General features: G+C 41.7%; 2 protein-coding genes, 1 non-coding gene and 1 pseudogene across 3 annotated transcripts; 3 read left to right on the top strand and 1 right to left on the bottom strand.

Annotated features, from left to right (window-relative positions):
- Positions 1-36,697: 36,697 nt before the first annotated feature.
- LOC126163492 (5S ribosomal RNA) lies at positions 36,698-36,815 on the top strand (annotated as a pseudogene).
- An 88,562-nt stretch (positions 36,816-125,377) lies between these two features.
- LOC126154468 (uncharacterized) lies at positions 125,378-159,815 on the top strand. The gene is made up of 5 exons (XM_049916137.1): positions 125,378-125,619; positions 130,570-131,068; positions 146,247-146,508; positions 159,226-159,383; positions 159,435-159,815. Exons 1-5 carry the CDS (start codon positions 125,378-125,380, stop codon positions 159,813-159,815), a joined length of 1,542 nt encoding a protein of 513 aa, XP_049772094.1.
- Positions 159,816-214,862: 55,047 nt separating this feature from the next.
- Positions 214,863-450,128, top strand: LOC126161861 (aquaporin-11). The gene is made up of 6 exons (XM_049917977.1): positions 214,863-215,088; positions 333,142-333,332; positions 368,759-368,951; positions 385,328-385,409; positions 443,916-444,054; positions 448,773-450,128. The coding sequence occupies exons 1-6, from the start codon at positions 214,979-214,981 to the stop codon at positions 448,970-448,972; spliced, it is 915 nt and encodes a 304-aa protein (XP_049773934.1). The 5' UTR covers positions 214,863-214,978; the 3' UTR covers positions 448,973-450,128.
- Trnal-caa (transfer RNA leucine (anticodon CAA)) lies at positions 215,835-215,909 on the bottom strand. The gene has a single exon. It is a non-coding gene; the product is annotated as a tRNA-Leu (tRNA).
- Positions 450,129-576,716: the final 126,588 nt, after the last annotated feature.

Raw genomic sequence — 576,716 nt, forward strand, 5'->3', positions numbered from 1 at the left:
GGAACAAGACTTCTGGTCAGGTGACTACAGGGTTATAAACACAAAGTCAAATAGGGGTAATGCAGGAGTAGGTTTAATAATGAATAGGAAAATAGGAATGTGGGTAAGCTACTACAAACATCATAGTGAACGCATTATTGTGGCCAAGATAGATACGAAGCCCACACCTACTACAGTAGTACAAGTTTATATGCCAACTAGCTCTGCAGATGACGAAGAAATTGAAGAAATGTGTGATAAAATAAAAGAAATTATTCAGATAGTGAAGGGATATGAAAATTTAATAGTCATGGGTGACTGGAATTCGAGTGTAGGAAAAGGGAGAGAAGGAAACATAGTAGGTGAATATGAATTGGGGCTAAGAAATGAAAGAGGAAGCCGCCTGGTAGAATTTTGCACAGAGCACAACTTAATCATAACTAACACTTGGTTTAAGAATCATGATAGAAGGTTGTATACATGGAAGAACCCTGGAGATACTAAAAGGTATCAGATAGATTATATAATGGCAAGACAGAGGTTTAGGAACCAGGTTTTAAATTGTAAGACATTTCCAGGGGCAGATGTGGACTCTGACCACAATCTATTGGTTATGACCTGTAGATTAAAACTGAAGACACTGCAAAAAGGTGGGAATTTAAGGAGATGGGACCTGGGTAAACTGAAAGAACCAGAGGTTGTACAGAGTTTCAGGGAGAGCATAAGGGAACAATTGACAGGAATGGGGGAAAGAAATACAGTAGAAGAAGAATGGGTAGCTTTGAGGGATGAAGTAGTGAAGGCAGCAGAGGATCAAGTAGGTAAAAAGACGAGGGCTAGTAGAAATCCTTGGGTAACAGAAGAAATATTGAATTTAATTGATGAAAGGAGAAAATATAAAAATGCAGGCCAAAAGGAATACAAACGTATGAAAAATGAGATCGACAGGAAGTGCAAAATGGCTAAGCAGGCATGGCTAGAGGACAAATGTAAGGATGTAGAGGCTTATCTCACTAGGGGTAAGATAGATACTGCCTACAGGAAAATTAAAGAGACCTTTGGAGATAAGAGAACCACTTGTATGAACATCAAGAGCTCAGATGGAAACCCAGTTCTAAGCAAAGAAGGGAAAGCAGAAAGGTGGAAGGAGTATATAGAGGGTCTATACAAGGGCGATGTACTTGAGGACAATATTATGGAAATGGAAGAGGATGTAGATGAAGATGAAATGGGAGATACGATACTGCGTGAAGAGTTTGACAGAGCACTGAAAGACTAGAGTCGAAACAAGGCCCCCGGAGTAGACAACATTCCATTGGAACTACTGACGACCTTGGGAGAGCCAGTCCTGACAAAACTCTGCCATCTGGTGAGCAAGATGTATGAAACAGGCGAAATACCCTCGGACTTCAAGAAGAATATAATAATTCCAATCCCAAAGAAAGCAGGTGTTGACAGATGTGAAAATTACTCAACTATCAGTTTAATAAGTCACAGCTGCAAAATACTAACACGAATTCTTTACAGACAAATGGAAAATCTGGTAGAAGCCGACCTTGGGGAAGATCAGTTTGGATTCCGTAGAAATATGGGAACACGTGAGGCAATACTGACCCTACGACTTATTTTAGAATCTAGATTAAGAAACGGCAAACCTACATTTCTAGCATTTGTAGACTTAGAGAAAGCTTTTGACAATGTTGACTGGAATACTCTCTTTCAAATTCTGAAGGTGGCAGGGGTAAAATACAGGGAGCGAAAGGCTATTTACAATTTGTACAGAAACCAGATGGCAGTTATGAGTTGAGGGACATGAAAGAGAAGCAGTGGTTGGGAAGGGAGTAATACAGGGTTGTAGCCTCTCCCCGATGTTATTCAATCTGTATATTGAGTAAGCAGTAAAGGAAACAAAAGAAAAATTCGGAGTAGGTATTAAAATCCATGGAGAAGAAATAAAAACTTTGAGGTTCGCTGATGACATTGTAATTCTGTCAGAGACAGCAAAGGACTTGGAAGAGCAGTTGAACGGAATGGATGGTGTCTTGAAGGGAGGATATAAGATGAACATCAACAAAAGCAAAATGAGGATAATGGAATGTAGTTGAATTAAGTCGGGTGATGTTGAGGGTATTAGATTAGGAAATGAGACACTTAAAGTAGTAAAGGAGTTTTGCTATTTGGGGAGCAAAATAACTGATGATGGTCAAAGTAGAGAGGATATAAAATGTAGACTGGCAATGGCAAGGAAAGCGTTTCTGAAGAAGAGAAATTTGTTAACATCGAGTATAGATTTAAGTGTCAGGAAGTCATTTCTGAAAGTATTTGTATGGAGTGTAGCCATGTATGGAAGTGAAACATGGATGGTAAATAGTTTGGACAAGAAGAGAATAGAAGCTTTCGAAATGTGGTGCTACAGAAGAATGCTGAAGATTAGATGGGTAGATCACATAACCAATGAGGAAGTATTGAATAGGATTGGGGAGAAGAGAAGTTTGTGGCACAACTTGACCAGAAGAAGGGATCGGTTGGTAGGACATGTTCTGAGGCATCAAGGGATCACCAATTTAGTATTGGATGGCAGTGTGGAGGGTAAAAATCGTAGGGGGAGACCAAGAGATGAATACACTAAGCAGATTCAGTAGGTACTGGGAGATGAAGAAGCTTGCACAGGGTAGAGTAGCATGGAGAGCTGCATCAAACCAGTCTCAGGACTGAAGACCACAACAACAACATCAGTCTACAGCTCTGGCACCTTCTACTGCCAGGCTGTATATATTGCCATGTATCTACATCAAGAGCTCATCCTTTTGTGTGAAGGGTTTCTGCCAGAAAGCCATTGCTTCATTGCATCAGCTGTCACAGCCAGGAGTCCATGGAACCACCAAGCTGGTCAAATGAACTTTTATGTCAACAAGTTCAAATGCAGACTGCAAGGCTTATGTACATCAGTGCACTGCATGCCAGTGCAATAAAATTACAATTTGTTCATGCATTGCTCAGCACATTTCTGCCCCCAAATCAACAATTCAAGTGTATACATTTGAATGTAGTAGGACCTCTCTCATGATCTGAAGGGTTTACCTACAGTTTGACAACAATCGATAGGTTCAGATTTTGGCCAGAAGATTTTCCCAGGGCAGACATCACAGCAGAGACTGTAGCTATCACCTTTTTCCATGAGTGGATCATTCTATCTTGGTGTTCCCCTATGCATCATGATGGGTCAAGGTAGACAGTTCAACTCACATCTGTTCAAGGCCCTCATTTCACTGCTAGGATCAAAGACGATTAGAAACACAGCACGAAACTCTGCAACATGTGGACTTGTGGAACAATGGTGTTTGAGAGTTAAAGGTATCCTGACATCACAACTCACAATATTGGACTGAGCCACTACTTATCATTCTACTGGGTATTTGTGCGTCTATAAAGGAGAATGTGAGACACACATTAGTTGAGATGGTATATGGACAAACGAATCATCTGCCAGGCAAATTTTTTGACAGGACTTTGAGCGATGTGATTGATGCTTTGGACTTGTTACAAAACTTCGATCACACATACAGAAACTGTGCTCCATGGCACTGAGGGAATGACAGTCTCATTATTTATTTGTGTTTTGTGAGTTGTCAAGATGCAAACAAGTTTTCATTTTGCACAACACCATATTCAAACCATTATAGCTGCCTTATGATGGATCCTACAATGTGCTCAGTAGGAATAACAAACAATTTAAGATGTATGTTGGTGGTAACGTGATGACAATTTCAGTTAACAGACTAAAGTCCATTTACAACACCACCTCCATCAGTTGGGATAAGGCAACTGGACAAGTCAATACAAACACATCAGGACAGCTTCCCATCCCACACCTGAGTGCAAGTACTACACAGCTAGGAACACACATCTTGGAACCTGCCAACAAGAACAGCAAGGACCTGTGTACAAGAAGGTTTCTGTATCACAAACACATGGTCTGAAAAATGGAATGCATGACAGAATCATAACATGCCGTGCACCTGATTTTGACCTACCACGCAAAATGTGGTCCACTCTAAATAGGATTCGAACTCATCATGGCAGATGTGCTTACTCCCTGTATAAATGGGGTAAAATACCATCCCCTCCGTGTGATTGTGGAGAAAATCAGACCATCAGCCACATTGTTGAAGAGTGTTCCAGAAGAGCCTAAATGGGAGCCCCGATGACTTCCTGCTTGCAACTCCAGAGTTGATAGATTATATTAATAGACTTGATGTTTGTTTGTAATCCTTAAACTTTGTCATATTAGTGATGTTTGTTTCCAATTATTAACATTTGTTATATTAGTGATTTGTTTGTTTCTTTCTTATGTGTTTGTATTGCCATATGATAAATAAATAAATAATACCACACAGCCAAGATTACCCAGTGGTGCCGATGATGTCACAAGAAGCAGCATGACTGTAAACACTGCAAAGCAAGTAGTTATGCAGTCGGGGCATCATGTGCAATTCAGCCAGTGATATCATTGACATTTGGGTAGAGAAAGAGGAGAGAAACATGTTGTGTTAGTGGAAAATTATCTAGCTGCGAAGTTCCACTTTTCAAAGAAGTTTATGAGATGTTATGTAATCATAGTCCACAGCTCATGGTCTCGCAGTAGTGTACTTGCTTCCTGAGCATGGGGTCCTGGCTTTGATTCCCGGCGGGGTCAGGGATTTTCACCTGCCTCGAGATGACTGGGTGTTGTTGTGTCGTCTTCATCAACATCGTTCATCTCCATTACAGTCAGCGGTAGGCAATGGCAAACCGCCTCCACTAGGACCTTGCCTAGTATGGTGGTGGAGGTCTCCCACATCATTCTCCTATGCTCTGTCAAGGAGTATGGGACTACTTCATCATCATCATCATCATCATCATCATCATCATCATCATCATCATGATGTAATCATAGTGTTGTTTCTTCTTTGTTTTTACTTTTGGTTGCTGTTCATAGCCAGAGGTGCATTTTATGCATTGTCTCTGAAGGTATGCTTCATAAATTTTGGACAAAATCTTGTCAAACACCCAACTATATGTTTATTACAAGGTTTCGTCTGGTAGTGTATTGGTATGTTCACTTATTTTTTCAGTGCATAAGCAGTCTGTTCACTTTGAAAATTTTGAATTGTGTGGTATTGTTTTGTTCATCTCTTTTTTGGGGACAAGTTTTTGCATGGTTATAAACCTGTGTGGCTCTATTAGAGCCAAGTCATTTTCCTTTTCCTACAATTTTATTTAAAAAACAGTCAAAATGTATACTAACTTGATTTCTAACAGTCCATGGTAACATTTAAAATGGCCATATTGAAATTCAAATTGCTTTTTGTAGTTCAGCTACTCTCACAATAAATGTTTGATAATGGTATGCATGCCATCTTTGGGGAACATTTATCTTTGTGTAGTGATGTGTCTTAGAACTCATTCATTTGTAAGATGGATTTCATAACAACAAGCTGTATGTAAGACTTCTTAGACAGTACATGGAACAAATGTGTTCAAGCAGAGTTAAATAAAATTTTTAGTTGATAAAAAGTGAATTTATGATGGAACTATTTGATTCTGCATCATCATACGAACATATTGTATTTAAATGCAGCACAGAACCAAGAAACCTAAAGATGATGATTGATGATTTGCTACAGTAAATTAACAATTACAATGAGATAAGTAAAATTAATTTGTAATGCTTGTTCTCCAACATTGTGGGGCAAGTGCAAAACTTCCTTCAATACTACTTAACTTATACACAAGTAGAAACATTAACATTTATGATTAGATGTGAATGAGACCAGTAGGTTAAAAAACCTACTTGTATTATTAATTGTCTGTGGCACTTAATCAGGCCAAAATAATATAACTTCTATCCTGGTGATTTAAACTGTTTTCACCTTGTAGTACAAATTTTCCTTAAAGACTGAAATTTGGCACAAGTATAGTAATAGTTACAGAAGCTGCTAGGCAAACAGTATGGACAGATCCATGAATCTAAAAGGTAATTATCATCCATCAAAACAGATGAATCATTACAAATAAAGCGAATGAACTTCTGTCAGACAAGAATTGAAAAATGCAACAGGTATTAAGGCACTACTATTAATTACGTTTATGATACATGATTTCATAAATAGCACAACCAAAGCAACAAACTGATACTTTGGAAAAGTATATGAATGTTTTGTATATGGCTGGCCATTAAAATTTCAGCACCAAGAAGGTGGAAAGCAACAAACATAAAATGGAATGATGTGTACTACTGATGTGGATATGCTGATGACTAGCATATCAGCACAATTGCTCAAAGTAGGTAGGATAATAATACCACTAAAATTGATTACACAGTGCATTACTCATTCATAATTTGCATCTGAATGTTGTTTCTTTGAAAGAAGATTTTGCTGTGCATCATGCAAGAGGGAAAAATATTCACCAGCACATGTTAGAATTTGACTCGCAGCAGGATTGTGCCCTATTGAGACTGCAGTCTATTATTCTATGATACTGTTGCTTACATCAGCTAGGATCTCATAATGGTCATAGAAATATGGGATTGATGATTTCATGAGGGCTGTACTCAACACTGTGCAGGACCTCAAAGATTCCATGCAACTAGCACTCAAGAGGACATGTTTGGCCATACAGGATCATACAGTTTCAGGATGTACAGTGACCCAGGATACGGGCTAGATCCCAGGAATATGAGTATTCATACAGACAGTGAGATGACATGTGGGACACCACTGAATGTCAACAAGGTGGCCATTAAGAGTTCTTCTTATGGGCAGCTGCAACTTTACAAGCCCATTCTGTAAAATTAATAAACTGCACAACAGTTGCTTAATCCACAATCTTTTATGTGTACATGGCCAGTTTTGGAACATCTGGTGTAATCTGTAATAGTGAAAATATTCTGTTGCAGAAGAATAGGAGGGGATCCTCAAGCCTGAAATACAGATAAGGAACTATGTGTCTAAAATTTCTTAACTAAGAGAAATTAAAAGAAAGAACATGACATAAACTACAAATAAAATCACTTAACCATCCGAGGTCATTCTCACCTCAATGTTGTCATGGAATCAAAGGTTCAAAGTCAAAAGAATGAAATGAAACAAAAAAAAATTGACATCATGACTAGATATAATGACTGGGAACACAGACAGGGAAACTATGTAATAGTAAATACTAGCCATCGGTACTGAAGTTGCACACAATCCAAGCACAGGCTTGGTACAAAACAGGCATGAGTTTAGCGAACTGTGTAAATTGGAAAAGTGGAAAGTATCAGCAGAAAGGAGGTGGAACCTTCACAACATTAAGAGAGTAGATGACATGTATATTTTTGTAGGAAAAAAAAAGAAGAAGAATTCTTTAGATTTCAATTTCTATCAGAACATTGAGTATCTTATCTTTCTCTGCAGTGTATGAGACAGTTATCACTAACCACCTGCATCTGACACTGGAGTCAAATGTATTGTCAGAGCTACCTGGAATAGGCCAGGTCTTTGTGTTCTTTAAATCTCATAGAAAAATTCTTGCCTGTGTGCCCAATGTATCTGCTCTTGTACAATTGGATTTTATCACACTCAATACAATACAAGGATCCTCTTTGAAGATTTCATAGATCCTTAACCTACTGCCCAAATTTTTTATTATGAAAAATGCTGGAGCTATGGTGGCTGACATCAGTTTATTTCCAATCCTTTCTGATATGTATCCATTATATGGAATCTCATAAAACTTGTTGTTTTTCTTCTCTACTGGCTTCAGAGTGATTCCATTCCATGATCCCTTATGCTTCACTAACGATTTTTTATTCAATCTCTCAATCATAGCCATTATTTCTGACTGTATACTTGATTATACTGAACTCCCTTTCATATGCCTCTGATGTCAGGGGAACATTACTTAATCTATTTAAGAGAGACTGCAAGGCAGCAGTTTTATATTTCAATGGATGGATCAATGCTACATTTAGAACTAAATCAGTAATATACTTTTTTCTGTAGGTGTCAAACTCTACCATTCCACCATTTAAGGTGATCTTTAACTCAAAATATGGCAATATCCCAGTAACCTGACGTTGGTGGCAAGATAAAGTTTGACATCTACAGAAAAAAGTCTGCTATTGATTTAGTTCTGAATGTAACACCCATTTAAATATAAAACTGCTGCCTTCCAGTCCCTCCTAAACAGAGTAAATAATGTGTCCCTCACATCAGAGGCATATGAAAGGGAGTTCAGTATAATCAAGTATATTGCCACACATAACGGGTATATGGGTTCTATGACTGAGAAACTGAATAAAGAAATACTAGTGAAGCATGGAAGGGAATAAATCCGAAGCCAGTAAAGAAAAAGAGGAGGAACAAGTTCTATCAGATTCCATACCATGAATGCATGTCAGAGAGGACTAGAAAGAAACTTATTTCAACCAAAATAGCTCTTGCATTTTTCATACAAAAAAATTTGGGCAGTAAATTAAGGAACCATGAAGTCTTCAAAAAGGATCCCTTCTCCTATCCTAGAGTGTACTGTGCTGAATATGATAAAAGCCAGTTGTGTAAGAGCAGACATATTGGCCAGACAGGTAGGAATTTTTAAATGAGATTTAAAGAACATTCAGACCTGGCCATTTCCAGGGCAGCTCTGACATTGCATTTGATTAACTACCAGAATCAGCTGCAGCAGGTTAGTGATAACTTATCTGTTTTACACACTGCAGAGAAAGATTGGATACTCAGTGTTCCAGAAGAAATTGAAATCTTAGGAAGTTCTCATTCTTAGCCCCTTGATGCAATTAATGAATTTAGAGACCTATGTAACAAAAATATTTTAGTTAATTATTGTATTATCCAGGCATGTTAAGATGTCCATATAATGTAATATTTTCCCTTGTTTTTTAAATGTACAGGCCCTTTTCCCTCTTAATGTTGTGGTGGTAGTGACTCCTTTTTACTGTTACCGGTACTTCCCTCTTTTCCAGTTTACGCAGTTTGCAAAGCCCATGTCTGTTTAGTACCACAGCTATGCTTGGGTCATGTGCAGCTTCAGTACTCATGGCTAGTATTTACTATTACATAGTTTTCCTGTCTGTGTTCCTGGTCATGCAGCACTGGGCAATTGTTTTTTATGGAACTAATGTAAGTAATTCCATGCAATATGTGCTTCCTACACCATTCTTTATTGCAGTTTACATGTTTCATTGTTTTGCTAACTTCGGTGTCCAATCATGATGTCCTCTTTTTTTTTAAGTCCCTTTTATCCTTCTGACATGAAACCTTTGGTTCTATGGCATTGAGGATGACCTCAGATGTTAAGTGATTTTATTTGTAGGTAACAGCCTGTTCTCTTTTTTAATTCATTTTAATTTATAAATTTCAGCCACACAGTTCCCTATGTGATGATTCAGAGTTGAGGATCCCCTCTCATTCCCATGTAACAGAATATTTTCATTATTACAGTTTACACCAGATGATGGAACTTTAAATATTCCAAACCTGGATATGTACATAATAAAAGATTCTGTATTAAGGAATAGTTATGTAGCTTCTTCATTTTACAAAATGGTGGCCACCGTTGTTGCTTCCCTTTGTTGTAGCAGCAGAAAACAGTGCTCCCAATGAGAGTAATGCGCACAGGAAAAGCACCACATCATTTTTCCAAATGAGTCCTGGTTCTGCATACAGCATCATGATGGATGTGTCTGTGTGTGGATCACATTTATCATCAGTGTATGGGCCTGGCACTTGGAGAGATGGTATGGGCTGCCACTGGGTATACAGAACAATCACCTCTAGTTCACACAGCTCAATGCTTAGGCCATTCAACTGTTCCTCTGAACAGAATATCTGTCAGATCTCTCACTTATTGAAAACACTTGGACATGGATTGCTCAGCAACTGGAATGGCACCAGTTGCCAGTCACTGCAGTTGGTGAACTGTGGTACATAGTTGAAGCAGCATGACATGACATACAGTAGAATTCCAATTATCTGGTTGACTGGGAACTCGATCCTGAAATTTTTCATCTTTTGGCTGGAATGAAATACTTAATTGGAGTTATCTGCTTTATAGAGTTGATTTGTTGCTGTTGCTGTAAAAAGGAAAAACTGGTACAACAAAAATTGATCTAGTGGGTAATAATTCCCACACATGGCAGATATGATTTCTGAGTTTCAAGATAGTTTATTTCTCTGTTGAAGTCATCCAGCAATAAGACAAGACATGATACACCTGTACACAGTAAACACAGTGTGTGCCTTCAAGAAACAATTACATATTTACAAATCAGATCGGCATAGAGGCCACCTTGAAGCTCTGAGCAAAACTGAGTGCACAACAAAGGTTCTACATGGGCCTTATATACATTTTACTACAATGATGTGATTGTCAAAAAGAGGAAATTAAAGAAATACAATGAATTTTGACAGATATCACTACAGTAAATGACACTGTATAAATTGTCAAATGAAATGACATTACACAGTACATGAATTTTGTTACAGATCAGTGTTATTCACAATGAAAATAGTTAGGTATATAAATATAACAATACACATTACATTTTAGTTGAATTTTCATAAATTGTTGGATGTAATTTCTCCCTAGCATGTTTTCTAGCTTCCATAAAAATTTACTTAATTTCAGTAATAACAGTCTTTCAAAAATGAGCCTTGCAGATGGGCTAATGCCACCTGGTTTCAAACATTCCTCACAGTTACAGTGTCTACTTGAAGATACAGATTTATTTCATCACAACAGCTCACAAAGTATAGTATTACTTATTTTATCCATATCTGGTGATGCTTAGGATTGCTATTGACAAGTTATTACTTTTTCTGTTAATTACTGTGAGAGAGAATTTATTGGAAGTGGAAAGGTCCTAGGTGATACATTTCAACCAAATACAAATAGTATGACATCTGGATGATTGGATAAATCATGAAAACAAAACATTTCTTTTTTTCTAAAAAAAAAGCTAAATTTATATATACATACTCCTGTATTATTAGTTTAGTGACTGCAAAGCAGTGTTTGGATTTCACACTCAAGCTGCCATTCAATGCATGTAGCACAGTGGTAAGATTTGCAAATGCCTTAGCAGCTGATGGTCTCATAAGTGGTTCAATGACAATATCATTCTCCTGGTCATCAGTTTCCTTTGTCACCCTTTGAATGATTTTATCTTCACTGAGAATCCGGAATCAATGGTCCAAAAAATCACAAACAAACCACTCGTCTATATCCTCTGCACTGCAATCAGGACATTCAAGAATTTTCAAAAGTATCTTTCTTATGTCTTCAAATGATATTTTTTTCTGTGTTGCTTCTCTTTCTTCTTCTTCTTCTTCTTCTTCTTCTTCTTCTTCTTCTTCTTCTTCTTCTTTTTCCACTTCTTCTTTACATCTTCCTATTTCTTGTTGAAATACCTTTCAGTTTATTCCAAAGTTTTTTTAATGTGGTTGTCTTCAGCAAATTCCTTGCTTCCACAACCATATCAGAGAAGTCTTTCAAATTCAGTTTTAGGTGATGAGCCACAATGCCCTCTTTGTTTCTGTTCTGTCAAAGCCTCATCCACAGCTGTCTTGTGTTACTGTCATTTCATAGTTTCAATGGCCAACTGGACCAATGGGTGCAGTAAACATGTAATGTTTTTTGGAAGGAAGAGTGTTTTGAAACATCAATCTTCCGTATCAGGAAGGATTCGTGTAGGGTTGGTGGGTGCATTGTCCACAATGAACATCGCCTTACTACCTTCTTTCCCTACATCATTTTGGTATTTTTTACATCCAAGCAGGAAAATTGAATAATATCCTTCACAGACAAAGTAGCTGCCATCCAGGTCTTTGGTCAGTTATTATAAAATATGAGAAGTTTAACATTTTTGAAACTCCAGGGTTTTTTTTCTATTTTCTTATCAAAAGAAGGGGTATTTGGTGGTTTCTTGTAGAGTTAGCATAGTTCGGCATTGTAATATGTCTTTACTAACCTTACAGCCAGGAGCACTAGTTTCACTTTCAGAATCTAAAGCTATTTCAGGTAAAGCTTCCAACTCATCTGTGCCATATAAAAATTCCAAGGTCATAAGCTTCTGCTCCAATTCTGAATTTTCAATTAAATTTTCTGCTGCTTTTGGATCTGCTCATTGATTTTCACCACATCAATCCAACTCACAGATGCTGCACCTTGCCTTGAAATTCTGCAGCCAGCCATTGCCCACTTTAAAGAGGGTTTCCCAATGCTTGCTGCCGGAAAAAGCCACTTGAATATGGTCTCTTCAAGCTCTTTATTTTCCACTGTTTCCATTACTCCTTGATAAAATCCTCTCTTCATTGTCAAGGAAAGACAGAAAGTTCAAAATTGAGGACTTGTTTTTCTTTATGTCCAAAATTTATGATGGTAAACATCTCAGAAAATTGCTTACCATTCATGTCTTTGCTTAATTGTTCAAGGACTTTTATTTTGTCTGCCAAAGAAAGAAACAATACATATGCCTTTTAGAAGACTTGCTGCACAGTACCAGTACATTAAAACACATGTGCAAAACAAAACAAATATGACTCAGATGTAGGTCGCACTGAATGACGGGCACAATACACACAACAATGCACAAATTTTATTCATTGTCCACTAGAATATTTTTTTCCTTTAATACATTTACTGCTGATTAATTTTATAATGATACAGAAGCATACAGTGTAATGTATAATGTAACAACTATCGAACAAAACCAACCATTTTATTCATACAGTACAAATTTCTTTTTCCTCAAAGTGATCTGGGTATCTGGTGATCTGAATAGCTGGAATTCTCGTAACTGGAGTTCTACTGTACTCATATCTGGCATCCAAGCTCAGTACAATCTGAAGCCAAGACAAAATGGTGCCATTGTTGCTACCAGAGTCAACAGCTCTGTCCACTAAATTTTGCACCCTGTATACCCACAAATCACATACAAAATTAATAATGTATTGTTCCTACTAATTTTGTACAATCAATAAGTAAAAACATGTAATATTCTGTTCTTCCTAATACTTTAGTTTTAATGACCAGTAGGGCACATTAAATATCATAGCAAAATGAAAGTTGACCTCAAGTATTGGTTGCATAGAAACAGAAAAACCGGTACTGGGCTATGAAGTACAATACTGAAATATGTAACAGAGGGGTACTAGGTTCAGCAACAACTATTAGCAGTAGCAGCAACAGGATCAGGCAAAGTACTTGATAATGATATGGCTAGATGGCTTGTGAACAAAACTAATGTAAATTTCTAGATGTGTAAGCTCATAAAAAAGATATGATGTCAATGACAGTCAATCTCAAAATTTTCTGGCCAGAAAATGAGAGTGAAACTAACTGAAATATTGTGCTTTTTGAATGAGTTCATAAGGCTAAAATGTTGAGAACATTGTATGAGAACCAGAAAAAGAATCGTTTGCGCCAGCACTTGCAAATAGGAGCAGTAGAAACAAATTCAGGAGAATTGTGCACGTCTCAGAATTTGGTGTCAGTTCGACTCTTAATCCAGCATGCAGTAATAGGAATAGCTCCAATAGAATCAGCAGTAGCAAATTCAGTATTAAAAGATTCATCAGAAGTGTATTCTTTCATTTATGCTGTGGGCGAAGTGCTGAAAACACACTTCTGCATTTCATTCTATCTGTGAATTGTTAATGACACATTCTGTAACACCCATGATAAAGTTACCTGTCGTTAATGTTTAAAATCCACTTTCTAATTGTTCCCCAACATCTTCTGGTGCCAAAACCCAGAGGGTGGTGATGCAGGTGGGAACTTTCAGAATAACAGGGATGTCCAAGACACATCAAGCAAGCATGTACAGATTCCAAGTGACAATTCGGCGAGTACACAGTGGCAAGGGCACCCATACCTGGAGCAAGGAGGTGGGCACAGTTGCTCCCCCCTCCTCTTCCCCAACTCTGAGGCAAACGAAAAAATATAGTAAAGATAATTTCTTTTTCTCCAAGAAAATGATTAAAAAGTTGGTATTCCTTAGGTTTTTAACTGGATCGTAACACACATTTTTATTGCTACTTCCAAGTAACCATTCATCTTGCAAAATATTGAAAATACTCCATACTTCCAGTTCTAAGCCCCCCCCCCCCAACTCCCACCCCTTACAAACTATTGTATGGGTACCCTTGCACAGTGGGATCTAATGCACAATATGCACCTCCAGTGAAGTCATTCATGCATTGGGGCATTTTGTTTATCTGTATTCATTACTCAGTCTTAATGCATTACTGTCTGCGTACTAGTAGGTGAAGTAATAGTTGAGTGGAATGTAGGAGGATAATTGATTTTTAACAAGTAAAGCTGGTCCCTAGTGAGAAGATCAATATGGAAGCTTGCAGAATACTCATGCAAAATAGACCTGACTCCTCAGGAACTCTCAAGTTAAGATTTATTGAATATAGCAAATGCACCCAGTCTCTAAAGGCACTAGGGGAGAATGTAGAATCTTATGGTCAACTGTTAGTTCCTAAAGTACTTCACGATTTTCCCATCTGACTTATGTTGGCATGGATAATCAATACCAAAAGGGTACTATTGGTAGAAGCAAACATTCTCAAACTAATGGAACTGTTGTCAGAAGAGGTATATGGGACACTGGTGACACAAAGCATTCAAGAGAAAAGTCACAGATTCTATATCATCTACAGTACCCATCAATACTTGCTCTAAGCCAGAGCATACAGTACATAAGTCAGTGCAGAAGGTAGGAGACAACTGTGTGTTTTGTGCGCAGCAAGATCACTAGACACAAGATTGAAAGACAGTAAAGAATGTTCATGACCATCCCAACATTTTGATATCGTGTAATAGGTGCTTTCTTTGCCTTAAACAAGGCCTTACAGCAAAATATTGCAGGAATAAAGGTAAAGTGTTTTGTCTCTTTTGCAAGAAAGGTCATTGTAAGTTAGTGTGTACAAATTCAGAACCTTCTACTTTGTCGGCCACTCCTGTCAAACAGAGTTCCATTGGCAATTTGAATTCCAGACAGCTAGGCAGTCACTTTAGTTCTATCAGCAGATCATAGACTGATAACTTAAAATTAGAAGTCATTACAAATCATCCACTGCCTAACAATGCATTTGAGTCTTCATTTGCTACATCACACTCTTGATGTCTGGTCTGATGTGTACTGAGAAGAACGTGGAGCCCTGCTCACACTGAGATTACTCCATTTTAGAGTTTTCATTCTTTTTTGAGGCATGTGCTGACACCTCAAGAATTCAAAATGAAACACCTTGCTAATCATTAACTGGCCAACATGGCAGAAGAAAAAGGTGACCTTCCCACAAAGTTACTAATTGAAGCAAATTGTTACTGGAAAATTGTTAGAAATGCAGACTGATACACATTTTTTCAGTCTCTAGCTCTACTGCCTGCAAAATTTGGATGGATCTGTAGACGAAGCTGCTTAAGGATTTCTGCAGACCGAACCATTGTTAACTGCCATGCAATCAACCATTTGACAACACAGTCAGGATCTAGTAGGATTTAGAGGCAGTAGGGACGTGTGACAATCCAAATCACATGATGAACGTGAAAGATTTAGAACTTTGAGGAATTCCACACTTCCTATTCTGTTTAGGACCAATGAAGAGTAATCTATCTTCCATAAAAATCTGAAGCCCAAGAAATGATTCCCTACATTGCAAAATGTTTAGGGAAGAATGGAGCCCCATTGTACTACATGTGAGACTCAGATGTCAGACCACACAATAGAACCAACACTTTTTATTTATGTCTCCAAATAGTAATGAGGGAGAAACATGAGAGCACTAAAAAATGAATCATATTCAGTGCATCTTCACACACTCTCCTTCAGTTAATGATGTCTTAGAAACCAAAACTAACCTACTCCCTGAAGTAGTCGCAGTACTTATGCATTTTTGAATGTGACATTTTGCCAATGTCATAAATATTACCCAAACATGTTTACAATTGGTTCTCCACCTGGCCAACAGAGACCTAGCTGGAATCCTCTGGGGTAATGATCAAGGGCACAAAGTAAATGAAACATGTGGCAATCAAAGGATGGCTATGTACCAATATAAAAGACTACCCTTTGGGTTAAACCATGGTTCATTGTTGCTTTCAGTGGCTCTAAGAGAATTGGCAAGCATGTACTCATCACAATTTCCTGTCAGACCACGACACTTATATAGACCACTTTGCAGCAGCACTGCTGATGAGAAAGGAGTGGTAACTTTGTTACAAACTGGCTCCACTCATGAATCAAATTAAACTGCCTGTATATGATGTGGGCAACAATCTCTCAGCAGCTAATTGCAAATGGGAAATGGAAGACTGAGAGATCACAAGAACTTAAAATATGTTGAGAGTTCACTGAAACACAGTAGATGATTCATTTTGCATGGATCAACAACAGGTTATCGACAAGATATCTGATGCGAGGCAACTAAAATGAGCTTGTGATGATCAACCAGTAGTTTCTACAGCCCCTTGGCTTAGCGGTAGAAATAGAAGTTGAATGTATTTATAGCACTTGTGGTTACAACATCAGAAATGAATCCAAATTTCATTTCTGCTGAAACTACTCCATTTAATCTTCCTTGACTGCTTCATGTGTACTGTAGAAAAGATCAAAAAATTTATTTGTGGAACTCCAGAACATGTCTGATCCTTATGAAACAGCTTTTGAATGGAAGTAACAATTGTAAAATTGCACAGAAAACAGAAAAATTTTATTGTCTTCAGTTAAATGTGCAATCATTGTCCAGTAAAGTGACTGCTGTCGAAGCTCTCATAGGACCTTTAGTTATAAGAATTGGATGTCTCATAGAAAACATCTTAACACAGAAGGAGAGGGATTGATGTTACCCTGAGCACTAAACTAAAGTCTAATATTTCAGAACAAGTAAAACCCAGGATTGACATGTAGTCTATTTATGAAAGAAAATTGAAATTTTGGAATATTTGGATGCTTTTAACAATAGAAATGTTACAAGAAGTTACAGCAATAAACTTTATTTTTTACAGTTGTAGCTCTCCATTCAGTGAAGAGAGGAGGCTACAATACAGAGGACTTCCTTACTAAGTTAATTTCCACATGTGAGGCTGTTTGTAAATATAGATGCAGGATAACTATTTCTGATAAATTTAATGTGTAAATATATTTCAAATTAAAGGATATGAAATGTCATAACAACCAAACCAGCTGAAATTGGTGCCCCTCTACAAGTGGCACCCAGGGCATGATAACCACCCTCCCTGCCCCACCCCGCTCCATTGTAATGCCACTGAAATCTCCATATGCCACATAGCGATGACACAGTGAGACATCTAAGGACATGAATGTAGTGTCCAGCGTGGTTGTGTGCATGCATCACACGTTAAAAAAATTCAAAGTTGTTTCCTCAGTAGGCAAATTAATCCATACAATCTTTTTCAATGTCTGATGTCTGATACTCATTGAATTCCTTGAGTACAGAGGAACCATTGACAGGTATGTGTACTGTGACACACTTCATAGACACACTTCATAGTCTATGTAAGTCCATAAAAAGCTAATGACCTGAACTGCTCATGGAGAGAGTGATTCTGCTTCATAATAAAGCATGTCCACATGCCTCAAGGTCACACAAAGTGTAAAGACCATGTTCAAGTGAATACAGCTTGAGCACCCACCCTACAGTCCAGACATGTCATCCTACAGCTTCCATGTATTTGGTTGGCCAAAAATCATCTTAAAGGGAAGAGCTTCAACTCTGACAACTGAAGCACACAGTGGAGGACTGACTCATCACCTGTCTCACTCCCTTCTCAACTACTGCTTTTCTTTCATGTCCTTTGACTCTTGTAAATGCAGTCTGAAGTTGTAGATATCTATTTACTCCCTGTACTTTATCCCTGCTACCTTCATCATTTCAAAGGGTGTATTCCAGTTAAAGATTAATAGATTATAAAGTTAATATTGACAAAAGTAGAACAAGAGCAATAGAGTTTATCTGAAAATCATACAGTGTGGAGGGAATTAGATTAGGAAATGAGAGTTTTGTTCTTTGATCAGTAAAGTAGCTGAAGTAGGGAGAAAATAAAATGGAGACTGGTAATAGTAAGAAAAGTGTTTCTGAAATTTGTTAGCACTGAACATATGTTTCAGCAATAGAAAGTCTTTCCTGAATGTAACTGTCTGGAGTGTAGTCTTATACAGAAATGAAAAGTAGATGACAAACAGTACTGACAAGAAAATAACTCAAGCTCCTGAAATGTGATGCTACAGAAGAACACAGACAATTAGATGGGTAGACTGGATAACTGATGAAGACTTACTGAAATGAACTGGGGGAAATGAAATTTATTGGACAACCTGACAATAATTTTTTTGACAATAATTTCTTTCTCATTCTGTACGGTAAGTCTCCACTGACCTGGGGTTCTGGGTGACTTTTCAGAACTATTCCCCCTTTCCTAAATCTTCCAGTTCCTATCCATACACTCCTCTTCCTTCCCCTTCAACCCTTCTGCTGGAACGAGCCACTGGCTCCAGAAGCTTGCATAAGTAATTCCATTTTTATATGTGTTTTCTCCAGCCACTGCTTGGTGAGAAGTGATTGGTTGATACAACACATTCTGAGTTACAAAGAAATTATGAATTTGTTGCTGGAGGGGGTGTGGGGAATAAAAATTGTAGAGGGAGAACAAGACTTAATTGGAGTAAGCAGGTTTAAATGGACATAGGTTGCAGTAGTTATGCAGAGATGAGTCTTTCATACTATATCTAGCAAAGAGACCTGCACCATAGTAGTCTTTGGACAGAGGAGTACAACAGAAACACTTCTACATTAATATTTGATGTAATTTAACTAACTTATTGGAAGTCTCATCCAATCTAAAAGATTAAACGTATCTCATTAGCTACATGTTCTCCAAATTCCCTGAATATGTAGATTCAAGGATTAAAAAGTTCTATTAGCTGCAGGGTAAGCAGCAGTGCTTATTGTACAGCTGCATAACAAGTGGTAATGTAATGTAAATGGGACTCTTTGTACACAGATGCTGGTCACTATTTTGTATGAAAAATAACAGTGTAATAATCTAAATACTGAGCAACTAATAAGAGAAAAACAATTGATATTCAACATGAGTGAAGAACAGCAGCTTTTTCCAAATGTAGCAACTTTTTTCTAGTGTGATAGGTTAAATTTAGCTATCAGAGGCATAAATAGCATTAAATGGTATAGTGAGAGTTTATTGTTATACAGGGTACAGAATAAATTTCTATAATTTGTTTCAATGTTGACAAATTATACTTTGATTTAGTCCACTTACTTAGCTGAGTGGTTACATGCTTGCCTACCATACAGTGGGCCTGGGTTCAATTCCGAGTTGGAGATTTTCACCACTCATGGACTGGGTGTTGTGTTGTCCTCATTCTCATTTCATCCTCATCACTGGCATGCGAGTCGTCCAATGTGGTGTCAACTGAAATAAGGCTTGCACTTGGTTGCCGAACTTCCCCAGATGGGACCTCCCAGCCAGCAATGCCATACACTCATTTCATTTTTTTATACTTTGATTTATTCCATATTATGGAAGTTTTTCTTTCTTGATGGGATATTGATAAATACTTCTTCTGAACTCCCCACTCTTTTAAAAATCTAAGATTGATCATGACAACTCAATTAATTCCTAATCAACTACTTCAGAAGGAAAGCTCTGGGTTTATCATAACCTAAATTTTTATATACTAAAAGTTGTTTATGGTATAATGTAAGGGAGACTTTTGACCACTACATAAAATTGATTGAAACTATCCATAATTTTCTGTATTTATCACTGTATCAGCATTTACTTTTATCAGCTTTCTTCATGGGTTCAAGTTATGTATTTATTTTCTCTTTTGGACACAACCCTCACATTTACTAACGTGTGTTGGAAGTCAGAACCACCTCTTATTCTCATTGACAAAGCTCAAACTTAAAGTGGACCTGTGGAGCTGCCAGCAATGAAAACCCACTTCCATGATATAAGCATACGCACAGGAGTTCTGGATTTGAAAATCTCCTGACAGGGACTTGCTTTTTATAAGCTAAACAAATGAAGTACACAAAGAGTAGAAAATGTTGGATGGGAAAACAACAATATGAAACCAATAGATTGCTACTCAGCACATAGAGGAGACTTTTAGTGGCAGACAGGCACATAGAGAAGAGGCAGTTAGATATTATCAGCTGCTGGACTAAGTCATCTGTCAGACACAAATAAAAGACACACACACACATCTGCACAGGCTTGGCTCACGTACATGTGGCCAGTTGTCTCCAGGCACTTAGCACTTAGCATCTGGGATCTGGGATGAGTAAGATCATATGTGTGGGTGTGTATGTGCGTGACTGGGCGTGTGTGTGTGTGTGTGTGTGTGTGTGTGTGTGTGTGTGTGTGTGTGTGTGTGTGTGTGTGTGTGTGTGTTTTGTCTATATCTGACAAAGGAATTAGTCCAGTAGCTGAAGTATCTAGCAGTATTTTTTTCAGTATGCTTGTTTGTCAGTTATTGCTTCCTCTCTGTGGTGAGCAGCAATTTGTCCATTTCATATTGTTGTTAAACAACTAAATATAGGCAGAGTTCAAATAATCACATGGTACATTAATGAATGCCTCACTTCATGTATATGGTACAATTTTGTGAGCAGCCACTCTATATTTTTCCCTTGCTCCATAAGTACCATGAAGTGCAAAATAAATTTATGGTGTTTATGTATACTGATCATGTTTCTAATGTTAAGGTTTACAGAAACTGAATATTACATAGAATTCACAATGTGCAGCATTATATGAGTAAGTAGTTATGCCAAGTTCTGCAAATGAATTCATTAGTAAAGTAAAAAAAGGGTGTTGACTACCAATAATTTATTCAGGCTCCTCTTAAACTGCACTTTATTCCTAAATATACTGGATGAAGAAAAAGTACCATACTTGGAGCCTGGCATGCGATTCCCAATCCAGCTTCAATACAAATATTTATCTAGCAAAATCAGATCGGGCGCATTTTTAAATGTATGTATGAAAAGGAGGAGCTGGCAAAACTGTTACATATGCAGCACATTGGAATCTACAAGGAATGTGTATTACCCCAAATTCTACATCAGCCATGGTAGCTCACTGAGTTGACTGCTGGGACGTCAAATTTACATCCACCATGGAGCTACGGTTCAAATCCTTGTTAGGTTCAATTTTTACTTTTAAGACATTCATTCCCTAGTTCTCATGTTTTTCAATATACGAGGGTTGGGTGAAAAGTAATGCCTCCACCTTTGTAACTCTTCAACAATTGGCAGCATTGGTATGCGGCAGGTACTGGCTTGTTCTGTAGCCTCTTCTCTACAGCTCCAGTTGGCGGGAAGCTTAACATTGAATGGTTGTGTTGTTACAGTGTAAAGTATGGAACCCTGCACAGATGATCGGTCAATGTGATTTAAGCAACATGCATTCATTGAATTTTTGACAGCGGAAGGTGTCACCCCAAAGGAGATTCATCAAAGAATGAAAGCAGTTTATGGTGATTGTGTTGATGTGAGTCTATGGAATATCGACATAAAGACTCACCCCAGAAAAAGAAATTTAAGATACAGCCCTCAGCTGGAAAAACCATGAGCACAGTGTTCTGGATCACAGATGGTGTTATCCATGTTGATTTCCTTAATCGCGGAACAACAATAAATTCAAAGCATTACATCACAACACTGCCAACTCTGAAACAATGGCTAACAAGGAAAATGGAAATGTTTTCCTGCAGCATGCCAATGCCAAACCACACACTTCATGTGCCACCACAGCAGAACTTCAGATACTGAATCTCACCACCTTACAGCATCCTCCATAGAGTCCAGATTTAGCACTGTCTGACTTCCATCTGTTCCCGATAATGAAAGACGATCTGCCGGGAAATCATATGCTTCTGATGAAGACGTTGAGAGAACTGTGAGACCGTGGTTGTGGAAACAGAGTGTTGACATCTTCTGTGACGACTTCAGAAAACGTGTTCATCATTGGCAGAAATGTATCCAACTGGCTGGTGATTATGTGGAAAAGTGAATATTGCTAATTAAAGATCATATTCTAAGGATTATTTCTGCATATGATTTATTAAAATATTCCTATCCAAACCCAATTAATGAAGGTGGAGGCATTAATTTTCATTCAACCCTCGTATTGTGGTGTCACCGCCAGACACCACACTTGCTAGGTGGTAGCTTTAAATCAGCCACGGTCCATTAGTACATGTCGGACCCGCGTGTCGCCACTGTCAGTAATCCCAGACCGAGCGCCACCACACGGCAGGTCTTGAGAGACGTACTAGCACTCACCCCAGTTGTACGACGACTTTGCTAGCGACTACACTGATGACGCCTTTCTCTCATTAGCCGAATGACAGTTAGAATAGCCTTCAGCTAAGTCCATGGCTACGACCTAGCAAGGCGCCATTAACCATTTCTAGAGAGAGTCTCACTTGTATCATCAAGAATGCTGTATACAAATGATGGATTAAAGTTAAGTATTCCAGCAACTTTTCTTTATAGCATTCATTACGTATCCTGTTTCAGACCTAACGCCAGCCGGCGTGTGTAAACGCGTGCCTTTTGGTTACCCGTCACTGTGGACTGGCTGTCTTGTCAGTCCACTACACGTATAAATATGTAATAGGGAAAGTTAGTCAGCAAAGATCTCGTAATTTTTCTGACTGATTTACTTGAAGTTTTTATGCAGTAGTGTAATAAACATTCACACATAGGACTGCCATACATTCTGATTGATAGAGAATGTCCCAATTTTTCAGCCTTTGTCCTGATGTCACAAAAAGACTTCAGAATGTTAAATATCCCGATTTTCAAGTAAGATAATTATATTTTACTGGTTCAGTAGATTACTATGTATTAATAGATAACTTGTGATAAACTGCCAGTGCCTTACTCTCATATCACATCTAAATTTGTTTACCACTGTAGTGCCAGTGTGCATTATTATAGTATGTGAGTTGTAATTGCTTTGTGATGCAAAAAGTGAAATGTAAGTGTTCTTTCCATCATGAATATGCAGAAATAATGCCTTTCATAAAAAGAGGCAACACAAATGGAGAAGCATTCTGCAAACTTTGTTCCTGTTATTTTTCAATTGAGCATACTGGGAAATCCGACATAATTCATCTTATTGAGACCCAAAAGCACAAAAGATGTATTCAGTGAGAGGCATCCAGCTCAAAACTCATAACTTTTTTTTATAAAATCAGATGCAAGAGAGGAAACACTCATTGTTACAACTAAACTGACCATAGCATATAAAGCTGTAAAACATTTAAGTTATTTGACTGCACAATAGAACTGTGTTTAGTTGTGTATACTAGTTTTGTGATTACTAGGAAGCAGTGTCACAAGAACAATAGCTGAAGCAATAATCAAACATGTTCTTGCTCCTCATTCTGTTTATATTTTGTTTCAGACTTGAAGGGGAAAAGACCTTCCATTTTACAGAGTACTGTTGATGTTGGCAATCACAAAGCCCTGAAGTTATTTCCTTCAGTTGTGTAATATTTTCATGCAGATAAAGAGAAAAAAACTAAACTAATGAAACTTAATGCTGTACAAAATGACAGTGGGCAATATATCATTGCTCACATATATTAAAATTAATTTAAAAATTGTGTAGCAGTTGGCAACTGCAATGTTAGTTTTGGCAGGCTGAACAATAGAGGTGAAGACAACATGTTCAGTCGCTTAAAACTGAAACTTGGGAAGAACATGGAAGGAGTGGGCTGTTCAGCACACATTTTGCATTACATTGTTTCAACTGAGATTTTCTCTGTTAATATCAAATAATTCTCTGGTTTTTAAAAGTTTCAAAGGATAATTGGAAGTCAGTAACACCAGACCAGAACAAAAGGCTGTAATTTTTCAGAAATAAAGAGTTCAGCGTTCTGAAGTCAAAATTGTTGAGGATATGCCAATACATGTTCTAATGTTGAGTGATTTTTTTTCATTAATGGGAGGTCAATGGACTGAGGAACAGAATTATTTGTATGTATCAAAACTGAGAGCATATTCCAGTCTACTTATAACTTTCAAATGAGCTGTACAGAGTTTAATAATTATGCAAGTAACTACACCAGTCCCCTAAAAGCACTCAAATCATTTGAGAAGTATAACTGATCCATTAAATAATCTGTGTAAAAATGTGCATATAAGTAACTTACGTAACTTACACTATACTTTGTTCTTTTCAAATATATTCATACAAGTATTATGATCAATATTGATGCATAAGGTAGTTTTTCCAGGCATTTGAAGCCCTTCCTCACAATCATCTTATGATTGGATTTCTGTGGATTTTGTCCAGATTTTAGGGTACCTGTGTTCATGAAACACTATTTAGACAGCAACTACTGTATATTTTTTAAATAATTTATAGCTTTCCTGTCAAAACTGACTGTGAGAAAGAAAATGTAGTTCTATGGTCTATGGTCTGCTGTGAAAATGTGCAGTTTTTTTCCATTTCTCAGAGTCAGTTTGAACCACAGTCTCTGCGGTTTTCATTACAGTATCAGTGCATTTAAGCAATGGATAAATTGTTTCTCCCATTTACAGTCTTTCTCATTATATATAAATTTGAACAAAAATTTATATACACACACACATCTGTGTACTGTTTTGTTTTCTTCCCCACAATCAGTTTCAACAGAAAACAGTAAAGTTGTATTTTTGCCTTATTGGAGTATGATTAAAATAGTATTACAGAATCTGTATCATCCAAAACATTTTAATCCAATATATTTGCAAATTAATGCTACCAAATGCAAAATACTGTCATCAAATCTCACACACACAGCAGCCAGGGAGGTCTCTCATATCCTGTATACCAATGATCCCAACCAATTTACCTATTCAGTTTAAGTGACTTAAATTCCCAATCAAGGTTTCATTGCAATAACAACAGACAAAGTCTCAAGGCAACTTTGCAAACATTTCAGCTTTAATGGGAGTACATAACTGTCTTGAAAGTATCATACATTTCTTTAGGGGTTTGTACATAGACCACATAAAAACAGGCAAGTTCTGAGTGTTTCACATTAACTTCTCCATGTATTAAAGCTACTGACTTTTAAATTTATTTGGTAGGAAATAATTTATAAAAATCAAATATGCAGGGCTCATAAAATTATATAAAAATTACTTTTTTGTTAGCTTATCTTGCATGCAGATTTAAAAATGGAATAAATCATCATCATCATTTTCATCATGCAATCAAGCATATTTGCAGTAGGAACTAAACTTTAGCATGAGATGCCACTCTTCACACGATAGGTGGTAAAAAGCAAATATCCATTCACTATGAAACTTCCTGGCAGACTAAAACATTCTAGATCCATTCACTATGTACGCAATGAGCCTATTCCAGTTTTTATTGAACTGAAAAGTTTTTTGCAGCCAGAATTTCAACACAGAATGGATAAATATGAGAGATCAAACTCTGGTAGGGCTGGGAATTCTCTCTTACCAAATAAAAATTTTATGTTGAGTAGATCCCCCAAAGTATGTCCACTTCTTACCAGTCCTCAAAATTTTCATCTATTTTCAAAATAGGAACTTTCCTATAGTTATCACTGATTTGTTGTAGGAAAGAGACTATTCTTGGCAATTTTTACATAAGAAGTCTAGGAGTTTTTCACTTTCTTTGTTCGAAAGAGCCCTTTTAGTCATAAAAACTGCAAGCAATGGCAATAAATCTTCATTTCTCATCATCCCATCAGCATAAAATCCCTACATCTGTGGTAAAAGACGTCCAAGACATCCAATTCATTATATATTTCTGGTTTCTGGGAGTGCCTTTGAAACTTAAATTCCTTAATACATTTAGGCTGTCAGAAAGAAAATTAGACCTTCTGTTGGGGTCAATGTCAATCAGTTTATTGATTGTTTTTAATTGGATGTTTTCATTGATTATAATATACTGCAGGTCTATGTAGCAAAGGAACATTTCCATGTAACCATTCACCTTCTTTTCATGTAAATCAATGATTACAACTTTACCATTCTGGAAATACATATTTAAATATGTGAATTTCAGTAAAATATAAGAAAGCTTCTCTTAACTACAACCTCTGGGTAATCTACAACACTGAGAAGACTATAATATTCTGCGAGGAGTCACGCAAATTTAATTTCTGCAATGTGTGCCTGATTATTTAAAGAGGTACCAGTGATAGCTGATTTTACAGATGTACTCAAAATTGTCTGCTGTTTCATTTTTTTACGTAAGTTCCACAGTTTTTAATGCAGCCCCATTAAATGCAAAAGTTAGGTTACAGACTCTACAGCTTGCTCTTTCTTAGTTTGATTGATTGGCACACGACCAACCTTTAAATTCATGATTAGTTTCCCAGCATTTTTGTTATTTTTATTTTCACCTCTTATATTTTAAAGTGCACTCACTGTAGATGCCTTGAAGTACTACTGGTATGAGCACTGTCACTATCTTCTGTTTCCATCAATCACTGCCAGTCACTGTGCTCACATGAGGCAATGTGTTACTGTAATCCTTTTCAATTATGTATGAGCACTGCATGGTGCTACACAATCAATACAATGAATACCCCAGTGGATTCATCTCTGAGAGTAAACTGTGTTGTGTTATGCAACTGCAGTGTAATGACAGACTGGACAGACAATGTGACAAACAATGTGATCAAAAGTTTCTTGCAGCAGTTCCGGTGGAATCTGAGCAGCGTGTTCCTGTATACTGGTCTTCAGATAAGGGAGAAATTGAATGTGTCACTGGTAAACACGTTCTTTTAGATATCCCAAGATCCAAAAGTCACATGGATTCAAATAAGGTGATTTGGAAAACCTCTGGAAATTACACGTTTATGAAAGCTGAATTAAGCAGATCTTTCACTGGACGAGCAAAATGAGTTGCTACTTCATCTTGCATGAAAACTTTGGTTATCACACAGTTATGCTTTTACTGCACGGTATGACTTACTCAGGAGCAGATACAGGCTCAGATCGCTATTTAGTATGATGAAGAGTAGGCTAAAATTTAAGAGACTAATACACAAAGTGGGACACAGGAGTACTAAGGAATGAAGAGATATATAATACTTGGAGTTCTCTAACCGTATTGATACTGTGAATAAGGAATAGATCAATAGGTATGTACGTACAACTTACGGACAATTCGCTAACAAGCAATATCTCGTCTTCTGCGTTCCGTGGAGAATTCTTCGCCTCTACGTGCATGCCAGATAACCAGATCAGTAGTTCCGGATCCTACGACTTTGTTTTGAAGCCTACACTATAACAGATGACAAACTGCAACTCATCCTGACAATCGGAACCTTTGACTCTCAGACCTTGTTCCCACATGACTATTCATTGATACAGGGATGGATGCTACACAGTAGCGAACCCTTGTGCGTAGTTTGCGCAAACGCGCATTCGCTTATGTTCGCTTGCGATTTCCTTGGTATAAAGGGCTTCATATGTGTCATGATGTAAGTGCAGAGCGCACCACTAGGGGTCAGGCGTCTCAAAACACGTCGTGTAATAGAGCGATGGGTGGTGTTTTTGTGTCCTTGACTTCGTTAAATGTCAGTTAATTATGGTAGTTTGCTGATGATTTCGTACCAATTCCCGTGACACTGGCTGTTTATGTGATGCGAAAAAAAACGGGGTGCCAGGACCATAAGCAGAGAAGATGGAGCCTGTGCAGGAATCAATCGTTGGAAGACCGAAGAAATCGACGACACATGGAAGCAGAGATCTGCAGATATCATTGTCAAGTAACTGGTGCATTCTACGCAAATATTCGCATGTAAAATAGTACCGCTTGCAGCTGATGCACGCGTAGACTCCTCGGAACAATGACCTTCTGACTACCGCAATGATTTGCAGGAGCATCTGGAGGAAGACTATTTTCCACAGAAGTTTGTTCTCAGTGAAGGAACTCCGTGTCATGTGTCTGGAAAGGTGAATCGTCATAAAGTGCATGTTTGGGGCACAGAACATCCACACGCGATCGTGGAACACATTGGTGATTCACCTAAAGTTAACGTGTTTTTATGCCATGTCTTCTTCACAAGTTTGTGGACCATTTTTGTGTGTGGAGAAAGCAGTAACTCATTTAGTGTACCAGGACCTGCTGCAGCGATAGCTTACGCCACAATTACAGTAAGACGCTGGCATCTCCCTTCCCCAACAAGATGGCACTTTACCACGTTTTCTATCAAGCGTTCATGATTAGCTCAATGCCAGACTGCCTCGGCGTTGCATTGGATGTGCCTTCTTTCATCATGGCTCTCCTCTTCTTCAGTGATCCCACGGTCGTCTAGGTTAACTCCATGTCATTTGTTCTTATGGGGTCATGTCAAAGATCGTCGGTTCCTGCCTCCAATACCACTTAATTTCGAAGAGTTGCAAGAACAGATAATTAATGCGGTTGCTGATATCAACCGTGGCTTGTTGGGACTTGTACTGCAAGAGTTTGGCTACCGGTATCGTATTCACGTTTGTCGCAATAGAAACAATGCCCATAAGGAGAGGCTGTGACCTGAGTTATAAATTAGGAGAGCTGTTCTATTCACTTATACGTATATATTTCTTGTAGGTATTCTTGCAGTTTTCTTCTGAAACACTGGAGGTACATTTAATAATCTTGTATAAGTGTGCGAATGGTAACAGACGTGAGATGGCACAGCTGTATGAAAATGTTTTTCCGTATAGAAGAGATCCTACTTATTTAACCTTTTCTGGTGTTTATCGTCGCATTACTGACAGAAGATCCTTAAAATGGAGAGTGATGGAACGAGATAGAGTAAGATTCGTGGGTACACCTGATAAGGAAGATCATCCTAGCAAGTTATGCTTCTCAGAGTGCCGCATGTAGCGTATTTCATGAACATTTCATGTATATGCACCATTTCCAACATGTGTAACGTCTTCCGTCTGTCGATCACCAACCACAGAAATACTTTCGTCCGTTGGTTTGTGGAACATACAACCAGTCATCCGTTTTTAGCTTCAGTCTTGAGTACAGAAAAAGCAACATACGGACGATGTGGAATAGCTATTTTCCCAACCTAAATACTCAAGGAACAATGCGGCCTACAAACGACCAAAAGTTCAAAATTAATCTGAGAGAAAATTGTAGACCACTGGCAGATTGGTATGCTGTTCCAGAACGTTCTACAGGTGCTTTCTGCAAGGATGTTATGCAGTACACGCTTCTAGACTTCGCTGCAAGATGTGTACCCGTGAATAGGAGGAAGCGTGTGATTTATGTGTGGGACGATTCCAACATATTACATTGTTCGAGGGGCACTGAATGCTATCTTCCATGATAGATGGATACATAGCATAGGAGCACTTGCTCCGTTTGCACGTCTTCGAAACGCAAGCGTTTTGGATTATTATCTGTGGGGCTACTTAAAACTGATGGGTTATGTAAGTGACGTTCCAAAGCAGAGACTCTTCAGTAACGTGTCTTGGAAGTTTCTGAAACCATTTGACGCTGTCCTGAGATGTTTCGAAGGACGCGATATTTCATGATAATATTAAGTAAACTGAAGGTGGAGGAAGGGGGGGGGGGAGAGGAAAAGAAAGGGAAGGAACTAAAGATATAAGCTGCCTCGGGACTTGATGTGGAATCAGGGGCGACAAGTGAAAATATGTGATAGACTAGGACTCGAACCTGGGATCGCTTGCTTACTATATAGTGGCGTTAACCACTGCGCCATCCGGACACAGTGCTATAGCAAATTCGCGGACTATCTCAGCGCGCTCCCCGGCCGACTCACATTCTCGCCTAGCGCAGTCCCCTATCTGCAGTCCCGTCGATGACCTCATGCCTGCTAATTTTGGATTCCCGCTGGAGAAAAAATGTAATTGTGAATCCGCATTCAAGGACGTGGATTCATTGCCCATCGAGGCGAATCAATTGTATGAATGCGTGGTGTCTGTTCTTTAGGACCACGCATTCATATACCTGATTGGCATCGATGGGCAATGAACCCACGACCTTGAATGCGGATTCACAATTACATTTTTCTCCAGCGGGAATCCAAAATTAGCAAGCATGAGGACATGGACGCTGACTGTAGATAGTTAGTGCTAGGTGAGAAAGTGAGTCGGCCGGGGAGCGTGCTGAGATAGTCCGCGAATTTGCTATAGCACTGTGTCCGGATGGAGCAATGTTTGACACAACTGCCTAGCAGGCAGGAGATCGTGGGTTCGATTACTGCTCAGGCACTGATTTTCACTCGTCACCTCTCATTCCGCTTAGAGTCCGGATGCAACTGATATCCTCAGTTCCTCTCCTTTCCTTCAGGCTCGCCCTCCTGCACCTTCAATTTAAATAATATGTATCACAGCTGCGAAATCTGCGTGGTCCGAAAGAACAGACATAACATTCACATCATTATATTATTACTAAGACTAGTAACAGGTCACATAGGTAAAGTGTAATCAATCTGTAAAGTAGATAGCTTAAAAATACACGTGCAGCCGTACTAGAGTATTGCTCAAGTAAGTAGTATCTGTACGAAATAGGACAAACGAGAGATATTGAACGCATAGGAAGAAGCACATTACGACTGGTCACAGTTTTGTTTGATCCACAAGAGTTCGTCACGGAAATGAGAAACTTGAACTGGCAGACGTTTGAAGATAGCAACCATCGCTCGAAAGCCTACTTACATGGTTTTAAGAATCAGTTCAATCTAGGAATGTATGGCAATCCCATACGTATCCCTTCCATTGGGACAGTAGAAACAGGATTAGACTAATTACAACACACATAGAAGCATTTAAACAGTCGTGCTTCCTGCGCTCCCAGCGAGAGTGGAACGGAAAGAAACTTTAATTTTTCCGTAGCTCAGAAACATAGTAACGTCTATGGCGTTAAACGATTTAAATACTGTGAAGTTGTGTATGATGTATATGAAAAGATAAAACTTACACAGGCGATGGCACCAAAGAGCAGCCACTGAAACTGTTTTGTGAGACAACCGTTGTTCGTTACGTAGTTTTAATCTCTCTGTACTAATTAAACGCACTGGTTTCAGTGCTTAAAATGAACGTTTCCCACGTTCGTTCGAGGAGAATTTAAAAGAAGTAAGACGGAAGCAACCACTGCAAAATATCTGGTCCCGATAAAAATCGGTCACCAGCGACAGACAACGGTAAACAGTAATATCGATGCAAAGACTCGCAAATAATTAATGCCTCCTGTGACGGTGTGTGTGCAATGCGTCACACGATAGCTATGATACACCTCTCTTTGTGGGGTAAGTAAACTATGGCTACAACGGGCGTTTGCTGTGACGCACGTTACGAGTGGCAAATAACAATCGTGAGCGCTGACACGTGGCAATGTAATAACACAAAAGCACAAAGAGATTATGAGTTTCGGAGAGAGTGTTATCATTGGAAAATCAGTAGTAAGGTGACTTGCGTGCAACATTATCATTATTCAGCCACTCGACGTTACAATTCGAACGTTTTTTAAAGCAGAAATACGTTAAGCTGTCCTTCACAAAAGTGTCAGCACCTGGAGGAGCATCTTTAAAACCAGGAAGGTAAGATGAAACTGATAATGCCAGACAGTTAACTGGAGTGACTTAGAAATTAGTGAAGTGACATTGTGAAGACCGCGTTTTCGTTTCTCCCAGTCTCTTGAAATCAAGTGCAGAGTGCAGCGCAGTCCTAATGAGATATTAGCCCAGTACAAATATTCAATTCCGATCTATTAACATATGCTGCAGTGTTGCCACGCACCTATGTATGGGCAGCTGACCTTGTAGATATTTGTTATCCACTGGAAATTTTTATCTGTGGAATTCATTTCACGACCTTCTCAAGACAAGTTAAAATTTTACAAATTGTAATTCATTCAGAATAATTTTCTGTTCAGTTTTGTTCGTACTTATTAGTTTTTCCGGCATATTCTGGCAAAAACTAACTACTTTGTGGGGTGAGTGATATACTAATGTCTTTTAAAAGCAGTATACGAGGTCTGTTCAAAAAATTACGAAACATTCGTAATTTCGCTCCAATAGTGTGTTCGAGCGAAATGCAGTTAGCATCCCTGTACACGCCTGTGTTTATTGGAAAACTGCCGGAAGTTACGTTGTTGTGTGTTTGTTAGTTATTGTTCAGTGCTAATTGAGAAGACTGTTGTGTTGCACAGTTTGCGAATTTCGAATTGGCCGAGTTAGAGAAGCAACGCGTCTGCATTAAATTTTGCGTGAAACTCGAGAAATCCTTTATAGAGACACACCAAATGACGCAGAAAGCCTACGGTGATGAGTGCTTAAGGCGTACTCGGGGTTACGATTCACACAATTTAGAAATAGCCCGACGGAAGTTAAAGATGACCCTCTTTCAGGACGCCCTTCGATGTCTACCGACGACGCTCATGTCAGGAACGTGAAAGAAATTGTGCCTGTCAGTCAAAGACTGTCCGAGAGATCGCAGAAGAATTTAACATTTCAGTTGGATCATGTCATGAAATACCGACACAGCATCTTGGAATGCATCGTGTTGTCGCCAAGTTCGTCTCACGGCTCAGGAGTCAAGACCAGAAGGATCTCCACCTCGCAATCTGTGGAGAGCTTTTGGATCGCGCAAATGAGAACAGGATGTTGCTTTAGAGAATCATGTGGCCCCTATTTTTGTTTTCAAAGTTGAAAATCCCATTGAAAGGACAAAGATTTGCAACGATAGACGTGATGAAAGAAAATTCGCAGACGGCGCTCTGTGCCATCCAGCAAGAGTGGTACCAAGACTGCTTCCGGAAGTGGAAACGGCGTTAGGAGCGGTGTATCAATTTTGGGGAAGAGAATTTCGAAGGAGACCATACACAATATGTAAAAGGTAATCTTAGAAAAATTTTATGGACAAAGTTTCGGTATTTTTTTAAAGAGACCTCGTATGTACCCATTTTTTTTTTCGAATTATTGGGGTTCGAGTTATCTATGGTGGCGGTGTATCATTTCAAAGACAGTCCACATTGTTGACAGTTTTTCTCCTCCCGTCCACCGCCTCCCTATGACATCAGGCGCTGTCCCCAGATTTCCCCTCCTCCAACCCTCTGACGTTGGCCAATTGCCCTATGTATAAAATAGCACGAAGTTCAAGATTTGTTGAGAAATTCAAACAATGATGGAATATTCTGTATTCCTATTGTGTGTGGGGGGGTGGGGGGGTGAGGACAGCCCGATTTGTCCTCCCCCTCCCTCACATCTGTGGGCCAATTATGTGGCTTAGAAAATGGCAGGAAGACAAAACAGTTGGATGGGACAATGTCCTTTTTGTTGGGTATTAAGCTCATCAAATACAGTATCATAACTCAAAAAAAGTGACGTTATTCAGGAGGAGAATTTTAAATTTTTAAAGGACTACAGTTTCAAGACCAAATAATTTAAAGGCATCAAATCTGACTATTCGACAAAATAAGTCACTTCAATAATTATGAGAGTATCAAACTTATTTTATTTGTTTCCAAAACTATATTATGAGACCCAAAGTGCCCCAGATGGTTCAAATGGCTCTGAGCACTATGGGACTTAACATCTTAGGTCATCAGTCCCCTAGAACTTAGAACTACTTAAACCTAACTAACCTAAGGACATCACACAACACCCAGCCATCACGAGGCAGAGAAAATCCCTGACCCCGCCGGGAATCGAGCCTGGGAACCCGGGCGTGGGAAGCGAGAACGCTACCGCACGACCACGAGATGCGGGCTGCCCCAGATGCACACTTACGTAATAGTTACTAGAAGCATTATGCTCGAAGCACCACACAAATCAAAATCCGACATTTTAGACACGAACTGGGATCATATTAGTTGTAGTTATGTCACTGGTGTCCATGACTCCTTTCGCACTGAAATAGTCCCATCACGTGCAACAAAGTCTAGGCGTCAGCTGTGGACTGTCATCAGTAATCTGAAGATAATTTCATTGCTTATTAACATATCACTGAGTGTGTGAAGGTATGTAGCAGTGTGTGTAACCCTTCGGGATGAAATTCTCTGCCAATAAATCCTGAACGTCTTCTTTCTTCTTAGAGCCTAAGCTTGATTAGAAAGAAAGGTTGATTTCAGAGCCACTTCTTCCATTATCTTTCTTTTCTTAGTTACGGTTATTTCTTGCGCATATCTGCTCTGCTGTAGAAGTGATTAAAAACTAGCAAACCCGGCAATGCTTCGTAGTTGCTGTATACGTAAGGGAACTGCATGAACGTCCTAAATTCCTTGTCCCTCTCTCCTTCTCTCTCTCTCTCCCTCTTCTCCATGCATCTTCACCTTCCCCCATCTCTATGTGCATAATCTCCTCCCTTCTCTGTCCATCTGCACTTCCTCTTCACTCCTCTCCCCCTCTCTATGCCCATTAGGGCGCGCGGGATTAGCCGAACGGTCTACGCGCTGCAGTCATGGACTGTGCGGCTGGTCCCGGCGGAGGTTCGAGTCCTCGCTCGGGCATGGGTGTGTGTGTGTGTTTGTCCTTAGGTTAATTTAGCTTAAGTAGTGTGTAAGCTTAGGGACTGATGACCTTAGCAGTTAAGTCCCATAAGATTTCACACACGTTCGTTCGTTCGAACGTCCGTTAGACTGTCGTGTAAAAATTTGTAGTAAATCAGTAACGATCTTTTTCCGGAATTTTTTTACGAAAACATGTCACAGCAGAGCTATCAAACTGAACTCAATCCTTTTTTTATTTTCTTTTTCGTACCAAAAATACAATTACCATCCACAATTGCCACACAGAAAAAGATCATCGGAATCAATCGAGCCGTTCTCAGGCAATGATCTTTCACAACTGATTTTAATTTCCGACTTTTCTGGTGGATTTTCCAAAAATTTTCTTTTATACAAGTCTTGTCCTGACGATAACGAACGCAATAAAAAAATCAAATAACGGTTAAGTCGTCCTCAGGTGATGATCTTTCATACATGCGACAGTTGATTTTTATTTATATAGGTATGGAACACTAAGAGTCACTGGTAATTTTGACATCTTTTACATCTGTCAGTTTCAAAGGTTTCAGATTAAGAGGACTGACCACTATGTATTTTACATCGTAGAAGTCCTCATGTCATAATTCGTGCGCATGGCAAGGTTCATCCTGGTTTTTTTTTTTTTTTTCAGATCGTACAGCAGCTACAAACCCTTCAGAGGTATAAATTGGTCCATCTCTAAACTGCCGCTTCGTTTGTCGCTTAGTCAGAGAATGATCTGAATCTCCTTCATTCTGAGTGCACCCTTTTATAAGACATTTGTGGGAAATGGTTATTATTCCAAGAAAACTAACTGCGTAAAATTACAGGTCCAACATAAATTTATTTCCTTGTTGGCCAGCAAAATTATCAGAATAGATGACTTCTCCATCGGTTGTGTTAGCTTTCTATTTTAAATACATTAACACACATCGACATTACTGATTCACTCTACGATGACCATTTGACTCATCCCAAACAAATCAATCACGCGCATTTGTCTTGAGGTCATAAATACTGAAGTTTAAGACATTTAGTTTGGATTTATAATCAAATGAGGGAACATCAGCCTTTGGCAACTGTACAGGGTGGTCAGAAACAGTTTGATACGTTGCGCCGTTTCGAAGTTAATTAACAATGAAGTCATCCAATCAAACCGTTGCGCGTGCAAGGTCAAGCGACCCGCCAGATTCAGTTAGGGTCAGTTGTTCTCAAAGTATAGATGACAGCGGACGAGACAGCTCAGCCTTTGGCTCCGATTCGATCCTTAGTGCCGTCCCATATTCAATTTTTGTATCGCTTTCTTGTTCGGTTTTAGGAAACCAAAAGAAGAACACGTTTGGCGGCACCGTCTCAGGCGGGGAGACAGAATTCGCACACGCAGTTGCCTTATTGGCTAACTTCAGTGCTAATTAATTCAGAAACGGTGCAACGTATCAAATTTGTTTATTAACAATCATTACTCAGCATAATCTAATCTGTAACACTCGTACAAACTTTTCAGAAGGTTTCTGACCATTCTGTGTAAAAGAAAGTTAGTACACCTGGAAAGACGACGTCGATTTTGATCCGATGACGGCATAGTACAAACTGCAGCCTCATTTTCCTTCAAACACTGCTTTGTCCTATCTGGTCCCTTCGCTACTGCCTCTTTTGCTTCATTCAGCTTAATACCAACAAGGTCTAGCTAAACCAGCATTTTACCACGAGAAGATGTCGTGGTCTGCAGAGATCGGGGAATAATGAAATCGTTCAGTGTAAAAAATAAATAATCTTCGTCTGTTTCAGTACTGGTTCAACCAGTTCTAACAATAATAGCATAATTAAAAATAATCGAATGGTATTCCCTAAAAATGATACGTTCTTTGTAACAAGAACGATATACTGGCATCTTGTACATAATTTTTGCATCAATTTACATCGTGATTTATGGGAATAAGGTCACAAGTTTATACAAGAACGAGTAAAATATCTATTTATCGGGGCAAGAAAGTTGTATTTCAATTTAGTACACATACCGTTCGGGTGGATTTTTCAGTGAGTACTGCATGACGTCTAAATAATGTTATGCATGTGAAATTCTATCACATAAAATAATTACTTATCTCACAACAAGGGTGTCACAGCTCAAAATATGTCACTCTTTAAAACCCACGCCAACAGCCTTGCTGCAGTGGCAACACGGTTCCCATCTGACCACCGAAGTTAAGCGCTGTCAGGCTTGGCTAGAACTTTGATGGGTGACTGTCAAGGTCTGCCGAGTGCTGTTGGCAAGTGGGGTGCATTCAGCACTTGTGAGACCAATTGAGTAGCTAATTGACTGCGAACTAGCGGCTCTGGTCACAAAAATTGACGAGGACTGGGAGAACATTGTGCTGACCACATGCCCCTTCATATGCACACCTAGTGAAGCATCTGACTGAGGATGACAAAGTGGTCGGTCCGTACTGTTTGGCCTTCTGGGCCAATTCAGATGGAGTTCAGTTCTTATTAATATCCACAGTAGTATGTATTCCACACAGCGCCAACTATAATGGTATGGCATTTTGCACATACAAGGAACAAAGGAAGAGTGACACAGCTGCCTCCACGTCCATGTTGTTGAACTTCAGATTATGTCATTCTACCAGATAAAATTGCATGCCAGATTCGTTACACTGATTTACACCATTCAAACCAGACGGTTTTCAGTTATTACATAGTTGCATTTAATAAATGTTGTGAGTTCATCACCTGTCACCTCTTCAGTCTTGACATACGTCACCTGGCCTACTCCTGTAGGTCAATTGAGTGATGGCGGGAAGTTATCCCATTGGTGTGACCCCACCACCAGTCTCCCCCCCCCCCCCCCTCCTGCACTCATCCAAGGATGGTAGTCATCATAAGATGGCCTTCGTGCTTAGAACGTCAGCCTACGAACGTTATGAAGCATCATCAGAGATCAGCCACGGCCCCCAGACAGAATAAAAAAATAAGAAGACTGTCACACTTGAGTGAAAGTGTTATTGCCATTATTCTTATTTTCAACATTGAAACAACACTGTATGTGGTACTAAATGATATATTGAAGCAGGACATACATCTGTTTGTTGCACCGTCGCTCGTTGATCCGCAGCAGTGTGCAGATGGATCATTGATTTCTAGGATCATCCATTCGAGTTTCTCGCGTCTGCTCCATCGCAGCAGCATGTCACTGCAGGCCTACCTGGTATATGGGCGCAAGAGTCGCAACCACTCGAGTTTTCACTACCTCCTGAACTCAACGAGTGCTAATTGGTGCTAAGGAACTACTGTTCACCACTACATATAATTTGTCTACCTGTAGATCCAAACGTGTATAGATAGGTACACCAGTATATACTGAGTGTCATGTTGCAATGAAAATCAAGAATGTTAAACACGTTGTTAAAGTTCAGCTTTCAGACATGAAGTGGGATGAGCTATGTCATGCAGTGCCACACATCAGTGTTCGTATGACGATGCAGTGTTACCTATCTCGTTCTCCTCCAGACATCTGCTTCTTCAGTGTGAAGTTGTCCATCATAGTTATGTACGGTGGTGCAGCACTCAACGTAACGTCTAGAAACTCTCCCATTCATTTACGTCATTCAAGTGTTATGAACTTACATGGCCTAGAAGTGCATTATGGATTGTGTTAGACAGACTGAGTAGGTGGCAGCCATGTGTCAAAGCTGTATTCAATCACTTTGTAAGCTATCTGTGTGAGCGTAGCGTACAATGAGATGGCTTAGAACAGTCATAAATTCATACATCCATACTGTGCCCAAGTCAGCCACTATCAACCCGATAAGTATTAAATCCATAAAAGGATAATTTTCAGATGGAATACCTAGACATATTACTATCCCCTTAGTTTTGAATGTGGTCCAGGACAAATCTAAGGCATTAAAAGAAACAGTTACTTCTGAAATATTGCAAAAATATTGTCTTTATTTCTTAACTTTTGTGGCTGACAGTGCACGTGGTTTGCTCGTAAAGTAAGTACCGTTTCGGAAAAAAAAATCATAAAGCACTTTTCTCAAACCAAAATTTACTTTTCCAAGAAAGAGCATTTGTCAAACTGTTTTTCTACGTAACTGTCTCCATCGTTCAGACATTTGTAATAGCAGGAAACCAATCTTTCTACGCCCTCTTCATAGAAAGATGCCGCCAGTCAAGATAGCAATTGCTGAACACCGTTTTTTTGCGTCTTTTCTGCTTGTTGAGTTTCTTCCCAGAGGTGAAACCGTAAGTGCTGTTCGATGCTGTGTAACAATGAGAAAACTTAAGTGCGCAGTTCAAAACAAAAATTGTGGTATTCTCAGTCAAGGCATTGTATTGCTTCGTGACAACGCACATACCCCATCTGCTGGTGTCACTCAAAACCTTATTCAGTAATTCTGTTGGGAGCAGTTCGATTGCCCGCCGTAAAGCTCTGATCTCGCGCCTTGTGGCTACCATTTGTTCTTGAACCTGAAGTGTGAATTTGAAGGAAGATGCTTTGACAGCGATGACGACACAGAAAACGGTGTTCAGCAGTGGTTGTCCCCACTGGTGGCATATTCCTATGAAGAAGGCTTAGAAAAGTTTCTTTCCTACTGTGGCAACAACATCGACAACTATGTAGAAAAGTTGTTTAAAAATGCTCTTTCTTATGAAAATTAATTTTGATGTGAAAAAAATTATGAGATTTTTACAAAACGGTACTTATCTTCCATGCGTGCCTCGTATGTAAATATATGACAAAATAATGTTTTCAGCAAAATTGTATTACTTTCCCTACACCATCCTGTCATTCAAATGTGACTTAATCGGTTGATCAATAGGGTTTATTATGAAGCATCCGCTGAGAACAGCCTCAGCCTCTAAGGCAAAATAAAAAGAAACTGCACAGTCGAATGTATTACTAAGCATTGAAAGCTTAACAAAATTCCAAATCTTTTCGAAGGCAGATAACATACTATTTACATAAGTCTTGCATTACAACCAGACGTATCGGATGGTTATAATTAAAGTACATATATTCACGGAGGTTCAATGTTGGTTATAATTATCGTAGGGCAGCGAAACTTGGCAGATATGCTAATGCGTTAATGCGAAACCCGTTTACGCTTGCAGAAACCACAGCTCCAGCTGTGGCCACCAGGTGAAAATCGTATGCCGTACACTGTTCGTATGACGACAGGAGTTCCACGCAATCACTTGACAAGCTATAAAGTGAGTGAACAGTATGGCTGTCGTGAAGAGACCGTGCGCTGTTAGCGGAATGTTTTATGTGAACGGCAGCAACTTTAATGCTGCATTGGGAGAGTAATGGCGACTGAAAGGTCGAGGAGGGTCCCTATGTCATTAAAAGGTTTAAAGAAGATGATAAAGAGATTCGAAAACACGGGTGAGTTTGGTGTGGCACCTGGAAGAGGAAGGCGTCCTATCCAGCTGGAAGTTATTGACAAGGATGCTGTTGCTGTAACTGACAATGCAGCACGTGCCCCGTGTAGTACCAACTACCACTGCACGGCCAATTTCACGGGAATTGTCCATTCCATGGTGAACAGTACGTTAAGTCTGCGGTGTATCTTACACTGGTAGCTGTACAAGATCCAGACGGCGCAAACAGTGAAAGCTCATTATCCACAGCAACGGTTTGAATTTGCTCTTTGGTTTCCGGTGCGTATCGAAGTTGACGGCATGTGGCCGGGCAATATTCTCTGGAGTGATCAGGCGCATTTTTCGCTTATGGGCGCAGAGAATAAACAGAACTGCCAAATTTTGGGTACTGTTAAACTGCGTGCTGTGCACGAAGATCCAATGCACACGCCATATCGGACTTTGTGGTATGGATTCCCAAGCAGCTTTATTCGCAGTCTGTTCTTCTTTGGGGAGTACACACCCGGAGGGGCTGTCAGGTGTACCGTGACGTCTGCACGTCATGAAGACCTCGTTGTACGGCATATGTTTCCTGCTGTGGAAGAGCGCAGATGTGTGGTAATTACTGTTTTCATGCAAGACTGGGCAGTACTGAAGGCTACCTCCCACGAACGTGTTACCTCAAGAGGTTTTCCAGATGCATGGCCTGCAAGATCAACTGATCTGAATCCATGTGACTTTTGGTTCTGGGGATATCTAAAAGAATGCGTTTACCAGGGAAACTCGTTGCTAAGATTCAACCGGAACTGCTGCGAGCAAATGTTATCACGCCGGTTTACGGACACATCGTCTCGTCGATGTCTCCAGTGCACACACTGAACAAACTGTGTAAGTGGCGGTTAATAATGAACTCAACATTATGACTTTCTCGCTTGTTTGACCTTTTGTGCCCGTGTCTCGTTCCTAATCCATTACAGTGGAAACTTTTATCTACGTCCTTCTTGCATTCACAACACCAGATTTACACCTGGTGGCCAGAAATGGAACTAATTTTTTTCCAGTATAATTGGATTCCCCATTGTTGTTGTCTATCCTGTAAAAGCTTCTCCATCTCCCAGTACCTACTGCAACCTACATACTTCTGAATCTGTTTAGTGTATTCATCTCTTGGTCTCCCTCTACGATTTTTACCCTCCACGCTGCCCTCCATTACTAAATTGGTGATCCCTTGATGCCTTAGAATATGTCCTACCAACCAATCCCTTCTTCTAGTCAAGTTGTGCCACATATTTCTCTTCTCCCCAATTCTATTCAATACTTCCTCATTAGTTATGTGATCTACCCATCTAATCTTCAGCATTATTCTGTAGCACCACATTTCGAAAGCTTCCATTCTCTTCTTGTCTAAACTATTTGTCGTCCACGTTTCACTTCCATATATGGCTACACTCCATACAAATACTTTCAGAAACGTCTTCCTGACACTTAAATCTATACTCTATGTAAACAAATTTCTGTTCTTCAGAAACGCTTTCCTTGCCATTGCCAGTCTACACTTTATATGCTCTCTACTTCGACCATCATCAGTTACTTTGCTCCCCAAATAGCAAATCTGATTTGCTACTTTAAGCATCTCATTTCATAATCTAATACCCTCATCATCACCCGATTTAATTCGACTACATTCCATTATCCTCGTTTTGTTTTGTTGATGTTCATCTTATATCCTCCTTTCAAGACACTGTCCATTCCGTTCAGCTCTTCTTCCAGGTCCTTTGTTGTCCCTGACAGAATTACAATGTCATCGGCGAACCTCAAAGTTTTTATTTCTTCTCCGTGGATTTTAATTCTTACTCCGAATTTTTCTTTTGTTTCCTTTACTGCTTGCTCAATATACAGATTGAATAACATCGGGGATAGGCTACAACCCTGTCTCACTCCCTTCCCAACCACTGCTTCCCTTTCATGCCCCTCGACTCTCATAACTGCCATCTGGTTTTTGTACAAATTGTAAATAGTATTTCGCTCCCTGTATTTTACCTCTGCAACCTTCAGAATTTGAAAGAGAGTATTCCAATCAACATTGTCAAAAGCTTTCTCTAAGTCTACAAATACTAGAAATGTAGGTTTGTCTTTCCTTAAACTATTCTTTAAGGTAAGTCGTAGGGTCAGTATTACCTCACGTGTTCCAACATTTCTACGAAATCCAAACTGATCTTCCCCGAGGTCGGCTTCTACCAGTTTTTCCATTCGTTTGTAAAGAATTCGTGTTAGTATTTTGCAGCCGTGGATTATTAAACTGATAGTTCGGTAATTTTCACATCTGTCAACACCTGATTTCTTTGGGATTGGAATTATTATATTCTTCTTGAAGTCTGAGGGTATTTCGCCTGTCTCATACATCTTGCTCACCAGATGGTAGAGTTTTGTCAGGGCTGGCTCTCCAAAGGCTATCAGTAGTTCTAATATAATGTTGTTTACTCCCGGGGTCTTCCACATTAAAGCATTAAAATATCTACCAAGTTTTTTCGCTGCCGCACAATAATTACAGCCCTTTTTTTGGACCTCTGGGAGCAGTATCTGGTACGTGTAATTTACTGAGCCCAAAATGTATGAGCCTGGCAATATACAGTATAATGTAGCGTCTACACATAAACACCACAGTATGTCAAGACGTATAGAAGTCAATAGTGGTGACATGCGTCAAAGGATTGGGGTTCTGTATCGTAATACAAATACAGTTTAGAAAATTCATTGGTAAAATGCAATCCTAACAAGTCGTGAATTGTTAATACTAATAAAACGTTGTAAAATATTGAAATATAAGAATAAAAGTAGGTCAGGTACTGTGACGCCACACATGGCGTACTCTAAAACTATCACAAAGTGAAACAAGGAAAGGGCTTATGGAATATCAATTACAGCACAAACAAATTACAGTAAAATATAGCCTGCTATAAGGTTTTTGTATAGTGTGAGTGCGGTGTCCTATATTATACAATATACAATTATGTTCTTCCTGCACATCAAACACAAAAAATGAAATAATAAAAATAAAAAAGAAGGGTTTGGTAGCCCTTGTACAGAAAGGTCGGTACGTAAGTATATTTGACAAAAACTAATAGTCACCTTGATGGAATAGTAAAATATACAAAATTAATGAACAATATATACAAAATATATACAAATATACAAAATATATACAAAATTAATGAACAAGTGCTACCATAACTCTTCTTTATTATTTTTATTATTTTATATTTTAACGTCTGTATTTACGATCGTTTGCTGTTTGTATTTGATGTACAAGAACAACATAGCGACGACTATGTTCTTTCTATTTCTGTAATGCCTCTTACACCTTATAAACCCATTACAGACTTTACTAATTGAATCCCCCTTTATTTTACATGGTACAACTATCATTGAAGAATAAGTGTACGCTTATAGTAGCGACATCTGGCGAACTTGCAACACAAACATTTTGTGGCTGCCGTACAGCAGTTTGTTTTGAACAGTAGTGCTGTTGACAAGATGAATCTTGTGTGTACTATTGAAACTTCCTGGCAGATTAAAACTGTGTGCCCGACCGAGACTCGAACTCGGGACCCTTGCCTTTCGCTGGCAAGTGCTCTACCGTCTGAGCTACCGAAGCACGACTCACGCCCGGTACTCATAGCTTTACTTCTGCCAGTATCTCGTCTCCTACCTTCCAAACTTTACAGAAGCTCTCCTGCGAACCTTGCAAGCTGTGAGTACCGGGCGTGAGTCGTGCTTCGGTAGCTCAGACGGTAGAGCACTTGCCCGCGAAAGGCAAGGGTCCCGAGTTCGAGTCTCGGTCGGGCACACAGTTTTAATCTGCCAGGAAGTTTCATATCAGCGCACACACCGCTGCAGAGTGAAAATCTCATTCTTGTGTGTACTATTATTTGTATATGTTTGACGATGCTGGCGCTGAGTTTGTGTTTAGCATTTGACGATGCCACTATAGCTCCAGTATATTAAAACATGTTTTTATAACACGGATACGCCTCATCGTATTTAAAACGCATAAATCCACACGTATAACAGTAATACTTTTCATCATGGTCTGTTTTATTGTTTTAACCCGTAGACAATCTGCTAGTTGTATTTGTGTTTTTCCCGTATTTTGCTGCAGATCAAAAGATAGACCGAAACCTATAGTCTGACGACATAAAAATTTGTGCCCATAGACGTGACGTAAGGGAAATTTATTCGATGTCCTTTTGTACAATACAGCACACCACACCCGCACTATACACCCATCTTGTAGCACGCTATATTTTGTTGGAATTTGCTTATATTGTAGCTGATTTGCTATAAGTCCTTTCCTTGTTCCACTGTGTGATAGTTTGGGAATGCGCCCTGTTTGGCGGCATAAAATTTGACGTACTTTTATTCTTATACTTTATAATGTTTTATTAGTATAGACTGCTCACGACTTGTTAGGATTGTGTTTTACCAATGAATTTTCTAAACTGTGTTTGTATTACATTACAGTACTCCAACCCCTAGATGCACGCTACCACGAGTGCTCTCAGGACTAGTTTACAAGGTCGCTGTAGGTACCCCTTAGTATCCGTTTAACTTTTAACATACAGTGATGTTCATTTGTGGACGCTATATTATATATTGCCAGGCTTATATGTTTTGTGCCCTGAAACTGACATCCACGTCTGGTTGTAATGCAAGGCTTGTGTACATGGTATCTTACCTACCTTCGAATAAATTGGGAGTTGTTAATCCTTCATTGCTATGTATCGTGACATCAATTGTAGTTTGTTCTACATGATTATTTGATAATGTACAAGCAGTCCGAAACTAGACATCAGTGAAAGATAAAACCTCCTACACAGCTTAAGACGCTACTTGTATCACTTGTTATAATAACAAAAAAGTTGCAGACGTATTTCAGTACCAGCTCGCTGGAGATACAGACATAAATTGATATTAGATGGTGACAGATTCCTCTTTCTCATAATTTTTTTTCTTGCTATTGCCTCTCTGCATTTTATGTCCTCACTATTCCAGCCGTCATTAGTTATTTTTCTCACCAAATAACAAAAGTCGTCTACTACTTTCACTGTATCACTCTCTAATTTTATTCCTTCAGAGTGTCCGGATTTAATTCGAATATATTTCATTAGTTTTATTTTTGTTGACTATCATCTTATGATCTCTAAGTCTCTATCCATTCCATTCAACACCTCTTCCAAGTCCGTCTCTGTGCTGTGACACACCGAAATTTACGAGACTTACTGCAATTAGAACGTTGTATATCAACGCGATTTCACTTTGTATTCAAGTTTCTTTCAGGAATATATTATAGTTAATATCAATATAGTTTTTGCTTTTAGACGATTTAAGGTAACAGTCACAGAACATTGTTTCTTTGCTTGCTGTAGTATCAACGGGTAACACTTGTTTCACACTTCCCGCATACGTGACATCATTTTGACTTCACGCACAGTATCGACGACAGCACAATCGATTATCGACTTTGTGACATGGATGAGTATGAATGTTATTGCTCTTCGTTTAACTATACTGTGGTTTCAATCGCAGAAATTTAAGCTGTACTCTTAGGTTCCTGCCTAATCACACACTCGGAAGTAGCCACAGATTTGGAAAAAAAGAGCCAAAATTTTATGAAGAGAAAGAATTCGAATTTTATTGCAACATATAAAACTGCACTCTTAGGTTCCCTCTAACCACACATACGGAAATCACCGCATATTCGTAAATAAATAGCGAAATATTTGTGACAGGGAAGAACATGAATGTTATTGCTCACCAATTCACTCGCAGCAAGTTAAACTGTTGTCTTAGGTTTCTGCGCGCAACCACATACTCGGAAATCGGCACATATTCGTAAATAAAGAGCCAGATATTTGTTAAAAGGCAAAATATAAATTTTATTGTTACTGCTGCGACGAAATGCATAAGCGAGAACTCATATGTGTTATTGTGAAAAGTGTAGACACAATGCAATAACGTTACCCATAAAGAAAAATTGTTTCACTGCAGGTGTGCATCCTCAGTACTTGTATAAAAGTGGAAAGAATTTATGTGTACTTTTTAGACTTAACGCAGCATACACCACGCGAAGACTGTATTTCAAAATGAGTAAAGTGAGTGTAATGCACTACTATATTTTTCTTGTATATTGCTGTACAAATGTGTTTAGCGGTCTCATATACACACGATGAATGTGGGGGGAAATATGAACGGAGACAGAATTAGTTTAATTATATAAATATATTTTGTTTCTTTTTCATTGTTCTGTCCATACATTTATTTTTTATAAAAAAATTGTGTGCAGTAAATACTCATTTTAATGTACAACAATACTTGCATTTTCAAATATCAGACTGAATTACTATTGAAAAATAAAATTATAATTTTCGAATGTTTTTGCAAACATTCAACTCACATAGTGTTTATATTAAAAAAAATCAGAAAATATGAAATGTCTGTAGATGTATTCAGATTTATGAAATCCACGCATTGTATGTAAAAATATGAAAGAAAAGCGAGCACACGCAAAGTCTACACAGTAGCTCTACAAAAATATTCACTCACATACCTTATATTTATCAATATATTTGTATACTTAATTAGATCGATACAAAAATTAACTACATATTACATTACACTTCGAAAAAAATCGTAATGAAACTATGTTTTCTATAACTAATATTTAGAGGCTAGTTGATCAGGGTGAGCAGCAGCAGGATACTGAATCTATAATCCATACAAAAAAATGTCTGCTACACACATTTATTGACGTTGTTAGTGAAAGTTTAAACAGCTTGTGCTGTAAAATCAGAAAAATGCAGTTACTATACGTGAAAACTACAGTCGTAGTCATCTCAGTGTTTGTGCAAAAAAAATAGAAAAATGCGTATTCCACATGCAAAAATACGTAAAATATCTGTACGAGATGTCCAAAAAATGTTGCGACAAACTTTGAGGGGTGGTAGAGAGTATCTTGAGGAATACATCGAGAATAGAAACTCGTGCCCGGAAACGTCATCCAACGACGCTACAGAGTATCGAAGTTATAGGAGGCAACACCTGCGACGAGGCCACCCCTTGGGCAGCAAACGTGACTTCGTACGCTCAAGGAACGTCTCACAACGTTGTTTGTTATTCGGCGACTGCGACTGATTCTCATGATCGCCAGTTTAGAAGATGGAGCTAGCAGCTGCGTAGAAAGGTCTTGTTTGTCTCCTGTGAATGCGATGCCTTGTTGCCTCAGTGGATGACGATTTCAGACACGGTTCCCAGTCATAATTTATTCTTAACCTAGCACCCTCTGAATTCTCCAGTGTTTTTCGGAATACAGAAGAAAAATAAACTATGGCTGGAAACCCAAGAGCGAAACTGTCATCTAGCAAGGCAACAGAGCGTCACATTCATAAGAGAAGAGACCTGTTTGCACAGCAGCCAGCTCCATCTTCTCCTCTCGCGATTGTGACAATCAGTCGTGAACAGAGAGTAACATGTAACATTGTGAGAGGTGAGACATTACGACTATGGTCCACAAGATACCAAAGTCACGTTTGCTGATTAGTGGAAGACTTTGACGCCTATATCTCTGACGCTCTATAGCCTCATTGGATGACGTTTTTGGACATGGATTGCTATCCTCGAACTTTGGTGGAACATTTCTAGGACACCCTGTAGATGTATCCATATTTACATCCGTACACAGTCTGGTGGTTCATATTATTTTGCTAACACACACTCAAACATACACAAAGTACATATATTCAGCCTATCACTCACGCACTCAAGTGAATAGTGTGAGTATGGAAGGGTTTCAGTTCCATCATCAGAAATGAACCATTTATTGTCGTGGCATGAAAGGCCAATTCTCAGTTCTTCACCCGTATAAGCCACATAATTGAGATAGAAAATTATTATATCACACCTTGTGTGGTACACAAGCATCATCACTCAAACACCATTGGTAATCATCAGTTGTAAGATTCCATGTGGCTGAACGATTCACACACTTAACCTGCTTGAATGTGGTATGCATACTTGTTGGCTTGAAAACCCACTAACTCCACAATCTGCAATACATTCGGCTCATCTTTGCTCAAGCCGACAATCTTATTGCTTCCCAACTTTGAGCCACAAGAATTACCAGCTGCATATCCACATGCATCAAATGCATTGGGGTGACACTTTAGGACTTCATATGGACCACAACCCGTCACCCAGTAAATGAAACTGATAAATTTCATGTTTTGATAGTCTAATACACACTTACTGACAGAAACAGGTTTAGTAAGCAGTGTCAAAAGGTTAGCCATCTCTAGAACTGTAAATCGATTACTGGAGATAGTAGGCCATTTAAAAATTGACATGGTGAAATAATGAGTGCAATGATTCCCAATATTCTCCATTTTTAAATCGGGTTGTTTATTAATTTATAAAAATCTTTTTGAAAATTGCATGACGTGAAATCTCTTTTTTCGGCGATCTTATCACTGTATGGCTTGAACAAAGAACTCTGCTTGAAGACATTGCCATGTGTGATTCCATTCTTTTCCATCGCCAAACTGAAACATTACTTCAGGTTTCTGTCACACATTATATGCCTAGATTTATTCTCTAGTGTTATCAACAGCTTGGTGTGTGAAATGTGTCATGGAATCTGATGCTCTTAATACAGCAGCAAATCACTCTGGATGTCATGCAACCTAGCAGGATGTGTCAGGTCCACATCAAGATATATCCATCATTAGCATTATCTGCCACAGTTGAGATAGCAATTAATCTGACGATTTCATCACTAGATGGCCATCGAATCCCACCCCTTCCCCCCCCCCACCCACACCCCCCCACCCAATAGGTAAACATCGTTGCGTGACATGTCCATACACACACATCAAAAAGTTTTGAATCACCCCAGTTCCCAGAACTCCTGAAGTTAGACGTTGACTGTGGATATTGTATCACAGACACAGTCCCTTTGACTCTTCAGAGATGCCACTAAACCCGCCCAAAGATGTAAACAACCATCCATGAGCAGCGCCTATTAGACGGAGGGGTTTCGACAGCCGATAAGTTCCACTCATTCCACCAGGAAGCACGTACACGGCTGCTCGTGTTGCCTGTAGTTCAACCATGCCTAGACGGTCAATACCGTGGTTAGATCGTGTCTGCATTCTTACTTTGTGCCAGGAAGGGCTCTCAACAAGGGAAATATCCAGGCGTCTAGGAATGAACCAAAGCGACGTTGTTCGGACATGGAGGAGATACAGCGAGACAGGAACTGTCGATTACATGCCTCGCTCAGGCCGCCCAAGGCCCACTACTGCAGTGGATGACAACTACCTACAGATTACGGCTCGAAGGAACCCTGACAGCAACGCCACCATGTTGAATAATGCTTTTCGTGCTGCCACATGCTGTCATGTAACGACTCAAACTGTGCGCAATAGGCTGCATGATGCGCAACTTCACTCCGAACGTCCATGGCGAGGTCCATCTTTGCAACCACGACACCATGCAGCATGGTACAGAAGGGCCCAACAACATGCCGAGTGGACCGCTCAGGATTGGCATCACGTTCTCTTCACCGATGAGTGTCCCATATGCCTTCAACCAGACAATCGTCGGAGACGTGTTTGGCGTCAACCCAGTCAGGCTGAACGCCTTAGACACACTGTCCAGCGAGTGCAGCAAGGTGGAGGTTCCCAGCTGTTTAGGGTGGCATTATGTGGGGCCGACGTAAGCCTCTGGTGGTCATGGAAGTTGCTGTAATGGCTGTATGATACGTGAATGCCCTCCTCCAACCGAAAGTGCAACCATATCGGCAGCATACTGGCGAGGCATTCGTCTTCATGGACGACAATTCGCGCCCCCATCGTGCACATCTTGTGAATGACTTCCCTCAGGATAACGACATCGTCTGGCTAGAGTGGTCAGCATGTTCTCCAAAAATGAACTCTATCGAACATGCCTGGTATAGACTGAAAAGGGCTCTTTATGGACGACGTGACCTACCAACCACTCCCAGGGATCTACGACGAATCGCTGTCGAGGAGTGGGACAATTGGACCAACAGTGCCTTGATGAACTTATGTATAGTATGCCACGAAGAATACAGGCATGAGGAGGTGCTAAGGGGTATTAGAGGTACCGGTGTGTACAGAAATCTGGACCACCACCTCTGAAGGTCTCGCTGTATGGTGGTATAACATGCAGTGTGTGGTTGTCATGAGCAATAAAAAGGGCGGAGATGATGTTTATGTTGATCTCTATCCCAATTTTCTGTACAGGTTCCGGAACTCTCGGAACCGAGGCGATGCAAAACTTCTTTCATGTGTGTACATTCATGTGTAGAATGTAAAGTGAATAACTAGATGTTTCGTCGTACGAATCTGCCATTTGCATATTATTTGAATCCGTATGCCTTTCAATACATCTTTCGCGAGCCCCTCGCTTGTAGAAAAGCAGCACGAAAACATCAGTCAAAAGTTCGAGTTGAACATGTGTGTCCTTAAGCATGGTGTCCCACGAAAACACAGGTGCGGTGCAATAAAAAGCGGAATCCAGATCGTATGTTGCTGGGCATTGTATGGGATTTCTATGGGAATACCACCTTTGTCACAACGATCTGAAACCTTAAATAATCATGTAACTCATTTGGGGTGTATGTCCTTCTGATATATAGATTCAGCAAGTTTCTGAAGTGTGGCCTGCATAAATCTTAATGAATGCAGGAATCGCTGCACAATATTTTCGGTAACTCTCTTAGAATATGAAATGCAATTCTCCCTGTTCACAGGTAGGCACTAACCTGATCATTACGTGGTACTAAACATATCAACTGCTCAGTGACAAAATGAGCACCATATCGACTCAAATTATGGAAGAAATTATGTAATTATGTCATGAGGCTATTGATAATTTAGATTGTATCAGTTGTGCACTGCCCCACGAAACTTACCACTTAGATAGTAGAAGAGTTAATGGTGTTGTTATACTAATCCTAAGCTTCCTGAAATTTAATTAGAGAAACCTTGGTGTGATAAAACACATCAATGTCCTCTGCAAGTGCTTTAAGCTCAGAGAGCAGCCATTTCACAGTATTCTCCCCAATACATGATTTATAAAAATTACGAATCGAATCACACACATAATGTGCTGCAAAGAAGAGTACTTCTTGTTTTTCAATAATTTCGTTAGAGGTGATGGGGTTGTTGTTACAGCCCGCTATAGGAGCGAGAAGACATTAAAAATTTCCATAAGCTACATAAGGTTCTCACTCCGTATGTTGACCTTTAAGATCTAGTTAGCCACAGAAGGTATCTCAACACACTCACTGGCTCATGGGTAGACCAGTCTCTCAGATGCTAAGTCAACTGATCATTATTGTAAGATGATTTTGATCAAGCAGTAATGCTGTCGGGCACCATCAGATGTTAGTAGCAAATCAACATGTTTTCCACAATGACCTGAATGTGGGAGGTAATTAGAGCAGACTGACAATTTTATGCTGTGTCTCATTTGTAGACTCATCTTCTTTCATGCTGTATATGAGTACATGAATTGAACATTGGGGGTTTTGTCTCAAATTTTGAAATGTTCTGAAGATTTCTGGGAAAATCAATCCCAGCAAAATTGTCATGTTCATCGAATCATGCATATTTTGTATAGCTGAACACTCAGAGTTTTGCTGAATATTTCTCACACAAGCTAGAAGGGACAAAGCGAAACATCAATCTCAATAAGCTTCCAATTAATAACGGCCTTTTTATTGGCTATGTCACTTGGAAGAGAAATCTGAAGAACCTCTACATAAAATATCTTAAAGATGTGAGTGAACATCGAGCTACAGGATATGCATTAATGCTTTTCCGAACATTCTTTTGTGGAATTCAGAAAATGGATCCTTGTTAGAACTGACTTCTCGAACCATTCAGCAAGCAGCACATCGCATCTTTCCTTTCGCAGTAAAGAGAAGTGCAGGACTTTACGGCCAGATATCACGATAATTAATGATTTTGGGAATCTAACGATCCCAAACACTTTGACATGCATTTACAAACATGATCAGATGTAGCTACTCAATCGAATAATCAACGTGGGCATCCAAGATCTCCAAACGCCACCGTGATTACTGAAAATGGTAGTGCTGTGACATTATGCTTGTGTAACTCATCAACACCCCTATTTCTAGTAGAGTAGGCTCAGGAGCTGCTGCTGGTCGATTGAATACTGTTACATACTAATATGCCTCGAGAGACAGTCGCAGGTGGCTGTGCTGGTCAGAACAAGCATTTGGGGTATTAAAAACTGGAATGGACTTCATTGTAATAGTACATTTATTAAAAATGGCAACCGATTTTGATCAAATAGCAACTATTTTCATACCATATGCACTGAAATGTAAGTCGATATCGTTTTAGAGGAAAATCTAATAACAACAGTTAATGTAAGATACATAAAGTATGAACAGAGTCAAAATAAGTTACACCCATGATGGTAGGTGGTGGTGGGAACAGAGTAAGTATCGTGGATGCATTAAAGTCACCTGCAGCTTCGGGTAGTGGCGCTGATGGTTAAGTGCTGGATGCTCTGCCCATCAGTTATTGCATCACGTCAGTGACAGCCAATCAGACATACAGTATGTTTTAAGCATTATTACATATAATGTACAGATAAAACAACTGTACGAAGATTAAGGGAAAAACGTTTCATGACAACACATAAATATCTAGGTCTACTATATAAAGTAGTTTGTCGAATTACATTCAAACAGATACACAAGAATATACAGAGGAATAAGCAGTTTAAATTGGCTGTCAGTACACATATTGCCCTCTATGGGCGTTTGAAGAAAACAGATATATCGTAGTCATAGGGAAGACAGATCTATGTGACGCCGTAGGTTTCCATGGAAAAGGAGTTAAGGTATCGACCCAGCAGTTCAGGGCTGAAGAAGAAAGATGAGAAAGATGCGACTGCAATTGGGCACTGTAGTGGGTTAGCATGCAAGTAAGAGGAGGAGGAGATTAGTGTTTAACGTCCCGTCGACAACGAGGTCATTAGAGACGGAGCGCAAGCTCGGGTGAGGGAAGGATGGGGAAGTAAATCGGCCGTGCCCTTTCAAAGGAACCATCCCAGCATTTGCCTGAAGCGATTTAGGGAAATCACGGAAAACCTAAATCAGGATGGCCGGAGACGGGATTGAACCGTCGTCCTCCCGAATGCGAGTCCAGTGTGCTAACCACTGCGCCACCTCGCTCGGTTCTGCAAGTAAGAAAAGCAGTTGATGTGCGTGAAAACCGATGAAGAACGTTGTGACCTAACCATTATGATGAATGGCGACAAAAGCGCATATAATATTAAGTACAGAACAGTGAATTAGATAGAGATCAGCAATGCTATCATTACTGACGACAGAAGCGTACGTAATTTTACGTGTAATGTAGTATTTTACGTAAAGTTTAGTAATGTCGATCAGTACAGTAGCGTAGAAGCACTAGGTAAACACGACCCCTATAGTCAGGTGCTATAAAATATCCGATCAAACATTTAAAAAAGGACTGTGTCGTTTTCAATCATGAAACTAAAATTATATGCAGGATAAAAATAGGTGGAAATCATTTGAGAAGCAGAATAAAAATGTAACAAAATGAAAATAAGAAGTATAACAAAAAAAATAATATGTTGTTGAGATTTAAAATTTAGAAAGCAAAAGCATTCTTTGGTAAGTCATGGAATTGATCGATAAAATATCTTTCTCTGAAGTCTATCTGCTTGTTCAATATGGGGAAAGACTTATTTTTATAATGAGCCTAAATTTCTATCTCGTCCAAAGGGTTGAGTAAGTCCTTTTGGTGCATTGCGAAGGATTTTCAGATTATTCGTTATGGATCCTTTGGAATGGTTACGATGTGTTAAATGTTGGCCAAACACTGATTTACCATGAGAAGTGTATGGTGTACGTCCTTGAAGATGGATATTAAAGTTTAGAGTTGTTTGTCCAATATAATGTGGATGACAGTCATCACATGATGTTTTGGAAACACCAGAACCCAGATAATTGCTATTGCATTTATCAGTTTTGTGTTTTCGCCTATCTGTAAAACATTGTTTGATAGTAAAGGCAATAGTCTATTCCATATTTTAAACAATTAGTTTATTTTATCAAATACTACACAGATGTAGGTAATTTTAGTAAATTTACGTATATTGGACAAACAGGTCGAAACCTTAATATCCGTTTTAAGGGATATATATCAGGAACTTCTCATAGTAAATCAGTATTTGACCTAAATTTAACACATCACAACGATTCTGAAAGATCCATTATGAAATATTGAAAATTCTCCACAATACACGAAAAGAACTTAGTGAACACCTTGGAAAAGATAGAAATTTATGCTCATTAATAAAATAAACCTTTGTCCTTATTGTATGAGCAGTTAGGCTTCAGAGAAAGATATTTTTTCGATGTCTCTGGTGACTTACTATAGAACGCTCTTGCTCTCTTGTTTTTAAATCCAAACAACCTATTATTTTATCCTTTATACTTCTAGTTTTAGTTTTTGTATATTTTTATTCTGCTTGTCAAATGCTTTTCAGGTATTTTATCCTAGATGTAATTTTAGTTTCATGACTGATAATGATACATTTCATGTTTTTGATATTTGACCTGTTCTTTTATAACTTCTGACATTTTGATTTTGTGTTTCCTTGGTGCTTTTACAGTACCCTACCGATCGACATTTACTACTCTTTACGTAAAACACTACATTACACCTAAAATTACGTACTCTTCTGTTACCAGTCATGATAGCATTGCCAACCTCTACGCAATATACTGCTCTATACGTAATATTATACACTTCTGTGGCAAGTCATCGTAGTGGTCAGTCCACAACATTCTTCAGCGGTTTTCATGTACATCCATTTAGAGGGAAATCTGTGTGTTGACAGCTGATTTCAGTTGGCCCTTCTCTCGATTCTCCTGTATATCTATTTAAATGTGATTTGGCAAATTGTTTTATATGATAGATATTTATGTGATGTTATGTAACATTTTTCTTAATCTTTGTGCAATTGTTTTACCTGCACATTATTTGTAATAATGCTTATTACGTATTATATTTCTGGTTGGGCTGTTTCTGATGTAATGCTATAAGCAGTGGGTAGAACATCCAGTACTTCACCCATAAGTCCTCTACCCTGAGCAGCAACTGGCGTTCATGTATCCACAAAACCTGGTTTGTTCACCGCCACCTACTGTCGTTATAGGTATAATTTATTTTAATTTTGGTTACGTTTTACATATATTACATTAACTCTTTTTATTAGATTCCCTTCTACATCTATATCGTGCTTACTTTTTGGTGCATATAGTCTAAAGTCTATCTGACTGAAAGCAGTTGCCGTATAATTCTTGATATTGCATAATCAACGTCGACAACAGTCATTATATGCTGCAGCACAGTGTGTCACTCAATACTGGCAGATACGTCATCCCCAGTGTTCCTCTGCAGATGGTGAAAGTTGATGGATGCAGTGGATAAGTAGCAACCTTATAAAAAAAGGTTAATTAAAAAAATGCAAAGTATTTATTTTATATATGTAGTCTTCATATTCGAGACTGACGTTTGAAATTGACAGTCTTATTTATAACTGCAATATACGAAAAAGAATCCTTCGATTTTGAATAAAAAATACATAAGTTAAAAAGCGCTTTAAGTATTTACCACCTTTCACTATTCGTTACTGTCACTGTTCCAATCTTATTTTGGCTAGCATCCTGCTTTCCTATATTCTGAAGCACTTTAGTGCATGCTTAGGTCCCTCCTCACCCATAATTTTACACAGAAAAGCCTGCTTTGCTGCGAAATGTTGATTTGGTCAGCTGCTTTAGCATATCCTGTGCTTAAACAACACAGCCTGCAACATATAGAATTGATACTTTGGTATTATATGAACATGTGTGTACACATACAAGTTTGACAAAGAAGTATAACCAGTACTTACATGGAGTGTGTTGACCCTCTGTGCATCCCACTGTATCTACAGCAACATTATTTAGATGTTTCAGATGTACAACATTCAGTTGCTAATGCAGCTCATTTTACATTTTAGGAGTGTATGTTGTAACATATAGAATGAATTATTAGAAAACGACACCACACATATCTACATATAATATACAAATACAAGAGCTTACAGGAAAGAAAGAAATGTTGCTGGTACTTATAAGGAACACTTCTCCCCTCAACATTCGTCTCATTTGCAACTGCTTCCTGAGAAGAGGTAATCGCCATAGAAACCCCATCATTGTCGTCAAGCACATCACCTATAGCTTATATGGAACTATGACATATATGGAATGGAATATTATACAATGAACACACACACACACACACACACACACACACATGAAATAGGACAAAATTTTATTAGTACTTACATGAAATAAAACCTTCGTAAAGAGTCTGCTCAGTGAAAACCACTTGTGGTAGAGAGACAAAAATCTCGTTCTCATCCAGCATTGCCACTGTTGTCACAACCACATAGGGGAAAGGATATATGTCCTTATCGTCATTATCATCATCATCATCATCAACAGTCATCACTGTAACATGTGAAAAAAAGAATCTTTAGATCGAAAATGCAAATAATAGTCCATAACATTTCATATATAAGAGTTATTACTTATGTGGACTGAGCTTTCAGCTGCTGGCAGCCGACTAATTTCAACCATTGCCACCACTTTCAGCGGAAATGGGAAAAATTCCCACTGTCCATCAACATCTCAGCTGTAATATGTATGGGAAGAATCATTAGGTGATGAGCAAATACATATGGTCCTGTAATATCCAAACTGTAATTCAGATACTTACAATTCAACTCCTGGCATGATCTCTTTAATCTGCTATGTCTACAACTTGCTGACATTTGTCTTTTTACTATCGCAGGATGGATGATTGACTTGCTGCCTAACAAATGAGACTTGAAACACCTCCAGCAGCTTGCTTATATGTGATCATGGGACGTCACACAGTTTCACTAAGACCATTCCTGCTGACATAGCTTCCATGAGCCAAGGTATGTGTGCTTATTGAGGTATATGACACTGAATAAAAGTTAACATATATTATTAAAATCATGTTTTCATTATTAATAGCTGTACATTTTTCATTGACTTTCATAAATTACACATCAAATATCGACATGAATGATTTATTCATCATCCACTGTAATAATAACGTTTTAATATGAATTCGTAAAAAATATCTCATTTCTTCCTGCAAAGTGAATGTGGCTGAGTGTTTAAAGTCTTCAAAGTTTCATAGCGATGCATTTTTATAGATGGCTCTCATCTAAGTCGTTTTTTCGTGTCCTTTCTCATACACAATCGTGTCTGCATTATAAAAGGCCTAAAGCATTTTTAAAATATCAGTGTAATTTATACCCATATCATTTAAGTGCAAGCAATGACAGTTTCCAATCAGCAACATGGCAGTTCTGCAAGTCTTGGTGCCTTTAGGGTCTCTGAACAACTTTGTTAGTGCAACATTCATATTACAAGTTGCAATAGTGTATTCATCACTTTTGGATGCTACAAAAGCAACAGATTTAATCATTAATTCATATATTGTTGCTAAACTTGTGCAAAAATACTTGTTCAAAACCGGTGGTAGGCAGAAAACATCTTCCGAGATTGTTCTAAATGCTTTCTCCGAAAATCATTTCGAGCAGTTAGTCCACGAACCCACTCGAATTGTAAATGGTTGCTAAAACACACTTGACCTCTTAGCCACAAACAATCAGGAGCTAATAGAGAGCATCATGACTGATACAGGGATTAGTGATCACAAGGTCGTTGTAGCTAGGCTCAATACCGTTTCTTCCAAATCCACCAGAAACAAACGCAAAATAATTTTATTTAAAAAAGCGAATAAAGTGTCGCTAGAAGCCATCCTAAGAGACAATCTCCATTCCTTCCGAACTGACTATGCAAATGTAGATGAGATGTGGCTCCAATTCAAATATATAGTAGCAACAGCAATTGAGAGATTCATACCTCATAAACTGGTAAGAGATGGAACTGATCCCCCATTATACACAAAACAGGTCCGAACGCTGTTGCAGAGGCAACGGAAGAAGCATGCAAAGTTTAGAAGAACGCGAAATCCCAAAGATTGGCTACAATTTGCAGACGCGCGAAATTTGGCACGGACTTCAATGCGAGATGCCTTTAATAGGTTCCACAACGAAACATTGTCTCGAAATTTGGTAGAAAATCCGAAGAAATTCTGGTCGTATGTAAAGTACACAAGTGGCAAGACGCAGTCAATACCTCCGCTGCGCAGTGCCGATGGTACTGTTACCGACGACTGTGCCGTTAAAGCGGAGTTATTGAACGCAGTTTTCCGAAATTCCTTCACCAGGGAAGACGAATTGAATATTCCAGAATATGAAACACGAACAGCTGCTAGCATGAGTTTCTTAGAAGTAGATACCTTAGGCGTTGCGAAGCAACTCAAATCGCTTGATACGGGCAAGTCTCCAGGGCCAGATTGTATACCGATTAGGTTCCTTTCAGATTACGCTGATACAATAGCTCCCTACTTAGCAGTCATATATAACCGCTCGCTAACCGATAGATCTGTACCTACAGATTGGAAAATCGCGCAGGTCGCACCAGTGTTTAAGAAGGATAGTAGGAGTAATCCATCGAACTACGGACCTATATCATTGACGTCGGTTTGCAGTAGGGTTTTGGAGCATATACTGTATTCAAACATTATGAATCACCTCGAAGGGAACGATCTATTGATACGTAATCAGCATGGTTTCAGAAAACATCGTTCTTGTGCAACGCAGCTAGCTCTTTATTCGCACGAAGTAATGGCCGCTATCGACAGGGGATCTCAAGTTGATTCCGTATTTCTATATTTCCGGAAAGCTTTTGACACCGTTCCTCACAAGCGACTTCTAATCAAGCTGCGCGCCTACGGGGTATCGTCTCAGTTGTGCGACTGGATTCGTGATTTCCTGTCAGGAAAGTCGCAGTTCGTAGTAATAGACGGCAAATCATCGAGTAAAACTGAAGTGATATCAGGTGTTCCCCAGGGAAGCGTCCTGCGTCCTCTGCTGTTCCTGATCTATATAAATGACCTGGGTGACAATCTGAGCAGTTCTCTTAGGTTGTTCGCAGATGGTGCTGTAATTTACTGTCTAGTAAGGTCATCCGAAGACCAGTATCAGTTGCAAAGCGATTTAGAAAAGATTGCTGCATGGTGTGGCAGGTGGCAGTTGACGCTAAATAACGAAAAGTGTGAGGTGATCCACATGAGTTCCAAAAGAAATCCGTTGGAATTCGATTACTCGATTAATAGTACAATTCTCAAGGCTGTCAATTCAACGAAGTACCTGGGTGTTAAAATTACGAACAACTTCAGTTGGAAAGACCACATACAAAATATTGTGGGGAAGGCGAGCGAAAGGTTGCGTTTCATTGGCAGGACACTTAGAAGATGCAACAAGTCCACTAATGAGACAGCTTACACCACACTCGTTCGTCCTCTGTTAGAGTATTGCTGCGCAGTGTGGGATCCTTACCAGGTGGGATTGACGGAGGACATCGAAAGGGTGCAAAAAAGGGCAGCTCGTTTTGTATCATCACGTAATAGGAGAGAGTGTGGCAGATATGATACGCGAGTTGGGATGGAAGTCATTAAAGCAAAGACGTTTTTCGTCGCGGCGAGATCTATTTACGAAATTTCAGTCACCAACTTTCTCTTCCGAATGCGAAAATATCTTGTTGAGCCCAGCCTACATAGGTAGGAATGATTATCAAAAAAAGTACGAGAAATCAACACTCGAACAGAAAGGTTTAGGTGTTCGTTTTTCCCGCGCGCTGTTCGGGAGTGGAATGGTAGAAAGATAGTATGATTGTGGTTCGATGAACCCTCTGCTAAGCACTTAAATGTGAATTGCAGAGTAATCATGTAGATGTAGATGTTAACACTTCTAGGTTCGATTTTGAAATGGTTCTGTAGTCGTTTCTATGCAACTCTTTATACTATACTAATGATTGGCGAATGAGTAACCATCCTGTCACGCAAAATTAGTGCAGATGTGGCTGTATAATCAAGAAAATTCTTTTTGGATTCACATTCAACCTGTAGATCAACAGGACCCTGAAACCGAATAACATATTTGGAAGACACTCTGGGGTGACTTCTTTTTTTTTTGCCCCTAAAGTACAGCACTGGATGGTGGGCGTGCACTACCGAGCAGAAAGTCTCGACCAGTGTGGAACTGGACTATTGAAAGGAGAAGCGACAGTCGAGTATGAAGAGTTATGTCACAGTCTAATAAATACAGTCACTACATTCCCTGGGGTGAAAGTCGTTACAGTTTCACAGCTGGAGCGACACTAGCACTCCATGTGGTCAGAAAGCAGACGGTTACGCACATCATGAGGTTAACGAAATAGTTGTTATATTTTTGTGTTCCATCCGTTAGTAAGTTACCAAGAGAAATGAATTATCGTCAAATATTCGTAAAAGCAGTCGAACCATGCTGATTCAATGGCAAAAGCTACAACTCATTCATGAAAAAATACTTTTGGATGTCAATATTTGAAACTTGTTCCACTGACAGCAAGAAATATAAACACATTTCATGCATTAGAAGCATATATTTCTGTTGTTGCCTATTGTTATTATCATAGGCACTTCCCTTTACACATAAAAACTTTTATCGAGTTGAATGATTAGCTCTTTTTTTTACACTTCCCTCGAATTTCTAATACATGAATATGTTTGTAAATGTAATCACGTTTGCTTTAAAAGCAAATGTGTTGAAGATTCTTGTCGTTTGTGGCTCAGATTTAGCTACTATTGTGGAACTGCTTTCTCCAGTGTTGGGAAACGGTTTTATTGCTTCTAAACATTAATTGTCACGTCTGTGAAGATTTTCCCTTAAGTTAAGTCGTGGTTGCTTATTTCATACGTTAAATTATGTAGATATTACATCCCATATAAGTTTCCTACGTTCCATTTTCACTGATTTCATTGAAAGTGAAGTGAGCAAAATTATGCTTTGTCAGATAGATATATGACGTCTTTCAGTAAAAGGACAGGTCTTCTGGTGTTAACTTGCAATCTTTTGTTAGTAAAGGAAAATGACATAATTCATTAAATGTCTGTATGTTACAAGAGAATCGTAAATAAACTATCCTGTAATGCACCATTTTGTATCTCTCAGGCTCCTTAGAAAATTAAATAATCACAGATGTGATACAATTTCTTAGTTGTTGTCGATTTTATGGCACTACATACACTCTCTATTGTAAACACTATGTTACAAATCAACATGCATATTTTACGAAAGTTCAGTATGTGGAAGTTTTTTAAAGTGATAGTAGCTACTTGTTACTGTAATCAAGTGTCTAGAAGTTTTAATCAAAGTTATTTCCATTAATGTATTACTTTCCCAGTTTAGACTTTTCACAATTTCTGATTACAGTGATTGCATTCATCATGGAACAAAGATGTTTTACATAAATTTGAAGTTTCCAGATTATGAAGATCCTGGTAGAACTTCAATGTTACTATAATGTTGAACAATTAGTTTTATAACATTGTACTCAGTGAACCTGACAAACAGCGACTGTGAATAGAAAATTATTTTTATTCTGTGTTCTGTCCTCAGCGATTTCAGACATTATATGTTTTTATTTTCTCTTTACTGTGTCAATTATCCGTTTAAATATCGGTTTTTTTCCCAACAGTTGTGGTAGGCTTTATATTGAGATTATTATAGATTACTTAGATAGAGACATTAATGAACATAGGAGTGGCAGAACCTGGGATCTGAATTGTGCACCATACAGTTCAGTTAAGTTTTACTGCTGCCAAACGCCAAGCAATTCCGTGACCTAGTGACTGTTCTTGAGTATTATTGATTGAAAAATAATTTAACGCAATGTTAGAATCAAACAACAATGAAAAACTTAGAAGTGGGCGACTGTCTGCAAAAGAGTGGCACAGATAATGCAAATGATGTGGCAGCTTATCGCAGGTAACAGGAGCCTAACTAAAACGATAGAGATAGGAAACCAAGTCTCAACAAGAAGATAGACAACATAATGCAAAAAATTGAAAAAAAAACTGATCAACTACTGGATAAAATGATAAAACAAATAGATAATTAAATGACAGACAGAGTGAACAGTGATGTTGTAGTACAAAATGGTCATGCTTAGCCATATGAACTAGAAGAAAGTAAAACACCAGTTAATACAGAGGGCATAAAACTGTTTCTGATATATGGAACAAGAAAAGTACAAAACTGGATATATTAGAAGCCATTGTTTAAACTGAACAAAATGATGATATGAATCTTAAGGGACAAACCAAAGCAGAGGAAACCATATGTATGGAGGACAGTGGTTTACTTGTTGCAAATGGCAAAGCATTTTGTGACCATGTGCGAAGCAAAGTTTCAAGTAATGATAAAAAATTAGAGACCTTTAAGTCAATTGTTAACTACATTCTTCAAAGTAGCAGAATTTTAAAGCAACTTACCCAAACATTAATAAAGAAGATGTATTTCAACAAATATGAGGGATTGGCACATTTATATATTAAAATTATGCATAAGGAAAATGAGAAAAGTGTCATAATGACGATTTTATCTTGTAATTACAACTGAGTATTTAATTTTACTGATATTGAAAATCCTCAAATTATTTGTAATTATTTTTCCAAATATTTGAGAATGTCAGAAACTTCAATGTGGAGAAATATATGTACAGCCAGAGTTGAAGATAATATGTTGACATGCAATTTTGTAAATAAATGTTAGAAGTAAAATTTTCTATTTTATTTAAAATTTTCTTTATATAGATAATAGATGTAACTTACGGAAACAGACTTATGTTGTTAGCAGAAACAGGTAATGGTGAAGGCACTGAATATTATCATGTGAGAACTCATGAGCATTCATGTTATTCTGTGAGGACTCTGAGCCATGTAGCACCATTTTCCTGTTCATCATTTTTTGTTGCTGTATCATTACTTTCCCTATTCTGCATATCTTTCCAAGTTATACAATTTCATCAGTCACTCCTTTGCATTTTCTGTAGTAAGTTTGCAGACTGTAAAAGGTTTGAATTGTAGTTTCATACCATAATGTCTTACGTGTTAAGGGAGTACTGTGAGAGTAGACTGGGGTCATGTTGAAAATGCTTGGGATGAAAGTTGAAGGGTTTGAATATATGCTAGATGCTTACGAATTGAATATGCTGTGTTCAGAATTTTTTTATAATGAGGGGCTGGTGATGTTATTTAGATGATGCTAATGATGACAATGTAGGCTGACATGAAGTATATGTTATATTAAAGTATTATTATCATAAAGATAATTATGTTGTTGATGACAATGTCAGTGTTAGAATTCTTAATTCTGAGTTGCAGTTATTCGTATTCATTTCCTGCAGTGAGAAAGATAACTTTATGATGTTCTAATAGTGGATCTGATAATTGTAAACTATGTATATATTTCAAGAAAGAACTATGCAGGTGAGAACATGTTATTGGGATAACAAGGATTAATGCAAATGGTGAACTATGAAAATATTTAGCAGACTAATATTGTTGCTGGCTATAAATAATTCTTGATTGCTCAAAAGTGTTATCTATAATTTAAAGTGGAAAACATATGAGAAAGTACTATCTAAGATTATTTACTATTTCTTATGCAGTCAAATGCCAGTTCAGTTTTTTTAACTTTTCTCCCATGTCTCATTGTGTATGACAACTATTAATGACATCTGCAATGAGGTCGGTAAATTACAGTGAACCTTAAGTGACAAATAATTAATATATTGTTTTAGCTGGTAAGTCATGGCACAACTATTTTAAAATTAATTAAAGAATGGTCGTTGGTGTATATTTTCTTGAGATGAAGATAACTGTATGATCATTCAGGTTAATGTGAATAATAACTTATGCAATTATCAGAGTACATTATCATGGCTACTGTGAGTAATGTTATTTTGTTGCATAAATTTGTATGTATTTGTATTTAATATGTCACGGAACCTTCCAAGTGAACATTATTTATGTAATGACAAATGTAATTTTCTTCTTATCAGACACTCATTTGCATTTGTATTTCGTCTGTCTGGAAACCTGACAAATTATCATTTTTATGCAGCTATCAATGTAATTATCTTCTTGTAAAATTTATATTTGTGTTATTTTTTGGGGTCAACATTCTTAATTTCACTTTGACCTAATATACACCTGCCTGTCTCCATAATATGATTTGCAAAAAACATGCATATGTATCAAAATGCAGATAGTGAAGGTTCAGATCATAATCCTGTTGTAGATTATAACACAGAGAGAATTCAGAATTAGGGCACACTTTCAGTTTTGTTAATTTACTTTTGTCAGATACTCTAGAATTAATTTTTAGGTTTGTGTTGTGTTAGTCTGCAATGCTAGTAATATGAAATATGGTATTTTGACTAGAAGCCATGTTTTAATATTCTATTTCTGTAGCATGGTTGTAGGTAATAGTGGGTAGCCCATGAATAGAACATTAAAGGTAATTGGGTACCTAAAACAATTATCATCAATAATTTTAAGTATTGTTTATCACTCACTGAAGTATGTGGCAGTTTTCAAACCGTTTTGTTAAGGATGATTTTACAGAATTCCTCATGATTATTCACTTCTTGTTTGTAAACGTTTTTAATAGTATTCCTGCACTTGAACACTTGAACTCAGGTATAGGTTGCATTTCTGTTTCATTAGAGATCCATCTATCATTCCTTTTAGGTAGGGTTTTGACCCTGAAACATGAGCTGTTAAGTTTGATGTAGGAAGTACATCACGTGTGTGATCAATTTCTACCCCATTCATTTCTTATCACATTTGTTGAAATAAGTATGTAAAGTCATTACTTTTGGAATCAGATGCAGAACCCAGTATGGAGAAGCGATTGTAAATTGTATGAATGAATTTATCATTGAGGTAAGGATTAGTTGCAATATTACACTTAATTTGAATTATGTTTTTTGGCAATACATCCACTGACTGATCTGACTTGTAAAATTTTTCATTTGGCATCACCTGCTGATTCTTTGAAAAGCCTAAAAGTTTTCCTATCAAGCCTTTCTTTCCAAAGTAAATAGTTTCAAGTATCATTCGTATTTCCATTTTAAATGTATTGAGATTTGTATATTATGGTTGTTTGGAATAGGTGTTTAAATCAACAGGTTTATATCCTCCATAAGGTATCTGTATGACCTCATGATATTTTTTATCTAGTTTACAGGTTGATGATATGACATTTAGAAAATATTTGCACATATCAAGCCCTATTAACGGAAAAGACCGCAATCCTTTGCGTCAGAGGAAAATAATTTCCATTAGGAACTGATGCTTACCCTTTTAACATAAGAGTGCCTGACACTACACACACTTAACTTTCAACTGATTAATGGATGTATAGTGATTTCTATTTTATGTTTAATCCATCTTCATCAATGGAGTCATCATGAGAAACATTAGGAATACATTATGTATTCACACATGTATCAAAGTTTTGATAGCAATGAAATTTATAGAAAAAGCAGTTGTCAGCGAAGCAATACTGTAATTCTTCAGGTGGTTGTAAATCTCCAATGCATCAAAGTAATAGACATTACTTCGATTTTACTTGGCATAGCAACCCAGTGCATCCCAGAACCTCTTTCATCATCCCCTAAATTCAGAATTCCACATTATTTCGTATTCTGTGTAGTTATGGGCCATGTTCTGCATGTAAACACTCCGCAGAATCTTGATAATGATCTTGTTCACTTTTTTTAAGTAGATCTGTATTTGTGAGTGGTCTATCTGTAAGAATAGTTAGGAGCTTCTTTTTTTAAAAAAAATATGAACAATCCTAGTCCAAGGCAGTGTGGTTTTAAACTTAGTCCTCTCCCGATAGCTACAACTTCTATGAGTGGGTTATGTCTTTTGGCTTTGCAAAGCTGTTCTAGTGTGGCTAACTATGTGAGTGATTACTGAAGCTCACCTGAAAGGGTTCCTATGGCTGAAAGTAACACTGCTATTAGGAATAAAAGGAATTCTCGTGATGTTTTAGGTACTGGTTAGATCTCTGGGTGCTTTCACTAACTTTTTCCTTAGTTTCTGTTTTGCAGCTCATCATCAAAGATTAGTGGCAATGAGTAGGTTTCATAACTCATCAAAAAATTATTTCAGTACCGAAATTGACTTTGGCACACATTGTCTTATTAACTACTAATGCAGCAATATAGTGGCTAGAGCCAGTATCCGTTCTGCTGCATATCTCCTTGGCCTTTTTGGCTAAAATTTGATCTGCTACATGACACTCTTTCCTATGTGTAGTTGCAGCATATGCAATATAATATCTTTGCAGGTGCTGTCCGATAGGTTAATTCTCTTATCACCTCATGCCAACTGATTTTGTAGCTTTGTTCTCGAACCACAACAGTTATATATTGGAATATGGAGTGCCACTGGTACTTTGTCGATTAAATTATTGTTTCCATATATGATGTGCTTCGCTTCTGTGGAACATTGCAGTTTATTGTTTTATATGTCTTATCATGTGCAACACCCTCGACATCAACCCAGCTATTTCTCTATGATGGAATCGCAAGCCACTTAATCAATAGACTTTTACCTTGTCACCAAATGATACGCTCTATGAGAAACACATCTAGTTCACTAGTTTTCAGTGGTTTTTCTGGGTGGAAACTGCCAGCTATTTTGCTTCCTCTGGAGCCTTTCAAGCTACATGTGTGTAGTTCTGTTAATTTCACCTCCCAAACTGTAAATATCACTGTGTGAAATTTAGCAAGTATGAGTCCTCAAATACAGCCTAGTATCTGCAAATGTGAAATGAAATCAGCAACATTAAATTTCTGTTTGCATGAATCTATCATATCAATATGACTGCACACAGCATATAAAAGCTTACTATCATGGAGTTCACATTGTCCAATGTATTTACTCAATACTGTTGATTAAGTTACTTGTATTCTCACATGTACCACTGCACTGGTTGTGCCGCTGCAGTGACACAGCCTTGTAACATCGCATCTTTTTTGTACTCCTAGCAGCATGTGCTTTTCCCTAATATTCTGGGAATTAGCAGATTTGTACCTGTCTTATTACTTTTATTGCCTTGTTTTGATATTTGTTCGAGTTTGTACCACTTCTTAAACTTCATTGCTCTTTTCGTTCGCCAATGAAGACCCACACATTATCAGACAACAACACAGTATTTCAGTTCAACAATATTGTTGTTATTTCATCCTGGACTTTCCATTGTTTGAGTATTTCAGTTCAGTTTTATCCCAACTATATTCTACAGCAAACAAAGATGTGAATTATTTTCGTTGGTTTCTGGAACAAAATAAAAAAAAGTGAATTTTATGGCTACGTTGGTACGTGTTTCACGAAAAGTACAGGACGCCAGCTATTGGGTAGCCGAACTTATCGTGAAGGCCAAAAACCACACACAACAGCAGAAACACAATAGCAGAAACTTGCTAGCGCATAAGGAAACTGTGAAAATAGTCTTTGGTTCAGACGCTGCTACCGAAATTTCAGAAATTTCTCTCTCTGCTCACTCAATAAGCCGCCGAGCTAGTGTCATGTCCAGTGACATCAAAGACGTTTTGAAGGAGAAAGTTGTGGCGTTTGCTGTGTTATTCAGTGGTTTGGTATTTAACTAATTTGTAAATGGAAATTATAATCTTATTTTATTACATTGAGTAATTACTAAATAATTTTTCTCCCGGCTAAAGATTTGATCAAGTTGCTAAAGAACTCCAAGTTAACGTGGTGTTAAAGTGCTGTCTGTAAGTTGTGTAAGTGTCACTAAATCATAGTTCATACAACAGATTCCTTACAACTATTGATTAAGATGGAAGCAGTTATCTTCAGCAAAATGATCATTAAAACCACCGAATATCAGCCGCGCACAACACTGACGTGTGTTACCTGAAACAATATTCTTCGTAACTCGTGCGTAATTAATTTTGGCTCCATACATCAGCTAGAAAAGTTTCTTATAAGGATCGTGCTATGAGCACTGTTTTTAAAGAACCAATCTGATTCGAATCATTTTCACCACCGGTGAACATTTATTTTTACACATTTATATTACCTTCGGCATTTATTCTGCAGAGTTGCGTAATTTAAATTTGAATTTGCCGCTGAGATAATTGTTAAGATGGCGGCAAACGATTGATAGAGACTTTATATTGTTAGAGCAAATAAGTAAATATTTAAAATAATTATTAAACTATATAAAATCTACTTTCGTATTGTGCACTATTTAGAGTTCATCAAGCAAACATTTGATTTGTTTCTAAGGAAAACACAGACAAAAACGCAATACAAATCGCTATCATCAATGGCTGCGCTCCTTGCAGCGGAAAGAAATAATTAACACAGAAAATGCTTACTGAGAGAGGAATTAAAGTTACAAATAATTATTCACTCATATTTATAATAATAATGAACCTTATTTTCAAGTAATAATTAACAAATAATCACAATTTCTTAACAGACCTCAGTTCGATATGCGTCCACAACCTACAAAAGCCAATCAACAAAAGGTAAAAACAAAGGAAGACAAACGCAGATCATAAAAGGAATTTACAATTATCATTGTCTTTGTATGATACACATCGATATGTCCAATTACATCATAGAATATTATATAAATAATTAATATTGATCATCGTTTTCATTCGTTTTCACTGTTTTTTCATACATCGAATAGATAATGTTTATAACTGTTAGAGGCATAATTTTCTCTCGTCGCACTGTAGCTAAAATTTATCTCGTGGATGTTACAAAGTAAAGAGTAGTCCTAAGTTCTCACCTCAGATCGACGGGTCCACCGATACTGGCAGTCACGGAGAACTTCATTCCTATAAAAATTATGTTGATGGGCAATTAACTGCAAGTAATTTCTTTTTTGCAAGGAACTACTTAAATGAGGAATTGGTGAACAAATATTTCATGCAACTCATTAATATTTGGTAATGACTCATTAATATTTGGTAATGAATTAACTTTGGGGGACTGCGTTTGTGTGTGTACTGATGGAGCAGCGACTATAACATACTGAGTTAATGAAGTTGTGAATAAAGTACGTGAAGTACATCCCAACCTACAAACAGACTATTGTCTCATTCACAGCGAATCCATTGTTGCTAGGTCTTTACTATTTCCTGTGGAAATTGTGATGGGTGAAGTAGAAAAACCTGTGAACTTAATCAAATCATGGCCACTAAATTTATGGCTTTTTTTTATGTCGAGGTAAAGTGTTAACGTGAATGTTTGAACTTGGAGATGAGGTACTTGCATTTTTAACTACAGAGTGGCATGAGTATGCGGATTTATTTACGTAAGATGAACGGGTGTCTAAGTTGGCATATCTGTGCGATATTTCCACTTAAAGGAAGCAAATGTAAAAATGCCAGGTAAAGGAAAATATTTCGATTGCTATGGATAATATTCAAGGATTTTTTATTAATAAGTTAAATTTGTGGATGCATAAAATTGAAAACGGATTGTGTGAGATGTTTCCAAATATATGATCCTTACTGACGGTAACAACTATGGAACATTTAGTACTCCTGCAGTAGAATTAAAAAAAAATTGCAGACAGTACTGAAGATTTCGACTGAATTTGTGATCTATTTGAGGATTCGAAACATCTTCCGAGTAATTTAAATTTTAGATTACGAGAGGAAGTCGCACATTTGAAAGCTGACAGAACATTGAAATCGAAATTTTTCGAAGTGCTTGTGTATACGTTGCAGTTGTCAATAAGCAGTGAATACCCGACTACCTCCGAGATGGCAAGTAACGTGTTATTACCATTTTAAACTACATATTTGTGTGAACTGGACTTCTCGACGTTGACTAAAATTAAAACATCAAAGAGAGAGAGAGAGAGAGAGAGAGAGAGAGAGAGAGAGAGAGAGAAAGAGAGAGTCAAATCCATCGATGAAGAAATGACGCATGCATTGGCGACGATTCAGCCGTCTGTGTGCAGCTAAGTAGGCTCAAGTACACATTGAACATGCAAAATCGAGTTATTTACTTTAAAATTCATGTTAGAAATGTCTGTTTTCTACAGTGTATATTTGTAATAAGCTGATGGTTAATGCTCGAGTCTGTTCCTGTTTTATAGTAATAATAATAATAATAATAACTGATTACTTAATGACGTAATAATAAGTAATTATATTAAGAATCACGCGATTTTGGGGAAACAGATATTCTGGTGCGCAGTGCTGAGTCTAGGATCCTCTGCATGTACCGTGAATAATAAAAGTTTACGGAACATTGATTTAGAGAGTAACTATAGCTTCGTTCCGTCGAAAAGGGTAATTTTTGTTCGTGACCACAATAGTGGTTTTTTGTTGTGCATTGAGTAGGGCCTATCCGCAATGCTTTCTTCCAGTGTCAGGACATTGTGGATGGGGCGATTTAAAACTGTGTGACACAAGTCTTCGGTTTGAGAAAGCTTTTATCGCACGCCCCTTACCGCCATTAATCATCTACATGGTGATGTGGCTGCTTACCAGCCCGGAAAATGTCACACACAGGCCAGAGCTCGTGGAACAGCGAACGACTGATCAGTCACACTAACTTGCACCAAGTGAGTTATAACAATCACTTCAAATTATTTATGTTGTTTATCTCTACCAGTTCACAATTTAGTTGTAGAATCTTATTTTCTTACAAATCTAATCAACTTTGCATCAGCGGAAACATAATTTTTTCGGATGGCTATATGAATACATTTTTAAGAAAAATGATCCACAAACAGACAAATGATGAGCACGTTGTCGTGTGACTAACAAGGAATGAACTAACCCTACATGTCGAAACCGAACCTCAAATTTTTCGCGCAGGAAGGATACACGGAAAGAAAGGCACTATCAGAATTTTAGCTTCTAAGCTGCATTGCAAATATTTTTTACAAAATGGCAAAGTTACTCATATTATCTGCATAAAGGGCCCCTTATAACAATGGTTCGTACAGTCCTTCCAGCCTAGCGCGCGAATCGACGAGTAAGCAGACGCAGCAGTGACAATACGACGTGGTGCTGCGTAGTTCGAAGTCCTAAGTGCACAAACGCGAATTTTAAGCACGTAACCCATACCAAGAAGCCTCAAATCACAAATTTTTGAATAACATGCATTTCATATCGACAGGTATAGTGTTGCAGATGTAATCGTAACAGTAGCGACGGGCAAAGGAAAGAAAATCGACTCAATGTATTATGTTTCATTACAGGCGACTTCTATCAGTCGGGACTTTTATATGTTGACATGAAATACACTCCTGGAAATTGAAATAAGAACACCGTGAATTCATTGTCCCAGGAAGGGGAAACTTTATTGACACATTCCTGGGGTCAGATACATCACATGATCACACTGACAGAACCACAGGCACATAGACACAGGCAACGGAGCATGCACAATGTCGGCACTAATACAGTGTATATCCACCTTTCGCAGCAATGCAGGCTGCTATTCTCCCATGGAGACGATCGTAGAGATGCTGGATGTAGTCCTGTGGAACGGCTTGCCATGCCATTTCCACCTGGCGCCTCAGTTGGACCAGCGTTCGTGCTGGACGTGCAGACCGCGTGAGACGACGCTTCATCCAGTCCCAAACATGCTCAATGGGGGACAGATCCGGAGATCTTGCTGGCCAGGGTAGTTGACTTACACCTTCTAGAGCACGTTGGGTGGCACGGGATACATGCGGACGTGCATTGTCCTGTTGGAACAGCAAGTTCCCTTGCCGGTCTAGGAATGGGTTCGATGACGGTTTGGATGTACCGTGCACTATTCAGTGTCCCCTCGACGATCACCAGTGGTGTACGGCCAGTGTAGGAGATCGCTCCCCACACCATGATGCCGGGTGTTGGCCCTGTGTGCCTCGGTCGTATGCAGTCCTGATTGTGGCGCTCACCTGCACGGCGCCAAACACGCATACGACCATCATTGGCACCAAGGCAGAAGCGACTCTCATCGCTGAAGACGACACGTCTCCATTCGTCCCTCCATTCACGCCTGTCGCGACACCACTGGAGGCGGGCTGCACGATGTTGGGGCGTGAGCGGAAGACGGCCTAACGGTGTGCGGGACCGTAGCCCAGCTTCATGGAGACGGTTGCGAATGGTCCTCGCCGATACCCCAGGAGCAACAGTGTCCCTAATTTGCTGGGAAGTGGCGGTGCGGTCCCCTACGGCACTGCGTAGGATCCTACGGTCTAGGCGTGCATCCGGGCGTCGCTGCGGTCCGGTCCCAGGTTGACGGGCACGTGCAACTTCCGCCGACCACCGTCGACAGCATCGATGTACTGTGGAGACCTCACGCCCCACGTGTTGAGCAATTCGGCGGTACGTCCACCCGGCCTCCCGCATGCCCACTATACGCCCTCGCTCAAAGTCCGTCAACTGCACATACGGTTCACGTCCACGCTGTCGCGGCATGCTACCAGTGTTAAAGACTGCGATGGAGCTCCGTATGCCACGGCAAACTGGCTGACACTGACGGCGGCGGTGCACAAATGCTGCGTAGCTAGCGCCATTCGACGGTCAACACCGCGGTTCCTGGTGTGTCCACTGTGACGTGCGTGTGATCATTGCTTGTACAGCCCTCTCGCAGTGTCCGGAGCAAGTATGGTGGGTCTGACACACCGGTGTCAATGTGTTCTTTTTTCCATTTCCAGGAGTGTATTTTGTGACAATTCCTGTAACATAGATGTTATGATAATTTCTAAATAATGTGTGTTTTATTAGCAATGAAACAGTTTCCTGTTTATTCCCTGTAGCCATCACAAGAAAGTGAACTGTCTATTGGATGAGGAAATCACACATTTTCCGTACATCAGGAATACCTGATAAAAGGAAAAGTAATACAGTCAGGAATTTCCCATTAATTACTAGTTTTATTTAGACAAAACTGAGATGGAGGAAGAAAAGGTTGTGGTTATTGTTCTGCATATTGTGCTGCGTACCAGCATACTTGGTCAAATCCGTAAAACGTGGTGATGCAGACTGACATTGCACAAATGTCTGTAGTTTAGCGATAATGTCCAGCTGTAAAAGCTGAAATGACAAAGAGCTGTCGAAAGTTATATCGTCTGACAATTTTCTGAAAAAAAAATGGTTTACTCTATATGACAAGCTCTTTATCGAGAGGCTGAATCACGCTATTAGTTCCGGGTGGAATTCGAATTATATTAACAGTCTTTTGTCTCTTTCCTAAAGACAAAGGTATTGTCATATATGAAGATGGTATCTGTTCTTTTTTACATGTCCGAAGAGCAGATAGCATTGGTGATCTTGCAGCTCTAGAAGAATGAAATTACAGTGAAATCAGGCCTTTAGCTGCTTATAGGCGTTGATAAATATCAATGAGGACAGCTGAAAATGTGTGCCTCGACCGGGACTCGAATCCGGGATCCCATGTTTAATGGCAGATGCTGTATCCGTCTGAGCCACCGAAGACGCAGAGGATAGTGCGACTGCAGGGACTTACCTCTTGCACGCTCCCCGTGAGACCCACATTCCCAACTCACCCGTCCACACACTGCAGCTGTAGTGCCCCTGCCCACTATACTCATTACTCGCGGCAGTCAATCTACCGATTCCCGTAAGAGTTCGGGCAATGTGAGTGCATCCGCACTGAAGAAGATCATGTGTCGGTAAGCCTTATCTATTTGAAGATGGTATCGGTTCCTTGGGACATGCCCGGAAGAACAGATACCATTGGTGATCGTACAGTTCTCGAAGAATGAAAGTTGGAAATGTGGGTCACACGGCGAGCATGCCAGAGATGAGTCCCTGCAGTCGCACCATCCTCTGTGTCCTCGGTGGCTCAGACGGTTAGACCTAAAGACAGTCTCACATTACTGGAAGCCTTTGTGTTTTGTTTTCGCAAAGGCTTCCAGTAATGTAGAAGACTGTCTTTAGGCCTATGTCACTACAATAAGAAATTTCATAATGTTGTTGTAACTATTTATGACTAAAAAAATATGATAGAGCGTCTGCCATGTAAGCAGGAGATTCTGGGTTCAAGACCCGGTCGGGGCACATATTTTCAACTATCCCCGTTGATATTTAAAGGGATGAGTTCATTGTAAATCCAACGTATTGTCATGTCCAGGCCAAGAAGCCACAAAAGCTATGAACTGTTTTGTGCAACTGACAAGAAGACGTTTCGGATGTAACACTGAAAATTATTCTCTCCCATTTTCGCAGATTTTCTATGTCGATTACAGGATTTATGCAACTAAACAAACGTCTTTTTTATTTTTGGTCCTAATTTGCCTTGAGGTTCCTTATCACAAGCATTGTTGTATACGAATATGGTGTAGTGTTCATCAGCTGCAAAGCGACTTTGTCTTTCTTCACTAAAGTTGATAAACTGCGGTCTACACACAGTTCTTGCCCAAAACCTGACTGATTGGCTTTATACACAAGATTTTAGGGGCTAGCAAGAAGCTTCGTCTTAACGTCAACTGTGAATTTCTTTATAACATCACCTATCAATGGCACCTCTTCTACACGTTCACTTGAAGTAAACATCGTAATTTTGCGACATTATTTTCCGTATAATTTTCTGCATCTGTTTAACCAGGTCGAAGAAGTCAGGAAATCAGTCGTGTCATCTCATTTGCAAATCAGATGGCCCAGTCTCATAGATCTATCAGTAGAATAGCTTTTCTTCCACACTTCTGAAAGCTTCATTCCGGAGGATATTTCATAGTCCTTGTAACACTTTCTTCAGTTTATACAATTCACATACGAAATGTGACAAGCTTTGCACACTGATTAACTGTAAGCGTTTTCAACTTCCGTCATTTAACCAAAAAATTTACAGCCTATTTTTTCTCACTGAAAGCTATTACTGTAATGTTTTCTTTGGGCTAGGAATGTACTGCATTTTTTTTCTGGACTTAAATAGTACGTCAATCATCCTTCGAACTAAAATTAAAGGCCACAATGAGATTTTCCCTCTGCAGCGGAGTGTGCGCTGATATGAAACTTCCTGGCAGATTAAAAATGTGTGCCGGACCGAGACTCGAACATGGAATCTTTGCCTTTCCCGGGCAAGTGCTCTGCCAACTGAGCTACCCAAGCACGACTCACGCCTCGTCCTAACAGCTTTACTTCTAGCAGTACCTCGTCTCCTACCTTCCAAACTTAACAGAAGCTCTCCTGGTAGGGCACTTGCCCGCGAAAGGCAAAGGTCCCGAGTTCGAGTCTCGGTCCGGCACACAGTTTTAATCTGCCAGGAAGTTTCAAAATTAAAGGCATCGTCATAGTTATTTGCTGTTTCTTCTAATGTTTTCACAAGTTCTAACGAAATGTCAGCATCATTCAAATGAATATCCAAGAAATTAGGCACTATGTAACGCAATGTAGGTCTTCATCACTTTCTTCAAATTTCATCTTGCAAGTTGAAACCTATTAACCGAATTAAACTTTACTGTGGAAGTCTAGAACCTGCACAAAGGTAGATACTATTAGGAAGCAAATACAGAGAGAACACAATGAAAATTAATTCAGTTTTATCTTCATTGTCAACACTTAGCGATATCACAAAGGCCTCTGCTAATGTCATGTATTATGGATATTAAATGACTAGCGAATTTGAGCGAATGGTTACTATGAACAGTTGTGTCAGAGAATCTATGAATGGTAACTGAAATTCTCTTTACAAATTACGATCGCATTATGCCTTGTTATCTGTTTACCGATGCGCCGTCAACCAAAGCTATGAACCTGCCCCGTTACATGTGCACTGTCCGTTACAGCTACGATACGGTTTACATTTCTAAATGGTTCAAATGGCTCTGAGCAATATGGGACTCAACTGCTGTGGTCATAAGTCCCCTGGAACTTAGAACTACTTAAACCTAACTAACCTAAGGACAGCACACAACACCCAGCCATCACGAGGCAGAGAAAATCCCTGACCCCGCCGGGAATCGAACACGGGAACCCGGGCGTGGGAAGCGAGAACGCTACCGCACGACCACGAGATGCGGGCCAGGTTACATTTCTCCAGCCGCCTGACGAACTACAAATTTGGCAAGTTTCAATTTTTAAAAAAAATCTGACAGTATGTCTTAGAAGCTAAAATTTTGACATGGTGTTTCTTTCGGTGTATTCTCCATGTACAAAAAAAATTCAGGGCAGGTTTCGACATCTCGGATTTGGACCACTCCCTTGTAGGAATGAACTTCTCTGCAAGTCATCATCACTTCAGTAAAATAATGGTATGCAGTTGTTGCCCGGGAGACACCACCTGGGTTGATCGGCCACTTGGTGCTAGTCTTTCCCTTTCACGCCGCTCTGGCGAGTTGCACGTCTTTGTGATGGAGATAAGATGAAACTATTTGGATAGCACGTGCACCCAGTCCTTCGGAGAAGAATATTTGACAGGGCCAAATATCTCAAGAAATAAGCGTCAAACGAAAAAACTACAAAGAACGAAACTTGTCTGCCATAGGTCAAACGGATATCAACTGCGTTTTTTTAAATAGGAACCCCCATTTTTTATTACATATTCGTGTAGTACGTAAAGAAATATGAATGTTATAGTTGGACCCCTTTTTCGCTTTGTAATACATGGCGCTGTAATAGTCAAAAAATGGCTCTAAGCACTATGGGACTTAACATCTGAGGTCATCAGTCCCCTAGACTTAGAACTACTTAAACCTAGCTAACATAAGGACGCCACACACATCAATGCCCGAGGCAGGACTCGAACCTGCGACCGTAGCAGCCTCGTGGTTCCAGACTGAAGCGCCTAGAACCGCTCGGCCACCGTGGCCGGCGCTGTAATAGTTACAAACGAACAGGTAGGTTTTTTCAACAAAAAAAATTAAACACTGAACGTAGGTACGTTTGAACATTTTTATTTCGGTTGTTCCAATGTGATGCATATACCTTTGTGAACTTATCATTTCTGAGAACGCATGCTGTTACAGCGTGATTACGTGTAAATACCACATTAATGCAATAAATGCTCAAAATGATGTCCGTCAACCTCAATGCATTTGGCAATACGTGTAACGACATTTTTCTCAACATCGAGTAGTTCGCCTTCCGTAATGTTCGCACATGCATTGACAATGCGCTGACGCATGTTGTCTGGCGTTGTCGGTGGATCACGATAGCAAATATCCTTCAACTTTCCCCACAGGAAGAAATCCAGGGACGTCAGATCAGGTGAACGTGCAGGCCATGGTATGGTGCTTCGACGACCAATCCACCTGTCATGAAATATGCTATTCAATATCGCTTCAACCACACGCGAGCTATGTGCCGGACATCCATCATGTTGGAAGTACATCGCCATTCTGTCATGCAGTGAAACATCTTGTAGTAACATCGGTAGAGTATTACGTAGGAAATCAGCATACATTGCACCATTTAGATTGCCATCGAGAAAATGGGGGTCAATTATCCTTCCTCCCACAATGCCGCACCATACATTAACCCGCCAAGGTCGCTGATGTTCCACTTGTCGCAGCCATCGTGGGTTTTCCGTTGCCCAATAGTGCATATTATGCCGGTTTACGTTACCACTGTTGGTGAATGATGCTTCGTCGCTAAAAAGAACGCGTGCAAAAACTCTGTCATCGTTCCGTAATTTCTCTTGTGCCCAGTGGCAGAACTGTACACGACGTTCAGAGTCGTCGCCATGCAATTCCTGGTGCATAGAAATATGGTACGGATGCAATCGATGTTGATGTAGCATTCTGAACACCCACGTTTTTGAGATTCCCGAGTCTCACGCAGTTTGTTTGCTACTGATGTGCGGATTATCCGCGACAGCAGGTAAAACATCTACTTGGGCATCATAATTTGTTGCAGGTTGTGGTTGACGTTTCATATGTGGCTGAACACTTCCTGTTTCCTTAAATAACGTAACCATCCGGCGAACGGTCCGACACTTATGATGTCGTCCAGGATACCGAGCAACATACATATCACACTCCCGTTGGCCATTTTGCTCACAATAGCCATACATCAACACGATATCGACCTTTTCCGCAATTGGTAAACGGTCCATTTTAACACTGGTAATGTATCACGAAGCAAATACCGTCCGCACTGGCAGAATGTTACGTGTTACCACGTACTTATACGTTTGCTACTATTACAGCACCATCTATCACAAAGCGACAAAAGTGATCCAACTAAAACATTCATATTTCTTTACGTACTACACGAATATGTCTAAAAATGGGGGTTCCTATTTTTAAAAAAACGCAGTTGATATTCGTTTGACCCATGGCAGCGCAATCTAGCGGGCCAACCATAGCGCCATCTGGTTTCCCCCTTCAAGCTAGACGAGTTTCCTTCTTTGTAGTTTTTTCGTTTGATGCTTATTTTGTGAGATATTTGGCCCAGTCACCATCAATGGACCATCCTGTATACAATGTTGCAAATGGGGTTTCCAATCAGAAGTTATAGAATACTGACCTGTCCTACCCACGCAGCATGAAGGTAGGGGTCCACATATTATTGGACATTCAAGTGCCATTGAGTAGTATATTGTAAATTATGATTGTGTACCCATTTCTGTTCATCTGTGGCGAAATGAAGAATATGCTTCAGACAAAACATATGTAGATTTTGCTGTAGGATCGTAATCTGCAATAAAAAACCGAGGTTTCCTCAGAAGATTTCAAAGTTGCCCTCACCACCCACGCATGGGATCGGGTGGCAGGCTGAGTGTGGTATCCTCTGAGGCAGAGGAATTGGAAATATAGCTTTCTGTGATCCGAAATGTAATTTTCGACGTATTGCAATGTCTTCAGTTACAATGAACACCATCTATATACACCGATCGTTACAGAACAGGAGCAGGTTGAAGCACATATGCATGTCATGGTGATTAAGTGGGTGACAAGCACATGCACTAGACAGAATCAACGACTCCCACACTGGACATAGCTAATGTGATTCTATGTGAATATGCTTCACTAAAATTATTTGTAAACGTTTTCTGTAATTTTGTTTACTGTATCGATACCATATCTATTCTACACACAGTGTCGTAATATTTGTTGATAGATACAATACTTTTAGAAGGAGACAGTTTTAAAACTGTTAAAATCATGGTCAAGGCTTCGTAAACGTGTATTTTGCAACTGGTTGGCCGTTATTTCCAGTCCATTGAAGTATTTTATGTGTGCAATTACAATAATTGAAAACATAGCATGTAGATTTGGGTTTTGCAGTATGTATCACTTTGTAGTGGATGATGTGAATGTTTACATGAAGATAGGCTGTTACAAATAGCAGAAGATGGATGCAGGTAAATGTAACAACTACCCTTAAGTGCACAAAAAGACTCACTGCTGTTCTGTTACACTACAGGTGATAAAGCACTAGCAGTGGTAAAACATCTATGAGTAACCATTTGGATCGATCTGGGGTATGGTGACTCCATAAGACAAATAGTAGGAAAAACAGATGCCAGATTTATGAGAAAGAACTGTGTTAATAATCAGCATTAATAAATTACTACATAACAAAGAAGCGCAATAAAGTTGAAGGAAGTGACAAATACAAATCCTGCAACAGATCGATGAGGGATCAAAACCAGAATCTGCTGAGCAATAGTATAGCATAGTTGTCTGTACTGGTGTGGCTGAGGGTCTATTAATAACCATTTATGCATGTGATCCATAAGTCAACACTGCAGAAAAACTGTAGAACTCTCCTACAGCTTTTGTAGAACGATGGTCATGTAATGTGGACATGGTGTGCACTTTGTCTGGCATTAAGTGAAGAAGTAGTAAATGTCTCTGTAGACTCTCAACCTGTGTCGGTAAACAATCTCAATTTTTGTTGTGAAGTGCTCTCGTCTGTAGAAAGGTGGTGCTAGTGATCGCTTATCATAATAGACCTCTACATAGAGGGTTAAATGATGGAAGTACTCTCTCTCTCTCTCTCTCTACCATACGTCATATGACAGCATCTGATTGTTTATGCAGTCCATGTCCACATCTTCACAGTAAGAAGATATTAAATAATGCTGATAATGGTGATACACATTAATTACACTAATAGGACAATTAATTATGACAAGTCATTAATAAAAGTGATAAGCCAAGTGGCTAACTACTGGAGAACAATGTCCCTCTTGACTCTTGATTTCCAGGTCATCCATATGGAGGACATTGACTCCTGACATTGGAGATAAGGAGATAACCTTGACCTTAGATGATCTTCATTGCGCTTGTGTGCTCACTGCTCCACTACTCAAGTATTCCAAGAATACAGCACCTTGGTTGTCAATAATTTAAGGGCTGTATGCCCAATGACACATAGAGGTGAATTTGGTTAGTGATTGGGTACAGCAACATGGTTCCTCAAACTTTCAGACAGCGTGTGGGGGCCCTGTCGATGACAGACAGTTTGTGGCTGAGAAAATTATCTACATCATGCTCTGCTCCTGAAACAAAGCTGTCTGGGAGTGAGGCAACATTCCTGGATTTGTTGCACTGGGGTGGGTCCTGTGCAATATGTCATTCGTGGGTATTATGTCAATGACAATCAGATATCATCGTGGACAAATCCGTTAAGGCAGGTACAGCTCTCGAATGTTTCGCCAAAATACCTTCCAGCTGGCATGCGGTTCCCTTTCGTCATTGGGGTTTCCAGGTATAGTCTTTGTCATGGTTTTGCATTCTTAAGAAGCTGTGAGGTGTTTGATGTACTTCTGTGCACATAGGTAAATTCAAGAAAATATTTGCGTGTTTGCTGATATTCAGGAGGGACATTGCGAGGTGTATTTTCCTTGATAGGAACATTGGTCTCAAGCTGGTTAAGAGACTGTGAAGATGGCAAGCGCCCTGACACTGTATTTCTTTCATCATTTGGTTGATAATTAACACCAAACATTGGTGTTGAATGTTGATTACCTCACAAGGAAGGCCACAAACTGTACTTTGAAGAAGTTACCATGGAGAAGAAACCAGCTGAATGGCCACTGAATATCTGTCACAAAAGATTCGGGAAGTGGAAGAACTTTGGCCATTAAGTACAGTTTGCTTGCTATGGACACATGAAAAGCTTGCATCGTTTGCACGAGTTTCAGATGTCTGTCGGAGTGTAGACTTAGAGTGGCCCTAATGTGGTTCAGGGGGTCGGCACAATTCTCATTTATCACAAAACAATGCGTGGCTCCCAGTGGATGCCCACAGAAAGGTGCAAAGTTTGTTGCTCGGGTCATGTCGCTTCAGGTGTTTCTCCAGAGTCTCCATTATGAGGAAGTATGACTGTCTACCGGCTCTTGATGTGAACGCCAATCGCCCGATGTAGATTTCAGTTACGTCTTCCAGGAAGGCCCAGTCTTGTTGGGAAGGCACAAGAACAGATGAGTCATCTGCATATGCTGTGCGGCAGATCTAAGTGTTCTGAACCACTAAACATATAACTCTGCTTTCAATGAGACGCTGTAGTGGCTCAATAGCTATGAAGTACAGGGAAATCGATAGCGGGCATCCCTGGCAGAGAGACTGACCAATGATGAGAGATTTTGTGAGGTAACCATTGATTAAAATCCGAAAGGAAGCGTCTGATAATACACAATGGATAATTATTGTGAGATGATCTCCACATGCAATACCCTTCATCACGTCTATTAAAAACTCGTGGCTCACATGGTCAAACGCCTTCGAAGATTCTAAAAACACGTTTTCTCCTTCAATTCCAGCAGCTTCTGTGGAGCATATCACGTCCTGTGGTCCACACGCCGCAGAAAGGATGCATCTATGAGAGACGGCACAATGTTGGTAGCTGCTTAGTCTTCTGCGAAAGTGATTCCAAAATAGTCTTGTCCACACACATACAAATTCGTAAATCTGCGTTGAGCAGTGACAGGCTGGAGGTTCTATCTATGTGTGCTCTGCCCAGTCCTTGGGAGAAGAACAACTGTCTATTCCTTCCTCCGTGGTGCTTCGCTGTACGTCGTTAGTTACAGCTTGAAAGGAGTCTTTGAGGATATCCCAATAGCATTGGTAGAATCCTACTCCGAGGCCACCAGGCCCTGGTGACGTTCCTGTAGCATCATGAGGTTGCATTCTTGATTTCGTCGATTGTGAGTGGGGGTTCCAGAAAGATCATGTATGCCTCTTGGTATTCCTGGACAGTGCTGAGTCGTGTGAGACGAGCTGATCGTCGATCCTGCCACATAGGATGCAGAAACACGCTGGTTACAGTCTGCAATCCATCTTTGGGATCCACTCGCTGACTGGAGTCGTACGCAACCTCAGTGATTAACTGAGCTTCAGAGGCGCAAAACATGGAATACCGACGCTCTTTTTTCGGCCGCTATGTCTGCTGGTCGAGACTGAACGAAGATTATAGAGAGTTGCTTTAGCCATATGTCAGTGATTTTATTTTTAAAATACTCAAGTTTTTTTTGTTATAACGTCTCTGACATAAGTTCTTTGGTACAGGTCCCTGAACCATCCATAGTAAACCTCTATGCTCGATTTTTTTCCAGAAGCGTTTCCGTTTGGAGTACTGTTGCACTATGGACTGAAAACTTTGCCCAACGAATCCACCATGTCAGAGCATCGAGATGGCGGTGCCCTTGTAAAAGAAATGTCTCCTACTTCAGTCTTATTTCAGTTTTAAACCAGTGCCTGAAATCGCAAGAGACCTATTGTAGATATATATAAAAAAGGAGTAGACACAGTGGTCATGAAAAATGACTGGGACTATGAAATCGTTCGTGACATGCGGCTGCAGAGCAGGAGAGACATACAAGGTGGCAAATGAAGGGGACCCAGATGAGTGGATATGATAGGACGTGAATCTGTGACAGGATTACTGGAGGAGGAAAAAAACTTCAGTTGCTTCCAACAGGATGAAGCAAGTGCCCACACATGTGGCCGAACCTTGGAACACGTTTACACAGTCTTCACGCCTGACAGAGTTGTTAGCAGAGGGCAATCTGGTAGCGGCCGTAGCTGACCACCAAGATCACATAATCTGTCAGTGTGCCATTACATTGTGTGGCGAGCCCTCAAGTCAAAGGCGTATCGCCACAACATTAACAGTCTTCAAGAAGAGCAGCAGAACATTTAGGATGAGATTCCAGTAATTCGAGCAGTCCGATCCACCTTCACCAACTTGCTGACCAGGGCCCAAAAGTGCGAAGAGATGAATGGTGGTAACTTTCACCATCTGCTATAGTCAGCTTAGTACCGTATTTCCTTTCCTCTGCTGTGTTTCCTCGTACCATGGAGGTTTGTTCTCCAGACCACTTTTATTTGCCCCACCCTGTATACTCTGTGCAGCCTGCTTGCTGTGCAGTGAGACATATAGGTAAATTCTATGCTTGGGTCGTATGGGTGCGTCCAAGTGTCATACGTACATACATACATTAATACTTGTTCCATAGATCATGAATACGACATTTCGTAATGATGTGCAACGTGTCACTTTAATACTTGAAAAAAGAGACAGCATTGGTCGTATATTTTTTACTATCGCAAAATATACGACCAAAATATACGAAAAAAAATATATACGACCAATGCTGTCTCTTTTTTCAAGTATACCTGTTATCTGGTCGTAGTGCACAAGACAACATGGAGTCGCCAATCAGTGTCACTTTAACATAAATTTCCTTTACACAAAATAATTAATTAATTAATTCTTTTTCTTACAGTTACTACTTCATATCTAAGAATTCATCTATTGAGTAGAAGGATTTGTCAATCGGAAATTCTTTTAATTTGCTTTTAAATGGTGGTTGGCTATCTGTCAGACTTTTAATACTATTTGGCAAATGACCAAAGATTTTTGTGGCAGCATAATTCACCCCTTTCTGTGCCAAAGTGAGATTTATCCCAGAATAGTGAAGAAAACCTTTCTTCTAGTGTTGTAGCTATGTACTTCGCTGTTATTTTTGAATTGGGATGGGTTATTAATGACAAATTTCATAAGTGAATCTATGTATTGCGAAGATACTGTGAATATCCCGAATTCCTTAAACAAAAGTCTGCAAGGTGATCTTGGGTGGGCTCCAGTTATTATTCTGATTACACACATTTGTGCAATGAATATTTTTTCTCTTAATGAGGAATTGCCCCAAAATATTATGCCATATGAAAGCAGTGAATGAAAATAGGCATAGTAGGCTACTTTACTGATATGTTTATCACCAAAATTTGCAATAACCCTAATAGCATAAGTATCTGAACCTAACCGTTTCAGCAGATCATCGATGTGTTTCTTCCAATTCATTTTCTCATCAGTGCACACACCCAGAAATTTTGAGTATCCTGCCGTAGCAACAGACTTCCGTTCATGGTCTATATTTATCAATGCCATTTACTGTACAGAATTGTATAAACTGTGTCTTCTCAAAATTTATTGTGAGTCCATTTGCAGAGAACCACTTAATAGTCTTCTGAAAGACATTATTTGCAGTTTTCTCCGCTGACCCTTGCTTTTTGGGTGTGATTACTATACTTGTATCATCAGCAAAAAGAACTAGCCTTGCATTTTCATGAATATAGAGTGGCAATACTGCACCCTGTGGGACACCACTCCTGATAGCTCCCCAGCTGGAGGATTCTGCTGGTTTTTGCAGACTATCTGTACTGTTAATTTCAACTTTCTGCATTCTTCCAGTTAGGTATGAATTAAACCATTAGTGAACTGTCCCGCTGTAACGATTCACGTTGAATGCTACTTAACTTAAGTCTCTTCCACCTGGTTCATTGATGAATGAGTGCGAAATTTTCATGCTTCTCAAAATTTATTCACATTAATTGACGTCTGAACTGCACACTCGTCATGTAAACAAAACACGGACAGACTTCACTGATCTATTTGACTTCCATAAGTAAATTCAAAACTGACTCCTCGCATCATCACTGCATCAATTTATGTAGAATTTTAACAATAACTTCCACAATAAATCATTATTAATTTCGTACCATTTTGATGTAACAATTAAATTTTACAAAAAGTAAAAAAAACTGATGTTACAGCCAAATAAGATATAAAATACATTATTCAGTCACAATCTTTTATAGTAATATCTTTAGTTTTCCATAAGAAAATCATTTTGAACTTTAATTACAATAATGTCTCTCATATTATTCTAGTTATGCAATAAATTACAGTTTGGATTTAGTGGTAATACAGAGCTTGTTCTTTATCGGATTACATACATAAAATGCACAAATAAGGCCTCAAATTCTGGAAATTGGAAAACTGTGCGATGTAAACAATTGGAGAGTTAATTAGAAGTGTAATTACAAAGTATATTAATTACAGAGGAAGACATAAAAATAAGTAACAAATGAAAATACATCGCTTGGTAATAGCTTTAAAGCTGTTTGTCAAGATAATGAGGTCTCCTGTAACATGATTTTCATATTACCGTTCTCTTAATTAGAATCATTGATTTTTCATGCTAACATCTCTGCAGTCTCTAGTTATTTATTTCTAAGAACTTATTACTTCAATTTCTTGATTAGTTAGTTAATTTAGTATAGGGTACTAAAGTTAAGATAATTACGACAATGCACGCCCTTCCAGAACATTCCACACGCCTTCGCAATGAATATAAAGTTTTTTATCAAATAGTACAGAATGATACATATAAAGACACACACAAAGGCTTTAGCATGCACTGAGTTGCCCAATAACTATCTGGATGCATATAAAAAAAGGTGGCATCGGACATTTCATATGAGTCCTAGGGGAGGCTTCACCGTTATATTTTACATACCACAATACTTAAGCTTATCTAGAAGAATTTCATGATTCACACAATCAAAAGCCTCTGAGAGACAACAAAATATCCCAATGGGGGATGTTCGGTTATTCAATGCATTTAATATTTGATCAGTGAAAGTATATACAGGATGTTACAAAAAGGTACGGCCAAACTTTCAGGAAACATACCTCACACACAAAGAAAGAAAATATGTTATGTGGACATGTGTACGGAAACGCTTACTTTCCATGTTAGAGCTCATTTTATTACTTCTCTTCAAATCACATTAATCATGGAATGGAAACACACAGCAACAGAACGTACCAGCGTGACTTCAAACACTTTGTTACAGGAAATGTTCAAAATGTCCTCCATTAGCGAGGATACATGCATCCACCCTCCGTCGCATGGAATCCCTGATGCGCTGATGCAGCCCTGGAGAATGGCGTATTGTATCACAGGCGTCCACAATACGAGCACGAAGAGTCTCTACATTTGGTACCGGGGTTGCGTAGACAAGAGCTTTCAAATGCCCCCATAAATGAAAGTCAAGAGGGTTGAGGTCAAGAGAGCGTGGAGACCATGGAATTGGTCCGTCTCCACCAATCCATCGGTCACCGAATCTGTTGTTGAGAAGCGTATTAACACTTCGACTGAAATGTGCAGGAACTCCATCGTGCATGAACCACATGTGTCGTACTTGTAAAGGCACATGTTCTAGCAGCACAGGTAGAGTATCCCGTATGAAATCATGATAACGTGCTCCATTAAGCGTAGGTGGAAGAACATGGGGCCCAATCAAGACATCACCAACAATGCCTGCCCAAACGTTCACAGAAAATCTGTGTTGATGACGTGATTGCACAATTGCGTGCGGATTCTCATCAGCCCACACATGTTGATTGTGAAAATTTACAATTTGATCACGTTGGAATGAAGCCTCATCCGTAAAGAGAACATTTGCACTGAAATGAGGATTGACACATTGTTGGATGAACCATTCGCAGAAGTGTACCCGTGGAGGCCAATCAGCTGCTGATAGTGCCTGCACACGCTGTACATGGTACGGAAACAACTGGTTCTCCCGTAGCACTCTCCATACAGTGACGTGGTCAACGTTACCTTGTACGGCAGCAACTTCTCTGACGCTGACATTAGGGTTATCGTCAACTGCACGAAGAATTGCCTCGTCCATTGCAGGTGTCCTCATCGTTCTAGGTCTTCCCCAGTCGCGAGTCATAGGCTGGAATGTTCCGTGCTCCCTAAGACGCCGATCAATTGCTTCGAACGTCTTCCTGTCGGGACACCTTCGTTCTGGAAATCTGTCTCGATACAAACGTACCGCGCCACGGCTATTGCCCCGTGCTGATCCATACATCAAATGGGCATCTGCCAACTCCGCATTTATAAACTTTGCACTGACTGCAAAACCACGTTCGTGATGAACACTAACCTGTTGATGCTACGTACTGATGTGCTTGATGCTAGTACTGTAGAGCAATGAGTCGCATGTCAACACAAGCACCGAAGTCAACATTACCTTCCTTCAATTGGGCCAACTGGTGGTGAATCGAGGAAGTACAGTACATACTGACGAAACTAAAATGAGCTCTAACATGGAAATTAAGCGTTTCCGGACACATGTCCACATAACATCTTTTCTTTATTTGTGTGTGAGGAATGTATCCTGAAAGTTTGGCCGTACCTTTTTGTAAAACCATGTATAGCATTTTCTGTTGAAAATCCTTTCTGAAAACCAAATTGACATTTTGTTAGAGCTTCATTTTTACAAATATGTGATGCTACTCTTGAATACACCACTTTTTCAAGAATTTTGAAAGTTATCAGAAGTGAGATTGGGTGGTAGTTGTTAGCATAAGATCTAAACCCTTTTTTATGCAATGGTTTAACAATAGCTTATTTCAGTCTATCTGCAAAATTGCCCTGTTTCAGTGAGCTACTACATATGTGGCTGAGAATCCTACTTATTTGTTGAGAACAAGCTTTTAGTACTCAGTTGGCAATGCCATCGATTCCATGTGCGCTTTTACTTTTGAGTGAATTTATTATTTTCCTAATTTCAGTAGGAGAGGTGGGTTGAATTTCAATTTTATCAAATTCTACAGCTTCATCTACATACATACTCCGCAATCCACCATACGTTGCGTGGCGGAGGGTACCTCGTACCACAACTAGCATCTTCTCTCCCTGTTCCACGCCCAAACGGAACGAGGGAAAAATGACTGCCCATATGCCTCTGTACGAGCCCTAATCTCTCTTATCTTATCTTTGTAGTCTTTCCGCGAAATGTATGTTGTCGGCAGTAAAATTGTACTGCAGTCAGCCTCAAATGCTGGTTCTCTAAATTTCCCCAGTAGCGATTCACGAAAAGAACGCCTCCTTTCCTCTAGAGACTCCCAACCGAGTTCCTGAAGCATTTCCGTAACACTCGCGTGATGATCAAACCTACCTGTAACAAATCTAGCAGCCCGCCTCTGAATTGCTTCTATGTCCCCGCTCAATCCGACCTGATAGCTATCCCAAACGCGCGAGCAGTACTCAAGAATAGGTCGTATTAATGTTTTATAAGCGGTCTCCTTTACAGATGAACCACATCTTCCCAAAATTCTACCAATGAACCGAAGACGACTATCCGCCTTCCACACAAGTGCCATTACGTGCTTGTCCCACTTCATATCGCTCTACAATGTTACGCCCAAATATTTAATCCACGTGACTGTGTCAAGCGCTACACTACTAATGGAGTATTCAAACATTACGGGATTCTTTTTCCTATTCATCTGCATTAATTTACATTTATCTATATTTAGAGTTAGCTTTCATTGTTTCCACCAATCACAAATCCTATCCAAGTCATCTTGTATCCTCCTACAGTCACTCAACGACGACACCTTCCCGTATACCACAGCACCATCAGCAAACAGCCGCACATTGCTATCCACCGTATCCAAAAGATCATTTATGTCGATAGATAACAACAGATGACCTACCACACTTCCCTGAGGCACTCCAGATGATACCCTCACCTCCGATGAACACTCACCATCGAGGACAACGTACTGGGTTCTTTTACTTAAGAAGTCTTCGAGCCACTCACATATTTGGGAACCAATCCCATATGCTCGTACCTTAGTTAGGAATCTGCAGTGGGGCACCGAGTCAAACGCTTTCTGGAAGTCAAGGAATATGGCATCCGTTTGATACCCTTCATCCATGGCTCGCAAGATATCATGTGAAAAAAAGGCGAGTTGCGTTTCGCGGGAGCGATGCCTTCTAAAGCCGTGCTGATGCATGGACAGCAACTTCTCTGTCTCAAGGGAATTCATTATATTCGAACTGAGAATATGTTCGAGAATCCTGCAACAAACCGATGTTAAGGATGTTGGTCTGTAATTTTGAGGATCCGTCCTTCTACCCTTCTTATATACAGGCGTCACCTGCGCTTTTTTCCAGTTGCTCGGGACTTTACGTTGGGCAAGAGATTCGCGATAAATGCAAGCTAAGTAAGGAGCCAATGCAGTACAGTACTCTCTGTAAAACCGAATTGGAATCCCATCAGGACCTGGCGATTTATTTATTTTCAACCTTTTCAGCTGCTTCACAACCACAGGGATGTCTATCACTATGTCCTCCATACGGGAATCTGTACGAGACTCAAACGGCGGTATGTTTGTACGATCCTCCCGCGCGAAAGATTTCTCAAATGCTAAATTTAAAATTTCAGCTTTCGTTTTGCTGTCTTCCATTGCCAGGCCAGACTGATCAGTGAGTGACTGGATGGAAGCGTTCGACCCGCTTACCGATTTTACGTAAGACCAGAATTTCCTTGGGTTTTCAGCAAGATCTTTTGCTAAGGTATGACGGTGGTAGTGGTTGTATGCTTCGCGCATCGCTCTTTTTGCAGCAGCACGATTCTCTACTAACTTTTGCCTGTCCTCATTCTCCCGATCTATCTTGTACCGCGAGCGCAGCTGTCTTTGCTTCCTGAGCATTCTCCGAATTGCTCTGTTAAACCACGGTGGGTCTCTTCCGTCCGTAACCCACTTTTTCGGCACATACTTGTCCAATGCGTGATTTACAATGTGTTTAAAATTTGCCCATAATTCTTCCACGACCATCGTACCGGAAGTAAATGAAGTCGATTCATTTACTGAGTGGGAGGCTAACAACTGCTTATCTGCTCTTTCTAGTAAGAATACTTTCCTAGCCTTCTTGACCGACTTTTTAACTTTCGTAACCATAGTCGTAATGACAACACTGACACCGTCGATGAGGTCTAATCTGTTCGTGGCTACCAGATCTAAAATATTTCCATTACGCGTTGGCTGTCGATTTACGTAGCTGCTCAAGACAGTTTTCGGATAACGTGTTCAAAAGTAATTCACACGACGGCTTGTTTGTACCACCTGTAACGAATCCATAGACATCCCAGTCTATACTAGGTAGGTTGAAGTCGCCTCCGATTAATATAGCATGATCCGGGTACTTCTGCGATACAGAGTGTAGACTCCCTTTGAATGATTCTAGAACTGTCACGGTGGAACCTGGTGGCCGGTAATAACACCCTACAATTAGCTTTATTTCTCATAGCCCTGTTAAACGTGTCCAGATAACTTCACAATCACACTCTACTTCGACCTCAGTAGACACAATATTTTTGTCAACTGAAATGAAGACACCACCTCCTACGGTGTCCAATGTGTCTTCCGATACACGTTCCAACCCTCACTAAATATTTCAGAACTTCCTGTCTCAGGGTTCAGCCTGGTCTCAGTCCCGAGAATAATTTGCGCGCCACACGCTTCCTGGAGGGCAGTAAATTCAGGAATTTTATTCCGAACACTCTGAAAATTTACTGCTAGTATCTTGACAGCTGAAGTGTCTTTACAGTGAGCGCGTCCTGATTTCCCTGCCTGCACGTCGTTTGGTGAGTGTTCATCGGGACACCTCGGACTACTGCCTAGCCTAAAAAAAAAACCCATGTACACGCCACAAATACTCTGCTACCCGAGTAGCCGCTTCCTTTGTGTAATGCACCCCTGACCTATCTAGGGGCGTCCTACAATTCCCCCCCCCCTCCCCAATAGCGCAAGTCTAGAAAGCTGCAGCAAAGACAGTCAAAGAGTCTACGAAGCCTCTGGTTGAGGCCCTCCACTCGGCTCCAAACCAAAGGACCCAGATCCACTCTGGGAACGATGCTGCAAATAGAGAGCTCTGCTTGCACCCCGCGTGCGAGGCCAGCGGTCTTGACCAAATCCGCCAGCCGCCTATACGAACTGAGGATCGCCTCAGAACCCAAGCGACAGGCATCATTGGTGCCGACGTGATCAACTACTTGCAGACGACTGCGTAGGCACTGCCTCTTCCATATACTGCCTTGCATTTTCAAATGAATATCTGGGTCCTATTTTCTCTACAACACTTAAAAATGATTATTAAAAATGTTTTCTGCTTCTGACTGCTTGTTAACAAACTTTTCATTGTGTTCCATAGAAATACAGTCCTCCTAAGCTCTCAGTTGCCCTGTTTCCCTTTTCACAATATTCCAAATTGTTTTAATTTTATTATGAGATGTGCTAATCTCAGACATAATGCACATACTTCTGGACTTCTTAATAACTTTTATTAATACAGTGCAGTAGTTTTTATAATGTTTCACTGCTTCAGGATCATTACTCCTCCTAGCCATAAGATACATTTCCCTTTCCTGCTTACAAGTTATTTTTATCCCTATAGTAAGCCATGGCTTTTTACATGTTTACTTACAATTACATTTCACTGTTTTCTTAGGGACACTGTTTTCAAATATACTTACAAAACTATCATAGGTTAAATTTTAAATTAGCATCATGTTCCCTGTACACTTCTTCCCAGTCTAACTGTTGCAAGCTTTCCCTAAAATTTTGAATTGTTAAATCGTTAATGGAATGCACTATTTTGGAGGACTGTTTTGCATTACTGTATGGAGCTATATCATATACTGTTACTAGCTGTGCATCATGATCAGACAGACCATTTTTAACAGGAAAAGTTGTTATTTGATGAAGTTTATCTTTGACCATGGAAATGTTATCTGTCAGTGTGCTGCTTTCCTGCATCACCCGAGTAGAAAAATCAATAACTGATGTCAAATTGAAAGAACCAAGTAATAATTCAAGGTCAAGCATTCTATCGGACTCTTTCAGAAAATCTACGTTGAGATCCCCACAAACAATAATTTGCTTTCTTTTGTCTGACAAGTAGCACAACAAAGAATCCAAGTTTTTCAAAAATAGTTGAAAATTTCCCAATGGGAACCTATACACGGCTACAGTTATAAAATAGCCATTATTTAGTTTAAATGGCTCTGAGCACTATGGGACTCAACATCTTAGGTCATAAGTCCCCTAGAACTTAGAACTACTTAAACCTAACTAACCTAAGGACATCACACACACCCATGCCCGAGGCAGGATTCGAACCTGCGACCGTAGCAGTCCCGCGGTTCCGGACTGCAGCGCCAGAACCGCTAGACCACCGCGGCCGGCAATTATTATTATTTAGTTTAAGCTCACATGCACATGCTTCTATATGTTGCTCTACACAAAATTTTTTAGTTCCCAAATTTTTCACACTATGACTGATTTTAACATATATGGCAACTCCTCCTGTCTCCACAGTGTCTCTACTCACGTGTGCTGAAAGCTTATATCCACCTACATTTACCATTTCCATACATGTGACTATATGATGTTCAGACAGGCATAGTACATCTATTCCACCCTCAGTTTCTAAATCTTCTAAACAAACAAGAAGCTCATCTACTTTGTTTTTTAATCCCCTGTTATTCTGATGCAATATATTAACATTATTTTTCACTGTGCTTTTATGTGAACCTTGTGTCATACTAACATTTTTCACTGTACTGTTCAGAGAATCTTGTAATATTTTCGCATCTCTAGTACCTGCCTGTCTGAACTTCTCATTAAGGGGCTCCGGAAAGGCTCAAAATCATTAAAAGTTCAATTTTTACTTTTTTGTGTTTTCTGAATCTGCAGACTATTACCTTTTAATAGATATATAATTTATTCAATTCCGAAGACTACAACTATTTTTAATTTTTTTTTTGAAATGTGTTCTACATGGACGTGACCCACTGTGGCGCTGTTAAACTGCTGTCAAATGGTGTTATTATTAACGTCCGTGTTCATCAGATACATTTTAGTGATGTGAGATAAAGTATGTGTTGTGGCTAACCTATTTTCAGAGACTTAGCAGCACCTGAACTGTTGAAAAAGTGTATTCACGTAAAAACTCAAAACCCCAATGAAAGTGTAAATAGTGTTATATGGTCGAGAATCCCCAAGACTGTATTTGTTGGAATAGAAACACTTCACTTTGGTGTGTATGATGCTGTTGCAACTTTCAATGATGGCAACATTGTAAGGTGCAAGGTATTTAGAAATATGGGAATGAAGATAGGTTCTAACATGGTACAAGCGATGCTTGCTTTAGACAAGGAACGCCTTCGGGCTGTAGACAGGGCTGTAAAGAGTCTAGAAATACAAGCAAGAGTAAACAGGAGGAGGAACAAGAGGAAGCTGGAGGAGGAGTTTGCAGAGGAAGAAGATAATCCATCCTATGGACCTGGAATGCACTAAAAAGTTAATCCAATCTTTGTCGCTCGATTCCCAAAACTTTTATTTTCTCATACTAATTACATGTTTTCTAAGGATCTTCCAAACATATTTGTTTCAAACTTTCAGTAAATGTTACACAGTACCTTCTGCATAATTTAACACAGCCTTTTTCCAAAAAACTGTATATTTTTGAATATATAAATAAAAAATTGCAAAACAATGTTGTGAATTTTCATTACAATTGAAAAAAATCATCTTTAATAACTGAACTAAAATTTTGTAAAAATCCCTGTGTTAAGTTGTAGCCCATATTCCAATAAATAATCTGTAAAAAGTTCAACTTCCTATCTCAAATACTTTGTGAGGAAAGATGTAATTTATAAGCGTTATTTTAACATTGCAAGTATAGGGCGTTCCGGAGCCCCTTAAGCTTAATTTCAATCAATGTAGGATGGCTGGACACTGATTTTAGCTTATAAAAGTACTCCCATGAGTTTCAGTGCCCCCTTACAGATTTTGCTATCATCCTAGCCAGTTTACCGTTCCCTTTTCTATTGATATGCAGGCCATGTCTTGTGAAGTCATCCCTACCAATACCATCAACAGGAACCAAACCTATGCCTGACAAAGTAGCCTCCTGAAGCAGCTGATCTAACTCCAAATTGACCCTCCTGACAGAGCTATTCAATTGGTGCCAGTCATACCGCATGAAAGCAGGAACCAAGCCCACATTTGTATGGTTCGTTGAACATGCTATTTTTACTAGGTCACACTCAACATTGTAGCCCTGATCCCTTTCAATACTGGTTCCCGCTCCACCCACTAGCACAACATGATCCTGCATTGTAAAACCCTTGCACAATGTCCTACATCCTCTATCACTTGGCTAAGACATGCACTGGGCTTGAAAATACTTGTGACCTGGTACCTGTCACCTAATTTTTCCTGCAAGATCTGGCCCACAACTCTTCCATGGCTACTGACAAACAACAGAACTTTTCCTCCTACTTTCTACTTTTTTGCAACAGTTGGTTTCCTAGTGAAAGTCTGTTGAGTGCTGACTACAGTTACATCTACTTGAGCCTCTTCCTTAGCTGACTGAGGTAGCAAGGCAAATCTATTGTTTGTGCCAATGATGAAACTGTCTGATACTGTTCTCTTTCTGTGGCCCCTGTTCCTTGCTACCACTTCCCACCTGTCTTCACCCTCCTCCCCCCTTCACCTCATCAGTTCCTCCCTAGCATTATCCAGTTCAGCCTGAAGGGCTGTAATCTCCCCTTCGTGTTCCGCTATTTTCCTATCCCTTGAACATAATCTAAAATACCATGAAAGAGATCCATTTACTTCCCCGATTCCTATGCCACTACATTTACCCCAATGTAACCATCTGCCACAACAGATGGACAGAACGCCAGAACTGACTTTCCTACGGCAGCTCAAACATTTCTTGCTCATGGTTGTTTACAATATTTCTTTCAAAATTTATCTAGGTAATAACAGTAATATTCCACAGATCACAAAAGTCACTAAACGTATGTGGAACACTAATAATCGTGTATACTATTAATATAGTAACGTAATGCAGTTAAAATAACGTTAAAAATCAAAACTTGTCTACCGGAAAAATTAGGCCTAAGATCGTGTATGCGCGATACGTACTTTACGCGTTTTGAAAGGAAATAAAAGAATTGAAAACCTTTAATTCCTCGAGTAGACATGGCACTAATAAATATATGTGTAATGAAAACAACCTAAATTCTGCACTTAATACTTAAAGAAATGTCTTAAATTTGTACGTAAACCTACGTCGGAAGTACGCGGAAACCGGCCCTTATGTTATGTTTTTTTTTCGAGAAATACTTTGAAACGAATGAAATCTTCAATAGATAATATAAAACAGGCTCTAATTAACTTCGTTACGGTGTAATATTATAATAATTGACAGTTATTATAGAATTAATTACGTAACTTCACGAGCTTAATATTCAAGCGCGTGCGATGTGCACCAGTGCAGCCAACTAGGAGAAGACCGGCGGCCAGGGTTTCCAGATTGTGACACTTACTGAAGTTTGGTGTCTTATCCTTAGCATGGAATACGCAATTTAAGTATCCAGCGATGATTATCGGACCGCTGTTGGAGCTGATAAGAGTGGGTAGCTCTTCTTTCAAAATGAGGATTGTTCGTGACGTTAGGTTGACCCTGATGGAGGTTTATTATCTGTGTTTCATTGGCCATGCATGAGACCATTAGGAAGGTGCTGGACATTAATGAAGGCGCCAGCAGAATCTTCATTACCCGCATTAAACATTCCAGTACATCCCGCAACAACAATATCGGTCGTGGTAACTTACTGAAGAAGAGCAACTTCAAGCGCAGTTACGTGTAGAACTTCTACAAGAGCGATGATACTATGGCCACAAGTAATACGGTTGATATTGACTGTAATGACGTTTAAGTTCGGTATTGCATTAAGGGGTTGAGCTGCATTGCAGCGTTGGTTGGCGTCCCGTAACTTCTGCCCACCAGGGCGATGTTTCTGTTTTTAATTATTCAGCTTCCCTCTGTGCACCGGAATGCGAGGCACGTATTTTTTTTCTTATCGTGTGACAGATGTGGGGTGTCTCCCTTCCCTTTGCCTTTCGTGTTCTCGTTACGTCGCTCTTTGTGTGGCGTTTCGTCGTCCAAATGCCGAATGGAGCCTGCTACGGTCAAGACGATACTGTCATTAGTTACAACCGGAGTCACATGGCTTGTTCCTCCAGCAATTGCAACGCCCGGATTACTGGCAGATTAAACCGTTTCGGGGCCTGTGGTATCACGCACTTCTTCCACGTCTCCTCCGTCACTGTATCTTCCTCTCACTCTGTACTACTGTCCATGGTATGAGAAAATGCGTCTACCAGCTCGGACAACGGAGGGACAGCTGTGGCATTCGACGTGTAAACCAAAGCATTGCGCGAGAGGGCGTCAGCGTAGCTGTTCGAGTGCTGGGAATAAGGGACCGGCGGCTGGTGCGCTTTTTTTTTTTATTTTCGGACTTGTAGTCCGGGGTGATATGTTACAATACAGCATCACCGGTCTATTGCGGTCTAACTGTGCTGGTGAGGCGGTAAATTTCCACAGGGCAGTGACTGCGTCACTGCAATTCACTTTGGAGGTGTGGCGGTGGGACTTGTAGTCCCGTACCACCCTCTCACGGTGATAGTACTACATGAGTCAGGCAAACAATTTTGAGGCTGCTGCGCTCCGCGGGGAAGTTGGATATATCTGCGCTTGCTACAATTTGCCTGCAAGAGCTTTGATGACTCGCAAAAAAATCTGCAGTGCGCCTGCCCACTGTAAGAGATGAATTTTCGTATCCCACTAACGGCCATCTACGAAAGGATATGCTTCTTCAGGCCAGTAAGAACATCCCTATCATCACTGGAAACTTGGTATAAACAAGTAAACTTTTCATGACATCATTGTATCAAAAATAGGTGATTTTTGTGACGTTTTTCTTTTCAAACTAAAATAAAGAGTAATACTAATTCTGATGATGCAGTTTTATTCCCTGCACTTATGCCTTAAAGAAATCATTTTTGTGTCCACAATGGACACTCGCTGTAACCGTTGCACCTGGTGGAAGGAACCCTTGCAGCCGGAACACTGGTCGTCGGCAGGAATTCCCGAAGTCCTCGTATCGGGCTTGTAACAAAATAATTTTGCGTAAGGCATTTTCAATATATTTTCTATCAGCATACATAGGACAATTGAAAAATATGAAGTTGTAACAAAGTGGAATTGTGTAGAAATAAACGTCATTTCCGTCGCCCATAAAGTCGAGACAAAAGCTTGTATCGAAAATAAACTGTTGTAGATGTCCCAAAACAGTTATATAACAATATGGTACAAATGGCTCTGAGCACTATGGGACTTAACTTCTGAGGTCATCAGTCCCCTAGAACTTAGAACTACTTAAACCTAAGTAACCTAAGGACATTACACACAGCCATGCCCGAGGCAGGATTCGAACCTGCGACCGGCAACAGTTACAAATGCTGATTCAGAATTTAATTTATAAATCTGACATCAAATTCCAATCAAAATCGTATGTTCTGTTCTCAAGTTACACTCAGATGACAAAAGCCAAGAGATAGCGTCATGTACATACAAAGATGACGGTAGTATCGCGTACGATATACAAGGCCAGTGGTAATGTCACCTTTGCTACAGGGACTATGTTTACCAACAATAAAGTGAAGCTGGAAGGAATTGGTGTTTCACTGCAGTACATGGACCTTACGTTTCTTAGGAGCAACACTGAAGCTTAGTATTAATACAGTCGATATTTTTTTCACATGGTAGCGGATGGTTGGCTGCTGACATTTTTCGGTGCAGAAGTATTTCTGTCATTTCCACTCAAGTGATTCATGTGAAAAGGTTTCCGACGTTATTATGTCCACACAGTGGGGATTAACAGCCATAGAACTCGGGGTGTTAGTTGGAGCTAGATGAATGGGACATTCCACTTCGGAAATCGTTAGGAAATAATCCGATGCACAGTGTCAAGAATGTGCCAAGAATACCAAATTTCAGGCATTACCTCTCACCGCTCACAACGAAGTGGCCGACAGCTGTCACTTAATGACTGATGGCAGCGGCGGTTGCGTAGAGTTGTCAGTGCTAACAGACGAGCAACACTGTGTAGCCGAAGAAGTCAATGTGGGACGTTTGACGAACAGTGCGGCGAAATTTGGATTTAATGGGCTATGGCAGCAGACGACTTACGCCACTGCCTTTGCTAACAGCACGACAAGGCCTGCAACGCCTCTCCTGACCTTGTGACCATATCAGTTCGATACTAGACCGCTGGAAAACCATTTCCTGGTCAGATGATTCGCGATTTCAGTTGGTAAGAGTTGATGGTAGGGTTTGAATGTGGTGCAGACACCACGAAGCCATGGACCGAAGTTATCAACATGCTGGTGATGACTCGCTAGTGATGTATGTGTATACATGGAATGGGCTGAATCCTGTGGTCCAATTAAACCATCATTTGACGCGATACGGTTACGTACGGCTACTAGAAGACTATTTGCAGCCAAACAAGGATGGAATTTTTATCGAGGACAATGCGCCATGTCACCAGGCTACAGTTGTTCGAGACTGATTTGAAGAACATTCAGACAGTTCAGACGAATTATTTGGCAAAGCAGACCGCTCGACTTGAATTCCATGAATCATTTATGAGACATAATCGGGAGAAAATACTGCACCGACAACACTTTCACAATTAAGGAGACAACATGGCTCAATATTTCTGAAGGGGAGTTCCGACTTATTCGATCCATGACAAGTCAAGTTGTTGCACAGTACTGGGCAGAAGAAGGTACGGCACGGTATTAGGAAGTATGCCACGACTTCTGTCTCCTCAGCGTCTGTTTCTCGCCAATTCAAAAAATATGTTTGGTTTCCTTTTTTGGAATTCAAGTTAAACTTACCTTTAGTCAGCCATGCCTGGCTGTATAGCAGTTCGTCCAGATCCAAATGGACGTCCTTCACCACTCTTCTTCGTTGCCATGGTTGTCCTGGGGGCCTCTTTGATAGCCTCTGTCATCCGCTGCTCTGCTTGCTCGATACGCTTTTCGTCTGTTTTTGTGCAGACGTTGTAATCAGCTGGTCCGATCTCTAGTTCGAGAATGTTCTGAATTTTCGTAATACCTGTCAGATCGTTGTTAAAGTTATGTGCTGCGACATAGGTGGCGATGTCGACCTTTTTTTTTTTTTGCCGCTGTGAATGGTTTTCGGAGACACTTTTCCACAAATCGCCTTGTAACTCGATAACGGAGTTACTGGCGAACTCGAGATGAGCATCACAATAAAGCAGACATCCTAGAGGACATTTTAAGCAAAAAACCAAAAATCGATTTTTTTAATTTTCAAAGAGACCTTTTTAATTAATCACACTAACAATAAGTGTAATTCCATAGGGACGTGTCCATCGTGAGATATCGTCACTCTAGCTTTCTAGGGGCATTATGAATCCCATAGCCAGTATAGTATGTACGATTAGTTCGCCACTAATCTAGCCATCGTCATGTTTAAATTTTCGAATGCTACGTGCGGAATTTATAATAATTCCAAGTCATTCCGAGTTCTTGAAGCTTATAAAAAGAGAGTTCAAAGCGATATCCAATTGAAAAGCGATAATACCATTATAGGCAATTTTAAGTTCCTCAGGCATTATTTGTAAATGTCTAAGCGTTAGGAAGCGCAGAGTTCCGACCAAAAGTTCAATGAATTCGGTCTGTTCTATTTAAGTCCCACGTTTTAATTGCAGAACGCTGTCACAACACACACGAAACGATGATTTCCAGCGATACGCAAACGCACAGCGACAGCACCGCTGGGCGAGAGACAGATACCACACGACCGCTCACTGCCGAGCCTACCACGAGTTCGACCTGCACTGCTGTAGGCAACCACAGAAGATGCGTGAATGAATCACATTTCGGCACACGCCGTAAACCTGAGACTTCCTTCTCGAAGAAGATTGCTCTGAAGACAGTTAAAGGTATTTTGCTTGTGTCCTTTGACACCATTCACATAAATTTCGAGGCGCACCTTATTGTAGAGCCATCCTCACATTCCGCGTAATCGCCTCGCTTAAACCGACACCGCTTCTATAAACTTGTCTACTTGAAGTGAGTGGTCAAGTAGGCAATAATCATATGAAAGAAGAGCAATCTATTGCTGCGCCTGAAAGTAAGCTCAGGGTGAACGTCTGCTGAGAATTCTTATTCGCCCAGAATCACAATCCTATTGAAATCTTTGCTATTGTTATTAGTTAATACTAATTACAGTTTAGGATTATTGATAGTACCAGGACTGTACAAAACAACCAGTTAAATTTTCCTCCTCAGTTGCACTAAAGTAGCTTCTCTGAACTGCTTTTCTCAAAAGGCAAATTGGAGTATCGTGGCTGAAACTAAAACATACTGGTATCTGGTGTAGTACCGAGCGCGCCGACTACGAGGGTGCGAAGGGAATCGAGCACCCACGTACATAAACTTGTGCGTGTGCCACACCTACAAAATTTTGATTTTGATCAATACAAAATAAAACAAATATTTTTCAATTAATTAATGTCAACACACTGAGATGGAAGTTAAATCTTGTGACCTCTAAAATATATGTTTGTTTCAAATGTCTGGGAAAAGGCAGCCAAGCACCCCCCCCCCCCCCCTCAACCCCGCCCCCGTTCCTTGCCTTTCTCTGGCCAGGTCGAAGGCACTCGCCAGAATAACAGTCGCTCTATGTTGTGAATGAAACCCCATATTTTCGGCTTGCATTCAAGTTTCCTTACAAGTGACACGCTACAATACGCCCACTCCATTCGTCAGCAATTGTTTCAAAATAGCCCGCATCTCGTGGTCGTGCGGTAGCGTTCTCGCTTCCCACGCCCGGGTTCCCGGGTTCGATTCCCGGCGGGGTATGGGATTTTCTCTGCCTCGTGATGGCTGGGTGTTGTGTGCTGTCCTTAGGTTAGTTAGGTATAAGTAGTTCTAAGTTCTAGGGGACTTATGACCACAGCAGTTGAGTCCCATAGTGCTCAGAGCCATTTTTTTGTTTCAAAATAAATGCTTGCCGTATTGATCAATGATATAGAATAATCCGAGATACAAGTAATACGATTGCTTCAGACTACCTAAATAGTTATTTTTTTAAAAAACATAACAGCGGTGTAGTCTAAGATTTCAGAGAAATTGTTTTCGCATAATCTGGATTGCTATCATTTCGTTTGTTGAGACAATTGCTTTGAAGTACGCGAGAGCTTATAATGTAGACTTCAGCGGTGTTAATGGAATAATAGCTAGTACAAAGAGGAGTGTATACCGACGGGATGCGTGGAACACAAGCTTTTCGCAGGGAAAAAAGTTTCGCAGTTTTTAGACGTTGCGCGGTTACTGGGCGCGTGAGGAAAGTTTCGAATTCATCCCAGTTTCCTAGTCGCTATGGATAAATTCGTCATACGTTTCTCGTCGTCATCACAAGTGGATACTACTAACATTGACAATAGCGAAAAGCAATTCAGCCAAACAATAAAGAATCCTAAATATGTCTTCTGCCAGTTCCTGTAGTACATCAGCAGGAAATTCAAAAAACGTTAGGCAGGTCATACGATGAGGGAGGGAGAAACACATTTCCTTGGATTTTTTTACGACAGTTGGACAAAGCGTTCTGTAGTGCGCGTAAAAACGCTTTTGATTCCAGTATAGCGCTTCCATCTGCAACTGCTATTTCTGAGGACAGGGATTCGGGTAGTGCATTTGTTCTAAATGGATTTTCCCAGTGACAAAAGGGAACTGAACGTGTCAGATTTCATGAAAAATGTACACTTCAACGTTCGTTACGTACAGCTTTGGCAGCTTCGAAATAAAGTACCAATGTGAATTCCTTCTCTCAACCCATAAACTAGAAGATATGTAAAGATGCACACAAGGCGATTTGAAAGATAAAAACGTTCCTCCACTTTTTAAGTCAGCAAGAAATAGCAATTCGTGATCACACCAATGAAGCATCAAATATTCATCAGTTTCTGCTGCTTAGAGCTCCTGACTTGAAATCTTGGCTGCAGCGAACTTCATATAAGTGTTATTTTGTCTAAAACTGACATGGTGAGACCGTGGCTGTGTACAATTAATGTAGGTTAATTCTTACAGAGAAGAAAACAGCAACCAGCCACTATTAACAGACAGACAACTGTACAATCTACGCTTGCAACTTAGCAATAGCCTTTCCAGCATACAGTTATCCTACATATTGCAATACATTGACGACATCATTTCTAAAGAACATAAGAAAATAACTTGTAGGCAAACAAAAAACTTGATGGTCTGAAAAGCAAAAAAAACAGCTTCAGTGCCAAAAATCCCCAGGCTAACCTACATCAGTTCCATTTATTAATAATGGCTGGTTGCTGTTTTCTTCTTTGTAAGAATTAACCTACATCATATAAGTGGGTTTCTCACGATATGAATGAAATTGTTTCGTTAGTACCCAGCGATGCACAGCAAAACATGGTGAAATCTATTAAGGATGCACTGTATTTTTCTCTTATTGTGGATGAGACCTCCGACGTATCAGTGAAGGAACAGCTATCCATATGTTTCAGATATCTCGACAAAAATCTTCAAGTTGAAGAAGTTTTTATGGGATTCTATGTAGTAGCTTCCGCAAGATCTAGGGCATTGTTTGAAGTCGTCCAGGATGTCATAAGAAGTTTATCCCTAGACATAAAATACTGTTGTGTTTATGTTATGATGTGCGAGCAATGTCAGTGGACATTTAACAGTATTACAAAGTAGGATAACTCGATTTGAGCCAAGAGCTATATTTGTTCATTATTCGGTGGATTATTTGAATTGGTAGTACGAGATGCGGTGCAAATTATTAATTATGTGAAAGTCTTTCTGGTGATTCGTAGTGAATTAACATCATTTGTAAGACGTTCGTCAAAGAGGCTAGCGGTGTTTCAGTCGCTACGGGAAGACGGAAGATAACGAGGATGGTGTTACAAGACACGTTCACAGACTTACTTTGTGATCATTCTGTCCTACGACGAGCTGTGTCAGGATACAACCACTAATATCGTTGGGAAGTAATTATGACGTTCTCTTGAAATTATTGGAAGATGTCAGAAGAAGAAAGTGAAGCCATTGGGAAAGCTAATGGATATCTATCAAACCTGCGTCAATTCAAATTTCTTATTTTCCTGAAATTGATGATTTTTAGTTTTGGGTAGGATTGAGACACATCATTCTTCTGTTCAGGTGAAGTCGTTGTAATACTTAAAAATCAAAACATTGGCGGAAATTTTGCCTGCAAGTTTAGCTTATCAGAGGGATATATTTCTTGAGTATGGAATGCAATGATTAGGAAAGTGGAGGAACTTAACACTTTTGAACCAGTTTTGTCTAGAAAAAGGAAGATGCCAAAATGCTACGACTAGGGTAGTGATTCCCATACATATCAAAAGCCGAAGGAAATGTGGAGACAAATATATTTTGAAACAATTGATCTGGCTGTGGATTCACCAAATCGTAGATTTGTCTCAAATGTTTTGGAACTGTTGATCGAATCCTGCAGTTCTATGGGGCAGATCCTGATAAACTAAAAATTGCGTAGAGACATGTATCTAGATCTGTGCACATCAAAGAAAGAGGAAGTGGCCAGTTTGTCAGACATTACAAATATTTTAAGCAGATAAAACAGTGTTCCCAGCGTGAAATGCTCATAGAATCTGTGAAGGTTGTTCGGATGATTTTAACTATATCTATTACTTCTTGTGCCTCTGAGTGGTCGTTTTCAGCACTTAGACGATTGAAAACGTTTTTGCTGTCAACAGTGACACAAAAAAGACTGAATAATTTGGCAATTTTGCATGTTCATAGAAAATGACCAAAAATATTGATATTGCCAAAATTGCAAACAAATTCATATTTACAAATGACCTAAGAAGGTTCAAAATGGTTCAAATGGGTCTGAGCACTATGGGACTTAACATCTGAGGTTATCAGTCCCATAGAACTTAGAACTACTTAAACCTAACTAACCTAAGGACATCACACACATCTATGCCCGAGGCAGGATTCGAACCTGCGACCGTAACGGTCACGCCGTACCAAACTGAAGCGCCTAGAACCGCATGGCCACTCCGGCCGGCACGCAGACACCACCTAAGGAGGAAAGTGTTTTATACTGAAAGTTAATATGTCATGATTATTATTCAGCATGTTAAGTGAGTTATTTTGTAGTTTTGTTCACAAATAAATCTTTGCATAGTTTTTTCTCCAGTAAATTAAAACTTTCGATTTATGGAGATTTTTTCATTTTAATTTCCATGAACGTGTTATTTTTTTAGTACGTGTTGATGACATTGTTGCCTCTTGCAATCACTGTGCATGTGAGTTGTTTACAATGCCTGATGCTGATCTAACTGGCATTTTGTTAGTGAATTATAGGTTGAAAACAGACATTTAATACACAAAGTATCGACTACTGTTACGATTACAGATTTTGAGAATACTCGTTTCGTTAACTTATCCTTGCAAAACAAACTACTAGCGTGACAGCCCTTGTGGGTCAGTACCCGTCGGAGAGGCCTCTGTGTGGGTGAAAACGTGGTCAGTGAGTCGCTTTGGTCCCACGGTTGCTCCAGTATACTCATTTCAGACTGAGTATACCTCGGAAACGTACGGTCTGTGTAGGTGTGCAGGCGTGTAACTTCAGGGCCTATAATGTGGGCCGGCATGATACTTTTGCGGCCCGCAGAAAGTAAAAGATTGTTATTATTTTATTCAGAACTAAAATTTAAATAAATAGTAAAGTCAAACGCATAGAAATGGTGAGGTCACGATGGTTCCGCAGAATTAGTCAACGCTAAAATGAGTTGATCGTAGAGTATGTAAACAGTGCTTGTCGTTGCCGTCTCTCGTACCACTTTAATTGCAGCATTTTCCTCGGACCGCACAAAAGTGCAGCGCAGTTAGTTACTACAAAACAATGACAACAACGAAAACGTTTACCAAACTATCACATTTAGGAAGAAAATTATTCACTCTTCATGTTCAGAATACACGAGACTGCATAATGCAGATTTTTCTGAACATTTAACTGTCGTCATATCTTTATTCGGTAACACTGTCAATTATCCAATAAGAAGTAGCGGTGTAATAACGGGCAGTCAACTCTAACACAATGGTTATAGAAGTATGCACTGTCACAAGTGAGTGCTATTCAGAAGTGAAAAGTTATAACAGCAATTATCAAGGCGAGGAAGAAGACGCAACAAAAACCGGCCGGGGTGGCCGAGAGGTTCTAGGCGCTACAGTCTGGAACCGCGCGACCGCTACGGTCGCGGGTTCGAATCCTGCCTCGGGCATGGGTGTGTGTGATGTCCTTAGGTTAGTTAGGTTTATGTAGTTCTAAGTTCTAGGGGACTGATGACCTCAGAAGTTAAGTCCCATAGTGCTCAGAGCCATTTGAACCATTTTTTGAACGCAACAAAATCGTCGTAAATGTAATTAGCATATTAATATCGCTGACTATTCAAATGATCGCTCAGATTATCAGTTTGATGCAAATGATTCAAGTAAAAAGTTCGTTATTCGACAAAATCCTTCAGCTTGGAGGGAAGTGGTTCGAGACTGGAGGTGGCTAACCAAAAGTACAGTGTGACGTGAAACTATATGCACGTCTGAAGTCATGTGTTGTATTTAGTTCGTGATGTAAAAAAAAAAACATCGGGGACATAGGGAGAAAGTAGGAAAATCAAACGGTAGAAACCTTTTAGCAACCATCAAACTTCACCCAAAGTACAATTGGGTATTACGCGAGCTAATAAGTAAACCAAAATAGGCCTATAAGCAAAAAATGTCCTATGCCGTGCAGCTGAAAAAGAAATTTTTAATGACATTAACGCTGCCTCGTTATTTTCTGTTATAACACATGAAACATAGAACATTACTAAATAGATCTGTTACAGTGGAAAGCCTTGTGAGGTGAAGATGAATGAAAGTTGTTTAAGGTTTCGCGAAATAAAAGATCAAGAAAAGGAAATTCTACGTGCAGAAGATGAAAAGGGAATTTTTAACTTAATATTGTGGTCAAGGTTATGACGGTTGTACCAATATGCCAGTCATATACAGAGCTACCAGGACGAGAATTCAACAAAGACATAAGACTGCAAAATATGTGCATTGTGCAGTACACGCTTTAAGTCTAGCACTTGACGATGCTACATGTGGAATTCAAGAAGCTAGGTCCTTTTCCAACGCAGTAGAAACGTTGTATCTTTTCGTCAGTCATAGAATTAAAAGATAGGAACTTTTGCTATCTTCTTGTATCTTAAAAAAACTTGGCCCAGCACTTTTGTCTTCCAGGTACCAGTCTGTAAAAGTCCTTCGTTATCTTCATGTCCATTAGACTACTTAAGGCTCTGTGAAAAATAGTATTGGCATCTGAATAAAGGGAAGAAAGAGAACGAGCTGCTGTTTTGCAAAACCAACTAGAGAAATATGAATTCATTTTTCAGATAGTGCTGCAATCAAAACATTGCTATTTAGCTTCTCAAATTATGCAATTGGTAAATGTAGAGCTTGATAAAGCATGTTCTCTCGTTCAGATGCAGCTGATAATTTATCTTGCTATCGACACAATTTTTAAGAAGCAATGTCCTGTCTACATCATTGGCAAACAAATGGGACATTGCAATGACTGTTTGAACATCATTTTAACCAAGTAAAAGAGCAAATTTGAGAGTATGCATAACGTTAACCATTACTTCAAAATTATTTTCCCAAAATTTATAAATTCTGCTTCCGAAGAAGAGGTTAGCAATGGAGTAGTAATTCTTCGAAATGAATATGAGAAGGATTTATCCAGTAAATTCCCATACCCAAAAAGCTTTGAAATAAGAAATAGCGTCATTAACCTCGGCAGGTGATTAACAATACTATTAGTAACATAGAATTCTATTATCATCTTAATGTTCCAGAGTAATGCACAAAATTTTACCTGTTTTTAACTATTCCTGATGCTGTTTCTTCGTCCGAACGCTTATTTTTGAGGCTCATACTTACAAAGAACTGCCTATAGAATTCTATGACCCAGGACAGAGTTAGTGAACTCAGCCTCCACAGTGTCCAAAGTGATGTATTGACGCCAGTGAAATAATCAGTGCCTTCCATAACAGAAAGTACACCGCATGGCCCAATTCCACTAGAGTTCAAGGTGAGTACAGTGAGTTTTACCGATTGAGCGAGGGCTGTCTCAACGTATGCTTATACTACCGGTATACTATACTTTATCACAGAACATGTCTTTAGGATACATTCAGTATTTATAAAAGATTACGAATGAAAGGTAATCATTTTAAAAAATATCGAGACTCCCCAGAAAACATATAACGCATTCCGCCATTGATACGCACCTACAGAAATTTTTGGGAACTCAGCGCCCTTGTATAGTATTGTTTGTGTATATGCATGAAAGTGCAACGGTAGTATTGATACGTGTGAGTAATAAAAGTAATGAAAATCATTACGCGTTTGATTTAATTTTCTCGCGTGTGAAGGAATTGTGCGAGGGCTTTGTTTATTTTATTTCATTTTTTTACGGGCTTCTGATGAAAGAATTTGCTTTGCGAGATATGACATTGTGTGAAATACAACGTTGTAATTACAGTATCAAGTGGATCGACTTTTTACTCTCTTTTTTAGTGATTTTTGCAAATTCAACATGGATTTTTTCTGTTTACAGATGGTTGTTGTTACCCTTCCTGAAGTTCAGTCATTAACATCGGCCAAAATTAGCCTGCTTGCTGATCACTTTATTTTAGATCTACATAGGGGAGGGGTTAATAGAGTACCATGCCTCAGTCCTATTCACAAGGAAACTAGCTATCGCATCCCCCGCAGAAGTAGTTGTAAAATGGCCCAGTGGATAGCACGTAAAACATTGAACATAGATCAAGCACAAAAACTGGAAAAAGGTATACTGAAATGTAAAAAAAATGAAGCAGAATATAAACAGTGAACGGTCGAACCTCAAGATGTGTAACATTGAGCGGACAGCAAGAATAATGGCGTTGTGGTTGTGTGGTCATGGTGTGGTACTGTAAAGGGAAAGATCCATGTTCAAATCTCCCTCATACCCAACATTTTTTTCACACATTTATGAACTGTCTGTCCGGTCATTGACGTGTCTGTTCTTTTTCTGTAGCCTTGGCAATTGTCATACTATACATTGGTTATAAAATATGAATCACGTGGTTAAAATATATCACTGTCGCAAGTAAGTGTGTTGAATAGTAAGAGCAGGCGAGATGCTACAAATAGCTCTCATAGAAATGAAAAGAGCAAATAAACAGGTGTGAACTATTTTACAACAAAGGTATTCAAGAGTCAGAACTTCCAAAACGGGTACATGTGGTACTTTTGTGGAACAAATAGAAGGTGCGCACAGTGTATTTGAAGGTTGCAAACGGACAGACACAAATTTGAATACAGTGAATAGAGACGTCGATGACAGCACGCACAACTCATAAATTAGAGAAAGAAATGGGGCACGAGGAAGATTTAAAAGGAATCTCCGTCTTCGCCGTCCAACACCAGGCCCTCATTATCCATGGCGCCGTGGCCATTCATTCGCTCGATGTTGCATATCTTGAGCTTGGACCGTTTACTGTTTATATTTTGCTTCTTTTTTCACAGTTCGGTACATCTTATTCCTATTTTCATGCTTGATACGTGTTCAGTTGGGGTTCACCGAAGTCACTGCGAATGTACTTGACAGAAGTAGACATTCTTGGCAATGTCATCTAGTAATTACATGCAAGTGGCATTTCTAAAGTTCTTCACACTATAAAATACAGTTGAAGAAAACAATTTATTTTAAAAAATACCTTTACAGACTTTCAGTATAATTTCCATTTTTGCTTATAACAGCTTTCCAACGTTTTGGCAACTGCTGTGTTCCGGTTAGGGCACCTCCATTGTTGAGCTGTCAAATTACTCAGGTCGCATCACTGGAAGCTTCATCAAGTAAATCAAAATGTTTTCACTGAAATTGTTATTTCAGTTCGGGAAATATGTCTACATCTACATGGATACTCTGCAAAGAGCCTGGCAGAGGGTTCATCGTACCACCTTCACAATTCTCTATTATTCCAATCTCGTATTGCGCGCGGAAAGAGCGAACACCTGTATCTTTCCGTACGAACTCTGATTTCCCTTATTTTATCATGGTGATCCTTTCTCCCTATGTAGGTCGGTGTCAAGAAAATATTTTCGAATTCGGAGGAAAAACTTGCTGATTGGATTTCGTGAGAAGATTCCACCGCAACAAAAAACCTCTTTGTTTAAATGGTGTCCACCCCAAATCCTATATCATTTCAGTGACACTCACTCCCCTATTTCACGATAAAACAAAATGTGCTGCCCTTCTTTGAACTTTTTCGATGTACTCCGTCAATCCTATCTGGTAAGGACCCCACACCGCGCAGCAGTATTCTAAAAGAGGACGGACAAGCGTAGTGTAGGCAGTCTCCTTAGTAGATCTGTTACATTTTCTAAGTGTCTTCCAATAAAGCGCAATCTTTTCTTAGCCTTTCCCACAACATGTTCCTTCCAACTTAAGTTGTTCTTAAGTGTAATTCCACGGTACTTACTTGAATTTACGGCCTTTCGATTTCACTGATTTCTCGCGTAACCGACGTTTAACAGATTCCTTTTAGCACTCGTGTAGATGACCTCACACTTGTCGTTATTTAGGGGCAATTGCCAATTTTCGCACCATACAGATATCTTTTGTTTTGATCTTATGATGCGTTGAAGAGTGGATAAACGGCAGCGTCATCTGCATACAACTTAAGACGGCTGTTCAGATTAGATTAGATTAATACTAGTTCCATGGATCATGAATACGATATTTCGTAATGATGTGGAACGAGTCAAATTTTCCAATACAAGACATAATTAAGTTAATTTAACAACATACTTAAGTTAATATAACAACTTTTTCATTTTTTGTGTTTTTTTATTTTTATTTTTTATTAATATTTTTTTGTTTTTTTTTTAATTTATATCTAAAAATTCCTCTATGGAGTAGAAGGAGTTGTCATTCAGAAATTCTTTTAATTTCTTCTTAAATACTTGTTGGTTATCTGTCAGACTTTTGATACTATTTGGTAAGTGACCAAAGACTTTAGTGCCAGTATAATTCACCCCTTTCTGTGCCAAAGTTAGATTTAATCTTGAATAGTGAAGATCATCCTTTCTCCTGGTATTGTAGTTATGCACACTGCTATTACTTTTGAATTGGGTTTGGTTGTTAATAACAAATCTCATAAGAGAGTATATATACTGAGAAGCTACTGTGAATATCCCTAGATCCTTAAATAAATGTCTGCAGGATGATCTTGGGTGGACTCCAGCTATTATTCTGATTACACGCTTTTGTGAAGAATATAATAATTCCAATCCCAAAGAAAGCAGGTGTTGACAGATGTGAAAATTACCGAACTATCAGTTTAATAAGTCACAGCTGCAAAATACTAACGCGAATTCTTTACAGACGAATGGAAAATCTGGTAGAAGCTGACCTCGGGGAAGATCAGTTTGGATTCCGTAGAAATGTTGGAACACGTGAGGCAATACTGACCTTACGACTTATCTTAGAAGAAAGATTAAGAAAAGGCAAACCTACGTTTCTAGCATTTGTAGACTTAGAGAAAGCTTTTGACAATGTTAACTGGAATACTCTCTTTCAAATTCTGAAGGTGGCAGGGGTAAAATACAGGGAGCGAAAGGCTATTTACAGTTTGTACAGAAACCAGATGGCAATTATAAGAGTCGAGGGGCATGAAAGGGAAGCAGTGGTTGGGAAAGGAGTAAGACAGGGTTGTAGCCTCTCCCCGATGTTATTCAATCTGTATATTGAGCAAGCAGTAAAGGAAACAAAAGAAAAATTCGGAGTAGGTATTAAAATTCATGGAGAAGAAGTAAAAACTTTGAGGTTCGCCGATGACATTGTAATTCTGTCAGAGACAGCAAAGGACTTGGAAGAGCAGTTGAACGGAATGGACAGTGTCTTGAAAGGAGGATATAAAAGATGAACATCAACAAAAGCAAAACGAGGATAATGGAATGTAGTCAAATTAAGTCGGATGATGCTGAGGGAATTAGATTAGGAAATGAGACACTTAAAGTAGTAAAGGAGTTTTGCTATTTAGGGAATAAAATAACCGATGATGGTCGAAGTAGAGAGGATATAAAATGTACACTGGCAATGGCAAGGAAAGCGTTTCTCAAGAAGAGGAATTTGTTAACATCGAGTATAGATTTAAGTGTCAGGAAGGCGTTTCTGAAAGTATTTGTATGGAGTGTAGCCATGTATGGAAGTGAAACATGGACGATAACTAGTATGGACAAGAAGAGAATAGAAGCTTTCGAAATGTGGTGCTACAGAAGAATGCTGAAGATAAGGTGGGTAGATCACGTAACTAATGAGGAGGTATTGAATAGGATTGGGGAGAAGAGAAGTTTGTGGCACAACTTGACTAGAAGAAGGGATCGGTTGGTAGGACATGTTTTGAGGCATCAAGGGATCACAAATTTAGCCATGGAGGGCAGTGTGGAGGGTAAAAATCGTAGAGGGAGACCAAGAGATGAATACACTAAGCAGATTCAGAAGGATGTAGGTTGCAGTAGATACAGGGAGATGAAGAAGTTTGCACAGGATAGAGTAGCATGGAGAGCTGCATCAAACCAGTCTCAGGACTGAAGACCACAACAACAACAACGCTTTTGTGCAATAAATACTTTATTCCTCAGTGATGAATTACCCCAAAATATGATGCCATATGAAAGCAACGAGTGAAAATAGGCGTAGTAAGCTAATTTACTAAGATGTTTATCATCAAAATTTGCAATGACCCTTATTGCATAAGTAGCTGAACTCAAACGTTTCAGCAGATCATCAATGTGTTTCTTCCAATTTAATCTCTCATCAATGGACACACCTAAAAATTTGGAATATTCTACCTTAGCTATATGCTTCTGATTAAGCTCTATATTTATTAATGGCGTCATACCATTCACTGTACGGAAATGTATGTACTGTGTCTTATCAAAATTCAGTGAGAGTCCGTTTACAAGGAACCACTTAGTAATTTTCTGAAAGACAGTATTGACAATTTCATCAGTTAAGTCTTGTTTGTCAGGTGTGATTACTATACTCGTATCATCAGCAAGGAGAACTAACTTTGCCTCTTCATGAATACAGAATGGCAAGTCATTAATATATATTAAGAACAACAAAGGACCCAAGACTGACCCTTGTGGAACCCCATTCTTGATAGTTCCCCAGTTTGAGGAATGTGCTGATCTTTGCATATTATGAGAACTACTTATTTCAACTTTCTGCACTATTCCAGTTAGGTACGAATTAAACCATTTGTACACTGTCCCACTCATGCCACAGTACTTGAGCTTGTCTAGAAGAATTTCATGATTTACACAATCAAAAGCCTTTGAGAGATCACAAAAAATCCCAATGGGTGGTGTTTGGTTATTCAGATCATTCAAAATTTGATTGGTGAAAGCATATATGGCATTTTCTGTTGAAAAACCTTTCTGGAAACCAAACTGACATTTTGTTAGTACTTGTTTGTTACAGATATGTGAAGCTACTCTTGAATACATTACTTTCTCAAAAATTCTGGATAAAGCTGTTAGAAGGGAGATTGGACGGTAATTGTTGACATCAGATCTACCCCCCTTTTTATGCAAAGGTATAACAATAGCATATTTCAGTCTACCCGGGAAAATGCCCTGTTCCAGAGAGCTATTACACAGGTGGCTGAGAATCTTACTTATCTGTTGAGAACAAGCTTTTAGTATTTTGATGGAAATGCCGTCAATTCCATGTGAGTTTTTGCTTTTAAGCAAGTTTATTATTTTCCTAATTTCAGAGGGAGAAGTGGGTGAGATTTCAATTGTATCAAATTGCATAGGTATGGCCTCTTCCATTAACAGCCTAGCATCTTCTAATGAACACCTGGATCCTACTATATCCACAACATTTAGAAAATGATTATTAAAAATATTTTCAACTTCTGACTTTTTGTTCGTAAAGTTTTCATTCAATTTGATGGTAATACTGTCTTCCTGTGCTCTTGGTTGACCTGTCTCTCTTTTAATAATATTCCAAATTGTTTTAATTTTATTATCAGAGTTGCTGATTTCAGACATGATACACATACTTCTGGATTTTTTAATAACTTTTCTTAATATAATACAGTAGTTTTTATAATGTTTGATAGTTTCTGGGTCACTACTCTTTCTTGCTGTCAGATACATTTCCCTTTTCCGGTTACAAGATATTTTTATACCCTTAGTAAGCCATGGTTTGTTACAAGGTTTCTTACGAGTATATTTAACTATTTTCTTGGGGAAGCAGTTTTCAAATGCATTTACAAAAATGTCATGAAATAAATTATATTTTAAATTGGCATCAGGTTCACGGTACACCTCATCCCAGTCTAACTGCTGTAGGCTTTCCCTGAAATTTGCAATTGTTAAATCGTTGACTGAACGTACTACTTTGGAGGACTGTTTAGTATTGCTGAATGGAGCTATGTCATATATTGTAACTAGCTGTGCACCATGATCAGAAAGACCATTCTCAACAGGCTGAGCATTTATCTGGTTAAACTTATCTTGGTCTATAAAGAAGTTATCTATCAGTGAGCTGCTATCCTTTACCACCCGAGTAGGAAAATCAATAATGGGTGTCAAATTGAAAGAACTGAGTAATACTTCAAGGTCATTTTTCCTATTACCCTCTTTCAGAGAATCTACATTGAAGTCCCCACAAATAATAATTTGCTTCCCCCTGTCTGACAGATAGCACAACAAGGAGTCCAAATTTTTCATAAATAGATGAAAATTTCCTGATGGGGACCTATATACAGTTACAATTATAAATGTGCCTTTATTTAATTTAAGCTCATAGGCACATGCTTCTATATGTTTCTCTACACAAAAATTTTTTGTTTCTATACTTTTTGCACAATGATGATTTTTGACATATATGGCAACTCCTCCTTTCTCCATATTTTCTCTCATTACATGTGCAGAGAGCTTATATCCACTTACGTTTACCTTATCCATATCAGTAACAATGTGATGCTCAGACAGGCATAGTATATCTATTTCATCCTCAGCTTCTAAATCCTCTAAACAAACCAGAAGCTCATCTATTTTATTCCTTAAACTCCCAATATTTTGATGAAATATACTTACATTATTTTTAATTATACTTTTATGAGAACCTTTCTTTATTCTAACATTTGCAGTACTCTCCTGTCTGAGTTTCTCATTGTGGTTAGGCCTAGTTGCTATACCAGTGGTCACATGGTGTTCAGAGAGGCAGATTATGTCAACTGGGTTGGGTGACTTTAATTCATCAATGCAATTACCTAGGACTGAGATACAACTTTGTGGAGATAAAATCTCTGGTGATTGGTGAAAATTTATAATTGACAGCTGTGATTGGTGATCCAATGTGCTAGAATTGTGCTGCTTAATTTCTTTCATAAACTGAAGATTTGTTTCAATCCTGACCTCTCATAGAACATGACATCTTTCTGTCTTACCTATCCTAAAAAAGGTGCTGCTCCAACACCTGTAACCACTGATATTTTACCATTCATAGCAGTGCCTTCCCCCCTTAAATTTCCTGCTATTACCCCAGCCAGTTTCCCCTTCCCTTTCCTGTTGAGATGTAGGCCGTGCCTGGTATAGTCCCACCTACTGAGAGAATCAGCAGGAATCACACCAATATGAGCCCCCACACCCGACCCAAGCAGCTGTTCCAACTCCAAATTAACTCTCCCAACAGAAGAGTTCAAATGAGGCCAGTCATGGCGTCTCAGGACAGATACAAATTCAACACTGGTCTGTCTCGATGCCGACGCAATCTTTACCAGGTCACACTCTATACTGTACCCAGTATCTCTGTCGATGCTGTTCCCTGGCCCTCCCACAATAACCACGGTGTCTTCCCTGGTAAATCCTTTACAGAGTGAACCTAAATCCTCTGTCACCTGATCCAGACTAGCACTTGGTTTGAAAAAATTTGTGACCTGGTATTCTGGTCCTAATTCCTCCTGCAGAAGTTGGCCTACACCTCTGGCATGAGAACTGCCTAACAACAAAACTTTCTTCCTTTTCAATGGCTTTCCTACATTCTTTTTCAATTTCCTATTGAAAAGTAGTTGTGTCCTGTCAACACCTACCTCTGCTTGAGGCTCATCAGTTTCTAACTGAAGCAACAGGTCAAACTTATTTTTGACATTCACCACAAAACTGTCAGATTTAGTTCTAGGCCTGTTCCTTCTGCTACCTGTTGCCACTTCCCACCTCTCTTTGCCCTTCTCCCTCCTTAACCTGTCCAGATCTTCCATAGCCTGATCTAGCTCAGCCTGAAGGGCAGCAATTTTCCCCTCCTGTTCCACTATCTTCCTATCTCTGCTGCAAATCCTACATAACCACTGATGAGCCTGATCCACTTTCCTGACACCCATGCCACTGCAGTCCCCCCAGTGAAAAAAACTACTGCATCCATCACACCAAATCCCGGAACTAACAATTCTACGGCAAGTCTGGCACTTCTCACTCATGGCAAAAATAATACTTTAGCTAGAATAAATCAATTAAATTACCGAAAATCAAAAAAGACGTTACAATTAATAGGCTTAATTAAGCCTATTCACAAATGTATATTCAGACTGTCTCCCTCTCCCTTATATAGATAAGGAACAACCGAGGGCCTATAACAGTACCCTGGGGAACGCCAGAAATCACTTCTGTTTTACTCGATTACTTTCCATCAATTAGTACGTATTGTGATGTGTCTGACAGGACATCACGAATCCCGTCACATAACTGAGATGATATTCGATAAGCAAGCAATTTCACTACAAGCCGCTTGTGTGGTACTTAGTCAAATGCCTTCCGGAATCCAGAAATACGGAATCTATATGAAAGCCCTTATCAATAGCACTCAAAACGTCATGCGAGTAAAGAGCTAGTTGGGTCTGATGGGCTCTTATAAGGACTGTATGGTAGGTGAGGAAGCAAAGCACTTCCCACCTATATTTGTCGAGCGTTTCTCTCATTGCTAGGACAACATACTTTCTTGCATTATCGTGCTAAACGAGGATACCAGTTGCAGGCATGTCGGGCCTTCTTTGACGAATTTTCGGGTGTAAAACAATATGCAGAAACAGCTTGTAGTACGCGCCTGTTACAGATATCGCACGGGACACTCTATCTGTAGCTATGACTCCAGTCATGTGATACGGAAAAATCATCACCATATCCACCCTTGGCTGTTGGTGGCGGAGTTTTTTCGGGGGTGTGTAGAGTCGTAACGTTTCCATTGAGACGACTGAGACTTCAGTTCTAGCTCAAAATCTCGTGTCCACGTTTCAACAAGTGCAACAGTCCTTTTCGGAAACTGTTCACCTTCTTTTCGATATCGTTGAAGCAATTCTTCTGCGATTCTTTTATGACCTGCTTTCTGCTGTTCACTCAGATCATGCGGAGCCCTTCTGGTAGCCACTCTTCTGATCTTCTCAGTAATGATGTTCTCTGAACTTCTCAGTAATGATTCTGTAAACCGAAGTGATAGACATTCTGGCCTCGTATGCAGTTTCCTCACATGTTTTTTGTCGATCCCCTCTCAAAATGTCATTAACAATAACCTGAGAGCTGCTGTGTGTTACAGCTGATGGCCTTCCACGTCTTAGATTGTTCTCAGTACTAACCCGACCTTCATAGAAACGAACAGACCACCATGATGCTGTGCTACGACCCACTACACTAATCCCACACACCACTCTCAAATGGTTGTAAATTCTGTTGGCGACTTTCCATTGAGGGATTCGATTTTATGTAGGAAGGCTGGTCACTGTGTGTTATCCGACCTGACTTGGATTCGGCTGTCATTTTGAAACTGAATTACCGCACAGCCACGCGAACGAGCAAACACATATTCGATCGTCACACCTTAAGTCTCACTTACAAGAGACAAGAATTTCATTTTGATCACGCCACCATGTCTGTCATGCATTAACAGTGTGCAGGACTTTTGGAATTATCGTCGTACATAGGAAAGTTATTGTGTTAGTTACTGTATAAACTGTTGTTCATCTCTGAGGAAAGAACATAAAAATAATGAATTGTGCGTAGGAAAAATGAGGTATTTTAAGTAAAGTTGTGGTCTTGTGTAACATCCTCGAGTCTTTGCTCTATGTACCTACTGTATTCTCGACTTACGATACGATCGTAGCACACGCCACTTAAGTCTGTGTGCGTCACCTCCTATTATCACACTCTTCTTAGATGTATTGCCTTCCTACCTCCAAAACTGCCATTGGTACATGCAGGTGCAGCAAAACAACATACAAGGCAATGGGCAGGATGCTGACGGGCACAACGCTCGTCGCATTAGTGGTCGTCGGATGTTCTGCTCAACTCGTCTTAGAAGGCGGCGAGAACGACACTGAGGGACCTTCGGAGTGTGTGGCGGACATCGCAGCGCGGTACTTCCCCAGAGGGCGCAGCGTGGTCGTCAGCTGGCTGGGGGAATCCCCACTCGCAACAGCGCACAGTTTTAAGGACATCGTGCAGCGGCTGCAAGCACGCGATTCCTGGCCGCTAATTGTGCGTTCCGGACTTCATCCTATGGTCAGTGTTACGTTACAACAGAAGCCAGGTGCTTACGTGCTTGTGGGGCACCTCCAGGACTCCAGGTATCGTGTCCATGACTCCATCGATGTCGAGCAATCGCTATTGGGTACCTTTTTACTTCCAACTGAAAATTTATTTTATTGAAAGTTGTTTTAAATGATATTTGGCACCTCATGCTGTAAATGAATACAGAGAATTTTCGCACTCTTCTTAATTTCCTTGTCACATGAAGAAAAGTATGGGGTGTTCAAAAAGTCTCTCCGCAGTGCCGTATGCTTGTTAGCGGCGCGTGCCTTATGCCACATTGAATATACCGAAATGAAACTCAGTGAAATACAAGTTATTAATTTATTCAATATTCATTTTTACTTACAATTTCTCACTTTAAAGGCTGAAAGTGTCCCCCCTGTTGTCAAATGCACAATTCAATTCGTCTAATCATGTTTCGCCGGCTGGGTTGGCGAGCGGTTCTAGGCGCTACAGTCTGGGACCGCGCGACTGCAACGGTCGTCGGTTCGAATCCTGCCTCGGGCATAGATGTGTGCGATGTCCTTAGGTTAGTTAGGTTTAAGTAGTTATAAGTTCTAGGAGACTGATGACCTTAGAAGTTTAGTCCCATAGTGCTCAGAGCCATTTGAACCATAATCACGTTTCCAAACACATGCTGTAATATCCCTTGTGTAACAGAAGCAGTGAAAGTGCATATCGCAGTTTTCAGTTCGTCGATGGATTTTGGACGGTTTTAGACAGTTGCTTTCGCTGCACCCCAGAAGAAAAAGTCAGGTGGTGTTACGTCAGGCGATCGTGGAGGCCAGTGTCCCTGTGAAATTATGCGATCACCAAAAACATCTGCAAGCAGTGACATTGAAACGCGAGCTGTATGCGCGGTTGCACCATCTTGTTGAAAATAACCGTTCAGTATTTCACTTAGCACAAGTTCTCCTATGAATGGGTACAGAATATCACTGCAGTATCGTTGTGCGTTTATTCTTCGGTTGAAAACTATGGGAACCCACAATCCATCGTCTAGAAATTGCTATCCAAACTCCTATTTTCACAGAGTGAAGTGGTTCCTCATGAATACACAATGGATTTGCAGTACTCCACATACGAGAATTTTGTGAGTTCATGTAGCCAGATAAATGAAACCACCCCTCAACAGTGACAAACGTTTCATAAAGGATATCCCTTCCATTTTGTTGAACGAAATTTTTGAACCATTGACAATAATGCAGTCTCTTCCCATGGTGAGTATTTTTCAGTTCTTGCACGACTGTCACTTTGTATGGGAAAAGTTCTAATTTTTTCCTCATAGCTGTGTGGGCAGTTCCGACACTAACATCGATTTCCTGGGCGAGTTTTCTTACTGACTTCTTCGGACCCATGGACATTTTATCGGAAATATCGAGTAGTTTACCCTCAGACAAAACGCTAGGACGACCACTTCTCAATGCATCTGTCACTGAACCCGTACCTCGACATTTGTTAATCGAATCTCTCACAATATCGCGATGTGGGACTCTTCTCTCCGGGAAAACTGAATTAAATGTTTGACTAACTGAAACTGTGGATTTACCGCCAGATCTGAACACCTGTTTGACTAAAAACACACGTTCTTCAATGGTTAGCATTTTTACAGTGACAAAAACGGTACAAACGAACAAAGGAACTAAACTTAAACGTTCACGTCAACACGTAAGGACACACACCAACGGTACTACTGACGCTGGCTGAGATAAGCGAAACGGAGGAATGTTGGGAGAGTCCTCTTGAAGGGAAGTAACCCACGCAGGCCAACAATCATACGGCACTCGTGGCTAACAATCATACGGCACTGCGGAGAGACTTTTTGAACTCCCTGTAGTACCTTCCGCCACCCTCGAAACAAATACAAAAGAACTACCACAAAGTCAAACAATTTTTATTTGTATTCTCGGTCCCAACACCATTATATTATACTGACCTGTGTTCAAGATCTATCTTGTACTCACTGAATGCAGGGGTAGAAAAATTACACAGCCAAAATCTGCAAAGTGATAGCACAGGTCCAGTCAAACGTAACGAATACAGAAACATTTAGCCGCAAAGCACATGTGTTGTACGACGGGGTAGAAATTACACTGCTCGTCATTAAAACTGCAGTACCATGAAGGTGGCATGCAACAAACCTCAAATTGGCCTATACTGCAAGCTCTTTGCTTTCCATATTTTCAGAGATGGTAATATAGAGAAAAACAAAAAATTCCAAGAAACATGGGCCCTAAGTTGCATATCTTAAGAGCTATGAGTACTTGTTCGTCTTCGCTGCTGTGCTCGTAGCTCTTAAGGTACGTATTTTACAGTCCATGTTTACTTGACCAATTTCTCTTTTTTTTATCCATATTAGATCCTCCCAAAATATAGAAAGCAAGGGCTCGCAATAGAAGTGATCTGTTTCACAGTATCCAAGATAAAGTGCTCGAAGCTCTTAAGGTATAAATTTTAGAGCCCATGTTGACTGGACTTACTTGCTTACAATGATCATTCCTGAATATTGACCATTCTTCTCAGGAAAGCCCGTGTAAGGAAAACGGATTAGTCATTCAGACACAGCGTTTGAAAGTCGATTTTCGTGAGAACGTCGTGCTATGGGTCACCTAAGATGGAGATATATACACTCCTGGAAATGGAAAAAAGAACACATTGACACCGGTGTGTCAGACCCACCATACTTGCTCCGGACACTGCGAGAGGGCTGTACAAGCAATGATCACACGCACGGCACAGCGAACACACCAGGAACCGCGGTGTTGGCCGTCGAATGGCGCTAGCTGCGCAGCATTTGTGCACCGCCGCCGTCAGTGTCAGCCAGTTTGCCGTGGCATACGGAGCTCCATCGCAGTCTTTAACACTGGTAGCATGCCGCGACAGCGTGGACGTGAACCGTATGTGCAGTTGACGGACTTTGAGCGACGGCGTATAGTGGGCATGCGGGAGGCCGGGTGGACGTACCGCCGAATTGCTCAACACGTGGGGCGTGAGGTCTCCACAGTACATCGATGTTGTCGCCAGTGGTCGGCGGAAGGTGCACGTGCCCGTCGACCTGGGACCGGACCGCAGCGACGCACGGATGCACGCCAAGACCGTAGGATCCTACGCAGTGCCGTAAGGGACCGCACCGCCACTTCCCAGCAAATTAGGGACACTGTTGCTCCTGGGGTATCGGCGAGGACCATTCGCAACCGTCTCCATGAAGCTGGGCTACGGTCCCGCACACCGTTAGGCCGTCTTCCGCTCACGCCCCAACATCGTGCAGCCCGCCTCCAGTGGTGTCGCGACAGGCGTGAATGGAGGGACGAATGGAGACGTGTCGTCTTCAGCGATGAGAGTCGCTTCTGCCTTGGTGCCAATGATGGTCGTATGCGTGTTTGGCGCCGTGCAGGTGAGCGCCACAATCAGGACTGCATACGACCGAGGCACACAGGGCCAACACCCGGCATCATGGTGTGGGGAGCGATCTCCTACACTGGCCGTACACCACTGGTGATCGTCGAGGGGACACTGAATAGTGCACGGTACATCCAAACCGTCATCGAACCCATCGTTCTACCATTCCTAGACAGGCAAGGGAACTTGCTGTTCCAACAGGACAATGCACGTCCGCATGTATCCCGTGCCACCCAACGTGCTCTAGAAGGTGTAAGTCAACTACCCTGGCCAGCAAGATCTCCGGATCTGTCCCCCATTGAGCATGTTTGGGACTGGATGAAGCGTCGTCTCACGCGGTCTGCACGTCCAGCACGAACGCTGGTCCAACTGAGGCGCCAGGTGGAAATGGCATGGCAAGCCGTTCCACAGGACTACATCCAGCATCTCTACGATCGTCTCCATGGGAGAATAGCAGCCTGCATTGCTGCGAAAGGTGGATATTCACTGTACTAGTGCCGACATTGTGCATGCTCTGTTGCCTGTGTCTATGTTCCTGTGGTTCTGTCAGTGTGATCATGTGATGTATCTGACCCCAGGAATGTGTCAATAAAGTTTTCCCTTCCTGGGACAATGAATTCACGGTGCTCTTATTTCAATTTCCAGGAGTGTATTATACTGACCTGTGTTCAAGATCTATCTTGTACTCACTGAATGCAGGGGTAGAAAAATTACACAGCCAAAATCTGCAAAGTGATAGCACAGGTCCAGTCAAACGTAACGAATACAGAAACATTTAGCCGCAAAGCACATGTGTTGTACGACGGGGTAGAAATTACACGGCTCGTCATTAAAACTGCAGTACCATGAAGGTGGCATGCAACAAACTTCAAATTGGCCTATACTGCAAGCTCTTTGCTTTCCATATTTTCAGAGATGGTAATATAGACAAAAACAAAAAATTTCAAGAAACATGGGCCCTAAGGTGCATATCTTAAGAGTTATGAGTACTTGTTCGTCTTCACTGCTGTGCTCGTAGCTCTTAAGGTACGTATTTTACAGTCCATGTTTACTTGACCACTTTCTCTTTTTTTTATCCATATTAGATCCTCCCAAAATATAGAAAGCAAGGGCTCGCAATAGAAGTGATCTGTTTCACAGTATCCAAGATAAAGTGCTCGAAGCTCTTAAGGTATGAATTTTAGAGCCCATGTTGACTGGACTTACTTGCTTACAATGATCATTCCTGAGTATTGACCATTCTTCTCAGGAAAGCCCGTGTAAGGAAAACGGATTAGTCATTCAGACACAGCGTTTGAAAGTCGATTTTCGTGAGAACGTCGTGCTATGGGTCACCTAAGATGGAGATATATATCTCACCTCGTCTCATGAATCGACAGAAGCAAAATCGTGGCTTACTGACACTTCAACTTATCGTTTGTATTGGCCAGCATCCTTCGACTGTCATTCGAAGATGGAAGTGATTGGTTCAGGAAGACCATACTCAACGTAATGCAGCCATGCACGCTTAGCACCCGAAAGAACGGACACAGAGTTCACTTGGCCGTGTAGGATCATACATTCATTATGTACTGTGGGCCAAGAAACAGCTTTGTTTGCAACAAGACAGTGCGACGATGTCTGGGTCCCACGGACAGAGAGCACAGTAATCGCCGTCTCACCTCCCTTGATGTGGCAACAGAGGAGCTGCTGCGACAGCGATGCACAAAACGGCAACACTGGATCTTGAAGTGGCACCATGTCGTCTCTTCAGGCGAATCCCTGTTTACAAAGGAGGAGTTACATTTGTAATATGTTAAGGCTGGTAGCTGTTCTCTCTCTTCAAGGTCTCTGTGGCGTTATCCTTCAATAAGAGCGCGAGACTGCATGTTGTCAGCATGTCCTGCCCTACATGGATGTCCTTTGTGTTCGACTGTTGCCTGGAGAGCACGTTCTCCAGATCTTTCAGCCACTGAAAATAACTGGCCACAGGTTGCCAAGAGACGGCCATTCTATCACTCGCCAATCAATGCGACAGATGAACGCTATAGTGGAATGACATACCTGAACCTTTCATGTGAGCTTAATGCTGTTTGTTGCCCAGCCTGGTTAGAGCTATTGCGCTGCCAGAGGTGGTAGTTCTGTGTGTACTCCTAAATCACCAACAAATTTAATCATGTATTTATTCTCCTATATACGGGTAACAGCCGCGCGGGATTATCCGAGCGGTCTGAGGCGCTGCAGTCATGGACTGTGCGGCTGGTCCCGGCGGAAGTTCGAGTCCTCCCTCGGGCATGGGCGTGTGTGTTTGTCCTTAGGATAATTTAGTATAAGTAGTGTGTAAGCTTAGTGACTGATCACCTTAGCAGTTAAGTCCTATAAGATTTCACACACATTTGAACACATTTTGAACGGACAACAGATAAAGTTTGGTTTTTTTCATCCTTCGGAGTGTTGCAAATTTAATGGCTAAAATGTGGTAAGTGTATACTGAGCAACTCCTCAAATACTGGGTGGTTACCAATGCAACTACTCACGGAGGTCCAGTGTGGGCTGTAAGTGTCGTATGGCAGCGAGACTTGGCAGACATGCTAAGGCGTTGCGGTGGAAGCGATTTCTGCCAGAAAAAAATTAGTTTCAATTTTGGCCATCAGTTGCAAATCCGGCGCTGCACAGCAACTCCTCGACGTTTCTGGTGCTTATATTTAACAAACTGCCTAGGCGGCGGTTAAAATAATAAAATCATTATTATGCATTTCTCACTTGTCCCTATCCCGTCCTTAATCCACTACATATGGAAACATTTCTATACGTCTTACTTGCATTCACAGCGCCAAATTTGTACCTGGCGCCAAACTTGGAACTAATTTTTTCCAGCGTAGATAGGTTCTGCATTAACACATTAGAATATCTACCGAGTTTTGCTGTCATACGATAGTTACAGACCACAAGAATCTCTGTGAGCAGTTGCACTTTAGGCGTTGAGATCAAAAGAGGGACATGTCACACAACTGTAGTTTTGTGATATGTTGACAAAACTATGTAATCTTGAATAGTATTGTTCACAAACCTTATAGTTACTCCCATATGCTCATCAGGAAGAAAACAATCTTTTACCAAAATCTGTAATCTTAGAATAAACGCAAATGAAAGAAAATGGTATAGAAAATGACTGATATATCCTCTTTTTGATTTAAACAAAACTCACTTTATCATAAGTAAGATGTATCTAAAAAATAGCGTAACATCAAGCAAAATATTCTTTCTAATCATTTCAACATGTTCACACAAATTTCTACTATTTGTATGAAAATTCATAATTAAACAATACATATCAAAATAGATAATACAGTGGGAGACAATATCATTTCTAGTGACATGGCTTGTAACATGGGAGAGTGAGTTTCACATTTTTTACTTATTAAACAACCCAATCTATTTTGACAGACACACATATTCATAAACTTGTCACTCTTGATCACTGTCCCAAACTTCACTTCCAGATGCATTGTCTTCTGCTCCACCAGTCACTCCATTAATGGCGCATTTTTTTTTTTTAGAATATTATCAAAATATCCACGAAACTGCAAAGGGATAACTTCAGTCATGCTCGAAATATCCTGTAGTTTCTAAGGTTTTAGAGGAATGACATATGTGCTTCTGGCACATTGTGAAAATGAATGACTGTTACAGTCTTAACCAGAGGAAATTCGTATTCCACCATTCGACTGCTATTGGGTGAAAAAGAGACGCATTATGACTGAACATGTTTTGTTTATTGCATCCCGCTACAGTGCTGCCATCGTGCCTCAATTTCTTTCATGCAGTATAGGAATTTATCCCTGTGGCAAGGACTCTTTCTCCAAGAAACGAAATTTCAATGCTGGTTTAGACAGAGGAAAAAAATCACTGAATGTGCCCCATTTTAGAACCAACAGATGCGGAATCGTGTGAAAATAACAACTACATAAATAACTCATATAGCATAAAAATGATGACAAGTCCCCTTTTTTTTTTATCGCAACACCTCAACTGTAACCACCCGGTACCTTTGTAAAAGCTAGGAAACATGAGGAGGGTCTATTACAGAACGTTAACTGCTTATCCACTTTGATGAGTGTTGAGGCGTAAACAGAGGAGCAATGGAGTATTCCTTTTGCGTTCAGTAACAGGGGAACAGCAGCAAGCCGAGTGGGGGAAGAAGTACGGGTCCTCGACGCGGCCGGGATGCTGGAGGTGCGGGCTCTGTTCGTGGTGGCGCTGCTGGGCTCCAGCGGCGACTTGTGGCTGGAGGAGACCGCGAGGGCCGTGCTGGAGAGACTGCGGGCCACCGGCGCACTGCAGGTTGCCGTGCTGGCGGGGCGGCAACAGCAGCAGCAGCAGCAGCAGCAGCTGGCCGTCTATATCTGGAGGCCGTACCAGGACGGCGCCTGCCACCGCAGCGTGCACACCGCCACCCTCGTAGACAGGTAGGTACTGCTGAGGGTCTGCTTGCAAAAGATCACTTTTCTCTGGAGGGAGTGAAAGAGAACTAGTCCGATGCCCTTTAGACCAGTTTTAATGCTGGAAATAAGGTTCAGAATGGCTCTGAGCACTATGGGACTTAACATCTTAGGTAATCAGTCCCCTAGAACTTAGAACTACTTAAACCTAATTAGCCTAAGTACATCACACACATCCATGTCCAAGGCAGGATTCGAACCTGCGACCGTAGCGTTGCGCGGTTCCAGACTGAAGCGCCTAGAACCGCTCTGCCACACCAGCCGGCTGGAAATAAGGGGTGGGGGTGAAGGGAAGAGGGGGAGGGGGAGGGTGGAAGTTCTTTCGTGCATTCGTTGGAGCTTCTGTGGCGTTGCTTGAAGTCATACTCGAGTCCACGGTCTGAATTCGAACACTCTTGGCGATGTGTTGCCTACGGAACAAATTACGCAATGAACTGCATCGTGAATTTAAACAGGAACGTTTATTAACATGCTGGGATTCATTGTCTGCACCACTACATTACTATATCAATACAGGGTGTCTCAAAAGTCTTTCCCTGATTACATAAATTGATAACTCAGGCTGGAAGTAAAATACAAATATGAAACTGGTGTCTAATTGTTTACAAACTATCAAAGTTTTTTTCACACGTTAGTAAACTTCCACATGAGCACCGTTGGTAGCACGTAGCACATCTAGGCGATATTCAATTACCGTCCACACATTAGCCAACATCACTGGAGGGGTCGATTCAACTACTGTGGTTATCCATTGCCACAGGGTTTCAAGATCTGGTACACGTGTTTGGTAGACCTCGTCCTTGACATAACTCCGTAAAAAGAAGTCTAATGGGATTATGTCAGGAGAGCGTGGAGGCCAAACCGTTGGCCCATCACGACCAATCCATCGCCCAGGAAAGGTCATATCGAGATAGGCACGGACGTCCAAACCCCAACGAGGCGGTGCACCGTCTTGCTGAAACAAGACATCGGGGTGATACTGAAGCAGCTGAGGAAAAGCATACAGTTGCAACATGTCCAGATACACTGCAGATGTGATGTTAGCCTCAGCGAAGAAGAATGGCCCGTTAATTCGATAGTGCAATGGCGCGCACCAAACATCCACTTCTGGACTGCCTCTGGTGTACTCCATGAGCTCGCCAGGGGGTTGTGAACCCAAAATGCGCACGTTATGCCGATTCACTACTCCACTGACAAAAAAGGTCGCTTCGTCGGAAAAGGCAATTTGTCTGAGATAACCATCATCGTCCTCAATACGTGATAGCATTTCGACCGCAAAGTCATATCGACGCCTACTGTCATTGGCCAACAAGGCCTGAACGATTTGCACTTTGTATGCACGAAACAATAAACTTTTGTGTAAAATGTCATGGAGAGAGCTTTTTGGCATCTGTAATTCACGTGAGGCCCTGCGCACCGATTTCTTCGGACTTCGCAGAAAAGACTGCCTTTCAGCTTCCACCCTATCTGCTGAGGTTCTTGGTCGATCAGACCTCGGGAAGGTCAGCAACCGATCCTGTGTTCTTGAACTTCTCATACCAGGCTTTAATGCTCTTGACATCAGATGGATTCCTTACAAATGTTGTTCCTTCCAAATGTTGTCTGGAAGTGTCCCTGCACTGTGGTTGGTGATCGTGTCTCATGGTACCATAGGACACACTGTGCCTTCTCCTGATTGGTTAATATGGCTTCTTGGGCACTGCACCTCATCCACTACTTACGTACTGCGAACCTAAAACACAAAAACAACTTTGATAGTTGTAAACAATTCGACACAAGTTTCATATTTGTATCTTACTTCTAGCCTGAGTTATCAATTTATGTAATCAGGGAAAGTCTTTTCGAGCACCCTGTGTAAATAAGAATCGCCAGCCTTGCTTTGAATCGCGAGGGTTAAACTTCACAGTTCAAAACTCAATAAACTAAATCCCTAAATACGAGGTCTGAACAACGAAGACTGAGACTGATTTTTTTTCACAGGTGTTTATTTCTCCATGTCAGTGTTTACATAACCTTTTTCAAAGTACTCCCCTCCTACTTGAATGCACTTTTTGTAGCATCTCTGCCAGTCCTCGGAACGCATAGTGCAGGCCATCCTTTGTCACGTCCTTGAGAATCGCCTCACTCTTCTTGAGCACTTCTTCAGAGTTCTGAAATCGAATGCCCAAAGCTTTGCCTTTAATGATGGGAATAAAAAAATTACAGCGTTCAAGATGGGTTCTATAATGCGGATGTAGCACAGGTAATGCTGAATTGAGCCAGAAAGTGCATGACTTGATTTGGGACGTGAGGCCGCACATTGTCATGATGAAGTCTCAGAAAGTTCTGATCGTTTCCTTGCAATGTGCTTTCTGAATCTAGGCAATGCTGACGTGTAATATGTTGCTGTTAACATTAGTTTGAGGGGGAACAACATGCTGGTAAAACATACCATGACAGTTAAAAATTGTGGTGATCGTCACTTTTCCTGCAGATGGAGCAAGTTTTGCCCTTTCTGGAGTTGGAAAAACTCGCGTTACCACACTGTGATGGCTCGCTTCCTTCAGAATCATAATGATGTAAACTCATCACCGGTGAGAATCGATTTCAGAAACGCATCCCCTCCAACAGCAAAGATGCAGTACCTCACGGCTTGTCTTTATTCGCACAACCTTTTGTTGGGTAGTCAACAGTCGTGGCACCCAACTGGCACAAACGCGACTTATATGGAGGTGAACATTAATAATCGCAAAGACATGGCCATATGAAATTCTCAACACTTCACTGAGAGTACGTAATTATATCCGTCAGTCCTCATTGACAATCAAAGCAACTGTGTTGGTGTTGAATTCAGTCTCAGCAGAAACCAAAACACCAGCCCCATTTCGCTTAACACAGACAAGATGGCTTTCTTTGAACGCCTTGAACCACCTAAACATAGTTTCAGGAGGTGGTGCACCTTCGCCGAACGCTTACTGAAGCTTTTCGTAAGTTTCGGTGGCTATGTGGTTTAAATAAGCACAGAATTTTATTGCACCGTACTGCTCCTCTGGCGTCTCCTCCACTGTTTGGGGTGCGAAATTCAAAGAGTATTTATAAAAGAGAGCATTACTACCAACCTCCCAACACGGGAGTTCTGCTACCTATCAACACTACAAACAATAACCTGCTCTTTTTAAATATTAATTATACACACAGGAAACTATCTCAAAAACTACAGGAAAAAATTCAATCTCAGTGTTTGTTGATCAGCCGCCGTACTGGCTACTAATAATTGGCGTTGATATTTGCCATAACCATAAAAAGAAACATAGTTCAAAGTCAACAAGGAAAATTTCACTTAAAAACACTGCGATTAAATATGCATTAACCCTATCCAAGAACGTAACTTTTACCCAACACCATCTCCAGCTGGCTGATGGCTCCTAGCTCTGCTCTGAGGCTTCGTTTGACCGAGTAAGTCCATGTTCACCTGTTTACAAGACTCGCTGAGAAAAACAGGGTAGTATCTAAGCAGAATTCGATGCGCACAGAAGAGAACGCACCTTCATATAGTTTGTGAGCCTACCGTACCAGAAATGTAATCCCGGTGATCGCAGTGGATCACTAATTCTCGACTTTCAAAATGGCCACTATAAAACACAAACTCCGCGCCGGAGTGCACACGACTTGCCGCTTGAGCCCCACGAGGGCTGCTGGTCGATTCCTCGATTTACGCGAGCTTCTCAAAACACCAAGAAATTATTTAACATAAACGTCTTTCAGCCAATCAGAATCAGGAGCCTAATGTAGGCTTTCTCATTGGCCATTTCCTGCTTCTGCTTACAGACCTTATGTAATGTGATGTCCTTGACAGCACTTACAGAATTTTTTTTGCAACGAGTTGGAAAAAACCGGCCGTTACTGGGGAAATTCCACCCCATTAAGGACAGCCTAGTTTGCTCCCTCCACTACTCATTTAGGTGGATTAGGAAATCCCGGCCTTCAGCCAAACAAAAAGACCTTTTGCACTGCAAGCAGAAATTGTCAGAGCGAAATAGTAAGGCCAGGGAACAATGCGTTAGGGGGGTTATTTCGTTATTCTCATCTGTCAATGAGAAAGTTCAAAAGAGGCAATTTGGATTTCATTGTAGAATCAACAGAGGACCATGCTGATACATTAAACTGCTAGGGGAAAAATAGTACACCATTTAGAGGTTTCCACCTCGCTTTAGATTTATTAAGTTTCCTTTAATTTACGTCTATGGTCACAAACTTATTTTTGTTAACAGATTACCTGTTTCGGTCTTTAATGACCATCATGAGATCTGCAGCAAAAATGGGAAAAACATAAATACACTCGCAGATTGTCTACAGCTTAAAAACAATACATAGACCATAATGAAAAGTAGTACTGACAAAATTTACATTTGTGCCCTTTAAATATGAAAAGGCATACCTGTTTATTAAGTTTATACTGACTTTTTAATCACCCGGTAAGACTTTTCTTGAGGAGGTGCGAAACTTTCCATTGACTTCACAAGGACGTCTGGGTCAGTCAAAGAACTATTCGACTTTCTCTGCACTTACCTTCCACGAATGCCACCTTTGTAAAAATCTGATTTTCTTCACTCAAGGAATAACCATTTGAGGAGAGCTGAATGTGGACATGAAGGGAATTATTTCGTTGGTGCCGCCCGCTGTGGCCGAGCGGTTCTAGGCGCTTCAGTCCGGGACCATGAGGCTGCTACGGTCGCAGGTTCGAATCCTTCCATGGGCATGGATGTGTGTGATGTGTTTAGGTTAATTAAGTTTAAGTAGTTCTAAGTCTAGGGGACTGATGACCTCAGATGTTAAGTCCTATAGTGCTTAGAGCCATTTGAACCATTTACTTCGTTAGTGTAAAAGAATGCGGCATAAAGCAACACGAAAAGCAACAGGTGCCGACCAACTGTGCAGGTGGGTCCCTCCAGAAGGATTTCAGTCGGGTGTAGATCTGTTCGCGGAGAAGCTGCCGCAAGACATGGGTGGCTGTCCGATCGTGGTGTCGACGTTCCTGTGGCCTCCGTTCCTCATGACGGAGTCGCCCGCGGACCCGTCGGACGACGGGCTGGAGGCGCGGTTTTTGCAGACGTTGGCGTCGTGTCTGGGCGCGACCATCCGCACGGTGGCGCCGCCCGCGGGCGAGGACGCGTGGGGCGACCTGCAGGCGGACGGCCGCTGGACGGGCTGCCTGGGCAACGTGCAGCGCGGCGACGCCGACGTGCTGGCCGGCGGCTTCTGGCTCATGGGCGAGCGCGCGCCCTACTTCGACTGGCTGCACCCGCACTTCCACGACGCCGCCTACTGGTACCTGCCGATGCCCGCGCGGGCCACCAGCTCGTGGCCGCCGATGGGCATCACCTCCGTCGCCGTCGTGGTCGCCGCGCTGCTGCCGCTGGCCGCTGTGCTGTACAAGGTCAGGACGCGTCTCTGCCTAACACTGGCGTGAACAACGTGTGAACTGAACCAACTTCCCCCAGTTATCAGCACAATGATAAATTTTTTTTATCTTCATTAGTTTCACTCCCTTACCTGGTTGGCGGTGACTGGCCACTGCATAAATTGTCATTCTTTGAACGCAAAAGTTCAGAACAGTGCGGATTAATCAAACTTCCTGGCAGATTAAAACTGTGTGCCGGACCGAGACTCGAACTCGGGACCTTTGCCTTTCGCGGGAAAGTGCTGGCAGAAGTAAAGCTGTGAGGACGGGGCGTGAGTCTTGCTTGGGTAGCTCAGTTGGTAGAGCACTTGCCCGCGAAAGGCAAAGGTCCCGAGTTCGAGTCTCGATCCGGCACACAGTTTTAATCTGCCAGGAAGTTTCATATCAGCGCACACTCCGCTGCAGAGTGAAAATCTCATTCAGTGCGGATTAATATCCACTCGAAGGCAAAAAAATCGACGCACCACAAATGAATTATCTAAAGGGACGTAAATTGCTAGATGTAACGTACATGTACAGGAAAATAAATTTCAGAAAAAATGGATGATTTGTTCAAGAGAAAGAGCTTCACAAATTGAGCAAGTCAATAACGTGTTGATCCACCTTCTGAGGGATATCGTGCCACATACTGCCCAGCTGGCGTGTTAGATTGCCAAAAACCCGAGATGGTTAGAGGACCCTGCCTATAATACTGCAAACGTTCCCACTGGGGGAGAGATCCGGAGAGCCTCAATGGTAATCCTTGTATGGATGCCACGAAGGACAACAAAATGGGGCGTAGAATATTGTCGATGTACCAATATGCTGTAATGGTGCCGCGGATGACAACCAAAGGGGTCCTACTATGAAAAGAAATGGCATCCCATATCGTCACTCTTGGTTGTCGGGCCAACAGTTAGGTTGACCTAGTAGATAGTGTCGGAAGTTCCATGCGGCTTTTCGCGGATGATGCTGTAGTATACAGAGAAGTTGCAGCATTAGAAAATTGCAGCGAAATGGAGGAAGATCTGCAGCGGATAGGCACTTTGTGCAGGGAGTGGCAACTGACCCTTAACATAAACAAATGTAATGTATTGCGAATAGATAGAAAGAAGGATCCTTTATTGTACAAACACTGGTTGCACTTACTTCTGTAAAATATCTGGGGAGTATGCGTGCGGAACGATTCGAAGTGTAATGATCGTATAAAATTAATTGTTGGTAAGGCGGGTACCGGGTTGGGAATCATTGGAAGAGTCCTTAGAAAATGTAGTCAATCAACAAAGGAGGTGGCTTACAAAACACTCGTTCGACCTCTACTTGAGTATTGCTCATCAGTGTGGGATCAGTACCAGGTCGGGTTGACGGAGGAGACAGGGAAGATCCAAAGAAGAGCGGCGCGTTTCGTCACAGGAATATTTGGTAAGCGTGATAGCGTTACGGAGATGTTTAGCAAACTCAAGTGGCAGACTCTGCAAGAAAGGTGCTCTGCGTCGCGGTGTAGCTTGCTGTCCAGGTTTCGAGAGGGTGCGTTTCTGGATGAGGTATCGAATATATTGCTTCCCCCTACTTATACCTCCCGAGGAGATCAACAACGTAAAATTAGAGAGATTTGAGCGCGCACGGAGGCTTTCCGGCAGTCGTTCTTCCCGCGAACCATACGCTACTGGAACAGGCAAGGGGGGTAATGACAGTGGCACGTAAAGTGCCCTCCGCCACACCCCATTGAGTGGCTTGTGGAGTATAAATGTAGATGTAGATGTAGATGCTGTCCAAGGGGTCTCCAGACACATCTTCGCCCTGGAATTACTTGAGTCCCAATGACCAGCGAAGAAGTATCTGGAGAAACTCTGGACAGCGGTGGATACCACCCTGACTCCCGAACGCCATTTCGTCCTGCACCAAGGAGTGTGGTCTGGGCTGCTGTTTCTTTTCATAGCACGACCTTCTTGGTTGCCATCCACGGCACCACTGTAGCACAGCGGCACAGGGACGATATTCTACGTCCCGTTTTGTTTCCCTTCTTGGCAAGCAATTTCAGCAAGATAACGTCCACCTGCACATGGCGAGAGTTTCTACTGCTTGTCTTCGTGCTTACCAAACTCTACATTGGCGAGTAAGGTTGGCGGATATCTCCCCAATTGGAGCATTATGGGCACGGTCCTGCAATGAGATAAAATTTTTGACAATCTAACGAGCCAGTTGGACAGAATTTTCCACGATATCCCTCAGGAGGACATCCAAGAACTCTATCAGTCAATACCAAGCCGGATGACTGGTTACACAAGGACCAGAAGCGGACCAACATGTTCCTGACTTGCTCAATTTGTGAAGGCCTTTCTCGCGAATAAATCATCCAAATTTTCTGAAATGGCCATCAATTATTTTCCTTTACATGTAAATCACATCTACCGGTTTACGTCCCGCTCGGATAATTCCTCCGTAGTACGTCCTTTTTTGTCTTAGAATGTATTTCTGAAATGCAAAATATATTTTCATTATTTTACCAAATATACTACCTGTCCTAAAGTGAGGCACCCAGAAGGGAACGATAGAACAAAATAAGACTTTATAGGTGAAGAGGATGTAATTTCAATGATTTCAGAATTGAGTCAAATATACAAATAACTTGGCAGTATGAGCTCCCATATGTATTGACGTTACACGTCCCTAGGTCCCAATGAATGCACTGATTGTATTTCGAAGGCCGTCATAAAGTCATTGTATCCTCTCCTTAGGCAAGCTGGCCCAGAACTGTTTTATCTGGTCCTTGGATTCTAGAATGGAATTGACCTCTGAGCTCATCCCACACTTGTTCTGTCGTACGTAGATTTGGGGATCTTGCTGGCCACAGCAGGACTTCAGCGTAATGTAGATATTTCATAGAGACACGTGCAGGATGCGGACATGCAACAGCCTGTTGAAAAATGGCACCATGATACTATCGCATGGGATGTAACATGTGAGGACACTTTGTGGCCTGTACATACCGTTATGCCATCTGGGTTCCTTCAATCACTGCTAGCCGTGACCTGAAGTCGTGCACGATGGTTCTCGACGCCATGACGCCATCGCTCTCCTCTCCAAAACATTGGAAGAACAGTCGCCGGCATACTCATTGACAGTTACGTCCCTCATAGTGCAGGCCAGCGATTCATTGCTGAACACAATGCGGTACCGTTCAGCAGCAGTCCGTACTTCCCGGTCACGGCAACACTCAAAACGCAGCCATTTGTGTCGCGCTGCAGGATAACATAAAATGTTACAAAGAGTCCATTACTTGTTTCCGGGTGTCGGAAGCACATTGGAGGCATTACTATGTGCTTGGTGCACAATACGGATTTTCTCCCTTGTGGTGGTTAGACCTTATCGACTGAAATCTTGAAGACTAGTATTCCCGCACTCAAGTTCCCCTCGCAGTCCAATATCTGGCCACTGACACATCTGATATACCACACAATTCTTGATATTGAACGATTCGACAAGCCAGTCTTATGAAGATCTACCATGAGTCCTCTTTCAAGCTCTGTCCGGTGGAGATATTGCTGCCTCACAAAAGTACACAGCGCTCTATGTCATTCGCAGTGATAACACCTGAAGCTGTCCACACCGCTTATAAACCCCACCATCCCTGGTAACAATAATAAACGCGAACACCTGTAACTCACTCCGGTGGCAGTTCTACCTGTCACAGGGAAATGCAACTCTAATCGTTTACATACCCGCCGATGGTGTATATGTGTACGAAATAACATTGATATCTGCGCATTGATTCTGGGTGCTTTACACTTTTTTGCCAAGCTGTTTAACATGGCTTGGAATTTGCATCCAATAAAAGCGTCCCTCCAGTGGTGCTAATTTCACACATCCCGCGAAAGAATCTCTATTTTCACTTCTGCAAAATCATAGGTGGCAAGATCAGTGACAATAAAAATTGCAGTCAGGTTTGGAGACGCGCTCCGATATCACGACGGTTAAGATGACTCCTCGCCCAAAGTAGGGAACCCCGGATCGAGCCCCAGCCTGGTGGAAACTTCCAGCTGTCTTTTCACACTCAAAACTTTACAAAATCTCTGTCGACAGGGAACTCGGTAGTATAAAAGTGGCTTAATGGTGACGTAATACACATCGTATAAAATCTCTGTCTAATGAAGTATCAGTGTTTCTGCTACAATAGAAATACTCAACTGAGTACTTTACTGAAATGGAAGAATCATCACCGGAAAAGTATAATTGAACAATTATGTGGGGGTGTAAGATGTGAGGTACTACAGTTAAGTAGACAAAAGGGAACACAAACGTAAAAAAAATGTGATTGACAAGAAGTGCAAAATGGCGAAGAAGGAGTGGCTAGAGGACCAATGTAAGTTTATAGAAGTATGTATAACTAGGGGAAAATTAAAATACCCGTTCGACAGAAGAGAAGCAGCTGAACGACTATTAAGTGCTCGGATGGAAAACCAGTTTTAAGCAAAGACGAAAAACTTGAAAACTGGAAGGAATATATCGAGAGACTATACAGAGGAAATTAATTTGAAAGTAAATATTATAGACAAGGACGAGGACGTAGACGAAGACAGGATGGGAGATACGATACTGCGAGAAGAATTTTTACAGAGCACTGAAACACCTAAGCTAAAACAAGACCCTCGGAGTAGACGGCATTTCCCCAAAACTGCTGATATCCTTGGACAGCCAGCCATGACTGAACTATTCCATCTGGTGTGCAAGATGTATGGGACAGGAGAAATAGCCTCAGACTGTAAGAAGAATCTAATAATACTTTTCCAAAAGATGCAGGTGCTGACAAGCTTGAATATTACAGACCTATCGATTTAATAAGTCATGGGTGGAAAACATTGGCACGAATTATTTACAAAATAATGGGTAAACTGGCAGAAGACGACCGAGGGGAACATCCGTTTGGTTTCCGAAGGAAAAATGTATCAACAATTGAGGCAATGCTGACTCTACGACTTCTCTCAGGATATATGTTAAGAAACTGTAAGCTACGTTTATAGCATACGTTACAGAAAGATTTGGACCATGCTAATTGGAATACATCCTTTAGATTTCTGAAGGTACCAGGGATAAAATTAAGGCAGCGAAGAATTACTTACAACTTCTACAAAAACCAGACAGCAGTTATAAGAGTCGAGGGGAGTTAAAGGGAAGCTGTGGTTGAGAAGAGAGAGAGAGACAGGGCTGTAGCTGAACCCTGATGTTATTCAGTCTGTACAGTGAGCAAGCAATAAATCAAGCCAAAGAAAAATTTCTAGCAGGATTAAAGCTCAGAGAGAAGAAATAAAAATTTTGAGGTTTACCGACGTCATTGTAATTCCGTCAGAGACAGCAAAAGACTTGGAAGTGCAGCTGAACGGAGCGGTCAGTGTCTTGGATGGATGTTGTACGATAAACATCAACAAAAGAAAAACAAAGGTAACGAAATCTAGTCGAATTAAATCAGGTGCTGCTGAGGGTATGAGATTAGGAAATGAGACACTTAAAGTAGATGATGTTTTTGCTATTTGAGCATCAGAATAACTGATGGTGGCCGAAGTAGAGAGGATATAAAATGCAGCTTGGCAATGGTAAGCAAAGCATTTCTGAAGAAGAGAAATTCGTTAACCTCGAATATAAATTTAAGCGTTAAGAAATCTTTTCTGAAGGCATTTGTCTGAAGTGAAACCTTGTACGTAAGTGAAACATGGGCGTTATGCAGTCCAGACAAGAAGAGAATAGAAGCTTTTGAAATGTGAGAATGCTGAAGGTAATATGGGTAGATCGCGTAACTAGTGACGAGATAATGTACAGAATTGGCGAGAAAAGAAATTTATAGCAAAACTTGACTAAAAGAAAGGATCAGTTGATAGGACACATTTTGAGACATCAATGAATCGTTACTTCAGTGTTGGTGGGAAATGGAGTGGTGGGGATGGAGACCAGTCTTCAAACTGAAGCGCACAACAACAATGAGAGATGCCTAACAGCTCTGCATGTCGGATAACGACAATAGCGTTTTCAGTTCTCCACTTCATCTCCTCCAGTGTGTGGGGATTATCTGAAAAGACGCGACCGTCAAATTTGCCCCACAAGTAAAAATCAGCAACCCCTTACCTCCAGTGCCCTTTACTCTTGTAGCAGCCAAAAAATTCTGCAGCTCTTTGGCCTTATTGTAAGAACAGATAGAGATAATGTAGATAAAAGAATCAAGGAAGGAAAGATCGAGGGCACGAGATAAAAAGGGATAACAGCGACCAGGTCGATAGATGAAATCAAGAAGATCTTCAGTCTACTTCAGTAGGCCCTATGTGACGGTGGTAACCACCAGAGATAGAGATGCTTGGTTTGTGGGGTCACGATGCTCAGCACTGAGCACATCGACTTCTGATAATGATGATGTCCTTTAGAATTTCAAAGATCGTACATTAATTTGTGCTTGGTAATGGTGGTCGAGCCCCGTAGCTGTGGATTAAATTACTTGAAGAAATATTGCAACCAACCACATTTTCTATAGCTTTATTGATTAGCCGAGCGGTCTCAGGCGCTGCAGTCATGGACTGTGCGTCTGGTCCCGGCGGAGGTTCGAAAAAAAAAATGGTTCAGATAGCTCTGAGCACTATGGGACTTAACATCTATGGTCATCAGTCCCCTAGAACTACTTAAACCTAACTAACCTAAGGACATCACACAACACCCAGTCATCACGAGGCAGAGAAAATCCCTGACCCCGCCGGGAATCGAACCCAGGAACCCGGGCGCGGGAAGCGAGAACGCTACCGCACAACCACGAGCTGCGGACGAGGAGGTCCGAGTCCTCCCTCGGGCATGGGGGTGCCTGTTTATCCTTAGGATAATTTAGGTTAAGTAGTGTGTAAGCTTAGAGACTGATGACCTTAGCAGTTAAAGTCCCATAAGATTTCACACACATTTGAACATTTTTTTCTTCAGTTGACCTAACAGTTTAATACCTTCGTCAGTTCAACGTTTCTATCGAATACATTTTCATCATTGCAGCTGACCTGCACAAAAAACCATTTCTGTCCGTTGCTGTATTTCCTCAAGTACTTAAAGAATGTATTCTAGGCGACAGTCTGAATCGATAAAGCGTCGTAATCAACCACTATTTGATCGTGTGTCGCCTTTGCATTTATGGCCGCTTGTACTGTGCTGGTCACATTTTCAGTCGGGTGTCCAAACGTCTGTGCACGAATGGCAGCCCATTCTTCCTGAAGAGCCGAAACCGGAAGAGGTGATTATGATGGACTCTGAGTCTGCAGTGAAGTCTACGTCCTAAGGGGTTCCACTGGGTCCAGGTTGGAACACTGGGCAGTCCATTTCAGAAATGTTATTGCACCCACACTATTTCCTCACAGACATTTTTTTATGACAGGATGAATTGTTATGCTGATACAAATAATCATCGTATACGCACTGTTTCTCTACTGCAGACAGTGCAAAATGTCGTAAAATGTGTTCATATCTTTTCGCAGCCCAACACCATACACGAGCTCCTCCGTATTTTAATACATATGATGGCAGGTAACGGTCTCCAGGCATTGGCGAAACCCAGACACTTCCATCGGAATCTCACAGGGTATAGCGTGATTCATCACTCCAAATCGTTCACTACTTCTCATCCACTGACTAGGTGTCGCTCCTTATACCAACTGAAGTTTTGCGTAGCACTGACAACAAAAGTGTGTAGCTTGGAGCCGTTCGACCATTGTCCCATATTCTTTTCAACTCCACATGCACATTCATTGTGCTAACTGGAATTCATGAGTGTCCCGTTCCTCTGATTGCATGCATTTTTTATGTAACCACTCTCCGCAATGCATGACAGCCCCGTAAATCAGTACATAAGGTCTACCTGGATTTGGTTTAGATGTGGTTGTTCGTTTGCTTTTCCACTTCACAAGCATATTTGCAACATTCAAGTTGGTCAGCTTTAGATTGGCTGAAATGTCCCTGACGGACTGTTACGTAGGTGACATCCAATGAATAGTCCAAGTTCGAACCATCTTGCTGTTAATGCTCCGTTACTGACAGCAGAATCCTTTTCTTTTGTCTTAGATTGAAATACAGCGTCACCGATGGATAACGGTCGTACTGTCTTGGTGGAAGGTATAAAATTGTTCTATCCTACATTGATGTCATTCCAAAGACATCATCGGAGAGCACGTTGAAGGTGTGGTGGTGGGACCTGAAGTTCCATACCATTCTCCGACAGTGGAAGTTCAAGTTGCAGGCAATAAGTAACACACCTGCATTAGGTAGCGAAATTGGTGGTTTATTATGGTCGACGTATATCGAGTGGTCATTTCGACACTGACACTTCATTACTGGCTGTAACAGGGCTATCGTTAGCCATGTTCGGAATCTGATTCCTCAAGGATTGTGAGAGGACCAGGGTAGCGTTGCTTGTGCTGGGAAGTTGTGATGCCAATGTTTTGTAAGCCAGCGACCATGCCGCGCAGGGCATTCACTTTGTCATAGAGGTACTTGGCCTTCTCTCGAATGGACGTCTTCAGAGTGACCATGTCCGTTTCCTTGTCGAGGGTAGCTACCCTCATGATGGGAGGGGCACGCAGACACCACCGATGATCTTATTCTGCAAGCGCTGGAGGGTCTGCAGCTGAGACACACTAATCGTGGCCTACGCAGTGGAGCCATAGGTGAGGGAAGGGTGTACTACCATCTGGTACAGTCGGAGCTTGGTTTGTAGGTTCAGTTCCCTGCTGTTGAACGTTGGATACCACCCTTTTATTAGTTGCTGTCCTTTTCGGGTGACGTATTCTGTATGTCGATGGAAGAGCAATTTTTTATCTGTCCAAACAACTAGATATTTGGTATCAGGGGAGCATGGGACCTGGACGCTTGCAATAGAGATATTATGGATGAGGATTGGACGCCGTTTAGTGCAGTAGACCGCCGTAGTTTTGGCGGCACCGAGGGCAATGTGGTGGTGGTGGTGTGTTGGGGCTTATGGGCGCTCAACATCGAGGTCATCAGCGCCCTGACACACATTAAAAGGAACGAATGTGGACAGACCTAAGAAAAGCACACACTCAAAGAAAGCAGGAAAAGAAGGAAAATGCTACATAAGAAAGTAAAGCCTAAGGAAAGGGGAAACATAGCAACAAAAATGTCACAGGAAATTGTTATTGGCTGGCCACTTACATAAAATATGGGCGAGCTTGTCACACAGTGAGCAAATTAAAATCCTCTCCCTAAAATCTTTGTAAAAACATTTGACAGGGCACAGAGCTTTAAAACTTTAACCACATTCGTCCGAGTGTTGCCTAAAAGAGATCGTGTTTGAACGACACCAGCTAACTGTCGCGTCCACCTGCCTCTGCAGATGAGCAGTGAGCGGGTCCGTGTTGCAGGCGATCGTATAGAACGCCGTGCCATCGGCGTATTGCACCAGGTGGCAGTGTGGGGTGACTGGCATACCATTAACATAAATGTTTAAGAGGACGGGAGACAACACAGAGCCTTGAGAGATACCCATCAGCATGTGACGTAAGCTTCAGCGTTTTCCTTGCAATTTGTCCTGCCAAATCTTGTCATACGCGTTTTGCAGGTCCAGGAAAAGCAGGATTCGACGTAGCGGATTTCAAGCCCTTGTGACATATTCTGTGATCTTAAGAACTTGGAGTTAAGCTGACAGGTGGGAAACGAATCCCAACTGTTCCAGATGGATTGTCCCAGCCACCAGCAGAGGCTGAAAAATGCGGTGGAGGATCAAAGATTCTAGAACCTTTGCCATGTTATTCCAAAGGCTAATGGGTCTGTTGTTAGTAGGGACCATAGGATACTTCGAGGGCTTGGGGATGGAAACCAGTCTGGCCTGCTTTCTACTGTGGGGGGTAAAAGGCCAGTTGTGAGACAGTGGTTCAGGATGCTAGTAAATAAGACCAATTGCTTGCGTGGGAGCCAGCAGAGGTGTTAGCTTAAGATGCCGTCCTAACCTGGAGCCGACTGCCCACACTTCTGCTGAAGGATCCTTTGGATTTCCACCAGGGACGTAAGATGAGGGGCAGTCAGAGGTGGTTCTTGTCTGAAAGCAGCAACAGTTGCCAGAACATCGCATTCATCCTGGAGTTCATCAGGCATTAGCTCCTGGATGAGCAATTCGATATAGGCATCAAATGTATCAGCTAGTGTTTCTACCACACAGAGGGCATCATAAGTTAAGCCATCCACTGTGCAGATGGGATAGTTGGTCTTCACTGCAGAGCACCATAGGGCTTGGACAACAGTCCATTCAGATTTATGTTGGAGGAGAAAGGTGGACATATTGTCCTCCCATTCTTCTGTTTTTCAATCGACGAGGCAGTGGCAGAATTCACGCTGGAGACGCTTCATGTGATGCTTATCCTGGGGATCACAAAACTGCTTCCACTGCCTGTGGTTGTGGTTGTTCTGGATTTTGAGTTCATGCAATAGGGGAGGCAAATCATCCCTGGAGCTAAAGCCCTTGGGACAGTGGAAGTAGAGGTCTTCATCGCCTTCTGGATTTTTGTGGTTAGGTAATCAACAGGACTAACCAGATCGGCAGGCATTGTCAGGTCGAGATGTTGCCGAGTGGTGTTGCTGATGATCCTGGAGAATTTGTCTCAATCTGTGATTATCAAGGTAGAATGGATGTCTAAAGATAGAGCAACGTCGTTAAGGTGCAGGAGCACGGGGTCGTGGTCAGAGGCCAGTTCATAGATTGTTTCCAATGAAAGCTGCACTGCAACGTTTTTGAAAATAGCCACATACAGAACGTCTGGCTGGCAGTTAGAATGGACTGGTATATGGGCGGGAGTGTGTGGGCCATAGACCAACAGCGCCAGAGGATCTTCCAAGTCAAGGAGGAGTCTGCCCTTGGGATTAGCAAAGTGACAATGCCAGGAGGATGTTTGGCATTGAGATCGGCCCCAATAATGAGTTTGTCAAATGATGTCATGGTATGGATGTCCACTTCAAGAAGTGCTACGTTAGGGCTCAAATACGCCATGGCAAAAGTAATAGCACCAAGGTGGGTAGAAACAGTGACCACCATAGCCTGACATATATTACACATGGTGGTTGTAGAGGAAGGTGTTCAGTTCAGTCTTCATACCTTTATTGCCATTAGCATTAAAAATAAAGACAACTAGATATATATTGGGGCTTGATGGTTGTGCGGTGGGCGATTCGCCTTATAACAAAATCTGGCTGAGCCCATCAACAAGGGCGATGACCTTGGTAAGCCTGTCCTCTGTCTGATGGACTTTTTGAGCTGTTTCGCAAATGACAGCCCTGATATGGGACTCCTTGAACAGAGAGATGAGCTGGAGGATCTCTCTCATGTCATCCCACAAAGAAGCATCTGTCTCCACCAGTTAGGCAATATACAAAGTGGGCTGCTTGACCCTGTGGCGGGCAGGAGTGTGTGCAGTGGCTAGTGTAGGTCCTGAAATGGAGGCATGTAGCATTTCAACATGTGGGTGTGAGGTGGCTGCAGACACTCTTTCAGTTTGGTAGGCGTTGGCATTCATAACAGAAGACAGATGAGCAGGAGGAGACTGAGCTGCAGCAGCAAATGTGGTCGTAGGGGATATAGCCAGAGGGACCTCCTGTGTCGCAGATGCATGAGGTGCCTGAGCGTCAATGGTAGGATGGTTTCCTTCTTGTAGGGCAGGAAGACTTCATAGCCCTCTGGTACATAAGGAAACCCTTACGGGAAGCCAGATGTAGGGGATCATGGGAGGTGCTCAAACAGCGGGGACATGTGGAGTTTGCAGTCCTCTGATGCATGTGAGCCTGCACACTTGACACACTGAAAAAGCAGTGAGCAGTAATTGCTGGTGTGTCACAAACGTTGACACCATGTAGGAGCCATTGTGGCCTTCAAATGTTGCACCTTGGTGCACAGTAGATACCTGATTTGGTAAATGTCTTCGACGTCCTTTCTCCTTCTAAGGGAGACAACATGGGTGGGCATAGGGATTAATTTCCAGTTCTCAGCATCCCTCTTATTATATTGATGGACCAAAGGGTCCAGGAACTTGAGACAGAGTAATTCATCCCTAACGTCTGCTTCTGTAACTTGGCAGGGAAGTTCTTTGATGACAATATTTGTTCTTCTGTCTCCAGAAATCTGATGAGTGTAGCAGTCCATAGCCCTTGACTTCACAAAGTTGTGGACGTGGAGATAATCGCCCTTTGTGTCAAACAGATACTTGACGTAGTCTTCCTGGTAAAATGCCCGCAGTTGGCCCACGATAAGGCGCTGCAGTTCAGTATTCAGATTAATGTAGCTCATGGGATTGTAAACCACGGTAGGAGGTATCTTCTCCTTCTTTGGTGCGGGTGGCGGTGGATTCCTAGAAGTGGGGGCGGGAAGGGGAACCATGTCCTGGTCCATGGCACGAACAGGTGCGGCTACTCCAGCTTTGGAGGCATCTGAATCCGAATCATGGTCACTGCGATGGGTGCGAGTGGAAGACCATGTACATTTTCGCCATGGGGAGGCACAGGGTCGGAATCCCCAGAAGGCCCTTTGGGCTGACGAGAAGGTTTAGATGAAACAGCACATGTCGGGGCATCCACGTGGCGCTGAGTTGTATCAATGATGGGGGCCGACATGGCTTGACCGTCACTGGGTGAGAGGTCTATCACCAGGCGGCCATGGGAATCGTCGGATGATGAAGAGGAAGATCGGTCCTTCACGCGAGGCTGTGCACAGGGTTCATGTGAATCGGTATCACTGTCAGTGGTTATTAGAGATTTGTGGTGGGAGGCACGAAGCACTCGGTCCTTAGCCCGTTGGGTGGTGTCGGTATCGGCGCTTACAGCAGCTCGCCGGGACGGCCGCCGAGCATGTGGTGTCATCTTTCCGCGCAAAGGGGCGGCGGAAGAAATGCCTAGCTGAGGATTCCTGTCCTTGGCCCTATTCATACTTTGTCTCGGCCCGACTGACGTAGGCAGGGCGCTGGCAGACAAACTACACTAAAGCTGTCGCTCTATAATTACTCAGGACAACGGGACGCATACGTAAAAAACAGTATTGCCTTAGAAGCGAACGAACAATTAACGTCGACTCAGACACTACGACTAAACAACCCTGAGAAACACTCGTGACCATAACGAACAACGCGCACGTGCTCGGAAGTAAACACTGTCAGGACTCCAACTCTACTGTTGGAACAGAATCCTCCCCACCTCGTGATATACATGGTGAAAATTATTAAAACCGACAAACCCTGGGAGGTTGTAGGGGACATCAAAACAAATATTTTTCCCTAATGTCATTTTCTCCTATGAGGAGTATTTAAACCGGTGCAAAAAAAATGGCTCTGAGCACTATGGGACTTAACTTCTAAGGTCATCAGACCCCTAGAACTTAGAACTACTTAAACCTAACTAACCTAAGGACATCACACACATTCATGCCCAAGGCAGGATTCGAACCTGTGACCGTAGCGGTCGCGCGGTTCCAGACAGTAGCGCCTTTAACCGCTTGGCCACCCCGGCCGGCGTTTAAACCGGTAGAGGAAGATTTCTCTGGCGGCAAATTAATTAAACCAACAAACACTTTTACATTCTTTTTTTTGTGAGCAAGACACAACACATTAACACAACCCAATTTCAGTTACACTAGATTTTCAAAAATGCCTCCACTGACACGTAAACAAAGGTTATACCGTCGGATCATGTTCTGTCTAACACGGGCAAAAACCCCAGGAGTATCCTGAATTGTTCCTGCTGTTGCTACTATCGGGGCAACCAGATCCTCTTCTGATGCAACAGGAATCACGTAAACAATGTTGCGCATCTCTCCCCACACAAAAAAGTCCAGAGGGAACATATCTGGGGATCGAGCAGACCATGGTACAGGACCATCTCTGCCAATCCACTTTTCTGGGAACCGCCGGTCCAGGAATCGACGCACACGACGACTGAAATGTGCCGGCACCCCGTCATGTTGGAACTACATGCGTTGTCTTGTAGGGAGCGTGACGTCTTGCAGCAGTTCTGGCAATGCTCCGGCGAGAAAATGGTAATAGTGCCTGCCATTTAATGGCCTAGGTAGCAGATACGGCCCAATTAAACAGTCCCCAAAAACACCGACCCACGCATTAACGAAGAGCTGCACTTGATGAGCCCTAGTAACTGTGGCATGTGGGTTATCCTCACTCCAAACATGCGAATTGTGCATGTTGAAGACTCCATCACGCCCGAACGTTGCTTCATCGGTAAACAACACAGAGGATGGAAATGTAGGATGTATTTCACCCTGTTCCAGGTACCACTGCGAAAACTGTGCTCTGGGTGGATAATCAACTGGTTCCAGGTTGTGGACACGCTGTATGTGAAATGGATGTAACAATTGCTCTCGAAGCACTGTTCTTACATTCGTCTGATTCGTCCCCATGTTACGTGAACTTGCACGAGTGCTGATTGAAGGATCCCGCTCCACATGCTGCGAGACATCTTCTTCAAATTGCAGCGTTCTTAACGCGCGACGGCGTCCCTGTCCAGGTAGTCTGCTAAATGACCCGGTCTCATGCAGACGTTGGTACACAGCAGCAAAGGTCGTATGATACGGGATACGGCGATTGGGATATTGTTGTTGATAAACCCGCTGTGCAGCTCGTCCGTTGTGGTGCGCTACGTAGTATGCACCAATCATATCAGTGTACTCACCCCATGTGTATCGCTCCATTAGTAAACAGAGACAATGCACTACTACACTGCTGAACAGCAGTTGCCTACAACTGAAGAGCGTAATACGCCCTCTAACAACTGAAGGTCGTGATACGGCCTCTAACAACTGAAGAGCGTAATACGGCCTCCACCGGTTTAAATAATCCTCGTAGGAAGAAATGACATTAGGGAAAATTTTGTGTTTTGATGTCCCCTACAACCTTTCAGAGTTTGTCGGTTTAAATACTTTTCACCCTGTATATTGGCAAGTCCACATCTCGTGGCATCTAGTGGTCAATTACACACTACATAAGGATGACTGGATACGTTTGATCAGATAGTGTATCGTACGTAGACTGAAATCGTCTATGTGCTTTGGTTACCTACAGTTGTTGATTTTTCCAATATCTGTGGTTGTGATGTAATGCTAGAGCAGCTGTTGTGACGAGGTAAAGCTGCAGATCGGTGACGATGCCGGCGACCGCGACAGGTGGAGGTGTGGTTGCGGCGCGGCGGGCCCCGCTATGGCTGGAGGACGTGCGCCGCGCATGCGCTGCACCTGTTCAGCGGCATCGTGGTGAGACGGTGCTGGGCGCACACCGCCACCGAGCTGTCGCTGTCGCCATGGCTGCTGGTGCCCGCGGTGCTCAGCCCCACCTACACCTCCTCCCTGTTCGACGTCATCTACAACCCGCCGCAAGAGCCCAAGATCACTTCCATCGACCAGCTGGCTTCATCGTCTCTCGAGATAGGTAAGTTTTCTCAAATTATACACCTTTTTGTAGTACATGTCGAGGTACAGTTCTAAGGTAAAGGTATTCTTACGAGAAGTATGCGTGCAGTGATGAATGAACGCAAGGGCACATTGTGTTTCAAAGCAACGATCACTGTGAATGTTCCATTCGTACAGTTTTCGGAGCTTCCGTGGAGTCACACGTGAAATAACACTCCGGCCGCGTTCTGGATCCATGATCTCTTGGCGGTGTGCACCGCGCAAACCAAATTATGTTACGTACTGCTCCTTGAATTAATGGGAAAAGTTTACTGGCGGACCCGGATTAATTGTCTGCACTGACACATTACCAAATCAATATAAATAAGGTCCGCCAGCCTCGATTTTGCTCGTGAAAATGGCTGTATTTGACAGATCAAAGGTCATTAACTAAGAATCCTGCAGCTATCTTACTACACTACTGGCCATTAAAATTGCTACACCACGAAGATGACGTGCTACAGACGCGAAATTTAACCGACAGAAAGAAGATGCTGCGATATGCAAATGATTAGCTTCTCAGAGCATTCACACAAGGCTGGCGCCGGTGGCGACACCTACAACGTTCTGACATGAGGAAAGTTTCCAACCGATTTCTCATACACAAACAGCAGTTGACCGGCGTTACCTGCTGAAACGTTGTTGTGATGCCTCGTGTAAGGAGGAGAAATGCCTAGCATCACGTTTCATACTTTGATAAAGGTCGAATTGTAGCCTATCGCGAGTGTATTCTCAACGACGAACCTGGGTGCATGAATGGCAAAACGTCATTATTTCGGATGAATCCAGCTTCTGTTTACAGCATCATGATGGTCGCATCCGTGTTTGGCGACATCGCGGTGAACGCACATTGGAAGCGTGTATTCGTTATCGCCATACTGGCGTATCACCCGGCGTGACGGTATGGGGTACCATTGGTTACACGTCTCGGTCACCTCTTGTTCGCATTGACAGCACTTTGAACAGTGGACGTTACATTTCAGATGTGTTACGACCCGTGGCTCTACCCTTCATTCGATCCCTGCGAAACCCTACATTTCAGGAGGATAATGCACGACCGCATGTTGCAGGTCCTGTACGGGCCTTTTTGGATACAGGAAATGTTCGACTGCTGCCCTGGCCAGCACATTCTCTAGATCTCTCACCAATTGGAAACATCTGGTCAATGGTGTCCGAGCAACTGGCTCGTCACAATACGCCAGTCACTACTCTTGATGAACTGTGGTATCGTGTTGAAGCTGCATGGGCAACTGTACCTGAACACGCCATCCAAGCTCTGTTTGACTCAATGCCCAGGCGTATCAAAGCTGTTATTACGGCCAGAGGTGATTGTTCTGGGTACTGATTTCTCAGGCTGTATGCACCCAAATTGCGTGAAAATGTAATCACATGTCAGTTGTAGTGTAATATAATTGTCCAATGAATACCCGTTTATCATCTGCATTTCTTCTTGGTGTAGCAATTTTAATGGCCTGTAGTGTAGTTTCCAGCAACGTTGGAAACTACCAGCTGTCATACTGACATCACTCGCCCTGGAGACGGCCTCGTATGCTCCGCCGTCTACCCGTTTAGGGGGATTAGGGAAACACTCAGTCCATTACCTCCAGACTGGAGGAAACTTCATTCACTGCCATATACAATAGCCACCGAAACGAGTAAGCAGGTGCGGTCCAGAAATTATATGTTATAATTGTATATGTGCAATCCAGGCAGCAGGCCGCATCTCTGTGTTCCTTCTGTGGCTTTAGTATACACCAGTGCCGGTATCTAGATGAAACAATTAATCTAAACTATTTTTAAAAATTTTGCAAAAGCTTGTAATTGTCTTGATCGCAAAAAGTGCATTACAGTCTTCAGAACTGAAAAAAAATCACAAACAGAAAATTGCCTCAGGTTAAACTGACTTAAACAGATTTCAAGATCACGCATACATGAAGGTAATGAACATGAAATACTGATGACATTACACTCATGGTGCGAACTTACAGACAAGGGCAGCTACTATGAAGAAAATGACCCGCTGCTTCTTATGCCTTGGACGTAACCACAACACAAATAAGTGTTACGAATGGGGAAAGGCGTCCTGTGCGACGTGTAAGAATGAGCACAACATTCCGTCTGTAGTAGCCAGCTCAGAGCAGTGAACAAGATTGAAACGACGGCTTTCAACTTCACATATCTACAACCTGATCACGTGAGTATCAGAAGACCAACCAGTAAGACTAAACTAATACGTGCCGTCTTAGACACATGGAGTCAATCAAGTTTTCTCCACCATTTACTGACCTAATCTCTCCAACTCAATGTCACTGGGAACTAAAATCGGTAGGTAACGACATTTGAGTTATCCAACTCTTTAACCTCCTCATGGAGGAAGGTTCATTTTGATATGATGAGATACTCCAGCACCCACATATCAGTTACAGCTTTCGAAAGCAGCAACAGATAATCACATCCACTGACAGTACCACGACATGTGGGAGATAGGGACTTAAGGGAGGGTATATGGGTAGCACATCCGAGAGGAGACACTGAAGATCTACGTATAGAAGTCCTGACTGGAGCTGATTACTACTGAAAAACTGTGGCCGTAGAGCAAGCAATTAAAGTATCAACGTCACTGGTTCTTCTTCCCACAACTTCAGGGTACACTCTTTGTGGAGACAGAAATGGTACTACAGTTAACAAGACGACCGTCAACTTCGTCAGAGTAGCTCCAATGAGATGACCGATAAGTCAGTGTGCCGTTATGGGACTTGAAGACGAGTTGAATAACAGAGGATCAAGAGCGAGAATTGATACTCGTATACTACTCTGTCTCGCAAAAGTACTGAGAGTTATACCACACGGAGAACAGTGGAAGGCTTGTACGCCTGCCTTGGTAGTAGGATATACTTTTCTCTAGCAACCCCACCACTGCCGAAGTACGTGTTCATTCCTTACAAAACAAGTTGCAACGGAATGAAGAACTGAAGCTCATTTATAATGAGACCATTCAAACAACAATGAGAGAGATCAGGTAGTAGTTGCACCTGAGGACTAGGCAGTTGAAAACATATTATACCTGCCACGCATCATAGTCAAGAAAAGCATGAGTGGAAGCATTAAATACAGGATCGTGTTCAGTGCCTTATAACACAACTCTCCATCTTTGACTGACACCCTCTAAACAGAACCTGATTTACTGGCGGACATACAATATTGCAAGACTCCGCAAACTTCCGACAGGATTTGTGTGTGATGTGGATGGAACCTTCTTACAGCTGACCTTGAACGAATAGGACACATGTCACTGGGTTCTTTTGATATCGTTTTGAGCAACGTGAGAATGGTGCCTACACCACCATGGATAATGTGATAACGTCTCTGTGTCCACCGACAATCAAAAGAATTCAACACAGTAATTTCAACTCAGTTCACATATTTGTTCACAGCGTCCATTACACACACACACACACACACACACACACACACACACACACACACCTAGTGCAGAGGGCAGCACAGTCAATAGTTATCTATAAGTCGCAAACAGATGGTGTGAAAATCTGTTATTCCCCAACAAAGCCGGGTTCACACATGCAACTACAGTGACGCCATAGCTCGTTGCATGCTGTAGTTGCACCGTGAGTTACCGTTCACACAGAGCGCAACAAATACTACCTCTACCTTGTTTCACAGTTTTCAGTATGGCTACAATTTATATCACATGAGCGGATATCAACGTTATATTGTATGTTATGGCGTTAGAACTGTGAAAAGAGTTATAACAAGGACAACGAAACGCAGATGTTGGATACGAAAATAGATTTGACATAGCAATAAAATGGCGGAAGACAAGCATTATAAATTAAATAATTCCAGGCGTCGAAAATGCTATCTGCAATGGCAAACCAACTAACAGCTGGCAAGTAAATAATTTTATTGTATCCGTTAATGAAGCCATTCGAAAAGGATAGCTGTAATTTTTAGTTTCGCAGCAGCCACATCGCAATTGGCGGCTATTTTCTGCATACAATCTACAATTTATACAATGCTTGGTTTTTCAGACTATGAGGTTTGCAAAAATCGCTTGTTTGGATATGGTACATATTAAGTTTATTTATTTATCCATCCAAAAACCTTCCAAGATTGAGGGATATGTCATTCATTTGCTTATACACACACACACGCACTTGCTGCTACAGAAAATTTCACAGTAATGACAGGTTATTCTTGTAGTTCCAGAAGCTGCGAAAATGTCTCTGCAGACCACTGTTTCGACTTTTTTTACTGAATGAAAACGAAAATTTAACAGTAATGTAAGTTGTTCTTGTAGTTCCAGAAACTGCGAAAGTGTGCCTGCAGACTTTTTTTACTGAGTATAAACGAAAACACTCTGAAAGCGAATGGAGTATAGCAGCAATTATTTCACGATAACAGCTACAGAATGCTGGTATTTCGAAGTACAGCCACCAGGGAGCAGTCAAATAATGTTATTAAGTAGTGGGGGAAGGCTAGTTACGTCTCGAAGTACAACCGAGTTGACTCTTTGTGGTGTGACAAAAATGGTGCCTCTTGAGTAACGCTACAGAAAAGCTGGGTGTTAACACATGCGACTGTAGTGCCGCTGGATTATGCCACTACCTGTGCCGTCATTTTAGTTGCATGTGTGAACGCGGCTTTAGATGGCTCGCTATTTAGTAACATGTTACTAACAAGAGGACCACCAGACCTGTTAATCACAGATTTTGATGAGTCTTATGAATGTAAGAGACCTTTGGAGATAAGAGAACCACTTGTATGAACATCAAGAGCTCAGATGGAAACCGAGTTCTAAGCAAAGAAGGGAAAGCAGAAAGGTGGAAGGAGTATATAGAGGGTCTATACAAGGGCGATGTACTTGAAGACAATATTATGGAAATGGAAGAGGATGTAGATGAAGACGAAATGGGAGATAAGATACTGCGTGAAGAGTTTGACAGAGCACTGAAAGACCTGAGTCGAAACAAGGACCCCGGAGTAGACAACATTCCATTGGAACTACTGACGGCCCTGGGAGAGCCAGTCCTGACAAAACTCTACCATCTGGTGAGCAAGATGTATGAAACAGGCGAAATACCCTCACACTTCAAGAAGAATATTATAATTCCAATCCCAAAGAAAGCAGGTGTTGACAGATGTGAAAATTACCGAACAATTAATAAGCCACAGCCGCAAAATACTAACACGAATTCTTTACAGACGAATGGAAAAACTGGTAGAAGCCGACCTCGGGGAAGATCAGTTTGGATTCCGTAGAAATACTGGAACACGTGAGGCAATACTGACCTTACGACATCTTAGAAGAAAGATTAAGGAAAGGCAAACCTACGTATCTAGCATTTGTAGACTTAGAGAAAGCTTTTGACAATGTTGACAGGAATACTCTCTTTCAAATTCTAAAGGTGGCAGGGGTAAAATACAGGGAGCGAAAGGCTATTTACAATTTGTACAGAAACCAAATGGCAGTTATAAGAGTCGAGGGACATGAAAGGGAAGCAGTGGTTGGGAAGGGAGTAAGACAGGGTTGTAGCCTCTCCCCGATGTTATTCAATCTGTCTATTGAGCAAGCAGTAAAGGAAACAAAAGAAAAATTCGGAGTAGGTATTAAAATCCCTGGAGAAGAAATAAAAACTTTGAGGTTCGCCGATGAAATTGTAATTCTGTCAGAGACAACAAAGGACTTGGAAGAGCAGTTGAACGGAATGGATGGTGTCTTGAAGGGAGGATATAAGATGAACATCAACAAAAGCAAAACGAGGATAATGGAATGTAGTCGAATTAAGTCAGGTGATGTTGAGGGTATTAGATTAGGAAATGAGACACTTAAAGTAGTAAAGGAGTTTTGCTATTTGGGGAACAAAATAACTGATGATGGTCGAAGTAGAGAGGATATAAAATGTAGACTGGCAATGGCAAGGAAAGCGTTTCTGAAGAACAGAAATTTGTTAACATCGAGTATAGATTTAAGTGTCAGGAAGTCATTTCTGAAAGTATTGTATGGAGTGTATCCATGTATGGAAGTGAAACGTGGACGGTAAATAGTTTGGACAAGAAGAGAATAGAAGCTTTCGAAATGTGGTGCTACAGAAGAATGCTGAAGATTAGATTGGTAGATCACATAACTAATGAGGAAGTATTGAATAGGATTGGGGAGAAGAGAAGTTTGTGGCACAACTTGACCAGAAGAAGGGATCGGTTGATAGGACATGTTCTGAGGCATCAAGGGATCACCAATTTAGTATTGGAGGGCAGCGTGGAGGGAAAAAATCGTAGGGGGAGACCAAGAGATGAATACACTAAGCAGATTCAGAAGGATGTAGGTTGCATTAGGTACTGGGAGATGAAGAAGCTTGCACAGGATAGAGTAGCATGGAGAGCTGCATCAAACCAGTCTCAGGACTGAAGACCACAACAACAACAACATGTAAGTTGTACATGTCCCGAGCACTTGGCTAGCGGCTTTTGATTCGACGGCTCCTAGGTTGCTAGAAAATCTATGTTGAAGTTTTATGTATGCCTTCTATACCGATAACTTTAGCCATTTTCCGAAGACCCAAGTGTAGTGCAACGGCCGGCCGTGGTGGCCGAGCGGTTCTAGGGGCTACAGTCTGGAACCGCGCGACCGCTACGGTCGCAGGTTCGAATCCTGCCTTGGACATGGATGTGTGTGATTGTGTGATGTCTTTAGGTTAGTTAGGTTTAAGTAGTTCTAAATTCTAGGGGACTGATGACGTCAGCAGTTAAGTCCCATAGTGCTCAGAGCCCTTTGAACCATCTTGTAGTGCAACGACTAATTTTCATGGCCACAGCGCTGCCGGTATTGTCAATGTCATTTTACTTTTTTCTTTCGGTTTCAATATAAACAATATCATTAATCACTATATGTCACGCAAAATTATTCAAAAAGAGTTATTTCCAGGCCACTAATTTCATCAATAAAACAATCATTGCAGCAAACTTTTTCGAAATGTTCAAATGGTTCAAATGGCTCTGAGCACTATGGGACTTAACATCTGAGCTAACGACATCACACACATCCATGCACGAGGCAGAATTCGAACCTGCGATCGTAGCGATCGCGCGGTTCCAGACTGAAGCGCCCAGAACCGCTCGGCCACTGCGGCCGGCTTTTGAAATTTGTATTCCGTTTGTTACGAAATAGATTACAGAATTGCCTTACTCGCTATCGCTTGCATCGGCTACTGTGCTAGGACAGAATTTTGTATGGTATTTGCCCTAGAAGCAGCCAAACCACAAATTCGCAGAGCACCACGCACATTTAATTAAAACTGCTGTCTTGCAACACACAAGGGTGTTTCAGAAGCGATACCAGAAAACACAGTTCGTTTAAATTCAAAAAGTTTTTTCTCTCTCTAGTCAACTTCGATGTGAACCACGAGTATTTGATCATCCCTGTGAAAGCAGATACACTAATTTGATACGAAACTAAATAATGTATATTTTTATGGAATCTCCCCTCGAAGCGATTTCTCTGTTACTATTTAGCAAGTCAGGAACATTTCGAATATTTTTCTGAAAATTCAATCTGCCTGGTAAAAAAAAAAAAAAAAAAAAAAAAAAAAAATTGGCAAAATGGCGTACGCTTGGCTGAGATAATATTTATGGTCTAGGCACATGCTTTCCTCTTATCTAAAAGTACTTGGTTATTTGTAACTTTCTTTACATTTCTAATCCCTGTCACGTTATTTTAATCATAGCATTTAATTTTCCATTTTCTCTAATTCTTTTTTCCTATCATTCTGTTTGGATTTGGAATCTTTGTGCATGTGATTTTAATTATTTTTACTTATCTACCACGATATTTCATGTCTGAAAATTCCGACCTATCAGTTAAAAATCAAAAGAGGAAATAATCTATTTATATTGGCTCGGCAGTGGTGTCAAAAATATATTTTTCATCACTTACATGATGTACATTTTTCTGGATAGGAATCGTCACACAAACATTGGAACACAAATTCCTGTTGCACTACCACTAAAATAACGCAGATGAAGATTTAAACGAAAGAAGGGATTATAAATAAATGCGCAAAATGAAGAACAGGAACAATGAATGCTATAACATGGGAGAAAATATAAGATGATCAAATTGAAGAAATGAAATCGAAATTAATACAAAAGATTTATTGAAAATCACAAACAGAAAGATTCCAAACGAAAAAAGGAAAGGTGAGAAGGAAAAATAAAAGTAAATGTAAAACGTTTACAATGATTAAAATTACGTGATAAAGGGTTAGAAATTTAAAAATACAAAATTTTAATTTAGTTCTAGAATATATTGTACGAATGACAGCAGATAGTTTAGAGGGTGTGGAGTTAAATGGAAATATTAAGATATTAGAGTACGCAGATGATCTAAACATCATTAGCGATAGGAAAGAATCTGTAACAGCAAATGCGAATGGGTTAATCTAGGCTAGTGAAGATGTAGGTCTAAGGATAAGTGAAGACAAAACTAAATACCTGGTTACTACTAGAATGGCAACAGCAGTAGATCAGGAAATGTTAAAGAGTTGGAGACATGCAGTTTGAAAAAGTGAACACATTTAAGTGTCTAGGCGTATACATCACTTCGAGAAATGACATTGAATCCGAACTGAAGAAGAGATTACGGGCGGGAAATGCGTGCTGCTTCTCACTGAATAGATTACTTTTATCACGGATATTGTCTAGGAATTTAAAGATTGGAATACACAAAACTATTATTCTACCAGTTATGCTGTATGGGTGTGAAACTTGGTCTCTCACTGTGCAAAATGAAAAGCCGTTTCGAGTATTTGAAAACAAAATTTTGAGGAAAATTTTCGGAGTAAAAAGGGATGACATTAGCGGAGAGTGGCGAAAACTGCATAACGAAGTAGTTCACGAACTCTATTCAAGCCCTGACATAATCAGTATTATTAAATCACGTAGGCTGCGATGGGCGGGTCACGTAGCTCGAATGGACAAGGGCAGGGCAGCATGCAGAGTACTGGTAGGGCACTTAGAGGGAAAACGTCCTATTGGGAGACCGAGGCGTAGATGGGAGGACAATGTGAAGGCTGTTTTGAGGAGTCTAGGTATTGAAGGTGAATAGAAGGAAAAAGCCCAAGCTAGGGACAGATGGCGAAAATACGTTGCTGCGGTAATGGAGTCTCGAGTCCTGTATGACCAGTGAGTGAGCGAGTGAGTGAAAATTTAAACCAATTAATTGAATAAAAATTTTTGAATCACGTAATGAGATTCGAACCACTCTTCTGCACATCGGAGTCATACACTAAATATTATCCTAGATCAACAGCACGTGTACAATTGTCAATTTTACGGCTCTAGAATATCATACAAAATAATGAAATATTATTTCGTCGATTTCTCGCTATGGCCCACCATGGTGAAAGGCTACAGGGTGAGGTACCTGGGACCCTAACATACATCACTTTATGCTCGAAACTCTGTCCGAACAGGCCTCTGAAGGCTCAACGGTACCGACTAACCGCCGTGTCATCCTCAGCCGATAGGCGTCACTGGATGCGGATAAAAGTACCAGCTGGCCAATACACAACTCTCCCGACCGTTCCCAGTCCTGTAACTCCTCAATTGGCCTCACAAGGGCCGAGTGCACCCGGGCTGCCAACAGCTCCCGGCAGACCCGGACGGCCACCCATCCGAATGCTAGCCAAGCCTGACAGTGCTCGACTTCGGTGATCTGACGGAAACCGGTGTTATCGGTGCAGCAAGACCGGTGGCTTACATTACTGAACCGTAAAATTACTACTGGTTCACCAAAGGTTATTAATCTCAATCAATACACAAAATGTAAAGTGGAAGTAGGTGCCAAGGAACAATTAGTGAAATTACACACAGTTTTCAGTAACACTCTTTATTCAAATTTAGTGCAAGACTTTACGATATTTAAAAAAACAATCATTTAACAAGTAAGTCACAATTTACGATAGGAAAGGACTTTTAAATTATTATTAAATAAATTTCACGCCAGCAAAAGGCAAGTACAGGCAAGAAATTTAATGTATACAACGCGTCGCTGTATAATATTTCAAGCTCAGCTAAATTACAGGTGACTTTCACTCCATTCATTAAATGGCGCAGAGTCTAATTTGTCTGCAACATATAAAGACAATCCTGTTTACAAAAGTTCTCAAAATAGATGACCCAAAACACATGAGTCATGCACACCAGGGGACACTCACAGTTAATAACATTAACATTTCCAAAATATATATAAAAAAAAAACAAGTTTTACAAATTTCTGCCAGTCAACTTGCGGCAAACACACACGCTCGCCAGGTAGGACTTGCGAACTTTTACAACATCCTCCTTTCAAGGCAACAACTTCTAATCGTAATGAAACGGCAAACTTTTGCATGGCAAGAAAAAACACAAATAACCAACTACCTGTATAAAACACGTAAGCATGTTGAGTAAAAGCCTTAAAAGGTATTGAATTGGAAAAAGACACAACAGTTTTTGCTGACTAGAAACAATATTTAAAAAATCCACTACGGCGTATCGTAACAACCTTGCGTGATTATAGCCAAATATACATAAACACCACTTTACGTAAGTTACAGCTTCCAGATGAGCAGGAATCCGTTATGCAATTGACTAGTTCTTACCACGAGGCAAAAGGAATTTTTCTTCTCTCTTAGAGTACCTTTTACCCGTGAGTCTAATAATACTAGTTATGGCAGGCGAGACAACGGATCAGGTCTTAGTGCCTTGCATTTTAAACAGTACAGTCACTGGTGCCTTAAACTTTCACGGACATGGCAGAGGCTAACAGTCGAATAAAGTCGTAGTTAAGCTGGGAGGGGAAAGAAGCAAGCCCAACCACAGATTTATTCTGACTCCCCCCCCCCCCTTTCGTCCTCAAAAGGTGACAAACGGACCACGCTTTCTAATATTACCACCTTCCCGCGGGTGGGCAGACGAGAATGAATGGTGGGAAACCCCCAAAAAATACGGCTGGTATAATTAACATGAATAAGTAAATTGAATGCAATTAAACTTCATAAAATCTGTTAACAACCAATACTCAACTTCTGGTGCGATACGACTCCCAGGATTGAACCAACGCAGCACTTCCAAATGCTCTGCCGAGCCGCCCGCTGCCAGCCGTTTCAACGGACGCAGAAGGCGTGCCGATTTTCAGAACCTCCTCGACGGCCGACAGCATACGCCCGATTGCAGATTAGTCCCCTCGCGGACCCACGCTCACAAGGGAACCTCCCCATCGCACCCCCCTCAGATTTATTTATAAGTTGGCACAGTGGATAGGCCTTGAAAAACTGAACACAGATCAATCGAGAAAACAGGAAGAAGTTGTGTAGAAATATGAAAAAAATAAGCAAAATATACAAACTGAGTAGTCCATGCGCAAGATATGTAAGATCAAGGATAATCTGTGGTCAGGAGCGCCGTGGTCCCGTGGTTAGCGTGAGCAGCTGCGGAGCAAGAGGTCCTTGGTTCAAGTCTTCCCTCGAGTGAAAAGTTTACTTTTTTTATTTTCGCAAATTTATGATCTGTCCGTTCGTTCATTGACGTCTCTGTTCACTATAATAAGTTTAGTGTCTGTGTTTTGCGACCGCACCGCAAAACCGTGTGATTAGTAGACGAAAGGACGTGCCTCTCCAATGGGAACCGAAAACATATTGCCCACAAAATACATCTCATGTATTTAATGCACTCTCGTCCAAAGTAGCGAACAGTCAACTGCCAGTCAGGGAGCCTCGTTAGCAGGAATACTCTCTCTTCCGTTCGCTGTAGTCGACTGACGTCGCGTGTTTCGATGTTTGTTTAGGTGTAGCGTCCCCATACTACGGCGCAGTTACCTCGCATCGGACGGACGGACGGACAGATAATAATTGTCTGAAAATAAAAAATTAAAATTTTTCACTCGAAGGAAGACTTGAACAGAGGACCTCTCGTTCCACAGCTGCTCACGCTAACCACGGGACCACGGCGCTCCTGAGTTCAGATTATTCTTGTTGTTGCTTATCTTTCACATGGACTACTCACTTTGTATATTTTGCTTATTATTTTCATAGTTCCACACAACTTCTTCCTGTTTTCTCCATTGATCTGTGTTCAGTTTTTCAAGGCCTATCCACTGTGCCAACATATAACTAAATCTGAGGGGCGTGCGATGGGGAGGTTCCCTTGTCAGGAAGATTCCTTTCGCGACGAGTAGTTGACGCCCCATACCACGGAGCCGCTGCTCGCGTCGCTTACGCTGATGCCGCGGTCTGCGTGCTGTCCCTCTAGCACCGGCAGAGAAGTTGCTTCTCGATGTCCCGACTGCCAACTCTCCACGAGAGCCCATACAGCCACTACTTAAACCCACGCGAACAGCCCACTTTTCCCCTTTGCCACTAGAGGGAGACACCGAAGCCTTCAACTGCGACAAAGGTGCCACCGCCAGAAAACGGAGGGCGACTGCTTCACGCTACGCGCTGCGGCGCGCTTTTCAAAGGTAACTTTTACTACGGCTCAATCACCTTACGGATGGTTTCAAAAACTCAGTGCCGTCTCTGGGGACCTCTGCTTGTAAGAGTCATCAAAATCCGTGATTAACGGATCTGAAGGTCCCCTCGTAGAGCGAAACCGATGCTTTTTTTTCTGGCGAGATGACAGATGGGTGTTTTGTCGGCGGCAGGGTCCCGGCAGCGGCTGCTGGACCTGTACGACGTGGAGGGGGAGCCGCTGTGGCGCGGGTCTCGCGGCCGGCCGCCCGTGCTGTGCGCGGACCGGCTGACGCAGTGCGTGCGCCGGCTGACGGCGACGCGCGACCTGGCGCTGCTCTGCTCCGAGATCGTGGAGTACCAGGCGCCGCGCGCCGCCGCCGACGCCTACTACCGCCTGCAGCGGCCCGTCGCCACCTACCCCATCGTGCTGTACGTGGCCAGGGGCAGCGCGCTGCGCGACCGCCTCTCGCCGCTGGTGAGCCGCATGGTGCAGGCGGGGCTGGTGCGGCACTGGGCCGCGGCCGTAGCCTACGGCGGGACGGCGGCGCGCCAGGCCGCGGACGACGAGGTGGCCGTCTGGCACCTGCACCACCTCGTGTGCATTTTCTGGATCTGCGGGCTGCTGCAGGCGGCCGCCGCCGCCGTGCTGCTGGCCGAACTCGGGCTGCACCGGGCGCACAGCCGCTGGCCCGAGACGACGGCCGGGCCGTTCTGGTCTCTTCCGAGGCTTCTCCGTCCTATTCTGAAAAAAACTACCAAAAACTCTAAAGGAGATCTGTGAACCCTACAATGAGCAACAAAACTGATATGGCGCGCGCCGCTAACCTGTGATCTTGTTCAGAGCGCGCACTGTAATCGATTACAGTTCGCTGTCCTGGTGCGGGTGGCGCTCCGGTGGCGATTTGCTACGACGTCGCTGGCGTGTGTTTGCGGTGGCCGGCGGAAAGCGAGAGGGTAGTTGGTTTTCCGGGTACTGCACGGAACGTGAAGTTCAAAAAACGGTTCAAATGGCTCAGAGCACTGTGGGACTTAACATTTATGGTCATCAGTCCCCTATAACTCAGGACTACTTAAACCTAATTAACCTAAGGACATGACACAACACCCAGTCATCACGAGGTAGAGAAAATCCCTGACCCTGCCGGGAATCGAACCCGGGAACCCGGGCGCGGGAAGAGAGAACGCTACCGCACGACCACGAGATGCAGACGAACGTGAAGTTCGCTCTGCCTGACACCTGCTAGTGACTAGCGCTAAGGTTGTTGTGCCTCGCAATATGAGCAGAGTGGCGCAGTGGAAGCGTGCTGGGCCCATAACCCAGAGATCCGTGGTTCGTAACCACGGTCTGCTACCATTTGAAATGTGTTTTCTTATAGGACAAATATCCAAGGAGTTCCACCCAATAATATCCAAACAGCAGACTCTGTACACAATTTATTAAATTGCCAATACTAAACTCTTTTAAATAACAACAATTCATATAACTTACAAAACTTAAATGGCTCTGAGCACTATGGGACTTAACATCTCAGGTCATCAGTCCCTTAGAACGTAGAACTACTTAAACCTTACTAACCTAAGGACATAATACACATCCATGCCCGAGGCAGGATTCGAACCTGCGACCGTAGCGGTCGCGCGGTTCCAGACTGAAGCGCCTAGAACCGCTCAGCCACAAGAGGCCGGCTACTAAACTTAACAAATGGTTAAAGAGTGAGCTTTAAAAACAATAACGGCGGCTTGCCACCATAAAATCAAGAACCTTTTACAATAGTGCTTTTACAGTTCATCCAAAAGACAAAATCCAATAATAAGTTAACTTGGCTTACAATTTAAAATGATTTATATAAAAAACTTTGAGAAAGATAATGGCCCTCGGTACCATAAAATGAAAGAAGCGCAACACACAACCAATAAATATAATAACAAAATAATAATTTGATACAACCAAAGGGCGAAGGCAACTCCCAATGCAATCACAGATGAGCGAGCTCTCAACACTTCGGAGCCTTCCCACTAGAAACGGTCCCCGAAATAAACCGCTGAGAGCTCCCCGACATGCCTCCCACAACTGCCCATCACTTACGCAACTTGGTTATGTTCTGTAACATACGACAGATATTATCAACACAAGATAAAATTCAAAAATACAGTATAACATCCCGACAGCACATGATAACCACAGCGCCGTTAACTCGGGCGCTATTAATAAGTGCCGGAAGCCAACACACATAAATCTCAAACAATTCTCGCTTCCTAAAATGAAACAATAAAAGCCAAGCGCACATGAATAGTCAAACTACAGTCTTAGAAGTGCCTTAACGACACCAAACGCGACTATTCCACCAAGTTAATAATAACACAGTAAAAAAAAATACAGAACATACTACTAAATGCTGTTACACAATCAAATTCACTAGATCTTGTTGTTCAAGTCCTAGAAGACTACATATATCAAGCAGCAGTAATCCACTATGTATATACTGTACAAAACCGCCCTTCTTCAGCAGACTTTACCTAACACATCGACTGCTAAATGTACCATACATGAACGCAACTCCAGGCAGGACTCCATTTGAGCAAATAAATTAGTACTAACAAATATCGTAACGAGCCACACACACACAGCAAAAAGTTCCAACAACACCGTCCCACATCAGAAAGTTCAGAAACCGCTGCTGGAACTTCCAGGGGAAAATCTGAAGAGCCAACCGAGCCCACACCCTAACCTGGCAGACGACTCCAAAATTCAGCAACTAGTTGTCTCCGGGCCAGAGTATCATAGGACCCCACCGGACCTCCACATCAGACAGGCAGGAAGAACAGGTACGCCGACTCCAATTAATCACCACCGCATGGCCAGCACAGCGGCGAGCCGTCTCCGCCCCAGACCGCTCTGCTCATATTGCGAGGCACAACCATCTTAGCGCTAGTCACTAGCAGGTCAGGCAGAGCGAACTTCACGTTCCGTGCAGTACCCGGAAAACCAAGTACCCTCTCGCTTTCCGCCGGCCACCGCAAACACACGCCAGCGACGTCATAGCAAATCGCCACTGGAGCGCCACCCGCACCAGGACAGCGAACTATGATCGATTACAGTGCGCGCTCTGAACAAGATCAGAGGGAGGCAGGGTATGCCATATCAAAAACTATTAACATTTGGAGCCAGAACGGTTAAACTATACTAACTACTGTGTCTGACGACGTGAAGCCTGTAGAAAGTGAAGAGTAAATGAAATAAACCCCTTTTTCTTCTTTATTGTGATTTCATTCCCCTGCCCCACATGGGCAGGGGAGGGCTGTCAGGGGCACAATCCGCCATTCTTCAGCCGAGCGATATGACAACTAAGACAAGAATAAAATGTTACATGTAAGGCGATGGAAAAGGGGGACATAAAACAGAGTAAGGGGAGATAATGGAGGTAAAAATACACAGACATGGAAATGTTCATGAGGGTACAATTAAAAAAGGTCGACATAAAGTTAAAAAACACAGTTGGCGATTCTTAAAACACAAAGAAGACACTGAAGGCACATGCACAGGTTAAAAGTCAGCCAAAGTATTAAAAACACTCCAGAACAGCACAGTTAAAAGCCACCTGGAGCACACATGATGAATAATAAAACTGCCAGGTGGGACCTGCCGAGGGAGAGGCCGGAGAGGATAGAAAAGGAGGGGGAGCAAGGGGCAGCAGGGGAGGGACGGGATGAAAAGAGTAGGGACGTCAGTGGGTACAATAAGAGGCAGGAGATGAAGAGGGAAGACAACCTAAGAGGGAGTGCAGAGACACTGAAGAGAGGGAGGGGGAGTAGGAGGGGAAAACCACTCAGGAGAAGGGAGGGGGAGGAGAGGGAGCCCTGAGGAGGAGGCAGGAGGAAGATGGGGTTAGACTGGTAGGAAGGGTAGATGTCAGGGCGAAGCTCATCATCCGGGAGGGGTAGATGGTGGAAGTTGCGTTGGGAAAGGAGGCGAAGGGTGTGAAGATGGAGAGAGGGTGGGACACAATGGTAAAGGCGCGGCAACGGGCTGGGGGTGGAGAGGAAGGGAGACACCAGGGGGTGAGGGGGATCAGTGCAGCGGACAATATATAGTGTGTGGATGTGTTCAAGGACAAGGGGAAGGTGGGGGAAGGGGATGAGGTCGTGGAGTATGCGCATGGGGGACGGAAGGCGGATGCAGATAAAATCTCACAGGTTGAAAGAATATGTGATGTCAAATTTTCAAAGAACTTGCGAGTATGAGCCGACTTATCAGTATCATGTCATACCCCTTTGGCGTGGTGGCATGCTCGATTTCGTTTGTGAAGTGAGTCATATAACCATTCTACCCTCTCCTGAGGTAAGGTGGCCCACATCATTGGTAACTGGTCCTTCATATCCTGGATTCTGGAAAAGGGAGGGAGTTGACTCGCCATAAATCAAATGCATCTCAGCCGTTTCGCGGTACGTGTAGCTAGCCATATTACTCCCAAAGTTTCCACGGCCAGAATGGCGGCGGTCTCTGTTCATTACGCCCGTGTTTGTATAGCAACGCTCTCTCGTGACCGTAGCGCCCTCTCGCCGCGTTTGAGACCCCAGGTTCCGATATTGTTACTGATTCTTGCTGTATGCCCAATGCACCATGTTATTTTGCAAACGTTTTCTGAATTACCCTCGTGCATTTATGATATATCTATGTTATGCTTTCTTCTTCTCTTGCCCTGCAGTCGTCGATTTTGGTATTAATGTACTGTGCCTTCTTTATTACGCAAAAATTCACACACAAATAAATCATCACTGTATGTTCTTTATGTGATATCGTAACATGTTATGATTCCACGTACAGATAATCTGAGTGATGGTTTGTATGTGTTTTATGATTTCACGTAAAGAAATCTAAGTTATGGATTTCTTCCTAATGAAAGAGGCGTGCACGCGCGCACACACCCACACCCACCCACCCACCCACCCACCCGCCCACACACACACACACACACACACACACACACACACACACACACACACACAAAGAGAGAGAGAGAGAGAGAGAGAGAGAGAGAGAGAGAGAGAGAGAGAGAGAGAGATCAAACAACCACCCAAACCACTTTAAAATGGGAATAAATTCCTGAAAGTCGCCATGCTATGCTTGAAGAAATGCAGCTGGTGTAATGTTTTCTTACGTAAATAAAAAAGGAAACACTTTCCTGAGGTTCAACAACTATTATTTGCCTACGCACAAACTAGTTTTCGTCCTCTTATGCCATCATCAAATGACAACCAAATGTCATAACTGTAGAAAAATAACGTGTAACTTACTAATAATGCGCAAACAACGTAAGTTTCGAGCCCATATTTAAAATTTTCTTGAGCTAATACGAGGGCTATTTGGAAAGTAAGGTTCGGTTGGGCAGAAAATCAAAGCCATAGTGGAAATCCAATGAAGCATTGCACAGATGGGTTGGGTTGGGTCCATAGTATGCCTGTCGATTGCGTCACGTCGCTCATTTCAGTTCTGAGCGCACAGTAAGCACGTAAAGATGCCTAGCTAAACAGTCTCTCCCTTGAGGTATGAAGACCGATGAGAGATTTCTCCTATTTCACGCAGCACATACAATGTAGGTGTCATGTATTTCCTTCTCGGCCGCACTCTGCAGGTTCAGTGCAGATGCTTCCGCAGTGCTTTCGATGGGAAGCGTTTGATCACCCTATTTGTCTCCCTCTCACTTTTATCTCTATGGCTATGAAGACAACATTTGGGCAGAGGCGACAAGCTTTAGACCAGCGTAGAGAATTGGCGGAAAGTTGGTACACAGCTACGGCAACTGTATAAGTCGAAGCGGTGAGTATGTAAGGAATTAGCTGGAAGGTGTAGCTAACTGTTGCAAATAAAACATTTTTGATTTTCACAACTGATGACCTTACTTTCCGAATAGCACTCATATGACATTGGATGTTGCCGGAGTTAGTTCTAACGCTTCATACCGACATCTTGCTAGTATTATGAAAAAAGAGAACGTAATCCATGTTCGTGTAGAATTCCTCTTACCTGTAGACAGAAATAACGTGACTTCTGAATAAGAAGGTCGACTGCTTTACATTACATTTCACTGTTTATTGTGAGGGGCGATCAAAAAGTTTCCGTCTGAGAGCGCTGCTGTGGCGCATATGCAACGCAGCGCGTCTCCCATGAGTATAAATACCGATATGTAGGCAAGGGATTAGTTTGGCATTCGTGTCTTTCCGACGTGCGTACGGTAAATACGGAAACGTGAGCAATGGAGACATTATTAGCAAATGCGTCCAAACAGGACCATCGTGTTGCTTTTCTTTTCTTGGCTGCCGAAGCACAAACAGCAGCAAAGAATGAAGAACGTGTATGAGGCAGCATGTTTGTCGAAAACCACCGTTTGGAATGGTACACGACAAGCGGTGTTGCTGCTTCATGATAAGGCACGTGTCCTTATAGCAGATGTCGTAACGCAGGAGTTACGCCAACTCAAGTGGGAGAAACTCGAGGTCCCTCCCTATAGTCCAGATCTCTCCCATTGCAGTTCTCGCGCCTTCCGTCCCTTAAAAAGGGCCCTGAGTGATCGACCATTCATGTCGGACGAGAATGTGCAGCAGGCACTTACGGATTTCTTCACGCAGGACACGGTGTTTCACCAGACGTGTATCTTCAGTCAGGTGCGTTGGTGGGATGATTGCCTCAATGCTCAAGGCGATTTTGCGTGATTGGCGTGTAGATTCTGGCCTGTACGGACTTCGAATGGAAACATTTCATCGCTACTTGTAATTTGATTCTGATTGTTCTTCAAACGTGAGAGCTTTCGACTCACATGGAGGAGGTGTGTATGCGGTAAATAATAAAGATAGTTATGAGGTCATGGAGAAATTTTTATTTCCTTTGTTGGAGCAGCAAGGAAAGCTTAATAAATGCTGGCATAACGCAACACCTCGAAGAGACGGTATTTTACGCAAGTGTCAAACAACTGATTGACAATTCAGGAATAAGCGACCATGCATTAACCAAGTACAGCCACAAGATGTGGACGGATTTATAAAGGAGATAAGGCTTTTATAGAAGAGTAACGTTGCGTGAAGTCTGCTAATCGATTTTCTGGCACTCAGGGGGGGGGAGTGGGGACTTCACTGAATCGATGAAAACTGATGTTGCTGCTACAGCGCATACAACGGCACATTCGTAACTAAATTTCACATGGTATCTTTCCGGGCGCTGAGCTGAATATCATGGTAAATTAATGTGACAGCCAAGAATTACACTTTGCTATAGAAAGACACTTGAAAATCTGTAAATGTCTTATATCATGATTTTTTACGAGATTGCGATGAGGAAGTGAGGAGTTCCCTATTCTTTTGACTCGATCGAGTTCTTGAACAAATCCTGTTTCGTAAACCTGATTTCTTGATGCTAACAGAGATCCCAACCTAGGAAAGACCGTGTCTCTCCTCACATTACCTTGAATTCTCTTTCTCGGTGTGAATCTCCTCGTTTGTCGCTCCTTGCTGAGCATAAAGTCGGTTGACTTCCAGGACGACTTTCATGTGGTAAGAACCACTTCACTCAAGGTTCCAGCAACCATCTAAAGTTTGATTTCACCCAGCTCCTATGGGAACATCGTTTTAACGTCAACAGCTACACTCTAAGAAAAAAAAAACACTCCTTGAAGGAATTATCAGAATGGGAGGGGAATCGGTAGATGTGATGTACATGTACAGACGGACAAATTATTTCACTTTAAGAGAAACTGGATGATTTATTCAAGAGAAAGAACTTCACAATCTGAGCCCGTCACTTACGCGTTGGTCCGCCTCTGGCTCTTGTGCAAGTAGTTCTTCGGCATAGAATTGATTGATATAATTGCTGGATGACGTCCTGAGGATAGCTTGCCAACTGGCTGGCGCTTTAGATCGTCAAAATCCCGAGCTGGCTGCAGGGCCGTGCCCATAATGCTCCCAGAGATCTGGTGACCTTGCTGGCCAAGGTTGGGTTTGGCAAGCACGAAGACAAGTAGTAGAAACTCTCATCGTGTGCAGGCGGATATTATCTTGCTGAAATGTGATCCCAGTATGATTTGCCATGAAGGCCAACAAAGCGAGACGTAAAACATCGTTGACGTATCATTATGCCGTAAGAATGCCGCAGATGAAACCGAAGAGGTTCTGCTATGAAGTGAAATAGCACCACAGAGCATCCATCAGTCCTGGCTGCCGAGCCGAGTGGCGGATGTCAGTCAGATTCGTATCCCATCGGTGTCCGTGGTGTTGCTATCCCATCGGTGTCCGTGGAGCTGCTATCCCATCACTGTCTGCGGTGTCTCGAGACAGATCCTCGGAACCTAATTTGAAGCGGGATTCATCACTGAAGACATTCTACTCTAGCCATTGAGATTGTAAGTAGACTGTTTATGTTTTCTTATTGGCAACGTTACGTAGCGCTCTGTACGAAAATCACTGGCTGTGCTGTGTGCAGTCTGTGGCTAGTTTGCATTGTTGTCTGCCATTGTAGTGTTGGGCAGCGGCAGCTGGATGTGAACAACGCGTAGCGTTGCGCAGTTGGAGGTGAGCCGCCAGCAGTGGTGGATGTGGGGAGAGAGATGGCGGAGTTTTGAAATTTGTTATACTGGATATTATGAACTGCTATATATATTATGACTATTAAGCTAAATACATTGTTTGTTCTCTATTAAAATCTTTATTTGCTAACTATCCCTATCAGTAGTTAGTGCCTTCCGTAGTTTGAATCTTTTATTTAGCTGGCAGTAGTGGCGCTCGCTGTATTGTAGTAGTTCGAGTAAGGAAGATTTTTGGTGAGGTAAGTGATTTGTGAAACGTATAGGTTAATGTTAGTCAGGGCCATTCTTTTGTAGGGATTTTTGAAAGTCAGATTGCGTTGCGCTAAAAATATTGTGTCAGTTTAAGCACAGTCGTGTATAAATGTTCAAAGGAGACGTTTCAAGATTCCTGGCCGAAGGCCTGTATGTATTTTTCCCAGATAGAGCTTATATGTTACATTCTTCCTACTCAGAAGAATGGGTGATAAGGTTGAGGCAATTGCCCGCAAAAGACAAAGGTTCCAGGTTCGAGTTACAGTGTGGCATGTAGTTTTAATCTGCCATGAAGTTTCATCCCTTTAGCTGCAGAACAGGAATAAAACGCAGCCATTCCAAGCCGTCAGTGCCGACACTCGCTCAGCGTTCCGTCCCTCGTACTCACGGGATGCCATGGCACAGCGCGTAGTCGCAGTCCCATCCGAGATCAGAGTCCACGAGCTGCTGGCGATGTGGCAAGAGCGAGCTAAATCATTCTGCAAATCGCACTACTGATGGCAAGGAAATGTATGGCGACAGCCCTGGTCATTTCTCGCCACTACTAAGCTTGTCGTCTTCTCACGCACGAGACAGGGCCAAATTAGCATTACTACATTACGAATAGTAAATGCCATGCCAAACTCTAACTGTCCTGAGAAAGATTCCAAGTAAATCCGAACTATAAACTGGAAAACTTAACATGTCTAGCAGTCAACACACCACATCCGAATGGCTCCTTGCAACGTCCGCACAAATTTACATACAGGATAAATGCTCAAGAGACATATCAAAACTAAAACATCTCAGATTCCTCGGAGACAAACAGAGTTTGCCTAATATTGACACACTGTTCCAAGTATATCTCTTCCACAATTTTTTAAAAATCTGATGCAAATAGTTAAACTAGATAACTGATTTCGATTACATTCAGTGTTCATCTTGAGATCTAAAAATGAAATAAAATAACATAAAAAATTAATAAAAAAGAATTTCTGTAGATAACACTGAAAATTTAAAATTAAATTATTTTTAAATTGCAGCTCTAAATACATTAAAACGAACTTAACCAAAGCTGCAAACAGAGGGAACATCACAACAGTACACTTGTAACAACATTCCACGGCGTCTACCATTTAATAATTGCTGTATGCATCATACAAACCTATGAGTTACAGGTGCTGGGTAGGGAAAGGACGAAAGTGGGATGGCGAATGGAAGAGCAATGATATACTGTGGCACTAACATGTAATAAAGTATGGTCTAAATGACGTAACACAGTTATTGTAAAACAAAGAAGCAGTTTATATTATGCATTTTGTATAAATTTATAGTTGAATTAAAACTGGAGAGTTGCTACTAACTGGACCGCCAGAGATCGTCGTAAGCCGGCCAGTGTGGCCGAGCAGTTCTAGGCGCTACAGTCTGGAACCGAGCGACCACTACGGTCGCAGGTTCGAATCCTTCCTTGTGCATGGATGTGTGTGATGACCTTAGGTTAGTTAGGTTTAAGTAGTTATAAGTTCTAGGGGGCTGATGACCTCAGAAGTTAAGTCCCATAGTGCTCAGAGCAATTTGATTTAGATCGTCGTAAAAATTCTTGAAGTACACCAAAGTGTTGAAGCCACACGGGAAATTAAGTACTTTACATGCTTCTTTCAGGTGATATTCATATATTACAAGTTCTTCGATAATTACCACCACTCAGTATCTAACAACGCCGCAATAAATTCCAAAGTGTCCGCCCAACTAATCATATTCAACATTTTAACGAAACGTTGTAATCAGTACACATGTTCGACTGCTAAATGATAACATAACTCAGAACCTTTAGTCGATGATCAAAAAATTTAAATGCATTTCAATACAGTTACTTTGCCAGAGAACGAATTGTTTCATATCAGTCAATTTCGAAGCTTGTTTATTCGTTTATTCACATAAAGTTTTGGAGAAATGGGTTGCATTATTTCGCACGGCGAGGCGCATGGCAGCGCTGTCTCTCTTGATGCGAAACTATGGCATGGCTGATTGTAGGACGATCTTTCGGAGGACTGCTTCCGCCGAGACGAAGAAAGGAAAAAAAAATGTAAGGAAACACTCCTCATAAAAGAACAGCCTCTACTAAATGAGGCAGTTTAGAATTAGACAAGAAAATAGTGTGCGCCTTTAAAATGTATTTTAAGGCATGTTTTCATAAGAAACATCGTTACAAATACTCTTCTTTCTTACTGTTGCCAGAGGCATATAATTAATGAGAAGGCAGTCAAATAAAGAATACATAAGAAAAATTACGTTGCTAAACAAAGGACAAGGCGAATTAAAAAATGGGAGTGTCACACTGCCTTTTGAGGTTTTTGTGGGGCACATGCCCACGTAGAGCGTTTCAACGGCCGCTCGACGGTTCACTGGCTAACAGCAACCATACTGCATATCTTCCCAGGCACAGTGTGTGTGTCTGAATCTCTGTGCAGACGTTGTTGGTTTTACAGCTGTCGGTCATGTATTTACGGAAACTGTAGCCACGCGGAGTGGCCGCGCAGTTTGAGGCGCTCTGTCACGCATTGCGCGGCCTCTTCGGCCGGAGGTTCGAGGCCTCCCTCGGGCATAGGTGTGTGTGTTGTTCTTAGCATAAGTTAGTTTAAGCAGTTTGGTCCGTTAGGAATTCACACACATTTGAACACACATTGCCGGCCGGTGTGTCGGAGTGGTTCTAGGCGCTTCAGTCTGGAACCGCGCGACCGCTACGGTCGCAGGTTCGAATCCTGCCTAGGGCATAGATGCCTTTGATGTCATTAAGTTAGTTGGGTTCAAGTAGTTCTAAGTTCTAGGGGACTGATGACCTCAGATGTTAAGTCCCATAGTGCTCAGAGCCATTTGAACTACTCTGAACACACATTTGTAAACTGCAACAACGCTATATTTGCACCTAATAGCTCATGTTAACCACAGAAGATTACGATAGCCATCTGGCTATGATCAGTAATGGAGCTCAGTAGTTGTAAATTTGAATTTGAAAAGAGCGGTCGAGTAGTGTAGTAGTTACTGCAACGGTAAGAATCCGATAAATTTAACAAGAGCAATTGTTTGACACCAAGCCTACCCTGGTCTGTTCTGTGGCCGCAATGGCGTCGTTTGCGAGGAATCAGAAAGGGTACACCGTTCTGTCGACGGCGATGGCTTCCTCGCTCTGGTTCTAGAAAAATGTACAGGAAGAATTGTCAACAGGTGAAAGTTAAAAACTTGAGTTAAATAAGTTCTGCAAATAGCGTTAAAGTAATTTTAACTCTGAAACTCCACCATCGCTTTCTTGTCCCCACGTAATTCTTCTGAATGAGCTCTGATAAGAGCAGTGGATCAGATTGGGAAACGTAGCGACTGTGCGTTGGTGTTCAGAGTATCTCAGCAGCTCAAGATAAGTGCTCGCATACGTATGGGCTTACTGTACTCCTTCCCACCGATAAACCACCAGCGTATGTTTCTCCCTTGAGTCCGTGCACAATCTCTGACTCGCAACACTCACCCTCAGAAAAAGGGGAAAAATTGTCGCCGCCGCTGTAGCTCACCAGCAAATTCTTTTCAGTTTTCCATACTGAAAGACTAACTTTGTCACTGTAGGTCGTTAGCTCCCGACTTCAATAACATGTAACAATCACGATCACGACCATCCCATAGGCCCCCATGCACCTTCCACATCCATGAGGACTGCTCCCAGATTTCATGAACTCGAAACAACTCTAAACGTCGTTTTGACACTCAGACATTTCACTCAATCAGTCCTGTGATTCAGAAGGGTTGGCTTGTGACTAAAATGCATGTATTCACATTGACCATCTCCCTTCTACCTCCAGTGTTACCTGTCTGGTAACTGTTGCCTCCTGCTGTTGTTGTTGTTGTTGTCTTCAGTCCTGAGACTGCTTTGATGCAGCTCTCCATGCTACTCTATCCTGTGCAAGCTTCTTCATCTCCCAGTACCTACTGCAACCTACATCCTTCTGAATCTGCTTAGTGTATTCATCTCTTGGTCTCCCCCTACGATTTTTACCTTCCACGCTGCCTTCCAATACCAAATTGGTGATCCCTTGATGCCTCAGAACATGTCCTACCAACCGATCTCTTCTTCTGGTCAAGTTGTGCCACAAACTTCTCTTCTCCCCAATCCTATTCAATACTTCCTCATTAGTTATGTGATCTACCCATCTAATCTTCAGCATTCTTCTGTAGCACCACATTTCAAAAGCTTCTATTCTCTTCTTGTCCAAACTATTTACCGTCCATGTTTCACTTCCATACATGGCTACACTACATACAAATACTTTCAGAAATGACTTCCTGACACTTAAATCTATACTCGATGTTAACAAATTTCTCTTCTTCAGAAACGCTTTCCTTGCCATTGCCAGTCTACATTTTATATCCTCTCTACTTCGACCATCATCAGTTATTTTGCTCCCCAAATAGCAAAACTCCTTTACTACTTTAAGTGTCTCATTTCCTAATCTAATACCCTCAGCATCACCCGACTTGATTCGACTACATTCCATTATCCTCGTTTTGCTTTTGTTGATGTTCATCTTATATCCTCCCTTCAAGACACCATCCATTCCGTTCAACTGCTCTTCCAAGTCCTTTGCTGTCTCTGACAGAATTACAATGTCATCGGCGAACCTCAAAGTTTTTATTTCTTCTCCATGGATTTTAATACCTACTCCAAATTTTTCTTTTGTTTCCTTTACTGCTTGCTCAATATACAGATTGAATAACATTGGGGAGAGGCTACAACCCTGTCTCACTCCCTTCCCAACCGCTGCTTCCCTCTCATGCCCCTCGACTCTTATAACTGCCATCTGGTTTCTGTACAAATTGTAAATAGCCTTTCGCTCTAGGGAGTATCAAATTATTAATTCTCGCTAAATGCTACTGGACGAGTACCTCATAGCACGACAGCCCACGACCAAAACCATGTCTCATCCATTTAAGGCCAAAATCGTATTAAGGACCCTGAACCTGATTAGTTGCGCAGTAACAGCCAAAAAATGTCACAGCTTCACGAAGGTCCACTGCTACGTCAAAAAAAAAAAAAAAAAAAAAAAAAATTGCAGATGGTATTATCACAATTCGTGTGATATTAAAAATTTACATAGATTTCGTCGTTTTATTACTAAAACTTTTGTTCTCAGACATTTTGCGCGCAATATTTGATCTGAGTGAAGTTTCAAAAATGTTAACAAATTTTACCGAACAGTATTATAGACACCCGGTTTAATTTACTTCCAAACATTCTGAATGGCTGTCAAGTTACCAAATTCTGCTTTCAGATATTTTCGATGTCGCTTAAACTTACAAAAGGAAAACAACGTCCGGCGCTTCTTACACTCCAGTGTTGGGAACTGATATTCACTTGTTACGCTCTTGTCCATCCACTCACATATCACGACTGTAACAAGTTAGGCCTTCGGATTTCGAAAAAATAATTGAAAAATATAACATTTAAAGGCTTTCTGGCCAAATTTTTGATTAATGACTGGTCACAATATGACGTGGCGCAGATCATCAGCAACAAAGTCATCCACATTAATCACGAATATTGGGTTGAAGATGGTACTGTTAATCAAACAATTACTGCAAATCTAATTTCTCAAGAACACGAGGAGGCTGGTACCAAGTTTGTTTACAATGTTTGCCAAATTAATCAATGAGGGCGAGTTCTATTCGATGTTTTGACACTCAAATTTTAATTATAATGCTTGGGAATATGTAAAAATTTCCGTATAGATTTAGATGGATGCTGCCGTTGGTAATTCCCGCCGTTGCAATGATGTCTTAAGTCTGTATGAAACAATGGGATCGTCTCTAGCAAAATCTTTAACTGCTTTTCATGCTATGACCGGCTCCGATTACAACCCTCATTCTATTTCAACGTAAAAAGAAAAGCTACTCACTGTGCCGAAAAATTCTACACGCTATAAAAAAATTTCACAGACTTGGGCAAATATGCTTCTGATACTAGAAATTTATTGAACGTTTTAGAAGAAATCATGCGCAGATTACGCAAAGAAAAAAGAAATTAACGACGTCGATTCGGCTAGATCAAGCGTTTTTACAAAACACGTAAAATATCAATATTCTTCTACAACTCTTAATCAGGATTTATCTAATTACGACGCAGGAAGATCTGCAGCGCATAGGCACTTGGTGCAGGGAGTGGCAACTGACCCTTAACATAGACAAATGTAATGTATTGCGAATACATAGAAAGAAGGATCCTTTATTGTATGATTATATGATAGCAGAACAAACACTGGTAGCAGATACTTCTGTAAAATATCTGGGAGTATGCGTGCGGAACGATTTGAAGTGGAATGATCATATAAAATTAATTGTTGGTAAGGCGGGTACCAGGTTGAGATTCATTGGGAGAGTCCTTAGAAAATGTAGTCCATCAACAAAGGAGGTGGCTTACAAAACACTCGTTCGACCTATACTTGAGTATTGCGCATCAGTGTGGGATCCGTACCAGATCGGGTTGACGGAGGAGATAGAGAAGATCCAAAGAAGAGCGGCGCGTTTCGTCATAGGGTTATTTGGTAACCGTGATAGCGTTACGGAGATGTTTAACAAACTCAAGTGGCAGACTCTGCAAGAGAGGCGCTCTGAATTGCGGTGTAGCTTGCTCGCCAGGTTTCGAGAGGGTGCGTTTCTGGATGAGGTCTCGAATATATTGCTTCCCCCTACTTATACCTCCCGAGGAGATCACGAATGTAAAATTAGAGAGATTCGAGCGCGCACGGAGGCTTTCAGACAGTCGTTCTTCCCGCGAACCATACGCGACTGGAACAGGAAAGGGAGGTAATGACAGTGGCACGTAAAGTGCCCTCCGCCACACACCGTTGGGTGGCTTGCGGAGTATAAATGTAGATGTAGATGTAGATGTAGAAATCTACCGCCGCGTAAAAGAGAGCTGGAACAGCACTTGCTAAGAACAAAACATATTGCGCAAATACGGAACAACTCTCATACGAAAAATCCGGCAGATCTAAATCCCACAGATTTCGGATGGTATGATAATGAGGGACATTACGACTTTTCGTGGTTCTCCGACAGTCAACTGCCAGAAATGAGAGACGTTATTTTCGACAAAGAATCAACAGCCACAAAAGGTATAATTGACACGAATGTTACTCTAAGATTTTTTTAAATAAATGAATGATTTTGACTAACTACATTGGTCTTTCATAAAAAGTCCTTGAAGATCTTGGTAGTGGCCTGATGGGTGATAATGAGTCCAACAGTGATTAAAAACGTTAACATTTTTCACTTTAAATCAAGCATATTTTTCAAACTTTATCCCACTTTCATTTTGTGCAATTTATTTTAAAATTCCTGCAACTTCATTTCACTTAAGGTCTATCTTATTCATCTCAGAATTTGAGTGTTGCAGCATAGAATTTCAGGCATTTCCGTACAATTTTTTAATGATTTCTTTCATATCCGTTTTTCTACATCTATATAAGTTATTTTATCATGTACAACAGTTAAATATCGGTAAAAAAATTTTAACATTCTTAGAACGGTCTCAAAATGTAAGATTGTCATATTTTCTCCTGAAAAATGATTTTCAGCGTTATTTGACCCAAATCTACTAGTAGAACAGATTTTCAGACGGTTTGTAATGATTCTCTTTTTTATTCTCATTTTCTGTTTTTTCGAATGGTTCTTCGGGTTTGCACTACGCTACTGGCGTCTCAAAAATATATTTTCGTAATCAGAGAACTATCATTCAACTACATTCCTAAAATCAGACTTATTGGTATGACGCAGCTCGCTAAAAGTTCCTGACATTCTTGAAAATGCAGTCACATCAGGTTTGACGTAAAAATTTCTGCAAGTAATATTTTTTGATTAAGGGTGATCGAATCTTTCGATTTTATAGGGTTTTGGTCGTATTGCTGTAAGTCAAAAATTTTGGTAATGGGCTCTCGTACTACGGTGTCACCAGAAAGTATCTAACACCACAGGGAGCTTAGAGATTCTAACCACAACATTCGACATGCATCTTTGCCTGCATTTATAGTCCATAAAACATCTTACGGTATGTGGTAGAATGGTAGAAGGAACTCCTAGCATCAACATCTATTAACCCATTTTTCTGTCCGTTTTGAGAATGACTATCGGTAAGCCTATGTGTTAGCTCTGATTTCTCTGATTCTCTCATTTGGTCGTTGTACGAGACATATGTTGATGGAACTAACATGTTGCTCGATTCTTGCTGGAAGATTTCTCGCGGAAATTCAGCACTAAACCGCTCTGTGATGCACAACGGCTCTCCGCTAGCGTCTGCCACTGTAATTTGTTGAGCATCTCCTTAACGCCCTTGAGAACGAAGCGACCCTGTGACGAAACGAGCCACTCTTCATTGGTTCTTCTCTATTTCTTCTATAATTCCAATCTCATGAAGCCCCAGACTGATGGCGAACACTCGAGAAATATTAAAGAATCGGTCGAGCAAATGTTTCGTAAGCCACTTCTTTCGTTGATGAATTATATTTCCTTCGGTTTCATTCTGAAAGTGCTAATTTCTACTTTTTTTGGCTGTCATCCCACTTTATGTCGTTCCGGATAGCTACACCCATAATACAGCGGGCGCTAGAAGCTCTCTGACAGTTCTTGCACCTGTTGCCGGCTTTCAACTGCGGAGCACAATTGACTGTAGGAGAAAACAGTAGCCGCCTATGCTGCTGAGACAACATTGAGGCGTTGCCATAGAGACGTATACAAAATGGCGTTACGTGATTGGTTGCGGAAGATGCGCAAAGAAACCGCTCCAAGCCCACTGCAGTTGTTGGGGATTTTCTGTCGCCGATTCTGCTGTAGGTATTTTACAGTAGCTTGTCGCCAATAGTGTAATCGACCAGTAGTGAATTTCTTCGTCTATTTAAGCGCAGCGCGCCACATTGTGAATCGGCTCAACAGCCCACTATGCGCGAACGAGGTAATAACAGCCCAACAGCTCCCCGATGCAAACAAATTAGAGAGCGAACCTGAGCACGTCTCGCCGAAACGCCGCCGGTCACTGGATCGTACGTGGTTGACATCGCCAGACTATAGGTTTAGGCTCAAATTAACATCAGATCAGTGACCCTACTAAAGTACTGGTCGCATAAAGACTCCTCCGGACACTCGTTACTAGTTCGGAATTGATGTAAGTTACAGATTAACACCAATAACCAAACAAGCCTGAATGTAAATGTGAGTCACCCCCGTCTCTCACAGTATGAGTTCAGAGTTACATGGCTGTTTAATTTTCAAACATCTAACATTACTTAGACACAAATTAAGTTTCCCGGAGAATACGTTTCAATTTTTCTGGTATTATGCTCAGCAGGACGTCCATCATCTAATTGCATCCTAGTCAGCTCGCATTCCAAATCACGAGGACTGTTTATCTCGAAAAGCTTTATTTTATGAAACTAACAGTTATCTTTTAATATCACCGTGAAGTTAAATGTGTATCAAGTCTACTGTTGGTACCGTACCATGACTGTCAAGCATGCCTTACGCAATATCCTAATGTCTGTGCAACAAAAATTACTAAGAATTACTTTTTTATTGTTTAACTTACCATAGACATCGAAAACGTACCCTGTATATTGTAGGGTGACAATTATTGAACTATATGAAACAAAATCGTTATAACTTTTGAACGGTTTGCGTTAGGACGTTCAAACTGCGCGGTTGGCCGCGCCGCATGACGGGAATTAGTATGCGCTGTATGGTCTGGTTTAGCGCCGAAGCCCACTTTCATTTGGATGTGATCGTCAATAACCAAAATTGGCGCATTTGCGGGACTGAGAATTCGCATTTTGCAACCGAGAAGTCTCTTCATCCTCAACGAGTGGCTGCGTGGTGTGCAATACCCAGTCACGGAATATCCGGTGCCATATTCCTCGATGGCACGGTGACTACCGGACGGTACATGAAGGTTTTGGAGGATGATTCATCACAATTATCCCAAGTGACCCTGATTTCAACAAGATGTGATTCATGAAGGACGGAGCTTGACCCCATCGAAACAGGAGAGTGTTTGATGTACAGGAGGAGCACTTTGGGGACTGCATTCTGGTTCTGGATTAACAAGGGGCCATGGGTATGGGCCTAGATTGGCCGCCATATTTTCCGGATCTGAATACATGCGACTCCTTTTTGTGGGGCTATGTTAAAGACAAGGTGTACAGCAATAACCCCAAAACCATTTCTGAACTGAAGACAGCCATTCAGGAGGTCATCGATGTTCCGATACTTCAGCGAGTCATGTCGAATTTCGCTATTTGTCTGCGCCTCATCATCGCTGATGGTGGAAGGCATATCCAACATGTCAGAACCTAAATTCCAATATCTGTAGTGACGTTGACCTGTTGAATAAATTGTGTGCAAGCCGTAGTTTGTAACTAATTTACTTTGCTTCATATGATTCATTTATTGTTATCCCGTACATACAGGGTAGACGAAATAAAACTTCTCTGTCAAATATTTCGTGCACCTCAAGATAGCAAATCCAACTTACATCATCCCGCCAAGGCTGCCAGTCTTAAGGAGCATGAAATATTTTACAAGCCACCTTTATTTTGCCCAACTTTTACAGGGTGTTCGGAAATTCCCCTTGCAAATTTCTAGGACTTGCAGAGCGGACTGAGTAGACAATACTTTGAACTAGAATCCATGTCCGGAAACGTAGAGTTTCCGTGCTACAGCCTTTTGAAAACTTGTCTGCTAGGAGGTGTGCAGCAGAGTAGTTATGGTGAGCGGTGCTTGCGACGGATCGACTGACGTCACTTGACGCCTGTCCTACCTCTCTGACACGGTTCGATCTGCAATCACGTGCCTGTGAGTGTTAGGGCAACATGGCTGAGTACTCGTTTGCAGAATACACCGACATGATCCTTCCGGCGAAGTTCACGGTAATGGGCCGCGCGGGGTAGCGACGCGGTCTGGGGCGACTTGCCACGATTCGCGCGGCTCCCCGCGGAGGTGGTTCGAGTCCTCCCTCAGGCATTGGTGTGTGTGTTACCCTTAGCGAAAGTTAGTTTAAGTTAAATTAAGTAGTGGGACCGATGACCTCAACAGTTTGGTCCCATTGGAACTTATCACAAATTTCCAAAATTACACGGTAATGGAAGAGCTGCTCGTCGCCTTTCTCAAGATCGTTATCCACAACGTTCGACTCCATCGCATACCCATTTCGCCATAATTACGCAACGGCTTCGAGAAAAGGGTTACCTCACCGTCAGCAAGCGTGATTGTGGCGCTCCAACGGCTCGCAGCACATCGAACTGGAAGAGACCATACTGTAAACAACAGTGTTTGTGAAAACTGTTTAAGTTTCCCTTTAGTTTCTTTGGTTATAAATGAGTGGAACTGTAGAACAAATGATGTACTGGGTCACACCTAATAAATTATTTGCAAAAGCAGTCGCGTTACCAACATATTTTTAAATGGTTGCAGCACGGAAACGGTACGTTTCCGGACATGGGTTCCAGTTCATAAAGTTACGCACCCAGTCCCCTCTACAAGTACTAGAAGACTATAACGGAAATTTCCGAAGAACCTGTATATGACACCGTTTCCGTGCGTTTGTTAAGCCAAGCGGCATTAGCCGAGTGGTCTATGGGGCGCTGCAGTCATGGACTGTGCGGCTGGTCCAGGCAGAGGTTCGAGTCCTCCCTTGGGCATGGGTGTGTGTGTGTGTCCTTAGGATAATTTACGTTAAGTAGTGTGTAAGCTTAGGGACTGATGACGTTAGCAGTTACGTCCCATAAGATTTCACACACATTTGAACTTTTTGCGTTTGTCAACCACGTCGGAAATCACATCCGCCCAACGCTCTTTCAAGATTCACTAACTGTGTGAATAGCACTTCATATTATGAAGAGACATAGTTTTATGCCACTAAGCTTTCGTACCCAAGACATACGTAGCATTAAGTTGATCTTATTTTCATTTCTGTATCATGGTATGAAACCTCAAGAGTATGGTTGTCTACAGCAGAGAGGGATGTTATGAACAAATTTTCAGATTCTTTCTCACACTCATCCTTTTCATGAGGACAGATCACCAACTGTCACAGACAGTTCGGTCCCATCTGTTTTATACGCAGATGTAATAATGAAAAAGAAACATTCATTGGGCTCTATGGCCCTAAGTGTGGTGTATCTGCTACCTGTCTTGCTACTGCTACAACTAGGGAGAAGATGTTCTTTTCCTTGATGGATAATATTTGTAAGTCGAGTATCTGAAACACTGAAATCATACATTTCGAAATATAATTTCTTCTAAACAAATCGATCGTTGCTTAGTATTTGAGGCAGAGAACGTATGCTATCTTCATTGTAGAGTATCTCAACTCAAAGTCGTTACCCAGTTCTCCTTAACGAATGTATCTTTCACAGAAAAAATCTGGTTAAGAGAAAGTACCACGTGAGAATATTGTCGATAGTGTTTTGTCAGTTTAGTGAAACATGGAAGACGCAAAACTATCTTTCATAAATAATCACTAAGATATTAAAACAAAGTACTATTCAACATGCTGACGTATTGAATAAATAGTACTTACTATTTAGCAGTGATTTTATTTTCTTATTAAGTTCCATAGTTACTTGTCGCAGGAGGAATGACCTAATGCAGACCGTCCTCTGATTCTCCCGTTTAACGTCAATTTTTCTAAATTTTGTTAACTTCTGAGCGCCAGGAGAATAGAAAGGAGAATATATTTTTCTTTTAAATTTGATTGAATGTGCAAGTTGTTCCTTACTTTGTTCATCTTCTAGTAGTCTATTTCTGCAACTGCTTCTGTCTAAGTAAGTTCAGTTTTATTGCATGTCTCTGCACAATTAGATCGAAACCCAACAAAGTAAAAAAATAAATAAAACTGAAATGTACCGTTGTTGCATAAAACTTTCAATAGAAATAATTCAGATCTGTAAATAATTAAATGTTGGGGAATCAATATCACTTTGTTAACAGAAAATTAAGGAATGAATACAACTTTCAGTGCAGGAAGTTCTATTAATGTGTTATTTTATCTATTCTGGATTTTGTGAACTTGGTAAGCCACAAATACTTTTAAAATACATTTATTTCAGACCCAAAACCGGTTTGGGGCCATGATGCCCATTTTCAGATGGCTAACTTTTCCATTTATATAAATGTTTTCAATAGGAGCATGTCGTCAGCTCCAGCATTGCACAAGAGTTAGCACCCCTTTTATGTTGTTTCGATGGTAAAACATGCTATACGTGTGCATTTATTTATATATATGGAGAAACAGTTGTATACACTTACATATTTTCCAGTAGACGTCGCTTCGTCTTGTCATGGTCTCAATGACTTTACAGGTCAATGTACAAGCAACGGGCGTGTAAACAGCACATATATTCTAAACAAATCGCTGTGGTACGTAAAACATATTTCTAAATATTGTCCATGTCAGTTTGGGCTTCACACGCTGGCTTTACACTCAATCTTTTTATTCAAAAAGCAAATAACATCCACTAAGGAACCATGTCATTGATTTCTTATTGAGCAGAGATCTAAACTAAACGAAGAAATTATGACGAAGGTGCAACATGTTAAAAATAGAAAAAACTTTTACTCCAAGAATAAATTTACTATTTAACAAAGTAATTCATCCTTCTAGTAAAAGCTTTTTCTCTTTTTAGCACGTTGTACTTTCAACATGTTCGCTTTGCTTATTTTAGATCTTTGCTCAATAAGAAATCAATTATATCTTTTCTTAGTGTATGCTCCTTACATCGAGTGTAAAGTACATGTGTGAAGCTCAGACTGACATGAAATACATTTTGAAGTGTGTTTTAAGTGCCACAGTGATGTATTTAGAATATGTGTGCTGTTTACAGGGCCTCAGATTGTACATTGGCCTAGAAGGCCATAGGGCCCATGAAGAGACCAAGCGCCGTCCACAGTAATGTGTATAAGTATATACAACTGTTCCACCATATATCAATATAAATACAGATATGTTACCATGTTTTGCCTTCAAAACAACATGTAAGTGCTACTAAATATTAAATTTTTTTGTACAGATCTGGAACTGATGCCATTCTTCTGATGAAAACATTTATATAAATGGAAACGTCAGACATATAAATGTAGGAAATGAATGCTCTAAACTGCATGTTGTTGTTGTGGTCTTCAGTCCTGAGACTGATTTGATGCAGCTCTCCATGCTACTCTATCCTGTGCAAGCTTCTTCATCTCCCAGTACCTACTGCAACCTACATCCTTCTGAATCTGCTTGGTATATTCATCTCTTGGCCTCCCTCTACGATTTTTACCCTCCACGCTGCCCTCCAATACTAAATTGGTGATCCCTTGATGCCTCAGAACTTGTCCTACCAACCGATCCCTTCTTCTAGTCAAGTTGTGCCACAAGCTTCTCTTCTCCCCAATCCTATTCAACACCTCCTCATTAGTTATGTGATCTACCCATCTAATCTTCAGCATTCTTCTGTAGCACCACATTTCGAAAGCTTCTATTCTCTTCTTGTCTAAACTATTTATCGTCCATGTTTCACTTCCATACATGGCTACACTCCATACAAATACTTTCAGAAACGCCTTCCTGACACTTAAATCTATACTCGATGTTAACAAATTTCTCTTCTTCAGAAACGCTTTCCTTCTCATTGCCAGTCTACATTTTATATCCTCTCTACTTCGACCATCATCAGTTATTTTGCTCCCCAAATAGCAAAACTCCTTTACTAATTTAAGTGTCTTATTTCCTAATCTAATACCCTCAACATCACCCGACTTAATTCGACTACATTCCATTATCCTCGTTTTGCTTTTGTTGATGTTCATCTCATATCCTCCCTTCAAGACACTATCCATTCCGTTCAACTCCTCTTCCAAGTCCTTTGCTGTCTCTGACAGAATTACAATGTCATCGGCGAACCTCAAAGTTTTTATTTCTTCTCCATGGATTTTAATACCTACTCCGAATTTTTCTTTTGTTTCCTTCACTGCTTGCTCAATATACAGATTGAATAACATCGTGGAGAGGCTACAACCCTATCTCACTCCCTTCCCAACCACTGCTTTCCTTTCATGCCCCTCAACTCTTATAACTGCCATCTTATAACTTTGCATTTTCTTCAGTTTTAATCTACCTAAACTGCATATGGCTCTGAAATAAAAAGATTACTTTTATGGCTGTTTGCGTCATCTACCAATAAGTTCTGTTACTACCACGCATTTGATCCTAAATCAGTGATAAGTTTTGCCAGCAAGCTTCTGCCTTGTCTTCCAAAGTGTTACTTCAGCTGTCAGTGAGTGATGAGGAGCAGAACAAATAGATTAACGGAATGACAGCGTTGCGATTTCGATGACGTCACAGCATAGTGCGTGAGTTTCTGACACGTATTTTTATCTCATATGAATATATGAGATGTGATAGCATAATCAAACTGATGCCTAAAAATAAAATAACAAAACATACAAAAACATTTTCGAACTAACAACACACAAAAAAACCACGTCCGGCCTCAGAACTAAACACTTACAATAAAGAATGATTCCAAATTTTATAGTTTACGACTTAAAGCAATTTTGACGCCTAATGGCGTGGACCGAAGTGACAGAAAGAGTGGACAGTCTCATCAGGAAAGTAGTCGAAAACCGAACTGACAGCGATGGTGAAAATTGTCTTTCAGATACCGGAGGGTGCCTAGACTGGTTACCGCAAGGATTGCATTTAATTTTATCATACACTTTCTACGTTTTCTTAGGTCTGTTTTGAATCAATGTCCGTCTTTTGGTAACTGTGAGCAGGTGTTACACTTTATCTGATAGTATTATAAACCACAACATGAGGCAGTGGGTTTTCCACTGAGAGTAAAAAATGCAGCAGTAGCTACAGTAGCTACTTCCGAGGAATAGGGTGTGGTCAGTCAGGGTAGCGCCACTGTGTGAAGCTAAATTGGGCTGATCGATTGCCCGTACCTGGTGAAATATTTTGGGTGGGCCGTGAAGCCAGTTCAGATGCGTATTGATCCGACTTTGGAACGAACCACGGGGTACCGTTACACGTAACCCAGGCTAGAGTACTATTGCAAACCGCTCCTGGAAGTCTCTTCAAGGGGCATCCGCTATTATGCGTCGTGTGAGTGATGGAGGCATCCAGACGAAGAGCTTACCGTCCTGCGTTGATTTGTTGTAACCTGTCCATGACAGTGAAAAGATACGGAAAACATATTCTTGTACTAGATCGACGCCTGATGCTAACTCTGACTATTTACATTTGTACTCATGTAAGATCTCCAGTTTTAAAATAATTTAAATTTAAGTAGATAATACGCTTAACAGTTCTTAAACGTTTAAAATTGTAAGGTACTGTTATCGCACATAAATTGAGCCATCCTATTCAAACCGCCGAAAATCCATTTTTCAGCAAATCAAGTGAAACTGATAGTATTAATAAAAAGATTTTTTTTAGGAAAATGTTGCCTCTGACTGTTTTTACTGTCTAATGTTTAGTGGTTTTAACTACCGACCTAAAGTTCTCTGATTCTAGCTTTTCAAAAAGTTTCTCGTTAAGGCTGTAATTCAGGTTTAAGGTGTCGGACGCAATCTGTCAATGACCTTTTCAAGGGGAAAAAGGCGAAGTGGAGAAGAATACAGAGGTTCATGGCACAGGCTTGCTCTTAGGTTGCCAAACGATTCCTAAAGCAGGAAGGATCAACGACATGCGTACACAGAAGGCAATGGAGGCAATGAATTCAAGGTGGCAAAAATACATTCACAGGATGTACTCTCCTACCATAAACTCATATTCATCACAAAACCAAAACAAAAAAAGTAAATTCCATCGGCAAATTAGTTCACATTCAAGTCACTAGGTTGTGGCTGCTCAGGAGTGGGTTATCGGGAAGTGGATGAATACTATAAGAATCCAAGTGTGGAACGTTGAAAGACTGAATATAGTGGTAACACAGGAAAATCTCTAATGATAAAAAGACTAGCGAAATTAAGATTTAGGAGGGTCAGTGAAGTGAAATGAAAATAGGACAATAACTACTAATGACGAACAACGTAGTGAGCACATTATTCTTCTAAGGTCTTAAACGAAGCCAGCGTTACCAGCACTTTAGAGATTTACAAATCCACATCGCAGACCATCTTGTCCTGAATCGGATATGTAGGAAACACATAGTCACAAGGAGCTACAGGGATATATGTAGCTTAGAAATGACATCAAAGCAAAGAACCAAATCGGAATTGAAGGGAAGTATGTGTAAGGAAATACAATAAGAAGGGCTAGTACACAGATTTGTCACTGTGTATGGGGCAAGTAAATTCATTTTTTCCGAAATAGGAGTGCTCATCTGCAGTGAGGGTGGGAAACCTATTTCGAGCGCAAATGAAAGCGCAAGTTTACAGCAGCTGAAGAAGAAGAGCAATAAATTGATGTGGATGAAATAGACGATACAGTAATGAAATTTAAATTCGATAGAGAACTGGTTTATTTGATGTAAAAAATCATTACGACTCGATGAAATACCAATGGATTTCGCATAACTTGTGTCATGTATAGGAACTAGAAGGTTATTTTGAATTTGTGCGCAAAACTTATGCAATGAGAGACTATACTCCAAACTGATACGACAGTACTGCATAAATCTGTTCATCTGTATTGTTAGACGCCTAAACCGGTCACCTGATCAGTCGGTCCCAGCTGAAGGCTTGCTATGTAACGTCTTCCACGAGCAACACCAATTTGTTTTTCAGTATTTCATATAGTTTTTCAACGAATTTAAAACTTTAAAACACTGTCTTAATCTACGCATTAAGAGGTCCAATCTTACGTTAAAAGTTTAAGTAAACTACAATGAAGAGCCAAGACATTATGCCTACTGTCCACCTCGAGGCTGGATTCTTTGCTTATTGCGTCACGAGCCCGCAATAAGGAAAGAATGTAAGCGGAACAGAGACGAGTGGGCAGTCATTATGGCGGAGATACGGGCGCAAATGCGGAAATTCAGGGATATGATCGGTTTTGACAAAGGGCACATTGTTGCGGTGCTGCCGCTGGAAACTAGAATCTCTGAAACGGCCGGGCTGGTCGCTTGTTGGCATACTACTGTCGTGAGAGCCTACGAAAAGTGGTTGAAGGATGGTGAAGTAACGAGTAGGTCGTATGGTACTAGACGACCACGTCTCATCACAAAACACAGTGGGAGGATCCCCCATTGTGTGAGCCAGGCTAGGCAGCGTTCTGTGGCAGATATGACGACAGGGTACAGTGTTTCGGAGCACTCCGTTCGAAGGCCACAGTTGAACATTGTTGAGCCTCTACACGTTTCTGTGGTGACATAATGACGTCGTCAGTTATGACTGAAACGGACATGACATCACCGAATTTTCGCCGTGGATTCGTCTTTTGAATAAATCGCATTTCCTTTTACACCAGGTAGATGGTTGCGTCGTTACACGCCGTCATCCTGGCGAATGGCTGCACAAAAAATGCACAGCGTCACAGGCGCACGCCGATGAGGGCAGAATTATCCTATAGGGTGCACTGAGTTGGGCTTCCGTGGGATCTGTGGTAGTAATCGAAGGCATCATTGAACTACTTGAACATTATCGCAAACCGACTGCATCGCTTCATACTTGAAGTCTCCAACTATGGCGATGACGTCTTCCAGCATGTAACTGTCTGTGTTGCAAGGTCTGAATCCTATAACAGTGGTTTGAGGGGTATGACAGCGATCTCACATCTGATGTCTTGGACGGTAAATGTGCTTGATCGGAACCCATTGGAACACATGTCGGGCACCAGCTGCATGCCCGTAAACCACCATTCCGTAATTTGCGAGAATTGCTTGATCTGTGTGTAGAAAACTAGTGCCGCTTACTTCTGGAATCCGGTCAAGGACTTATAGAATCCATGCTAAGCAGAATATCTGTTATGTTTGAAATGTCGACCACCACGCTATTAAATAGGTCATCACAATGTTTTCTTCTCGTCAGTTTGTTAAGGTTAGAATCTGTTACCCTATGTGTCCTGAGGTAACGTAATTCACGTCGCGCAAAATATCAAGTTATATTCATCCAGTATTTGAGAATGAGAACACTTAGCGCTTTCCAACAAGCTTTACACATAATTTCAAATCTTTTCGAAACTTTTACTGGCTGACAGCCCAACAAAATAATGAATGGAAAAGTCTATGACTGCCATGTTTTCGCTATTCGTGCATGAGGCACGACGTTTAAATTTATTACTTCTTTACTACTAGCTCTATTCGCAATAGATTTTTGCACACAATATCCGCATGTACTAATTAATTTTCCTGCAAAATTGTATCATTTACAACATATACTTCAGAAGATGCGCCATCATAAACATTCAGATAAATGAAAAACTAGATTTTTCTAAAACGGTAGTGGTTTATGTGTGGGAGTTTGAGTTTTTAAAGAGTCTGTGGTGTGGCTGGGAGTTACTGGTGCAGCCTATGAGGGGATAAATAAGCTCCCTGGTCTAAGTTTCAGTCACCCCTTTCAAAGATCACAGTGGTGGCTGTGTAGCACTGCAGGAGGTGCAGAGCAGCCATCAGGCAGTCATTTGACCTTCAACCATCGACGAAAGTCATAGCAGTGAAGTATCCGCCTCTGTCAGCTGCAAGGAATAAATTCAGTAAGATGTGGAGACGTGACAGAATGGCAGAAATGAGCAGGAAATGCCCAATGCAACACCGGGAATGAAGTTGCCTGAGTTGTTGCTGCTTCAACGCGGATTGTCCATTGTGTCTAAGAGGAATGTTGTACCATCCACAGCCATGTGAAATGCAATAAGATTAGCGTTCGTAAGGACAGGGACAGAGACCGGTGACGACTTCCTTGCCTTGTCAATGACAGTCGGTTGTACATACGACAGGAATAGTTGCTGTCAGTGAATGCAATTCCATCTCAACTAATTTCCGAGTGCAAATTGCGAAGGGAACTGCTTACAAAGAACATATAAGGAGTTTAACACGCAAAGGCGAACATGTCTGCAATTTACAAAAAATGAGATATGTAATGGAATGGTACACATAGGATAAACAGAATCTAAATATGTCGTGCAGTTTAAGTGAAATCGAACATGTGTCATGATACGAGCCTGTGAAGAGACGCTGATTCCCGTCACGTGATTTCCATTCCAGTCAGGGCTAGACGTCGTCGCGAAGAGTAGCTGTTAGTATCAGTTTTTTTCTTAGGTGCTCTCTCATAATAAAACTGCATAGTACTAACATCATTAATTATTATTACGAGGACAGAGTTACTTCTCTGCTAATCGCATTTTCGGTAAAGCTGAGAAATTTGTACGAAAAAGGCCAACAGTAATATAATGAGGTTTACCAGTCAGTGGGTAGAGTAAGAAACCTTGTTCAAGATTGGAGAGTGATAACATGAAATCCTTATGTAAAGGCCTACGAAATGTAGATCACGTAAGTGATTTGAAACGAATTTTTATGTGCAAGAACGCACGCAAGAACACACTGTAATATTAGTAATTTTCGCCTCACAAACATTAATATACGCTCAATGGTAAACGCCTGATGGCCTAAAGTTATCGAACAATTGTAAAGTAAAAGAAATGAACCATCGCATAGCGGCGACAGAATCTATTATTCTTTATCTTTGCCGTTCTTGCGCGGTGCCTGTAAATCTCTATGTACATGTATCGATTAATGGTATAAAAAATAATTCTGTTGTTTCAACACAAATGAGGCTTTTGGCGCCTCACCTTTTACTGTTTGTATTCCATGAGAGGCGGACGCGGACTTGCTGCGTTCCGCAACTGTATTTTATATTCTATGTGAAAATATTGAGTGAAAATGCTAAATGTTATTTTTTTCAGTCAGAAAGCATGTAGTTTCTGGTAACTGATTACGAACAGACAGCATAAAGAGGACATTTTGACTGTATGTATAAAGTATTTAACCACAATGGTCATCTATTGTAATTTAATATGAAAAGGTACGTAGCATTAAAAAAAAGTGTGTTACATGTAAGTGTGCTTATTTTAGTAAATTAACCTTGATTATTTCCATCTCCTCATTCAATCAATTGATAATTAATTTGTGTTAGTTCATCACCAGAAATTACGATCGCGCTGATGGGCCGAACGCAGCACGAGGCAGAAGGAACATTATCGTTTTCCTATTATTTCTGAACCAATTTTTTTTTGTGTAGTGTTGCATTTATTTTAAAGTCTATAAATCTTCTGGTCCCTTAGTGTTGATCCGGGTATGGCTACATCGCGACTACAAAAATGTACAGAAATGATAATGTTTCTTCCGAACGATCTCAAATATATATCAATATGCTGCTCTTATTCAGGTATTTAATGCTCAACGTATGTTATTATAATAGTGTAATCAATCCCTGATTCTGTTGCCAAGTGGCCCACCAAAATATTCACTTTTTCGACATTAAAAAAAAAGTAAAAAAATTCTTTTTATTTTCATCCCCCCAAGAGCAACGCTACACTTGGCGCCGACATGATCAAAAAATCATTTCATGTATGTGTTTAAAAATTTTTCAGTGCTTGTTGTAATAACTGTTTCATTTTTTCATGTGGATGCAATTCAACCGAGAAAGAGAAGTGGGAAAACCTTTTAATTAATTCAGAAGAACGATTGATGAAATTACCAAAAAAACGCGAGTATCCAGCCGTATCATCATCAAGACAGCCATAGTAAGTCAAATTTTTATACGCAATAGCCAAGCTTTCGTAGTGACGTAGCGTCTTTCGAGTTGATCAGAACGTAAACCTGTCTTTCCTTGCCTGTAAACAGCTTTATTTCAATTTGTCCATAGTCCATTCTTGTGTAGTTAAATTCAGTGAAAGTGTACCATTGTTGTCAGTGCATAAAAAAAATTACGATATGGCGGATAACTACGCTCAATACTGGTAAAACGTGTGATATTTCATTTGTTTGTAATTAGTAGGAACCATCTTGTCTTCTTGGCGTACATGAACGTCAGTTGTTACCCAGAGTTAAAATTTCATCTTAGGTCCCAGTAAGCCATAGCACTACGTCACAGACAAACGACTGACGGCAGTGACAAACAATATCTGTAGCATCTTGACGTTTGACAAATAATTCATGAACATGGCTGACGGTAAACAGCGGACACAAACAAAGGCAGACGACAGCGGTGACGCGAATGGACCTCACTATCCATTACGGTCACGCGCGATAGGTACACGAGAGGTGGCAGAAGCAGCCTCGACCGAAGTTTTAGAAGCTGGTTCTAGTGTGCAAACTATTCCCGCTTTTAAAAAAAATTACTTGGCTGCAATGATCGAAGCAATAATGGAACGCAAGTTCGAAAGCCAAAAACAGGAAAGATTAGATGAAAAGGCCCGCGAAGAAAAAGAGAAGGCCGAAAGACGGCATAATAAAAATTAGGTCCTTACAAATCTGTGCAACTCAGTAAAAGCAGACATAAATTCAGTAAAAACAGAAATACATTCGGTAAAAACAGACATAAATTCAGTAAAAACAGACATAAATTCAGTAAAAACAGATCTGCAAACGGAGATAAATGACCTAAATACACGGTTAAATTCGGTAAAGGCCGAACTAAAGGCAGACATAACAGCTGATTTAAATACCCTGTTGGGAAATGTCCAAAGCCCAATCAGTAGTCAGATCACAACCATGAGGCTAGAAATTGACACACAAGTAGAGTCAAAAATAGAGGATATTTCAAAACGGTTAGATAAGAAAATCGAAGCAGCCAAGGGAGAGATAAATTCAAAAGTGATGGAATATCAAAAACAAGCTGCGACCTTAAAAGAAGATTATACTGCAATCTCTGATGAGGTCAAAGGAGTTAAAACCGCAGTAGACACGATCGAGAATGTTGTTGATGATCTTTCCAAACAGATTGAGACTCTTAATGTAGAGGATCAAATAAAGAATACTGTTAAGGCACATGCTGAAGCATTGTCTGACCACTACCAAGAGTGGATTAAAAACACAGACGGATTCATAGAAAACAAGGTCAAGAACGAACTCAGGGAAACTGTCAAAAACGTGACCTTTGAAATATTGGCAGCTCCTGGAAAAACAGGAGACACGGTCATGTCAGAATTAGGCCAGATAAGACGAACGTTAGCTCAAGATTTACCTGAATGGCGTCAACAGATAGTTGATGAAGTTCGTACACTAAAATGTCAAGTTGAAAATTCACCACCTTTCGTGTCAGGAGAGTGGAATAATTCACCACGATGTAATGAACAACAGCAGGTACATTACCGTTCACCATTTGATAACGCTCAAACTCATAGTTCTATAGAAGCACAATTTAACCAGAGTACCAGCCCACTCACTTTTGTCAGTTTGCTGCAGGAGGAAAGCGTGATCAAACATCGTGTTTTTCCGACCTTTCACCCACAGAAAAGAGAAATTCATCCTATAGTGTTCCTCCGAAATTTTTCGGGAATTTTCCCGAATAGCTGGAGTGACCGCCAGCGAATTCAATTCGTTAGTGGATTTATCGTAGGCGATGCTGCCTTATGGGGAACCGAAATGGTCGACTCTTGTAAAAGTTACAAAGAGTTTGAACAGATGTTTTTAGCTAAATTCTGGAGTTCTGGTGTGCAGCAGCGCCTGAGAAAAGAGGTTTACAACGCCGAAGTATTTAACAGTAAGCGCGGTAGTTTGAGAAGATATTTTGAAAAGTATTTAGCGAAAATCAAGTTCTGGGATTCGCCGATTACCGCCAAAGACGTTATTATGATTCTAAAAACTAAACTACCGATTGCGATCAGAGAAAAGTTAGTAAACGTGTCTGAGGACGATACGGACACTTTCCTATCTGTGTTAGACTCGTTAGATCCGATTTACGAGGGCGCTAGAGTTGATGTTGGCAACACCCACTTCAGTGCAGGCGGCCAGCACAATACAGAATACGCAGGCAACAATGGTGGCCGAGCGAAAGCGCGTCACAGCGACAGCCAGTACCAACCCCACAACGGTTTCAAAAATAAACACACTACGTACTCCAACAGCAAATACAAAAATAAGTACAATAACGGCCAGAGATACAATCCAAGATATAATTCGTCACCACCTCAGTACGAAAATGCATATTATAACACCCATCCCCAGCAATATGGAAACACGCAATCGATCAACGGTAATTATCAAAACGATCAGTCTTACGATTCAAATCGTCAGTGGAAAGGAAATAAATGGCATAATCAAGGTGGAGACCAACGTACACCTTTTAGTAGCGGTTACAATCAACACAAGAAACAGCAAAATACCTTTCAGCCACAAAATATACACTTCACGCAACAAGCGAACGGACCTTCAGGAAGTCTGAAGCCTAAACGCCCGCATAATACGCAAATTTATTATGGGCATGCGAATACGCCAGGGCAACAAGATCCATTTCCAACCGAGTTCGTACCACAAAACCAACACCAGTTCCAGACGGAAGAAACTTTAAGAAATATAAATCAGCAGGAAAGTAAGCGTCGAGCGGAAAATTAAAAGCAGCACCTTTGAGCCTCCTAGAGGATGTTGCAGGTTTGAATGGGGGCACCCTGTCCCTTAGTCCACACGAAATTAAAGCAATTAGGTATGACAAAGAGACAAACTTACGGGATGATCTAGTAGCAGACACTGAGACGAAAGACAACGATGACGTATGGGACGAACAAGTTCAAGCTTCCATAAGAGTATCAATTGCCAACATACCAGTAACAGCCATTGTAGATACAGGAGCTAATATAAATGTCTTATCTTTATGTTTATTTAAGCAAATATCCTCTGTATGCAAAGTTTTATCACTTCCAATTCAATGTTGCACCGTATCGGGAGCAATTGGTCCACTAACACAACGTGTAAATCTTCAGACTCAGCTTCAAATCCAGATAGAGTCTATTTCAGTAACGTGCATTTTTCTTATTGTTAAAAACCTATCAGTGCCATGTATCCTGAGTATGGAATTCTTGAGGCAGACGAAAGCTAAAATTGACATCGAGTGTGGAATCTGTACTCTAGTAGCGAGCCGGCAACAAGTAACTGTAAATTTGTTAAGAAGTAAGGTGAAGACAAACTTTGGGGTGCTTCAAATAGCAGTACGGCCATGGACTAAAAGACAACAGTACAGTCATACAGAAGACGTGACAGATCCTGAAAGTGTTAATGACGATGAGTATAAAGACCTAATTCCCGGTCAGAATGAATTATACGGTAAAGCTAGTGAGTCCACTGAATTATCTAAACAACAGAAGAATGAGCTTTACAATTTGTTAACAGATTACGTTCAAGTATTTTCTAAGAAACCTGGACTAATAAAAGGCTTTGAATATCGAATGGATGTCCTGCCCCATTCAACCTACTGTAGAACAAGCTATTCCATTCCATATGCGAGACGAGAAGCTGTCAAGTGCGAGATCAGGAAAATGTTACGCTGGAATGTGATTGAAGTATCTCATTCACCTTATTCGAGTCCTTTATTGTCTGTACTAAAATCAGATGGTAGCGTAAGGCTAGTCCTAGATGCAAGATTAATCTATAAAATTATAGTACCCATAAGAACGAGACCAGAGGCTCTTGAAGAGCATCTGCCGAAGTTTCATGGAGTTAAGTATTTGAGCACCTTTGATTTGAAAAGCAGTTACTGGCAAGTAAAACTTGCGCAGGAGTCTAGGAAGTACACTGCGTTTATATTTGCAGGTAGATCTTACCATTTCAAAGTTGTACCGTTTGGACTAAATGTGAGTTACGGAATTTTTATTTCTGCACTTGACTATGTACTAGGTCCTGAACTGTTAGATGAGGTAACAGTCTATGTGGATGACGTTCTTGTAGCATCGAGAAATTGGGAAGATCATGTGGCCCTTCTGCAAAAGATATTTCAACGATTCAGAGAGTATGGTGTTACAGCAAATCTTAAGAAATCCAAGTTTGGAAAAAGTGAAATTAAATTTTTAGGACACATCATTACCCCTGAAGGAATTAAACCTGACCCAGAAAAATTATCTGCCATAAAAAACTTTCCAACCCCTGTTACAAAAAGGCAACTGAGAGGATTTATCGGTCTTACGTCATTTTTCAGACGTTTTGTTCCCAATCAGGTATTGAACAATCCCGCTCTTCACAACCTTTTAAAAAAGAATTCACATTAGAATTGGACGCCGGAATGCCAAGACGGATTTAAGAAAATTAAAGACAGTCTGGTTAACAGTAACATTCTCCATCATCCTCAGATGGATAAGGAATTTTGTATTACTGCAGACGCTTCCTTTGTGGGTGTCGGCGCTTGTCTTTTCCAGATTCAATTAGTAAATGGACACGAGCAAATCCAAGTGATTAGCTTTGCGAGTCGAGTGTTATCAGAGTGTGAGAAGTCTTATTCGGTTACGGAGTTGGAGGCACTTGCCATAGTATGGGCTTTTAGGCGATTTAACTATTATATCTATGGAAGAAAAATTAAAGTCTATTCAGACCATCAAGCCTTATCATTCCTCCTTTCATGCAAGTTGCAATATCCCCGTCTTACTCGATGGTGCTTATTCCTGCAGGAATAAGTCTTTGACATTGTATATATAAAAGGTAAAGATAATGTTATAGCAGACGCACTTTCTCGCTCACCTGATGGCTTACCAGAAACCAGCGAACTGGTGGAACAAATGTCTAATTATAAAGTTTTGTTAATGAAAGATCCAATTCACAGAAAGTATTTTCTTCAGTTATGTAGGCAGATTCAGATTCTTCAAAATACAGATCCAAAATGGAAAAAGGTTAGACAAATTCTTCACGAAAATCCAGCCCACAAGTTGTCCAAGTTTTATAAAGTTCATAACCAAGTGCTTTTTCATAAGACGTCTGAGTCATCTGAGAGGTGGTGTGTTTGCATCCCTCGAAATTTCACTGAACATCTTCTGTGGTACACTCACATTTCATAGGGTCACTACGGACCAGAAAAATGTAAAAGGAAAATCTCGACTTACTGTTATGTTCCGAATCTACACCAGAGAATCCATAAATTATTAAGAAACTGTGTCATCTGTCAAAAGGCAAAATCCTTAAACATTTCCACTTCAATCCCACTAAATCTAATAATTGCTGAAAGGCCAAACCAGCTTCTTAGTATTGATTTGGCAGGTCCACTACCCACCGGTAGGGGAGGCGCTAAATACTTAGTAGCAATCCTGGACAATTTTTCTAAGCACATAAGACTGTACACAGTGAAATCTTCTTGTGCAAATCCAATAATTCGTCGCATTGAAAATGATTATTTCCCACGATTCGGGGTTCCAGAATCAATCTTGTCTGATAATGCTTCAAATTTCACATCACGCCCGTGGCGTGCATTTCTTGCTCACCATGGAATCAAACAAATTTTGATATCCCTGTTTCGACCGCAATCGAATCCGACAGAAAGAATCTTCAAAGAATTTAACAGATTTATAAGGACGTACATTCCGAATAAGCAATCTAAGTGGGTAGACTTCGTAACACCTTTCGAACAGATTGTAAACCACCTTCCTCATCTGTCGACCGGATTCACGCCACATGAGTTAATGTCAAGATCAAAAGAAAGGAATGAATGGATAGACCCCCTTCCAAAGTTACAAGACAACGAATTGGACCTAGACGCAAAAGTCAGGCAAGCTCTCATATCATTGACAACGTATGCTCACCTCCGAAAAAAGGCATTTGATAAGAAGGTAAACAGAGTTATAGATTTCAAAGAAGGAGAAAAGGTATTAGTCAGGACTCACTTTAAACCATCCCTGTTGTTAAAGAAGAATCGTAAGTGGCAACACATTTATGAAGGTCCCTTTGTGATAATGAGGAAACCACACATTGGTAGCTATTTGTTATCTGACCCTGCCACGAATAAAATCAAAGGATTGTTCCACCATCATGATTTAAGAAAATTTTATAACGCCAGGAATTAAGTTAATTTAAGCTGTAAGAAAATTCTAAGGTATTGAAGATCAGGATTAACCAATGAGTAACAAGAACTGAACTGAACTGACTACGGACGTTAACCGGTGCTAAAAGGAAACCTTATGTATTAAAACAACGCGTCTGGAAAATAAAATACAGAATAAGTTGTAGACAAGTATTTACATGAATAATCTTTATGTAAACAGGAGGACATGTCCTAGAGGCGATTTTCAATTTTAGTTATAAGTTTGTATGTAAGAAAAATGATGTACTCGAGAGGTATTAATTAGCCCCGAGGTACCACAATGAGGAAAGAGGAAGGAGCGAATAATGCACTTCTCTCGCTAAATAGTAATATGAAAATGATGATTATATGTGCTTAGTATTAGTAAGTGAAATTTAATCGAGGACAAATTAATGACCTGTTTTAAAAGGAAATACTTAAACGTCCAGTAAACAGATACCTAGGATTAAGTTAACCTTAAGTAAAAGCGTGATGGAATAAAAAGGAAGTTTATTATATAACGCAAAGTAAGATGAGTTCAGCCTATAAACAAGCTGAGTAAAAGAACATATGAGTAACATGGTTTATTTTGCCAACTTCACGGTACTATTGAGCATTATCGATACTGCAAATTCACAAGCTAGCAGCAAATAGAATAAGAATCTCGCCCAAGCTTCACAGGTCACGACAGCAGCAAACAACAACACTCTAGTGAGAGGCTTATATATACAAATGATAATTAATACCCAAATGCGTAATGCATAAACTTGACTTAGTCTAAGAAATGAGCAAAGAGTAGTAAGCAAGCTGCAGCAAGATATATATTAGATATAAATGCTTGAAGTGATAGATTTTAAGTGCGCACTGCAATATTTATTGTTTTCTCTGTGATTATTGAATCCCTTTCCTAAGTGCAAATCCTTTAAGATCCTTGATCCCATCCACTCCTCAGGATCAACTTGTAAAGATGCACGTGTGTTTGGGACGTGAGGCACTACATATAAAAATGAGTAGGTTCGCGACGCGCAAATTGCTTTTGTAATGCGCAATGTAAATTAAATTTTCGACCTGGTAGAGGAGTAATCTAAATTCTGTCGACGATCCGCGAGTAGGCCCGCTTTGCCCATTTTTCTTTTTCGACTGTTTGTATTTCCACACGAAATCCCGAGGCGGAATTCCTATTTTCAAATCTGTCCTCGAACCTTCTTTAAAAGACAAGCACATATGAGAAAAAACTTTGACATAAATGAAGCTCCCCACACATCACTAAATAAGATGAGCACTAAAAAAATTAATTGGGCCTACAAAATGAATAAGCAAGCATGATAAAGATTACTATGGATGAAATTAATTTGTAAAGGAGATTGGAATGAATTTGGCCAAAGAAAAAGGACTTAGAATAGCTTACCTGTGACCGTAGGCATAAATAAAAAAAAATACTAATTAAGAAACAATTGTTCTGATTCAAAGTGGTTAATTAGATTATTTCTCGATTTAAATGAACTCTTGTAAATATTAGTATGTAAATCAACTTGTAAACACCGTGGGATGTTATGAAGCGAGAATTTCCTTTAATACACCGTTCACGCAGACGCTCACCACAGTGCAAGTGAAGTTTTACAGTTCGACGATTTTCAGTGGCAGTATTCTACTGCACCATATGTGTGAAAAATTCATTGATGTGAGCAGTGTGTAATAATCAGTGTCATTCCACACATGCAATTGCAGCGGTAGCTACCACTTACCTGTGAATCCGTAATTGGATAGTGGACAGGAAGTGATGTGAGGCAGTTTCGGTGGCAGAAGCTCCCTCCAGCAATCTAAAAAGCACAAAGCCACGATCCGCCGAACAAAAGCGACGCACGGCACCTCAAACGCGAAATCAACGTTCTGCAAGAAAGCTCCGGTCACGTGCGCGCGCACAGACTGAATTTCAAGACTGCTCGCAACAGTGGAGGCGGACAGCCACCATGTGACGAAATAATGTTAACTTTCAACCGCCAACAGCAGTTGCTGTGCGCTTCATTCTGTAGCAAAAACATTCACACCCAGTACTGAAATCATTTTTGTATGTATCATAAACCTTCTGAGAGACTCTAAGATAGAGAAGTTAGCGTAATTATTATAATGACTGATTGTGCACAGAGACAAGTCACAAGGTTCACCTCTGAACACTGTTGAAATGTGAACTTTTAACGAGAGGTCACGATACGAATGAAAATAAGCACACGAAAATACGTCAAAGGATCCGATCCTTCCTAAATCCCATCCCACATGTATATAAAATTAGTTTTGTAAGCTATTCTAATATAAGATATTTTATCTGTTTCATATGTGAAATAATTCGGAGAGCCACACTCGAGCCCTGAAAGTGAAAGATATGGACTTCCTTGTCGAAGCCATCACCAGTGGCCGGTCTACAATCCAAGTCTATCATAAATAGTGTATGTGCGACGAAAATAAATGTATAATTAAGTGCGACAACGAACAAGGCAATCAATCGACAAGACGATGACAATATAATGAATACAGTCAAAACAGAAAGTTGTGTACCAGTTGTGATAGTCAAATTACTTTTGCAATGATGAAAATTGAAGTGTGACTCTATTTCCTTATAAATTTTGTAAATATGTGTGCTTATAGCCTTAATTTTAAGAATCACCAAGAAAGACTGAATCCATGCCAACACTGATAGGAAAACAGAACAAATTCACAATGATCCACCGTCAGTAATTACAAATTGAAACGTTAATTCTTTTATTATGGAATGAATGTGAAATGAAACTTTTAATAACCTGTATGTTACACCCGAAAATTACAAATATTCCGTGGGCATGAGGATGAAAGTAATACCTCCAGTATTCCTTCCCTCCTCGTGGGAGGCAGTGTAATATTAGTAATTTTCGCCTCACAAACATTAATATACGCTCAATGGTAAACGCCTGATGGCCTAAAGTTATCGAACAATTGTAAAGTAAAAGAAATGAACCATCGCATAGCAGCGACAGAATCTATTATTCTTTATCTTTGCCGTTCTTGCGCGGTGCCTGTAAATCTCTATGTACATGTATCGATTAATGGTATAAAAAAGAATTCTGTTGTTTCAACACAAATGAGGCTTTTGGCGCCTCACCTTTTACTGTTTGTATTCCATGAGAGGCGGACGTGGACTTGCTGCGTTCCGCAACTGTATTTTATATTCTATGTGAAAATATTGAGTGAAAATGCTAAATGTTATTTTTTTCGATCAGAAAGCATGTAGTTTCTGGTAACTGATTACGAACAGACAGCATCAAGAGGACATTTTGACTGTATGTATAAAGTATTTAACCACAATGGTCATCTATTGTAATTTAATATGAAAAGGTACGTAGCATTAAAAAAAAGTGTGTTACATGTAAGTGTGCTTATTTTAGTAAATTAACCTTGATTATTTCCATCTCCTCATTCAATCAATTGATAATTAATTTGTGTTAGTTCATCACCAGAAATTACGATCAAGCTGATGGGCCGAACGCAGCACGAGGCAGAAGGAACATTATCGTTTTCCTATTATTTCTGAGCCAATTATTTTTTGTGTGTAGTGTTGCATTTATTTTAAAGTCTATAAATCTTCTGGTCCCTTAGTGTTGATCCGGGTATGGCTACATCGCGACTATAAAAATGCGCAGAAATGATAATGTTTCTTCCGAACGATCTCAAATATACAGGGCTATTACAAATGATTGAAGCGATTTCATAAATTCGCTATAGCTCCATTCATTGACATATGGTCACAACACACTACAGATACGTAGAAAAACTCATAAAGTTTTGTTCGGCTGAAGCCGCACTTCAGGTTTCTGCCGCCAGAGCGCTCGAGAGCGCAGTGAGACAAAATGGCGACAGGAGCCGAGAAAGCGTATGTCGTGCTTGAAATGCACTCACATCAGTCAGTCATAACAGTGCAACAACACTTCAGGACAAAGTTCAACAAAGATCCACCAACGTCTAACTCCATTCGGCGATGGTATGCGAAGTTTAAATCTTCTGGATGCCTGTGTAAGGGGAAATCAACGGGTCGGCCTGCAGTGAGCGAAGAAACGGTTGAACACGTGCAGGCAAGTTTCACGCGTAGCCCGCGGAAGTCGACGAATAAAGCAAGCAGGGAGCTCAACGTACCACAGCCGACGGTTTGGAAAATCTTACGGAAAAGGCTAAAGCAGAAGCCTTACCGTTTACAATTGCTACAAGCCCTGACACCCGATGACAAAGTCAAACGATTTGAATTTTCGGCGCGGTTGCAACAGCTCATGGAAGAGGATGCGTTCAGTGCAAAACTTGTTTTCAGTGATGAAGCAACATTTTTTTCTTAATGGTGAAGTGAACAGACACAATGTGCGAATCTGGGCGGTAGCGAATCCTCACACATTCATGCAGCAAATTCGCAATTCACCAAAAGTTAACGTGATTTGTGCAATCTCATGGTTTAAAGTTTATGGCTCCTTTTTCTTCTGCGAAAAAAACGTTACAGGACACGTGTATCTGGACATGCTGGAAAACTGGCTCATGCCACAACTGGAGACCGACAGCGCCGACTTCATCTTTCAACAGGATGGTGCTCCACCGCACTTCCCTCATGATGTTCGGCATTTCTTAAACAGGAGATTGGAAAACCGATGGATTGGTCAGAAATTCATGTCATGGCCTCCACGCTCTCCCGACTTAACCCCACGCGATTTCTTTCTGTGGGGTTATGTGAAAGATTCAGTGTTTAAACCTCCTCTACCAAGATACGTGCCAGAACTGCGAGCTAGCATCAACGATGCTTTCGAACTCATTGATGGGGACATGCTGCGCCGTGTGTGGGAGGAACTTGATTATCGGCTTGATGTCTGCCGAATCACTAAAGGGGCACATATCGAACATTTGTGAATGCCTAAAAAAACTTTTTGAGTTTTTGTATGTGTGTGCAAAGCATTGTGAAAATATCTCAAATAATAAAGCTATTGTAGAGCTGTGAAATCGCTTCAATCATTTGTAATAACGCCGTATATCAATATGCTGCTCTTATTCAGGTATTTAATGCTCAACGTATGTTATTATAATAGTGTAATCAATCCCTGATTCTGTTGCCAAGTGGCCCACCAAAATATTCACTTTTTCGACATTAAAAAAAAAGTAAAAAATTCTTTTTATTTTCGTCCCCCCAAGAGCAACGGTACAACACTCACATTGATATGAAGCCAACTGCATTCTACAGGTCCCAGCACGATGCATAAGAGCTGAAGTTTCTTTAAAAACGCGGATGGACAATTACGAAACTCTTTTATTAACAACGAGCTGATGCCTTTCTCAGCCACCCTACCTCAGACGACAAGAAGGAAGGTGTTGATGGTTTACTGTAAACTATTTTCGTGGAAGACTAATAAAACTGAGAGGAGTTAAGTTGGTATACACGGTTGACGATATATGCATGTTGTTCAAATGCATAAATAGAGAAGATTGTTCGTATTTGTTTAGAAGATGCTTCTGGTTTATTCGTTTAAGTGTTAACAGTTACCTCAAAGTACCGTTCTAATAATAGGTAATGCCATTGTTACATCACTGTATTCTGTTACGGTGATTTGAAGTATTTTAAATAATTCCTAAGTACCAATAAAATAAGAACTTTCGGTAAAACACTGAATATCAATATTACAGCTGCCATTTATTATTTTTTCCATGATGTCAGATACTGAATTGTTGTAAGTACGTAATATGATATAGCATAGCAAGCATTACACTATAATACATAAGTTATTTTCAAAAAAAATATATCTGCTTTTTAAAATCATTCAAAGCCGAACACGTCCAAATGGTTCAAGCAAATGAGAAAATCTTCGTATTTAAATGTACTTTTTAAAGCAATATTTCCATTGTAGATTTGATTTACAGGCATGAACTGTTTTGGCGCATAACTAAAGGCGTTTGCATTGCAGTATGTTACTTTCATTTACATGTGTGCCTGAAATAAATTTTATGTTGATTGTGGAAAACTGCATTTAATCGACGTGTCCGTATTTGCGTCTCACCTTCTCGTTTGTACTCAGGTACATTGCTCTCAGAGCCACAACAAGTCGCACGTCTTCAGCGGCGCAAATAATACAGGAACTCGACGGCAGTTAGAGACGGTATTTTGCTTTTTCAAATGGAGCAAGACGTCTAGTGCCCAGACGGCTCAATGTGAGGTGTTTAACCAGCATTATGTAGAGGTGTAGTTCAGACCGGAGGTCATTCCGTGATGTTTCAGGGGAGCTTTTCGTACAGTGACTTGGGCACGCTAATTCATCGTATTGTGAATTTGAACCAGGATGTTTATTCCATCATTCTCGTTGTTTCTCGTAGATTTTCATGATGAATATATAGTGGACACTCCCATCACCCAAGATGACAAAAGATGCGTTCACAAGGCTACATGCTTAAGTTTCTGCTTTAATGGACACTGAGGCACTCTATAGAAACTAGACCTAGACCTAAATCCCATTGAAAACGTATGGCAATATTTGAAACAGCTGGTAAAATATAGCAATTCGGCAGTTCTACGGTATCTAATCATTATTTAATGGTTGTTCTACGATATCGATTCATCAGTTAATGGTACAGCTGGATATGGCATATCTGAAGAAACTTGTGTAGTCTCATCCACGCCTAACTGCATTGAACAGCATGCATATATCGTTATTAAGAACTGACGCTTTCTTACACGCTATTAGCGTGATGACTGCTAGGGGTGACTATTTTTTTCGGTTCGCTTGACATCTATTGGACGATTACTTTGCTATCTTGAATTGATGACTAAAATATCTAAATGATAACTGGATCATTTTGAAGAGTGAATGTAAAAGATAAGCATTTCTGACCTAATGAAGGAGGGAAGAAAAAAGAAAACTTCAGCTACCTCGCAATAATTTCTCGCTCAGAAATTAGGAAATTCGTGTTTCAGCACTTTTGAAACTTCGAGACTAAGGCGGTGAAACACTGGGTGAAAAGGTTGTTTTAAATAAATCATTATTTAAGTACTACTACAGAATTTTTAAAAGCTGCACCCATGAAAATTGGGATTTGACTTTTCACATAGAAACAAAAAATACGTCGTTCATTGATTCTGGACATTCAGTCCCTAAGGGGTTAAAAAGGGTTTGAAAATCTTATGAAAATATTTCATTATGAAAGCATTTTTAAAGTTAAATTTATGGAAATCTCGATGTGCTATTTTTGTCAGAAATACACTCCTGGAAATTGAAATAAGAACACCGTGAATTCATTGTCCCAGGAAGGGGAAACTTTATTGACACATTCCTGGGGTCAGATACATCACATGATCACACTGACAGAACCACAGGCACATAGACACAGGCAACAGAGCATGCACAATGTCGGCACTAGTACAGTGTATATCCACCTTTCGCAGCAATGCAGGCTGCTATTCTCCCATGGAGACGATCGTAGAGATGCTGGATGTAGTCCTATGGAACGGCTTACCATGCCATTTCCACCTGGCGCCTCAGTTGGACAAGCGTTCGTGCTGGACGTGCAGACCGCGTGAGACGACGCTTCATCCAGTCCCAAACATGCTCAATGGGGGACAGATCCGGAGATCTTGCTGGCCAGGGTAGTTGACTTACACCTTCTACAGCACGTTGGGTGGCACGGGATACATGCGAACGTGCATTGTCCTGTTGGAACAGCAAGTTCCCTTGCCGGTCTAGGAATGGTAGAACGATGGGTTCGATGACGGTTTGGATGTACCGTGCACTATTCAGTGTCCCCTCGACGATCACCAGTGGTGTACGGCCAGTGTAGGAGATCGCTCCCCACACCATGATGCCGGGTGTTGGCCCTGTGTGCCTCGGTCGTATGCAGTCCTGATTGTGGCGCTCACCTGCACGGCGCCAAACACGCATACGACCATCATTGGCACCAAGGCAGAAGCGACTCTCATCTCTGAAGACGACACGTCTCCATTCGTCCCTCCATTCACGCCTGTCGCGACACCACTGGAGGCGGGCTGCACGATGTTGGGGCGTGAGCGGAAGACGGCCTAACGGTGTGCGGGACCGTAGCCCAGCTTCATGGAGACGGTTGCGAATGGTCCTCGCCGATACCCCAGGAGCAACAGTGTCCCTAATTTGCTGGGAAGTGGCGGTGCGGTCCCCTACGGCACTGCGTAGGATCCTACGGTCTTGGCGTGCATCCGTGCGTCGCTGCGGTCCGGTCCCAGGTCGACGGGCACGTGCACCTTCCGCCGACCACTGGCGACAACATCGATGTACTGTGGAGACCTCACGCCCCACGTGTTGAGCAATTCGGCGGTACGTCCACCCGGCCTCCCGCATGCCCACTATACGCCCTCGCTCAAAGTCCGTCAACTGCACATACGGTTCACGTCCACGCTGTCGCGGCATGCTACCAGTGTTAAAGACTGCGATGGAGCTCCGTATGCCACGGCAAACTGGCTGACACTGACGGCGGCGGTGCACAAATGCTGCGCAGCTAGCGCCATTCGACGGCCAACACCGCGGTTCCTGGTGTGTCCGCTGTGCCGTGCGTGTGATCATTGCTTGTACAGCCCTCTCGCAGTGTCCGGAGCAAGTATGGTGGGTCTGACACACCGGTGTCAATGTGTTCTTTTTTCCATTTCCAGGAGTGTAGAAAGCTCAACCACTAAGGAAATAAAATACTGGGCGAAAACTTTTTGTTTGAAAATGATTTTTTATTAAAAGACTACTAAAGTAAACTTAGAGCTGCATCTATGAAAATTCGACTTGACTTCTCGGTTAGACATAAAAAGTACATGTTCAATGTTTTTGAAAATGTTTCGTTACATCAAAATATTTTTGAAGCTAAATCTATAGAATTTGGTATTTGGCTTCAAAAGAAATATGTGTTATAGGATGAAAGTTTCTATGTAAACATCACAACAAAACTCAAAACGCAGGATTAACAAGGATCTCCGACTCCAGCGACCAGTATTGTTATTTGGTCAGAAGTACATTCGAGAAGAGAGTAATTTGTGAATAACAAAAATTGAGTTAAAGAAAAAAAAACGCAAAAGAAATCTGTGCACACGATACATTCTGCACGAGCGAAGTAGCGGGTACAGACCTAGTGTAACATAAGAGTGGGTGGACCGGAATTTTTATGTAACTTTCAAACAATAAGCATGCAATCCTTCATCGTTATAGAACATGATCTCCAATTCCGTTATACTCATCGAAGTATTCAGATATCACAGTAATTTTCTCTTACGTAGGTTCTTATGTTTCGTGAGTCTTCACTTCCAAGTCGTATTTCAGCTTTTCTGTAGATTATTTTACACCAACCAAAAACTCCTAACCAAGATCCTCTTCATGCTTGGTTTGTGAGGCTCCTATACTAAGTAAATTGTTGGGATTCGTCATTAATGAGCAAGAAGTTGCCAAAATATGATACTTTCCGAGTAAGTACAGAACGTTCTTTTCGAACTTGCTTTCGCATACTCTTTGCTATGTCGTTACTGAAGTGCACGTTAATTGGTCACATCATTGCTTTCTAAATTCTAAATTATTGAAGGATTTTTGTCCTACCTAAGGTGGGAAATTACATGGCATTAACTGATAAAGTAAAATATTTTTGAGCCTGTATCATGCCTGATTTGCAACAGAGTGTACTGTATTACGTTGTATGTTATAACTGATAACGTTTCGAAACTCTGGTCAACAACTGATGCAGATGTATAGATCTGTAACCTGTGAATAGACTTACTTTTTACTTTTTCGTGTCCGGAAACTACAATTTGTTTGCCCAGTATTGGGCAATGTCCAATGCTGCTTCTTTAGCCAGCCGTAGATCGTCGAGGGTGCATCTGTGGGGGCAGGCAGGGCATTGTAGGAGATGTTCCATGTCCGGTCGAGTGCCGCAGTCGCATTTGTCGTCATTTCCGTCCAACAAACCCCATTTGATCAGATTAGATTTCATAGGAGCCACCCCAATTCTGATGCGGTTAAGCATTCTCCAGGTTTTCCAATCACCAGAAACGCCGCTTGGTGGGTCCTCTCTTAGTGGATAGTAGAGGGGGGGCTCATCTAAGGCGCAACTTAGGAAACGGCGTCTGGATTTGAGTCTGCTGGGGCCACACTCTAGGCCAAATATTGAGTGACGGGCATCAAAGGTTTGTTTTAGCTTCTCAGTATGTTCATGGGCTTTCCTACGTGAGCCAGGGTTTGTGAAACCTGCGGCCCTGTGAAAATTTTCTATGGGGGTTGGTCTCATGCAGCCTGTCCTATCCTGCATGTTTCATTCAAGCTAATATCTACCTTTTTTTGCGTGGGCGGATCTGCACCATACCGGGCAAGCATATTCGGCAGTTGAGAAGCACAAAGCTACAAAGCCTGTGAATAGAAACTAAAGTATCGTTGGTAGTTTCCCCATATGAGTTAGTGGTCCCACTGCACTACACATAGTGCAATATAGTGTGAACAAACTACAAGGCAGAGATGGCTGACTCCGAAAACTAGACGATACATAGCACTGTATCTACTGACTGTAGATTCGTCGTTACATCAAAATAGTTTTGAAGCTAAATCTGTAAATTTGGTATTTGGCTTCAAAAGAAATATGTGTTATAGGATGAAAGTTTCTATGGAAATATCATAACAAAAACTCAAAACGCAGGATTAACAAGGATCTCCGACTCCAGCAACCAGTATTGCTGGCTGTGAAATTGTAAAATGGAAACGTAAGTCTTAAATGAATGAGGAATGATTTACAGGAGACTATGCAATGAAGAGATGGGGGTGATTACAGGAGTATGGCTCAGAGGGTGCTGAAAGCCCTAGTAAGGCAAGATTGATAAAAATTTAATGTTCCACGGATTACCTACAGAATTTGCTCTTGCTTGTACATTTCATACCTATTAGTTTGAGGAGAATGTGCCTGTACAACGGTGATGGTGTTACAGATTCCAGCTGCACTAATCAAAAACTTGTTCGCCTAATGAAGAATAAATGCTGCCCTCAGATGCACCCTGCCTATAATTTTTTGATTGCGACTGCCTATGTGTTTCGTACTTTCCTGCTACATCCCTATTTTCCTTCTGGTAACGGTGTTGCAAAACAAATTCTGAAGTGTAACTCAGTAATACATCTAACAACAAATCATGACAAAAAATTTGTTTTTACACTGTTTCTTGTAAGTTTTGTCAGGATGTCAGCAAAGAAAATAATAAATAATTTTTAGTTTACCATTTTTACTTCCTACAGGATTTAGCTCATTACATTTTTCTCGTCTATCCTACCTCAGAAGGGTCCTTCTTTGCAACCGTTAAAACTCGGTTACTGTAGAGGGCCGCCAGAAAATCCCAGCAATGGAGCTATTTGGAACAAGCAGAATTTTGATTTTCAGGTTCCTGTTGAACATCCATTTATTTAAAAATTATATCGTTGTAATTGTGGTAGTGAATACTACGTTCTATATTGTGAATAGTGGTGTGAAATACTTCTGGACAAGTAATTCAAAATGTGCTTTGTATCATTCTCGAGCCGATTTTTTGACGTTGTATAACACACACTATCCGACCGACTCGCCCACTGTCAGTCAGTAGAGCATTAGTTTTGCATAACTGTGGCGGCGGGGGTGGGGAGGGGGGGGTGGACTGTCGATATAGCTCTATAATATGGTTACTTTGGCTCTGAACAAAGAATGTTCACGTATAGTGCGACTTTCTAGTGTTTCATATCCAAGATTTACTGCTCACCATGTTGTGTTATAACCTGTAGAGAAAGCGTACAAGAAGAAAATCCGTCACTAAAGATGAAAACAAAGAGATACATCAGTTTCTTAAGAGCATATTTTATAATATCTCTCCGTCCGACACGTACCTATCAAGGGAATAGTGGTAGGCGAATTATTCTCTGCCCATTTTTATCTGTTTTTATCACTACTAGATTTCACAAACGTTTCCAAAACTAACATTGCTTCTTTCCTCATGTCAAACGCTTCCTATTTTAAATCTACATTCCATTCTATTCCCCCACGCCAATTCTTCATCCTCTGAAGCTCTTTCCAGCAATAAATCCTTGTGTGAAGCCAATAGCCCGTCTTCCTTCCTCGAGGAGGCCTACCACAAATGTCACGTTACTTACAGTATGTTCACCAAGTCCCAATGAGAGAAAGCCATTGTATATTTTCTCGGGTAACCAGCATTTGGTATGTGATTGTGATTTTTTTAAACAGTTCCAGCAACCTTGATTTACATTTGCAATGCTTTTCATAAAATAATCCAGGCGAAGTCAGGTGCTTCTTGCTATAACGCCCCGTGCGACCACCTGTATTGGATCCAATTACAATGATATGAATGACGTTTTTCTGTTGTTATGAAGCTGTAATATCGTGATATATCTAAGAGCGTTGCAAAAGTGACCCACTGTTACTGCTACTGATACTATATGGTGATGTTTCATCGGTAAAAAATTAGAACTATTCGCCGTATGCCGAGAGTCTGGTGACTGCGACGCTGACAGGACTTCACTGCCGCTACGAAATCGAGAAGTTCAGGGAAGAGAACCATGACACATGTAACTTCAACCGCACAGGCTTTATTCTTTACAACGTTTGCGTTTCTTTATTGGGAAAAAAGCAAAGAAAATGGTTCAAATGGCTCTGAGCACTATGGGACTTAACGTCTGAGGTCATCAGTCCCCTAGAACTTAGACCTACTTAAACCTAACTAACCTAAGGACATCACACACATCCATGCCCGAGGCAGGATTCGAACCTGCGCCCGTAGCGGCCGCACGGTTCCAGACTGTAGCGCCTAGAACCGCTCGGCCACTCCGGCCGGCTAAAAGCAAAGAAGATGGACCCATTATCCTCCTATAGCACATCCATCAAGGAAATGGAAGAGTTTCTTTGGTTTCTTTGCGAGAAGTCGGAGAACTCCTCAGTGATCATTGCTACAGTCTTTTGCGTCCACTGTAATGTACGAGGGCTGTTCGGAATGTAAGGTTCGATCAGGAGCGAAATGGAAACCACTGGGAAAATCCAATGAAGCTTTGCACAGATGTGTTGGGCAGCGTCTCTAGTACGCCCATAGACCGCGTTACTTCGCTCCTTTCAGTTCTGAGCGCTCAATGAGCAAATAAAGCTGCCTAGAGAACAATATCTCTGGCCAAGTCTGAGGGCCTGGTGAGAGATTTCGCATGATGTCATGCAGACCACATAGCATAACGGTTATGCGTTTCCTTCCTCATGACCCCCGACCGCACTGTGCAATGGCAATGAAGATACTCCTACAACATTTTCGATGGGAAGTGTTTGATCATCGACAATACAGCCCGTAACTGGCTCCCCCTGCGTTTCATCTCTGCTCGCAGGAACCGCTGGCTATGAAGACAACGAGCTGCAAACCAGCATAGAGAAATGGCGAAACCCATGGGCGGCTGCCTTCTATGAGGAAGATATTGCAAAGTTAGTATGACGTGTAGTGATCCGGCAACACATGGCTAACAAAATTAAGGTCTAACTTGCTGTGGTATCCAGTTCAGTTATGAATCAAGCCATATGTAGTGATAGTGACTCAACCCTGCCCCTAAATTTTCAGCAAACTACCATAAAACTCTGACTCAATCCTGCTCGTTGCAAATCTGATGGGGTATGGAAAAAACACTCTCTGATTTCTATAACAAAAGTTTGGCCGTTTGGCCTAACATTATCTCTGCATAGACAGTTAAGTAGGGTACAACTGAATGCATACATGGTTATGATAATGTGGTAATAGGTCATTTAGTTCTCAGTGAACAAATAGTGCTCGGTTTGACACTTATTTTTATGTTTACTCGCATCTGCGTATATTTCACCAATCGGGAGTAAGCAGCTCTGCTGTCATTGGCTGTTGCTTTCAGCTTAATTGCGGACGCCACAATTCGAACAAATTCAATGCCTGAATAATTGCACATTAAATTCACTCACAGAAATTATGGTGCACATATGTTTCATAGCTACCAAAAGATACTTAAAACATCAGGCAGTGGCAGTAGTGCTAAAATTATGAATGAAAGAAATAGGCCTAAAATTGGAAACAACAACACTAATGGAGGTCAACAGTGTGTACAAAAATGGCTCTGAGCACTATGGGACTCAACAGCTTAGGTCATAAGTCCCCTAGAACTTAGAACTACTTAAACCTAACTAACCTAAGGACATCACACACACCCATGCCCGAGGCAGGATTCGAACCTGCGACCGTAGCAGTCCCGCGGTTCCGGACTGCAGCGCCAGAACCGCTAGACCACCGCGGCCGGCAGTGTGTACATTAATAACAATGTTCCGTTAATATGATATTTATTTTAAAGAAGAAGCAAATTAAAGATTAGTTTCTTTGAACAAATTCCAAGTAAAGAGTTTAAAATTTTAATATTTGGTTTAGTCTTTGGGGAGAGCTAAAGCAGCTGTCCTTATTTGTTACGATGCCGGCGGTGAGATATACTGTCATCGGTAACTTATCGTTGCAGACGGTGTATTGAAAGCAGATCCATCATGTGTAAATGCTGCAGATGAATTATCTCATGTGGAACTTTACTTTCCAGTCAACGACGATTTCATCAATGGTGCATCATAGGCCACTGGATAGTTAGACGTTGTTAGGGTTGTTCCCAACATTCAGCTTTGCAAGAGCGATTTATTATGTCTCTCATGCACAACGCTGAAGTAAAACAGCTCAGTAGAGAGTTTTAAAGTTATTTCGATCGCGGAATTCCAGTCTGTTCGTTTACCATGTGAAAAACGCGACAGCGAACTCGCCACTCTTGGCGGTGTCATGCAGACACGTAATAAACAGTTTTTATGTGCCTGTGGCACAATTAACGGTTTATGCACACGGTAGACAACGACGGCACGAATATGCATTGAAATTATGAAGCATTTAAAATGCACACGGCACAGTCACAGCGAATAGAATTCTTTCCAGAACACCGTAACTACAATGTCGTTCTGTCCATAGTTATATTGTCATAGTTACGCGACACATTTCGTTTTGGAGGTTTTACACAGTCACACGTCTCCGTCCACTTTAAACGTTTTTACATTGCATTACAGGAAGGAGCAGAAAAGTATCTCATTGTTAATCAGTTTCGTCTGCACCGATTGTTTCGCAACACGACATAGTCAGCACACTTTTAACCTCCTTCCGCCTTCTCGGTACAAACATGGGTGTCACACACGCTCTACTCACACTGTTCGATCCTCACAATCAATATTCCGATCGCTCTCGCTCGTTTTATACATTATCTCCGTATGCATTTAACTTTATCAAGTCATTCCAATCAAAATTAATGCAATATGTGGCAAATGAAGGAACAAAATATTTTACATATTCAATAGACAAAGATACCTAATTAGTAATGTCCAAAAGGGAAATATTATCAGGTGTATATTATTATTTTCAATTACGTCATAGAACAAAATAAACACTATGCTATATCACCAGAAATTCATGTACAACTACGAACAAAGAAAGAAAGAAAACAGAAAAAAATCTCTTATATAGATCGCAACTAGCGATTTCTTCACAAACGCTACGTAAAATTGTTAGATCGTAGCAGAAACTGGGTAGAGAAGTAGCTGGAAGTTGTTTCTAATAAAACATGTCTGATATTCACAGCGGGTTCCATTTGGTGACCGATAGGAACTTACTTTCCGAACAGACCTCGTACTGATCACCAGGAATTCGGAAGGAAGGCGGTTCAAATCTGCGTCCACCCAAGAAAATGTAGGTTTTCCGTAATTTTCCAACATCACTTAGGACTGGTGTTGGGCTGGTTGCTTTCAAAAGACACGGCCGATTTGCTTCCCAATCCTTAGCTAATGCCAACTCGCGTTCTTTCTATAATGGCCTCGTTGACAGATCGTTAAACTATGATATTCCTTCACTCCCTCTTTTATAAACAGTAACATGAAGTAATGTGTCTTTCCTAGCCTGCGCAGTTGGCAGTTACATATGTCGCTGAGCCGTTGTGTCTCGTAATGAAAGAAACAGGATTTCGAAAGTAAAAATGAAACAAATGTCAAATACTTTGAGAAATGATATGCCTAGAAGTAAGGAATAAAATAGATTTGTGGAACACTTCACGCACATTTCAATAATGCTCGAAATCATACGTAGGAAATGAGGGCCGACTGAGAATTTAAAGTTCAATGTTTAACTTAAAATTCAGAACCTTAAAGAGTACTAGAGGGTATTTACTCTCTGTGATCCTGAGCATGGTTCAGAGGCAAACCAAATGCTTCTCTAACCTATTTTATTTCTTACTCTTATACAAATCATCTCACAAAACATTTAAATCTATTTAAGCATACGCTTTTTTGAAGTCTACAAAGGTGATCAGCGTTGTACTGCTCTTGCGGATCTATAAGACACTCTGGAGACTGAGAATTTGTTCGACGCAGGACCTGTCTTCCCTAAAAACTGCTTGAAATTCGAATTTTAAATGGTCTGTTTGTACTTGCTTTTTAAGTACTTTTTGAAACAATTTTGTAACTGTTAGCAATGCAATTTCTCTGTAGTTATTTACACTCAGATGAGAGAAGTCATGGGATAGCGATATGGACATATGCAGATGGCGGTAATATCGCGTATACAAGATATAAAAGGGTAGAAAAGGACAGTGCATTGGCAGAGTTGCCATTTCTACTCAGGCGACACGCATGAGAAAGTTTCCGAAAGTGATTATGGCTGCACGACTGGAATTAACAGACTTTGAATGCGGAATGGCAGTTGGAGTTAGACACATGGGACATTCCATTTTGGATATCATTAGGGAATTCAGTTTTCCGAGATTCACAGTGTAAAGAGAGTGCCGAGATCACCACAATTCAGGCATCGCCTCTCACCACGGACAACGTAGAGGCCGACGGCCTTCACTTAACGATCGACGGTAACGATGTTTTCTTAGAGTCAGTGCTAACAGACAAACAACACTGCGAGAAATAACCACAGAAATGAATGTGGGACTTACGACAAACGTGTCCATTAGGATAGTGCAGTGTAATTTGGTGTTAACGGGCTATGGCAACAGGCGACCAACGCAAGTGACTTCTCTAACAGCATGACATCGCCTGTAGTGCCTCTCCTGGGATTTTTAGGGTATCAGTTGGATCCTAGACGGCTCGAAAACCGTGATCTGGTCGGATGAGACCCGATTTCAATTAGTAAGAGTTGATGGTAGGTTCGAGAGTGGCGCAGGTCCCACGAAGCCACGGATCCAAGTTATCAACAAGGCACTGTGCAAGCTGATAGTGACTCCATAATGGTGTGGGCTGTGTTTATTGGGTCCTCAGGTCCAATTGAACCGATAACTGACTGGGAATGGTTATGTTTAGCAATTTGGAGACCATCTGCAGCCATTCATGGACTTCATTATCTCAAACGAAGATGTGACGTCACCAGTCCACAATTGTTTGCGATTGGTTAGAGGAACATTCTGGAAAATCCGAGCGAATGATTTGGCCACCCAGATCGCCCAACATGAATCCTATCGAACATTTATGGGGTATAATCGAGAGGTCAGTTCGTGCACAACATACTGCACCGGCAACACTTCTGCAATTATGGATGGCTGTAGAGGCAGCAAGGCTCAAAATTTCTACAGAGACTTTCAGCGACTCATTGAGTCCATGCCACGTAGTGTTGCTGCATTACGCTGGGCAAAGGCCAGACACGATGTTAGGATGTAGCCCACGGCTTTCGTCATCTCAGTGTATTATGCATTTTGTCCCTTTTTGTGTAATGGGTGGATGACTGCACACTGTCTTACTTATGTGTTTTTTTACTCCAGCCAACTACGAGTATTATTATTATTATTATTACTATGTTTGTATAATCAAGAGAATAATGAAGAGAAAGCAATGCTCTCAATTTATGCTGCTACTTGACTTTGATATTTATTTTACTTTTTCAATGCAGAAGAAATAATTTCACAATTTCAGCACCAATGTGACTTTTTGCGAGCAAATAACTAGGCTTTGAAGAGATTTAACTTTTTGACATTTCTTTTACATAGTTAATAGGAGCTGTTCGTGAAATATTTCTGTGTTCCGTAAAATCACTAGTAAAATGGCGCTGAGCACTATGGGACTTAACATCTGTGGTCATCAGTCCCCTAGAACACAGAACTACTTAAACCTAACTAACCTAAGGACATCACATACATCCATGCCCGAGGCAGGATTCGAACCTGCGACCGTAGCGGTCACGTGGTTCCAGACTGAAGCGCCTAGAAGCGCACGGCCACACCGGCCGGCGAAATCACTAGTAAAGTTTCTCTTAACTATCCTGATTATTTTCAAGCAATTAGACCCTTTTCGTTAAAAACTTGCCTCAAGTTGGTCAATTTGATATCCCATATGTCTAATTTTATATATTTCATTTGGCTATGAAAATTCGGCCAAAATGCATTTTGTGATTTCTAGGGAGTCTTGTTTCCGTTGAGCTCTAATATTTGACCAGAAAGAAACGAAGAAGAAGCTGTTATCGTCTTCCAGACACTTTTTGTTACAAAACTTGCCTCAAGCTGGTCAATTTGATATCCCATATGTCCAATTTTTGACATTTCGTTTGGCTATGAAAATTCGGACAAAATGCATTTTTTGGTTTCTAGGGAATCTTGTTTCCGTTGAGCTCTAATATTAGACCAGAAAAAAAACGAAGAAGAAGCTGTTATCGTCTTCCAGCTTCCCTTAAGTAAATGGAAAAACCTCATTGGTTTAATATCGCTGTATTGTAGAAAAATGCACCGAGTATCGTTCAAAGTTCATTTGCATTGGTCCGAAGGAGCTGTTTTGGTTTATACATGCTGCGTTCCCCTCAGCGCTAGTAGGTTCGTGACACCTCGCGTCCACTGAGGCCGCCGAGTGCCCTCAGCTCCGAGGCGGCCCTGTGGTGGCGCCCCAGCCCGGAGGAGGTGCCGGGAGGGCTCCGAGCCCCGACCGGCGGGCGGCGCTCGTGCGCCGTCGCCCGCGACGTCGGCGTCGTCGGCGCCGGCGGCGGGCGGCGCGCACTGCCCGGCGCGTCTCGGAGTGGGCCGGATCGGTTCGGTCCGGGAGAGGAGAGGAGAGGCGAGGAGCAGCGGCCAGAGCTCGGCACAGATCAGCACGCCCCCGGATGGCGCCCAAAATAACGCGAGCGCTCGCCAGAGTGCCGCTAGGCACCAGTGCTCGCCGCGGCCTCGCCATGAAACCCTACGCCTTCGTCACCATCAACAAGCAGTATGGGTGAGTTGCGCGCACCGCGCACCGCCGCCGCGGCAGCTGCACCGGGCCGGGAGGTCGCGGAGATACGTTTTTTGGCCTCGGTGCGGCGGGCCCCCCTGTAATACAAAGCGCTGGCGCCGCTCGCCGCGATCCCCTCCCACGCCGATGAGAGAGCGGCCAGCAGGCACCAGGCCACACGACAGCCGCTAATACCATCGCTTACTGTCGCCTCGCTACCGGGGGACACGTGCTCGTATTACAAAATCCGACGATAAAAACGGCAGCTCTGATTCCACCGCAGTGTGCCTTCGGCGGTGCTGGTTACTCGTGCTCAGAGCAAACCACTACACGCTGGATGACTTCTATAACGGCGGTTTTAGTTCGTGAATGGTGTTGCGTGTTTGACAATATTTTGATACAAACAAGTCGGCAGTATAGAGAGCGAGTGATTACGTACTCGAAATTCAAATTTTGTGAGGTGTAATAACATGAGCGTGGTGTACGCTTATGCAGATGCGTATGCTCGATGCTCTGCGAAGTAATCATCGAGTATCGAGGTAGAATATACCTTTCCCTTGATGTCCTGGCTTTCTGTAACATTTCCCAACGTTTTTGGCACAAGCTCCACAGCAAATTTTACCAAGCATATTATTTCGCTTATTTTATGCATTCTGAAAATTTGTCAAAACTATGGTGGTGCAGAATGAGATTTTCACTCTGCAGCGGAGTGTGCGCTGATATGAAACTTCCTGGCAGATTAAAACTGTGTGCCGGACCGAGACTCGAACTCGGGACCTTTGCCTTTTGCGGGCAAGTGCTCTACCAACTGAGCTACCCAAGCACGACTCACTCCCCCTCCCCACAGCTTTATGTCTGCAAGTACCGCGTCCCGAGTTCGAGTCTCGGTCCGGCACACAGTTTTAATCTGCCAGGAAGTTTAATGCTGGTGCAGTTTAAAAGAAAATACTGCATCTTCGTGGAGCAAAACAGGAATTCCCTTCCTTACGAGAGGTTTTCGAAAAGTTTCTGTATGTTTGTTTAGAAAATATCTATAATTTAACTGAAAATATTGTCCATACACTACACCCCAAGATTCGTTACCACACTACAAACGGAACAACTTACGAGCGTCCACAAACGTGAACATCTGTCTCCAGTACAAGATGTAATGGAGAACATTTCACAGACACACAAAAAGGAATGGTAATGAGGCAGTAGGATACGTTTCCTCACTTGTGCAGCCCTAGTATCATAAGCTCCTGTACAAATATTTTATTACCTATGAACTTGCTGTACTGTAATTAACTGCTTCGTCCTCGTACCCGTTTCATTTTTTATTTAATAAAATCTTCGCCAGTGGTTCCAATATCCTGGCAACTTTCACAAAACGCTTATAGCGAAAACAAAGTGCATTTTAGAAGTAGCGTTTATGGTACATGAATGATCACATATTCTATGAGGTTTAAACATTGGTGTTTCAGATAACTGACAGGTACGAACTGCATATAATTTTAAGCAGTTTAGATTACATAGCAGATGCCTAATAAGATTCAAAGCAAAGGTTTCGTTATCGCTTATCTCTTTTACGAGAATTCTCTCCTATCAATTTTCAAGTTATACGTCGCAATTGAATTTCCTCGCCAACCCAGTAGTATATCTTTTATAAATTACTTTATATTCAAGTGTTAGAGTAGCGTTGCATTTCCGTCAAGAATGCTAGCTAGCTTGGCTCTAATTTGAGGGCCAACGTTTTATTTTAGATAGCGGCTGGTTCGTGTGCCATTCTCTTAAACTTAGACTTAAAATAATTGTGGGTTGACGTGTATATATTCATAGCGCATAGTTTATACATAAAATCTTGAACAAATTCAATGCGCGATATGTGATGCGTTCGCTGAAAAACAGTTTTGATTGCAATGATTGGTTACGAGATATGTTCACATTACGTTAGAAGGATCATACGAACATCCTTTCATATGGCCCATCAAGAAAAGAACAGAATAAATTATATGATTTGGTAGATTTTGACACGAGGGAATCACGTGGCACACACCAAGGCTGAAACTGACAGAGATTTATCTAATGTGGAATGTTAGTTTTCTTAATAATGATTCCTCCAGTCGAAACTTACTTAATGAGAATCGTAACCAATGATGAGTTTTGAAGGTTCTTTTCGTATTTTCGAACGTTTTATGTTGAAGAACGTTTACGACCTTTTACAAATTTAAAAATGTGATTTACAATGCACAAAACCTGTATTCGGCATAGTTACATTTTTGTAAGTGACATGCTGCTATTATCAAGTTCTGTAATCGATTACATTCCTTTCAATTCAGTTGAAGTACTCAAAAAATATTGCTATTGCTTGATTTGTTTATGAGCTTCTCCAAACCCTCTTGTTAGTCTTCTTATTTACCGTAATGAACTTTCGAATTTACATGTTGAATATGTCGTCAGCATGGGTCATTACGTACATCTGAGTTAAATACATTTATAGATGTTTTACATGTGTTGTACATAATTATATAAAAAACTAAAAACAACCCACAGATCAGTCCATCCCTGACAGAGACCAGTGACCTGTCGAAGCAATTCATTCAATATTTTGCGACGAGTCTGACCAAATAAATGCCTCCTTCCCCTCGCATCCCCCACTCCTTTCCCGTGTTTACTGTTTCTAATTTCTGCGTGCCTATGGAACCTCAGATGCCAAAAAAAATGCTATAAGATTGTCATTGAACTTGAGAGGGTGAAAGCTGTAGTGATGTTCTCTGGAGAATAAGACTTGATACATTCGCTATTTTACTATCATACATGTTTTCGGATGAAAAATGACTCTGAGCACTATGGGACTTAACATCTATGGTCATCAGTCCCCTAGAACTTAGAACTACTTAAACCTAACTAACCTAAGGACAGCACACAACACCCAGTCATCATCGGATGAAAACACACATGGATCAAACAATTCAGCGTACAGTAACTCTAGTGTAAACTGCCTTGCTTTCTTTGCTGCTCGACCTGATTGCAAAGAAGTATTGGGTTGGTACTTCTTGCTGAGTGTGGTTCTGAAATTTGAATGGGGATAGTGAGGGGGGGGGGGGGGACTGGGAGGGGTGAGGGGAGAAGGGAGTGGAGGAGAGCAGCGTATGATGTAAACGTCTGCGAACAGAAATACACTTTGTTTTAGTCAGTCAAGAGAGACAAGTGTTATGCTGTAATGTTAAGGTTATTTTACGCGCACAAGTAGCGTGGCTTCGTGTAGTACTAATGTAGGAATGTCTGCTGATGGACTTGTGAGGCGTGAACTGTGTTAGGATTATGCGAGTTCCATACGGTTCTATATAATTGCACTTCGAGATTCTAGACGTTTCAGTGTCATTTCGTTAAAACATATGTGGCGTTTTGGCCAATGTTGGCGAATCTCTGCAGTGGTTCTATTTGTATTTCCAAAGGAAAAAAAATTCTAGAAGTCAGCTGCAACAATGAAAATAACTGTTAAGAAGACTTTTGTGTCATTGGTCAGTGCGGACACATTTTATAAAACGACGTCAACGAGACTGTGAATAAGTTTATACAAACACGCAGCAGGCTTCATAAATTGCAGCTACCCATACTGGTGCAGTACTTTAATTTTGCATGCCTTCCATTACTACAAAGCGAGTGGAAGACGAAACGCTTTAGTTTTACTCTGCAGTGGTTTCAGTAGCCTGTACACGGTAATTCACATACACGAAAGTTTCAAACTTACTCACGATATTATTGTAGTGTTAAGAGAAACGCTATTAAGTCTATACCTGCTTCAGTGCACTTTTGCTAGATTTGTTCCGTATCCTGACAATGAGCATTCAAATGGTGCCATTGCAAATCTTGAATTGGTTACGATAATGAGATATTTAGCTGTTCTCTGTCTAATTTGGCAGCAGTAAACCTGTTTTATGATACTGCCATTCAGTTTGCATATAAATGTCAAAATATATCCATGTTGCTCCTTCCGAGACAGCAAAGATTATCTACACTCCAGTAGACTATACTTGTTCCACTGGCCAGTGATCTAGGAATATTTTTCTGTCTGCATTACATGACGTCAGTTCTTACTCCACTGTTCTGTTCTCATCTCTTGACAAACGGTATAACAATTAACTGGTTTACAAAGCGCTCATCGTGATATTACACTGAAATAAAATGGTCATATGGCTTCGTGGCCGGGCGTCCCCACATGAGGAAGTTTGCCTGCTGAGTTGCAAGTCTTTTCAGTTGACGCCAAACTGGGCAACTTGCGTGTCATTGGTGATCAAATGATAATGAAGACAAATGATAATGAAGACAAATGATAATGAAGACGCTCTGCGAGCGGTAAAAAAAATCTCCGATTTGGCCGGGAATCGAACCCGGCCAAATCTCCGAAAACACACATGGATCAAACAATTCAGCGTACAGTAGCTCTAGTATAAACTGCCTTGCTTTCTTTGCTGTTCGACATGATTGCAGCGAAGTATTGGGTAGATACTTGTTGCTGAGTGTGGTTCTGAAATTTGAATGGGAATAGTGAGGGGGGCGGGGCCGCTGCATGACAGTCATACGCGCTGACACTTCTTGTTTTCCTTAATCTCATTGTGTTTGTAATCGATCGTTGTATTTGTTCGGGCGGACATCCTGTGACACTTGTTGAAGTTCATCGTTGACATAATAACTCAGTCCTCTTTCATTACGGAGAGCAGCTAACCCTCACCGAACGCGCTGAGCTACTGTGCCGGCAACACTCAGCTGAGAGGGCAGGTGATATTACAATCATCGTCATAAACAGAGCTGTGCCTAGAAAGACAAGGCCAGTTGCAATTATTGTTGGCAGGCGGTTATATGGTACTACACATGTGGGATTTATTACACTTTCAACTCTGAAGGACCAGTGTTTATTGCGCTACATGGCCACAAAATGTACACGTTATAACGTCGGACCCCCATAATTGTGGATAAAAGTGTCCAGATACCGCGGAAGGGAGTTGTACAGGTCTCGGATACAGTCCTGTCGTAATCCATCCCATACAGCGTGCACCTGAGTGCGCAGTTCCAACAGACAGGTGGGTAGAGTTGGGGTCCTGATGGCACGCTCCATCGCACCCCACACATTCTTCGTCGGGGAGAGATCGGGAGATGCGGCTGGCCGTGACAGGGTATCCACATCTGCTAGGCGGGCACGGAATGGGACAGCAGTGTGAGAAAGAGCATTGTCCTGTTGAAATAGGGCGTGATTATGGGCGTTCACGAACGGCAGAGCCACTGGCTGCACCGTACGTTTGTGACAGAGCCCGTTAGGAATACTAACGGTGAACGAGCACCATAGAATGTCGTTCCCTACACCATCATGCAAGGCTGACGGAACGTGTCGCGGGACCAAAAACCGCTCTTCGTGGCGGTCTTTACTGTTTCTTCAGACACGGACTCGGTAGCCGTCGCCTCCAAGGCAGAAGCAGGACTCGTCACTAAAGCTGACCCGCTGCTAGCCTGCAGCGCCCCATGTCCGTCGTTGCCGACGTCAGGCGTGTCGGGAGCGATGCTGCTGCGGTGTTAATGTCAGATCGGTTCCCAGAAAGTCTTGCTTCATGCAACAGTCTGCCAATGATACTGGCACTTATCGGGATGTAGCATAGAAGGCAGAGCGACGCGCTGAATGGGCCGTATCGTTGCCGCTGCATCTGTTCGCGCTTGGCTGACAATCTGTCGGTTCTATCATCTTGTGATGCATATCGGACGCCCGGATTCTACGTGCTGTGCATGTTTGCCTGCCTGTATTCATTGCCGCCAAGAGCGGGCAATAATGGTGTCCGTACCACCGGATGGCGCTCGCACAGCTCAACGATGCGGGCCCTCTCGGACTCGTCTAGCTGGGCAACTCGTTGTCGAAATGTCACTTGGGAACAGTGCACGTTCGGGCGCTACCCTCTATCCTACTGGCCGTTTGGGATCTCTCTCTTATATCAACCGATGCACACGTTATTATGCCCCTACCTACACTCCCCTTTCGCAGTGGATCGGTCGACATGAAATACTGATTAGGAGACAGCAGTGGTTTCAGTGAGTTGTTAAAGCATTTTATTTAAATATAGTGACAGAGGCAGAGATTTCATGATAATTTTCTTTGAAAGTGGTAGTTGTTAGATTATGATGTTATGTTGTGGTCATGTAGCGCAATAAACATTGGTCCTTCGAAGTTGAAAGTGTAATAAATTCAAAATCTTCCGCCTATTTTAATAACTTCTTCAATCATCATATTTCACGTTCACCAAGTTACTGCACACTTCAGTTGTACACAGGATGGCTGCTTGCCTCAACGCAGACACATTATAAGACGAAAATTTATGATCTGCGCTATTTTTCTGTACTATAGAGACATCAGAAAACTCGATAACACTCTAGCTATGTCCTCCGTTTGCAAAGTTAGCGGACGATCTTTCTCGGATACAACAATTTACTAGAGGAATACACAGTACCTAATAAAAAAGCTCTGTTCTGTACACTTTAACAAATAATTTACTGACAAATGTACCAGAAACAGTAGGCAGTAGTGAAATTTGTAACTGCTTCTTCAAGTACTGATACACACATTGGACCAAAGTCAGTAGTCCACAGTTTTGTTACGCGAGGTATTTAAATTTTTAAATAGCTGACTTTTTTTCTTCTTGTACAGTTGAAACATTGCCAGCGTCCACTTAACTGTTATTAAATTACACGTTCTTTCACCACAACATTTATTCTCTTATTTGCCTTCCCAGTACTCCCCTTTCTTTCCACTTAACAAACACATTAAAAAAATTTACTTTTTGCCCAATGACTGAGAACAAAGATTTACTCTGATTTTACACTCTAACCATACACATATTTGTCTGTGACAACAGGTTTTTTGAGAGAAACAAAAGTGTCCATTAGTTCACGATAATGAATATAGCTCAAACGTTACATTCTGCCGTCCGGTGTGGCTGAGCGGCTCTAGGCGCTTCAGTCTGGAACCGCGCGACCGCTACGGTCGCAAGTTCGAATCCTGCCTCGGGCATGGATGTGTGTGATGTCCTTAGGTTAGTTACGTTTAAGTAGTTCTAAGTTCTAGGGGACTGATGACCTCAGATGTTAAGTCCCATAGTACTCAGAGCCATTTGAACCGTTACATTATCGTCTTTAGTGCTTCCAATGGTACTTCCAGTGTTAACAAAGAAGTCTGCTACAAACTAACGTATTACCCATTTGCTGTTGTCGTTCTACCAGCTATCCAAGCGATCACCTTGAGAACGTTTTATCCCCAGCTTGTTACCATTTGAACTGGATAGTACATGATACTTAGGAGTACATTAAGGCACATGATAATCAGTTAGTAAGTTGAAGCGTACTATGCAAGTCTCTTTTTCCGCAGTTAGTGTTAACATGAGTCACTAATTCACTTCTGGAAGAACAGCGCATCACTACTGACTTCCTTCACATGACATATGAAGTTATTCTCTTGCTTGCTCTAATTCTGCCTGGAGTGCAGTGCTCTTTCAGCGTTACTCACATCTACAATGTGCTCTCTGTGATGTACTAAACTAATTGCAGTGAGACGCTGTTGTCGTATCATGTGTTTTCACAATTTCTACAATAAACAAAGATCAGCTTCGTAGAAGTGATTCTATGAAGAACCTCTGTCTTAAAGCGCAGTGGTTAGCACACTGGACTCGCATTCGGGAGGACGACGGTTCAATCCCGCGTCCGGCCATCCAGATTTAGGTTTTCCGTGCTTTCCCTAAATCGTTTCAGGTAAATGCCGGGATGGTTCCTTTGAAAGGGCACGGCCGATTTCCTTCCCCATCCTTCCCTAATCCGAGCTTGTGCTCCGTCTCTAATGACCTCGTTGTCGACGGGACGTTAAACACCAATATCCTCCTCCTCCTCTTAAAACGGCAAGTAAGAAGCGATGGCAACAGTAATTGTTTCCACCCCTGATGATAGGTCATTCCGTTAACTATAAATGAAATAATTTTGCATTATTCATATGTCGTCACCAGGACAGGCGCGACATGTCGGACGGTACCAACAGCTACTTGTGCTACTGACCACGCCGGCGCGGCGGTGGATTTTCTTTCTCCATATTTTTTTCTATTACAGAAGGACAGAAGTTCCCACACGACAATGCAGAAATTCTTAGACTAGTTTGGTAGACCAACGAGGAAAATTTCGATACTAAAACTAAGCCTGACGATACAGATGTTGCTGACTATTCTACCTTGCTATTATTTATTACGTTTTCAACTTTGAAGGACAGTTTGTTTATTGCGCTACATGGTCACAAAATGTACGTGTAATACTGTCGGATCCCCGTAGTTGTGAATACAAGCATCCAGACATTGTCGCATGGAGTTACCAATTAATTCCACAACTATGGGACATGTGCAAGCCTTGAGTGTGAGTTAGCGGTACTAACTGCTATTATTCACCGATTGTGGTCCTGTTGTTAAACTAACTAGGAGTACGTTGTTGTTTTCACAGAATTAAATGTATTGTACGGATCACTGGATAGAAAAGAATTAGAAAGAAGGGGAGCTGTATACATTGAAGGACCTTTGAGGCTGCAAGATAAGAATCATAGAGAAAAAAACTAGTGACCATAAGACTGGCAGATAGAAAGTTAGGATTTTCTGGTAGTGAGAATGAACAACATAGTACTAATTTGACACTGTGGAAGCCGCAGACATTTGATTTCAAGTATCCGCGTTTTATAAATAAAAACAAGGGGACACATGAACGAGATGCGAGAGTTGTTAAACCGGCCACCCATCCGCAGAGCTTTTCATCTGCTTTCATTGGTTTTTGCGTTAGTGTCAAAATTTTAGCATCAAGAAGAAAAACATGAGTATGTTTCCTAAAAAAGATGCCGGAAAGGTGTGACACTAGATAACGATTAATCACAAAATCCAAAATAGATTTGGAAGCCAGAAAGCTTCATATTTAGGTACATAATGTGGTAATCAATGTACAGCACATTCGGTGAAAATGATACAACTCATCCATTCCACATTTCCTCCATCCAAAAAAAAGAATGAAAACACTGAAACAGAACAATTGAGCATCACTACCTTAACTACAAAATTATTAGTAGCTTATTTTGTACCGGGTTATTAAATAGGTCTATTAACAGTCGTTCTCATTCCAGACAAACAGCTGCACAGAGATAAGGAAGAGCGTTTGTTGCGGCAGCCGGTTTATAATTTCCCTCCTACACAAGCTCTAAAATTTACATCCACAGAAGAATCAAACAGTCCATGAGGGTAGATATGTTAGCTTTCGACGAGTCATCGTAGTAGCATTATACGGAAGTTATTTATGAAAACATGTCTACACTAAAGATACAAATGAAAAAATAGACACATACTTACAGTACATCTGAGTGTTAGGGCTATTCTTCATACCTGTAACGAAAAAAATTCCCGTAGTAGTTGGTGTTAGAGCTGCACCATTTTTAGATTGAAGTCAGCTGATATGCATACCTGCTTAAAGGAAGTCCCTCTAAATAAGGGCTCACTTTCAGAGGATATAATGTTTCCAAGTCGAGAAGGAAGTAGCATATGTCATCAAAATATAAGAGGTATTAGTGATAAAGTTAGTGAACTGCTTATAGATGTTGACTCTGATATTACTGGTATATCAGAACACCACTTAAATAATTTGGCAATTGAGAGGCTTCCTTAATCAGGATACAGATTAGCTGGCTGTTTTTCAAGGAGTTCCTTGCAGGGTGGGGGAGTAGCTATGTAAGTAAAAAACAGTATTCCATTTGAGTCCATAGACGATTCACAGCACTGCACTAAACAGATATTGGAATATTGTGCAGGGGTAGTTGAATTTAGTGAAACTACATTTCTAATTGTTGTTGTTTATAGATCCCCTAACTCTGACTTCAGAGAATTTCTGCTCAAGCTAGAGAGGGTTCTTGATTCAATTTGTAAGACGTACCAGAAATTAGCTATATATGGTGACTTCAATATAAATTTTGTATATGATGGTGCAAGAAAAAGGAACATGGTACATCTCATAAATTCATATGATCTGATGTAGATTGTGTTTTTTCAAACTAGGGTGCAGGGGAGCAGTAGCACAGCCATAAACAGTATTTTTATTCATTCTTCATTACTAGATAGAAGTTCTGTTAGTAAAAGGATGAATGGCCTATCAGACCATGATGCAAAAATTTTAACACCAAAAGGCTTTAGTACTTAAACAAATGTCACATTTAATTATAAACTGTGTAGGAAAGTTAATTCAACAGCAATAGAGCGTTTATTAAACCTTGTCAAGGAACAAGAATGGCAGGGTGTTTATAGTGCCAACAACATAGACGATAAATATAATGTTTTCCTTAACACATTTCTCATGCTCTTTGCGAGTTGCTTTCCATTAGAACGTTGTAAACTGGGTGCTAGCATTAATAGGCAGCCCAGGTTGGCTGACTAGTGGGATTAGGAAATCATGTAGAACAAAGTGGGAATTATATCAAAATGTTAGAAGTAGTCACAATCAAGCTACAGTAGTCCATCACAAACAGTATTGTAAGGTGCTTAAAAATGTTATTAGGAAGGCAAAGAGTATGGGGTATGCAAATAGAACAGCTAATTCACAGGATAAAATTAAAACCATATGGTCTGTTGTGAAGGAAGTGTCTGGTCAACAGCACAAGGACGACAACATAAAGTTAGTTCGCAGAAAAAATATTTCTGTTACTGATAAATCAGAGGGAGATTGAGTCAATAATTAAATCAATGAAGACTAAGGACTCTCATGGTTATGATGGAGTGCCTAGCAGAATATTAAAGTACTGTGCTGCACATGTTTGCCCTGTATTTAGCCATATCTGTAAGTTTTCCTTTAGGAACGGTCAGTTTCCTGAACGATTAAAGTACTCAGTAGTAAAGCCGCTTTATAAAAAGGGAGAAAGGGATAATGTAGACAATTTTAGACCTAATTCTATGCCATCAGTGTTTGCAAAATTTATTGAAAAGGCTGTATGTCTAAGGATAATTGATCATTTTATATCACACGATTTGATATCAAATGTACAGTTTAGAAGTCGTTTAACAACTGAAAATGATATTTTCTCTTTTCTCTGTGAGGTTCTGGATGGGTTAAACAAAGTGTTTCGAACGCTAGGCAATTTTTTTATTTGGCGTTGATTAGTGTCTATCAAAAAATACTGCTCCAGAAGTTGGACCAGTACGGAATATGAGGAGTAGGTCACAATTGGTTCACCTCTTACTTTAGCAACAGACAGCAAAAGGTCATTATTCACAGTGTTGATAATGGCTGTGATGTGGGGTCTGAGTGGGGTACAGTCATGTGGGGGAGGGGGGTGCCCTAGGGATCAGGGTTGGGGCCACTTCTGTACCTTATTTATATAAATGATAGGCGCTCTAGTATTATGGATAACTCTAAAATATTTCTGTTTGATGATGACACTAGCTTGGAAGTAAAGGACGTTGAGTGCATCATTGGCTCAGTTTCAAATACTGCTGTTCATGACCTAAGTTCATGGATTATAGAAAATAAAGTAACACTAAGTCACAGTAAGACTCAGTTTTTACAGTTTCTAACACAAAATTCAACAAAACCTGACGTTTTAATTTCACAGAATGGGCATATGATTAGTGAAACTGAACAGTTCAAATTTCTAAGGGTTCAGATAGATTATAAGTTGTCGTGGAGAGCCCACATTCAGGGTCTTGTTCAAAGACTTAATGTTGCCATTTTTACTATTCGAACTGTATCTGAAGTGAGTGATCGTTCGACACGAAAATTACTCTACTTTGATTATTTTCATTTGCTTATGTCGTATGGTATTATATTTTGGTGTAACTCTTCCCTTTATAAAAGGATATTATTGGCTCAGAAACGCGTGGTTCGGGCAATAAGTGGTGTAAGTTCACGAACCTCTTGTCGACCCCTGTTCACGAGTGTGGGTATTTTCACATTGGCCTCTCAGTATATACAGGGTGTCCCAGCTATCTTGTCCACCCAAAATATCTCTGGAACAGTAATAGCTATTGGAAAACGACTTTCACCGGTATCAATGTAGGGCTGGGGCCCATGAATGTACATATTTGGAAACATTCTAAAACGAAAGCATATGTGTTTTTTAACACAAACTTATGTTTTTTTAAATGGACCTCCTATATTTTTTCTTCAGGAATCCATAGCATGACAAAGCACATACACAATGGCGTTGATTACATCGCAATATTCCCAGTACATCCTGAGATATTAGGACGCGAAGTTGACGCTTGAAACACGCGACATGCGCTGCTAGCGCGCGTCCTGTGGCTCAGGCGTGAACCTCATGCTGCCCGTAATCGCGATATGATTGACATGTGTAATCACACCTCCATACTTATCAAGAGGTCCGAAACGAATAATACGGTCTGCTGCGATTACGGGCAGCATGGGGTTCACGCCTGAGCCTCAGGACGTGCGCTAGCAGCGCATGTCGGGTGTTTCAGGCGTCAACTTCGCGTCTTAATATCTCGGGATGTAATGAGAATATTGCGATGCAATCAACGCCATTGTGTATGTGCTTTGTCATGCTATGGATTCCTGAAGAAAAAATATAGGAGGTCCATTTAAAAAACATAAGTTTGTGTTAAAAAACACATATGCTTTCGTTTTAAAATGTTTCCAAATATGTACATTCATGGGCCCCAGCCCTACATTGATACCGGTGAAAGTCGTTTTCCAATAGCTGTTATTGTTCCAGAGATATTTTGGGTGGACAAGATAGCTGGGGCACCCTGTATATTCCTTACTGTCATTTCTTGTTAACAGTATTAGCTTATTCCCAAGAATAAGCAGCTTTCACTCAGTTAATACGCGGCAAAAATCAAACCTGCATTTGGTTGGGACTTTCTTAACTCTTGTGCAGAAAGGTGTGCAGCATACTGTTGCATCCATTTTCAATAAGCTACCACAAGAATTCAAAAATCTTAGCGGTAATCCACGTGCTTTCAAATCGAAACTGAAGAGTTTCCTCATGGGTCACTCCTTCTATTCTGTCGAGGAGTTCCATGAAAAATTAAGCTGATTCTTGTTGTATTGTTGATTGCATTTACTTAAAATTATGGATTGACTTTTTTCGGGTTCATAAACATTCTATTTTTATCTGTTATCACTCTTATGTTTTAATTTCATGTACTGACATGTTCCGTGACCTTGGATATTTGCTCCTCAGTCTGGTCCTACGGAACCTGACGTGTAAATAAATAAAAATAGAATACGGGAAGCTCCGTACGTCCATTGTGATTAATGCCCATGTCACGATCCCGGCACTGTCGAAGTAAGCTCTTGCCACGAAGTTCATCTACTTTTACAGGCAACGATAATCTCTCCAGTGCAGTGAAATTTATACACTAAAGTGAAGTTGAATTCATCCGCCGAATCCATCTCCCTATATTCACTCATGAACCGATCTCTAAGTTGCTACATTACGAGGGACATTTCATAAATAATGCACATTAATATTTTTTGTTTACACGTTTATTTTTTTGCTTTTTTGTTTGTTTTTCAGTATCGCTTTACAGTTCTTTTATATAGTTTCCCTGCTTCTCTAAGACTTAATCCCAACGTGTCGGAAGCTTCATGATGACACCCAAGCCACCACTTCTGTTCATCTGTCGAATGGCTCAGGTAACGGTGGCAGAAATCTCTTCCAGAGAAAGATAACAATGTCCAAGCATAGTATTTTTCCAACTACGGGAACAAGTTGAAACCTGGTGGACTCATGTTCGGGTTGTATGGAGGATGCGGCAACACTTACCATCCGTATTCGCGCAGGTTTTTGGCTACAACGTTGCCGATATGCGGGAAAGAATTGTTGTGAAGAATGAGTGGCCCAGCGTCGAGCAACTGTGGTCGGGTTTTGTGCATTTTTCTCCGCAGGTTTTGCATGAAGTTACGATAATACACTGCTGTCCCACATGTGACTATCTGTCATGATGATTCCTTGGTGATCAAAAGCAAAAATCATCATTTGCTTGAGCTTTGATTCATTGTGTCCAAATTTTTTGGATGTGGAGTACCTGAAGCTCTCCATTCATTGGACTCTGATTCCAGCTCCGGTTCAAAGTCTCTAATCCACGTTTTATCAATAGCAACAATGCGACACAAGAGCCCTTGATCATCACGGTCGAATCGTTGTTTGAGCAAGGTTGCAATGTCCAAGAGTTTCTGTTTCCCTTCAGCAGCCAAACAGTATGGGACCCAACTCGTACAAATTTTTCTCCTCTCCAAATCACTTGTCAAAATACGGAATACTGATGTTGTAGAAATTCCCGTGGCTCCAGAGAGTTCTCCATAAATCACACTCCGATCTTCTTCAGGAGTATCTACCACAAGTTTCACCCTTCGTTCATCTATTGACCATATTGGCCTTCCGGGTCTTGGATTATCGTCTATGCTCACACGACCACAACGAAAACGATTAACCCAACGTGAAACTGTACTAAGATCCACTGTAAACTCTTCACAGACTTCACTTGACTCAATCTGGATTCCTATCAGGTTTTTGCCGCTTAAAGTTTCGATCTTGATGGACGACCTCTGGTCTTCAACAATCTCAGTACCCGAGAATCCCTGCAGGGACCATTTGTATCCCTCCCCAATTTTATGTTATACAGCGAAAAAACAAAGACACGAGCTTCTTCGTCAAGCTCCTAACCACATCTGACGTAATTTTCACTCTTGTTTCACCAAACAATCCACAGTAATATCAACGTGAGCATTATTTACGAAATGTCCCTCGTACCATTGAACCGGCTCGGGTTTATCCTGGTGTCAGGAGACACGCTGTGCAGAACACCTGTGCACAGAGCATCTGCTTCTAGCCTCTGGTAGACAATCTATTAGGATACGTTAATTGCAGAGGTGACGTTAAGTACTGCAGATAATTGTCTTGCAGACGTTGTTGGCTTCCGTCATGAAATTAAGGCCAGGCACTCTTGTGGAGATACTTGCCCGCGACGAACGTTTGCCGTGAGTCAAAACTGCCGCCAGAGCCTTAAAATGTAACGCCGAGGGACACGCAATGCTCCTGAGACTGCGTGTGCATTGGATCTGTGCCAAAGCGTGCGAGGCGTTTACTCCGCCCAACACAGTCCACATGGCATCTTTGCGGCATTATGTTGTAAACTTCAGCATGAGACAACACTTTGCTGGCAACACTAGTGCAAACAGGGTTGCGACATCACGATCTGATGCACTGATTTGTCTTTGAATAACTTACTTATTGGAAGCAGGAAGTTGTTTCTTACAATACGGACAACTTAATTTCGATTTCTGAGAACGTCTTTATGCTCATTCAGTTTACAGTGGCCGCTCCCATTTTCTCTTTTCATTTTCTTCTTTTCTCCGAGTGCCCTCAACTTTTGGAAACTAGTGTATTTATTTCGGAGATACCTTAAACATTCGTAAATTTGATGGATCTACTAATCTCAAAAATATGGAATGCTTGTCGAGGCAATGAAGGCTTTTCCATCTGATAAGAAATTAATGTTCTTCTTATAGGATTATCAAACAGTGAAGGCAGAGGTGATGATAGCAAAGGTATGAGTAACATGAATTACATCGTTAATCTACACAACCTGAAACGGAAGGAAACGATTAGAGGAAGCATCTGTGAGAAAGTTATCACGTACCGAGGAGATGAAGCTTATGTGTTAAGTAGAATTTCATGTCGCAGAATTGAGATGGAGGGTATTATGACTGACGTGGAAAAAGCAAGCATCGGATTCATTTTTATTTTATTTTTTCATCTTCCTTAGAACAGATTTAATATTGCCCACCTTAGTTTCGTATCCTCTCCTGCTCTTTTCGTATCACCATACTTACTATACTCAAATTAAACAACGTGTTGTATGAATATTACATCTTTCTCTTCTATACCCGTGGCCGTGTGAGCTCTAATTTGATATAGCGTTATTTTTAAAGATATTTATTACGTCGTTTGCCTGTCGTTCTGGGTTTCAGCATTGTCGAGTGCATCTAGATAACGTAGTACTTTAAATGACAGTTGAGCAGTGAGGTAGTTGCGTTGTGTGTATCGGTGGGATTGGTCTTATATGCACTTGTGTAGATACTGAATGGACGCTTAAATTACCGAATTTATTAGGTGTTGATTGCAGATAAGTGTTGTGATGAAGATGCAGGTCAGGGTACCTAGTGGATGTATATTGAGCACAGTGACCTTAATTAAAGTGCAGTTACAATAATAGGGAGACACCATCACGATCAGAAAGCTGTACTGCATTAATATGGGAATTAATAAGCTGGAATATAGTAAAATTGGAATTTCGAGGTCAGTAACTTTGTTTTTAAACATTTATCGTTCAAATGGCTCCGAGCACTATGGGACGTAACATCTGAGGTCATCAGTCCCCTAGGACTTAGAACTACTTAAACCTAACTAACCTAAGGACATCACACACATCCATGCCCGAGACAGTATTCGAGCCTGCGACCGTAGCAGTCGCGCGGTTCCGGACTGGAGCGCCTAGAACCGCTCAGCCACCGCGATTGGCTTTAAACATTTAACACGAAGGAAAGTTATGAGTGTCCGAAGTGTGGTTACAGGATCGGAATTAAAGGAACAGAATGGATGCAATAACAACAGAGGTGCACATGAACTAAAGTGTCAATAAAAAAACTCCTAGTGATAAAAGTCTTTGATTTCAATTACGTATATCACGTAACAGTTGTGGAGAACAACAATATTAGCACGCTATGGCTTTAAGGGGTTAAATATCTAAAGCAGGCGTTACCCATTGAGTTAAGACTACAATTTTATAATAAAGTAGAATAAAGAACTGATGATAGTACGCTTGCATTGTTTTGTATATTGTAGTAGTATTTGATCCTCCTCCAAATTTCTGCCCTTTACCGATCTTCACAGTGTTAATTATCCCTGGTATTTCCACTAATTTCACTTCTATCTGGCCCTTCTTTAGGCAAGGCCTCACAAGTACTTCGACCCTCATTTGGCCTTCGTATTCGCTTTTCATTTCATAATCATCTCGCAATGTTTAATTTTCACCATCCTTCTGTAGTGCCAAACCTGAATTGTTTCCAACCCCTTTTTCTGATGTTTTGCTCCAGACGTAAAATTGCAGAAATTTCATTGTCAGTTATCTGTTCACATTAGAAACCAGTAAATGTGATCCGTTAAAAGTGTATCGAAATAGTGGTCCAGCAGTGCACCGGAAGACGTGGTGGAGAGCCCATTTGAGCAGATTTTGTGGAAACTGTAGGAGGATACTATTGGTCGAAGTTATTATGATCAGTGGGTCACCACATCTAAATCGGTAGAGGTCAGTAGTAGTACTTCGAGTCGCCAGTTTCCTGTTCGGCCGCAACCATCCAACGTTACAGATCTAACAACAACAAATCAGTATGTACCATTGCTGAGACAATTCCAGGAGGCAGTCGTCTTGCATTTCGCTGCTGGTCTTGTTTGTTTCAGACAGCGCGATTTAGGAATTGCAGATCCATTCGGATGTTACAAAGACCCTTCAAAGTAAATTTGTTAGAAAACAAAGTGAAGCGAGGGAAGTTGTTAAGGTAGTTAACAATGCCGTCGATTTCTGGTTTTGAAAAGTAATGCGTAATTTGCAGCAGTAAGTAGTATTGTGGAAAGCGATCGTCTCAGTAACAAACTGGAACAGAATGCTTAAGCGTTAGTTACTTTCTTGTGTCTCTTCTATTTTCGAACTGATGCTCGGTACAGACCGCATAACACAGGTCTAGCAACAGCAGCAGCAGCAGGAGCGAGGCAGCAAAGCGGAGCCAACGCCCCCAGCAACGGCCTACTGCTCGCGGTAGTCTACGCGCCAAGCGGAGACAGTTTTTTCTGATTCGTGCGACACCCTCAGTAAGCTACTGCTATACACTAAGCTGACAAAAGTCATGGCAGATCGATATGCTGATTTAAGGATGGCAGTAGTATTGCGTACATAGGGTATAAAATGACTGCAGTGGCGGAGTTGTCATCTGTGCGCAGTTCATTTCTTGATAAGGTAGAGAGCAGGACACAGGGCTGCCAGCGTGGTGTGGAATGCTGAGCCGCAATTTCAGGATACAGTAAAAAAATATTTGACAAAAAACACTGGTAACAACCCAGTTACAGAATAATACTATCATAAGTAACCGCTGGAATACTCATGACTACAGAATTAAATAAAACAAAATTTTTAAAAAATTACCACCCATATAAGCAAACAATTCAAACAATTCTTGAGGGTGTGCAAGATAAACAACCTAATGGCCCAAACCTTTAATGAAAACTGTATTACTGCTGCACTGAATTAAATCCAAAATTACAAAAAAAACCTTAACTACTGATGTTAGTTGAATGAACGAATCCTGACCCACACAACGTGATAGTTCCTTACGAATGTCAATACGGTAACGTAGTTTATAGCAAGCTAGAAGATTTCAAATTATTCTACGTAAATTGTCTTAATAGCAAAAGTCTGTATCACAGTTGAGCAAATTGAGCAACCTGATTAAAAACCAAAGCCGCTGAAGCTTACTGAGAAAAGTATAAAAACAAATATCGGGTGATCATTACTTACAGCAGTAGCCTGAAAAGAGTAAACACAAATTTGATCACTATTGCCGGTGGGCGTCCAACAGCGGCCGCGAGTCTGAATTTCGTGCACCAGACTCGACAGGAAACAACAAACAGCATGGGCTCTACACGACAGCAGCTTCTATGACACACACAAAACCAACATTAATGTACATTTCTCTTAAACAAATCACCATAACGGTAAAATACAGGATCGTCAAGATACAAAACAAATGGAGGTAAGGTTAGGATAAAATTTTCTTAAATTCGGTTTTGCAGCTACAGTTGATGTCAATTCTGCCGTTGAGACACCATGAATCAAGTTAACATTCGTAAAGGGTAATATGCAGAGCCAATCAGGACTTTGATTTTGTAAAGAACGAAAACCTGTGCACTGTTTTAACTACTAAGAATACGCACAAGGTTTCCAACAAGTAACAACATCCCACAAGCGGACAGTGGCACAACAAAATCCAACTTAAGTTGAAAGCTAATCTTTAGCTCGCAGGCGATTAATTCGCTGACAGATCGTGAGACAAGCAATTCATTCAGATAAGATACAAATTCGCGATTTAGAAGAACACTCTTCTAACAGACAGAGTGGCCACATGGAGCAATCACGGTTTAGCAACTGACCCACAAGACAAATAGCTCGCCATTTGAAAATTAATCCAGAGAGTTGGCGTACATGTACAAGCCAGGTCAAACTCCGGGGGTCTCTTCACAGCACAAAAGGGGAACTACTACTCAACAGAGCCCATATTTACGGCTCACTGCAGCCACACTCCAGTTCCGCTCGCCAACAGTGTTACACATCAGTACACCACGTGCCAATTGATCCCCTGCGATGCCCTGTGCAGCCACGCTCCGTAATCCTCCTTCCACAGAGCGTCGGGCCCCGCATATCAAGGGGGCGCTCGCCAACCAGCGCATCGCGAAGCATATCGTTCAGACAGAAAAAAACTCCGAGAAAGCAAGAGCATCGCAGGAGGTCACTACACATTCCTGTAAAAAGCGGCATGACGTGAATTAACAGACGCGGAGTGGTAGTTGGAGCCAGACGCCTGAGGATTTCCATTTCGGAAATCGTTTGGAATTCAATATTCCGGGGTCCACAGTGTCAAGGGTGTGCCGAGAATACCGTATTTGAGACATTACCTATCACCGCCGTCAACGCAGAGGGCAACGGCCTTCACTTAACGACCGAGAGCAACGACGTCTGCGTGGAGTCTCAGTGCTAACAGACAAGCAGCACTGCGTGAAATAACCACAGAAGTCGATGTGGGACCCACGAGGAACGTTCCCGTTAAGGAGTGCGGTAAAATTTGGCGTTAATGGGCTATAACAGCAGACGACCGACTCGAGTACCTTTGCTAAGAGCACGGCATGGCCTGCAGAACCTCTCTTTGGCTCGTGGCCATATAGGTTGGACCCGAGACGACTGGAAAACTGTGGCCTGGTCTTACGAGTACCGATTTCAGTTGGGAAGAGCTGCCCTCGAGTGTAGCGCAGATCCCTTGTAGCCATGTACCAACGTTGTCAACATAGCATTTTGCAACCTAGTGGTGGCTCAATAATGGTTTGGGCTATGTTTCCATGCAATGGATTTGGTCCTCTGGTCCAACTGAACCGGTTTTTGACTGGAAATGGTTATGTTCGGCTTGCAGCCATTCATGGATTTCATATTTCCAAACAACAATGGAATTTTTATGGGTGACAATGCTCCATGTGACAAGGACAGATTTGTTCGCGATTGGTTTGAAGAACATTCTGGAAAATTCGAGAGAATGATTTGGCCACCCAGATCGCCCGAGATGAATCCCATAGAACATGTATGGGACATAATGGAGAGGTTAGTTCGTGCACTAAATCCTGGTCTGGCAATACTTTCGCAATTATGTACGGCTATAGAGGCAACATGGCTCAATATTTCTGCAGGGAGCCTTCAACGACTCGTTGAGTCCATGCCACGTCGAGATGCTGCACTACGCCGGGCAGAAGGAGGTCAGACACAATGCTAGGAGGCATCCTATGACTTTTGTTAGCTCAGTGTAAATGTAGGCAGGGTGAACGGTAGCCGCATATACAGTAGAAAAATTAATTAATGATCAAAATTAATATTTAGTGTAATTGTACGTGTGTTATTCTTTCCGCTAAAAAATTGAAAAAAGTAAGCAGTAAGACGCACGAAAATACAGGAAAATGCCAAACATTGCCTATTTTCTGAACGTTATTCATTTTAAATGTTGTCCGTTGAATATTATGAAATCCTGACTGCGAACTAACACTTTGTAAGTGTTACATTTCATATCAATTGAGTTCTATTTCTTACGGCTGCTTTGCGTTCCTGTAAGTTGTTTAGTTTATTGAAACATACTTTAGACTTTACATAACTCTAAAAAACCTGGAGCAGTTGAGTCTGAGGTCTAGAAGGCTATTCAGTCTCATCAAAGCTCGAAATCACACGACTGGGAAATGTGTGTCACAATAATTTCCTTGTTTCAAGTCTTAGGTGGCTTGTTCAACCGTCTTGCTGAAAGAACATATCCCTGAAGTTGGAGACATGCATGCACGAAGCTGTAGCAATGGATTAAAAAATACTCTAAGTATTTGTCTGTAAGTACCGCCATTAACAGTTGCTGTAACACAATTGACGTGTCCAAAAAAATGCAAGCGTATTATCTATTATCTTGATGTTACACACCATACTGGGACGTTGATGAAACTATGCCGATTTTGCCTGGTCGATAATGTCACATTCTATTCGTCTAAGACGATAAACAGAAGTGTGCATCATCAGTCATTATGAGCCTCTCTCCAAAATTGTGATTGGCTAACTTAAATCCAGTCAGAGAGTTAAATAGTAACAAATGACTTTAAAAGTCATCTGGCTTCAGCTTGTGGGATACCTGAAGTTTATATGGAAACATGTTCAGATATTTTCTCTGGTTGTTCCTTACCGTTTCTCTGTTGACCCCAGTTTCTTGTGACAACCTTTTTCAAAATTTCTTTGGGCTGTTTGTGATAGCAGCTCTCATCCTTTCAACGTTTCCTTCATCGTACACAGATCAGTGCCTACCCCAACGTTCGGTATCAGTTTCATTGCCACTGGTTCTATGAGATTCAAAATATCGCAGAACTGACTTTCGAGAAGGTCATGCACACCCACCAAACATAGCGCCAAACCTTTTTTCAGCAGCGGTAAGTGAGTAATTTCTAGCAACATAAAATTCCACTGTTGCTGCTCGCTGTTGTGCACTCCACCATTCCATGTTACACCACTACAGTTCACAAGTCTTGATCTTTTTTAATACCTGAAAAGAAACAGGAAAAATAGTACAGTACCACAAAATTATCAATTGTAAACGTGGTCATTAATTAAGTGTCATCCTGTATATCAATAACAGTGACAATCCGGAAATATTAAGAGCATCATGTCAACAGTTTCGGAAAATTTAAAGCGTTTCACCACATTCGTTTAGTGAGATACTCCATTTTTTAAAAATAAAACGAACACGTTCACTAACAGAAGCAGAAATTTATTTAATGACCATAATAAGAGCCTGCTTTTCCTGAGCGTTGGTGATAGTTCAGTCAAATCTGCCAAGTCAAAGGTACGAGCGGTGCTGGTAAGGCAGTGTGGATCGTTTTGGTCAACAGGATAGTAAAAGACATTACAGGTGTTTTTATTTATAGTAGCGATAGTGATACAAAATAAAGTGAAGAATTTACACTAACGTTTATGCTTAAAAGAAGTAAGTAGATGTGGCATTGGGTTCTGAGAACGAGATCTAGATGAGATGAAATGGTTTTATGTTCAGAGAAGAAAGCACTTGCGCAGCCAGATCCGATATTTTGTATCGTAACTGAAACAAATGACGGAGGTTACAGTCACGAACGGCGTAAGATATTGTTTCCAAAATTTGCAATAAGTCGGTAGCTGATATCACCGTGCAGACCGAACATTACGGCTACAAGTAACTTGAGCTCAGATTAATAGCAATGGACAAAGCCAGAGTCGTCTTGAACAGCAAGGCACACACATAATCAGTTCCAAAATCAATGTCCAGGTCCAGAAAAGTGAGATAACTTGTAATCGGCTATCGGTGTAACTTGGGCTTCAGTGGAGAGATACGAACTGTGGTTCAAAATGGTTCAAACGGCTCTGAGCACTATGGGACTCAACATCTTAGGTCATAAGTCCCCTAGAACTTAGAACTACTTAAACTTAACTAACCTAAGGACAGAACACACACCCATGTCCGAGGCAGGATTCGAACCTGCGACCGTAGCAGCCTCGCGGTTCCGGACTACAGCGCCAGAACCGCACGGCCACCACGGCCGGCTGATACAAACTGTCCATACAGCCGTGTGGCCGGATATTTATTTCGTCTACCTGGCCAACGGTCAAGTGACATATTTCGCTGGCCTCTGAGCCTTAGTCCGTCGCAAGCGGAAGCGGAACTACCTGCTAGATGAATATTAATGCCGCCGCTCTCTCAGTAGCTCCATACCGCTGGAGTGGCGAAATACGTGACCATTCCTCAGAATTAGCAAATTGGCGCAGTAGTAAGCCTCTGGGCTCCTATCTAGCAGCTAGCTTAACACATATCTGATAACCACTATTAAAAAATTCATTTTCGTACACAGTTTCTGATGGATGCCTAAAATATTCCTTCAACAGGAAGCTTGCCCGGAACTTTAACGGAAATGTTTCATTTTACATTCAGTTTGAGTCGAAAAAATGCGCAATTCTTTGTAGGACATCGTAGGATGTTCTAAATTCAACCCCTATTAGTTTCATGGAGTCCGATTGTTGGAGGCGCTATACGTAGCCATCACAATGGTGTCTGCAACGAGCAGCGTTCCAAGCAGAGAGCTGTCTTTCAGTTTCTTTTGGCGGAAAATCAGAACATCACAGATATTCACAGGTACTTACAGAACGTTTACGGAGACCTGGTAGTGAACAAAAGCACGGTTAGTCGTTGGGCGAGGCGTCTGTCGTTGGGCGAGGCGTCTGTCATCACCGAAACGAGGTCGCGCAAACCTGTCCGATACACCACGTGCCGGTCGGCCACACATAGCTGTGAGTCGTGAAATGTTTAAACGTGCGGACACTCTCATTCGAGGTCATCGACACAACACAATCAAACACGTCGATGCACAACTAGACGTCTCTGTTGACAGTGCTGACACACTCGTCCACCAGTTAGTTGGGTTTCTCAGAGGTGTGTACCCGCTAGGTTCCTCGACGCCTAACAGAAGACCATAAAGAGCAGCGGAGGACCAGCTGTGCGGAATTGCTTACGCCTTGCGCGCCTGATCATGACATTTTTTTGTCGAACATTGTCACAGGCGATGAAACTTGGGTTCATCACTTCGAACAGGAAACAAAACGGAAATCCATGGAGTGGCGCTACACCACCTCCTCTCCGAAGAAAAAGTTCAAAACTGCACCGTCAGCCGGCAGTCATGTCGATCGTCTTTGGGGACTCTGAAGGGGTTGTTCTGTTTGATGTCCTCCTTCATGCTGCAACGATCAACTCTGAAGTGTATTGTGCTACCCCCAGGAAACTGAAGAAACGACTCCAGCGTGTTCGTCGCCACCAAAATGCAAACGAACTTCTTCTCCACGACAACGCGACACTTTGCACATATCTGTGCACCCGAGAAGAGCTCAAAAAACTTCATTGGACAGTTCTTCCTCATCTGCCGTACTGACCGAACGTTGAAACTTCCGACTTCCATCTCTTTGGCCCAATGAAAGATGTACTCCACGGGGAACAGTGTTTGTGTTATGGGGATGTTATTGATGCAGTAAGCCTTTGGCTTCGACGTCGACCAGTAGAGTGGTATCGTGGGCCTATGTGGGCGCTCCCAGTAAGGTGGCGTAACACTATCATACTAAACGGAGATTATGCTGAAAAATAGGACCCAGTAGACAAAAAAATGGGGAATAATATGCTGTAATCCTGAAAAAAACCACCTACTTTCAGAAAAAAATGTGTTGTATTACTTATTGAGCGCCTCTCGTACATCGCCATTTGGGAGAAAATCATGATAACTTTACTGAATCCTGTATGACAATTTAATTCTGTACACTACATACTGATTCAGAAGTGGACACCTATCTTTTGCGCTTAGTTGGCTACCATTTGACACACTTGAGTATGCCTCACGGGTCACACCAAAGCATCAAAATGCTACTGGATCCACTGCTATTATCCCACCCGAAACAGAAGCTCGTGGTGGAATTTCTGAAAAAGTCTATGTAGAGGGGAATTGACAGCAAAATAAAAATTACAACGGTATGTTAATTTACTATCGCTCCCATTACACACATACCTGAAAGTTTCAAGCAGTTATTCCTTGCAAACTATAGAGAATTCGGCGTATGTTTATATGACCGTTTGCTTCAGAATAGCGTTTTTACAAAAGCCCCGATGTTCGTGAGGTCACAAGAAACAGTTTCAATAAAATATCAGTGACCTTGTCCCGATAGTAAATAAACTGGCTTAAAAAAGAAATCTGTATTTTAGGCTGAATTTTTACGAGTTATTTTGTATCTACACTGGTGTGCAAAATTAAAGCAACAAACGGAAATTTTGCAAGGTTGCTTTTATTTTGCCACTAAACAGTACGACCAGGTGATAGTAAAGTTGGAACAATATAAAGAATACAGAATGTAAACAACTGCAACACGCTTAACGGTAGACAGAAATGTTCTTCGTTCTTTCCAACTTAACGGATTTACGAATACAAACGCATTCCAACTGGTTACTACGCTCATTATGGGGTGCGACCACCTCTGGTAGGAATACAGACCTGACAATCGACGGGGCATGCTTTGAATGATACCATCAGTCTCATGCTGGGACAATAACTCCCATTCTTCCTGCAGCGCTTCTCGCAAGTCTTGGAGAGTGGTTGGTGGATGCTGACGTGATACAACCCCTCTTCCTAGTGCATTCCAGACATGCTCTATGGGACTGAAATCGGGAGAGCGAGCAGGCCACGCCATGCGTGCAATATCTTCCGTTTCCAAGAAACGTCAACCACTCGTGCTCTATGAGGTCGAGCATTATCGTCCATCAATAGGAAGTCGGGGCCCACGGCACCTCGCAACAACCGCAAATGAGATCCCTAGATCTCGTCACGATTTACACGGACAATTTCTAGTGGTAAACGCACCACTAGGAATCTTACTCCATATCGATTTCTTTCCACAATGTTTGAGTCCCGAAATCATGTTCCACGTTCCACCCAGATGCGTATTCATCGAGAATCACTCTCCAGACTAAATAGGGACTCATATGTGAAAACAACAATGGCCCTCAGTTCGACCGCCTAGGTGGCTTATTGATGACGCCACTCTAGACGTTCCCATTTCTGGTTTCAGAGGTAGACATATAGCAGGCCGGTCTGCTGAAGCCTTTTGCACACTGTTTGCCTCGATACAACACGTCCAGTGGATGTTGTGAGCTCACATGCCATTTGCCGCGCAATACTAAGGCGGTACTGTCTTGCCCTTACAGCCAAATACCGGTCCAGTGTTCTGAAGTCACACGTGGTCGGCGCTGCCCTGGTCTTCGGGACACAGTTTTTGTCTCTTTAAACTGTCGCCACATCCGAGAAACAATAGAACTATTCACACTAAGCCATCGGGCCACACCAGTTTGCGACTGTCCCGCTTCCTTTCTCTATACGGCTCTCCACCGCAGAGAGTCTGGTAGGCATCTTCTCTGTGCTATACTGCACCATCTGTGACTGTGTACACAGCGATTGTGGATGTGAGTCTACACGGCGTACACTACCTCGTTTCATAGGTGGCCTGACATTATCGCTGGCATGGTTGTCCATTGACCGGAATGCCATCTTCCGTGGAGAACAGGATCGTGCGGACACCTGGTTGACAGTTTGTACGATTATATCGTGAATTGGACACTGGACGGCGAAACAGCGATTTGTTGCTTTGATTTTGGACAGTAGTGTATGTGTAGTGTATTGCAGCATAATGCAAATAGTTTCTCTGTTGCTGACCTTCGGGATTTGGACACTCTTCGTTAACTTGTGCACAGGCACTTCAAACACGAGTAACAAATTTCTCATTTTTGCCACGTTTCATCTATAGAATTCGGTTTCTAATCCCATTGAAAATAACCTAAAGGAGAAAGGTGTTGATATTTGTGACTGTGGGTCAAATCCGCCTCAGTCGATTCAGATCTCAGGATGCGTTCATGGAGGTCCTGGTCGAACAATGTCCAAGGGTTCCATCCTCTTGCAAATTAGTTCAAGTTCATTCAAGAATCATTCAAGATTATTCAAGAATCTGAAAGAAATGGTGATTCTGGGCTCCGTTAACAGATTCATCGACTCGACACTAGCTCATTCAATGAACTGTTTATCAATTATTACAATAGATCGACTGAGACGTGTGAAGAATACTACCTACGGAAAACTAACTTTTCACTTGGCCACGTGTGAGAGCTGTAGCTGTTGTTGACTAAAGCGGCAGAAAGATTGACACTTCACTAATGTAGAATGCCGATAATGTTATCTCTTTCCTTGGCCACAGTGATGCATTATGTTCCACACTACTCTGTGTTGACTGTCCAGTTGTGCAAAAATTCCTCTACAGCTTCTCAGTGAGCTCCGATCTCGACATAGGATCCTGTCCAGTAATAAGTGTTCACAACTAAAATAGAGTTAGAGATAACTATATTCTGGAATTAAATGTCGAAATTAACCACTGGGGTAACCACATAGTGTAAATGCTCTGTGCGTCGATCTTATTCATACGATGCCGACGTCGATTTTGATGTAGTAGTGATGTCGTGTGATGTGGAGAGACATGTGATCACAAGACTCTCTTTAAATGGACCACACTGGATCATCACAACGGCATTCTAGCTGTGAGCGGAATCCCTCTTTACTGACGACAATGTCTGTTGCTACAGAGAGAGCCAGTTACGTAACAACTAGCACATCACGTATCTAATGCAAGCGTTTCGAATGTGCCTGCGATCGTCATCATTCCACCAACCGCACTCAACAGGCATCCATAGATGAATCCTCTTTAGAGCAGACTGCATATCTCCAGGAATTTACTGTTGGGTTAATCTACTCCTTACAGTTACAAGTAGCAAGATGCTAACATGCACGCAGCGACTTAACATACAGAAAAATGTACATGCTTTCATGGAATATAAAAAACACAGAATATACCGTGTGAATCACCTAATACGTGCACCGCATATTGCGGAATTGGAAAGTGCTACTGATGTGCGGTTTTCACAGAATAGATTGGTAGTCAGGGGCTCGCGTTGTTAGCCAATTAACAGATTGTAGTAGTACGTAGAAAGTGTACTTTTTGTGCATAATACATTTTTTTAGATGGAACAGTTCCTATCGGCATTAAAACACTAGATATAGGGGAAATTAGAATATCAATGACTTTTGTTGCAGGACTCTAGTGCGAGTCGTTTACGAAATATCGTATTTTGAAAAGTTCTCACACCGACACTTGTACAATACCTGTGGTAGCACACTAAAGAACAACACAAGTGCATACACTGATTATGTGGATTCTGACTAGCAACGAGACAACTGACTTCCACAGGTTGAGTTCAAAATGACCGCCTGCAGCGGCAATAGACGCTTCCAGTCTGGTACGGAACGACTGCTCCACACGTACCAGCATTTCAGCGGAGATGTCCGAGCAGGCTGCTGCAATATGTAGTTACATATCATCGGGTGCAGTTGCCAAGTCCATGCAGACAGCGTCTTTCAGGTTTCAACGTAGAAGGAAGTCTATAGGTGTCAAATTCAGAGAATGGGACCGCCAAAGTACAGGTCCTCTGCGTCCAATCCAAAGATTTGAAAACAATTCCTGAAGACATGTAATATTTCTTGCAATACAGGCTGGACAGCCGTCGTGTTGGTACCACAGGTTCCTCCATGTCTGCAGAGAAACGTCTTCTAGCATCCGTGGAAGATATCCTATTAGGAGGCTGCGATACTTGTCAGCGTTTAGTGTTCCGTCTACGAAAAACGGACCTATGAGCTGAACGGTCCACTGTCCCACACTACACGTTTACACCCAATGGACGCTGACATTCCACCTGACGAAGCCAACGTGTATTGTCAACAGACCGATAGTGCATGGTTCGGGTTTTTACCTGGACATGATTGGTAAATGTGGCTTCATCACTAAACAAGATACTTGAAACACCTCGAGTTCCCTATCTTAATGCACATGTACAGAACTTTAACACTATTCTCATAATCGTTTGCTTGCAGCTCTTGATGGATAGAGATGTGTTAGGGATGGAACCTATGTCGATGACTCATACCAGTTCCTCGTGCAATTGCGCAGAAGCTAACGAGCGGAACAACTGCAACAACAGCAAGAACATTAACTTCCTCCTCGCCTGTCGTCACTTGCTTCCTTCAGTTACTTCTTCTAAATGCTACACTACCACTGTCATATAACTGGTTGCGGAGGTTGATAAGTAACTGGAAAGTTGACTGACGTCTATCGGGATATCTTTCCTCACACAGCGTACATAACGAACTTCATTATACCTACACTCTCCATACACCATGGCTTTTTCTGCATTGCTATAACCCGTCGTTCAATCGCGACCTATTGCATGGACTTTCACACACCGACTAAGTAGCAGAAAGCGTGCCCAGAAAGCGTGGCCCAGTGCACTCTAGGAACACAAAACATACTCTAAGCGAACATGACAACATCGTACCTAGCAACTACGCAGAGTAGATGGCACAAACAAGTGGCTGTGTAGAAACTTTTCAGAGTACGATATCTCGTAAACGAATAGCATTAGAATCCCGCAACAAACACCAGTGACATTATAATTTACCCTACTTCTATTTTTTTAATGTCAATACGCATCGTTCCATTTAAAAGTGTATGTTTGCACAAAAATTACGCTATTTGGGTATTATTACAATCTGTCGATTGGCTAACTATACGAGCTTCTGATTACCAATTCATTCTGCGAAAGCCGCACATCAATAGCACTCTTTATTTCCACAATATTTGTGGTGCAAGTTTTAGGTGATTCAGTCTATACACATTACGAGTTTCTTGCAAACATTGTTTCAATTAAGTTTACAATCGTAGTATTATCTTTACACAAGCAAATGCTCAGGTAAACCTATATAGGACACCTGTGATTTGGTGTTACAGGAGTAATTGCCAAGCAGGTATGATTTCAGTTAGTGTTTGAAGTCAGTTTCATTATTTGTAAGATTCTCTACATCACACGATGCGTGATCCAAGATTTTTATGGATTTATATCCGTCTGCTTTCTGTGACACTCTAAGACTGACTAATGGATAGTGCAACCAATTTGTTCTGCGAATTTTATATTTATTACTGTTGTTTGATTGTTGACAGAAAGAGCGAACGTTAGATATGATCCTTACCAGACGGTTTTGTGTAACAAATATTTGCTTCCCCAAGAAACAGTTGCCCTAGAATATGATGTCATAAGACATTAGTGAAAGCAAATAAAAAAAATAGTTATTTACTTGGCATTTTTATGTCCAAAATAATGCAGCGTATGTATATATGACGCCTTCCACGGTATCACACGGTATCATCCGTTAATGAGCGCCAGTTTTCTTAAGAAACATCTTGTCTCGTGAATGCTCCAAGACTTACGCAGTCGGCGAGACGCGTTCCCTGAGTATATGAAAAAACTAGCAGTAGAAATATAGATCAGTAATGACGAAAGAAAAATTCTGAACAGATGTTATAGACTAAAGTCTTATAGTGAATTCTATGCGCCACTAGGATCTGAAAGAATAAGGACAGGTACTTTATAAACATTTCAAAACACTAATATTGATGTGCTCGAAAGAATACGTACATGTAAATACAACAGAAGATATCATTTTGACATTACGTGTTTGAAAACAGCCACAAGTCTCTCATAGTATTTTTCATTTACCGTTTTTGCTCTACAAATTAACAAGATCATCACCAGAACATACACTGTAAAAGATACAAATTTAGATAAAATGTAAAACTTACATAGACCTTACGTAAAGTACATATTCTGTTTCCAGTATGGTGACTTACGTTTCGAGATGGCTGACAGTATTAAAGACTGCGTTTAAAGTAGGCTGACAACTCTAAAGATTAAACTGGTTGTATATAATACTTAAACTTACGTTTAAAGTACATTTAAAGTACTGTAGTAAATGATGAAATTGGCAACGCCAAAGACTACATTCACTGTACAACAGTACTTGTAACGTCCATGGTATAGTGTATCCAAAGATAATTAACAACTACAGAAAACTACATTTACATTTTAATCGCCTCTTTTATGGACGTGTGTTTAGACATCTCATATCTGTACATATCTGCCTATCTTTCAAAAATACGAGTACGTCTGTAAAAATTAAAATATCTTTAAAAATACGTTATAAAAATGCACATTTAGAAATGCTTTTACAAATATGCATTAAAAATTAAAGTGTTTAAAAATATTTCTGATAGAAAATACTTCCTGTATTACATTTTGCTTGCTTATCTACAGATCTGTCAGCCATCTTTTAAACGCAGCCTTTAGAGCCGTCAGCCAACTCTAAACGTAAGTCACCGTACTGGAAACAGAATATGTGATTTACGTAACGTCAATGTAAGTTTTCGATATTATGTTAGTCTGCGTCTTTCACAGTGTATGCTCTGATAACGCTTTTGCTCATTTGAAGAGCGTAACCGGTAAACAAAAAATACTAAGTGCGACTTATGGCTGTTTCCAAAAACTTAATTTTGACAGTCGTTCCCCCTGCAGGCAATGCCTACTCTTGGCATTTTGACATTGTTTTCTTTATGACTTCAAAACAAGTAAAATTGTTTTTTCTTCCCTCAGCAGAGTTGATTTTTTCACTCTGAAAACAATTTTCACTTAAAAACTGTTTATATCTACACAGAACGAAATGCAAAGTCTTCCACCAGTCTAATACTTCATAAATTTGGTGGCGATGTTCATAGCATAACAGATACTAAATAACAAAACTTCCATTCCACTGGAATTGATGACCATAATCAAAATTAGAATGAGGCTGGACTGCTGGAATTGCTGCAGTCTCATCCGAAAAGTTTTGCTGCTGTTTTTAAAGGCTATCAGGGTTGTTGTGATAGACGCTAGACTTGAGGACGCCCCACGCAATGTAATCGCATACCACATATCAGATGAACTGGGGGCCAGGTAGGGGCACCGACCAGACTGACGTTTACTAACAACTCTGTCTGGCTTGAAGGTCGTGTAAATGTGCTCCAAGGTCGGCCGGCTGTACGGGTAGTTGCTCCATCTTGTTGAAAGTTGCTGTAGGTCTTTTCCTCTTCCATTAATGCTGCCACTCGTCCAGGACACTTTTATTTGCCCTACCCTGTGTAACTGTATATAGGAGCTCGTAAAAAATGTTTGCTCATTTTATACCTCCATTCTAAACATTATACAAATAATATACTTGCAAAAGATTTATTTAACTGTATAACCTACCCATAACTGCAATAAGTAATCAGAATCTTGAAATGCTGTATATTGGCATAACTTATAATTTAAGTAATCATGACTTCTACCTTCTTATTTAAACCATCAACACGATTGGGACGCTCTGTCTACTTTTACAGCTGGCCAAAGATCTTATTATACGGGTTCTACGTATGCCAAATTTTTGAGGATCGATATGCTCTGACCAATATTTCGATGGCGTCATATTACTCTAAAATTATATAAACCATTAAATGAGTTACACTTTTCATTATGTATTACTTCGATAGATAGTAATAATCATCCGAATGAAATTGATGTAAGAACATTAAAAGCATACAAGTGTGAATGCACTGAAGTAATAAAAGCAAGTCGTATTAATGCAGCATAATGAAACGATGGTACGTAATTATACATGACTGAAATAAAATTTTGGCCTTGTGAAACGTTGATAATGTACCAGTATAAGCTGAACGGAAGTCCCCAGTGGAAAAATAATGCTAAAGATTTTATAGCGTATTATGCATGTTACTACTGTCCCTATGTAGTCATGTGGCTATTGTTTCTTTCTAAAGAATGAGTAATTAAAGTAACCTCTAAATCCTGTGAGGATTTGTCAAATTCTAAACCAGTAGACAGCGTGCCCATGTTGCTGGTTGCATTATGTCGTCTCTCAAGTCGCTCTGGAATGTTTAGAGAAAGTGATACATGTTATTTGGGTAGTTGAAGCAGTAGATAAGGCATTAGGGTGTTTGCAAGCTTGCTGATTATTTACACGAAAGATAGATGAGCACGATTAGTTATATGATAATTTATACTAAAATTGAGTATTCGACGAAATTTATAAATTATTTCCATTGTGGAATACAGAGTTAAATGCAGCTGTTACATGTATATTCTTTCTAGAATCAAATGTTTGTCTATAATTGAAGAAAAATGTTTTATAAAGCACTATAAAGAGTTACTTTATGCATTTATTATACAGTTATTCACCTTCGCTACAGATGACTTGGGGATGGTCAGATTGTGACCGAAGTCTATTGTCAAAATAAAAATAATTAGAGCTGTGTACTGAGTGATGCAGATCTTAACTTTTATTAAAGCTGTTCAATACGTTCGTTTTCTTCTTAGCTTATATCAAGTATGGGCTCAACTGTACTCAAGATTTGGCAAACTAATTCTTATTTAACTTTGCAACCTGATGCTCTTTCTTTTTCCGCGGTCGTCAGTTACTAAGCGAAGGAATTCGTGTGCACCCCTGCTGTGAATTGTGTAAAAAGTGTACTATCGGCACGATGGTTTTATTTATTACTTCCTTACAACTAACTCTGTTTGCTACACATTTTGCGGACAATAGCCATGTATACTACTGAATGTGTGTGCAAAACTATCTCTTTGTAGGACACATAGTACGGGAGAAGTGACTTTTATACATGGGAGTTCGATCCTTTAAAGCAGGGGTTCCCAAACCTATATATTCTTACGAAACACTTCACCTTGTTTATTTTGAAGCTTAATACGAATTTTGAAAATAAGAAAAACTTGAATCTTGCAGTGATAACTAGAATTTTAAATGGTAACTAATAAAAAAGATATCGTAAGAGAATGTGAAATTAACAATCAGTATCGGTGGACAGCTTTACTGTATGGTTAAATGATGATGGCGTTCTCTTGGGTAAAATATTCCGGAGTTAAAATAGTCCCCCATTCGGATGTAAGGATGTAGAAGCTTATCTCACCAGGGGTAAAATAGATACTGCCTACAGGAAAATTAAAGAGACCTTTGGAGGTAAGAGAACCACTTGTATCAATATCAAGAGCTCAGACGGAAACCCAGTTCTAAGCAAAGAAGGGAAAGCAGAAAGGTGGAAGGAGTATATAGAGAGTCTATACAAGGGCGATGTACTTGAGGACAATATTATGGAAATGGAAGAGGATGTAGATGAGGATGAAATGGGAGATACGATACTGCGTGAAGAGTTTGACAGAGCACTGAAAGACCTGCGTCGAAACAAGGCTCCGGGAGTAGACAACATTCCATTGGAACTACTGACAGCCTTGGGAGAGCCATTCCTGACAAAACTCTACCATCTGGTGAGCAAGATGAATGAGACAGACTTCAAGAAGAATGTAATAATTCCAATTCCACAGAAATCAGGTGTTGACAGATGTGAAAATTACCGAATTATCAGTTTAATAAGTCACAGCTGCAAAATACTAATGTGAATTCTTTACAGCCGAATGGAAAAACTGGTAGAAGCCGATCTCGGGGAAGATCAGTTTGGATTCCGTAGAAATGTTGGAACACGTGAGGCAATACTGACCCTACGACTTATCTTAGAAGAAAGATTAAGGAATGGCAAACCTACGTTTCTAGCGTTTGTAGACTTAGAGAAAGCTTTTGACAATGTTGACTGGAATACTCCCTTTAAAATTCTAAAGGTGGCAGGGGTAAAATACAGGGAGTGAAAGGCTATTTACAATTTGTACAGAAACCAGATGGCAGTTATAAGAGCCGAGGGGCATGAAAGGGAAGCAGCGGTTGGGAAGGGAGTGAGACAGGGTTGTAGCCTCTCCCCGATGTTATTCAATCTGCGTATTGAGCAATCAGTAAAGGCAACAAAAGAAAAATTCGGAGTATGTAGTAAAATCCATGGAGAAGAAATAAAAACTTTGAGGTTCGCCGATGACATTGTAATTCTGTCGGAAACAGCAAAGGACCTGGAAGAGCAGCTGAACGGAATGGACAGTGTCTTGAAAAGAGGATATAAGATGAACATCAACAAAAGCAAAACGAGGATAATGGAATGTAGTCGAATTAAGTCGGGTGATGCTGAGGGAATTAATTTAGAAAATAAGACACTGAAAGTAGTAAAGGAGTTTTGCTATTTGGGAAGCAAAATAACTGATGATGGTCAAAGTAGAGAGGATATAAAATATAGACTGGCAATGGCAAGGAAAGCGTTTATGAAGAAGAGGAATTTCTTAATATCGAGTATAGATTTAAATGTCAGGAAGTCGTTTCTGAAAGCATTTGTACGGAGTGTAGCCATGTATGGAAGTGAAACATTGACGATAAATAGTTTGAACAAGACGAGAATAGAAGCTTTCGAAATGTGGTGCTACAGAAGAATGCTGAAGATTAGATGGGTAGATCACATAACTAATGAGGAGGTATTGAATAGAATTGGGGAGGAGTTTGTGGCACAACTTGAGAAGAAGAAAGGACCGGTTGGTAGGACATGTTCTGAGGCATCGAGGGATCACAAATTTAGCATTGGAGGGCAGTGCGGAGGATAGAAATCGTAGAGGGAGACCAAGAGATGAATACACTAAGCAGATTCAGAAGGATGTAGGTTGCAGTTAGTACTGGAAGATGAAGAAGCTTGCACAGGATAGAGTAGCATGGAGAGCTGCATCAAACCAGTCTCAGGACTGAAGAGCACAACAACAACAACATCGGTGGACTGATGACAAAAAACGCTATGTTATTAATAGTTTTTCGCGGAGCACTTATTCATTTCTCTCAGAACATCCGTTTCCGTGGAAGAGAGTTTGGGAAACCCAGAATCAACGAATGAGGGGTCGGAACTTACTGGTATTTTTTGTAAGCAGTGTTGAACAAGTTTGACGTGCTCATGTAGCGTAACGTGCAGCGCACTAGCTTGGAAGACAGTATGGTGAGCTATACGGGAATAGAATCCGCACGGCGGATTGTCGATCGCGGCTGGTGCAGCGGCCAGCATCACTGTGCTTCTTAGGTGGTTTCCCACACTCGTTTAGACAAATGCTGGGCTGCTCCTGGGTTTTCTACTTCCAAACAGTTAAAATACGATCACACACAGAACAAAGCAACGAAAAAGTAGCAAGCGATTAAGGTTTTTCCTTTCATAGTTTTGTTGGAAGTACGACCGAGGAAAAATGTTATAAAATTTCGAAATTATGAGCAAAGTTTATTGGAAGTCGCTAGGTGTTCTAGTTCTCAGATATCGGATGACTAGGGCTATAAACAAACGAACACCGTCCGAGCAAGCCTTGAAAGTCCAACGATAACGACCGGCCGCCGTGTCATCCTCAGCCCTTAGGCGTCAGCGGATGCGGATGGGCATGCAGTCAGCATACCTGCTCTCCCGGCCATTGTCAGTTTTCGTGACCCGTGCCGCTACTTCTCAATCAAATAGCTCCTCAACTGGCCTCACAAGGGCCGAATGCAACCAGCTTGCCAACAGCACTCGGCAGACTCAGATGGTGACCCATCCAAGTGCTAGCCGAGCCCGACAGCGCTTAACTTTGGCGATCTGACGGGAATCTATATTGCCATTGTCTCAAGGCCGTTGGCAAACGAATAGGGCTATAGTCTGAGTAATTTGGGCGCAAGAGTTACACTGCCTCAAGTCATTTGTACAGTTTCCAACTGTGACTTTTGACGTAATGTGTGCTGTTGAGCCGCGCAGGATTAGCCGAGCGGTCTAAGGCGCTGCAGTCATTGACCGTGCGGCTGGTCCCGGCGGAGGTTCGAGTCCTCCCTCGGGCATGGGTGTGTGTGTTTGTCATTAGGATAATTTAGGTTAAGTAGTGTGTAAGCTTAGGGACTGATGACCTTAGCAGTTAAGTCCCATAAGATTTGACACACATTTGAACATTTTTGGTGCTGTTGAACCTTTAACATAAGGTTACATCCCTCAATGAGTAGATCATGACAGAATTTGGAATTTTTAAATTCGGTCACTAACTGTAAGAAATACTGAGAAACAAATTTTTGTTGCCCCTCGGAGCAGGTAATAGTCAACCTGCGACTGGGGCCGTACACTGGGGTAGCCGTTTACTAATAATGTAGGTCTTTGATAAAATAAAGATTAATAATGTAGATCTTTGATAAAATAAAGAAGGGACAAAAGCATGAAATCCAGTACTGTCATCTGAAGGAACGAGGCGAGACGAGGTTAGCTTCCGATTGCGGCACCGTCGAACCGCGAACCGCAGTTATGAAGCGCAACCGACGAGGGCAGGCAGGCAGCGGCGCGTCCCCCACTGAGCTGCGGCTACCCCGCGGCGCCACGTGCTGGCCGTGTGTCGGCCCGTGCTGTGCTCCTGTGTGGCTGTGCGGCTGGCGGGCTGCCAGCAGTAGCGGCGCAGAGCTCGACCGCGCCACTCCACGCAGCGCCGGGCGGGCAGCGGCGCGCCTCAGCGCGGGATGCCGCCACCGCCGCCTCAGCCGCAGCGGCGCCCAGGTCTGCCACCACACCGCACACAGGCTTCTACTACTCGTTCGCCGCTGCATGGCCACGCCGTAGTTGTCGCACGCGCGTAGCAGCTACTATAGAGCCTCTTATCAGTCTCTCCCAGAGGACTAAAAAATACGATATGCTCTTGTAAAATGTTGCTTTTCAGTGCCGTAATTCCTTGTAGAAATTCAATATCTCATCCTGTCTGTGCAGGAGATCTTCAAAGAGGGTTTGTCGCTTCATTTTTTTTTCAGTCATCACTCTACTGACTGTTTTGATGCACCATCCTCTTCGCCGGCCGTTGTGGCCGAGCGGTTCTAGGCGCTTCAGTCTGGAACCGCGCGACCGCTACGGCTGCAGGTGCGAATCCTGTCTCGGACATGGATGTGTGTGTTGTCCTTAGGTTACTTAGGTTTAAGTAGTTCTAAGTCTAGGGTACTGATGACCTCAGATGTTAAGTCCCATAGTGCTTAGAGCCATTTTACCATCCCTTTCATCTCAGAGTAGCACTTGCAACCTACGTCCTCAGTTATTCGCTGCATGTATTCAAATCTCTGTCTTTTTCTACAGTTTTTACCCTCTGCAGCTCCCTCTGTTGTAACATCCTGTCCCTTCTTCTTGTCAGTGTTTTCCACACATGCCTTTCCTCTCCGATTCTGCCGAGAATATTCTCATTCCTTACCTTATCAATCCACCTAATTTCCAACATTCTTTTGTAGAACCACGTCTCAAACGCTTAGATTCTCTCCTGTTCCGGTTTTTACACAGTCCATATTTCACTACCACACAATGCTGTGCTCCAAACATACATTCTTACAAATTTCTACCTCAAATTAAGGCCTATGCTTGAAACCAGCAGAAGTGTGTTGGCCAGGAACGTCCTCTTTGCCACTGGTAGTCTGTTTTCTGTGCTCTCCTTGCTCCCTCCCTCATGTGTTATTTTGTTACCTAGGCAGAATAATTTCTTAAATTAATCTACTTCATGATTACCAACCTGATTTTAGGTTTCTTGCAGTTCTTATTTCTGCCACTTCTCTTTAGTTTCATCTCTCTTCGATTTACTCTCAGTCCATATTCTCTACTCATTAGACTGTTGTCCGCCCCGGGTAGCTGAGTGGTCAGCGTGACAGGATGTCAATCATAAGTGCCCGGGTCCGATTCCCGGCTGGGTCGGAGATTTTATCCGCTCCGAGACTGTTGTCTTACTCATCGTCATTTCATCCCCATCGGCGCGCAAGTCGCCGAAGTGGCGTCAAATCGAAAACTTGCACCAGGCGAACGGTCTACCCGACGGGAGGCCCTAGTCACACAGCATTATTATTATTATTATTAGATTGTTCAGAAGATCCTGTAATTGTTCTTCACTTTCACTCAGGGTAACAATGTCGGCACCGAATCGTATCTTTAACATCCTTTCACCCTCAATTTTAATCTCATTCTCGATCCACACTTTTACTTCCGTCATGTTTCTTCGAATAATAGGTTGAACAGTAGGCTTGAAAGACTACATCCCTGTCTTACATCCATTTTAATGAGAGAACTTCCTTCTTGATCTTCCAGCACAATTGTTCCCTCTTGGCTCTTGTACATGTCGTATATTTCTTGTTTTCCCTACAGCTTACCCCCAATTTTCTCGGAATTTCAGACATCTTGCGCCATTGTACGTTGTCAAATGCTTTTACCAGGTCGACAAATCCTTTGAATGTATCCTGATTTTTCTTTGCTCCCACTATCGACCGCCACGTGTGAATTGCCTCTCAGGTTCCAACTGTAGCGTCAGAATTGACGCTCTGGTGCCTAACACATGCTCATTTTTATTTTCCGCCCCTATGAAAGCCCTAATCAATCGTTTCAGCAGCGAGCAAAGGTGTGAATCTGACGTTCACATGATCTACAACCTCCCATCTGGATATCCTCCGAAGATGTGGACGAAACTTTGGGTTTCTCCAAGAAATTCATTCGACGACGGCACGATAGCCCCGAATATTTTCATAAGTGTGCATGTATGTGAGAACGCTGGAGATTTTGTGGCGAACACGTTCATATCCTGTATGCCAGTGTGGCAGCTCACGTGTCGAGCGAAGCGCTGCTCTGTTTGCAATGAGGCGACGCCCCGTGGGGCTGTGCGGGAAACAGCAGCGCACCCACGCCGGTCAGCGTTCATCCCACGTGTGCTGCTCCTGCTGTACTGTCGCTCTCCCGCTAGCTCAGAATGTTTTCAGAGACGGCTGACACAAAAATGTCGGTGATGCTGTGCAAAATCAACTATTGAGTGAGACGAGTCTCTGCACTGAACGTAGTTTAAATAACCAGTGAAATCACGGCCCGCCCACGTCGAAGCTTAACACCAAGAGATAATTCCCCACTGGTGAGCCCATGTCTACGCCCATATCGCCGTGTCAAATGCAACAGTTACGCATCAAAATAAAATAAAAAATACAGTTGAAAGCCTGAATATACTACAGTTGTTGGCACTTTGATAGAAGTTACATCTGATAAAAAAGGCATTTTTTCTATTATCTCCATTTAAGTTACACGAAACAAAAAAGCGCATTGTTTTCTATTATTCTTCTAGAGTGCTATTGACACACGCAATCAAACCTCGGGTGATTTTGTATTTTAAGGGTTCCATACCTCAATCTTTAAAAACGGAACCTTCGTAGCATCACTTCATTGTCCGTCTGTCTGTCTGTTAGTCCCACTGCTAAAATCCCTTTTTTCTCAAGAACGGTTAGGTTTACCAAGTAGAAGTTTATATCAGTCACTAAGGTCTGCTGTCCTTTGGTGGTGTAAAACATTGAAGCTTGTAAATCAATACAATCAAGATATACTGCTCTTTATGTCGCATGTTTTGATATTCGCTAACCCGCTCAACGAAACTTATAAGGAACTACCAGTTGACCTAGAATCATGAAAATTGACAAGAAGAAAGGTGTCACAGTACAACCAAAGGAAAAAATTGAAAAATAGTTAATTTTTATTGTATTACATGAAAAAACTTTTTTGTCATTTGTTATAAGACTTTCTGTCCCTCCGCCTATTAAGATCCCTTTTTCTCAGAAACGGAAAGACGTATCAGTTTGAAATTACGTCACTTACTGACGTCTACAGCCCTTTGGTGGTGTAAAAAAGTTACATATGTCAATGTAATCAAAAGATACGTCCATTTCCTCACATATTTTGACATTCGCTAACTCACTCATTAAAATATATAGGATACTTCCCGTTGACCTAAAATCACGATATTTGGCAAGAAGCAAGGTTTCACATTGCAAGTAAAGGATACAAATCAGAAAATTATTAATTTTTAATTACAGTACACGAAAACAATACTTCTTTTTTTCATTTCATACCCGACTTCAAACTTTAAATTAAAACATTCTCGAAAGTCTTGCAATCCCTGGGATCTATAACTGGCAAGCCGGCCGCGGTGGCCGTGCGATTCTGGCGCTGCAGTCTGGGACCGCGGGACTGCTACGGTCGCAGGTTCGAATCCTGCCTCGGGCATGGGTGTGTGTGATGTCCTTAGGTTAGTTAGGTTTAAGTAGTTCTAAGTTCTAGGGGACTTATGACCTAAGATGTTGAGTCCCATAGTGCTCAGAGCCATTTTATAACTGGCAAAAATCATCACTGTTCTCGATTCCCGAAATGGCTGAGCTGTGATATACATACTTATGTCTGTACGGAACCCTCAGTGCGCCAGAGCTATTTACATTTCGCCATTTTTTCCCCAACGAGGTAAATTCTTTACTTCCATTTCAAACTTTGATATACAATTTTTTCCGAGGGTCTTGTACAATCTTTCGATAACTCCGTTTTCTTGTAGTGGAGCTTGTCTAGCATGAATTTCACTTTAATTCGTGTTAAATAGTGATCTAAGTCTATGGTTTCGTCTTGGATTTCTTTCTGTAGAAATGGGAAGCTGGCGCCATGACCGATCTGGTACTCACCGATTTCTTGTATAGGAAATTTTCGCCTTCCGTTGTCGGAGATGATCTCAAGCAAGTTGACATATTTCTCATGTTGTTTTATTGATACATTTCGATAAATCACTACCTTTGTCTAATGAATGTTGGCTATGGACATGGATGGCCATGGACTGATTTCTTCGTTCTTCCTCTTTGCCAGTTCGTGCGTTTAAGTCTCTCTGTAAAATTTTAACGTATTGTCGGGGTATTTTGCCCTAGAATTTTCATGTTTAGTCCGGAATTTTTCAGTCATTTGTGGATTTTTATGTTGTCAACATTGGGAAGCGTATCGATATTAATCAATGTGTACGGTTTGTTAGCACATCGAATAAGCTTAGTACTGAAGTGGTAGTTTGTGGGTGAGAATTTCTCTAACAGAATTTTTGTGCACAATAAAGGCCATGCCGGCATCTGGAGCACCATTGTCGATTCGTTTATCGGCTATGGCCTTGAAATTACCTTAGTTTCCGTAATCTGTCGCCCGGCTCATCCAGAAATCCATTGCCGACACATGGGGAGGGGTCGGATGAGGAATTTCCGACTTCACGCGATATACTTACAATTTTTAATGTAATTCTTTAAAATACTTTGCCGATTTTTTCACTGTCCACGTTCCACTTTCGCATATTTTTGAGCTTCAGACAGACAGTACTGAATTTTTCTAACTTAATTCTGGAGCATGATTGAAGTCCACTAGTATAATATTTGTGAGAGAAGCTTTTTCTTTTCTGATAGTCAGCTATTTAAGTCTGCAAGCCGGCCGCTGTGGACGAGCGGTTGTAGGCGCTTCAGTCCGGAACCACGCGGCTGCTACGGTCGCAGGTTCGAATCCTGCCTTGGGTATGGATGTGTGTGATGTCCTTAGGTTAGTTAGGTTTAATTTGTTCTAAGTTTAGGGGACTGATGATCTCAGATGTTAAGTCCTGTAGAGCTTAGAGCCATTTGAACCATTTTTAAATCTGCATTTTTTATGAACGAAAAGGCAGACTGTGAATGCTCTGCTGCATAATACTCTCAGAAGACACGTTCCTTCACAGATCTTCCACAAATCGTCGACGAATGAATCCATTAGTACCTTCCTTACAACGCCCCATGCTGCTAGAAAAAGCTCCTTGCATTACTTCTTCACGGACGTATGTCCACTGAAAGCTTTCGTTCTAGTCCGTTCGTTCTTGAGTCCTTCTATCTTTGCTTTAACTGTTCCTGATCCAAATTATGTAGTAAGAAGCCTGATTATACCAAGCAATAGTTCTAACTTTTCCTGCTTTCAGCCTGAAGGCAATATCCTCTCCAACCTTGACATATACAACTCTTACGTTCGTAATTTTATTTATATTTGAATCTACCCCTTCATTTCATTACTCAACAGAAATGATACATTTCGTTTAATATGACTTATAACTGTTAACCTCTTTAATTCATACTTGGCGTCTGTAGATATTTTAATATACTATCCAGACCCTAGTACTTTGTCACTACTGTCCTCTGAGCTCTTAAAATTATATTTCGCGTGATATTGGTAAAGGCTTTCCGTAGGTAGTTAACCACTATAAGTCCTATTTTTTTTAAAATATTACTAGTGATTATTATTCGAAATGATCGCTTGAAAGGGATTGTAAAAATGTTTTTGTTGAGGTAAGATATTATATGACTTACGTGTACAGAAAGAGCAATTCAGTAGTGTCACGTTCACAAAACGTCGATTTGTGAACGGTTAGACACACCGCACAGGTCCAACCTAAAGTCCAATGAGCTTTTCACTCTGCAGCGGAGTGTGCGCTGATATGAAACTTCCTGGCAGATTAAAACTGTGTGCCCGACCGAGAATCGAACTCGGGACCTTTGCCTTTCGCGGGCAAGTGGTAGAGCACTTGCCCCCGAAAGGCAAAGGTCCCGAGTTCGAGTCTCGGTCGGGCACACAGTTTTAATCTGCCAGGAAGTTTCATATTCAACTGTTGATGGCCGCCCACTGCTTTTGTTTTTACGAAGACACTAATACATCCTGTTTTTTAACCTTCTGTGCCCACTCGTAAATGGATAGTCTGATAGGTGGACCATTGATAAATGTCTTGTGATCCTGAATTTTTGACACTCTATGGCTGCGGACTCGCTCTTTCAGCTCTTTCAGAAATACGATGGACTGATAGCCATGTTTCTGGAGAGCAATGTAACAAAAAAAAAAAAAAAAACGAAAGAACAGCAGTGTTCACCATCCTTGTTCGCTTTAGTCCATAATACATGAAACTTTGTGGTGTAGCCGACTACGATGAGAAACTTAATCCAGCGCCGGCGCGTACCTCTTTTGCCTCAAATTATGACAAGGTGGCGCGAGGTTATCAACCTACTGATAAGTCCTCACTCCATGATGCATTAGTGATATTTTCTACAATGGTCCTTAGCAACAGCAGGTGGTTAGACTGCCATATGTAGTTTAAAGCCTCGCTTGCACTGAAATGGCAAGCATCTATTATCAGGTTTGGAATAGTGATGAAACCGACACGTCGTCGATACTTGAAACTTGATAACGGATACGTCCCATCACGTATCGGTCGTCAATAAATTTTGATTTGCAACTAAGACTTTAAACTATGTACTAGGTAAATTGTGACGCCACATCCGTCCCTTTCATCCTACTGAATACATAGACCACATTCAGAGCGTGCCACAGCAAGATGATTTGTACTTTCCGCAACCTGAAGCCTGAGTATTCATTTCCAACAGAAGCACCACGATACAGCTTGACTCGTCGTTTTTATTAGTATTTTCGTCACACAATTCCTTATCATTGCCTGAGAACAACATAACTGATCTTCGGATATTCACATGGAGCACACTAAAGATTAAAAAGATTAATAAAAAAGAGATTAAAATGAAGAGCGTGCCAGGACAAGATTCGTATAATCCTACTCTGTTAACACAACAACAAATGCTTCCCGTAATTTTTGATACAAATTAATATGCCCCGGGTGCTATATTATGACTATGTAGATTAAGGTACGTATCTTAGAAGGTTTTAATGACAAAGAGCTATTAATTTTTATTCCTCCTGTACTTTCTGGCGCAACAATGGAGGTGAAAATTTGTTCCATCGGCAGGATTCGATCCTGCTCCTGGACAGAGCGCAGGCTTGATGCACACCTTTTCGATTTCGACTACATAGACGAATCTTGCGCAACATCCTTTACAAATCTAAAATCACGATCTTTGTTCGTCGATAACTGTTTTATGTCCAAAACAAGTATACGAAGTACTGTAAAATGTGTCTTCAAGGTAAGAAAAATTTTCTGGTTACGCACATACATTCTAAACGTTTATGGGAGATGTGGTGAGTATCATACAGCAAATGTATTAGGAAATCACAAGAAATAAATATAGGCGAAACGAAAATCGTGTCGACACGCACTACGTAAACAGGCGCGTCTTGAACCTTTGTTGATTCGCACCTATGCCGGACACATAGTGCGTAGCTGGTCATACGGGCAAACGCCTCACGCACCGTTTTCTAAATTTTCATTTTGCCACACTCCATATAACTATAGAAGTATGCAATACTAAATACTTTTGTTGTCCAGGTTCTTACGTTAAGGAAAATATAAATGCCGCATTTTAAGTTTTCACAACAATTTAAGAAAACCATTACTGTACAAATCGTTTTATTATATTCCAAAGTATTCGCTTTTAAAAGGCCATTTTGTTTTACACTGAACAGCATTCAGAAGCTTTTCGTGGTGATGAAAAATCGTTTTCCACGCACTTTTCCTTTAGCGTTATGGAATAGAAAGAAGCTATTACCCGATGACTCAGATGAAGATGGACAATGAGACATTAATTCAAAGTTTTTCTCCGACAAATAATAAGCTGCGTTATGTGTTTTCCGACAGCTAACAGTGTTATGAACAATGATAGTTCGTTTACTGCTATTTTCTCGAATCCATTGATGATGTGTGGCAATCAAAGCAATAGTCGCGGCCTATGTAGAGTAACCAAAGAAACAAGAGAGCTTTTTCTTAGAACTGCTTCGCAAACAAACGACTTTCGTTGGTTTAGATTCATCTCAGAACACCAAATCAGTTCCCTATAGTTGATAGCCGCTTAGATTTGAGTTTTTTGAACGAGTTCTTACACCAATAAACAAGAGCCTAATTTGGAGTTTCCGTCAAATTGTGTAGAAACCTAAACGTAGGCCTCAAAATCGAATACACAGCAGTCTTTCATATGCCTAATGACGCCCTTATCTATCTGTTACTGAGAAAACCCGTGTCGAGAGTCCTAGGCGCCTGCAAGTAGGCAAACACTAGACACCTCTCCATTCCAGCACACCTACTAGCAGGCGGCCAGAACGCTCTCATATTTTGAAAGCGCTCAAAGAACGTGGGTGAATGGCACTGATACTATAGTCGAATAGTCTCAGAGAAACCTTTTGACGTTTTATTGAGGCATGTGCCAATATAGCATACTTTTATGATCACGCCACAGGAGGATGCAAAACAAAAGGGCTGAAAAAAGGTAAAGATCCTTTGCTGCTTCAGATCGCGTCCATATTTCGTCGAATGGTTTTTAACAGGCCCTTGTAGATCCTCACTGTACATCAGATCAAACACTGTTGTTGCTCTGCACTCCAAAGGGGTACAATCACCTTCATTGGGATAGCTAACCCACATTGTCCCCAGAGCGGGGTTCAAGCGCCCGTGGAGTGTCCGCAGTATCAAGGATTGTCGAGAACATCGTCCTATTGCTCATCGCACTGCGAACTGTCGTTTTCGACCGCGATATATGTGGGAATCAACGTTTCAAAGGAAGAGCTGGCTTCCTTGGCTCCGTTAATGCCACACTCTGAGGCCTCTTCGTGTCGATGCCGAGCAGCGGTGTGTGAAACGTTTTCTCGGACACACATAAGGTAACTGCGTGATTTCAAGGATGAGCGTGGCGGTTTTAATCCGTGTCCAGCAGGCGTCAAAATAAGGTTTAAAATGAGGATCAGAGTGAGTGCGATGATGTTCCCGTCGTCTGACACGCTGACGGTGGCGTTGGGCAGAAGTGTGGTGAAATTTGGGGCCAATGTGACTGCGTTAACCTACCTACAGTTCACGTGATGTTCTGAGCTGTGGCCCGTTCCTCGCATGTGTCGACACCTTTCTGCTTGAAGCGTCGTCGAGCCCGAGAGTGAGACCGGCGGCGCCACACTTTTGTTCTATCGCAAAGGAAGGACATAGGCTCCTTTGAGCCCAGTTTCAAACATATACGTCCGAATGGGAATTAATCATGTGGTTTCTCAAAATGTGATCCTTTAATTGTGTTGCGTATTAGATGAAAAAATCGCAACACAAAAAAATAATAAATCTAAGTAATGAAATTTCTGAAAAATATTTGGAACACATTTAAGTGACTAACATTGCAAGATCACAGGTTAATGTAAGAGTGCGATAAGTTACTGCAAACGTGAAATAGTAAAATACTAATGTAATCGCCAGAATGTTAAATGCAAGCATGCAAAGTTGCATACATGTGTTGTACAGGTGCCGCATGTCAGTTTGTGGGATGGAGTTCCGTGTCTGTGCACTTTCTCAGCCAACACAGGGGCGGCTAATGCTGACTGTGGATGACGCTGTACTTGACGTCGAGTGATGTCCCATATGTGCTCGACTAGAAACAAATCCTATATGGATATGGATATGTCCGAAAGAACAGACACCATTGATGACCTGCAGCTGTCTAGAGCGAAATTAGAATTATATTAATACCTTCAGCTGCTTACGGGCGTTGATATATATCAACGGGGACAGGTGAAAATGTGTGCCTCGACCGGCACTCGAACCATGGATCTCCTGCTTACGTGCCAGACACTCTATCCATCTGAGCACCGAGGGAACAGAGGATAGTGCGACTGCAGGGACTTATCTCCCGCACGCCTCCCGCGAGACCCACATTCTCACCTCGTATGTCCACGCACTACTTTCGTAGTGTCCCATCCCAACACACACATTACTCGTGGAAGACATTCTTACCAAGTGGTGTTGCCAGAACTATATACTTAGATGGATATGGTGTCTGTTCTTTCGGACATGTCCAAAAGAACAGACACCATATCAACGAATAATGAGTGTGTTGGGGTGAGAATGTAGTGTGTGGACATACAAGGTGAGAATGTGGGTCTCGCGGGAGGCGTGCGCGAGATAGTCCCTGCAGTCGCGCTATTCATCTGTGTCCTCGGTGTCTCAGATGGATAGAGAGTATGCCATGTAAGTAGGAGATCACGGGTTCGAGTCCCGGTCGGGGCACACATTTTCACCTGTCCCCGTTGATATATACCAACACCACCCGCAAGCAGCTGAAGGTATTAATATAATTCTAATTCCGGAAACAAATCTGGTGACCGAGCAGGCCAAGGCAACATAGCGACACTCCGTAGAGCATTTTGGGTTACAACAGGGTATGTGGGTGAGAGTTGTCATGTTGGAAAACAGCCTCTGATATGCTGTTCATGCACGGCAGTTCAATAGGTCGAGTCAACAGATTGACGTACAAATTTTCAATCACGGTGCATGGGATAACAACGAGACTGATCCTGTTGTCATACAAAATCATACCACAGACCGTAACTCCAGGTCTAGGTCCAGTCCTCAACTAGCCTCCTTCTATCCAACACACTGCCATCACTGGCGCGGAGGCAGAAGCAACTTTTTGTCAGAAAACACAACAGACGTCCACTCTGTCTTCGAGAAGGATCTCACTTAACATCGCTGAAGTAGTTCGAATCAGTAGAACACATGCTACAGGGCGTCTGGCTCACTGCTGTCCTTAAACTAACCAATTTGTGATGGTTCGTTGTGTCACCTTGGTGCCAACTGCTGCTCAAATTGCTGCTGCAGTTGCAGTACCATGCGCCAGAGGCACACGCCGAACGCGATGGTCTTCCCTCTCGGTAGTACCAATTGGCCGTCCGGAGCCATATTTACCTGACCACTGCTGCCAGGAGTCATGTACAGTGGCTACATCTGGGACAAGTCTTTCAGCAATATTGCAGTAGGAACATCGAGCTACTTGTAGACCTATTGCAGGGCTTCCAGCTTACTGCTGTCCTTGAACTAACCAATTTGTGACGGTTCGTTGTGTCACCTTGGAGCCAACTGCTGCTCAAATTGCTGCTGCAGTTGCAGTACCATGCGCCAGAGGCACACGCCGAACGCGATGGTCTTCCCTCTCGGTAGTACCAATTGGCCGTCCGGAGCCATATTTCCCTGACCACTGCTGCCAGGAGTCATGTACAGTGGCTACATCTGGGACAAGTCTTTCAGCAATATCGCAGTAGGAACATCGAGCTACTTGTAGACCTATTGCAGGGCTTCCAGCTTACTGCTGTCCTTGAACTAACCAATTTGTAACGGTTCGTTGTGTCACCTTGGAGCTAACTGCTACTCAAATTGCTGCTGCAGTTGCAGTACCATTCGCCAGAGGCACACGCCGAACGCGATGGTCTTATATCTCTGTAGTACCATGTGGCCATCTGGAGCCACATTTCCCGGACCATCGCTGCCAGGAGTCATCTACAGTAGTTACATCGGGGACAAGTCCTTCAGCAATATCGCAGGAGGAACATAGAGCTTCTTGTAGCCATATTACAGGGCGTCTGGCTGACTGCTGTCCTTAAACTAACAAATTTGTAACAGTTTATTGTGTCACCTTGTTACCAACTACTGCTCAAATTGCTGCTGCCGTTGCAGTACCATGTGCCAGAGGCACACGCCGAACACGATGGTCTTCTCTCTTGGTAGTGCCATGTGGCCGTCCGGAGCCACATTTCCCTGACCACCGCTGCCAGGAGTCATGTACAGTGGCTACATCGGTGACAAGTCTTTCAGCAATATCGCAGGAGGAACATCGAGCTTCTTTTAGCCCTATTGCATGACCTCATTCAAACTGAGTGAGGTGTTGACAACGGCGTCTTCGTCGCCTTAAAGGCATTCTTTATCAACATCAACCTACCACGTCCAATCTCAAACGTAATTAACGTTCAGGTCCATTGCAGCAAGTATTTAAACCAAATCTGATTTGTATGTTCATAGTGGCATTACTGGCGCCACTCTTATGCGAAAAGCGCTAAATTGAAATAGACATTATCTTTCAGATGAAGAAACACACCTACCAACTTTCGTTCATGTTACACAGCTCCTTAGCTCCTTCTCGGTGGTGAGTTTTTTCCATCAGTGTGTGTGTGTGTGTGTGTGTGTGTGTGTGTGTGTGTGTGTCTGGAGGAATGGTCAGTACTCAAGAATACCTTAAAGGGTATAACGACTACTTCATCTTTGATACTGTGAAACAAATCACTTCTGCTGCAAGCTGTTTGGTTACCATATTTTGCTAGGATGAAAATTGTCTAGTAAATGCGGGCTCTAAAATGTGTTCCTTACGGTTCAAGAGCAGTTGTTCAGTAAAAGGGATGTGCTTCACACTAGCGAGGATGAACAAGTCCTCAGAGCTCTTAGGTATCCACTTTACAGCCATCATATTGGTACCACAAGCTCCTTGTAGTCTGCAGGGGAACGTCTTCTAGAATCCGTGGAAGATTGTCTATTAGGACGCTTTCAGTGTTCGGTTTATGAAACACGTGCCTATGAGCACGTTTACACTCCACGGATGCTGACATTTCAAATGACAAAGCCAATGTGGATTGTCAGCAAACTAATAGTGCATGTTTAGGTGGTTTACCTGGTCATTAGTGCTAAATGTGGCTTCATAAGTAGAAAAGATACGTGATACATCTGGAGTATCCTGTTTTAATATCCCTGCACAGAAGGTGGACGATTCTCATAAACGTTTCCATGCAGGTCTAGATGGCGAGAGACGTGATAGGATGGAACCTATGACGATGGAGAATGCGTAGGACATTTGCTTGAATCATGCCACTTCGTTGTGCGAATGAGCGGGAGCTAACGTGCGGATCAACTGCTATAGTAGCAAGAACTCATCTTGGATATTAGTAAACCGCTTCAGCTGCATTTAGTCCTTTATTACTGGATCACTGTTACTTTCGTGGCATTTAAATCCCCATCTTCAGGTGAACATCTTTATAACAATAAATCCAGAAGGAATAACAACCCTGAGATATACAATGGTATAGTAAATTATTTTAAGATTTTAAGAAATTTAAAAACTGTGAATAACTTTTATATGAGGATATTAAAATGTTAATACTCACATAACTGAAATATTACAGCTAAAAATCTCGGAACGTTTTACCCAAATACGTCGTCCGTCAGCACAAAACTCCGCTATAAGGCGGTATGTCATAGATTAAAACCGCCGGATTCCAATATAGTGGATGGCTCCTAAACAAATCATACCGTAGTAATCCACTGGTAAGGTGAAAATAAATGAAAAACTATTAAGACCCAATTTTGGACTGTAATGAAAAACCAAGAAGCGGTTGCCACAAAATGGAGGGACATTCTATCTGCATAAAAACCGTCATGCAAACAGCTATTGACGGAAAAGCAGAACCTGAAAACCGCACTTACCGCTTCTACGGTCTATATGCAATCGCAAACAGGGTATGCAGCCGCGAGTTGTGTCATACTGGCGGCAGAAAAGTAAACGGTTTGCCCTTAGTTAGCTCGAGCATGCGCTAATGATGCGCTTTGGGGGATACACAAATGGTAAATGAGAACAAGGAATGTTGGGTTAAAAAGTAGAAAAACCTTTTGGAAAACCATCTGTAGAATAATCATCTGTAGAATATTATAGAGACAGTTGACATCACTATGGTATGATTTGTTTAGAACCTATCCACCGTATTAGAAACCGGCTGTTTTATTTTATGACATACCGCCTTTTAGCGGGTATTTTGTTCTGACGTACGACGTATTGTGGGTAAAAATTTCCAAGCTTTACATCTCTAATGTTTCAGGGGGGTTATGTGAGTACTAACATCTTAATATTCTCAAAGAAAATAAAGTTCAAAAACAAAAGAAATAATGTACATAGTGGTGCAACATATCTGAAGTCAATACGTTGCTCAAAGTATCGAAGGTTAGTATCGAGAGATGATATGAACTGGGACGATCGGATGACATCAGATATAGGGAGGCGAACTTAAAACTTCTTGGGAAAATAACAGCTAAGTATAAAGCAACTGTAAGAGATGTGCTGCACAAAAGTTTTTTGTGACCCATGCTTGAATATTGTATGAGAGTTTGAGATCCGTTGTCAAGTTGTACTGAGGGCAGAGCTGCAAGGATTCTCGACGCGCTGCTAAGATTATTTCCGGCCACTTCACTCAATACGCAGCCTCCCAGCAAATTTACGATCACTCCCAGAAAGGTAGTTTCATTCCACGAAACGCAGCTGTATAAATTTAGTGAACGAGTTTTCGAGGTAAGCTGCACAATAATTAAATACACATCTTTGTAACCGACGATAACATGACAGTTTGGAAACGTGGCGTAGTATACAAACTGTTACAATTCCCTATTTCCATTCACGATCAGCATGTGCCAGAAAGGCAGTGATTAACACCGGCACGAAGCACCTTCCGATGTACCTTGTTCGCGAACTGCTCGCTATCTCTAGGCGAGGCGGCTAGTGGGATTTGCTGAATTGATAAAGTCGAAATGCGTTGACTGGTTGTCAGTGCAGTCCAATATCTGGCAGCTTTAGCTAGCAGATAACATTATGTACCATGCATGTAACAAATTAAGAAATGGAATAATTTCTAACTCCGTTACTCGCAACATTTCAGCGATCGTCAGCTCTGAGTTTCCCTTCTGGTTACGTAGTTGCGCTGTCTGCTAATTACCGTTGGCAACAACTGGAAAGCATTCAATACTTGTCGACGTCATTTGTCTTTTATCGTTTGAGTTACTCCCAGCAGCTAATATTCCGAGAGTGTTCTTAGTTTGTGCGAACAGTACAGCTACTTGCGAAATACATAGTTGGTGTGTATAAAATTCACAGACATCCAGCTATTTTAGCTGCACAGTTAATATCGATACGAAACGTTATGCTAGTAAACACATAGTTTTCAAAATTTGCAACCATTCCACCAGATAAACCGAAATCCCTGTCAATCATCTAGACATTGACAAAAAAATGTATACTGACTAGTAACTGAGTGACCGTGAACGAAATACGTGTTTGTATGTAGCTAAAAATGGTAACTACTTAAACCTAACTAACCTAAGGACATCACACAACACCCAGTCATCACGAGGCAGAGAAAGAGAGAGTTTTCGGCTTTGAATGATGAGAGAGTACAACATTTGCGTTAAGATCAATTGGTAGTTAAAAACTCAAATTCTGTAACATTAATTTCGCAAAACTACATCAGACAAACCAATAAAGCACTTTAATTTCAAACAAAATTAAGTCATAAATATTGCTGTACCTCCAGTGCCAAAAATCATTCAATAATCCTTAATGTTACATACGGAAAATTTTAAAAAAGAAGTTTCCTAATGGCAGTGATCGAGACGTTTGGATAAGAATTTCACAGGTTATTGACGAGATTGAGTCGTGTCTTGCACTAGGAGGAGGCAATAATAAAGGCGACCGTAGAGAAAGAAACGTGCATATTCTGTTTGCGGGAGCCAAAATCTTCTGTGATCGTTCAGTATTGAAGGGAATAGAATTTAATATAGAACTGTTTACAGAACAGTTGCTGTAGTGTAAACTGAAAGAATTTCAAGAAGCGAACAGCATTTTCTAAAGTGAGCCACAGGCCGTGCTTGACAGATGAGGTAATGGAAAGGATAATTCCCCATAACATACCGAAGTCTAGCCTGCAACTACCACTTCCTAAATTAACAGCAAATAAGGCTAAGAAGAAAAAGAGGAGGAAACAGACAAAAATTTACTCCCAAAACTTTCGGGAGTTTCAGGCGTATAAAGACGAACACTACCTTATGTTTATTGTTTTCCGCTTAGTTCTGCTCCTCACGTCTTTGGGGACTGTTTCAGGAAAAGTCTGAATTTAAATGTTTGGCGTGCTGTCACTTATTACCATGTGATTCGACCATCCTTTTTCAGTGGCACTACAGCCCACACATTACTTTCTTGCTACATTTCAATGTTATTAATTATAAGACCTGCGGCCATATGTAAATTGACGGAGAGCAGTCGTTCATGGGGCTGAACGTTGGTTACATGTAGGCGATTTTCAAGGTATATTGACTTAGCGGAAACACCTCAACCCTGCCCCCTCCTCCTTTTTGCCCTGGCAGCTAGACTTTACTACTGGGGTTCGTTTGATCTGTTTATGTTTACGTTACGCCAAAGTAAATAAATCGTGTGTAGAATTACGGAATAGAATTGGATGGGATCTTTGTGAAATCATATTGGATGATACGTACAGCATGTAAATTAAATTAGTTCAAAATTGTTCAAATGGTTTTAATCACTATGGGACTTAACAACTGAGGTCATCAGTTCGCTAGACTTAGAACTACTTAAACCTAACTAACCTAAGGACATCACAAACATCCATGTCCGAGGCAGGATTCGAACCTGCGACCGTAGCAGCAGCGCGGTTCCGGACTGAAGCGCCTAGAATTGCTCGGCCACAGCGGCCGGCCGATTAAATTAGTATAGGGTCCTGCAATCCTGAAAGTTATCTGATGTTACCATACAGAAGTGCATTGAAGGATCTAATATCATGGATTTGAAAGTTCTTTCAGAAAGTCCATGGCACGATTAAAATTGTGTTTCCGTATGAATTATAGCATGGCGTTATTACTTGTCGTAATGTACTGAATAAATCGTGTTCATTGCTTTTCTACATTAACGAATCGACTGGTAAATTATTAAAGTGTACGACGAAGTTTCGCTCTACTGCATGTTGTTCATACAGTACACGTCATGCACACCTTATCAGTTCTTCTGCAGCTAAGCTCTCAAATAACTATACTCTGAGGACGTGATAGTATAAACAGCTATTAAATTTATCGCCAAGATCCACAGAAAACTAAAAAATGGTTCAAATGGCTCTGAGCACTATGGGACTTAACATCTATGGTCATCAGTCCCCTAGAACTACTTAAACCTAACTAACCTAAGGACAGCACACAACACCCAGTCATCACGAGGCAGAGAAAATCCCTGACCCCGCCGGGAATCGAACCCGGGAACCCGGGCGCGGGAAGCGAGAACGCTACCGCACGACCACGAGCTGCGGACCACAGAAAACTGAGGTGGGCGACAAATAATGGTGAGGCTTCTATCGTGTGATGTTACACAACAGGGTGGACATAGCAGATTTCGTTTAACTTTCTAACGGATCGTTTTGGAACTATTAAAATATTTAAAAATGAGCAACAACATTAATTACAGCCATCGGTATCGTAGTGTGAAGAATGATGTGTGTGTGTGTGTGTGTGTGTGTACTGCGGCGCATCAGACACGTTCCCAAGTTTTGTAGTAAAAACATTTTTCACGTTATTAAATTTACTTTTTCCAAGGAAGAACGAACGTAAGGTAACTGTGTTAGCAACTTCTATATGAGGTATCGCATATTTAATAATCCTCAGATTCGGAAGAAGAGTCTCATTCTCCGGCCGCCCTTCTATTTTAGATTTTCTATATAAAAAGCATAAATGGTTCCCTCAACAAGACCATTGCCAGCCACCTGTCCTGTCCTTTTTAAAGCATTTGTTTGCACAGAGTGTATCACGAAAAACTTGCTCCGCAAATGTTGCAGAAATGAAAAGTGCTCTTGATGTGCGGTTTTCGCAGAATGGATTGGTAGACAGGGGCACGTGTTGCTAACTAATCAAGAGATTGTAATAATACTTAGGAAGCATGATATTAACAGACTAAAAGTAGGGTAAATTAAAATGTCATTAGCATTTCTCGCAGGATTCTGATGCGATTCGTTTACGAGATATCGTATTCTGTCAAATTCTCACACCGACACTCGTACGAGACCTGTGGTAACACGCACTAAGTGCATTCATTACTTATACGGATTCTCACCAGTAACGAGACCATTGACCATCACAGGTTGTATTCAAAATGACCACCACCAGCGGCAATACACGTTCCCGGTCTAATATGGAACGAATGCTGCACATGTGCTAGCATTTCAGCGAAGATGTCTCGAGCAGGCTACTGTAATACGTTGTTGCATATCATTGGGTGTAGCTGGTGTGTCCTTGTAGACAGCGTCTTTCGGCTTGCACCACAGAAAAAAGTCTATAGGCATCAAATCCGAAGATCGGGTCGGGCAAGGTAGAGATCCTCCGCGACCAGTCCAAGAATTTGGAAGTAATTCGTAAAGACATGCTGTAGTACTTCGTGCACTATAGGTTGCACAGCCATCACGTTGGTACCAGAAGTTCCTCCTAGTCTACAGAGAAACGTCTTCTAGCATCGGTGGAAGATGGTCCAAAATTGCGGAAGTGTCGCCGAAGCAGGATTTTGTGCACAAACTGACCTCTCGATTATGTCCCATAAACATTCGATGGTATTCATATCTGACGATCCAGGTGGCCAAATCATTCTGTCGAATTGTCCAGAATATTCTTCAAACAACTGACATGGCCCCATGTTCGCCGTACGTCCCACAGTGATTTCTGCGGTTATTCCATGCGGTGCTGTTTGTTTGTTAGCATTGGTAACTACGCAAACGTCGCTGCTCTCGGCCGATAAAGGAAGGCCATCGGCCGTGGCGTTTTCCGTGGTGAGAGTTATGCCCGAAATGTGATATTTTCGGCATAGACTTAACAATATGGATATCGGAAAACTGAATTCCTTGACAATTTTCAAAACGGAATATCTCAAGCGTTTAGCTCCAACTACCATTCCGCGTTAAAAGCCTGTTAATTCCTGCCGTGCGGCGACTATCATGTCGGAAACGTTTTTACATGAATCACCTGAGTGCAAATAACAGCTCCGCCAACGCACTGCCCTTTTATACCTTGCTTACGCGGTACTTCCGCCATCTGTATATGCGCATATCACTATCTCAAGACTTTTGCCACCGGAGTGTGAATAGGGCTGATGTTTATTGGACTACTTTTGCTTGGAATGGTCTTTCGTTTAGTATACCTGAATACTGACCATTCCTCCTGGGACACCTTGTACATGACATGCTTTTTCTTGTATTAAGCTGACATGTCTTGTACCATTCTAAAATAATCCTTGGACGAATAAATTAACATCACCAAAGGGTAACAGACAGCTACACTACTGGCCATTAAAATTGCTACACCAAGAAGAAATGAAGATGATAAACGGGTATTCATTGCACAAATATATTATACTAGAACTGACATATAATTACATTTTCACGCAATTTGGGAGGATAGATCCTGAGAAATCAGTACCCAGAACAACCACCTCTGGCCGTAATAACGGCCTTGATACGCCTGGCCATTGAGTCAAACAGAGCTCGGATGGCACGTACAGGTACAGCTGCCCATGCAGCTTCAACACGATACCACAGTTACCAGGCAACGCCGGTCAACTGCTGTTTTTGTACGAGAAATCGGTTGGAAACTTTCCTCATGTCAGCACGTTGTAGGTGTGGCCACCGGCTCCAACCTTGTGTGAATGCTCTGAAAAGCTAATCATTTGCATATCATAGCATCTTCTTCCTGTTGGTTAAATTTCGCTTCTGTAGCACGTCATCTTCGTGGTACAGCAATTTTAATGCCCAGTAGTATAGAAAGGAAGGTGACTCGCCAGAGGTGTACGGCGTTCTCCATACAGCATTAAAATGACATCGAAGACGTAACGTAGAACCATAAATCTTCCCTCTGAATTATATTTCATAGTTTATAAAAGTTTAAGTAACGTGGAAACAGATCTTTATTTCCAGCGCAAATCGTGGGTGTGTGCTGCTCAGGGAACTGACGTGTGTACCAGGAAATAAAAACCTATTTTCACTGAGGGAACATTTGATAGCAAGAACTACTGTCACAACAGTGACATAGTGAAAGAAATTACCTGCTCAGTAGCTGAAAGGTTCGAATTACCGTTCCACATATCTGATTTAGATTTTCCGTGATTTTACTAAATTAATGGAAAGTACTATCAAAATGGTTCCTTAAACACGGTCGCACTCATGCACTTTCCCCATTATCTTTCATCTCCGTTTCTAGTGATTTTGGCTTCTTCGTCTGAGTTCAAATTCTTCGTCAGGTGCTTAAAAACTGGCTTTAGAAAACAATACTTTCACACGATAACATGATGACGAAAGGTAAACATCCCAGAAAATAAATGGTTTGTGGTCACACAAAGCTGTAATACATGTTAAGACACATTGTCAGTCTTCTAGTATAAATACAATTCAGAAGTTATCGATTTATCTAATAGTGTATAATCAAACAGAACGACATTTGACATAGAAAGAAACTGAATATCTAAGTTGAGGATAAGTACACAATCAGAAAGTGCTCAAATTGTGTAAGCTGCTTCTTAAATTTGTGACTGTTTGCTGTGCATTAAATTCCTGCAGTTTACTACTAGTACACGTTACTAATGTAGTATCTTTCTGCCCCGTTAAGAAATTAAAATGGACAAATGTGAAATCTATGTTGACACTTCGTAATGATACAGTGTGAGAAAAAAATGTATTCATTAAAAATTATGTGTCTGAAGTTATTACTTCTCAGTCAACCAACGAACAATTTTTATGAATGTACTAAATACATCGAAGCTTCCATAATCTGTACGAAATGCTAAAATGATGTCGCTGAGAAACATTATAGAGGCTAATTTTTGACTTTCGTTGCATAGAGTTTGCGTTGTCAACATGTAAGTTGAGATCCATTATAATTGGCTGACTTAATACCTGTTTTACTATAAGTTGTTGTGTTCATTATTTAAAGAACACAACCTTCCTGTCTTCTCATAATATACATAATTTGAATAGCATTTTTAATATTTTTCAGTGGCCAAATATGGTGGCGAATTGTTCGGGGGACAACAACAGGACGCTGTTCGTGTTCTTTCGTTAACTGCTTCTCTGTTGGGAGTTGAACCACCTGAAATATTTTATCCGATCACTTCCCTTGTTATACGTAACGTTTTTTTCGTGAGAGTTCTGTGTGTTTGATTGATCTCCGCCTTCGAACAATGACGCCTGCCAGCCCTCTCAGGGCATGAGAGCAATGATGTAATGGTGGTCCCATGAAGGTAATGTTTAAGTTAGTGTTTTATCTTATCAACTGATAATTTGTGTCACCAATTTGAAAAACTTTCGGTTGAACAAAATCTCACTGAGAGGGAGGAAACGCCACATTGTCTCCATTCGTTTACATAAGTATAATAATTCAACTGTCATAGCGCTTTGTAAGAGTCAGAATACGTTCTGAACTCAAGGAAGGCAGTTATGTCGAGAGCGGCCACATTCGTGATGTATGCTGCGAACGCGCCACTACGGAACGCGGTGAACTGTTTACTCCGCCAGGTAATACCATTGTTAGTTTGCTATAGGGTCCTCACTTCATGGTTACTTTACTTCTTAGTACTTCACACATTTTGCGTATAAAACACGTGCAGGGCGTCTTTTCCTCGTGCAAAATGCCGCCTGAACAGCATGCGATCTCGCAAAAGGACGCCGTGGCCCGGCGCCTGAGGCGAGAATCGATTTGTGAAGACCACCAGGTAAGGACCTTTGACCGCACTGGGTCAAGGCCCTCGGCGGCACCCAGAAAATACCACCCATATTTGGCAGTGACGAGGAAATAACGAGACAGCAGATAAGCCGCCGTACTAACGTCGTTACAAACGTCTTCCTACCGAGAGCTGTAGGCGAGGCGCCTGCGTCACACAACACACAGCGTTTCCACCGTCCTGCTGTGTCTCCTCTTCAGCGAGATATGACGCACTGTTGCCGGTTTTTCACCTGAACGCTTACATGTATTGTTAAGTCTGTGTAATATCGGACGTGTGAGACCGCTCAATGTCATTCAAAACGATCACGACGGCACCCCTCGATCGACGTTAGCACTCGTGGTGTAACTCGCCTTCATACATGGCTGTGGATGTTTGAAAATTCGTGACGCTAGCTCAATGGTTGTCAATTGATTTAAATGATATTCCCGGCTGACTCTTCATTCAATTACTGCCACGGGGGTGAGGAAAAAGAACACATCCTGGTGATACCATCATTATGCGTATTTAGATGTCCGATTAACCTGAATGGTTTGCAATGTTCCAGCGATTCTATTCGAACTCTATGCTGATGTACCGACAAGGACCGTTTTCGCAGATAAACATGCAAGTACGTAATGGATGTTCAGTTTCTCAATATAGTTCGTCGCACTCACACATTATACATCCGCTGTAAGAAAAATTTCATGCAATTACATTTTTGGTGTCCCACAATATTGGTTGGCTAAATATTATGTCGATACGTTGTATACAACTTCCACAGATATTGTTTATAATGTAGTCAACACTACGTAGTGAAGCCAAAATCGTGGATAAAATTGAAATGTAGTTTGTTTATTAACACTTTTCTTTCCACTAACTAAATATGAAATATGAATCGGGATTGCAGGTGATGATTCTATCCTTCTTTTCAGTATTACAATGGCTGATATCGTGTTCTGAATAACGCGTGTCATATAATGTCCAAATATCGACACGACGCAGGCTCTCAATTCGGCACTTGAATGTCTATTCTTCGCTCTCTATGGGTGTATGCACTGTTTTTAGTATTTTAGGTCCCCGTTAATTAATATCTCTTAGTTAATAAGCGAACTATTTTTATGCTGGCGCGTTGTTTGTATCAGTTACCCCCACAACCGTCCAAGGATAAGACTCTCTTAATCTTCCGCGCACACGCGTTTCACACTTTCATAAAATGCAGAATTACGTAAACGATAACTTTCCGTTGCATACAACTTTCGTGGGTTTCACCACCATAATAGTTTCCCAAGAGTATTTTTCCTAGCTAACACAAAGTTCGAATTATGTTGTCGGAATCATTTTCACTTCACCCGACAATAAACGTCTGTGATCACTTCGTCACACGTAATGTATTTTAAACGTGCTTGAAGAGTCTTTAAATAATCTCCTTAACGAGTTTCGCAGTCGCGTACCACTTTTTCATCGACCAGCCCGATAGCGATAACTGAAGGTAGAGAGCTCAATAATGTGTTACATGTTCTTTTATATGTATTAAAAAAACAAACGCGCCCCTATATCTTTCTGTTCCGCTTGGTCTTTGCTACTTTGCTTTTTATTACTTTTCATTATATTGCTTCTTAGTAATACTGTGCAGTTATTAAAGTTTCATATTACTTTCCCCTTTTTAATTCTTCCAAAATAAAGTCTATTTATCCCCGATTTTAATTAATATGATGTTAATTGACACGCCTGCCCTCAAAGTACCGTTATACGAGTCACGCGTGTTTTTTTTTCTTTTTTTCTTAATTGTTACTTCTCTGTGACCTTTTAGCACTTACTAAACGAAGGCGTGACGAAAAGCTCTGCTCTTCTTAGGGTTTTCTCGACTTACTGTATCAACCCTATCGGAGAAATACACAAGTATCAGTCGAAAGAATGTTAAGCGCGCTAACTTTTTCGAACGTGGACGATACTTCCTGAGGATTCTTCCACGAAACTCGCTCTTGCATTTGTATTACCTTCTTAGTTTAGAGTGCTTGTTTCATTTTGAGTGATTCAGTGCGCTCACTCCCAGATACCTGTCTGTTTCCTGACTGTTTCCATTGACTGATCGATAATCGTATAATCAAACACTAACGTGATTTTCCATCTATTAAGGCGCAGAACGTTAGATTTTTTAATATTGAGTCAGTGTCTGCACCAAGAATCGATACCCTGGAGATATTCCCGTGTTACATTACAATTTTCTAAGGTTACGACTTCTCTATATGCATCAGCATCATTCACAAAAAGCCTCATGAAGCTCCGAAGCTACTCGCTTTGTATTTGTGTAGCCTACGCTACAAACAGCAATGATCCTATCATCCTCCTTCGGGGTTTGCTCGTGGCTGCTTCGACGCCAGAAGATTTATCTCGTTTAATAACGATCTGCTCAGTTCTGTTTGCTGGGAATTCTTCAGTCCACTCACAAATCTGATCTGACATTCTATACGCTCGTGCTCTGTCGATTAGGTGACAATGCGAAACTGTATCGAGCGCTTTCGGAACTTATACCTGGGCCAGTAGTGCTGCCTTCTCGCTTTCTGTGTCTGAACGAGCAGGATGAGTTTGGTTCCATGCGATCTTGTTTGCAGAATCCATGTTGATTCCTACACACGAGACATTCGGTCTCCAGAAATTCTACAACAGACTGACATCATCGATATAAGACTATAATTGTGTGCATATGTTCCATATGTTTCTAAAAACAGGAATGTATTACTCTTGCTACAGCTCCGGAAAAAGTGAATTTTAATACAAAAACAAAATATTGCCATTGAAATCGTTACATTATTAATGAACTTTAACTGACCTAAAATTAGCAACAACGAAATGCCGCCGGCCGGGGTGGCTCGAGTGATGTAGGCGCTAAAGTCTGGAGCCGCGCGACCGCTAAGGTCACAGGTTAGAATCCTGCCTCGGGCATGGATGTGTGTGATGTCCTTAGGTTAGTTAGGTTTAAGTAGTCTAAGTTCTAGGGGACTTATGACCACAGCAGTTGAGTCCCATAGTGCTCAGATCCATTTGAACCATTTTTTTTTAACGAAGTGCCTGTTGATAATGGAATTACGAATGTTGGCGACTGTATTATGGGCTTCTTCGGTCGCTTACTGGTGGATAGAATGCGTATTTAAAACATGAAAACACAAAACACATAAACTTAATTTTATCGCGTGTTTTAACTGCTTCAGTCGTTTTTTAGTGATATCTATTAGCACGACGCGTTTTCGCAACATGCCAACCACCATCAGATGCATTGCAGTACTGTCATATACATGTAACTGTAATGCTCCTGATAATGGCATCATGCTGCCAAAACTCGTTGTGCTAATAAATATTACTAAAAATTGACTGAAGCAGTCAAAATAATTTCATGAACAATACAAATTATGCTCTATTGATATTTATCTGCAATTTACAATATTTGACTTACAAGGCCGTCATTGGCAAAGCTTCCCCTTGTTGAGGCAGATATCAGATTCGTGGAGCTCTCTCGGCCTGCCACTGTTCTGGCCCAGCACACACTTCCTCCGAGTTGCGCTAATCTGCGCAGTGATTAGGCCTGCCGAGCTAACTGCACGTTCAAACTCCGCACGGAAACTGCAAATCACAGCCGTGCTACTGTTTGAACACGTGGGAAATGGCGCTGTGCTTTGATTGTAAGTGAGGCTGCCTGAGCTCCCCATTTATGCCACAAACTGTGCACAGTGCTGAAGCACGAACTTATTATACTGTTGAAGATGCTTAACGTTCGTCTTTGCTATTACTAGAATATGATGTTTATATCCCCACACCTGTTTCTTTTTACTGGTACAAAACATCAATAAAACGAAGAATTCAGAAAGAACAATACCAGAAATTTTTTAAAGAAGCTTGAAATGGTATTTCAGCCGCCATAGCCCAACAGGCCTTCATTTCAGACTACCAGACGGAAAGATATTCTACAATGATGTAGACAACTGTCACCCTCTAGCCAATTACTTTGGGAATCTCTTTAACTATGAATAACCTGATACATTCCATAGTTATCTCAAGACAACATCAAGTAACCAAACTCTCAACCACCGACTAAAATAGAACTGATAAAAACCAGGTAGTCCTTGGAAAACAAAACAAAAAATATCATGTGGGGAAGACTCTATAGTAGCCGAACTGTGGAAGCAGGTCGGAAATAGGCATGTAAGCAGGTTGACGGAGATTCTACAAAACGTTTGGGAGACTGAAATAGTACCTCGTTTATTGGTTGGTTTCGGGTAGGGGACCATACAGCGAGGTCATCGGTCCCACCAGGTTAGGGAAGGATGGGAACAAAATCGACTGTGCGCCCTTTCAAAGGAACCGGTGGTACCGAAAGTACCCTCCACCACGCGCCATTACGTGTGACTTGCGGAGTATGACGTAGATGTAGATGTGAACCATCTCGGCATTTGCCTGAAGTGATATAGGGAAATCACGGAAAACCATATGAGGATGGCCAGACGCGGGTTTGGACAGTCGTCCTCCCAAATGTGAGTCCACTGCGCCACCTCGCTCGGTAGCACCTTGTGATTGGGCTTCTGCTTTGATTCATCGCTTGCTCAAGAAATCAGACTTGACTGGCATCGGTAATTATCGAGGAATTTCGCTGATACCTGTCACGTACAAGATTTTCGCCGAGACCATATTAAACAGAACGAATTCCAACTATACACACAACTAGGAGACTCCTAGGGAGGAATCAGCAAAGGGTCCTCTTTTACTGAAAGGATACCTTAAATAAGTGCTGCAATAAATGATAATGTCTGACAAGAAGTGTATCGGCGTCTTTGTTGATTTTAAGAAGGCGTACGTTTCGACTGACTGGCCCTAATCTCATGAATATCCTGCGGGAATTACGAGTAAACTTTAAACGCCAGATTACGAGTAAACTTCAGAGGAACACTTTTAATATGGTTTTGAAATCAAGGCAGGAATAAGAGAGGGAGATTGTCTTTCGCCTCTTCTGTGTAATTCTGCACCGGAAAAGGTAATAAGAGAGTGGCTAAAGGAGAACTGGTGGCTATCTACTCAATATTTGTTATACTCGTAGGTAGATTCTGGAATGAAAAAAATCTCTGTATTCCAGATTCCAGGGAAGGGGGACAGGGTGTGCCCCCTCTTGCGGACGCCCATGGTTCTGCTGGAACCGATTTAAATTGAAACCTGCTGAATAATGCACAACTTTCTGTACAATGCTAAGAAGAGCAGCGTTATCCGATTTATATGCTTTTTCCGTCTAGTGTTCACTGAATGGACGCTGTTTCTCCTGAATGAGTCGATACTGTCAACGTGTAACGAAATAAGAATCATCTCGAATGATAATCTTACTATAAATGACCGTCTTCAAGCAACACAACTGGAGAGACACTGATACGTCTCCCCTGATGTGTACCCAGTACCTCATGTACATAAGTTTGGAAGAACCTGAAACCAAGAATATTTAACGTTTCCCAGGATTAGTTAAATATTATGCCAACACATATTGAAGTAATTACTGATCTTTACCACATTCGTAAGCAAGTCCTTAGTCTGGCTCAGAAAAATATAGCATGACGAATACTGACATCTGAATAACCACAAATCATTAGACATCTACCAAAATCTAAACTTTCCCACTTCCCAAGTACTTCGCCAGTTGGAACACACTGGTCATCATGAGATTGGCTGCTGCCTGCTAGCTGTGTGTCAGACACTGCACAACGCGTGTGTTTCTTAGCACACGGTAATAGCAAACACAAAATTGAACACAAAACCAAATCAACAGGAAAATGCAGAATACAATACTTGCAGACAACACAAATCTACATGTATATGCGATGAAACTGAATGAAATATTAAGACCGAGAACTTTAGTATCACTGCTAATTACAGTAGCCTATTCATTTGCAATAATGAGGACTGAGTCGAAACAGGCAAAAAAGTAACATCCGCAGTAGAAAATTATCTAAAGTACGAAATTAATTCCAATTCAGAACGTTCCTTTAAAAAACTGTTCAAAATTGAGTGGATTTTCAGCGACGTCAACAACATCGACAATGAGAAACTAACAGAGCCTTAATACAAATAACAATTTTGTTACAAAATTCTTTTCAGTAATAGTTCGTGAGGGTTGAGCTTTCCTGGAATATATAAAGTCTTCACTTAACTGGTGTTGTCGGCATGTCGTCGTCGTCCACGTTGTTGGTCTACAGTGTGGGAGCACACAGTCCGGCAATTATCGCCGTCGTGCTAATCCTCTGGACCGTAACCGTTCGTTGGTGGCTGCGGTAGGAACGTGCGACGTTTGTAGAACCCTCTCGATTAACGTATCTATAACTGATTATGTAGATAAGACACACTTCCTTCAATTAAAATGTAGCGTATCCCGAAGTCATATCTTTTGTTAAGCGCTTTTAGTCACAGTTTTGAATTTGGTGTTTCCCATTCAGTCACGAATCGGAAAATTTCAAAGTAACGCAGTCTACAATAATAAAATACATTACTGTGCTGATAAATGTTCAAAATGGATACCATATGCTCAGAGTAATCATGCGGAGATCAGCACATTGACAAGTGTTATAAATATCAACTCACGACGAGAAAGTCCATTAACGTATTTCTGATTTAATTTGACATTTCGCGGTACGCATTAGACACTTCGTGCTGCTCACACTAGATACCGTACACGCACGGCATTCACTCGGCTTGGCAACCTGTAAATCGTAATTTCAACATTAATGTTCTGAATGTCAGTTCAGAATGAGAAGCAATGCGACACGTCTCAGTGTAAACGTATATGACCGCCAAAACAGTTTTTTAACATCGACCGAGATCTCAGCAGTGCCGCATTTACGTGACACGACAGTCAATTCCCTTCTCGCTCTACGGACTCCTTTATTGGTTGGTGTTCCTCTATCGACCTCTCGATATATTTCTACAGCTCTTAGCATTACACAGAGTACAAGATTTACAATTACATATAAAACCATAATTTCACTTTATCATGTACGTGGATAATAATTTTAATATTGTGTTGATAAACGTGCAAGCTCACATAAGTCAGAAAAAAATAAAAAGAGCAATTCCATTACGTATACAGAATCGTAGATACAGAAAGCAATAAGATTACAAAAGCCATACTATATGTAATCTTTCGAAGTACTAAGAAAAGAAAGCAGGAAATGAGAAAAGAAGGAAGCGGAGAGGAAAGAAAAAATATATCGTATCGTATGATTTTCACAAACGGCACGCTGAATTTATGTGTAGAGAGTTAGGATTCCCAGACAGCTGAACAATGATCTACCCGAAGTTCGTGAACTGATAGTCTGATAGCAATTTACTGCTCTCAGAATATTCTTGGTGAATGCCCAGATTTGCTCAAAAATATAATATTGTACGAGATAACAGAGTGAAACTGAGAAAAGTGAGTGACCTCTCGCGTTTCCGTGTCTGAGACGGTGAGATTAATCTTACCTTGAAGATAGCAGCAGTGTGATCTTGAACGTCCTACTTCTCAGAAAGGTTTCCACCAACCCTCAGTGCTAAAAATTGAAAAAGGTCGACTTCATTGACTGTTTGACCACATTGGGACAAGAAAGTTTCGCCATTTACACGAGTTCCAAGTCAGCAACTGAATGCAATGCGTTTTTTTGTCCGCAGCTCGTGGTCGTGCGATAGCGTTCTCGCTTCCCGCGCCCGGGTTCCCGGGTTCGATTTCCGGCGGGGTCAGAGATTTTCTCTGCCTCGTGATGACTGGGTGTTGTGTTATGTCCTTAGGTTAGTTAGGTTTAAGTAGTTCTATGTTCTAGGGGACTGATGACCATAGCTGTTAAGTCCCATAGTGCTCAGAGCCATTTGAACCATTTTTTTGCGTTTTGTTGCAGCTAAGGATTAATCTCATATAATAAGACAGGTGGTGGATAGGATGGAAACTGTTTATAAAGAGAATACTGATATTCACAATGGCCACGGTGCTGCTAAGTGCAATTTTCGCCTCGTTTCCTCTCTGCATGACGGTAGAAACGTAGCTGTGATGAAGAAACAACGCGAAGCAGTCCAAAGATGATTATATAAATAGCAACTAAGATCCAATGCAAGTGCATTCTATAATAAGTGACCTTTTGAGTTATCAGACTATGGTCAGTGCAGTATGCAGCAGGTGGTGCAATCACTGCAGCGTCCTAATACTACCCGCTGGCAGTCACACAGAATAAAATGCCACCACTCTCTAGGTTGGACGGTAGAGGGATGCGTGGTCGTCAGTGTCACCATGCTGGTGTCATGTACATTTATTGCTGACGAGTTCAAAATAATTCTGCCAGATTTGATTAGAATATAATAAAAAGAACTGTATTTCACTTTCGTTTCACCACTTGTTATCATACTGTTTAACTAGCAACCGCAAACATACTGCTTTATAAAGAATACCCGCTAGAAAGATAGTAATGACGAACCAGGCTAATTAGAATGTCTTCACTAGTGACGAAAAATGACTTCACTGAGAAACGGGAATAGCTGCAAAACGTCAGTGCTGGTTTCCTCTGGGAAGTTGCTGAAGGGCAATGCAATGCCGTTTGTTAATATTCTTTCATTTCCAACGCAAATCTTCGTTAGGCATTGCCCATAAAGCTATCATTTACATTAATTTTGAAGATGTAATAGTTAATATCAGTCGAAATGTCTCACGTAGTATTTATAACTTGCGAAATTTCTGTGTGATGGAGGACAGGGAACAGGTTACATACTGAAGAGCCAAAGAAGCTGGTACACCTGCCTGATATCGTGTACGCCCCCCGTGAGCAGGTAGAAGCGCCGCAACACAACGTGGCATGAACTCGATTAATGTCTAAAGTAGTGCTGGAGGGAAGTGACAACACGAATCCTGCAGGGCTGTCCATAAATCCGTAAGAGTGCGAGGGGGTGGAGATCATCACGTTGCAAGACATCCCAGATATTCTCAATAATGTTCATGTCTGGGGAATTTTGGTGGCCAGCGGAAGTGTTTAGACTCAGAAGAGTGTTCCTGGCACCATTCTGTAGCAATACTGGACGTGCAGGGTAACGCATTGTCCTACTGGAATTGCCCAAGCCCGTCGGAATGCACATGGATACAGGTGATCAGACAGAATGCTTACGTACGTGTCACCTGTCACAGTCGTATATATACGTATCAGGGGTCCCATAGCACACCAACTGTAAGCCCCCCACACCATTACAGAGCCGTCACCAGCCTAAACAGTCCCCTGCTAACATGCAGGGTCCATTGAATCATGATATGCCCATACCCGTACACGTCCATCCGCTCGATACGATTTGAAACGAGACTCGTCCGACTAGGCAACAAATTTCCAGTCACAACAGTCCAATGTCGGTGTTGACGGGCCCAGGGGAGGTGTAAACCTATGTGTCGTGCAGTCATCAGGGGTGCACGAGTAGACCTTCGGCTCCGAAAGCCCATATCGATGACGTCTCATTGAATGGTTCGCACGATGACACTTGTTGATGGCCCAGCATTGAAATCTGCAGCAATTTGCGGAAGGGTTGCTCTTCTGTCACGTTGAACGATTCTCTTCAGTCGTCGTTGGTCCCGTTCTTGCAGGACGTTTTTCCGGCCGTAGCGATCTTGTAAATTTGATGTTGTACCGGATTCCTGATATTCACGGTACACTCGTAAAATGGCCATACGGGAAAATTCCCACTTCATTGCTACCTCGGAGATGCTGTGTCCAATCGCTCGCGCGCCATTGTAGAAGTAGTAACCAATCTAACAACTGCGCCAGACACTTGTCGTCTTATATAGGCGTTGCTGACCGCAGCGCCATATTCAGCCTGTTTACATATCTCTGTATTTGAATACTCATGCCTATACCAGTTCCTTTGATGCTTCAGTGTGTTTACAGACATGCAGTTGCGGTGACTGATAGTACCGTAAACTTGGGTTCTTATCGATTATTTTTCTGTCTAACATATTAGGTAGGTAGTAAATAATACGTCAAAGAACTGAAAAATGCTTGCATCCCAAAAGTCATCATCACACGAATGTAGTGTGTGACGTTGGGTAGAACTCCTCTAACAGTTCGTGAAACTATTGTTTACTAAAACATAACCGGTTTCGCAACCTAAAGCCGCATCATCATGTACAACTCACATGGTAGAAAGCAAAGTACAGTGTCACCGCATTTTGTGGATATTAAAATTAATACATGAACGTCTAAAATATACTCATAACGTTAAAACATCATAGCCATAGCCATCGCTCCTAGTCAAAATGTACTATTCAATGGATGTTGTCAACACTATGGTGAGGGGAAGGTAAACAAGACGTGCTGCATTCTCTAAAATTTACCTGCATATAAAAAGAAAACGGAAAATATTTTACAGTGAGCGAACGCTAAAAGTTATTAAATTGTCACTGCTAACATGATTAGTCGCTTCACTATTCAAATTACTATGTGGAAAGCATCAGGTGTCAGAGCCTTACCAGTGTGACGGAAGGGCAGATCGGCGCAGGGCAAAGCAAAAACGGCCCTCTCGGACGACAAAGAGAGATCAGAAGGCTAGCGGAACGGAAGCTTTCCTTGTGGACAGTGTGACGCCATATACTCGTGAGTAGGAGCGCTGGTCCCTACCTTTACAAGCGAGAATAACACAGAATTTTATTACGTACTAACATATAATCATACAATCAATCGCAATTAGCCATAATGCTATGGGGCTTTGATTCCAGTTGGTTATTCACCGTGAACTGAGCGTTTTCGTTTTTATATCTAAAAATTTCTGTTTCCTCTAACACGAGGGTTGGAACTTTAATAGTGTCTCTAAGCTGGTCGTAGTTGTGTTCCAAAACTGAACAGCATAGAGACAGAAGTTATGACACTTTCTGCAGGACCTGACCATCATTTTGCAGGACAATGCTCAAGCACGTACATTGCAAGCTGTTACTGATTTGTTCGACCAATTGTACTGCTAAGTGCTATACCACCTACTGCACTCCCCTGATTTAAGCCCTCGTGAGTTCAACTCGATTTCTAAACAGCAGGAAACACTTCACGGCATTCGCTTCAGAACTGCTACAGCTTCGTCGGGCAATAGACTGCGCCACTCGAACTGTCAACACAGCTGGCTCTGCTAAGAGTATCCTACGATTTCCACATCGCTGGCAACAGGTTATACGCAATGCTGGTGACTACTTTGAAGGTCAATAAAACTTTGAAACACTTATATACTTTGTGCGAGCTGTAAATAAATAGTTGTCACTATTAAAGTTCCAACCATTCTATATTCATAATACGGCTTTTTACCTTTTTAGGAAGTATTTTTAAATTTTCTGAAGGGCTTATAATGGTGTGTCTCTCTTCTCGTAACTGCGCTGTTAATGTAGATCGTGGGTTACTTAAGGTGTTTCTGAAATCTTATTCTGAATCACCTACCGGTTTGTCCTATGTATTTCTTAGGGCAATCATTGTATGTAATGTAGTATACACCCGTGTCATTATCCTTATTTTCCACAGGTTTTTCCTTGTCCCTGAGTTTTCTTTATAGGTTTTCATAATGAAATATTTCATAAAATACTCGCTGAGGAGTTGGATTTCCAAAAACAGTGACACGTATTTTTTTATTTCTAACTAAAGATTCGAATACCAATTTGCATAGATCTAGCTTTAAAATTCCTTAGTAGTTTTTAATAATAATTTATTTTCAGGAAAAAAACTTTCACCGACTATTTTATCCTCATTGGGGTTAAATTTCAAAAACTTCTGAAGCAGGTGTTTCTTTATTTCTGACCGAGAAATCAACTACCGGGTATCGTAGGTCTAGCTTCAAGATTGCGTTAATAACGACGTATTTCCAAAAAACCTTTCATGTCCTATTTCATCCACTTAGGGAAGGGATTTCGGAAAATCCCTTTTTGTACGATGCCTACTGTATAAAATCAACACCCTCTGTAAATTTTAAGTTTCTATCCGCAGTGGTTTGGACTGGGCGGTCATGAGTTAGTGAATCAGTCAGTCGGGAAACTGACTGTTACAGAGATTAAAAATACATGCATTATTAGTAAAAGTGTGTTCTTTACTATGTATCATACTAAAACCAATCTACAGTAGGTGCTGCAATCAATTAGATGTAGATTTTGTTTTATTTTCATTGTTTTATCACGCTTAAATGTATTGTAATTGCTGTAACGATGTATTAAACTTATTGTTTGGAATACCTTTCATTAGGATATTGTAATTAAGTAATATGTTTCAATAGTTTTTAATAATTGTTATTAAAATTATTTGCAAAATCATAAATTGGCTCAATCTGAGTAGAGAAAAAACTACAGGTAGGTAGTATTGAGAGAGTGGGGGAGGGGGTATTGGAGGGTGCATTGACCATTCTGCTCTCTGTCGGCATCCAGATTTAGATTTTTCATGGTTTTTTTAATCGTCTAAACAAATGTCAGTATAGTTTGTTTTTAAGGGACTTAGCCGATTTCCTTCCTCATCCTTCTATGGTCCAAGTCTGCACGTAGTCCATAATGACCTCGTCGCCAACTGGGTGTTAAGTCCTAAGCTTCCTTGTTTATTGTGATCGCGCGTTCTTGTGCCAGCAGAAATTTCAGACGTCTAGATCGCTAAAGTTCTTCAACATGAAGACTTGAAATAAGAAAACTGAAGACCAATTCTACGCTTAGCCTCTGTGCTGAGTCTGTGGGGCCACCACTTGTTAACCTTGCAGCAGCCACCCTGTAGTCAGCACCTTCTCATACTATAATTCTCTTTGTAGTGTAATGCAACTTCACAATCGACGGTAAACACTATGGCCATTTTGGTTCTGGACCAATAAGGAGCAGCAGGTGACGCTTGACCTGGGTACCGCTTCCGTGAGGACGCTGTTTTGTGACGGCGGAAACAAGGAGGGGGAGGAGATGGCAGAAAAAGGGAAGCGATTGCAGCGAATTAAAATGGGAAGAGAAAGTGTATGGAGATACTGAATGGGTAATTTAGAAAGTAAAGATAGGTGATAATCTAATAATCATGAAGGACTGGAATGCGGTCGTAAGTGTAAGAATAGAAAGAAAATAGTTATTGGAGGATATATGCTTGGTAATGAGAGAGGAGAAAGACTGAGCTCTGCAACACATATCAGATAAAAAAATGAAATAATCGTGTGGCATTGTTGGCCGGCAGGCCCCATGCGGGGAGGTTCGGCCGCCGAGTGCGAGTCTTATTGGACTCGCTTGCCGGTGATGACGATGAAATGATGACGAGGACAACACAACACCCATTTCCACGGCTGAAGAAAATATCGAACCCGGACCCACTGTATGGCAGGCAAGCATGTCACCACTAAGCTAAGTGGGCAGACACATTTCAGATGTTAGCATCAAATATACTGTTCAAAAATTATACGAGGCCCCGAGAGGTGGTAAGACTATAGCTGTATTACGAATTGGACAGACGGAGATTTCGTAATCAGGTATTGGATTGTAGTGCGTACTCAGGAGCACATATACATTCTGGTCAAAACGATGAACAGGAGAATGAAGTTTAAAAGAATCACCCAGAAGAATCAATGTGGAAAAAGTGGGTTGCTGAAGTGCTGAGGAATAACAAGACGCGTTTGAAGTTCTCTAAAATGGTTCAAATGGCTCTGAGCACTATGAGACTTAACATCTGAGGTCATCAATCCCCTATAACTTAGAACTACTTAAACCAAACTAACCTAAGAACATCACACACATCCATGCCCGAGGCAGGATTCGAACCTGCGACCGTAGCAGTCGCGCGGTTCCGGACTGAAGCGCCTAGAGCCGCTCGGCCACAGCGGCCAGCTGAAGTTCTCTAAGGCTGTAGCTTCTCTGATAACGAGTACCGATATAGCCATTTCAGCTGAATCCTCTAAAAAGGGCAGTCACTCAAGTTGGACAGAAACACAGGAACAAAGAAAGGATTTGTGAAGAAACCTTGCGTAAAAGAAGAACAAGCACAAGTGGTCGATGGAAGAGGAAAATACATAAATCTTCAGGAAAAGATAGGAATACAGCAATATGCCATTTAGGAATGAAATACGCTGTCTGGTCAAAAGTTTACGGACACGTATGAATATGGAGAGCGTCCACCCTTCGCCTTTATCACGGCCTGAACTCTGCTAATGACATTTTGAATGAGATCTCCGAATGTTTGTGGAGAACTGGCAGCTCATTCTTCCTCAAGCTGCGAAATTGGAGAAAGTAGTGAGGTTAGACAGTGGGATCTGGAGCGAAGCTGACTTTCTAACTCAACCCAAAGCTAATCCATTGGGTTCAAGTCGGGACTCTGAGCGGGCCAATCCTTTTAAGGAACATTATTGTACACAGACTATTGCCTCACAGATGTTGCTTTATGACAGGGTGCATTGTCATAATGAAGCAAATATCGTCTTCGAACTGTTCCTCTACTATAACCAATTTACAGTATAATGGTATAGAATGTCTTCGTATCCTTCCGTAATTAACTTTTAATTATTGAACAATAAGGGAACCACGTCCCAGCTACGGAAAGCACCCCCATACAGTACCACACCTCCTCCTTACTTCACTGTAGGCACTACACGTGATGGAGGAAACTTACGTCAGACATTCGACAAACACAAACACTTCCTTCGGAATCCCACAGGGTGTAACTGAATCATCATCCAGGTCACTTATTTTCAGTCATCTACTGTCCAGCAGCGTCGCTCTCTGCAGGATCTCGACTGCCGTAAAGTAATGCGGCTTACGTGGATCTACTCGACATTTTAACTCCCCACTCACAGTCACTGGGCCAGATACACTGTTGGTAGCACAAGTGATCGTTTCTGATGATATCATGCGACTTTTTTACAAATTTTTTACAACGTCTCTCCGCAAAACTCGTCAGTATATGACGCCTACCTAGTCTTGGTTTAGCCGTGATTGATCCACTTCAGAATCACGTCAACAGCAGCAGACTTGCACAGCTTTAGAAAGGTTGAAATGTGCCTGATGGACCTGTTAATCAGGTTGACATCCAACTACTAGTCCACGTTCGAAGTCACTGAGCTCTACTGACCGACTCATTGCGCATTAACTGCTTCTCTACTGACAAAAGGTACTCCTCGCATAATTTTACACTAATGAGTCCTCCTCTTGTGACATCTAGTGGTCAGTTCCGTATTACATAAGCGTGTCCGGATACTTTTCATCTGATAGTGTAAATAGAAAGTGCAGGAAATTCATGGTGAAATGTCTGCATGAAAACATGTGAAGAAATCGAAAGGGAAATGGCCGTCGGAAGGAATGATATGGCATTTAGAAAAGTCTCAACAACCTTCGCTGAAATTAAAAGCAAGGGCGGCAACATTAAGAGTGCAATGGGAACTTCACTGTTAAATATAGAGGAGAAAGCGGATGGATTGAAAGAGTACACTAAGGGCCTCTATTAAAGCGAAGAAATAGCTGATGACATGACAGCACGAAACGAAAATCGATATGAAAGGCAAAGGGGATCGATTATTAGAGTAAGAGTTTAACACATCTTTGGAAGACTTGACATCAAATAAGGCAGAAGGGATGGATAAGATTCTTTCGGAATTTCCAAAATCACTGGGGGAAGTGGCAACAAACGAGTGTTCAGATTGGTGTGTAGATTATATCAGGTTCACGCCATACCATCAGACTTACGGAAAAGTATCATTCATTTAATTCCGATGAGAGCAAGTGCAGGTAAGAGCGAGAACTATGGCACAATCAGCTTCAATCTCCTGCATCCAAGTTGCTTACAACAGATTTAGAAGAATAGGAAAGAAATGTGAGGATTTGTTAGATGACGATGAGTTTTTAGGAGAGGTAAAAGCAATCTTGACTTCGTGCTTAAAGATGGAATCAAGACTCAACGAAAATCAGAAACGGTTCGTACGATCTGTCGACCTAGAAAAAGCGTTCGATAGGGTAAAATGGCGCAAGATATTCGAAATTAGCGTAAGTTACGCCGAAAGACGGGTGATGTACAATACGTATAAGAATCAAGAGTGAACAATGAAAATGAGACCAAGAACGAAGTGCTCGTATGAAAAATTGTTTAAGACAGTGATTCAGGCAATCTCCCCCAGCCGCGCGGGGTAGCTGCGCGGTCTTGGGCGCCTCGTCACGCTTCGCGCGGCTCCCCCCATCGGAGGTTCGAGTCCTCTCTCGGGCATAGGTGTGTGTGTTGTACTTAGCGTAATGGTAGTTTAAGTTAGTTTAAGTAGTGTGGAAGCTTAGGGACCGATGACCTCAGCAGTTTGGTCCCATAGGAATTCACACACATTTGAACACTTTTTGTATATCCCCTACTGTTCAACGGACGCATCGAAGAAGCAATGACGAAAATAAAAACTAATTTCATGTTTAGGATTAAAATTTAGGATGAAAGGTTATCAATGATAAGATTCACTCATGACATTGCTATCCTCAGTGGAAGTGAGGATGAACTGCAGGACCCGTTGGATGGAAAGAAAATTTTAATGAGCATATATTAGGAATCGAGAGCAAACTGAAGAACGACGAACGTAATTAGGAGTATCAGACGTGATATTAGCAATAAACTTGATGACCACGAAATAGACTAAGTTAAAAAATTTTGCTACCGAGTAACGAAAATAGCTTACGACGGGCGAATCAAGGGGACATAAAAAGCAGAATGGTACAGGCGAAGATGGCATTCCCGTCCAAGAAGAGTCTACTACTGTCAAACAAGGTCCTTCATTTGAGAATGAAATTTCAGAGAATGTTCGTTCGTAGCTCAGTGTTGTATAGTAGTGAATCACAAACTGTGAGAAAACCAGAAAAGAAGAGAATCGAAGAGCTTGAGATTTTTCTGTAGAAGGATATTGAAAATTATTTGAACCGATACGATAAGCTGGAGTACATTAAACAAGTCATTGAGGAGATAGGTACAAGTGCTGTTCTGAGATGAAGAGGTTGGCACAAGAGGGTAATTCGAGACGGGCTGCGCCAAAACAATCAGAAGAATGGTGACTTATAAAAATGCAAGGCGAATGGAGATGTCTGAAAGGAAATCAGGAGGAGATTGAGACTTGACTCTGTTGAACAATAGTTCTATGAAACCTACTTGTTCCTGGTATGGAGACATTCTGTCTTGTTTTTGTCTAATACTTTGTGCAACACAATAAAAGGGTCACTCTTTAGATACCCCGTAAATGTCACTCTGGGGATGGGTGACACTTCATACATAAAGGTGTCGACACACTCGAGAAAAGGGTCCAAGCTCAGAAGTTCATGTGAAGAGTAGGGTGGGTTAACGTTGTTACAGTGACACCACATATCACCAAAATTTTGTCCAACGCCACCGTGAACGTCGCACATGATAGGAAGGTCGTCACACCCTATTTTACCCACATTTCACCCCTTCTCTTGACGTCTCTGCGATGGAGGTCAGTTCCACGACGCCCTGCGACCGGTTTTCTTACGGTTAGCGGAGGAAAACGTCTAAGGCAATCTGCCACTCAATATCTATACGAAAAGCCTTATGGGATGGCGTAAAGGATGTCAACGAAACAATCGCTTCCCTTGGGAGATTGATTCCCATACTCTTCACAGTCGAAAACGTCAGTTCGCAGTGCTATGAGCAACAAGACTCTGCTGACACACCACGAACGACTCAACACTTCTCTAAGGATATCGTGGACCTGCTATTCCACTGAACGGGATCTCTCCCCTTAGGAGTGCAACACAACCGGAATTTTTGCTAGGGACCGTTCAAACCATTCGATGGAATTTGAACGTGTTCCGAAGAACCAAAGACCGCCCATGCTTTTTCAGCCCTCTTGTTTCACACCGTTCTGTGGCGCGATCACGGGAAGGGCGGCGGGCGAAGGTGTCATCGACACATGTAGGAATAAAACAGCAAAGGATCGGTAACGTCCACGTGCCACCTGCACGCGTTTGTTGGGCGCTTTAAAAATGTCCCTGTACAGAGACAGCTATTCACTGAATCCTAGGCGCCGGTGTGACTGTCATCTCTTTAACACACCACAGCTGGGTGGCGCTACGTCGCTCAACTAAGCACCTGCTGACCACACGTTAAATCTAAGGGGTGTCGAAATAGATTTTTGTCACACCAATGCCTACGGTGTTGCCTAACTGGCGCGTCTTAGAGGGAACGTTTGCCGTTTCATTCACACTTGTGTCAATGTCGCAAACCCTCTCCCCCAATTTTCAGTGGGGTAGCAGCCCCAGGATATCCTAGAGAAGGATTGAAGCGTCTGCATTGAGTCAACAGTGTCAACGTCAGGAACTTAACCCTGTTGCTCAGCGCACCGTAAGCTATCGTTTACGACTGTAAAATGCGTCGGAATCAATATCACAAAATAAGGGTTGGTTTCATTTATGCCACACCCTTCGGCCTTGTCGTATCGACTATGGGCGCCGGTGTGTCTGAAATGATTTCCTCTGCCATCCATAAGAAAAGCACGTGATTTCAACGATGGGCGTCGCGATTCAGACCTTCATTTCAGAGGTGTCAAGAGTTAAATGTGTATGAGAGATAGTGTAACGAACTTCCTATCGCATGACAAATCTACGGTGGCAACGGGAAGAACTGCGGTGAAATTTGTTGCCAATGTGACATCATTAACCCACCTTACACATCACACAAATTCCTGACCGGTGATCCTTTTTTTCGCATGTGTCAAATGTTTCAAATGGCTCTGAGCACTATGGGACTTAACATCTGAGGTCATCAGTCCCCTAGAACTTAGAACTACTTAAACCTAACTAACCTAAGGACATCACACACATCCATGCCCGAGGCAGGATTCTAACCTGCGACCGTAGCGGTCGCGCGGTTCCAGACTGAAGCGCCTAGAACCGCTCGGCCGCCTAGGCCGGCTCGCATGTGTCGGCAACACCCTGTCTGAAGCGGCGTCGAGGCCGAGGGTAACGTTGCAGGTCGCCACACTTTTGCACCGTTACAGAGGAAGATTGTAGATGTTGTGGTTGGCAGGAGAGCCAACACTGTGTTATTAGAGGAAGCCGAAAGGCACGCGTTTTAGCTCACGCAGGCTGGCGTGAGGTCTGGAACAGGACAAGGAAATTAGACTTTAGAAAAAACGGACGTAGCTGATGGAATACTTAACTTTAATCCATAAATGGTGAACGTCGCTCGTGACGGTACATGTTTTACAGCATCAATAGTAACTGGTAATGGCGCCTTGCTAGGTCGTAGCAAATGACGTAGCTGAAGGCTATGCTAACTATCGTCTCGGCAAATGAGAGCGTATTTTGTCAGTGAACCATCGCTAGCAAAGTCGGTTGTACAACTGGGGCGAGTGCTAGGAAGTCTCTCTAGACCTGCCGTGTGGCGGCGCTCTGTCTGCAATCTGCAATAGGGTGTCTGGCGGTGACACCACAGCAGACATCTTTGAGCAAAATTTCAAACTTCTGCATCGCATTGGGAGTCAATAACGGAGAAAGTGGCCCTTTAATTGTGTTGCGCAGTGTACATGCAGTCACCCTCGTTATGCCAAAATGAGTCAATGCAGTGAGTATGTAAGGAGTACGTAATGTGCTTGTTATTTTGTTTGTTATGGCTTGACAATAATCGACACTAAAAAAGTATCACATTATAGCCGCAGGTAACGTTACTTTGCTGTATGTGTTTTCCATTTATGTAGTGACTCAAAAAGCGGTTGTTGTTGAATGTGTACCTTTTACTTCATTGTAAAATCGTGTCGATCTCAATAAACGAATAATCAGCTACCTAATGCTAAGAGAGACGGCAGGTTCCCTAGCTCCACCACTGCATATGGTGCGGACCAAATGAATGTCTCAAAAGCGGAGTGCTGTCAGTTACCACGTATGTAATGGATTGTGTACAGAACAATTTAAAAATTATTCAGGTTCAGGAACAACTCTACAGGGTGAAAAGTATTTAAACCAACAAACTCTGGGAGGTTGTAGGGGACATCAAAACAAATATTTTTCCCTAATGTCATTTTTTCCTATGAGGATTATTTAAACCGGTGGAGGCCATATTACGCTCTTCAGTTCTTAGATGGCGTATTACGCTCTTCAATTGTAGGCAACTGCTGTCCACCAGTGTAGTAGTGCATTGTCTCTGTTTACTAACTGGGCGATACACCTGGAGTGAGTACACTGATATGGTTGGTGCGTACTACGTAGCGCACCACAACGGACGAACTGCACAGCGGGTCTATCGACAACAATATCCTAATCGCCGTATCCCGTATCATACGACCTTTGCTGCTGTGTACCAACGTCTGCGTGAGACCGGGTCGTTTAGCAGATTACCTGTGCAGGGACGCCGTCGCACGATAAGAACGCTGCAATTTGAGGAAGCTGTCTTGCAGCATGTGGAGCAGGATCCTTCAGTCAGGACTCGTGCAATTGCACGTAACATGGGGATGAATCAGACGAATGTAAGAACAGTCCTTCGAGAGCAATTGTTACGTCCATTTCACATACAGCGTGTCCACAATCTGGACAGTTGATTATCCACCCGGAGCACAGTTTTCGCAGTGGTACCTGGAACAGCGTGAAATGCATCCTACATTTCCATCCTCTGTATTGTTTGCCGATGAAGCAACGTTCGGGCGTGACGGAGTCTTCAACATGCACAGTTCGCATGATTGGAGTGAGGATAACCCACATGCCATAGTTACTAGCGCTGAAGTGCGGTTCTTCGTTAATGTGTGGGTCGGTGTTGTTGGGGACTGTTTAATTGGGCCGTATCTGCTACCTAGGCCATTAAATGGCAGGCACTATTATAATTTTCTCGCCAGAGTAACGCCAGAAATGCTGGAAGACGTGCCGCTCCCTACAAGACGACGCACGTGGTTCCAACATGACGGGGCGCCGGCACATTTCAGTCGTTGTGTGCGTCGATTCCTGGGCAGACGTTTCCCAGAAATTTTGATTGGCAGAGGTGGTCCTGTACCATGGCCTATTCGATCCCCAGATATGTCCCCTCTGGACTTTTTTGTGTGGGGAGAGATAGGCAACTTTGTTTACGCAACTCCTGTTGCATCAGAAGAGGATCTGGTTGCCCGGATAGTAGCAGCAGCAGGAACAATTCAGTTTTTGCCCGTGTCAGACAGAACATGATCCGACGGTGTAACCTTTGTTTACGTGTCAATGGGGGCATTTTTGAAAATCTACTGTTATTGAAATTGGGCTGTGTTAATGTGTTGTCTCTTGGTCATAAAAAAATGGGAAAGTGTTTGTTGGTTTAATTAATTTGCCCCCAGAGAAATCTTCATTTAGTAATTTAAATACTCCTCATGACATTAGGGAAAAATATTTGTTTTGATGTCCCCTACAACCTCCCAGAGTTTGTGGTTTAAATACTTTTCACCCTGCATACCAGACAACATTTTACATGAATTTTTTATAATATTTCGGCTGAGCAAAACATATAGGCTTAAATAGGGTGACTTCACCGGCTGCTGGTATTCGCTAGATTTGTTCTCAAGATTCACCTACAAAATGCGTGGCAAAATGCAGGGAACTAGAGCAGATGAGACCCATTCGATCTACGAAATTCCTGAATTGCTATGCCCCATAAGAGCCGATCAACATATTTAGCATTTTTAACAACGCAACGGAAAATTCCTCTCGAGTCAGGATTCCCTTCCCCACTTGAAGAAGATGCCATTATACTGGGTACCTGGACACTTTGGAAATGAGATTACGGATGAAGCAGTCAAGGATACATGCACGGGACACACTGTGGTACGCTGTGCTGTCGCCTTACATGCACACACCTCATTCGTGAGTCACAGCATCTTGAGCCAGTGGGAAGAATGGAACATGGAAGTGAAGGACATTTCTGCAATTCGCCCTCCGGTTACTGATGCGAGGGGAACTATTGTTAATACGCCTACAGATAGATTATTGTCCTAAGATGCAAATCAGTCAAATTCCTTGCAAGAGGAAATCTCATCCCCTATCCCTACCTCCATCCAGTGAACAGTGACGTTGGCCGCAAAATTTCAGTGCGCCACATTGTAATTGAATGTAGAGAAAATATTAGTCCCTCTCAAAGGACAGCAAGCAAATACCGTGAAAAACCGCTTCTAATGTTGGTAACAGTCTGTGTCCGACGAGGAAGAGAGAACACAAGTTTATTCAAGTCTGCCATATCTAATTGAAGCCTCTAGAAGATCGTTAGCTATTTTTTAGTCCGTCGCCCTTAGTTGCGTGTAATATTATTTTGATAACTATTACTTTAGATCCGTCTAGGCCAAATGAAAAAAAAAAAAATTCTTGCCATACGTGTTTCGCCTTTATTATTTGCAAGGCGTCTTCAGTGGCGTGAAACGTACACGTATTTGTGTTTAAACTGTTTTGATTCACATTTTGGATATTATACAGATGTACTGAGATTATGAACAGTCAAGGCACTTTCAGTTATCTGTGATATATTGATAGTGGGAACTTCTCCTACAAATTACGTAGTCCCTTGTCTACATGTGTTCTTTTAGCTATTCTGCAGCTGTTCTTCTTATGCTTATTGCCATACAAAATTTCGTTTCTCAGCTGAAGGAAATAAACATTTGCTTACTTCATGTTATTTTTTGGATGGTGTCGCCGACTGCTGACTATTATTACCAACCGTTGAATGTTGAATGTGTATTTATGATGTCAGTGATATATCCCTGTGTGTGTGAGTTTGTGTGTGTGTGTGTGTGTGTGTGTGTGTGTGTGTGTGTGTGTGTGAATTTGTATTTCTTTTAACATGGTTGTGAGTACAAAAGGATTTTTAATTACTTTTTCACTTCTTTTATTAAGTTTAACAGGGAGTATGAGTTGATGTGTGTCTGGTCGCTTGTCACTTTTTTGTCCTCTAGTATAGCTTTCTGGATGTGATAGTGCTCCTGTATCTCCCAGATAATTAGATGCCACAGAACTCACAAATTGGGAGAACGTTGATGGCTACGTTTATCTCTTGTTACAAATATTAGTCTAAGGGCCGGGTTTAGATAGCGTGTATTCGTCATACCAGGACCGTAAATTTGCAGTCCTGTACACACGGTTGTTGTCATCTTGGAAGAAAAAAAATGGTTCAAATGGCTCTGAGAACTATAGCACGTAACTTCTGTGGTCATCAGTCCCCTAGAACTTAGAACTACTTAAACCTAACTAACCTAAGGACATTACACACATCCATGCCGGAGGCAGGATCCGAACCTGCGACCGCAGTGGTCACGCGGTTCCAAACTATAGCGCCTAGAACCGCTCAGTCACCCCGGCCGGCCATCTTGGAAGACGGGAGTGTCCACAACATACTCATCGTTAAAATGTAGAAGAAAGGACAACACTTGGTCACCGAGAATTTGATATAAGCTTATGGCCGATGTTCACACACGTGGTACAGAAAATACCCTTAAACATCACTATGGCCACCACACTTTAGAGATTAAGCGGCTCATTGGGCTATCGGTAACCTTGATGGCTTGCGTTATTTGAAAACATGAGAACTCGCGAGTCTTCCAATCACACAACATGCCTCCAGCCAGTTGTTGTCCTGTTTCTGTATTATCTGCCTCATTGACGACGTGCTGCTGTATGTGCCACTGTGAGCGATAGCTTTATAAGAGGCTTCTGACTTCGAATGTCCATTGGATGCATTTCTCTTCGCTATGATCGCTCAGAAACTGGTTGAGGTCGGACTACACTCATTGAGAGCAGCAGTTCCCGTCAGGTTTGTAACCGATTGTCATTGACAATGGTTATGCCCGTCTCTGGTCCCTGTTGGTTAAAATCCATTAATGAAGATCGTTCTTACGCCACGTTGCATGGCTCCGAATGGTACACTATTCGTCGTAGGCGCCTTGCCAACAAGTCGGGCAACTTCATTCACGGAGTGGTCGCAGGTACGGCCCAACACGACACCTCCTTCCCGCCATTCTGTTGCGTCTTCACGTCGAACCATCTGCCTGCGCTGATTCCATACAATTCACTGATATGCACACCGCTGACTGACCTACGTTATCTGTGGTCACCTGAGATTCTGGTACCAGTCTTACACCGTCCGCAACGTTCCGAAGCGATTACTGATCTCTTTTAAGAGAATGTCTACTATTACGAACGGTGATCTTATCTCACAAGCAATTTATAAGCTGCTACAAGCTCTATGTTTTGGCTGATATTGAGACAAATGAGAACTTATTTCATCATCATATGCACTGAGGGAAAAAAATCGTAACATCAAATTTTAAAAAAATAAGTTCATGTAGAGTAATGAAATTTCTGGAATACATTTGTCTAGGTAACATATTTAAGTGATTAAAATTACAAATCACAAGTTAATCGAAGGGCGAGATAAGCCATTACAAATATGCAATGCTGGTGCATGAATAACGTGTAACCAGTAGAACATTGAATGCAAAAAGACAAATGTGCAATAACTTATGTTGTACAGGTGTCAGATGTCAGTTTCGGGGATGATGTTCCATGCCTGTTCCACTTGTTCGGTCAGTACAGGAATCATTAACGCTGTATGTGGATGACGCTGGAGTTGTCGTCCAATGATGTCCCATATGTGCTCGATTGAAGACAGATCTAGTGGCCGAGTAGGCCAAGGCAACATGTCGACACATTGCAGAGCATTTTGGGTTACAAGAGCGGTATGTGGGTGAGCGTTATCTTGTTGGAGAACGCCCCTTGGAATGCTGTTCGAGAATGGCATCACAACAGGTCGAATCACAAGACTGATGTACAAATTTGCAATCAGGGTGCATGGTACGACCACGAGAACGCTTCTGCTGTTATACGAATCGTACCCCAGACCAGAACTCCGGTGTAACTCGAGGGTGTCTCACATGCAGGCAGATTGGTTCCAAGCCCACAACGACCTTCTAATCAGCACACAGTATCACTCGCACCAAGGAAGAACCAACTTGCATCAGAAAACACAACAAAGTGAAATTCAATAAAACAAGCCACCTTCTCAGATGCTATTTAATATACACTGACGTTAAAGAAATCGCAACGCCAAAGAGGAGGTGTGCGACAGTAACGAAAGTTGGTAGGTTGCTCTCCAAAGAGTTCTCACGTGACACCACTGGTGTCGCAAATGGTGGTGGTTTGGAATCAATAGAATGCACAACACAGGGTTTCTGTTTCGGAGCTCTCCTTGAGATAACCGATCTGGAAGAGTTTGTTGTGTCACTGTGGTGCCAACTGCTGCTCAAATTGCTGCTGCAGATGCAGTATGATGCGCCAGAGCAATACCTCGAAATAGTGTCACAGGACCGTTACAGCATTGTCATCCGACTAGCACGAAAGCTGAGTAGACATCACCTTTCAGATGCAGAAACTCGCCTACCAACTTTCGTTACTGTCGCACACCTCCTCTTTGGCGTTGCGATTTCTTTAACGTCAGTGTATATTAAATAGCATCTGAGAAGGTGGCTTGTTTTATTGAATTTCACTTTGTCCCAACTCAAATGTTCTTCCTGCCGGCAGCGGCGGTATTGCTGCCTGCGTACTCGGTCTTCACATTTTTATTGAGACTATAAATATGCCGGATAAAGACTGAGAGTCGCCGGCAGATGTGACAGCTGAGAGTCGCCGCTCCACGGGTCGCGCTATACAGTAGCGCGTCTGTGAATCCCGGCTCGGCAGTTGGCACGGCGCGGCGCAATTGTTCCAAATAGCGGGCAGGCTGCCTCCGCTGGCGCGCCGCTCGGTGGTCCATAATAAAGCAACCGGGCCCAGGCTGGGCCTAAACGTACACTTCCGGGATAGCGAGCGCAGTCACAGCCCGGCGGCGCTGCGGCTCACTCGTTACGGTAAGCCCGCTCACACGCGCGCACGCCCTTGGCACGCCCACTACCATCTGCACGGGAACAAGCGCTTCCAAGTCTTCTACTTTTCTCTTGTCTCACCTCACTAGACCCGCAACAGACGAGAGGCGTTCAATAAGTAATGCAACACATTTGTTCCTCTGCCAGTTTTGGTTGAAAAAATGCGGAATTTGTTGTGGAACAACGTGGAATCTTCCCGCTTAGCCCCTATAGTTTCATGAAGTTCCGATAGCTGGCGGCGCTCAACGTAGCCTTCAAAGTAGCGTCTGTAAAGGAGGTGCATTCCGAGCAGACAGCTGTCATTATGTTTCTGTTTGGGGAAACCAGAGAATCGTAGATATTCACAGGCGCTTTCAGAATGTGTACGGAGACCTCACAGTGAACAAAAGCACGGAGAGTCGTTGGGTGAGGCGTCTATCATCACTGCCACAAGGTCGCAAATACCTGCGCACTCTCCCGTGTGCCGGCCGCCCGCACACAGCTGTGATTCATGCACTGATGGAACGTGCGGACAATTTCATTTGAGGTGAGAGATGCATCACAATTAAACACCTCGCTGAAAAACTGGACGTTTCTGTTTGTGGTGCTGAAACTCTCTTCCACCAGTTGGAGTACTGGAAGGTGACAGCTAGGTTCTTCGCCGAGCAACAGAAGGCCATAAAGAGAAACAAATGTCCATCTGTGCAGTATTGCTTGCACATTACGAGGCTGATAGTGACCCTTTTTTTTGTCGAAGATCGGCACAAATGATGAAACACAAGTTCGTCGCGTCGAGCCAGAAATAAAACGAAAATCCATGGAATGATGCAGCCCCAGCACTGCCATTTCTCTTAAGTAAAAGTTCAAGGCTGCGCCCTCAGCCAGTAAACTCATGGCGACGGTCTCCCGAGACTCTGACGTCCTCACTCATGGTGCAACTATCAACTCCGAATTGTATTGTGCTACCCTGAGGAAACTGAAGGAACAATTTCAGCGTGTTCGTCGCCATGAAAATGGAAACGAACTTCTCCTTCTCCACGACAACGCAATGCCACCCACTATCCTGCGCCCCGACAGGACCTCACAAAACTTCTTTGGACTGTTCTTCCTCATTCATCCTACAGCTAGGATCCCACACCTTCCGACTTCCAAATGTTTGGCCCGATGAAGGATGCATTCCGCGAGAAGCAGGACGTGGATGATGAGGAGGTTACTGATGCAGCGAGACCTTGGCTCAGACGTCACCCAGTATGCAGGCATACTGCCCTCACAGTAAGGTGGCGTAAGGCCGTCGCAGTGAACGGAGATAATGTTGAAAATTGTGATATTGTAGCCAAAAGAGTGATAAATAATATGCTGTATTCGAATTCTAAATAAAATCCGACTGCTTTCAGAAAAAAATGTGTTTCATTACTTGTTGAACCACCCTCGTATACGTTCCGTTTGTATAATAGCGTAAAGAAACACCTTGTGGTCATTTGGAGCAATTGTTCAATGACGGACCGTTACAAACGTTTCCTCGACAATAAGAGCGTTGCGTTGTCCGTGGCGAGTGCTGGGAGAGGTGGGCACTGGTGACAAAGAAGTGAGAGGGAAAGGATGGTGGGAGAGGAATCGGTCATGTATGAATTATACTATCGTGTTAGAAAAGCCATGACAATGTGGTTGAAAGGGCACTGTTATGTAAGAGAAAATGAAGTTACCGACACCCTTGAAAAGAAGACAGTGCGTAGTGGTACCCAGAAATAAGACCAGGTTCCATATGTACGAGGGACATTCCACAATTAAGGCGACAAATACCTGTAGAAAAAATCTCTATTTTTAGAATATGTGACTTTCACTATTTGTCAGCGTAATCCTCACCAATTTCAATATATTTGTCTCAAGCTCATTGTTGCTGACGAACATTTGTCCGTCCAATGCCTCTTTGGGTGGAGCAAACAAAAGAAAATCTGAGTAAGCAAAACCTTAAATGTCGGTAGGATGAGACAATATCTCTCAACAAACTTTTTCAATTTTTGCTTTGGTCAGCTGGGCAGTGTGAGAGCGAACATCGTCGTGTAGCAACATGACGTCTTTATTGCACACCAGTCTTTAAAATAATGACAAAAGACCACACCTTGGGCATCCCAAAAGACGGTCAACATGACTCTTCCCGCTGATGCTTGAGTTCTGAATTTCTTTCGGACGGGGGAGCTGGTGTGTTTCCATTCTATGTCTTGTCTTTCGGACTCTGGTCCGAAATGGTAAAGCCAAGTTCCATCATATTTTAAAATCTTGTTTATAAAGGGGTCACCTTCCTTTTCATAGCGTTTTTAAAACTCTTCACATTTTAAGTCCTTTTTCCATGTGTTGTTCCGTTAACTCTCTAGGGACTCACCCTGCACTTATTTTGCTGTGCTTGAGCACTTATTGCAGCTGTTTTCGCTATATCTTCTGCTGTAACACGTCGGTCTACACGAATAATGCCGTAAGGGTTTCAAGTGAAGGAGTAGACACTTCAATTGGCAGGCCAGAGACGTTGCTCGTCAGACACACAGGTTCGACCGTTAACTGTTCTACCCACTTATAAAAACTTCCTCGGTTCATACAACTTAGCGGGCCGTTGTGGTCGAGCGGTTCTAGGTGCTTCACTCTGGAACCGCGCGACCGCTACGGTCGCAGGTTCGAATCCTGCCTCGGGCATGGATGTGTATGATGTCCTTAAGTTAGTTAGGTTTAAGTAGTTCTAAGTTCTTGGGGACTGATGAAATAGATGTTAAGTCCCATAGTGCTCAGAACCATTTGAATCATTTTTCATACAACTTACACCATATTGTAAAATCATTCGAGAAAAGTTTTTAGCCGGTTTTCATACTCAGGAAAGAAAAAAAATTGATCACTGGAAGTTGTTTAACTCACATCGAAACTTCAAGCAGACACGCCATCGTCAAATGCAATATTGAGTTTATAAACAAAACAATATTTATCTGTCAGGTATTCTCAGCCGATCCCAATGATGCCAAGATAAATTTGTGAAAGTACAAAGCTGCTCCTACAAACTGTTTCATTTCTACATCATAATACTTTCCTCCTACTTTCCTCTCGGCTCTCTGACGGGATATATCAATTTAACTCTAATCTTACTTGGCAGCGACGCCAAAATGACGTGTACTTTCCAGCTCGTTTGTCGACTGCTTTCGAGTTTCCTGGTCACATGGAGTTTTACGGAAATAATGCATGTTTGAAGGGGGAAGTGGCGTTGGATGAGCCATGCGAGGTTTTACTCGAAGCCGACTCTGTTGTGACGAGGTCCTTCTCCAATCGATAAAGGCGCTGTTGATCGTGTTGATGCAACGCCAGCACATAGGCAACGTTTCTGTAAAGAAGTTAGTACCACGTGACACGTTAATGACACATCACCTGTAAAAGCTTTCAAGAGACTCCAAGGTGAAAGGCAAGTGTCAAAGGGTGCAAGAGTTCACGCGTTTCACCTCAACGCCAATTCAGATACACGTTTAGTTAATACGTGGATTAATCCTAAAGTCTATTAGAATTAATTATACTAAGATTGTTAATTCATTCGCGGTACAAAATCCATTCAATAAATATGTTCCAATTATATTTACAGAAATTACGTTCCTTCTGTACCTAAGTTACGAAATGCAGCATTGGTACACGTACTCAGAAACAGTGAGTGTAACATTGAAAAATGGGTGTAACTGCTTTGGCAAAAAAAGAAAAAAAGGCAGTTTGTTCCAAAATATACCTATCAGTCCCACTGAAAATACGTAAGTTGTCACACGACTCCATTGCTTTCTCTATATTGACTAATGAATATTTGCAGGTACATACACCACCAAGTCATTTATAGCATTCACTACCTCGTTATCTCCGAGATTATTGCAGTTAATGTGGATGTGAGACGACCATTCTCGCAGTTTGTTCGTCTACATTCCCTGGCATGTTCACAAAATCGAACAAACTCATTCCTAAGGGAGAGATCTCTTATATCTATACCAACGAACCCAGCAATGCCTTGAAATAGCTAAATATGTATGGGGACTGTATATACGTTCTCGTTTGGGGTATCCTTGAGAATTCAGTCAGGACACAAATTTTGGATTCTCGTTTCTGATTCGCCAACTTTTGAAGGTATTGGACTCGAAATTATCAATCATATAAAATAGGAATGGAAAAGATTCCTTCGTTTTCGATTTTGGATTTACTGTTTTGAAGGTTTTTCAATTTACTGTGCAGGAAACATTTACAAAACATCAGAATATACAACATTTTTTTATTAGATACCTTGTGGTACATATGTGAACGGTTTTTTTGAACTACCAGTTCGTGAAAGAACAACATACAGCTGACCACACTAAAAATTTGTCTTCTTGTCGAAATGCTCTGATATTGCAGTTAAAACTGAGAGTGAGGAAGAAAGCAAAACAACGACTATTCAAAGCACATCTATACAATTATTGTTTAAAAATGTATATACAATGATTTAACAGTGTAGAGCACAGCTTTTTTTTGGGTTACTGTATGATAAGAGGTAATGAAAGGGCACTACAACTGACCACGGTAAAAACACACTGACCGGAAACCATATAAGCGTGTCTCTGTCCAAATGTTTATTAAGAGTACAGTACTGTGTAAAAATTTTAAGAAAATTAGGCAAGAACTTTTCAAGATTTTCGGGAACAACTTTCCCCTTTATACACTCCTGGAAATTGAAATAAGAACACCGTGAATTCATTGTCCCAGGAAGGGGAAACTTTATTGACACATTCCTGGGGTCAGATACATCACATGCTCACACTGACAGAACCACAGGCACATAGACACAGGCAACAGAGCATGCACAATGTCGGCACTAGTACAGTGTATATCCACCTTTCGCAGCAATGCAGGCTGCTATTCTCCCATGGAGACGATCGTAGAGATGCTGGATGTAGTCCTGTGGAACGGCTTGCCATGCCATTTCCACCTGGTGCCTCAGTTGGACCAGCGTTCGTGCTGGACGTGCAGACCGCGTGAGACGACGCTTCATCCAGTCCCAAACATGCTCAATGGGGGACAGATCCGGAGATCTTGCTGGCCAGGGTAGTTGACTTACACCTTCTAGAGCACGTTGGGTGGCACGGGATACATGCGGACGTGCATTGTCCTGTTGGAACAGCAAGTTCCCTTGCCGGTCTAGGAATGGTAGAACGATGGGTTCGATGACGGTTTGGATGTACCGTGCACTATTCAGTGTCCCCTCGACGATCACCAGTGGTGTACGGCCAGTGTAGGAGATCGCTCCCCACACCATGATGCCGGGTGTTGGCCCTGTGTGCCTCGGTCGTATGCAGTCCTGATTGTGGCGCTCACCTGCACGGCGCCAAACACGCATACGACCATCATTGGCACCAAGGCAGAAGCGACTCTCATCGCTGAAGACGACACGTCTCCATTCGTCCCTCCATTCACGCCTGTCGCGACACCACTGGAGGCGGGCTGCACGATGTTGGGGCGTGAGCGGAAGACGGCCTAACGGTGTGCGGGACCGTAGCCCAGCTTCATGGAGACGGTTGCGAATGGTTCTCGCCGATACCCCAGGAGCAACAGTGTCCCTAATTTGCTGGGAAGTGGCGGTGCGGTCCCCTACGGCACTGCGTAGGATCCTACGGTCTTGGCGTGCATCCGTGCGTCGCTGCGGTCCGGTCCCAGGTCGACGGGCACGTGCACCTTCCGCCGACCACTGGCGACAACATCGATGTACTGTGGAGACCTCACGCCCCACGTGTTGAGCAATTCGGCGGTACGTCCACCCGGCCTCCCGCATGCCCACTATACGCCCTCGCTCAAAGTCCGTCAACTGCACATACGGTTCACGTCCACGCTGTCGCGGCATACTACCAGTGTTAAAGACTGCGATGGAGCTCCGTATGCCACGGCAAACTGGCTGACACTGACGGCGGCGGTGCACAAATGCTGCGCAGCTAGCGCCATTCGACGGCCAACACCGCGGTTCCTGGTGTGTCCGCTGTGCCGTGCGTGTGATCATTGCTTGTACAGCCCTCTCGCAGTGTCCGGAGCAAGTATGGTGGGTCTGACACACCGGTGTCAATGTGTTCTTTTTTCCATTTCCAGGAGTGTATATTGCGATAGATGTGTATAATATCAAATATTGAAAAACATACATCTATTAAAGTAATAAGGAAGTCCCAGAAGCTTTTACAAACGCGAGGCTGTATCAAAAAATATCTGAATGTAGCAAGACACAAACCTACTTCGTTCGGATTTGTAATTGCACGCCTTTACAGACTACTGTACAACTTCTGATTTTCACGTTACGCTTTCATCTTAGGAACTCCTGAAGGCTTTTTCCGCTGGTATGTCATTAACTAACTCTAAATATAACAAATCGTACCAAGAGCGACGCTTGTGTGACAGCATATGTTTATATGATGCAAGTAAACAACGAAATCCAATATGGCGTCTCCATACTTCGTCAATTGTCAACAGCTGTAGAGTTTCGTGGCGACCCAAGTGTTACGGAGGACAAGTCATTTTAACGCTACTTCTCTGTAAGCTTCGAGGTGTACTGTCCTCCCTCTTAGCTGAGTGCTCAGCTTGTCTTACTGCCATATAGCGGGCCAAGGTTTGATTCCCGTCTCGGTCGGAGATTTTCTCTGCCCGGGAACTGGATGTTATGTTGGCTTTATTATCGTTTCATCATCGTCGACACGTAAGTTGCCCAATGTGGCGTCAGCTGATAAGACTTGCATCTCGGCGGCCGAAATTGCCCATGTCCGTATTATTGGCCATCAATGCCACACAACCATTTCATTTTTTTGTAGTGGCGTTAGCTTTTCCGCCGTCTGACAGCAGAGATCTATCGACGCGATCATAGTAGTACTACTCCATCACATACGGCTGCAAATTAGAGCCTACTGGGGTAGCAAACTGCGTCTCAGTACTACATAAAAATAGTATCGAGATTGCATCACGACTGTGGAACAGCTCTGACGTGTTTGTCACAAAAAATTACTCGTGGCAGAGTTCCACCTCCTCTCCAGCCGAGAAAGGTTTACAAAGTGCCGTCTTCGATTGCAATGGACTGAGTTATCCCTGAGCATGTGTAGCGCTGAAGATGCTACTAACGATTGTCATCATCGGCTGTCCTCTGTGATCACAAGAAATAACTTGTTTATTACATATTGAAGAGTGGGCAGTTGTTACCCACCAGTGTGAAAACTGTTAAGTATTGTCAATTTCCCACAGAACACACACAATAAATGCACCATCAAAATTTTAATTTATTTTGTTAGTCAAAATCTTTCTCATTTGTTTGCAAGAGCAAAGCCACAACAGACTGCAATTTTTTTTTCATATGTGGAAGGAAGGAATTATTGTGGTAAGTCAGTAGGGTACATCTAATCAAGTACTGCAGTCTAGTCCTGAACTGACAATTCTCTGCTTTAGTAGTTGCTGCAGTCGGTAGCATAAGGCTTGTAACCAGAAATAAGTTGATTATCCTTAATCATGTACAGACCGAAACTTTTTGTCTACTTGCTAAATGGCAAACTATTCGGAGACACTAATCTGCAGTGACGTGGAACATCTATGTTACCAGTCCAGAGTTCACCACTCAAGTTGTATAGAAATCACTTCCGGCAACTATTTCAACATACGTCCTCTGGAAAAACCACAACTGTAGTTTGTAACTAGGAGCAAATATTGTATACCACGCAAGAGAGTATGTCCCTTACATTTGTATCACCATAATGTTCGAGCTTTGAAAATAACTGAGACATACATGGCAGAGTATTCCTCACTGTACCTCGTTTAAGTGATTTTCCAGTTCCATTCAGGGCTAGAGCATGGAAAAAGCATGCTCGTGTATCTCTCTGAGAGCTGTGATCGATTTGATCTTATCTAAGTGATTCCTAATGGACCAGTACAAAGGGAGCTGCAAGGAATTTCCAGATTTATCACTAAAAATATAGCCAAACCTTATAATTAAATGTTCTGGAGGTAACCAGTGTCTTCATATGCTGGTTGTTTGTGCATTTCTGTGACACTTTCCAGTGACTTGAACAAATAGCTGGTATCCGTGCTGCTGTCCAGTGTACCCTGATAGTCTGACCGCACACTGGTATCACGCTATGCCAACAGGAAGATTAGGGTGTACAACTAAATTACATCTATTCCTTTCGTAGATAAACTGTTATACTACACTGTATCATACTATCAGCTTGAAGCTACTTGATAGCCATTGCCAATGATGCATAACGCTAAGAAATCACCTAATGAAATAAATCGGCAATTTCTAGATCTAGATTTTCTTTCTTCCCTCTTTAGAATTTTTGGATCTGACTATTGTACAGTGATTCAAATATTGTATTACCGAGATGGCTCGTAGAAAAAAGCGTGTCATAGAAGGAATATTTCATCTTACAAGCATTGGGCAAAGAACAGAAAAGTGGAAGCATTATTTTCAAAATGTGCCTCTGACTTGCTACAGTAACAAGTCGCTTCCACAGAGAAAAAACTTGTGTCCAAAGCTATTGTAAAGGACTAGAGTCTCTGAGCATCATAGTTCAGTTGGATTTTCTTATCGATCGGCGCTGTTTTAAGTTCCGGTGGGTGAAGAAAATGAATACCGCCAACTCTGCGAGTAGCAATAAAGGTAATGTGATATCTGTTTCATTGAGAAGTGCACTTACTAAGAGGAACTACCAAAATTTTGGTACTATTGACAATTCGGGTAAAAAAATTCATATGTTTCATTTTCTCTAGGTTTCGAATGGCATTTGTTTGAAATATGCTTCTTAAGTTCCGAGGTGAGCGCAACAGAAATCTCTAGAATTATCCAGCGATGAAATGCTAGTCATTTGATTACAAATGAGCACTGACGTGACAAAACTGATTCGTGACATCGTCATCTGGACTCGTAGCTTCACATGCTATTTAGAGAGATATTTTCGATCTTAGTTTTCCGTTAATGTGATCGACAACAATCAAATAACAGTTTTTAATATAAACAAACGGTCCTGTGGAGATAGGTCATGTACATATATTTCCTGCAAACCGTAGTGACTTTCTTGGGATACGTTTTCCTCTTATTCCATTGGAATTAAGTGTACAAATGTGTGTTTGTGTGTGTGTGTGTGTGTGTGTGTGTGTGTGCGTGAGAGAGAGAGAAGGACGGACGACTAAAAGCAAATTTAATAGAAGCAAATACAATGTCAGAGAAGCGGTAATTCCCTTTAGGGACTTTTCAGTTCTAAAAGTAGACACTTAGATGAGCACATAAAAACTCGAGAGATTTAAATTTATTGTAGTTGGCGATGGGATCCTTCAAAACGTTAAACAACTCCTGTTGAATAAATCATTTGTGCTTCCTGGATGACTTAAGAGGATTTTTCTAATTATAACATTCAGATTGTTACAACACTGTCTTTACTGGGAATTGCGTACAAGATTTAGTGCTGCTTTCCACGACAGCTTTCTTTCTTAGCATTCTGAATTAGTGATATGCATTAAATGCTAAATAGCAAATTCTGTCGACTGACTTACAATAACATTTTTGTTGAACAGTTGAAAGTTAACCGTACGTGATTCGATGCGTATGAGGGAACGTTGTTGAGATGCCAAAACGATGGAAACGCAGGTTTACGAACTGTTTTATGCCAATTTAAACGTAGAAGTCGGCGAATATGGATTTCTAATTCGTGGATGTATTTCGGTTTTTAATTTACCTGTGAATTAAGGGCCATCTTGTCGTGTGTTGCATCAAAGTTATACTTACATCTGAATTTGTCCTCCGAACGTACTGTTTTTCAAGAACTAAAAACAAAGATAACAACTTAACTTCAAAGAATATGGCATTGAGTACAGGCAGGCCTGTTGCTACAGAGGGTATATGTCAGTTTATTGCACATTATAAAAATACATTTTCAGCAAAGATTTCTATGTTTACTTACTGGGCATATGATATAGTTCTGATTATTTTTCACATATGTGTGTGATTTTAACGAGATTCTAAGTTGATAAGCACCGCGAAATATCACCTCCAGTGGCTTGATTAAGAGCTTATTTACATCATTTTGAGCTGCAGAATTTATGTTGAAACTGAGGCGTCTCGGATCATGAAATCAGCATAAATACCTTCGAGAATTCAGTCTCTGGTTTTTCACGGGCATCCTAAAAACAAATTTTGGAACGCAAAATGGGACTGCTGTGAATAAATAAAATTGTAGTCAAGAGGCTGGATGCGATAGTCCGTTGTACCTATCACTTCTGGATGGTAAACAAAGAGTCTTTCAGCATTTTGTCATTTGTCGATTTGAGGTGATTCGTTATGAACATACAGTCCCTTCGTTAATAAACGCCGAAAATCTGTGTCTTCCTATGTATTAGTTAGTCAATTCCATGTTCTGTAGATCATATTCACGATTATAGTTATGGCATGGAACATGTCAGTTGAACAAAAAATTAGAAATATAATTATATACAGAGTCAGATATCCTGTTTCCATAGGCAGATTGTCAAAGAGTCTTGTAGCTGCGTATTTCACTCCTTCTTGTGAAAAGTTACATTCACTTGGGGGATGTGTAGATTAGTTTTCTTTGGTTGTTTTTTTTTTGTGTATCTATTACTCTCAACCTGCAATGGTTTGTGGCTAATAAATCTCTCCAGTGAATGAATATAACGTGTTAACCCTACAATAATACTAATTACTTTCCTCTCTGATATGAATACCTTTTACCTAGATGTGGAGTTACCCAGAACATTTTCCCGTAGAATATGAATGATTATTAATACGTAAAATACGTTAATTTACTGATTTACATGTTCTCGAATTGGCAATTATTTTTATTCAAAAAATAGCTGAAGCATAATGTCTTCGCAGATCAATTATATGTTGGTTTTTCTTGAGTTTGAGTTTTCGTCATTATTCGCTCCCAAGAACTTAGAAATTTCTACCCTGTTTATTATTATTATCAAATGTTCTTCTTTATTTTGCGCTACGTTGTTAGGAAGTGGGGTGTTTCCAGCAGCACAAAACTGGAGGAGCTATCTTTTTTTTTTCAGAGTTTAATGCTAACATATTTGTGCAAAACCAGTTAATAGCTTCAACAGACGAAGAACCGAAACAGCTGTCAAATAATTCTACTGCATTAAAACGATCTGTTTCACAGGTCACAGTTACGTCCTCCGGTACATATCTGAGCAGAAAAATGGGGAAGAAATATAATAAACAATATTATCAACACCTCAAGTTAAAAAAGGGTGTAATAAATAACGGAATAGAAGTACTTTCACGTCTGGGGCTACACAGCATATAAAGTGTTTTGCAACTTCATCAAAAACATCATTTACTATTTTCCCTGTTGTTAGTTTTTTGTTCAGCTTGACGATAATGCTTATATTATCTTCCAAAATGACTTATGCTAACTCCTGAGGCAGATAGAATGGTAGCTCATTATCATAGAGCAAGAACAGACTTGAGCGTGTTCCGAATATTTCGGTGATAGGAAGCATAAGTCGACGTTATATCACATACGCGGGACGGGGTTCCAGACACGTTTTATTTAAGTTCGTAGTGATGTTACAGCGATGAAATACAGATCGACAAAATCCCAGACATTTCGCATCAGCGACGTGCTAGAGACTAAGAGAACCATGGGAGACCAGTATCTGGTTGTTGTTACGAGCTCTACCAATGGTCACTGACATAAAAGGCGTTGGGAATGGTATCTAACGCCTGTGACATCCAGTGGCTTACCAGACAGTCCCATCATAATATATACACTGTCCAGTCACATTAATGTGACTGCATGTCAAAAACCTGAGTTATTCAGCACTGACCGAGGTGAGACGTGCAGGAAGAGATTTCAGTGAGGCTGTGGAAGGTACTACCTGAGTTATGGGAGCCATGCTGACCCTAGAGCCGCACCCAGCTGCCCTAGGTTTCTCGGGTAAGGACGCGAACTACTCGATCGAGGTGATTCCGCAAATTCTCGATTGGCTTTAAATCCTGGAAGTTTGTTGGCCAGTGAGTCTGGTTAACTCATTCTGATGCTCTTCGACATCACGCACGTACAGTGCGAGCTGTGTAACATATTGCTTTGTCCCGGTGGTAGGTGCAATCGTGCCGATGATAAACAAAGTGCATGTAGGGGTGGAAATGGTCCACAAGGAAAGACATATACTTACTTTGATCCATTGTCTCTTCCTGAATGACGAAACCAGCCAAGGAATGCTCCAAAACTATTTCTCAGACCAAATGCTCCCTCCTCCAGCCTGGACCCTTCCGACAATTGCTGTAGGGTGTCTGCTTTCAGACGTTTCACGCCGTACGCGACAACGGCCATCTGTCATCTGAAAAGGTCATCTGTCACCACTCAGTGGACGTCCAGGTACGGTACTGGCGTGCAAATTCCAGGCTTCGTTGCCGATGAACAACAGCCAGCTAAGTGTTTGAACCAGGCGTCTGCTGCTGAGGCCCATACGCAGCAACGTCCGCTGAACGGTAGTTGAGGAGACGCTGCTGGGATCCTCTTCCTTCATCTGGGCGGTCAGCTGCTCGTATGTTGCACCTCTGCCCTTCTCATCTATGGTCCGTGATGCACCACAGTCGCCTCGGCGCCAGTTTAGCACAGCGCCATTTTGCCGTGCATGGTATACTTTAACCACGACGGCAAACGAACAGTTTACAAACTTAGCCGTTTCGAAAATGCTTTCACTGTTGGCCCGAAAGCCGATGATCATTCTCTTTTGCTCGTTAGATACAGGGTGATCAAAAATTCGGTATAAATTTGAAAACTTAATAAACCACGGAATAATGGTGATAGAGAGGTAAAAATTGACACACATGCTTGGAATGACATGGGGTTTTATTACAACCAAAACAAAACAAAGTTCACAAAATGTCCGACAGATGGCGCTGGACAGCAAAGCTGCTATCGTGACGGGTGAGAGGTCATCCCCAGCCTGGCTGATAAACACCTGCTGGAGGGAACGATGTTTATGCAGGATGGCGCACCACCCCATATTGCTAGACGCTTGAAAGATCTCTTGCCCTCGTCGTTTGGTGATGATCGTGTGCCCAGCCGCCACTTTCGTCATGCTTGGCCTCCCAGGTCCCGAGACCTCAGTCCATACGATTATTAGCTTTTCGGTTACATGAAGTCGCAAGTATATCGTGATCGACCGACATCTCTACGGATGCTGAAAGACAACATCCGACGCCAATCATCTTCTTCTTCTTCAGTAGCTCTACAGCCCTTGGTGAGCCTTGGCTTCTTCAACAATCTTCCTCCACACTTCTCGGTTATTTGCTGCTCTTTTCCACCCCCGGACTCCCATATTGCTGATATCCATTATTACCTCATCGATCCATCTTCTTCTAGGTCTCCCTTTTCGCCTAACTGAATGGATCATACCTTTCATCATTTTCTTTGGAATTCTATCCTCTGCCATTCTCTCCAAGTGTCCTAGCCATCGTATTCGCTGTGATTTCACAAATTTTACTATGTCCCTGCCTTGTATTAACTCTTGTAATTCGGCATTGTAGCGTATTCTCCAGCCTTCTTCCTCCCTTATTGGCCCATAGATTTTGCGTAGTATTTTCCGCTCAATGCTTCTTAGAGCATTTTTATCGTGTTCTGTCAACGTCCATACCTCTGAGCCGTATGTGATAACTGGGCGGACTAGGGAATTATATATTAGCAGTTTAGTTTTTCTTGTAACAAGGCTATTTTTGAAGAGCTGTATATTTGCAAAGTAAGCTCTGTTTCCTGCTTGTATTCTTTCCCTTATAGCCTTTGCAATACTGTTATCATTTGTTATTAGGGCTCCCAAGTAGTTAAAAGAGGACACTCCATTGAAGCATTTCCCATTGATGTTTAGGTTTTTAGGGGTTCTTCTGGCCTCAGATTGTGACATTACCATATATTTTGTTTTGTTTTCATTTACTATGAGGCCAATTTTTAAGGCTTCTGTTTCCATTGCCCGGTATGTTTCTAGGAGTGTATTGGTATTTCTTCCTACTATAGCAATGTCATCAGCGTATGCACATATCTGGCTAGTTTTCATAAATATGGTGCCTCTTTTGTTGATTTTATTTACTGCACTATGCAGGGCTATGTTGAATAGGACAGTGGAGAGACTATCCCCTTGCTTCACACCTTTATTAAAGTCAAAGCTATCACTTGTTCTACTAAGGACCTTTACTTTTGCTCTTGTCTCTGTCATTGTCATTCTGATTAGTCTTATTAATTTAGCACATATACCAACTTCTTTCAGTACTCTATATAGTTCTTGCCGATTTATGCTGTCAAAGGCTTGTTTGAAATCGATGAATAAGAAATGCAGATCTATATCGTATTCATAGAACTTTTCCATCATTTGCCTTATCACAAATATTTGATCAGTTGTTCCTCCATCCGACGCCAATGCCTCACCATCACTCCGGACATGCTTTACAGTGCTGTTCACAATATTATTCCTCGACTACAGCTATTGTTGACGAATGATGGTGGACATATGAAGCATTTCCTGTAAAGAACATCATCTTTGATTTGCATTACTTTGTTATGCTAATTATTGCTATTCTGATCAGATGAAGCGCCATCTGTTGGAAATTTTTTCAACGTTTGTATTTTTTTGGTTCTAATAAAACCCCATGTCATTCCAAGCATGTGTGTCAATTTGTACCTCTCTATCTACATTATTCCGTGATTTATTCAGTTTTCAAATTTATACTGACTTTTTGATCACCCGGTAAATCACTTCGTTTCCGCAAACTGTGTTGTTTACGCTTTCCAGCAACACGCCCGCGAAAAGGCAAGGGCGAAAGTCCCAAGTTCGAGTTTCAGTCCGGCACACAGTTTCAATCTGCCAGAAAGTTTCACACTTTATATACTCTCCATTGCTACTGTTGCCATCCGCCTGTGAATGGTTACTGCACAACGACCTCGAGCATAGGTGGTGGTCACATTAATGTGACTGAACAGAGTAGTTTTGTATTGTTGAGCATAGGAGATGACGTTAAGCTCTGCAGCGCTTCCCAGAGACTTGGTTGTTGCAGCAGTGGTAGAGCCGTAACAGTGCCCTATCATAGTGCTACAGATAGTAACACTCATACAAACGAATACGTCCGCCATAGAGTGATGACATAGTAAGTAGTTGCTCACAGCTTAGGCTACGACAGTTCAATTTTTTCGTTGCCGTACTTTCCAAACTAAAACTCCACCCGAACAGGCCATGAAAGCCGAACGGTAACGACCGTCCGCTGTGTCATCCTCTGCCCCCAGACGTCACTGGATGCAGATATGGAAGGGCATGTGGTCAGCACACCGCTCTCCCGGTCGTATGTCAATTTACGAGACCAGAGCCGCTACTTCTCATTCAAGTAGCTCTTTTGTTTGCTTCACAAGGTCTGGTGTACCCCGCTTGCCAACAGCGCTCGGCAGATCGGATGGTCAGCCATCCAAGAGCTAGCCCAGCCCGACAGCGCTTAACAGGTACAGTCACTGTAATCCAGTTTGCTTTTATAAAGCTTTTTGCGGAAACCAAAACATGCATCAAAACAAGTGTTCAGTTCCTAGTGCTGTGAAATGTGGGAAAAAACCGCAAGTGGCATTTATAAGAAGAGGTAGGGCGCATTAATGGAACAGAAGCGTAATATGCAGAAAATCGTTCATACAACCTACCACTGAAGATGTCTTCCACAGAATAAAGGCGAAACGCGTATGGTACGAAAATTGTGTTTCATTCAGTTGTAGTCAGACGGTCCAAAAAGGAAAAATTATCAGTATAGGAGGAGGATATTAGTGTTTAACGTCCCGTCGACAACGATGTCATTAGAGACGGAGCGCAAGCTCGGGTGAGGGAAGGACAGGGGAAGGAAATCGGCCGTGCCCTTTCAAAGGAACCATCCCGGCATTTGCCTCAATCGATTTAGGGAAATCATGGAAAACCTAAATCAGGATGGCCGGAGACGGGATTGAACCGTCGTCCTCCCGAATGCGAGTCCAGTGTGCTAACCACTGCGCCACCTCGCTCGGTTAATTATCAGTATAGGCCTACTGTAATATTACACGCAACTGAGGAAGATAGGAATACAAAAAGTTGAAGCTGTGATGAAATATTATGCCGTGTACTAATGCGTTATTTCATCTGTACTGTCAACTGCAACAAAGTTCCGTTTTTCATACATAAAGATTCAAACTTGTTGATCTTTACTAATCCAAGTTGTTTGAGAAATTTATTTGTCTACGTTTTCATTATTTTTTATTGATTTATTTCCATTATTAATCCTCCAATTCCCATCAAGTTCGAAGCGGAAAAAATTCAAAAAACAGAAAATTACTGCAGAATGCAACATAGGTTCTTTACTTCGCAGCCATATGCCTTGGTCGCTAGTCCAGCTGCGCTTTCGTTAAACTGCATTTACCTCGTGTGTACACAAGCGACAGTCAAAGCACTATCTTTCCTCTATTTCTAAAACATGCGTTTACGGACCCCATATATAATGATGAAGAATGTTCAATTTTCAATTATCTGTTGATCCCCTCGATTGCGCGTCATAAACTTTGGGGCTAGTTTTTATAAAGAAAAGGAGATTTGGGCCAAAATATCTTATGGTCTTTTATTTTATCTGTCAAATATGCGCCAAATCGGTTGGCCGTATCTGAGGTCTTCCCCATATTAGTGCAACCTACCCTATTGAAAAATTTTAGGTGAACTGGGAATGAAGGGAAACAAATTCTAAAATGTACTTAATTGAATTAAAAAAACTTGTCAAGTAAAATATAAGATTTGTCTTCTTGAGTTTGGTACCAATAAAACAATAATCATTGGGACCTGCTTGCATAAACTACATACCAACTAATCCCAGAGAGCACTATTTTACAACACATCCTCTTGCCATTACATCCATAGACGTAGCAAGAGGAAAGACGACCTTTCGTAAATTCTTTGTGGACTATAAAATGTCTGTCGTTTTCTTTATAATTTCAACAGCAAGACCGTGAAGGCGGCCTGCAGTAACTTATCGGATGCCTCATTAACAGACGGTTACAATTTTTAAAGCATATGTTGGCACAACAGTCCATGGAAATCTTAGAGCGTCTGCCTCTTCACATTTCCCAAGATTTCTGTGATTCTCTTCCTTCTCAGAATAACCTGATTCCTCCTGCTCCCTCATAATTTTTAACTATTAAGGTGGAGTTCTGGGGAGAGAAAGACAGAGGCGACGTCGTCAGTTAACTCTCTGTCTCTGATCCGTCAGCTGTTCTCTTTTGGTAACTAGCATCGCTGGAACATGTCCATCGTGCAACTGGTTTTTTTCTAAGCTCACTTCCCTGAAAATCAGATACAGATAAAAAATGGTAGAACAGCCGTCATAAAAAACTACTAACATCGCTGTCATAGCAAATGTCCAACACATACTTTCAAGCATACGCGATGTCGTAATTGGCAGAATGACACTGTTGGCTATGGTGTTGCGAGATACGCTTGTTCTGCATGCTCGAGAAATCCACCGGAAGAGACTCATTTGTTGAGTGTCATCTGCGTTGACCCAATTATAGAGGGATAAAACTGATGTCCCACACAATGAAGATCTGGGAAAGGATAATTAAGAAGAGGTTGCGTCTAGAAAGTGAAGTATGCGAAGAACAGTTTGGATTTATGCCGGGAAGAGGAACAACCGACGCAATATTTGCACTAAGGCAACTGATGGAGAGGTACAGAGAAGTACAAGCCGAACTTCACATGGCCTTTATCCATCTTGAGAAGGCGTATGACAGTGTGCCGAGGCAAGAGATATGGAGATGTCTGAGAAGTAAATGTCTGCCACAAAAATATATCAGGGTGGTAGAAGAAGGTGCAATGACACAACTCAGGAGCAGTACAGGTGCAACAAAGGCATTTCCAGTGAGAGTAGGACTACATCAGGGATCTGCTCTCAGCCCATATCTCTTTGACCCTGTCATGGATGTACTAGTCAAAGAGGCGACAAAAGAGGCACCTTGCAACATGATGTTTGTCGATGATGTTGTAATCTGTGAACCCACCCAGGAGGCACTTCAAGACAAGCTTGAACAGTGGAGAAAAGCTCTAGAGGAAAGGGGAATAAGAATTGGCAGGGTGAAAACAGAGCATATGTGTACAAAGGATGCCAAAGATCTGTGTATTAACCTGCAAGGAGAACAACTGACGTAGGTCAAGAAATTTAAATACTTAGGCTCTTACATGCAAGCCGGCCGCGGTAGCCCAGCGGTTCTAGGCGCTTCAGTTTGGAACCGCGCGACTGCTACGGTCGCAGGTTCGAATCCTGTCTCGGGCATGGATGTGTGTCATGTCCTTCGGTTAGTTAGGTTTAAGTAGTTCTAAGTTCTAGGGGACTGATGACCTTAGATGTTAAGTCCCATAGTGCTCAGAGCCATTTGAACCTTACATGCAAAGTGATGGAGGACTGGAGGCCGAAATAAGCACAGGATAAATAGTGGATGGATGAACTGGAGGAAACTGAGCGGAGTACTGTGTGATAAGAAGGTTAGCTGCAGAATAAAAGGAAATCTTTACAATTCTGTGGTGAGGCCTGCGATGCTGTATAGTGCAGGAACTTGGCCAGTTACAAAAGCACAAGAGAAAAAGATGGAAGTGGCAGAAATGAGAATGTTGAGATGGATGAGTGGGGTGACACGAAAGGATAGACTAAGGAATGAGTTCATCAGGGGAACAGTGAAAGTGGGGCCCATAGGGAAGAAGATCCAAGAAAGTAGGCTAAGATGGTATGGACATGTGCAGACAAAAGGGGAGTACTACGTAGGGAGAAAGATCAAGGAGAAGAGGAAGACCGACACTGAGATGTAAAGACAAGGTAGCAGGGGACCTACGGGAGAAAGGACGGCTCAGAGAAGAAGCACTGGATAGGCTTTTATGGAAGAGAAGGATCCAGCAAAGCAACGCCGACCCCACATGACGTGGGAAAAGGCTGAGATGATGATTATGATGACGTTGACCCAACGTAATCAGCAGGATAGTTTGTTAAAGAATTGTAGTATGCCGCTTACTTTGTGTTATCTTAGCTTACAAAATTATTTCTGTGATATAACTAATAATTGTTGTTACTCGTTAAGAAGAGCATTAACATCTTTCAGTACTGGAGCTCTGAGTAGTCCGCTTACCCCTAAAATGGTTCCTGCATTTTGATAGACTTGTCAAGTGACAATGCTGCCTCATGGAGATCTCCTGATGAACCTCTTTGTTTATCAAGGCTGTGCCTCTTAGCTAGGACAACACATCTTTACGTCAACAGATAAGAACCTGTCAGCCTCTCCTATCTGCTACATCGGAAGTATATTGTATTGACCGGCTTTTTCCTTCGTTAACGTGGTAGTAGAGTGTACCGGTATACTTGCTTAAAGAACGCAGACATACCCACGATTTTGTTATCCGAATCTTCTTGATATCGTACTAGCCCTGCTACATCCTGCATATGATTCAAACGTAATTTTGTTATCAACAGACTGAAATCTCTTGTCTAAATTTACGTTGTGGGGCTACAAAGGTAGAAACTGCCCCTGTTTATTAGCGTAACACCCACCCCTCCACCTCGTCTCTAGATTCCTTAAAGATACGAATTTTGATGTATAAAACAGCATCAACGTCTGATACTTTACAAACGAGAATAAGCATTAAATAACTGATGTTAAGCGTACAAAACCAATGGTCGTCAAACTACGGCCCGCGGGTCGCATGCGGCCCGAATCAAGAATTCGGCGGTTCGCAGTTCTCCGCTGTATTCTATAATAATTTGCATCTAGGAACTAACAGTTAAATCTAAAAACGTCATCTCACGTTAAGAACGTCTTAGAATTGTAGCTTTTCTGCTCAATAACAAACATACTAACCGAAACAGTAACATATTAAGAAGTGATTAATCTTAATTGACTTTGGTGAATTGGACCGTGAGCTAAGTAAAGTTGGCCGCTTACCTCAGCGGCAGAGAGGAAAGTGGCGCGTCCACAGCGGGATAAGAGGCCGTGAGAGGGGGAATGTTTTGTTGTTTATCTTCTACTACTGGCAACTCACTGGCGTGCGCGACTCATACCGATCAGCTACTACTGTATAAATTTTGACATGGAAGTAATATGGATTCCTGAATGTGCATTATAGACAGTCATCTCGAAATCTGATATATATTTGTAGGTTTTCTTAAAATTCTAATTATTCACTGATAGACTAATGAAAAAATCAAAACCAAAATTGCCTGAAAAATTGGTATTGATCAGAGTTAGGAGTAGCAAATAATAAATTAAAACGTCATGCTTGATGCTGAAGTTTTGCCAAATGAACAATGAAATTTAGAGAGCGATAAATTGATTTCCTTTTATTATTTTGTGGGGATGTAAGCGAGGAAAAGGTTAGAAAACCTCTGAAATTGTGTTTAAAGTTTGTTGAGAGTCTGTAAGTGACCTCATTATCAAACACTGGATCAGTATAGTCGGGTAATTTGTGCTCCATCTTAAGAAAAGCTAGTTTTTCATGTATTTCAATGTTTCTGACATCATCTCTCCTGGACTACGTGTTGTACAATGATATAATTTTGCAGGTACATTCAGAAGTATATCTGGCTACCATCTGCAAACTGTGTTTCACATAAAGTTAGTAGGGAAGAAATAATAAATTAAATCGTCATGGTTGATGCTGAAATCTTACTGCGTGGTCAGCGAAAATGTAGTGAGCGATAAGCCTTTTTCCTTTCATTATTTTGTGCGGAATATCAGCGAGAAAAAGTTTCTAAAAGATTTGAAATTACGTTTAAAGTTTGTTGGAAGGCCGTAAGTGCTCTCATTATCAAATACTGGATGAATATTGCGCGCTGGGAGTTACGCTGTCTCGAAAGAAATACACAGTTTCCGTCTTCAACATTTTACTTAGTGCATTAAACCTTTAACTGAAGATTATATCTCTTAACGCCTCTGGAAGTCGTTAGACAGGCAACCTGAAAACCGGGTTTGGATAACCATTTTAGCCATTTGGTATCGGGTACATACTCTTTGATACTGGCCTACAATGAAATTTTCTTTATCTTGAAGACACTGCTGTTGAAACAGTGTTCTGTGTCTGTCCTACTTCAAAGCGTCCGAGGATTCTTTATTATACTGCGTGATTACTAATTAATGTGCAGCTGCTCACAGAGGTCCATTGTGTCCTGTAATCACCTATTGCAGTCTAACTTCGTAGATATGCTGATGCATTAATGTGATGTCGATTTATGCTGGAAAAAAATAGTTCTAATTTTGGGCACCAGGTACAAATCTGGTGCTGTACAGAATCACGTCGACCTCTCCTGAGCCCATTTTGAACAAATTGTGTAAGTGGAGGTCAATAATAACGTTAGTATTATGCCTTTGTCGTTTGTTTGACCTTTGCTGCCCACAATCATAATTCATTACATACAGACAATTCTATACTTCTTTCTTGCTTTCACAGTGCCATATTTGCACCGATTGGCCAAAACTGGAACCAATTTTTTTCCCGCTGTAAATTAGTTCCACATTAATGCATGACTACCAAGTTTCGCTGCCATATGATAACTACAGCCCACTCTGTACCTCTATGAGTAGCTGCACTTTAATTTTAGTCACCCGGTACTATTGGGAATCCTCAGGCGAATTGAAACAGACCAAACTGTTTCAGCAGCATTGAATTCAAGACTCGGAATGGTTTCATCGTAGGCCAGTACCAAGATTGGGTGAGAGTGTGGTACCATGGAACACTTTTCAGACTTCCCTCTCTAGCCAGTCGTGCAACAGAAGTTTAATATATTTTCTGATTCCATTTTGAAATCATAGCATTCACTTTAAGCGTACTGCAGTCTTTCTCTGCAAGTACAAAAATTACTCTGAAAAAGTAAAAAACTGTTCCAAGATGCAACATGGTCATATACCTAGGAACAAATATTCTATTCAAATTTAAAACTACTGCAGTCGACAAAATAGTGTCAGTATTTAACAGTCTACGTATTCCAATATTCCTCTACTACACAACAATACTCAAATCAGTAAGTGAAATCAAGTTTAGGAGAAGTTCTGTCACACACCAGTTACAAGTTAAATACATTTTTAAATAGAAGCTACTGGTAAGTAACACAAACTTCCATTTTCGATGCAGGGAACTTCGTTAAGAAATTAAAGTAATGCTATACAAGGCGAATCATCTGCAACTTGCACCGCAAATATTGCAGAAATGAAAAGTGATATTGATTATGTGCACCGGCCGCTGTGGCCGAGCAGTTCTAGGCGCTTCATTCCGGAACAGCGCTGCTGCTACGGTCGCAGGTTCGAATCCTGCCTCAGGCATGGATGTGTGTGATGTGCTTAGGTTAGTTAGGTTTAAGTAGTTCTAAGTCTAGGGGACTGATGACCCATAGTGCTTAGAGCCATTTGAACCATATTGATGGTGTGCTGTTTTCACAAAAAGGATTGGCAGTCAGGGGCTCGTATTGTTAGGCGATAAACAAATTGGAATAATCCTTAGAAAGTGCATTTTTTGTACAAACATACACTTTTTTTAAATGGAGAAAGGCCTATTGACATTAACAGACTACAAGTAGAGTAAATTAGAATGTCAGTGCTGTTTGTTTCAGAGGTCTAGTGTGAATCATTTACGAATTATCGTATTTTGAAAAGTTTCCACACTGACACTTGTTTGTGCCTTTTAACCTGTGTACTTGCTAGGTACGATGTTTTTATGTTTGCTTACAGTGAGCATGTATGTTCCTTGAGTGCACTGCGAGTTGCTTATTAGTTAGTGTGTGACGGTCCAAGCAGTAGGTCATGAGTGGACCATGGGATTTATCAATGCAGAAAAAGCAGAAGTGGTCGTGATGTATGGCGAATGGAAGGACAATGCAGTTCGTTTTTGTATGGTGTATGCGGCAAGATATCCCAATAGAGGTCAACCATCTCGGCAATCATTCGGCAAACTATTCATCCAGACACCTGAAAGTGGTAGTGTAATACTTGGACAACGTAACATAAGGAACCAAAAGAGGGGGAAATTGAAGTTCTTGGTGCTATTGCATGTTGATAACTGCCGTTTACTTGGATGCATTGCACATCAAGAGGTTGTGGTTCGGTTAGGTCACGAGTGTAAATTCAGTCCTACAAACGCGTCGTCTGCCTCAGTTTAATAATTGGTCACTTAAGCACTGTAAATCAGCTGCGGACAGAGCTTCTCTTGTTCAAGCCACATCTGACGGCAACCACTTCCCACATTGCTCCGCGTTACATGAACAGCACTTCAGTACTTGTGGAGTGACCTGCCTGTATGCCTATCGCCTTTAACCGAGCTGCAGCCGATGTAGCAACACGGTAGCGCCAAGTGACTGCGTCACTAGCCACGTAATTTTAGTTGCACTGTAGGTATAACACTCTCCCCTTCTCATTTCACGAAGGGACCGTCACCTGAACTTAACTGGAAAAAAGTTCAATATCACTGCTGGCAAACAGCCCAGGAAGTATACAGCTGCCTCAGGAGTTACAGTTTCCAGACAAACTTCGCATCAGAGGCTCAGAGTCGATCTATACGCTACCCGTTCGGTAATGTGTGACCTGCTCACTGCACTGCAGAGATGGGACCAGGACTCAGTGACATCGAGAGTTAGTCACGAGCGAGATGAGGAGTATGATCTTCACAGATGAATCCCGATTTTATTTGCAGAATGATCCTCGTTGCACATTCGCATGAGGCCTCGGTTCGGTTTGCAAAGATTTTTTTTTCTAGGTGGAGGGAAGGAGGGGGGGGGGGCAGATCAACTGCCAATCCTGTACCTTGCTTTGGCAGTCTTAGAGTAGCCTGCACAATCCATTAGCGTCATGGGAAGAGACCAGTTTGGTATCTGAGATATCCTTGTGTGTGTGTGTGGGGGGGGGGGGGGGGAGGGGGGATAACTTATTGAATGGATGCACGCAGCTTTACGTCTTTGAGCCATGCAGATTATGTCTAAACGTAGTACATTATGTGGGACTGCTCCCAGTTTTCACGTGTACAGCTGGTAAAGACTTAACATTGATGGACAGTAATGCACGTTTACATCGAACATGTATGGCAGTTTAATTTCTCATAGCTGAAGATATCCAGGACTGACCAGCGAGTGTACCTGTCTTAATTCTACAGACCAAGTGTCAGTTGGGAAGACGAACTGCATCCAGTCAGCAGTTACTACATTATCTACCAGACTTACTTCAGCTGATTCTCAGAAGACCGATAGATTACAGGCGAGAATTGACGGTGTGTTGAGGATTGCGATTTCTGAAGTATCATAACATGGTTGTTGAATGGGTTTAACGTTCCGTCGACGACCAACTCATTAGAGATGTAGCATAAGCTTGCACTGGAGAAGAAAGTCGACCGTATGTTTTTCAAATAAAGCATACCGTCATTTGACTTACGTAATCTAGGGAAACTGTGTAAGACTTAAATCTGGATGATATGATGTGGATTTGAACTGTCGTCGTCCCGAATAAGAGTGCAATGGCAGGAGCACTTCGCCGGTAGTACGTCCCTTATTCTGTATTTCAAAGAACGTCACTCAATTAAAGATGCAACGAAAGATGAATCCTAAATACGTTCCACAGCTCCTAAATATTTGAAGAACGTCATTCCTAACCACCAAACAAATTCTTTACTACCAGAATGAGATTTTCACTCTGCAGCGGAGTGTGCGCTGATACGAAACTTCCTGGCAGATTAAAACTGTGTGCCCGACCGAGACTCGAACTCGGAACCTTTGCCTTTCGCGGGCAAGTGCTCTACCATCTGAGCTACCGAAGCACGACTCACGCCCGGTACTCACAGCTTTACTTCTGCCAGTACCTCGTCTCCTGCCTTCCAAACTTCTGGGGTTCGCAGGAGAGCTTCTGTAAAGTTTTGATGCCATTTCCCCCAATTATTTCAGAAATTCTGATGGGATGTTAGCTATCCCTTCGCCCTTATTCGATCTTGACTCTTCCAAGACACTTTTAAATTCTGATTCTAATACTGCATCCCGTATCTCCTCTATATCGAATCCTGTTTCTTCTTCTGACACGTTAGCAGACAAGTCTTCCCCATAATAGAGGCTTTCAGTGTACTCTTTCCTCCTATCCTCGCTTTCCTCTGCATTTAACACTGGAATTCTCATTGCACTCTCGACGAGCATTTTGACTTTTTATACGTCGTGTCAGTCGTTCCGATTTTTTTCTTCACATTTTTCGTGGAGCCATGTCTCCTTAGCTTCCCTGCACTTCGTATTTGTTTTATTCCTAAGTGACTTGTATTTCTGTATTCTGAAATTTCCCTTAACGTTTTTGTTCTTACTTCTTTTATCGATCAGCTGAAATTTTTCTTGTGTTATGCATGGTTTCTTCGCAGTTACCTTATTTATACCTGTGTTTTCCTTTCCAACTTCTCTAAGTACCCTTTTTAGCTATGTCCATTTCTCTTCAATTGAACTGCCTATCGAGCTGTTCATTATCTCAGTATCTATAGCCTCAGAGAACTTCAAGCGTATCTCTTCATTCCCCAGTACTTCCGTAACTCACTTCTTTGCGCAATAGTTCTTCCAGACTAGTATCTTAAACTTCAGACTACTCTTCATCACTACAAAATTGCGAAAAGAGTCTATATCTGCTCCTGGGTAAGCCTTGCAATCCAGTACCTGATCATGACTTAATCTGAGTGAAATCTTCCCGTATCTTCCGTCCTTTTCCAAGTATATCTCCTCCTCTTTTGATTCTTGAACGGAGTATTCGCTATTACTAACTGAGATTTATTGGAGTACTCAATCTTGCTCCTCTCTCATTCCTAGCAGCAAGTCCATATTTTCTTTCAACCCTTTCTTTTACTCCTTTCCCTGTAACCGCATTCCAATCCCCCTTGAATATTAGACTTTCATCTCACGTTATGTGCTGAATTACCCGTTCAATATCCTAATATACTTTGTCTCTCTCTTCATCTTCGTCCTGCGACGTCGGCATGTATATCTGAACTATAATTGTCGATGTTGCTTTACCGCCGATTCTCATGAGAATAACCCTGTCACTGAACTGTTCACAGCACTCACACTCTGCCCTACCTTTCTATTCATAACAAGCCCTTCTCCTGTTATACCAAATTTTTCTGCTGTTGATATTACCCTTTACTCATCTGACCAAAAATCCTTGTGTTCTTCCATTTACTTCACTGACCCTCACTATATCCAGACTGAATCTCAGCACTATCATTATCAGATTTTCTAGCTTCCCTACCACGCTCAGACTTTCCACACCTTGACTCGCATAATGTTATCCTTTGCTTGGTTATTCAGTCTTTTTCCCATAGTTACCTCCCCCTTGGTAGTCCCCTCCCACAGATTCGAATGTGGGACTCGCCCGGAATCTTTTGCCTATAGGGAGATCATCATGGCGCTCTCTCGATTTCAGGCCACATGTCCTATGGATACACATTATGTGTCTTTAATGCAGTGATTTCTATTGCCTTCGGCATCCTCATGCCGTTGGTCGTTGCTGATTCTTTCCCCTTCAGGGGCAGTTTCCCATTCTAAAGGCAAAAGAGTACCCTGAACCTCTGTTCGCTCCTCCACCGTTGGCTGAGTAAGGTTGATTTCTTTTACCGGAAGTTTTCGGTCGCCATTGCTGATGGTTTTTGTTCAAAGTTTAGGCAGTAGCTGACTTCAAACCCGGGATCGAGGACGGTTTGATTACTGATCAAAGACGCTACTCCTAGATCACGAATTCTAGAACGGGGCGCCTACTGTGTTGTCAGTCATGTCTACACATACGCGACGACAGAGATCTTGTAATACTTCATAGAGAGTGTACCACTTCGCTGACAAGCATGTGTTACTGTTAGGGATAGCTATGTGTCGTTCAGGAAGTGACTTCCCAATTTTGTGATGCTTTATTGAAATGTTTATCTTCTGTTTTTGGCTGAATGGTTCAAATGGCTCTGAGCACTATGGGACTTAACATCTATGGTCATCAGTCCCCTAGAACTTAGAACTACTTAAACCTAACTAACCTAAGGACATCACACAACACCCAGTCTCTTCTGTTTTTATAAACCTACATTCGGACACCGTGTATAGTAAAATTCTTGTGATTTCAATTTCTGTCTCGTATGAGGGTGTGAGGAAGGGTTGAAAAGTACTTTTGTGTGAGAAAATTCTTAAAGCTTTTTGAATAAAACAGACATTATTAACAGTTGCATATTTATTCTTCATGTCTACATATTCATTTCTCAATATAGTCACCCGGGCCACGAAGATATTTCTTCCCATGAGAGACCAGTTTGTTGATACAGTCAATATAGAATGTTTGACTTTGTTGACAGAGATACAACCTCATCTCCTCTTGCACCACTTCATCACTTCCAAAGCAAAGTCCTCGAAGTTGATCATTAAGTTTCGGAAACAGATGAAAATCGGATGCCGCCGAGTCTGTACTGTACGGAGAATATTCTGTAACAATGAATTCAAGGCTTCGGTTGTTGCAGATGTCACAACCCTCGTGCGTAGTCTGGCATTGCCATTCTGAAGGAGAGGGTCCACCATGTGTGGATGAGCTCTTCGAATTCGAATCTAGATTACATTACGCTGTTTATCACGCACTGACATAGTTACATTACACAACCGCCATGTTAAATGTAACAGTTTGGAACACTCAAGCGGATTGTAACTTGCATCATCGAAATGGGAAATTCGGCCGAGTAATGTGCATGACATATAATACCTCAAACGATATTGAGAACAGAATAAAAAATTCGGAGGCATTACTTTTCAGCACGCCCTCATGCATATACTGAGTGTAACTTGTGTAAGTGCAAATGTTTCAATTGCTGTCTGAGGATAGTGTACTAAAGAACATTACATCAGTTTTGCGTCATTTTCAAACCATGGACACTACAAGTTGTATGTTCTTAGATTGGTTACTACCTCGAAGCACATGTGACAAAAGCAAGCCATTATGTTTATTTACCTCTGGGCAGCAGGTCAGGTGTTGTAATGTGGACGCGTGAACGCAAAAGGAGTGTTCAAATGTCTGTGAAATCCCAAGGGACCAAACTGCTGAGGTCATCGGTCCCTAGACTTGCACACTGCTTAAACTAACTTATTCTAAGAACAACACACACACCCATGCCCGAGGGAGGACTCGAACCTCCGGCGGGAGGGCCGCACATTTCGTGACATGGCGCCTCAAACCGCGCGGCACTCCGCACGACGGACGCAAATATTGTATATTAAGGCACCACATACAAAAATATCTGCACTTATACCTGTTCCAGCCCGTATGCTCTGCTGGCCACTGTATAGTGAATGATGAAGCATTCTTTGTGCCCATATTAGTTATTTTCTGTTCTATTCCATTCGCATTTTGAATAGTGGAAAAATAATGTGTTCTTCTTGTTTTTCTTCTTGTATCCGCTTTTCCGCCTCCAGTCGCCGGCTTCTTCTGTTTTGACTTTCCTCAACGTTCACACCCCTTGCTTCCATTGCCTCCTTCACATCATGTTGTCAGCTGTTTTGCTGGCGTTCCCTTTTCTACCGTTGGCATGGTATCCTTCGTAGTATGCTACTTGGTACCCTGCCTTCATTTATCTATTAACGTGAGCAAACCACGTCAGCCGTTTTTGTTACATGTCATTACAGATATCCCTATCCATCTTCGGCCTTTGTCGGATTAAGTCATTTCTGATCCCATTCATCCTTGTACAGTTTGAGCTTCGTCTTAAGTATTCCATCTCAGTTTTTGCTAACGTGTCAGATTTTTGGATTACAGTCTTATACATTCTCTTCTTCATTGTTCTTATTATCTTTTTGTTCCACAGGACAGAGTTCATTGCCCTTGTTACAGTTCATTCCTTATTAATCCTTAAGTGATTTCATCATTACTTGTGTCCAGTTTATTACATGATGCCCCAAAATTTTTGCCTTTTCCATTATCAACCTCCAGATTTTTACCGTTCCAACGGTCAAGTTTAAGTTCTCGTATCATATAGCTCAGATCATCTTAATCTTCTGCTATAACAATCTGGTCATCTACAGAGTACAAGTTAAATATCTTCCTGTTCTCTACTGTCAGTCACATAAACCGGCGTTTTCTATGCCAATCTGCAAGACTGCTCCTAATTCCATCTTAATGTCCACATCCCTGCCGTAGACCCTTATTCATGTCGAATTCTTCTGTCCAGCTATTTCTTATCCTTCCTCTAGCTGTGTTATTTCCTTATACAGTAACTCCACTATAGCCCTTGGCAATCTTTGATCTAAGGCTATGTCTTTCAACTTTTCCCCCAGTTTCTTTGTGAGTACATGACTGCATGTTCACTCTAGGTCAGTCAGTGCAACATGCGTCTCCAGTCCAAGTTTTCTGCGTTTTTCACACATTAGTTTCAATGTGGAGACATTATCGATTACCGCCCTTCTTGCTCGTAAACCTGCTGACTCTTCTTGCTGCTTGTGACTTCTTTCTTTCTCTACCATATCTTTCACTACCTTCAAATATATTTTTCCAATTCAAGGGATCACTGCTAATCCCCTATAATTATTTGGCTCCTTATGTGACCTTTTCATATGCACCAGTCTTATATAACATGTTTCCCATGCCAATGGAACATCTTCACCATTTAATACTCTTTCAAACAACCTCGTTAGCACCTCCAATAATTTCTATGGACCATATTTCACCAGCTGTCGATATATTGGCCGGCCGCGGTGGCCGTGCGGTTCTGGCGCTGCAGTTCGGAACCGCTGGACTGCTACGGTCGCAGGTTCGAATCCTGCCTCGGGCATGGAAGTGTGTGATGTCCTTAGGTTAGTTAGGTTTAAGTAGTTCTAGGGGACTTATGACCTAAGATGTTGGGTCCCATAGTGCTCAGAGCCATTTGAACCATTTTGTCGATATATTGACCCTATCTGGTGCCTTATTGATCTTACAACTCTTACAGCCTGTTGAAGAATTTTCACAACCAAACGCCGTAACTCCTCCTTTTACATACTCACCTCACATCTGTCTGAAAGTTCAAGCCGATTTAATTGGAATAAATCGTCAAAATACGTTGTTCATTTACCATAGCTATTATTATTATGATTTAGCTTATCACTAGCTGGTACTCACGCTGACTTGATTGTTCTCCATGCTTCAGCACTACGAGCCCCACCAATCACCCTCTCGCGTATCCACATCTAAATGGTTCAAATGGCTCTAAGCACTATAGGACTTAACATCGGAGGTCATCAGTTCCCTAGACTTAGAACTACTTAAACCTAACTAACCTAAGGACGTCACACACATCCATGCCCGAGGCAAGATTCGAACCTGCGACCGTGGCAGCAGCATGGTTCCGCTCCTAGAACCACTCGGCCACAGCAGCCGGCTATCCAGATCTATCCTTTTTAACACTTCTCTTTATACTTCTCTGTTTACTGTCCTACTTCTATCTCTAATTTGGTAGTCATTCACATTTAGGAACGTCGAATAAGCTTCTTTTTTCCTTTAAATCATCTGTGCTATTTCTACGTCCCACCAAAGTGGTTTCATCTTCTTCTCACATTCTCAAGGGCGTCTTTCGCTGCTTCATCTATGGCCTTCTTTGTAGGTTTATATCCCTCTTCAAGAGTTTTCTCTGCACTCACCAGTTTGTTTGCCAGACGTTGTTGGTACAAGTACTTAGTACTACCTTCCATTAAACTGACCATGTTATACTTCGTGATCTCAGGCTGGTTAGCATATTATGATCTCTTCTGTTCGCCAATATTCCTGTAGAAATAGAGCATACAAATTTTAAGCTCCACTCGATAATGGTCGCTTTCAAGGGTAGAGGCATTTCCGAAACGGCTACGTTTGTAAACTGTTCGCGTGTCCCCATGGTTGAAGCATACCATGCATAGCAAAATGGCGCTATCTAAAACAGAGACCAACGCAGCTGTGGCGCGCCATAGGCCATAGAGGACACGAGTGAACAACGACCATGGATATGTGCACGGGCGAAGAGACGTGCAACTGTTGAGCAACTGAGCGCCCGGATGAACCAAGAGGCTAACGACAGTGTTTTCTCAGTGCCTCAGTGCCTTAGCAGTAGGCACCTGGTTCATGCCCCCATGCTGACAGCTGTTCATCAGCGACGAACGTAGTTGGACGTCATTGAGTGGCGACAGATGGCCTTTGCATATAAATCACTTTTTGTCCACCATCGAACAGATGGCAGTTGGCCTGTTTGGCGTAAAACGTCTGAGAGAACCCTAAACCAGGAGGGAGCTATCTGGTCTGGGGGATGTTTTCGTGACATTCCCTGTGTGATCTCGTCTTTTTGAAAGGCACAATGGATCTACACAAGTACGCATCTATCATAGCGGACCACGTCCACTACTGCATGAAGTTTGTTTTTACTCGCTGCAATGGCATCTACCAGCAGGAGAATGCAATGTGTCTCGCAGCTCGCAGTGTACGTGCGTGGTTCTAAGAGCACCAGGACGACTTTACAGTACACTCCTGGCCACCAAACTCCCCGTATTTAAACTCAATCGAGAATCTATGCGACCACCCCGAGCGGCCTGTTCGCACTGTAGTTTCTGAACAGAAAAAACTAGCGCAGCTGGCTACGGCACTGGAGTTGACGTGGTTCAACGTCCCTCTCGGTACCTTCCGGAACAAAACTGACTCTCTTCCTGCAAGTGTGGCAGTGCAAATGGTAGTTATGCAGGCTCTTGACAGATGGTCACATTAATATGGTTTGACAACGTATTAACATATACTTACACCCGTATCTGTTTATGCTACTAATTATGAGATTCCCTACAAATAAATTTTGTGCCGCTCAGCTTGGCACTCCATCGACCGCTTCTGATGGTTGATCCTTAAACCGGCCCTGATTATTTCTCTTGTTATGCAGTCCTGACGTTTTGTTTGGCTTATGTGCTCGCGTTTTCTATCAGTAGTTGCACAGCAATATTCAAGAAAGGTAGTAGGAGTAATCTACTAAATTATAGTCCCATAATATCAACCTCGATATGCAGCAGGATTTTGGAACATATATTGTGTTCGAACATCATGGATTACCTCGAAGAAAACGGCCTACTGACACAGAGTCAGCACGGATTTAGAAAACATCGTTCTTGCGAAACACAACTAGCTCTTTACTCGCAGGGAGTGTTGAGTGCTATTGACAAGGGATTTCAAATTGATTGCGTATTTCTGGATTTCCGGAAGGCTTTTGACACTATACCACACAAGCGGCTTATAGTGAAATTGCGTGCTTACGGAATATCGTCTGAGTTATGTGACTGGATTCGTGATTTCCTCTCCGAGAAGTCACAGTTTGTAGTATTTGACGGAAACTCATCGAGTAAAACAGATGAGATTTCTGCTGTTTCCCAAGGTAGTGTTGTAGGCCCTTTGCTGTTCCTTATCTATATAAACGATTTGGGAGGCAATCTGAGCAGCCGTCTTAGGTTGTTTGCAGATGACTCTGTCGTTTATTGCCCAGTAAAGTCATCAGAAGATCAAAACAAATTGCAAAACTATTTAGAGAAGATATCTGAATGGCGTGAAAATTGGCAGTTGACCCTACATAACGAAAAATGTGAGGTCATCCACATGAGTGCTAAAAGGAATCCGTTCAACTTCGGTTACACGATAAATCAGTCAAATCTAAAGGCCGTAAATTCAACTAAAAACCTAGGAATTACAAATGCGAACAGCTGAAATTGGAAGGAAAATATAGAAAATGTTGCTGGGAACGCAAACCAACGACTGCGTTTTATTGGCAGGACACTTAGAAAATGTAACAGATCTACTAAAGAGACTGCCTACACTACGCTTTTTGGTCCTGATTTATAATACTGCTGCGCGGTGTGGGATCCTTACCAGGCAGGATTAACAGAGCACACCGAAAAAGTTCAAAGAAGGGCAGCACGTTTTGTGTAATCGCGAAATAGGGGAGAGAGTGTCATTGAAATGGTACAGGTTTTAGAATGGACATCATTAAAACAAAGATGCTTTTCGCTGCAAAGGAATCACCAACTTTCTCCTCCGAATGCGAAAACATTTTGTTGACGCCGACCTACATAGGGAGAAACGATCGCCATGATAAAATGAGGGAAATCAGAGCTCGTTCGGAAAGATAAAGGTGTTCGTTCTTCCCGCGCTATACGAGATTGGAATAACAGAGAATTGTGAAGGTGGCTTGATGAAGGCCAGGCACTTAAATATGAATTGCAGAGTGTTCATGTAGATATAGATGTAGTGTGGTAACGACGAAAAGCGGTCTCAGCAGGTGTGGTGTGTGTGCGGCAGGGAGGCGGGCGTGGCCATGGCGATCCCTGCGCTGGCGGTGTCGGTGAGCTACCTGCTGCTGACGGCGCTGCTGGCCGCCGTACTGCGCCGAGTCGTCTTCCGCCTCTTCGAGCAGCCGCTGCTCCGCCGGCTCGCGCTCGAGGCCGTCGCTGCCGCCGAGCTCTGCGGCAGCTGCTTCGAACTCATCATCGGTGCGTACTCCCTTATCTGTCTTCTTCTGGTTAACATGAAAACTCCCGATTCTTCAAAGAATCGATCTCCCACGTTTTTAACGACTTCAAACGTCTCATTACTTTACAAATGAATTAACCTGTTAAAAGCTTTATACATGTAATGTCAGTTCTTTGATAGGTCAGAAAGGAGGAGGACATTATCTTCCCGCAGTCCCTATAAATTAAGATACAAAGAAATGACTGAAATTAGCTGCTGGTGGGCATTGTTTAAATCAATGGGGAAAACTGTAGATTTGTGCCAGACTGGGGATCGAACCCGGGTCTCCTAGTGATTAGGCAGATGTGCTGACCACTGCCCCTTCTGGACACTGTGGTCATCGTGCCCACATGGACTCTACTAGCATGCCTCCCATCAGACCCAACTTCTCAACTTATCTACACACTGCTGATGTGGAACCCTTGCCCATTATTCTCATCAGTCGCAGCATTTCGCCGATTCTCGCATCTGCACCGAAGTGATCAGTTGGTCGTTCTCCCCTTAATTATAAGTGTTGTGTCTGTCACTGCAGTGCAGATGCACACCACGCTCGAACTCTTACGCGAACCCGCGAAGTGCCGCGATTAATGCGGATAACGCAGCATGTCATTCTCAATGGTGAGAAGTCTTCCGAAGTAAGAGTGATTTCAATGTGCCGCAGGGGAGTGTCGTAGGACCGTTGCTATTCACAATATATATAAATAACCTTGTGGATAACATCGGAAGTTCATTGAGGCTTTTTGCGGATGATGCTGTAGTATATCGAGAGGTTGTGACAATGGAAAATTGATCTGAGATGCAGGAGAATCCGCAACGAATTGACGCATGATGCAGGGAATGGCAATTGAATCTCAATGTAGACAAGTGTAATGTGCTGCGAATACATAGAAAGAAAGATCCTTTATCATTTAGCTACAATATAGCAGGTCAGCAACTGGAAGCAGTTAATTCCATAAATTACCTGGGAGTAGGCATTAGGAGTGATTTAAAATGGAATGATCATATAAAATTAATCGTCGGTAAAGCAGGTGCCAGACTGAGATTCATTGGAAGAATCCTAAGGAAATGCAGCCCGAAAACGAAGGCTGTGGGTTACAATACACTTGTTCGCCCACTGCTTAAATACTGATCACCGGTGTGGGATCCGTACTAGATAGGGTTGATAGAAGAGATAGAGAAGATCCAACGGAGAGCAGCGCGCTTCGTTACAGGATCATTTAGTAATCGCGAAAGCGTTACGGAGATAACAGATTAACTCCAGAGGAAGACTCTGCAAGAGAGACGCTCACTAGCTCGGTACGGGCTTTCGTTGAAGTTTCGCGAACATACCTTCACCGAGGAGTCAAGCAATATGTTGCTCCCTCCTACGTATATCTCGCGAGGAGACCATGAGGATAAAATCAGAGAGATTCGAGCCCACACGGAGGCATACCGACAATCTTTCTTTCCATGAACAGTACGAGACTAGAATAGAAGGGAGAACCTCTCAGCATCTTGAAATTGATATTTTTTTAGTTACTCTGTCCTATGATAGGTCATTTGTTTCAACTGTCTATTTCTTATTTGTCTAACCATGTATCTGTCATGTTCAGCGTTACAGACTGTTGCAAATTTAGGATACATGTGAGCTTATAAAAGGTGCATACTAAAGTATGAAATATCAGAATGAAATCAGGAAATGAAAAAATGCGCCCCAACCCAGGATCGAACCCTCGACCTCCAACATTCCTGCATACTAACCCAAAACTGTATCCACTGCATTACCTGCACAGCGTAACTGATATCAGCTGACAGAGGTTTCAATACATGTGGTTACAGTGTTGCCAGATTGCCACTTTTTAATGTTCTTTTTCTGCCGAATGTACTCGCCAGACGAAATGTGTGTTTGTGTGTGTGTGTGTGTGTGTGTGTGTGTGTGTGTGTGTGTGTGCGTGCGTGTTTGAACAGCTGAACAGCAGTAATTGAATATTATTTCTTTTTAGTTACACCGTGTTAAAATGCCAACATACAGTTACATATTATATTGCACAAGCTGTAACATCCATTGCTAGACAACAGACCCTTATTTTCTCTTCTTGGTTATGCACTATGTTCTTCAAATAACTTAATCAATATTAGTATTAAAAAAACTGTAGTATAAACAACTCATGCTGCGGCTCACCTTTTCTTGCAGCTGTGGAGAAGTCTTTATTGCCGCACTCAGCAACATATATATTTATTTACAATAAATACATAGTATGTTGACTGTATGTCAAATATGCTCGTTTCTTAGAAGATCGGAAGCGCTAACAGATGATGTATCATATACATTTATAGCATATCTGGTGCTTTTCTTACTTCTGTTATAAAGAATTTCACAGACAAATGTTAATAACTTCATTGATAAATATGGAATAAACATTGTAATATTTTTAAGGTAACGTCTCTTTATTGCAGTTTCACAGCTGTCTTCTTTAGATTTGCTGTCACCCTGTTGGCAGCTAGAGGTTTTTGAATACATGGTTCTATTTTTTTTTTTTTTTTTTTTTTTTTTTTTTTTAGTTTTAGATTCTGTCAGAACTTTGCCATTCTGCTAGCGTCAAACCGAGAACAGCTCACTGGCCAACCAGATACCTCTCGCCTCTCTCGCCGAGGGTGTTATCGGTTTGGCCTGGCCAGTGCGTTGTCACATATCGGTTAAACCATATCCTATAAAAGATCTACTGCTCGTAACGTCAGACTCATATACTGGGTTACTACCCGTTTAATGACGATTCCCTGCATTTGTACTTAGCTGATACTAAGATATCATTATCAGTGACCATAAGGATGTGATAATATCTCTGACTTCGGGTATGACATGGAAGGTTGAGAAATATAGGAAAACATTTTTGCTTATCAAGAGTGGCAGGATACAAATTGTTGAGTATATAAGTAGTCAACATCAGATCTTCATTGCTGTGGTCGATGATATGGAGCAGAAATGGAAAATTTTAAAACCATCTTTCAATAAGCATTAGATAAGTATGTTCCGAGCAGCCGGCCTATGTGCCGAGCGGTTCTAGACGCTTCAGTCTGGAACCGAGCGACCGCTACGGTCGCAGGTTCGAATCCTGCCTCGGACATGGATGTGTGTGATGTCCTTAGGTTAGTTAGGTTTAAGTAGTTCTAAGTTCTACGGGACTGATGACCTCAGATGTTATGTCCCATAATTCTCAGAGCCATTGAACCATGTTCCGAGCAAGGTCTTAAGTGATGGGAAAGAACCCATCGTGATTTATTTTCTGCGTTAGAAAATTGCTAAGCAAATAAAGGGTGTTTCATCACAAGTTCAGCAGAAGTCCGAATCTAGCTGATAACAAATAGTGAACGAAGTGTAAATAAGCATTAAGTCCCGGATTATAGTGGAACGACGTAACAGAGCCCGACGGCGAGCTGCCGCGGCGCTGTTTCGCGATCATGTATAGCGCGGCAGGGAGCGGCGCTGCAGTTAACAGCTTGCGTAACTGCGTGGACGGCAAACGCTCAGGCCGCCCGATTGCCAGTCTTTCTCAAACGATTTTAAGGAAACTACTAGGTAAAAAAAAAAAAATACTCGCGCATTTGAGAGCTTTATTCGTCGTCTTCATAATGAACTGCTTATCATTTCGCTAATCGTCATAGTTATTATGATATTTCAAAATTAAACAAGCTACGCGAGTAAATCAAATAGTTAGCAATGAAAAATGAAGGTCGCTATGAATTTTCTTTTGGTGCAAGTTAGGTCACATGTTGCTGCGTAACAAGTGTAGTTAACATGTTGAACTATTCTTTAAACTTGGGATGGGATCTATAACTCGAGAAAATGAATCTTATAAGCCCGATAGCGCACTTCGTTCCACTCGTGAGCCCAGTCGATAAAGCGAGAATGAAATATTCATAACACCCTTGTATTCATAAGTGGTTTGAGATCTTAAAATAAGATTTTGCCAAATGATAGCATGCAAAGAGGAAAGTATGCTGTCTCTGCGTGTAACTTCCTTATCTAGCATAATATACAAGAAGCTTCAGATTTTTTTTCAATGGAATAATATAATTTTTTAAGGGTCACCGGCAGCTGGTGAAACTCGGTCCCTAGAAACCACAAAAATATTTCGAGACATGGTTTTGTCATTCACAATATGATTTATAGCCATTGTAAGAACTGCGGTGTCAACTACCGAAGTGTTGTAAGACTGTCTCCAGTCACAGTACTTGATTTTCTAAACACTATAAATGAATTATACAATATATAGAACTTTCCAAATGCAGTTGCTGATGTTGACAGAAAATATGTTCTTCTAAAACGCTCGAGATATTCTTGTACAATCCATAAAACATTTTCAGCCAATCATCCTACAAGCAGTTGCAAATCGTCAGAGGAAATCCCTTATGATCGGTGGTGATTGATATGGGAAGGAAAGAGAAGGTGGCACATTTCATTATTGTAGTGCATTTCGCTTGATGCAAGAAGGGGAGCTTAATATACTGCCAGACACACCATTTTTAAAGGCATCAGGTGGCTGCCTTTTGTATTCCTTGGAGATGTGGCATATCCATTGTTAAGGTATTTCATCAACTCTTGAAGTCGATGGGTTTTAGGTCCAGGGAAGGAATATGTCGACAAACGCTCTTCCAGACCACAACGATTAATTGAATGTGCTTTTGGAATAACGAGCACTGATTGCAGCATATTTCAGAAGCCAATACAAATATTATCATAATACTGTCAAATGTACATGTTCGCCACAACCCTGCCATAGTCGTAGAAGGATTCCTGAGTGTCGATGAGCAACATGCAGTAGAAACGCCGTTCTAAGCAACGCACTTGTCAGACAGGCGAAACTTTAACAGAGCTCCAAATGAAGCTGTCCAAATGAGACGGTTTTGAACATTTTTTCTCACATAGGAAAAACACGATTTTCATGTGTTTATCAGCTATGTTACATCAACTTTATTATCCCCCTTCGCTTCAAGACAACGAAAGAAATTAGAGATTAAGGAAATGTGTTCTGTACTCGTAGGCTGTAATATTGCTGCCACCTCATCAGATAACTTGTCCAAAATCAATCGGTCGTGACGATATTTTTCCAGCTAGTTCCATAAGGACACCGAGTAAAAACAGTTGCTATTGAGGCTTCGGCGGATGCTGTTCTCTGAACAGTACAACGAAAGAACCAGAGGCGCCAGCAGCAGTAGTGACTCTGTTACAAACAGTACAGACTCTGACACCCTCAGCAACAGCCGGATACTGCCGGTGTTGCCCAGCCGCAGCCAGAGTCACAGGAACGCTCTGGTCGCCGCTCTCAGAACCAAACATGCCTGATTCGCTCAACGCCGCTCGGTACCACTGTGCTCCCCGCCACTCCGCTTGCAGAGCCGCTGTAATCACGTGTATTGAGCAGCACTGGTTTGGTTCGGTAACGTTACTCTGGTCGCAGCGCCACACTGCTCTGATTGTGCCACGCCACGCCACTATAACCACAGCCTAAGAACAGCAGTGAGACAAGCGTTCAATGACTTTGACTGTATAATTTTGCCAACCGATCTGACTAAGAAGCCTAAGAGATTTTGGTCATTCGTAAAATCAGTAATCGGACCGAAATCATTTACTCATTCACCCAGTGACCATACTGGCACCGAAACGGAAGATGACAGAGATAATGCCGAAATGCTGAATTCAATCTTTCATAACTGTTTTACTGCGGAAGATCGCAGTACGGTCCCACCTTTCAATCATCATATAAACGTCGATATGGCATTTATTGAGATACGTGATTGCAGACCAGACAAGCAACTAAACTCGCGTAGTAATGAAAAGTTGTCTGGACTAGGTGAGGTACCTACAAGATTCAACAGAGATTATTCGAAAGAACTTGCTCCCCTTCCAACAGCAAGTTAGGATATCTGGCGTCTGGATAAAAGGGTAAGTCATTCCAGTTTTCATGAAGGGTCATAGGACAGATGTACAGAATTATAGCCGTTAATCTGTTGTACAATCATCGAACATGTTTTGTACCTATGTATTATGACGCTTCTGGATAACTAAAATCTCCTCTAAAAACATTAACATGGATTTCACAAAGAGAGGTCTTGGCGAAACTCAGTTCGATTTGTTCCTACATGAGACCCACAGTGCTGTAGACATCAGTGCTTCGGATGATGCCTTGTTCCTTGACTTCAGGGAGACTTTTGACACTGTCCCGCATTGCCATTTAGCGAACAAAATACCATATTACCGAATATCGGACCAGCTTTCCGACTGGATCCGACTTCCTTGCAAATAGAACTCAACACACCGCTCTTAACGGAACAAAATCGACAGATATAAATGTAGTTTCATGAGTACCTCAAGGAAGTCTGACAGAACCATTACCGTTCACAATATATATAAAAGATCTAGTAAAAAATGTCGGAAGGTGCATAAGGCTTTTCGCAGATGATGCGGCTGTGTGTAAGAAAACAGCAACGCCAGGAGATTGTATCGGTTCGCAGAATGACATACAGAGGATTGATGTATGGTGCAGGTTCCGTCAGTTGACCCTGAACGTCAGTAAATGTAACATATTGCGCATAAGTAGTAGAAAAAAACCAATATTCTACAACTACACTGTTGATGACAAATTGTGGGAAGCAACTTCTGTCGCAAAATATCTAGGAGCAACCAGCCGGAGCGACGTTAAGTGGAATGACCATGCAAAATAAACAGTAGAAAAAGCATTTGCCAGACTGAGATTCATAGAACAAATCTTGAGGAAATGTAGCTCATCCACGAAAGAAGTGTCTTACAAAGATTCTTGAATGTTGTTCGTCACTCTGGGACCCTCACCGGGGAGCACTAGTAGAGGATATGAAGAAGATCAAACGTAGAGTTGGAGTGGGTTGATTTCGAGGGGAGGAGACCAAACAGCGAGGTCATTGGTCTCATCGGATTAGGGAAGGAAGTCGGATGTGCTCTTTTCAAAGGAACCAGCCTGGCATTTGCCTGAAGAGATTTAGGGGAATCACGGAAAACCTAAATCAGGATGGCCGGACTCGGGATTGAACCGTCGTCCTCCCGAATGCGAGTCCAGTGTACTAACCATTGCGTCAAACGTAGAGTACCGCGGTTCGACACGGGATCTTTTAGTCGGCGCAAAAGCATTACACAGATGTTCAACAAACTCTAGTGGCAGAGGCTACAAGAGAGGCGTTCTGGATCACAGAGAGGTTTATCGTCGAAATTCCTGGAGTGTACGTTCCGGGAAGAATAGGACAATATATTACTTCCTTCCTTATACCTTTCGCAAAATGACCACAACGAGAAAATTCGAGAAGGCACATCTAATACAGAGGTTTTAAAGACGATGATTCTTCCCATACTCCGTTCGCGAATGGAACTGGGACGGGGGGAACAGTTAGTAGAGTCAAAAGTACCCTCCGCCACACACCGTCAGCTGGCTTGTGGATTATTGGTGCTAACGCAGATGCAGACATCTCATCCCACGATACATGGCTGAACAAAATCGTGGCCAACCGTTAACTTACATCGAGTAACAGACACTGTAGAGATGAGCTTAATACGAGGGTTGGAACTTTAATAGATGCAACTATTTATTTACAGCTCGTACAAAATAGATAAGTGTCTCAGAGTTTTACTGACCTTTAAAGTAGTCACCAGCTTTGTGTATAACCCGTTGCAAGCGATGTGGAAATCGTAGGATACTCTTAGCAGTGCCAGTTGTGTCGACAGTTCGAGTGGCGCGGTCTATTGGCCGACGAATTTGTAGAAGCTCTGAAGCGAATGCCGGGAAGTGTTTCCTTCAGTTTAGAAGTCGAGTTGAACTCACGACGGCTTAAGTGAGGGGAGTGCAGTAGGTGGTGCAGCAGGTAGCAGCCCCATGAGTCAAACAAATCAGTAACAGCTTGCGCTGTACGTGCTTGAGCATTGTCCTGCAAAATGATGGTCAGGTCCTCCAGAACGCGTCATCACTTCTGTCTCTGTGCTGTTCATTTTTGGAACACAGCCTACGACCAGCTTAGAGTCGGAAATGACGACACTTTCTGCAGGACCTGACCATCATTTTGCAGGATAATGCTCAAGCACGTACAGTGCAAGCTGTTACTGATTCGTTTGACTGATGGGGTTGCTAAGTGCTATACCACCTACTGCACTCCCCTCAATTAAGCCGTCGTGAGTTCAACTCGATTTCTAAACTGAAGGAAACACTTCACGGTATTCACTTCAGAACTGCTAAAAATTCGTCCGGCAACAGCCCGCGCCCGTCGAACTGTCAACACAACTGGCACTGCTAAAAGTATCCTACGAGTTCCACATCGCTGGCAACGGGTTGTACACAATGCTGGTGACTACTTTGAAGGTCAGTAAGACTTTGAAACACTTATCTATTTTGTACGAGCTGTAAATAAATAGTTGCCACTATTAAAGCTCCAACCCTCGTATGTAGGATGCGTTTGTTTTTTGTGATGTGGCGTGCGTGCGCACGTACATGTGTGTGTGTGTGTGTGTGTGTGTGTGTGTGTGTGCGTGTGCGTATGTGTGTGTATCTGTCTGAGGAACAGAGAGAGAGAGGGAAAGAGAGAGAAAGAGGGGAGCAGGTTTAACTTTTCTGTGCCGTTAAAAAGCAATAGTACTGCGTAGTGTAGAAAGGACAGGATAACTCCTACCTAGCATGGTTAACGCATAACTTTGTTCCAAATTACCTCGTTTTAATTACGGTTGGATATACTTTTAGGTTCTGCTGTGAATCATTTTATCTGTTTCTGACATCGGTGACAAAAGAGAAGAATAACATGCTTAGTTATTTTACTGTGCTCGCCGTTATCTCACTTCATGGGCACTATTTTTGTTGCACGCTCGCGTTGTAACATATTTAACTGGCACGTCTCCCACATGTACCTTTTCTCAAATGTTCGGAGACGTGTGGTACTAATAACTTCGTGATTTAGTAGCACAGTTTTGCCTGTTTCATACGGAATGGGTGACCAACTATTGACCTGAGTTGGAGAGGCAACTGACTTGGAACCTGGAACAGAGAAGTAAACATAAGCATCCCTCGTTAGACTTCATACGAATAAAATGTATTCCAGAATCTAGAAATTTGTGGTTTAATGAATTAAGTTCAAAGAAGAACAGCGAATTTCAACTCTACGAAATAAAAAACGTTCGAGGTTTCATATACGGAATCCTCAACTACTGTTGTGAGAGGCAGAGGTTATTGTAATTTTATGAAGGCATTAAATTAAAAAAAAAAAAAAAAGATTGGTAGCATGTGTTTCAAAACACGTCCGCCGCTTAGAAATGTTACGCCTCTAAGGATGACATATCAGAACACACTAACGGCAAGCATGGAAAGGCAGTGGCTAAGTCAAACGGCTGACGAAAGTGATATAAACAGCCGCAGGAATAACCTGGTCGGAGTAAACAGCCTGCCAGGAGGCGGCACGTTGTAGTTTCAGCGCAAATAGCTACGCTGATACGCCTCCTATCTCTGTAGTAAAGCCGTCGCTAGTTCATAGTCAAATTACAACATATGAAGGGAACGTAATGTCATGGCCAAAGACTGTAAAAAGCCACAGACGAGTCACCACAAGTTTGTCGTCACCTCAGTGCCTTCTGTTTATAAAACCAAACTAATATCAACAAAAATAAATATGTTTTCTATTGTTTCGTCAGTAGAAGTTATCACTGTCGTACGCTGACTTTGGTTATCGTTACATCATCGTCGTACGAAGACTTAAAGGACAGATATTGAGGTAAATGATCACAAAATAGAAATTCAACAAAGATCTCTCAACACAGAACATGGAAATAAAGCTGATGAGATACGAGTACTTATACAGTTTCTGTACAGATTTAGCGTCAGATCTAGCTCCCACTCTAGCAGCAGTGTATTGTATATCGCTGGAGCAACGAAGCTTTCCAATAGAGAGCGACAGGACCTCCAAGCTATTTCCGTTTTCTAGTACGCTTTTCTAGCAGATGTGCTTAGCTGCAGGCCTGTAACACCTTCGATATCCAAAAAGATCGTAAACTGACAGCGTAAAACATGTTTCATAGTTCTACAATGACTGAAATCACCGTTCTTGAATATTTTCATCATCTGTCATGATGTTTTATGTCTTTTCATAGGGTTTTTCTGTCTGTAATGATTACGTTGGTTTTTTACGTCTTCCGTTTCAGTTTTGCTTCCTTCAGCGCTGATGATAAAACTCGGTGCTTTTTAGTTATTCCTTCTCCTCTATGAATATGTTGAACATGTATAGGGATAGTGCGCAACCTTGTCTCATTTCCCTTCTACAATGGAACTGAATGCATATCTTCCTGTTCACACTCCATCTTCTTTCTAGAATACGATACTGCAGTATCTGTGATGTTCAGAAGTACTGCGCGATGTTCCTTCGAATATACATGCATGTCCTAAGGAACAGGCACTGCTGCGAGAGCAGCCGTTATGAAATACATGAAATGGATTCACTTTTGCCAATATGGGCAACCATCAGCTGAATAATGAAATGACGACAATGAAATTCTGCCGTTGCCAACATATGGAAGTATCGGTCTGGCCGTGAGTCGGTTAGGGATAGCCTAATGGTAAGGCGACCGCTCGCGATAAGCAAGAAATCCGGCTTCGAATCCCCGTGCGGCCCAGATATTCACTGTCGTCATTCCATTATATAGCTGATTATTAGCCACATTAGCAACTATGAATACATTTCATGTCTTTCTGGAATAGTTCTTTGCTAGGAGAGCTTCTCTAGTTCCCTTTCCTGACGTGAAAGCAAACTGATCCTGAAACGCACCTTGGGAGGTGGTGCAGTGGTTAGCACACTGAACTCGCATTCAGGAGGACGACGGTTCGAACCCAACTCCGTCCATTCTGATTTGGATTGTCGTGACTTCCCTCAATCGCTTCAGGCAAATGCTGGGATGGTTCCTCTGAACGGGCACAGCCGACTCACTTCCCCAGCCTTCCGTAATCCGATAGGTCCATAGGACCGATGACCTCGCTGTTGGGTCCCATCCCCCAAATCAACGAACCTGAAATGTGTGTAGTTCAGTTTTCGCTTTAGTCCTCTTCTTGATAACAATGAGCAATATTTTCGATGCATGCGATAGCAGTGTTAGTGTTCTATAGTTAGAACAGTCGGAGACATTTCCTTTATTCGGTAAGATGATTTTATTATTTTTAGTGAAGACTTCCGGGATTTCGCCATAGTAATGGCTTCTAAAAATGGCATACAGTTTATATTCATTTTTTTTCTCTCTTTCCCGTCAGAAATTCTGCTGACTTGTGGTGTTGCTTTCTTGCTCTTCAACTGATGAAGTACTATTTCAGATTCTTCTCGTGTGATTATCGACCCTTTATTGTCGTCTTCCCCCATCCACTTAAGTTCAAGGTCGGCTATAAATTGCAACTCTTCCTCACTGCACAACAAGCCTGCAAGATATATCGAAGAAAAAGAGTACGTATGTTGCCCTCTCATCATTATTATATAGAAGAATTTACATTCATAGACCTTCACCGTGAATCAGTCTATCTATTAGTGAAAACCACATCAAAATCCTTACAGTAGCTTCTGAGGTTGCCATGACATACAGACAGAAAATCTCTGTGAGTGACTTTTATTTATAATATGTACAGCTTGTCACTAGTAACTTCCATCCGGCAGCTGAAACACCGGTTGCCGCCATATTACTGATGCTAAACACCTTCAGGTGTGGCTTGCAGTTGGATGGGTGACCATCCAGGCCGCCATGCACCGTTGACCTACTGAGGTACTCTCAGCCTCGTGACGCTAATTGAGGAACTGAGGAGCTACTTGACCGAGTAGCAGCACGTTCACGAAAACTGACAACGGCCGGGAGAGCAGTGTGCTGACCTCACGACCCTTTACCCATCCATACATGCATCCGAGGAGGTCCGCCGGCTGAATGTAACACAGCGGTCGGTCAGTGTCATTGGGTCACTAAGTCCTGATATGCTGCCCTTCTAAGAATCTTGCTGGTTCTACCAGCACCAGATTCCCTCTATCCAGTAGCTATGCAACTTCCGAGTACTGTCCAATGAAAAATTCTTAAAAATATTAGCAATCTCCATCCTCTCAAGGAATCTGCATGTATTAGTCAGTAGCAACATTTCTCTTTAAGAGTGGAGCAGAATCCGGAAATTCTTTACCACTATGAGGTTGGTTTCACATCTTCGCCAATGATAGTGGCTGCACGTAGGCACTAGCAAGTTCTCACCCCTGGTGCAAGAATAGCTTTGGTTAGCCAATCCTTACAACACTTACACATCAGTTAATGATAACCTCCTTTGAGTCCAGAAATTTCCACTCGCTCTGAGTGTCTCGTGTCGTTCCGTCCCCTTGCAGATCGATATTTTTTCAGAAAGCGTTCTTTTCGTTGCTTCCTGCAGTGCGAGTTTACACGTCAATTTCGGCCTCTAAGCCCCCGCGTGCTGTGGCCGTCAGCAGGGTACGCACGCGTCGCACAGTGCAACCCTGCCTGCCACTCTGTCTTTTAGCGTAAAACAGTTTTATGATCCACTGCTGTTTTACCCTTTTGACACTCACGTTCTCACAGTCAGACAGCGGACACAGCCCACAGTAAAATGGTTCAAATGGCTCTGAGCACTATGGGACTTAACATCTGAGGTCATCAGTCCCCTAGAACTTAGAACTACCTAAACCTAACTAACCTAAGGACAGCACACACATCCATGCCCGAGGCAGGATTCGAACCTGCGACCGTAGCAGTCGCGCGGTTCCGGACTGAAGTGCCTAGAACCGCTCGGCCACCGCGGCCGGCACAGCAAAATTAAACATAGATTTCACCACCATTTAAAAAATGAAAGAAGAAAGTTGACGATCATTGGTGAGCATGTATTGCTTGTAATTTAAATTGACTTGGTTGTCTATTTTGAGTAGTAGGTTATTAATTAGGTTCCTCAGCAGTTTTGAGAAAAACTGTTCCATAACACACTATGGTCTGCAGCTCGTCCAACCCCCGTCCCCCCTTCCCAAAAACACCCACTTACAGCAGCTTACAATCGCTTGACAGTAGTCTGGGAGATTTCCGGCAGCTCATGAGTAGCAATCAGCTAATCCCCTACCACAAGACGGCAAATACAGCGGGGCTGAATTATTCCTGGTGCTATATTTTACAGAAGAGTAAACAAATAACCTTAAACTAAGCTTTCTGATTCTCTTTTAATTTATGAGTCTGGTATGCTACAAGTATTGCCAGTAACCTATTAGAACTAAATCGATTAACAGCCAAAAGGGGACCTATATTACGACAGCAAAACTCTTAGTACCAGTTTTATTGTTTTTCTGGAACATTTTTCAGGTCACGGTCACTAATAGCATTATAAATTCAGACACATACACCTGTGTTAAAAGGGGAAATTAATGCGACACATTACCGTATGCTAATTATATAGAGTAACTGCAAATCACAAACGCCGATTTACTATGACGTAGATTATGCAAAACGCTCGTACCCTTCTAAAATTTTGGTGAAATTCGAAAATTCTCAGCCGGCCGGAGTGGCCATGCGGTTCTAGTCGCTACAGTCTGGAGCCGAGCGACCGCTACGGTCGCAGGTTCGGATCCTGCCTCGGTCATGGATGTGTGTGATGTCCTTAGGTTAGTTAGGTTTAATTAGTTCTAAGTTCTAGGCTACTGATGACCTCAGAAGTTAAGTCGCATAGTGCTCAGAGCCATTTGCAAATTCTCGAAAATTACCTTTTTCACTTAAATATACAGGGTGAGTTACGAAGGACATAACACCATTTTTATTTCGTGAATGGTTACACATCGAAACGCGGTTTTCGACAAGTCATAGAGCGTCGAGGGGCACGCATGTTTTTGTTTGGTTAATGTTTTAGCGATGTTATCAATTAAGATATTGAAGTAAGTACGTTTCTTAAAATGAAACCGTATACTTTTTATAACTGCGTTCGATAACTCTTGAGAAGACTACTACAGCGGTACAGCGTTTTTTAATGTTGCAACATGTAGTAAAAAATCGAGAAATGTCCTAGAATGTGAGAGCACAGTGGCCTGAAATGGCATTTGTGGTGAAAACACTGCCAAGCAGGCGTCTCGGACCGGGATGTCTTGTTGTATCTGTAACGTAGGCCGGGGCTACGAGAATAAAGCTTTATTTCTCTTGGAACCAAGTTAAGACCTAGCTACAGGTTCAGCTACGAATGTTGTACATGGAAATACAACACAGGCTATGATTTAGCGTATCACAAAGGGTTTAGGAAAGCTATTTCACATTTGGTATCCTCCCAGATTTACGTGAGCTGAAACAGAGAAATCAACTGTTCACTCTTCAAAGATAAAAGAGGTCTTACACGCTCCAAAAAGTAAGTACTGTACTAAATATCTTAATGTTAGAATGAAGGTTTGACCTATCTTTTCCTGTACGTGGTGTATGCTTCTTAGAGGTAGAATACATGCGCTGCTCTAAATTATGTCATATGGAATAAACTCGTTTAACTAAAAATTTTATTAAAAATACTTTGCTGACAACCTTTACACCTAAAAAAAACACAGTATTCTTCGCGAAAAGTTTCATGCAGAACATAAGCGTGCAGTGACAGAATTACCAGTTACGTGCAATACACGCTGTCGACTTATTTTACGTAGGCACGTGTAAGAAATAAACAATGATCTGGTAACGACGCAACACTTAAGGTAAATTTTCTTCCAGAAACTAACTTTATCTTTTATTTAAGCATGTGTTCAAACTGTTGACCGTGGACTGAAAGGCATATTTGCAATAGCCGTTCGAAAGAACGATGAACACATGTAATTATAGTGGATGATAAGATAGAGCATGCACTGGCGATTCGACGACGCATATCGATTGGCGTAGTTGGGGCTTCTTTATAGGCTGCATCTTTGAGTGCTCCCCAAAGAATGAAGGCAAGAGGAATCAAATCAGGGTACCTAGCAGGCCATTTGACAACAGACTTTCGTCTTCGTTGCAACACGTGACGAGAAAGCTGGACAACCGTCGTTTTGTAGCCACATAGACTGTCTAACATCCAGTGGGTACCTCTTTCAGAACAACCAGCTGAATGGTGGTCAGAAAGTGTGCGTACGAATGTCCAATTGGAAAGCCTGAGATGATGTAAGGTCCCACAATGTAATTTCTCTATGATTCCACACCATACGTTTTCCCTCCACGATCGTTGATGTTGCTTTTCACGAAGACAGTGTGGATTTTTGCCTGCCAAGTAGTGCACGTTATACAAATTTACGTTAGCTTGGTTAATAAACGTCGCTTCATCAGTAAAGAGCACACGATGGAAAAACGTTGGGTCTTTCAGTTGTTGAAGAGCAAATCAACAAAATTCTGTACGACGTCCTAAATCACCGTTGTCGAGTACCTGATGTAATGACAGGTGATAGGGATGGAAATTCCGTCAATGCAGGATGCGAATGATACTCGTCTGGTTGATTCCACATTTCTTCGCCAATATATCTCTCGTACCACTGTGCAGATTCATTAGCATCGTAGGCACAACAGCTTCTTCGTGTTCTCTGCCAGTTGCAGTCTTCTTCATTGTCCGCTTTTTGACGTTCAAGCAGCCCGTCCGCACTAGCATCTTAATACTTCGTGTAATTGCCTAGTGCGTCGGACATTGGCGATCCAGATACATAGCCCTATACAGCTGTACTGCTTTTGCGACATTTTTTTTACATTCTCTATATAAGAGTAGTATATGCAACTTCTCCTCATTGGTGTACCTGTCAGCACGAAACGAATACTGAAGTAGAAATGAGCGGCCTGCACTGCACGCAAGTACAGAGGGAAATGTGCTAACATTCTGACACAGCGTAGCACAACAGCTGTGTCTGGCGGTGTTTGCACCGTTAATGCCGACTTCGACCACTGTACTCTCACACTCTAGGTCATTTCTGGAACTTATTTACGACAGGTTTCAGCGTCAACATCAACAAACGCTGTATCACTGTAATTGTCTTCTCAAGAGCTAACGAATTCATTTATGATAAAAATACGGTTCCATTTTTTAAAAAACGTTCTTATTTCAGTATCTCAGTTGATATCAGCGCTAAAAACATTAACCAAATAAAAAAAATTGTGCCCTCGACGCTGCAAGGTTTGCCGAAAACCGCGTTCGATATGTGTAACCGTTCACGAAATGAAAGGAGTGTCACATCTGTATAATGAAATTTGGAAACTGTCGGTTTTGAAGGAGGATACTGTGAGCACAAACTTCTGAGAAGCACTGTTGAAGTACATAATTAAATACACTCCTGGAAATTGAAATAAGAACACCGTGAATTCATTGTCCCAGGAAGGGGAAACTTTATTGACACATTCCTGGGGTCAGATACATCACATGATCACACTGACAGAACCACAGGCACATAGACACAGGCAACAGAGCATGCACAATGTCGGCACTAGTACAGTGTATATCCACCTTTCGCAGCAATGCAGGCTGCTATTCTCCCATGGAGACGATCGTAGAGATGCTGGATGTAGTCCTGTGGAACGGCTTGCCATGCCATTTCCACCTGGCGCCTCAGTTGGACCAGCGTTCGTGCTGGACGTGCAGACCGCGTGAGACGACGCTTCATCCAGTCCCAAACATGCTCAATGGGGGACAGATCCGGAGATCTTGCTGGCCAGGGTAGTTGACTTACACCTTCTAGAGCACGTTGGGTGGCACGGGATACATGCGGACGGGCATTGTCCTGTTGGAACAGCAAGTTCCCTTGCCGGTCTAGGAATGGTAGAACGATGGGTTCGATGACGGTTTGGATGTACCGTGCACTATTCAGTGTCCCCTCGACGATCACCAGTGGTGTACGGCCAGTGTAGGAGATCGCTCCCCACACCATGATGCCGGGTGTTGGCCCTGTGTGCCTCGGTCGTATGCAGTCCTGATTGTGGCGCTCACCTGCACGGCGCCAAACACGCATACGACCATCATTGGCACCAAGGCAGAAGCGACTCTCATCGCTGAAGACGACACGTCTCCATTCGTCCCTCCATTCACGCCTGTCGCGACACCACTGGAGGCGGGCTGCACGATGTTGGGGCGTGAGCGGAAGACGGCCTAACGGTGTGCGGGACCGTAGCCCAGCTTCATGGAGACGGTTGCGAATGGTCCTCGCCGATACCCCAGGAGCAACAGTGTCCCTAATTTGCTGGGAAGTGGCGGTGCGGTCCCCTACGGCACTGCGTAGGATCCTACGGTCTTGGCGTGCATCCGTGCGTCGCTGCGGTCCGGTCCCAGGTCGACGGGCACGTGCACCTTCCGCCGACCACTGGCGACAACATCGATGTACTGTGGAGACCTCACGCCCCACGTGTTGAGCAATTCGGCGGTACGTCCACCCGGCCTCCCGCATGCCCACTATACGCCCTCGTTCAAAGTCCGTCAACTGCACATACGGTTCACGTCCACGCTGTCGCGGCATGCTACCAGTGTTAAAGACTGCGATGGAGCTCCGTATGCCACGGCAAACTGGCTGACACTGACGGCGGCGGTGCACAAATGCTGTGCAGCTAGCACCATTCGACGGCCAACACCGCGGTTCCTGGTGTGTCCGCTGTGCCGTGCGTGTGATCATTGCTTGTACAGCCCTCTCGCAGTGTCCGGAGCAAGTATGGTGGGTCTGACACACCGGTGTCAATGTGTTCTTTTTTCCATTTCCAGGAGTGTATATAACAGACTAAACGAGTGACTGGCAAACAGTGGCCTATATTATTTACCAGACATGTCGATTCAGTGGCCATGCCTACAACACACGCCTGTATCGCAACATGTGTCAACTCGATGGCTACACCGCCTGAGGAACTCTAACTACACACCTGTATCGATGCTCAGTCTGGGTGGAGAATTTTAATCACTGCCAGATACAAAGATTATCGCTTCACTGGCGCTTACGTTAACTTGATATGTGACCCATTAAATGTGTCTGCGACATGGGTTGTCAGTGACTTGCCATTGCCCTCCAGCAACCTCTGTTAATAATTTGTGGACTCACAAACAAACAATGTGAAGGGATAATCCACAGCAACGTAGATTCTCTGCCACAACATTGAGAGTCCCTGGATGCAGCATGATGGGACTTCATACCATCCTGAATCGAAATGATCATGTTATATAATCCTAATAATTTATGTGCATTGTTGATATAAATCTATGTCGTAAGGTTAATTAAAGACAAATTTATGATTCTCAGTGTTGCGGTTTTGACAAAAGTTATTTTATACATATAAATTTATAAATTTAAAGCAGAAGTTGTGCATGTTCTACAGCAATGGTTCAAATAGCTCTGAGCACTATGGTACTTAACATCTGAAGTCATCAGTCCCCTAGAGCTTAGAACTACTTAAACCTAACTAACCTAAGGACATCACACAAATCCATGCCCAAGGCAGGATTCGAACCTGCGACCGTAGCGCTAGCGCGGTTCCAGACTGAAGCGCCTAGAACCGCTCGGTCACTCCGGTCGGCTCTAGAGCAATAATTTATTTCGTAAATTGGTATCGACATACGAAAAAAAAAAAGAAATGATTCTATGGCATTGATGGCCGGGAGTCCTCACCCACGGAAGTTCGGTCACCGAGCTACAAATCTTTTAGTCAGCGCTACAGTAGGTCACTTGTGTCTCAGTGGTGATGAAATGATGATGAGGATACAGTTCGCCGGCCGGGGTGGCCGAGCGGTTCTAGGAGCTACAGTCTGGAACCGCGAGACCGCTACGGTCGCAGGTTGGAATGCTGCCTCGGGCATTGATGTGTGTGATGTCCTTAGGTTAGTTAGGTTTAAGTAGTTCTAAGTTATAGGGGGATGATGACCTCAGAAGTTAAGTCCCATAGTGGTCAGAGCCATTTGTTACTGTTCCTGAGCGGAGAATACCTCAAACCAAGCTGGGAATCAAACCTGGGCCCACTGCATGGCAGTCAGACATATTGACAGCTCATCTAAGGGAACAGACTTCTCAAGTTATCAACAAAGTGGTGGCGTCGTCTTATCGCAATATTTCCATACGACAAGAATTTTCAATTATAAAGGCGGTGGCGTCCGCGCACAGAATGGACAGACACCGAGACTCGACGCTCGCATCAGGACCACGCCGCGTTGCCCTAGCACACGGAAGAAGCCAGCGACCGAACGGCTATGTAATTATGCAAAAGGCAGCACCCAGCCAAGACTTGGGTTAAACCAAGACCCGACACTCCGAAGGCAACATACTCTGAAGTGGTTTCTATACAAAGAAGCCACGAAAGTGTAGCCCTGTCACTACAACATCAACCACAACCACAAGAACAACACCAGCAAGACAAAACAACAACGACCAGGTCCCCAACTGAGAAAGCTCTAGGGAACCCGTAACACAAGCTGCAACAGAGAATGCAAACCTCTCCCAGACAGTTCCCCCCCCCCCCCCCCCCCCGCCGACCCCCTCGGATCAGCTGTTAGGTATGATGGTCCAGACCATGAACCTTGTCATGGAGATGATGAAGTAGTGCAGGAGGCCCAGAGGCAAAAGGCAAAATATGCAGATCCTCACTGCCCTTCAGGCAGCAGTCTAGCAGTCACTCCCCTCTGCAATTTCACTAGTAACGGGTAACAGCAAAACCCCATCATGGATAGACTACCATATATCCATGGCCTGACAATGTGCGCCTTTAACGCAGACGGCATTGTTAATCAAGTGATCGAATTCAGAGAATTCAAGAAGGAATTTTCAGTCGACATATGCATGACGGCGGAAACCCAACTCAAGTCGGCAGACAAAGTGACAATTCCCAATTACAACAGTTACCGTGCAGATACACCAACACAATGCGAAGGAGTGGTCATATACACAAAAAGATGGATCCCTCACCACCAGGTATACATACCAGCTACCAATAAAATCGAAGCAGTGGCAGTAGAATTAACCACTGCCACCGGCCCCCTAACAGTAGTTGTAATCGACCGAACCCCAAATCGATGAGGGAGATACAGCAGGTTAAGGCCTAATTGAGGGCAAACTCCTAATCGGAGGCGACTTCAATGCCAAGCACCCAGACTGGAACTCTACAATAACTTCCAGAGCAGGTTCCAAACAGCAACAACTAGCACGCAACCACCACTTTGAAACATGGGGTCCTGTCGAGCCCATTCACTTTCCTAAAAATGGAGTTAGGCCCGACGTATTAGACATAGCTCTCACTAGGAGGATCACAGGGTTTGTGGCTGCGAGGACAGTTAACAGAATGTCCTCCGACCACAATCCTGTCATCTTCGAGGTCGATGTGGGAGAATGGATAGCACTCCCGAGGTACCAGTCATCTCACAAACGCAGAGACTGGGAGCGATACCGAGAAACTGTCACCACGGATATCGCTCGCGCTCCGCCACCTACTGCCGAAACAGTAGAACAACCGCTACAAGACCTAACAGGCACCATCCTGCAGGCAGCGGAAGAGGCCAACCCCCACAAAACGACGGGCCGCCCTCGCAAATACAGCTCCCGGAACATTTGCTAGCTCAAATTCGACACAAAAATAGAGTAGCAAAGCAGTGGAAGGTCACAAGAGATCAGGCCACCAGGAGGCTGCTCCGTCGTCTACAGAGAGAGCTGAAGGCAGCGCTCAATGAGCACAGAAACCAGCAATGGCAAAATCGCCTCTCAGCCCTCAAAATGGACGATCACACAATCTGGCAAGCTACCAGACAATTCACTAATAAACGCGCTAGAATTCCGCCCCTGCACGGCGAGCAGGGGATTGTCTACAGCCAAGCTGATACGACCAACGTCCTCGCCGATACCTTCGAGAAGCAATTCCAGGCGGCAGAACCCCAAGACGACGAGAATTAAAAGGTAGTTCACCGTCAACTTGCTGTCTTCCTCAATACTGAGGAAGACCCAGAAGACAAACCCCCACTTTTCATCCCCGAAGACGTGACAAAAGTAATTAGGTCCCTTCCAACAAATAAGGCTCCAGGACACGACATTGTCACCAATCAGTTAGTTAAAAACCTCCCCCACTCGGCGATCACACACCTCGCGAAAGTCTTCAACGAGACTACTCGTTCCCGCGAGTTATCAGCTTTCTGGAAACACAGGGAAGTGGTCGTGATACACAAACCAGTGAAAGACCCTCTATTCCCGTAGCACTACAGGCCGATTAGCCAGCCTCTTGCCAATCTCAGCAAGATCTACGAGCGCCTCCTGCTAATACCCATACAGGAACATATTACCAGAGAGCAACTTCTTCCATATTTCCAATTCGGATTCCGGGAGAACCACTCCGCCCCACAACAGATCATGAGAGTGGTTGAAGCAGCCACAGAGAGTTTCCACCACAGAGACTACTGCGAGATAGTGCTACTAGACACAGCCAAAGCCTTCGACTCAGAGCTACTCTACAAGTTATACACACAAGGATTCCCTCGGAGCATAGTTAAGCAAATTAAAAGCTATCTCATGTATAGAGCTTTCTCTGTTAAACTAAAAACAGCCACCTTCACCAAAAGGCGTATTCGTGCTGGGGTGCCACAGGGAATGGTATAGTTTGTACACTGGGAACACACCAACGACCCCCTGGTGCACACCGCACAATATGCAGACGACACAGCCTTCTACACGCGTAATGCGTACAAGGAATGGTCATCCGTAGGCTACAAAGGATTTCAAATGACAAAGACACTTGGGCCCTTCGCTGGCGTATCACCATAAACTCTGAGAAGATGCAGGCTATCTGATCACCCGGAGGCTCGGAAGGCGCGGACCTCCTCAACGCCTCCCCCTCCCCTCTCCACCTTCACCTAAACGGAACCCAACACCTCTGGTGCAGAACCGCCAAGTATCTTGGCGTAACCTTGGACTCTCGTCTTACGTGGAAACCCCACGCACACGAGGTCCACAGAAAGGTCTGTGCCAGAATGTCCATCCTATACCCAGTCCTCAACACAACCAGCTCCCTTCCGTGTTCTGTAGGAGTGAATGTATATCAGGCCCTTATACAGTTAGTAATGGAGTATGCATGCCCTGTCTGAGGATGCGCAACTGGACAAACTCCAGAGGCTGCGGAACTGCCCCCTCAGGAGGGCACTGCATTTACCACTGGGATTCCCCACCGACGACTTGTACGCTGCAGCTGAAATCCCCCTCCAAAAAGAACGTTCTCAATAACTGGCAAGGGCCTTCTATGAGAGCTCTTCCAGATCAGGAAATGTCCTCATCCTCTCCCTAGGTCGGTATGACATGTCCCGCAACAAGCACGAACGCCCAATGACGATCTTCGACGACTAAGTCGATGGGAAAATCCCTATATCCAATCCCTAATCCTGTTCCCTCCCCCACAATATCAAAAAATCTCGTCAACCTCAGGCAAGTACCAGACACACACAGAACAAAAAAAATGGTTCAAATGGCTCTGAGCACTATGGGACTTAACTTCTAAGGTCATCAGTCCCCTAGAACTTAGAACTACTTAAACCTAAGTAACCTAAGGACATCACACACATCCATGCCCGAAGCAGGATTCGAACCTGCGACCGTAGCGGTCACGCGGTTCCAGACTGTAGCGCCTTTAACCGCTTGGCAACCCCGGCCGGCCACACAGAACATTCACTACATTACGCAATCACATAAAATAATCACACACACAAGTAAACACAAGGAGTAAAGGCCTAAAGGCTACAAACTCCCCAACACACTTCTCCAAAGAGAGGAAAGTAACAGATGAGAGTGAGAGAGCACCAAGACACTTCACCTCAAGATGATGGCTACGGAACGCATCGAAACATTGCGGCAAGACGACGTCACAAGTCGCCTGATCACATGAGAAAATTTTATCAATGGAAGAAACCTGCTGACATCCACATTCTTCTATAAATGTTTTATACGTAAAAAGCGTTCATCGTCGTTCGGATAAGGCACAATCCAGAAAACTAGTTCGTCATTATCTGCACTGAGTGATTGTAAGCTTTCCACAGTACTTTTAACCGTAATGTTCTATAGTGTGGTTAAAAGTCTGTGTGGTACATCGCTGGTATTCTCTAGTTTTGCAAACCCTATACAGTGCAGTACTCACTCATCTAGAAGCACTAATTCATCATAGTTGAATAGCAGCGTCACCAGCTGTCTGTGCTGTCAGACTTCACACGAGATGATGATTATGCCGTTTTGGCTCTCTCAGTTCTCTCTCCCAGTCTACCTCGTGCTCATACCCGTGTTACAGCAACCATGCAGCTTCTTCTTAGGCAGTCTCTTCGTTGTCTCTTCGCCTTCAGCCACTTCGGAGGTGGGCTTTGTTCATGATTTTATCCCAGACATTCACAACAGAAATGTGGCTGGCAAATTTCTATGGGCACTGGAAGCCAACTGACGAGAACTGATCTGATAGTATGATTTCTCATATCCAAAGCTGTCCCTCATCCAAGCCCAATACGAGAACTTTCCAGCCACAATAGTGTGTAGCATTCCGCAGCAGAAAATCGAGAGCAGGGACTCCTTCAGGCTTCTTGGTGAAGCTCCCACAAATTTCTGTAACTGGGTCGAATATATGTATATCTTTCACCACCCTTCCTCATCGTAAAAATGCAAGTACAACTGTGTAAGTGATAAAAATAGCCTGTCTACAAGATGTTTCTACACCTACAATAAAACTGATTTCCCTTTCCTTGTGTTAGTGGATATGCAAGAAAATAGTCACATTAACCCTCAAATTTTATTTATGCCCTCTATGCTGGTGCTAACAGATTCACAATTTCGTAACAACCACCTATCATCGGAGAAGCATCATGTACTGCCTCAGCCAGCAAATTTTAATGATCTCTGTGAAATTAAATTCTGTTATATACAACTTAAATCTCTAAATGTGTTTACGTAAGCTTAACCGTTGTTCTTGAGTTATGACCTTATTTCCCTTTTCTTGTTAATATGTAACACCAACAATATCGCTGACGTGGGAGGAGGGGTGGTATGTTGGAGGTATATAACTAACACATTTAAGTACTTTAGAACTTGTTAATTTATGATTATTTATCGTGAAAAATCAAGATGAAATTATTTGTAGCGTTATACGTGAGATTTTAGTAATAACTTTGTATATAAGTAATTGTAAATCTATGCAATTATGTGAAATTTGGATTTGAATTCGGGAAACTAATGTATCAATATCAGTTTATATCGAAGTGATTGCAATTCTCATGGTGTTCTCAAGGTATTAATTTGAGATTTTGGTTCCATTTTTACTCTTTGTGTGCTTTACTCGTGAATATAACTGTTCAAAACCATGTGTGGTTCCAAACAAAGATGGTATATATATATAACACATGACTGTGCAGCAAGGGATATTTGTCTCTGGTCAGGGATGATCTGTAAAAGTTCAACAAAGGTACTTGATCCTTTTTTTCTTTTAGTTGGATGTCAGATCACAGCTCTATATTCAATCTGAAAATCTTCCGGCGAAGTATCTATATTGTTTGCAAAAGATATTGCATGAATACAATAATTTTGATTGTTTTTTAGAAAATCGATTTTCAGGTTATTGCATCAAATCGAAAAATATGGCTGCATATTTCATCCCATCTTTAGGATTATGTTTGGCCAACGGGTTGAAATGAAAAGGTTGTTTGCAATTTCTTGTGCTTGCTATAATTTCAGTTTCGTTTGGAACACTTCTATTGTTTGAAACATTGTACTGATAAGTAGGTTACTACTTTGAAGACGCCTGTTTAAGTTATCTAAATAAGCAGTCGACTCTACCAAGAGCTAAATAAGCCTCCCAATTAGCGTCGTCCAGTTCTGTCACATATTTTGCTTTTGTTATCATGAACAATTTGATTTCATTAATTATGTTATAAAGTCTTTCTACTAGCTGTCTTAGACTGAGTGACCTTACTTCTGTGAAGTATACGATGTAACTATACCGAGTATCCGAAGTGTGAGAAATTCCTGTAATTGGGGTCAATTCAGTCCTTGGCCCTTATAAAACACAGTCTTCACGAAGATTTGCATAACGTGATATATTTTCTTGGTGCATTGTGCAATGGTATATTATCAAATGAGAGTTTGTGACAGCAATGGCTTCGTCTTTTATTAATTTTACTAGCTCCTCTTTTTTACCTATGATAGCCGGGACGCCATCAATAACTACGCCAGATATACTGGCAAGAGACAAAGGTAACCGTTTTAACTTTTGTTTCACTCCTTCTTGTAAATTTCTTTTAATGATATTAATGAAACCATTTATTCGGTAACATGACATTCATCATTAATACTTCTAATAAATATGAAAACTTTGGCCGTATTAGTAGCGTCGGTACTTTCATCCATCGTCATTGAATAAAATCTAAAGCACTCGTTTTACTTTTCAGATTCGTCTCAATAGGTTTCCCAAGCTCATCAGTTCTCTTGACAATAGTTTGATTAGTCAAACTGATTACAGAAATATCTCCTTTCTTGTCAGGACAAATTATATCTGCCACACTTTCTAATCATTCTTTAATAAATTCAGAACTACCTTATCATAATTGCATCGAAATAACAAAGAACTTCCTTGTATCTCCATAAATTAGTTTTATTATACGGCTCTAATCCTCTAATTTGGCAGTTGCAACTGAAGTAGCCGCAAGATAACAGACTAGCGAGTATGGTGTATTTGTCGGTTGCAAGAAAGAGTCTTGTGGGCTCAAGTAGAGCACGGGCGGAAATTTTAAGAACAGGATGGACCAATGAGAGAATAGCATCGAGTGGCAGGAGTTTCAAATTGAAAATACTCGATTTTCAATAAACGGAATTTTATGGATTTTTTTATTATTATTTTATCGCTCGATGCTCACTTCTTGAGCCGCACCGATAATTGCTTTGGGTGGCATGCATCCCGCGGGCCGCGGATTGGACACCTATGGTTTACGGCAACCTTGATTTTTATCCACTGACTTCTTTAATTCCGAAGAAGCGGCTATTATACGAACATCCGAAGAAAATTTGCTACTTTCGAAGTTGTAAATACTGAATCGATGCCTGAGAGGAAGGTGAAGATGAAGTGTGAAGTTATTCACATGAGTACTAAAAGAAATCAGCTAAATTTCGATTACGCGATAAGCCCCACAAATCTGAAGGTTGTAAATTCAACTAAATACTTAGGGACTACAATTACAAATAACCTAAACTGGATCGATCACATAGATAATATTGTGGATAGAGCAAACCAAAGACTGCGATTCATTGGCACAACACTTAGAAGGTGCAACAGGTCTACTAAAGAGACTGCTTACACCACGCTTGTCCGCCCTATTCTGGAGTACTGCTGTGCCGTGTCGGATCCGCATCAGGTGGGACTGACGGATGGCATCGAAAAAGTATAAAGAAGGGCAGCTCGTTTTGTATTATCGCGAAATAGGGGAGATAGTTTCAAAAATGGCTCTGAGCACTATGGGACTTAATTTCTGAGATCATCAGTCCCCTACAATTTAGAAATACTTAAACCTAACTAACCTAAGAACATTACACACATCCATGCCCGAGGCAGGATTCGAAACTGCGACCGTAGCTGTCGCGCGGCTCCAGACTGTAGCGCCTAGAACCGCTCGGCCACTCCGGCCAGCGGAGATAGTGTCACAGACATGATACGTGAATTGGAGTGGTAATCATTAAAACAAAGGCGTTTTTCGTTGCGACGGCATCTTGTCATGAAATTTCAATCACCAGTTTTCTCCTCCGATCGCGAAAGCATTCTGTTGTCACCCACCTACATAGGGAGAAATCATCATCATTATAAAATAAGAGAAATCAGGGTTCGCACAAAAAAATTTAAGTGCTCTCTTTTCCCGCGTGCCGTTCAAGAGTGGAACGGTAGAGAGACAGCTTGAAGGTGGTTCATTGAACCCTCCGCCAGGCACTTTATTGTGAATAGCAGAGTAAGCACGTAGATGTAGATGTTGCAGATGTGAAAGGCAGTTTAATTTTCGCAAGTGATATGTTACTGGCTTCAGGAAATGTTAATGTCAGGAAACATTTGGTCCGTTCGTATGTTACATCTTTTCCAAGGTGCATTCATTTTCTGACCGTATAAAGGAGGCCGTAGTCGCGCCGGAGTGATGTGCAACACGGCGGCTTGTTTTGTTAGCAGGGTCGGGCTGCGTGGCGTGGCGAGGCGTGGCCGTGGGCCAGCGCGGCCGGCTGTCTATATATACGGTAGAGCGGCTGGGCGGCCAGGCCGGCGCTCACTACTGGCTAGCGCACGGTGCGCTGTTCACGCACAGCGACCTGGTCCCCCGCGCTTCCTCACAACCACAAAGTCTGCGCCGACTGCTGCGCCAAGTTACGCCAAGGGGCACCAGTTCGACATACGTCAAACTTTGTGGACATGTTCATCACATAACGGGTATTGAACGATTAGAGTTTCAAACCGTCATCAACGTCGGTGTATGGTGCGAGCCCAAACATCACAAACCATTGTACTCGTTGTGGCGTGTAAGCAAACTGTCTCCGAATTTCTTGCCTTGCCTGAAACATGAGCTATGCCAGCCCGTGGTGGTTGTTGGCTGGAGGGTGGTATGAAAGTATACGTCCTAATATCAGACCCTATCTATGGCAGGCGTGCCGGAACAGCGCTCCACTAACGCGAGCGCTCCGGCCGGGCCCCTAGCTAGCGCTATGAACGCAGTGGCGAGTGGGGCTGAGGGGTAGCGAGGAACGTGAAGAGGCTGCAGTCAAACGGCTCTAGGGCAAGGCAGTCGGCTTGTCACAGTTTGCCAAAAATACCAATTCTGTTTAATTAGATTTACGTTCTGTTTTAGGAATACCGTGGCTTCTACGCACTTGTCAAAAGAATAAAATGTGGAGAAGCTGAATGGCAGTCGCTTTACTTTTCATATAGTCTGCCGGCCGGAGTGGCCGAGCGGTTCTAGGCGTTACAGTCTGGAACCGCACGACTGCTACGTTCGCAGGTTCGAATCCTGCCTCGGGCATAGATGTGTGAGATGTCCTTAGGTTGGTTAGGTTCAACTAGTTCTAAGTTCTAGGGGACTGATGACCTCAGATGTTAAGCCCAAAGTGCTCAGAGCCATTTGATCATCATATAGACTGAAGGCTCTCCAAAGTGTTTGATATGCTATCGCCTTATCCCGAGCTGGAAAAAATTTCATTGGAACATCATTACAACACAAGCCACAAAAACGATATCATGCACTTGTCTTCTGTCGAACTAGAGTGTATGTTGGCTGAACTTAAGGTCGTCATTAAGGAAAAAAGTGTGTTAAGGCTCAAATGGCTCTGAGCACTATGCGACTTAACTTCTGAGGTCATCAGTCGCCTAGAACTTAGAAATAATTAAACCCAACTAACCTAAGGGCATCACACACATCCATGCCCGAAGCAGGATTCGAACCTGCGACCGTAGCGGTCACGCGGTTCCAGACTGAAGCGCCTTTAACCGCAGGGCCACATCGGCCGGCAGTGTGTTAAGGGTAAATAGAGCAGTGACAACATTTTTATGGTCTATATCACTAATTATTTAATTTCATTAAATCTTTTAATGCAAGGGGAGAATAATTTGATAACAGATACGGCGGCCAAGATTGATGTTATCAAACAAACATCAATCCTATGGAAAAATCGCCTGCAAATTCATGTCCTGAAGCATTTTCCGAAACCAAAAGCAGCCATTTGCGAGCCAAACAAGACTGATTATGTTTCAATAATTGAAACATTTCATCATTAGTTCTGAAAGAGACTCCCAGACTTTCTACATTGAAGACTGGCTTCAATTTATTTATCAATCTGTTCTCGCTTTTGGCTGCTGATACACCTCCTCATTACCTCACAGCCTGAGCTGATAGCCGTCTTCTTCTCCAGCCAGCTCAATGACTTGTTTGTCCAACTCAGGAATTTACAAGACACTAATATCCTCGATTCCAGAGGCAAGTCGCTAACGTTATTTCAGTGTTTGGTTCAACGCATGTGTGCGAACGGTTTTTCTTCTGTTACGAAATCGAGAAAGTCAAACTAACTTATAAGTTAATAGATTTTAATGTGCGTAACACCGTGTGTTTGTATCACGAACCATAGTTCCAAATGTATTAATATTCTAAAATTGAAATGTGTATAAATTTGTAAGAACCAGAAGTTAATATTAAATGACTGTGTGTAAATGTTTTTGTAGTTCCGATTACCGTATTAGCACAGTCTACTGTAGTTACTGAATTAAGTAGTAAAGTTATTGCTTTGGCGGAAAAATAAAAAATACAGAATAAACACTTGTGATAAAATCTTCTTATAAACGTATGCTGCAATATTGCAATATTCCCCTTGCAGAAGTACTCTCACTGTTTCGCAAACACGGCTTCTTAAGTTTCCCGCATGTATAGCCTTTAGCATACAGCCGTCTACTCACAGACTTGCTCGGAATAGCGCAGTGGGGGAGGGGGGGGGGGGGGGGGGGACCGGAGCGGTGAGCGGAGTCGACTGCGCTTGCAGAGCACGTGCGCCCTCCAGGACCACAAATCTTGGCGAGGGCGGATCTGTGAGTTTTAAATCAGGGATCCTGGCAGCTCAGTAATGGATCTGTTCATTCCTCGAGGCATTTGTACTTCGATCTTTAGTAAGGAGTCATGCATTATCCTGCTGGAATATGTCAACTAGAACCCTGATGAAGGTACGACGACAGGATTTGCCATTATTGACCAAACTGGCGGACACTCAGTCTCCCTGCATCATTTACCTAATATGTCCTGTTGTTACATCTCTTATAACTCCCACACCATGATTCCAGGGGTTGTAGTAGTATGGCTCTCGAGATTCGCTGCATACAGTGACTTTTAACGAGGTCGTCTACGGATACGTTGAGATCGATCTGTCCACCACGCACAGAAACGTGACTCATCGCTGAACACTACAGAAGGCCACTCAGTGTTCTACTATGCAAGTTTATGTAGCCTGTGGTATGGCGTCAGCGGTAAACGGCTCGTCGCAACTCGAGACCTCAACCCTGCTTCCAGTAATCTGCTCCTGACGGTTCTTGGTGATTCTCTGTCTGCAACTTCTGCTCGGATTTTGTTTGTTGTTACCCACCTACCGGTACTTCTCAGACGCCAATCAATCAATCCTACTATAATCACGTGGTGTAATATTTCTGGATGGACCCTCGCCTACTTTTATTGCCACACCATTGTCTTCAGTCCATCCAGAAATCACTCGCCCTGCAGTCTTTGCACTATAGTCTGTGAGATCTGCCGGTACGATTCGATCTTTCTCTAAGTCGAAGGATGGAGAAAACCTACAGTGCATGTCCTATAGACATGCTGTCTGTGTCCATTTGAAAATTCGCAAACAGGACACACCCTATAGTCATGTAGGGTAAGCACACCATTTTTCTTCTTGAACAATAGCTTTTTCTGCACTGAAAATAAGCTCCATAAGGATGTATCCCATAGGCATGGAAATACTGGAGCTCTAGTTTGGTAGCGTGAGCTCAAGGTATTCATAGCTTGACACTTTCCATTTCTCTCCGTGTATTGCAATCAGTTAATAGCGTCACCTGTACACGATACCATGCAAGTGAATGTCGCTATGTCCTCAATTACTCTCGATTTACCGAGCGAGGTGGCGCAGTGGTTAGACACTAGACTCGCATTCGGGAGGACGACGGTTCAATCCCGCGTCCGGCCATCCTGATTTAGGTTTTCCGTGATTTCCCTAAATCGGTCCAGGCAAATGCCGGGATGTTTTCTTTCAAAGGGAACGGCCGATTTACTTCCCCGACCTTCCCTAATCCGATGAGACCGATGACCTCGCTGTCTGATCTCCTTCCCCAAACAACCCAACCCAACTCTCTATTGAATAAATTAGAAGTTCGTGTATTTGGGAAGCTGTGTCCATAATGTAACAATATACACACTCACAATTGAAGCAACAAAATCAAAACTGTTAACTGGTGAGTTCCTCGGGAAATGTTCTTACCAACTCACCTACCGTAGCCCATGTCAAAGCCAGATCAAAGCACTTACCCGATCAGAAGTACATATCTCCTGCTTTTAAGACTCTCATAGAGCCATGGAGTGCATTATGCTCAATCAATGGCACGAGCTTTGCTATTCCGTAAGAGCTTTGTTTGCGAGAAGCAAGAGATTCTTTTTAGGTCTTTGTCCGGCACATGGCTTGAATCAGTGTTGAAGTTTTATTGCAACACACACTCTGCAGCAGAAAGAAAGATTCTTATTGTGACACAGTAATGTGAACAATCTCGTACAGTAATGATAGCAACGAAAAGCAGCAAGACCAGATACATGAAAGAATTTTTAGCTTTCCTACACAGTCCTAGAAGCATTTTCTGAATTTTGTTTATACTGGTCAGCCACTAAGGAGAAATGTTCATTCTTTAACATTTTATAGGTCTATGGTCCAAAAGGCACAGATTCAGTGCTTGATCTCGTAAAGCAGTTCGCCTAAAAAGTAGTAAAATTACCCTTTTTCTCATCTTGATATGTTCACAAGCATGTATGAAGTAGCCTACCTCGTAAAATGTCAGAGAAAGGCATAAATATTGCAACAAAAAGCTATAAATGCTTAAGAAAAGCAGTAAAGACCAAATTTCATATTACAAATTTTAGAAAGCTGTATACATTTGTATGGACAGTCTCCGTAATGAAATGGCCCAGAATTACCCTGGCAAAAGGTAACTATTTAACAAATTCGGAATCCACCCTAGATATTTTGTCACTCGCTCTAAAGACTGAGTAGTCTAAATACATATCAAGTTTCTTCTTCAGACAATTTACTAACTACGCGACTAACATTAAGGACAAAATAAGCCACCAATTTTGTCATGAGTATGCGGCTTTGTGCCTGCTACAGGCATTCCACGTGGACTACAGGCAGATTTAATCTTGGTGTTGGCTGCGTGGTGTGCTCAAAAGGCTCAACTGATTTAGAATTTTGCATGAAAGACAATGATCCTGATTCGCTTTACGCTGCTGCACATCGGTTCACTCTATAAAGAGAGATAATTTCAGCGATCCACACACTCTCTGGTATTCTCTTGGAAATTGGTACCGAGAGCAAAGTCGTCTCCGCACCCAACTCGTACGCGAGGTTAGTTTCCTTTCGGATAGATTTCACAGATCGTCGCCGAATACCAGTTACTTATTTTACTATTACTAACTAATTTATATAAAGGGAAAAGTCATTTGAAGTCTATCAATGCGAAAGTGGACTATCTTGGTAAACAAAGACCAACCTAACAGTGAATCGGGAAAATTTTTCAAATTTTTCAGTGTACACTAGCGGAAAATAGATTTTTTAATTCTTATCACTTGTACAATGTTACTTTCGATCACGATACCGCTAAAAATAAGTTGTTTGTGATTTTAATCATATGATACTAGGTCGGACGGACACTTTGCCGAACCTCTCTTGCCTGTCCTGTGAAAGTCAGTAGAAAAGAATAAAACGCTCAGAGAAATTACCTAATTCCTTATTCCTATCCCGTAGATATGACTAGTTCGTATCATCGGACGATTACGCGTTAATTGTCACCTCCAAACGATAAGCATCAGGGATTCGGCAAGTTGTCCGTGCGACCTGTAATTCGAAACACAAATTATATTTTGCTAGTGGTATTGCGATCGAAATATATTATTTGTCACATGTTCAGTCAGTAAATCGTGATTTTCTACGTGGAGCATGTTGCTCATTATAATACTGACAACCCCTCTGTTGACATGTGTCTTACTACTCTCCGATATATCCTCGTGGTATTAATGCATGGACGTGATCAAACTCATTGTAACCGGAGAGAAGGAACCGCTCGTTGTTCGTTACTTCTTTGCAGCGAGCTCCACACACTAGTTGTGTTGAAATGGTATGGAATCCAGATAAAGCTCACCGAAGTTCCGCACCGCTGCAGCTCATCCGCATTTGCCGTTACATTCATAAGATGAGCATTTTCAATGAACAAACGAAACGAGGAAGCGGTGTGCAAGGAAATTTAAACCCCCGGCAGAACATGGCTACCCTTTTCAAGAACTGTAACACAGCATATACAGAAAAACGACACATAAACCAACAATTAGCGCCACCACAAAACCAGAGATAACAGTATTCAGAAGTTAGTGAATATTAATTCTCAACGGGCTAAATTTGCTAGTGAACTTTTAAACAGAGACTATTTATAAGCTCACTAGAAAATTTAATCTCGACTGCTTCCATCGTAACACTATCCTAATGAGCCGGAAGTGCAAACCAGAATTTCTGTATTGTGTTCCGTAGGACGATCGGTACCAAGGCAGTGTCCTGGAATAGCAAATTTGCTCGGCTGTTGTAAACGTCTGTGCCACTTATGCCCAATATACCAGTTCTCCACGGTCCTGATCGTCTGATCGCTATATGAAATGTCATAACTGCTTGCGTGCGATATAGTAGAAACCCACCTCACTCAGACCAAGATAACCCATTACAGACCCTAAAGGGCCCCTAATCGTAGATGGTGGTCTAAGAAACACTCTTCACCCTGCGTTTCCGCAGAATGCTACCAATCCCGCTGGAAATGCTACCTGCATAAGACAAAACTACCTATCGTAAAACTAGGCCAATATCGGAAAAGATGTATAAAAGTAATAAAATATGGGTGCCTGTCAGCTTTGATACTTACTGTTGAATCACTCGTAGGAGACTTACTGTAGATTCTGGCATGGCTTTCGATTTCTGCGGTGAGAGCTTTAGTGGATGTACACTGAGGTGGCAAAAGTTATGGAATAGCGATAATCACGTATATGTATGGCGGTAGTACAGCGCACATGCGGGACAAAATGGCAGTGCATTGGCGGAGCTGTCATTTGTACTCGTGTGACTTAATGTGAAAAGGTTTCCGACGTGTTTATGGCCACACGAGGGGAATTAACTGACTCTGAACGTGGAATGGTAGTTGGAGCTAAACGCATGGGGCATTCCATTTCTGAAATCGTTAGGGAATTCAATATTCTGAGATCCACAGTGTCAAGAGTGTGGCGAGAATACAAAATCTCAAACCTTAGCTTTCACTACGGACAACGCAGTGGGTGATGGTCTTCACTTAACGACCGAGAGCAACGGCGTTTGCATAGAATTGTCAGTGCTGACAGACAAGCAACACATAACCGCAGAAGTCAACGTGGAGCGTATGACGAACGTATCCGTTGGAACAGTGCGGAGAAATTTCTCGTTAATGGGATACGGCAGCAGACGACCGACGCGAGTGCCTTTGCTATCAGCACGACATCGTCTGTGGCGCCTCGCCTTGCCTCCTGACCATGTTGGTTGGACCCTAGGCTACTGGAAAACCATAGTCTGGTCAGATGACTTCCGATTTCAGCTGATAAGACTTGATGGCCTGTTCGAGTGTCGTGCAGACCCCACGAAGGCATGGATCCTAGTTGTGAGCAAGGCACTGTGCTAGCTGATGGTGTGACTCCATAATTGTGTGGGCTGTGTTTACATTGAATGGACTGGATCCTCTGTTCCAACTGAACCGATCATTGACTGGAAATGCTTATGTTCTGCTACTTGCAGACCATTTGCATTCAAGGACTTCATGTCCCCGAGCAACAATATCATGTCAACAGGCCACAATTTTTCGCCACTTGTTTGAAAACATTCTGGACAATTAGAGCGAATGATTTAGCCACCCAGACCGCCCGACATGATTCCATCGAACATTTATGGGACGTAATTGAGAGGTCAGTTCGTGCCAAAATCTTACACTGGCAACACTCACATAATTATAGACAGCTATAGAGGCAGCATGGCTCAATATTTCTGCAGGGGACTTCCAACGACTTGTTGAGTCCACGTCACGTCGATCTGCTTCACTACTCCGGGCAGAAAGAGATCCGACACGATATTGGGAGGCATCCCATAAGTTTTTTCGTCTCACTGTAGAAGTTTCACAGAATGTTTGTCCATTACTTCTTCTTGAAATTTGTGGAAGGTTTTCTCTGATAATAACTGAAAGTCAATGCTTATCGCGTAACAAGAGACTCCATCATACTAGCACTAACAGCGTATTGTTAATGATGCTTGTAGGATATACAGGGCACTTAGTTGGGAGAAATTTGCAGGTCTATTGCGATATTGGTCCCTCCTTTCTGTAGCACCATTAACTCGAATATATGGCACTAAATGTGTATGATTTCAGAATCTGCCAGGACGTTTCGTGTATGTTTTTGTTTTCTGTGCCATTTGGAATATTTGCTTTCGGTGGAACTGACTGCACTGAGTACATGACTTGTAATAAAAATAAGCAAATTAGTCGGTTCACTTGATATGGAAGATATGTGAGGGCGTTCCTGTATTGACTTTGCAAGAATGGTCAGCGCACGATTTTCACTCGAAGCTGAGGCCTGATTGGCTTTGGGTGTTGCTGTTGCAGTGGCCGACAACTACGGCGTATGGGCGTACGCGGCGTTCCTGTTCCTGCTGACGGTGTGGTGGTCGTCGAGCTGGGGAGAGGCGACCGCGTGCCCGTACACCCACATCGAGGACGTGCTGCGGGGCTGCTCCGACGTGCTCACCGCCCTGCTCATGACCGGCGCAGAGCTCGCCGGGGGAGTCTTCGTCTTCAGGCAAGACTGTCAACTCATCTCACTTCACCTTCCTGCGAATCACTGTACGGCGTTAGCACCCTGGTGTTTTCATTGACTTCGTTGCGTACTGCCTCGTACACAAGGAGAGGCGGGCTGCAGAGTGGTGCAGCAACTGCCGTAGTAAGAGAGATGGACGGGAGCATAAATGATTAGCAGACAAGTTATCACAGTAAACAGAAGATTTACTTAACTTGTATTCCTCCAAACATACGAAGACTCGTTACAGATAATGCGACAAGAAATAAGAGTCCCGCCAGTACAATAGCAACAAGAATGAGGCTCTCTGAACTAAGACTGATGAACCTGGCATGGAATTGGAGCACCTGTGTTTACTATCCAAACTTATTTTGACTTCATGTTCAGCCCTACTAGAGACATTATAGGTTACCAGAAGTGACGAGGCTGAGAACTAAATTCTACTCACGGCCTGCACCCAACTCACTCACAAATTTAATCATATATTCTTCCTACTATGCTCTGAAAATACAATAAGTAAAATTACTTTATTTGCTATTGTCCTTGGTTTAAAAAATGGTTCAAATGGCTCTGAGCACTATGGGACTTAACATCTGAAGTCATCAGTCCCATAGAACTCAGAACTACTTAAACCTAACTAGCCTAAGGACATCACACACATCCATGCCCGAGGCAGGATTCGGACCTGCAACCGTAGCGGTCGCGCGGTTCCAGACTGAACCGCTCGGTCACATCGTCCGTCATTGTCCTTGGTGTTTCACATTTTAATGTCCAGGAGCTTACATCGCTGAGGTCCATTAATACGACCGCGTGCTTGTGTATTCAGTTACCACTGTTTGCATCACACATAATAGCTCAATAGCAGGAAGGGTCTCCACGGATATCTGGAGGCACACTGTCTACAGACATCCCTACAGCTGTTGAATATAGCGAACAGCACGATCCAAGTGGTTCAATATTCAACTGGATTAAGGTCTGGTCTCTTATAGGTGTTCTTCTGTGAAAAAATGTAACAACGTGAAAATGTGCATTCTCTTACACCAAAGAGAAGACAATCATAAAGGGGAAATCGATGTCTAAAACTGGATTCGTGATCATATTGGTCATGAATGCCATCTAAATTAGTTTATAGATCATAGGAATACCACTAAAATATTTCTCTGGCAGAAATCCTGCCCCCATCACAATGTTTTCTTTCAGAATGAGCTCCCTCGCTGATCACTTGATGTTTATCCGTCAATGAAGAAGAAAATATTTGGATATTTGTCCCGAAGTATCAGAAGTCTCGTTTCGACAATGTCGAGATAATTTCATTCTTTTCCGTCGATGCGGTATCATTAGCTTGGATGCAGGTACCTTGCGTGCACATACAGGAGTGTTTGCTAAGCGAACTGGTGGCCCCGCTGACGGGCTGTGAGTTGATCCACTTAGGCACTTCAGTTGGCCTTCAAGCACGTTTACAGCCGATGTACGCCAGCAACATTAGTGTCCTGTGGAAAAGTTATTCAGAATTATGCCCAAGTCGGTTCACCGCTTGCCTTCGCAGCAGAGGCAGCAAACATTTCGTAACCATACTACACTCCTGGAAATTGAAATAAGAACACCGTGAATTCATTGTCCCAGGAAGGGGAAACTTTATTGACACATTCCTGGGGTCAGATACATCACATGATCACACTGACAGAACCACAGGCACATAGACACAGGCAACAGAGCATGCACAATGTCGGCACTAGTACAGTGTATATCCACCTTTCGCAGCAATGCAGGCTGCTATTCTCCCATGGAGACGATCGTAGAGATGCTGGATGTAGTCCTGTGGAACGGCTTGCCATGCCATTTCCACCTGGCGCCTCAGTTGGACCAGCGTTCGTGCTGGACGTGCAGACCGCGTGAGACGACGCTTCATCCAGTCCCAAACATGCTCAATGGGGGACAGATCCGGAGATCTTGCTGGCCAGGGTAGTTGACTTACACCTTCTAGAGCACGTTGGGTGGCACGGGATACATGCACCATGGCAGAAGTGACTCTCATCGCTGAAGACGACACGTCTCCATTCGTCCCTCCATTCACGCCTGTCGCGACACCACTGGAGGCGGGCTGCACGATGTTGGGGCGTGAGCGGAAGACGGCCTAACGGTGTGCGGGACCGTAGCCCAGCTTCATGGAGACGGTTGCGAATGGTCCTCGCCGATACCCCAGGAGCAACAGTGTCCCTAATTTGCTGGGAAGTGGCGGTGCGGTCTCCTACGGCACTGCGTAGGATCCTACGGTCTTGGCGTGCATCCGTGCGTCGCTGCGGTCCGGTCCCAGGTCGACGGGCACGTGCACCTTCCGCCGACCACTGGCGACAACATCGATGTACTGTGGAGACCTCACGCCCCACGTGTTGAGCAATTCGGCGGTACGTCCACCCGGCCTCCCGCATGCCCACTATACGCCCTCGCTCAAAGTCCGTCAACTGCACATACGGTTCACGTCCACGCTGTCGCGGCATGCTACCAGTGTTAAAGACTGCGATGGAGCTCCGTATGCCACGGCAAACTGGCTGACACTGACGGCGGCGGTGCACAAATGCTGCGCAGCTAGCGCCATTCGACGGCCAACACCGCGGTTGCTGGTGTGTCCGCTGTGCCGTGCGTGTGATCATTGCTTGTACAGCCCTCTCGCAGTGTCCGGAGCAAGTATGGTGGGTCTGACACACCGGTGTCAATGTGTTCTTTTTTCCATTTCCAGGAGTGTGTTTCCAGAAACATACCTCAATTGAGTCAAAGTTTACCCAAGGCAACAACAATGAGCAAAACGTGTACAGACTGTCAGTTCCCTACGTATCTACGTCGCATGTTATTATCAAATAGCACTTCGTCAATAAAATGTGACGGACAATGCATTTAATGTTTAAATTATTCTCGGTTCTCAGTAGCGAATATCGTGTAGTGGTAAAGTGCGTCCGTGGAAACCGGAAAGTCGTGGGATGGAATCCAGGTCAGAGCACGAAACTTTTCATTTAATCTAGCCTCTCCTCTCATTGTTTTCAGAACTCGTCAGGAATAAAATGTAGTTCGGATTCCCCGTTATACTGTATCTACCCTTTTCTCAGTTGATAATGGGGGTATATTAGGTATACGCAAGTCGTTGAAGGGCTTCCAATTGAGAGATTTTTACCTGGCCATTGAACAACACGAAATTGTAATTAAAGCTGCGAATAATGGAACTCCATACAACGTATGTCCTTGTTACTATCTACATAAGAGCCTCCGTATTCAGTAGAAATCAACACCCAGAGTTTCCGACAAGTTTCCCTCGGTTACCACACTTATCCCAGAACAGGAAATTTCGTCCCACGTCTTCCCAGTGGGAAAACTTTTACCCTGCTCATACGAGTTGGCTCAAAAGTAGTGAGTCCCGCAATGGCAAAGATGAAAAATAAAAAAAGAAAAGAGCCCCCTCCCTGTTTCATTGTAGGAAAATCAAAATACATTAATATCATACATATGTAATAAACTAACATCTTACAAAATACTTGTTGTAAGAGTGTCAGTTGCGTATTTCCACAAATGTTAACTTGTTTGAAGCATTTAATTATCACTCTCACCTTCATTAAATGATATAACTTGTCATCATTTGTGACAATTTGCAGCTGGGACTAGTAACAATAAAGATCTCAAAAGATATACAATTTCGGCATATCTCATGAGAATATGTCGTCATTATCTGCACCTTCTATATTACTGTAAATCAGTCTTAATCAATTAGTGGCTTATTTATTTACGTAACATATCAAGATTGGGGCCATGTTGCCCTCTCTTACATCTAACCACGCATTCTACATATGCTTGATGTTACATTCATTAAGACAAGTATTTTATAAGTTACTTGTAGTGTACATTTAACGCGTGGAAACTACTATGACATTAATAATACAACATTAATGAGAAATTTTACAGGCAGGCAGATTTAAACCATGAGCGCTAGCAGCAATGGCCATCAGGGGACGGGTAAAAAAGGGTAAGGAAGGGGGACGAGATCAAAACCAAATACTGTTGATAGGGGAAAAGAAAGTGGCTTGATTGATTCAGAAAAAAATAAGAAAGAAGCGTAACTGGGAGAGATGGGAGCATCTGCTTAGTGTTTGACGGAGGCCTAAACTGGCCACGTATGTTATTTTTTGGGAAAACATCATGAAATTGGCTGAAGGGTGTGATTCAGCTTCTTTTCAAAAGCAACAGGACATTGAATTTTAAGCAGAGTGCAGGGCAGCCTTTTCCAGAAGCAGACAGCAGCAAGAGAGAGCGAGTTGGCGAAAGTTTTTGATTTAAGGATGGGCACAGCTAGGGTGCTAGACAAGTGGAACATTGTGTTTAGATTACGATGAGATGAGATACTTGATGCGAGATACTGGTTCGTAGACTTTACTGCACGACCCATGAGAATCGATGATCATAAGTCTTCCACAAATTCTTTCACACTATTCTACCTATTGACAACTACTGTTAAATAACTTCTTCGTCTTGTGGTATTAATTATACTTAATCCTCAGAATAGTCACTAACACATTCTACATTATATAAAACGTTATGATAACACCCGTCGATGTCAAAACTCAATGATCATGTTTATTGATAATATTTTTAAAATGCTATTTTGTACAAAACAAGAAACCATTAAGTCTTTTTCAACTGCTTGTCGTACGCACCGCAAAGTAGTTCACAGCTCACTTATAGCTGCGAAACCGTGAGCGAGTGCTAAATTAATCATCCCACTGAAAGGGAAATCTCTATCCAGTTCTCTAATGGATGGGATTTGGGTTGTCTGTGGGAACAGAACTCCTCAAACGAAGATGTCTGTACAGTGTGCCAAGATGGGTTGCATATAAACGAGTATACAATGATTGTCGCTCCTATGAGTCGTCAGCTGCCTTTCTTTTGAAGTTTCTAAATATGTTTTCAGTTTCACTTCGTGATGTAGAGATGGACTCAGCTCATAGAAGACTGCTCGTGGAGAGCTTCATACGACACCCAGTGTCAACAAAAACATCATTTTTGTCCTCGTTGTAAACAAAATAGTGTCTAAATTGTAAATAATCGTCCCAAATCGTTAGAAGAACAACTTAGGCTGGTGCTGTATTGAGTCCAAGAACATTCTATGACAGTAACAACACATAAAAACCTGTGTTTCAAGCAACTATTGCATACGGCTGCCGTGCCACGCCTTATGACGGGACTGAGAAGATGCCGCAGCCGTACTCAGTCGCATACTTTTTGTGTTTGGCTGCTATTGTCAATAAATACCTTTGGGTTTAGTATCACACAACACTAACTAGAAGTTATACTATCGACTACACACATAAATTTCTATTTAGACATTTTTTAACAATAAGAACTAAAATGACTTCTCTGTAATACTGGGAATCGCGTGGAAATGCCGTCGGAAGTTTTTTTCCTCAGATATGTCAAAGAGAAGGTCAGCAATGGCTCTTAGGAGAGGCACCCTACACTGCAGAACTGTTATGTGTGCTACATAATGTGTGTTAATGTATATGCCAAGTTGCGGCTTGCGTTCATTTACTGCACCAAAACTCCAGCAACAAAAGTAATTCATTTCGCTCTCTCTCTCTCTCTCTCTCTCTCTCTCTCTCTCTTTCTCTCTTTGATTTCCATCAGATTATCGTTAACTATGCAGAATATGATCCCTGAAATTTGTCTGCTCATTCGAAAAGTTGCTAGCATGTAATTCATTTTCGCCCTTTTGCACAACTACGACATATTTGCTCAAGGACTCACTATTTTTGACGGCTGGGAATGACTACATCAGTACTTCCACGAGCTTCAAAAGCGAAGGTTGCGGCGAGCAATTCAGGTTCTCTGTTTCGGTTCTTGTTGAGGAATAAAAATTTCAACACTCGGAGAAAGGTAATACAAACACCTTCCATCAGGGCCTTTCCGTGAAAGCAAGGGGGGATCTCTAACAGCATCAAAACTTGTATTGTGGCAGAGAGAGCCACGCCAAAAATGTGCGTCAGGTAGCAAGAAATTAATTAACTTTATTTATATTCAAACTCAATACAACTACAATCATTCGGACTTAAATATACACTAGTTAGTACCAAACCACCGAGATTCACTGACGTTGCACTTACAAGGGAGATGTCACACGTAGGGGTATTTCATGTAAAATGTTGGACAAAATTAGTATTTCGTTTTTTCTGTAGTGTGAGAACCTAGAGAAGGTATTCGCAGGATGATAATTTATGCATTAAATAAAACAAAAGTATAGTATTTATAATAGATTCATTATTTCTTAGCTACAGTATTACGTCTTTTTTCCAAACAGTTAGGTCTATACTTGCGATTAATAGTTGAAAAGGAACTAAAGATGACTGAAACATGTTAGCATTGATATCATGGCTGTTTTAAAATTTCTGTTTAAACAGAATTTGCTGTGAACCCTCACAACCCAATTTATAGGTAAGGTCCAAAGTGTTTATGTCACCATTTGGAAGATCATTTAAAACCTCTTCCAAATATGGTATACAGGGTGAGTCACCTAACGTTACCGCTGGATATATTTCGTAAACCACATCAAATACTGACGAATCTATTCCACAGACCGAACGTGAGGAGAGGGACTAGTGTAAATGGTTAATACAAACCATAAAAAATGCACGGAAGTATGTTTTTTAACACAAACCTACGTTTTTTTTAAATGGAACCCCGTTAGTTTTGCTAGCACATCTGAACATATAAACAAATACGTAATCAGTGCCGTTTGTTGCATTGTAAAATGTCAATTACATCCGGAGATATGGTAACCTACAGTTGACGCTTGAGTACCACTCCTCCGCTGTTCGATCGTGTGTATCGGAGAGCACCGAATTACGTAGGGATCCAAAGGGAACGGTGATGGACCTTAGGTACAGAAGAGACTGGAACAGCACATTACGTCCACATGCTAACACCTTTTTAGTGGTCTTTTTCACTGACGCACATGTACATTACCATGAGGGGTGGTTTCCGTTTTCAATTACGGAGTGGAATAGAGTGTGTCCCGACATGTCAGGCCAATAGATGTTCAATGTGGTGGCCATCATTTGCTGCACACAATTGCAATCTCTGGCGTAATGAATGTCGTACACGCCGCAGTACCAGATGTGCTCTCCGATACACACGATCGAACAGCGGAGGAGTGGTACTCAAGCGTCAACTTTAGGTTACAATATCTCCGGTTGTAATTAACATTTTACAATGCAACAAACGGCACTGATTATGTATTTGTTTATATGTTCAGATATGCTAACAAAGCTAACGGGATTCCATTTAAAAAAACGTAGGTTTGTGTTAAAAAACATATTTCTGTGAATTTTTTTATGGTTTGTATTAACCAATTACACTAGCCCCTCTCCTCACGTTCGGTCTGTGGAATAGATTCGTCAGTATTTGATGTGGTTTACGAAATATATCCAGCGGTAACGTTAGGTGACTCACCCTGTATATCGCTCACATGTGTGACTAAGGAAAGATTAAAGTTGAATTTCCGCACATTTGGCAGTCACCTGATGGGATTCAGTCAACAGGGTAGCATTGCTTTTTAGCCTCTTGAAGGACAATGTGAAATGGACAGACCTTCTTACCAGATGTTCAGATTATTTCGTATTGTTTTCTTGTTAGCGAGGTTTCCGCAAAGATTGACTAGGCTAATATACGTGAAAGTCGTCTTTTAGCTTGTAAGTCTTTACGACTCCGACCTAATGATAGTTTGTATTTAGCTCTTCCTGCAGGAGATGAAGTAGTACCTTAACCACTACGGAACCCTCAACATTTCCATATTCTCTGACTTTCATTTAACTGGCGTACGTTAATTCTGTGGCTCTAAAATTATTTTTCATTACTTGTGTCTTAACGCATTTCACTGCTTTCGCTTAACTCTACGAACATCTTTGCTGGCCTACCAACACCACTTTTGCAGCATGGAATTTTAACGGTATTTTGCAGCCAGTTATGCTTGTCTTTTAAGAATTCACTTCCAAGTCTGTGTGGAACAAGAATTTATTTCTTTAACTATGATTTGATGTAAGACAGTATACGTTTAAAACCTTTCTTTTCTTCATCAGGGAAGGTGGAATCTGATAATATATCACTTTTCACAAAGTCCAATCTTTCTACAAATTCTTTTTCAGAACATCTCTTCATAAGATCAGAGAGGCATTTTCTTGTCATGACTTTGACTTTCGCAGGGTCTAGGATAAATGCAATATGTTTTCAGAATTCATTTCGAAGATGACATTTTTTTATAGCTGACAACTCATTAATGTAAAACAGTCGTACAAAATCAAAGTGCGGTATTCAGCAGCATTTTTTTAAATTTCCTGTAGAGAAATAATTTTTCTATCACACTGTATTAACAAATACGCAGGGAAATACGCTGAACTATAACCAAAAAAAATTACTAATAAAATTAGTAAATAATATCAATGAAACTAACTATAACTAACGGCACATACCTAATCTTCGAAACCCATATTACTTTTCACAACACTTCAAGAAAACACACACTTTAAAATGTTTAGAAACGCAGAGTGAATTCAAGTCAGTAGAGAAGCTTCAGATGCACTGCTAACGAGAAGTAAATACAGACAAGCTCTACCGCCTACCAACGCACACTAAGCAAATAACACTGCTTCGGCAATGCCCCATCTGTCAGACTATAGCAGTAAGTTACGCGTTCCGGGAATTACTCGCATTTGAAAAGTGGACTTTTGACCACCTTTTAGGGCAAAATGCCCCTACGTGCGTCTGTGCGACAGTATCGGTGGAGAGCGTTAGGGCTAAGGTTGGTCCAGGAAGAGGTCCCAGTGAGTCAGAAGCTCGTCGCCGGTCGTAGGTAGACGTGGCGACTGCGGAGAGATGGCCCCTCGAACGGTCTGATGATGCTGCCGGCGAAGCAGGAAGCGACGGTGAGATGCGCTCAGGCGGGCCCAGTAGGTGAGGCCGACGTCGATCCCAATGTGCAGAACTCGATCGAGATGCGGAGAAACGGCTCGGACGGGACCCGGAGTGAACGTGTCGTCGGTCGGTATGGAAAACTTGAAAGGACAACGGAGTCAGTTGCCAGTGCAGAGGACTCGGACAGGACGCGGAGTGAAGGAAGATTCAGAAGCAGTCTGGTGAAGTTGGCACCCGACTTTCGAGGAATATATATTCTTTTCAGAGTTCTTCATACATATCCTATAGTTCCAGAGTTCTCTGTAGAAATTTTTAATAGCTCTGTTGAATTCTGCGAAAAAAGGCTATGATCACATTTCGGAATAGCTGGATGCCTGTAAAGTTGGCAACGGGTTTTCTAAAGATATGCATTTTTTTAGAGTTCCTTCACTAGCTGTGAAGTTGACACCCACCTTTCAAAAAATGTACATTTCTTTCAGAGATCTGGGTAGATATGCCACAGTTCTAGAATTCTCTGAACAAAATGTAAATAGTTCTGCAGAATCTCGCGAAAAAAATTGTGATCACATTTCTGAAGAGCTCCCTAAGTGTTCTACACAAAGCCTCAATGATATCTTACAAGGTAGTTGCTATAAAGAGGAACAATTCCCACTACAGAAAATATACGGAATCACACTAGAGTTCTGATAACAGTTCCGATCACACTTATGGAGAGAACCTCAAGAGCTTTATCGGAAAACCTAATGTAATTTCTTGCAATGATATTTATAATTACAATAATGGGGAATCCACTTCACTAACATACAGATTTTCGATCGGAGACTGAGCGTCGATGCCGTAGTTGTGATCGGTGCACATAGGTACAAGTGGGCACACATAGTGTCGACTGTCGTTATACATCCGATTGCTCAGCAATCTAACGGTAGTTATCGTTTATGGTCTACTTATTGCGTTGTATTACAACTACTTTAATTTGATACTCTTTGCTGCAATGATGTACCTGATCTGAAGATAGCTGTCTCTGTAATGTGCTACCACGAACTCCTGTTACTTCAGTGTTCGGTACATATTGGGATTTTCCAACATTTACCAAGACATAGCTGATTTCTTCCACAGACGACTTCAGATGTGCCATGCAATTCAAGGACGTTTTATACCTTCAAACGTTCATCGTCGGGGTTGGACAACAGGGACAGGGGTAGGATCTTGTTCGCTTAGTGGAGGTAAAACAATAACTCACTCACGAAGTTACATCGATTAATTTACGTCAGTTTGAAAGATATATGCTTATTGGAACACCACCCATCAATAGTCGGAAAACATCTCCTCGATGAGAGGGTGGGTGCTGTCTTGGGCCCCGCTTACGGTGCTGCAGCTGCCGGAGTGTGCCACTTGGTGAAGAAAGCACTGCGCCAGGTTTATGTATAAGAAGCGTGTGTGAGGGAGAGAGAGAGAGAGAGAGAGAGAGAGAGACTTAGCTCTAAGAAATTTTCGCTGAATAATGAACACCAGAAATTAACTATGGTAGAATTTTTCGAAAAGTTCACTTCATAGTTTTGAGCTCCGTATTTTTTTTTATAACACGACCTTCAGGAACAGACTTTTGCATTGTCTGTTGAAGTACTCTTTCACATGATAGACGGCTTGACTTTGGCAGACGTTACAAAGAACAAAATCAGCCTAACAAGGAAGAAATTAAGCTTGAACTTGGGTGTGACGTACGGGATGAATATATAACTTAGAAAACAGAAGAAGCCAGATAAAGACAAATTGTATTTGCTAAAGTAAGTTGGGAAGAGTTGGCTATGCCATAACTGAGATATGAATCTTCTTTAGCGTTAGTAAAATAAGATAAACTTCTTTCTGATGGGGAAGATACAGTTAATACTTGGTCTCCAAATATTTGCACGCCACTTTGGTAATAACCGTATCGAAATAAAACGAAAAAAACTTCTATATCAAGGCAGCCAGTTACAAACGAAGCCAGGAACTCTCTCAGGACGTATCTCAACAACAGTACTTCCTCTTCTCTAGCTATGGATGAATCAACAGATATACGCAATGTTACCCAGTTTACCTCTTTTGTGGCTGGAATTTATGTTATTTTTAATGCACTCTAAGATCTTGCCAGTCTCGAGACACTGCATGCTAAAACAAGAAGATCAGAAATATCCGAAAACTAAAGTTATGCCTGCAAAAATTTTAAATTAGGTTATAGTTAAGTCATCAATACAGAGCAGCATATTACCCATCGGTTCTGAAATGTGTGGATAAATCCAGAACTACGGCATTAACTACACGAGAATTCTCAGGCTACTGTGAATTATTGTATTTTAAATATGGTGAACTTTGAACTTGTTCTATATTATAAGGCGCAGTATTTCTAAAAGGAAGCTGCTGAATACATTTTGGAACTTGAAAAATTCTGTTTTTGATTTTTTTGGACAGGAAAAAACATCACGGAAAGAAAACCCTATGATATGACAATTAGCGATTTGACTTGGCAATTTTAGTTAAATTAGGTGCCATCTCAAAGCCTAAATTTAAAACCAGAAGGCAGAAGCGTCAGTCCATTTAAAATTACATTAAAACTAAAAATCTCTCAATTATGAAACGGGAATTTGAGTCAATTTCCACAACTGAAAGAGCAGAGTGAATGTGCAACGGATAACAGCAATATGACCAAATATACGAAAAACGTAAGTATTGCAAGCTTGTTTGAAAGTCATTTTCCTAAGTTTTAAATCAATTTTTAGTTAGTGAACAAAATGTAATGCAGACGCCTAGTGACACAGAAGCAGAGCTGATTCGTTTAAAAACAATTTCATTGTTAAAAACGAAATCTGCTAAGCTTTCTCACATCCAAATGATCCTACCGTAATTAATTTCTGGCGTTCATTACGCACAGAACAAATCTATGCCTCTTTGAGATGACATACAGATGATCAGCTTTTCATCCATGACATTTCTGAAAGGTAAAACAACGTTACGGCTAAAAGAATCGAATACACACCGAAGCGCCAAAGAAACTGGTATAGGCACGTGTATTCAAATACAGAGATATGTAAACAGGTAGAATACGGCGCTGCTGTCGCCAATGCCTATATAAGACAACAAGTGTCTGGCGCAGTTGTTAGTTTACTGCTGCTACAAGGGCAGCTTATCAAGATGTAAGTGAGTTTGAAGTTGGTGTTGTAGTCGGCGCACGAGCCATGGGGCACAGCATCTCCGAGGTAGCGATGAAGCGGGGATTTTCCCGTAAGACCATTTCACTAGTGTACCGTGTATATCAGGAATCCGGCAAAACATCAAATTTCCGACATCGCTGCGGCCGGAAACAGATCTTGCAACAACGGGACCAACGACGACTGAAGAGAATCGTTCAACGTGACAGAGCAAACTGCTGCAGATTTCAATACTGCACCATCAACGTGTGTCATCGTGCGAACCATTCAACGAAACATCATCGATATGGGCTTTCGGAGCCGAAGGCCCACTCGTGTACCCTTGATGACTGCACAACACGAAGCTTTACGCCTCGGCTGAGCCCGTCAACACCGACATTAGACTGTTGACTGGAAATATGTCGCCCGGTCGGACGAGTCTCATATCAAGTTGTGTCAAGCGGATGGACGTGTTCGGGTATGGAGACTACCTCATGAATCCTGCTCTTGCAATTCCTCGTCTGTCTGAAATCGACGTCCAAGCATGTCTTCCTTCAGGTCGTCAAAGATCTAAAAATAACACGGTGAGAGATCCGCGCTGTACGGTGGATGTTGCAGTGTTCCCCAACCAAATTGGTGAAGTGTATTACTTCGTTCGATATACCGCGTGGATTTGTGTGTTATTGTGCAACAGGATAATTCTGTCTGACAGCATTCGTGGGAGTTTTGACTTTATGGTGCGTCGTAGTTTCTGCAAAGTGTATTCATAGCTCTGCTCCTTGATTGTAGTTCAACGTTCGAGGAACTCGACGAGCAGAAGGCACCTGTAGATGAAGAACACTGTCATCATGTTCTCATCGGAACTTGCGTGAACAGTTTTGGATGTCTGTGGCGGGGGATATGTGGGATATTTCCAGTGCTGAGTTTCCCATTTGCCATCAAGCTCGGAATGGTGATACCACGTTTCGTCCCCTTTGACGATACAGCACAGAGACGCATGCCCCTCCTCCTCGTGATTACAGACGACTGCAACTTGTAGCCATTCTGTCCATCAGGTGATGCGGCACCCACTGCGCGCAAATTTTGCAGTAATGCAAGTGGTCTTTGATGATGGCATGCTCGGAGCACGGCTAATGGTGACCTGAACACGAATTTCGTCCGTGATTCGTTGCTCTCCCCGGATAACTCCGTCAATCTGCTCCACCACATCACTGATGATGGATCGATGGGACTGTCTCGGGATCGTCTTGCGCCGATGTGCACAATCTCGAAATCTCCTCTGGCACTCGTGCACGCACGTTAGGAACATGTGCTATCCGTACACAGCGGACATGCGACGATGAACTTCGCAACCTCCAGCATAGTCGGACCGGTGCCCCTGTCCATTATCATAAGGAATCGAGACTGACATGGAAAATTTTCAGTGCAAAAGAATAAGGAGCTTTTCTATATGCCATACATGTTACCACATGTCACATTAAAACAATTTCACTTTATGTTTACGTTAGCATATTAAATGCATTAAACAAGCAATATGAGGAATTTCTGAGTAGAAAACGGATTGTATAGTAAGAATGCTGGACGATTTAGTAATATTATTTTCACTAGTACTATGTATCTCGTAATTATGAGAGAGAATGATGCTTCAATTAATTTAATTTCGACGTCATGCAAGATGCCCAATCGCACCAAGCCCTCTCAAACAGACAACTTCCTTAGAAGTAGATATTTTTCTTAACTAAAAAAACTGGAGATCCGACAAGTGGTGCAGCCAACTTGTTGTGTACAGCTGATGTGTCAGCACTTCGACGTGCGTACTATCGATTTCGGTAGTCTCGACGCTTTCATACAAATGTTGTCTTGATTGAAGCGCATTTAATTCCTCCTACTCTTCCAAGAATTATGCCATTAAGCAATGTACAAAAATGTCTATTTATATTTTTACTGTGGAGATTTTTGCATGAAAAAGAGAGACACATTCACATCTTTCCGAAACAGAATGCCTTGCCATTCTCATATACTGCTTGTTCTAAGGCGGAGCTTTTCGTGTCCTCGTACCTAAAGATTGTTTCTCTTACCTACTCCAGATAAAAGAAATATCACTTCATCATTTATAAGGATTTAATCTGCAAGATCATACTACAGCACCCACGTCATTAGAGTATACCGTGAATATCAGTAATCCGGTAAAATATCAAATCTCCAACGTCGCTGCGGCCGGAAAAAGACCCTTCAAGAACGGGACCAACGACGACTGAAGAGAATCGTTCAGCAACCCTTCCGCAAATTGCTGCAGATTTCAATGCTGGGCCATCAACAAAAGTGAGCGTGCGAACCATTCAAAGAAATATCGTCGATATTACCCTTGACGACTGCACGACAGTTTAGTTTCGTTTAGTTATTTCATGTTCCGTAGATCATTTTCCCGATTCTTTTATCGATATGATGTGGAAGAAGTCAGATTACAAGATATATATATATATATATATATATATATATATATATATATATATATATATAGGGTGTTACAAAAAGGTACGGCCAAACTTTCAGGAAACATTCCTCACACACAAAGAAAGAAAATATGTTATGTGGACATGTGTCCGGAAACGCTTACTATCCATGTTAGAGCTCGTTTTATTACTTCTCTTCAAATCATATCAATCACGGAATGGAAACACACAGCAACAGAACGTACCAGCGTGACTTCAAACACTTTGTTACAGGAAATGTTCAAAATGTCCTCCGTTAGCAAGCATACATGCATCCACCCTCCGTCGCATGGAATCCCTGATGCGCTGATGCAGCCCTGGAGAGTGGCGTATTGTGTCACAGCCGTCCACAATACGTGCACGAAGAGTCTCTACATTTGGTACCGGGGTTGCGTAGATAAGAGCTTTCAAATGCCCCCATAAATGAAAGTCAAGAGGGTTGAGGTCAGGAGAGCGTGGAGGCCATGGAATTGGTCCGCCTCTACCATCTCTCGCCGAATGTGTTGTTGAGAAGCGTACGAACACTTCGAGTGAAATGTGCAGGAGCTCCATCGTGCGTGAACCACATGTTGTGTCGTACTTGTAAAGGCACATGTTCTAGCAGCACAGGTAGAATATCCCGTATGAAATCATGGCGGTGAATCGATGAAGTACAGTACATACTGACGCAACTAAAATGAGCTCTAACATAGAAATTAAGCGTTTCCGGACACATGTCCACATAACATATTTTCTTTATTTGTGTGTGAGGAATGTTTTCTGAAAGTTTAGCCGTACCATTTGTAACACCATATTATATATATATGAATAGTGCTAATATTTAATATAACACAAAGCTTTACTCCTCGCCTCGGCCCGTCGACACCGACATTGGACTGTTGATGACTGGGAACATGTTGCCTTGTCGGACGAGTCTCATTTCAAATTGTATCGAGCGGATGGACGTGTCAACAGGGGACTGTCAACAGGGGACTGTTCAAGCTGGTTGCGGCCCAGTAATGGTGTAGGACGTGTGGGACGGATGCAGTTGGAGTGGTATGGAGCCCTGATTCGTCTGAATACGACTCTGACAGGTGACAAGTACGTAAGCTTCCTGTCTGATCGCCTGCCTCTATTCATACGCATTCCGCATTCCGACGGACTTGGGCAATGCCAGCAGAACAATGCTATACCTGGCAGGTCTAAAATTACTACAGAGTGGCTCCAAGAACACTCTTTAGAGTTTAAACACTCCCGCTGGCGATCGATCTCCCCAACCATGAACATTATTGAGCATATCTGCGATGCCTTGCAACGTGCTGTTCGTACTCTTACGGATTTATGGACAGCCCTGCAGGATTCAGGGTGTCAGTTCCCTCTAGCACTACTTTCAAGTCCTTGCCACGTCGTGTTGCGCCACTTCTGCGTGCTCGCGGGGACCCTACACGATATTAGGCAGATGTACCAGTTTCTTTGGCTCTTCAGTGTATTCTTCAAATAGTGACAATCTTGACGTGCATTCAGACTCAGCGGGCTACGCGGGCTACGCTTTGAAAGGGCCGCTATTGTCTTCAACTAAAACGCAAGATTACCACTATGCGGAATAGATAATTAAATACTAACGTCAGTATTTCAACATTCCATTTGAGACCGTGTCGAGGATCGTGTATCTGTGTTTCCTGTTGATGAAAATATAGCCTTGTTAACTCATCCAATAATTCACGGTCACTCTGCTTCAGCAAATCTATATGCACCTCTGATTCGGCAGTGCTGCCTCAGCGTTTGCCTACTGGTGTTGCAGGTACGTCCAGTACCTGTGGGACCTGGAACTCGCGGAGACGCACGTGGGCAAAGCATGGGAGGAGTGCAGCGCGGACCTTCAGGTAAACACTCTATCCACATCTCAGTTTACCTTACATATAGCTTCTAGCTATATGTAAGCTTCTAGCTACTTAAACGAATTCAAATTCCTGAGTGGTTCATAAAATCCAGACCCTGTACGCCAAACAAAGTATGCACGACGCAGGCATTATCCGAACGGGATAGAACCTAGGTAGATGTGAAGTACATGTACAGACAATGAAATTATTACGATTTCAGAAAAACTGAATGATTTATTGAAGAGAAAGTGCTCTACAAATTAGGAAAATCAGTAACGCCTTGGTCCATCTCTGGTCCTTACGCAAGCATTTATTCGGCTTAGCATTGATTAACGATTGTTGGATGGCCTTCTGACGGATATCCCGTCTAATTCTGTCCAACTGGCGCGTTAGATCCACAAAATCCCGAGCTGGGTGATGGGCCATGTCCATAAGGCTCCAAACGTTCTCAAATGGGGCGAGACCCGGGAACCTTCTTGGCAAAGGCAGGGTTTGGCAAGCATGACAACTAGCAGCAGAAACTCTCGCCGTTTGCTGACGCCCAGGAAAGCTATCCATGTAAGGCGTCGAAAATCGTGCACGTACTGTAGTGCGGTAAGGGTGCTATTTATCGAGGCTCAGTTCCAAGCGGGACGCATTACTGAAGACAATTCTACTCCATTCAATGGGATTGCAGGCCCAAGACGTGTCTGGAGACGTCCCAGAAAGCGGTGGGATACCAACCTGACTGTCGCCCGTCAGAAAGGTCACAGTTCGTAGTAATAGACGGAAAGTCATCGAGTAAAACAGAAGTAACATCCATCGTTTCCCAAGGAAGTGTTAGAGGCCCTCTGTTGTTCCTAATCTATATTAACGACATAGGAGACCATCTGAGTAGCCCTCTTAGATTATTTCCATATGATGCCGTCATTTACGGTTTTTTAAAGTCATCAGATGACCAAAACTAATTGAAAAATGATGTAGATAAGATATCTGTTTGGTGCAAAATGTGTCAATTGACCCTGAAGAAAGAAAAGTGTGAAGTTATTCACGTGAGTACTAAAAGAAATCTGCTAAATTTCGATTACGCGATAAGTCACACAAATCTTAAGGCTGTAAATTCAACTAAATACTTAGGGATTACAGTTACAAATAACCTAAATTGGAACGATAGCATCGATAATATTGTGGGTAGAGCAAACCAAAGATTGCGATTCATTGTCAGAACACTTAGAAGGTGCAACAGGTCTACTAAATAGACTGCTTACACCACGCCTGTAAGCCCTACCCTGGAGTATTGCTGTGCGGTGTGAGATCCGCATCAGGTGGGGCTGACGGATGACTTCGAAAAAGTTCAAAGAAGGCAGCTCATTTTGTATTATCGCGAAATAGGGGAGATAGTGCCACAGACATGATACGTGAATTGGAGTGGCAATCATTAAAACAAAGGCGTTTTTGGTTGCGACGGGATCTTCTCATGAAATTTCAATCACCAATTTTCTCCTCCGATAGCGAAAACATTCCTTTGGCACCCACCTACATAGGGAGAAATGATCATTGCGATAAAATAAGAGAAATTAGGGCTCGCACAGAAAAATTTTTGTGCTAGTTTTTCCCGCGCGCCGTTCGAGAGTGGCACGGTAGAGAGACAGCTTGAAGGTGGTTCATTGAACCCTCTGTCAGGCACTTTGTTGTGAATAGCAGAGTAATCACGTGGATGTAGATACAGATGTAGACGAATAACTGCTTGTATAAGGGGCAGAGGTGGACCAAAGCGTTATTGACTTGTTCAATTTGTGAAGCTGTTTCCCTTAAATGAATCATCAAATTTTTCCAAAAATTGTAATCTTTTGTTTGTCTGTACATGTAAATTATAGCTACCGATTTCCGGCCCATTCAGATAATTGTTTCGTAGTGCGTTTCTTTCTTTTTTTTCTTTTTTGTCTTATAATTAGAGCATATATGAGCAGTAGTTTGTGTCTTAGTGTCTATTGTTTTAAGAATAAGTCAGAAACTGTTATTCAGGCTTTGGAAGACGTTCCATATTACAACACTCTTGATATTCGTTAAATTAGCCACAGTTTCATGGGGGCGATGGATCACGTCAGGTGCAACAACTTTTGTTACAGACAAAAATTTTCGCTGACACTTTATTGAATTTGTCGGCCCTGGGACGATGAGATTAAATGGAACTAGCTGAGTCTACTAACCAGACTACTAACCAGTCACGCTGCATCTACATAGTGGTTTGGAACAATAAAACCTTCAAGGATGGATGTCTCTAAGTGGAGAAAGATATTTTACAAGTGCCGTCCATCCCTTTTGACGTTGCGCAAGTGACTGGATTATAGGCGACACACATTGCATGCAAATGCCACAAAGTGCCCATGTCCTGCCGCCCCTCAAGGACATAACTAATCATTAAAGGCGCTTAATGTTGCCGGGAAGCTACAGCGAACATTTTGTCTCTAACAGAAGTTGTTCCCCATGGTGTGGTCTATTAATCCTAGACAGTTGACGCAAGGATTTTGATAGATCATTTATGGGCAGGTGAAAGACCTAACTCATACCAAGAGAACACCCTGGTGGACTCTATAACACCTTTACAATCAGTGATCTTGTGTGTGTGTGGATTAATCTTATAAGTCTGTAAAGCAGTCTTCATGAAAAAATTCCTCGGCGGTAAAATAATTAACGTTTCCCTCTACTACTCTTACTTTATTGTTTATCTGCCTCTCTTTCCTTTATACCCTCTACGACACATCGTCTGTGTACGAGAAAGTGCCGCATCAAAGTCTCGCAGTCTCAGAAAATAACTTAAATGAGGAACTAATTGACCTTTGAAATATTCATGTATACCCAAGAGCTATAAATCGTTAGGGAGAAATGTGTTTACATGTAGTCACGACATGTTAGTATCAAGTCAAACATTTGTTAATAGGTAGGTCGTTATCCTTCACTTAGTTCTTCGAGTTAGACTCTGTCGTGTGCTGTGCAACGTCTTCTAATTTGATAACGATTGTGCAGTGAGACTACTTCGAGGCTGTACACAGAATCACATTCAGAGAAAGTTACATAACATATTCTATTTTGAAAGTTGTTGGATCTTCAATAGATTCGTGTCAAGAGAATAGCGAATTCATCCCTTGGAGACAAAACAGTGTAACATTGATGAACTGTAGTCGTCACACGAGAAACGTGTAGATGTGATGAGGACAGTGACACTTGATTTTGCGGAATATGTAAGAAGAAGGCCGAAGAGAATCCCTGAAGCAACAGCACGTCATCGGAACGTGGGTGAGAGCACCGAGCAACAAAGCTCAATGATTAAGACACTAGGCTCCACGCTGTGGAAGAGTAGCTATTCAAAATCCCTTCCTGTAAACACTACTTAGTTTTAACATAGTTTCCCGAAATCGATCAAGACGATTGGGGGCACAGTTCCTTTTAAAAGGACAAGGTCGACTTTATCTACATCGTTGTCATCTTGGAAAAGATAGTTTGTCTTCCACATGTGATGATTTCAGATAGTACAAGCGGACGGTAACAGTAGGTTTCTGGTCTGCCACTGACCACTTGGAGCCAGATTTCCAGCTGTCACCAAGATTATATACAACAGAGTAGTGAGAGTAGATGTTCTAGAGTGACGAACATTACATGCATTTGTAATATGGTTCAACCAACCGTGAGTAGAAATTTCTATGTTTTCTTACCGAGTTGTTATTCTTCGTATATGTAATTTCAGATCGACCTGGGGACGCCATTTCTTACTATACGAGTATATTGCTAGACCAGTTGTATTGATAGGTCTTGCTTTATTTACTATTGATTTTGGCGTTACAATGCATGGTCTTCAGGCAATCCTCTGATAAACCAGGTACTCATGCGAATACCAGCTGACCCCTATAACACACCTCGATTGGACTGTGCCATCTGTCGGGGTGTTTCATGGCGGTTACCATGCTTACAACATGATTTTTTCGAGTAATTTGGCCATAAGAATTTCTTGTTGTGGTCCAACTACATACTGCTTCTGAACTATTCAGCGGTGACCATAATAGTACAGATTATAGTTATGGTAGGCTATCGAAAGGTATAGTTAAATATATATTCAGTTGAAGTTCAGAGACTGCCAAACTGAGATTTAACACATAAACGACGTGAGGGAGGGACTACACAATGTTAGCTGCCTCAGAATTTTCATTTACACTTATTTCATTCTCTACTTCTGCACACAGATAAGGGGTGTGCTGCCATGGGTGAGTAGCTGGACGTATTCGGTGCAGGCCTTGCTGATTACCGAGATCGGAGATTAAGAAGGAACGATATGATAAAATGCATATTTTCAATATGGATGAAGAAAAAGGAGCTTTAGCCTGGTCTCGGCCACGGCCTGAAAAACAGCAAGTGTGCACAGAGTACTGCACGGGTGAAGTCTGAGACTCGGCCTATCTCGGCACTACTTGATACGTCTCGACCGTACTCGGTCCTTCTCGGAACTGCTCGGTACTGCGCGACGTTCCATTTAGCAGTGCGATGCGACACTGTTCCTTGCGGCATTTGGTGCCGCATTTTCTGGTCGGCACGACTTTTTCCAGTTCGGCAGAATCTTTGTGTCAGCGCTGTTTATTCTTCGCTATTTGTTGATGATATAACGTAATTTTGCAGGTCCAGAGTCTAGTGATCTGTCATCACAATGATAATTCTCTGTATGTATCATTCAGTCGCATAATCGAAGCTTACGGCAAATTTGCCGTGGAATTGCATTACAAAACCATGCAGAAAGATACTAAATATTTAGCTGATAACGAAAGAGCAAAATATTACAACGATCGGCAGACAGTTCGTAAGGGATTCATTGTTTTGTACATCAAGAAGCACTTTGTGCTAAATTTGGAGGCATGAAGCACGTAATAGAATTGGTGGTAGGAATAAATTTTGAAGTTATATGCATTATTATACAGTCAATTGCAACAGTTTTTGATAGAAATGAATGAAAAGTATGGAGACGTTACACATAACCACAAAATACATTGATAAGTTAAGGGGCATGCCTGAAAAGATATTTAGAATTAAGACCTGCATTTGTTGAATTTCGACAGGAAAAGGGGATTGATAAATATAACGTCTGGAATATGTAGCAGTCCTCGCATTTAAAGTGGACTTTACTGTTCATCGCCCACTATAAGACGTATGGTGAGAGACAAGTTATTTCTGATGCATGGAAAGCTAACTGATGCAAATAGGCGAAATTCTCTGAATCTGTCTGTATGCCGACGGTTTGCACCAGGTATAGATTTTTATTAGGTCTTCAGTAAGTCAAAAATAATTAAATACTACTTAAAATTGTGGCACGCTCCAGTTTTCCCCTCTCTTTCCCTCTTCCAGCTCAGACAGCATGGCGTAATAGTGGGGGAAGTGTGCACTCTGGCGACAGAACTCCACACACATAAAAGGGCTCTGCACGTGTGTAGAATTCTTGGCCGTACCTGACTTAGACATTCGGCATGTGATTTGCACTGGGCTAGAAAGTAATCAGATGTGGGAAAATAGGCTTTCAAGAATTCTGAGAGACTTTATAGTTCTGCTGTTGAAGAAGTCCAGTTGACGCTGTGCAATGGATTAGGATGGCTTGTATTAATGTTTTATAGGTATAGTGGACTGTGGAGAGATGCAATCATGATATATATCAGTCTGATGCAGCTTTCTTTATGATAGGTAGAAGGTGAGGGCTCTGTCAAGAGATCGTCCTGTGTTACACTGTATCAATTTATTTACTTCTTCGGCATTTACAAAGGCTTTTATCACATAATGTATTAACTAAAATATTCTAATAGCTCTATACTGAGGTACATAGAACACACTGATGCACTTCACGCACAATTAAATGATTCATTTATTGTATTTCCCCGCACCCATACTCAAGGCTGTCCGACAGCCCCTATTTATTCATCTGTTTCTTGCACATACCAGCACTCGTCTTGACGCGGTGCAAAGTTGTCCACAGATTACTCGGGAGGTTGAATCTCTCCATCTTCCTGTTGGGGTCATCCACCAAGTATCGGTTCATATGCAGACTTGCATCCTGTAGCTATCTTCGAGTCGAAGCCTTGCTGTTCTTAGCCAATTTTCCATAAAGATGAACTGGATTTAAATCTATTTAGAGGTGCTAGATCTTGCTGTATAGGGAGTTCTGGGTCCTCTAGGATTTTTCTGTATCATCTTGTGGCTAACTGTGATTGCTTGGTTTGAGGGGTCTCTATGGTTGCTAGTACGGGGAGCCGGGCACATGGGGTGGCCTGGAGTGTTCCAGAGATTACCCACATCGTCTGCTTTAGTTGGACGTCCACTTTATATAGGTGTGCACTGCTCATCCAAACTGGCCATCAGTATCCAGCCACGTTCCACAACCCCATATCGTTCCTCATAGTTGCGATGTTTCCGTTTTGTATCTTCTAGATGTGAGCTATACGTTAGAATGCGACCTAATTTCACTCCCATGTATTTAGGCTCATCCTTACGTCTAATGCTTTGGCCGTTGATAGAAAGTTGTGTTTTTCTGTTTTAGTCTCTGTTGTTAAGGTGCATTATGGTGTTGGTCGTTTTGAGAGGGTTTGAATGTAGATGCCACTTGGAGTGGTCGGTGTTCAGTACTGCCAGGTCTGCATTCAGTATTTTGTCGAGGTTGTTAAAATTTTTACTTTGATATGAGATGACCAGGTTGTCCACATACATAAGTTAACGTGATTTTGTCTCTCGTAATTCGGCAATATACCGGGTGAAGCGAAATTCCCGCACTCGGGGTTCGCAGAGCGACTCCTCACGTGCCAGCGATAAAAAAATGTCTTTCACAAAATTTCGTCCGGCTAATATATCCGGCAGTAAAAGGACGTTAAAGAGTGGCAATCTGGCAACACTGTAACAACACCTATGGTAACTACCTATGACAGCACATTTGAAGATTGCTACACAGTTGGCGCAGTGGATAGAGTTTTGGGTTAGCATGCAGAAGGTCGCGGGTTCAATCCTGGGTTGGGTTGCATTTTTTTTATTTGCTAATTTCATTCTGACATTTCATACTGTAATATACACCGTTTCTTATATCACATTTACCCCAAATTTATAACATTTTGTAACGCTGAACACAACAAATACGTGGTTAGACAAATAAGAAATAGACAGTTGAAACAATTAATGGGACCATGGTGATAACACATACAAATAGTAACCGAGTTTGGACATTATTCGCAAAGCAACTTGCTAGTGTTATTGGTAATGTTAAAGTCCTAACGAAATGTAGTGGACCTGAACGAGGCAGGGATAATAGTTGGTACTAATCTATGTGACCATTAGAGGAGAGTACAAAGAAAAGACATTTCGCTTCTAGTAGAGGAAGTGGTGCGAATAAATTCGAGTCCACGACGTGGAAAGGGCATCTTACAAAGCTGACCAATGTTCCATTTCTACGATTGTCGTATGTAAGTGCAAATGTTTTCCAGAGGACCCTCTGCAATCGCTGTTGACGATTAACATGCCAGATACCGTATCACTTGGACCACATTTATCAAATAAAAAACATATTCTCGAACCCAGGATCGAACCCTCCACCTCCTGCATGCTAACCCAAAACTCTATCTACTGCACCAACTTTACAGTACAACGTTGAGTGTTGACAGAGCTAGTTACTATACATGTGGTTACAGTGTTGCCAGATTGCCACTCTTTAACGTCCTTTTTCTGCCAGATGTACTCGCCGGACGAAATTTTGTGACAGAAATTTTTTATCGCTGGCATGTGAGGAGTCGCGCTGCGAAGCCCGAGTGCGCGAATTTCGCTTCACCCTGTATGGATTGAAAAGAACGGACGCTAATTTATTAATGATTGGTATGCAACAGTTATAAGTAATGAGATAAATATCACAGTGATGGAGCAGCGAGAGACGCAACTTGTTTTTATTGGGAGTTTATGTATGGATTTTCGATCTATCTCTCCACAGGGATCACAACAGCGGCTTGCAAAAGACAATACAAACAATCAAATGTGCTGTTTACAGCTTGATAGCTCACGCGAATTCATAGATGGGCACTGCTCGTGCGACAATAGCCGGTGTCTTCAGGGCCTCCAATGCGGAGGGTCCTAGTCTGTCGCCAGCTGTGGAGAAACAACTCGAGAGCGAAGGTAAGCGTGGCGATGATAAGTCCGAAGAGCAGCGCCTTGAAGGCAGGCACCACGTGCGGCAGCTGCAGCGGCTCAGGATAGCTGCCGGGCCGGCAGCGCCTGCTGGACCGCAGCCCCTCCTCGTACTCCATGTCGGACGACCACTTCGGTACCTGCGCAAACGCACACTGCGCTGACAACACTCCTAAAAAACGTAGGCTCTTGCGGTCGTCGTCGATGAAGTTAAAAGTTCTGAGGTTTTCGTATCGCATTGTTCCATCCAGAATTTTGGATCTGGTGCTTCGGTCTTCTTGCTGACACCTTCTCTGGGAACTGACTGCATAATGTGGCGCACTGTCAGATTTCCAGCATTTATCACCGTGAATATTCGTGGCTGTATATTCAACTACGTTCCCGTTCTTGGTGGAAGCTTTACCGGTGTATTATTAGCTGGAGTGGCGGGACGTGATGGGCACCCTGTTTGTGTTTATGGAGTACACGGCGTGTTAGGAAATTTCTGTATTCCCGTTACAAACTTCTAGGACTAGTAGACGGGAGTGAATACATAATGTTTTGAATAGTCCAAAAATTTCATCTCCGCTGGTGTGAAACACATCTCCTGTGTTGAACAAGTGCCCATAGCTCTTAAGGTGTGCATTTTAGAGCCCATGTTCACTAGAAAGTTTTTTCTTGATTTGGCCCATACTTCCACCTCTGAAAGTTGCCTACGCTACTATGTTAGCTTGGTTCAAATGGTTCAAATGGCTCTGAGCACTATGGGACTTAACATCCGTGGTCATCAGTCCCCTAGAACTTAGAACTACTTAAACCTAACTAACCTAAGGACATCACACACATCCATGCCCGAGGCAGGATTCGAACCTCCGACCGTAGAAATCGCGCGGTTCCGGACTGAGCGCCTAGAACCGCTAGACCACCGCGGCTGGCTCTGCTATGTTAGCGACAACAGTACCGGTACATGTATTCCACTGTCAGAGGTATCAGAACGGTTTTCGTTTATAACTTTCGACGCGTTCATTTCTGGAATAGGGACCCTTACCTCAATTTGATGCATTCATCCTTCTCCATCATCCTTGAAAGTTTGTACCATCATCAAGGAATCACCCTGAATTTACATACGGCGGCGCCTGTAACTTCGACGCTCTGTAGCATCGCTGGATGACCTTTCTGGACAGGGGTTCCTATTCAAAATATTAAGTACTGACTATCATTTACAAGTCTTCAAAGTTTCTAACGGGGATAACCCTGTATTGGCCTGCGCACTGACGACCGGAAACAAAGTCACTGGCATAATAAAGCCTTCGTCACGATTAAAATTCTTCGGAGGTATAGCAATCTCGACAGCCTCTCTGTTTTTTCGTTTGCATTGCTACGGTGATTTTTCTAAAAACCTCATTTAAGCAAATTCTTTATCCTTACTACAGGCTTCATTTTGTTCAGCTACGCTTGACATGCCGGGCTGTCGGAATCCTACGTGCCGTCACTCCTGTATTAAACTTCCATTAACTGTCAGATCCATCCGCCAGTGTATACGTTATCACGTTTTTAACGTAGTGAAACATGTGCCCATTATATAGACTTTGCTAACGAAAACGTTTTAGCAAAAACACCATACATTTCAAATGAAAAGTCAGAGAGACGGTGGAGGTTACGAAGCGCTTTAAGAATTTCATCGTGACGACGGATTTAGGCTTCCGGGGCTTAGTGATCGTCGCAGCCACGAGGGCGCCACAGGCGAACGCAAACAAGGCGCCGATCATGATGCGCCCTCCAGCCAGCAATACACTGTTGAACACTTCCACTAATCATGAAAACCCCAGCGAACAGCCGCGCATGAACATTTACAGCGCTAAACGCGGGAAACACTGTCCTAACATTTGTGAAATTCAGATAGTGTGCCCGCCTGCGGTCTAAATCCTTTACCGTATTCTCACCTGCAGATCCCTCATCCGCCCCACTCTAACTTATGCATTGCGTGGATCTCCGCCTCCCCTAAATTCTGTAAGTCCCTGGAATCCTGGAAAGAGATGCACTTCGCCTCGCCTTCTGTATCCTCCTAACTTCTCCAACTCGCATCCTGTAACAACGCATCCACTTCCAGCAGATTTTCCTCTTCTTGGAGCTAATTCGGACCCCATATATTAAATGCAAAACCTAGGCATGGCTCCCAATATCCTACCCAATAATCACCAGTCGAAGTATCCTGCTGCGGCACTAGATCCATATCCCATCCTCCATTAACCTCTGTATCTTATCCATCCTCTTCCACGGGATCTTAACCCACTCCCACTACCCAATTATAAAATCCTTCCCGAGATGTACCATTCTCTCCAGCTCTAGTCACAATACTCTGCCTCACACCATTCTTCAACTCTCCTCTCTCTCTCTACCTCCACCTCCATGATTTGTAGACGCTGCCTGAAGTTCCACAGGGTCCCATAGGTATTTCATCATTCCACGGCCCCATCATGGTTATAAACATTTCAATGCAATATCAGCGTCGCCATTGTACCACATCAACAATAACATTTTCGTCAGTGATTATTTATCAAATATACTCACATCAAAAAAAGTTTTGCATCTCCGCGATTCCCAGAACTCCTGAAGACAGACGTTGAGTGTGGATATTGCATAATAGACGCAGTCCCTCTGACTGTTCAGTGATATCATTAAACCTGCCCAAATATGTAAACAACCATGAATGAGCAGCGCCTATTAGACGGAGGGGGTCCGACAGCCGATCAGTTCCAGTCATTCCACCAGGAAGGAGGTACACGGCTCGTGTTGTCTGTAGTTCAACCATGCCTAGACGGTCAATACCGCAGTTCGATCGCGTCCGCATTGATACCTTGCGCCAGGAAGGGCTCTCAAAAAAGGAAGTGTCCACACGTCGCGGAGTGAACCAAAGTGATGTTGTTCGGATATGGAGGAGATACAGAGAGACAGGAAATGTCGATGACTTGCCTCGCTCAGGCCACCCAAGGGCTACTACTGGAGTGGATGACCGCTACCTACGGATTATGGCTCGGAGAAACCCTGACAGCAACGCCACCATGTTGAATAATGCATGATGCGCAACTGCACTTCCGAAGTCCATGGGTGAGGTCCATCTTTGGAACCACGACACCATGCAGCACGGTACAGATGGGCCAAACAACATGCCGAATGGACCGCTCAGGATTGGCATCACGTTCTCTTCACCGATGAGTGTCGCATATGTCTTCAACCAGACAATCGTCGGAGACGTGTTTGGAGGCAACCCGGTCAGGCTGAGTGCCTTAGACACACTGTCCAGCGAATGCAGCAAGGTGGATGTTCTCTGCTGTTTTGGGGTGGTATTACGTGGGGCCGTTGGTGATCTTGGAAGGCGCCGTAACGGCTGTATGATACGTGAATGCCATCCTCCGACCGACAGTTCAACCATATCGTCAGTATATTGGCGAGGCATTCGTCTTCATGGACGAAATTCGCACCTGTATCGTGCACATCTTGTGAATGAGTTCCCTCAGGGTAATGACATCGCTCGAATAGAGTGGCCAGCATGTTGTCCAGACATGAACCCTATCGATCATGCCTGGGAGAGATTGAAAAGGGCTAGTTACGCATGACGTGACCCATCAACAACTCTGAGGGATCTACGCCGAATCATCAAAAAAAAAAAAAAAAAAAAAAAAAATTGGCTCTGAGCACTATGGGACTTAACATCTTAGGTCATCAGTCCCCTAGAACTTAGCACTACTTAAACCTAACTAACCTAAGGACATCACACACATCCATGCCCGAGGCAGGATTCGAACCTGCGACCGTAGCAGTCCCGCGGTTCCGGACTGCAGCGCCTAGAACCGCACGACCACCGCGGCCGGCACGCCGAATCATCGTTGAGAAGTGGTAAAATCTGGACCAGCAGTGCCTTGATGAACTTGTGAACAGTATGCCACGACGAATACAGGCAGGCATCAATGCCAAGAGGACGTGGTACTGGGTATTAGAGGTACCGGTGCGTACAGCAATCTAGAGCACCACCTCTGATGGTCTCGCTGAATGGTGGTACAACATACAATGTTTGGTTTTCAAGAGCAATAAAAAGGACGGAAATGCTGTTCATGTCGTAAATTATGTTTATGTTTATCTCTATTCCAATTTTCTGAACTCTCGGATCGAGGTAATGCACAACATTTTTTGCTGTATGTACTATAAAATCATCCAGAAAGCCTTAAAACTCGTAAAAATTTTAAATCAATGTGTTTTCTTTTAACTGTTATTTAGTGTTATCTATTTTTATGTACTGAAACGTTCTTTAAAATGGGTACAGCCTTTGGCAGATGTGCTGTTTTATCCGTTGCCTGCCCCTTCATGAGGAACTGTAATAACAATGTGCAGCCAGTTACGAGGAGAAGGCCAAAGCAAGAAGGTTGAAATGTTGAACAGAACAACGCTGTACCAAACCCAAGAACTTTTAGCTTAATTGCAGCACTCTGCTTTACAGAAATGAGCAAATGGCTCTCTGCCATTTTAAGGAAACTATACGAAGCACTAGTGTACAGAAGTTAAACGTATACGAGGTACGAGATCATCTGTTCTGGAAAGGAGTCAGAACACTTACAGAACTAGATAAAGCTTTTTAACAATGCTCTGTTGTTTTCAATGATCGTGGCCTCAAAAAGCCGTTACCTAAAGATTTCCCTGAGTACGATGCAGAACTATACGCCATCTTCACGACAGTGAAGCAGATGATATTTGTTTAGACTGCAGTACTCCTCCTCTACTCCGACTCCCTGAGAGCGCTTCACTCCAGCAGATGAAAAGTAAATTGGAATATCCAGGACACACTTCTCCATCTACAAACACTAGGTAGGATATCTCAGTCTGCTGCAGTCTGTAAGCTATCCTCTCATAATTGTTAACCAAACAAATAATGTAGACTAACCACTTTGGAGTTTGGAGTACAGGAGAGAGGTACCGTTACATTGAAGTATCGAGTTGGACGTGACGTGCGAATGACATTTTGCTTAGAGTGAAAGAAAACAATCCTCGTACAGTGATTCGCAAACTGGGCTCGGATGCGGGAGGCCAACGGTTCAGATCGCCATCCGGCCATACTGGTCTAGGTTCCGTCATTTTCCTGAATCTATTAAGGCAAATGCCGGGTTGGTACCTTTAAAAGAATACGATTTCGTTTCCCATCCTTCCTTAATCCGACCTCATTGTCAAAGGGACGTTAAACATTAATCTTTCTTGTTGACGCCCTTCACTGGTATTCAGCCGGATTTCATCCTCCTGACGGCAGGATATTTCGACGGTACAACTGACCACCATCTTCATGTGAGATTGGAGGTACACAGTCACACCGGAACTGAGGAAACATCAAATACGGCGGCTCCTTCATACTTCGGGAAGAAGTCGTTGCGCGTGCACGAGGAGCTAAAAGACTGCCCACCGGAAAGCGAAGAATTATCAGCGCAGCCGGCGGTTGAAACTAACAAAAGCGATGAATTACAAATTAATATGCAGCCGGTCGAAAACCAGACCGTTGTTGTTTTATATCTGATAAAATTGGGCTTCACATCTTCCTCAAATGGAAACCTTTATTTCCAGTAAAAATGTCAACGGATAATCGCATTTCGATGGAATCCTTAAGTACACAATCCCACTAACGGGAAGCCTGAGCAATAATTTGCGTCTCTTTAAATGACATATTACGTCCTTCATTGAGACAATGTTCAGTGACGGCAGATTTTTCGGACTTGAACAAACGTGTCTGACGTACATGTTCCACATATCGGTCATGAACCATACGATAGCCTTTCCAATAGAAACCTTTCCGTAATGACAAGGAATTTTATTTACACCAGGCTTCCTCAATCCCAAATCATCTTTAACATATCCTAGAAGAGGTCTAGTTTTGGCCAAAGGCAAAAGGATACTTTTAATATCCTATTTTCTGAGGGTTCTTGAAATTTTCGAAGAAATACTCCCCGCAAAGGGTAGAAAAGTAACTGATTTACAAGTGTCCATTGTTGGTTAGCATGCTAGTCCAAATTGAAAAGCACGAACAATTTGATGTTCAGTACGTCTATTCTGTCTGAAAACAACCTTAAGATAATCCTTTTCCTGCGTGAATCTTTCCATGAAACATTTTGAAGGTACCGCACTCTGGACTTATTCTCTCTTAAACCCACATGTTTCTTGAGAGACGTGGATGCTATTTTTATCGTTGGCCATATAGAATGGAAGCTGCTCTTCAGTTTTTGGACCATTTTAACTGCATTCATCCATGCATCAAATATTCATTGGAAATTGAAGAAGATGGGAAGTTACCTTGTTTGGATGTTTTAGTACAAAAAAATGAAAATGGGGCTTTGCGACAGAGCGTATAGCGTAAACCTACGCATACGGACGGCTACTTTCATGCTACTAGTTGTCACCTACCACACCAACGCGCTGGAGTTCTACGTACTCTCGTCAAGAGAGTTTATGCTGTTTCGGATTCTCATAATTTGACTCAGGAACTGGATTATCTTAAGGTTGCTTTCAGACAACATGGACGTACTGACTCAAATTGTTCATGTTTTTCAGTTTGGACTACAGATTGTCGGTAGTATTTCTTCGAAAATGAATGGTTATCGCCCGACTGCATATTAATTTGTGATTCATCGCTTTTGTTAGTTTGAACTGCAGGTGATGCTGATATTCTTTGCTTCGCAGAAGGCATTCCTTTCGCTTCTCGCGCATGCGCAGCGACCTGTTCCCGGGGTATAAAGGAGCCGCCATATCTGATGTTTCCTCCCAACCCCCGCCCACTGCCGCGCCTTCACTGTTGTGTCTCACCCCCCTACACTCCATCTCTACACCCTTCATCTCCTTTCCCAAGGTGGCTTCCGTCAACTCCCCCTACCAGATGATGCCCTCTCTCCCTCCATTTATCCCTCCTATCAACTCTGTTCCTCACCTCCCCCTCCTTTCCTCTGTCTTTTCCCCAGGCTCCCTCTTCCCCCCATTCCATCCTGTTTTTTCCTTGCCTATCCTCTCTCTGCCTCCCTTCTCTCCCCTGAAACCTTTCTGCTCTCCCCTCCACTGCCTTTCCCACTTCTTCTCGCGTCCGCCAAGCTCCCGCCCCCCCCCCTCCCCGTTTTCTATGTCCCATCCCTCCATCAGCTCCCCCTTTTTTCTTCCCCATCTTCTGCCGTGTCATCTGTGTAGTGCTGTTATATGTGAGTGTTCAGTGTTGTGTGTCCCCTGTCAGTGTTCTGAACAGCCGCCATACTGTCGCTAGTTGTGGTTTTTTTATCTTGTGCGAACAGAAACCAGACTGTTGCCGTGTTTTTTTAATTGTGCCTGTCTACTTGTTGTGTGTCTTTATCCGCATCGTCACCGCAGTGTTTTTATATTTTTTTATATTTTAATTTCCACAACTTACCGCCATTTTACAGTTTTTTACAATGTCACCATTTTATCGCCTGTTGTTCTTGTTTGTTTCTATTCTCATTCTATTTTTTAAGATTTCTGTAGGCTGTAGAGCAGCATATTGCGCTGCTGCCAGCCTGCCCCCCCCCTCCCCCCCTCTGGGGGGGCGGGGAAATTGAAATCCAATAAAGAAAAAAAATGATGTTTCCTCAGTTCCGGAGTGACAGCGCACCTGCAATCTCACCTGAAGATGGCGGACAGTTGGACCTTCGACACAGCGTATCATCAGGACGATGAAATCCGACTGCATACGCGTGAAGAGCATCAACATTAGTTACCCAGGGAAAATCTACCTAATCACTAATCTTTCTTCGCAGAAAAAAATGTGCTTACCAGGCCAGCGGATGTTGTTCGGTGTATGATGGTGTTGATGGGCTCTCGCAGCGGGTGGTCCTTGGTTACGTAGATGGTAGTGCTGAAGGGTAAGAAGTTGGAGCTGGTGATGTGGATTTGGGAGCAGTATTGGTCGCTCTCGTAGAAGCTGGCGACACGGCGTGACGTTAGCACGGCGTAGTCTTCGGCCACCACCCTCTCGAGCAGCTGCGGGGTCGACGGGGAGATGCTGCACCGACTGAGTACGTTCTGCAGGCGCGGGTCATCGGCCTCCACGATGAGGGACTCCATGACCGACTGGAAGGCGAAACCGCGCGCACTCGCCAGCACCTCGTCCAACGTGTCCACCTGGAATATTCCGGTTAATAGCCCACATTTCTGGCACAGTCTTCACGAAGACATGCCCCACACCATAACGCTGTGCCCACAGTATTATTATTGTTATTATTTATTGCTACGAGAGAGAACGGGAAAGTAGCGCACAATAACTTTTCCTCCCCTGGTACTGCAACTGGAATTTTGCAATTTCACGACGATATTGTTCGAAATTTGCGCTACAGAGGGTATTTTATTTTCACATGCAGCTATAGCTAAGAAAGCCTGAACTACGAAACAAACATGGCGCGCATGTTACAAACGTCAACTTGTGAAGAGCAGTGCCGTGTAGTTCGATGTTAATAGGCCAAAGCGCATAAACCGAGTAATATTCACAGAGGCGTGAGTGGCGTGTATGAAGGACGACTGTGTGGACCACGGCGGTGTCTCCAGCTGGTGTCTATTCTTCAAGAGGACCGTGTGAACCTTAGTGATTCGGCACACCCCGGGCGGCCACTAACAGCTGCAACCTCACCGGCTATCGTAGCCTTTTAGGCAACATTTTTGGACGACCGGCGTGTACAATTGCGAACCTTATTGCAACCCTTCAACAGTTCTTTTGGTGGGGTGTGAGATTTTGTTCATGACAAGTTGAAATTCGTAAATGTAGTGCTCGCTGAGTGCCTGAGAAACTGTCAGAAAACCACAAGGACCAGAGAATGATGACAAGCATGGATCACTTAACACGTTACGCCGCCAGAAGGGCATCACTTTCCGACAGGAATCGTCTCTGGTGATGAATCATGGGTGTACCACTACGCGCCTGAAACCAAGCAACCCTCTATGGAGTTGAAACATGCTGATTTCTTAGTACGAAAAAAATTCGGAGTGACTCAGTCTGCTAGGAAAGTGCTTGTGACAGTATTCATCTACATTTACATCCACATCTTCATCTACATAGACACTCAGCAAGCCACCGTAAGGTGCTTGGCGGAGGGTACCGTGTACCACTGCTTGTCATTTTCCCTCATTTTCCACTCGCAAATAGAGCGAGGGAAGAACGACTCTCTGTACGCCTCAGTATGAGCCCTAATTTCTCGTATCTTCGTGGGCGATGTATGTAGGCGGGAACATAATCGTTCAGCAGTCAGCTTCAAATGCCGGTTCTCTAAATTTTCTCAATAGTGTTTCTCGAAAAGAACGTCGCCTTCCCTCCAGGGATTCTCATTTGAGTTACCGAAGCATCTCCGTAACAGTTTAGTTATTGGTGCAGTACACGGGACCACTATGAATGCTGCAGCCTACATTAAGGCTTCGGTTAAGTTGCCTCTTGCCCTTCACGACAATTGCCACAACTTTAATGCTGACGGTGTCAAACTTCTTGACAGTGCTCGCACCCATTTTGTTGTTACTGTTCGCAAGAAAATCGCCAGATTTGCCTGGGACTTTCATCTTTCTGGACCTGTGAAGAAATTCGTGGCCGGCCAACGCTTTGCGACAGGTGCAGAAGTGAAATCAATGGTCCGCAGATGGCAACACTCTATCCAAAAGGGCTTCTACGAATGAGACATACTCAAATTGGAACGACGTTGGGAGAAATGTGTTGAGAACGTTGGTTACTGTGTAGAAAATTTGGTGAAAGATATAAGTCCATTTTTGACTTTTTTGTTTGGTTACCTGTTAAGCTTTTTGGCAGTAAAATTATTGTGCGTTACTTACCGATCTTCCCTCGTATTTCCCAAGGAGTAGAGAAATGTTTTATCACCACGCCGATTATCATCAGTCTCAAGAAGTACAAAATGTAGTTTAATATCACATTGCGTGGTCAACTAGTTATAGTCCAACTGCGCTGTGTCACACATATTCAAGCCTCTTCTGATAAAGTCTTCACGAAGACGTTCCCAAGGCCATAACACTGTCCCTATCGATTTTTTCCGAACTGTAAGTAGGAAAAGTTTTATCTTCCAACGTAGTCTGTCACGCCGATTATCATCCGTTCTATGAAACAGAAAATTTTGTATAAGAATGCTATCCGTTGCTAACTAGTTACAGCAGTGGTTGTTAAACTGCGCCCGATGGTCGTATGCGGACCAGTCAAGTATTCATGCGCCTCGCATTTCACAGTCGTATTGTATAATAATATTCGTCAACCAACAAGCAGTAGAATCAAGAAAAGCCAGCCAACGTTAAAAGCTTCCTAAGAATCCAGAATGAGATTTTCACTCTTCAGAGGAGTGTGCGCTGATATGAAACTTCCTGGCAGATTAAAACTGTGTGCCGGAGTGAGACTCGAATTCGGGACCTTTGCAAAGGTTTTAATCTGCCAGGAAGCTTCCTAATAATGTAGGTTGCTGCTCAGTAACAAACAAAAATACCTACAGAGAGTAACCTTACCCGCCCACACATCACTATTAAATAATGATTCATTATGAGACAGCGACATTTAAAGATGTGCTTAATTTTGTAATTGGTGCATTCGGTTGTGAACTAAGCGAAGTTGGCTGCTCACCTCAGGGAAAGAAGGGTAAACAGCGCTGCCACTGCCGGATAAGAGGATGTGAGATAGGGGAATGTTTTATTGTTTGTCTTCAAGTGCTGGCAACTCACGGGCTTGCGCGACTGGTACCGATCTGCTACTATCGTATAAATTTTTACACGGAAATAATGTGAATTTATGAATGGGCATTACAAAGGCGGTCGCCTTCAAATTCAATACTTATTGTGGCAAGGAATATGAAAGTAAATTATGGCTGTTGTGTTACAAAGTAATGAACATAAGAAAAATCGCACTGAAAAGATTTAGTAAACATTTTCTGCAGTGTCTCACTCTGCATAATGTATTTAAATATAGGTACAATGTAAACAGCTCTAACTTCGCAGAACGTTTACTTATTGGTGATCATTCTCCGAGGAATTTGGAGGATATCGTAATTGCACGCAAAGAGGTTAAAGGGTGGAGATTAGAATTATGGGAATAACATGAAATTTTTCAAACACTTAAGGAGCAAAGGCGGCAATAGTTTAAACTCCAGCTTTCAAGTAGACTTTCCTTGAATTTGCTACTTTACTACTTTATTATTTCTTTTTAATCTGCTTACATCTTTTTTTAAGTAGCTTGCTCTTTATGGTTATGCACGTTCTGCTCAATGTGATTTTACGCAGTTTTTTTATTTTTTTAATTTTTTATATTTTTTTTTATTATTATTATTCACTGTATATCTGTTTCGTATGCACCAACCAATAGCTACATGTAGCACGATGTATCTGATTTCACTACATTGTTTTCGTCTTTCCTCATTAGTAATGGTGACTGGACGAACTCAGTCTCTCATAATTGCTAGAAAAGCTAAAATGACACTTTCAATGGGGCAAAAATTAGTTGGGCTCATCAGTTTCTCCTTGGGGTTCTGTAAACCATGGCGCTGAGCGTCCTAAACAAACAATGACGAAAACGACGACGACGACGGTGTTTTGTAAACGTGGCCCAGGGCGTAGAGCTTTGGAAGGAATGGCTCCATCATCGTTGCAAGAACCAATACTGACATTGTGCTGCGACACCTTGGACCGCATATGTATCATTCTTTTTGTTAATTGGTAACTATGTAAATCAGCATGTTATTAGGCCCCAATGTAGCTACTGTAAGGGCGCGATGAGTTATCCTCCGGCCACCCAGGTAAGGATTGTTAAAGTCCATATCGTTTGGAATTCATCGCATCGATTGCTCTTTGTTTCAGAGTCCTGACAATCTGAGCGTCCACAAGGTTGTGATAATGTTATAGCGCGACGAGATGTTGTTGTGTTGACTTTGCGAGCGAATGATAAATTGATTAACAGCAATAATTGAACTTATATTTAAATGCATTATGCAATGTGATAATACGATCACAAATGTTTAGTAAATGGATTGACTGTCATTTTTCTTCTACTCATTGGGTTGTATTGCAGTAGCCTTAGTTTAATATCATATTCCTTGTGACAGAAACTTATCGCATTTGAGATGACTGTTTCCATAAGGCGCATTCAGGAATCCATGTTGCTTCCGTTTCAAATTTATGCCATAGCGGCTGACCGATAGAAGACATATTCGCCCATGAAGTATCAGCACTGGAAGACAAACAATAAAAGACCCCTTCTTACACCCTCGAAACTTGGAGTGGCCGCACTACTTACTGTTCTACCCCTGAGGTAGGCAGCAAAGTCTAATTTGGTCATGGCCGAATTTACCAACGTCAGTTAAAATTAATCACATCTTAAAATATTGCTGCCAGTGGCCTTGCCGCAGTGGTAACAGCAGTTCTCGTGGGATCGCCGAAGTTAAGCACTGTCGGGCATGGCTAGGAATTGGATGGGTGATCGTCTGGGTCTGCCGAGCGCTAGCGGGGGGACGGGGGGGGGGGGGGTGCACTCAGCCCTTTTGACACCGACAGAGGAGCTACTTGATTAAGAAATAGCTGCTCCGGTCTCAAAAACTGACAACGCCCGGAAGAGCTGTGTGCTGACTACATGCCCCTCCATATCCACATCCAGTGACGCCTATCGGCTGAGGCAGGGAGGTCGGTCGGTACTGTTTGGCCTTTCGCGACCTGTTCGGGCCGAGTTTAAAATATTACTGTCTATGTAATAATTTTTGTTTATTATTGAGTAGGAAACAGGAAAGTTACGTTATTAAGAAGCTCTTGATGTTAGTTGACTTTCTGGATTTGAATGTTGCTAAGATACATATTATGTTAAACTACGGCTAACGACCACGTCTCAGATCAATTGACTGTCCAAGTCGACTTCATGAATCGACATTAACCTTCTCGTTGCTGCTAACTGATTTTGTCGCTGTTGACATCGAGATTCCAATCACAATCACCATCACTCTTGCTGCAGTGAGACATTGTATGAAAGAGACTTGACACTTTTTGCAGTCAAGAGAATTTGTTGTTAATAATGTCTCATTGCCATGGAAAAACTAGTAGCAACGGCCTACAGTTATTGACATTCATAGCCTTCCTGGGTCCTGGCGTGTAATCATCTTCCTTAAAATGAAGCCCTGCTGTTGTTATCCCCCAAAAGGGCATAAATGTGAGAGTTTAACACAAATCACAAAGTTTATTTTAATTTGCATTTTGTTTAAAAGATCCGTGGATAGCGTACATTAAAATCTTGAGATTTATGAAACCTCGAAATAAAGGTACTCATAACGCTGTGCGCGTTTATGTCCTTGAAAACAGGATTGCTTTCAGTCTTCCTGACCATTGACTCTTTCACTCATTCGCTGAGAATATATTCAGGCGTTTATTTTATTGTCCTACAGAAAATGATGTAAACTGTATATGTTCCATTTCTACCATGATTTTAATAAAACGTTTCATTATACATTTTAGGTATAAGTCACCCGCAGACGGGCGGGTCTCGCAGCGTAAATACGAATGTGTCTTGAGCACGTACCTGTTTCTCGTAGCCAGGGTCGATGAGCATTCCCACGATGGCGCATCTGTAAACGGATCCCATTATGAAGCAACCCAGCAGCCACGCACCGTAGAACCGACGGAGGCGCCGAGGTGGCGCCGTCGGCACGTGCATCATCACCGCCCACGTCGTCATCAAACTGCGGACACGTTAGGCGGCACAATTCATAAGTCGTTGCTACTCTTCAGTTGCTCTTTTGTGAGGTCTGTGATACAGGCTGTTTCCGTGTGTACAATAAGAGGTCACTTCTCTTTTCCTTCATATTCTTTCTGATTCGCTATATGGTCCTCGTAATAATACTGTGCGTAACTAGTAGTTTCCTAAATTCGATGCGCAAAAGCGGGTTGTTTGACTGTCCACGGGAATTGTGTGTTTGTCAATGGCGGGAAGTCATATACGTATTGTGGAATACTATATGGCTATCATCGGTTCAGGACATGGCACCAAAGTTGAGACTGCGTTTGCACTAGATGCAGTCGTTAGAACAGTCACAACGAATAAAGCAACTAGCTCATAAATTCTTTCAATCTGCTCTCTTCATACGATGTGGTGGGTAGGATATCTCGTATTATAGTCGCACATGTGCCTCGCACATAATCTCTTTACATGATGCTATACACTTCGCAGAAATGTCCCTAAAAATCGAATGTACAGTGCGTTTGTACCCCATATGGCTAATATCATAAGTTCCTCGGACTTTGCAATGTTTCACTGAACGAGGTGGTCCAGTAGTTTTAGACATTTGAGTCTCATTCTGGAAGAGAGAGGCTCAAATTCCACTCCAGACATACAGATTAAGGCAGATTCTTGAATATCGCTCGTCACTCTAGTATGCTTCCCAGGTAATATAAGTTATGGCTATTTTTTTTTTCAACCTCTACTTTGTTGCGAAATGGAAATTACAATGGAAAACAAAAACGTTTTATTTGAAACCTTTAGCTACACCTTCCAGCTACATAGTCGCCTCTCTGACTTATACATTTGTCGTAGTGTGGCACCAAGTTTCCAATACCCCTGCAATAGCAGGCGGTCACCTCTGATTTCCGCCAGTTCCCTACACTGATCTGCAGATCGTTGTCTGTGCCAAAATGATATCCTCATAACCAACTTATGCGAGTGAAGAGATGAAAATCAGAGGGTGCCCAGTGCGGGCTGTATGGTGGGTGATCAAACACTTCCTATCGAAAACGGTCTTCGTTGTGCCTGCAGTATGAGGCCGACAGCTCTCATTAATAAAGAAACGCATGACAGTTATGTTAGGTGGGCTCTACGAAATGAGACAAAATTTCTCAACAGGACTTCACACTTGGCGGAATACACCATTTTGTAGGCAGCTGTGCGCTCAGAACTGAAAAATGCGACAGTCAGGCATAATAGACACACTTCACAACATATATGCACACAGCTTCACCGGATTTCCACTGTGCTTTTCATTTCGCGACCGATCGGAGGCTGAAATAAGATATAGCCCACTTAGGGAAAATGGAATAACTCCAATGCATTTCATCACGGGTTTCTTTAGAAATGGAGAGACTAATCAAACTCCAGTGGTAAACGCTACAAGGAAGGCATTCTCAGAGAGTATATTCCAAAAAGAGTCGGTCAGTCTATTATTTCCTCCAACATAAGACTCGTGAAATGACCGAGACGAGAAAACCAGAGCTCAAACAGAGGTTGACCGACAGTCGTTCATTCCACGTAAACAGAGAGACGGCGCCGTGGTAAAACGCTGGACCCGGGTGTTGGAGGTTTGCGGTCCAGATGCCCGTCCAGACATCCTGATTCCGGCTTTCTATGGTTTCCTTAAATCACTTAACATAAGTTCCGGGATTATTCGTTTGATAAAGTATGGTCGATTTCCTTTTCTAACCTTCCCTAAATTAAATACGTGTTGTGTCTCTAATGACGTCATCGTAGACGGGACTTTAAGCCGTTCCATCCATATTCACGCAAACATAGATATCCGCCATCCGCAAGGGACGGGGTAGGGGAAGAGGGAGGCAAGAGGAGGCTCTCTCGCCTTCCTGGAATCTTGGGTACAGACTATTAATCCACAACATACTTCTAATGCATTTGTAGAAATGATTTAAACCGCAGATTTAGCATTTACCCACAGTCATATACTTGCATGCTGGTCTTAGGTTCCTACGTACGCAAAGAACTCAAAAATGTGTAACTTCAAAACACATTTTGTTGATCTTCAATCACGACAGTCAGTATTAAAAATATTGCAGGAATGAAAATGACGTGTTACATCCATTAATTTGATCAGGTGTGAAGTTTTGTAAGCAAATTGTTGTAGATGATGCAACAGTTTTTTTTTTAAGTTTATGTCTCCTTCCTTCACTCTGTAGAGATTTAATCATTTTTGTTGGTTATATTTGCTGGTAACCACAGCATTTTCTCTGTCGTTGCTTTTACTTTCCTGTTTCTATTGCAACCTCCTTTTTTGTTTTTCCAATGCAATCTATTATTATTGATTTATGTACACAAATCTTTTATGAAAAATTTCTAACTATAATTCCTACCTTGTTTGATACGCTTGATGGAGTCATATAAGGATGTTAGTTCTGGCCATTAACTAAAAATCTGACATCCATTGTCTTATTAATAGTATAAAAGGACGTACTTTGCATTTACTAATGTAATATTCTTATCTTTTGGATATCAAATTAATCTATCTTCAAATATATATTGAGTGGAGAATTGATAGTCGTATAGGATACAATAAGTTTTGTATACCCATTTTGAAATTTAGTTCTTGGGACACGAAACCTCTTCAGTTTTATCGAAACAGCTGCACAAAATAATGGCAATTCAACAGTATCACACCCTCTTGAATTTCTGTGTGTGCCCTTGCCCACGCACGTTCGCGAATGATACAGAAAAGTAGGAGATGCTAATAGTATCAGAAGTACAATACCGGTCAAAAGTTTTCGATCACTCATGATAAAAACTACGTACTTTATTTCAACGTACAACTAAGACCGTCAAAACTAAATAGACGAACATAATAAATATTTTCTCTCTTTATCAATAAGTGCACTGCAGCATGATTTAGATTTTAGCCTCTTCAGAGTATCCATCCTTGTCTTCAGAGGAGGTGCGCAAACCCTTGACATTCTGTAAATAAGATTTTGTAGTGTTTTTGCAGATATTTCAGTCCAACACGTCTGTAAATTATTCCACTGATCTTCAACATTAGACGACCTCAGTTTTCTGACCACTATGTCAAGTTTATCCCCTAAGAGTTCAGTGTAACTTAAGTCAGGTAACTGAATTAGCCAAACCATATTTCTCAGTTCCCCAAATTTCCCTCTTCTACTGACACACCCTCTACTCAGTTTAGAAGCGTGATTGGGATCATTGTCCTTTGCAGAACAAACCCACGTCAAATAAGTCTCTTGTCACATAAAACAGCATCCTGTGATATATTTCCTTCTTTAATGTTCCATTATTCCTCACACCGACTTCATCATCCGCAAAACATTCCCACACTATGACCAACCGTCCACCATCTTTCACCGTTGGCGTCACACATTGACTCTTCATACGTTCTCCACGAAGTCGACGAACAAATATTCGACGATGAATACCAAATACGTCACATTTATGTTAGTCCGCGAATAACATTTTTAACTATTGCTGTACCCCCCAGTTTTTATGTTACTGTGCTCATTGCAATGGCATCAGTTTATTTTGTTTGAGAAATGAAGGTTTTTTGACCACTACGTACCCCTTTAAACATTGTTCACGGAGACAGTGGTGCACTTTTGAGACAGAGATTGGAGCTGCTAGCATACTGTTTGTTTCCTCTCGAATTTCAGAAGCAGTATGAGTCCTGTCACGTTTACACTGTACGCATAAGATCTTCTCTGTATGATGTTATTTGGGGTCTTCCAGGTGACGAAACCTTGCAATCGCACTAGTTTGCTTGAACCACTGTAATGCATACACAACTGTAGCGTGGGCTACGCCAAGTTTAGTTGCTATTGCCCAACTAGAATAGCATTCCTGATCCAGAACTACACGTTTTTCACGTCTGCCGCTTCCTTCCCATTAGGAGGTAATACGATATGAACCTCATCAGGTATACAAACACATCGCTAGATGTACATAATGTACTGTAAGGTAATGCGAACTGGTGAATACACAGAAAACTGAAGGATGAGGCCTATTCGAATGAAACCGCCTTAGGAAAGGGAAGTTAGTGTTGTTGTGGATTCTCATTAGCGCCCCTCCATGCGAACAGCCAGTCAAATACACAACAGAGGCGCTTAGTGTACACATGTTCATACTTGTTTTAATATCAGATTGGGAATATGATAGAATATTCAAAATGAAATCCCTGTCTTAACCACAGATCCATAGTTCTTATAGGTGACCGAAAACTTCTGACCCGCAGTGTACCCTCCACCTCACAACACTAGATGGCTTGTGGAGTGTAGATGCAGGTGAGAAACACTTCGTGGAACTTACATTAAATTTGACTCCATTCTGCTCGTTTTCATTTTATCGATATACTGACAACGTATTTATGGTCTGACCACATGGCATTGAAGCTCTTGAGCAGTTCCTTTAAAACACGAATAGCATACGCCCAAAAATCCAATTAACTATCGAGACAGAGCGACGAGAAAAATTACCATTTTTAAATGTTTTGATGCAACAAAAGTCGGATAAACGTCTCGCCCACTCTGTGTAATGCAAGCAATCATACACTGTTTTGTAGCAAGTGGGCAGAGTTTCCATCATCCAGTACAGAAAAATGCAATTTTGAATACACTGATATACAAAGCTATAACTGTTTCAGAGGAGGAGCACTTGGATTCCGAAATAATCATTTGAAAGAATGAATCATTCGGAAAGAATGGCTACAATTCACTTGATAAAAAGGTTACGCTCTTCAAGAAACGGAAACGTGAAAGTATTGAATATTCACGTGATAAGCCACCGATTACGTTCCTTCATTTGTAAAGTACTACATCTCGCAAAACAGGCACATTACTAGGGAAAAAAGAATAGGTCCTATCTTTTGCGACCGCCTAAGAAGATCTTAGGTCAGCCTGCGCCCAGTTAAGGACAGTCTCGGCTTCAGTGTTCCTGGGATCTATAATACCCCTGCAAGCGCGGAAGCAACTACACACATCAAAAAAAATTTGCATCACCCCGGTTCAAATGGTTCTAGGCACTATGGGACTTAACATCTGAGGTCATCAGTCCCCTAGACTTATAACTACTTAAACCTAACTAACCTAAGGACATCACACACATCCATGCCCGAGGCAGGATTCGAACCTGCGACCGCAGCAGCAGCGCGGTTCCGGACTGAAGCGCCTACAACCGCTCGTCCAAAGCGGCCGGCTTCACCCCGGTTCCCAGGACCTCTAAAGATAGACGTTGATTGTGGATACTGTATCACACACACAGTCCCTTTGACTGTTCACAGATGTCACTAAACCAGTCCAAAGAAGTAAACAACCTTGCATGAGCAGCGCCTATTAGACGGACGGGGTCCGACAGCCGATCAGTTCCAGACATTCCACCAGGAGGGAGGTACATGGCTTGTGTTGTCTGTAGTTCAACCATGTCTAGACGCTCAACACTGCGGTTAGATCGCGTTCGCATTGTTACTTTGCGCCAGGAAGAGCTCTCAAAAAGGGAAACGTCCAGGTGTCTCAGAGTGAACCAAAGCAATGTTGTTAGGACATGGAGGAGACACAGAGAAACAAGAACTGCCGATGACATGCCTGCTCAGGCCACCCAAGGGCCACTACTGCAGTGGATGACCACTACCTACGGATTATGGCTCGGAAGAACCCTGACAGCAACGCCACCATGTTGAATAATGCTTTACGTGCAGCCACAGGACGTCGTGTTACGACTCAAACTTTGCACAATAGGCTGCATGATGCGCATCTTTACTCCCGACGCCCATGGCGAGGTCCATCTTTGCAACCACGACACCATGCAGCGTGGTACAGATGGGCCCAATAACATGCCGAATGGTCCGCTCAGGATTGGCATCACGTTCTCTTCACCGATGAGTGTCGCGTATGATTTCAACCAGACAATCGTCGGAGACGTGTTTGGAGGCAACCCAGTCAGGCTGAACGCCTTAGACACACTGTCCAGTGAGAGCAGCAAGGTGGAGGTTCCCTGCTGTTTTAGGGTGGCATTATGTGGGGCCGACGTACGCCGCTGGTGGTCATGGAAGGCGCCGTAACGGCTGTACGATTCGTGAATGCCATCCTCCGATCGATAGTGCAACCATGTCGGCAGCATATTGGCGTGGCATTCGTCTTCATGGACGTGCCCTCATCGAGCACATCTTGTGAATGACATCGCTCGACTAGGGTGGTCGGCATGTTCTCCAGACATGAACCCTATCGATCATGTCTGGGATAGATTGAAAAGGGCTGTTTATGGGCGAAGTGACCCACCAACCACTCTGAGGGATCTACGCCGTTGAGGAGTCGGACATTCTGGACGAACGTGCCTTGATGAACTTGTGGAGAGTAGGCCACGACGAATACAGGCATGTATCAATGCAAGAGGACTTGCTACTGGGTATTAGAGGTACCGGTGTGTACAGCAATATGGACAACTATCTCTGAAGGTCACAAGTAAACATAAAATCTACCGCATTTTTTTGTTTTTTACGCTGCTACGGCGGCGCCACCGACTCAGACGTTCTCACCATTTATGGCAGCATTATATAAAAGACGATCAATCAGATAAAAATCAACCGGATACCCCTATGTAAAGCGTAAATGACCACTGGCTGTCACTAGAGGCGTGTATGCCATTATAAAAGAAAGCGGACAGTATTCTGTTGTCACCAGAGAAGTAGTAACAGCAGTATGGGTCGTTCGGGAGAGCTAAGTGGCTTCAAACATGGACTAGTCATTGGATGTCATATGTCATATGAGTAACAAATACAAGGTGTTGCAATTCTCGTTACAAACTCCTAGAGCTATTAGAGGGGAGTGAGTACATAATATTTTGAATAGGAATCCATATTTGGAAACGTACCGTTTCCGTTCTACGACGCTTTCAATTCAGATGTGTAACACGTTCACGTCTGCTGCGCTAGAAACTGGAGAGTAAAATGTCGTGTGACTAGGGCCTCCCGTCGGGTAGACCGTTCGCCGGGTGCAAGTATTTCGATTTGACGCCACTTCGGCGACTTGCGCGTCGATGGGGATGAAATAATGATGATTAGACAACACAACACCCAGCCCCTGAGCGGATAAAATCTCCGACCCCGACGGGAATCGAACCCGTGCCCTTAGGATTGACAGTCTGTCACGCTGACCATTTTTTTAAAATCTCATTTTGTTCTAGAGTGTTCGTTGAATTTGTTCGTGGCGGACGTCCGATGGCATCCGTTCAGGTTGATCGTTGATCCGTTCACTCAGTTTTTTTGTTACAGAGGGTAGCTAAACCCTCTGACCGAACACGCTGAGCTACCGTGCCGGCGGCCATTCAGCTACCGGGAGGCGGACAGATGGAGAGTGTGTACCAGAACATGTTTCGGAGTTACAGTGTCTGTAACAACGTTGGTGTTCGCCACATCGAGCCGCCGTTGTAATGCATCTGTACTGTCGTGTACGTACAGTATGCAGGGCTCTATTTGTTTGGGAATAATGTAAACATGTCAAAAATGTGCTTAAGCGACAAATGGATGTTTCGTTATGTTTCCTTTCGAACTGTTGCCTAATAACTGTGCTGTAACACACCTAATTCAGATCCTTAAACAGAAGAGGGTAAGTTAAACATCTGAACTGAAACTGTCGTAGAATGGAAACGGTACGTTTCCGGACATGTGTTCCTATTCTAAATATTATGTACTTACTCCCCTCTACAAGTCCTAGGAGCTTGTAACGGGAGTGTTCCCTGTATATTAGGGACATTTCAGCCCATCTAAGGCTGCCCACGTGGACTGTTATTGATGACATTGTTAAGTGGAAACGCAAAGCAACAATCACAGATAAACCGAAACGAGGCACATCTCATGTACTTACGGACAGGGAATTGTCGAGTTTTATCGAGGGTTGTTGTAACAAAATTGCATGGAATCAGTGGAAGGAATGACTCTTGATTGGTTGGTTCGCTGTTGATTTGGAGAGGCGACCAAACAGAGAGATTATCGGTCAATGACTTGAGTTACGAAGTGCTACCAGAACTCCATCTAGCACAATGACTTTGTACAGGGAGTTAAGAAGTTTGGGGTACAATGGTCGAGAAGCTGTCCATAAGCCACGCATTTCTGTGGTCAGTGCTAAGACACGTTTGAGGTAGTGTAAGTAATGATGCCAGTGGACTGTGGATAACTGGAAACGAGTGGTTTTGAGTAGTCAATTACGCTGTACCCAGTGGCAATCAGATTGAAGGGTTTGGGTTCAGTCAATGCCTGGTAAACGGTACATGCTATCGTGGTTGTGGCAACGGTGAAGTAGAAAGGAGGTGGTGTAATGGTATAGGGGGGATTTTGGTCTTATGGTTGTGATCCCCTCATTGGGCGTAAGGAATCTCTAACCACGGAAGAATATGAACACATCCTACAGCATTGTGTTCTGCGTATAACAGAGGAACAGTTGAGAGACGATGGCTGTTTTTGTCAGCACGAAAACTGACCCTGTCATAAAGCAGCTTCTGTGAGGCAGTGGTTTGTGCACTATAACGTTCCTGAAATGGACTGTCCTGCGCAGAGGCCCAACAAAAACCTACAGATCACCTTCGATATCAGTTAAAACGTTGACTTTGCTCCACGACCACCTTCTGCAGTTTCGCCTCTTGAGGAAGGATGAGTTGCCATTCCTCCGCAGGCTTTCAGACACCTCACTAAAAGCGTCCCCAGCAGAGGTGAAGCTGTCATAAAGATAAAGGATGGACTAGAGCGTAATTGCGGCAGGAACGCGCCGGAACGGCATTCTGGCATCTCCCAGGGAATGTTTCTTGACTCACCGGAACAAGTTGGCACCGGAGATTTAAAATAGTACTCGTGTGTTACAGAGACGTTCGTGTTCAAATGTGTCGCATATTTGTACTAATGAATAGGATTTTAAATCAAACCAGCTTTAATACAACTCAATGAATAGAAGACAAATGACATTTGAAGCAGTTACCAAACATCTAACTCCGTGTTTTATATCAAATGTTATTTTGTTTTTCCAAACTCGCCGGGAAGTAGGAATTTTACATGACTCAGATGGGTCAGGAACATCTTCATCGTCATTCGTCGTTAAATGCTTTATTAACTAATACTAGACACACTTCACTGAGCTGCTACAATGTAGTAGGGAGCAAAGTGACGCTGTTATGGGGACGGCAGTATCACCTGTTGTTTATTTTAAATCCTATGGTTTTAACGTACTGAGTATCAGAAATTATTTTTAAAAACGAGAATTCAAGTACAATATTTTGTAAAAAATAATTTCTCAATCTGTCTTATAACAAGTTTTCAAAAATCGGACCTTATTAATGTTATGGCTGGGGGAGGGGAGAAGGGGTTGGATGGTTGAAAAGGCATCCAAAATTTTGGAAATTAAACACTGGGGTGGACTTACCACATATTAATGTCCACTATTTGGTGTCCAGATACTTTTCATCAGATAGAGTATATAGGGTGATTCATCTGCCCATACCATGGGGTTTTATGCAACCTGCAACGCTTTCAGGAACCATGTGCGAAATTTTCATATCCTCTCACTCGCTACATGTAAACCAGTAGCCCTAAAGAAGAAATGAACATGGCCTTTTTGTGGGAAGTTTAAGGTTAAATTTTGTCCTAAGATACGTTTTCGCTAGAAGCGATGGTTTTCGAGTTGTACAAGAAAACCGCGTTTCCAGATCACTTGTGTACTTTTTTCTTGAGTAATTCCAAAACCATGGCCTCTAGTGAAAATGAATGCTAGGACAAAATTGAACAACATTAAATCTGCGACAGAAGGGTCACGTTTATTCTTTCTATAGGACCAACACATTACCGGAAAAAATTGGTACGCCTAGAAAGACGACATCGATTTTGATCTGATGATGGCACATGTCCGCCTGGGAATAGTGGATGTAGTAGTAAAGGTTTCAGCATTGTCCCTAGTGGCATAACTACCAGGACGCTACCTTTGTCTATCCTTCAACAGGAAACGCTCACAACCAGAAGGCTCACTGCGGTGCAAACGTGTGAAGCAAGCAAGCATCCCTGCCACAGAGACACACTAGTGCTCCCTACAGCCGACTGAGCGAATTTGAAAAGCGTCAAATAGTGGCCTTCCGAGTGGTGGGATGGTCCTTTCGGAGAACTGCCACACTAGTTGGACCTGCTGCTGCGATGCAATGATACTGGTATCATTGGTCACGTGAACATTCTCACACCCATAGACGAGTATCTGGACGTCCACGTAGCACAGACGTCTGCCAGGGTCGTCATGTTATAAGGGCAGCAGTATCAGATCGTGCAGCTACCACATCACAGATAAGAGGGCTTGTCAGCACAGACGTGTCGACACGAAATGTTAACAAACGGTTATCAGCAGTAGGACTACCTCTAGCCTGTCTTCCACTCTCGCCACAGCATCGACTTGCACGGCTCGACTTGTGCTGTCAGAGGGTCACTTGGGAGATGGAATGGCGCGCCACAGTCTTCAGCAATGAGAGTAGATTCCGCCTGCACTGAAGTGATTGTCGTTTGCGCGTACGATGCAGACATGGTGAGCACTGTCTCGTAGAGTGCATTCGTCCAAAATACTCTGACCCCACCCCGAGCCTTATAATCTGGGGTGCTATAGGCTACAATTCTCGTTCACGTCTAGTGTTTCGAAAATGTTGTTTGACAACATCAATCTTGTCCGCCGTATCTGTTATCAAATTATGCTCCCCTTGCATTAAAAGATTTAATGAAATTAAATAATTGGTGATATAGACCATAAATATGTTGTCACTGCTCTATTTACCCTTAATACACTTTTTTCCTTAATGATGATCTTAAGTTCAGCCAACATACACTCTTGTTCAAAAAAATGGTTCAAATAGCTCTGAGCACCATGGGACTTAACTTCTTTGGTCATCAGTCCCCTAGAACCTAGAACTACTTAAACCTAACTAACATAAGGACATCACACACATCCACGCCCGAGGCAGGATTCGAACCTGCGACCGTAGCGGTCGCGCGGTTTCAGACTGTAGCACGTAGAACCGCTCGGCCACTCCGGCCGGCTCTAGTGTTTGTCGAGGCGACGCTAACCAGCACTCAGTACGTGCAGAATGTTGTTAGACCCATTCTTTTGTCGTTCTTGCCGTTGCAAATTGATGTATTGTTCCAACAGGATAATGCTCTCCCATACATTACCTGTGAAACTAACGTGCTCTGCAAGAAGTGCAGCAACTTCCATGGCCAGTGCAATCTCCAGACTTGTCTGGAATCTAGCACGTGTGGAATATGATAGCACAAGAAGTGGTTGGTGCAACTCTTCAACCAACAACTGTTACAGAACTACGTGAGCAAGTGGAGCAGGCGTAGTAAAACGTATCCTTGGACAGTATTCGCCATCTGTAAAATCGAATGGATGCCAGAGTCAGTGCCTGCATTGCCGCCCTTGGGGGCTACACCACATAATATTAAGGGTATTTCAGCATGGATAGATACCTAGTACCTCAGAATCGTCTATGCTGCTGGTCTGTAAATGTAATCATTTCCTGAATCCATATGCAACAATAAATCTTGAGTGAATTGGTAACCTCTAAAATGGTTTTCTAATTCTTTTCTGGTTACAATGAAATGAACACCCTTAGCTGCTTACAGGCGTTGACGTACGTCAACAAGGACAAATGAAAATGTGTGCCCCGACTGGCACTCGAACCCGGGATCTCCTGCTTACATGGCAGACGCTTTATCCATCTGAGCCACCGAGGACACAGAGCATAGCGCGACTGCAGGGATTTATCTCTGGCACGCCTCCCGCGAAATCCACATTCTCAACGTATTGTCCCGCACTACATTTGTAGTGCCCCCGCCCATTACACTCATTACTCGCGGCGCGTTGCCGATTCCCGTAAGAGAACAGATACCATCTTAGTGAATATATCTTTTCTGGTTGTATGTAGCTAGTGAAAGAACATGAAAATCTTGTGCGAGGTATTTGAAGGCATTGCGGGTTGCGGGAAACCCTTAGGCAGGGGCAGCTGAATCACTCTTTATAAGAGAACCACAGCAACTGCCATACATTCGGGCGTTCTATACGAAGACGATGGTGACACTCGTCGAAAGCTCGAGGTTTTATTCTATAGCGACGCGGCAAGAAACTGAGTGGTGCAACGTACCATCTGAGGAAACAATTGTCGTTGCCGGAGTAACGCAGGAAGAGTGCGGCGAGCGCGGAGGCGGCTAGGACGCAGCCCCAGCAAGGGGGCGGCATGACTTCGGTGACGATGCACCAGCGCTGCCTCGCCCTGGCGTGGCGCACCACCCACACTACGGCGTCCATGACGTGCGGGAAGGTGGCGTCGAGCGCGGACAGGCGGCCGTGCACCAGCAGGAAGGCGCCGAGCGCCGCGTCGGCCCGGCCCGCGGCCACGGCTCCCAGCGCGCCGCTGCCAGAGCCGCTCGGCAGCACGTGGCCGCGGCCGCCCACCTCCTCTGCCGGCGACAGCGCCGCCCCAGCACCCAGACCCCGCTGCACCATCTCCAGCATCTGGCGCCAAAGTTACCGCTCTACTCAGTCTAGATCTGCACTCCACAAGCCAGAAGGAAAGTGAGGGAGCCTACGGTTTGACGTCCGGTCGGCGTCGAGGTCCTTAGAGAAAAACAGCGAATTCTCATTGCGAAAGAATGGGGAAAGAAGTCGGCCGTGCACCATAAGCGGATTAGGGAAATCTCGGAAAACCTAAATTTGGTAAGTCAAACGGGAACTACACTACTGGCCATTAAAATTGCTACACCACGAAGATGACGTGCTACAGACGCGAAATTTAACCGACAGGAAGAAGATGCTGTGATATGCAAATGATTAGCTTTTCAGAGCATTCACACAAGGTTGGCGCCGGTGGAGACACCTGCAACGTGCTCACATGAGGAAAGTTTCCAACCGATTTCTCATACACAAACAGCAGTTAACTGGTGTTGCCTGGTGAAACGTTGTTGTGATGCCTCGTCTAAGGAGGAGAAATGTGTACCATCACGTTTCCGACTTTGATAAAGGTCGGATTGTAGCCTATCGCGATTGCGGTTTATCGTATCGCGACATTGCTGCTCGCGTTGGTCGAGATCCAATGACTGTTAGCAGAATATGGAATCGGTGGGTTCAGGACGGTAATACGGAACGCCGTGCTGGGTCCCAACGGCCTCGTATCACTAGCAGTCGAGATGACAGGCATCTTATCCGCATGGCTGTAACGGATCGTGCAGCCACGTCTTGATCCCTGAGTCAACAGATGGGGACGTCTGCAAGACAACAACCATCTGCACCAACGGTTTGACGACGTTTGCAGCAGCATGGACTATCAGCCCGGAGACCATGGCTGCGGTTACCCTTGACGCTGCATCACAGACAGGAGCGCCTGCGATGGTGTACTCAACGACGAACCTGGGTGCACGAATGGCTAAACGTCATTTTTTCAGACGAATCCAGGTTCTGTTTACAGCATCATGATGGTCGCATCCGTGTTTGGCGACATCGCGGTGAACGCACATTGGAAGCGTGTATTCGTCATCGCCATACTGGCGTATCACCCGGCGTGATGGTATGGGGTGCCATTGGTTACACGTCTCGGTCACCTCTTGTTCACACTGACGGCACTTTGAATAGTGGACGTTACGTTTCATGTGTGTTTCGACCCGTGGCTCTACCCATCATTCGATCCCTGCGAAACCCTACATTTCAGCAGGATAATGCACGACCGCATGTTGCAGGTCCTGTACGGGCCTTTCTGGATACAGAAAAAGTTCGACTGCTGCCCTGGCCAGCACATTCTCCAGATCTCTCACCAACTGAAAACGTCTGGTCAATGGTGGCCGAGCAACTGGCTCGTCACAATACGCCAGTCACTACTCTTGATGAACTGTGGTATCTAGTTGAAGCTGCATGGGCAGCTGTACCTATACACGCCATCCAATCTCTGTTTGTCTCAATGTCGAGGCGTATCAAGGCCGTCATTACGGCCAGAGGTGGTGGTTCTGGGTACTGATTCCTCAGGATCTATGCACCCAAATTGCGTGAAAATGTAATCACATGTCAGTTCTAGTATAATATATTTGTCCAGTGAATACCCGTTTATCATCTGCATTTCTTCTTGGTGTAGCAATTTTAATGGCCAGTAGTGTACATAACACGAAGAAGAATAAAGTGTCTCACCACTGGGAGACCTCGTTCGTTGTGCATGATGATGACACAGACACTAAATTGAGCTGACAAAAGGCCCGGGATACCTAGTAATATCGTGTTGGACTTCCTTTTACTCGGTGTAGTGCAGCCACTCGACATGCTATGGACTCAACAAGTCGTTCAAAGTCCTGTGCAAAAAATTGAGCTATGCTGTCTCTACAGCCGTCCATAACAGCAAAAGTGTTACTGGTGCAGGATGTTGTACACGAACAGACCTCTCTGTTATGTTCCATATATGTTCGATGGGATTCAGGACGGTGACCCGTCCAGAATGTTCTTCAAACCAAGTGCCAACCATTGTGGCCCAGTGACATGGCGCATTGTCATCCACAAAAATTCCATCGTTGTTTTCGAACATGAAATCCATGCATTGTTGCAGATGGTTTCCAAGTAATCGAGCATAACCATTTATAGTTAAATATCGACAAAAGGACTCAGTTCATTCCTTGTAAACACAGCTGAAACCGTTATGGAGCAACCACCAAGCTGTATAGTGTCTTGTTGACAACTTCGGTCCACGGCGTCGTGGGTTCTGCACCACACTGCAACCTTACCAGCAGCTCTTACCAACTGAAATGGGGGCTCATCGGTTCAGGTCAGGGTTTTCCAGTAGTCTATGAACCAACCGATATGGTCATGCCGCCAGGAGAGGCGCTGCAGGCTATGTCGTGCTGTTAACACTTGCATCGGTCGTCTGCTACCATAAACGCCAAATTCCGCCACACTGCCCTAACGGATACATCCGTCGTACGTCCGACATTGATGTCCGTGTTTACTTGTTTATTTCACGCAATGTTGCTTGTCTGTTAGCGCTGAGAACTCTATGCAAAAGCTGCTGCTCTCTGTCATTAAGAGAAGGCCGTCGACCACTGCACTGTCCGTGGTGCTTGGGGAAAGGTAAGGCCTGAAATATGGTATTCTTGACACTGTGGATGTCAGTTTGGTTTTCAGAAAGGTTTTCCAACAGAAAATGCTACATATACTTTCAATTATCGAATATGAATTGCTCTGAATAACCGAACGTCACCCATTGGGATATTTTTTGATCTCTCAAAGAGAGATGTGTGAATTGTGGAATTCTTCTAGTGTTGTGGTATGAGTGGGACAGTGCACAAACGGTTCAGTTCATATATAACCGTAAGAATGCAGAAGGCTGAAATTAACATTACAGATAGTCTGCTAAAATCAGCAGAGTCCTCTGACTGGTGAGGTATCAAGAGTATTGACCTACAGGGTACAGTCCTAGATCCCTTATTGATCTTAATATATATTAATGACTTTCCACTCTGTATTCATGAAGATGAAAAGCTAGGTATTTTTGCTGATGATACAAGTATAGTAATCACACCCAGAAACAAGAATTAGGTGAGGAAATTGTAAGCAATGTCCTTCAGAAAATTATTAAGTGGTTCTCTGCAAATGGACTCTCACTAAATTTGGAGAAAACACGGTATGTACAGTTATGTACACTAAATGATAACCGTTGGTAAATATAGACTTTGAACGGAAGTCTGTTACTAAAGCAGAATATTCAAAATTTCTGGGTGCATGCACTGATGAGAAATTGAATTGGAAGAAACACTTCGATGATCTGCTGAAACGGTTAGATTCAGCTACGTATGCTATTTGGGTTATTGCAAATTTTGGTGATAAACAGATCAGTAAATTAGCCTACTGTGCCTATTTTCATTCACTGCTATCATATGGCATAATATTTAAGGGTAATTCATCATTAAGAGACAAAGTATTCATTGCACAAAAGGGTGCAATCAAACAATAGCTTGAACCCACCCAAGATCATCTTGCAGACATTCATTTAAAGAAATCCGGATATTCACAATATCTTCGCAGTACATATATTCACTTATGGAATTTGTTATTAATAACCCATCCCAATTCAAAAACAATAGCGAACTTCATAGTTACAACACTAGAAGAAAAGATGGATTTCACTATTCTATGTTGAATCTCACTTTGTCACAGAAAAGGATGAATCATGCTGCCACATAAATCTTTGAATGATCGTCAAATAGCATTGAAAGTCTGACAGATATCCAAACAACATTTAAAAACAAATTGAAATAATTTCCGAATGACAACCCCTTCTACTCAATAGGTGAATTTCTAGATATTAAATATTGACTGTAAAAAAAGTAAAAAAAAATATAATAAAATTATGTTGTGTAGTGAAAACTTATGGTTAACTGACACGTTCCACGTCTTTACGAAATGTCGTATTCATGAAATATGCAACCAATATTAATGGCATGGAATGGATAAATGCCACAAGTCACAGGAAGAGAAACCCCTTAGTTCCCACGGAAGCAACATGGTTTAGTCATGCATTAATAAGCTTCACCAAGCCCGTTTATATGGTCAATACCTCCTACCACTGTCAAGAGCTATAGACTGGCATCTACAACCACTGTATTTGAAATAGTCAAAACCCTTCAATTTGCGATAAAAAAATAGTTTGTCTGTGACTCACATTTAATGTCTCTAGAGGACTGGAACAGTTTTTGTGAGGAACAGCACAAAATCCCTTGACCACCATTCAGCGTTTTTATATCATTTACCTAGAAAACCAGGTTATTTTGAATAATGAAAGTAGCTCTACACCACATTATGCGATTGTTCATATAATTCTGTCCAACCCCTGTGGACAGATCATATTCTAGATGAGTTATTTTGTAATAACGATATATTAAAAAGTATCTTTTTGCAGTGTTATCAAGTTTAGCAACTGCACTTCAGTTCCTCTCGTTGTGTACTTACCTTGAAGTCCAAGCCATCGTAAATAATCGTCCTCCCATCTCGAGACCTCTTTTGGATGATGTACGGAGGTTCCTCCTTAGCGAAGACCTTCAGCGGGCAACCGTGTAGGTCCATGAGCATTTCGTTTGGAAACAGATCAGAATTACTCACAAAGTGGTTAGGATTTCCAGAGGACCAAGTACCCAGTTGCCTACTAGATACTGTAGAACAACCGCTATTACGATCATAAATTACAGGAGAGTGTACCCTCATTGTGAATTCCCCGTGTCGGTAACTAGGCTCTAGCAAAATGGCGTTAACAACATTCTTTTCCCAAAGCACTCTGAAGATGTCTGAGAAACGCGTGGGAGGAGCGTCCTGTGGAAGCACCAACACGAACTTTGCCCTTGCATTCCAGAGTGAGGAGGAATGTAGTTGCCTCATTGCCTGGATCGTGTCCATTATGGCGTCATTGTAAAGAAGAATGACATAAGCCTGTGGTGTCGACTCACCCCAGAAGCGCACCGTCTCATTTCCGTCACTGGCTCTGACAATCATGATCGGGTGTGGAAACGGGAAGACCGAAACATGCCTGTAGTCTGATGCAATTAGAACAACCAAACTGAAAGGGTATGTTAGAATTGCTCTCACGCCGATCCATAGCGACTCGTCCGTATTGGACACGTAGAGGGAGGCTACAGCTACTGTCGCAAAATAGAGAACGGTGACAGTTGCGAGAATCATTGTCAAGCATGTACCTCCTTCTGACTACTGCGATAAACGGCCAACCAAATGGAAGTCAAAATAAGTCTGAGTAGTGATGCTGTTACTACACCAAAATATAGCAAACCCGTGACGCCCAACGTTAGACCATGACATATTCGATATTTACAAAAATTCTGAACCACTGCCCTAGACTTTCAGTAGCAGCTGTCACAACTTACAACCAGTTGACTATTTAAGGAAATGAGAAGTCAACATTACAGCATTCTCAAGTAGCAAATGGCGTTCAGACTCAAGCTCCAAGACGTTTCTGACTGTTGGAATACAGACTTTACTGTTCCAAAGTAATACATTAGGCTCTTTTGTCAGCCAAATGCGTCAGTTTTATTAATCGTCGGGTCAATGGCAATACTACATTAACTTTAATTTTCCATCAGTTTTTGTTGCCACAAAGTGAACCGATAAATTGTGGCCTGGGTGACGCTCAATTTTTCCACAGGGACTACTCGACGTCAGTCTGTCCGTACGAGAAAGATGCAATCCACGGTCGGGCGATAAAACATGGTTTTTATCCATTGTCTTAATTGCAGAGGGGAGAAGTGTACCTCCATATCACGATTTCAAGAGTGCTTGGAACACATGTATTCCCCTGTGTACGTGCATTCTACGCGGAATTGTGTGTATGGGTTCATATCAGTAGGACGCTTTACAGTCGACAATGAAGGAGTAATTGCTTCAGCAGCTGCTACTATCATGAAGTCAAATGCACGACTTTGTGTCTATCAAATTCAGTCTCGTCGTCTTGAATGTTTCAAATATCTTATTTCACAACAGAGTGTTAAAATCGTACCGTAACCAGAATACTAATTAACCGTAACTATAATATTAATCAAGAAAACATCACAAATATCACGATAACTCTAAAAGTTATAAACTTCGTCATATTGCAGAACGTATGACATGGTATGAATAATGCACGAAAACTCAGCTCCAGGATGGTGTTAAAATTACGAGGTGTTCGATGCAGCACAGACAACTTCAACACAGGGTGTCATTCCCACTAGCAGCAAGACAATTCAAAAAACTAAAGCCGAAACGTGAAGAAATTGTTGAAAGTACATAGCAGCGTACCACGACATACGCACTCTCCTTTGTTTAGGGCTGAGCACTGCACATGTGATTGGTCGCCTCATTCATGTATCACTTTCATGAAGCCTGCGACATTCCACATTCAATGTACGAACTCATGTGCGTCACGACTTAGTGTAAGGCTTTAGAGTTGACGCCACTTTGGTGGCTTGTACTCAGGTGCTTTAAGTGTAACCATCCCTCGTCAGTAAAGGAAGTAATGTGAGTTTTATGGCACTGTTGTTGATGATGATTATGATGATGAGAGAAGAAAGAATAGAAAGAAAGAGTCGTAAGAAAGAGCCGTGTGGAGTTGTTGGCTAGAAGACTCCATGAGACAGATTCAGCTTCATATTTGACAGATTTACTTCCTTCTTTACACACTAAGTGTGAGAAATGTATCTTAGGTACATAAGTTAAGTTTAGGTGACTGTTATGAGTGCGTTTTAAGTTTTAGCGTCGTGTTTCTATTGCTGACAGCTGTGAGAGAGGAAAGGTGCAGGCTCAATGCCGCTGCCAGCTTATAGCACACTCCCCTGTGATAGCACAAATGGGGTCGCCGAACTTATCGTCTCCATATGAAGCACGGATCACCATCAACAGCGTCACATAAAGTCTGGCTTTCAGGAACTGTAAACCATCACTTGTACTCCGCTGACTGGAGATTAAATTGTTTTCAATATCAGGATCTGAAATGGCTGCCTCTGGGTCAAGAGCCACAGCACAAGCGTGCGTTGTCAACCGCGGCTACGGTGACGTGTTCGAAATTAAATGATAACAAGTTTCCGTTGGTGATAGAGAGGCAGCCCTTAGCTTGGATGGATTCGTAAACCTGTTTCTATGAGTAATTACAGCAGGTATCAGTCACTGCCAAGCGTAGAAGTCCTTGGCTAAGATTTCTGGCTGTCGTACCTAAGTCTAGAAATTGTTTTCGCTGTTTTTCAAGGACCTGGTCCCGTATCTTTCAATAAGACGTGTCGATAATCTACCAGGGGTCCTCCATCGATATCATTCTACAACGCTTATTTTCCCAGTTTCCTCTGCTCGCAGCAACTGCCTCCGACACGCAATAACACAGTTGTCTGATACCTAAAAATTGCCCAATCTGAATACGGCGCCGTTAGTTTGCATAATGGAAGTTTTGTGAAAACTGCCATGCGATAAAGGTATTCGCCTTCCACGTCATTTACTCAGTTTTCCCATGTTATTGCTCTTTTAATGATAATTCTTTGATTTATGGATATTATTGTATTTCCTTGTTTCTTTAACTGTACCTTTAAGGAGTGTACTTATGATTAACTTTATACGAGTCTTGAAACAGGTCTGTCGTCCAATATTCGATGAGTTTGTCAGACTCCATAGTTTCTTTTGTTTCCTCCATGTGTTGTATATAATAATTTTTCCCCCTTCTATGGCACAGGCAATCTCATTTAGGTTTCTTCACGGATTCACTACATTACTTGAGCCAAATAGGAGGTTGGTTCTGCGAATAAATCCAAAGTTAATCTCCTTCTTTTGTGACGTTGGTCCGACTCCTCCCTCTGCGAAACGGGACTGGAAAAGTACACTTGGTTGATGCTGTATTTGTCAGCAACATTATCAGCTCTTTTCCGAAGCAGGGCGTGTTCGGAGAAGAAAGTTTTCGTTGATGATTCCCATTTCATGTTCATTTGGTAAATAGTTTGTTGTATTCTTGCGATATAGAGATGTACATTACTTTCGAAAAAGCCGTGTTCCTTGGCATAAACGAAATTTACATAACACTAAAGTAAGATCTAAACAATTATTCCATTGTGTATAATATTTACTAACAAAGTTAGCATGAGTTTTGTATTGTGACTAACACGCATGACAGATTAGCACTGATAAGTAATTCGCAGCATTCATCATAGGTTGCGATTGAAACACAGTGCAAGATTAAGGCAAAGTCAGACAAATCTCCGTCAGTTGATGATCAGAGATTTGAGTACCTTGAGCAACAGCTATTAACCTTACGTTGAAATGACGTCACTAACACATGTAGAATAAAATGTGTAGACATGTACTGGATTATAAGTAAAAAGTAACACTCACTAATTAACATTTTTTGGTGCTCTTACCCCTGCATACTGAAATCAATTTTGCATATGACAAGGAACACATACCAACAATTTTTTGCTGCAAAATGTACATCGATTTTTGATTGCCAAATCGTTAGTACTGGTCTATGTATTAACACACAGTTTGGTCAGCAGGCGTGTGTTTGTAAGTTAGTATCCAGTCGCTTCTCGAAATTATCTGTAACAGCATTTGAGCTGTACTTCATTCTTACCACAAGCACGGCACACAAAGTCACGTAGCAGAGTACGCTTCTAATGAACTTGTTATGAGTGGACGGTAAACGCTGGACGAAAAGATACATCATCTAATTAGCATCACACCGTATTTTTTTCCTAATAGCGAAAACATATAAGCCGCCATTGTGGCTTCCTGACCACGTGAGTTATCTTAGATTAATTTCGTAAGTTGTCTTGTGGAAAAACTTTAAACCGAAATTTCCCAAGTCTTGTTTACACAAATCTCTGTTCACCTTTGCCTTATGCTGTGCTAAAAATGTCTCATCGAATGAAACCCAGTGTTGCGTCAGCTCTCGACAGAATACCACAATCGGTTTTTTCTATATCATCCGATTAAAATCCTTTACGCACATAATACTTCTTGGTCTAGTTCCACTCAGGCCAAGTGGTGACGTACACAGCAAGCGCACTTTTTGTTGTTCCCTCAGCTTCCTAGTCCTCAACTGGCAGAAGCTTTAAGACTCCGGGCTGGTAGTCCTCCTGTCTCTGATCATGGCTAACCTTTGCCATCAAAATAGCAGCTCGCTGTAGAGCATTTTCGACCAATGGTTGATGCTGTGTTAGCTTCGAATCGTATGTCAGAGTGAATGATGAAGAGAAAAAAATTATCGTTCGTTATTTCTTCATATCTCTTTAACTTTTGCACATTCTCGCTACGCACTACATATCCAACGTTTCAGAAAATGCATTTGAAAGCAATCCAAAAGTGCAGCCATAAAGGAATATTAGAATTCAGCTTGACACCAAAGATATTAAGCGATAAAGTGCTAAGGAAATAAATACTAAAATGAAGGATATGTTTGTGGAAGGTTTCTGCATAATTATTTCTGTAATGAAATGAGTAATGGAAGATACTAACATTAATGCAAACGATAATGCCGTTTTTGGAGCTATAATTCCTTTCCACAAATTGACACTGATTCCAGAAGGTTCGAACCTATGAAATGCATCTTGCTTTGTGCGCTGACGAGATTTTTCAATATATAAACAGAAGACCCCAGAGTGATCCCATGTTCCCTGACTCCAGGAAGCCTTCGGTACAGTTCCGCACCATTACGCAGTATGCAATACGCGCGGTTGTAGAATACCTGAACATTTGTATGACCAGACTGAATACTTCCCTGCAAAACCTCAGTAGCCGCCTCAATGGAAAGATTTCATAAGAAGCGAAAGTTCCTTCAGGCATACCTCGAGGTAGGGTGGCGGGGCCGTTACTGTTCACAAGGTACTCTCATACAGACGATCTGTCAGATGGCGTCTGTCACTTTATCAAACTATTCGAGGGCAACGCCGTAATGCACTAAAACATACAGTCATTAGACAATTATTACAGTATGCAAGGACCGTGAAGACGATTAGCACGCAATGGACATACGATATTAAGCCCAAATATTCGTATTGCAGTGTGCGTAAACAGACGAAATATCCGTCATCGTTTAACTGCACGATGACTGATCAGACGCAGCCATCAAATACACACCTGACAAAGAAACTGAAGCACCCAGGAGAGAACTTCGGGTGCCAGTGTAACTTCGTACACGTACAGGCCGTCAACGAGTATACAAATTATTAGAGCTGCATTATTGTGTGACAGATAAAACGGTCACCACAGCGGTTGTTCGTGTTTAGTGTTGTTACCACGCCTGTATCAAGGAGTGTGAACAAAGTGAGACGTTGAGTGATCACAGTTCAGGACGCGGCGATGCCTATTTTCGTGTCAGACAGCGCTAACAGCACATGACAGAGATTGAAAGGGGTCTCATAGTTGGTCTTCATTTGGCTGGCTGGTCGAATAGTGCAATTTAGGGACATTTGGACGTGATAGTGGCCTTATACTGGACAACAAAGGAACGTGAGGACAGACATGCACGCCGTCAAGGTTCCGGCCGGTCGCGTCTGATCACCCCAAGGGAGGATCGCTGTATTGTACACCAAGCACATCGAAACTCTTCCACATCTGCGCCTCCTTATTATGAGCAATATTATGTGCTATCCCCTACCACTGCTCGGAGAATAGCAGCAATAGGTTAGTTAGGTTTAAGTAGCTCTAAGTTTAGGGTACTCATGACCTCATATGTTAAGTCCCATGGTGCCTAGAGCCATTTGAACCATTTTATTTCCCGGTCATGGCATCACTCCAGTCACGGCAGTTTGTGTTGCTGGAGTGATGCCATGACCGGGAAATCAAATGGTTCAAATGGCTCTAAGCACTATGGGACTTAACATCTGAGGTCATGAGTCCCCTAGACTTACAGCTACTTAAACCTAACTAACCTAAGGACATCACTCACATCCATGCCCGAGGCAGGATTCGAACTTGCGACCGTAGCAGCAGCAGCGCGGTTCCGGACTGGAGCGCCTAGAACCGCATGACCGGGAAGCGTAGACAGCTGATGAGTGGCGTCTCAGTGTGTTCAGTTGTGAATTGCAGTTCTGCGCATACCTAGATGACCATTGTAGGAGAATATGACGGCGAACTGTGGAGATGTACCTTTCTTCCAATATTTTGGAGAAGCACAGTAGTGTTACTCCTGACGTCATGCGTATGTGTGGCCTTCGGGTATGACTTCAAGTTACGCTTGGTAGCGATCACACCACACCTCATCACGGATATCCTGTGTGCTAATGCTTTTCCCCATCAGCTGACAGTATCGTGACGCACTTTTTGAACAGATCAATGTTCGTCCACGCATGTCTTTGTCTGTATGAACTGTCTGCGTGATGGTGAGATAACTCGTGACCAGCAAGATCTCGAGATCTGTCCCTGATAGAACAACTGTGAGACCAACTCAGGCGTTAAACTTCTCCCAGTGCCACTATCCAGGATATCAACTACCAGTAGCTGCGGTTGTGGGCCAGCTTCCCTCAGTAGAGGATACAACGGATTTATCACAGCCTTCCAGATCGAATCAGTGCATGCATACATTACAGAGCGCATGCAGTGTAATATTCATAAGTGGGTTATAGCGCCAAGTTCTTGGTAACTTTGAGTCGATATTGTAATCACTGATATATCATATACCATCTCAACCCCTAAAGTTTTACTTCGTTTGTTTTGTCAGGCAGTGAGGGAATGATTCAATGTAGAATGTCTAGCTAAGCTTAGCCGTGAAGAAGGAAGATTTCGACATGAGATTGTCGGTGGAATACTACAGAAGTGTAAAATCACTGAATGGAATGTTGCTCTTGTTCGACCGATTCTTGAGCTTTCTGGACCATTGATACGAAATTGGTACCACGAAAGAGATAGAGAAGATTCAAAGAAGAGATTTACGGTTTGCTCTTATGTTTCGGTCAGCGTAAAAGCGTCAAATAATTTCTTAGTAAATTACTGTGGTAGATACTACAAGGTAAACGTTGTGCATCTCAGTGAGCTTTACTCTCAAAATCCCAAGAGACCACGTTCAAAATCGAGTCAAGAAAATATTAGTGCATCCAACAAACACCTAGCGTAATGATCACAGGATAAAAATGAGGACATACTGAGCTATATGGAGGCTACTTACATCTTCGTTCACGTGGGCCGTCCGTGGCTGGAAGAGGAGAGGAAGAAAATTATAGTGGGGCGCTATCTGTTCTCCACTGCGCCCTTTATGTTCGTTTCACAACTCCAATTATAGATGTAGAATTTGAAGATCCATTAACGCAAATTATTAATGATATTGGTTCCAGGAAGTATTCAGAATCGAAAAATCTGACGCAAGATGAGAAGAGAGACTCACATTAAACCAATTGAATTACTGATGTCTGGTATGAAAACGCCTTCCATGTAGTGATTAATTCGACTTGACAGTTCGAGCTGTATGAACTACTCTATCATACTATGAAATAAATTACTTGCCACCTGAAGTTTTAGATCCGAAATCGCGACAAGTGCAGTTTTCAGGCAGCCGCCACAACGCTCCGCTCTCCTCGCCAATAAGAAATCGTTTTCCAGTCTCTATCATCTACAATAATAACGAAAAGCTGTGTAAGGTACACGACTGTATACCGTCTCTAAGCATGTAAAAAATCTGCTCTTAATTTTAATTGGGATCGCAGTTCTAATTCTTTTGAACGCGAGAAATTTTCACGTCTGAGGAATGGTTTCAAACTTATCACACAACATCTCAAAAACTACTTACCACTCTCAAAAACGTCCTCTCATTGACTACCAAACTGCCACCCTCGGCATTGGATCGTTCCAACGTATCGTATCACATTAAGTTTCTGTGATCAATCTTAGAAAAACAGAGCTTTCTTGGGAGTGGGGGACGTTTAACTCATAACAAGCACAAAATTTAAAGTTCATATCTCTTACAAAAATAAAAGTAAAAATTCTGACAATCCCGGCTGATATAGGTCTCCGTTTCTTGTTTAAGCATGTCAAAAATCTGTTCTTAATTTTAATTACGGCCGGAGTTATATTTTTTCGTGAAATAGGCGAAATTTTCACGTCTGCCACAAAGCTTTGCGCAGTGGAAGTGGCAACGCAGTAAGAGCCGCCAATGCCAGGCTCTCATTGGTGTAATGCTGGCAGCAGCGTTCCAGCTCTCTCGTTGTCAAATGCCAACTACTGTCAATGGAATACGAAACTGAAGCAGGTATTTGACGACAGGGCGGCCTCAGCATCATAATATTAGTTTGGCCATGGCCGGATTTAGCGATATATGTCACACCACCCTTTCAGACAGATTTCTTACGTTAATGGTGTGCTTCTGTCAGTTCTACCCATTTGTTGTTTCCATGTTATGCGTAACTAGGCAGAGCACCAAGAAGCACACTGTCATTCAATCGCGACAAGAAAAGCTGAGCGATTAGCTTATTTAGACAGTTACAAGACGAGGCACAATCTCACCTTAATATCAATATAGTACTATTCTCATACACGAACCTCGTTTAGAATTATATTTCATGTACGGCGCAGATCACCCAAGAACCATATAAGTATCGGCAACTAAAGGCAAAACGGGATGAATGCAGTTAGATATAAGTAGCAATAAATCTGAAAAGGGGTTGGAATTCGACTCTGCACCTTAAAAATTTATCTACCTCGAAGGAAGGTAGGGATTTAATGTCATTCTCCAGCAGAAGGAAATGAGTCGTTTTCTACTCATAGAAATCGTCTCAGCATTCATCTTAGTTGATCTAGGGAAAGTATGGAAAATGTAAACATGGGTGGGAGTAGTGGAGCAGTGCCGGAGATGGCCAAGATTATGGTCTTATATCCAGGTTATGCACTCACTTCTGGGGAATCCCCCCTCCTCGGTCACCACCTGCCGGACAGCTGCGAAAGGTACACTCATGGTCAGGATATAACCTGATACCTGTCAAGTGTCTCCCTCTTGCACCACCCACACCTGTGGGGCAGGGTGTAGCCTGATACCCCAGTCACAGCTTTCAGGTAACTGTAAAACATAAAATAACGGGTACATTAAGGTCACACTCCCCCTCCTCCCATTCCCTCCATCCATTCTCTCTAGACCAATGGGAATCAAGCTCCCCCCTTCTGTATTAGTATTAAAATTGTTTATCATGCGTCGTTTGTGCTCTGTGCACTGTAATTGCATGATTTATGATGTAAGACACTTTGACGTTACAACGTGCTTCTGGGATGTTGCTGAATTACTACAATGTAACGACACCATAAATATTCTGAAAAACGACGAAAGTATCAACATAATATATGACACTTTTACATTTCATCGTGGGACTAGGGTATTGCTGAATTACTATAACGTAATGACATGACAAATATTTTCAAAAACAGCAGGAAAGATTAACACAGTATATGCCATAACATTTTCACATTACAGTGTTTGACTGGGGTGCAGCTGATTAATTGTAATTTAATGACATCATGACGTATTTGGAAAATTACGAAAAATGTCAATGTAAAATATGACATAACACACTTTGACATTGCAGTGTCTGCATGGGCTGTACTGAATTAATATAAATTAATGATGGCATGATATCTATTTTTTGTAAGCATTCCAAAGTATAACCACCTCTGACTGCTATAATTTATTACATTTTTCCAAATACACACTTCTCATGATCGTCAAGCAATGGTGTATATAATACGAGACTGAACAGGTAAATCAATGTGATGTTTAAAAAATACACCAATGTCACATGTTAAACAATTAACAGACTATGTTATTTTAACAAATGTACCCACATCCCACATTAAAAAATAGCAAACTGCAACAAATACATTCCACGGAACCAAAGTTCCACAAGGAACTTGCCCCTGCATTGTAACTATGTCAAAAACAATGACTTCACTATAAAGTTCCAGTAGGGAAAGTGATACTATAGAGCTATAGTACATTAGTAAATAATGGTAAGAAAATCCCCTCACAACACATCACTAAATATGCAACATAAATAATAAACAGCTTGCCCCTGTCGTAAGATGGGAGTAGGATAGAGATGCATTTTACTGAAAAAAAAGTGAGTTGGAAACCAACACATAATGATCTCCACACTTATCTTACCATAGGACACCAATGTGTGATGATACTTACCCAGCTTTCAAGATGAGGTGAGGGGGCTCACTGCATCTGACAGCATCGGACTGTCACAGCAAGCAAGGTAACACCATTTCATAATAAGGACGACGAAATTTGCAGTATAAAAAAAAAATGGTTCAAATGGCTCTGAGCACTATGTGACTTAACTTCTGAGGTCATCAGTCCCCTAGAACTTAAAACTACTTAAACCTAGCTAACCTAAGGACATCAGACACATCCATGTCCGAGGCACGATTCGAACCTACGACCGTAGCGGTCACGCGGTTCCAGACTGAAGCTCCTAGAACCGCTCGGCCACACCGGCCGGCTTTGCAGTATATCTCGCAGACAATAGCGTACGGGAGACAGATTTATAGTTCTCCAGAGAAAAGATCAGGGGTTATTTTGCTTTTGCACCAGCAATTATACTGTGGTTAGCATAGTATCAGCATGATATAATTTAGATGAGAGTAGAGGATATCTTCTCTCCATGGTCCGGAACAAAGTCGTCAACTTAGTTGTATGATAATGCACAGTGCATTGTACATGATTGTTAGGCACTTAAACGGCATCTGAAATAGAACAGCTGTCTGAGATGTAGATTACCACTCTATCAACATAAATGCTCGTTAAATGTAATTATTCCACGGGTTTAAAAACAATCAACAATGGTTCTAAAGACCGATTTTCGGTAAACCTAGATATTAGCCCTAATTTTCCGGATTTTCCCATTGCAGTCACGTCACAAGATGTATGTGGGAGGAAGTAAGATATTGCAGCAGTACAGACGATTTGTTGCTGGCTATGGTCCATACTTGGCCAGCTAATTTAGCAACTAACAATCCCATAACTAAACTCACTCCATCAACACTGAAATTTCCACACTAATGGGACTCACTCTCTCACCATCTACATCCTGTACATGTACAAACCTTCTACATTTAAAATACATCGATGCATCCAACACATAGCTCACCTCCAGTGGTTCAAGGTAGTTGTGTCCCCATACCCACGTGAAGTAATTTCCTAGTGCTTTTGCTTTTGTGATATCACAAGAATAAAGCCTTACTGATTTTTGTCTAGAGTTTAGTTGGATCATTCTCGAGTATAGAAAATCTTGGATGTCTATTTGACTGTACTGTGGAGAATGGATTGAGAAAATATGTTTCTACAGCCTTAGTATAGCACTTACATTAATACTTGTATCATATTTATTGGACTCTGCATTAACAGAGCCGCTCATGTCAGGGGCAGCTTGAGCAGCTTAAGCTACCACACAGCGATGTGATGTGAGTGATACTCACGTGTACCACATCTTTGACCATTTCCAACGAATCGCGAATTTGTTTTTTCCTTAATTCAGTGTAAACTATGCAGAACACCCAAGACACCAGTTTATCTTCTATTTCCCTCATGACCAAAGTATCATACAGAGTAATAGTAAATAGCATCAAACCGACCTCCCCCAAATCAGTAGTTTTATGTCAAAATCAGTCAGCATTATACAGGGTGTTACAAAAAGGCACGGCCAAACTTTCAGGAAACATTCCTCACACACAAAGAAAGAAAATATGTTATGTGGACATGTGTCTGGAAACGCTTACTTTCCATGTTAGAGCTCATTTTATTACTTCTCTTCAAATCACATTAATCATGGAATGGAAACACACAGCAATAGAACGTACCAGCGTGACTTCAAACACTTTGTTACAGGAAATGTTCAAAATGTCCTCCGTTAGCGAGGATACATGCATCCACCCTCCGTCGCATGGAATCCCTGATGCGCTGATGCAGCCCTGGAGAATGGCGTATTGTATCACAGCCGTCCACAATACGAGCACGAAGAGTCTCTACATTTGGTACCGGGGTTGCGTAGACAAGAGTTTTCAAATGCCCCCATAAATGAAAGTCAAGAGGGTTGAGGTCAGGAGAGCGTGGAGGCCATGGAATTGGTCCGCCTCTACCAATCCATCAGTCACCGAATCTGTTGTTGAGAAGCGTACGCACACTTCGACTGAAATGTGCATGCGCTCCATCGTGCATGAGCCACATGTTGTGTCGTACTTGTAAAGGCACATGTTCTAGCAACACTGGTAGAGTATCCCGTATGAAATCATGATAACGTGCTCCATTGAACGTAGGTGGAAGAACAAACTAAAATGAGCTCTAACATGGAAATTAAGCGTTCCCGGACACATTTCCACATAACATCTTTTCTTTATTTGTGTGTGAGGAATGTTTCCTGAAAGTTTGGCCGTACCTTTTCGTAACACCCTGTATATTTCAAAAGCAGTGAATTTTTCACCATCGAAACTTCTGCCAAGAACACCGAAAAAAAGTCTAAAATGATGAGTTGGCTTAAAATTAGGCAAATGCCAAGCAATAGTTTTAGTTAATTATCAGAGTCATGGAGATGACTGCAGAAAAAATGTGTGCAGTCATTGCAACCTAGCCCGTTACAGGGGTGGTAGCCATCTCTTTGCATCAATTCATTTGCATCTATTATTGCCTGTTACAGTACTGTAATCGAGGTAATCTATTTTTCTACTTTATAATCCTGCACCAAACCAGCTGAGCTGTAAGTTCAACACATCTTTATAGCCCTTATGAATTGTGAATAACAGTAGCACTTCCCTGGTTGTGTCCTCTTGCACGCAGAAGTCGTCGCTTGATGTTTTTGTAGTCACTAATCTCTATTTTGTTAAGAATCCCAAAAAAAAATCTTCCATTATATCCAAAAAGCTGATGCAATAGCCGGTGCACTTCATAGATTAGAACATGCATTTTAACATCAGCTGATCCTATTTTATATGACGTCGGCACATGATGTTTATATATCCTCGACCTGGCTTCCAGCGCTTCCCTGCTATATCTATCAAACTTAATAGGTGACAGCACTAGAGTTATTGTGTATCATAGAGAAGTTAATTGTTGTAAAAATCGGAGTGAGTATACTGGGCCAAATATATTACTTCCTCTCTTATATGGTTCTTGAAATGATCACAATGAGGAATTACAGATGTTTACCACTAGCAATTCCTTCCGCATGAGTGGAGCAGCATGGGTATTAATGTACTCTCCACCACCTACTGTAAGAGGGTATATAAACCTGGTTTCTCAGTACAGATCTCGTACAAGCACTGGAATGACCTCAGACACTTGTTTTATTTCGGATGCTGTTTAAGTTTCTAAAAAATCTATGTAGATCGCATAGTGCACCATCAGGAACTAAAGGGGACGACTTTGTGCAGTACCCATTGGGAAGGGTATGCTCTACTCTAGTCTAAATCTGATACCATGGGGATATTATACTAATCACAGTACAATTACTGGTTCAAAAGCAAAATTCCTCTGATCGTTGCTCTGGAGAACTATAAATCTGCTTCCCCCTATATTACTGTCTACGAGATACACAGCAAAGTCCGTCTTCGTTATTTCGAAATGCAGTTAACTTGTTGCCTTCAACAGTTTTATTTTTGTAACTGTTACATCACAGTTTCGCAATTTGTCAGCAAGAAGGGGGTATTTGGTACAGATTTTCTGTCATTAATTTTGTCAGACACCTAACAGGATATGCTTAAAGATGACAGTTACATTGTATCTAAAAGTACATCTTGTTATTCCATAATCTTAAGAAAACGTGGTGACTTATCTTAATAGACTTCGAGGTTTCTTCAGCAAATGGAAGAGATAAATGCTACTCCATGCTAAATCCGATATCGAAGTCATTCCACTCTTAAATAGTGTGTAGAAAAAAATTAACAATGTGCTAAATCTTTACATATCTCATTGTTCTGCGTGTCATGTTGTTAAGCGATACATATCTCGTACTTGTAAAGCTACTTTTTGTCCCATTTGTCTCCTGTGGACTATGAGAGATATGTGACGGCTGGTGTAGAACTAACGCAGAGCCTACGTCAAATACACGTTTCCTGAAACTACCCTGCAAATTTTCTTGAGTAGGCTGTTGACACCCTTCCATAGAATACTATTTTACTGTAGAGCTAAGAAACTAATTCAGGGATTACGTATGCGTATGTCTGAACAACTATCGAACTGAACTGTGAAACAGGCAAACGCTCGCAAATCCTACACGCATGTCACGCCCTCGTCGGTTGTGATTTTCATAGCTTAAATATGACCTTCATTTGGTCTAGAAGACACTCCCAATATAAATGTCCACTAGTAGGTATCTAGATACTAACATTGGTTAGTGTAAGATATTTTACTAAGAAATGTTCGGTTGTAAATGAGGAATACGTGTATGGGGGTGCTATATAAGGAGACTGGAATCGGGAAGCTGACTTGTATGGATTAGCGCTTTGCTACGTTTGAGGTACCGATATTCTTCGTTTTTCTAATGTCCCTGTTAATTTATAGTGATAGAATAAATATCAAACTAGACAAATTTGGGATTGTTGTTACGAATGACTACGTAAAATTTCGCTTTACAAACGTTTTGTTCCTAATAGGGAAACCATGTTTTTCTTCATCTAGGTAACGAGATTTATCATTACACCATAGGCACCAACGTGTGGAGTCGTCTTGTTGATGACATGTGATACACGATAAGTAGTATTGTCATTGGACAGCCCGTTACCTACAGTGACCATAGATTACCGTTGCATATGCCAACAAAACAAATTTCATGATTCCACCACAGTTCTTAGCGGTTTTTTGCTGTCATGCAGAAATCGTACAAACCCGCCAATCTTGTAGTTGTAGGATGATTCTTAAGAAAATAACAAATGAGTAGAACACTGATGGTTAATCACCCACTTGTGATATAATGATTGTAAAAAAGCCTCACTACTGAAAATATGCTGGGGAATTAGAGAGATGCAATAAAAAAATTAGACCATTTTTCAGACTGTCTGCATTCATTCGCCTTTGCTGCTGGCTGCTTCTGATGGTACACCACTCTTGTCACAAGTGCCTGGATTGCCTCTTGGTTGTTACCCATATGACAGAGAGAGAGAGAGAGAGAGAGAGAGAGAGAGAGAGAGAGAGACAGCCTATTACACAGCTCTCTCTCATTTATCAGATGTGTGGGATGCTTTCAGCAGTTGCTTTTTGGTTAAGGCATGTTGAATCCTGTTGAAAGCAGCTACCTGCGTGGGTTGTCTCCGGCATACACGGAGATACTTACCCAGCTTTCAAGATGAGACGAGATGGTTCACTGTATCTGGCAGCATTGGGCTGTCACAGCAGCAATAGCTCCCGAGCCACAGCACAGCAGCGTGCTATGGCAAGATAAGCATGGAGACCATTACGTGTGGGTCTCCATGTCGAGTTTGTTTTACTTTGGATTGTAAATGAAGTCTATGTCTACGCTATTCCCATCCTATGGCAACGGTGGTGGTGGTTACTGTTAACATTGTAAATTTGGCAGTGTGTTGTGAGTGCACTTTTTTGTCATTATTTACAAGTCTACTACATTGCTGTAGTGTCATATTCCTCTACGGAAACCTTATAGTCAGGTCATTGTTTTTAACACAGTAATTAACTGTAAATAGCAACGGGAGGTAGTCATAATTTGGCTTAATGTCACCACTTCATTAATTTATATTCATTCACCATTGGCCCAGTCATACTCTGAAATGTCAAAGTATCTTATATCAGATAAGCAACTTATATATTCTAGATACAACTATATTGGCTTCATTTGCTGCAGAAAACATGTAATACACAACTGCATTCAAAGAAACAATCAAGATATATAACAAGACTTAGATGCTTACAAACAGTTACCATAGGAACACATAACAGAGATAAGCACACTCTAAACCTCATTACTGGCCAAACCTACTTTGAATTTAGTAAAGAGTCCTACCTACCAGAAGAAGCTTTGCCAATGGGATTCCCTAGTTCATTAAAGTTAGCTAAAATGTTCAGGAACAAAGTAGTAGGAAGAATATACCAGAAAATAGAACCAGGAAAATATGATATATTGTGCCTGTGGAGATATATGGATGACATCCTCTGCTTTGTAGATGCACCAGAAAAGAAGATAGGACAACTGCATATAGAGTTAATCAAATTAAACAGAAATATTAAATTCACTTTAGAGAAAGAACAATCGGGTCAAATAAACTTGCTAGATTATCCATCACAACGAAAAATAACCACCCACTCAGCAGCTACATGTAAAACACCACAACAGACACAAACTGCACCAATCATCTAGTCACCCACACTCCCAAAAAAAGAGGCAGCTCTGAGAGATATTCTCCCCAGACTAAATACAGTACCACTTGACAAAAACAACTATAAGGAGCTGGACATTATAATTCAGATAGCAGGGGAAAAAAACGCTGAATCTCTAAATATGAAATTGTATAAGAACACCCAGAAAAACATAAAAATAAAAAAAAATAAAAACATCACACAAGTCCAGACACCAACAACATCCACAACAAACACACTCACCAGCAATTCCATGATGCAGCTCATTCTAATTGTTAACTAATTGTATGTTTATAATTCATGTTGACATTGTACGAGTTTAATAGGCAATGGGTGTTTGAGCTGAAGGAAAGTAGCATCAAAACATAACAAAAGTTATCAGTATCTAACAGTGTAGTAATGTTGCATAATGTCCAGTTTGTGGTCCAAAGTTTAAAATGACACAGATATAATAATTTTTCTGTCTCAAATGTTTTTACACATTCTTTCACAACATATTTCACACCTTTTCAAAATGCCACAGGTAAATATCAAAACATAAATTTTAAAACTCCACATCAATTACAAAGAGTTCCTAGGTGTTAACTCAAGCCATCTCAAAAGCAGTAAGTATGAGTCTGACCAGAACTAAACATGAGTGGAAATTAGTCTGATGCAAAAGTTAGAACTCAAAATCAATTGCAAAGAGTTTCTCTGTGTTAATCCAAGCCATGTCAAAAGCAGTAAGTATGAGTCTGACCAGAACTGAACACAAGTGGAAATTAGTCTGATGCAATTGGTACCAATCAGATCTCATAAGTACTTTGTTCAGCCAATGGCCTTGCCACGGTGGTAACACTGGTTCTTGTCAGATCACCAAAGTTAAGTGTGGGCTAGCACTTGAATGCATTACCATCTTGTCTGCCGAGCACTGTTGGCAAGCGAGTTTCACTCAGCCCTTGTGAGGCAAACTGAAGAGCTACTTGACTGAGAAGCAGCAGCTCCAATCTCGTAAACTGACAAATGGCCAGAACAGCACTGTGCTGACCACATGCCCCTCCATATCAGCATCCAGTGATGTCAGTGGGCTGAACATGACACAGCAGGTGGTCAGTACCATTGGGTCTTCATGGCCTGTTTGGGCGGTGTTTAGCTTTTTAAGTACTTTGTTCCAGAACATTCCATAAGTCAAAATAATATTAAGATAACTTCTGTTTTTTTAATTATATATTAGATTTAGTTTACAGAATGTCTCTTGAAGATAATTATGTGAAGATTTTTACCAATAATATCTGATAACAAATATTACAAAAGTACCAAATATAAAAATTGGAAACTTCCTATTATGTTGCAATATTGATCACATAATGACAGTAAAATAAATAAAAATATAAGTAGGAACATTTGCATTGTCTGCATTTTGAATGATAAAAATAGTAAAAATAATGTCGATTTGTTTTCAGAGCACTTGCTGTTAATTATTTGCCAACCACTTCTCTTTGTGCAAAATTAAATCGTGAGAATATATTGATACATACATGGAAAATTATATTTCCTGGAAAACTGCACACAGCAACTGGAAAACTCTATGAACATCCACAGTTATGGAACATATAATTTACTTACAAAAGCAATTGAAAGCTGGCTGGAATTTTGGTATCATATAGTTTGTTAACTGAACTAAAGTTCTGTTGGAACCTGATTTATTACAACCACCACTACACAACAAGGCACAACACAGAAATTCAACAGACAAGCTGGTACACACTCACATAGAGAGACAAACTGACATAATTGGGGACATCCTCAAGAAACAATGATTAAAAACAGCATACCAACTCAGCACAGAAATGCCTAAAGAAGGAAGACAACACCAACATTTACCAAAAATCTGGCATTTACCAACTCTAGTTAGAGCAGACCAGCCGCACTTTTGACATAAGGTATCAAGAACATACAAGAGCATGGAAATTATCTAAAAGACATGGTGTGTGCGAAAATGTAAATTTTGTTGGTGATTTGAGAGCACATTTTCATAAATAAAGTGTGATCTTGAAAAAAATCTACACATTGATCATGCCAAAAGTCAACAAACAATTCTTGGTGTTGTAGTTCTCAGGGGCACCCTGGGATGTTCTGTGTGTGATGCATCTCTGTGAGTTGTGGCCCATGAATTGCACACAGATCATACACAATTGTACCGTAGTAAAGCAATAATACACACCTGACAGTCAGTCAAAAACTATAAATACACCCTCACATAAACCCACACACACCAGTTAAAAAGAGCAATGGCAAATGATCTCCTTTCCACCATAAATAAACAAAAAAGGAACACAATCCACACATCAAAACGAAGTTCACAAAATGGAGAGATTGCCGTAGTTTTTACAACACAAAAATGTTAATATATTTCATGTTAGTGAAAGTGCTGTGTGCTAAAATTTACCACATATATGGAAGAATCTGAAGAATGATGTAAGAACCAAAAAACTGAGAGTAATAAATACTATTTATAGTACAAAGTTAAAGCATGAGAACTGTTCATGATACTAGCAAAAAAAAATTGTGAAAAAAACTATCTTGTTACAGTGACCACTGCAGATGCTTTAAAATGACATGAAATACATTTAGTCTTAATTAGACTTTCTTACAGTTCCAAAATACTGTATTTAACCTATGTAACTTATGTTTATTAATTTGTAAAGAGGGCATTACAGTGTACGCTCAGCAAGTAAGCAGCACTACATGTGATATATGTTTATTGTTTTCTATGTCAAGTAAATTATGCATTCCAGGTACCCATGTTCACTGGTGCTGCAATAGAAGGTGCAGCAACCTGTGCCTGTCGACTTGTCTCACGTGCGTTGAACGAAAGGGAGACACCGCTAGCCAATGTACTCGATGCATTATTTTCGACAGCTCTAGTTGTTGCAGGTAATCAAATACATCACCTTCTGTTGCTATTCCATTTTTGCTGAGAAGCAATTACATTTTGTCCTTTGATAAAAAATACTGCTATCTTCAAGCAACACTGTATGAGCTGCTATTAAATTAACTCATATACCAACTACAAAATTTAAAAATGCAAATAAGATGAATAGAATGGGCCCATATACCCTCTTGATGACAACTAATAAAGTTCTTGAAGGTTAAGCAATGCTTATAATTTGGAAAACCAATACTGATGGCTGGAGAAGGTTCTGTTGATGATTTTTCTCTTAAACAGAGGATAAAGCAGCAGCCAACTGACAACTTTTTATGGTACCATGGAGTTTATTGCAGAGTTAAGTTTATCTTCCTCCTCCCCCCCCCCCCCCCCCCACACACACACACACTCCTCCCCCATGAACCGTTGACATTGCCAAAATGGGGTGGCTTGGGCAGCTGTACCACATTTGCAATCACAATGGAAGGGTATCTGTGTACAGATCAGACAAACCTGTGGTCCCTGAATAAGTGTGGCAGATTTTTCAGTAGTTTCAGGGATGTTCAGGATGGTTATCTGATCTGGCCTTGTAACATTAGCCATTATTATGTTAGTATGATGAACATCTGAAACCTAGGTGAAACTACAGATGTCATTTTCCCCAAGGCCCTGCATTCTTAACTGTATGGCTTAATGATGATAGCATTCTCTAGAGTGATCCCCATCTGGATCTCTAATAGAAGCTGCTCAGGATGGTGTCCTCATCAGGAAAAACACAACTGGCATTTTATGGTTCAGAGTATGGAGTTTTGGATTCCCTAATTGGGTAAGTAGGCTATAGAATTTAAAACAGGAAAGAGATAAATTGAAATTAGATTCAGTAAGAATTAGTGAAGTGCAGTGACAGGAAGAGCAGGACTTGTGGTACAGGGTTACAAATACAGAATCAACCAGGGATAATGCTGAAGTAGATCTAATAATGAATAAGAAATTAGAAATATAAGTAAGCTACTATGATCAGTGTCATTAATACATTGTAGTAGCCATGATAGACATGGAACCAACACCCACCATTCTAGTACAAGTTTATGCAAATAGACTGAAACAAAGTATGTAAGACAAAACTAATTATTCAGATAGTAAATTGGACAGAACTTTAATTTTGATTTGGCACTGGCGTTTGGTACTAGTAAAGGAAAAGAAGAAAAATAGTAGTAGAACATGGACTGGTGAATGTGAATAGCAGGAGAAACCACCCGGTAGAATTTTACTGAAAGCATAATTTAATCATTGCAAACACTTGGTTTCAGTATCAGGAAAGAGTGTGGTACATGTCGAAGAGATCTAGAAACATTGAAAAGTTTCAGATACATTATACACTGCTCTGCAAAATTTGAGGACGAGATAGACAAAGCAACATAGCATATTAACTATCACTGGAAACAAATGAAAGTGAGGGACCATGTTGCCAGAGGTCTCCCAGTATTGATTGGTATATTGTGCAACAGACAACAAGGAACCCATGTCAAATACTGCACCCTCCACAGTGGCACAGTGATTTCATGGGGGACTAACTTTGTCAATGACCAATACATTGTGATGTCCATACAATGATGGCACCATTTTTTTATGGTGCCAAGAGCAGAGGAGTGGGATCATATGCTCTACTCCGATGTAAGCAGATTCAGTAGTGATTCTTGGTCTACTCTCATATGGCAAGAGGTGGAAACATATAATGCACCCAGGAAAATTGTCAAACATGATAGTTTTGGTGGTCCAAGTGTTATGGTTTGGGACACATAATGTTGCATGACCTTATTCTTGAACATGTTACACTCAGCAGTCAACATTATAATGACTCTGAACTTCTTCTCCATGTGCATCCATTCAGGGCTGCATTTGGCCCTGTCTCCATTTCTATGGATGGCAATGACATCAGGTGTCAGTGCAAGCGGAGGAGCTCCTTGGACTGAGAAGATATTAGGTGAATGGACTGGCCTTCATGTTTGCATGATGCAATTCCCATGGATGGGATGCAATTGGGAGGTGTATTGCAACATGTCCAAATGGAGCAATAATCAGCCAGCAGTTGTCAATCATGCTGCTGGAGAAATGGAATGCATTATCAATGTTGTGGCCAACATGGGAGCATTTTGCAAAGTATGCATTGCTGTCTGTGTTTTTAATGTCCAGGGGACCATCATATAAATCACAGAGACTGCAGTACAGTTCATGAAATTTATTTCCAGTTGCACATACGAACAACCATCCGCTGTATAAGGTAATGACAACAATGAAAATTTGTGCCAGACTGGGATTCAAACCCCACTTCCTCACTTTACTCCAGCGGTCACCTTAACCACTTTGGCTATCAGTGCATGACTCATGGCCAGACCAAAACTTCCATATGTCATCGTTCCTGCATCACAACCTGTGCTTTTACACACGCTATGTAATTCCCATATAGTGGAGGACTTTTTAACTCAAAGTCACTGCCCGGTATCAGGTATATTGCAGTATATGTGTGGTTAAGAAGAATAATCCAATGTTCTTTTGGACATGCATGATATGAGACATGGTGAGTGGCATACCGGATCTGCCCCAAGATGGATTTGACATGTTACAGGTGAGGCCATCCTCTAACGGAATTGCAAATTTCTTTTATCCTCCTTGTTTACAAACAGTGGAAAACTTCTCATGCTGTAATGAGTTCATCTTAGGTAATTGATAATGGTTATACAGAACAGCATATCAGCTCACAACTTAATATCACACCACTGTATAGCAGATCAGGATATCAACAATAGTTCTCCCTAAAATATTTCTGCATGAAAACTCTAGATGGAATTACACTACAAGGAAGACTGGGGAAGAGATGGATGCAATATATCTGTACTCACTCCTGTTCACCAAGTTTGCCAGTTGCAATATTTATAGGCACCAGTATGATCTGTTTCACAAAATTAACTGTTAAAGATGTCACAAAAATCATTAGCTCAATGAAAACCAATTAGTTTTCTAAGAAAGATCATATTTCAATCAAATTATTACAATCTTATGCTGACTTGATAATAACCCTCTCGATTTACTGTTTCAAATATTTGTTGAAGTGTATTTTATGAAAGACTGAAATTTGTGGTACTAATACCCATTTCAAAAAGGGAAGGTGAACAAGTTACTTCCAATTATAGACCCATCTCGCTTGGCCCATCCCAGTACTTACAAAGATTAAATTATTGTTAGAATGACAAATTGATATCATGTGTCTCAGATTAACGTGCTTTGATTAAATTATATGTGGAGATTATCTTTTTCTTTGTGTATGTGGCTGTGTATGTGCCCAAGTCCATGAAGATGCACTTTATTCACTGTTTTAATAATCTAACTACATCTCAAAGGTCTTTCATCAATAGTTACAGGCATCTGTAAGACATTACTGATACATGAAAATCTGAAGGACTTTTCAGGGTTGCAGACAAATAACAAACCCTTCTGAATATCTGTTCCTTGCAAAGAAACAAAAGGCGGAATGAATAAAAAAGTAAAATATAGTTATACAAAAAAAATGAGGAAAGACACACATCAACAAGGTGGAATGAATAAAAAAGTAAAATATAGTTATAGAAAAAAATGAGGAAAGATACACATTAACTCAGAAAACTGCACTGGTTTATGATCTATTGCTCATTTGTTAGACTCTCTTTCTCTCCATTACACACACACATACACACACACACTTTTCTTCATTTTTATTTGTTATTTCCTTTACCACAATTTTTGACTGGAACAGTTTTGTTTTGTACATCTGTGTGTTTATTTGTATGTATGTGTAGTTAAACTGAAGTCTTTATCCAACAAGTATCTTGAGGGCCACTGCCTATGCTGAAAAGAACAGACATACCAGTATGATAAAAGATATGACTGACCATTATACTATCTGTAAATTTCTACATGTAGCAAGATCAAGAGCAAGTGAAGATGGAAGAAGATTCAGAGATAAAGTTAACCGATATAAAAAAATTCACAACTGCAGTTCATTTAAACTTACTGGTTTACAACACCCATATTAAAAGGCAAGGCATGTCAGTCTCAGAAAATATTCAGAGCCTTAAAAAGATAAAACATTTATTCCCATAATGTTGATATAAAGCCTCAGACTAACACACTGTGAATAATATTATAATTTTTTTTTAATGGAACCATTATAACCTTAATTGTTTGCATTAGTCCTCCATCTACATCAGATCAATTTATTTCATCAAAAGTTGCATCAATATTTCGCATAATTAATATTAAGCAACGTAAAAAATTAAACAATGGGTCTTAGTATGATTTCCTTATTTTTGAAATTCACAATGAAGACACAAACTTGCTGAATATTTGTGACAAGCTAAAACTGTGTGCCAGACCAAGATACCTGCTGAAGTATCTGCCTATCCTGGACAGCATCCTACCAAATGTGCTACCTGAGGATTGGCCACTGATTGATTCAACGCTTCACCTTGTCACTAGTTCCAATTTACAACTTCCAAATTAGCTGAAGCCCTGAGAAGATTCATGAGCCATGCTGAGGGATCTGAGTTGGTAGTGTATTGCCCATTTAAGGAAAGTATAAATATTTGAGTTTTGATCCAGCAAATAGTTTCAATTGTCACAAATATTCATTTCAGTCTATACTCTACTAAAGAGTAAATACACACTATCTCAAAAAATTGTTGGTTTTCAGCATTCAACTACACAGGTGGCTATTTCAACCCAGTGTTGGCCTCATCACTGAAATATGACTGCCCTGGAAATACATACGAAGAGCACATAATTGTTTACTGGGTAGGATCCTGCCTTGGAGCCGCAGCTTCGGTAAACCTCTACAATCACCCTACTGTGCAACAACTTCTGTTCACTGGAACCAAGAAGAAGGAAGAATGAATAAAAAGGCATACCTCCTGTGGTTATTAATTAATACAGGACTATTCCACGTAAACAGGCATCATATGTCACTCCAAATAACTTTTGTTACAATTACTTATCACTTCTCAGTATCAGTAAAATTGTTTTACTGTAGTTTTCCAGAGATGCTGCTGTGCATGCAGCAAACACAGTTTAAGAAAATAAGATTTCTGGAATATCAGCAAGAAAATTCCCTTTCCTTTGAAGTCATAGCAATGACTTATGCTTTAAGAAAAAAGTTGAGGTAACCCTTTGTAGTGAGTGCAAAAATGTTGACTTATAATTTTCGAACGATGCCTGAAAAACGGGACACGAATGATGAGAATCTGTGAATGATGACAATGAGATACTTTCACTGCCAATCAATGACAACTGCCTATTTTGTACGTTGAAATATACAAAGCAGTATTCGCACAATAATGTTATACCAAAGAGGTACTGAGACATTCAGCACAGCTGTACTAATGGACACAACTGAGCATTAGTTCTGTTCTGCCATCCAGCCATTTTTTCTATGAAGTATTATGTACAGCATTGCTCCAATGCACACAAACTAAGCACAATGAACTATCTTGAAATCTGAAAACTTCGTTCATCCTAGTAAGGCATTTAGCAGTGCACCATAACAAAATAAGTACAACCCTTGCCAGTTTTTACTTTTTTATGTAGTAGATAACAGTGGTGTTTCTATTCACAGTTAATGTGGTCTTCACAAAGTTAAATTGCCAATACTTCCTTAATACATTGATATGCATTATAATAAATAACACAATTACAACTTAGATGCCACATTTTGATACAATTTCTTACTGCAAACTTAGATGCAAGATACAACTGTGCATTTCTGGAAAAAAAACATTCTGGTTACATGGTTAATTTCATTTCAAGTGCACTGTCAACATAATATAAGCACATTTTTATTTTTTGAGGGATATCATTTTGGATTAATAACATATGTGACAAAAGTAAAGAGTTGTGTGCCAAAAGCATTGGAGATTTCACCCATCAATTGCATATGCTGTACAGTTGTTGCAATTACTTTATATAAGAGTTCTATTTATTTTCTGCACATTGTACTTGCCAATTGTAAAGACCATGTTATTTTTTAAAACCCTAATAAAGAAAGAGAAACTTGTTTACCATATTATTAATATCCAACAACATGCTTGGCTCTTCTGCAATATAAAAAATGGTTCAAAATTCTAAGGTAAAAAGAATGTGGTAAGTATGAATTTGGAACTTTACCAAATAAATATGTTTGTAAGTACTTGCAAAAATAGCTCATGGCCTAAAAGGTTGTATTAACGCAAATTTATCTTTCTTCTGGTTAAATGTGAACAGTAGCAGTATATGGTACAGATATAGCAGTACCAAAGTATCAGTGCACTTTCTTTCATGTGACAGGTTTAAGAATTGTCAATAAATCACCAAGAAAGTTACAATCTTTGAACTTCCATATGAAGCAATTACAGGATGAAGCACAATGCAAGGAAGTGAATTACAGCTCCATAAGCTTACAGAGGAATGCTGAAGATTAGGTGAGTAGATAGGATAATTAATGAAGAGCTACTGAATCAAAATAGGAGGAAAAGAAACTTGTGGCATAACGAGACTAAAGAAGTGATATGTTGCTAGGACTTATGCTGAGGCAAAGGGAAATAGTTAATTTCAGTCTTTGGACTGAAGATCACAACAACAAAAACAAATACATTTGCAAAGGGTTTGCTTTAATTCAGTCAATATTAAATATTGTCTTCATAAGTTCATATACATTGAAATGTCAATTAACAATAAGAAAAATACATATTAGTCACTCGTTTACTCAGTTCAGCTATATTGATGAGAAGTGCACACAGTCTGAAATGTCTGTAATTATAGCTACCAGTGTTTCAAATGCTGTTTAAGGATTTGTCCAAAATTATGAGCACAGACATTAGTAATGCATCAAGCCTTGCAGCCATTTGCTTCCTTCTCTAGAAGTACATGTAAAATTTAAGCCAAAATCCTCCTCAAAAGGCATGCTATGTTGTAAGCATACTTACCTCAATAGTTTGCCTGATTTGAATAACTGGAGAACTCTGCACTTAATATTAAACTGCATCTACTGATGTTGACATTTATCACTCCAGTTATTGTTTAACTTCAAATGAAAGTGATACCCACTGTGGTTTTTGTAACATTCTTTAGACAAATCCTTAATTTTTCTTAACATATACTCTTAGTATAAATAGAATCACTCAATTTAAGTGATGATGAAATACGTATTCACACATCAAAAAAAGTTTTGCAACACCTCAGTTCATAGAGTTCCAGAGCCTGAAAATTGGAATAGAGATCAACATAACCATCATTTCCACCTATTTTATTGTCCATGAAAATTACACATTGCATGTTGTACCACCATACCACGAGACCTTCAGAGGTGGTGGTCCAGATTGCTGTAACACCGGTACCTCTAATACCCAATACCATGTCCTCTTGGCATTGATGCATGCCTGTATTTATCATGGCATACTATCCACAAGTTCATCAAGGCACTGTTCATCCAGGTTGTCCCACTCCTCAACGGTGATTCAGCATAGATCCCTCAGAGTGATTGGTGGGTCACGTTGTCCATAAGCTGCCCTTTTCAATCTATTCCAGGCATGTTCAACAGGGTTCATCTCTGAAGAACATGCTGCCCACTCTAGTCGAGTGATGTCATTATCCTGAAGGAAGTCATTCACAAGTTGTGCACGATGGGGGTGCGACTTTAGTCCATGAGGATGAATGCCTTGCCAATATGCTGCTGATATGGTTGCACTATCAGATGGAGGATGGCATTCACATATCATACAGCCATTATAGCACCTTCCACGACCACCAGCAGCATATGTCGGCCCCACATAATGCCACCCCAAAACAGCAGGGAACTTCCACCTTGCTTCACTTCTTGGACAGTGTGTCAAAGGTATTCAGCCTGACCCCGGGTTGCTTCCAAATACATGTCCAACAATTGTCTGGTTGAAGGCATATGCAACACTCATCGGTGAAGAGAACATGATGCCAAACCTGAGCGATCCATTCGGCATGTTGTTGGGGCCATCTGCAGTGGGCTGCATGGTGTTGTGGCTGCAAAGATGGACCTCACCATGGACGTCAGGAGTGAAGTTGTGCATCATGCAACCTATTGCGCACAGTCTGAGTCATAACACAACATCCTGTGGTTGCACAAAAAGCATTATTCAACATGGTGGCGTTGCTGTCAGGGTTTCTCTGAGCCATAATCTGTAGGTAGCGATCGTCCACTGCAGTAGTAGCCCTCGGCGGCCTGAGTGAGGCATGTCATCAACAGCTCCTGTCTCTCTGTATCTCCTCCATGTCCAAACAACATCGCTTTGGTTCACTCCAAGACGCCTGGACACTTCCCTTGTCAACAGCCCTTCCTGGCATGAAGTAACAATGTGGACATGATCAAACTGCGGCATTGACCATCTAGGCAGGGTTGAGCTGCAAACAACACAAGCCATGTACCTCCTTCCTTGTGGAATGACTGGAACTGATTGGCTGTCAGACCCCTCCATCTAACAGGCACTGCTCATGCATGCTTCTTTACATCTTTGGGTGGTTTTAATGGCTCTCCGAACAGTCAAAGGGACTGTGTCTGTGATACAATATCCATAGTCATCATCTGTCTTCAGGAGTTCTGGGAACTGGGGTGATGCAGAACTTTTTTTGATGTTTGTATATGCACACCAGCTAATCACAAAGCTTCAATTGATCAATCAATATAGTGATAATGTTCCTATCATTTGAGTGTGATGTCAACATAAAACTGCAAGCAGTGTAACTGCTGTGAGAAATGACTATGAGAACCTCCAAATGGAGATAGTTCTGGATACTTATGTGTGTCGAAAAAAAAAAAAAAAAAAAAAAAAAAGCGGATAATTTGGTTACAGCAAGAGCAAGGAAATAAGAATGATTTCCTGTTCACACATCTAAACACTGGAAATTAAAATGAAACATAAGGTAGATCAAAATTAATGTACCTTTCCATATCATGTTAGTGTGCATACAATGCTAGAAGTTAAGAAACTAGTAGTCCCAAAATTCTACATCAGACGATTTGACAATGCTCATTCTGGTAGTGGTATTATAAGTTAATGACAAGTTATACATTAACAACAGGTAGAAACAGTTACTGCTGGCTACTTCTATAAAGTGTACTAACAACATATGATTAGTGCTGTTCTACTTACACTGACAATTATGGTAATTACTTCTAGATAACTTTATGTAAAACATAGGAGAGAAATAGCTACTTTCCAAAAAGCAATTGTTTTTCCTATGCTAATTATATGCTGTTTTCATCTAACACTCATATGAAAGTTTTTATATAACTTTACAAAGGTATCGAGCTATTGAAAAATTCAGGTTCCATCTGAATACAAATATTAGTTATGCAAAATTTTATATTCCTGAGCCCAAGTTTTCATTAAATTTTAGAAGTGGGTAATGATGTGTTTTTCTACTTTGCATTTGAATATTTTGAGATTTTCAATTCCCTGCCTAGTCTCCACCAACAACCTGTTGTAGACTTGTGCACCAGAATATAAAACTGGATTCCGAACCCTTGAGAGGGACGTGTACTCTAGAGGAATTTATTTCTACTTCTGGTATTGTGGTTGTGAATTTCTGAGATTGTTGATCAGGGAAGATGTGTACTGGAATGCAACTATAAGAATCCCTAGGTCCCTGAAGAGACATCTGCAATATGTTTTATTATCAGCTTCACACAATGTTCTTACTGCACACTTCTGTAGACTAATCTTAACTGTAACGTGCCAGAAGATTATACCATAGGACCGATAGGACAGAACTGAATTAAAGTATGCAAAATGTGATAGTAATCTTGTCTGTAGATTAGCACAATGATAAGGCTTTCTCAGTACAGTGCATGCAGAAATTAGCCTTATCATTAGTGTGTGCACATGCAACCGTCACCTCACCTTATAATACATATGGATTCACAGGAACTTCCAATATGGATATTTATCCTGTGTATAACCATTTATCTCTACTTATAGTATCCGTAAGTTGTTTTAATTTGTTCAGGATTACATAATATGAGTTTTACTAATATTAAGGGTTCACCTGTTCACTGTGAACCTGGTTAAGCCTGTTCATTATCCTTCTGAGCATGTCTGCCATGACTGAATGTGTTTTGGTCCTTCATTAATATACACTCCTGGAAATGGAAAAAAGAACACATTGACACCGGTGTGTCAGACCCACCATACTTGCTCCGGACACTGCGAGAGGGCTGTACAAGCAATGATCACACGCACGGCACAGCGGACACACCAGGAACCGCGGTGTTGGCCGTCGAATGGCGCTAGCTGCGCAGCATTTGTGCACTGCCACCGTCAGTGTCAGCCAGTTTGCCGTGGCATATGGAGCTCCATCGCAGTCTTTAACACTGGTAGCATGCCACGACAGCGTGGACGTGAACCGTATGTGCAGTTGACGGACTTTGAGCGAGGGCGTATAGTGGGCATGCGGGAGGCCGGTGGACATACCGCCGAATTGCTCAACACGTGGGGCATGAGGTCTCCACAGTACATCGATGTTGTCGCCAGTGGTCGGCGGAAGGTGCACGTGCCCGTCAACCTGGGACCGGACCGCAGCGACGCACGGATGCACACCAAGACCGTAGGATCCTACGCAGTGCCGTAGGGGACCGCACCGCCACTTCCCAGCAAATTAGGGACACTGTTGCTCCTGGGGTATCGGCGAGGACCATTCGCAACCGTCTCCATGAAGCTGGGCTACGGTCCCGCACACCGTTAGGCCGTCTTCCGCTCACGCCCCAACATCGTGCAGCCCGCCTCCAGTGGTGTCGCGACAGGCATGAATGGAGGGACGAATGGAGACGTGTCGTCTTCAGCGATGAGAGTCGCTTCTGCCTTGGTGCCAATGATGGTCGTATGCGTGTTTGGCACCGTGCAGGTGAGCGCCACAATCAGGACTGCATACGACCGAGGCACACAGGGCCAACACCCGGCATCATGGTGTGGGGAGCGATCTCCTACACTGGCCGTACACCACTGGTGATCGTTGAGGGGACACTGAATAGTGCACGGTACATCCAAACCGTCATCGAACCCATTGTTCTACCATTCCTAGACCGTCAAGGGAACGTGCTGTTCCAACAGGACAATGCACGTCCGCATGTATCCCGTGCCACCCAACGTGTTCTAGAAGGTGTAAGTCAACTACCCTGGCCAGCAAGATCTCCGGATCTGTCCCCCATTGAGCATGTTTGGGACTGGATGAAGCGTCGTCTCACGCGGTCTGCACGTCCAGCACGAACGCTGGTCCAACTGAAGCGCCAGGTGGAAATGGCATGGCAAGCCGTTCCACAGGACTACATCCAGCATCTCTACGATCGTCTCCATGGGAGAATAGCAGCCTGCATTGCTGCGAAAGGTGGATATACACTGTACTAGTGCCGACATTGTGCATGCTCTGTTGCCTGTGTCTATGTGCCTGTGGTTCTGTCAGTGTGATCATGTGATGTATCTGACCCCAGGAATGTGTCAATAAAGTTTCCCCTTCCTGGGACAATGAATTCACGGTGTTCTTATTTCAATTTCCAGGAGTGTACATTATAGTTTCTGATGAGCCCTCCAACATTCCAAATAAATCATTTATGTAGACCAGGAACAGGAGTGGGCCAAGCACTGAACACAACAATATTTAATTTTATTCCTGTCCAGTCATTTGCTAATGTGATCCTCTGGTTTCTAATGTTAAGATATCAGTCCAGCCATGTAAGAGGGCAAAATTTAATGTCCTATCATTTTAGTTTCCCTAGCAGAATTTTATGATTATATTATCAAAGACTTTGGCAAGATCACAAAAAAGATGAAAAGGCTAATGTTTATAGTTTACTTCTACTAGAACTGAGTTCATAAGATCATATATTGCCTTATCAGTAGGGAAGCCCTTATGGATGCCAAACTGAGCTGCTGTTAAGAGGTTCTTCTCAGAAAACTACTTTATCAAAACTTTTCAAGAAGGCAGCAAGGATGGAAATTGGTCCATAGTTAGAGATCACGTTGATATCTTCACCACGAGCCAGCACAAAATTTTATTAGTTTTGGGGTGAGGAGCCTGATGTACCCTCCCATATATAGTAAAATATGTAGTCAACCAGTGTTATTAATTAAAATCTTCACATACAACCACATTTGTGTTATTTCTGTGAAGTCTTATTAGTATCCTCTCTCATTGCTTACTGAAGTTTAAAACATTTCCTGATGGGGATATACAGACAGTCTGGACTCCTACTGTGTATGCTGTGATTTATTACAGAAGCATAACACCCATAGAGCAATACACACAGTGGTCTATGGCCTGGGATTTTATTCCATCTCTGGTATTTAGCCACTCCCCTTTCCTCATATTACACCAACAGTAATGTTGTAATAATTTACATCCATCTAAGTGGATCTGTTCAATTTCTGACTTTCAGATGATGTTTTGTTAAGCATGGCTTACCAGCAAAAAAAGTTTTGGTTTTTCAGTGACATACATAGATATAAGGAGCTCATTTTTCTTACTGAACAAGCATCTTGTATGTTAATGGAAAAGTCTAAATGCATTACGATTGTTACCATATGTACGGTGCAATTTGCCATTTGTTCTTTCTCCACTGATTGTTGCAACTGTCCCTAGTTATCTGGCAGCTTTATCTTTTGTAAAAAGTTGCCCTAAAGAGACCCAACCAGTATACTGAAAATTACAGTGACTGGCAAACAGAGTTCTGCTGACACTGAACACTTCTGGAAATCAGCTGTGAAAATATACTACTGGATAAATTCATATGTAGATGATGCCATGCCTGGTGCTACCATGTGAAGAGTCTGGCATACTCTCCAAACCATAATACAAAATGTATTCTAAAAATACTATTAATTTAAGTAAAATTTCACAAATCAAGTTAAGACAGAAGGAGTATGTAGTACTTTTAAAATACTTCAAATAATCAGCTTCCTGTCATATTTTCTACAGAATTCTTTAAATGGTTTCATACTGCATTCACTTGTCATTTTCACTTATTTGTCCCACTATCATATGATTCTGATCCTGGACCATTTTCAAGTATTTAAAACAGAAGCATCATATACAGGAAGTATTAGTATCAGTTAAGAATTAAACACAAAGAATGTCAGATCTTAAGATATGTACAGTGGTACATTATGCCATACAGGTTCCTGCTCCTGTGATTAATTAGTGTTCATCACTGTTGTGCATATGACTATATGTATTTGTCATAAATTTGGAAATATTAGCTACATTATTATTGGAGCTCATCAATATTAATCATTTGTTGCAAGAATCTTATGCTAAGTACACACAGCCATACAATGTTTATGTATTCAGCATATATAGATTCCCATGCCATTCTGTCATACAGATTTAAAATCTTGTCACCCGAGGGCACATATGCATATTTTCACACCATGATAAAAGGCTGGAAATTTTCTAGACAATTTTACTACAGTACTACAACAAAATGTTGCAGAGCCATAGAAACCACAGTAATTGTTATATCCACAACCATAAAGAACCATAGTATGGACAAGATGAACCATAATAAATCATGGCAGTCTTATTTTAACTTTCATTACATGGCTATAAAAGCACAGTTTTAAACATTTATGTGCTTGAATGGTAGATTGTATAGCTTGGCTTTATTTTAAATTAATTAATCTTACTACTTTTATATCCACATTGAGAATAACACACATTTTGTACCAGTACCTTCTATGCTAGTCGAATCATCAACTTTGAATACCTATTGTGATGCAGCAAGCTGGGATTTTTTTACTTCCTCTCGTTTTGCCATCTGCCTCCTTAAATTCATTTTATTTTCATTTTTGCCTAATTACCATTAACATGCATGAGTATAATCTGCATTTCCATAAAAGAGAAAGGGTGGCCCACAGTCTTAAAGAACATCACACCAGGTCTAATTTTGTGCTTACTTTTGTGTATGTAATTAATTTCCTGATTCATTTTGACCATTCCTAGTTAACTATATATGACAGTAGTATCTGTTCCCGAAAGAACAGTTACCATTTGATGACTGTGCAGCTTTGCTAGAAATGAAATGATAATTAAATGGACACCTTAGCTGCAGACAGGCGTTGATGTACTTCATTGGGGACAATGTGTGCCTCCACTGGGACTCAAACCCGGGATCTCCTGCTTACATGGCAGATGCTCTATCCATCTGAGCCACCAAGGGCAAGAACTGCAGAACAGGTTTTTACTGCTCATAGATGTTCAACAGAAAATTATTGTAGCACTATGCTTGTGTTTGCCTGAAACCTATTCATGAGGCTTATCTACATTTACCAATAGTGAACTGGCCGTATAACTGTGCAATATTGGGGGGTTGTGGACAGTGAAAATAAAGAACTGTGAAACGCAACTGTGCAACTGTCAGCTACATCATTTACAGTAGTCAGTGTTGAACATCCACCTCCCATTTTACAGACAGTATAACAGTGCAGTATATTGACACCGAGGACTATCAATGAAGAAATAAAGCAGGCGAACATCACACTATGTGTACTTAGCATAAGGTCTGTGCTACAGCTAATTATAGTGACATACTCCCATAATAACTGAGATAATATTTCCTATTTGTGACAGTCATATATAGTCATAAGCACAACAATTAACACTAATTAAATATAAACAGAAGCAAAAACCTTTATGACATAATGTACCACTGACAGCGTGAAGTAAGTTATCATTTTCCTAGCTTATCTTGAGAACTGACATATTTCTTGTTTAATTCTGACTGATGCAAATATATTGCTATTTGAAATCAATTAAGATTATACATAAATTACAGAATGAAACACCGACTTTTGAGTCGCTTTATTCCTGAGGAATGTAAATGACTGAAGGAGGCTATCTAACATGACACCCATGTTTGCTGCACTCTCTTAACAAACTCTTTATTGACCCATTCATTGCTGATAGGCAGCTAGTTGTAGTACCCTCATACTAAGAAGTTTTGCTGACAGGCAGCAGTGGCATGCTCAGTCGATTGACACAATGCTGCATCAATGTGTCATTCCCACATGTCCACATAATGTGGGGATGGTTTCAGGTCATCTGTGTTGTCAGCCCCATGCCTTTGAGACCCTAGGTCCTTTGAGACACTAGGTGGGTCACTGTGTCCCAAAATGCCTTGGCATTGTGGTGTGCTGCCACACTGCAATGATAGACTGAAATGGACTGTGTGTCAAAACCATCATAGACAAACTGGAACTTGCTCTGGAACTACTACTGGAACTGGTACTGAAACTTTCATGTGAGGAGCTTGTAATGGTACTTGAATTACGTAACCATTATGGCACCTCATCTGAATTTCTCGATACCAGTAATATTCTACTGTGTTTCTGTAGAAGTAGTTAACATATTTCTGAGACAACATTCAGATTTGATTTCATTAATGTAGAGATACTTTGATGCATCGATATATTTATGTGGCAATGATATTACTCTTATGTGTATTCTTTCTTTTGTCACTATGATCTTTGACTTACTTGTAACTCTGATTTTTGGGTGCATAAGCGATTATTAGTTAGAGTCGGACCTTGAAAAAGGTCAAGTCTTGGACGTCATGATGGAAAGACGCATAACGTAGCCAGTTTATAAAATGTGAATTTTAACAGTGAGGAAGATGTTTTTAAGTATGTTTTGTATTGTGAAGTAATGTTTTGTGTGTTATGTGCCATTGCAACAAAAGCAATAAAAAAGAAGTGTAAGTTAAATTCAGAGTGCTGATTATTTTTTTTACATCACCATTGTGCTAACTTTGAAAGATTTAATCTTCAAGAATGGTTTGTGAAGCACATCTACAAAACTTTTGAATATAGCAGGATAAAACCTAGGCCTCTCTGCATCCGAGCTTGGAATCATCACCACCTAGATTTTCGACGATTGAGCCGTGATTTTACAACGAGACCAGCGTGGGAAACACGAAAAGATGAGTGCCTAGTTTATTCATTATTACATGAAATGACTTTATTAACTGTGCTCTAATGACACCTGCCACATAATAAGCTAGTTGTTGCCCGAAAATGCAGTATTTAGCAGTGTGAGCAACACCAGCATCATCATTAAATTTTGACCTTTGTTGTGGTAGGGTTGTTAGAAGCTTCATCCCTTCAATATCTGAATAACAATCACAGTTATTACATACATTATAGCAGTCGGTACATTTACAAATTTTCAATGGAAAATTAAATGTTCATATAATTATTTGTATCTTTACATATTCTGTATAAAAAACGAAAAATCTGGGATGATAATTTTTGTTAGACATTATGTATTTCTACGCAAAAAGTTGAGAACTTCCTGTTTTAAGTAATGAAATACCAATATTAGTTTTATAGACAAAATAATTTTAGGTTTCAGTTGCTTTTCTTTGCAGATAATCTACAACTAATGTAATAACAGTATGACTTATGCAATAAACAGAAATGTTTTCAAAGTCATGTTTGTGGTCATAAACACATGAATTATTTTTATATCAAATAAGCAACCATCATGTTTTGCATTGTTTTCTAGAAAGTTCCATGATAAAAAATTTTGCTGGAAGATTGTATTAAATAATTAGACTGACATTAAAATGAATAAATAGCCTGAGTTGAAACACGTTTATTTGACATTTTGATTTCTACATTTTCATTATTTAGTATATGACCCCCCCATGAAACATAGACCTTGCCGTTGGTGGGGAGGCTTGTGGGCCTCAGTGATACAGATAGCCGTACCGTAGGTGCAACCACAACGGAGGGGTATCTGTTGAGAGGCCAAACAATCATATGGTTCCTGAAGAGGGGCAGCAGCCTTTTCAGTAGTTGCAGGGGCAACAGTCTGGATGATTGACTGATCTGGCCTTGTAACACTAACCAAAACGGCCTTGCTGTGCTGGTACAGCGAACGGCTGAAAGCAAGGGGAAACTACGGCCGGCGTGCATCTTTACTGTATGGATGAATGATGATGGCGTCCTCTTGGGTAAAATATTCTGGAGGTAAAGTAGTCCCCCATTCGGATCTCTGGGCGGGGACTGCTCAGGAGGACGTTGTTATCAGGAGAAAGAAAACTGGCATTCTATGGATCGGAGCGTGGAATGTCAGATCCCTTAATCGGGCAGGTAGGTTAGAGAATTTAAAAAGGGAAATGGATAGGTTAAAGTTAGATATAGTGGGAATTAGTGAAGTTCGGTGTCAGGAGGAACAAGACTTTTTGTCAGGTGAATACAGGGTTATAAATACAAAATCAAATAGGGGTAATGCAGGAGTAGGTTTAATAATCAATAGGAAAATAGGAATGCGGGTAAGCTACTACAAACAGCATAGGGAACGCATTATTATGGACAAGATAGATACAAAGCCCACGTCTACCACAGTAGTACAAGTTTATACGTCAACTACCTCCGCAGATGACAAAGAGATTGATGAAATGTATCATGAGATAAAAGAAATTATTCAGATAGTGAAGGGCGACAAAAATTTAATAGTCATGGGTGACTGGAATTCGAGTGTAGGAAAAGGAAGAGAAGGAAACGTAGTAGGTGAATATGGATTGGGGTTAAGAAATGAAAGAGGAAGCCACCTGGTGAAATTTTGCACAGAGCACAACTTAATCATAGCTAACACTTGGTTCAAGAATAGAAGCCTGTATACATGGAAGGAGCCTGGAGATACTGACAGGTTTCAGACAGATTATATAATGGTAAGACAGAGATTTAGGAACCAGGATTTAAATTGTAAGACATTTCCAGGGGCAGATGTGGACTCTGACCACCATCTATTGGTTATGAACTGCAGATTAAAACTGAAGAAACTGCAAAAAGGTGGAGTTGGGAGCTGGATAAATTGACTAAACCTGAGGTTGTACAGAGTTTCAGGGAGAGCAAAAGGGAACAATTGACATGAATGGGGGAAAGAAATACAGTAGAAGAAGAATGGGTAGCTTTGAGGGATGAAGTAGTGAAGGCAGCAGAGGATCAAGTAGGTAAAAAGATGAGGGCTAGTAGAAATCCTTGGGTGACAAAAGAAATATCAAATTTAATTGACAAAAGGAGAAAATATAAAAATGCAGTAAATGAAGCAGGCAAAAAGGAATACAAACGTCTCAAAAATGAGATCGACAGGAAGTGCAAAATGGCTAAGCAGGCATGGCTAGAGGACAAATGTAAGGATGCAGAGGCTTATCTCACTAGGGGTAAGATAGATACTGCCTACAGGAAAATTAAAGAGACCTTTGGAGAAAAGAGAACCACTTGTATGAATATCAAGAGCTCAGGTGGAAATCCAGTTCTAAGCAAAGAAGGGAAAGCAGAAAGGTGGAAGGAGTATATAGAGGGTCTATACAAGGGCGATGTACTTGAGGGCAATGTTACAGAAATGGAAGAGGATGTAGATGAAGATGAAATGGGAGATATCATACTGCGTGAAGAGTTTGATAGAGTACTGAAAGACCTAAGTCAAAACAAGGCCCCGGGAGTAGACAACATTCCATTAGAGCTAGTGACAGCCTTGGGAGAGCCGGTCCTGACAAAACTATACCATCTGGTGAGCAAAATGTATGAGACAGGCGAAATTCCCTCAGACTTCAAGAAGAATATAATAATTCCAATCCCAAAGAAAGCAGGTGTTGACAGATGTGAAAATTACCAAACTATCAGTTTAATAAGTCACAGCTGCAAAATACTAAAGCGAATTCTTTACAGGTGAATGGAAAATCTGGTAGAAGCCGACCTTGGGGAAGATCAGTTTGGATTCCGTAGAAATATGGGAACACGTGAGACAATACTGACCCTACAACTTATTTTAGAATCTAGATTAAGAAACGACAAACCTACATTTCTAGCATTTGTAGACTTAGAGAAAGCTTTTCACAATGTTGACTGGAATACTCTCTTTCAAATTCTGAAGGTGGCAGGTGTAAAATACAGGGAGCAAAAGGCTATTTACAATTTGTACAGAAACCATATGGCAGTTATAAGAGTCGAAGGGCATAAAAGGGAAGCAGTGGTTGGGAAGGGAGTGTGACAGGGTTGTAGCCTCTCCCCGATGTTGTTCAATCTGTATATTGAGCAAGCAGTAAAAGAAACAAAAGGACAATTCAAAGTAGATATTAAAATCCATGGAGAAGAAATAAAAACTTTAAGGTTCACCGATGACATTGTAATTCTGTCAGAGACAGCAAAGGACTTGGAAGAGCAGTTGAACGGAATGGACAGTGTCTTGAAAGGAGGATATAATACGAACATCAACAAAAGCAAAATGAGGATAATGGAATGTAGTCGAATTAAGTTGGGTGATGCTGAGGGAATTAAGATTAGGAAATGAGACACTTAAAGTAGTAAAGGTATTTTGCTATTTGGGGAGCAAAATAACTGATGATGCTCAAAGCAGAGAGGATATAAAATGTAGACTGGTAATGGCAAGGAAAGCATTTCTGAAGAAGAGAAATTTGTTAACATTGAGTATAGATTTAAGTGTCAGGAAGTCATTTCTGAAAGTATTTGTATGGAGTGTAGCCATGCATGGAAGTGAAACATGGACAATAAATAGTTTGGACATGAAGAGAATAGAAGCTTTCGAACTGTGGTGCTACAGAAGAATGCTGAAGATTAGATGGGTAGATCACATAACTAATGAGGAGGTACTGAATAGGATTGAGGAGAAGAGGAGTTTGTGGCACAACTTGACTAGAAGAAGGGATTGGTTGGTAGGACATGTTCTGAGGCATCAAGGGATCACCAATTTAGTATTGGAGGGCAGAGTGGAGGGTAAAAATCGTAGAGGGAGACCAAGAGATGAATACACTAAGCAGATTCAGAAGGATGTAGGCTGCAGTACGTACTGGGAGATGAAGAAGCTTATACAGGATAGAGTAGCATGGAGAGCTGCATCAAACCAGTCTCAGGACTGAAGACCACAACAACAACAACAGCAGTATATGATGCGAGGTGATGAGCTGTGTTGCCTACAAGTCATTAAATTATTTTTAAAGCTCTTAAATAGCATGTAAAATTGTGACAGTAATAGATGTGAACACACAAAACGGGTAAACATAATAAAAATATTACATGCTGAACACTCATAGTTGTGGATACTGTATAGTTTGATTGAAAAGTACATCACCTGTGAGTACTCCAACATGGATCTGGTATCAGGTAAATCATCACATAGCCCTCCTAACTTTGCAGTTATATCTCAGGGGCAACACATTTGGCACACCCCTCTGTGGTCACCTCAATCTGTTGAGTAAATTCGGAAGCTCTGCAGTTACACGTTCAACAGAATGCTTCATCGAGCAGCTTCTCATATTGCAACAAAATTATCACAGTTGACCAGAGGATGAAAGCATGACTTGAACATTTAGCACACAGCATGAATTTATGGAAAGCACATTGTCAGGTTTAACTTTTAACCATTACACCACAAGCAGGTCTTAATGGTGTGGAGCAGTTTTTAACCAGAAAAGAGATTACCAATAACAATCTCAAAATAAGTTTCTTATGACTGTTCTGGGGCATTCAGAGTGTTGTGTTGGCGAAGAAGTCTTTACCAATCAGGATGACTTACAATGAAAAAATAAAACAGGCTGAAGCACTAGTCCAATTATTTCTATTCTTCACAACAAACATCAACATAGGGTGGCTATCCCATAACTAAATGCTCCCCATGTTATGACTTTCATTAACAACAAGACTGAACATTTCTGTTGGTAGATACTCGAGCACCTACCATATTGCCTGACCTTGCACCATGGGACATCTGTCAGATTATCAAGTAGGAAAAAGCTTTGAGTGATTGACATCGTCAGTGATACTTGTAGATTTCATCACTTGTATGTTGTCTAGTTCAATTGAAAACCACATCACCTACCCCCACATGGATCTGCCTTCATGTATATCATTAAGTAGCTCTCCTAACTTAGCAGTTATATCACAGGGACAACACATCAGGCACCCCCCTGTGTGATCCCCCCAACCTATCATGCCTCTATAGTATGAGTTACGTGTTCTCTTTGTTAAGCATTTTTTATCTTTAAGATACAATTTTATGAATGAAAATCCTACACCAAAGAATCCTAAGTTATCCATTTTAGCAATAAGGATGTAACTTTACTGTAATGTGATAGACCAACATAATTGCATATTGTCAGTGCACAACAAGTGTCATCTGCTCTTTGACTAGGGCTGTAGTTGTGCTGTGATGATTTAATAACTTTGGTTAATGAGTGTCAGATAACTCATGTTTTCTTGTGCATTCATAGTACTGGTCTATAATGATGGGCCACAGTGATAACTTCTTGTATCTTTCTCACACAGCAGTGTACTGTGAAGAGCTTTGCCATTTATTCCAGAACTGATTCTGCATCAACATAAGAAGAGTGTCTCTGTATAACTTTGGAGGTATGAGGGGAATCAAGTGGCAACAGATTTTGAGTCATTCCATTGGGCAGGGATGCAAGGAACCAGTTTTGATTTCCAGCCTGGTAACAGCCATCTCATAAATATTCATCGTAGCTTATATTTCACGAAGAGTACAAAAAATGTCATCACCACTCATGAAAGAGCTTATTGAGAAGGAACTACTTTGTTAGTTGGTTAATGGTGAAATTATGAGCTGTCAACTTATAACTGAGGAGGTTTGTGTGTCCTATAATACAGCAAAGTGCAAGCGTTCACACAACTGTTGTGCCTTGATAAGAAGAGCCAATTCACTAATGGCTTGCACCCTTAACCTCCCTTGACACTTACGACCTGCCCTGAAAGGAACACATTTGGTTCAGGGCTTTTCTGTAACTCCTGTTTGTAAAAACTCTATGCAATTTCTGCACCATCACTTAAGATATTAAGTTCTTGATTTACGTGCTATCTTTTGGAAACAAAATATCTACCAAACCACCTATGTTGATCTTCTGCTTGCATGGATCCACAATCTTAATTTAGAAGCCCTTTACCATGAACATCAATAGGTCTAATCTTCACTGTATGATGGGTGGTACAATTATACTCGTCAATGATTTGCCATAGACTGTTTAGTCTTTTGTATAATCCTTAAAGATTAAATTGCACCCATATAGGGTTTTTGATTGTCCTGTTCAACCACTCAGCAATACTAGCTTTCAAATGAGAGACTTCTGAGTTGTGGTTTATTCCTTATTGTTCCTTTATCACTCTGAAATTCCTATTATAAAAGTCGCTCCCTTGCTCAGTTTGAAGGTTGTCTGTACACCAATTCACTCAGTCTGCAGCAATTATTCACAAACCTCCACTACCTCCTTCCCTGCCTTGATCTTCACAGATAGAGCCCAAGTGAATTTAGAATATGTATCTATGGCCATTACTTAAAACCTTTATTTGATCATGAATATTTTCACATATCAATGAGATCAGGCTGCCATAAATCATCCAGACTTTTTATTATCATATGTCTGTCTGGGAATGTTTTCCATGCTAGCCTGTGGAGCTCATGAACAGCCATCTTCATAATTACTCAGTAATGTATCTTTCACAAAGCTCTGAGATGGCTGATGTGCTTTTGTATGTATGATCCTTATTTCCTGCAGTAGATGATGCTGTAAGTAGTCATAATTAACAGAGAAAGCAACAGGTTTCATCAAGCCTGGGGCAACACTGTCTCAAGTAATGAAGTACATTCATTTGGAGGAAACTGGTAAGTTATTATTGGAGGATTATATTGTACTATTTGGTGGCTCAAATGATGTATACTGGAATGAAACTTCAGTAGCCTGCCAAGAAAAAAAGAAGTGCTTGGGTTATCTGGTACACACAAAGTGTGAACAAAGAGATCAGCACTGCAAATGAACAGCTCTCAAACATATGCAGTCAGTTAGCAAATGTGAATGTTCTGGACATCAATAGTTCTGGCCAAAGATTCCATACCACACATTACCTCCATTTGGATGGCCTTGGGAAAAAGTTCATAACTCAGAAAATGGTCGAAACAATCATATGTAATTCTCTCATGCCAGAAGAGAACTCATGAAAAATGTATGTCCCACTGTAAAAAAAGAGAAATATTGACTGTTTGCCACCGTAGCATATTCTTGTAGAAGTTAACACCCAAAGAATGCCTTTTTTTAGACTAGAGTACAGGGAAAGTTACAGAGTAAATGTATCCTTTAATAATAATTTAGCACATGTCAAATCTAACATTAAGAAACCTATCAGAAGTGCAACAGATTACCTGAATAGCTAAAAAATATTTCACCAAAATATAAGAATCCTATCAAATAAAGAAGACAAATTACTGCCTTCTCTTCAAGAAACAACTGACACTAATGACATTATTGCTGAAGTGCTCTGCCTGGAAGCAACAGAAAACAATCAAATACATGTGAATAGCTGTTTCTCAGCACTGCAGGACCAACTCATGCAAGGTGATGTGGCAATTTACATGCACAATATTCTTATGTCACAAGCTGCAGCTGTAGCTCAGTACTATACTAAACAACATTTTGAATGCTGTGTTGCCATATTAGAACTGAAAACTCAGTTCCTCATAATAACTGGAATTCACAGGGAAGATGTGGGAAACATTAATAAGTTCCTCTCACAGCTAGAATTACAAAACTTTATAGGAATAACAGTCAGATTATAGTATGCGGCAATTTTAAACTTAATTTTCTTTCAAATTCTAACAGTCATAAGCAAATGGAATCATTGGTCTATTCCTAGACCCCACAAATTACAATCACGTAAAAACACAAGCCATCATAAGTGGTCTGTCTGATCACAATACTCAATTAACAACCTTAAAACTCACCAGTAATTAAATATGGAATCTACTAGCTTGTTTAGAAATAGTATACACCATGGACAATGGGAGGAAGTTTACCAGGCACATACAACAAATGAAAAATTCAATTCATTCCTGGACTTATTGCTCAAGCATTTTGAAGCCTGCTCCCCCCATAGACAGATTAAAATGAAATCAATTTGTTGTGGAAGGGAAGAGTGGAGAACAGCTGGCATCAGAATATCATTTGCTAAGAAGAGAGACCTGTATATAAAACAAAGTGCTAGTACAAATCTAGCAATGAAACTACATTACAAAAAATGCTGTAAAATTTTAACATGTGTAATCAGGAAGGCCAAACAATTTCATTATGCTGAAACATTCAGCAAGTCAAACAATAAAGTAAAAACCATATGGAAAATCATAAAAAAGTGAGACAAATAGGAAAATAAATCTGAACAAGCAGGGACTCCACAGTCGTTGGTGGTGGATTAGACAAGAACAATCAAAGAGAATAGAAGCTTTCGAAATGTGGTGCTACAGAAGGATGCTGAAGGTTATATGGGTAGATCACATAACTAATGAAGTACTGAATAGAATTGGAGAGAAGAGAAATTTGTGGCACAACTTGACTAGAAGAAGGGATTGATTGGTAGGGCACATTCTGAGGCATAAGGGATCACCAATTTAGTATTGGAGGGCAGCGTGGTGGGTAAAACTCGCAGAGGGAGACCAAGAGATGAATACACTAAACAGATTCAGAAGGATGTAGGCTGCAGTAGGTACTGGGAGATGAAGAAGCTTGCACAGGATAGAGTAGCATGGAGAGCTGCATCAAACCAGTCTCTGGACTGGAGACCACAACAACAACAATCAAAAAGTTGCAGCCTCTGAATTTAATAATTTTTTTCTCATTGTAGCTGAAACAACAGGGAACCATAATAAACAGTCTCCCACAGAAGACACAGAGCTACTAAATCAAACACAAATCACACCAAATACAGGACTTAATTTCAAAAACACAACTCCTAAAGAAGTTTAAAAAATCATGAAATTATTTAAAAGCTCTGGATCTTCTGGATATGATCGAAAATCAAATATGATACTAAAATCATGTGCACACTTAAGCAGTCATATATTATGCTGTTTATGTAACCAGTCGATGATAAATAGGACATTTCAAGACAGACTGAAACATTCAATAGTGATGCCCATCCACAAAAGTGGGGCAAGGAATGTACCATCCAATTATCGGCCCATCTCTTTGCTGTCAGTGTTCTCAGTGGTGCTTGAGAGAGTAGTTTATTATATGATTTATGGCCATATGACACAAAATGGCTTACTGACATCTACACAGTCTGGCTTTTGTAAGGGATTTTTCCACAGACAGAGTTATATTTAGCCTAACAGGTGAAACTCTAGGTGAATTAAATCTCAGATGGTACCCAGTGGGGATCTTTTGTGACCTTCCTAAAGCTTGCCAACTTCTAGATCATAACACATTGCTAAGAAGACTCCCACATTATGGCATCAAAGACAAACCTTTGATATGGCTAGTATCTTATGTAGATGGCAGGAAGCAAAGTATTGTTTCAATGGTGGCAGGTGTAACAGTAAACTCAGACTGGGGTAATGTAAAATACAGAGTCCTCCAGGGCTTGATCATTGGCACTGATTTTCCTGATCTACCTCAATGATCTATCGTTTACAATTAATGACAGAGCAAAAATAGTCATGTTTGTGGGTGATATGAGTATTCTAATCTAGGTTCCCGACTCTGCAATGCAGGATACTGTCCTGACACTCACTAACCAAGTACACAAATGGTTCACAGCAAGTAGCCTAGCCCTAAATTTTTCATAAACTAACATTATACAGTTTCATACAGTAAATAAAATACTCCAAGTTCCTGAAATGAAGATCAACCAAAAAATTTATGAAACCGCACATATAAAGTTCTTAGGCATCCAGACAGACAACCAGCTAAGATGGACAGTGCAAATTGACCAGATGGTCAAAAAATTCAGCACTGCATGTTTTGTCCTGAGAACTATTTCTCACCCTCTTAACAGAGCAAAATTGCTTTTTCATATTTTGCATATTTTCATTCTGTGAGCTCCTATGGAATTATCTTCTGGGGAAATGCTACAGGGGTTGAAAGAGTCTTCGAGCTACAAAAACGAGCAGTGAGGTTGATATATGGGGACTCTAACATATAACATTTTTGCTAATAAAGTGCTTACCTTATTCGAACACTGCTTTCCCCCAAAACTTACCAAGGTTAGAGCAAAGTCTACAAAGAAGCCATGGATTACTCAAGGAATAGGGGTATCTTGTAAAACAAAAAGAAAACTGTATCTGTCAATTCGAAACATTTACAATGTTGATGCTATAGCACATTATAAGAAATACTGCAAAATATTAAAGACTGTAATACGGATGTCAAAGCAAATATATTACAAGGAAAAGATAGTCATATCAGATAACAAAATAAAGACAATATGGGATATAGTGAAGGAGGAGACCGGTAGAACCAGACATGAAGAGGAACAAATAGCATTAAGAGTAAATGATACATTGGTGACAGATGTGTATAGTGTTGCAGAACTTTTTAACAAACATTGTATAACTGTTACTGAAAAGATGGGGTTGTCAGGTTCGGTAGATGCTGCTATGGATTACCTTAGACCATACATTTCAAGTAACTTCCATAATATGAATTTGACCCTCACTACCCCAACAGAAATAATGTCCATCATAAAATCTTTAAAATCAAAAACATCTAGTGGGTATGATGAAATATCAACAAAGTTAATTAAAGAATGTGATTCTGAGCTAAGTAACATATTAAGCTATCTGTGTAACCAGTCGTTTATCAGTGGAATATTTCCTGAATGGCTGAAATATGCTGAAGTTAAGCCACTGTTTAAGAAGGGAGATAAAGAAATAGCATCAAATTTCCGTCCAATTTCACTGTTGCCAGCATTCTCAAAAATTTTCGAAAAAGTAATGTACAGTCGTCTTTATAACCATCTTATCTCAAATAACATACTGTCAAAGTCACAGTTTGGATTTCTAAAAGGTTCTGATATTGAGAAGGCTATCTACACTTACAGTGAAAATGTACTTAATTCATTAGACAAAAAATTGCAGGCAACTGGTATATTTTGTGATCTGTCAAAGGCATTTGACTGTGTAAATCACAATATCCTTTTAAGTAAACTAGAATATTATAGTGTAACAGGAAATGCTGCAAAATGGTTCAAATCTTATATCTCTGGCAGGAAACAAAGGGTGTTATTAGAAAAGAGACATGTATCAAGCTATCAGGCATCACAAGGTTCCATTTTGGGGCCCTTACTTTTTCTTGTGTATATCAATGACCTTTCATCAGTAACATTACCAGATGCCAAGTTTGTTTTGTTTGCTGATGATACAAACATTGCAATAAATAGCAAATCAAGTGTAGTCTTAGAAAGATCAGCCAATAAAATATTTGTGGACATTAATCACTGGTTCCTAGCCAATTCTTTGTCACTAAACTTTGAAAAAACACACTACATGCAGTTCAGAACTTGTAAGGGGTGTCCCAAGAGTATATGTCTAACATATGATGACAAGAAGATAGAAGAAGTAGACAGTGTTAAATTCTTGGGATTACAGCTTGATAATAAATTCAACTGGGAGGAGCACACAACAGAACTGCTGAAGCGTCTTAACAAATCTCTGTTTGCAATGCGAATTTTGTCAGACATAGGGGATATAAAAATGAAAAAGCTGGCATACTATGCTTACTTTCATTCCATAATGTCATATGGGATTATTTTTTGGGGTAATTCATCAAGCCAAGCTAAAGTTTTCCGGGAACAAAAACGTGCAGTAACAATTATATGTGGTGTGAACTCAAGAACATCCTGCAGAAGCCTGTTTAGGGAACTAGGGATACTAACTACAGCTTCCCAATATATTTATTCCTTAATGAAATTTGTCATTAAAAATATATCACTTTTTCAAACCAACAGCTCAATTCATGGAATCAATACTAGAAATAAGAATAATCTTCACAAGGATTTAAAGTCACTTAGTCTTGTACAAAAAGGTGTGCATTATTCAGGAACACACATTTTCAATAACTTGCCAGCAGCCATAAAAAGCTTAACAAATAATGAAATTCAGTTTAAGAGAAGCATAAAGGATTTATTGGTGGCCAACTCCTTCTACTCCATTGATGAATTTCTTAGTAAAACCAACTGATTTGTATAAAGTACAACATAACTTCTGCACAATTTGTGTGTGTGTGTGTGTGTGTGTGTGTGTGTGTGTGTAAGTGTGTAAGTGTGTAAGTATAATCTAACTTCTGCACCATTTCAGTGCAGTAATGTGTTCATTGTAAATAAGTATTACAGTAGTTGTATTACATGTTTATTACATTATAAATAAATAAAAAACTTTTTTATTTTAAATTCAGTGCATTAGTATTTGTAAAATGACTCTTAGTGTTCATTAAAAAATGACGATCATTCCACTTGGGACCTGTGGAATGGTACATTAGCTTATTTGTTTTAGTTGTAAATATATGTCATGTATTGTTGTTTTTCTGACATGTTCCACATCCTGGAGGACCTCCTCACTACGGATCAATTGGAATGAAAGTAAATCTAATCTAATCTTGAAAAATTAAGCTGATTCTTGTTGTATTGTTGATTGTGTTTACTTAAACTTATGGCTTGACTCTTTTTGGGTTCATAAAAATTTTACTTTTATCTGTTATTGCTTTTATGTTGTAACTTCATGTACTGGCACGTTCCATGACCTCAGAGATTTGTTCCTCAGTTTGATTCTATGGGACTTGATGTGTAGATAAATAAATAAACATGTCAGGTCCTACATGTGCTTGATAAATATGCTTTAAATTCAGACTGTCCTGTTTGAAAGCAATAATAAGGTTTGCATGACCCAGACCAACTGCTTCGGGATGCTTGATTATATCTGGCTCAAATGAAATGTATTGACTCGCACATGGTGGCCAAGGCAAAAATGTCCCTGAATCTCTCATTGATTTTCCACTGCAGCATCATCAAATATGACTATGCTGTTTTGCTTTCCTTTTCAAGGCAGTGGAATATCACTGCTTTTGCTGAATATCTGGTACGTTACTCCCTCAATGCCATGCACAATCTCCTGTAATAGCTGATATTTTGGCTAAAGCAGGGATTTTGAAAAAAAAAACATATATATGCTCAAAGTGGACTCTCTCAGGATGTGCTACCAGTGTTAGAAAATGATTAGTCTGCCCGCAGTCTGAAGGTCTGACAGTTAAAGCACATATGTTATAGGGAAATAATAACACATTCCTCTTCTTCTCCTGGTTGCAGCATCATTTCTTACCATAGGACACTTACCTTGAGGTTGTTTCATCCACTCAGTCATGATAGGAACTGTTCATTTAAATTAGGATGCAGGATGTATAGAGGGAAACAGATAACACACATGGAGTTCTTAAACTTTATAAATTCTTACATATAGCTGGATATAGAAACAAACTTAAATAAGATCATAATTCTGTACCCACGTCTGGTAAAGCTGAACCATACATCTCGATGTTCACAATGCCCGATAAGCATTGTAGAGTTGCACAATGGATTCTTCTGATGGGTGGAGAATTTAGCAGGTTAACTCCAACAGATTACGCCACAATGTCTCATAGAATCAGTGGACATATGGCTGCACTCTCTGTTATTAAAATTTTTAACTGTTCTGGAGAAGTCCCCTATAGAAAGTGTATGACTGTCCAGTATCACTGATGCAGAATAAACATTTCCATACAACAAGGCTGAAATCTGCATTGACAAGTCAATGCCATTCATACATAGATAATATTACTTTGATATCACTAAATCAAAGGTTTTCAAATACTAGCACTGGGTGGAACTCCTGATTTGATTTCATATTGACATACCTTACAGCCACTGGTGTTCAAATAGTATGTTTGGATGAATAGTAGTATTTCCATATTACATGACTATTGCTGGAATGATCTCACCTTGCCTACACAGCAAGGAATTATTAGTTAAGCTTGTGTCTGTGTATGTGTGGATGGATATGTGTGTGTGTGCGAGTGTAAACCTGTCCTTTTTTCCCCCTAAGGTAAGTCTTTCCGCTCCCGGGATTGGAATGACTCCTTACCCTCTCCCTTAAAACCCAATCCTTTTGTCTTTCCTTCTCCTTCCCTCTTTCCTGACGAGGCAACCGTTGGTTGCGAAAGCTAGAGTTTTGTGTGTATGTTTGTGTTTATTTGTGTGTCTATCGACCTGCCAGCGCTTTTGTTGGGTAAGTCTCATCATCTTTCTTTATATATATATATATATATATATATATATATATATATATATATATAAAGAAAGATAGAGGGAAACATTCCACGTGGGAAAAATATATTTAAAAAGAAAGATGATGAGACTTACCAAACAAAAGCGCTGGCAGGTCGATAGACACACAAACAAACACAAACATACACACAAAATCTAGCTTTCGCAACCAACGGTTGCCTCGTCAGGAAAGAGGCAACCGTTGGTTGCGAAAGCTAGATTTTGTGTGTATGTTTGTGTTTGTTTGTGTGTCTATCGACCTGCCAGCGCTTTTGTTTGGTAAGTCTCATCATCTTTCTTTTTAAATATATTTTTCCCACGTGGAATGTTTCCCTCTATTATATTCATATCATTAATTTGAACCCAACAATCACGTTTGTTATTGTTATTGTTATTGTCACTGTTACATTTCGTAGTCTTTTCTGTCATCTTATTTCCTCCTTCTGTTTTTGCCAGCAGTTTTACTTTCTATTCACCTTTTCCTTTTTTTACCGTAATCCAGTATACAATTTTATCCCGCCGATATATACTCAATAATACGTAATAATACGTAACCCACTTCCAAACCATAACCAAAATTTTTTTCCGCTTTCAACACTACCGATGCTATAAAATCCACCGTTTCCAGTTCACAAACAGTTCCTTTCAGCTACTAAACAACCTTTTCGGCTAGTTTTAATATATTTTGCTTTATTTCCAGTTCCGTTTTAAAACTTTCCCTCTTTCCTGACGAGGCAACCGTTGGTTGCGAAAGCTAGATTTTGTGTGTATGTTTGTGTTTGTTTGTGTGTCCATCGACCTGCCAGCGCTTTTGTTTGGTAAGTCTCATCATCTTTCTTTTTATATATATATATATATATATATATATATATATATATATATATATATATATATATATATATATGGTTGCAACAGAAGGAAACATTCCACATAGGAAAAATACACCCAAAAACAAAGATGATGTGACCCACCAAATGAGGGCGCTGGCAGGCCGACAGACACACAAAATTCAAGCCCTCGCAACAAACTGCCACCCCATCAGGAAAGAGGGAAGGAGAGGGAAAGACGAAAGGATGTGGGTTCCAAGGGAGAGGGCAAGGAGCCACTCCAGTCCCGGGAGTGGAAAGACCCACCCTAGGGGGAAAAAAGGACGGGTACACACCCGCACGCACACACACACACCCACCCATCCACACATATAAAGACACAAGCAGACACATTTTAAGACAAAGAGTTTGGGCAGAGATGTCAGTCGAGGCAGAAGTGCAGAGGCAAAGATGTTGTTGAATGACAGGTGAGGTATGAGTGGCGGCAACTTGAAATTAGCGTAGATTGAGGCCTGGTGGATAACGGGAAGAGAGGATATATTGAAGAGAAAGTTCCCATCTCCGGAGTTCGGATAGGTTGGTGTTAGTGGGAAGTATCCAGATAACCCACATAGAATGCATCACAGTGTAGGCAGGTCAGTTGGTAGATCACGTGGGTGCTTTCACACGTGGCTCTGCCTTTGATCGTGTACACCTTCCGGGTTACAGGACTGGAGTAGGTGGTGACTCAACAATATGTCACCCACTTCCAAACCATTACCAAAAGAATTTGTTTTTCGGCTTTCAACACTATCGCTGCTATAAAATCCACCGTTTCTAGTCCACAAACAGTTCCTTTCACCTATTAAACAACCATTTCGTCTAGTTCTGATAACTTTCGCTTTATTTCCATTTCCGTTTTTCGCACATCACTGATAATTTTTAGCCGCTTCCCATGGGTTTTAACGTCATTATTTCTTCGCCAGACAATTGTTAGCCTCATTTTCATAATCTGCCACCACAAAACCACTCCTTTTAATACATTTACACGCAGTTTTTTCGAAATTTTCCCGAATTTCTCCATACTTAAACGTGTTTTGGCGGCAAGACAACCACCCAACCTTTGTGCACATCGTTGTCTACCAACCCAAGTTCACCACAGGATCAACATAGCCCAGCTTTAACCAACACTTTTTCGCCTTTTTTCACAACAGATCTCCAGCTACTTTCTCCAGTTATTTTCTTTTTCATTTCAACCTCATGTTACACTTTCCACCTTCTCATACCATGTCACCCTCACAACACCCCCACAACGACCCCATTAAGTTTTATTTACATTCCCTCCGCAAATATGCCTTCACCCTAGCCAGATTACGCTCGCATATTTTATTTTCTCAGGCTTGTCTGACATTTGGCATAACCCCCAAAGGCCTCACACTTAAAGTTCCCATCTCTAGCTGCAACCCTTCTTTCCATCAGTCCCTATACCAGTTCCAAACTGAACAATCCATTGCCCTCACCCACCTAATCCTTCACCTACACATCAACTCAGCCAATGAACACACCCGTCAACTCCTATCCTTAATAAAAGTCCTCAATCTTTCCTCTCCCACATCCACACCGGCTATTCAGAGCATCCTCCTACAGGCCAACCGCAAATTAGAACAGCATGCCACCCTTCACCTCAAAAAACTATCCAATCTCCTGGTTTCCCACCTCCGGAAAGGCAACTCACTCACCCTTCACAACCTTTCCAGCAAACCTCAACCTCCTCTCATTGCACACAAACCCAGTCTCTCCCATCTACTCAATCTCCCACTTCCAGCTCCACTCCCTCCAAAACCTCAAAATTCCAATCAACACAATCTGGTACCACAACACCCTAATTCAGTAGTTAACCTTTCCTCCAAACCTCTCTCCCAATCCGAAACCTCTGTCCTATCCAAAGGCCTCACCTTCAGCCCCACTCCCAGATTCAACCAAACAGCCCTCGTCAAAGATTTACTGTCCTACACTCATACTCTCTGCTGGAAATATCACTTTGCCACGAAGAAAAATGATCCTAATCCTACCCCTAATGATCCAACTCCCCAAGACACTATCCAAATTGACCCTGCATGGAACAGTTCCGTCCTCTGTCACAGCAGGACCCACCTCCTCTTCCTCAAAATCACCCTCTCCAAACCTTCCAGGAATTTCTGACTTCCAGCCTTGCCTCTCAATCCTCTTAAAAAACCTTAATCCTACTCCCAACATCACCACTGCTGAAGCCCAGGCTATCCGTGATCTGAAGGCTGACCGGTCCATCGTCATTCTTCCGGCGGACAAGGGTTCCACAACCGTGGTACTTGATCGTTGGGAGTATGTGGCTGAGGGACTGCGTCAGCTTTCAGACAACACCACATACAAAGTTTGTCAAGGTAATCCCATTCCTGATGTCCAGGCAGAGCTTCAAGGAATCCTCAGAACCTTAGGCCCACTACAAAACCTGTCACCTGACTCCATCAACCTCCTGACCCCACCGACACCCCGCACCCCTACCTTCTACCTTCTTCCTAAAATTCACAAACCCAATCATCCCGGCCGCCCCATTGTAGCTGGTTACCAAGCCCCCACAGAACGTATCTCTGCCTACGTAGATCAACACCTTCAACCCATTACATGCAGTCTCCCATCCTTCATCAAAGACACTACCCACTTTCTCGAACGCCTGGAATCCTTACCCAATCCGTTACCCCCAGAAACCATCCTTGTAACCATTGATGCCACTTCCTTATACACAAATATCCCGCATGTCCAGGGCCTCGCTGCGATGGAGCACTTCCTTTCACGCCGATCACCTGCCACCCTACATAAAACCCTTTCCTCATTACCTTAGCCAGCTTCATCCTGACCCACAACTTCTTCACTTTTGAAGACCAGACATACCAACAGTTAAATGGAACAGCCATGGGTGCCAGGATGGCCCCTTCATACGCCAACCTATTCATGGGTTGCTTAGAGGAAGCCTTCTTGGTTACCCAGGCCTGCCAACCCAAAGTTTGGTACAGATTTATTGATGACATCATGAACTGTACTCACAGTGAAGAAGAACTCCAGAATTTCCTCTCCAACCTCAACTCCTTTGGTTCCATCAGATTCACCTGGTCCAACTCCAAATCCCATGCCACTTTCCTTGATGTTGACCTCCACCTGTCCAATGGCCAGCTTCACACGTCCGTCCACATCAAACCCACCAACAAGCTACAGTACCTCCATTATGACAGCGGCCACCAATTCCACATCAAACGGTCCCTTCCCTACAGCCTAGGTCTTCATGGCAAACGAATCTGCTCCAGTCCAGAATCCCTGAAGCATTACACCAACAACCTGACAACAGCTTTCGCATCCCGCAACTACCCTCCCGACCTGGTACAGAAGCAAATAACCAGAGCCACTTCCTCATCCTCTCAAACCCAGAACCTCCCACAGAAGAACCACAAAAGTGCCCCACTTGTGACAGGATACTTTCTGCGACTGGATCAGACTCTGAATGTGGCTCTCCAGCAGGGATACGACTTCCTCAAATCCTGCCCTGAAATGAGATCCATCCTTCATGAAATCCTCCCCACTCCACCAAGAGTGTCTTTCCGCTGCCCACCTAACCTTAGTAACCTCTTAGTTCATCCCTATGAAATCCCCAAACCACCTTCCCTACCCTCTGGCTCCTACCCTTGTAACCGCCCCCGGTGTAAAACCTGTCCCATGCACCCCCCACCACCACCTACTCCAGTCCTGTAACCCGGAAGGTGTACACGATCAAAGGCAGAGCCACGTGTGAAAGCACCCACGTGATCTACCAACTGACCTGCCTACACTGTGACGCATTCTATGTGGGAATGACCAGCAACAAACTGTCCATTCGCAGGAATGGACACAGGCAGACAGTGTTTGTTGGTAATGAGGATCACCCTGTGGCTAAACATGCCTAGGCGCACGGCCAGCACATCTTGGCACAGTGTTACACCGTCCGGGTTATCTGGATACTTCCCACTAACACCAACCTATCCGAACTCCGGAGATGGGTACTTGCTCTTCAGTGTATCCTCTCTTCCCGTTATCCACCAGGCCTCAATCTCCGCTAATTTCAAGTTGCCACCACTCATACCTCACCTGCCATTCAACAACATCTTTGCCTCTGCACTTCCGCCTCGACTGACATCTCTGCCCAAACTCTTTGCCTCTGTATATGTCTGCTTGTGTCTGTATATGTATGGATGGATATGTGTGTGTGTGTGCGAGTGTATACCCGTTCTTTTTTCCCCCTAAGGTAAGTCTTTCCGCTCCCGGGATTGGAATGACTCCTTACCCTCTCCCTTAAAACCCAAATCCTTTCGTCTTTCCCTCTTCTTCCCTCTTTCCTGATGAGGCAACAGTTTGTTGCGAAAGCTTGAATTTTGTGTGTATGTTTGTGTTCGTTTGCGTGTCTGTCGACCTGCCAGCACCTTCACTTGGTAAGTCACATCATCTTTGTTTTTAGGTATATATATATTTTTCCTACGTGGAATGTTTCCTTCTATTATAACTATATATATATATATATATATATATATATATATATATATATATATATCTGTGTGTGTGTGTGTGTGTACATGCTATTACTTATTAGACCCCCTTCCAATTCAATTTGGATATGGAGTGCAAAAAAAAAAAAAAAAAAAAAAAAACTGCTTGGCGAAATATATCCAATTGCAGTCATCAGTCTGACAATAGGACTGTTCAGCACACATTTAACAATGGCCACACTGCAGAAATGGGGAGGTAACTTTTGACAAGGTGCACATGACATAAATTGTCATGTATCTGTCCAAAGTAATGTGCCAACAGATATTCCTGTCAGAGTAGAAAAACAGCAATTGCACTGGAAACACATAGTCAGTCCCTTTGTCGGGTTGCCAGAAGCGTCCAATCCCACGTGTCGGCTTTGACCCGTGACGTAAGGGTGTTGTCGCGTGTGACGTCATGACGACGCGGAGTTTGTTTTGTGAGTGTGGCGTGCTTGTAGATGTCATCGTGTTGTGGTTTGTTGTGCTCTCTGGTGGTATGTTCAGGGTTTTCGTTTAGGTGGTGTAATGGGCTCAGTTTGCTTTTGCTCATTATCCAGAATTGTTCGAGTGTCGGCTGTGTTTGCAGTTGAATTCGTTTCAGTGAGTTAACGATTTTGCGTGAAGGTTAATTTAGTGTTGTTCACTGTACATCGTGTGGTAATTTTAGTAAAATTAATCGGTTGTTGTTTTTGTTCAGGAATGGATGTGACGGATGAAATTAACAGTGCGCAGTTCAAGGGAAGTGTTCGTTCCCAATGTGTGGCTGTGTATGTTGATATTGGTATCGGGAGATGTTTTTGAGCTATATAGGTCAAGGGAAATGTTTGATCCTAATTTATGGGATCGGGAGCTGCTGTTGAGCTATATAGGTCAAGGGAAGTGTCCGATTCCAGATGATATTGTGTTTAGTGGTATTTAGGGAGTTTTGTGATGTCGGTTGTTTTCGTCGTTTTGTGTGGTTTTGTATGGGGGTGGGTGCCTAAATTTGATTGTATTTAGTTTGCCCCCACCCAAAAACACCCCATTTCCCGCGCTTGTCCCGTTAGTGTCATTAGGCTTTTTGTGGAAAGTGTGTGTGTTTGTTTTTCGATTTATTTTCATCCTCATAATGTGTATGTACCGACTTTATATGTGCCTTATTGGAATCGTGGTTTATGGTCGTTTCCGCCATATTTGTGACGTCATGGGTCAAAACAGACGGGCGGGATCGGACGTTTCCGTATTTCCCCTTTGTCGGTGCATCAACTAAAGCCGGCCATGTAACCACTGATCTGAAACCACGGTTGGTTGGTTGGTTGATTCAGGGGAGCGGACCGAACATCTAGGTCATCAGTCCCATCAGTTTGGGGAAAGATGGTTAAGGAAGTCAGTCGTACCCTTTCAGAGGAATGATCCCGGCACTTGTCTGAAGTGATTTAGGGAAATCACGGAAAACCTAAAGCAGGATGGCTGGACGCGGGTTTTGAACCATCGTCCTCCCGGATGTGATTCCAGAGTACTAACCACTGTGCCACCTTGCTTGGTTGAAACATCGGTCATACTGCATAATACATGATTTGAAACCTCATTCATAGTGCATTATGTACTGTAGGCAGGTAGGGGACATACATATCATAGTAAAGCTCTCATCATGATATAACAAATGAGACCATGCTGAAAATTGTAGCATAATTAGATTAGCACATAAAGAATGACAAAGACCTACCTCTCATCATATTTTTTTAAGTTAATACTTTTATTATATTAATTCCGCAAAATTGAGGGATGGCTCAAAAAAAAAGCTAATTTAACGTACCTAGAACACTAATACAGCATCAAAAACTTCCAGTTAAGGTTAATTACGACGTTATTGAAACATTTCTGTATCTTGTACGTAATTTTGGTAAAAAAAACGCCATAAATGCAAACTACAGATAAGAATACCCCTGTAGCACAAGAAAGTAGATATTAAGACAAGTTGATGGAGATGCCGCAGCCTATGGTGCTCCTCAATCTGACTCGAAAAATCCGCTTTGAGCAATAGCAACACACGCGTTCACATTTCCGTCACCGAATTAGCAACCACTCCCAATAACACTGCCCACTAAAAGCTGATGATCTAGCCTTTCTCAGAATGTGCGAATGTAATAGCTTTATACTAATTTTAAGCAAGCTGTCTTTGTGGGTACATCTTGGAATAAGTATTTTAAAGATTTATAAACACATGAGATTCACACTCGGAAGACGCGTCATCCGAGATAAATAACGGTAAAAGACAAGATGGCTGTATTGAGAAAATACACAGTAAAGTTTGAATAAAATCGCATAAATGAGTCATTTCATTTACATTCAATGTGATATTTTTTCCAGATAAGTCATAGTTTTCAAATATAGCTACTGCAACTACATATTTTTAAAATGATAAATTCTACCCAACATTTTATTCTTAAAAGTTCGTGGCTACTTAACATCGTTTACTTGCATACTGTGTGCACTTAACATGGTTACCACTGTTCACTTTCTGGATGATTTGAAAGGTCCGAATTGTTTCAGTTTTTGATAGGTACTAAGATTTACATTGACTGTTTTTGCAATAATAAAGTACATCAATCACACTCATGATTCAGTGCAGCACAAACAGCGTTAAGGATGACAGTTAACATTTCTACCGTCACCCTGTTACGTAAAGTAATGCAAACTATGGTAAGGGCCACAAAATTGTTTACTTACTTAAATAAATACTCAGTTTTGCCTCATTAGCTACATTTTTCAGGCGCATTAGCGTTCAGGAACATATTAAAGAGCTTTATCTGAGTCGTAGTTGCCCAAACCATCGTCAGATGTGTATAAATTGTCCCTGAAAAGCATTTTTCTGGTACGAACACTTACATGCTTTACCACTGTTGGCAGCAATGCTTTTTAGCACGTCAACGCTTACATGTACAAGTTCTGACGATGTCGTCAGTAGTGAGATTGAGAAATTAGACACAGAGCTGCTGTCTCCCGGTTTATCGTGGAACTCTCAACTGACAAGAATAAACCGTGTGACTTACTGTGTTATATATGCAATAACTCCGATTCTCACTGACTACCGGTACTCCTTGATCTATTTACAGCCGAAGTCTGCTGCTGTGTGAAATATTGATGATTAATAACAATAATATTAATGTTATTTCGTGTAGCTCAGTGGTCTGTTGGAAGTCTTTGAATTGGACGCCACTTTGGAGACCCTAGTTCAACCGTGGACTCCAAATCAAGTGTTTCTGCTGCATATGCACATCATTGACAGGTGAATGCTACGTTAAGACGCAAACTGAAAAATTCATGGTCCTACCGGAATTCGACAGCTCAACCTTTCAGTTTCCAGGCACACGCTTTACGCCGTTTTCCCCTCCTATCCTTCTGTTCGTTTTTTTTTTTTTTTTTTTTTTTAATGGTGTTCTCAAAACAGGATTTCGTAAACCAATTTCACAATACCGTTCCTGGTTTGTCATCTAAACATTCCAAAACTTTTCTGGAAAACTTTTTCTAGCTGCCGCTTTTCCACTTCCACAATCGATTATCGCTTTCATATAAATGCACAACCGTATTTAAAACGTGCTTGGATTGTCAGGTTACGTCTTTCTAGTGATGGGCTAAACTGCGATTTTCCGATATCAGTGATTTCTGTGAATGCTACTTTTCAGTATCTGTTATTCTTAACTGTGATTTGTCACAGTTAAGAGTCGCAGTTAAGGAACATAGGTCGTGTATCCCTCCGCCACTGCTATTTCTGCGATTTCTGCTACTTCCGCGATTTCTGCTACTTCTTCGATTTCTGTGACTTCTGCTACTTCTGCGATTTCTGTGATTCCTGCGATTTCTGCGACTTACCACCGTATGAAAAAGTTACATCTGTCAACACAGAAAATTGCATCTCAACAAACCTGTCATTGGCAAGTATGTTTTACGTTTTTTCTTCCGTTGGCTTTAATTTTGTATTAAAGAAACAACTGTGAAAATATTAATAGTGTAATTAATATGTAAGTAGCCGTACAGTACCGTAATAGTTCGTATTTAGAAAATGAATTCTAACATATTGTTATGTTCACAGGTACCTGAACTACATTTCAGTCACTCAGTAAAGTGATAACTCAAAATATCATTGTCAACAGATCTGAAGAAATTGCCACTGCGTCTTTAGACCATTTTCGTCAGATGAGAGGATAGTTTCTAAGCGTTTCGATGGACTTAATTACTTCAGTGAGATCGTTCTTGCAAATGTGATATTCATTATTGCAAATATTAGCAATCTACTCTGTCAATTATATTGCTAGTAATTAATGACAGCAAAAATTGTTTAATAATCCTTGTGTTTTTGCAGACACAGTTCTGACTCTGATTACTGGTTGCTGTACGTATCTATCCACATCAAGGCTGTTTTTGAGAGAGACTCGTGAAGATTCAAGACAGCTCTTAGAGGATTTGCAGTTTAAAAGTGAAATAATTGTGAAATAAGTGTATGAATGATTAAACTGTGTTTTATTGAAGTTGTTGTGCGATTTTAAAGGAATAATAAATGTCAAATACAGTGAGTGAATAATAAAAATCTCATTTTCCACATGTTTAAGCTGTCCTATACCCATAATTTTCCGCCACTTACTTATTGGTAAACACTTGTTGGAGAGTGACATGCCGCCCCCCCCCCCCTTTCTCCACAATCTTGGTGTGACACTGACCTGTAACTTATCCCGAAGTCTACAATATGCATTTTGAGGCTGTTGATATGAAAGTGGGAAGTACAGATCTTCCAGTTAAATCAGGAATAGCTTAAGTGCATTACTTGAAAGTAACACAGGAAAAGCTTACTTATGTAGGTGGTAGTAGTGTCGGCAAAAAGTTCTTGTGTATGAAGTTGCCATGTAGAACACCAGGTGTAAAACTTTTCTCCCGAGTCTTGAACTGTGTCGGAACAAAAGTGAGGCATTCATATGACTGTTTTCATTTCTCTACATTTATACAGATGTCTGAGTTCTGCTGTGTTAACATTGTAAAGTCCTGTAGGCATGTGGAGTATTAACCAAAACTGTCATATTGGACGCAGAATCAAACACATTTGTTATGTTACTTGATATTTTCAGGAGAAAAAGGCAAGGTTGCTTCTTATTAATATAATACATTCAGAGTCACAGCAGTATTTGACCAACCATAACTGATGCTGAATGTGCATGTCGTCATATAATATGAAGGGCTTATTTCAATAGTGGTACAAGTCCATTAACTCCACTTTTCTGTCTATAATGCTTCTGAAATTAGTGATCCAAACAAACATAAATAAAGGTTCATCTCTAGCAAGAAGCCATATGCTTGAATATTTCTGGTATCTCAAATGCAGATTTGTCAGCGCTCATTTAACTTTACGACTCTGTATCTCAAAATGAACAAAAATGGACTTGTACCACTATTGAAATAAGCCCTTCATATGCACACACAGCACATCGATCTCGTGAGGCACAAGGCTCTCATAACGAAGTACGTACGTCGGTCAACAGATGACACTAGGAAAAGTATGTTAACTGCGATTTTTAGTTGCTACTTGCGACTTTTAGTTGCGATTTGTCACAGAAATCGCAGTTTGAGTCGGTAGCGAATAGCGTAGTATGAACTTTGCTCAACAGATGGCAGTGCTAACTGCGCTTTTTAGTTGCTACTTGCGACTCTTAGTTGCGACTTGTCACGGAAATCGCAGTTGGACTCAATAGTGTATCGCAGAGATGGGCGTAGTACGAACTTTGACCCACAGATGGCACTGTTAACAGCGCTTTCTAGTTGCTACTTGCGACTCTTAGTTGCGACTTGTCACGGAAATCGCAGTTAGACTCGATACCGTATCGCAGAGATGGACATAGTAAGAACTTTGGCCAACAGATGGCACTGTTGACCGCGCTTTCTAGTTGCTACTTGCGACTCTTAATTGCGACTTGTCACGGAAATTGTAGTTATACTCGATACCGTATCGCAGAGATGGACGTAGTACGAACTTTGGCCAACAGATGGCACTGTTAACCGCCCTTTCTAGTTGCTACTTGCGACTCTTAGTTGCGACTTGTCACGGAAATCGCAGTTAGACTCAATACCGTATCGCAGAGATGGACGTAGTACGAACTTTGGCCAACAGATGCCACTGTTAACCGCGCTTTTTAGTTGCTACTTGCGACTCTTAGTTGCGACTTGTCACTGAAATTGCAGAAAGCAGTGCTAAATTCGACCAATAGATGGCTCACGTCTTTGAATATGAAATACTACTTGCGACTGCTAACTGTGACTGAAATCGCAGTTAGATTCTGTAAAGTTGCTACTGTGATATCTGTGACTTCTCAGTCACTGTGATTTCTAACAGATACGCGATTTCCTGCCCACCACTACGTCTTTCTTCTTTTTTTTCTTCAAAATACTCAATTAATATGGATGGGTGGGGAGACTTACTGTGAAGTGAAGAAGAAACAGAAATGTTAAAGTGAGCCTCCGAAATGTCTCCCTCCAAACAATAACAAATAACGACTATGCTGATTAAACTATAAACCGGAACAGCTGTTTTCCAGGCGCCTCGCCGAACCAGGCTAGCAAATCCGCTTCAGACTTTAACATGTAAACAAGAAAGCGAAAAATGGTGCCCGAAATTCGGTTTTCGCCTTTCGGAAGATGTATCGCATGTAAACGCATGTTTGCTGTTTATCAGTGATCTGTACGGGGACGGCTCTCTCGGGGTCAACGGAGTAACGGTCACGCTGTTGCAGAAATTCTACTAGAGCATAATCGTTCAGCGAGGAGGAAAGAAAAAGAGTTATTGGACATCTGCGTTGAGAAATAAAAAGAAATTGCGAGGATGAATCTCAATTAAATTAGGAAGGCTAAAGTAACAGTAGTGGTTTTAACCAGAAGTAGTGGTATGTCAAGGAAGGTGGAATAAAGGTGCAGAAAGGCATCGGAAGGATATTTGAAATGTGAAAAGAATAAAAGGCAGACCTCACAATTAAAAATAGCAAGGAAGGATTGTATAAATTAATGCAGGGTATATTACAATCTAAGAATGAAAAGACGTATCAAGAGGAAAAAAGACAACTTTCGTGACAACTAGCGCTTGGTGCACTATAGGGTGCCGACTTAAATATCCCAAGCGTTACCGAATGTTAGATGGTCATGAATACAGGGAGATCCCTATTTCGGTGTAATACAATGAAATTTGTGCTATGAGATCCGAAGTTCAAACAAATAGCATTTTGAGACCAAATCAGAAGAAAATGTTTCTGTTAGCGCACATGTAGCATGGCAGTCAGTAAACCTGGTAGACAGCTGGTACTTCTTTCCCTGTTGTCCGTTTTTTGGTAAGTAACAGTAATTTACAAAATAATGGCCAACTTTTTGGCATTTATTTTGTTATGACTTTACCTACTATCGAATATATTTCCAAATCATGAACAGCAACAAAAAAAGAAAAATCACATGTACAGACAGCAGAGATGAAGTTCATGACATATGCAAGGGGCTGTAACAAAATGGGTAAAATAAGAAATGAACCGACAGGATCTATTCTGTTTATGACAAGAGAATAGAATGAAATGGAAGGATCACATTGATAGAATGATAGAAAATAGATTGCCGAAAAAGACTGAAAAGAGAGAACTAGGTAGACCTCGTAAGAGGTGCTTGGATGGGTGACAGAGACTGGAATAGGTGATTACAACACAGAACCTTGGAAATGAGCGTTTGGCGTCATTGGTCGGGAGGCCCCTCGCGGGGCAGATCCGGCCTTCTTGGTGCAGGTCTCATTACATTTGACGCCACATTGGGCGGCCTGCCCACTGGATGGGGATGAAATGATGATGAAGACAGCAGCACAACACCCAGTCCCTGATCGGAGAAAATTCCCAAGCCATCTGGGAATCGAACCCGGGCCCGTAGGACAGCAATCAGTCACGCTGACCACTCAGCTTTTTTTTTAATCGCCTTTTGTTCGTTTTCGTTTGTTGCAACTGCTTGGGGCGGACGTTGCAAGACACCCGCTTCAATTCGTCGTTGATCCATTAACTCAGTCTTTTTATTACAGAGGGCAGCGACCCCTCTGGCATAGCATGCTGAGCTACCGTGCTATCGGGGCGGAGGAGTCCTTGGAAGATGATGATGATAATAAAGGCCACTGTCCTCAGTTTACAGTGGTATCCAGCTACCAGGAGGTGATAATAAGCCACAAAGACATTAATATATTCAATAATCAAAATAGTAGTTCTGTCTTGTGCCAATGATTTTCAACAACTTAACGATTCTTAAGGGGAGCTGGAGGCGCCTCTGCTGCCCATGTTAAAATCACTAAGTTTGAGGAACATTTATGAACAAACTACCAAATAGAAATATTTGAATTTTTTTTTACATAGTTTAGTATTGCAGTTATGACAGAGGGATTTTGGAGTATCTTTTCTAGTTTCCTTCCAATTATTTTTGTTATTAATGACCCAATTTTTTTTTACAAATAATTGCTTTATAATTAAACTGAAATGAAACTACTGAACATATTGCCAAATGGCTGTGTTACAATGTAAGTTTGACCACTAGGAGTGCTGTATAAAAATTTCATCTCTCTAGCTTGTGTGGATTTTGAGAAAATGTTCCTTATATTCGAAAAATTCTAATTTACGGGAAATGGCTATCAAAGTTTCTCAGTACATTCCTGCACTATAGGATAGATTATCAGGGTCTTCTTCTTCATCCTCCAAAAGCTTCCTCTTCTGTCTTCTTTTCAGGCCTGTTGTTCCATCATACTTCATATGCCTTTCTCTTCTTTCTGCTCCTCTTATCCTTTCTCTGTCAATATTTCTTAGTGCTCGTACAGTGTTCACCCCAGCTGTAAATCCTAATGCCTTCAGAACTTCACACTTTACGCTGTTCCCTTGGTTGTAGGTTGCTATTGCATCATAAATGCCAACGTGCAGGGTTTGTATGCTTACAAACACCCTTTTAGGAATCACTTTCCAAATCAAATTGTTTACGCTTTCATTAGGATTCTGCGTCTTTACGTGTACACATTTGTGTAACAATTCTGGCTGTGCTAAGTCATGAAAAATTGGTTTTATTGCATTTATCACAGCTGCTGGCAAACCATGTTTGTGATCATAGTCCTTTTTTGCATTATATTTGCACCAGGAATCTTTTGGGCACAGGCTGTGTTGAAGGTATTCATTGGAAGAGGCAGTATGAAGGAACAATGCCCACACTGCTTTTCGCATGTCATTAACATTACTAGTATTCTGCCTTATAGCATACTCATAGTATCTCTGTAGACGTTCAATCACCTCATCAGTAAACCTGCCTCTCCCTCCTATTGTCTTTCCATCACTGAGCTTACTTGAACCCGAAGTTTGTTCGAGCCTTCGAAGCCGTGCACCCATACGCTTTTGCACATGCCCAATGCATTGCAACTTTTCAACTACAAATTCATTTCCATATGGTTTCAGTTCCTCTATAGTTTTGAAACCTTTGGAGTCACCATCCCCAAGGTAGTATTTGTACCTAACGTTGTATCTGGGAACTGAACGTTCAAAAATTTGTTTCACTCCATCCACTTCCATTGCTCCACTTGTTCCACTAAAATTAGCCTCACAGGTTCCACTGTGCTCTCCTTTGATTTTATTTTTGCACCTACAATGTTTTGATAATATTGCAACATCTATCACTTTTGCACTATCACCACAAGTAGCAGTTACAACCCCATTCAGGGATTTATGACCCCTCTTTTGCCAGGAACCATCTAATGCCACTACCTAATCCCTATAACCACTGTTCATTTCTACAGATTCCTCCACTGCTTCCTTCATGGTTTTCATAGCCACATCTTCAATAGAGGATCCTACCAGTTCACAGTAGTACCCAAATTTGCTTGGAGGCGATGGCAAGTTCATAATACCACAAAACAGTTTACCAGCAGCAGACCCTTTTCCAATGGATCGAAGACCATACACGAGTCGAACATTCACATCAAACATTCTAGATCGTCCATTTTCACCAAAGAGACTGGCATGTGAACTGTAGAAAGTCACTTGATACTTGCAACATGCACAGATTATCTTCATCTCACAAGCTAAACCAAAGTGCTTTGTTATCTCTAGTCCCATTCCTACACTTGAACACATTTTGCACAGAACACTTTCTTTCAGCACAGAAGATAATAATCCAATATTCAGTACTTCGTCAATATCATCACTGTCACTAACATATTCACGAAATCTGTCACTTCCACCAGTCAGCTTCTTGCTAGAAGATGTCACAGGGCTATGGCCGGCCATGTGTTGCTTAGCAGAAGAACACACTGTTTCAGTAATTGTAGTATCGGAACTTGGTATTAGTGTTAATTTTCTTTTCCCTACGTTCTTCCTCTTCTTATATACACGGTTACTAAAACGTGGAATCGTAACCAGAACAACGCTTTACACAAGAAGTATAATACTACCAACAACAGGCACAACACTGAACTAATTCGAAACGGTAAACAGCAAAGAGACGATGTTCCGCGCTCTTAGCGCTTCATTTGTCACAGAAAACAATGTAGCTAACCCTTGCACACTCGCTGTATGCGTAACATAAGGCACTGTATGCGTAACAGGCCGAGAAAATATCAAGCAGTTCGCCAGGGAGTCACGAGAGGGTGTTAGATGCATTCAGCGGCCGCCCATTTCCTCTGCAGGCGTGGGGGAAAATAGTAATAACTCCACTTCTAGGGCGAATAGAACAATAATTCAAAGTTTACATTAAAGAGGAATGTTCCAATTAATTTTCGGTAGCAAAAAAAAATCGTAATTTTTTTGGATTTGACCACCTCAGGCTCCCCTTAAGTTCCTAAGAATTTAAGACGTCATTTCTTTTTGTTTCCTGTTTTTTGTTCGCCTGATGTAGTAAGCAAAAATAAGATGTGTCTGAACGAAACAATATGGAAGTCTAGTCGAAGAGAAGGAATGGGGACCTAATTCTTATTTCCCAATCAACACAAAAGCATGTAGCTCGATTGCGGAGTAATCTAGAATAGCGTTTGTTACTTTTTCGTAAAGTAAATTTTCCTTCCAATTTGAACGAAAATATCTTCTAATTAATTATCTTAATTGCTAGGGTAATCAGCGAACTGCGACTCCTGTGGAAACATTCCACGCTCTCTTGCACTTGTCTAACCTCCTATGCAGAGCAAGGTTTTTCACGGTGGAGAAAGCGTACAGCTAAAAGGATGAAATGTATTACACTTTCAAAGCGAACCGAACGAGATGACAAAATGCGTCTTTAGTCGTACAGAATACCGTATATATTAATCGTTACCGCCGTTATCGGTAGTTTTGGCAGTGTTAGATTAATTTATATCTAATTAAATATTCGTCGTAAACTTTTATGTTTCCTTTACAAATTCTTCACAGCACAATAATGAGTAAACAACATTTCGTTTAGATACTCGGCTTTTGTAATAAGGGACTGTAGGAAAACAAAAGTTTTACAAGACAATCGAGAATAGCTGAGTACGAAATGAAATAGTATATTTTGCATTCTGTAGGTCATTACACTGTTTTAGAAACGTTGCGAACCTACATGACAAATTTAAAATATGAGCGAGACTATGAATGGAAATCAGAGCTTTGCCTGAATACTCATCCTTCCCAAATAATATCACTGCTCTTCCCATAATTTCAACTCAGCATATGTGTTCTCCTGCCAAACTCCATTCACAGTTGTTGGATTAGCGCCTTTGGAACATGAAATAGTATGGAATTCGTTCATATTAATCGGCTTATATTTCCGGATTGAAACTTTTGCTCTTTGGCAGAGTGTTTGTCAACGATGATATGACATCAACTAAACATTGTCTTCGTGTACGCCATCGTCGACCCGGCTAATTTTTTCCAGACGCCCTAGACCTGAAGCGTCGTGTGAGTACCTGCATGGCGTTAAGAGCTGTAGAAGACAAACTTGTACCTAGCGACAAGCTACAGAAATGAGATTAAGTACAACAAAGCGGCAATCTTCGGCTGAGGACCTCACGTTCCAGTTATTAGGCCATGTTGGCATTGGTTTCATGAGGAGCAAATATACGAGGATATAGAGTAAGTAGCTTTCACCAATTCATTCCCAGATACAGCCTATAATAACATGCACACCACGCCATCACTGTGTCACCGCAGTCCTGAGTAATAACAGACTTATCGAGACTAATACGAGCTAAGATAAGACTAAAAGTCCTCGCGCAGGCGGCCAGCGAGTGAGCTGTGACAGCATTGTGCTGACGGCATGCACTTCTACTGACACAAGCACTTCATTAGCACTCCGAGATAATGGCAGCTTGCGCGTTTGATTGTACGAGTTGCTGCATGCATGTTTCCAGCCCTTACAATACCATCATTTTGTACTGGACGTTATTGTGATTACATGAATGTTTCAAACGAATACTCTTATTCAGTTGGTATTTGTTAAGGTGTTAGCCATAATATCTCTGTATATAGAAGGCAATGTCCCAACAGACCGACACCATAACTGATCATCGCCCAGCCCAATGCACTAAGGACAGAAACTTAAATTTTGGAGAGGGTGCCGGTCGTATACTGTAGGCGTCTTTTAAGGAGGGATTTTTCGAAATTCTACATTTAAGAGGATGAAATAAGCGATGAAATCGTCTTTGAAAAATCTCGCTATTAGGATAATTTTGAAGTTCGACCCATGAAAATTAGTATTTGGCTTATCAGTCAGAAATAAAGAAATACGTATTTCATCATTTTTGAAAATTCAACCACGTTTTTCTTTTTTTAATAAATCTTTATTTTTTTAAATAAATCTTTGTTAAAGAACTACTAACGTGTTTTTGAAGCTACATCTATGAAACTGCTATGTGACTTCTCGTTTAGAAATTTAAAAAAAAACGTGTTTCAGTATTTTTGGAAATTCAACACTAAAGGAATAAAACAGGGGATGACAAGTTTCATAAAATTATTTCGTTATGAAAGCGTTTTGAAAGCTAAATCTTCGAAAAATTTTTCACTGTTTCTGGAAATTCAATCTATAGGGGGGTGACATGGAGAATGAACATTTTAGTGAAAATATTTCGTTATACTAAAATAATTTAAAACTAAATCTGTGAAAAATTGGTATTTCACCTCTTGGTTCGATATAAAGAAATATGTGTTAGGGGAGGACAGTTTCTATGGATATGATTTACCATAAGTACACATTGGAATGATAAACAAAAACCTAGGACTGCAGCCACCAGAATCCCTTTTAATTAGTGTGAAAAGTTTAGACGGCGTTGGAATTTGTAAACAACATGAAACGTATAAAATTTCGATTACAGAAAAACAAAATAAATATGTACAGACCACACAGGCTACACAAGCAAAGCAAAGGGCGCAAAGCTAGTTTTAGAATACATGTGAGTGTATTGAAATTAAATAAGCTATTTCTGCCTGAGTGTTCAGCTGCCCTTCCTCAAGTCATTTAGCCTCGTAATTCAGTTGGCATCCACACAATTACATCATGACAAGCTTGGTTGTGGTAATGTCTCTGTTGGTGCAGACACTATACTTCAGCAACTTTATTCTCGGTATCCCTTACGCGAGAATGAATTTCCACTTATAGACGCAAATATTGTTAGCATAAAAAATATTTTTAGAAAAGTGTTGAGCAGAGCACAGGTGTGGTTTTGAAACGGTTTTCCCCATGTGTTGAGGCGAATGCTCGGTTAAGCTCCCATCTAGGTCTTAGAAACATGATTAGGAGGCAGTAAAATGTGGCAATTGGTAGAACAGATTTGATACTTTTTTCGCGTGGAATTAGTGAAATTCCTCCCCTTCGATCAAATGAGACTGTAGAGCCAGAAAGGGATTCCAGCCAAAGAAACTAGTGCCGCGTCCTTGGTTTGGAAACCTCGTCAGGTACAGATACAATAGCAGGACTTGGCCAGGGAGGGAAAATGTACGCAGTTCTTTTGATTTTCGAAGAAGTCTATTTATGGAAAAACTAATGTAACAGCAGCTCCTAGATTTCAGCCCAGCTGGACAAGTTTGTGCCTCTGCGCAGTGTTTTATGCAAGTAGGCTACCGAGTTCTAGCCTTTGTAAATATTGTCATTCTTTTATAAATTTGTATTTATGCCAGTCTGATGGTCACATTTTGACTTCTCACTTTGTATAAAATTTGTTCTCATTTTGAATGATAAATGTCTGGTGTATGCAGGGTCTTTCAGAAATGATGATCAGTAACTCACACATGGAAAGTACGGGCCAAAAGTAATTAAAAATCTCCAATAAACATGGGTCCGCTAATCAACCGTTGACGAGGTATTGCATTAATTCGAGTTGGGAACCAACTGTAAATGCCACAGGATTCCGCGGTATTTACGTTGGTGTCTCAAGTTTTGCGATCGAATATCTGTTAACTCATGCGCAACTATTTCCCTTTCCCCCTTCTGTGCACTGTGCCGTACCGGCCTCACAATCAGTTACGAACATAAAGGCTCCATGGACAGAGGTTACACCAATGAAGATTACGCTGACATCAGTGGCCAGTGGCGTATACATATGGGGTGTTGGGGTGTGCGCTAGGCGCCCCCCCCTCCCCACCCTCCCCCCCCCCCCCTTGCGGAGCCGCCCGCATTGCCACCCGCCCCACCCCCGCCAGTCAGACCGCACGCAATTCGTTCGTTTCTTTCGTCAGTCGACTCGGCTGAATCGAATTATCGAGTAGTTGTACTTCCCTATGTAGCACGCGCGTCCGCGTCATCGCATTTGATACATTTCTGTCTGGCACATAGATAGCTAACACATACCTACGAGAAAAGTCGCGGCCATTCTAGTGATCTCGATACGTTACTATGTCTGGCATTTGTTCGAGAAAAGTCGCGAATATTGTACTATTTTCTTGTACAGAGAAACTTCGATACGTAGCATTATAAGTACGGAATATTGGCCGAATAGGAAGCTAGTTTACATTCGGAAGCAGAAATATTAAGAAAGAATAAGTAAAAAGTCCTAGTTGTAGCAAGTGCAGGTATGAAGATTAGTCAAGACTGAGAGTGATCAGTTGATTGTGAGGTAGCTCAAGATACCTTCAGCGCCCCCTCCTTGAGGTTTTTCTGTATCATATTAACAGAATCTTCCGTCGGTTCTTGGTAGAACAACATTATAATAATAAATGAAAAGCACCAGTTTGCTTTTGTTCTACAATATCACTTTTATTGCTAACCGGTTTTCGGCTTACAAGGCCATCTTCAGACATTTACTGAGTATTATCACCAAAGAAGTTAAATGTTAGCAGACAACATTGGAAAGAAGTAACACATCTAGAGTGAAGTAGAAACATACAGTGAGTAACATCTTCGCAATGAAATAGTAAAAACTGAACAGTACATAAGTAACAATGTAGTTGACAGGAAACCCTTTAGCACAAAATAGGAATAGCATGCCTACATAACAGTATCTACACTCCTGGAAATGGAAAAAAGAACACATTGACACCGGTGTGTCAGACCCACCATACTTGCCGCGGACACTGCGAGAGGGCTGTACAAGCAATGATCACACGCACGGCACAGCGGACACACCACGAACCGCGGTGTTGGCCGTCGAATGGCGCTAGCTGCGCAGCATTTGTGCACCGCCGCCGTCAGTGTCAGCCAGTTTGCCGTGGCATACGGAGCTCCATCGCAGTCTTTAACACTGGTAGCATGCCGCGAAAGCGTGGACGTGAACCGTATGTGCAGTTGACGGACTTTGAGCGAGGGCGTATAGTGGGCATGCGGGAGGCCGGGTGGACGTACCGCCGAATTGCTCAACACGTGGGGCGTGAGGTCTCCACAGTACATCGATGTTGTCGCCAGTGGTCGGCGGAAGGTGCACGTGCCCGTCGACCTGGGACCGGACCGCAGCGACGCACGGATGCACGCCAAGACCGTAGGATCCTACGCAGTGCCGTAGGGGACCGCACCGCCACTTCCCAGCAAATTAGGGACACTGTTGCTCCTGGGGTATCGGCGAGGACCATTCGCAACCGTCTCCATGAAGCTGGGCTACGGTCCCGCACACCGTTAGGCCGTCTTCCGCTCACGCCCCAACATCGTGCAGCCCGCCTCCAGTGGTGTCGCGACAGGCGTGAATGGAGGGACGAATGGAGACGTGTCGTCTTCAGCGATGAGAGTCGCTTCTGCCTTGGTGCCAATGATGGTCGTATGCGTGTTTGGCGCCGTGCAGGTGAGCGCCACAATCAGGACTGCATACGACCGAGGCACACAGGGCCAACACCCGGCATCATGGTGTGGGGAGCGATCTCCTACACTGGCCGTACACCACTGGTGATCGTCGAGGGGACACTGAATAGTGCACGGTACATCCAAACCGTCATCGAACCCATCGTTCTACCATTCCTAGACCGGCAAGGGAACTTGCTGTACCAACAGGACAATGCACGTCCGCATGTATCCCGTGCCACCCAACGTGCTCTAGAAGGTGTAAGTCAACTACCCTGGCCAGCAAGATCTCCGGATCTGTCCCCCATTGAGCATGTTTGGGACTGGATGAAGCGTCGTCTCACGCGGTCTGCACGTCCAGCACGAACGCTGGTCCAACTGAGGCGCCAGGTGGAAATGGCATGGCAAGCCGTTCCACAGGACTACATCCAGCATCTCTACGATCGTCTCCATGGGAGAATAGCAGCCTGCATTGCTGCGAAAGGTGGATATACACTGTACTAGTGCCGACATTGTGCATGCTCTGTTGCCTGTGTCTATGTGCCTGTGGTTCTGTCAGTGTGATCATGTGATGTATCTGACCCCAGGAATGTGTCAATAAAGTTTCCCCTTCCTGGGACAATGAATTCACGGTGTTCTTATTTCAATTTCCAGGAGTGTATTAATAAACAAAACTAGTAAAATAAGATCAAATTAGTACTAGACAAGGCTGCAGCAAGAGGTATGAAACATGGAGAGTGATACACAACCAATTAAAAAAGAAGAGACAGTTCTCAATGTAAATACAGAATACATAAGGAACTTAAGCAATATCAATAAGATAAACAGAAATTAATAAATGCAGGAAAATTGAGGTGTTTGAGGGAACCTACAGTTTGAGAGTGTGGTGGTACTGCATTTTAACATTAACATTATAATCAAAGCAGTGGCGGTATCTGCCACTGGCTGACATGCACTTCAAGTATGGCAAAGCGAATGGCAGTGACCTTGAGGCTGCACGATTGCATGAAGAAGCTTTTCCTCTCAGCATTTAGCCGGTTACATCAGCGCCTTAGAGAAACCGGGAATTTCACACACCATTTACGGGAAGGTCGACCCAGATCAATAACATCCGATGTTGAAGTACTTCAACAAGGAGGATTGCTACCCAAGAGTGTATCCTGAGTTATAGCAGTATGTGGCGGATATTACAGCAATAAGTACTCTACCCCATTGTGTGAATTATTGGCCACCACTTCTGAAACACCCTGCATAACTTCAAAAGATTTTTGAGCAGCTCGGGTGGTAAGCTATGTCAAAGCTATCTTACTGTCTGTTTTAACCCCTTGACCACCATTGGGACCTATGTGGCCCACAATAGGTTGTTAGACAATTGCTGCCTATTATTGCTTTTTATCAATGTCTCACTAGTAAAGAGAAGCCTACCAATGGAAAGTAGAATCACAGACTGCACCTGTATGTCGCGCTCTTGAGTTTCGTTGTTAACCCTTGTGTCCGTATTGTCACATGGAATTAGTTCGCATGTAAAGATAGGTAATCTAATTATCAGATTCGCAAAGCGGGCTGCCTTCGTGCCTTCCTGGACACATCGTGTCAACGACTTGCACACGCGAAATGACGCTTGCCGTATCACAAACGAAGCCCATACTGAACATCTGTAATGCGAATTATGAACTTTGAGAGATGCTCTGTCCACTGATGTGCGTCCGTTTTCAGCACTTTTGCGCAATCTTCTTCTGAAACCCTGGAATACTCACGAGTAATCATGTATGTGGTATCCCCATCATCAACCCCAACCCCCAGCCCCTATGGAAAAAGACATAACACAAAATATTCTTTTTATATTTTTATTTCTGAGTAAGACATTAATTAAAATGACGATACATTAATTTTTTGAAATATAATTGGTAATCAAAGAGTTAATAGCTACCATCCACACACACATAAATATTTTGTAGTGAATTTTACGTAGAACCTTAATCTTCTTTTTTAGCTTCTGAGCCATTTACACAATGAACTTGTGTGCTTTTCCCAATTTTTTGGATTTCCCTCCTTGACATTTGAAATAACACAGTGCTGGATGACATATGTGTAGCCTATTGGTTATTTTCAATTTCCTGTCATCTTTTTAATGTGAGTTAAAGTATAAGTATGACTCTTGCATTTTCAGATTTCTCTAGCATTTTAACTTAGAGCATATGGGCTGTGACTGCAGCGCCATCGCAAATATCATACTAGTGTCGCAAATCAGAACTGTGTTAGGCATTTGAGTTGACAGTATTCCTGTAGTGGCCTGGGTGCTGAGCAGTCACCAGCTAACACTGGTGTGACTCCCAGGCGAGTGGGTCTTGCTGCTCATGACTCAGACGTCTGATGGTGGCCTCGTTGCAGGTGAGTTGGCTGGACTTGTGCATGTGCAGAAAATGTGTGGGGTTGTGTGAGGGCTCTTCTGGTGTGGTAGTTGTTTAAATAAGGGCACAAACACTTATTTCTTATCAAAGCTGTTGTTGCAGCTGTTTAAGCATAACACAAGAGGACTTAAACTGTTGATAAATGAAGCATAATATCATAGGCGAATAATTTTTAAAATTTTCCACCATTTTAAACTTAGAGATAGGGTCTATACTTAGCACAAGTGACCTGGCAATCATGCAGGCTGTGACAGTGAGCTGGTGAATCTGACAAAGATGCATGCTGCACCAATATCAAAAGGTCCGCCATCTTGGATTCTGATATCATAGCGCTGTGACAGTATCACCAAGTCCACCACCATGGAGCACCATCTTGGACTCTGATCTCATAGGGCTGCACCAGTATCCTCAGGTCAGCAATCTTGAATGCCAATGTCATAGAGCTGCACCAGTGTCACTTGGTCCATCATCTTTGATTCTGATATTGCATGGTTCCACATCAGCCACCTTCTATTCATATGTCGTAGAGCTCCACCAGTAATCCCTAGTCTGCTGTCTTTGACTTTAATCCAATGAGATAGCTATTCGAGTTTTTTAGTTTCCTGTCATTTTGCACTTGGGGTTACTGCCATACCTCTACTGTGACGTCATAGGAGTTGGAGAAAACCGTGGCTGTTTTGAATTTCCCACTAATTTATGAATTTAGCACCATTTTATATATAGGCAATTGGGCTATGTTAGGGGGCAGGAGGAAATCTGTTAATGTGGCATGACACCATACATTATGCCACTTGGGGGATGCAGAAATTTGGCAACAATGCAGACTGTGCCAGAACATACCCAGCTACTGTATAATACTGATAGCTTGTTAGCAATGAGTGTATCATTACCTTTCTTCTTGAGGTAGGATTTCGTTAAATATTCTCTCAGTAGGATGTGGCCCCTTTTATTAGCATTCCTTTATCATATGCCAAATGGACAGAATTTTCATCTTATGGCATTATTAATGGAAAGTCATTAACGAAGACTAGAAAGAATAAAGAGCCCAAGAGTGAACCAGGTGGTACACCACCCTGGTACACCATGCTGATATGGCATACTTGATTACTTCAAATTCAGAATAACGATCGCTTTGTGATCGTCTCGGAAGTGATTCACAGAACCTTGTAAATTATACATACAATGTAAGCAATGAACTAATTTTGACTACCCCATAATACTTCAAATATTGCATCACCGTATCGTAATTTACAGAATAAAGAGCTTTATATGTGTCACAGAACTTTTCATCCAAGTTCATTTCTGATTTTTATCCAAGGTGTATCATGATTAATATTGAATACTGACATACGTGAAAATATACTTTAACATAAGCAAAAACTTTCCTGTAAACTTGGTCTGCCAAACGAGCCGTTGCAAGATACAGTGGAACCTGGCTGTTCATTCAAAGGACCTTGAAAATTATGTTGTTAGAAATGTGTGTCGTTGATTCGGATTTTCAGTCTATTGTGGTGGCAAATGAAAAAGAAAAAACAAATTTATTTAGCCTTGTTTTATTTTACATACAGTACTCACTCTTAAGCTTACATGAATACAGTGTATCTAGCAATATGTTGAGTACCCAGCAAACTTCTTTACTTAGCAGTGAAGAAATCAATGGTTTTACCCTGCTGTCTATTTGCCCAATATACACTTTCTAAATTGCGTCCTATGTTCATCATTTCATTAAAATTTCACTGCTCCCTTCATAGAACCTGTTAACAATTCTAATGGCTTCTAAAGCATCATTCACAGTAGGGGTCGCCACCGTATTTCTTTCTTCTTCCTCTTCTTCTTCATCTCCCTCGCTCACTTCATGGTCACTGTCACCCTGATTCTTCAATTTGCGTTTTTCTCTTCAGTTTGCACTTTGATTGTGACAAGGTCATCATCTGTTGTTGCATACATTTCGCTGACTGAGAATATCACAGTTGATTTCTGGCAGCAATGCATATAGCGGCGATCATCAATGTCATCGAACGTGTCTTCAGTTTTCGGTGACATGTATTCCTTCAGTTGTGATTCCCACATGACGAAAACAGTTTGTGAGGTAACGGGCGAGTTGTGGCGCCCTGAAAATATACTAAATTCGGAGTTGACGTGGCCGCATGGGCCACTCAGCAAGCTGGGGCTCGTCAGCAACCACATGGTGCCAAACATTAGCAGGAGCAAGAGGGGTAGCCCCAGCACGTGGTCCAGACTGACTGCGTGGCTGGGAATTCCATGTTGATGCTGTGTCGAGGACAGTGCTTTGTCTCAATGAAGGATATTCGCATGCCGGGAGTGCCAAAGATGGCGGACTTTGTGAAACCATAATGGCAGACATTTCATAGTTCATGTAGAAATTAATAATAGCCAGAGGAATCATGATACCATAAAAAGAAACATGTACATTACCATTATTTGTACGACGATTCTGATGGTGTAATCAGATTTTCAATATATTTATTAGTTTAATGTTTAGTATCTGACTGTAAATTATACAAGTAACACCCAGCAACGAAGTTCCAAAATCTAAACGGTTCATCCGATTTTGTCGATCGACATACCTTCAGAAAGCTATCAGTGTAAACTTAAATTGGTACGAATTACAGGCATGTAACTTGAATAGTGCATCATTTAATGGAGGTCAAATTGGCAAATTACTATTGATGGCGTCGGGCCATAAGTACTCCGCAGTTACACGAACGAAAAAACGGTAGCAGCATGCTTATATATATATATATATATATATATATATATATATATATTCGTCTATGTCTTTGTTTATATCAGACATATACTATCAATAAATAAATTGGTCAAATATTTACTGTGTTTTAGAAAGCACAGGGGCATTAGGCTACTGGCCTACTTTTGCTTCTATTCCTTTGATATATGTTTATTTAATCTGTTTATGTATTTAATAATGTGTATTAGAGCGTGTTTATGGTTCAGCTGTAGGAATATTAATTTAATTTCAGGTTATTTAAATTTAAATCCAGTATTTCGTATGTGGTTCCATATGTTTGTGAGTGTGCGTTGGCTTGGAGACATGGCCGGAGCGCTCTAGCCAATCACAGCGTCCGTTACTCGGTAGGCGACTACCGAAGTCAATGGAGAGACTGTATGGAAGTGGGGGAGGAGCATCAGGTCGCACAGGACATGAGGCAGTGCTGTACGGGAAGGTGTAACGGACGGTCGTGGGAAATACTTGGAGAGTGTTGAGCAGTTCGTGCTTGGTCGCGGGATATAGAAATATTTCGTAATGCCGACTTGTGTACTTCTGAGATTTTCGTGGCTTCTGCAGTGAAGACGTAGTATACGTTTTGAAGTGAATATCTCACGAGCTATGTTGTTGTTCATAACTAATTACGTGAAGTAGGAATCAATTGTTTCCTTGTTATTCAACTTATATTTTATTTAATTGTTGGACCATCGACACCAATAAGTGTTTTGTAGTAATAAACGGCATTCTTAAAGGTACTTCTGCTATCATACTCATCATTTAAAGTCGTTAAAAATAGTACTTGCAGAATTTATTCAATTGCAATCTTTCATTTATAGCTTTCTATGTTACATTCAAAATTCGCAGTTGCCGAGCAATAGGAATCTTCGACCACTCAGTTCATGTGTATATTCATATTGTATACTGTAGACTCAGCAGTATTTGGCTTGTAATGCGGCAATTATGTATCCCAGCCCCTAGACAACGAAATCAGCCAAAACTTTTAGTATTTCATCACTGGGTCTCAGGGTACGTAGTCTAGGGCCATCATAAGGTTTTTTTTTTTTTTTTTTTTTTTTTTTTTTTTTTTTTTTTTTTTTTTTTTTTTTTTTTTTTTGAGAGAGTCCACAAGTTCTTGATGGTTTTGGCTGTGACCCAGCTCCAAGCTTTAGTAATGCGTCTGATGGCAACCATCAGTGTAATAGAATAATCCTGTTTTTTTCTCAATGCATCGTATCATATTCAGTAATATGAGCTTACGATGGTGGCGTTTCAGACTCCTGATTACTCCTTGGTCCAAGGGCTGCAATAAGCTTGTCGTATTTTCGGGAAGAAGAACAAGCTTAATATTCTCCAGGCCAGAGAGTGCAGGATGTGCTCCACAGTTGTCAACAGGAACCACTGTGTCCCTTTTCTGACTTCTAAGCTCCTGATCCTAATGGCTTATTTCAGATTCGAGGAATTCTGGTGCCATTCAGGACTTTTTATTAGAATTGTAGTGCACTGACAGATTTCTTACATGCTTAAAACACCTAGGATTTTTTGATTTACTGGTCACGAGTATTTTTGTCTTCTCAGTTCCATCTGAATTAGCAAAAACCAGAACTGTTATTCGTTATTAAGATAACTTGCCACCAACACATTTTTCGCCCTTGAATTTCAGAGTTTTGTCAGGTGTCAATTTAAAGAAAATGCCGATCTCGTCTGCATTAGAGATTTCACAGCCTGCATATCCTTCACGCGTTGTAGGTCACACGATAGCGAGCCATTGTCGGATTATTTCAGCATTCACATAGTTGGATTCACCAAGCACTACCAAAAGTAATGCCTTAACGTTGCTTCAATCTGTCAGTCCAGCCACTGCTGCACACTACTCCTTGTCTTTTAATTTCTTGCCAAATTCTTCTGCTTTCACCGTAAGGAGAGGTCCACAAATAGATAAACTGATGCTTTTATGCTGTGTAAACCACTTAAGCAGCGCTTCATCCACGTCGCTCCCTTCATCTTTTCGTAACCGCTTGATTTTAGATCCATTTTTTTCTAAAACTTAATTTTATACCTGTTCTTCCAAATCGTTTGGACTGTGGACTTTAAACTAACGACACATGCCAATCTTTTTAACTCCATTCTCGATTTCATCAATATCTTTCATTTTTTCTCACACCATTAAAACTTCTCTTTTATTGACCATGTTGTTCTAAAATGTGTTGCACTTTCTAACAACTTGTACGTCAGCAGTACAGTTCTGTGGTTGTCACCACTCTGTAGTATGAATGCGCTAGGGTAACAATGAGGTGAGGAGTCTATACTACACCTGTTGTTGATGGAAGGGCAGAGAGAAGAATATGCCAGACTGTCATGTTACAAAAACAAATTTTCTTCTACAGTACATTGATTATTGGAAAATCTTGTTGCTAACTGAGGCTGAAAATGACGTTATATGCATATACAATTGTTGTATTAAGCAAGGATGACAAGTACGTTCCTTACAAGGAACATGGCCGTACCACGGCGTTATAGACGAGTTGTCGTTGTAACCGATGTCATTATAAGGAAGTATAGCTGTAATAGCAACTGCGTGCCTAGTTAGTACAAATCTATTCCAACTGCTAAGTTTTCTTGTAAATTCTCATAAAATTGGATTGAAGGTTCACATATGCTCCGTGGCTGAGAAAAGGTACAGGTATAATGATGCATGCTTTTTTGCAGGTGTAAGACACCTACCGCGCCAATATAGTCGAAGATAGGAAAGTCGAACGGGTTCAATGAGCATCTGACCTCAACCCTCTGGAGTCATCTGAAATCTGAAGTGTACAGCACTATGAGCCTCTCGATTGTGCCGTTGTGTGCCCGTTTTTGACCGAGCGCACCTCCGCGGTGCGCCAGCGGCGCCTCGGTAGTTTGAAGATAGGCTGCAAGAAGTAAGGGGTCAGAGTAAGGACCGCGGCGTAAGGGAAGTGGCCGAGGAGCGCTGTGCTGCTACTTGGAGACACCGTGAGCCATTTAGGTCAGACAGATATTGTATGCAAGGAACACGACGATGATTGAGTCAAGTCCACTGTTTGTGCCTGCTGGGCTGTGTCTCAGGAAGCCAGCTAATGAAGCACATCCCCTACCAGGTGCGAGCGGCCGGTTCCGGTTATATATATATATATATATATATATATAAACTGGTGAGCAATTTGAAACTCTTGTTTTACGTTGCGGACTCTCGTTGCCTTCTTGTGGAGGTGCTGTCTGAACCTTGCCCCAGCGAATTAAAACTTTGATATGAATCTTTCGGTCGTTAAATGGTGACAGTTATTGTTGTGCACTGGGCCGCAAGGCGCTCTACCAGGCTAGATCAAAAGATGTGCTTATTCTAAATTCTACCATTCCCAAGTAAATTGGTGACTTTAAATTACTATTCTGCTTGTTTAATTGATATTGTGGTACAAACTGTAATGGTCGTGTTATTGTGGGTTTTTAAGGGTCTTGAAATTTAGAAATCTTTGTTAATTGTATAAGTAGCTTTAAGGGAGCATATTGATTAATCTTTCTGGTCGCTTGTTATATCGTGGGTTCATAGTTGTCAGTAAACTATGACCCGAGTATGAGTATGTGTTAAATTGGACTTCTATGGGTCTATTGTTTGTCCTTACGGCCATTAGTTGTAAGCCGAATAATTCTAATTGCTTATTTGAAGTATCAGAATCCTGAGAACTGGCCGAATTTTTAATTTTAATTTCGGTGCTAGACGGCGTTATATTTAGGCCACTTATTTAAGCCCTTCACTCTCTGGCGTGTTATGAGATGATCTCTTTAATTTTTGAATTAATACATAAGTCAGTTTTATTATGGTTTCTGAGACATCTTAAAAGGTCTTCTGCAGGATTAGACCTTGTCAGTTGAGCCTGGCCATTCTACTTCCTCGACTCTTTCTTGGTCTTCTTCTAATGATGTATTGCATTGTATGTTAATTGGCCTGTTATTGTGTAATGTAACTTTAGTTTCATTTTTTACAGATTTCGGTAGTGCTCTGTCTGGTCTGACCAATTGTTAACAAGCACTGCTGCACAGACCCGGCCATTGTTTCTCATGCAGCTGCGTCATGTCGTACATGACCGTATCGCTGTGGCTTAATATGGAGCACTGGCCAACTAAACAATTTGCTTAAACATTCTATTATTATTGTATCTTGTTTAGTGTTGTCAGCTTTAATTATTGAGATTTTTACTAAGCCGCCTCACTGAGTTATATGTTAAGAGTTAAACTTTTCATTTGCTGATGCAGTTAGCAACAGCAGTAGGGTAACATTCGTTCTAGTGCATTTTCATAGTGTCAGTTTTATACATTCAGGGAATAATTTGATCGATCTATGACCCTTCCCACTCCCATTAACTTATTGTTATGTTAATTGATTTATGACTCCCTGCAGATAATCTGTCTTTCTGAAAAGGCCCCACCTCTCCCCCTCTCCCTTCACCATCCCCACCTATCTGGGAAATCCCCTCACTGATACAAGCAAGCCTTTAATATCAAATTAATTGACTAATGAACTAAATCGATAAATTAACTAACCCCTCGCTCTAAGGTAAATACCCCAATCCACCCCTGCCATCCCACCTCCCCCCCTTCCCTAACTGGAAAATGAAGGGAAAGGGACTCAGCCTATGCTGGAAAGGAAGGATATCTGACAGGAAATACAAATCAATATCAATTACATAGCAAAAGATATACTGTTTATTTATAAAATTCAGTTTGCAGGGGTTGGATCTCAATTTTATTTGATGGCAAATGCTCGTCATTCTCTGCTGTATTGGGGAATGCAGGTCTTGTAAACTACATCGAAAAGAAGTAATTAAGTCGATCGCTTTTTTTCCCAATCACACAAGGAACACTGTCACGAAATCGATGTCAACACGACTCACTGCACGTAAGTACACTGTTAAAATTGTAGAAACTCAAATATGATGGCAGATACATAAAACTGTTGAAAATATAACAAAAGATGTCGAGGGATGAGGGTACTTACATGCTCGCCTGAGTGTATGAAAATAATTCTATTCTTCCACTGGTGGAAATGAAAAATGATGGTGCATATCATCTGTGCTCTATGGATTTAGACCCTACGAAATATCCCCTTGTTCCACATGCGGTTGTGCATTGTAAGTCATCAAAATGAAAGATGCAGTGCTCAAACACTTAGAGGTCAGAATAGCAACCACCTAAGAAACAATGATTATATAACTGGGTGGAAGATGCACCACCAGTATGAGGAGTCTATTCTCCAGCTCTCTTCGAAAAATGAAACACCGAGACATCTACTACCCCTTCACTGTGGAAGAGAGTAAATGTAGAGGTCATCACTTTCGGACAACTGTTAGGAAATGCTCCACAATGCCAGAAACGCTTCCAGTTTCCATGTGTTGTAATGTCCTCGACATTTTTGTCTATAAGAAACACCGCCTCTGCCTTTTATTTCAATCATCCTGTGTGTTGTGGGAGCAACATGGCTTACACCATGTGATGGCCAGCTTCCTATAAGAGCTAATGGATGGAAACATGTTAATGTTTATTTAGCACCTGACACAGATCTTGAAGTAGTGGTGGAAAAGCAAAATATATGCCAGTGTACGAAACTGTCGTCATACTGCCTGGATGTGTTACAGCAGAAAAACCATGTACTAGACTGCTTATGAAATAACAAAACAGGGACCCTCTCTCATGATTGATAGTTTATGGGATATGGTTCTCCTACAGTACAGGCGACGAAATTTTACATTAGTCTGTGCAAGTGACTTCGATCACTGGCCACCTGCTCCAATAGATCAACACCTGTATGTTTAACAGGATCGCTACATATAGGTATGCTCAATGTCATCATGCAGACGGTATTTGATTTTGATATATCAGAAGACAGCTACGTGATAGTATCTTATCGAGTTCTCTACTGGGTGTCATTAGTGAAGATTTTATAGTTCATAGTTTTTCTCTGTTGGATCGACCAAATTAACGAGGGGAGGAAAATGTTTATGTGACAGACAGGAATGTGTCCTGAGAGACACAGATCTCCTTTGGACTACATTACCTGATGTAGTTTGGAAATGCACTACAACGCAGTAGCTAAATCCTCATCCTTCTTCCAGTTCACATATGATGTAAATTCTTTCTAATTTTCCTGATAAGGAATGCCACTGTAACTCCTCACACTGTCTTTTCTACTACCTCGTGTTGCAGAATGAAGCTTCGTTTGGCGCTGGTCTTACACATCGTACATACTGGCCGAGCTAAGACACATTTCCATTTTCAATGAGTGGTCAAAACTCTGTCCTCTTACATTAACCCAGCTCATGTTGTTTCTCCATGAGAAGCAGAAGATTGTAGACATAGTTCTCTCTGACTTCTGCTCAGTCACTGACTTAAACTGGAATGATCAGATGGAGAAAGCTGTAGGGAAGATGGGGGAGAGATCGAGGAACAGTTACAAGATGTAGAGAGACTGTCTAAAATCGTGATGGAGTTTTGCTGTGAAAGGTTCTTAGCAGATAGGTTCGAAAAAGATGACTCACTGAGAGATATGAGAGTGCCACGAATATGATTCACCTGTGAATGTAATTATTAAAAGACATCTCCATAGGATCCAACGCAAGTGTGTGGTTGTATGGAGAGACTTCATTCAAAATCACACACAGAGTTTCTATCAGAAAGCATAACATTATAAGTTTGAAAAGCCAAGGTATTGGCCATAGGATTTTGTACATTTCTAACGAATTCAGTCTAGCATTGGATTTTTTAAAGTGATTCCTCACATAGAACACCATCTACTGTATGTCATCATTCTCAGTCAACCATCACCCTCTCTGGCCTACATCCCTGTGGATGTATTGCAGAACCTCTGTTACACTGTCTACATGGCATCAAGGTAGAATGCATTACAAATACTGTTCGTTAGCATGAAAAATATCTAGAAGTGGCATGAGGGAATTGCAAATATCGGCTAATATCATATTCCTTAGCTAGATCAGTTTCTAAATCTGATGAGAATGGTGATTTTATTACGAGGCCACTCCAATGGCAACGTGCACACAGCGATCACCGAGTGTTTCAAAGTCTCGATATTTGTATGGAAGGCCACTTTAACCAGAACCAACGCCATATCTCGATTTATAGAAAATGGAAATTTGTGGTAAGGACTATGGGACCAAACTGCTGAGGTCAAGAGCCACGCGAAACCGTGACAAGACGCCTCAGACCGCACCGCTATCGATTTATAGAGCATGTATTGTTATTAACATGGATAACGTTAGCAATACTTGTGTTTGCCTGTAGAATCAAGACCGATTTTTATGCAAGGTGTCAGTAACATAGTCGTTTTGATCGTGTTTTTAATTGCTGGTTGGTTACAAGATGATCACGTCTCTCTTACTAAGTCACACTGGTGCCATTCGCAAGGACAACAAATGTAGCATGTAAATCCACCATGGAATTTTCGCACAATATTGTTTGGTTCCCCATGCATTCAGTTATTTGTGAGGTATTATACTTAGTTGGGGATGTGTGATATTTCGCTATAATCTGCAGGCTTATAAAATATGTGTTGGAGTATAAGTTTCTGTGGTTGGTATTCTGATATGTGCAAAGAAAATGACTATGTCCGGTCATAAGCGATGTATGGATTTGACATAGAAAATTACTATTTCAGTGCATCGATAGCCGTAAGGGAGATGAAAGGTTTTACATGGAAAATTGTGTCCAGTCATGAGAAGTGTATAGATTTGTGTGTGCAACTGACATTGCCAGAGCCACACCCATCAGGAGGAGGTATTTCCAATATTTTGCTCATTGTCCAATGCCACCAGTTTAGGGTTGTAATCATAATATTTAATTGTAATTACACTGATAAATATGTAGCTGGTTTTCTAGGACTACACCACTTGATTTGCAGGGCGCACGCCAGAGGTAGCTGGTGCCCGGAACAAATTGACATTTCTGGCTTAAGGCTGTTGCGAGTGGTGGGTATAATAAAAATTCCAACTCGGTGGCTAGTTGGTTCTTTCCCACAGTCCCAATTTCGGCGCTCTATGGATGGGTGAATAGTGAATTAATATGTGCATTCACTACTGTGACTGTGATCACAATGGCTGTTTTCTCTGGCTTCTAAGCGTTGACACTGTAGGTGTATGAGTGGGTGAGGCATGCTTCGTTTGGACATCTGGGAGGGGAGGTGAGTGGACTGTACACACGAGTTTTTAAGCAGTCACAGGCATCTAGCCATGACAACTACTAGGACTGTGGTTTAGTGCTTCTCAGTGCAATTTGTCTTGTAGTGCTGTTTGATGTTGTTACTATCCTATCACATGGTAGTCCGTCTTCTCCTCCTTCATCCTAGTGTAGCTGTCACAACAAACTTTGGAATTCTATAGGACTTTATAAAATACACTTAACACACCTGTAGCGGTCAGGAATTCCACAACTGTGATGCTATAAATTCAAGCCGAAATTTAAAATTACAGCAATCATTTTATGCCGCATGCTCCTAACCGAGATGTGAAATCTGCAGTTGGTCAGTTTATTGTTTCCAGTAGTGATACAGAGAGTTGACACATCAATCGAACCCTCAGCTAATAGTTTAAGGACATAGTATGCATTTGAATTGAAATTTGAAATTCTCATCTACCTCCAAAGTAATCTATCTCCTGTCAAATGACTTAACTGTGGCATTATCTGCCAATAGGAATCAAAGGCAAAAGAAAAAAGATAAAAATCCAGTAGTGTCTGGAAACCACGCATATGTGGGATTGAATCTCGCCATATATACCAGTTGTAGTATTCACCAGTTGGGTGCAAGGAAAAAATCCCTCACACAAAGGGTGTCAATTTAATTCAAAGAGTATATATTTAATTAATTAATTATTCAATCAGTTTGATAGAGTGAGGGAACATTTCTGAGACATCCACAGCTGGATGGTTTGTCAGGTACCAATATCAAAGAGTTGTGTCCATCTGATACTTTATCTGATTGGAAGCAACCAGAGAGTGAGGGGGGGGGGGGAGAGAAGGGAATTGGAGGGAGGAGAGGTGAGGGTGTTTTCTCTCCCAGGGTCCTCTGACAGTGGTAATGTGACATAACTCAATCAGCAACTGCACAGCAGGGCGAGTACATAGAGCAGCTGTTTCTACATGGAAGGTGTGTGTTTGAGAGCAGATTGTTCAGGTGCTGCAAGCAGAAGTAACCTGTTGAGGTGGAAAAGACACCACTGTGAACAAAGGGGACCGGGATTGTGGCTATTGCCTTGCTGCCAGACAGTCATAAAAGTAATGAGCGCAGTATTTTGAAGCACTGTGGTCTTCTGGTTTGGACAGGTTGGTCGAAATTCTTCCAAGGAGTGGCATGCAACAGAAAATAGTCACTTGGGATACGGTAATACCGTGAGACAGCTGCAAGTGATAGTGGTCATGGGTCCAAGTGGGCACATTGCGACCTCTTAGACACTGCAGCATCGTGCTGCCCAGCAAAGCAGTCGGTGCATGAGTGCGCATTGTACTGCCTGGCATGCCTGGCTTGCAGTCAGTGTGAAGACGGGATTGAACAATTTTCAACAGTGTAATTATGTGTTGTGAGTTATGTTGATGTCGATATCGTGACAGTATTCCTCCCATGATTGGAAAAAAGCGATCGATTTAATTACTTCTTTTTGATATATTTTACAAGCTCCGCATCACCCAATGTATCAGAGAATGATGAGCTGCCGGCCGTGGTGGCCGTGCGGTTCTAGGCAATTCAGTCCGGAACCACGTGATTGCTACAGTCGCAGGTTCGAATCCTGCCTTGGGCATGGATGTGTGTGATGTCCTTAGGTTAGTTAGGTTTAAGTAGTTCTAAGTTCTAGGGGACTGATGACCTCAGATGTTGAGTCCCATAGTACTCAGAACCAATGATGAGCTTCTTCCACAAAATAAAAGGGAGATCCAACCATTGGAAATTGAATTTTATAAATAAACAGTGTATCCTTTGCCATATAATTGACATTGATCTGAACTTTCTGTCATGAGATTCTTCCTCTCTAGCATAGCCTGAGTCCTTTTCCTGCTAATTTCTAGACATTGGGGGAAGGGGGGTGATGGTGGAGAGGAGGCCTGGGGGATTTACAGAAGGGAGGGGTTAATTAATTTGTTATCAAAGATGTGCTTGTACTGGAGAGGGGATTTACTAGAGAGGTGGCAGACATGGAGGGGGAGGGGTGGGGGGTTTCTCAGAAAGATAGATTATCCACAAGAGGTAATAAATTAACTCCAACAAGATCATACATCAATTAACAGAACAATAGGTTAATGAGAGGGGGAGAGGTCATAAATCGATCAAGTTTGCCCTTGAATGTATGCAACCTGCGCTAACAAAATGCACCAGAATGAAGGTCACCCTGCCGGCCATGGTGGTCTAGCGGTTCTGCCGCTGCAGTCCGGAACCGCGGGACTGCTACGGTCGCAGGTTCGAATCCTGCCTCGGGCATGGGTGTGTGTGATGTCCTTAGGTTAGTTAGGTTTAAGTAGTTCTAAGTTCTAGGGGACTTATGACCTAAGATGTTGAGTCCCATAGTGCTCAGAGCCATTTGAACCATTTTCGAAGGTCACTCTACAACTAGCAACTGATTTATACCAAAGTTTTTAAGATTCTGAATGTTGTTCCCTTTTATGTTGTTAAATTCATTGACTTAACATCTGTAAATAATTTAGAATTTCAGGTAGAAGCTTTCACCATTTATGATAAATAACCCAAAGAATTATTGTAAGATTTTAGTGTAATAAGTCACGACTGTCACCTCACTGAGTAAGCTGCAGTAGTCTAATGCCTTGACACATTTTGCTAAACGTCTTATTATATAAAGTGTTGTATTTGTTCGAACTGTGAATGTTGCTGCTGTTGCTATCCCTGTGGACTCACCGTTCCACGCCACCCCACTGCCGAGTGTGCTGAATACTAATGCTGTTTGTTAAGGGAATGCGCTTATTTGTCACAGTCCTATTGATACTACCGAAGAACTGGAGTAGTGAGTGGCACAGTCTTGTAAACATTCACATGATGATTCTGGATGTTGAAAGAAGGCATAACTCCCTGTAGAGATAAGTGCAAATTGCATGTTGACGACACGTCGAAATCCTCCTTTTTAACAGATAGAGTGTACAGTAAACTGTAACATGTTTTGACATGATATTGCTTCTATTGTTAAGATAGACTACAGATGACATTTGAATCCAATTATACAGGTACCTAATAGAAAAATCTACATTGAGTTAATGTTATACAAACTGGAACAACATTTCATACTGAAGTCGGCAGTGGCTCGTAATCACACATTTGCATTTACCTCACAAACGGCTCTTCGTGGAGCCATTTTTATTGGAAAGTTTTTGCTTCTGTTATCGTATTTTTTCACCTAAGTCAATTTTCGCTATTAATTACGATGCAACCTGCATAGTACACTATCTGACCACAAATATCCGGACGTCGTAATGTAATGTGAAATTGGCTGTTAAATATTATTAGAGCCGGTCGCACCTGCATAAAAGAAGGCGAGGAATACTGTGTTGTTAACAGAGAAGCAGAACCGGCAGAAAGGATCGGCCAGGAGACATCACTGACTTCAAATGTGGACTAGTCATTGTATGTCACCTGAGTGAGACGCCCGTCAGGGATATTTCAACTCTTCTAATACTGTCCAAGACAACCGTTAGTGACCTGACTGTGAAGCAGGAACGTGAAGAAACAAGACAAATCAAGACCATCCAGATCTCGTGTACTGACGGCCAGGGACTTCCGAGTATTGCGGGTGGCGTTGTTGTAACTTCCATGAAATCAGCGCAAGTAGTTACCCGTGAGTCCCAAAGAGCTACCAGCAGTTGACCTGACAGTTAAAAATAATGGGACATAATGTTCGAGCGACTCCTGAATAGCTAAACATTCATGTAGTCGGTGGTAAGCGAGATTCGAGGTGGTATAAAGAGCTACGCCACAGAAGGGTGTGTAACTGGAAACGAGTAACTTGGAGTTACGAACCACGCTACACTCTGACAATCCGTTCGAAGCATTTGGATATGGCAAATACCTGGAGAACGTTACCTGACATCACGTGTAGTGCCAACTATGACGTACCGTGGAGCTAGTATGATGGTATGGCGATGTTTCTCACTTACTGCACTTAAGAAAACGTTAAATATGGAAGCATACGAACACACAGGGTGATTCAAAAAGAAAGATTTGAGCTGTTTATTACAAACTATAAAAGACGGAAACACTTTGCACATGTCACTGAATAGAGGGAGTTTTGACACAGCTGCACTGTTATTTGCTTGTAGCAACGTCACGATTGCCAACGGCCTTACCGCTGTGGTAACACCGGTTCCCGTCAGATCACCGCAGTTCAGCGCTGTCGGGCTGGGCTAGCACTTGGATGAGTAACCATCCGGTCTGCCGAGCGCTGTTGGCAAGCGGGGTGCACTCAGCCCTTGTGAGGCAAACTGAGGAGCTACTTGATTGAGAAGTAGCGACTCCGGTCTCGGAAACTGACATACGGCCGGGAGAGCGGTGTGCTGACCACATGCGCCACCATATCCGCGTCCACAGTGACGCCTGTGGGCTGAGGATGACACGGCGGCCAGTCGGTGCCGTTGGGCTTTTTTTTTTTTTTTTTTCAACGTCCCGATTACACCACAAGAGAAACCATTTTGTGTTCTGTTCTGAAATTTGCGTGAGGGCAATCCATTGTTCAAGAACAACGTGCATTCCTAGCCAATTCAGCTAGAAGAGTAGCCTTTGCACAAGCAGATTTATGAGCTGCGTATAAAACTTCTTCGAAGTTCGTTATATATGCAATTGGAAGGTCGGCCGCGCACGTCTGACGACAACGTCGAGCATATCCGAGATGCGTTCACACAGAGCCCTCAGAAGTCTACAAACCGGGCAGGATAGGAACTTTAGCTTCCTCAAACAAGATTGTAGAGCGCTCTGAAACAACGCCTGGATATGCAGCCTATCAAGTTGCAGTATTGCAGCAAATGCGTCCTGGCGACCATAACAGAAGGTACGAAGTTTGTGTTTCAGTTCTCCAGGATTTGGCAGAGAACACTTTTTCCGAATGACTCATCTTTTCAGGCGAATCGGCGTTCCCTGCAGCGGGTAAAGTAAATCGCTATAATGTAAGAATTTGGGGGTCACAAATACGCTAAGTCCGAATCAAGGTCACGCGCTATCGCGCGTCTATATAAGCGAGCGAGCGCTGCCCAGCAGCTCATTCGCGCTGCTGCTGCTGCACAGGCAACTGCATTGAACGCTGCCACGATGCCTTACTACAGAAGATATCGTCGACGTTCAAGACAAACAATATATAAAACTATTGAGGACGTGGAGATGACAACATCTGCTGCAGACAAGAAAAAGAATACTATAAAGTCTGTTGCTGCACACTCTCTACTCGATGGACCAGCTGTCTTCTGCGGGTGCAGACTAAACTTCAGCATTGACATCAACGATTCATTCACACATGGCAACGGATGGTTAACCGTCGCTATTGTACGAGGTGGTTCAGGAGTTCCAAATGTAGCTGGCCTGGAGAGCTTTGTCGACCGTGATGTCATCGCATATAGAACGTTGAATTCTGGCGTTGTCGTCGAACACGAAATACAGTACTGACCGTTAAAATTGCTACACCACGAAGATGACGCGCTACAGACGGAAAATTTAACCGACAGGAAGAAGATACTGCGATATGCAAGTGATTAGTTTTTCAGAGCATTCACACAACGTTGGCGCCGGTGGCGACACCTATAACGTGCTGACATGAGGAAAGTTTCCAACCGATTTCCCATACACACACAGCAATTGACCGGCGTTGCCTGGTGAAACGTTGTTGTGATGCCTCGTGTAAGGAGGAGAAATGCGTACCATGACTTTTCCGACTTTGATAGAGGTCGGATTGTAGCCTATCGCGATTGCGGTTTATCGTATCGAGACATTGCTGCTCGCGTTGGTCGAGATCTAATGACTGTTAGCAGAATATGGAATCGGTGGGTTCAGGAGGGTAATACGGAACGCCGTGCTGGATCCCAAGCCTCGTATCACCAGCAGTCGAGATGACAGGTATCTTATCCGCATGGCTGTAACGGATCGTGCAGCCACGTCTCGATTCCTGAGTCAACAGATGGGAACGTTTACAAGACAACAACCATCTGCACGAATAGTTCGACGACGTTTGCAGCAGCATTGACTATCAGCTCGGAGATCATGTCTGCGGTTATCCCTGACGCTGCATCACAGACAGAAGCGCCTGCGATGGTGTACTCAACGACGAACCTGGGTGCACGAATGGCAAAACGTCATTTTTTCGGATGAATCCAGGTTCTGTTTACAGCATCATGATGGTCGCATCCTTGTTTGGCGACATCTCGGTGGACGCACATTGGAAGCGTATATTCGTCATTGCCATACTGGTGTATCACCCGGCGTGATGGTATGGGGTGCCATTGGTTGCACGTCTCGGTCACCTCTTGTTCGCATTGACGGTACTTTGAACAGTAGACGTTATATTTCGGATGTGTTACGACCCGTGGCTTTACCCTTCATTCGATCCCTGCGAAACCCTACATTTCCGCAGGATAATGCACGACCTCATGTTGCAGGTCCTGTACGGGCCTTTCTGGATACAGATCTCTCACCAACTGAAAACGTCTGGTCAATGGTGATTGAGCAACTGGCTCGTCACAATACGCCAGTGACTACTCTTGATGAACTGTGGTATCGTGTTGAAGCTGCATGGGCAGCTGTACCTGTACACGCCATCCAAGCTCTGTTTGACTCAATGCCCAGGCGTATCAAGGCCGTTATTACGGCCAGAGGTGGTTGTTCTGGGTACTGATTTCTCAGGATCTATGCACCCAAATTGCGTGAAAATGTAATCACATGTCAGTTCTATTATATTTGTCCAATGAATACCCGTTTGTCATCTGCATTTCTTCTTGGTGTAGCAATTTGAATGGCCAGTAGTGTAGATACACCGAAAGTGATAGTGTTTTATGCCATTTCTGTTCACAGAGTATATGGACCTTTCTTTTTTGGCAGAGCAAACTGAGACAGAAATGTCACACCCGGACATACTTCAGAATTGACTGTTTCCTCAAATTCACGAATATTCCAATGTTTTCGTTTTTTGCATAACAGCGCTTCACCTCACTTTCACCTTGAGGTGCGTCGTTACCTTAATAACCTTACCCCACAACGCTGGATTGGAAGTGCTGGACAACAAGATCTTGTACATTGCATTTGGCCTCCTAGGTTGCAGACCTCACATCTTGCGGTATTTTCCGTCGGGGTACGTAAGAGAGTCTTTGTTCCACCCAAGACAGCTACTCTTCAACACCTGAAATGAGTTTTGAAGCTGTCGATTCATTAAATTGGGTCCTGTAGATTCGTGTGCGGAATAAAATGGACTACCTTTTCGATGTTTCTCGAGCAACGGATCATGTTCTTGCTGAGTGCATGGCATTGTGTCTGTGTGAACATAAAACTTTGAAGCTCCCCCTGTCTAGTGACATGCGAAATGTATTTCTTTCACAATTTGATTGTAATAAACAAGTGAAACGTGTTATTTCTTTCTTAATATCCATGATTTTTACACTCCTGTGTCCCGCGTACAGTAGAGCAACAGCTCAGGGAGATCATTCATTATATCAGCATGGCAGTAAACGTGAGGCAATGATTTGGACAATAATATTCCTAAAACCGACTTGACTACCTAGAGCCTCGATCTGAACGCAGTGGAACACCTTTGAGACGCGTTAGAACGTCGACTTCATGCCAGACCCCAGCGTCCAGCACCACTACTTTCCGTTGTTTCGGCTCTTGAGGAAGAATGGGCTGTCATTGCTCCACAGACACTCGGACACATCACTGAAAGTGTCACCAAAAGAGCTGCAGCCATGAGAAGGGTGGAGGATGGACACAGCTCATATTAATGTCCAGTAATGCTAAAATGACCGTCACAGAAATAGACACCTCAAGGTCACACCCACTTCTTGTTACCCGCAGGCGCTAAGCGCTGTGATTCACCTACCTCATAGTTTTGTTGCCACACTGTTCATAATGTAGTAGGCCAGCGCAGATCTACGCGTATACATAAAACATGTTATACAGGGTGGTCCATTGATAGTGACCGGGCCAAATATCTCACGAAATACGCATCAAATGAAAAAACTACAAAGAACGAAACTCGTCTAGCTTGAAGGGGGAAACCAGACGGCGCTTTGGTTGGCCCAGCCCGCTAGATGGCGCTGCCATAGGTCAAACGGATATCAACTGCGTTTTTTCAAATAGGAACCCCCATTTTTATTACATATTCGTGTCGTACGTAAAGAAATATGAAGATTTTAGTTGGACCACTTTTTTCGCTTTGTGATAGATGGCGCTGTAATAGTCACAAACGTATACGTACGTGGTGTCACGTAACATTCCGGCAGTGCGGACGGTATTTGCTTCGTGATACATTACCGGTGTTAACATGGACCGCTTACCAATTGCGGAAAAGGTCGATATCGTGTGGATGTATGGCTACTGTGATCAAAATGCCCAACGGGCGTGTGCTATGTATGCTGCTCGGTATTCTGGACGACATCATCCAAGTGTCCGGACCGTTCGCCGGATAGTTACGCTATTTAAGGAAACAGGAAGTGTTCAGCCACATGTGAAAAATCAACCACGACCTGCAACAAATGATGATGCCCAAGTAGGTGTTTTAGCTGCTGTCGCGGCTAATCCGCACATCAGTAGCAGACAAATTGCGCGAGAATCGGAATCTCAAAAATGTCGGTGTTGAGAATGTTACATCAACATCGATTGCATCAGTGCCATATTTCTATGCACCAGGAATTGCATGGCGACGACTTTGAACGTCGTGTACAGTTCTGCCACTGGGCAAAAGATAAATTACGGGACGATGACAGATTTTTTGCACGCGTTCTATTTAGCGACGAAGCGTCATTCACCAACAGCGGTAACGTAAACCGGCATAATATGCACTATTGGGCAACGGAAAATCCACGATGGCTGCGACAAGTGGAACATCAGCGACCTTGGCGGCATTATGGGAGGAAGGATAATTGGCCCTCATTTTATCGATGGCAATCTAAATGGTGCAATGTATGCTGATTTTCCTACGTAATGTTCTACCGATGTTCCTACAAGATGTTTCACTGCATTACAGGATAGCGATGTACTTCCAACATGATGGATGTCCGGCACATAGCTCGCGTGCGGTTGAAGCGGTATTGAATAGCATATTTCATGAAAGGTGGATTGGTCGTCGAAGCACCATACCATGGCCCGCACGTTCACCGGATCTGACGTCCCCGAATTTCTTTCTGTGGGGAAAGTTGAAGGATATTTGTTATCGTGATCCACCGACAACGTCTGACAACATGTATCAGCGCATTGTCAATGCATATGCGAACATTAGGGAAGGCGAACTACTCGCTGTTGAGAGGAATGTCGTTATACGTATTGCCAAATGCATTAAGGTTGACGGACATCATTTTGAGCACGTATTGCATTAATGTGTTATTTACTGGTAATCACGCTGTAGCAGCATGCGTTCTCAGAAATGATAAGTTCACAAAGGTACATGTATCACATTGGAACAACCAAAATAAAATGTTGAAACGTACCTACGTTCTGTATTTGAATTTAAAAAACCTACGTCTTACCAACTGTTCGTCTAAAATTGTGAGCCATATGTTTGTGACTATTACAGCGCCATCTATCACAAAGCGAAAAAAGTGGCCCAACTAAAACATTCATATTTCTTTACGTACTACAGGTATGTAATAAAATGTGGGTTCCTATTTTTAAAAACGCAGTTGATATCCGTTTGACTTATGGCAGCGCCATCTAGCGGGCCAACCATAGCACCATCTGGTTTCCCCCTTCAAGCTAGACAAGTTTCGTTCTTTGTAGTTTTTTCGTTTGACGCTTATTTCGTGAGATATTTGGCACGGTCCCGATCAATGGACCACCGTGTATACTAGAGTCATCTTGTTAACAGCGTATCATTCAAAACAATTGTAGCGCTGTTAACAAGATATCCCTAGTATATACCATATATATACCATATTTTATATACTTACAAATATGCCGAGCTGATTTTGTCTTTATGCTTTGATGATGCCACTATTGATCCATTTTATTAGAATGTGTTTTTAAAACAAATCTGATTGAGGACCTAACAAGTTCGTCATCATAGATGCAAATAAAGAAACTTATTCACGCTTTCTGGATCTCTGTTCCACTTGTGAGCTGTTGCAGCCTGTAAGCAAATCTGTGGTTGACTTATGTCGGCTGCATATCCAAGAGCTTTCCAAATGCAGGAGCCGTTCCCAAGAGCGCCGCCCGGCGCGAGTGAGAGGAACGCGTTGCCTCCACCCTCCGCCTTCGCCGCCAGGCGTGTGCGGCCAGCTCTCCAGCGAAGGCGGCTGCGGCCGCGGCCAGCCCCAGCAGCAGCAGCGCCAGCGCGGCGTCCAGGTGGCGCCTCTGCAGCGGCTGCGGGGAACCCCCGTCTGCTGCAGGCTCCGCGGTACGACTGTGCTGCAGCCGCGCCGCAAACTCGATGTCTGATGACCACTTGGGTACCTGCGCACACGTACCACCGATCCCAACAGTTCTACGCCTGCTGCATCAGGTGGCACGTCTGCATGTACGAGTAATTTAGACACAACTCTGAAAAAGTGGAAAAGAACCCATCTTAAGATGCACACATATTAAGGCCAGCGAAGGCCAAAGAACGACAGCTGATCGCTTCGTTGACCACGATTTGCTTAGTGCACGGACGAGAAATCGGAGCCAGTGAAGCGGTTGGCCTTGGTAGCGGTGTAAGTGACGTACATTCAAGTAGTGTTTATGAGATGACTGGAGCCCTGACCTATATCCTGATGGCTAAAAGAGCCACACGCAAATGGAAATGCTGTCGGACATTAAAATCAAAGTAAAAGAAAAAATGACTCTGAGCACTATGGGACTTAACATCTGAGGTCATCAGTCCCCTAGAACTTAGAACTACTTAAACCTAACTAACCTAAGGACATCACACACACCCATGCTCGAGGCAGGATTCTAACCTGCGACCGTAGCAGTCGCGCGATTCCGGACTGCAGCGCCTAGAACCGCATCAAAGTAAAGGATTGGGTCGCCACCATCTTTAGCCACACTACAAACAAGAGGTTTGACTGAGTTGGAAAATTAATTAATCTAGTCATAATAAAAAACTCATAAAAGAAAATTCATTGTAACGCCACTCAAAAATTTGGGATGTAATTATTAATATGATCCAGATAGGATCTGTGGTGAGGCTGAAGAAACTGCATCACACCTAATCTTTGACTGCATGGCATTGGAGAGCAAAAGATACAGAATCTTCAGGACAACTAGACCTGAAAAAATTGTGTCTAACAAAAAACTGGTAAAGGGACACCTTGCACTATTCAAGGGCATTGCCTGGCTTTACTAGATATACAGGGAGCGATACCACACAATAAACTCAGTTTTGGTGCGGGCAGTGGTGGGTTAGACCTACTACGCTGTTTTAGCTTCCCTGCTAAAATCAAATTAAAATCAAATCAAATCAATATGATCCAGGTATTGTTCACATGAATCAAATATTGAAATAAAGTAAAAACTGTGTGAACACTGTGAATTAGAGCATCTTGCAGCAGCGTTCCTGAAAACAAGATCTATTCTAAAAAAATTGTTTTAAACAAAAAAGGAACCTGTGTGCAAGCAAACGCTGTGTATGGGCTAAGAAGGAAACCACAAGGTAAAGCGTAGTTAAAGGAGACGTAACATCGGTACACTGGATAGGACTTGAAACAAAATTATTTATTTCTTAAGACATCTATATAACTGCTGTTGCCTGGTAACTAAGTACGATTGCTTGTGAAACGCTATGGAAAATGATAAATGTAATGTAATGTAATATACTATTCACAACAGGATCTCTTAATTCAGAATCGCGGTCGTAATTAGAGGGGGACGGGAAAGGTTTGATACCCGCATTCAGACCCAGATTCACTGAAAGAACAGCAAGGACGGCCCCAACACCAACATGCAACGAAGCTAGGTGGTTTGTCCCACTATGTTGAGGAATGATTAAATAAAAGAGTAGATCTGAATATCACGGTTGCATTTAAAGTAGAACCTCTGTTTGGAGAAACCGCCTCAACGAGGGCCACACATACACGATTAACATGAAATCACAAACCACAAATGCAATTGAATAATCCGGACAGGGTATATTTAATATTCCAAAATTAGAGCAATAAGTAAACTCTAGGACCGAGACAGTGGGCCACGGGAAAGTTAGTCCACAGTTAACTCATGTGGCCGCGCGGTTTGCGGAAACACAGTTTCTACATACCGTGGCCATATTTTAGCAACATTAAACCACGCAGCCGCAAACAATTAACATTTTACAAAGGTCACATTTGAACAGGCAAAGGGTAATGGCAGAGGGCCAACAAAATCTCATATTAACCCACTTGGATGGTTTCCAACGGACATATAGTAATGAAACAAAGAAAATTCACAAAGAGGCAAAAATTATCAAGATTCGGAAAAGATTAGAATGTATAAACACGCAGTCGCAGGCACGCAAACATTCACACTAGACCGAGGGCGCACTTCCTATGCGAGATCGCTTCAACATATGCAACACCTTTGTATACGTTCTTATTACGGACCAAAGAGTGCATTAGCAATCAAACTGAAAGTCTGCGAAAGCCTTGCATTCCTTGCTGCGACCCAGCAAACTAATCTTTATAAGACAAAACGCGAGGCCATAAGCTAAAAGCTCCCCTCCCGCTATGAGACAACGCGCCACGCGGTTAAATCAACTCACCCTTATTCGAAGAGACCTCGGCTGCAGACCCTCGGAGAGGTGGAAGCAGACTTCCCATCTCACACTAAAACTTCTCACATACAACCTCGTGGCCAAGAAGGCCCAGAGATGAGGCTTCCGCCACCAACCTAACACCGGTAACTTTCACACAAAGGGAACAAACCTCTTTGCCTACCTGAAAACTACAAGGGTTGGCCATTCTGTAAGACTAGCACTGATTCTCTACAGCAGACTAAACCACCGTACAGCAAAATGAGACACTCCCACATTCATTCACTCACGCATGCCAGAGAGTTTTGGAATAGGAGAACAAGGGATGCACATGTTATGGAATCGCAGTCGTGAGTTGGGGTACATATAAAAACATGGAAGACTTATAATGGGGTTACAGACTCATTTGCAAGTCTGAAAAGAACCAACATAATAGCCATACGATGCTTGCAAATTGTAAAAAGAAATAGGCTAAGGCTAGATTGAATCATAGGTCAGTCTTCTCTGGTACGAAATTTAGCAACGAAAACACCAGAATTGTTCTGTAGGATGCAAAGTGCACTGGAAAGCAAATAAAATGATTGTGAAAGGCGACTATAGGCCCCTTTCAGCGGTTCCGTCTGCTGGCGGTAACATCAAAGTGTTGGTGGTTGGTTGGCCTTTGGACCTCTCTCCTAGTGTGGACGCCAGGTCAAATGTTCTTTGGTTCCTTACCGATCTGCTGTGTCTCTTGAAAGGGCTTGTATTTATTGTATTTAAAAATGCTGAAATATGGATGCAACATTAAAGATGATAGAGCTTCATCACATACGATTAAGTTTATGGGACCCTACAACCTACGATTATAAAAACAAATTGAAAGGGTTAGTCGCTTCGAGGGAAATAAGCGAGCTGTTAGATAATAATGCGATGATGTAATAAAGAAAATGGGGTCTTTATTGACGTCTTTTCGTCGTGTACAATAAAGAAAAACTCGGAGTGCTTGTAGGGATGCCTAAAAGAGATGCCATCTTTGGAAATTTTGGGGCCTACATAATTCGACTCTGATTCGAAATTTTTAGCTTTCACTCTGAAATAAATTATTAAATAGCCCATATCCTGTTCTGTTTTAAGGTCAGACATTAATTTTTTTACACAATAACGCTCTGTACCTTTTAAAAGAGAGGTCCTTCACCAGAGTTTTCTGATGATCAGCTCCTTGCAGTAAAATAAAAGCTGTACAAGTGACAATTCCTAAATCCTCTTTTTCCCTCATAACAGTGGCCAGTGACATTGTGATTAAAACGCTACTTCACAACAATTACAAAACGGGAGCAGCGTCGGCAAGTTATCAGCGCCGACTGCGAATCCACATGGCCGAATCCCTTGGCCGAGGACGAACGACTATGCGTTGGCGACCAACATTCGGCCGAATCCACTGGCTGTCATCCGTTGGCCTTCTTTGGTCCATTGTGTATGTGCCTTTAGAAGACTGACCGAGGTGGTTCAGTGCTTCCGCAAATGTGTGTGTGTGTGTGTGTGTGTGTGTGTGTGTGTGAGAGAGAGAGAGAGAGAGAGAGAGAGAGAGAGAGAGAGAGAGAGAGAGAGAGTGAGAGAGAGAGTATGTATGGATTTGGTATCACAAAGCCTCCTATGCATGTGTGTGCTGGGTCAGTAGCACAACAACCCATTCGTTGCGTGAACAGTTCAAGGTATCGAAACGAGGCTTTCGGGAACTGATATTATGCAAAGGGGGGCACGTAATTTTGTTCTATGTTTATTCTACGTAACTCTGTACCAGCCAAGACAGTTAATCAAGTATATTTTTAACACATTTATTCGCAAAAATATCTGAGAAAAGGGCTAAAATTGAAAGGCAAGGTGGATGGAACCTGTTATTATGGCGTAAACACCGTCACGTGGTTCACTCATCACAGGACTCGTCGTTGCATGAACCCTTTCGACGGCTAAATTGTTTCCACAAAAGTAGTTCAGTTAAAGATGAGCACATACAACCATTTGAAATGGTTTTCGTAACCCAAATATGATAGACTAGTAGCGAGCATACAGCTCCATTTAGAACAATAGTAGCTGACCCTGTCCGTATTAAGGGTGCCACAGGAGGAATGATCAATATTCAGGGATATGACAAGGACGATCAATCGAAGTAAAGTACTCTCGTAAACAAGGGCTCTAAAAGGGGAACATTAAGAGATATGAGCATCTTTACTACTATGAAGTACATTACCTCTCTGAACAATGCGTTTTGGAGCGCGTGTTTACTAGACAATTTTTTTCTTGTTACGGCCCATACTGCGTCTTCGCAAAATATGGAAAACTTCAGCTTGCAGTAGAAGAGATTTGTTTCAGACTATCGAAGTTGTTCTAATAGTTCTTAAGGTACAGTATCCATTTTGGAGTCCATGTTTGTTAGACCTTTTCGCTTCGAATGACCGTTGCTGTCATAAAATATTGACCATTCCTCCTGCAACATACAATATATGCAGTATAAAGTAAGGCTAAGAGGTAACTCGTTTCATCCTAGTAGTGTAGGCATATCTTCCTGCTGCATATAACGATGGAGCCTGGCACATGAGCCCCGTATGGTGATATTTACAGAGCAACATCCCGTTTCCACCTCTTTACATTTCGTCGATACATCAGTGCACAGTTTCAAAGCCAACATCATTAATCATTATATCACTATACTCGTCATTTCTAGAGCTTTCCAGCGTCACTAAAAAGTATATCATTCCACTTGAGGAAAAATTTCTTGCTTCATTAACTCGATTGATGCAAGAGTTAAACTGCATGCCCCTCTGTGTACTATTATTTGACGAAAAGCTCATTTCGATATCTCGAAACGTTCACCAACTAGATTCTCATTTATTTTTGTAATTTTACATGAATTTATATTATAGATGAACAATTCTTCTGTATATTAACATCTGGTCGGTGTGGAGCGATGTTTCGGTAAATACCTTATTTGGCACCTTCGGGCCAGAAGATGGAAGTAAGAAACGTCCCGACGTGTCATTACACATCGACAAAGTTACTAATATCACTAAAACAATTCATCATTGAAATTCACCTTGAGACCCTACACTGACATTTAATATTTAAAATGTTTTCAGTTCTAGGTATGTGTAACAGAAGCAACAATACGCTCCGCGATTTAGAACGGACCTCATGACTATAGTTGGTCATTTATTGTAGCTCCTACATTTGTAGTTGAATGGCAATTAAAATTTCTGTGAATTCGACCGTTGCATTTAAGACAACACAAATGTTTGGCGAGAAAAGAAACACTTTGTCCACTAAAATATTTGTGCAGTAAGTTGCAGACGGCAACTGTGTCGCGCAAAACGAAAGATGTTGACCGACATTTTTGTGATTCATTTTAGAACTTCGTTTTAGTAGAATAGTGTTGTTTCTGGCCCATTTAATGTAATTGACCCTGACCCCTCATAAGATTATAACTTACTTAATTGGTCTCTGATGTAATTACACTCTACTCTTCCCTCACTCATTATATGTACATATCCGCAACAGCAACAGCAGCAGCAGAAGATGCGCACGCACGCACGCGCGCTTGCACACACCCACACACACACACACACACGCACACACAAACACACACACACACACAGAATTTTTTTAGTGACACACACAGAATTTTTTTAGTGACACACACAGTGTGTAGATAGAAAAGTATTTACACATTCACAAATACTTTTGACAAGCAGTTCATACTACTACTATTCTGCGTACTCACATACAAACTTGGCTTGGCTCTGAGCACTATGGGACTTAACTTCTGAGGTCATCAGTCCCCTAGAACTTAGAACTACTTAAACCTAACTAACCTAAGGACATCACACACATCCATGCCCGAGGCAGGATTCGAACCTGCGACCAGACTGTAGCGCCGAGAACCGCTCGGCCACCCCGGCCGGCACATACAAACATTTCCATCTCTATTCACAAATAAATAAATAAATAAATGCCTCATCTACACACACATGCATTAAATCATATTCAAGTGAGTATTGTGAGAATGGTAAGGTTCCAATCCCATCATCACAGATGAATCTCTTGTCATCATGACCTGACAGTCTTACCTTCAGTATACTACATTCTCTCGCAATCAAAAGTCTGCTTGATACACGATAGACGTCGTCTAAATGGCATGCCTTGTACGTCTCGATCAGAGATATTGAGGCCACATGCTGCAGACCTTAGCCTGCCTTTGGGTGGAGCCTATACCTGTACAACATGCATTTATCTTAGATCAGAGTCCTATAAATTCCACAATATGTGAGCCATCCGCCTTGTTTCTCGTCAGACCATTAACCTTATTGTTTTGTGGTGTTATACCGTAAGGATTATCGGTCGTCTATCCAGATGTGTCTAATTCGTCAGGATGGCACCTAATTACGTTATATGGACCGCAGCCATGCACCCAGCTGATAAAACTTTGAATCCATGAAAAATTACTTTGGAGTAGCAAAGTAATGCTTACCGGACCTGCAATGGAAGTGGAGCTTGAAGAGGTCCACCACACACATACCAACATAAATAGGTTTCGTGAACCACACCAAAAGCTTAACCACCTCCAGAGCAACTAATCCTTTAGTGAAGAATGTGACCTGTTTAAAATTTCGTCTGGTGGTATAATCTTGTGCGGGATAACACCTCTCCCGATGATAAAGTAAAAGGATATCGCGATATTCTCTAATATTTTCTGTAATTTTTCCGAAAATCGAAATGTTCATTAATTTTAAAAAAGTCTTATTCAAAACCACAAGTCGCGAGCGCCTTATTTGCGGTACCTAAATCAATAAACCCCTTTAACTATCGACTCGGGTTGAAGGAGATGTCATAGGTGATTCTAACAAGTATCATTCCCAATCTGAAGCATTGCTGGTGGATATAGTAGCGAATGATATATATCTGTTTGTTATCCAGAGTGATCATCACATTTGCAAAGGAACCATTATGCGGATCTAAGTGGTCTGGACAACTCAAAATCACTGTGCGCCTCATGCAACTCGTTGGGTTCAAATGGCTGAGGACTATGTGACTTAACATCTATGGTCATCAGTCCCCTAGAACTTAGAACTACTTAAACCTAACCAACCTAAGGACATCACCCAACACCCAGTCATCACGAGGCAGAGAAAATCCCTGACCCCGCCGGGAATCGAACCCGGGAACCCGAGCGTGGGAAGCGAGAACGCTACCGCACGACCACGAGCTGCGGACCAACTCGTTGGGACATACAAGGTTGCCTCCATGACATGTCCGGTGTCAGAGTTAGTAGGCACAGCAGTAATCTCTTTATCTAATCTGAGAGTTCATTATCATTGGATGTGCACTGCAGCACTCCCATTTGAAGCTATTGTTGCATGGCGTATGTGCATAAATTATTTACATCCAAGTAATGGATATAGCTCGAATTGTCATTAGGAGCCTTGTACTCCCCCTTGCTCATTCACAGGTTATTTACATTAGCATACCTGTGCACACACTGGCAAAGTTCCCAGTGAATACCGCGTTCGAAAAACAGTAGCATGTCGACACCAGTTGAAGCTCGATGTCGACATGCCTATATCGTAACATTGCACCCCACGAAAGCCTAGGTGTGGTACAATAAAAGGCAGGATCCATAAAGTACGTGTCCTGGCATACACCCTGGAGCTTGTCAAAACATCTGTGACCAGTCACATATAATCTTACGAACTCCCATGGATTACGGATATTGAACTCCTGCCAAACAGTCACTGCGTACTCATACTGTGCATCCATTACTGCAGTGCCTGTGAGTCTACTGAAGTATGCAGCTACTTCTGGAAATGCGGTTTTACTGAGTCCCTCCTTCGAACTCAGGTATTCATAAGACCTCCTTCATTGTCACAAGTTTAAACAGTGCTTCATTAGGATATGCTGCTCTTGTGATATGCGTATCTTCCTGATGCATCATTTCAGCAAGTTTCTGGATGGACGCCGGCATGAAATGAAGAGACTGCAGAAAGCGGAGCTCCTTTTTAGGTGTGATCCGTTTGGAGAGTGAGATGTACCGCTTGAAGGTGTCAGATACGATATTAACGTTATCATCTCTCAGGCCTAAGCGCTCAACAAGAAAGTGGGTATCATACCTGCTCAAATTATGAAAGATAACGGGTATATGTCTTCGTAATTGGTACTTCAAGTCGCATGCATTGTGAGTTGCACAGAGGAACTTCACTGTTAGATGACAGTGGTCTCTATGAGGAATTTCCGCATCTTTATCCAACGGCTTTCTTCTACATTTCCTCACTGTACTGCACGTTGGTCACTAGAATGTGTTTGTGCAATAACGATCAACCTCCCATGCAAATTTTTCGAGCTCATTGAGCATTCATCTCGCAAGACTATCCCCTACAAATGATCTGAAATGAGTGAGATTTGAATAATATGTGCGTACGACTTGGAACACAGTTGTATGCAGTATCTGTCGTTCCGTGAAGTTTGTTTGAAAGGCAGAGGGGTCACCTTCACAACATGTCACAGGAGCAAGAAGATGCCCTAAGTCAGTGTAAGCCACAATGGAACATGGAACATTCCTCCTTGTGATGGGTGTTCTTAAACTCTAAGAATTTGTCAGCTTCACTTGACATTTCCAAACACACTGGTTCCTGTGTTGAACAATCGATCAGATGTTAAACTAAATACTCGTCTGAAGCGAATGAGCTGAGGCATCTCTGACAAGAATGTCGTGTAGCATTATGGATTGACAATTGGAGAGAATTTAGATGGGACATTCTCTTGCTCCCGACGTAGTGATGTTGATCCCCTTTGGAAATTAGCAACATATCTACATGTTTGGAGCGCTGACCGGCTATTTTTGAAACATACAGAGGTCCAGTTCCTTTATGCTTCATATAATTATTCTTCTTTTTCAAAGTGTGTTCATTTTGTTCTGGCTTGACTTCAACAAGGCCATAAACATGTACTGAATAGTAGGAACTGTGATTCTCAAATTTAGGTAGGTAATGGATTTAGATGGGAAGTGATATACCACTGAAGTTATGATGCCCACAGACATTATTCGTTTTGTATAAAGATGTGCTCATAATTTCCATAACAAGGCAGAAGCGACCATGCAAAGCAAAATACATTTCCATTCGCAGTATTTGGATATTGATACAGGCCCTTTTAGCGACTATATCTTTCGGAAGATACACACATCAAAAAAGTTTTGCATCACCTCGCTTCCGACAGTTCCGGAAGCTGTACAGAAAATTGGAATACAGATCAACATAAACGTCATTTCCACCTTTTTTATTGCTCCTGAAAACTACACGCTGCATGTTGTACCGCCATACAGCGAGACCTTCAGGGGTGGTGATCCAGATTGCTGTACACACCGGTACCTCTAATACCCAATACCACCTCTCTTGGCATTGATGCATGCCTGTATTCGTCGTGGTATACTATCCACAAGTTCATCAAGGCACTGTTGGTTCAGATTGTCCCACTCCTCAATGTCGATTCGGCGTAGATCCCTCAGAGTGGTTGGTGGGTCACGTCGTCCATAAGCAGCCCTTTTCAATCTATCCCAGGCATGTTCAACAGGGTGCATGCCTGAAGAACACCCTGCCCACTCTAGTCGAGCGATATCGTATCCTGAAGGAAGTCATTCACAAGATGTGGACGATGGGGCCGCGAATTTTCGTCCATGAGGACGAATGCCTCGCCAATATGCTGCCGATATGGTTGCACTATCGGTCGTAGGATGGCATTCACGTGTCGTACAGCCGCTACGGCGCCTTCCATCAGCACCTGCGGCGTACGTCGGCCGCACGTAATGCCACCCCAAAACAGCAGGGAACCTCCACCTTCCTCCACTCCCTGGACAGGGTGTCTACAGCTTTCAGCCTGACCGGGTTGCCCCCAAACACGTCTCCGACGATTGTCTGGTTGAAGGCATATGCGATACTCATTGGTGAAGAGAACGTGATGCCAATCCTGAGCGGTCCATTCGGCATGTTGTTGGGCCCATCTGTACCGTGTTGCATGGTGTCGTGGTTGCAAAGATGGACCTCGCCATGGACGTCAGGAGTGAAGTTGCGCATCATGCAGCCTATTGCGCACGGTTTGAGTAGTCACATGACGTCCTGAGGCTGCACGAAAAGCATTATTCAACATGGTGGCGTTGCTGTCAGGGTTCTTCCGAGCCATAATCCGTAGGTAGCGGTCATCCACTGGAGTAGTATCCTTTGAGCGGCCTGAGATGCCTGGACACTTCCCTTGTTAAGAGCCCTTTCTGGTACAAGGTAACAATGCGGACGCGATCGAACCGCGATATTGACCGTCTAGGTATGGTTGAACAACAGACAACACGAGCCGTGTACCTCCTTTCTGGTGGAATGACTGGAACTGATCGGCTGTCAGACACCCTCTGTCTAATAGGCGCTGCTCATGCATGGTTGTTTAAATCTTTGGGCGGGTTTAGCGACATCTCTGAACAGCCAAGGAGCTGTGTCTGTAATACAATATCCACAGTCAACGTCTATCTTCAGGAGTTCTGGGAACCAGGGTGATGCAAAATTTCTTTTGATGTTTGTAGATAAAGCCGGACCGAGATGGACTACATGGCCGATCGCCTTACCGGACCTTCTTTCCTACATTTTGGAAAATTGGCCTTGTGTGACCCTCGAGAAGAAATTGCTGAACCACTCTGCGATCGAATCACCCCACTACATCATGCTGTTTTTTCCTCAAATGTAGATAATGTTTGTCTTTCCAGACCATGAGTGCTACCTGTTTTGGGGATGATGGAGGCAGACATCAGTGAGATGGGTGAACTGGCAAAGAGGGTGGTGAGGGTGGCGGCCGCCACTGAGATGGCCTGGGTTGTGGCTGCCAGTAGGGTGGGCCTGCCTGTTGAGAAGGTGCTTAAAGCAGTCGCCAGATGGATGGGCTTGGCTTCAACAAATGTGGTTGTTGTGTGAGCCCAGCACCTTCCAATAAGAATCCAACATTTCAGAAAAAACAATAAAAACATATGCAGTCATTGATGATAATTTCTGATTACTTATGCATAAACTGACTGTCGTTCTTATTGCTGAAATATGCTTCTAGCAGCCCATCATCAGCGGGCATGTGAACCTCTAGAAACATATCCAGTAGCATCAGCGTTGATGAAGGCAATGGAAGAGGATGTGTGTGGCACTGACCGAGGAATGAGCCCAATAGAACACGGTCGATTCTGAACGACATCGCCTTACCAGCGGCACAAAGAAAATATTGTTACAGACTAATGAATGAGATACTAATACTACTAATGTATCTGCATTTCCCATAGCTCATCATCAACAGCAACTGGGTTGAGATCCCAGAGCATATCTAGAACGAAAGAAGAACACATAAGAATCACAGAAAACAAAAACAAAGAAACAAAAAATAGTGCTTTACTATACAAAACATATATGCTTGCTTTCATCCTCTTCCTCTGCCTAGTCATTTAAGATCACACAATCTTCGTAAATAACTACAGCAGTGTGGTGTCATTGTTATTTCCAGCCGATGTGCATGACTACTTACTGCAGTCATCATCGTCAGTTATTACCATCTGAATATTTCATTTTAACCTCTGTGCGACTGGAGACAGATCACACTTCTCAGAACTATTTATAAGCTCCATCCTATCAGCCATGCGGCGGGCACTGATAAGGATTTCAAGTCCCGGCACGATCCTCCTTTCTCACATGCAGTACTGCCAATAAAATTACTTACCAAAAACTTGCTGTGACAGGTTGCACATGTTGGTACATGGTCAGTGCTACTGCTGTCATTACTTACCAACCAAGGAGACGAAGTGCGTTCATTTCTCAAGTAGAAGTAGAAGCAGTCCATACATTAAACGACTGGGACTACACTGAATATAGAGATGTACGAAACGGAATATGTTGGCTGCAAGCATCTGCCGATTGCCAACGTTTTGAGCGATGTACCGCAGAGACTTCTAAAATCAGTTCATCAGTTCTTGAAGACGAGCATAGAAGTCATATAAAAACTGCCTGACAAGCAAACATGCCGTAAAAAATGAGGTTGGGAGTATCTAAACTATTACAAGAATTATTTAAGGTTTTATTTATTGCTCAAAAATTGTAACAGTATTTGCGCATTTTGTGAAGGACCTATAAAACTGCGCTTTTGCTCTTCTCCACCACCATACACTTGCTTAGGACGTTGAATTGACGCACGGTTGAATTATTGGAAATTCGAGATATTAGAGTTCTTGTTCCAACCATTTGGACCATCTTCTCGCGGCATTTTACGTACATGATGCTGTCTTTTAGATCGAAGTTTCGCGGTGATGTTAGTATTATCTCGTAACAAATCCTTGTTTGATCCCAGCTTGTCCTATTATGAAATCGAGTCAACAACACTGCAGCCTTCTGAGTCTTAGCACATTTTGTCGTTCTGAACAGTTGCGTGGAAACATTTTAGAAGATATCCTACGTCTATAAATGCGACTAAAGCCCTATCTCTAAACACAAGACATCGGCACTCGTCGAGAAATCCCTGCACATAAGCCACAATGTTTACGTGCTGGGGATTCATCGTGAATTGGCGCACACATGAGCACAGATGTACCTAACTGGCTTGCTGTACAAAGCCTGCCAAGGTGAGTTATTGTCAAATTCAGTTCGAATATAAATAGGACCCATTTTAATTTTTTCATTTTGTGTAGAGCAGTCTACCACAACAACTGATGCCACGTTCTTAAATGGCTCTAGGTTGAGCATACATTCAGATTCATCATTCCCTCATACTAAGAAGAGTTAAACCTTGAGTACATTTCATATAGTACAATCTACATGTCATTACATCGGACAAGCTCCAATTTACTATCGTATGGAAAATATTCATTATTCAGAAACACTTTCGCATAGATTATTTTGCAGTTCTCGAACACACTTGAATCCTTTTACAGATTTCCTCTCTGTCTTTCTGCAATGTTAAAAATATGTAACGAGGTGTTTCTAATTGCACAGCCGTTTTAACAGACCAAGCCTGTTTGCATTAGGTCGATAGAAATGGTTACTAATACAGCTCTCATGACCAGAAATTTAATGGGAGTGTAATATTCGCCTTCAACACTCGATGAAACTTCAGCCACTCTTCATCTCAAACAGAAACATGTGGCATTTTTCATACTACTTCATCCAGCACAAATTTGTTCACTTGTGCTGCCTGCAATAATGCGTTGCTGTCCGTTGCAGATCATACTACGATAAGCTCCTGCTTTGCATGCACAATATATTCCTTCACATCCTCAAAGAAGCCCATAAGCATCTTGAATGGGATGCTCACACTAAAGCGATAGTTGATTGATCCACCTATGAACCATCCTTCATCCAATAAACCGTTCAAGTCAGACTCTAATATATAGATTTATGTTTTAAAGATTGAAGTGATGCCAACAATCCTGGTGTGTTTGTTCCATTGCGTTCGTAACGTATTTCCTGAAGAAGGTCGTAAACACATCGCGCGTAATCTGTGATGATGCGTAAGTGTTCTATTCTTCTTCAAAAATCTTCCTTTCAGGATAGGAAACTGTTGCTTGGAAGTTCTGAAGTATCCTGGTGCGGAATGAGAATCTGTGTCTCGTCATTATTACTAAATGAAGCTGCAGCAAATGTTTTGTGGGCAACATACTCTTGTTGAGTTATTTGCTCATCTTACTAAGCTGGTAACACTAGACTGAGTGATGACATGGGGAGGTTTCAGTCCTATCGATGTAAGGAACTTTTAATCCTATGGTGTTACCACATTGTGCTTCTGTTGTGAAATGACTTGCTAATGGCTGGGTGGTATGCTTTTATATCTTACGCACATAATGATGTTTTCTTCAAGTGGTGGAACACCACGATTTCCTCATCACAGAAATCAGTTAAATTCCTGCCCTGCTCCACAACATTCAGTTCGAAATGGTCTAATGTCTGAGCAGTCACTTGTAGGTATAGGAGACTAGTCAGAACTGATTTTATATCTTGGATCCACTGTAGAAAAGAAAAACAGCGAATTGTGTGGATCAGTCTGCCCTTGAGATAGGAATTCGTTGGTATATTGCACTCAGTGCGAATCATCCCGGATGGCAATAAGTGGACTACTTGTTCCGACGTGTAAATTTTGTGGGGATTCCCCTCCAAAACAGATATGTAAAGTATTACTTTTCCTGTTGAACCTTGCTGGCTGAGGTCTGTTGCATGTTTAGTAGTTTTTATTTCTGCTTTAAACATATTAACGTTTGCTCATGTCTCAAACTCCTTTACAGACTGCTTTATAAGCGCATTTAAATCGTTATTATTGTGTGTGCCTGGTGTATTTACACAACTTTACTGCCTCCTAAATGTAATTTGTTGTCACGCTTTACAATATTAGGATTGCTGTTAAGGGTTTCGAATCCAATCAATGCCATATTTCATTCGTCAGTGCTTATATCTATTGGTAACTCACATATAATACTGACGAACGCCATTTCACAGTCAGAGTGTACAACACCGCATCTTTGTCATGACTGATGCAGTGATGTGAGTAGCATTCATTCTTCGGAATTTGTCAAGATAAACACGAGGCACAGATGACCACAGCGATATGAACTGAATTCTTGACAGCGCTGGTAGCTGGTGAAGTAGCACTATAATTCTTCTGCTGGCTGTGAATCACCATACGCGTCAAAGTCGTATTCAATATGTCGATTCTTGTTCTTAACATAAGCAACCTAGTGGGTACTAGATCCACCAACGACATCTAGATTCACTATACCACTCTCTTTATTAGATGTCCACACCATCTTTGGCATCTTATAAACACACAACAAAATCTCGGAATGTTGAGTATTTTGACGAATTTAAGCAGATCTGTACTAGCGAGGGGTCTGGCTGAACTAAAAGTTTTTTTAATAAATTGTCCAAGACCTTTGCTGTACGGTTTTAAGTACCGCGTGATATTGATTCCATAGCTTTACAACGTCTCTTTGCTTCCATCAGCTATTCTTCTTTGCTTCTTAATTTCTTCACAGTGCAAATTACGGCCGCAACTATGCCCGCCAGTCAGTCAATTGCAGGCAGTCCTGCAACCGCTGGAATTAGAAGACGGATAGTTCCACCAGAAGTCTTGGGTATTGGTCGAATTTTGGACATTTTAACACAGCACCTTCTTCCACCCTTCTGCCACTTCATGATACTTTTAGCAGCATTCATAGTTGCCTCAATACTATTTTTTCCATGTCTTTCTTCTGCTTTAGTGCACGATGGGCTGCATCCAATAATGTTACTGAAGTTTATTCCGGCACCAAATTTAAGTGTTGTTTGCATTGCCTTATCAACTGTGTAAGCAGCAATACATTGCACTATCTCAATACCCCCATTAGTTTAGCAGATAAAATTCTGTCTGCAGCATGTCATTCTGTGAACTTTTATGAGCAGCACAGGCTATATCATGCTCCTTCCACGCATCATCCAGTAAATTAATACCTTTGACACCACAAACCAAATGTTTCTTCAGCTTAGTTCCAGCTTCACGGAAGTTCCCTGGAGGTGCATTTATACTGGGAGTTTATCCAGAATACTGTCCCCTTCCTCCTGCCATGCGTGGTATGATAACACAATGTTTGATGTTGTGTACATTGTTACGTACCATATCTCTAGCATTCTCCAAACAGTTGCATGAAAGAGGGGATCCAAGCCAATTTACCACAGCTTTGTTCCCTAAATGTCTTATGACATGTTCTGTGAAATAGCTGTCTGGTTCATAACTTCTCTGTAACTCTTCTGTGTAAAAACTCCAAGCTATTTCACGTCCACTGCCATCCTTTAAAAATGGAAGCTGTTGGAATTATACGTTGCACTTTCGAAACTGTAAATATCTCCAGTGCCCAGTGAGGTAGATATGTTTTTTTGAATGCTGCCTTGTATTTTCAAATACGCAGCAAATCACCTACATTATATTTCTGCTTTGGAGTGGAGCTATGTATGGATGTGAAACATGGACGATAAATAGTTAAGGCAAGAAGAGAATAGAAGCTTTCGAAATGTGGTGCTAAAGAAGAATGCTGAAGATTGGATGTGTAGATCACGTAACTGATGAGGAGGTGCTGAATAGAATTGGGAAGAAGAGGAATTTGTGGCACAACTTTATTAGAAGAAGGGATCGTTTGGTAGAACATCTTCTGAGGCATCAAGGGATCAACAATTTGGTGTTGGAGGGAAAAGTAGAGGATACAAATCGTAGAGAGAGACCAAAAGATGAATACACTATGCAGATTCAGAAGGATGTAGGGTGCAGTAGTTATTGGGAAACGAAGCTTGCACAGTATAGAGTAGCATGGAGAGCTGCATCAAACCAGTCTCTGGACTGAAGACCACAACAACAACATACACCATATTTATAAACATTACCACAGACATCAATAGGACGCACTTTTACCATTCTGTGTTGAGCACAGTTATACTGATCGATTATTTGTGGGAGAATTTCTAATCATGAGCTATGAAGATCGAATTCTTTCCACATATGTACTTTTATCGTTCTGTTCAAACGCTCCACAATACTTGCTTTCAGATCTGAAAATGTTGAGTAGTGCTTTATTCCATAACAATCTATTACAGTCTTTAAATATTTATTGTAGAATTCACCATCATGATCAGTTTGTAGGTTATGCAGGCATTAGTTCATTTCCGTCTGCAGCATCTGTTCAAAAACCTTTGTAACCTCACAAATAATCTTTGCTTTAACAGACAGATCCCATGCGAGTTTGCAATATGTACCTATAACCATTAATATACATTTGAAACAACTATTCACCCTTAAATACTGTTTCATATCAACAAGTTCCGCCTTCAATAAATCGTCCAAACCTTTTGTTATAACACATCTACATGAGAATGTTTAGTGTGCTGTCTAAAGTAATTCATGAACAATCACCACCATTTTTTATTTTACCTGATGCTGTATCTTTCCCATAACTCTAAATTTACTGAAATAATTTCTTTCAAGTGGGCCATATTTCCCATACTAGCTGGTGTTGCAATCATATACAACCTTTCTACTATTTCATTTGGGTCATCATCATATATATAGTCCAGAGGTATAGTGCTCATTTCTTATGCTGTCTGAATAAATTAATTGGATACTGTAAATTGACAATACTTTTTTTTAATAACGACAACCTCCTGGAAATTACTTTTGTACCGGCCATCATTCAGTTTCTTGTTTTGTCTATAAACAGAAACCAATACTACGTGTAGTTTCAGCACTCTGCACAAATATTTATATGTTCATTGAATGTTATGTCAGTCCCTATATGCACTGGTAAATATGCTTTAATTCATATTATCCTGTTTGAAAGCGATGATGAAGTTAGCATTATCACTAACTGGCTGCTTTGGAATTCAGGAATATATCTGCCTTAAAAAAGGTCTACTTTTACATGTCGGTCAAAACAGAAATATCTATCTACCTGATCCTGATTCTCGATTGTGATGTCATCGAATATAAAGACTGCGGTCGGTTTTACCGTTTCTGGTGGTGGAACATCACTGCTTTCGCTGAATGGCTGGTATGTAACTCCATCAATACAGTGTAAAATCTTCTGTAGTAGTTGTATTTTGGTTGAATAGTATTTTTGAAAAAATATATACACACAGAATTAGATTAATTTTTCTTCACCCTGAACCACCAAAAATTAAAGTCTGAATTCGTCAGGAAATATCAATCCATTCTTCTTTTTCTTCTTTTTCAGGCTTCCGGCATCACCACAGGACCAGTCTGTTACTACAAGCTCCTTAGGACAGCAGTGCTTTGTCCACTCAGCCATGATGACGACTGTGCATTTATAATATTGTACTGGGCTTTTTACAGATATATAAATGAATTACTTGCTTTTCTTTTATTATAAACTCCTACATATTGCTGGATATATAAATGTACTTAAATACGAACTGAACTCCATGTCAATATCTGCCACAGTTGTATCATATATAGTTCCATTCACTAATAAGCTGCAGGTGTCATATTTTTGAGTAACCATTTCCTCAGATAGGGTGTAGGGCGTTTGCAGCACTAGCTGCTCTAAGTGATCCATAATTTCTCATAGAGACTGTAAACAGTTGGTTGTCAGCTGAGTCTGCAGTCTAGCTATTGCTGTATCGCATAACTAGCATATGTTATGGTGATGTATGTACATGCACTCGATCTTATTATAGATTTTTATTGTTTGGAAGATTCCTGCTGTAGCTGTATGGTTTCCCATCTCAACTGACGGTGCTTGTGCACTTCCACGGAACATTGATGCAGTCTGCATTGAGTTATCACACAGGTGATTCCACTCGTCTCTGGAAAGTATTACTTTGATGTCACTATATTTGGAATTTGGGATTTTCGAATACCGCTGTTGGAAAGACCTCACAGTCTGAAGACATTCTGATATGGACTGGCACTGATTTCACCACATGTGTAAGAAAAAATAATTATAAAACTATCTCTTTTTTTCCTCCGACTACATTTATCATGTCCATAACTGCTAGTACTACCCCGGTGACTTTCTTTCTGCTAAACAGTGCATTGAAATGATGTATTGAAGTTCACTCAATCACATGACATTGACAGAACTGTTGGTAGCTGCTCATATAGATTTTTTTCGCTAGCAGTGTTGCAACGTTTGAGGCATGTAAATATAAACACACAATGAGCGTAGTAGCAAAGAATAGCATCGCCTTGTTTCTGGATACTAAGAACAGGCATTCGCTCTTACAGTTGACTTGGCTGACTTGTGTGCAGGCAGTGACTGTATTATTAGTGTTTTGAGTGCTCACTGATGTATACAAAGAACTTGCAAAATGCATAAATGCTGTAGATTATTTCCTATTCCCAATGCAGCTTATACCACGATTGTGTGATATCTCACACAGATTTCATTTGCTGCTGCAAGGGTTCAAAAATGACTGTGTTCTTCCTAAAAATGAGACCAGTTGCAAACATCATGATGCAAATGACTGATGTCAAATCGATGGGCCACCGCTCATGAGAATGAGTTGTGTTGGCTGTAGAAAAGAAGATTAACAATATTTTTTCCTTGTTACACATGTTTTTTTTATTATTTAAAATGTACTTGATCAGCATAGATCAAATCGGCCTTACCACCTGCATTTGAACCTAGCCTTATAACGATTGAGCTATAGTGAACACATACGGCCCTATATTTTTAGTGCATGTTTAAAGCAACAACAATGTAGAGTTTTTCGAAGAAGTCTGCTACACCTACCATATCTCTCACTGGGCAGTTGCATGTCTCAGGCATCTGTGGGGACCTCATATCATGAGAGAAAAAAAATATCTTGGACACTCTACAAAAACAGCTGTCGTGGTATATCTCGTTTGATACAGCAGCAGCTATGCGTTAAGAACAACCCTGTCCAAAGTCTGTGCTTTGAATTAAGGCCCAGGAGTTATATTAGGGGAAGTGGCTATCTCTGTAACTGGTTTATAACCCAAGGTGATGTCCCTGTTAGCTCCAGACAGCAATTATTATTATCATCACAGCATTCTGTAATGAAGCTGAAGCACAAAAAAAAAAAAAAAAAAAAATTAGACAGACCGTCTGGGAGCTCAATTATAAGAATTTTTTAGACATCTGGGGAGTGCAGCATTAATTTATGCATACGGGTATGTATTCTGAAAGTGTATTCTCTCCCTAAAAGACTAAATGCACTTACATTCCTGTGGCATGACTATGATTGCATTGGTTAAAAAATGTGACTTTTTGCAAGAACTTTTTCACACACATGCAACAATAAATGTTCAATGTGTGTGAAATCTTATGGGACTTAATTGCTAAGGTCATCAGTCCCTAAGCTTACACACTACTTAACCTAAATTATCCTAAGGACGAACACACACACCCATGCTCGAGGGACGACTCGTACTTCCGCAGAGACCAGCCACACAGTCCATGACTGCAGCGCCTTTCGAATACAACACATATAGTAATCACTCTGCAGGCTGTTTCACCCAGACCATTATTATTCACGTTTTTTTTCTCTTCCAGCCTTGAATCTTCTGCATTGCATACTCTCGACAGCTACAGTTCCCTACAAACATAGCCATTTCCTCTCTCTCTCTCTCTCTCTCTCTCTCTCTCTCTCTCTCTCTCTCTCAGATATATTACACTTACAGTTTGCTTCAATCATATCCTCAGTACTGCAAATAGCATCATCATCATCATCGTCTTAAATCGTGCTGTGGAACAAATAAGTTATAGAAAACACTGAATACTTAGCATTATGATGTGAGAATAATGCATTTCAAATACTTACAGTTGCCATCTTCTGTCGCCATCATTGTCAAGCATTGTCACCTAATGCACCTTCCTGTAATTCTGCTGCACAGCCATTATTTTCTGAACAATATTCCGCCGCTCTGCAGTCTCCGCCACTATCACACCCTCCAAGTCCCGATGTAGGAAGCTGTGGTCACATTTCTCTGCTACATGTTTACATAAAACAGACTCGTTAAATTCCTTCTTGTTCAGTGCGGCCTTCCCTCAGTCGAACACATGATGTACAGGCGGTGACAAAAAAAACATTTATAACAATAACAATATATTTGGCAGTCTCAATATTTATCAGTTACTTACATTCTTTTTGTTAATTCTCACTGGTTGCTGCTGCTGATGCAGGTGGATGATGCGTGACTATGACACGAGCCCAGCCGATAGTACGGTTGGTTCAAATGGCTCTGAGCAGTATGGGACTTAACATTTGAGGTCATCAGTCCCCTACAACTTAGAACTACTTAAACCTAACTAACCTAAGGACATTACACACATCCATGCCCGAGGCAGGATTTGAACCTGCGACTGTAGCGGTCGCTCGGTTCCAGACTGAAGCGCCTAGAACCGCTCGGCCACATCGGCCGGCCCGATATTATGAACAGCTACTCAATGGAGAGTACCAGGGCCATCGGAGCACTAAGCCCCCATTTGCCGAAAGGCGCCAGTACATACGCTATTGGACTCCTCAAAACACTTGGCCAAGGTGGTGGGAGGAGAGGAGTGGGGGAGAGAGGGGAGTTGAGGAGGAAGGGGAGGAGTGAGTGAGTGAGTGAGTGAGGGAGGGAGGGAGGGAGGGAGGGAGTGTGGGTGGGAGGGAGGGAGAGGGGAGGGGAGTAGATAGAGGGCGCAATTACGTAAGAGACCAATTAGAGACCAATCAGTTAAGTTCCATTTTTATCAGAGGTCAGGGATCACGTCATAAATTTGATGAAAATGGGCCAGAAAGAACACTGTCCTACTACTCTTGGTGCTTCAAAAACAACTGGCAGAACTTAATTACGTATTTTGATTCCAATTTGTCACTCATGTTGCGTTACAAATATACCTGAACATTTGTTCGATTGTAAACTGGCAGAATATAACTGATCACTAGTGAACTAAAACGAAATCAACGCATTGTCATAGGGCAAGGTCAATCTTCGAATATCTTTAATGTTTGCTATCACACTAAATTATAGCTGTTGACAACATGAAGGAAGATTTCACAGTATTGTGTTATGATAAACATAATCCTATGGAAGACGATGTGCCCCGTCCTTCCACTGACCTTTAAACTGTCTTACCCAGTTAGTTGCAGCAGGACTTAAAAGTTTAACTTTGCTTGCGAACCACAGTACTTTCCTAGTGAAATGCTAGAAGAAACGGACCACTACTCAGAAAGTCAAATGTGTGTGTTAAGAGTCAGTATCTACACGCTCAGAATGTACTACTTTCTCCGTTCATAGCATGGTGATAGGAAAGATACCCTTTACTGTCTCATGTCACACTTGATACAAAATGGTGTTTCTTTGTACATGTCTTCTTTGTAATTGTGTTCATGCCTCATTTTTCCCTTTCAGTGTATGATAATGTGATCTACACTAACACCCGCTTTTAATCAGTGGCTGTATAGCAAATATCACATTGCCTTTGTGAATGCTCTGGTCAACAAAAGGTCTCCAGGAGCAGAGAGAATACGTTTAGTTTTATGATGCTACAGCCACTAGATTCCGTGACTTACCAGACCGGCGGAAGCAATAGAGAAGATAATATCGTTGATTCGGTCGCGCAGCGGATGGTCCTTAGTGATATACGTGGTGCTGCCGTAGGTGACGAAGTTGAAAGAACACACGTGGATGCGTGAGCGCCCTGCTTTGTCCCTGGGGGCGTAGCTCTGGTAGTAGCTGGCGACACGTCGTGACGATATGTAGGCATAGTCGTACTTGACCACCCACTCCACCATCTGAGCCGAGACAACGGCGTACTCGCGCTGCAGCGCCTGCAGTCGCCAGTCGTCACCCTCCAGGAAGTAATCAATCACACTTTGGAATCCAAAGCTCTTTTTACTCGCCAGGATCTCGTCCATTGTGTCCACCTGAAAAGATATAAATACACCGCTGAGCACTTACGTTTCGTCTTACATCCTAATATCCATTTGTAGCTAACGAACCCGAACTCCAATGAAATTTATGAGGTTGTGCAGCGATATTTTCTGAGAATTTTGGTACAGCGGTTCGTGGCCTCTGGTGGATGGGTGAAGGAGGTGTCGTTTCATATCGGCCATATTCAACAAAAAAAGCAAAACCGTCACTAAAGAAATTACACAGTGCGACAATCAAATCTGCCGCGGAACAAAAGTATGTAGTTCTTACGTAGTTTAGTGCCCTGATGGCAATGGTGAAAACCACTGCTCGATATCACCCATACTTTCTTCTGGAAATGCGATTTTATCTGCGCTCGGCTGCGTTATTTATGTTGTAGTGGCGCTTATCATATCTGTTGTTTTAGGAATATTATTGCCTAGTGGTGAGAGTAGAGAGAGGAAGGGGAGATTAGCCACTTGGGGTAGGTTAAGGGAAGTTGCAGTTGCATCAGTCAGTCGACTATCGACCACTCACTATCTCACTATGAGATCACACAGAATCGGTTCTTGACGTGTGTATATCTGCTAACGTAAAGAATATTGTTTGTGCGTATTCACGTGTTTCTTATACTCAGCATTGTCTACGAAGCGTGCTAATTCACCAAATATTTTCTGTTAGGAGCGTGGCGACCTTACGACTAAGTATCAAAGACATCCCATTTCACCAGTCGTCAAAAAGGCATACGAGTTGTATTTTGAATCAAAGGTCGGTAAGAGTAAGTGTGGGGACCACAGACCTGTTGCTCACGTCGGTCCCGCTATTTAAGAAGCAATTGCATGGAGCCCACCCATCTACGCCATTTGCCGTACCACAGTTGTGGAGGGAACCGAGAGGCCACATTACAGATTGCCTTTTTGCTAGCGAAAGTAAAATAAATCTCAAGTAAATCAAAACATACAGTTTCTTATCCAAATTTGGAATCTGCAATTCGCAAAGTTCCGCATCCAGATTCTCTCCCAATTTCAAAACCACCAAAGGAATAAACAATGGAAAATGAAACAGACGATGACAGTGACAAACCAACAGATCATGAGAATCATTAAAATTTTAACTACACGCTATCTGTAGCAGAACTACAGCCATTTTCGCAGGCAGAACTGCACTATCTAGTGAGAGAAAGAAATCTTTCAAAGAGGCAAGCAGAATTACCTGAGTCACGTCTTCAAGAAAAGACCTGTTACAGCTGAACTCTAATATTACATTCCGTGAACGACAGCTTGGTCTTTCCTTAAAAAATTTGCGATGGTGTCTGCTTATAAATTCTTCAAAGAGTACTCTCAAGGCTGTTCTCTTACATAATGGAAACGAGAAACCTTCCATACCGGTCGCCCATTCCGTTCAGTTACAGGAAACTTTCGAGAACATGAGGATACTCCTGAAGTATACTAGCAATTCGAATCATAAACGGAAAATCCGTGATGGTCTCAAAGTTCTGGGACTACTTCTGGGAACGCAGAATGGTTACATCAAACATTGCTGAATCTTGTGTCACTGGGATAATAGGGGAAGCAAAGACCAATGTGTACTCAAAGAGTGACCTCTGAGAGAAATTTTCAATTCTTGTGAAAAACCTCTTGTTGGTATAGACAGTGTGCTGCTACCACCACTCCATCTGAAATAGGCTTTATGAAGAATTTTATGAAAGCCATGGACAAAAATGGCCAGTGTTTTCAGTTTTTACTATCTAAATTTCCTGCTACTAGTACCGCAAAAATTAAAGAAGATATTTTCATCGGGCCACAGATCCGTGACTTGATGAAAGATATTACCTTTGAACTGTTGCTGACAGATTCTGAGAAGTCAGCTTGGCTTGCTTTTGAAAATGTATACTACCATTTCACGATAAAAGTAATGTCCGACGATTACAAGGAACCCATAGGACACAGGCTGAACTGATACAAGGGTATGGGATGAAACATGTCTCTAAAATTGTTCCTGATCTATATTAACGACATAGGAGACAATCTCAGTAGCCGTCTTAGATTGTTTGCAGATGATGCTGTCATTTGCCGTCTTGTAAAGTCATCAGATAACCAAAACGGAATTGCAAAATGATTTAGATAAGATATCTGTATGGTGCGAAAAGTGGCAATTGACCCTGAATAAAGAAAAGTGTAAAGTTATTCACATGAGTACTAAAAGAAATCCGCTAAATTTCGATCACGTGGTAAGTCACACAAATCTGAAGGCTGTAAATTCAACTAAATACTGTGTCATGTGACATGAAACACCTGATATGTCAGATAAGCTGCAAGCTGACACATTTGAGGTATGTACATGATTTATTCTAGACCGGGGTAGTCTATAATGTGAAGTGGACCTCGCAGAAGCAGTGCGCTGTGCTGATAATGCACGACGTGAGCTGGACACCATCAGTCTATGAAATGAACCAGATGTGAACACTGTGCTGCAGTTTATGGCGTGATACACGCACTTTAAAAGCACGAAGAAAGTTAGACACCACCATTGCGTGAAACGAAAGCTACAGGGATTGGACAGAAATACGGAAACACCGAGACCTGCATGTTTGACCATAGAAGGAGCTGCTGTTGTGTTTGATCGCAGACGGTCCCTGTACAATGTCCTCAATAGATTACAAGTACCAGTCGTGGTCATAACAGTGTCCTGTGTAGTTGTGAGTGCGTTACGTCTGAGCTAAGTGGATTCTAACGAGGGAAAATTAACGGTGCTCGTATGACGGGTGCTTCCGTAGCCAAGGTAGCCGAAGTGTTTGTCGTTCCTAGAGGCACTTTATCGGAGATTTATACGGCATACAGGAAAAGCGGAAAAACATCTTCCGATAAGTCACAATGTGGATGAAAGAGTGCGTTTAGTGATCGTGAAGGACGGCAATTGAAGAGAATTGAGACGAAAGATAAGAGGAGGGCAGGTACAGAAGTCACTGCAGAACTGAATGCCGCCCTCGCGACCACTATCAGCACCAAAACAACACGAAGGGAGCTTACAAAGCAGGGAATTGCACGGAGCTGAAATTCCAAAACCTTTGATCAGTGATGCAAATACCCGTAACTGGACGACGTAGTGCCGCAGCCATAAATCTGGACAGTGGAGCAACGGAAGAAAGTCATTTGGTCGAATCAGTTTTGTTTCACATTAGTTTCATCTTCTGGCGGAGTTCTCGTTCCGAGAATGAAACATGGAAGGGGTTCGGTGATGATTTAGGCAACGATATCGTGGTATTCGGACGCCTCCATGCCCACTCAGGAAGGTCGCATTGCTATCAAGGACGATGTCACAATTTTGGCTGACCATGTCCATCCCATGTGGTGAGTCTGTGTTCCAAGACTACAGGGCCCGTGTTCAGACAGCTCGCGTCGTCCAAGTCTGGTTTTGTGAGCACGGGTATCAACTGTTGCATCTCCCCTGGCCACCACGGTCATCAGTTCTCAATATTACTGGTCTGCTTTGGAGAGAACGTTGTGGCATCGCTATCGATCTCCATCACCGTTACCTGAACTTTCCTTTATTTTGCAAGAATAATGATATTGAATATTGTGCAAGACCTGAATTTGTCCATTCCGAGACGGCTGGAAGCGGTATTGAATGCCAACGGTTTTCCTACATCGTATTTGGCCTGCTTAGTAATGCTTGTGCTTTTGGTGTTTCCATGTTTTTGCTAACCCTCGCATTTCGATAGAGCTGATCAAGCGACACCTATGGGCAGTTGGATCTTTAAAATCGATTAAGACATTTACAAGCTATTAATTTCATAAGTCAATTGGTATTTCCAACGCTTATACCTTCATTATCTTAAGTACTATTTTGTGTATCATAAAAGCGTTTATATGCACGTCCTCATCTCGTTTACCTGTTTAGTTTGGTATTTTTTGAGTAATCTATAGCTATAATGGTTGAATTTTATGAATTATGCGATTGTGAAATGAATGCGTCCTGCAACTGCCAAGCGGCAGGGCTTTTACCGACTTGGAGTAGCACTCGAGACTCCTTGCTGCCCTTCTGTACTAACACTCAGTTGTCAATGCCTGGGGCGACGTAACGTCATTTATTCGTCACACCCTGCATTGTTGAGCGGAGGACCTGCTACCGACTTTCGTGATTTAGTATTGTCCGTACACTCTGGACGGCAAAGTCTACTTTTACTACGAGGCACTGTTTCTCACTTTTCCATTGGAGGCATTCCATTTTCTAACGTTGAAGTTTAAGTCCTTACCCACAATAATTAAAGCAGTTACAAAAGTAATTCCCTTAGCTAATCCTGGAAGAAAGACATCCCATTCCTTCTAATCATTTTTCAATTTTTCCAAAATAAATTTATTTTGTTGAGACGTCTTAATGAACACTGTTGCATACGTACTTTAATCGATTCAGTGCTGGCTGGCTTCAACTCGTTTTTTGGTTGTAAATCACCAAGGTGTCTCACTTTCGCAATCGATGAAGGAGTATTAGGAAAATATATATTACAACACTTTCAGTAGGTTTCGGAATTACTATTACAAACAATTTAATCTGTCCCTTATCGACAGCTCTGACCACATAAATGCAGAACTTAACACATTTATAAATAACAAAACTTCGAAGTTAACGTACCCAGTGGTAAAGGAAAAGCGTGCCGGCTGGAGTGGCCGAACGGTTCTAGGCGCTACAGTCTGGAACCGCGCGACCGCTACGGTCGCAGGTTCGAATCCTGCCTCGGGCATGGATGTGTGTGATGTCCTTAGGTTAGTTAGGTTTAAGTAGTTCTAAGTTCTAGGGGACGGATAGCCTGAGAAGTTGTCCCATAGCGCTCAGACCCATTTGAGCCAAAGGAGAAGCGTAACCTCCAATCTGCTCTGAGGAGAATGTTATTGTTTTCACCGTCACATTCCCCTCAGGCGTTCTGAAACGAACGATCACGAAAGTGTGAGGTCTGTCTTTTTGAAAGGCGAAGTCGAATAAAACAATATTTGGAAGCAGTATGATGCGTGCCGCCTACATTTCGCAACTCCATGCTCCTATCCAATGTACCACCATGCTTTCATAGCATGTAAGTCAGAATACGAAAACAATCAAATTCGAATATTCTTTAACCACCACTATTACGATTTTCGTCATTTTATTACAAGGAATAGTGCCAATAAAAACGCATTTTCGAAAGGACCTCTATGTGCTGGCGATTTGAAACAGAATTTTTTTATATGAGAATATATAACACCTAACAAATAGGAGCTTCAGCTATAAACTACAAAATCCAACATGATATCTCCTAAATATCGAACGAGCACGAAAGCTGATAGACAGAGCCTTCCGATTTAGACACAGCATGTGACGACAAAATAACATCGCGTTAGCCTCAGCTGTCGTGAACTGTTTCCCCATTCTGTCACCCGACTAACCTGGTGGTTTCTCGTTTCCTCCAGATGCAGAGATTGAAAGTGTCGTCCGCTAAGTGAAGCAAACGACTCCAGTGGCCAGCTGCTCGCAGGTGATGCTTCCTGTGTCTGAACTCCAGTGAACTGTCAAACCAGCGCACGTCTAGCGCGTCTCGCCGCTGCCTGTATGTAACGTCCCAGAGTCTATCGAAACATAGATGATAGAAAACTTAATAAACATGGACAGAAGTTTCCATTTAAATAAGCCTTGCTATTCCGCACTCAGTTTATTAAGATCTTGCCGGGTATTTTATCCGCCAGAGCTGGAAATCATCGAGAGAATGTGCGGAGTTTGGAAAACCAACGAGAATCAATGCTGTTAGCGGGTGCTGGGAGTCAAACTCCCTTACAAACAACAGAGCCTCTCCAACAATACTTCGCAGTCTGGCTGGAGCCCAGGCACCGAGTGATCAACAACACATCCAGCATCTGAAGACGACGATTGGGTCGGTCGTCGAAACATAAAAATGGAATCTTCAACTTGGTTGAATACCTGAAAGACGCCATGAAAAGGAAAAATGCCCGTGACGCCATAGTGACATTCTGCCATGTGACAGTGATGCTTAAGAAGAGCAGATGGAGGGAGAGCTGCATCATCGCTTGTCCTGAGGCGTATCCAAAAAATTGAGATCCACAGACCAAGCCACTCACAGCCTGCCACGCCTGAAGTGAAGAAAACAAAAACATACATATACGAGGGTCACTCCAAAAGAAATGCACACTATTTTTGTAAAAATACAGTTTTCATTCTGCATGTGTGAAAGTTTTACTGTGTGTAGATACATCAGTCCCGCTTGTTTTAAAACTTAGTTCAATCTGTTCCCGTCAGTGGCGCCATCACAGCATGTCTTCAAGATGGCTGCTACACTTTTTCTTCAGAAGCAAAGTGCTGTCATGGAATTCCTGTACTGTGAAAACGAGACAGTGGGAAACATCCACAAGAGGGAAAAAGGCGTATGGAGATGCTGCTGTCGATCGCAGTACAGTTAGTCGGTGGGCAAGCGGGTTACGAGATGAGAGCGGGCACGGCAATATTGAGGATTGTCGTCGCAGCGGCAGGCCTCGTACTACACACATTCCAGACAATGTGCAGAGAGTTAACGACTTGGTGACTGCTGACAGACGCATCACAGTGAACGAATTATCACGCTACGATGGGATAGGGGAAGGAAGTGTTTGCAGAATACTGAAAGTGTTGGCGTTAAAAAAGGTTTGTGCCAGGTGGGTTCCCAGGATGTTGACAGTGGCTCACAAAGAAACAAGAAAAACGGAATGCAGCGAACTTTTGGAACAGTACGAGAATGGTGGAGATGAATTTCTAGGAAGAATTGTGACAGTTGATGAAACATGGCTCCATCATTTTTCACCAGAGACGAAGAGGCAATCAATGGAGTGGCATCATGCAAATTCACCCAAGAAAAAAAAAATTCAAAACCACACCTTCTGCTGGAAAAGTTATGGCTATGGTGTTTTTCGATTCTGACGGACTCTTGCATGTGGACATCATTCCAAGTGGAACCACCATAAATTCTGATACATATGTGACGACACTGAAGAAACTTCAAGCTCGGCTGAGTCGTGTTCGACCACATCGGCAAAAGCAGGATGTTTTGCTGTTGCATGACAATGCATGGCCACATGTCAGTCAAAAAACCCTGGAAGCGGTCACAAAACTCGGATGGACAACACTGAAACACAGGCCTTACAGTCCTGACCTGGCTCCATGTGACTATCATCTCTTTGGGAAACTGAAAGACTCTTTTCGCGGAACAAGGTTTGAAGATGATAACTCCCTTGTGCACGCTGCCAAAGAATGGCTGCAACATGTTGGTCCAGAATTTTACCGTGCGGGTGTACAGGCGCTGATTCCAAGATGGCTTAAGGCAGTTGAGAGGGATGGAAATTATGTAGAGAAATGAAAATATTGTTCCTAAAGGATGTATCTACACACTGTAAGACTTTCAAACATGTAGAATAAAAGATGGATTTTAAAAAAATAGTGTGCATTTCTTTTGGAGTGCCCCTCGTATATACGCTGGATGTCTCTTCTGTCGAACCAGTCCTACAGAACAGACACCAGGCTCTTTATGTACGGCTCTTAGGCGTACAATTACTTCAGTGTGGATGCACATTACGTCAGAACTACCGTAGGAATCAGGATCAGCTGCCAGCAGAAGGAGAGTGGGCGGGGACGCTACTTGTGTACGTTAGGACGGGAATTTGTGTCAGATGGTAAGCATGCCAGGATAGCCGAAGCGACCAGGGCGACCGCTTCCGTTAAGTGGGAAATGCGGAACGATTCTCGGTCCGGCACAACTTGTCACCTATCGTCTTTGGGTTTATTTCAAAACCCGAATGCGGCTGATGTGGTTGGTTTCTCTTAATTCAAAGAACAACAGGCCCGCCTCATCACGTACCTGCCTTTCGTAGCCTGGCTCGACGAGCAGCCCCACGAGGCAGGAGCTGTAGGCGGATCCCAGCAGGAAGCTAGCCGCCAGCCACGGCGCGTAGAAGCGCCGCCAGCGACGTGGCTCCGCCGACGGCACTTGCATCAGACCCGCCCACGCAGTCAACAGGCTGCCAACACACGTGGGTTCACCATGGTTGTTCATTCGCTGCCAGTCATCCTTCAGTTATCCTCAAATGTATTTCCTACTATACTGCTCGTTATCTGAGAAGTGCTGTGAGCTCTACTATGTTTACACCCTACACACCATTTGCAACTCCAGTCGTGTTTACAAGGGATAGTCTGTAAGAAGTGTGTCAGAATTTTCCATTACATAAAACAATACGTCCAACTTAACGCTGTTCTTTGCAATCTGTGAGCGCTCAGATATCGATAGTAACAATCTGAGGGCGAAACATGGGAGCGCGATTCTAAGCATTGTTGTGAGACGAAGTCTGTCTGCGAGAGTGGAAGTACTAGTGTCGGTCGAGAGCTCGGAGACAGGAAACGCTGCCCTCACGTCGGTGATGGCAGATCTTACCACACTCAAGGCGTGATTTCATTCATATAGCCAGGAGAGCTTCAGATGGCTTAACTACTCTTGAAGATGGAACTCAAGGTAAAATTCTCAAGCATAGCGCAACTTGATGCGTGGAAGGAAATAATGAAAGGGTATTATTAAAATTAAAGAAAGATAAGAGTGAAGTGATGGTATTTAGAAGAGAGAAAGGGATCAACGGAAATATTACCTTGAATGGATAACCCCTCAAAGTGGTAGAAAGTTTCATTTATTTAGGGAGTGAAATATCTAGGGAAGGAAGAATAACTAACGAAATTAATAGGAGGTTACAGAAGGGAGGCAATTTCTACCAAACAATAAAACACCTTATTTGGAATAAGGAGGTTCCAGAAAAAGCAAAACTCCTTATGTATAAGAATTATTACTTCCCTATTGTCACCTATGGTGGAGAAACATGTACAATGACAGAAAGGGACTGGAGCAGACTGCAAGGAGGGAATATGAAATTTCTCAAGGAAAAACAAGAATGGACAGAGTAAGGAATGTAGATATTAGAAAGGACCTTAAAAAATAAAGTATGAGAGAAGAAATTGAAAAAATGAGATTAAGACGGTATGAGCATGTTAAGAGGATGCATGGGCAGAGACTCCCCAAAATTATGGAAGAACTAAAGATGGATGGGAAAGGATCTAGACGGCGCCCAAGAACACGGTGGAGAATGGAAGTGAAAATATCTGTGGAAAGGAGAGGTGTGACCTGGCAGCAAGTGGAGGAAGAAAAGTGGTGGGAGGACCGAGCCAAATGGAGAGGAGAGGACTCGTCAGCACCCAGACTCGGCAGTAGCTGGAGCGGGATCCGGAAACAGAGCGTAAAAGCAATTGCCGGGTTAGGCTCGTGATTGTTAGTCTGAGTTTGCAATAATCCCATGTTTTGCTTGTCAGTGATAGAAGCCTCCTTATCCTCCAAATAATAAGAATAATTATTCTCCACATCTAAATAATATGCTGTAGTTACTAAATGTTAATGCAATTTTGAAATTGAAATAATTTGTTAATCTGGCACTCAGCCATTATTGACACATATGTCATTTGTCATTGTCATTATTAATATTTGTTCATGATGATTCTGAAGTTTTAAATAGACTTAATTAATAAAGTCCCTTCTCAAAAGTTATTTAGTAATTAACAGCAAACTCCTTTTTATTAAATTCATTCTTAGTAACAATAAGCTTTAGCCGCTGCAGCTGCATGCTGCTGCGCATTGCTGTAAACCACATGGAAAAAGGCAGTCATCTAAAGAGGTGAGTGTAAAACTTGGGCCAAAATAGAGACACTGACGCACTACAACATTTCATGTACTCTAGTCCAGGAAATTCCGTTGCACAAGTCAGATTCTGTATCACTTGAAAATTCCTGTTCAAAAACGCAGTCAGATAGCTTAGGTATTCATTGTTACAGGTTCATTTGTTCCTGTAGTTTTTCATATTCAAATACGCAGTCAGATAGCTTATCCAAATGTTAGTTTTAAGTTTTTCATGTAACGATCTGTTGACAGTGAAACTGACACTCATACAGGAAACGCACAGCGTTATGCAGGCTATATTTAGCCGCTGCTGCTGTAAATTTGTTGCATATAAGTTACAAGTCGTAAAGCTTTAGCCATCAGCCTGGTAAAATCAAGCTAGCACCATCATACCTGATGATGACGTCCATCCTTCAACGCGGCATATTTGTCTCTACAATACATGATTTTACGAATATATTTCCTGTTCAGGAAACCTTTCGCCTCGAAAATCACCCCTTCGTCATTCTGGAAAATCCTGTCACTCCATGCTTTCGTCATTCGAGAAAAGAGTAAAAAATCACTGGGCGCCATGTAGAGTGGAGAACTCACCTTCCCTTTCCTGCACGATATCCTACGAATCATGAACCACACACAACAGATAGATTCCATGTTCCTATATTTCCGGAAAACGTTTGACATAGCGCCGCAGTACAGACTTAATAAAGTACGAGCGTACGGAATATGTTCCCAGACATGTGACTGGCTCGAACGTATCTTAAGTAAGTGGCTCGAACGTCTCTTAAGTAATGAACTCATTACATTGCCCTCGACCGCGAGTGCTTATTAGTGCCAAGGACATCTCCAAGAGTCCCGATGGAAGCGTGACAGGATCTCTCTTATTCTCTGTACATATATGAATCATCTGACGGACAGGGTGAGCACCAATTCGTGACTAGTTTGTGAAGATGCTGCGATCTACGAGAAGGTGTCGCCGTGTTTAGTCGACTAAACGCGGCCCGAGAGCGTTACAAAGACATTCAACATACTGCAGTGGCAGACGCTACAAGACAGGCAATGTGCATGACGAAGCGTTTTACTATTGAAATTTCGAGAGTGTACTTTCCACGAACTTCTTCGCATATACATATCGCGAAATAACTACGAAGAAAAAATTCTATAATTTAGACTTAACATACAGGTTCACCGACAATCATTCTTCCCAAGTGCCATGCGCCAGTGGAACAGGGAAAGGGGGACCAGTTAGAGGCACAGAAGTACCCTCCGCCACAAACCAGCAGGTGGCTTACGGGGTATTGATGTAGACGTAGTTGTAGATGAGTGACTATAGGAGGATATAAGTTTCTAGTTGGTGCTACGAATGGCAGCTTGCTCTAAATGTAGGAAATTGTAGTTAATGCAGATGATTATGTGTAACAGTCGTGTAATGTTCGAATACAGTGCTGACAGTGTGCTGCCTGACTCAGTCATCTCGATTAAAAATCTGGGCATAATACTGCAGAGCATTGTGAAGTGGAACGAGCATGTAAGGACCGTGCTAGTGCGAACGAATGGTCGACCTCGTTTTATTAGAAATTTTTTTAGGAAAGTGTGGTTCATCTGCAAAGGAGACGGCGGATAAAGCATTAGTGCGACCCATTCTTGAGTACAGCTCGAGTGTTTGGGGACGCCACCAGACCAGACTGAAGGAAGACAACAAAACAACACAGATGCGGACTGCTAGATTTGTAACCCGTAGTTTTGATTAAAACGCGAGTATTACGGAGATGCTTCGTGAACTCGGAAGCCCTGGAAGAAAAATGATTTTCTTTTTGGAAAACACTTTTGAGAAAACTAAGAGAACCTGCATGACTGCAGAACGATTCTACTGTCACCAACGTACATTTCGCCCAAGGACAGCAAGATGAGAGAAATTAGAGCTCATACTGAGGCGTATAGGCAGTTGTTTTCCCGGCGCTCTGTTTGCGAGTAGAATAGGAAAGGAAATGACTATAAGAAATTAAAATTACGAGTAGTGGTACAAGATACTCTCCGCCATGCATCATACAGCCGCTTGCGTTGTATGTATGTATGTTAGATGTAGATCAACAGCATTACCAAGTAAACAGAAGGACGATTCATAATTGTATTTGGGAAAGGGAAACTGTATTGTTCTTTAACGTGAATACATTCGCAGCTTTCATATAACACAAAAATACAGGAAAAGGCACTAAGCAAATATTTTTATGAAATCCAAGACCTCGTCGCATTTGATATATGGTATCTGAACTCTACACAAAACAAGTTAACATTCCGATCAACCACATCGTAAAAACATGGAACACTGAATAGCGAAGAATAGATATTTCTGAAGGAGCCTAAAATGGCATGAGAGACCATCCGAGTAATGAATTTATCAACGGGTGATAGAGAAAGAGAGAGAGAGAGACAGATAGACAGAGAGAGTTGCGGCACCAGGTGAGCCCACCTGTTTGCCTGCGTGCAGCACGCTGTACTGCGATATGTCTGGATATACCATACTTCTGAGCTAGGTTTTGTAACGGGCACTCTCCACTGATGGTGAGGACGTACACATGTGACGACGTACTTTGTATAAAGGCTATTCCATGTTGCATGATTACTTTGTTTTCTGAATATTTTTGTAACACCTCCGTATCCTTATTCTTAATGTCTTCTGTAAATTACACTTGTGTTCACTACTTTGTATTTTGTTTAGCAGACGTTCTGAAGGTAGTCTGTGTCCGAAACGCGTCAATATCAGAATTTGCGAAGAACAAGTGACTATTTCTAGCGACCCTCGTAATACTAACATAATAAGTGCTCTCAAGATTACTACTCATGCATTAATATGTAGCGTAGTCATTTAGAGAGACTGTTAATGGCTCCACCAAGACATTGTGAGTTTTTGGAAAAAAGTGCTTTTGTCTCAGACAAAAAGTCATGCAACTGTCACTGCGCACAAGCAAACTCTGCCAGATATCAGAGAGGTACAGCAGTTTACGCCCTATAATAGTGGGGACTCCTCACGGTGCGAAACAGCACTATGTTTTTCCTACTAACCTGCTCTGGGGGTGCACTAAACTTTCTCCTTTGAGTGACTATGATCTGAAAAAAATTTATGGGGTTGCATGACCCTTTTTTGTTTAACTTGCCACAATTGAAGTCAAGCTTCCCATAAAAAAAAAAAAAGAAGGAGACCTCCTAACGATACAGCCATTGTAATAGTTGGTAGCTGTGGTAATTAATAAGCGATTTAATAAACAATGACTACCCGTACGGAAGTGCATACTTACTACAACATTTCCCTGGGCTCATGTTGTTAATGTCTCCACTCTATTATCTGGTGAGAACATATATGAATTCATAAATAAAAATCAAGGATTATATGTTAAAAAAGGCTTAAAAAATTTCATTGTTACCAAATGTTTCCGGGTAAATGGACATTATAAGTCTACGTAGAAATCTGAATGGAAACCAATAGCATTGGTACAACTTAAAAGTAGTGCCAGACACTCGCACTGACGAGCTACTCACAAATAAGCGTTAGCCCGCCAGTACACTTGCAAGAGTTTGTGGAACTATAGTCAGGTACAGTAGGGAACAAGAGATTGAGCCGTATGAAGATGAAAAAAATAACTTTGCTGTGAAACACAGTCAAAATAAAAACTGCCTGTTCAAAAGCGTGCATCTATTAAATGAAGATACGCTGTTGGCTAACATTCAACACCATGCTGCTTCGTCCCACGCGTTGTACACGCTCCGATCTTCCTTGGCATACGACCACGAGGTGATCGAGACGTACTTGTTCAAGCATGTCCGACTCTTAGGCTGTGGCCCTCCAAATGTCACGAAAGAGAAAGGTTCCGGTGACAACGTACTTCAAGTTTCAACTGGCCTCAATCATGCTCGGTCGGTTCATGTCACTATGTTCCACGGGTCATTCCATTCGGTTGATTCCTACGTCCTACAGGAAGCTGTACGTGGGGCAGGTACGGTGTACTCGTGCATCATTTCCTTGTACACATCGTTGAAATATAGACTGTAACGCTGGAGCATGGTTTGGAGAATAGTGTCGCAGTAATGTACAGCCCTTTAATTATCCTCGATAGCGATTAGAGGTACGTAAAACCCGTAAGTGATCCCAGCCATAAACCCCTTTGGGACTGTATATCTCCACATTTCTCTACGTACGACACTCAACAACCACCAGACAAATCTTGCATTCATCGGTGAAGAGAATTCGACGCCATTTATCCAGACTCCACTTCAACTGTTACTTTGCGCTTGTTATTCACGCACCACGGTCATAGTGAACGGAGTTGTTTGAAATGAGTGCCTGCTTGTCAAACTGAACATACGGCGACGGTTGCGTACTGTCTTATTAGACACATCTATCACAGTGCCTCCCAGAAATGCTCGTCCCATCCCATTCGCGGTATCTAGGAGTCATTATTTGTGGATAACAGTCATCAGATGCCATTGTTAACTGCGAATGACCACTACGAGACAGATGCCTCAGTATTCTGTGTCTCATGAGAGCGATAGGAAGTTAGAACAACTTCGCTGTTGTGTAGGTTGGTTCTGCTTCGCTTTCTGAAAAGATTTCTAACTGTAAAGTGTCAACGTTCGCTGTGTGTAGCCTTGACTTTACTGTTCGAGGTATGTTGGGGGACTAAACAGTGTTGCCGCGCTGAATGGACGCGTGGTTTGAGGCGCCATGTCACGGATTGCGCGGCCCCTCCCGCGGAGGTTCGAGTCCTCTCTCGGGCATGTGTGTGTGTGTGTGTGTGTGTGTGTGTGTGTGTGTGTGTGTGTGTATGTGTGTGTTCTTAGCAAAAGTTAGTTTAAGTTAGATTAAGTAATGTGTAAGTCTAGGGACCAATGACCTCAGCAGTTTGGTCCCTTATGAGTTCACACACATCTGAACACTAAACAGTGTACACTGACTACTTCGTACTTTTTCAGGACTGGAGAGAACGCACGCTACTAAACTGCACTGAGGATTCATGTCTAGTTTTACCTCCAGTACGCTGTAGACTTAAAGATTTCATGTGATCAAAAGAGTGTAGACAAGCAAAATACCGATAAAAAAACTTATACAACTCATGAGAATGGTGCAAAAGTTTCGCTGAGCGATTTGTATTACACAGTCCAACAAAAAAATTTATCTTAACTCACTGGACAAAATATTAGCCATCCCCTTAACAAAAAAAAAAAGGGAGCTCATTGGCCGCTGTGGAGTGCTGTAACTTGTGTAGAACTGGTACCAAGTGGTCATTTGATCCTTCACCATTCACCTGAGTCGTGGCAGTAACGGTCATTTGAGCCTTCACCATTCACCTAAGTCATGGCAGTGAAGTGGTGCGTACGTGTCGGTAGGTTGTGTGGTATCAGCACAGGGTCCAACGTGGGAGAAGATAGTATGACACAAAGAAGCTATCCTGTTAGGACGTCTCCATAACTGCACCGTCAATGAAGCTCCCAGATTAGTTGGTGTTACGACGTGGACTATCCGACTACCAGTGATGTACCACGTAACGTGGTGTAACACGTAACGTGGTGTAAGGGCAGCCGTCTTAAAAGATCCTTTCCAGATGGATCAGTGATATCACGCCTTATCACTGAAATCGGTTACAAACCCGATAGGAATTGCCAATGTAAGTGAAAACAGGTCCACTTCATCCAGTCTGCAAGCGTAAATTGTGAAGAGAACTACGTGAAATGGACATTTGAAGTCGGGTACCTGAAAAAGGACGATTTACTCACAGTGGCACATTATGTTGCTCGTCTCCAGTGCGCCAAACAATACAGGAACTGGACACTAGCTGAGTGGAGGCGTGTAGTGTGATCCGGTGAGTAGTTTTGGCTCTGTTCAAACGACGAAAAAAAATAGAGGGCATCGACAGCTCCATGTGTGCGATGGGCTGGAGGTGGATCTGTTTCTCTCACTGAGACTTGGGCCCACTCATTAAGATAACGTGAACATGAACCAGGACATTTAGTTCAACACTTTTGGTGATCGTGTGTTGCCCTTAGTCCTACGCCTACATCATGAGTGCGTTGTATACACTTCTACCTTCCAAAATATTAAAAGGTGTGATCACAGGGCTGCATGAGTTGGCTCGTGGTTAAACGAACACTCATGCACACTATCTCATCTTGAGCGCCCTGCTAAATCATTCGATCACCACACCATAAAGAATGTCTGGAAGTATTTGCAATAGCGGATGTGATGCAGCAGTTAACATCCCAGCAGACTGGTAGGGCCACAGAATCTACACTACTGGCCATTAAAACTAATATACCACGAAGATGACGTGCTACAGACGCTAAATTTAACCGACAGGAAGAAGATGCTGTGAAACGCAAATGATTAGCTTTTCAGAGCATTCACACAAGGTTGGCGCCGGTGGCGACACCTACAACGTGCTGACATATGGAAAAATATGGCTCTGAGCACTATGGGACTTAACATCTGTGGTCATCAGTCCCCTAGAACTTAGAACTACTTAAACCTAACTAACCGAAGGACATCACACACATCCCTGCCCGATACAGGATTCGAACCTGCGACCGTAGCATGAGACAAGGGAAGTTTCCAGCCGATTTCTCATACACAAACAGCAGTTGACCGGCGTTGTCTGGTGAAACATTGTTGTGATGCCTCGTGTAAGGAGGAGAAATGCGTACCATCACGTTTCCGACTTTGATAAAGGACGGATTGTAGCCTATCGCGGTTGCGGTTTATCGTATCGCGACATTGCTGCTCGCGTTGGTCGAGATCCAATGACTGTTAACAGTATATGAAATTTGTGGGTTCAGGAGGGTAATACGGAACGCCGTGCTGGATCCCAACGGCATCGTATCACTAGCAGTCGAGATGACAGGCATCTTGTCCGCGTGGCTGTAACGGATCGTGTAGCCACGTCTGGGTCCCTGAGTCAACAGATGGGAACGTTTGCAAGACAACAACCATCTGCACGAACAGTTCGACAACGTTTGCAGCAGCATGGGCTGTCAGCTCGGAGACCATGGCTGCGGTTACCATTGACGCTGCATCACAGACAGGAGCGCCTGCAATGGTGTACTCAACGAGGAACCTGGGTGCGCGAATGGCAAAACGTCATTTTTTCGGATGAATCGAGGTTCTGTTTACAGCATCATGATGGTCGCATCCGTGTTTGGCGTCATCGCGGTGAACGCACATTGGAAGTGTGTATTCGTCATCGCCATACTGGCGTATCACCCGGCGTGAGAGTATGGGGTGCCATTGGTTACACGTCTCGGTCACCTCTTGTTCGTATTGACGGCACTTTGAACAGTGGACGTTAAATTTCAGATGTGTTACGACCCGTGGCGTGCGAAATCCTACATTTCAGCAGGATAATGTACGACCGCCTGTTGGAGGTCCTGTACGGGCATTTCTGGATACAGAAAATGTTCGACTGCTGCCCTGGTCAGCACATTCTCCAGATCTCTCACCAACTGAAAAGGTCTGGTCAATGGTGGCCGAGCAACTGGCTCGTCACAATACGCCAGTCACTACTCTTGATGAACTGTGGTATCGTGTTGAAGCTGCATGGGCAGCTGTACCTGTACACGTCATCCAAGCTCTGTTTGACTCAATGCCCAGGCGTATCAAGGCCGTTATTACGGCCAGAGCTGGTTGTTCTGGGTACTGATTTCTGAGGATCTATGCACCCAAATTGCGTGAAAATGTAACGACATGTCAGTTCTAGTATAATATATTTGTCCAATGAATACCCGTTTATCATCTGCATTTCTTCTTGGTGTAGCAATTTTAATGGCCAGTAGTGTAATCGTGGTTAAGTGGCGTGAGGTGGATACGGAATTGGTGAAATCACTTGCGACTCCCCTCCTCTCCAAATTGGAGCAGTTATCAGGGCTCGAGTGCGTCTTCGTAACTGATTGATCAGCATAGATGGCTGCCATGTCGAGGAACCAGGAGCGATTTTCGGTACTGCCAAGGATTTTTGTTTGATGGGGGGACTGGTGCAGGGTGCGCTTAGCCTCTTGATGCGAAATCAGGATCTAGTTTGATCTAGCAGTAGCCCGCATCTCGTGGTCGTGCGGTAGCGTTCTCGCTTCCCACGCCCGGGTTCCCGGGTTCGATTCCCGGCGGGGTCAGGGATTTTCTCTGCCTCGTGATGGCTGGGTGTTGTGTGATGTCCTTAGGTTAGTTAGGTTTAAGTAGTTCTTAAGTTCTAGGGGACTGATGACCATAGATGTTAAGTCCCATAGTGCTCAGAGCCATTTGAACCATTTGATCTAGCAGTAGCGGTTCCAACATTCTGGAAAGTCTGCAAAACGACCAGCGGAGCTGTGTGCTGACCACACCCCTCAGTGGCCTCTGGTGTCGTGTGGATGTAGTAGGCATCCCTTGGGCCTTCACATCTTGGTGGGGAGCTCACCACGACTAGAGGCGGTGTTACAGAGTACGAGTTTGATGAGCTTATCAGCGCCGGAGTGTTGTGGCAGACCTACCCGGAGGTGACGGTCTGAGCGTTTCTAGAAGCCCGCAGCAGCACCGCTGCGGCCAGGTAGAGGAAGGTGATGCAGCCCCAGCCGGAGAGCGGGAAGACCATAGCGAGGGAGCGCCAACGCGGCCTGGGCCCTGCGCGCCGCACGATCCACGCCAGGCCGTCCACGACGTGTGGGTACGTGAAGTCCATGGCGGGCAGCCGCTCCGGCACCAGCGCCATCGCGTTCACCGCCATGTCCGCCCGGCCCGCCACCACCGCGCCCAGCAGCCCAGTCCACGAGCCGTCCCTGAACCGGCCGGAGCCCGTGTCGTCTTCCGGCGGCAGCATCACCACTCTGGCATGCAGTACTCGCTGCACCGTATCCAACAGCTGCTGGAAAACCACAACACGTCCACCTCGGTGAAAATCAGTTTGCGTTTCACAATCATGTAAAAACACGAGCAGCAATAAAGATGTGGACCGTAGTGCCATGGGACACCAAAGCGAGCACGGACGTGTAGACGGCCCTGTTCTGTGACATTAGAACTTAGATTTTCACTTAGTTTTCTAAGGTGGGAATGGCATAATCAGACACGGGTTTTGCTTCTATGGGACAAAAATTCCCAGTGAGACGCACGATCGCTTTTACGTCACAAGCACTGAAACGCGTACGTTTCATATGTATTCAGTACCAGCGATGGCGAGGCATGAGAGAATCTCTGACCAGAGAGTTATTTATAGTTGCTAGTTGCACTCAGTCGGATATAGTTCGAGTAGTAGAGCGTGGGAGACGACAGCAGTTGCGAGTGGCACTCTGTCGGCAGTAGTTGTGTGTGAGGAGTCGGCGGGCGTCGACATGGGTCTCTGGTCACGATTCAGGACGAGGTATATTGTTATCGAAGGTAATGAAGCAGCATTGCGCTCAGCTAATAATTTGTTCAAGAATTCCCCCAATAATAATTTTTTTACAAAGTAAATCTTTTAAAGAAAAGTAATCATTTCAATTTAAAGAATTTTTCCACCCTTTTTGAAGAAAAAGCATTCATTTCAATTCAAAGAATATTTCCTATGCATTCCCTCCAAGAATCAAAATTAAACATGGGCCAGCATTGCACGGAGCTGTGTCGAAAAACAAGAGCAGATATTGATGGAGTTTACTGATGTAAGAATTTTGGTTTTTTTGTTCAGATTTAATAATTGCACAGGGCCGAGGGTCAGCGCAGCTGCCCTTATAAAATTTATCAGGTTCATTTCAGCGTTAATTTTGTGGGGACTTAACATTTTTGCACATTTTTATTATCATTGACTTTTATTACTGTGGGGAGTTTACATTTGGGCCATTATTATTCATTAATTTTGCAAGGAGGTTACGCTTGGTTCATTTTTATTATTGAGTTTTGTGGGAAGTCAACATTTGGCACACGTTTTCATTATCATTGTCATTACAACATTTCACGGGAGGTTACACTTAGCGCAATTTCCATTTTTTATTATTTTCATTTAACAAAACTTAAATTATTGCGGGGAGGTTACACTTGTCGACATCCGTACCAGGATCGTATATTTTTGAGAATCTCCTGAAAAGTAGTCAGATATCTGCTCTTATTTACTTAATTATAATTAGCATTTGGCGCAACCCTTTTACTAATTTTGTGATTTTCTCTCACAGGTCATCGGCAAATTGTTGCTGTTTGTTATATTTGTGTTTGTTGCATTTTGTATTGTCTTTGTTTCATTACTGAATAATCGTGATTAGTGTAAAAATGCCGCGAAAAACTATTAATAGTGCATCGCGAGGTATAATGAATGAAATAACCGACTTAAATAACTTCACCGATAGTACTTGTGACACACAGTGTATTGATGACAATCCTCCGTTTACTGACAATCAGTGCATTCCGACCACTAATGTTAATTTTGATCCTAGTGATGAACAGACGAACTCAATTGTGTCCTCTGTTAATCTAACGACAATTGATGACGCGGGGCGCTCTGTTGCAATGAGCACTGCCCAGCTCAACACAATCGGTTTGCAAAATTCACGTGACGAACAGACAAATTTTTTTCAGTGAAAATGTACAGTATAATCAGAATACGACAGATTTATTTAATTCCGAGGTAGTGACCGATAGTGCACATACGATCAGCAAACATTTTCTAGAACCACAGAATATCCAAATGGATACACAAAACGTGACAATTGCAGGTACACTATCAAATAACACAGAGAATAGAAATGCTAATTATGGCTCGGATCAAATTATGGCACTATTGCTACAACGAGTTAACGAAATTATTGAAAAACAAGACAACCTTATTGAAGAGAACAAACAATTTTTTGAAAGTTTTAAACAGCCAAACGAAAAACACGACAACCATAATGAACAGAACAAACAAATTAGTGAACAGATTACAGCTGTTACCGTCCAGCGTCACGAGACGAAAGAACAATTATGTGAAGAAAGTAAGGCTCATGCTAGGAACAGTAATGAAGAAATTACATTTGTTGTACAAGAATTAAGTAGTACACGTGTAGGCACAACAGAATCACTTAGGGATGAAATTAGTGCAGTCACTGAACAATGTCCTAAAAATGCGACACAGATACGCGACGAGTTCACTTTAAAGTTACCAGAAGTTTCACACACTCTGAATACGGAAGTCGATAATAAATGTGAACAACAGAACAACCAAATTGACGAACGTGTTAAAATGACAGAAATGAAAAGTGTTTCAGTCACTAATACGTCTCAGAATACGCCACGTTGCGAGTATTTGTCACACACAAATAGCCAGTGTCATTTAGGCAATTTACACAAACTACGTGACTTAGAATACGAAGTGACAGAGACAAATAAATTCTTATGCAATCGTGAACCTGTTCACACGTTGAGAGACGATAACGTTGATCACGAGCAATTCTTATCCGTAAGAAAATCTAAAGTATTCGAAAATGACAGAGCACAGGTACACGACGAGTTTAATTTAAAGTCACCAGAACTGTCACACACGCTGGACACGGAAAACGATAAGAAATTTGAACAACAGATCAGCCAAATTGACGAACGTATTAAAGTAACAGAAATGAAAAATGTTTCATTGAATAACACAGCACAGCGTACGGCACATTCCGATCGTTTCTCACACTCGTACAGCCAGTGTAACTTGAGTAATTTACAGAAGCTACGCGACTTAAAACCTGAAAAGCTACGCAACTTGAAATCTGAAATGACACAGACAAACAGATTCTCAAACAAACCTGGACGTGTTCACAAATTCAGAGATGATAACGTTGATTATAAGCAATTTGTATCTGTAAGAAAATCTAAGGAATTTAATAATGACAGAGCACAGGTATACGCTTTGAACCGTATACGACAATTTGTTTTTGTATTTTCAATAGCATTGCCTGTAATGAAGAAACTGGCATTAGTATGGATACAGCAATTTATTTCTGAATTTTTACCGCAATTGCCTGTAATGCAAAAGCTAAAATTTATTTGTAGCGCGTAATTGACCTCAGGGGGTTCATTACGCTTTAATGAATATGTGCCGTAGCGTACATAGGGCCCCGAGCTGTAGTAGTGCTGTTTCATCTTTAGTTTTCTGCACTGCTGCCTTCTCTTCTACTATCCTTTATATCTATCAAAACAGCTCTTCAACTATTGCTCTATCTAGAATTAAGAAACGTAGTAATAAAAAACCCGATGTGACAAATTTTTACCGAAAGTGACAATTTTTATTAGGCACTCCAGAACTACCAGCGTAATTTTAATAACTGAGAAAATTTTAATCATCAGTATGTACAAAATTTTCAGCAGTCGCAACAACATTTTGGTAACAATAAATGTTTTTCACCACAACAGCATGAAAGTCAGCCGCTTAGCATACGTAACCAACAATGCAGTCTACAAGGTCAACCAAGCTTTAATGTTTCGCCGCGTGCACGTATAGTCCCTGGTACAACAAATAGTAACGCACGGCAACAAAGAAATAACTACATACAGAAAACACAGTATTTCAGTTCCTATCGTAATGCGCCGTATAGAAATGACTATCATGACAGACGTAAAATTAATGAGCACAATTTTCAGCGTACATTTGATAACAGTCGGTCTTATCAGCAGCAAGAACATCAGCAACAATATATAATCATGAATGAACCAGACAGTAGATATCATCCAGAAAGTAATACGTCAGGAAGAAATAACAGAACAGTACAAATAGTGGAAATGCCACAACATCCTCCCGAAAATAATAACACGTCAGATAGAATTTGATTAAATACAGTACAGGTTGCATATTCCAGTAACGCAAGCAATAATTTTGACACGCAGAATCTTGTTCACGAAAATGTGTTATTTGAAACACGCTTTGTTGAATGCACCACTTTTATCGCACCCAGATCTTACCAGAAATTTTTCCATTGCCACCGACAGTTCTAACACCGCTTTAGGCCTACATATTTTTCAGGAAATTGAAGAAGATGGCTCTACAATAGTTAAAAACATCGCATTTGCAAGTCGCATTCTGTCACCTGCTGAACGAAATTATTCTGTTACAGAACTTGAAACATTATATGTTGTATGGGCATTTACGTGATTTAGGCATTTTCTTTATGGAAGACATACCACCGTCTACACAGACCATAGAGCAATACAATTTTTACTTTCGGCTAAATTCACACACGATAGATTAAGCAGATGGAAGCTTTATTTGCAGGAATTTAATTTTACAATAGTTCACATTCCCGGCACACAAAATATTGTAGCGGACGCACTATCTCGTTCTCTCGGCAACAATCAGCAAGACGTCGCAACCAACTTCTGCAAAGCAAATTTCAGCATCATGTATATTCAACAAGTTGCATTTGAAAATATCATTTCGTCGTCATTACAAGACATAGCACAAGAGCAAAATAAAGACAACGTGTGGAAAGAAATTAAACACCTTTGGCAAGATAGGAATAATGTTACGATTAGATACCATTACACTGTACGCAATGACATTCTGTTTCGCCGCTCTCATCCTGACAGCAACAATTGGTTATTATGCTTTCCTGACGAGCTTGTTAACAAATTAATCTGGTACACTCATTTAAGTTACGCACATTACGGAGCCAGAAAATGTTTTCTTATACTGAGACAGAACTGTTATTTTACGAACATGGAGAAACGTATTCGACGAGTTTTAGCGTCATGTAAAATCTGCCAGAAAGCTAAGTCAGACACAACTTTACATATTCCTCCATTATATCCCATTGTACCTGTTAAATTAAGACATATGGCCGCTGTAGACATTTTTGGTCCGATTCCTAGAACTAATAGAGGTTTTTGCTACATCTTTGTCGCTGTTGAACTCACTTCAAAATTTGTTACCTTCACTCCGTTACGCAAAGCTACTGCTAAAACTGTTTCGAAAGCGTTTGTAAAACATTTTTTATTTCATGTAGGGCATGTGTTGAAAGTAATTTCCGACAATGGACCACAATTTCGATCTGCTATATGGACACGTATGTTACGAGCTAGAAACATTTCTCCGATCTATATATCCAAGTACCATGCTTCTTCGAACCCTTGTGAACGATTAATGAAAGAAATTGGTAAACTGTGTAGAATATACTGCCACGAAAGACATATTGATTGGGACACACACATATTCTCATTCCAAGATGTAATTAATTCCATACCAAATGAATCTATTATGCTATCTCCGTCTGTTATACTGAGAAATGTTGAACCACCTAACAAAATTACAGAATTAGTAAACTTTCCTACATCTCGTCGATTACGACACCACGAAATAATCGACATTGCGCTGAACAACATCAAACGTGCCGCAGAGCGCCGGAGAAGACAGCAAAAACAGGTTTGTACACGCCGTGACTTTCACATTGGACAGAAAATATTAGTACGTACACACTATTTATCCAACAAAATAAAAGGTAGGTGCAGTAAATTTGAACTTCTATACGCAGGTCCATATCGGATTCGTAGCATTCCTCACCCCAATGTTGTACACGTCGAAACTTTGAGAACGAGAAAAAGTAAAGGCAATCACCCTGTCTCAAACATTAAACCTTTTATTGAATGAACATACTTTATGATTTATCACACTTATTTATGACCACTTATGCAATTATATTCACATGAACACTTACTGATGGTTATCGTATTTTTTCTTGGCAAGTGCCCGGCAAGGTAAGGTTAGCAGGTCGCTTTTCTTATCGTTACACATCAGACCGTGCATATTTTTCCAGATGAACTTACACATTTTATGACCACTTATGCAATTATATTTATGTAACTACTTACTGATGATTGTCGTATTTTTTCTTGGCAAGTGCCCGGCAAGGTAAGGTTAGCAGGTCGCTCTTCTTGTCGTTACACATCAGACTGTGCACATTTTTTCCAGAGAAACTTACGTATTGTATGAATAATTATGCAATGTTATCTAGTGACGTATTAATTTTATTAAATTTTCTCTCCATTAAAGTCTTTAATTCTCGCCTCTATTAACTACACAACATACAAGCTGAACACAACGAACGTCACATTTTTTGTGTTTCTTATGTATATACGATTGTTTCATGTTTTGTTTGTATGCACTATGAAATAGTTAAAATATAGCAAACACCAGTTGACTTTGACATTTTGCCTTATGATATCTCAACATCGTGACTGTTTTACATTTTTTGCTGCTACATTGTGATACACTGGGTACATTTTGCCTCTGAACACTGTCTATGTTTTTCACATATTACGTTTTCCGTCATGCTTTGCTGTATGCTTAATTATGTTACCATAAACAAGTCATTATTTAATGGGTATATGATTTAAATGCAAGACATTAATCTTTGTTCATCAATTTCAGAAAGAAATGATGCGTGAAAGAAATAAATTAAACAGAAATGGGAATTTCACCTTCGGAATAAACGAAAGAGAATGCAATACTTTGTGATGAAGAGTAAATGGATCAGGATTAACAAGCATTAACAAGAATATACTATACACATCGTAGAATAGCAGTCTTAACTAATTTTTTCTTTCAGAATACGAGGCGATTGATGCAGGTTGTCAGACAGAACTACACATCTTAGTTTTAGTGATGAAATATGATAGAAATAAGGAATAATTGTATAATGAATAATGAGGTGATTTTTTTTGCAGATGATAATGAATGCTGATGAATAATGATGAAGAATATGCTACTATGAATAATGAAGTTTTTCTTTACAGGTGATGATAATAATGAAGTTATGATAATATAGATAATGAAGTGATGGATAATGAAATTTTTTCTTTACAGATGAGGATAATGTGGAAGTTATGTATTCATGCTATGTAGTTATTTAAGTATTTGTTGCAGTTCGTTTTGACAGTATGTATTATATTGCATAGTAGGATGAATGAAGGTTTTGGAAGCGACAGCTATGGAACACATCTTTATACACATTTCACTACCTGTTAATTCGAAGTTCACTACTTTTCAGCATAGTATGCGTTTCTTCTTTCAGCTCAATAATCCATTTTGTATTTTTTCCAGGAGAAGCTTTTCATGATACTTACTAAACCTGTTACTTATTAAACCTGTACTAGTACTTGCATTTTTTTTACCCAGTTGTGTCTATCATTTATAAATGTGATCACATATACTGCCTTGTTTCATAACCTTGCTACAGCTGACTCATGACGAATGACGTTACACATCTTCATTTGCAGCAATAACTCAAAAGCAAACAAAGTAATTACCAGTCCCAAATAATGCTACTAGTTTAAGAGAATTCTGAATAATACTGATCAGCTCTGAATAGTATGTCACTTCAGTAATGACTTCTGAATAATACAAAAGGAAAAATGCTTTGTAACTGGCCAATGAATGCCACTGTTTATTGTAATAAGATTACTTATGATGCCCATGATTATTAATTATGTATAAATGCTATGCCAGTAATTAACTCATTTTCAATAATACAAAAAAATGATGCTTTGTAACTGGCCAATGAATGCCACTGTTTATTGTAATAAGATTACCTATGATGCTAATAATTACTATATTCAGTTAATTTTATGAGCATTATTCTGTAATACTACATACATGGTACAGAAATGTTCAGTAACTGGGTGATGAGTGCCACCCATTACTAGTGTAATTCTCAGTGAAGACTAGTATGTAACTTAATGTCCTTCACCTTCTGACCTGACTACCCTGAATTACTGCAATATCCATTTGTCCTGTATATCCTCTTGATCATGGAGCACTATATTTGGTTTTGCACTAATTCTACGTTGGTGTGCCTTGTAAAAGCGTGGTGTTGACACGACATGCTGTCCACCACCGTGAGCGATGGAGACGTTATTATGGTCCCACTGTTTGGTGTACCTAATGTACTACCAAAATGACAACATGAATATTACTACGACAGGTCAGTGTCTTGGATACACTGATTAATGCTTCAAGGAAAAAGAACTGCAGATTGTTTCACTTGGTGTTGTGCTACAGTAGAAAGATATGGACTTTCAGTGCAGCTGCGTGCAACCTAAACGGCTACAACCATGATGCAATCCTTCCCTTTCCTATCCTAATTCTTGTAACATAGTAAAAAAAGGTATATACAGTACATATACATTTGTGTCATTTGTTAGTATGATTTGTATTCATTGCCTTTACATTTTGTGATTTCCTGATATGTTCACTACTTCAGTGCGTGTGCACCTTTGTCATTTTTCTAACATGATTTCTATCCATTGTCTATACATTTTTTTGATTTGCTGATATGTTCTAAACTACAATGCATGTGCACTTGTGTCATTTTGTTAATATGATTTGTATCCATTTCCTATACATTTTTTTGATTTGCTGATGTGTTCTGTATTACAGTGCGTGTGCACTTTCGTCATTTGTTAGTATGATTTGTACTCATTCTGTATACATTTTGTGATTTCCTGATATGTTCAATACTTCAGTGCGTATGCACTTATGTCATCTGTTACTCGTTGTGTATACATTTGTCTTTGCCTAATATGTTTTGTACTTGGTGCATGTGCACCATATTTACTTCATGTTCTACATCTGTGTATTCTCTGTTTGTAAAATTAATTAGTTAAGAAAAAATTTGTTGCTCATGGCAAGTCCAAATGACTCACCATCGCTGCCAAATTTTTGCCCCCCCCAGTGGAGCGTTATGAAACGCGTACGTTTCATATGTATTCAGTACCAGCGATGGCGAGGCATGAGAGAATCTCTGACCAGAGAGTTATTTATAGTTGCTAGTTGCACTCAGTCGGATATAGTTCGAGTAGTAGAGCGTGGGAGACGACAGCAGTTGCGAGTGGCACTCTGTCGGCAGTAGTTGTGTGTGAGGAGTCGGCGGGCGTCGACATGGGTCTCTGGTCACGATTCAGGACGAGGTATATTGTTATCGAAGGTAATGAAGCAGCATTGCGCTCAGCTAATAACATATGTTAATTGTAATTAATTTGTTCAAGAATTCTCCCAATAATAATTTTTTTATAAAGTAAATCTTTTAAAGAAAAGTAATCATTTCAATTTAAAGAATTTTTCCACCCTTTTTGAAGAAAAAGCATTCATTTCAATTCAAAGAATATTTCCTATGCATTCCCTCCAAGAATCAAAATTAAACATGGGCCAGCATTGCACGGAGCTGTGTCGAAAAACAAGAGCAGATATTGATGGAGTTTACTGATGTAAGAATTTTGATTTTTTTGTTCAGATTTAATAATTGCACAGGGCCGAGGGTCAGTGCAGCTGCCCTTATAAAATGTATCAGGTTCATTTCAGCGTTAATTTTGTGGGGACTTAACATTTTTGCACATTTTTATTATCATTGACTTTTATTACTGTGGGGAGTTTACATTTGGGCCATTATTATTCATTAATTTTGCAAGGAGGTTACGCTTGGTTCATTTTTATTATTGAGTTTTGTGGGCAGTCAACATTTGGCACACCTTTTCATTATCATTGTCATTACAACATTTCACGGGAGGTTACACTTAGAGCAATTTCCATTTTTTTTTCATTATTTTCATTTAAGAAAATATTATTCTTGGGAGGTTACAGCACAACTTAGGAGACGCCGTATTGGATTACATCATTTGCAGATGAAACCCATGATATGTGGTTTTTATATTATAACTTACTATTTATGAATATACACTTTCTGATCGAAAGTATCCAACCTAATAGCGGACGTTAACGCTTGCAGTGCAAAGAATTGAGGGGGGGGGGGTGATATTTATGCCCACCTTTCTAAAATATTGTAACCTAGCAAGTTACTTAGGTTCAAAATTGTTCAAATGGTTCTCAGCACTATGGGACTTAACTTCTAACTGACCTAAGGACATCACACACATCCATGCCCGAGGCAGGATTCGAACCTGCGACCGTAGCGGTCTCGCGGTTCCAGACACTATAGCTCCTCGAGCCGCTCGGCCACACCGGCCGGCCCAAGTTACTTAGATTTTAATTTAAAAAATATTTATTGTTTTTAATGAATTCTTCTATCAGATTACATGTTTTTAATTTTTCAGTTAAATTCGAAACAAAAATTTAAATCTCAGTAGTAAATGTCACTTTCTCTAGTGAACGTCATATTCAATATTTCCAGCTTCACGGCCGTCCTTACACCTTACTATATAACAATATCTCTTTAAAAAGTATGTTGAAGTAAAAATCAACAGCAATGAACAAAATTTGTATTATTTGAAGTTTTTTGTGGTGGGCATTAAGTCTGTCATACATGTTATTAAAAGTGTGTCGCTACTTCTCAGTGTGAGCTAAAAGGTATATTCTGAGTTTCTGGACCCTACTTACACGTCAGTACCTCTTTAAATGTATGTAGTTAATATTATTCAACAAACGTCAACGAATTTGCTTCTTTGAAAGTTTGTAGAGGGGCGTTAATTAACCCTCCTCCCTCCTTGGTAATGCACGTTATGGAAAATACCTTGCTAATATGAAGTGTGTCAACCTTTCGCCTTTATGACGGCTTGAACTCTGCTGGGGAGATTTACAGTGAGGTGCCTGAATGACCGTGGAGGAATGACAGCTGATTCTTCCTCAAGATCCGCAAACAGAGAACTTAGTGATGTTGAGCGCTAGCATCTGGAGCGAAGTCTACGTTCTAATTCAACCCAAAGGTGTTCAGTTGGGTTCAGGTCGGCAGGGTGGACACGCCAGTTCATTTCAGGAGTCTTATTGCCCACAAAGATGATGCTTTATGACATGGTGTATTACCATGCAAATATGTTCATATCCTGCCACATTTACCGTTTTCTTAAGCGCACAAAAGGGACCACACCCTAACAATAAAAACCACCCATATTCCGTAGCATCAACTCCTCTGTATTTCACTGTTGGCACTACGCATGATGAACGTTTCCCAGGCATTCGCTACACCCAAACGCTTCCATCAGACTGCCACGGAGTGTAGTGTGATTTATCACTCCTTATTACTCGTTTCCAGTCATCCATTGTCCAAAGTCGTTGCCTTTTGTACCACCTCGAACGCTGCTTAGCACTGAATACAGCTTATGGTGCCGCATTGTACCCCATTATTTTTAACTCCTTACATACAATCATGATGCTAGATGGACTGCTGGTAGTCCTTTAGAGCTCTCAAGCGATTACTTCGGCTGATTTCATGCGATTTTATACAATCACATTCGGTAATGCTCGATGGCCCCTGTCTGTCAATGCACAACGTATGCCAGGTGAAATGTTTACATGTCAAGTGAGGAGCGCTGCTGTAAGCGTGACATGGTAGGACTCGGCAGTGGAGATCTGACAACTACACTTACGAGCTCGACACACAAACGATACGCAACTGGGTGAGCCTTATATCGTCTTAACCCAGAAAATTGGTAATCACGCTAACTGAAAATGCTCTGTGACCTCAAGACCGTGTTCAATTCAATTCTCATTAATCATTTGTTCTGAAAATTAATTAAATTTCCTACCACACGTAAATATTTTCCGTGTAGGATCAGCTGTTTTACAACGGAACGCCGTCACAGTAAGAGCACAATTCAGTTATGCGGAAGAAATTGGTCATATAAGATCGGCCATATAATTTATGAAAGTCGCCTGGTCTTCGCTGTTGTAGGACAAGAAAAGGTAACTACAATTCAGTACTTTTAATTTATCAGTTTATATCCCTTCAATTCTATCACAGTGAAATGAATGTCAATTAGCTGTCTCTACCAAAATTGCACGTATATCCACTTATTTAACATGACGACGATTGCCTACTTTAAGTTCAAAGAAAGACAAAATTATATCACAATAAGTCTAACAAATAAACTTCCACAGTGGAATGCGCGCATATGTGCGCAAAAGTACAATAAAATGATTGCTTCAGAGAAGCTCACTTAGGACAAATTGTTCTTCTAACAAGTGGTGAACAGCATAAACTGAACGGAAGATTCTTGCGGAACCGCGACAGTCTTTCTAACAGATCCAAGATCCAGATAAGTAAAATCACTGAAGAAGCATTGTAAGTTGCGGAACTGACCTCGAAAATTGGAGCTGCTCAGAGAAAAGGCAGCGCTACCGTTAAGAAGTGACACTTGCACGAAGGAGTAAGCAAAAACTGCGCCGGGCTGTGACCACGCCTCTGTCTTTCGGTGTGACCTCACAGCTAAGCGTCTCCACACTGTCTCTCTGTCTTCCTGACTTTCCTCTCTGCTCCCAGAAACCCACGGTTTATGGTAGGGGGGAGGGGGGGGGGAGATTCACACTTTCGCCACAGTAACCACCAAGAATTACTCTAAACACGCCAAAACGCAGGGGAAGTCTGCCAAAACTTCTCCGTTATCGCTTATTTCATGCTCGTTAACTGACCAGAGGTGTATATGCTGTGTAGGCACTCATCAGTTCAGACATTACCGCCACAGCGCCTATGCTGATGACCCGTATGATTGGTCGAAGCCGTCCGGCCAGTTAGATTCTGTAATTTTCCTCAACTGAAAACTGCAGTATGTCGCTGTCGCGACAACCGATAGGATTTGCAGATCTGTCACGCCAGCAATGTTCAGGGGACCTGCTGTCGCTCTTCCCCAACTTCTAAGGCCCATGTCGCATTGTTCACAATGGAACTCGGCCAGTTTGTGGTCCAACAGTCTGTGAACCAAAAGCCGAGCAATGAGTCCTGTGACGTCGCGTATTCAAACCTCTGCGACCACCGAGGTCTCTCACCAGATCCTGTGAGGCTTGCCTCAGGGAAGACAAATTCACGAATCTTACTCAAGAAGCTACTACCTACGTACTCCCCTCCACCACAGTAAGAACATTAAGCCGCCACTTTTATTTGTTATCGCTAAGAGATATATGACAGCTCCGTTACACTGGTCTTGGGCGAAATATTGTTATCCACTTCACGATCACATGCCAAAAGTCGAAGTGTCGAAGTGCCCCTGATGTATATGTTACTCAGGTGACATCCAATGACTAGTTCAAATGTGAAATCACTGAGCTCTCGTGTCGTAGCTTCTTTATTGACTACACAATACTTCCCGTCTCCTTTTGTACTAACGAGTCTGGCTCTCGTGACAACCATTGCTTACTTCCGCATTATATAGCAATGTCGGGATACACTTGATCTGACAGTATATGGTGTTTAAAAACAAAGGCACATTAATATACACTCGAAATATTTATCATAAGTGCGTCGTTTTTGGTACGATTTCTTATAATTTACTGTCAGTTTGTGATGTATCACTGGATAAAGCCTTCAGGACTTCGTAAGGCATAAACACTGTAGGACATAGATTCAAAATGGTGTCTGTTTGATAGAGACGTGGAGTGTGATCAGCTCACTGCATACATACAGCGTAAAAAAATTACATATACAAAATTAATGTGTTTAGAGGAGATAAAAGAACACTATGTGACAATACTGCCACAGGTGCTCTGTTTTCCAACTAGGGTTCCATGGAGGTTCTGAAGCTAGTGAACCCGCTAGTGATGTTTAGAGTGAGAATTCAGACAGCCACTTGGTCGTCCGTCGGTTTACATTAATGCAAACTGGCATCGGCGTGCTAATGGTTATCTAGCACCCTCAAAACAACCTGGTGTTTCATGACTAATGGCTGTAGCTTTATCCAAACGAGCAACCATCTCTTCTCGAGTGTCTATCGGTGTCTCGTACAAAAACGATTCGTCTCCCACCCCTCTCCCAGTAAAAGAAATCCATAAGAGTATGGTCGGAAGAACGTTGTGGTCACGGTACTGCCCTATCCCTCCCAGCCCAAAAATTAGGGAAAACATTGTCTAAATGATCACTGACTTCAGCGACAAATTGTGGTGAGCACCCGTCATACTGGAACCATGATATTTGCCTGGTTGGTAGTGGTACATTCTCCACCATTTCTGGCAATACCTCACTGAGAAAGGTACGGTAATTTCGTCTACAGCGTGTATCAAGCAGAAGATACGGCCAAATTAGATGAACATGAACAATACGACTCTCGCCTTTTACGATAAGTCTCCGTTGATGGAGCAACGCATGAACTGCTTTAGGATTTTCCAGCTCTCAGAACGGCTATTGTGTCTGACGAATTTTCCATCCCTTGTGAAGATGGCTTCGTTGGTTAAAAAAAAAGTTAGGATGTGAGGGATGTTTACCATTTGGTAATTTGGTTTAGATACCAGTGACAGCATTTCGCAGCCTGAAGAAAGTCAACAGCTGACAGCTTTGTACTTCTGATATTTAATGGCTGCATGCCCGTCCCTTGTAGGCCGTTCCACACACTGGGGTCATAGGTAACTAGTTCCTTGGCTATGAATCATGTGCTGTTACTAGTTTTGTCTTCTACTCACTTTAGTACAGAATACTCAGATAGAGCGGTTCACACACTGCGAGATCTACCAGTTTCCCATAGGTATCGTCAATGGGATTCTGTTTCATGAAGACGGTCATCAAGTGTTTGAAATTGGCCGTGATTTGGTAATCTCCTTCGCGGAAGTCGTTCCGCATACGGACGCATTGCTCGTCGACTGTTGCATCACTCGGTTGGAGTGGTACCAGCGATCAACAATCTGTAAACATTGGTAGAAGCTTTCATATGAATAATATACGAAAAAGGGAACGTTCCTCTTTCTGGCCCTAGGCGCGCCAGTCGGGCCCGACCAACCGCCGTGTCATCCTCTGCCAAAGGCATCATTTGATGCGGTACGAAGGGAATGTTGGCAGTACACAGCTCTTCCGGTCGTTATCGGCTTCCTTTACTTCGGAACCACTACTAGTCGATCGAGGTCGATCGAGTAGCTCCTCGTTTGGCCCTACGAGGCTTGGTGCACCGAGTAAAGTCCTCCCACCAGGAATCAAACTCAGGTTTGTCACATAGTAGTCAGCCGCAATGACCACTCATCTACGGAGGCGGACAAACAGACCGTAGCAATAATAATGTAAATGTCTGTCCAAAAACGAAGACACCGCTAGCAGTAGAGAAAACTTACCCATCCTATCAGTAAGCGATAAATGAGTTTGCAAATCTCTTTCCATTGTCAATATATTGTATACGTAGCAGTCAAAATAACTGTGAATGTTTGCCTAAGGAGAGTCCAGAATCAAACCGTTCAAGAGACCTAGCAGTGTATTGTATTGTGGCATTTGCATCTCATAACAAAACTCTTTCTTGTTATCTTCCCTAATAGGTCAACAGATTTGTGTACATAATTCTTTTACAACCTGCATTTTATTTGCATTCAGCTGAAGATGCAGGAACTTCCTTATTAATTTAATACAAGTATGTTCTATAATAATCACTGTTAGCACTGTCCATTCCAAAGTCATTGTTATCGATTTTGTGAATTTGTCATGGAACATAGAGTTTTGTGTTCCAGGAGTACCGTTACCCAACTGACTGATTCGATCTCAATTCAGTAATTACCTACTTATCTAAAAAATATTTCCGGGTTGTGGGACACATAATTTCTTATACAGTGATCAGCCATAACATTATGACATCCTACCTGCTAGCCAGTATGTCCAACTTTGGCACGGATAACAGCAACGATGCATCATAGCATGGAAGCAATGAGGCGTTGGTAGGTCGCTAGAGAGACCACATATGTGCACACACACACACACACACTCAGGTCGCTAGAGAGACCACATCTGTGCACACACACACACACACACACACACACACACACACACACACACACACACACACGCA

Source organism: Schistocerca cancellata, chromosome 2 (genome assembly GCF_023864275.1).
Source record: "Schistocerca cancellata isolate TAMUIC-IGC-003103 chromosome 2, iqSchCanc2.1, whole genome shotgun sequence".
Classification (NCBI taxonomy): Eukaryota; Metazoa; Arthropoda; class Insecta; order Orthoptera; family Acrididae; genus Schistocerca; species Schistocerca cancellata.

What these genes read in the sequence shown, in the direction of transcription:
- LOC126154468 (XM_049916137.1), top strand. Translation starts at nt 125,378, where the DNA reads ATGCTGGAGGTGCGGGCTCTGTTCGTGGTGGCGCTGCTGGGCTCCAGC. An exon ending in TGGCCGCTGTGCTGTACAAG is followed by an intron (nt 131,069 to 146,246) that starts GTCAGGACGCGT and finishes CGACCGCGACAG; the next exon opens with GTGGAGGTGTGGTTGCGGCG. An exon ending in TTCATCGTCTCTCGAGATAG is followed by an intron (nt 146,509 to 159,225) that starts GTAAGTTTTCTC and finishes TGTCGGCGGCAG; the next exon opens with GGTCCCGGCAGCGGCTGCTG.
- LOC126161861 (XM_049917977.1), top strand. Translation starts at nt 214,979, where the DNA reads ATGGCGCCCAAAATAACGCGAGCGCTCGCCAGAGTGCCGCTAGGCACC. An exon ending in GGGGGAGTCTTCGTCTTCAG is followed by an intron (nt 368,952 to 385,327) that starts GCAAGACTGTCA and finishes CTGGTGTTGCAG; the next exon opens with GTACGTCCAGTACCTGTGGG. An exon ending in AGTGCAGCGCGGACCTTCAG is followed by an intron (nt 385,410 to 443,915) that starts GTAAACACTCTA and finishes TATGCATTCCAG; the next exon opens with GTACCCATGTTCACTGGTGC.